At 46.5% G+C, this 576716-nt stretch overlaps 1 protein-coding gene across 1 annotated transcript; it reads left to right on the top strand.

Moving 5' to 3' along the window:
• Positions 1–105539: 105539 nt before the first annotated feature.
• GOLPH3L (golgi phosphoprotein 3 like) lies at positions 105540–518320 on the top strand. Its single transcript, XM_069649737.1, has 5 exons — positions 105540–105864; positions 140696–140877; positions 325566–325697; positions 470898–471012; positions 514121–518320. Exons 2-5 carry the CDS (start codon positions 140713–140715, stop codon positions 514546–514548), a joined length of 840 nt encoding a protein of 279 aa, XP_069505838.1. The 5' UTR covers positions 105540–105864; positions 140696–140712; the 3' UTR covers positions 514549–518320.
• Positions 518321–576716: the final 58396 nt, after the last annotated feature.

Raw genomic sequence — 576716 nt, 5'->3', positions numbered from 1 at the left:
ACATATATGAAACAACTATAAACCTCCTTTAACAAACATATTTTTGTAACGTATACTTATGTGAGTCGTTATAAGCAGCGCATACCCAATATGCAAATCAGAGTAGACATTTGTCCTTGCCGAAGGCCAGGTGCTCTGCCCACGGCAGACGAGTTATGTCACTATTTGTTGTACTTAAGTTTTGAAAATTTCCAAAATGTAAAACACAGGACAAATTTCAACAAGCATCCTTTCAGGTCCTTGCTGATGTTCCTAGCACAACTTTGCTGCAATCCCATCCAGCACTGCTGGGCTGCAGCCGCAAGCAGATTTTTTTTCTCCATTTAAACCTACACCTCCAGCAATGCCGCATGCCTGCAACTTTGCTGCAATCCTGTCCAGCACTCTGGGCTGCAGCCGCAAGCAGATGTTATTTTCGCATTTAAACCTACAGCTTCAGCCAAGCTGCATGCCCCAATAAGTAAATCAGAGTAGGCATTTGTCCTTGCCGAGGGCCAGGCCCATTGTCCATGCACCAAACTTATGTCACTATTTTTTATGCTTACATTTGGACACTTTGGAAAAATAAAACACAAAACAGATTCACAAAACCATGCTTTCAGGTCCTTGCTGATGCTCTTCGCGCAGGTCTTTTGTCAGTCAGTACAGCACTTAAGGTTGTAGCTGCAAGCAAAATATTTCTTCCCATTCAAATTTAGGGTTCGGCCATGCTGCATGCCCCAATAATCAAATCAGAGTACACGATTATCAAGTAATTGCAGGGCAGTAGAATGGGTAGATCACTGTGCTTCATCTAGAACAGATTATCCTGCTGCTGGTGATGGGGTTCTTTTGTGAGGGGCCCTTCCTACTTCAAGTGTTAGGTTTGGAATAGGAGAGGGAGCCCTGTTCACCTCAGCACTGGATTATTCAATAAGTAACTGTTGTCGCAATTGAGCAGTATTCAAAACCATTCTTTATGCCATATTTATTGTTAGAAGTCAGCAGACATGTAATTCGACTCTCTAGAGTCTTTCTCAAGGCATGTGGATTGTATGCCAGTCATTGCTGTGAGGTTGTGGAAATGAGTCAAAAATCCAATCCCAATATCTTGTTCTATTTGGGTCGCAAATCAGGGTGGGTAATGATTTCAAAGGGTGGAGTGGTGACCAAGTGGGCAACTGGTTTGGCGTGCTTGGTAATTACCTGCTCATTAGCATTGTCTCGCAGTGTATGAAGCAATAGTCACGGCGATCTGGTGTTGCAATCCTGTGCAGCACTTCGGGCTGTAGCCACAGACAGATTTATAGCCACAGGCAGAATTTATTTTCCGATTCAAACCTAGCCTGATTTCGAAAACCTTCACCACGTACCCAGTCCCTGGTGGCCATACCCACTTTAACCCCATTGCTAGTCCTTCGTGCTCATGGCCAGTAGCCACATTGTCCTGGCCACTGCCTATGGCCACCAGCTATACCTCAGTCACCAAAGGTATATCACTATTTTTGTGCCTACATTATCACACTTTTCAAAAAATAAAACCCAGACGCACTGCAAAACCATGCTTTCAGGTCTTTGCCAGTGCTCCTTGCACAACTTTCCTGCAAATCCATCCATGCTTTATTCTCTGAAAAGTGTCAAAATGTACGCACATAAAATAGTCATATAGGTTAGCTCTTAGTTGACAAATTCCATTCAGACTTTGCAGGAAAATTCAAGGTTGGGTCTATAATCTTTCTAAAATCTTTTGTGCACATTCGTCAAACAGCAATAAAGTTATAAACCATCTAAAAATCTTGACACCCCCTCTAATTTTGCTCCCTCTTCACAAAATCCCACCAAACTTTGCAGAAACATACAAATCTGGGTCTTAAATCTTTTTGCAAACTTTTGTGCAGATTCGTGAAACAGCACCAAATGTATAAGCCTTTCAAATATGTCATTACCCCCCCCTGATGGTATCTCTGAAAGGTCTTCCATTTGAGATATACCTTCAAGCCTGACTGTCAAGCAAAATCATGAGTTCATGGAAAGACCCTCTTCTAAATGGCTATTGCAATGGAGAAGGTAGTGAGTGTCTGTAATGTACTTGGCATGTTTTTGGAGAAGCTTGGAGCCAGTCCTGCCCTTTCAGGAGGCACTAGGAAAGTAATGAAGATTGCCCATGCTAGCTGCACTAGTCAGTCTTGATTCTATTAAAGACAAGGAGGCGAGCATTATGCTTAACTCTTTAATTTGCCACCAACACAGCAATTCAAAACTTTAATAAACTTTTCAAAACAAATGTTTCTTTTTGCGTTTAGTAAAAGAAATCTTTAGTTTAAAAGTTTCTCTTTCTCCCTAGAGGCTCCACACAGCTTCCACTACAAGTCCCGTGAGCCTCCTCGTAATCAGTAGTCCTTCCTCCACCAATCCAGTGCCTATCCCTCCTATAAGGACTTCCAGCACAAGGTTCCTTCCTCTTTCTTTGTCTGCAGATAGTCTCAAGACAATATAACTTTTCAACCTTTAACTCCTCAGCGAGGCAACTGTGATCACGGCCTACGATCCATTAGGTCCAACGGGACAACTGATTCCACTATCGCATCAGCTTGCGTTGACTTCATGCGGGTTTCTGTTCATCCCCTAAGAGAGAGACAAAAATATCATGAGGGAGGGAATGCGATGCCTTGACACAATTCAGCAGGCACAATATACATTCCACTTTGTAATCTTTCTCCTCGCATTCATTTGGGTGGGATATAATGCTCGCTTACTTGTCTTTAATAGAATCAAGACTGACCAGTGCAGCTAGCATGGGCAATCTTCATTCTATGACAAGACGGAGGCGAGCATTATGCTTGTTCAAAGCTTGCTACCACCCTACTAGCCACTTCTGAAACTGGCTTAAAGTAGAAAGTCTTAAAAGTGGATTCCGAGGGCCAATCAGCTGCTTTCATGATGTCTTGTAAAGACACTCCTACTGAAAAGGCCCTAGAAGCCATTGCGCCCCTGACAGAATGCGCGCCAAACAGGGCTAAATCTATGCCTGCACATTGCATGACTGTTAGGGAGAATTCTCATTCTATGGCTAATTTCCCTTACCTGTAGAGTCCCCCAGCAGCTTTGCTGGATTTGAAGGGTTTTTGCTATGTGTGTTCTATGCTATTTTTGTGTTTAATGCCTATGGGATTTCTCTCAACCCCATAGGAACCATCGTTATCCACATGTGTTACACAGCACCCCACGTGCAGTGACACAGGGGTGTCGTAGCGACCCCCAAACATAGACTCCATACCCTGGGACTGACTACTGTATCCCAGGGCATGTAAAGTCCCCATTGACTTTACTAGTCAATCCCTCTGAACAAAACCAGTACAACCCATCTTGCTGTGGAAGTACTGGAAAGGATTAATAGTTTTTCCCTTATGTTCATTTTCAAGAGGGTACCGTACAGTCCCTCTCCCAAAAGTTTCTGGCTGGTGGCAGTGGTTACTACCATAAATATTCGACCGCAAATATTTTCCTATGGGATTTTCACATTGTTCGAGGCTACCACTTTTTCTGACAGCCTCTAACATACCGCCGGTTTATTTATATATTAACTTTACTCCAGTAGGTTTTATTTGCCAGAACTTTAATATAACTTCTTTCTCGTGTCTTTCTCTGAACTCCTAACCCAGGTCGGGGATCCTTTGTTCGTCTGTTTGGCAGGCTTCCACCAAGAAGCCCTCCTTTCGGCGCCACTGAGTCTGGGGTGGGTCCATTGTGTGGGAGGGGGAGTAGGACCCCTGGACAGGGTTGCCTCAGTAACCCATGTCGCACTCTATCCTGATAGGCTGGTGGGTCTCCTGCCAAGATGACCACTCCACTGTGTGAGTGACAGCTAGGCTGTATGAATGGGGAACTTTTTGCATAAAAGCAGGGCCCTGAGGACTGGAAGAGCATGACGTCGCCACTGGAACTAAGAAGCTGAAGAGGAGAGAAGCCAAAGACATCTGCAACGACTGAACCACCGGTGAAGCCCTGCTGCAGCGTCTCACCACTTTTCTCCACACTACGAGAGAAGATCTTCACCTGCAAGAGCCTTCTTCTCTTGAGCTGGTGGGGCCAACCAGTTTGCCAATCGCATTCCCGGACTTGCCTTGGTTGAATCTCCCGTACCCTGTACCCGGAGGCTGTCATGATGCCTACCCCCGGGCATCCGGATCGAGTCCATCAGCCCCGGGAGCAGGCACCCAGATACTCATTAAAACCCCAACAGCCCCGGCTGGGGGCTGTTTGGATTCAGTCCTGGTGCCTTAGGCGCCAGGCTCATCAGGCTCATAGACTTTACTTACCTTATGCAGACCATGCTGCAAATGAGTCCAAGCCAACGTGAGGCCTGGATGGGACTATTTTATTACAGGGACTATTTTTCACTCGGGTGTGGTTCTGGGGAACTTCTTACCTGGGACTACTTTGCAGGCTATTTAAACGACGCCCGAACAGCAGCCCATGCTTTGCGTTATTCTGCATCCAGCAGCGTTACGCTCACTGTGTCTGCAAGTCAGCATCCAGTCTTCTGCCACGCCCGCCTCAAATCCGGAGCTCCTAGACAAAAGGCAAAGAAAGGAGAATAGGTTAGATCACAGACATTATTTGATTCCTTACCTGATTCCGGACCCAGCACATCTCCGAGCCTGGAAAGGACATTATTTCAGCACGCGTCGCTTCGCCAGCAGCAGCGCCGCATTATACTCACCAGTCCACCGCATCTTTCGACTCGGCGCTGCCTCAATCATTTTCTTCATCGAAACCCAGCACCTGGGGGGAAAACAAAAGGAATAACAAGGTGAGCTGAGAAAACCAACAAGGACAATCTCTTTGCCACCATAGGCTTACCTGCTTTACCACCAGAGGTATTATTCTTTAATTTGCCGCATCTTCCTATGCCGCACCTATAAAGGGAGAGAGAACAGCAAGTTAAACTCATGCAACTTTTACCAGACAGTGTTTGGTAATACAGACTCCTACCTGAACGCCATCAGCTGCCTCCAGGCAAAATTCTTTTGGACCCTGCTGCAACCTAACGAGGGAATGGAACAAGATTGAACATCGGACATATTGAACTCTTTGAACTTTATAGACACTGGAGTCAATATTCCTCCGGAACTCCTCCAGTACCTTCAACCCAGTGAAGTAACTGGTATCTACGCGCCCCTACATGCCATGCAGGATGGAGAGCTCATCATTTAAAAACATAAGGTAAGGTTACCAAAAGGGAATATCGGAGGTGATTAGTGAGGAGAACGAGAACTGTTGGGGGCCATCACTAATGTCCACGGGTGGCTAAATCCCTTTCTCCACTTGCAGGAGAATACTTCTACGAGTTCAGCAGACAAGATTAGGCGGGCCAGTCCAGACTGTCACCTCTTCACTACGCATCACGTTGGTGGAGATTGCAGCTGTCCGGGTCCGATCGACGCCCCTGTGGGAACCAGGTGAGCGTAACAGAGGCCGGATAGGCAGGCACCAGTCCACCCGGACCACGATTGAAAGGAGCGTACCTTTTATTCGTCAGGCAGCACCGCGGCTGGTTTCTTCCCTGGGTAGTGCAGTAACTTGAACCTTCTTGCACGGCGAGAGCCTCTCTTCCTCTGCTGGATCACCCGAACTGCAGGAACTACCAGGAACAACCGCCACCGCAGGAGCCACTTCTTCATTTAAAGGTACATTGTTCCGCCAGGCCACCCTTTCTTCGCGGTAGCACTAAAGGTGTTTTAAATCCTTTACCTACCTATGTGTCGGCCGCCCCCTCTCTCTTAACATTGTCTTTTCAACTTCTGCAACCACCTTTTCAAATTCATTAACCAAAGACTTGACTGCCGCTACAAGAACATTTTCCTCCTGGGCCCTTGCCCTGTACCACTGACTCTGGCACAGACCTACTGACTCTGGTCACATTTGTTAGATCTGCTTTCTTTAGATTTATTCTCACTGAGAACTGTGTTGGTGCACCTACTTCTTCTAACTACCCTTTTCTTCCCCTTTCTAAACCTTGTGAAATGCCATTTTGCTCAATTTTCATTTAAGTATTGCTTATACTGATGCACTGCTTTGCTTAAACTGGTTCACAAACTGATGGGAAGTATTGCTAGGGTGTGTAAGAGGTTGTTCCTATATAACTTGTGCTTTCCCTCGGGGCGTGGTCTGGCGCGCATGGAGTGAGGAAGCAGGGCACTGAGCTCCGGCCATGATCCTACGTACTGATCCTCCAGCGAAGCACAGATACAACCAATAGAAAGCAGAAGTAATCCACTAGGACGACAAAGCGATCCGCACCAGAACCGTGGCGGAATCGACAAAAATCGGACGCCGAGGGAAGCAGTGAGGAGTGTGAGACGAGTCCCCCCCTGAGCAGCCCAAGATGGCGGCGACGGACCGGAGCTAGAAGAGAGAAGGGGGAAGGGCGCGGAAACCAAACCGGCCCCAGAACTGACTACACCAGCGACGGAAAAGGGCCCCCCGGCTTACAGAAGACTCTCACGGATCGAGCTCCACGGCGACGGAGCCCAGCGGAGTCGGCGAAGAACCCAGCTGACAAATCCGAGCGGGGACCGCAGAGGTGAGCCGGCACCGAGGCAGCCGCAGCGAAGGAGACCGACGCGGCGAAACCTCTGGGAGCGGAACTGCGCCCACGGACCCGCAGCGGAAGGACATAACGCGGCGAGGGAAAGGAGATCGGACCGGACGCCGCAGACGGACACCCATGGGTAGAGCCACGCAGACGGCGGACCCCGAGACCAAGGGAGCAGAAATCCGGCGCTGAGAAGTACAGCGCAGCCAGAGACCCTCCCAGGAACCACGAAAGAGGACAGTGAAATCCCGGGACTCTGTGAGCACTGCCAGCAGAAGACAAGGTGAGACCGGTGGCCCCAGCGGGGAACGGGCACCCAGGTGAGAGAACGGGGTGGAGAAAACGGCACCCAGAGTGCGCAGAGACGGCTCGGGGACCACTGACCGGACTGCGCAGGAAACTACCCACTACACCACCCGGGGCTCTGGAGAGCTAACACAGGGGAGCAGGGCTAGCGGCAGGGCCGGCAGCAGTCTGTCGCAAACACACCGTGGGGCACTGCAGCTCCGAACCACGGGGCTATCGGGAAGCCTGACGGATCCAGTGCCCAGAGCAGCGCGGGAAACACCGGCCGTAGAATCAGGTGGCCGATAACCGGCAGATAAGCAGAGCAGGAGGAGCTGGTGGGGGATAAGTCCGGAATGAAGGGGCACTGGACGACCCAAGATCAATCACTGAGACTCCAGCGAGAGCTGTAAAGCGGAAGAAGCCAACGCATAGAGAAAACCGAGAAGAAGCCCGGCGAGTGAGGACGCAGGGCGAAGTTGGACACACGGATCGGAACCACAAGCGCCATACAAACATGCCAACTACTAAAGACAAAGGAAAGGTGAAAATGACGACCATGGACGCGTTTGTGGCACAGAAAACGGCAGCCACAGCACAAAGAAACCCGCCGGAAATCGAGGTGCAGGGAGAACCAAGAATGGACAATAGAGATGGGCAAGTGCTTGAGGCCATAGCTGCTCTAAGAACCTCCATAGAAACGAAAATAGACGAAATAAAAGTGGACATGCAGCTTATGAGGCAAGATGCACGGAACCTTGCGGAGAGGGTGGCGGTGACAGAAACCGGAGTGGCAGAAGCCGCGGAGGCCACGACTGAACTAAAGACCAAGGTAGGGGAACTGGAGAAGAAGGTGGCAATGCTGGAGACTAGAGCTGAGGAAGCTGAAGGGAGGGCCAGGAGAAGTAACGTTAGACTGCTCGGCATCCCCGAAGGAACCGAAGGAATGAATCCGACAAGATACGTAGAGTCCCTACTGCAGCAGGAGATAGGCCCAGGCAACCTGTCACAGGGATTCGCGGTGGAAAGAGCACACCGGGCCCTACAGAAGAAACCGCCTCCCGGCTCACACCCCAGGCCGATGATAGCAAAAATCCTCAACTTTCAGGACAGAGAGATCATACTCAGGCATTCGAGGGAAGGCGGGCTGATAGAGAGAGGAGACTCTAAGATAGCCATATATCCTGATTACACACAAAAGGTGCAAAGGGCCAGAAACTCCTTCGTTCCGATCAAAGCGAGGCTGCGGCAGCTTAACATAAAATACATGCTGCTTTACCCATCCCGCCTGAAGATAATCCATAAGGGGCGAGCCATATTCCTGGAAACCCCTGAGGCGGCGAACATGTGGCTAGAGCACAATAACTTAGCGGATGGCCAAGACAAAGATTCCCGAAAGGATGGAAGCTGACGGACGAACACAAAGGCACGGAAGCGACGACGACAACTAAGCCACCAGTGGAAGTCCCATGGAATACTGGGGGTGAACCACAGGTGCTCTTAACGGACGGCCGACCAGAGCTCAACCACTGCACCGCACACATCACCCCAACACTAGGAAAGATGGATGCCAGCCTGTTGCTGGCATACCCAAGCCCACGCTGGATGCCCCTGAAGGGGCTAGAGAGCGTGGAGGCGCCCGAGCACAACGCCGGTTGTGTAGTTGCTGGGCGCACCTGTTTACGCTGTGGATGTTGCCGCAGCAGTTCCAGTTTGATACCACAGTCTTCATACAGAACGAGGAGTAGGGAAAGGTGGCCGACAGACGGAGGATGCAAGAAAAAAGGTGAGAGGGCGAGAAAGAATAAGAGCCTGGGGGTTAGACACCCTACGAATGGCAACACAACTTAGAGTACTAACCTGGAACGTGAGAGGGTTGGGGTCATACCTACGCCGGAACAGGATCAGGTCCTACCTTCGCAGGAAGAAAGTAGATATTGCAATGCTCCAAGAGACACACCTCACAAAGGAGAACCAGTCCAGACTGCAGGAGTATTGGGGTGGACAAGGGCAAGGGGCCCCTTATTCCAAATTCGCTAGGGGAGTGTACACTTGGATAAACCCTGAGGTACCCTTTCGGTTGATAGGATGTGAAATAGACACGGATGGGAGGTATCTGATAATGTGGGGCGTGCTAGAGCAAGTGGAGATCTGCTTAGTCAACACCTACTTTCCGAATCACAGTATTCCGCCCTATCTTGAAACACTACAGCTGAAACTGGCGGGACACAGGGATGGCCTTTACATATGGGGCGGGGATCTTAACTGTGTGAGGGACCCGAGCTTAGACAGATCTGAACCCCCACAGAAACGAGTGGATAGGACCTCCCGGGCACTGAACAGCCTGCTGGAACAACTGGACCTGGTGGATGTCTGGAGGGTACACCACCCCGCAGACAGAGAATACTCATACTACTCCTCCCCACACAACCTCCACACAAGAATCGATTATATGTTTATAGATAAAACACACCAAGCCCAGGTTGAATCAATACAATACATGGGTAGATCGATCTCAGATCATTCCCCCCTGTTAATGAACTGGGCATTGAAAGGTCCAAGACCCCCTGTCCCGCTGTGGCGTATGCCCACGGACACACTGACGGATCTGATGTTTAGGGAGGAACTGGGAGAAAAGCTGGCAGACTATGTCACCACTAACAGCGGCAGCGTCGAGCACTGGAGCACGGTCTGGGAGGCCCTGAAGGTGGTAGCGAGGGGAGAAGTCATAGCCGGGACAGCGGGAATCAGGAGAATGCTGATGAGGGAACTGGAAGAAAGGGAGGAAGAAATAAGGCAAGGGGAAGTTAATAATTCAGGGACTAGAGAGGAAGAGGAACATTTGCAAGAGGCACGGATAGTCTGTCACCAGGCATGGGGACGGTTAGCGAAATTCGACTACGCAACACGCACCACCAGAGCACACATGCATGGTGACAAACCAGGCAGGTTGCTGTCCTGGTTATGTAAACGAGAGCATCCCAGACACCCAGTGACCGCCGTAAAAGACATGAACGGTGACACTAAGACAACCCAGCACTCCATAAACACCACATTTGCTGACTTCTACACCACACTATATGCACACGACACCCAAGTCCCGCTGATAGACATACAAAACACCCTGGAAGAGATAGGACTCCCCAAATTAAGTGAGCAACAACGAGACTTGTTAGAAGAGCCCCTCACGCCCGAAGACATTACAGACGCCATTAGATCCCTGGCCACATGCAAGACCCCAGGAACGGACGGGCTCCCCCCCGAGTTTTACAAGGCATATGAGACAACACTGGCCCCACTGTTATATGAGGTATACCAGGAGGCTTATGAAACAGGAACCTTACCCAAATCCATGACAGAGACACTAATAGTCCCGATACCCAAACCACATAAACCGGCCGAGGAATGCGACTCTTACAGACCAATAGCAATGCTAAACTACGACTGTAAGATACTGACCACCATACTGGCCAAAAAACTGTCAAAAGTGGTAGGAAGCCTAGTTCACGAGGACCAGAATGGCTTTGTGCCCGACCGCAATACGACGGCCAATCTGCGTAGATTACAGCACATTATAGCACACACAGAGGGAGACCAGGATCATATGGCGGTAATGTCGTTAGACGCCATAAAGGCATTCGACTCCATATACTGGGAGTGGCTGATAGAGGTGCTAAAGGAGTTCGGATTCGGGGAACGATTTGTACGCTGGGTCAAGATATTGTATAATGGACCCACGGCCAGGGTGAAGACGGGCAAATGGGTCTCGGGAGCCTGGAACATACAAAGAGGCACAAGGCAGGGATGCCCCCTGTCGCCCATGCTCTATATCTTGGGGCTGGAGCCAATTGCGATCTACATTAGGAGTCAATTCTGGGACGCTGGGATAAGGGTGGGCAGGAGACATCATGTTATCTCGCTATATGCGGATGACGTCCTGATCTACCTAAGGGACCCAGAAAACAACGCCCCAACAATCTTGGAAGTGTTAGATAATTTTGCGCGTTATTCGGGGATACATTTTAGTAAACAGAAGTCCTGCATGTTTCCGCTGGCGGGCCTAAGGGAGCTAGGAACAGACAACCTACCCCAAGTTGGGATAAGATGGCAACCGGACACGTTTAAATATCTGGGGGTCTGGATCAGGCATACACCTGAGCTTACACACGAGCAAAATACGCTGAGGGTAACTCAGGGGCTTCACAAATCTATGAAATTTTGGTCTAAGCTACCACTCTCAATGATGGGAAGAGCATCAATAGTAAAGATGATTATACTCCCCCGATATTTATACTTCTTCCAGACTATTTGCCACTACATTAGACCACCCTTTTTTCGAAAGTTAGATGCCCAGATTAGGGATTTCATATGGGGTAAGGCACGCCACAGACTGGCACTGAATATTCTGACCCTCCCGCATGATGTAGGGGGCATACAGCTCCCGGACTTCGAAAGATACTATCTGGCGGCCCAACTTAGCCATGTCACCAAATGGTTATCAGACGAAGTTACCAACGAAACAGGCCTCCTGGGAGATCTAATCAAACCTCTGTACCTCAAGGAGATAATATGGGTGCCCCCAGACCGTCCCGACAGAGCACCCCCATTGGCTGGATTGGGCAGACTGATATGGGAAAGAGTTAAAGCCATCACGCACTTAAAGAATCCTTATTCCCCAGAAATCCCAATAATGGCAGGCTTAAGAAAAACACCAGCCGACACTAACACGATCAGGCAGTGGGAAAGACTGGGTATCTACGCCTGGGGAGACATGTTTGAGGATGGGGAGTTCAGAGGGCTGGAATCACTGCACGAGACAGAGGGAATACCCATGGGACAGTTTTTATGGTATCAGAAGCTTAAGCACGAGGCTAAAGCGAGATGGAGCAACTGGCCAGAGGAGCCAACAGCGACCCCTCTTGTAACAGAAATGTACAATCTAAGCGATGGGTGGAGGCCAGTGTCAAGAATCTATGCGCAGATGAATGATAGGCCCAACCCCAGGGGCGCTACTCTAAAAGCTAAATGGGAAACTGACCTTGGTGAAGAGATTTCAGACAATGAATGGGAAAGAACACTGAAGTTTCCGAAAGCAGTGTCCAGAAACACCAGATTCAGACTCATCCAAACAAATGTCTTATACAGAACGTACATGACCCCGAAAAGAGTAGCTAGCTTTAAGCGGCAACCGGAAGCGCAATGCCCATGGTGTGCCAGTGAAAACGCAGATCTAATACATATGTTTTGGGGATGTGCAAAGGTGGGCACTCTTTGGGCCAACATCAAACAGGCATGCGAGAAGGGCGGAGTAAGCAGATACGACTGGACAATGAAGGAGTGTCTGCTAGGCACGTACCCCAGGATCAGCAAGTTAAAACACATTGTGAGGGTGATGGACATAGCATGCATCTTGGCAAAGAGGGAAATAGCAATGTCGTGGAAGTCAAAGAAAGGCCCGCAATATACAAGATGGAAAAGGGAGATGGAGCGGTGGACGACCGCAGAGACGGAAGCGTGGGGCACCGGGACCACCAGAGGGCTAGGGGACGCTAACGCTAAATTCGAGGCATGGAAGGCCGTGATCAGAGACATGTTCCTGCCGTCGGATGATATGCCCCCATGAACTAAAGAGTAGGTGGACTGGCACACAGCCCCAAGAGACACGTGGTTCGTAAAGAAGAGAGGAGAGAGGTGTGGCACATTGGGAATGAATGCTAACCTTACCCTCAACCCACAAGCAGAGATTGGGACGGGCCACCAATCCGACCCTAAGTAATCCAGACGTCATATTCGCTACAAAAGGAAGACAATGTATGTTTGTGGTATGTTAGAGTTTTGTTTATTATGCATAAGAAATAATAGAACATGTTTCAACCTCATAAAGAGGATGTAATGCCAACTAAGAAATGCTAATAAAAATATTTTGAAATAAATAACTTGTGCTTTCCCTCCCTTGTGAGGAATTGTTAGAGGATCTCTTGTGTGTAGTTGCCACTGTGCCGTTTTGCTCAGTTTTCACTCTGGTTCATTTGGTCTACAATTCAACTTGGGAGTGTGTATATTTTTCCTTTGACTTAACTTGCTTGATGACTGTGATACATGTGATTTATTAGAAGTTTATAAAATAAATATATATCTACTTTTTAAATACAAAGTTTTGGTCAATGTTTCCTTGTTCCAGAGCCTAGTGGGCATATTGTGTAAACCCTGAATACTGCTCATCTCCCTCTTGAGATAAATCTGACTGCTCAGCCACAGCTACCAACTACATCTTTGTGGTATAGACTGATACCAAAGGGGATGTATTGCTCTCACCTGTAGTCCTAATCTGGTGTAGTGCTCCCTAAGGGAACTGCACTGGATTCTGCCTAACAATTACTTCTCTCACCCATCTGGCTATTGGAGCTGTGGCTATCGCATGATGGGGCTTTCTACGCGCAATTAGTAATTGAGTAACGCCTTGCGGCCTGACAAGCGCTGTTGCGGTCTCGTAGTCTTTAATGCATTGCGCTACACATACTTTTTTATTTTCGGGAAAAAAGAGGTAGGAAATCACTTTGGAATCAGATTTAGCACAATAGTAAACGCTATTCCCTCTGGATAGAAGAACTTTCTGTCTATCTCTAATGCTTTTACATCTGAAACTCTCCGGCATGTTGTCAGACAGAGCAGCATCGCTAGTTTCCTGAAAGCTGAGATCTAGATAGCTGATCGTTTTCTGGCCATGTCATGAACAATTGTAGAACGTCAAGGACGTCCCACAAGGAAGAGTACTTGGGTTCCAGCGGCCTCTTCAGCCTAATCCCTCTCAGTAGCCTGTCCACTGTCGGATGATCTCCTACCGGGAGCTCCTTCCACCCTGTCATGCCCTGCCGATAGAGCAGACCTATACACTCCCAAAGTCCTGTATGCACAGCCTTTCTGGAATTTGTCTGCTAGGAAGTTAAGGACATGTACTACAGGTGCTGAAACGGGATCCAGCTGCAGGTTTGTGCACCATCGCGACCAAGCATCACATGCCGAACTATAGCTCCTAAAGGTGGAAGGCACCCAGGACTCTCTGATAAAGTCTGCAGCGATCTGCGAACTTCCTGGCAGTTCCCATCTCCTCCTGAAATTCTGCAAGCTATTAGGTGCTTCTACCAGGGGGTGATACTGGCCGGTTGGGCTGAGGAGGAGGTCTGGGCGATGAGGGATAATCCTCGGAAAATCCGAGGAAAGTTCCATCACTACTGGAAACCAGGGCTGAGATTTCCAGAGGGGAACCACTAGTACTAGCTCTGCTTGGTCTCTGCGAATCTTCGCTAGAAGTCTCGTGATCATTATGAAAGGCGGAAATGCGTAGTGAACTGCTCCTGTCCCCGACTGTAGGAACGCATCTGTTCCCACTGCCCCCGGGTCCATCCTCCAGCTGAAGTACTTGGTTGTTTGTGCATTCAGTCTGGATGCAAATAGATCTGTATCTAGAGGGCCCCACACTTGGTTTAGTTTGTGAAAGGCTTGGGGAAGCAGCTTCCAGTCGCTGGAATCTGTCAGGTATCGCGAGTTCCATTCTGCTACGTTGTTCTGAGCTCCTGGAAGATATTCCGCCGCTACTGCTATCTGATGATGTAGGCAGTAGTGCCAGAAATCTTTCGCTAGTTCTGCTAGCATTCTTGATCTGGTGCCACCCAATTTGTTTATGTATCGTACTGCGGAGACCTTGTCCATCTTTAGCAGTACGGAGCACTTGACTCTGCCCTTGTGTCAAATGTTTATCTTCAAAGCAATGATCTTCTGATAACATTAATGACATAATTATATGCAAAGAAGAGGTTAAACACACATAACTTAGGAGCAATAGATTTAGTCTGTGGTAATCCTTGTTTAAAACAATTTAACACACAAACTGAGCTTAGAGAAAATAAGGTGAGCACGGTAATGGATATACCGCATCACCATTACTTTATTCCCTGTGGGGACACAATTTTGTGATTCTTGGTGAAAGTCTGAACCGTGAAAGAGCCTGCTAGTAGCTTGAGACAGTTTAAGTGCAGTTGTAACTCGTTGTCTGACCATTTCCGTCCTGTCTCTATCTGGCCATATCTTGCTCCCCACCCTGCTCTGCTCGCGTCGGATTCTATCATAAGCTCTGGCACGTCGCCGAAGATGGCTCGTCCGTTCCAAGCTTCCATGTTTTGCAGCCACCAATGCAGCTCTGAGATTGCTTCGCTGTCTAAGGTTACCAGCTGGTGGTAGCCTAGACCTCCTTGCAGGTGTCTGGTCTTGAGCCTCTGAAGGGCTCTGTAATGCAGGGGACCTGGGAAAATGGCCTGAATGGAAATTGCAAGAAGCCCTACTATCCTGGCTAGGTACCGTAGCGAGCTGGTCTTCTTCGCTAGGGCTGTTCTGATTTCCTTCTTTATTGCTCTCACTTTTTGGATCTGGCGTTCCAGAGTCGCTTTCACTGTGTCTATGGTAAACCCCAGAAATTCTATCCTTTGAACCGGCTGTAGTTGCGACTTGTCGAGGTTCGCAAGAAAGCCTAGAGAAGATAGTAAGGTGAAAACCCAATGTACGTCGTTGGCTAGGGAGAACTTGTTCTGGCTTAGGATCAGAATATCGTCTAGATATATTATGATCCGAATGCTTCTTTCTCTTATGGCTGGCGCCACTGGCCTCATCAGTTTGGTGAAGGCCAATGGGGCTGAGGCGAGGCCGAAAGGTAGGCATTTGAAGTGCCACACCTCCATGTTCCAGCGAAAACGCAGGTATCTCCGGTGGGCTTCTGCTATTGGTACTGTGAGATATGCATCTTTCAGATCCAGACGTGCTAGCCAATCTCCCTCGCGCAACAAGTCTCTGAGAAGATGGATTCTCTCCCTCTTGAAGTGATTGTACCTCAGCCATTCTTTCAGGTTTATTAGATTGATAACCGGCCAAACCTTCTCTTTTCTGTGCACGAGGAACATATTGCATATAAAACCCGGAGAAGACTGTATTTCGCGCTCTATCGCACCTTTCTGGTGAAGCTTCACTAGCTCACTCTGAAGAAGCATTGCTTCCTGCTCTGATAGGTGGATCGCTTGCGGCTCTTGCCATTGAAAGGGATCGCCTAAAAAGTCTATGCGTAAGCCTGCTACGGCGTGTAAAATCCAAGCATCGCAGGATTTGCAGGGTCCTGCCCCCCACTTGCACATTCGAGGTAGTCACCACCAGCGGCACCTGCATGTCTGTAGGCTCCTCTTTGTCTGCGACCTCTCGGGACCCTCGCTCTGGAGGGGAAAAAGGCATCCTGTTGTCTTCCCTCCCAATATTGTGCTCTATGGCCTTGGGGCCTGCGATGAAAAGAATATCGACCGGACGCTCGGCCCCTTTGGCGTCCGGCCCCGGCAAAAACCCGGCCGGGAAAGATTCTTTTTATGGAGCTCTGAGCTTTCTTGAGGGCAGAATAAGTTCCCACAAATTGCGACATTCCTTTAGCAAAGGCCTCGCCAAAAACGAGTCCTTTGCTCCTTGCCCCGCTTCGTATGACGTTAAGTCGCTTAGTTTTGAGTCAATTTTCGGGAGCACTCCTCTTCTCCTCTCAGAAGAGAGGGCACAGTTGGCGTTACCCAGGAAGCACATGGCTCTTTGTGCCCAATTAGCTAGGACAAGAGGACCTATGGGGGTCCCGGTGTCTTTGGCTTTCTCAGCCAGATCCATAATTTTTGCTAGTGGGCCTGCTAAATCAAGGACCTTGTCCTGGCACCCTCTCCACGCTCCATCCACGCCCTTCCTGATATCTTTGGAAGCTTTTGTTACGACGGTAACCATTTTCGGGTCTAGATCAGGATTCTCCGATAATTTGTCAGGGAGGTCTGGGCGGGGACATTCCGATCTTATGCGACATATTACTTCTTTGTCAAGTGGTTTGCATATATGTTGCTCCATGTAGAGCGCTACTTTCGGGGAGGGTACCCACTCGGTGGATTGTGGGTGCCTAATGGCCTCCGATCTAACATATTGTTTGTGTCTTCTTCTGGATCTAGTATTTCTTCTGCTGCGGTGTGCCCTGGAGGGTCTTCTTCTTCCTCTCCATCATCATCAGGCAAGTAGCCCTCATCTATGTCCCTTAAATTATCCACCCCTGGGGCAGGGGGTCTGGTCTGGCGTTCTGTTGATTTTGCCAGGAAGGCCTTCTTTAATCTTGCGACGGGGTCGTCTGCCTTGTGGGGGTCCTGGTCGACCCTCCTTTCCTTGCTCGGGGGGTCAAAGAGTCTTTGCTCTTCCAAGCTTTACACCCCTGATCAACCCCTCCTTGGGGGTGTCCAGTCGACGGGCCTTTGCCTGGGCTAAGCGCCCTCTTTTTCCTAGGGGATTTCTGTTCTTTTTCTAATATCCATGCATCGAGCATGTCCAGTCTCTGAGCGATTGGCTGCACACCCTCTGAAACAGCTAGGGATAGTGATTCTCCCAATCCTTTTTTAAAGCTGAGTGACAGCTCTGTTTCTTGATGAGAGGGTTCCTCCTCCCACTCTTCCTCACTATAGTCTGGAGTGGTAGAGTGATCCCCATCATATTGGGCCATGATGTCCTTGTGTTAGCAAGGCTAACGTTCTTTGGTCGACTGTGAAAAATTTGGCCCACAGAATGAGACAGCACCAGGGCTGCAGGCCTTCTGGAGACACGAGCCGAATTATAGCTCCTCTTTTTTTTTTTGTATGCTGCTGAAAGCAGCTGTATCCAGACATGCTCCGTGTTAGAATCAGTATAAGATTTATTTATTTATTTATTTATTTTATAATCCTCCTCAGGGTACTCGCACACGCAGCTCTCCTTTCCCTTTCAGACTCACGTTCTGAGAATGAACGCCGGAAGGGCCCTGGGAGAGACGGGAAAGCTCGTGTCCTCCCGCTCCCTAGGGTCCTAGCGCAGACCTGCCGTGCATCATCCTGTGGAGCGGGCCGGCTGCCTTTCACCGGCGAGACCGCCTGCGTCTCCGGCTCTGCCTCCACAGCATCCCGAGCTTCGAGGTGGGATTCTTCATTGCGCTCTACTACAAGCCGCTCTACTACACTAGCCGCTCTACTACGAGCTGGAACAGGCACGAGCTGCCACCCTAAGGATTGCTGAAAACGCGTATCATATTTAAATGAAGTAAGAATATTCTTATTTCCAAAATATAATTTGAATAAAAAATATATATTTTTTTTCTTATAAAAAATATTTTTTTTAATTATATAAATATACACGCTGCGCAATTAACGTCTACACATCTTAAACAAAAGTAAACTCTAAGAGAGGCACATTTGTATTTAAGGATAATGCACTTATCCCATATGCTGACAGCAAAAAGAAAGAGGAAGGAACCTTGTGTCAGACTTTGGCTCCACCTCCCCCTTCTCCTCACCTGAATCCTCGGATGTGTGAACCTTAGAAGCTGCCTTGGCCCTTGGAAGATCCTTCTTCTTGGATGAAGTCTGGTCCTTTTGAGTACGAACCTTATTTTCGTGTAAATAAGGTCTAACCCATCCGGAGGCCACCTTGACAGTGATCTGAACCTGCCTTTGGGGGCTCCCAGGGGGCCAGCCTCAGCTCCAGGGAAAAAGCCGGTAGGCAGAAAAAACCCTGGGGAACTGTGTTGCAGGAGGAGTGGTAAGTAGCTTTCCAAAAAACAAGAAGTGTTGGAGGCTGTTCTTCCAAAACGCTGAGTTGGCTAAAACATGCTCTGAGATAAGTCCAAAGAAAGTTCTGTGGATGATGGTTGTACAAAGGAAGTTCTGTGGATGCAGATAAATCCTGGGAAGAAGACTGCTTCAAAAAAGAAGATGTTCCCGGAAAATATCCCAAGCTAGATGGAAATCTGGAAGTTGGTAAGTAAACTGATAGACCACAATGAGAGGTAGGAAAAATACCGTGGGCAGGAGAGTCAAGAAGGAGAGGGAGAGTCGAAGCGTAAGGTGAGTGAAAAAGGAAAGAAAGAAAGAAAAAGAAAAGAGCCGCCTGTAATCAATCGACCGCAGACGGCAGAATAATAGGGCTGTGAGGAACATCGAGAAAGAAGGGAAGAAGGAAGGAAGAAAGGCGACAGAGCTGAGAGGAACGCAGTCAGCGACTGCGGCAGAAAATAAGAACAGTCAGGAGGCAAAAGCGGAAGGTAAGAAGGAAAGGGAAAAAAGGGTGTAGTATGGAAAGCAGTCCAACGGCCGCCGGCGGAAGCCGTGGAGGGCAAGGATGCCTAAGAGAAAGGCACGAACGGAAAGGCAATTTCGCACAGGGACGAACAATATGGAATACCAACAAGGAAGGAACAGACTAGCTAGGGTCTGAGCGGACAGGCAGAGCAAGACAAGGGAAAGAAATAAACACACGGTATAACCGCTGAGAGTAGAATGCTAGAACAGCAGAGGAAAAACGGAGCGTCAAAGTGATAGTAAACACAGCTACAACGCACTGAGCTAGGGGCGGAGCCAGGCTTTATAGTAGAAACCGCCATGTTTGATGAGGACTAGAGCGTGTCAGTGCTGCCAGCTAGTACCTCCATTGATTCCAAATCTTCCACCCTCGATTCCTGACAGTATACCCCCTTCTTCTAGGGGGACCCCCTGGTTTACCCGGATGAAATTGGTGGAATCTTTTCACCAGGCGGGGAGCATGGATGTGATTTTCTGGTTCGCAGGATCTTTCTTCCTTAGGATAGCCCTTCCAATGAACCAGGTATTGCAATCTGCCCTTGCAGTATCTGGAATCGACTAAATGAGCCACCTCATATTCATCAGGAACCTGTTCCACCTTAGTGCGCCCTTTATGAACAGGTCTTAGGAATGCATCTTCTTTATACTCGTTGAGTAGGGAGGTATGGAAGACAGGATGCACTCTCTTAAGATAATCTGGGAGCTTGAGCCTAAAAGCTACTGGATTGACCTGTTGAACAATGGGAAAGGGTCCAATGAAACGTGAGGAAAATTTCCCAGTATGGACCCATCTCTGTAGAAATCTGTTAGACAACCAGACTAGTTGTCCTATCTTCCAATCCGGATTGGAACGCCTGCTCCTATCAGCCCACCACTTCTGTGACATTTGACTGGCCAAGTGTGCCTTCTTTGCTACCTCATGTACTTCGTGCAGATCCTTTAAAGCCTCATCCAACGCAGGAACCTTGGTAGCTGGTGTACTAAACCAGGGTAGGTGTTGAGGATTAAATCCGTAAGTACAAAAAAAAGGACTCATCTAAATTGACGTGTGAATGGCATTATTATAGGCAAACTCAGCTTGCGGGAGAAATTTGAACCACGTCTCCTGCTGTGGGCTACAAAAGCACCTCAGGTATTGTTCCAGGCTAGCGTTAAGTCTTTCCGTCTGGCCATTGCTTTGGGGATGATACCCCGAGGAAAGAGCTCTATGGATACCCAGGATATGACAGAGAGTGGCCCAGAATCTGGAGGTGAATTGGGATCCTCGGTCAGAAACTATTGTCCTCGGTAGGCCATGCAGACGGACTATGTCTCGAAGGAAGACAGCTGCGGTATCTGAGGCAGAAGGCAGTTGTTGGAAGGCTGAGAAGTGCGCCAGTTTGCTATAAGAATCAACCGTGACCATGATTACAGTCATGCCAGAAGACTGAGGAAGATCCACTATAAAGTCCATGGATATGTGTTCCCATGGGCGTTCTGGTAGAGAAGGTTGCTGCAGCAATCCTAGAGGTTTCCCCGTCTGGTTCTTGTTGGAGGCACATACAGAACATGTAGAGACGAACTGGTGCACGTCATTTCTTAGGGTAGGCCACCAAAAACCTCGACGCAATAAGTCATGGGTCTTTCTTATACGTGGATGTCCGGTCAAGGGCGTATCATGGCACCAGGAAAGGACCATCCTTTGGAGTCTTTTGGTGGGAACAAAGAGAGCCTTTTCATTGTAGTACAACCCATCATTTCCTTGTACTATTGATGAAGGAACATCAGTGCAGGTCTGATACTGCGGTATTAGCTCTTTAAGAAATGTGGTAGTAGAGGCTAAAATCTTAAGCTCTGGAAACACCAAGTCATTTCCCTGATAGGACCCTGAGCCTTCCCCTTTGCTTCGTGACAAGGCATTGGCCTTCTTATTTTCTGTTCCAGGAATATAAGTTATAACAAAGTCATACTGTATGAAAAAATAGGCCCATCGGGCATGGCGAGCATTAGTACATTCCATCTGTTGTAACACCTTAAGGTTCCGGTGGTCAGTGCGAATCACAAAGCAATGTGCAGCTGCTTGTAGAAGATGGTGCCATTTCTGGCAAGCTAATTTAATTGCCACTAACTCTCTTTCCAGAACGGAATAATTCCGTTCACTGCAGGTTAAAGTCTTGGAAAAGTAAGCCACTGGATGTTCATAGCCGTCTTCTGATTCTTGAAGTAGAATAGCGCCCACTGCTCCGATTGAGGCATCGGTTTCCAGGATGAACTGTTTGGTCTGATCTGGTTGGATCAAAATGGGAGCTTTGGAGAATCTTTCCTTTAGGGTAAGGAAAGCTTTCTTAGGTTCGCCATCAAACGTGTATCTTACACCCTTCTTCAGTAGTGAGGTAAGGGGTAGTACCGTCTGTGAGAAATTGGGAATGAACCGCCTGTAAAAGTTGGCTAGACCCAGGAAACTCTGTAGCTCCTTTATGTTTACCGGTTCTCTCCATTCTTGGATAGCCTTGACCTTTTTCGGGTCCATTTCGATTCCTTCCTGGGATAAGATGAAACCAAGGTAAGACACTGAAGTTGCCTCAAACTGGCACTTTTCCGGCTTCACCAACAGCTGTTGGGTTAGCAGACGTCTCAACACCTTCTGGACCTGTTGCCTATGTTCGGCGAGCGTCTTTGAATAGACAAGGATGTCGTCTAAGTAGACCACCACTGACAGGAACTACATGTCTGCAAATACCTTGTCCATGTACCTCTGGAAAACAGCTGGTGCGTTCACAAGGCCGAACGGCATGACCCTATATTCATATAGGCCAAAGGGAGTGCGAAAAGCCGCCTTCCATTCGTCTCCTTGTTTTATTCTCAGGAGGTGGTAAGCACCTCTTAGATCAAGCTTGGTAAGCACCTTGAACAGCTTCTAAGATGTCTCGTATCAGGGGCATGGGATATCTGTCTCGGATTGTTATCTTATTGAGTCCTCAGAAATCAATGCATGGGCGTAACTCATACGAATCCTTCTTAGGTATAAAGAATAACGAAGCACCGCAGGAAGACTTTGATTCCTGAATAAGCCCATTCTCGAGATTGGCATCAAGATATTCTCGGAGTGCTCTCCGTTCTGGGAGAGACAAAGGATACATCATTCCGAAAGGCACCGTTGAGTCCGGTATCAGGTCAATACTGCAGTTTTCTGCTCTGTGCGGTGGTAGTTGCTTGGGAATGGTATCCAGGAATACTTCAGTAAATTCCTGATACTGGAGTGGAACTGCGGATATTATTACTGGTCCGATGGTATTGGTTCCTTCCGTGGTAACAACCTTGGATGTAGAAGAGTTCATACAGTTTGATTTGCAAAACAGCGAGTTGAAGCACACCCTATTGGCAGACCAATCAATGAGAGGGTTATGCCTCCTTAACCAAGGTATCCCAATCACCAAAGGAAAATGTGCAGCACAAATTTGGTCAAATACTAGGAATTCTTGATGGTTACCCACTCTCATTTGCAGCGGAATAGTGTCCCTCAGGATAGATCCCGAGGACAGGGGCTCACCATCAACACTCTCCACCGGAATAGGTCTTGACTTGGGTCTTGTGGGGAGAAGGTTCTCCTTGGCCCAATTAAGGTCCATGAAATTGCCAGCTGCACTGCAGTCTAACATTGCCAATACTTCTGTAGGAGCAGAATCGGATAACCACAAGAGGACCTTAAAAACCATCAAACTGTTCTCTTCTGTCTCCTCTAAGGTTCTTGAGTTGTAGCAAGGGTGACTGGCAGATCCCCCAAAACTTCCCTTGCAGCAGATCGGGAGTGGGAGTTTTCCTTCCTCCTGGGGGGAACCTCTGGACAATTTCTTAATAGATGTTTTGAGGAACCACAGTACATGCACAACCCTGCATCTCGACGAAGTCTTCTTTCTTCCGGGCGTGAGGAGTCCACGAGTGGCACCAATCTGCATGGGCTCATCTGTAGAGGGAGTAGGTCTCTGAGCAGGAGTCTGGGAGGGTAGACCGATTGCCTGTGAGGTACCACGAATACGCCTTCTCTCTTGTCGACGTTCTTGCAACCTAAATTCGATCTGGAGAGACAAAGTCATCAGATCCTGGAATTAAGTGGGTTTGGCCACCCGAGCAAGCTCATCCTTGATCTCATCTTGGAGACCTCTTCTGAAGATTGTCTGTTGAGCAGAATCAGGCCAGTCTGCTTTGGCGGCTAGCCTGAGGAAGCGGGAAATATAGGTTTGGACATCCGTATTTCCCTGGCGAACATCCAATATAGCCTCCAAAGAGGAGTACAACACTTTTGGTCTGTCGAACTGGTCCTTAAAGGCTACTAAAAATTGGTGATAGTTATTTAATGAAGAGTCATCATTAGAGACCAGCGGTGTCGGCCAGGATAAAGCATTTCCTGTGAGATTAGCTATAATAAACCCAACCTTGGATCGGCTAGTCTCATAAGCATGGGGCCTGAAAGTAAAGTATACCTTACAGGCGTCAAGGAAATCCTGGAGTCCTCCTGGATGTCCATCATATTTGCCAAACGAGAGAGGCATAGTAGACAAGTCTCCATGGTCTTCTCGACGTAATACCACTTGTTGGCGAAGGATAATGTTTTCCGTTCTCAAGGCTTGGACTTCTGCAGTAAGGTTCTGCATTGCAGCTACTAGTTCTTGATATTGCTCCAAGGACGCCATGGTTAAAGATGGCCGTTGTATACTGTCTGACTTCGGCTCCACCTCCCCCTTCTCCTCACCTAAATCCTAGGATGTGTGAACCTTAGAAGCTGCCTTGGCCCTTGGAAGATCCTTCTTCTTGGATGAAGTCTGGTCCTTTTGAGTACGAACCTTCTTTTCGTGTAAATAAGGTCTGTCCCCTCCAGAGGCCACCTTGACAGTGATCTGAACCTGCCTTCGGGGGCTCCCAGGGGGCCAGCCTCAGCTCCAGGGAAAAAGCCGGAAGGCAGAAAAAACCCTGGGGAACTGTGTTGCAGGAGGAGTGGTAAGTAGCTTTCCAAAAAACAAGATGTGTTGAAGGCTGTTCTTCCAAAACGCTGTGTTGCCTAAAACATGCTCTGAGTTAAGTCCAAAGAAAGTTCTGTGGATGATGGTTGTACAAAGAAAGCTCTGTGGATGCAGATAAATCCTGGGAAGAAGACTGCTTCAAAACAGAAGAGGTGCCCGGAAAATATCCCAAGATAGATGGAAATCTGGAAGTTGGTAAGTTAACTGATAGTAGAGAAAGGAGGGTTCAGCCTTTGAAACAGTGTTGGCACTCTAAGTGGAAATTATTACAAAGATAAAAAATGGTAATGGTGGAGATGCTCAGTAGAGGGATGCCACAGAGGCTGACCTGGGCTTGGGCAAACTTAGAAGAGAAAAAGCCCTCCTGTTGCGCTTCTCGAAGTTAAATAAATATTCAAACAAAAGTGTTCAGATTCCTTATAGTTTTATTTAGATTGCAATTCTAGCCAAAAATGTGCACATTTGCGTCCAAAATAAAGTAAATGTTTGTTAAAGCAAAGTAAATTCTTATAAGAGTAACAACAGTATGAGATTATAAGTTGTTCGTACTAAGATTTTAGTCTATATCCTTTGGCAAAGTCCTGTGAAATCTTGAGTTGTTTTCACTAAGATTTATTTTTTTAGTCTATATCCTTTGACAAAGTCCTGTGAAATCTCGAGTTGTTTTCACTAAGATTTATTCTTTTATCCTTTTAGAAAAATCCTTAGTTGAACACACTAAATTGGATTATATCCTTGTTGATTTGGGATCTTTATTGGTTTGGAATTCTTAGTTCAATTCAATAAGTCTCATAGGTTGCGAAAGTCCTTAAAGATAGAAGAATCCTGTTGAGGTTGAGATCAATGCAGTGAATACTTCAATTTGTAATGTTTCCTTGGGTTCTAGTGGTATGCAAACCTCGTTCCTAGGCTTGAAGAAATGCTAGTTCCTCAACACGTGTTTCTCCACCGCACGATTGCGGTGGTTCTTCAGGAGGAATATAGGATGAGAATCAAAGGGTGTCTGAGAGGAAGAGGAAGAGGGAGATTAGGGTTAGTTTGAGCAGTGAGTCTTATGCTGTTAGTTCTAAGTGATATGGGTATAAATATAACAAATGGTGTTTACTTACAAAGTTGTGGTCAGGTCAGATAAGTTGATGAAATTAGTTCACTTCGTTTGTACTGGAATTAATGAATGCCGTTTGTTCTGGTCTGTAGAAGTAAGAGGCACTATGTTATGTGTGTTGACATTTTAAACTGAACATATTCAAATGCTTGGTCAACAAGACGCGTCGAGCAATGCTTGAAGTGTGCTCGTAAATACGTGGAAGTGTCTTTTGGCAAATATAGTGAAGGTGAGTAGCATAGGTCCGATTTAGAGTGTGGGTTAAGTTCCCACTGAGCATAAGGTAATATCACAATTACGTAAGGGCAGGTATGGCCGTTTGGCAGAAGAAGATAGGTGTAAATGGATCCAATATCCATGCAGTGCTAAACAGTGGTTGGTATTTAGTTCCTTATAGGCACTAGAGTATGGAAGGGGTAGTACATAAATAATGCTTACCGTTAGGTTTCCAATGTTACTTCTCGTTGGTAGGTGTTTGCAGTGTTGGTGTAACAATGTGTGTTTATAGGAAATGCGTTTTCGCGCGGCGACGTGTGCATGACGACGTCATCCGTAGGTACATTGTCGCGTGGTGACGTCATCGCGCACACGCTCTCTGGGCGGCTAGAGAGCCTTAGATTCAACCGCTATGATGGACAGTTGTTGTACATTGGAGCAAAACGTAATTTGCTATTCTAAGATAAGAGAAAAAAGTTTTGTGTGAAAAACAAAGTATATGAAACCCGATTGGTTGGAGAAAAGTTTGCAGAGAGGCTAGATCTCTGGCCGTGAGGTCACTCGGGAAGACATGATGTTTGGGCACTGTGTCTGCTCAGTGGTGGGAAACTTCCTCTTGGTTTGAGGAGTTGACAGTAATTATTGAGCTCAGGTGATGTATGTGTTTCAATTGAGTGGGTACTTTGGTCACTAGCGATATCGGTCTCCAGTCATATGGGTACTGGGGGAGACCGATATGAATGCATAAGACTTGCTCAATATTTGAGTTAGAGTACATGGAGTGTTTCATGGTTTAAAAGAGGGTGGGATCAACATTAGATTGTGGTAAGGAAGCAAAGAAGTTATGCGTGGTATTACTGCTGAGGTGGCGAATATGTGGGATGTTTGAAAAGATAATTAGCACGAAATGATAGTGGTGAGTTTTGATGGTTTAGAAGAAATGGCATATCTCTTGGTCTGTGTTCAGACCGGTGTGGCAGGTATCCATTAAACAGATCCAACGTGCTTCTTGTTGTCTTAGTTTGAGTTCCAAGTTGCCTCCTCTGGGGGCAGGTTTAAGTTTGACAATTCCGTAAAGTCTGATTTGGCTGATCTGAGTCGGTTGATGTGCTTCCATGAAGTGATTGGCTATTGGTGATCTTGTATCTTGATTAGTGATTGCCCGAATATGTTCACTGATTCTGGTTTTAAGTTTCCTGATGGTACTCCCAATGTAAAGTTTGTTGCAAAGACAGTTAATGATATAAATGACAAATTTACTGTTGCAGTTGATGAACTGTTGAATAGTGAATTTAGTGCCATTTGGTTTGGTAATGGTAGTTCTTGCATTGTCTGCATATTTACACATGGAGCATTGGCCACATTTGTTGCTTCCTTTGGTTGGTTTCTGAAGCCACATGGTCTGTGAGTCGGAGGTTCCGGTGGAAGTATTGAGCTCAAAATGTGATGGACTTAGTTTGTTTTTGAGGTTTTTGTCTTTCTTGAAGGTAATGGTTGGTTTAGCTTCCAGTATGGTCGTGAGATCGGAGTCTGATTTGAGGATACTCCAATATTTGGTGAGAGTTTTCCGAATGGTTGAGTTGTTCGAACTGTAATTTGTGATGAAATTGATTGTTCTGTTGGAATCAATTTTGGTAATATTGGTGTTAGATTTCACTTGTAGCAATGATTGTCTGGTCCTGGTTAGAGATTTCCGATAACTGTTTTTGACAAGTTTGGTTGGGTATCCTCTGGAAATAAATTAATTCACTGTTATTGTTGCTTTTTGTTTGAAATCGTCTGTTTTGGTACAGTTTCTTTTGACTCTTAGAATCTCACCATAGGGTATATTGTGAATGATTGTTACGCTCATCTGGCTCCCAGAGGTGCGTCGGTCAGACCCGGACAGCTGCGGTCTCCACCCACGTGATGCGTAGTGCAGCGATGACTGACTGGATCTGCCCTCCTAATCTTGTCTGCTTAACCCATAGAAATATTCTCCTGCAAGTGGAGAGATAGATTTCGCCACTTGTGGATTCAGGTGATGGCACCCCCACAGTCCTCCCCAACTAATCACCTCCGAAATGCCCTCACAGCAATCTCACCTTATATTCTTGAAAGGTGAGCTCTCCATCCTGCATGGATTTGCAGGGGCGCGTCGATTCCAGTTACTTCACTGGTTTGAAGGCTCGGGAGAGTTCCGGAGAGTATTGACTCTGAGGTTCCTGTTGAGGACCAGTAAGTATTAAGTTCATAGAGTTCAATATGTCCGATGTTCACTCTTGTTCCCCCCTTCCTTTCTTGTCTTGCAGCTGGCTCGTGAAAAGATGCTCTTGTGGCAGCTGGTGGCGCTCAGGTAAGAGTCTGTATTACCCGGCGCTGTCCAGTGAATGTTGCACGTGGAAAACATGTTGTTTTGTCTCTCTTTACAGATGTGGCACGTGAAAATATGGAGAGTCACAAAAGGATGCCTCCGGTGGTAAATTAGGTAAGTCTATGGTGGTAAGAATTATATTTGTTGGTTCCCTCGGCTCACCTTGTGGATTTCTTTTGTCTCCTAGGTGCCGAAGTTCGTCGAAGAAATGATGGAGGCAGCGCCGACCCGAAGAATGCTGTGAAGACTGGTGAGTATGGCGCGGCGCGTGCAGAAATGATGTTCTTTACAGGTCCGGAGACGAGATGGATCCAGAATCAGGTGTGGAATAGAAATAAGTTTGTTTTCTAACCTTGTCCCTTTCTTTCCTCTTTGTTTTAGGAGCTCTGGATTCGAGGCGGGCTTGGCAGAAGACTGGATGCAGGCTGCAGGCACGGTGAGCGTTCCGCTGCTGGATGCAGAATAACGCGAAGCGTGTGTTGCTGGTCGGGCGTGGTTTAAATGGCCTGAAAAGTAGTCCCAGGTGAGAAGTCCCTAGAACCAAACCCGAGTAAAAAATAGTCCCTGTAGAAAAATAGTCCCTTTCAGGCTTCATGTTGGATTGGAGTCATTTGCAGCATGGTCTGCCTAAGGTAAGTAATGACTATGAGCCTGCCGCCTTAGGCGCCAGGACTGATTTGTACTATGAGCCTGGCGCCTAAGGCGTCAGGACTGAACCCAGATAGCCCCTAGCCGGGGCTGCTGAGGTTTTACTAAATGTCTAGATGCCTGCTCCCGGGGCTGATGGGCTTGGTCCGGATGCCTGGGGGTAGGCATCATGACAGCACTCCCCCCGAAGGCCCCTTCTAAAGTTGTTCTTCCCCTGGGCCCTGGTTTGTCTGGGAAGTTCCGATGGAATCTTTTCACCAACCGAGGTGCATGGACGTGGTCACTAGGTTCCCATGACCTTTCTTGTGGTCCGTAGCCCTTCCAATCGATTAAATAAAAAAGTTTTGATTTAACCATCTTGGAGTCCAGGATATTTTTTACCTCGAATTCAGGTTCTCCATCTATCAAGATGGGGTCGGGTGGTTTGGTTAATCTTGTTCCTGGTTGAACTGGTTTTAAAAGTGAAACATGAAAGACAGGATGAATGCGCATATTAGAGGGTAATTCCAATTTGACGGCTACTGGGTTGATAATGACCTTAATAGTGTAAGGTCCCAAATATCTAGGGTTAAAAGTCTGAGTTCCCTTCAGAGGTATGTGTTTTGTAGCCAGCCAAACTTGATCCCCAATCTGGTATTGTGGAGTTTCACTTCTATGTTGATCAGCATTTTTCTTATATTTCTCTTTTGCTTGTTTCAAATTTTCTGTTGCCTCTTTAAAGGCTTGTGTAATAGTAGAATGCAAATGACTAACTGCAGGCATTTCTAAATGCTGAGGCGAATCTAGTTCTGAGGTTCGCGGGTGATGTCCATATATGGTATAAAAGGGGCTTTGTCCGGTTCCTGAATGTACAGAGTTATTGTATGCATACTCGGAAATCCATAAAATATCTTTCCAATTGCTTTCGGTCTGGTGTAGCATGCAACGTAGGTACTGTTCAAGGGTCTGGTTGGTCCTCTACGTCTGACCATCGGTCTGGGGATGGTGACTGGTTGATAACCTCACGTCGATTTGCGCCAGTTGACAACATTTCTTCCGAAAATGTGAAATGAATTGACTACCTCGGTCAGAGACCAATACAGAAGGAAATCCGTGTATTCGAACAATGTTTTCGAGGAACTCCTTGGCCAAAATTGAAGTAGAAGGTAATCCCTTTAGAGGTAGAAAGTGGGCCATCTTGGAAAAAAGATCCACAATAACTAGAATGGTGTTAAATCCATTACATGGAGGTAGATCTGTAATAAAGTCTAACGATAAGGTGTGCCATGGTGTAGGTGGAATATCCAAAGGTTGTAAAGGGCCAGCTGGTTTTTTCTTCTGACTTTTGTTTTGGGTGCAAATGCCACAAGACATTACAAATGACTTTACGTCTTTTCGCCAGGTGGGCCGCCAGAATTGTCTCTTAATTTTAGCTTCAGTTTTTGCGATACCTGGGTGTCCTTCCATCAGGGTGTCATGATAATTGGAGATGACAAGTTCTTGTAGTTCCTTGTGTGGTAGAAATAGTCCCCCTTATAATAAGGTAGGTCATTGATGACTGAGTAGTCCGAGCCTTTCTTCACCCAGTCCTGCAGGGCTGTTGGATCGAAGAGTTGTTGGATCTTTACTTGAATATCCTCTAGTGTCTGTAGAGAGGTTATGCCAAGAATTCTTTGTTCTGAAATTGTAGGCGCCCGTTCGGGGTTCGCATATGCTTCTCCCATCCCTATTCGGGATAAGGCATCTGCCTTGCCATTTTTACAACCTGGTCGATAAGTGATCACGAAATCGAACTCAGCAAAAAACAATGCCCATCGAAGTTGACCCGACGATTGGGCCTTGGCTGTTTTTAAATACTGCAAGTTCCGGTGATTGGTGATTACCGTAATGGTATGCCTGGCACCGAGAAGATAATGCTGCCAAGCCTTGAAGGCGGATTTGATGGCTAATAATTCTTTATCGGTAACTGCATAGTTTAACTCGGGTGCCGAGAACTTTCTGGACCAAAATGCTACTGGGTGAAGTTGACCGGTTTCAGGATCCTTCTGGGACAGGACAGCTCCCATGGCTAAACTGGATGCCTCAGTTTCAAATATGTATGGAAGTTCAGGGCGTGGATGCTTTAAGACAGGTGCAGACGTGAATTTCGCTTTCAGCCCTTGGAAGGCCTTTTCATCTTCTTCGGTCCACAAGAAGCGTTCGTTTTTTCGCAAAAGTGCTGTGATAGAGTGTACAACACGTGAGAAATCCGGAATTAATCTCTGGTAGAAATTAGCAAATCCGAGCATGCTTTGTACCCCTTTAACTGAACTGGGTGATGGCCACTTGAGGTTTGCATCCACCTTTCGAGAGTCCATTCGGACTCCTTTTGGAGTCAGGATAAATCCAAGGAATTCAACTTCCGTAGCATGAAAAACGCATTTTTCCAATTTTGCATGTAACTTGTGCTGGCGTAGTTTCCCAAGGACTGCACGAACGTGCTTCACATGGTCTGATTCTGAAGAGGAGTACACTAGAATATCGTCTATGTATACAACAACACAGACGTCAATGAGTTCACAAAGGACATCGTTCATAAAATACTGTAAGGCTGCTGGTGCATTGCACAACCCGAAGGGCATCACCTGGTATTCAAATAACCCGTACTTAGTGCCAAAAGCAGTCTTCCATTCGTCACCTTTCTTTACACGTACCAGATGATATGCCCCTCGGAGATCTAATTTGGTGTAGATGCAAGCGTCCTTTACTTGGTCTAGTAATTCGGGGATCAGAAGCAATGGGTATCGGTTCTTAACCGTGATCTGATTTAATGCGCGGTAGTCTATGCACGTTCTGAGGTCGCCTTCCTTTTAAGGCACGAAGAACAAAGCTGAAGATGCAGGGGACTTGGATGGACGAATGAAGCCATTAGCAAGGTATTGGTCCAAGTATTGTCATAGGTGAAGGTTTTCGGGTTCCGTAAGGGCGTAGATCCTACTACATGGAGGTTGTGCACCGGATATGAGATCGATTTGACAATCGTATGATCTGTGAGGTGGTAGGGTGTTTGCCTGTTCCTTTTGGAAAATATCCTGGAATTCTTGATATTCCTGAGGTAACTGCACGACTGGAGTAGCGACTGCGGCCAGGCCTTGGTTCAAGGGTTTTTACGGGTAACAAGTATGTGCACAATCCGGGAAGGTTATTCTCTTCTCTCGCCAATCAATACAAGGATTATGTGTTTCCAACCAAGGTATCCTCAGTATTATTTGGAACTGCGGGGCTTTGATTAAATCAAACACAATAGTCTCTCGATGCCCATCCTGACCCAATAGTGTCATCTCTGCGGTGGAATGAGTTACAGGCCCAGAGGCAATTTCAGTTCCATCGACTGTGGTGATGACATCCGAAGTGGTCTTTTTGCAGAGAGATAGATTCATCCTAGAAGCCAACTCGTGGTCCACATAGTTTCCTATGGCCCTGCTATCAATGTATGCCCTCACTGCGTGCATACGTGATGGCTGCCTTGGATCTATAAGGACCATTGGTATGTGTAACGCTCACCTGATTCCCACGGAGGCGCGGGTCTTGGCAGGAAGCTGTCTGTGACTCGAAAAGTGATGTGCATGACTCGATTGGCTGCTGGGGTCGAACCTCTTCGCACTGTGTGTCGGACTCGAAGAGTGAGGTTTCTGCAGGTGAAAGAATATGGGGGTTAATTGTTTGGGTTGTTGAATGTCCCTCTCTCTCTCTCTCTCTCTTCCCAGCTTTTTCGTAGAGCCCCCAGGTCAACGTGCTCACCTTATATAGATGAATGCTGGGCTCTCCATCTGCGTCTGGTGCAGGGTGCCGTTGCCAGTTCCTTCACTGGTGAAACACAGGCCTCTTGAATTCAGAGGATGGTTACCGTCGTTATCTGCACGAGCGGTGAGTTTCTGGACACCTTTTGTCTTTATAGTCTTTACATGCATGGCACGTTTATATGCAGACTCTGTATAATGCCTTTCCCTTATGTATTGCAGGGCTCTTGAGATGAAAGATGAAGGGAAGCGCTTGGAAGTTCGTAAGTATGGCAAGCGCTCTAACTGTCTCTTTCCTTGCAGCTTAGTTTGTGTTAAAGAGACGCCGGAGAATTCGCAGGCGTTTTATTGCGACGAGCGTGATGGACGTAAGTAACTACCTGCTTAATGTCTTTTCTTTTGCCTTTCAGATGTTGGGTTGCAGGGCCGGAGTCCGCGGAATGCCAGTAAGTTGTTAACGATACTTTGTCTTCACAGGCGGCGATGCAGAACGAAGAAATCCGGAATTCACAGCGTGCCGGTAAGTATGGCAATGCTTTTGTTCTTGCAGGTGGAGATGCGGCGTGAAGAAACGGCCGCAGCCGATGGATCAGGTAAGTAAGCACTGCATGTAAAGTTCGCCTTGCTAACCTGTTGTTTCTGTTCTTTGCAGGTGCTGATGATGTCTGGATACTGAAATGGTAAGTAGGATTCTTGCAGGTCCAGGATCGGAAGAAGAAAGGCCGGAGCAGACTCGGTGAGCGTTCTGCTGCAGATGCAGAATAACGCGAAGCACGCTTCATCTATCGGGCGTGGTTTAAATAGCCTTGGAGTGATGAGGCGTCTTCTTCCACGGCCCCACCTAGGTAAGAAAAGAGTTCCAGTTTCCAGAAGAGTTCCAGTGCTGTATCCAGGGAGTGGAGCTGCCCCACCCAGGTAAGAAAGTAGTTCCTGTTCTCAGATGGCTTCTAAGTGGCTGGTAAGTAAGCAGCATGGTCTGCTGCAGGTAAGTCCACCCAAGCATCTTCACACCTATTATGAGCCCGGCGCTTCCAGTGCCGGGACCAATGGTTTTGATGAGCCTGGTGCCACCGGCGCCAGGACAAGGTCCAAAAGGTCCCAGTGGGGACCGGCTGGTGCTTAGGATTAGGGTTAGGGGCCTGCTTCCAAGGACGTTGGGCTGGTCCTGGCTCCTTGGCAGCAGTGATAATGACAGTACCCCCCCTCAAGGCCCCTCCTAAGCGTGTCTTCTCCGGGGGTTTTGGCTTGTCGGGGTGATTCAGATGGAATTTCTTGACCAGACGAGGTGCGTGGACATATTCTGAAGGTTCCCAAGACCTTTCCTGGGGGCCGTAACCTTTCCAATCAACCAGATAATATAACTTAGATTTGGAGATCTTGGAGTCTAGGATGTTCTTAACTTCGAATTCAAGTTCTCCATCTACTAAAACCGGTTCTGGGAATTCAGTCAATCGGGTTTCTGGTTGTACTGGTTTTAATAAGGAGACATGGAATACTGGGTGTATTTTCATATGCGTAGGTAACTCCAATTTGACAGCCACCGGATTAATTATGGCAGATATGAGATAGGGTCCAAGGTATCTCGGGATGAAGGTGCGGGGTCCCTTTAGAGGCAGGTGCTTAGTGAATAGCCAGACCTGATCTCCTACAGCGTAGTGAGGAGCCTCTTTACGGTGTCGATCTGCTCCTCTTTTGAATTGAGCTTTAGCTCTTTGCAGATGGGCCGAGATTTCCTTAAAAGCACGGGTGATCTCCGAGTGCAAGTGATCCACAGCAGGTGCTTCGAATTCTTGGGGAGGATCCAGGTTAGAGGTTCTAGGATGGTGTCCGTATAGTAGGAAGAATGGAGTCTCCCTGTTCCAGAATGAATCGAATTATTGTAAGCGTATTCAGCGATCCAAAGAATATCCTTCCAGGGGTTTTCAGTTTGTTGGAGCATGCAACGTAGATATTGCTCTAGAGTTTGATTTGTCCTTTCGGTTTGTCCGTCAGTTTGGGGATGGTGACTAGTTGAAAGTCTTACATCAATTTGGGCTAGACGACAGCAACTGCGCCAGAAGTGAGAGATGAATTGACTTCCCCTATCGGAGACTAAAACCGAGGGAAAACCGCGTAGCCGAGCGATGTTTTCTAAGAATTCTCGGGCCAATACTGAGGCTGATGGTAGACCCTTCAGGGGAATGAAGTGAGCCATCTTGGAGAATAGATCCACTACTACTAAAATGGTAGTATACCCCGAGCATGGAGGTAAGTCCGTGATGAAATCCATGGACAGGGTATGCCATGGACAGGGAGGGATGTCTAGTGGCTGTAATAGGCCGGCTGGTTTCTCCTTCTGACTTTTATTCTGGGGACACACACCACAGGAGATTACAAAGTCTCTAATATCCTTTTTCCATGACGGCCACAAGAAAGGTCTTTTAATCTTTTCCATGGTTTTGGTAATGCCAGGATGACCCTCCATTAGAGAGTCGTGATAACAGGAGATAACTTGTTTTTGTATTTTCTCACAGGTTAAATGCAATCGTCCTCGGAAATATGGTAGGTCTTGATCCACTGAGAATTCTTTCCCCTTTAATTGCCAATCTTGCAAATCGCCCGGAGTTAGGAGTGATTTAACCATTGTCTTGATGTCTTCAAAAGATTGAGCGCTGACCAAACCCAAAATTCTTTGTTCTGGGATTATGGGTATTGGTTCTGGATTGGTCAAATGTTCATCTACTCCCATCCGGGAGAGAGCATCTGCTTTTCCGTTCTTACTGCCTGGTCGATAAGTAATTATAAAGTCAAATTCTGCTAGAAACAGAGCCCAGCGAAGCTGTCTGGAAGACTGAGGTTTGGCTGTCTTTAGATATTGTAAATTGCGGTGATCAGTCATTACGGTGACTGTGTGTCTGGCTCCTAGAAGATAATGCCGCCAGGCTTTAAAGGCCGATCTGATGGCCAAAAGTTCCTTGTCTGTAATTGAATAGTTGATCTCGGGAGGCGAAAACTTGCGGGACCAAAAGGCAACAGGATGTAGTTGGTGTGTGACCGGATCTCTTTGTGATAAAACTGCCCCCATAGCAAGACTAGAAGCATCCGTTTCCACGATGTAGGGGAGTTCTGGGCGAGGATGTTTTAAAACAGGTGCAGAAATGAATTTAGCTTTTAAGTCCTGAAAAGCTTGTTCTGCTTCAGAAGACCACTCAAAACGTTTGTTCTTCTTCAACAGAGCGGCGATGGACTGGACTATCCGAGAAAATTCAGGAATTAATCTGCGGTAAAAGTTAGCGAACCCTAACATGCTTTGAACTCCTTTTACAGAGGTTGGTGATGGCCACTTGATGATTGCATCAACTTTCTTTGAATCCATATGGACTCCGTTAGGTGACAATATGAATCCCCGGAACTCGACTTCCGTTACGTTGAAAACGCATTTCTCAAGCTTAGCAAAAAGATTATGTTGACGCAATCTCTCGAGAACCTTTTTAACGTGTCTCTGATGTTCCTCTTCAGATGATGAATAGACGAGGATGTCATCAATGTAGACAACAACACACACGTCTATGAGTTCTCTAAGGACATCGTTCATAAAATACTGGAAAGCAGCAGGAGCATTACACAGTCCAAAGGGCATCACTTGATACTCGAATAGCCCGTACTTGGTGCGGAAGGCCGTTTTCCATTCATCGCCCTCTTTTATCCGTACCAAGTGGTAGGCTCCTCTGAGATCCAACTTTGTGTATATACATGCATCTTTGACTTGATCCAGGAGTTCAGGGATCAAAGGTAACGGGTATCTGTTTTTAACGGTGATCTGATTCAGGGCGCGGTAATCTATGCAAGTCCTAAGGTCTCCTTCCTTTTTCGGAACGAAGAACAAAGCCGATGAAGCTGGAAATTTTGAAGGACGGATAAACCCGTTAGCTAGGTATTGGTCTAGGTATTGTCTGAGGTGAAGGTTCTCTGGCTCGGTGAGGGCATAAATCCTGCTGCAAGGAGGAGTTGTTCCAGGTATCAGATCTATTTGACAGTCGTAAGACCTATGAGGAGGCAGGGTGTTGGCTTGATCCTTCCGGAAGACGTCTTGGAATTCCTGGTATTCGGGAGGTAATTTGGGCACCTCCTCAGAAGAGATTGCCGCCAGTGAAACATCAGGCCGAGGATAACAAGTGGTAAAACACTCTGGAAACTGAACCGTCTTTGTTCGCCAATCGATCTGAGGATTGTGCTTCTCTAACCAAGGGATTCCCAGAATGATCTGGAACTGAGGGGCCTTGATTACATCGAACACGATTCTCTCCCGGTGCCCATCTTGACTCACTAGCGTCACTTCTTGGGTGGCATGCGTTACTGGTCTGGAGGCTATCTCCGTGCCATCCACAGTAGTGATGACGTCTTTCACTGCCTTAGGGACAAGGGGTAGATTCATCCTTGATACCATTTCACGGTCCACATAGTTACCGATTGCTCCGCTGTCAATGTAAGCTTCAATTGCATGCAAACGATCCGGACATTCAGGACTAATGAGGACCATGGGTATCACGAATTGCGAGGTCACGGGACAGATCTTAACGCTCGGCAAGAGGACCTCTACTCTTGTCAGGCGAGGTCGTTTCCCTGCTCAGAATTTGTGGTACAGGTATCCGCGGCTCCTACAGTCTTCTTAGCTGGTTTCACTGGACAGTCCCGAAGAAAGTGTCCTGAGTTTCCGCAATAGAGGCATAATTGCAGCTGCCTCCTTCTTTCCTGCTCTTTCTGGGTTAAAGGTCCTTTCATGCCCCCTATTTGCATGGGTTCCACAGTGTCAGCTCCCTTATTCGAGGTCTGTGGTTTAGAAAACACTCGGGTATCAAATCTGGAACGATCTGCCTTCCTGTTCTGTAGTCTATGGTCCAATTGGACAACTAAGTCAATATAGTCAGAACATTCTTGTGGAGGATTCACAACTTGCGCTAACACATCTTTGAGCTCTCCACGCAGGCCTCTGTAGAAAAGCGTTATTCTCTTTTCCTAGACTCATTGTGTTTCCACTATGAGTCTATTGAAGGAGGCTATATAAGTCAAGAGGTCTTGATTACCCTGTCGTAATGAGAGAAGCTCATTGTCCAAGGCCTGCCCTTGTGCATGTCTTGCGAACAGTTTCTCCATGCTGGACTGGAAGGCCTGAAAATCATGTAAAACCGGATCATCCTGGGTGACTAAAGGGATCGACCAATCTGCAGCGCTGCCACTGAGATAAGAAAGCACGAAAGCCACCTTGGTCTGGTCTGTTGGGAATGCAGCTGGTCGACATAAGAAGTGTAGGCGGCACTGATTGATGAACACTGCAAATTTCTTTGGATCACCAGAAAAGCGTTCGGGCGGAGCCAAGGGAACATTACCGGGCAGATTGATTTGCACTGGATTTAAAGATGATGCAGAAGGATAACTTCCTCCTGGAACAGGCAAAGGTGTCTGTCCTGCCTGCGTTTGTAACAACTGCCTAGCAAGGTCCTCTGTTCGCTCCTTGGAAAGTATCAATTCTCTTCTTAGAGAGTTCGTTTCCTGACAAGCTGCATGTACTTCTGCTCTTAATTCCCCGAGCAACTGGGCTAGTTGATCAGTGTCTGAGGTTTCCATTGCGCCTGGGTGGGAGTTTTGTTGTGGGCTTCGCGTTCTGTAACGCTCACCTGATTCCCACAGAGGCGCGGGTCTTGGCAGGAAGCTGTCTGTGACTCGAAAGGTGATGTGCAGGACTCGATTGGCTGCTGGGGTCGAACCTCTTCGCACTGTGTGTCGGACTCGAAGAGTGAGGTTTCTGCAGGTGAAAGAATATGGGGGTTAATGGTCTGGGTTGTTGAATGTCCCTCTCTCTCTCTCTCTCTTCCCAGCTTTTTCGTAGAGCCCCCAGGTCAACGTGCTCACCTTATATAGGTGAATGCTGGGCTCTCCATCTGCGTCTGGTGCAGGGTGCCGTTGCCAGTTCCTTCACTGGTGAAACACAGGCCTCTTGAATTCAGAGGATGGTTACCGTCGTTATCTGCACGAGCGGTGAGTTTCTGGACACCTTTTGTCTTTATAGTCTTTACATGCGTGGCACGTTTATATGCAGACTCTGTATAATGCCTTTCCCTTATGTATTGCAGGGCTCTTGAGATGAAAGATGAAGTGAAGCGCTTGGAAGTTCGTAAGTATGGCAAGCGCTCTAACTGTCTCTTTCCTTGCAGCTTAATTCGTGTTAAAGAGACGCCGGAGAATTTGCAGGCGTTTTATTGCGACGAGCGTGATGGACGTAAGTAAATACCTGCTTAATGTCTTTTCTTTTGCCTTTCAGATGTTGGGTTGCAGGGCCGGAGTCCGCGGAATGCCAGTAAGTTGTTAACGATACTTTGTCTTCACAGGCGGCGATGCAGAACGAAGAAATCCGGAATTCACAGCGTGCCGGTAAGTATGGCAATGCTTTTGTTCTTGCAGGTGGAGATGCGGCGTGAAGAAACGGCCGCAGCCGATGGATCAGGTAAGTAAGCACTGCGTGTAAAGTTCGCCTTGCTAACCTGTTGTTTCTGTTCTTTGCAGGTGCTGATGATGTCTGGATACTGAAATGGTAAGTAGGATTCTTGCAGGTCCAGGATCGGAAGAAGAAAGGCCGGAGCAGACTTGGTGAGCGTTCTGCTGCAGATGCAGAATAACGCGAAGCACGCTTCATCTATCGGGTGTGGTTTAAATAGCCTTGGAGTGATGAGGCGTCTTCTTCCACGGCCCTGCCTAGGTAAGAAAAGAGTTCCAGTTTCCAGAAGAGTTCCAGTGCTGTATCCAGGGAGTGGAGCTGCCCCACCCAGGTAAGAAAGTAGTTCCTGTTCTCAGATGGCTTCTAAGTGGCTGGTAAGTACGCAGCATGGTCTGCTGCAGGTAAGTCCACCCAAGCATCTTCACACCTATCATGAGCCCGGCGCTTCCAGTGCCGGGACCAATGGTTTTGATGAGCCTGGTGCCACCGGCACCAGGACAAGGTCCAAAAGGTCCCAGTGGGGACCGGCTGGTGCTTAGGATTAGGGTTAGGGGCCTGCTTCCAAGGACGTTGGGCTGGTCCTGGCTCCTTGGAAGCAGTGATCATGACAATATGATGAAGTGCGAGGTCTGAGTATCCTTCTTCAAGCTCGGCAAGTGGACCTCTACGCTTGTCGGGCGTGGTCGTTTCCCGAATCAGGCTCTGTTTGATTTTTATCAGCAACTCCGACTACTCTTTTAGATGTTTTTATAGGGCAATCCCGTAGAAAATGTTCTGAGGCCCCACAGTACAGAACAGACACAATTGCATCTGCCGTCTTCTTTCTCTTTCCTTTTGAGTTAAGGGTCCCTCGACCCCCCCGATCTGCATCGGTTTTGATACATCTGTTCCTTTGAGGGTAACATTGGGTTTAACCAATACCCGATTCTCGAACTTAGCTCCATCAGCCTTTCTATTCTGAAGTCGGTGGTCTAACTGGACCACTAAGTCTATATATTCTGCACAATCCTGAGGTGGGTTCACAACTTGGGCCAAAACGTCTTTGAGTTCACCCCGAAGTCCACAATGAAATAATGCAATTCGTTTTACCTCTGGCCATCCGGTTTCCACCACTAACCTATTGAAAGTGGTGATATAGGTTAGTAGATCCTGGTTACCTTGTCGTAATGATAAAAGTTCGTTATCCAGGGACTGTCCCTGGGAATGTCTGGCAAATAGTCTTTCCATGCTCAATTGAAAACCTTGAAAATCCCGAAGAAGAGGGTCATCCTGGTTAACTAATGGAATTGACCAATCCGCTGCGCTGCCACTAAGATATGATAGTACAAAGGCTACTTTGGTTTGTTGTTCGGAAAAGCTCCAGGTCTGCATAAAAAGTGCAAGCGGCATTGGTTCATAAACATGGCAAACTTTTTTGGGTCCCCAGCAAAACGTTCAGGTGGAGCTAAAGGAATGATCCCTGGTAGAACCACTTGCACAGGATTGCTCGATGAAACAGGAGTTGGATTCCCCCCGAATCCAGGTAATGGTGTTTTCCCAGCTTGGTTTTGCAGTAATTGTCTAGCAAGATCATCAGTGCGCTCCTTTGACACAATCAGTTCTCTCCTGAGGGCATTAGTCTCTTGGCGCACGGAGTGCACTTCTGGCCTAAGTTCCCCTAACAATAGGGCTAGTTGGTCGGTTTCTGAGGTTTCCATAACGCCCGGGTGGGGATTTGTAGATGGGCTTCGCGTTCTGTTATGCTCACCTGGCTCCCATAGCGGCGTCGGTCAGACCCGGACAGCTGAGGTCTCCACCCACGTGATGCATAGTGCAGCGATGACTGACTGGATCTGCCCTCCTAATCTTATCTGCTTAACCCGTAGAAATATTCTCCTGCAAGTGGAGAGATACATTTAGCCACTTGTGGATTCAAGTGTTGGCACCCCCACAGTCCTCCCCAACTAATCACCTCCGAAATGTCCTCACAGCAATCTCACCTTATATTCTTGAAAGATGAGCTCTCCATCCTGCGTGGATTTGCAGGGGCACGTCGATTCCAGTTACTTCACTGTTTGGAAGGCTCGGGAGAGTTCCGGAGAGTATTGATTCTGAGGTTCCTGGTGAGGACCAGTAAATATTAAGTTCATAGAGTTATGTCCAATGTTCACTCTTGTTCCCCCCTTCCTTTCTTGTCTTGCAGCTGGCTTGTGAAAAGATGCTCTTGTGGCAGCTGGTGGTGCTCAGGTAAGAGTCTGTATTACCCGGCGCTGTCCGGTAAATGTTGCACGTGGAAAACGTGTTGTTTTGTCTCTCTTTACAGATGCGGCACGTGAAAATATGGAGAGTCACAAAAGGATGCCTCCAGTGGTAAATCAGGTAAGTCTATGGTGGTAAGAATTATATTTGTTGGTTCCCAATGCTCACCTTGTGGTTTTCTTTTATCTCCTAGGTGCTGAAGTTCGGCGAAGAAATGATGGAGGCAGCGCCGACCCAAAGAATGCTGTGAAGACTGGTGAGTATGGCGCGGCGCGTGCAGAAATGATGTTCCTTACAGGTCCGGAGACGAGATGGATCCAGAATCGGGTGTGGAATAGAAATAAGTTCGTTTTCTAACCTTGTCCCTTTCTTTCCTCTTTGTTTTAGGAACTCCGGATTCGAGGCAGGCGTGGCAGAAGACTGGATGCAGGCTGCAGGCACGGTGAGCGTTACGCGGCTGGATGCAGAATAACGCGAAGCGTGTGCTGCTGGTCGGGCGTGGTTTAAATAGCCTCAAAAGTAGTCCCAGGTAAGAAGTCCATAGAACCACACCCGAGTAAAAAATAGTCCCTGTAGAAAAATAGTCCCTTTCAGGCTTCATGTTGGATTGCAGTCATTTGCAGCATGGACTGCCTGAGGTAAGTAATGACTATGAGCCTGGCCCCTTAGGCGCCAGGACTGATTTCTACTATGAGCCTGGCGCCTAAGGCGCCAGGACTGAACTAAGATAGCTCCTAGCTGGGGCTGCTGAGATTTTACTAAATGTCTAGATGCCTGCTCCTGGGGCTGATGGGCTTGGTCCGGATGCCTGGGGGTAGGCATCATGACAGCACTCCCCCCCAAGGCCTCTCCTAAAGTTGTTCTTCCCCTGGGCCCTGGTTTGTCTGGGAAATTCACATGGAATCTTTTCACCAACCGAGGTGCATGGACGTGGTCACTAGGTTCCCATGACCTTTCTTGTGGTCCGTAGCCCTTCCAATCGATTAAATAAAAAAGTTTTGATTTAACCATCTTGGAGTCCAGGATATTTTTTACCTCGAATTCAGGTTCTCCATCTATCAAGATGGGGTTGGGTGGTTTGATTAATCTCGTTCCTGGTTGAACTGGTTTTAAAAGTGAAAAGACAGGATGAATGTGCATATTAGACGGTAATTCCAATTTGACGGCTACCGGGTTGATAATGGCCTTAATAGTGTAAGGTCCCAAATATCTAGGGTTAAAAGCCTGAGTTCCCTTCAGAGGTATGTGTTTTGTAGCCAGCCAAACTTGATCCCCAATCTGGTATTGTGGAGTTTCACTTCTATGTTGATCAGCATTTTTCTTATATTTCTCTTTTGCTTGTTTCAAATGTTCTGTTGCCTCTTTAAAGGCTTGTGTAATAGTAGATGCAAATGACTAACTGCAGGCATTTCTAAATGCTGAGGCGAATCTAGTTCTGAGGTTTGAGGGTGATGTCCATATATGGTATAAAAGGGGCTTTGTCCGGTTCCTGAATGTACAGAGTTATTGTATGCATACTCAGAAATCCATAATATATCTTTCCAATTGCTTTCGGTCTGGTGTAACATGCGCCAGGACTGATTTCGACTATGAGCCTGGTGCCTAAGGCGCCAGGACTGAACCCAGATAGCCCCTAGCCGGGGGTGCTGAGGTTTTACTAAATGTCTAGATGCCTGCTCCCGAGGTTGATGGGCTTGGTCCGGATGCCTGGGGGTAGGCATCATGACAATGATATGTTTTGGGTGGCTGCTTGAGGCATTTAGTATGCTGTTGACGGCTGTTGGTTTGGTATAGAGCGTTGTACAGATGGTGTTGTTTTCAATGTAGAAGGTGATGTCCAAAAAATTGATGGGTGTCTGGCTGTATTCTGTGGTAAATTTTAAACAGTGGCCCGTTCCAAATCAAAAAAATATCGTCGATGTATCTGGCCCAAAAGATTATGTTGTTGAGGTGGGTAAATGAAGGATGTTGCCAGGCAAATTCTATTTCAAAATGACCCATTTAGAGATTGGCGTATCAGGACATATTTCGCGCCCATGGCTGTGCCTTGTATTTGCCGGTAAAGAGTTTTATTGAAAGTGAAGATATTGTTCTGTAATGTGAATTGTAACATTTCTAGGATCATGTTATTGTAATCACTGAGTGAGATGGAACGGGTTTTCAAAAAGTATTCTGTGGTTGTAAGTCCTTTATCATGCAGAATACTTGTGTATATTGATGTCACATCCATGGTTATCAGCCAGTAGTCTTTGTTCCAAGGTATGTTGTCAGTTAGTTGAATGATGTGGGTGGTATCTCTGATGTAAGATGCCAATGAATTTGTCAATGGTTGAAGCTGATGGTCTATGTACTCTGAGATATGTTCTGTGATAGATCCGATACCATTGATGATAGGCCTGCTTGGTGGTAAATTGGTGAATTTTTTGTGGATATTTGGTAGAAATAGATTGTTGGAGTTATGGGATGTGTTGTAATCATATATTGATATTCTTCTTCGTTGAGTAGTTCTAAATCTTTCCAGTGACTACTCATAATTTGCCATCTTTCTCCAATTTTGATGAATGGGTTGTCATTGATTATTTCATAGCAGTTGCGGTCTCTTAAATGGGTTAGTGCCATTTGTATGTAATCATCAGTGTTAAGTAACACTATGTTTCCACCTTTATCTGATGATTTGATGGTAATTTCAGGATTGTTCTTGAGATTTTTTAATGCTTCAGTTTGACTAGGTGTAAGATTGTTCCGTTGTTTGGTTTTGTTATGTCTGTTTTCTTTGTTGCTGATGTAGATGTCTCTAAGTTCTTTTTGGACTACTTTGCAAAAGGTATCAATGGCGTTTTCTGGAGGTAGAATGGGTGTAAATTTGGATTTGTCCTTGAGTTTAGTCACTGTTGCTAGTCTTGATGGGATGTTTTGTTCATCTATAAACTGGTGCATTGTATATTGGTCATTCTCCTCAGTAATGTTAATAAGATCCACTGTATGTTCAACGTGTCTGACAGACAATTGTGATGGTTCTTGTGTTATTTTGACAACGCGTTTTCTGGTTTCCATATTGGCAAAGAATTTCTTCCGTTTGAGTTTTCTGTAAAAAGTATGGAGATCGACTATTGTATTGAAATAGTTGTAGTTGTGAACGGGACAGAAGGTGAGTCCTTTATTAAGTACCTGGATGAGGGGTGTCGATAGTTCTGCTTTTGAAAGATTGATGACTAGGTCTTGCGTTGGGGTAGTGGGTTCTGAGATCTGGTCTGCACTCCTGCTTTTTCTTGATTTGCGTTGAGTTCCTCCTCTCTTGCCGCGTTTGGTCTTGGTTGAAGAGTCAAGATAGGATTTCTTTTTCCTGGAGTTCTTGGATAGTTTCTCAATATTTCTGCTGTTGAAATTTCTCTAAAAATGAGAAGCCTTCGACATTGTGTTGGGTGTCTTTGCTGGTTGTTGGAGTTTCGATTATGGGTGCATTGGGTGAAGTTGGTAGAGATAAACTTCTGTCTTCTAATTCACTATCGCTTACTGTATCTATGTACGAAGAGAGTGGAGTTGCAGTGGGTTTGTTTGGATTGGTAGTATTTGCTGGTCTTCCCCTTGATGTAGTTGTGGGTCTTCTGTTAAATGTATAGACTCTTTTAAATTTGTAATCCAATTTGTCTTGCAAGAATTGTCGTTGTTTTTTTATTTTCATTTCTGATGAATATTTGTCTATAATTTCGTCTAGTATCTCATAGTTCTTGAAGGTTTTGTCCGGAATATTGAGTTTCTCTATGCTTTCTTTAACTTTAGTGATTTCTTGTATTAATCAAATATGTTTGACTTTGGCATAATTGATTAATCTGTGTATCATTTCATTGGAAGTGGTAGTTAACAGTTGTTCCCAGTCTTTGATCTCTTCAATGTCGTTGTCTTCAAATGGAGGAAATATACATACTCTGAGTAAACGTGGTATACGCCCTATTTGTAAATACTTTTCCAAAGATTTAATTTCCCACAGCAGGTGAGTTCTTGTTTGAGATGTTTTTCTTGGGTTAGGAATAGTTGTCTAAGTGAAAGGTTATTGCTATCTGGTTTGGCTGTGGGATTGTCTTATAATCCCGAGAAGATACGTTCGGCTTCTTCCTCTCGTTGTTCGTAGTTTCTGATCATAGTATCTAGACAAGAATAGATGATAAATGATGGGTGGTCCCTTTGAGAGCTGCCCACTGCTGATTAAACCAAGTAGAGATAGGAGGGTTCAGCCTTTGAAACAGTGTTGGCGCTCTAAGTGGAAATTATTACAAAGATAAAAAATGGTAATGGTGGAGATGCTGCAGTAGAGGGATGCCACAGAGGCTGACCTGGGCTTGGGCAAACTTAGAAGAGAAAAAGCCCTCCTGTTGCGCTTCTAAGTAAACTGATAGACCACAAAGAGAGGTAGGAAAAATACCGTGGGCAGGAGAGCCAAGAAGGAGAGGGAGAGCCGAAGCGTAAGGTGAGTGAAAAAGAAAAGAAAGAAAGAAAAAAGAAAAGAGCTGCCTGTAAACAATCGACTGCAGACGGCAGAATAATAGGGCTGCGAGGAACGCCGAGAAAGAAGGGAAGAAGGAAGGAAGAAAGGCGACAGAGCTGAGAGGAACGCAGTCAGCGACCGCGGCAGAAAATAAGAATGGCCAGGAGGCAAAAGCGGAAGGTAAGAAGGAAAGGGAAAAAGGGTGTAGCGCGGAAAGCAGTCCAACGGCCGCCGGCGGAAGCCATGGACGGCAAGGACGCCTAAGAGAAAGGTCCGAACGGAAAGGCAAATTCGAACAGGGGCGAACAATACGGAATACCAACAAGGAAGGAACAGACTAGCTAGGGTCTGAGCAGACAGGCAGGGCAAGACAAGGGAAAGAAATAAACACACAGTATAACCGCTGAGAGTAGGATGCTAGAACAGCAGAGGAAAAACGGAGCGTCAAAGTGAAAGTAAACACAGATACAACGCATTGAGCTAGGGGCAGAGCCAGCCTTTATAGTAGAAACCGCCATGTTTGATGAGGACTAGAGCGTGTCAGTGCTGCCAGCTAGTACCTCCATTGATTCCAAATCTTCCACCCTCAATTCCTGACACCTTGTGCTGGTAGTCCTTATAGGAGGGATAGGCACCGGATTGGTGGAGGAAGGACTACTGATTACGAGGAGGCTCATGGGACTTGTAGTGGAAAATGTGTGGAGCCTCTAGGGAGAAAGAGAAACTTTGAAACTAAAGATTTCTTTTACTAAATGCAAAAAGAAACATTTGTTTTGAAAAATTTATTAAAATTTTGAATTGCTGTGTTGGTGGCAAATTAAAGAGTTAAGCATAATGCTCGCCTCCGTCTTGTCATAGAATCCATTATATTACATCTTATGGAAATATTGTTCAGCATCATTTCGAAATCTTTAAACATGTTTAATAAATATTACCCTGACTTCAGGCATCCACTTGTGAGAGAACCATGGTCTAAACTAATTGCACGTCCTCCAGATGTGGCTACTTGTATGTTTCTTTATACGCATTGTGTGATCCTCCATGGTTGCAGCCTGTGCTACATTGCAAAGCATTTTTAAAACCATGATTCGCCTGGCAAATACACCATGATCATCTTTGTTCACCAGAGCCTTTTCAGTAATATAATATCTGTGTGTCTACAATGAAAAAACAAACGTAAATAAAATAACTTTGTTCTATTCAATGTATGAACCCAGGGTAGCATTACTTTTATGTTGGGACAGATAAAAACATAGGTTCATGTTTTGTTAGGTCTCTAGAAAAGAGCAATATAACTGGTGTTTGGTTACCAATGTACAGGGTTCACTGGGGTCTTGTGCACTTGTTTATCTTACTTAGTGAATATACCATGTTTTTACATTTTAGAAAGACACTAGGCACTGTGAAGTCTCTAGTATTAAGAATATGTGACAATTGAACGACCTTGAAATGTTATGAATATGTTAAGACTAAAATACTTAAAAGGTTGAACAATGGCTCAATGTATAGGTTTTATAGGTTCATATTGCTTGGCTGCGAAAAAGGTATGACAGACTGACAGAGGGTTGATTATTTTGACTTTTTCGCTTTTCCTCTGTGACTCCCATGCTAGCGTCCTTAGTTCAGTACAGAGGAAGTGCTTTTACCCGTACCAAATAATTGAAAAGCCACCCAAAAAGAAGGAGGTGGTAGGCGAAACTCTTTCCCATGTCCAACTGCTATTGTGGAGAAACAGGAACTGGTATATAGTTGTTGGTGGTGCACGAGTGAGGGAGTGGCCTGGTAAATGGAGAGATGCTCACATCTAACAGCTCTACTCTAAATTTCTTAAAGTGAAACCTTTCTTTTGGCTCTTGCCCAGAGGGAAAGGTTGGCACCCTTTAAATATGTCAGACCTTTTTCTTTTGTGTGGGACAGATTAGACTGGCTGCATTAATGCACTTTTTATTTTTTTTATTTTGTGGCTGCGCTGATGTGCAGTTGATTAGCTCCTGCGGGCCTCTGCATTTAACACTCCTGATTAATGCATCCCTTTGATTCGATTGGGACAGTAAGAACATGTTCCAGGTCTCTGAGAATGTCCCGTTTCTCAGCATGTAATTAATGACATTGAGCAGAAGAGGAGCCCAAAGGTCTTCCAAGGAGTGGAAGAAATCTGCAGGATACCATCTTGTTTTGTGCCTGTGAGCAAATGGCCTTAGTAACTTCTGGAAGGATAAAACGAGTTTCAGTATTTTTTATATTAAATAGCTAAAGCTAGGTGAAGGAACCGAGCCCAGGCAAGAGCAGCCGCCCCACCCGCTCTGCAGATGATACAGCTTTAATTACTAGATCCCCCATTTCACTTCAACGCCTCATTAATTGTTATTGTGATTGCATGAGCGGCGTTCCCTGAAAGTAAATGCATCCAAATTAGCAGTTATGGCCTGTGCAATTAGTAAAAAAATAAAAAAAGAGATTACTACCTTTTTATATTGGGAATCAACCTTTCAGTTTCAACACTTCTACTTTTTTCAATTATTTAGGAGTTTCTTTTTCATCCACATTCCACAGGGTAAGCCACTCTGAAAAAGAAGCTGGACATTTTTTGCAGGCTATACGAGGTCTCAATAGCTTTAGTGGTATCTATAAAGCCCACCCATTGGGCATGGCACTAAGAGATATATAAGGCCAAAGCTAGGGTCACTGCAAGATGTGGGGCAGGAATGTGGCCCACTTCTAATGTCCCACTTCTACAAACCTAAGAACATCTTTGTTTTTAAAGATATTGGGTTTACCCAATTCAGCTTCCAACTACGCAGTCCACTGTGAGGTTGGTCTTTCATTTTTAGAGGATCAGCTACGCACTGAGCCAGTCAATTTATGATCCAGAGTATGGACCTAACCGAAAGCATCTCTGAGTAATATTCTACTCTCAGAAGGTAACATATTAAGCATCCCCTGGTTACTTTATGTGAAACCCAACCTGGATGGATTAAACTGTGAATATTACTATGCAAATCCGTTTAATCTGACTAAGAAAAGTGGAATTGAAATTAAAGAAACATTTCTAGAATATCTGATGAGTGACAGAGAAACTAGAGGACTTGCCAAACCATTTATTCGAAATGATTTACTCTTAGTGCTGGCTGGTTTGGCTAGCTACCTTACCTGGTCTATTAAAAAACATGAGCACGTTTTAATAATGAGATCAATACTTAATTTAATCCACTTGAGATAAATGATGGCTAAATGGACGAACTGTCCATTCTGTACTCAATGCACTGAAGATTTAATGCACTTTATTATTATGTGCCCAATATACCGGGATATACGCCAAAATACAATCGTTCCCATCTTTCAGAATCTGGGCTTCTCTCAATGTAGACCTGCCTTGGTTTATTATTGTCAGTAAATACACCACTTGTGGCATGGACGCTATTAACTTACTTTAGATGTGCACTGAAAAGGCGAGGATATCGAATTAAAGATTTTATTAAGGAATTAATTGATATTATTGATTGTATTTATGAATGTTTTTACTGATCTTAAAACTCTGTACATTTATTTTGCATATAATGATTCTATCAAGTCAAGATTGATATGGTCATTTATGTGAATGTTTGCATTTAATGTTTTTGTATTTGACAAATTCTAGTTTAATGGATAATTATCAGAATAAACTGAATGAATGAAAAAAGAAAATTAACTTCAGCAACAGAATTCTCTGCAGTTGGCTGACAAAAAATAATACCTTTCATGCTGCCATTTATTAACTATGTATATCACATTTTCTTGGTCTAATGATGGGCATCGTCCATCTGACCTTGCTTTAAACATGAGATTGTGAATATCCTTTCTTATTGGATAAAATCCACATTTTCAATGTTCTGGGCAGTCCAAACCAGGAAGGATTCAATGGGTTGAACATGCATTCACGTTTCCCATCATTTCAGACATTTTTCTAACACCACTCCATGTCAAAGCAGTCACTTTCTATTGTACTCTTAGATCAATCTTTTCATTTATATTGGCTAACTATTCAAAATGAAAGGATACAAATTTTAAAAGTCAATATTTTTGCAAAAGTGAGTAGTATATTTACATTACATATCAAAAAAGTATAATTTATGGCTTACACTTATTTTTGCAATATTTTACGTTAAATAGGAGAAACTAAAAGTCACTTGTTGGAAAAGAAAAAATATCTCTGAAGCTTTTAATATATTCTCATCAAAGACGGTGTTCTAAATATAAGGTTTATGGCTGTGCGTGATTGCATCCAAGTACCCTGTGGGAGATTGCACCAGCCTTGTTTTCTTGGCAATAGTTAACCCAACCTTTGGTATAAGCATGTGCTACACAAGTTGCTAGAGTGACTGAGCAGCCAGGCTTATCTCAAGAGGGGTCGGTGTGAGCTGTATGGTGGTAACATAGAGATTCACAGTGACAGGTATTCAAATAAACACTCTCAAGGTTTCCTGATTAAACAATTATTTATTAATTTAACAGTCAGTTGAATACGCATTCTTTGGAAGGGAGCAAATATATGTTACACCAAAATATACCTCAAAATCCACACTCTCAGTTTCTTTAAATCAGTAGATACCCATTTGGGATGGCGCACAGACAGTTCCTACACCCTGAGGTGACTTAGATAACTAGGACACTGTGAACATTGTTATACCACTGGCACATTTAAAGCAATACTGAGGTTAGTGTCAAAAGGAAAAGATGAGGGAATAAAACAATGGTTAACAAATATTCTTCAGCAGGTAAGTACATTTGAACCCCCATTGCAATGTAAATTAACCCTTTCCCAGCTACACAAGTTATAGAATGTGTGACTTTGGTTGAGGGACAGTTAAAGCACAAAGTCAGAGTTAAGAGGAGTCTTTCAGGGAGCCAGGACAGCCAATGTCAATTGGGCAATGTCTAGGGGAGCTGAAGCACTTCCTTCCTGAAGGTAAGTAAAAAGTCTTGCACAATGTTTGAAAAATATTTGTAGAAAATGAAATCACTGTAGGGCCACAAGCAGGGAGGCGTGTGAGGGGCAAAGCTGCAAGCAACTGTGCAAAAGGCAACTAAGGCAAGTCTCAACTGAGAGTTTACAGTACCTTAGGTCTGAAGAAATGTGTTCCAGCTGGCTTCTGTTCCAGTTGTAGTGTGGCAGATCCTGTTGTTCCTGGGCCTCAGTCGTGGGGACAATATGGAGGACGTCTGGGGACACCTGCACTATGGTTTGAAGGTCAGCGGCAGCAATAGACAAACTTCAGAACATCGGCACTTCGCTGTTTCAGCTTCTCACGAAAAAACACCACTGCGGTTCTTGGATACCTTATGGACTTTCCTCGCATCTGGGGTCCAGGACTCTGTTGAGGTGGCTCAGGCTTGGCCAGTCCTGGTTGATGGGAGTCCGGAGGATCTTCCTGTAGCTCGGGTCTGACTTAAAGAAGAGACACTCTATTCTGATGTTCCTCTCCCTGGCAATCGGTTCCTGAAGCAGCAGTGGAAGCACAGCCAGCTCCGAGAGGATGTCCAGATGACTTCGTCTTGGGGTTGATTGGTCCCACCAACCCAACGGGAGAAATCATCCTTTGCAGGGCTTCTCTAGTCGAGGTGAATTTGGAGCTTCAGCACTGTAGCAGGGCTTCAACGTGGCAAACCAACGGTCCAGGCAACAGGTGTCTCTTCCAGGTTCTTCATCGGATTCCTTAGTCCAGTGGTCGACTCTGCCTTCCAAGCAAAAGACCTTACCTTTTATGCAGGTTTCTCCCATAAATTTGCAGCCTAGTTGTCACTCACACAACAGGGTGGCTGTACTCCAAGGACAGCCAGCCAGCCAATCACCTTTGGGTGCATTCCTATAACTAAGTGGATTAAGCACAGGGAGTTTCGGCAACCTCCCTCGCTTCCTGCCCTGCTAGACATGCTGGAGCCAGAGGCGGGCTTCACACATGAACCCTGCCAAAGACAAAACTAACAAAGTGACCAAACCTCGTTTGGCGCGGAGAGTAAGTCTCAAGAAGGACCTTTCCAACAAGAAATGGTGAAAAAGAAGACCGGGCCATTTTGCCAAAATGGGAACCCATGGGTGCTTTACTGCAGCTGGAATTACAGCCCGCGGTAGAAACACTCAATGGTAGAAACAAGTAAACCACTGCCACCAGCCATTAATTGTAGAAAGGGTAACATAAAAAAGTTACATGAGAAACTAGACAAAGGGGATACTAAGTAACCCCTCCAGCACCCTATTGTAAGATAGTGTGTGCTGGGTCTAGAAAGTTAAAAATGTAAGTTAAGTCAATTTCACTTCAGTGCTCTTGGAAACAGTAGTTTATCCAAGAGAAGGTATTTAAACCTTTGGGAAATCTGAGAGACTACCCTGTGTCACTGCACTGAAGATGCTGTGTGTCTCAATGTAAAATGATGATGCCTATGGAGTGTGTCAGACTCCAAAACCAAAAGAAACAGTGTTCGCATTAATGAAAAATACATGGGAGAGTGAGATAAAGGTCTCACTCTCTCCAGGATAGAAATGATAAGTCCTAAAGTCCAGCAAACAGAGCTGCGGGTCTCTAAAGCAGAAGGAAATTAGCAAACTTCTGATAATTCTCCCTAACAGAGGCAGCACAAGATCCACAAGAAAGGTAGGCAAGACATAACAATAATACAAATATTTCCTAGTTAAGGACCAGAACTAGAACAGAAGAATAGATAAACAGTAAAATGTACTTGGTTGTTATTATCCTGCAATATTTGAATATTGCAAAGGCTTCTTTATATTATTCATACCTCGCCACTAATCGCATGGAATTTGGGATCCGATTGCTTAGGAAATGTTGTTAAGTAATTAAGTACGCCTTTAACGTTCCAAGGATCCTCCTGAAGTGCCTTCCTCGAGTACATAGATGCATTTTCTTTTTCTTTTGAGTGTCTCTTTTTTCCTTTGAGTGTCTCTGTCAATCGAAGTCAAACAATAAACACAAATATTACAATATAAACTTGTAATTTTTGTTAAAGAAGTGAACTGCTTACAAGACTTGGTCAGCAAGGAGAGGTGCATTGTTTCACTTTGAATATGCTATGAATATTGCAAAATTATCTGATAAGGCTTGTATCTGCTAATGGGGTCTTAGTTGAAGCAATCATAAGCCACCTGGAGGGTATGCACAGACTAGTATTTGTGAATGACAGTGCTACAGTGCTACTTTTAAGAAGATTAGAGATGAAACAGAGGATTATCCATGCTGACCATCATCAATTAAACATTGCAATGTGACATCGGAGAAGCATGGTTGGTCAGTGCGTGTGTTTTACAAAAGATTTAAATACAAAACCCTTTTTTTAAATTACACACATGCCATTTGTCCTTCAGATGCTTCTATTCAGACTGCATCATGAAGGTTCTCCTCAACACACTGTGACGAAGTCCCAAACTGGAAGCTGAGTGAAAGGACAAGGGTGGCTGTGGGGCCCAGTGCTATGACCCACTACTACGTGATTTAGCCCTTGTACAAGGTACACAGAGGAAACCCCAGGCTCCCTTGTCCATCACGAGCTTCAAAGTAATTTCTCAATGTAAAGACATTTGGGGATAATTTTTTTTTTATTTATAGTGCATTTGGTTAATTAAAACCATAAACACTTAATACCAATACTGGATATTAAAATACATCAACATTTCAAAAATTATTTCATTAATAGTTCACCTCGCTCAAATTATAAAATTAATTTAAAAAATCCTAATTAAAGATTTCATTATTATCACTTCCTATACACACCCGCCATAACAATTACAATTAAAATATCCATTAGTACATTGCATCATTATTTCCAATTGGAATCTCCTAATTCATTACACTCTGGTTCCTTAAAATACATTTCTCAACCATTTGTCTCTATATGCTACCTACTTAATTTGAGTCATCATTTCCATATGTTGAACAGAAAATTACCTTACCTATAATTAGATATTGCACTTTCAACCTTTCCAGATATTACACTTCAAACTTTTTCCTCTGTCCAAACTCTATAGTTAATTTGTCCCCTTCATAGACTATTCATTTCCAAATATACTGTGAGGCACCCACATACACCAGAGGCTCAGTCATATAAATGGAAGACCAAAATTGGTCTGGCACAATCATTCTCTCATCACTGACTAAATCCTTATAGCCATTATAATACCAACCTTTCATTTTTATAAATCCGGTGACTAAGTGCCTGGATGTCTCAATCTCCAATTTACAGAACCTACAAACTCTTTTCTCCATATGAACACCACTCCAAGCGCCTACATAATCACAACAAGGGAGCATATTGAACCTCAATAACATAATGAATCTGGAAGATTCTCTGTTTCCAACCTTCCCCAGATAACTCCAGGGTTTGTTAATTTGTATTCCCTGCAAGCAATATGTTGAAAACCTGCTCTTCTTAGCCAACCTGTCTAAATTGTTAATTAAGTCCCATTGTAGACCTTTTTTCTTCAGTATTTCATACAGGGAATTCACATTATCTATTTCTGTTAGCAAACGCATGTTTATCAGATTAAAAAAGGTGAGGGAGGTAGTTTCCAATGCTGTGTTAATTATGACTTGTTTATTCGAGAGAATACCTATCTTTTCAGCATGCTGACCCCTCCTTTACTTCCAAGTTCATTTTTATATATAATTTACAGCATCTGATTTTCCATAAGGTCATCATGGAAGTTAGGCCTAACTCGGACCTGATGGCTTCAATTGAACACTCATCCAGGTATGGATGGCTTCTCATGGTCTATGCCTGAATGATGACAAAACAGAACTCCTCATCCTAGGCACTGCACACAACCTCAATAAATTAGGTCAAAACTACTCATCTTTTGTCATTGACAATAATATCATCACCGTAGCCAAGGAGGTTAAAACCTTAGGATTCTATTTAGACTCAACGCTCACCTTCAAAAAACAAGTCAATGCCATGGTTTCTGCCACATCTTATACATGTAAACTCATTAGGGCAGCCAAACCGTTCCTCTCACAAAACAACTGCATCACTCTAGCTAGAGCATTGATCCTATCCAAGTTGGATTATTGCAACGCGTCTACATAGGCAGTAACAAATACATAACAAATAACATTCAAACCCTACAAAACAATGCCTTAAGAGCAGCCCTAAGCCTCCCAAGGAAAGCACATATCTCAGAGACGAGAAGATCGTATAATTGGCTTTCTACAAAAGATAAGATTTTCCTTAAATCGGTCTCTCTGACCCCTAAATGCCTACACCAAGCGGCCCCTCAATATTTGATAACGAGATTCACCAGACCGACTTCTTGCCGCCCCTCTAGAAAAGCCAATTCAAACCTCCTCCTTGTCCCAAGATTTAAATGTACTATGTCTGGAGGGAATAGCTTTCCTGTCAAAGCAGCACAATTTTGGAACTCCCTACCACCATCTCTCAGGGAAGACCTTCCCTACCCACAATTTAGATCTAACACCATCCGTTGGATCAAGGAACATGACATCTAACGCTAAGACACCTAATCTCTTCCACTGCTGCGCCTATTGTTAATTTTGTATAAACTGTATATCCTCTCACCGCTATGCTTAGACATATCTATAACTTGTAAACTATGTATATTCACCTATAATTTTATACTCTGATGCATTGGGCCTAATGTTTGACGCTTCCAACATTGTGACCTAGTTGGATTCATTTACTGCGTGCTCTGTAACTTAAGTTGTACACTCCTCTTTCTGCTTTGCGCCCTGCTACCCACGGGTTAGGTGTGCTTTACAAATAATAAAACAAAAAGAAAAAAAAATAATGGTACTCGCCAATCCTGCTTGAATCTGGCAGCAAAAACTCCACTCTTCCTGACATTGTCTTACAAAGCACGCACCATAAACTGTGTTTTTATATACTGCTGTTTATGCAATTAGATAGCTGCAAGCACATAGTCATACAACTGTGCTAGTGTCAGACAACGTTGAAGGATTTCGCGAGTACATTACATCATGTATATTGCAAATGATGTATCGGCAAGTACCGTTAGATCTTCCCATATGTCTATCTGAGTGTGTGTAATTAGGCAATATGACCCGAGGAGGAGGGCCATTACTGGTTGGGTAGTGCACCCGGGGCCATAGTTAGAATGCAGCTCAGGGGGCATTACCCGACTGGTAATGGCTCCCCTCCCAGGGTACACTGGCATTTCGTACCTGGGTACTAATTCAAATTTTTCTCAAGTTGAGAAACAGCACTGCAACCATTTCTTGACTCGAGAAAAACAAGCAAAAAAATGGCCATCGGAGAGAAGGGACTAAATGGAGTCCCTTCTCCCTTTCCATGGCGGCAATTAAAAACAATGTTAAAAAAGTAAACAAAATAAATGGCCACCATGGAAGGGGCGAAGGGACTGAAAAGAGCCACAGGAGGAGAGAGGGAGGTGATGACCCTGGGACCTTGGCCCTACAGTCAGGTGAATGGTGTGTCTGTCGCCGGGAGAAACGTCCCCCGATACACTCGTTAAATAGTTCCAAGACAAAGCAATGTTTTAAAAAAACTTTTTGGTGTGAAATTCACACTTAACTGGTATTGAATTCAAAATACAAGAGGTTATCTTAGCGTTATTTATATAAAATTGTGACAGAAAGTTTATAAAAGAGAACAACCACTCGATAGTGACAGCAAAGTTAAGTTTTTTATTTTTGGTCACAATATAGTGCCTCTATAAAATTATTCACTAAAAAACAACAGTGAATGTACGCTATGGCTGTGGTGAAGTAGAATACTCACACCAGAACGACATATTAATATCAGTGGGATAAGAGCATGGAAAAACAAGAATGATAAGGTACCAATGGGTGAGCACTCAATGTCCAACATCAACTGGTAAAGAGTAGAGCATTTTTAGGTAGAACTAGCTCTATCATGTAAGAAAAACCTATGATATTTATTAGGTTTAATTTTGTGAACGTCGACATATGTTTCGGCTACTAACACCAAAAGAAATCAGGCAATGCACAAAAACGTTGTCTGTTGGTGCGGGTATAGCCGTCTTCAGGACAAAGGAGAAACGAGGTGTTATGATGATTTTACAGTGTTGAGTACTTCATAAACATCGTGCTGCGTCGTTAGGAAAGGCACGACACCCACTACAAGATAAACAAACATAAACATTTCACATATAAATAAAAATATAAATCAATCACGAAAGAGTGGTTGGTAAAAGCAATTGTTTAAAACATTAACGGTGTAACAGCGGCAGAAAGCCCGGTAGGCAGTACACAACATTTTCAACATCACTTAACCATATCCTGCATTCTTAAGGTCTATTTATTTTGACCATCCAGTTCGGATATAACATTTAATTTATATGGAAGTGGTAAAATGATTTTCTTTAATTAGTGGTAACTTTTAGTTTAGAGCGGAAGGCTCGCCTATGTGTTGAGGATGAACACAATCCATGAAGAAAAACAATTATTCACAATTGCAGCACAGAGATGCAAGTTAATGTGCTGTTCCTATTTCAACGTGAGCTGTTAAAAAGGAAACGCTTTTAGCATCAATAAGACGTTCAGACAAAGTAATATTGTTATTGAACCCTTATTGTTGGATAATGAGGAATAATGCTAACCATTGTGGTTCCCGAACGGTCTTTTATGGGATCAAAAAAAGGGTGTGGAGCCTCTTAGAGTTAGTTGGTTTTGGTGCGCTATTGTAATAAAAAAGAAAAGCGTTTCAAGCCTGAAAAAACGAGTATACCCGGGTTTTAGATTAAAGTTATTATTAAATGTGCAGGCTTTCCAATTTTTTTGAACGTAGGCACGTTTAAGGTGGTAACTCTAATTGCAGCTGGGTGGCTTCTACGTGACCTAGTGCAAGCAGAGAAAACAAGGGCGGATTGAATTAGAAAAATGCTGCTTATGTGCTGAGTTCAAGTGGAAGTTTTGCAGAGTTATTTACAGAGGTATGAGGTGATAGTGTCTGCTTACCTCTAAGTGAAAGTCAGCAAGGCTTAGCCTACACGAACGCGCTGGTGCTGCACTTTCAAAAGCGTCTGGAGCCCGGGCCATCCCTGGTGTTACCGTCAGCGAAGCCAGTGAAGCCGTGTCAATTGGCTGCTTGGAGCCTGCGTGCTCCCGTAAACATCTGTACACGCGCCCGACTGAGAGTTTATATAATTAGAGAGATGGCGTGACTTATGTTGATTGAGCGATGCAATCAACGAAAAAAGCCGGCGTGTAACAATGCACGGCTTGGTTACACTTAAAGAAACTGGGTGTTTCTTGAGTAATTGTTTGGAATATCGTAGTGCATGCAAAACAATGCTGTGCTGTGACTGTCATGTTTTTGTTTTATATTTTGCTTAAGTGTCATGTTTAAAAAGACATCGCAAGATTTTCAATGAAACTTGAAAGACTATTTCGTTTGTTTTGTATCGTTGTGTTATTCAACCTCATTTCACAATTGTATACAGATGTTTTGACTGCACACCTATTCGTAGGGTGAGTCAGGACCCATATTAGTGTTTGTCTAACTGACAGCAGTACTTAACGAATATGAATCTCATTTAAGCCCAAAGGAATTTTGTTATTATGCAAAAATGTAAAAGCCCTTTAAGGTAAAAAGAAAACGAGAAACCAATTTGAAAAAGGAATAGAGGCCCCTGGAGAAAATATATCAAAGCCATTAGAAAAAAAGGGACCACTCTACTGTCGTGTTTAAGCCCCGTTTAACAGTATTCAAATTGAAAATCCATTTCTGTTCCTGTTTGGTGAGGAGTAGGTCTCCAATTGAGTGTTTCAATTGGGTGAAATGTGCCACCATTGGTTTGTTCTCAATTTTATTTTTGATACACGAGCGATGCTCACATATTCTTTGTTTAACAGGACGTTTTGTTTTACCCACATATAGTAAATTACAAGGGCATTTTATGCCATAGATGACCCATGGAGTGTTACAGTTGGAAAAACCCGTCAAAGTCCATTTCATGTCATATAGTTGCAGTGTTTTTAAGTTTGTAGTTAGAGAACAGACCGAACAAGAACCGCATTTAAAATGTCCTGCTACAGGTGGCTATGACCACAAGGTGGTTTGAGAGACTAAAGGTTTTCGTGCAGTGGGATACGTGTGTACAAGCTTGTCTCTAAGATTAGATTGCCTTTTAAATGCAAAGCGAGGTGTCACAGGTGCAAAATCAGGAGTTGTGATGATATACCAATTTTTTTATATTATTTTTCTGAGTGAATTGCTAATCGGTGAGAAGGTCGAGACACATGTGATTTTATCTGCTGGGCTCTTCTGAGTGGGTGTTAAACAGTTTTGTCTGTCGGTATGTTTTGCTCTTCTGTATGCTCGTGAAATGGACTTTGAAGGGTAACCTCGGTCGGATAATCGAGATTTTAAAAGTTTGCCGTGTGTTTCGAAGTCAAAGATATTCGTACAATTTCTTCTGATTGTAAGAAATTGTCCAATTGGCAGATTTTCTTTCAGACTGGCAGGATGAAAACTGTCAAATCTTAGTAAGGTGTTCTTATCAGTGTCTTTCCGATATAACGAGGTTACCAACTGCCCATTTGGGGATTTTTTGATGGTTAAATCCAGGAATGAAACTGAGCTCAAATTTTCATCTCCTGTAAATTGTATATGTGGGTTTTGTCCATTGAGCCATTGTGTAAACAACCTAAGGTCATTAGAGAACCCCCTCCAGACCATGTAAATATCATCGATATACCTATGCCAACAGTGGATATTCTGTTTGAATGGATTGTTGGGATGGTAGATCGAATGTTCTTCAAGATTGGCCATAAACAAATTGGCCAGATCCGGGGCGAAAGTCGCCCCCATACTGGTACCGTGTTTTTGGTTGTAAAAAGAGCCATCGTAGAGGAAGAAATTCTCCATTAGTGCAATTCTAGCACATTCTAGGAGAAAAGTAGTAGGTACTGAATTGAGGGTCGATGTTCTTTGATCAAGATAGGATTCAATGACTTTAAGGCAGTCCAGTTGAGGTATGCTTGTATATAATGAGGTTACATCGAGGGTAACCAAGATGTCTGTATTAAAAATGAATAAATTGTCTATTAGTTGTATCATATTGGTGGTATCTTTGACAAAGGACTTCATTTCCTTTGTAAATGGGCGAAGAAACCAGTCGCCATAGATGGACAAGGGCTCAAGAATAGATTTAAGAGCTGAGACTATGGGTCTACCAGGAGGACAAGTTGCATTCTTATGAATTTTAGGCAACAGATAGAAGGCTGGAATTATTGGATTTTTTTAGATCAAAAATTGTTGTTCATCCAAACTAATCCAGCCTTCTAGGTGTGTGTGATACATGAGGCTAGTGATTTCCTCCGATAATCTTGATGTAGGATCGGTATCAATTTGACGGTAAAACAAGGTGTTGTTGAGCTGTATTTTTACCTCTTTATCGTGGTCCTTTGAGTCCCATAGCACAATACCACCCCCCTTATCGGCAGGTTTGATAACGAAGGATTCGTTATTTTGAAGGTGTATAAGGGCCCTCCGTTCTTTGTAGGAAAGATTGTCATGGTGATAGTTTTTGCTTTTCAGCAAGCATTCACTTTCATGACTGACCCTATTCTCAAAGGCCAGAATGGCTGGACTAACCATGCTGTTGTTGGGGATGAAGGTGGAGGGAGGTTTTAGACCCGTGATGTTGTCTTGGTCGTCTCTAGGTTGAGAATCTTTGAAAAAATATTTAAGACGAATGAGCCTAAAGAATTTCTGTAATTCTATGGCTGTTTAAGTCCATTCTCACTTTCCATGGTAGTCACTCGCGGAAAGAACTCTGGGACGCAGCAGTGCACCGAAACTTGTTGAGCGGGTAAGGACCGTGCGAGGGCCAATGAGCTTGCTCTTTACAAGCTCATTTACCCTCACTGGGTACTAATTACATATACAGGATACATATACAGGACTTCTTTAAGAATTACTTTTTAAGTCTAATTACGATATATATAAACATGCAGAAAAACTGGACTTATTTAAGGGACTAGAGCCTATCGCAGCCCAAAGGATGAGCATTATCCATTTTTTATTGTTGACTAGTTGCATGTTGTCTTGCTTGTTATATTACTGATTATCTAGAATTAGAGACAGTCTCTTTTTCTATTATTACAGGAAGGCTTTTTGCAGTTTTGAAACCCTGACAGCCAGCCAAAGTAAAGCAAGTACTATGCTACCCATGCCTCTTTCCACTAGAAACTTTAGTCCTGAAGGCCATTCATGAACAATATGGCTGAAACCAATATTTACTATAGTTCCCCCTATAGAAGCAACTGCTCCATTTATAGTAGTGGCCTTGCATCACGTTTTCTTACTTGATTGGGCAAACCTATATCAAATGTTTTTTTAACAGCACGCTCATTTTTAAAAAGCCAAATAGGGTCCCTCGTGGGATGAACATTTGTAGTGGACAACTGTGCATGACCAGTAACCATCAGCAGTGCCCCAAGGAGCTTTAGTCAACAGGCTCGATGTCTCCAGTGTATCCTAAAGCAAGGTAACCCCTACTGTCTTTATCTTCTATATCCTGGGAGGAAAACCTAAAGGCTGTGTCCACCTCTTTCTAACTCTTAGGGTTCTCTGCAAGTCTCTCCCCCTCACACTCTCTCTTTCCTCTCTATTTCTCTCTCTAGATCTATCTCCATTCTCCTCGCTCTGTGATCTTCCTCCTCTCCTCTCACTTTATCTGCCATTATTTCCTTCTTCTTTCACTTCTCTTCCTTCCCTCTACCCTTTATTTTCACTCCTATACACAATACCGTAAATGCACCCTAAGAAAAAACTGACAGTCCCCTCAGCACTCCACTCCACTGTCTCCATGGCCTCAGTTCACCACCTATCCACACAACCTCAGCCAAACACCTGCAATCTCCTCTAAGCTGGCTGAGCTTTTACAGCCAAATCTTCCCTCTTCTAACCCTCCTCTCCGCTTTCATTGGTCCCCCTGGTAACATGCTCCCCTTGGCCAATCTCTGGCTGAGCTCTCCTTGTAAGGCTTTTAGCCTCAACCCCTTTAATATCTTAATTTGCATGGTGTAATTATGGGTTCAGGCTGCTTCTTTTCTTTTTAGCTTTCTCCATGCGCTGGTGAGTTTTGTTTCGAAGTCGTTTTGGGCATGTTTACCCTGCAGTCCCTTCTCACTCTCAGTTCTTTTTCTGTTGCCCCACCATATACCCCTGGAATTAACCTCGAGTTGATAGGTCAAGTGCTGGGTGCCTCATCCTTGTTGGGCAGGTAAAATGACAGTTCAGTCCATGTATGTTCTCAACTCCATTCCCCTGGTTCCAGTCCAGGTTTTGTTGGTTGTGCCCAAATGCATTCAGGGAAGTGCAGTTCTGAAAATGTCAAACAGGAATTCTGTCCAGAAAAGTGTCTGACATGCATTGTGGACGCGGCAACGATACCAGTTCACGTATACAATGCACAGTCAATGGTGTTAGGGACTGCACCCTGCCCCCGCCTCTTCCAAGCAAAATATTTGTATTTGTATTTATTTATATTTATTTTGTTTATATAGTGCTTTACACCAAAGCGCTTTACATTATAACAACAATAATACATAGAATATAATTAAATACAAATTGAAGCAAATTACAAACATGAAAAAAGCTAACAAAACATAATGTAAGGCAATTTACATTGGTCAATAAACAAGGAAGGAAGGTGGCGGAAAGGGGAGAGATGAGGGAGACAGGCCAGGGGAATTAAAATGGAGTAGTTAGGGATTGGGAGGAAGCGTAAGAGGAAAAGGAGCGGGTGGGGAGAGGTAAGTAGGGAAAAGATGAGGGAGATGAGAGAGAAGTAAGGGAGGTAAGGTAGGCTGTCAGGGTGGGGAATGGAGAAGAAGAGATTTCAAGGAGGCGCGGAAGGAGGAGTAGGTGGGGATGGAGCGGATAGAGAGAGGTCAAGAGTTCCAAGCTTGCCAATGGAAGGGTTAGAGTTATGCATACACGAAAACGCACATTAACAAAACTCCACACTGGAATAATTGCTGCAGTGCTCTAGATCCCTTGGGAGTGAGAATATTTGACGTTCGTGATATTTTAAGATACAACGAGGTAGCATACTGAAGCCTGGAGGCAATGTAGCTGTGACACCTCCCGTTGGCAGTTGGCAGGAATGTTAGAAAGGATTTATCTCATCAGCTAGTATGATGGTAGGGATCGAAATTCCCAGGCGCTGAGCGCTAAAACTAGTTTTGGCAATTCAGCGTCTGGTAATGCCTCTCTGAAAGGTTAACAAAAGCTATTTTTAGCACCTGCTTTAATATAGACGTTGTTGTTGTAATTGCCTACAGACACCACTAGATGACAGCAGAGCACAAGACTAGCTGTGATTTGACAGCGAAGTTCATTGCCAGATAAACGTGTTACAATGTGCATTTGGTACTGGCTCCTTCACTGAATTAAGACACCGCCATTTATTGAACAAAGGATACATTACATGTCATCAGTTTCACAAATAAATCTGAGTTATTAGTTGAAGTTTAAATGATGTAGGCGTAATTCAGTCAGTGCAGATAAGCAAACAACATTTGTTTTGTGTACTCTACAGTGTTATTATGAGACCTCTACAATGAAACAGAAGGGAACCTGGGCTCTCTGGTGCCTCAGTGGTGTTATAGGAGCCCTGCAGGCAAAGAGATGGGCCATTTCAAGAACAATCATCTGACAGGATGTGCTGCATCGCCCCGACCCCACACACACATTTTTTTGTTTATAGCAATACACGTGTAATAGGCATCTATGTTATCAGTATCCGCAGCAGACAATACAAAGACTTCAGGAGCTGCCATCTCCTCTCAAGTATCAGCTCTTATTTGTTAATAATTGGGCTGTTACCTTTCGGATGGCCTATCTGCATTTCAAAGCCCCCGATTTGCTCCTTAATCTCTGCTTACGTAAGTAAATTGAAGGGCCAAGTGCATTTGTTTTAAAATTCTGTAAAAGGTGATTGGGGCATGATAAATGCTTCATGTGTAAAAAAGTTTTTATTTGCGGAATTTAATATTGTATGTGCACTATGACTACTAGATTGCCTATATCTATAGTTGCATCGTGCTGGTTATGAATAGTGCACATACTCCACTCCTAGCTTTTGTGTACACATCATTTTGTATTGTGGTAGCTGTAGTCCTGCACTTATGTGTATAGGAATGTAAGATGACATGTGTGATGCTGGAAATGCATCTGAGGGACAGGGCCTCTGAATCCTTGTCCTTTTACTGTTTTTACCGTGTGTTCTGTTATGTTTTCTGCCCCGGAGTCCATGTGGGACTCCTGGCAGTGCAGCTCTCTTTTGGTTTGGTGAACAGACCCATGGGATACCCTTATGGCACCCATGGGTAGGGGTACAACCCTGTGCCCCTAGTGTATGTTTTTGGGCACCTGTGGGTGACCGCAGAGCAGGGTATGGGCTGGTGGCAGCTCCGTGCTGAAATTGACAGGTGCTCCGGGTGTCCTCCATTTTGGGATACCCCGGCCCTGCCATTGGGATCTGTTGATTCCTGATAGGAAACAAGATGGCCCCTGTGGCCTCTTGCTTTCTATGGCCTGTTATCTTGTTTTCCCAAAGTCCTGGGAAGCCCTGTCTCTGTCCCTTCCCCCTGACTGGCTGTTGGGTGGAAGTTCCATGTATGGTGTTGTTGTGAAGGCCCAGCTAGACTGGCTGGAGCCTTCCCAGTGACTGTATGTTGTGGGTACCTCCTATGGGTGGGACCGGGGTGAATGGAGTGTGTGACCAATATACACTCCTTGTTGTGGTTGTCTGGTTTCTGGCATGAGAGACAAAGACTGAGACAGCCCTGCCCGAAACTGGCCTGAATGCAGTGTGTAGTGTTGAATGGCTGGGTACTTGTCCCAATCCACATTCCCTGTTGTGAGTGTCTGGAAGGGAGGAGTGTGGCCTGAATGCACTGTGTGCCTGATTGGCTGACTGACTGCATGAATGCCCTGCAGTATGATTGGCTGCTGAGTGTGTGCCAGTAGCGTGGATGAGAGAGAGGATAGTATATCTGGGGACCTCTCACCACTGGAAAAGTGTTCAGAAGGGACCTTTGGTTGAGAAGCGACCATTGTGCTCCTAAAGCAGCCAGGGAGTTGAGTCTCCACTCTACGAGTAACTGGAACTGCTGATCCTCGACGTCCAGCTGGAAGAAGAAGACTTGCTGTGGCATTTGCTTCGACCGATCTGAAGGCTGACGAGATCGTCGAGGGCTGACCCGAGAGAGGACCTGGTAAGGCGCCCTCTTCACGTGCTCCGAGGGACCATCGAGCACCGCTCCATCTTCGCCGAAGCGCCCTGGAAGACAGGCCCTCGAAAGGCTGTCGACCCGAGACGGGACCGCTGAGGAGATCGAAGTGAAGCACCCGGATATCGACCCCGTCGAAGTCCATTGCCGTCGACCAGGGTTCGCATGTTTGTGTAACCGCTGGAGGCCCGTCGAAGTTGTGTTGCCCAGCCGTGGGAACCACTTGACGCCGTGCCGCCGACGACTGGAGCCGTCCGCTCCTTTGCCTAAGAACATTCAATCAAAGGACGCTCTCGACCGCATCGTCGACCGTTTATCCTGCCGGAGAAAGTCGAGGACGACCAACGCGCCAAGGAGAAACCTGCCGGTGGGTTTCCCGCCACCCGACGACCTCAAAGACTCGGACGACTCGACGCCCTTGCTGGGCCTCCGTCTCTACAATCTTTGCGGTCCAGAACTATTGTCACGAGGTGCCCCGCACACCTCCGCCTTGCAGGACGCCGACGCTCCGACGCCGACGAGCACCGCTTGGACGAAGCTGCCGCCTCATCGACATCGTTCTACCTCGTTTGTCGACGGACGTTCGACGCCCCGTGCCTCCCGCTTGAAAGGGAAGGCATTCAAGAAGGGCCGTCGATTCCCCGTCGCCGAACAGCGAGTTCCTCGACGTTTGTCGACGTCTCTTCAAGGAGCTCGACTCCACCAGGTACATTGGGGGGGTAAAAACATTATAGGAGAGAATAAGACTTGCCGAGCAGTATATGGACTGGGCGTGTGCTATATCTTGTTTTACAGGTTGCCCAGGTGGGGAGATCTCCACACAGAACTGTGCCTAGTGGTAGGGGCCAGTATTCTGCCTACTGCTCAACCATCTTGTTTTCCCTCCTCTTTCTATTGCTGGTTTCACTCTATTGGTCTGTGTGACATTGTACAGTATTGTTCATGCACTTTAATGAGATCTAGGGTGGTACCACTTTAGGATTGTATATATTTGCCATTGTTGATTTTTCCGGAGTACAAAGTGAGTTATTATGATAAATGTATATAACCTTAATTATTGATTATATAAAGACTGTGTTCTAACCAATACAGAGTGTGGATATTCCTTTGTGGGAGCTTGGGGAATACACTGTACTTAAGAACCAGCCTGCATCACCTCCTGAGAAGCTAGGCCTTGATTGCTCGACCATTGCTACCGAATAGAGAATCTTGGCTGGGGTCTCCTGTGCCTCTCCTCCACCATATAGGGAGCGGAAGTACAGACACCCCCCACCGGTCGTTGAGGCCCGTCTCTCACACTGGTGGCAGCGGCGGGATGCTTATGGTTTTAAGAATCAGTGTATAACCGTGCCACTTACAAAGGATATTTGCCCTTTATTAAATTAAGGTTTAGTTGTGTACAAGGTAACTGCATTACAAACAATGGAGTCTATTGCGAATGGCAAATTAACTCGGATGAGCTTGGAGGCTCTCCAGAGTGCTTGTGAAGCCAGGGAGTTAGACTTTGTGGATAAGTCTAGGGCGGAGCTGATAGCTGCCCTGGTGGACTACCAGACTGATAGTGAAACTCTTGATGAGGGGGGGAATGCAACCAATGAGGACTCTGCCCCTGGGGTTTCTGCTGAATCTGTTTCTGGGAATGCCGCCATTCCTGCTGCCTCTGTTCCAAACTCCAGCAATTCCTTAGAGCTTGAGTTATTAAGGATGAAATTGGCCTTTGAATACCGCAAGTTGGAAATAGATGCTGAGCTTAAGAAAGAGGAGTTGGCTCAACAAGTGGAGCTCAAGAATAGGGATCTTGAACTCAAAAATAAGGACCTTGAACTCAAGAGCCAGGACACTGAATGTCAGAGGATCCAGCTAGAGAAAGCTAGAGTGGAGACTTCAGCTAGAACCAGTGAGAGTGTCAGGTCCCCAGCCACCAAATTTATGAAAGATTTGGTTGGTTTATTTGTGGAGGGTTCGGATATCCTCCAATGGATTGAAGCGTTTGAAATGGCTTGTGAGATTCATGATGTGGATAAAAGAGATTGGGCGAAGTGTTTGTTAAGCAGAGTGCCTCAAACTGGGTATGACTGTATTCTGAAGCTGAGTGTGGAAGAAAGGGGTCAGTACGAGTGTATGAAGTCTGCTTTGATTGCCAAGTTCAGCAAGACGCCTACCCAATACCTTAGAAGGTTCAGGGATTTTAAGAAAAAGGAGAATATGTCTTGGGTTGACTGGGTGAGTGCTGCGCACATGAACATGATGGGGTGGATCGATGGATACAAGGTTAAGACTTTTGTTGAATTGTCCCACCTCTTGTTTTTTGAGCATTTCTCTGAAGCCTGTTCACCAGAGCTGCGTCAGTATGTGGCTGACCAGAACATTTTGGACCCCTTTAAGCTGGCTAGGTTGGCTGACAAGTGGGTCTCCCACCGGGTGTCCCCTAAGGACTCCAGTGGGAAGGACAAGGACAAAGAGAAGGGGGCTTCTCAGAAAGCTGAGGAGTCCCCCAAGCAGTCACAGTCGGGTAAACCAAAACCTTCCTCTCCTAAGACCCAAAAATCTAGTGGGGATAAGTCATCTGGGGGTGGGAATAAGAGTAGTGGCCCACCTGCTGCAAAGCAGGCTCCCAGTGGTTCCAGTACCGTACCCCGCACTCCTGGCGCTTGTTGGGACTGTGGGGCTCTGGATCACAAAAGGGGTGACCCCAAGTGTAAAGGTAAGGCACTTGGAGTACAGGCTGTCAGCCTGACCTACCCTTACCCCGTGTCTGAGGTGGAGGCCACTGTCCTCCCCTCCTCTGCCGGGATCACATTTGGTGCTCCGGTGGAGATTTCCTTAGTGTCCCTTGGGGCCTGGGACCAGTATGCGGAAGTACTGGCGACTATCCCACAGAACACCCGTAGATTTTTGAGAAGTGTCCTCTTGAATGGCCAGCCTTCTATTGGTTTGAGAGACACGGGGGCAAGCATGACAGTGGTGGACAGGACCCTGCTCAGGCCAGAGGACTATGAAGGTGCTCCTCTGAAAACCACCAGGTTAGCTGGTGGGCCTCCCAAATTATCACCTGTAGCCTTAGTCACACTCATGATTGGAGACAAGACAGCGAAGCTTCCTGTCCTGGTTCAGGACAATGTCCCTGCTAACATTTTGTCAGGGAATGATCTAGTAGAGTTGGGGTTGATCTCGGATGGTCTTCCCATGACTGCTGCTGCAGTCACTAGGTCACAGGTGACACCGGGTCTGGCTGTGGGTCAGGTACCCGAGCCAAAGGCGAGGCCTAAGGCAAGAAGAAGGAAGACCAAGAAGGCCACCTCTGTGGAGGGAGCACCTTCTCTTCCTGCTGTTCCGACAGCACCCATTGGGATCCATGCTCCGGACGGGCTGGGTCCAGTGGAAAACCCAAACTCAACTCCTTTGGGAGAAGAGACAGAAGACTCTCCTGTGGGAGAGGTTCTTAACCCGGAGGATCATCCCGACCTTCAATGCTTGTTAGCTGAAGGGGGACCCTCACGGGCGGACTTCTGTAAGGGACAGAGAGAGTGCCACTCTCTCGAGGGACTGAGGAAACAGGCCCTGGCCCAGGCACAAGGAGAGGTGCCTAGGAATTTCCGGATTTATTGGGAGGGTGAGCTCCTTGTTAGTGAGCCCACTAAGCCTGAACCTGGTGCCCGCAAGAGGTTGGTGGTACCCCAGGTTTACAGGCCCTTCCTACTGCAGTTGGCGCATGAGGTGCCCTTGGCTGGTCATCTTGGGACCAAGAAGACTAAGCAGAGGCTCTCTGCCCATTTCTACTGGCCACGGATGGGAGTAGAGGTGGAGTCCCACTGCAGGACCTGCCCAACTTGTCAGTTGTCTGGCAAGACTGGAGGCAGTGTCATTGCCCCACTGCAGCCGTTGCCAGTGGTTGGCACCCCATTTGAGAGGGTGGGCATCGACATCGTCGGTCCCCTTGACCCTCCCACTTCAGGTGGACATCGGTTCATCCTGGTCTTGGTAGATCATGCCACCAGGTACCCTGAGGCGATACCCCTTCGGACGGTTACGGCCAAGGTGGTTGCCCGGGCTCTCCTGGGCATTTTCACCCGTGTTGGATTCCCCAAAGAGGTTGTCTCTGACAGAGGATCCAACTTCATGTCTAGTTCCATGAAAACCATGTGGAAAGAGTGCGGGGTAACCTACAAGTTCTCCACCTCTTACCACCCCCAGACCAATGGTCTGGTTGAGAGATTTAATCAAACTCTCAAGGGCATGCTAGGGGCTTTGGAAGAACCCCTAAGGAGGAAATGGGATCTCCTCCTGCCATGCCTGCTGTTTGCTTACAGGGAGGTACCTCAAGAGGGTGTTGGTTTCAGCCCCTTTGAGTTACTCTTTGGACATCCCGTGAGGGGGTGTGAGAGAACGGATCTCAACGACCGGTGGGGGGTGTCTGTACTTCCGCTCCCTATATGGTGGAGGGGAGGCACAGGAGACCCCAGCCAAGATTCTCTATTCGGTAGCAATGGTCGAGCAATCAAGGCCTAGCTTCTCAGGAGGTGATGCAGGCTGGTTCTTAAGTACAGTGTAACCCCAAGCCCCCACAAAGGAATATCCACACTCTGTATTGGTTAGAACACAGTCTTTATATAATCAATAGTTAAGGTTATGTACATTCATCATGATAACTCACTTTGTACTCCGGAAAAATCTACAATGACAAATATTTACAATCCTAAAGTGGTACGACCCTAGATCTCATTGAAGTGCATGAACAATACTGTACAATGTCACACAGACCAATAGAGTGAAACCAGCAATAGAGAGAGGAGAGAAAATAAGATGGTTGAGCAATAGGCAGAATACTGACCCCTACCACTAGGCACAGTTCTGTGTGGAGATCCCCCCACCTGGGCAACCTGTAAAGAAAGATATAGCACAAGCCCAGTCCATATATTGCTCTGCAAGTCTTATTTTCCCCTATAATGTTTTTACCCCCCCTATGTACCTGGTGGAGTCGAGTTCCTCGAAAAGGCGTCGACAAACGTCGAGGGACTCGCTGTTCGGCGACGGGGAACCGACGGCCCTTCTTGAATGCCTTCCCTTTCAAGCGGGAGGCACGGGGCGTCGAACATCCGTCGACAAACGAGGTAGAACAATGTTGAAGAGGCGGCAGCTTCGTCCGAGCGGTGCTCGTCGGCGTCGGGGCGTCGGCGTCCTGCAAGGCGGAGGTGTGCGGGGCACCTCGATGACAATAGTTCTGGACCGCAAAGATTGTAGAGACGGGAGCCCAGCAAGGGCGTCGAGTCGTCCGAGTCTTTGAGGTCGTCGGGTGGCGGGAAACCCACCGGCAGGTTTCTCCTCGGCGCGTTGGTCGTCCTCGACTTTCTCTGGCAGGATAAGAGGTCGACGAAGCGGTCGAGAGAGTCCTTCGATTGAATGTTCTTAGGCAAAGGAGCGGACGGCTCCGGTCGTCGGCGGCACGGCGTCAAGTGGTTCCCACGGCTGGGCAACACAACTTCGACGGGCCTCCAGCGGTTACACAAACCTGCGAACCCTGGTCGACGGCAATGGACTTCGACGGCGTCGATGTCCGGGTGCTGCACTTCGATCTCCTCGGCGGTCCCGTCTCGGGTCGACAACCTTTCGAGGGTCTGTCTTCCAGGGCGCTTCGGCGAAGATGGAGCGGTGCTCGATGGTCCCTCGGAGCACGGGAAGAGGGCGCCTTACCAGGTCCTCTCTCGGGTCAGCCCTCGACGAATTCGTCAGCCTTCGGATCGGTCGAAGCAAATGCCACCGCAAGTCTTCTTCTTCCAGCTGGACGTCGAGGATCAGCAGTTCCAGTTACTCGTAGAGTGGAGACTCAGCTCCCTGGCTGCTTTAGGAGCACAATGGTCGCTTCTCAACCAAAGGTCCCTTCTGAACACTTTTCCAGTGGTGAGAGGTCCCCAGATATACTATCCTCTCTCTCATCCACGCTGCTGGCACACACTCAGCAGCCAATCATACTGCAGGGCATTCATGCAGTCAGTCAGCCAATCAGGCACACAGTGCATTCAGGCCACACTCCTCCCTTTCAGACACTCACAACAAGGAATGTGGATTGGGACAAGTACCCAGCCATTCAACACTACACACTGCATTCAGGCCAGTTTCGGGCAGGGCTGTCTCAATCTTTGTCTCACATGCCAGAAACCAGACAACCACAACAAGGAGTGTATATTGGTCACCCACTCCATTCACCCAGGTCCCACCCACAAGAGGTACCCACAACATACAGTCAGTGGGAAGGCTCCAGTCAGTCTAGCTGGGCCTTCACAACAACACCATATATGGAACTTCCACCCAACAGCCAGTCAGGGGGAAGGGACAGAGTCAGGGCGTCCCAGGACTTTGGGTAAAACAAGACAACAGGCAATAGAAAGCAAGAGGCCACAGGGGCCATCTTGTTTCTATCAGGAATCAACTGATCCCAATGGCAGGGCCTGGGTGTCCCAAAATGGAGGACACTCAGAGCACCTGGCAGATTCAGCATGGAGCTGCCACCAGCCCATACCCTGCTCTGTGGGCCACCCACAGGTGCCCAAAAACATACACTAGGGGCACAGGGTTGTACCCCTATCCATGGGTGCCATAAGGGTATCCCATGGGTCTGTTCACCAAACCAAAAGAGAGAGCTGCACTGCCAGGAGTCCCACATGGACTCCGGGCCAGAAAACATAACAGAACACACGGTAGAAACAGAAAAAGGACAAGGATTCAGAGGCCCTTTCCCTCAGATGCATTTCCAGCATCACAGGGGGCCCCTCGCCTTGATCAGGGAAGGCTTGGAAGCCACCCCTCCGGGTCCCACCAAGCAAGTGGGGGACTATGTGTTAGGCCTCAGACGGAGGATGACACAGATGATGGGTCAGGCAACAGCAAATCTCAAGGCCAGCCAGGAATTGAATAAGTACTGGCATGACCTTAAAGCCTCTCAAGTGGATTGGACTCCGGGACAGGAAATCCTTGTGATGGAGCCTACCAAGCCTCGAGCTTTGGCAGACAAGTGGACTGGACCCTTCAGGATCATCTCCAAGATGGGCGAAGTCAATTATCTGGTTGACATGGGAGCCCCTGGGGTAGCCCCTCAGATATTCCATGTCAACAGGCTCAAGCCTTTCCACCGGCGAGCAGAAGTCTCATGTCTCTTGCTAGCTTCCGGGCAAGAAGAGGATGAGAGCGAGCCCCTCCCTGATTTGCTGCATAGCAACCCTCAGGATGGCTCAGTGGAGGGAGTACATCTCTCTCCAGATTTGACAACAGAGCAACAGAGGGCCTGTAGGGCTTTGCTCCAACAGTACGCCTCTCTGTTTTCACTGAAGCCAGGCCTTACACCGTGGTGTAAGCACGAAATTGACACTGGTGACAGTGTGCCTGTCAAAAGCAGGTGCTACCGTATGTCAGATACCGTTAAGAACCACATCCAGGCTGAGGTCGCCAAGATGTTGGATCTGGGTGTTATTGAACCCTCAACCAGTCCCTGGTCCAGTCCAGTGGTCCTTGTCCCCAAGGCAAGTTCCCAGGCGGGTACCAAGGATTGGAGGTTCTGTGTGGACTACCGAGGAGTCAATGCCGTCACCAAAACTGACGCGCACCCATTGCCCAGGGCTGATGAGCTCGTGGACACCATCGGTGCTGCCAAGTTTGTGAGCACCTTTGACCTTACTTCAGGCTATTGGCAAATAGCTCTGACGGACCATGCCAAGGAAAAGACGGCCTTCTCAACACCTGAGGGACTCTACCAGTTTAGGGTCATGCCTTTTGGGTTGAAGAATGCCCCTGCCACCTTCCAGAGATTGGTCAACCATGCGCTCAGTGGGCTGGAAGCCTTTTGTGTGGCTTACTTAGACGACATTGCCGTTTACAGTTCCACCTGGGAAGAGCATTTGACACATCTGGATAAGGTGTTGCAGGCCTTGAAAAGGGCTAACCTCACTATCAAGGCCACCAAGTGCCAGATAGCTCAGGGGAAAGTTACCTATCTTGGTCATGAGGTAGGAGGGGGTCAAATCCAACCTCTCTCCAGTAAAGTACAGGATGTACAGAACTGGGAGACTCCCACTACTCAAACCCAGGTGAGAGCCTTTTTGGGCCTCACTGGGTACTATCGCAATTTCATGGCAGACTATGGGACCATAGCTGCCCCCCTGACAGCTCTAACGTCACCCAAGCAGCCTAGGAAGGTTAATTGGACCGAAGACTGTCAGAGGGCCTTTGATGGCTTGAAAGAAAGTCTGTGTAGGGCACCTGTGTTGAGTGCGCCTGACTACAGCTGACCCTTTATCGTCCAGACGGATGCCTGCGACACCGGAATTGGAGCTGTCTTGTCCCAGTTAGATGACAAAGGGAGAGAACACCCTATCATATTCATCAGTAGACAACTCAAGGGTAGAGAACTTAGGTGGGCTACTGTTGAAAAGGAGTGTTTTAGTATAGTTTGGAGCCTTAGTCGTTTTAGGCCCTACCTTACGGGGTCTACCTTCAAGGTCCAAACAGATCATAAGCCCCTGAAGTGGCTTATGCAGATGAAGGGTGAGAACCCGAAATTGCTCAGGTGGTCCATTAGCCTGCAAGGGCTAGACTTCACCATAGAGCACAGACCAGGGAAGAGTCACGATAATGCAGATGGCCTTTCCAGAAGGTATGTTGACCGTCTGGATGAGGGTGTCTATCCCGTGGGAGATTAGACACCCTCCACCTCAGTCTGGGGGGGGCGACTGTGATGCTGGAAATGCATCTGATGGACAGGGCCTCTGAATCCTTGTCCTTTTACTGTTTTTACCGTGTGTTCTGTTATGTTTTCTGCCCCGGAGTCCATGTGGGACTCCTGGCAGTGCAGCTCTATTTTGGTTTGGTGAACAGACCCATGGGATACCCTTATGGCACCCATGGGTAGGGGTACAACCCTGTGCCCCTAGTGTATGTTTTTGGGCACCTGTGGGTGACCGCAGAGCAGGGTATGGGCTGGTGGCAGCTCCGTGCTGAAATTGACAGGTGCTCCGGGTGTCCTCCATTTTGGGGTACCCCGGCCCTGCCATTGGGATCTGTTGATTCCTGATAGGAAACAAGATGGCCCCTGTGGCCTCTTGCTTTCTATGGCCTGTTATCTTGTTTTCCCAAAGTCCTGGGAAGCCCTGTCTCTGTCCCTTCCCCCTGACTGGCTGTTGGGTGGAAGTTCCATGTATGGTGTTGTTGTGAAGGCCCAGCTAGACTGGCTGGAGCCTTCCCAGTGACTGTATGTTGTGGGTACCTCCTGTGGGTGGGACCTGGGTGAATGGAGTGTGTGACCAATATACACTCCTTGTTGTGGTTGTCTGGTTTCTGGCATGAGAGACAAAGACTGAGACAGCCCTGCCCGAAACTGGCCTGAATGCAGTGTGTAGTGTTGAATGGCTGGGTACTTGTCCCAATCCACATTCCCTGTTGTGAGTGTCTGGAAGGGAGGAGTGTGGCCTGAATGCACTGTGTGCCTGATTGGCTGACTGACTGCATGAATGCCCTGCAGTATGATTGGTTGCTGAGTGTGTGCCAGCAGCGTGGATGAGAGAGAGGATAGTATATCTGGGGACCTCTCACCACTGGAAAAGTGTTCAGAAGGGACCTTTGGTTGAGAAGCGACCATTGTGCTCCTAAAGCAGCCAGGGAGTTGAGTCTCCACTCTACGAGTAACTGGAACTGCTGATCCTCGACGTCCAGCTGGAAGAAGAAGACTTGCTGTGGCATTTGCTTCGACCGATCTGAAGGCTGACGAGATCGTCGAGGGCTGACCCGAGAGAGGACCTGGTAAGGCGCCCTCTTCCTGTGCTCCGAGGGACCATCGAGCACCGCTCCATCTTCGCCGAAGCGCCCTGGAAGACAGGCCCTCGAAAGGCTGTCGACCCGAGACGGGACCGCTGAGGAGATCGAAGTGAAGCACCCGGACATCGACGCCGTCGAAGTCCATTGCCGTCGACCAGGGTTCGCTCCAGCCGTGCCGCCGACGACTGGAGCCGTCCGCTCCTTTGCCTAAGAACATTCAATCGAAGGACTCTCTCGACCGCATCGTCGACCGTTTATCCTGCCGGAGAAAGTCGAGGACTACCAACGCGCCGAGGAGAAACCTGCCGGTGGGTTTCCCGCCACCCGACGACCTCAAAGACTCGGACGACTCGACGCCCTTGCTGGGCCTCCGTCTCTACAATCTTTGCGGTCCAGAACTATTGTCACCGAGGTGCCCCGCACACCTCCGCCTTGCAGGACGCCGACGCTCCGACGCCGACGAGCACCGCTTGGACGAAGCTGCCGCCTCATCGACATCGTTCTACCTCGTTTGTCGACGGACGTTCGACGCCCCGTGCCTCCTGCTTGAAAGGGAAGGCATTCAAGAAGGGCCGTCGATTCCCCATCGCCGAACAGCAAGTTCCTCGACGTTTGTCGACGTCTCTTCAAGGAGCTCGACTCCACCAGGTACATTGGGGGGGTAAAAACATTATAGGAGAGAACAAGACTTGCCGAGCAGTATATGGACTGGGCGTGTGCTATATCTTGTTTTACAGGTTGCCCAGGTGGGGGGATCTCCACACAGAACTGTGCCTAGTGGTAGGGGCCAGTATTCTGCCTACTGCTCAACCATCTTGTTTTCCCTCCTCTCTCTATTGCTGGTTTCACTCTATTGGTCTGTGTGACATTGTACAGTATTGTTCATGCACTTTAATGAGATCTAGGGTGGTACCACTTTAGGATTGTATATATTTGCCATTGTTGATTTTTCCGGAGTACAAAGTGAGTTATTATGATAAATGTACATAACCTTAAATATTGATTATATAAAGACTGTGTTCTAACCAATACAGAGTGTGGATATTGCTTTGTGGGAGCTTGGGGAATACACTGTACTTAAGAACCAGCCTGCATCACCTCCTGAGAAGCTAGGCCTTGATTGCTCGACCATTGCTACCGAATAGAGAATCTTGGCTGGGGTCTCCTGTTCCTCTCCTCCACCATATAGGGAGCGGAAGTACAGACACCCCCCACCGGTCGTTGAGGCCCGTCTCTCACAACATGCACTAAAAATGCCATATTTTTTTGTCAAACAACAGTGTGAATGAAGTAATGATGCTAAGTAAAAAAAAAAAGAGTGTGCACTGGTTTGTCCGCTTTTCTGACTTGAGTGGCCGTTTACAATTTTCCTGTTCAACTGTTACTTTGGATGCTGATTACTGTAGTGGGCAGGGACAAAAGTTACTTCTCACAATTAAGCGGGTTCATGCCATGGAGCCAGTTACACATATTTGTACATTTCCAGAGATATGGGTCCAACCTGCATGCATATGTTTGAAATCTAGCAGACACGTCCCTGCCTTTCATTCTTAAGCTGTCGATAAAAGGAGTACCATTTAGTTAGGCAATAGAAATATCTGTTATTTGAAATGCTGTGAAGCTCCTGGCACTTTCTGTGATGTAGTGAACGTTACTTACTGCGGAAGGTAGCTGTTAGACAATTATAGTGATGTTGTTGGCATCAGGAGCAGGAGCCAATGAGATAGCGGGAGGGCTCTCACTGTGGCTACACATCGGGCTATCCAGATTCCCATAACAATTAGGGCTTATCCCAAAGCTGTTTAACCCTCAAAGCCCTTCCTGCCCTCAATCATATCCCAAAGCCCATTGCTATAAAGCAGGTCTATCAAATACCAGCACTGTGCTTTTGTCATACAATAGGGCAAACTTGGGAGTTACTTTTAAAAGGTACAGCCTGAGAACAAGCTGATATAAAAGAAGAAGAGGCAGCAGCAGGGACAATAATGTCATGGCAGAGTAGATTGTGAAAGATTGCTGCAGCAAGAGAGGTGCAGTACAACGTGATGGATGTAGCTGCAGACAGATTAGGTAATGAGCAAGCAAGAGGTAGCAACAGGGAGAGACACTGGGCCTCATTACACGGTAGGCAGTGGACCAAGGTGCTAATAGCACCTTGGTCCATGCCGGTAAAATACCGGCACCGCCTTGGTGGAAAGGGGAATTACCACCCTATTCCAAGGTTAGCGGGGCGGTAATTCCCCCTTCCACCATTGCCCTTCCCCATTCCCATTTTTGCCCCATAGGGCATAATGGGAATGGGGAAGGTGCTAATTACGGTACCGCAAATTTGCGGTGCCGTAATTAGTACCAAGGTCCCTTAGCGGGTTGGTTTTTAACGCCTGCTAAAAGCAGGCGTTAAATTCCCCAACCCGCAAAGGGACCTCGTAGTAAGGCGGTAATGGTTAACGGTCACCGGTACCACTACCGGTGACCGTTAACCCTTACTGCCTATCGTTTAATGAGGCCCACTGTCTCAAGAAAGAGGCAGTAAAAAAGAAATAATTGGAAAGCAACATGCCAATATACTGTGAGGAACCAAAAGATACAGGGCCTCATTACGACCCAGGCGGTAAGTTACCGCCTGGGCCGTGACTTTACCACCATGGCGTAAACTACGTTTACGCCATGGTGGTTGGCGGACTTACCGCCCCATTCCGACCTTGGCGGGGCGGTAAGTCCCCAATCCCCATTTACCCTTCCCCATTCCCATTTTTGCCCCATAGGGCATAATGGGAGTGGGGAAGGCGTTAATTACGCCACCGTAAATTACGGTGGCGTAATTAACTCCATGGTCCCTTAGCGCCATGGATTTTAACACCTGCTAAAAGCAGGTGTTAAGTCCGCCATGGCGCTAAGGGACCTCGTACTCAGGCGGTAAGGGTCGGCGCTGTTAACGCCGCCGTAAAACCCTTACCGCCTGGGTCGTAATGAGGCCCACAGTGAGCAATAGTATGAATGAAACAACAGAAAGCGTGGAAGTGTAGTGTATTTACTTTGGGGTGTATGCCAATTTTGTAAATAAAAGCAAGCTCTGTGAACTTCTAGGTACCTCTGTGGTGAATATTCTGACATTAGTGCATGCCTCAATGTTAAATGACTATAAAAATGCTACCTGTGGTTCTTGCATGTTTCTACTGATCGCTTTTGTTTATCTTGTCCATTAAACATACAACATGACAAGAAGTCATTATGAGATTTTGCCATAATAGCTCCTGGGTCATGGGAGTAACTACGGTTTGGAAGAAAATACCTGATACCCAGAAGCTACTTTTAGCTCCTGCACCATGATTCTCAGTTTCGACCCTTGGGTGGGATATGATCACGGATCTAATCTGTGTTTGGAGGACCCTTTTGGAATCAATGACTATGTGTTCTGCTTTGAAGCCAAGTGAATTTGACTGACTATGGTTAAATCGTAGTTTGGGTGAAGGGGCAGTTGGCATAAGTGTAGAATCAAATGTTTGTTTTGCATCTATTTATTTTTAAGAAGCTCTTTGCCAACCAGGAGCAAATGGCAGTTGTATTGGCTTCTTCAGACTTTCAGTGCAAACGTAGGGTGTTGTTGGCATTGCCACAGTACTGTAGGTCACGTGGGATCTACAGTACGGTTGACAGAGCTGATTATTGTGGGGAACATCAGGCAACTTAACAGGAAAGGCAGTCTCAGCACTGCTAAGAGTTGAAAAGAAAAGATACAAAGAAGAGCAGCATGTACAGACTATCTCCAAAAGATGCTGGAGAAGGATTTCTTAGCCTAGGTTGTCAAAGGCCATGCTGAGATCTAAATCCCCTAACATATGTCTTACATGTTTTGTTTGCCTCACTACTGCACTGGTATTTGTGCTGATTGTGGAAGCTGAACTGCAGGGTTCGAGCAGTGTATGATCGTCAAGGTGAGCCTGAAATTGGTAAACAAGATTTTACTCATCAGTGTTGGTATAGAGACAGGCAGTTGGCCTATATTTACAGAACAGAGTTGGATTTGTTTGCACAACAGTGTGACAATGGCCTAAAAAAATCCGAGGATGTACGCGGCAGCCAGGCTTCCTGTCACGGCTCGCTCCCTTCGCTCCCGTTCCCGCCACTTGGGGGCATGTTTTGGGGTTTATTCCCTACTGGACATTTCCTCCGAACCTTATGCTACAGTGTCCTGATGAATTGGGAGCGCTAAAACCTTATTTCCCAAATTACTTCCCTTCCGGATCCATTCCAGGTTTTTGGCAGCCAGCATGCTACTTTAATCAAATGACTATGCTTCCCAGAATGCCTGGCTCACTGCTTCACCTCCTCCCTTGCAGGACAAGGCTGGGTGGAGTATAGGCAACACCTGTGGCTGCAGGTGCAGCAGGCGGCACGCCTAAGGGGTGTGCTCGTTAAGCAGCTTTAAAAGCCTCAGTTTGCTTCAGTCCAGCGCTGGTCATTGTTGCTGTGTTCCTGTTGTGACTGGTCCCTTGTTCCTTGTTCCTAGCTTTTGTGCCTAGTACCTAGTTCCTGTTTCTTGTTCCTAGCTTTTCTGCCTAGTGCCCAGTTCCTGTTTCTTGTTCCTCTGTCCTGGATTTCGGATTCTTGTGCTTAATTGATTTCTGCTCACTGGATTTCCCTTTCTGTCTTCCTCTGTCTGCAGGCAGCCTGTCTCTGTGCTTTACCCTTTGATGCTGCCCAATTCGCCTGTGTTTTCTGTTTCTTTGTTGCTGTCCTTTGCTACTGAAAAACCTGATGCTTTAGTCTTTCCCTTTATAGATTTAGCTTCCTGCCTCAAGGTTTCCTTTTGTGATATCATTTTCCCTGCTCCTGATCCTTACTTTCTATTGGGATCCATTCCATGTTTTCCATCTCACTTCTGCATTCATTTCCCATGGATTATTAGGTGTGGGTGTTATTGTAACTAGTCCCAGTGTAAATGCCCTTTTGTTTCCTCACTATTTTATATCACTATTTCTACTCGCCCCTTGACTAGGGTCTTATGTATTTAGTTTCCTCCACCCATTGCTGTTATAGCCTTCAGGGTTCCTGTTTGATCAACTGGGTTCGTGAGTTTACTGACATTCAAGTGGTCTTTCCGGTACTCGTGAGTACAGTTTCTAAGTTCCTTATTCTGTATCATCCAGAGTGTCAGCTCACAGATCCTGCCCTTGCTTGCCCTCTACGTGGGTTTAGCGCTGTCAGTATCTGTAATAGCATAGTGGGTAAGGAGTTTGCCGACTTTCCTTTCAGTCATAAGGAGGTTCTAAGTGCTTACCCCACATTCCTTTTCATATATAGGTATTATTGTTTCTCCTGGGTTTTAGTATACACAACTCTTGGGTTTTGTATGCACATATTTAGATTCAAAGTTGTACACTGTGAGATTCCGTGCACATTGCCTTCTTCCTTTCTTAACAGAATGACCAGACGTTATTCCCGTTTGAATATGGCCAGTTTAAGAAAGAAAGGCAGCAAGGTCACTAACAAGTTAGTACAGAAAGTTTCCCCTAAGTCTACCTGTGACAATCAAATCATTGATCCTGACTTAAAAGAACTCCTTGATACAAATGGGTGTTTACGTGCTGAGTATTTTACCCACAGGATGGCCCATCGTACATTGCCTGATCCTAGTTCTGTCTTTAATTTTGATCCAGATTCTATGTCCGCACAAGCCTTAGCAGCGGAAAACAACACACTGTTAGATTTATTACACACAAGAACGTCTGTTGTTGAACCCCATGATTCCGGTTGTGCTCTACCTCAGATTGAACAGTTTCATGATTCAAACATAAAGAATGGAGGGGTTCATTGCATATCTTCTGTTTTCAGCCCTCAGTCAACTGCTTACTCCTCTGCACAAGTACTTACTGTAGTCCCTAATGTCAAGAGGTCTGATGTCAGTAGTCTGCTTAAGGGTAACACAGACCAAGTCGGTAAGAGTGAGTATAGATCACAAAACCTGCAAGCAGCAAATGACAATGTACAATCAGTGCACACCCGGATGGTTAGGGCAGGATCCAGCCCTGATGCCACCATGCCTTCCCCTGTGCCTACTGATAGGGATGTACAGTTAAGGCGGGGCATGCTAAAAGCTGAACTTGAGGAGTTAAAACAAGAATACATTACTTTACTAGAGGAGAATAAGACTTTACGGTCTTTTCTGAATGCACCTCAAACTTTATCCGTTGATGAAGTGAATACTGTTCAATCCCTGAGTGCGGAGGTTTTTGTAGGTCATGATACTTGTCAATATGAAGATTCTATTGGGAGTGAAAGTTCTCTTTCTAGCACAACACTTATTCAGGGCACAGGTTCTGACAATTGTTCTACCGTTTGTCAGGAATTGCCGTTAACTGAAGATTTACAAGCCACTCCTTTACCTAAGATTTCCTGTTTAGCAGTCAGTCATAATTCTGAGCTTGAACACATACATGCTTCTGATTCCCAAACACAATCCACAATGGTGGCATACACAGAATCAGTCACTACTGTAGGCTTAGGTTCAGCCCTTGATCTAGCTGCTGAGACTGAAGTAGACATTCAAGCTGATGTGGAAAACGATGCTACCTCTGTGTTCGCTCCTTCTTCTGCCAATTTTTGTCTCAATGAACAGTCAATGACAGTACAAAATTCATGTTTTGATGGACTCATTCCACAGTATACTGAACCAAAGACCCGGCAGGCAATTCCTGAACTGTTGATTGTTAATATGCCACTTTCAGAAGCTAAGTCAGAGGAATGGACATTTGACGAAATCCTGATTAACAGAGACTTTACTATGGTGATTCCTCTGGTTGATTTTGACTTTTACAAAGGAAGAGACTCTGTGTCATCCACTAAGGAGAGGGACGGCATGGTTACAGCTCAGTCTTTGGTTACTGGTGCCAAGGAGTCAACCGCCCTAAAGGTGCATTCCATTCCTGAGCCACAAATGTGTCTGTCGACTTCTGGGACTTCTGTTTGTCCTCCTACAACCATTGACTCTTCGATTATCCAGTCCACGGCTCTGCAGTCATCATTGTCTAACGTGTCTTCAATCAATGAACAATTGCTATGTCTGCCAATCACTTAAGAGCCTTCACCATGTACGTGGTCAGAGTCAAAGACCTTGACAAGTTTGTCATCAGCTAACGAGACGGCTCCAGCTTGCATGCCCTCAGCCTCTGAATTTCCTCTGGCATGCCTGTTTTCGGCTACAGTGACTCATCCAGCGGATTATCCTTCAGCCATGGAGCCTCCGGTAGCACATCCTGAGTGCCTGTCTTCGGTCCCAGAGCCTACTGCTAGTTTGGCTTCAGTTCATGAAAGACCTGTATCCTGCTCAGCCTCGCTGCCAATATCGGAGGTGCACCTGTCTGCTCTGTTTGATCATGTTGCAGATTCATCTACTTCAGAGCTACCTCCTAAATCACAACCATTTATTACGGATGAACGTCCAATCTGCCCTTCTTATGCTTCAGGAGGATCACCAGAAGGCCTGCCTCTTACACAAGTTAATTCTCCCAACTGCTTGACTGTAGAATCAGCACCTCCCGCATATGCTACATCTGAGTCTGAGACTTCTGCCAGAAACATCAAGCTGGATCACGACTCGGGAGGGCCTTACATGCAAGGCCGTTGGAGTTGCCTGGAGTGTTACAAGAGGGAGACGGATACAATCCGCCATGGCCCAGACATCGAACAAGTAGCCAACCAGGATAACGGGCTGGACGGTTCACATTTGGGGGCCGGTTTGGATCAGCCGCTTGACAGCCTTTTTGTTGCCGGATCCCACATGAGCGTGAAGGAAGGGACGGGCACGGCCCCCCAACTGCTGCACCATTCGGGTGCTAGTAGCCAAAGGAAGGATATGACTGCTGCAGTTCAAAATGTGCCCGTTATTGCTCCTGCTGCGAGTGTGCCTGATGTACCAAGTACTGCGTCTATCACTCCTATCGGTATGCCAAACGTTCCTGCGGTTGTATTCCATGTGCAACAAGGTGGCTACATGACTGACACCAAGAGTGCCAACCTCGTACAACCCATTGGACTTCAAGGCCCCCAAGGCGTGGGACAGATGCAGTCGAACCTTGGTCACCCTCAACCACAGGCCTTTAATCAAATGGATGATGAGAGAAGATCCGAACCTCTACCTCGGCCGCCACCTTCTTTGTCTGAACATGAACATTTCCTGAAACCTGCTGATTTCTCACCTCCTGTGTGTCCGCTCTCAGCAGGGGGGCTACCAGAGCATCAATCATTGTCCAAAGCATGTTGCACCAGCCTGCCTCCCTCCTCAATGATGTCTGAGTGTTCGCTCCCAGAGACTGAGCTTCCTGGACCTTCCAACTCTGCTTCAGGTCCTGCAAGTCCTTCATGCCTTTCTTCGACCCATGAGTCTCTTCCTCACCGAAAACCTGCCTATGGCTCTTATAGACTGCGGCCTGATTCTATTCATTCCAGTCCTTCTGCTTCTGCCCGTGGGTCGTTTCCGTCAGTGCCACTTCTGAAGACAAAGCGCTCCTGTCATGGAAAGAAGATGTTTTGTGCGAGTAACGGCCGCCTGGAGTCGGCCGTGGGAGGGGGTATAGTGTCACGGCTCGCTCCCTTCGCTCCCGTTCCCGCCACTTGGGGGCATGTTTTGGGGTTTATTCCCTACTGGACATTTCCTCCGAACCTTATGCTACAGTGTCCTGATGAATTGGGAGCGCTAAAACCTTATTTCCCAAATTACTTCCCTTCCGGATCCATTCCAGGGTTTTGGCAGCCAGCATGCTACTTTAATCAAATGACTATGCTTCCCAGAATGCCTGGCTCACTGCTTCACCTCCTCCCTTGCAGGACAAGGCTGGGTGGAGTATAGGCAACACCTGTGGCTGCAGGTGCAGCAGGCGGCACGCCTGAGGGGTGTGCTCGTTAAGCAGCTTTAAAAGCCTCAGTTTGCTTCAGTCCAGCGCTGGTCATTGTTGCTGTGTTCCTGGTCCCTTGTTCCTAGCTTTTGTGCCTAGTACCTAGTTCCTGTTCCTTGTTCCTAGCTTTTGTGCCTAGTGCCCAGTTCCTGTTTCTTGTTCCTCTGCCCTGGATTTCGGATTCTTGTGCTTAATTGATTTCTGCTCACTGGATTTCCCTTTCTGTCTTCCTCTGTCTGCAGGCAGCCTGTCTCTGTGCTTTACCCTTTGATGCTGCCCAATTCGCCTGTGTTTTCTGTTTTTTTGTTGCTGTCCTTTGCTACTGAAAAACCTGATGCTTTAGTCTTTCCCTTTATAGATTTAGCTTCCTGCCTCAAGGTGTCCTTTTGTGATATCATTTTCCCTGCTCCTGATCCTTACTTTCTATTGGGATCCATTCCATGTTTTCCATCTCACTTCTGCATTCATTTCCCATGGATTATTAGGTGTGGGTGTTATTGTAACTAGTCCCAGTGTAAATGCCCTTTTGTTTCCTCACTATTTTATATCACTATTTCTACTCGCCCCTTGACTAGGGTTTTATGTATTTAGTTTCCTCCACCCATTGCTGTTATAGCCTTCAGGGTTCCTGTTTGATCAACTGGGTTCGTGAGTTTACTGACATTCAAGTGGTCTTTCCGGTCCTCGTGAGTACAGTTTCTAAGTTCCTTATTCTGTATCATCCAGAGTGTCAGCTCACAGATCCTGCCCTTGCTTGCCCTCTACGTGGGTTTAGCGCTGTCAGTATCTGTAATAGCATAGTGGGTAAGGAGTTTGCCGACTTTCCTTTCAGTCATAAGGAGGTTCTAAATGCTTACCCCACATTCCTTTTCATATATAGGTATTATTGTTTCTCCTGAGTTTTAGTATACACAACTCTTGGGTTTTGTATGCACATATTTAGATTCAAAGTTGTACACTGTGAGATTCCGTGCACATTGCCTTCTTCCTTTCTTAACACTTCCTCCGCTTTAGTTTGAATTTTACAGCACCTGGAAGGAGGGAGGGATTGGGAAGGAGAGGGAGTACAAAAGGACAGAAAAAATAGGGGGTTTAGTGAGAGAAGGGCGATGGGTATAAAGTCGTGGGAGAGGTGTATAACAAGACGTCCGGTGGGAAAAGGAGAGAGTGTGGCATTTACCAAAATTTGATTAACAAGAGCTTACCTGTTCAGTATAACCAAGGGGAAACACTGCTTTGCTCTCTTAGTAATGCCCAGAAGATACTTATGAGCGATGAGGGGGGTAACTCGGGGAAACAGAGACAGAGACTGAGTGATAGAGGGGAACAGACGGATGAGGTTTATATGGAAGGAGAGAACTCAAGGAGCATGGAAAAAAAGAGTGTAGGGGTTAGCGGTGAAGGATAAAGAATTAGGGGAGCGGGGTTGGTAGGGTGAGAAACAGGGAAATGGGAAGGAAAGAGAAAGGATAGAGGAAAGGAAAACGAATTGGATAAAAGGACATAGAAAGAGCAGTGGAGTTGGCAATACACAGTGAAAGAGGATACGAGGAGTGTGAAGAAGCTGGGGCTAAAAAAGGACAGAAATAATGAGTGAGAAATGGGGAGATGGGATAGTGTGAGTATGGCAAAAGAGGGAAACAATGTGTAAAAGAAGTTACAAATGAAGCAAAGAAATAGAAGATAATGGGAACCAGTGGCTGACAGGAAAAAAGAAAATCGATGCAGGAGTAAATGAGACTACTGATTCATTGTTTTTTACACAGAGAGATTTGGGAGTGATAGTCAAAGAAAAAGCAAGCGAAAGAAAACGGAGTGGCCTAGTAGTAAAACAGCAAGAATCAAAGAATTAAAAAGAAGGAAAGGTGGGCCAAGAAGAGGAAATTCTGATAAAGAAAGAAACGCCTGTCCAAGATGAAAGAATGTGTGCTAGTGACAGAGACATAGGGGACGGGGAGCATATGTGTATGAGTGAACCACACATGTTATGAAGAGAAATGGGTTTCATGCTCGCACGTTCCAAAATCATTGGCACTCCAGATGATACCAAATCCTGAAACGACATTCCTTGAGGTGTGAAAGCGTCAAAATGGCAGGTTATACCAGAAGGTAGGACCACCCGGACATGTACAAATTGCCACCCCTGCTTGAGGTGAAATGTACACTTAAGAAACAAGATAAAGTCACAAAACCTATGTTTGACACGTTTGATGAAGGGTATTGATGTTTACATCACTAAATGCACTGCAATACAAATGCGTAAAAAAGAAATGCAGGCCAACCCGGCAGATCTGTACATAACTAATGTTGAACTAGAAGAATTCAATGTTTGACTAAAATTCGTTTTTTCATGAGGCCTGATGTAGAACCTACATGAACACATTGCAAGTACCAACCAATAAACACTTATCTCGAATTCTTCATATCTGATGATGAGTAATTTAAATCTTAGCAGGACAGTCCATTTCTTGGTGTGCTGTACAAAATGTCTTTCGTACAAAGCTGTGATCCTCTTCCTTTAAGTAAAGGCAGGAAGGAGTTTGTTATCCCACCAAATGGTGCAATAATTACTTTACTATACTACTGCAATTTCCAAAGAATGCACGATAAGAATACGTATATGACAGTAACAATATGAATGCAGCTGAAGAGAGCTCTTTAATGAATCAAAATGTAGCACTGTAATGAACATTTTAGGAACTGCAAAGAAAAATAAACTCAGCTACAGGGTAGCGTTACAATGTGGGACCAACAGCAAATTCAGAAAGGGTTGCATAAAGGCCTACTCTGCAGGGTTAGAAATTGCTGGGAGCAAGTTACCTGCTGCTTGCATCCTGGAAGAGCCTGCCTGGCTTGACACCAACAGGTACTAGGAGATACTTTTGGCACTCCAGGCCACACTGGTGCCACACAAGCATCCCTATGTGACATTTACTATGTATGTTAGGAGATATGTATAAAGAAGCATTATGCTAAATCTAGAAGACATTTAAACCATATTGTGTCTTACATAAAGGAGAAAAGGTATGGTTTGCATCTCAAGTGAAAGTTTGATTTGCGGCACGCTATGCACCAGCTCCTTGTTAGCCAGAGGTAGATTCTGCATACTGGGTTATGCCAGGTACCGAGGAGCTGCTTTTAACTTCTGCTCACCAAATCCTTAGTTCGATCAATGCAGGGGTTAGAGGTACTATTAATAGAACAAGACGGCCTCCTCAGGGGAACTTGAGGGCGTGATACCCATCACTCTCAAAATGTGGTTCAAACAATATCTTTATTTTGCAAACAGGATGGGTATGGTTAGATAAACGCACAATAGACCCAGCGCTGCTGTGGTTGTGTCTGGGGACGGAATACTTCTTTTCATAGACATCTTGTGAAAAGTGTACACTCTGATCATTGTATAATTGGTTATTTATAAACGTGCTTAATACCCAGAGGTCTCTACGTGCGGACCTGAGGATCGCACCTTTGTTGCTCTGCAGCGTCTTGCTTCCAAGGCAAGTGCGTTGCTCCCGAGCCATCTTACCGGTTCATGCACTTTTGGTTCAAATTGACCAATTTTATATACGTGCAGGACCACTAGTCCTGCAGGATTAGCTACTTAGTTGACATACTGGACCCCCAAAAATGTATTTGCCCAATTGTAATGCCAGAGGCATAAAATGGCCATTGTAATGCCATGCCAGAGACAAAAAACATAACCAGACTGGCTGCAGCAATGCAGTCCAGTCTAGCCATGTAGCATTTTGCATGCAAACATGATCAGTGTTGTTACATGGCTAGACTGGACTGGATTGCTGCATGCAGCCGGTTTGGTTACTTATGCCACTGACAAGGCATTCTTTTACTGGGCACTGTGGTTACAGCAAGCATCATGTTTGCTTTAAAATGGATGGCAAGTAAAAATAAATGCACCCCCATCCCTAATCTTCAGTGCGGGGGGAAATTTGGTGCCCACAAATCAGAAGCCCGATCAGTGGGCCTCTGATCACCCACAAATCAAAGGCTGCCTCACTGCTCTGGTGAGCGAGCCTCTCATTCATTCCCAAATAAAATCCCCACTCACTGCTCTGGTGAGCGGGCCTCTCATTCATTCCCAAATAAAATCCCCACTCACTGCGCTGGTGAGCGGGTCTCTTATTCATTCCCAAATAAAATCCCCACTCACTGCGCTGGTGAGCGAGCCTCTCATTCATTCCCAAATAAAATCCCCACTCACTGCGCTGGTGAGCGGGTCTCTTATTTGGGGGCCGGAGTGCATTTTTTACCCATTCACACTCATCCATTTGCGCATCGGTATTCATATTAACAGCAATTACCTCTTTCACCCATGCACCCATAACATACTCTCATTCACACGCAGCACCCATACAGTATACTCTCATTTAAGTGCGCGCCCAAACCTACTCTCCTTCTTACACACGCAGCCAAGCACAAATGTTTCGTTTTTCTTACCTGCATCCACCGCCTTTAGGACGACTGGATGGCGTGATGGCTCTCCGACTCCTGTGCAACATGAACAGGAACCAGGACGCGCTTCCTAGTTCCTGCACATGTGCGCACGAGCTGGAGCATCTCCTGGCAGTTCTGAGTGTGCGCGTGGGTGCAGGAGCACATTCAGAGTTGCAGCACCCCAGACTGCATCCCCAATGGGCGACGCAAGGCTGGGGAAGCAAATCTCCCCTGGCCTTGCATGGCCTATCGGGCCTGCGCACTGGGGTACAAACTGCGAAAGGGAAACTATGTTTCCCATTGACGGTTCATCCCAGCTCAGGAGCACTCCCTCGGCTGGGCGAGTGCTTAGTGTTAACACTGGACTGGCTCCTGGGTATTTACCATTTGTTGAAAAGAACTTTTATTTTCAGTAAATAGTAAATTACTCGCTATGAAGGGTGAGGACAATGCATGTCCTTGCTCTTCATAAAATCTCATCTAGGCGAGTGGGCGAGAAGACTTTGCGACCCCTGACATGTATATGTGGGGTAGGGGAGTGGAGAATGGAATGGGTGAGTGGGTGCGTCAGAGGGGGAATGCTCCATTACAAAAAAACACGTCGAATTAATTTTGAGAAAAAGTGCATGCACAAAGTGCATCCGTTTCAATAAAGGTTCTATGAAAATATGTAGATCCGCTGGTGAGGGTAGCGCTGTCGGTCACACCGCAACTTAGGTGAGTTTCCTTGCCCGCCGCCCTTCTCTTCCTTCCTGCTCTCCCCTGCAGGCGTCATATTGCTGTCAGTGGTACCTGCCAGAAGGTTGCTCTCACATGGCGGGGTCTGCTTCGTACAGACATGTGTGGTGCTGGATGATGGCTCTCAAAAAAGCCTCACACGAGCATTAGGCTTAAGTGGCATGAAGTGAGACATCGGCGTACTACACAAAGGAATTGGGTCCCTCTGAACTCCCACCGCCACCCCCGACCCCGCCCCCCCCCCACCCGTCTCAGGGGTAGGAATGGTTCTGGAATATTCTGGGTAGGCTTCCCACGCCCAGCTGAGAGGGCTTCACTGAGTTTTGGCTTTGTCACAATAAGCGTAGAAACTGCTGTGCTCAACGCCAGTTTTGAAAGCCATTGGATGGCTGTCGCACCAAGAGTCGCAAAAACAAGACCGGATTTAAAAACATTTCCTATAATACTAAAGGTACCTGGTGGGAAAAATGCATGAGCGAGTGGCTATTGTGACAGAAGGCTAGGGGATGGGTTCCTAGTGACAGTCGCATTGAAGGTGGCATACCAGAAATATCCCCCAGGGGACCCAGAAACACAGAATCCCTTACCTCATGGGGGCAGTGGAGTCCTCCTTGACAGGGGCTGCATTCCATGTCAAGCCAGGTCCAGGTCCCTTGCCTTACTAAATGGTGACTCCTTGAACCAACCATAGCATCAGAGAGCAACACACAGAGCAAACCACGAACATCTGCAAGACAAAGAATGCCATGCCCTGACTGTTGCATGTATTACATTTGTGAACTCAACTAGGGTGTTTGCCAGTGAGTCGTGCAAAGCTTGCAGAATAGGCACCAGGACAGGAAAACATGTGTTCTGTGCGGCCAGGTTCTGGCAAACTATTGTGGTGCTATGTTGGAATCAGGTGTATGTCAATCATCAACCTCCAGACTCCAAAATGGCAGGCCGATATATCATATGATATGATATGGCATTTATAACGCGCCTATACACATGTGTTTCAAGGCGTGACGAGGCAAGGGAGGGGGAACAGAGGGAAGACTGATACAACAATCTTACTAGGCCAGGTGCCATTCAGATCGCGCAAGTGTAGGGGAAGGAGGAAAGTGCAGTGGGGGAAGGGGGTGGTGACAGTGCACAAGTGCTGGTAGGGGGACTGTAGGGAGACAGAAAACAGTTCCCAAGTGCGGGGGTTGCCAGGGAGGCAGTGCAGGTGTGTAGCTCGAGGGCGGGGGTCCTGGGCCAGAGATCCAAGGGTGGTCAGGTAACCAATGCAGTGTCAGTTTCAGCCAGGAGTTCAGCAGGGGAGAGGAGAGAAAGCAGAAGCAAAGAGGAAGGTTTTCAGGTGCTTCCGGAACCGGAGATGGTTCTCCTCAAGTTTCAGGGAGGCTGTTCCAGATGCAGGCCCCAGCCGAAGAAAGAGATCTACCACCAACGTGTTGCTTGGAGAAGCGACTGACCCTGGGGGAGATGGAGGCGGATGAGCAAAGATCTCGAGAAGGAACATATTTAGGAAGAGAGAGTTGAAGATATTGAGGCCCCAGAATGCCTTCTGTACAATGCAGAGGGTTTTGAACTTAATCCTCGCAGCCACTGGGAGCCAGTGCAGAGATTTCAGTCCTGGAAAGATACGATACCTGGGCTTGGGGCCAAGGACAAGTCTCGCAGAGACTCATTAATCAACATCCAATCACTCCGGTCTTCTATGGCTTGCCTAAACTACATAAGAACAGATAGCATATTTGACACCTTAGCTATCTACTTTGATCGACTCCTCCAACCATTGGTACAAGCTATTCCAACACACTTGAAAGATACTACAGACTTTTTGAACTGTTTGCTAGAAATTCGAGCTCTTAGTAACGATTGCATTATCTTTAATATGGATGTATGCAGTTTGTATACATCGATTCCGCATAATGAAGGGATCGAAGCAGTCCTTTGGTTACTTTCAAACTCATCAGAAATAAAAGGAAATCCGGAATTTGCTGTTGAACTCTTGGAACTGATTTTAAAAAACAGTTATTTCCGTTTTCAGTCTAAATATTTTGGTCAAATTACAGGTACTTCCATGGGGTCAGCAATGGCCCCAGTATATGTAATTTGTATTGGATCACCAACACTGGGCACCTCAGTTACTGACCTGGAAACGGTTTATAGATGATATATTTGGGATCTGGTGCGGTACTAGATCTGACCTAGATTAATTTTTTAACTATCTGAATCAAGTGCATGAGAATATCAAATTCACAATGGAAATAGGATCACCATCCCTACATTTTCTAGACGTTGAATTAAAGATTCTAAATGGCCAAATCTCCACCTCAGTTAATCACAAACCAACAGATGCCAATAATTTATTACACTATACCAGTTTCCACCCTAAACCGATGTTAAAAAGTCTGCCTTATAGTCAGATGCTGCGCCTCAAGAGGATCATCTCAGATCCGGCAGGCCTGGATGCAGAACGATCCAAACTCGTAGAAAAATTTGAAGCAAGAAGCTACCCGTAGGAAACCCTCAGTTCAGCACTTGAGAGATCCAACAACCTGAGTAGGGAGCAACTCCTCACACCTAAGACTCGAGAAAAATGTACACCATTACTTTACATTCCCAAGTACTAATGCCAGAGTTTTCAAATATGTAAAATTATCAGAAAACATTTGACCCTTCTGCATAACGACCCTGCATTGCTCAAGCTTTTTACGAATACCCCAATGATGGCTTTCAAAAGAGGTCGCAACCTAAAGGTGAGACTGGTGGGAGCCGAAAGACCTTTGAAGAGTAGTCAAAAACTACTAAAAAAAAGTAAAAAGGCACGTTTCCATACCTAAAGTGCAAGCATTGCAACAATGTCATTAAGGGCAATACCATCTCTCACCCCCAAACTGGGAAAATATTCAAGATACACAACTTTGCAACCTGCCTATCCTCAGGAGTGATCTATTCTATCAAATGCCCATGTGGTAAACTGTACATTGGTCAAACCACTAGACCAGCAACAGATAGATGGACAGAACATAAGTCCACAATTAGGTGTAAAAACAAACGCTCACCAGTGGCACAACATTTTCTGGAACAACAGCACTCAATTGCTCAAATAAAATTTCAGATAATTGAAGTTGTTAAAAAGCCCCAAAGGGGAGGGGATTATCAGGCACTCTCACGGTCCATACCCTCAAACATCAGGTACAGACCAACCTGCCGAAGGCGTTGGGTCCCATGGGGGCCTTAAAGGCTCCAAGGAATCTCGCAGGGGCTTCCTGGACTCGGTCCTGGCGCAGCTGGCGCCAGGCTCATACTGCCATCACCAACATGGCACGTTTCAGGCCCAGTGAGGCACGTGTGAACCAATTTGAGGCAGGTTGAAGGGATTATTTGCCGTGGGACTATCTGCTTGGGTGTGGGTGCTTCAGAAGACTATATAAGCCACACTCTTCTCACTCCTGCAGCGTAACGCTCACCGTGTCTGCAGCTCCAGGCCAGCCATCAGCCACACCCGTCCAGTTGTCTCGAGCTACCTGCAAGGGAGAGTGAGAAAGGAGAGCAGAACAAGATACTTACCTGACTCTTCATCGCGACCGCTCTGGAGTCCACGCTTCTTCAGAGCTGAAAAGGAAAGGACACCAGATTAGCCTTGCAGACCACGCGATCTTCATCGCAGATCAGCGCCACACTAATACTTACCAGCGAACCATCGGAACATCATCAGACGATCACCGCTCCATCTTCCAATCGCCGCTCCGGAACTGCCGCATCTGTAAAACACAAAGAAGACATCAGGTTAGCGGTGCAGTGGGGAAGGCCTCATTTAGACTTATAATCCGGCGCAAGGCAGTTCTCACCTAAAGGCAGCAATCCTCACGGACTCGCAATTCTTCATCACGCAACCTTTGTCCAGGAGATTCCGCCCCTGCAGAATATTAAAGCAGCAGGTTAGTCGTGCAGAAAACTATACCGGGTGGAAAGACTATTGGATAGCACTGGCGCAAATTTTACCTTGGGAAGCCAGCTATCAAGGACCTCACTCCATCGTAAGCACAACGAAGAAACCTGTAAAGAAAGGTACAGAGTGAACTTTTACAACTTGAACTCTTTATCCATATCTTTGGAATAAGACTTACCATTGAGTCACAGTGGTCTGGAACTTAATAGGATCAGTGACGTAACTAGATCCTTGAACTACTACGCACCCCTGCGAACAGTGGCAGGACAGAGAGCCCGCTATTCATAACTCAAAGGTGAGATATAGCAGTGGGGGTGCAAGAGGACGCCACGGGAGGCGGGAGTTGCCCTCATCCAAATGGTTGGGTAACCTGTGATTTAACTTTCTAGGCAAGCCTGCTTTCGTAACCAAGCCAGAGGGGAGCACAAGAGACCACTCATCACTGGATCGTCCAGCTCCATTCGGCGCCCCTGTGGAGATCAGGTGAGCGTAACAGGCACTATTGTCCAGAAGGGAAACATTCTGGATAGACTCACTGGATACACTACAACCCAAAGGGTTAAACGATGAGTTTTCACTCAACTGTTTCATCTGAAATGTATACATTCAAAATTAAGAAACTAATTGAATGAAAGATGTTAGCATATTTATATATGCCGTAATACCATGGGAATTTGATGTGATTCATATGGATTTCCATAGAGAAGTCTATCGGAACATACATTAGTTACTAATTCTATTATAACTACAGGAGCAGGTTTTAGATCTGGGCATCTCCTTATCCACATACTTTGATTGGGTGGGGGTACATCCTCAAAAACACTACAGCTATTAAACATAATGAACGAGAGGTAAAACTGATTAGGAAAGTAGGATGTAATTAAGATACTTGCTACATCTCATTTTTTATACATAAATATCTACTTTCCATATGTTGAGGATAGTATGATGTAATTATGACACTTGCTACATCTGCACTTTCAAACATGAATATCTACTTCCCATATGCTTTCCGGTATGTAAATATGCACATCTTCATGTGATTGACAACACTTAAGTATTGAGTGACTCAAAATGCTGTACTAAGAATCTCACTATTTAAATGGTGACCTTGTGACGATATATTCTTTTGTGATATGACTCTCTGACAAGTGTCTTGAATTTTTGGACGTTTCAAGGTATATTCGAGAATTATTGAATGTCTTATTCCTGTTTTGTGAATTAATTATCCATTGCGTGCATTGTCCATGGGTTGGTATAAAACAGATTAGATGGCGTAATTGATACTATTCCATTCACATAAACAACTCTATTCACTCTTTCATAATTTGAGAGCTGTAGATTCTCAGTACATTCACATTTCTTCCACTATGTCCGTAAGCAACCATTTACATACTTCACTAGCATTTTCTGTAGTATTCCGTGTAACGTAGACAGAAGAATAACAGCACTCAAATTTATCCGTCCCGCATCTCATTGTTAATCTATTAACTTGTTGACAGTCTAATACTACACTCTAAGATGTCCGCCCGGTAACAGTTACATATATTTTTTGTCCTTCTTTTATGTTTATTTAGTCGCCCGCCCGCATGTCCCTGTACGTGGAACTATTGAGCTTTTTAACCATGGTTACTAAGGATGCTGTATAGCTTGGTTCGCTCGCTACATGCCGTCTGACCTTGCATCTCCGTTCTTTTTCCTCCGATGTTCTAATCTATAGGTAAGCACGATCGTAAGGATACCAAGTGCGTAGTTTTGGGACATTAGAGTATTATCTCCTTGAAGGGCATTGACTGTGCATTTCTTTCTGGTAGTTTTGAAATCTTGTATGGAAACACGAACGCTAGAAGCATCTGGTAGTTACACTGTGGACCTAAAGAAACGGCCAGACCATGCCTATTCTGAAATCTCTGTTCCCCAACCGCATGCATCAGGGTTTGCATCACCACAGATACTGATCCTATTTTTTAGCCTGTAAGTGCACATTTCCATTATTTGCATTTTTACTTTCAGCATTCTGATGATAAATTATCTCCATGTTAAATAAGTTGTTTTTGCTTTATTTTTTCACTCATTCCTACACAGCCGAAGTGCGGCACTAGCGAGCTGGGGAATATTAGAGACTCAGATTCTAACAATTTGGTATAATTGGACTCTGCACGATTGACATCACGCGCTCTCTATACATTGATGTAGCTCTCGGATTTCTTTTCAAGGTATGACATGTTGTCATAGTGCTACACGTGTGCTATTGAATGGTTAATACCACTCTCTACATATTTAGAGTGTAATTGTGATACCCGTCTTTCGATTGTAACCTTGCAAGGACTCTCTATGTGAATATGGATTGTGATACATTGACTCTCTGTTATCTTTGATTCGCTCCGGTGATCTCTTAATACAATACCATTCCGTTAACAGGAAACTGATATATCTCTGTGAGTCTATGGACTCGTGTAACCAAATACCTTTCTCGAATAGGTCTTGTCTCGAATAGGTCTTGATGCATGTTATCTTCCTAATTGAACTACTTGCGGCTTCCCTTGCTGCCTTTTATTAATACACGATACCCTTGCTCAAATTAGGTGAGTCTATTTCCTTTTACATTATTATTTTACGACAATCGAATTCAGACCAGTTTAGTTACCCGGTAGTCCTGTACTATTAATTATATGTACTGACTGTAAAGACTGGTAGGGGGTGTCTGTACTTCCGCTCTCTATATGGTAGAGGAGAGGCACAGCGGACCCCATCCAAGATTCTCTATGTGGTAGCAATGGACGAGCAATCAAGGCCTAGCTTCTCAGGAGGTGATGCAGACTGGTTCTTAAGTACAGTGTAGTCCCCGAACCACCACAAAGGAATGTCCGCACACTGTATTACTGAAAACACAGTCTTTATATAATTAATATTCAAAGGTATGTACACGATCACAATAACGCACTTTGTACTCGGAAGTCAATAACGATAAATATATACAATTCTAAAGTGGTACCACTAATGTTATCGAATCTCATTAAAGTGCATCAACTGTACGGTTAAAATGTCACACAGATTAATAATGAGGAAACCAGCAATAGAGATAGGCAGGAACGTAAGATGGTTGAAACAATAGGCAGAATGCTGGCCCCGTTACCTAGACACAGTTCTGTGTGGAGATCCCCCCACATGGGCAACCTGTAAAATAAGGATATATCGCACAAGCCCAGTCCATATGTTCAATAGTCTCACTTCTTCCTATTAAGGTTTTACCCCCCCAATGTACCTGGTGGAGTAGAGTTCTCCGACGATGCATCGACCGATCCTTCTTAAGTGCCTCCCTTTCAGGCGTGAGCCACGGATCGTCGAGAGGTGTCTGGGAACTTGGCGTTCGGTGTCGGGGAATCGACGGCCCTTCTTGAGTGCCCTCCCTTTAAGGCAGGAGTCATGGGTCGTCGAACGTCCGACGGTGAACAGGGTGAACTACGGCAGGGAAGTGGCAGCTTCGTTCCTAGCAGGGCTCGTCGACGACAGAGCGTTGGCGTCCTGCAAGGAAGAGGCATGCGGGGCACCTCGGTGACGATAGTTCTGGACCGCAAAGAGATGATGAAGAACTGTGGCCCAGCAAGGGCGTCGAGTCGTCGGCGTCTCTGTGGTCCTTAGGTGGTGGGAAACCCACCGGTGGATGGTCCTCGGAGCGTCGACGGTCAGGTCTTCTCCAGCGGGAGACAAGTGACGATGCAGACGAGAGCGTTCGATGATCAATTGAAGTTCTTAGGCAAACGGGAGCACGGCGGCTCCGGTCGGCGACGGCGGTCGTCGACAGTGGCGGACAACAGTCTGAGTGCTTCTCCTTGGAGTTCCACAGCAGTCCCTGTATCGGGTCGGCAGCCTATCGAAGGTCTGTCTACCAGGGAGCGTTGGCAAAGATCAGCTGTGCACGATGGTCCCTCATAGCTCAGGAAGAGGGCGCCTAACCAGGTCCTCTCTGGATCAGTCCTAGGAGGAACAGCCGCTTTCAGATTGTGAAGGAGAGCAACAGCAATTCTTCTCGTCCAGCAGGGCTTCAAGGTCAAGCGTCAGTTACTCCAGTTACTCGTCGTAGTGGACTTCAGCTTCTGAACACGATTCCTAGCAGTGAGAGGTCCCCAGATATACTGTTGATCTCCCATTCATTCCGCTGGGTCACACTCAAGCATCCAATCACGACTACGGGCATTCATGCAGGCAGGCAGCCAATCAGGCACACGAGGTATTCAGGCCATTCACTTCTCTCCAGACACTCACAACAAGTTATGTTTATTGGGACAAGCTGCATTCATACCGGTTTCGGGCAGGGTTGTCTCAGTCATTGTGTCAACCACCAGATACTAGACACCCACAACACAAAATGCATATTCGTCACACACTCTGTTCACCCAGGTCCCACCCACAGGAGGTACCCACAACATACATCACCGGGAAGGCTCCAGCCAGTCTGGCCGGGCCTTCACAACAACACCATATATGGCACTTCCACCCAACAGTCAGTCAGGGGGAAGGGACAGAGTCAGGGCTTCCCAGGACTTTGGGAAAACAAGGTAATGGGGAATAGAAAGCAAGAGGCCACAGGGGCCATCTTGTTTTCCATCAGGAATCAACGGATCCCAATGGCAGGGCCGGGGTATCCCAAAATGGAGGATACTCCGCGCACCTGTCAATTTCAGCATGGAGCTGCCACCAGCCCATACCCTGCTCTGCGGGCCACCCACAGGTGCCCAAAAACATACACTAGGGGCACAGGGTTGTACCCCCGCCCATGGGTGCCATAAGGGTATCCCACGGGTCCGTTCACCAAACCAAAAGAGAGGGAGCTGCACTGCCAGGGAGCTGCACTGCCAGGAGTCCCACATGAACTCCTGTGCGGAAAACACGACAGAACACACAATAAAAAGCAGTAAAGGACAAGGATACGGAGGCCCTGTCCCTACGATGCATTTCCAGCATCACACTGACGCACTTGAGTTGTTTTATCATAATGCCATTTGGTGTAGTCTTTTACAAATACCCATGGACATAGACAACCTTGGAGCTTTGTAAACTTTGACGACATAAACTTCACGGATTAATAGATGTGGGTTTATCCTACATAAGCAAATACTGATATTGGCTCATAAGTTATATAGATTAGTAACAATGGACACAGTATTGAGATCATGTTTGAATCTAAAATACGGGAAACTAAAATCTCATGAATTGTAAGAAAATGGTGACTAAAATTTGTCTCATCTATTGTTTAACGACGTCTACTAATGTTTGGTTTTTCAATTTATTCCCTCTTACTGATAATATATCCCTTGAACATGAACTACTAATCACCATCAGTCCAAGCAAGGCTTCTGAAGAAGAGGGTATGCCCTCGAAACGCGTAAAGCCATAATATTGTGTATCTTGGATTCAAGAAGAATATGTTTACTTGATGTGATTAAAAAACATTTTGTGTATTTTATGAAATCCACACTCTCTGCAATTCTTTTCTTTTGACATGCGAATTTGAAACAAACTTGTATTGAATCATTCACCCTACATCGGTTGATTTCTATTAAGAATCCTTTAACACCATTTTTGGTGGATTGTTAATAGGGTGCGAGGGACGGGAGGATCCCTACTGTTGGATCTTTTTTTGTTCTACTGCCTCCCCGCCTCCCTGAAACTCGAGGAGAACCATCTCCGGTTCCGGAAGCTCCTAAAAACCTTCCTCTTTGCCTCTGCCTTCTCTCTCCCTCTCCCCTGCTGAAGTCCTGGCTGATAATGAGACTGCACGGGTTACCAGCCACCCATCTGATCTCGGGCCCGAGCCCTGCCAGTTGCACGCTTGCGCTGCCTCCCTGGCAACCCCTGCACCTGGGTAATGGTTTCTGTAACCATACAGTCCCCAAACCAGCACTTATGTCTGCACTCACCATGCACTTGCCACCAGCTGGCCGTTCTTATTTATTTTTCTGTTATTATTTGATTATCCCATGTACTGCAGTTCCCCGCTTCCCCCCGCACTCTTCTTTCCCCCTTCCCTTGCACTTGCACGATCTGAATGACACCTGGCCTAGTAAGATCGTTGTCTGTTTTCCCTCTGTTCCCCCTCCCTTGCCTCGTCATGCCTTGAAACACTTGTGTATAGGCGCGTTATGAATGTCATATCATATCATATCCTGCTGAAATTGTAATCCAAACAGGCACTAGTCAGTGGGGAGGCCCGGTCCCTTTGCCAAGTCAGGTGCTCCAAACTTGCCAGCCATTGGCGGTCATTACGAGTTTGGAGGTAGCCATGCCTGCCTCCAAACTCGGGTCTGTGTCCGGTCTGCCTAAATGTGGACTTACTGGGACATTCCGACCTATGCGGACCCAGTAAGTCCCCATTCAGTTAACCATTCCCCATTCCCATTTGAGCCCCCATAGGGCTCAATGGGAATGGGGAAGGTGCTAATTATGGGCCCATTATTAGCTCCAAGGTCCCTTAATGGGTCCCGCAGAGAACGGCTGGTCAGACCAGCCGTTCCTGCTGGGACTCGCTAAGGGACCTCAGAATAGGGCAGTAAGGGTTTACCGGCACCGGCATCCTTAACGGTGCCGGTAAACCCTTACCGCCCAACTCGTAATGACCCCCATTGTCTCAATTATGACTCAGGGAGGAGTATTAAAAGTGGTCAGGGACAAGAAAGGTTGTGAGAGTTAAGAGTAGGTTGGCGATGGGCAAGGAGAGAGATTTGAGAGAAGACAGCGCAGGGAGAAATAGAGGGGAGAGAGGGAAGAACATGCAGACAAGAAGGGGAGTAGGGCAGGGAAGAGAAAGGGGAACACAAAGGGAGAGAAAAGAGAGCAAGAGAACACTTAGAGGGGGTGAGAAAGAAGAGGAAGAAAAAAAACAGTAGAGAGTGTGAGAAAAGTAATATAAAGGTATATAAAAGTATATAAAAGTAATAGGCAGAGAGACAAGAAAACACTTGGAGGGGACAAGAGAGTAAGTGAGGAGAGGATGCACGAAACTGCCTAGAGGGGGCCATAAGGAGGAGAGAGCAGAAAGAAGAGCAGGTCAGATCACCTCGAGTGGCAAAAGAGAGAGCCTATGGGAAAATAACATAGGCAGAAAAGTAGAGGATGGAATCATGGTGTTGAACGCAGCCTTAAGAAACAGGTGGTGGCAGCTTTCACTAAGGCTTTACAGGGACAATGCAGCCCAGCGAGTAGAAAAACAAGATAGATCCATCTGCATTTAAGAGTCTGATGCCTGAACCATGGTAGTCATGCCAGGTAACAGTATGTCCTGGAGGATAAATGTGACACTGTGACAAAGAAAGATCTTGGAGACCAAGAAGGATCACAGCGACATCCTAAGAAAGATCGAAGTGGCCAATAGAGAAGTGTCTGGAAACACTTTAAACATCACAGGAACATTGACTGTTTATCTTACACAGTGTGACATAGCCCTGATAAGGACTAAGGGACGAAATTGGGATCACAGCCAATAAGAGAAAAGAGAAACATGAGGAGTCAGGAATGAAACTCAGACACAAGTTAGCCATGATTTTGGTTAAAGACTTTTATTGAAAATAAAAGGGTTGGGAAAAGGCCTCTCTGACCCTTGTGAGAAACCTAAATGTATTCTCCCATGTAGACCCTGAGAAGCCTCTATTGAGGTGGCATAGGGAGGACCATCGCTCTTGGATCCCAACCGTGGGGGTGAACGAGTGAGGGAGGATCACCTGGGTAGGGGAGTCTGGGGTTGTGTCCATGCATGTACCCCAGGTGAGACGCAGTATCCTGATGGGGCGGTAGGCGAGGAAGAAGAGGTCCCAAAAGCCTTTGTGGGGTATGCAAGTCCCATTGTCCATGATCCAAGAGGGAGGAGAATATATCATACCAGAATTAAAACTGGCAAGGAGAAGGTTTAAAGGAGACAAAGGCATAGCTTGAACACCGATTTTTCTTCCCCAGGGTCCGACCATAGGCAGTACTGTCAAGACCCGTCCTTTCATGGTAGGATGTAAGGAGTAACCTAACACAAGGGGAATCAACCCTGGCATATAAAAACAGGACCTGGGGATTCCCATCTATTCTCTATCAATCACCTCATAATAATCCAACATGTAAATCTCATTTCCAGTCCCATTCCATCTCCCCCTCCCCATTTCCAACAAGTACTGGGACGAGGAAGAGTCAACCGTGAGCAGTGAAGATTACCCATAGACATAATAGTGAGAAGCAGAGAAAGGTCTACCACAGTACACCACTAGGATGTCCCACTAATAGAGTCAGGCAAAGTCAGGCACTTTACTTTCATCATTCACATCTGACTCCAGTTGACTCAGAAGAGTATAAAAGGTGTGGTTCTGCCTAAGAAGTTTAGCAAGGCGTGTTTTCTGGCTGGAGCGTGGAGGCTGCAGCATGAGAATACTGGAAAGACCAGAGGAGAGCGGACAGTTGCAGCCTGGCGAGGGAGACGGGTCTCCATGGAGCCGGAGTGAGGCAGGTTGCTAAAGATTGTCCGTGTCCAGGCCAGTGCTCGTTCTGCTGGGAAGTGTGCCGGTCGCAGGTGTATCTGAGGGGCAGGTGGTAAGACCCTGACCTCGACCCACAGATCCCAAAAAGCTGCCCGCCAGCGCTGCACCACCCGGGTGAGTCTCGTAGCAGGGGAGAGAGAAGAACCCAGTGGCGTGTGTGTGGCTGGAGCAGCGATTTGAAAGAGGAAAGTGACACAGAAGAAGGAAACCAAGGAAAACAAGATGCGCGGCGGTGCAAATAGACAGAAGGGTGCAAGCTACCCGAAAGTCTGAAACTAAAGTAAGAGAACGCAAAGCAAGGGTACCAGTGATCGGAAAGACTGAAAGGGTGAAATTAAAGTAACAGAAAGCAAAGAGAGGCTATGACTGACCCGAAAAACTGAAAGACTTAAATGAAAGCAAGAGAAAGCAACGAGAGGGTGCAAACAACCCGAAAGCAGGGAAAGGAAAGTGCAAGAGGCATGATAGAAAGACTGAAATTAAAGCAAAGAGAGGGTAGGAGCGACCAAAAACCAGTAAAAGGAAAGTGCAAGAGGCACGATAAAGAGAGAGAAAGGTGCAAGGTGCACAACCAAGTAAATAGAGTGTGCCAAGGGCATGATAAAGCGAGAGTGTTTAAAAGGCACAGAAGAATGAGATAAGTTGCAGGTGTGCACAGTGAAAGGAAAGAAAGGTGAAAGTGAAACCAGAACTGAGTGGAAAGGGCATCAGAGGAAAAGGTGCCAGAGCAAAGATATAAAGTGTAAGTAGAGGGTTCAGAATTCAGATTGGTCGCGCAGCGGAGGAGCAAAAGCCCCGCGTTTTCAAAAGTCTCTGACACTGGCCCATGGAAAGCACTATGTGTTCAAAATGGAACATCCTGACAAGGTGAACTTTTGTTTGAGACCATAGGAGCCTAAGCTTGGGGAAGGGAACCCTGAGAGGCCCACAAGAGACATTTTGTAATTTTGGGGGAGAGGCCTAGGTGTGGGGAAGGGAATACTGAGAGGCCTGAAAAGAACGCATTTTCGTTTGGAACTGGAAGGATTGAAGCTTGAGGAAGGGATCCCCAAGAGACGCAGAGACATTAGGACCTTTTTATTGACTTGGTGCAAGAGCCCTACGTGGAAGGATCCCACGGCAACCCTTTTGTGTTCAACTAGTTTTGAAACTGGAAGAACCCCACCTAATGGTAAGGCTACCCTAAAGTATCTCGAACAGTGTTTTTAATGAAATTTGTGGGTACACAAAATGTTGACCTTAGTGAAAACGTATGGGAAAGACTTAAGCAAGGGTCTCACTATCCTCTAATTTTTGCATTAGGCCATCTTTTAAAAGTTATAGAAAAAGATTTAGCAACTTCAGAATTGAATAATTGTGAAAATGTAAGGAAATAGAGGAAGACTCATTTTTCTTTCTTCCTCTGCTTCTTCATAGCTTTGAAGCTGAATGTTGATTTTATGTAAATAGGGATGTTGTCGCCTCTTTGAAAGTAATTGTCGCAATTTCTGTTGATTATTTATAGATGCAATGATTTTACTTCACATGTTTTTTTACAAATGATTGTGTTTTTTTATACTCTGAGATTTTGTTAAGGTTTTTATTAACCAAACACAAATAAAAAAAAATAAAAGAATGGTAAGGCTACCTGAAACCAATCTTGGTTTACATTTCTTGTATTATTTTTTGAGCCACTGTTTTTTCTTTACGAAAACCCCTGATGACATTTTTTCCAAGAGTGAGGGCAAGCATAGATTTAGACAGAGACAGACTTTGGTTTTGGACTTACAGACATCGACGGCCCTTAGAAACATCAGTTGAAGGAACAATCCCTTTAGAGTTAGGGTTGAGTTTGTGTCTCTCTTGATACCATGCCTGCCTCACATGTGCAGGAGTGGGATGCAGGTCAACTGATAAAAGTTGAAACCCTCATGCTGCTCATAGTGGTTCCACCCAGTGGAGACACTATCATTATACAGGCAGAAGACCAAGATAGAGTCTTATTGGTGAAGCAAATCATCTTGAGCAAAACCAACATTCCTACTAAACATCAGTTTTTTCAAGACCAACACCTCCTTGATAGCCCTTCTCTGTTTACATATCATTTAAAGCCGTGGGACCACCTCATTCTGAAGGTTAGATATCCCTATGCCTATATCAGACGCAGTGGGTTAGGAGCTTTGTGTGCAGACAAAGGGTTAACCTCCATAGACCTACCAATTGTTTCGAGTAGGCCCACATTCCATCTGCCGGAACAACTTCCTGAAAGCCAAAAAGGTTTGGAGCAGGGATCTGATACCAGCTCCGAATTGTTTTCGGACTCAGGGTCAGGACGGAAGTCGAACAAAACCATCACACCACCTATAGCCATGGCATCTATTGAGGAAGTACTAACCAGCTTGGCAGACCATCAGATTGAGGCAGAGAACGGTTTGCAGGTGGGTCTTGAGAAACTGATAGCAGTGAGGATAAAACCCAGCATCCCCCAAGAAGTCCTACAGCCTTACAAGGAAGGAGAGGACGAAGGAAATTTTTTCTTGAATTTTGACCAGTTAGCTGCTCAATTTCAATGGACTGATGATTACAAACTCTGCTATTTACTTCGGAGTAATGGGAAAAAAGAAGGCAGAGTGGCTGCCCACCCCCGTCTTTCCCAAAAGGATAAAACAGGGACCCCTATAAAAGCTCGAGAAACCTACATCTGAGAAAGAACTGATAAAAGACCAGAATTCAAAGGGCGGGAAGAGATCATAAAAGAGCAACACAAACTTAGTAGACCTACGCACCTCTCTCGGCCATGCCAGCTTGGCCCTGGTGCAGCGCAGACGACCCGTTTCTGGCCTCCCCCTCTCCGCCGCAAGGGTACACATCGTCTGCAGTGTTTCCAGGTCAGAAGGAAAAAATAAGCTGAATGCTCCTTTAAAACAGGCCCAAAACAAGCTGCCTCCCAAACAAATAAGCTGAAAAAACAAGCGCACCTCTAAAACAGGGTGGAAAGGTCTCAGAAGTTGAAAAATAACTATAATGCAAAGAATACATACAGAGAGCATAAACATAATATGTTAACAATAAGCATTTATTAAAATTGTTATTTTCTAACTATTGGTGTCTATTTTAATTTCTTGTATGTGTGCAACTTATAAAAGCACATCATTGGCGTTTTGGATCCTTGGCTGCTCTGGTCCTTGATTCGTCGCTCACCTCTGGTCCTTGACTCCATTGCAGGTACCTGCAAAGTAGCCCCATGTACTTCATGACACTGAGCTAGTCCAGGCATTTCCTGTTAAATGCTAGGACTGGTATTTTACATCTTCCCATTCTAAGTATGGGCCTACAAGGACCAGTATGCAAAGTGAAAATCCAGGACTAGCTCATGGCGACACGCGTGACATGGCCCCCCCCACCGTCGTCCTTCTGGTATAGGGCAACCTGGTTGATCGCTCTCCTCTGGTCCTTGGTTCATATAGTCCATCACCCCTCTGGTCATTGACTGCCTCATGACTTGCTCCTCTAGTAAATCAATAGCCCACCCATTGACTGCCCATTGCCATGCTAATCCCCAACCCTGTTCTTGCCCCTCCCCGCCCAAAACACTGTCTCATGGGAACTCTTTGAGCTCTCTTTAATCAAGCCTTAACATTAAACTTTGCACTCAATGATGACTTAATTTGAGCTGTAAATGCTAATGGTGTAATAGAAATGTCTTAACCTGGTCTGCCTTCAGCCAATCAAGTTAAAAGCACTGTGATAGAAATGTCTTAACCTGATCTGCCTTCAGCCAATCAAGTTAAAATCACTGTGTGTGTCCTTCAGTGAAGTCATGTTAACAGTTTTTGGCTTTTGTAAACGTATCAGGCATTCGCCAGGCACTGCCGTTAGATGCCCAGGTACTTGCAACATTTTGCACCTGCTACCGTTCATACAACTAAAGACAGCAGTGCCTACCAAGGGCCTTTCCCATGCCCACACAAAACACCAAACTATTGTCATTGCCAATGCTTGTTTCCATCATGATTAAACTACATGTTGCCATAAATACCCTGCGTTTACCTCTTGGCTAGGTAATACGTCTTCAAAGGGTCTCTCATATTGAAAGAGCCCATTAATGTAAAATGCCTCCACACAACCTACAATGGGAGAGCTGGTAATAAAAGAAAGGTGTACTTGCAGGTCGTTAAGGGGCTGCACACAGACTGCTGTAAAGCCTTATGCTAGACATTCAAGATGCATCACTGAAGTACAGACCAGGCCAGTGGCAGGCAAAGACTATATTACAAAACAGACCCGTCTAGAACGCTGCGTGGGACTTCATATTAGAAAGGCAATCGGCCCGAGCCTCACGTGCATAACTGGTTACGGGAGGACGGGATGTTAGTCTTTTATATTCTTTTTTTTTTTTTTTGTAAATGGGGCCAAGCCAGACAGAGACTGGCAAAACAAGCGGAACAATAAGCACGCATTTAAGGGGAAACGCGGACAAAAACCGCGACAAGCGACCTGCAAATTTTATAAGCGACTTTGGGCAAAAACAAGCCCAAAGTCGCTTATAATCCGTCTGTCCGCGCGTGCCACGTCTTGGAAAGACAACGCGTTGACGAAGGGCGCAACCTGAGCAACGTGACTTCCAAGGTACGCTTGAACGTGCAACCCATGTGATGAAGAGGGGAGGAGCGTTGCTAAGGTCCGTTTCTCGGATGGGAACTAGACACTACCCATCCTGGTACACTCCAGGAAGTAAAGTTTCTCGTAGCTGAAGTTTGTGAGGATCCGAGAGGTGGTCTTGAGAAGGAACAGAGGACCAACCGAAGAGGATTCCCCCAGAAAAGAGTAATTTGCGAGGAACGGTTTAAACGGAAGAGGTTGGCGAGACCAATTAACCAGGGCAGTCAATAAGCAAAAAGAAAACCATTGTGAGGATCAGGCGGCGATACAGCGCACCATTTCGAGGATCGCACTGAAGTTTATTACGGAATCGGCTTCCGAGGATTGTCACACCAGGTTACATGATTTCATTGCTTCCTGTAATAGACATTGGTGCCCCCTCTGTTTCACATAAGAATTAATGATAGTTCATAGCCAGTTGGTTCTAGTATTCTGCATGTCCCAACTACTACTCCTCCTCCTCTTGTGTACTGTTGTTATTGGTGGGTAGTCGGATTTGCTTGGTGACTGTCCGTTTCCCACGACCCCTACCTCTAGATTGTTTTTTTTTGTTTATAGCTAGGCTCTCCTCTTACTCAGTGGTTCGATTGCAATGCTTCCCCTCGCACACACCTCTCTAAGTACTTGGTATCTGCCCACCATCCATGATCGGTTGTACTTGGTGGTTGGCGCCTTATCCTTGGCTTAGTCTGTTGTATTTGCCCCCCAACTCGTCCCTTTATTAGTGATCATACATAAATCCGTTACGTGCTTCCCTTACATCCCCCCCAACCCCCAGCGCAATAGTGTGTAATTGGCTCATGGCCTTCACCGGGCTGTCGCATGCCCTTTTGTTGACCTCGGTCTGATGGTTTTGGTTCCATTCCTCTTTCACCCATTCACTCCTCTGTTTGTCCTGCTTGGCGGCAGCCCCCTTCCATCTCTCCTCCAGCAAGTCGGTGTAGTGTCTGTTCCCCCACCCCCCATTAGTTGTCCTTCTTTGTCTGCCCCCTGTTATTGGTGATACTGGCGGTCTATTGATATTAGTGGTAACAATCACTATGATCTACGTTGACAGTTGCGATTGGAGATCAAGGACTGTTCATGGTTACCCCCCCCCATTGACACCAGTGTTGCAATTCCGGGGTTCCCTTGGCCTGGAATTGGCATGACCTCTCCCGACCCCTTCTCTGTTGTGAATGTGTTTCCTGCCTCCCCCATTTCTGTTATGAGGCGATTGCGGCATCTGCCATTATGTCCATGTGGTTGGACACTGGTTGGTGTTTGACTCTGCCCTCTGCCTTATGTTATTGGTGCCTGGTCCCTCCCCGCGGTCCGATATTGGTGTTCGGGTGTGTTGTCCACTCCAAGTTTGTCATGGCTGACGTGCCACCTGTGCATCTACTTTCCCGATTCTACCCTTAAAAATAAATACAGACGCAGTTACTGTCGCCGAGTCCTCGTACCGCGCTGTGTGAGGTGGAATACATTTTGGGAACTATTCTTGAGGTTAATTTTTCTTCAATAGTGCATTATTTTTTTCCATGGGTATTTTCTTTTGTTATCTAATGTTCTTTTAACGTTTTGTAAATTGACTTGATACGAACTGTTCTTCATTTTGGTCTTAATGTTCTTCTGTTTATTTACATTTTAGTAGTTCTGAATTGTCATGACTATAATATGTTTCAAATGATTGTCCGACTTGTGTTTGAAGATAATGTATCAAAATTGTTTTATTGTCTTTTCAAAATGTAATTCTATTTGCTCGAACTATTTTGTAAAGGTTTATATAAACCATAAACAAATAATAATTTATCTAATGTTCTTTTATGAGGAGAGGCAGACGAACCCTCTAAAAGTAACACAGTAAATAATCTGCATAATAGCACAAGCACAGAGTTAATTCTAGTGCTACGACATTTTAGTCGTATAGCATGAGATCATGCGAGGCGTGTACTGATATTATGGCCCTTGAACTTAGTGTGCGTTCCGAGTTGTACTGTAAGCCTTCTTTGAGTGAGACAAATGCTTTCTCGGGTATGCTGTGCTTTGCTTGAGCAAAGCAGAGTCCATCCTGAACATGCAGTTTCGTAGGGACGTACTTGTATGTTAGGCTGCTTATATAACCGGGTTCGAAATTTAGGAGAGTTCAGATCTATTTAGCTCTTGCTTGTGGCCTTAAAGAGCTACCATGAGTTACTTTTGGCTTCCCAGGCCAACTGGTAGCATCCAAACTTCTGTGACATTGTTTGTTGGGGAGTACATATACATTGGCACTGGATATATTGTATTCATTTAACGCATATTGGGTCACATAGATGAACAAATACTTATGTTTTGCATATAATGAGAAACTTAGATTTGCAGAGGGTTCTCTAAAAGCTCCTAGCATGCCGGAAATGGCTCCAGATTGATGCCCAATACCCAGGGGCTGCTTTTTAGCTCCTGCTCATTAAATCTAAGTCGATATTTGTTGTGTATGTATATATAACATTAATTATCAAAAAGTGTTATTGTTAGGGAGAATTCTTAGAAATGTGCTAATTCCCTTCTACCTTAGAGACCCCCAGTTCTTTTGCTGAACTTTAGGACTTTTTATCTCTAATTTAAATGTGATTTGTGTGTTCTTTTTGACTTTGGAGTCTGAAAAACTCCATAGGCATCATATTTACATTGTGTCACACAGCATCTTCAGGGCAGTGACGCAGGTAAGTCTCTTGGATTTCCCAAAGGTTTAAATACCTTCTCTTGGTGAAACTACTGTTTCCAAGAGCAGTGAAGTGAAATTGACTTTACTTACAATTTGTAATTAGCACACACTATCTTATACAATAGGGTGCTAGAGGGGTTACTTAGTATCCCCTTTGTCTAGTTTCTCATGTTACATTTTTATGTTACCCTTTCTACAAATAATGGCTGGTGGCAGTGGTTTATTTTTTACTACCATTGTTTTTTTTTATCCCGGGCTGCGTTTGCAGCCACGGTAAGGCACCCATGGGTGCCCATGTCGTCAAAATGGCCCAGTCTTATTTTTTCGCCATTTTCTGTTCGAAAGGTCCTTCTTGAGATTTACTCTGCGTGCCAAATCAGGTTTGGTCTCTTTGTTCGTTTTGTCTTTGGCAGGATTCACGAGTGAAGCCTGCCTCTGGCACCAATATGTTAGGCTGGGGCAGGGAGTGAGGGAGGTGCCTGAAACTCCCTGTGCTTAATCCCCTTGGTTACAGGAATGCACCCAAAGGTGATTGGCAGGCTGGCTGTCCGGCAAGGACATACACTCTGCCGTGTGATTGACAGCCTAGCTGGAATGAATGGGAGAAACCTGCATAAAAGGCGAGGCTTTTTGGCATGGAAGACAGTTGACCACTGGACAAACGAATCCGAAGAACTTGGAAGAAATGCCTGCTGCAACTCCTGGACCGTTGGTTTGCCTGGTGAAGCCCTGCTGCTGTGCTGAAGCTCCAAATTCACCTCGACTAGAGAAGCCCTGCAAGGACGACTTCTCCCTTTTAGTTGGTGGGACCAATCTAACTCCAAAGTAAGCCCGCCTGAACATCCTCTTGAAGCTGGTTGCATTTCCACTGCAGTTGCTGCTGCAAACTAAGATCCAGGGAGAGGAACACCAGATTGTGTATGTTGCTTTTATTTCAGACCCGAGCGCCATGAAGATCCTCCAGACTTCCCTGTTGCAGGACTGACCAAGCCTGAGCCACCTCAACAGATTGCTGGACCCCCAGAAGCAAGGAAAGTCTGAAGTGGTATCCGAGAACCGCAGTGTTGATATTGGCTGTCAGACGCGAGGAGCTCAAACGCTGAAGAACCGCTGAATTGAAGTTTGCCCATTGCTGCCGCTGACCTTCCCATGGCAGAGCAGGAGTCCCCAGACGTCCTCCCGCTTGTCCCCACGACTGAGGCCCAGGAACAGCAGGATCTGCAGAGCTGCACAGGAACAGAAGCCAGCTGGAACCATTTCTTCTACCCAGAGGTACTGTAAAGTCTAAAAACGTACCTCTTGTTGTGTAGCCTTACTTGCTCTCAGTTGAGCCCTGTCTTGGTTAACTTGCAGAGTTGATAAAGCTTTGCCCTTCACAAGCCTCTCAGCTTGTGGTCTTCAAGTGTTCTATTTTCTACAAACATTTCTACAAACATTGTGCAAGACTTTTTACGTACCTGCAAATAAGATCTTCAGCTCCCCTGGACATTGCACACATTAACATTGGCTGTCCTGGCACCCTGAGAGACTCCTCTTTACCTTTGACTGTATGCTTTGGAAGGTGTTTAAAAGTACTTGCCTGTTTATGAGTTATTTGTTAACCTTTTTTTTAATTCCTCTATTCTATCTTTTTCACCCAACTCAGTATTGCTCTAAATGTACCAGTGATAAATCAATGTCCACAGTGTCCTAGCTATTTAATTCACCTGAGGGTGTAGGAAGTGTCTGTGTGCCGTCCCCGATGAGTGTCATCTGATTTAGAGACATTTAGTGTGTTTTGAAGTATATTTAAGTGTTACATGGTTTGCTCCCTTTCTGAAGAAGGCTTCTATAACTGACAGTGAAATAAATTAATAATTGTTTAATCAAGAAACCTTGAGTGTAAGTGTTTATTTGGATAATTGTATTGTGATACTTTGTGTCACAACCTTACTGCTCACATTGACCGCTCTTGAGATAAGCCTGGCTGCTCGACCACACTACCAACCTTTGTAGTTCAGACATAAACAAAAGGTTGGGTCCCTATTGCCAGGAGGTCAAGGTTATTGTAGTGCACCCAAAGGGTACTGCATACAATCTTCCCTAACAGTTATTTTAAACCGCTGTAGGGTAAGAGGTGTGGAGGAAGGTAGTAGGAGAAATTGAAATATGAGCCGGGGGGGGGGGGGGGGCAGGGAAAAAAGCAGCGTCAAGCTTTATTAAGTAGGTTAAGGTTGCTTGTATAAGAAGAAAATAATCGGGATGAAAAGATCCTACAAGCCATAAAGTTGTTCTGTTTGTGTATGATTATTTTACAATGACACAGAGCTTTTTGTGTTGATTATACAATTTACTTGACAGTACCTTTTGATAAGCACGAAAGTTTTGAGAAAACAAACAGACAAGAGTGATTGTGAACGATGGTAACACGGGTAAGTGTCGACCTCAGAGGTATTGAGGTCAAAACTCCACAGGGAGGCACATTCCAAAGACAGATGAGGTGGAAATTTACTATGCAAGGGAAGTGTGCCTGAGACTTAAGATGGTCCCAGGATTGGTTCACACAAGGTGTACACAACAGTCTTTACAAAACATGCACAAGAGGGGGATGGTACAGTTGTGTCACGGGGATCGACACAGGTGTGTTTCGGCCAAAATAGGGCTTGATTGAAGCCTGTCTATATGCTGGCCTTCGTCAGGAGGGTTTTTTTGAGTCAAAGGCTTCCCTAGCCTATGGCTTAACAGGAGGTCGCTAAAGCCTTGCAGAGGAGCTAGATTTGCTGCTAGCTCGGAACAAAAAATCACAGTGGAGGAACAAAACAGTATAAATTTATTTAACTGAAAGACGTTTTTGAATTTTTTGCCATTGTGTGGCGCATAAACATACAAAAATCTGCATTATAGTGAATTAATATACAGTAGTGACAGTCTATTGACTGTGTTGTTGACTCTCATAACTCATTACACAATGTCAATGAATGAATATACAGTAGTGACAGTCTATTGAATGTGTTGTTAACTCTCATAACACATTACACAATGTCAACCCTCTCGAGTCAGGCCCCTTAAAAAAGAGGGTTCGCCCATTCCTTTTCCTTCGTCAGGAGGGACACCAATTGTGGTGCTTGTCCGTAGAATCTGTAGGTTAAAAAGAAGCTGTCAGGATCTCAGAGAATAATTGACTGGTTCATAAAGTATTCAATACTGGCCGAGTGGTGCCGTGGTGATACATCACGTGGTGTATCAATAAACAGCTTACCTGCTGCTGCAATAGCAGTAGGATGCTGTGAACAATCCTCATATAATTGCTGGATTGCTAGTGCGAAGTTGCACTTTCAGAGTTGGAGGCCGACGTCTCTCAGGGTCCCGCAAACTGGGATGGGCCAGGGTCGGTCCCAAATCTGAGAGGAAAACCATGACCAAATGATCCTCAAAGAGGTCTACTAGTGGTGGATTTGGTGGTGGTGAGGTACTCATACCAGGAGTCTGTACCCCCTGTTTGCCGTGGTAGTAGCCATACGTGCCCATAGAGTGAAGAAGTATTCTATGTGGACCTCGGCGAATAGTTCCGGTTGGCCGTGAAGTACCATGGAGGTAAGTGGAGTGACGTGGTTCCACAAGTGGGTATGGCTCCAGGTGTAGTGTATCCTCTCTGGTGCATCGATCGTAACTTGAGATGTGTAACAGTGATGCAGGCCTGTGCAGAATGCCTGGTAGACCACCAGGTGTGTAAGGGTGACGCATGATTGAAACAGTGTGGTCCATGTTCAAATATCTGGTTCTGAAAGCGTCCGGTCCTATACTTGGTGCAACGTGAAAACTGTGCGTTCTGGTTTAAGGAACACCAGGCACTCTGCATGTGCAAAATGTTGGTGCTGGAGGCGGGGTCTATAAACAACTGTAGTTGCTGTGAGGATGGGCCTCGGTTTGTGGATGCTCTGTGCAGTGCCCTGTAATTGTCTCCCTGTACGTGGTCTACAGATAAGGGGTGCATCCTAAGCAGTCATATGTATTCCTTAAAAATAGGCAAATACTCCCAGAAAACAAAAATAGGGAGTACAAATACTCCCAATATAAAGTAGGGAATCAACACATAGGAGCTGGTGCCCCTGCTTTCACCCATACAACTCCATAAGTAGGCTTGGACCAATAGTACATGCATTGCCACAGGGATACACTTCTATTATAGTATGATATAAAGAGGTAAACCTTTATCTTTCAATGTGCTTGACTAACTCGGTGCAGAACAATGTTTATTACAAAATACAAATACAGAACAATGTTTATTACAAAATACAAATACAGAAGCACCTGGAAGAACACAACCTCCTAGGATCTCGACAGTCTGGCTTCCGGCCCCAACATGGGACTGAAACCGCTCTCATTGACTTAAAAGCCCAGATCGATTCGCTCAGAGACAATGGGCAAGCTGCCTTACTCCTTCTCCTTGACCTATCTGCAGCTTTCGATCTGGTCGATCACTCTTCCTATGTTCACACCTCCACATTGCAGCTCACTTCTCAACGGAGGCCATCACGTGGATCACATCCTTCCTTAACGGCAGGACCATGAGGGTCTTCTCCCCCACGGCTGCAGCAGACCCCATACCCATCACCTGCGGTGTCCCTGAGGGCTCCTGTGTCTCCCCCACACTATACAACATATTTACCAAGCCCCTTTTGGATCATCTCGGTATCACCTACACTAATTATGCAGATGATACTCAGATCCTCCTTCCGCTTTCTGGAGATTATGGAAAGGATTTGGCCTTGTTAAATAGGGTGTACATCATCATCCAGGCATGGATGGCCACTCATGGACTATGCCTGAATGATGATAAAACAGAACTCATCATCCTAGGTACCTCACTTAATATAAAGAAGCTCGACCCGGCCTACAATTCCTTCATGATTGATGGAAACAACATCAAAGTCGGACAGGAGGTTAAAACATTGGGATTCTATCTTGACTCCAATTTCTCCTTTAAAAGACAAGTCAGCTCCCTTGCATCCTCCACGGCTTACACCTGCAAATTAATCCGCACAGCTAAACTCTTCCTGTCGGATTCCAGCTGCCTGACACTCGCCAAAACTCTTATTCTGTCCCGCCTTGACTACTGCAATGCCCTATACTTGGGATCTACTAAGGCTACCACCAGCAAACTGCAAACCCTTCAGAACAATGCGCTAAGAGCAGCTCTGAGCATTTCCAGAAGGGAACATATTACAAACTATAGCCTACAGAATAATTGGCTAACCACCAAAAATAAAATTCTATTAAAAACGGCATCACTCACTCACAAGTCTCTGAACAATGCCGCCCCAACTTATCTGATCAACAGATTCCACCGACAGTCCTCTTCAAGACCCACCAGAACCGCATACAAAAACTGTCTAACTGTTCCCCATTTCAAGCGAGCCACCATAGGGGGCAATAGCTTCCCGGTAAAAGCTGCCTTGTTGTGGAACTCCTTGCCTCCAAACCTTAGAATTGACATGCCCTACCAGAATTTCCGCTCACTGGTAATCTCATGGTTGAAAAGCGAGACCCACTAAGACCATGAAGTGCCCAGCACCACCTATACAAATTGTAACTACATGTGCCTTACTGCTTACCTGCTTGTGTGCCTTGCCTACCTGTATATAATGGCCTGTAGGCCTACCACTGACTTGTATATAACACTGGTGTAGTTATTCCTGCATTATGTATATTCTTTGTACTGTAACCAAGCTTTGAATATTCTTGTAAAGGCTGCGCCCTGATACCCCCGGGTACATTTGCACATTATAAATAATAAAAACAAACAAACAAACAAAAGCATTTCTGTTTCACAGTTAAAATATATTTGTCCTCGCTTATAGAGAGTCAAAACGGGCTCTTGCTGTTAGGAAAGATTTCTTAATTGTGGGTAATTTTCCTTCCATGTGGCAACCCCTAAACTTTTTGCTGTTGTTTTCACCAGGATCTAGACTTTGCCAGAGAAGTGCAGCCTTCTGCTGCACTCCTCTGGGCTTTTGCTCCATTCCTACGGGGAAACTGACATGCCCTTAAAACAGTCAGTACCGGGAAACGTTGTTTTCCGTAGTTTCTTTATCATGTTGCAGCTTTCGTGCAACATGGCACAAGAGGGCACTGTAAGCTAAGTTACTGCTCTCTTGGGTCTCTAGTCTTCTACAGGCCCTAGATACTATCTTGGGTTGTTAATGAACGGTGCAAGTGAATCACGGACGGGACTGGTGGCAGCGATCATTTCTTGTGTTTTTGAGCTCCTTTTGGCGTTTAAGCGCGTTTCTTGCGCTTAGCCCAAAATGGTGGCCTGGCTCCCAAAATGGCCAGACCACGAGGCTCTTTGTCCTGTCCGCTGACTGTCTTGCCCCCTTCACCTCCCCCAGGTCGAGCCGACCCGGGGCCTTCCTTATTTGGGCATGTACTTTCCCGCGAAACAGATGCTTTACGGGGGTTAATATATAATGCGGTCCTTAAAAATAATTATGTGGTGCTCCCCATGTGTTACGTTGGACAGCTGCAGCATGAGCGGGGAAGATAGTTCTGTGTATTCGGTTTATCTGATATTGGTTAATAAGTCTTTCCCTGTAGCGCTAATACGCTAGTATAGCTGATACCTCATCTAACGATGGAAGGAGGCCTAGTCGCAACTAAAAATCCTGAGTCATTGTACGTTTTTGGACTTTATGTAGTTGCTGTGTTCAGCATTCGCCTGCTGCAATGTTTTTGCTATGGCCGCCATTTTGAGATGCATCTTGAGAGATCACGCAGTGACAGATGAATACGTGGCCAATGCCTTTCGGACTATTGGTATATAGCAAATAATGATGTTGCATGCGCTACGTGTCAGCCTGTGACCTAGATGATTGATATAATTCATGTTGTCAGTATGTGTACATGCCTCATAGCATCCTGGTATTCAAAGTGTATGTGTCTGAAAGGGATAGATGCGTGACTTGCTACATATATGTGAATCATCGTTCAAATTATAATCCAGTGTATTGAGCGATGTTGTACTTGAGCATCAATCACAATTGGTGTGCATTTCTAATGTAGCCCATGGTGTTGCATAGAGGTCTCACTATTGAGCACAAGAGTTGGTCTGCATTGCATGATAATATAAATATTGTTGTTGTGTCCCGTGAAATATATACAGTGGGATCAATCAAACCTGGGAGTCCTGGGTTTGTTTCCTTGCTGTACATATACTTAGTAATAGTATATAACTCTAGAAGATGGCAAGTAGCAGTTGGGATGGGATGAGAGTCTCAATTTAAGCTCTTTTATCTCTGCCTCTTTTCTCATCTATTAGTTGTCGTATGCCTAGAAAGCAGGCTTGTCTCTTGTCTTCCAGTTGTTTTGACTTCTGCCAGTGTATGGCAATTTGTGGAATAACGGTTTCATTGACTTGGAACAGTACAATTATATCACCAGAAGGCGACTTGTGCATGCAATCACAAGCACCTACCAGCACAGGGATAAGGCATTGCCTACGTTTACCTGAGAAACACTCTGTCTTGCTACCTTCTGTTTTGTGAGTCCGGGTGGCTGTGGATGTTTGTAGAAAGACTGAGTGTGGAAGGGGGGGGATTAGGGAGGACTTTTGGGGGGGTATGTATGTATGTGTGTGTGTGTGTGTGTGTGTGTTTTCTTGGTTAGGCAGTTGGAAGAGTGTGGCTGAACTGAATGGGCACCTTTTGTACCTGAAGATCCTTGTACTTTCCTGCTAAATTCCAGTAAAGAAGATTCAGCCCGGCTCATGTATGTCACCTTTGAGAACCCAACATAATATTGGTGACGAGCTGGTTTGGCACAGGGGGGGTCTGCATTGGCTGTCCAAGAGGGACAGAGTCTTGGTGACGGAGAGAACGTCGCCGTTGGAGCAGGAAGGCATCCGCCGGTTCTCTTCCCTGGCTGCCGAGGAACGTCTTCAGTTGGAGCATCGGCTCCCTGGGAGAGCCTGGAGCTCTCCGCCCGTTTCGAGTCCACAAGGGGCAGCCACAGTGAACCAGGGTGCTGCGTGGGGTAGCACAGAAGGTGACTCCTGTGAGGCGGCTGCTGCTATCTGTGGGGCGTGCCTGCTAGCTGCAGGTGAACTAGCGATGGGACGGCCAGGTCGAGTCGTGCCTTCGAGGGGAGGCCAGTTTCGGGTCTGCAACAGGCGGCTAGAGTACTGTACTGCGAGAGGCAGTACAGAAGTCCTGTCAAGGGGCAGCATTGATTTACCTGCAACGGGTAGGTGGTGGGTTGCGGGTCCGCAAGTGGCAGCCACAATGAGTTGCGGTACTGCCAGGGGCAGTACAAAGAGGTGACCTCCTCTTGTCACAGTTGTGGATGCGCAAGGGCAGGGGCAGAAGTCACCTGGGAAGGCAGTTCACAACCCGCAACATTGAGTACATCCATTGTGTCAACTCTTCAGCTACCGGTAGTGCCACAGGATGTGTTTACTGAACGGGGACTGCAGTCAGTAGACTCTTACCTGTTTTGTGGTACAGCGTCCCTAGGACTTGTTGGTGACAGTGGATTCTTGCTGCCTTTGGGAGCTCCACGTACCTCCGATGTTGGCTGCCATCTGATGATGAACAGCAGCAGCCAATGGCTGCAGAGCCCTAGTCTCAGCCAACGGGGAAGGAAGGAATGCTGCATGAGGCGCTGTCCACTGATCATTGATGGGTGCGTGGTTATGCGTGAATTGTCACTGCCGTGAAGCGGATGACAGAGGAAGTTTGCCTGTGTTGTGTTGCTGGTAAAAGGCAACAGTGTTTGTAGGAGGGGGGGAGGAAGGGGGGCTGTGCTCCGCTCGATGCTGATTCGGGAACAAGGCCTGTCAACAAGCGATCTGCTCCGCAGGTTAAATTGTGAATGATGAGGTGTGCCCGGAGCAGTGTTTTACTCAGACTGCAGTGGCAGGTTCTGGCATAGCTATACAGTACCTTGACCAGGGGACGGCCTTGTGTGGAGATTGTGTTTTGAGAAATGAGTTTTACACCAACTGGCAAGAACTTTGGGGTCGTGGCGCCATCCTTGGGGACCCAAGGAATAAATACATAGTTGTGATGGAAGACCTGGACCTGGATTTTCCTTTGCTTCTTTAGGGAGCTTTCGATGCTCAACCGAGAATATTAAATTGTAGGAGTTATGTGGTGTGAGTTGGTGTGAGGCCTGTTTAAGGGGACTTGTCCATATGGTTATTGTGTGGAGTCTGCGCTGGGCCTGACATGGTCGTGTTGTTTTTGCCTTCACAGGTCTTCAAGCACATGGACTTGAGAGTTGGTGTTATTGCATGTTACCTAACCTTTGACTCCACGGGTCTTAAAGCTTTTGGACTTTAGATCAGAACATGGACTAAGAGTCAGGATTTATATTAATGTTGCCATGTTCATCAGATGTGGCACATTGTGGTGGAGAGTGTTACTTTGTTGTGAGGTGTATGTTGTACTCGTTTGGTGTGGTCTAGCAAGCCATTTGGTGGGTTGGATAGTTGAAGTTCTGGTTTGGTGGTAGTGCAGTGCCATCCGGTTGGGCCCAGCCTGTCTGTAGCTACTTCAGGGGTGTTGGACACGCAGCGGTTTGAGGGGAGTTCTGCACTAGTGTCACCTGGCATGTTTGCTTGAGCTTGGTTTAGGTTTTACGGGCAGAGTTATGCCAGCTGTTTTGTGCCTGGCCTACCTGTTAGCGCCTCAGGGGTGTTGTACATCGGTACGCTGTGGGGGCGTTCTTTTGTTTGTTCACGTGTTGGACCCTGCATCTGCAAATTTGGTAATTTCTATTGGGCAATTGTGCCTTGCTTTTGTGTGTAAGGAGGACCCCAGTTCCCGTGGGGAGGTGAAGGGGGCGGGGGGGGGGCTTCCTCTCAAGCCTTGGATGTGGTGGTTTGTTCTTATTGTTGGGGCATTTAGGGGTATTTTCGCTTAAACGGCCCTGGTGCGGTTTGGTTGGATGATGAAGAGTTCTGATTTGGCTGAGATGGGTATATGACTGTAGTTTATTTGTGGGGAAGGGGGTGGTTTCCTGAGTTGGATCTCGCTGTTTGGCCAACAGTGTAGATTGTGAGGTGTCTGCAGTAGTGTGTAGTCCTGGCATTTAATTGGTAGGACGGTGAGTGGATGGTGTTTGTGGCAGTTTCTGCATTCTTGCAGGTGTTTGGTTTTGATTTGGTGTTGGACCTGCTTTGGGTCTTGGAGACGTTGGTTGGTTTTTGGCTTTGTCCCTGTGTCTTGTTCCGTTGCTTCACTCCTGGGAGGGAGGTGTTATGTCTTGCTACCTTTCCGTTTTACTGTCCTGTAAGTCCAGGTTGCTGGTGATGTTTGTAGAATGCCTGAGTGTGAAAGGTTCTGAGTGTTGGTGTGTGAGGGTTCTTGGTTAGACATTTGGAAGAGTTTGGCTAAACTGAAGGGGCGCCAGTGAATGTCTCCCTTGTACCTGAAGCTCCTTATGTACTTTCCTACTAAGTTCCAGTAAAGAAGATTCCTACCCCAGCCCTGCTCGCATGTGTCATCTTGAAAACCCAACATCCTCAAACCTGATGGCGCACAGAAGCTGCTGAAAATTAATACATTCATATTGTCAAAATTACAATGCAGAATTGTTTAATCAAAACATATGAATGGTGCTTCTTTATAAGATACATCTTGTGAGGTCACACAGAGACAGATGAATATGTGGCCAATGCATTTCGCACCATTGGTCCATCATCAGGGCTGACTGTGTCTGTGATCGATAAAATACGTAAGCTTGCATGTTCACACAACTAAAGTTTGGACCAGCCATTGAACCATGTACTGTATCAGCTTCTGCCAAAGTTAATGTTGCATTCTGATGCAGGTGCAGGAGGCGACAAGACTGCTGATGCAATATGCCTTTAGTTTGCAAAGGCCAACATGAGGAATCCAGTAAGTTATAGGCATACAGCATTGATCAGCATGCCATCTTAAATACTTTTTTGCATAGAGGTGGTCCAACCCTGCCTATCCAGACGCAATCAGAAACATTGATTTGCACACATTTGACCACAACCTTTTCTCTAGGTTCCATTCCCCCACAGCCCACTTTACATGTAATCTAATTTGTGATCCCACTGTGATTTGTGTATTGGGGAGTGCTGTACATCACAGCTGTAGCTGTAAGGCTGCTCTTTTCGCCCAGATCAACTCCAGCGGATTCAACTTCTGCACAGTGTAATGGGAGCATCCTACCACCTTAACCATAACATTCCTTTGCCAGGCTGTTGGCGTCCTAACTTATAGATCTGAACTGCCACAGGGCTATCGCCCCGATACGTTTCTACCAACCTAACAAGCCCACACATAATACAGATTCAATAAGATAAGAACGGATCCTCTCCCAGCTGAGAAAGCTGAACCCTGTTTTGGGCATAATTCTGGATCTTTAGAGTTAATCAAACTGTGCCTGATTATGAGGAAACTCTCAACCCTGTAGATCCTAGCCATGGCTAGAATGAGCATATGCCACCAGCACATCCCTACCCCCTCAGTCCCTTCATTCAAGCCTGGAAATTACCTCAAACCAAATCGGCTCCGTCGTGGACAAGCATTTTATGATGTGCCCTTTATAATGCGCCTGTATACATGTGTTTCTAGGCGCGACAAGGAGGGGGAACAGAGGGAAGACAAAAAAAACAATCTTACTAAGCCATGTGGTATTCAGATCGCACAAGTGCAGAGGGGGGCGGTGGGGATATGGGCAGGTTACTCAATAACCTCAGCCAACTGATTGCTCAAATGTGCAGGGAGAAGTGACTGTAGGATTGCAGATACAGACCTCCAGTGCTGTGGAGCCAGGAGGGTAGAACGAGGCAACTGGACATGCAGGAGCTTGGGCCCAAGTTCAGAGGGTAGCCTGGTGACAAGTGTGTGGAGCAGTCGGGGCATCGGCAGGGGAGAGGAAGAGAGAAAGCGGAAGTGAAAAGGAAGATCTTGAGTTGCTTCCAGAACCGAAGGTGGTTCTGCTCCAGTTTGAGAGAGGCAGGGAGGCTGTTCCAAAGGGAGGCCCCAGCCGTAGAGGGAGGTCCCCCACCCCCCCCCCAACTTTCTGCTTGGAAAAGCGTATGACCCTCAGAGTTGGAAGTGGATGAGCAGAGAGCTTGAGAAGGGAGATGTTTAGGGAGAGAGTTGGAGGCAGTGAGGTCCCTGGTCCCCAAAAGACTTGTGGATGATGCAAAGGGTCTTGAACTTTACCCTTGCTGTCGCAGGAAGCCAGTGAACAGATTTCACAGCTGGAGAGGTACGATCCCTGGGCTTGAGGCCAAGGACGCGTCTCGCAGTCCTGTCCTGTTCTGGATAAGTTGTAGAGGTCGGAGAGTAGGAGCAGGCAGATTTAGAAAGAGGCTGTTGGGAGAGGGAGAGGGAGAGGGAAAATAAAAAAAGGTGAAGAGGTGGCTGAGGGGAGCCTGAAAGAGAGCTGGGTGTCATCTGCATAACACTAAAAGTTGGAGCAGAATGTACCGATGCTGTGGGCAAGAGGAGCCAGGTAGTTGTTGAAAGGTTAGACCTCTGGGGAACACCACAAGAGGGGAGAGAATGAATAAGAAGATATATATCCGTGAGAATCAAGGTCAGCCAGGCCAGGGCCTGATTAGTGATACCCAGGTTATTACGGAGGCGATTGAGCAGGATGGCATTGTTGACTGTATCAAAAGCAGAAGAGAGATCAAGGAGAATTAGGACAGAAGGTAGGTCAGAGTCGAGGATGGGAGAGCAGGTGTTCAAGAGAGCAGTTTCTGTGGCAGACTGGTGGTCGTGGAGACAACCAACATATTCAGTGTGAAGATTAAGCTGGGAGATGGCCAGCTTTTCCAAGAGTTTGCCCGGGAAAGGAGTGATGGAAATCAGTCAGCCAGAGGTGCAGAAGTTGGAGAGAAAGGAGCGTTGACAGCCTCAGCTGACACACGCTTCATGGGTCGGATGACTAAGAAGGTAGGTGGCAGTGCTGGAGTTGGCTTTGCCTGAGGGAGGGAAGAAGAGGGAGGGAAGAAGAGGGAGGGAAGAGGGAAGGAGGGGGGGAGAGGGAGGCAAGAAGGGTGGGAGGGAGGGAGGGAGGGAGGGAGGGAGAGATTTATGTATGTGTGATCACTTCAGGAGCGAAGAGCAGTGAGAGGGTTAGAGAAGATGAGGTCTGAGGAGATCAGAACATCCATGGTGTGCCCTGCAGAGTGAGTCGGGCCAGTGGAAAGAATAGAGAGAGATAGTTGAGAGGTCGCAAAAGAGCCCAGAAGAAGGGCAAGTAGCATCCAGGGGGATGTTCAGGTCTCTGAGCAGGAGAAGTTGAGAAGTAGAGGTGAGGAGGGAGGAATAGAGGTCAGCCCACTCGGAGGAAGAAGGCGGCCTGTAGACATTGGCCACAGTGAGAGAAGGGCCAGGAGAGATAGAGAGCCTGGAGACCAGTCATTCAGAGGAGTACACCTGCATGGAAATGATAGAAGCAGGAATCCACTTGGGGATGATCAAGGCTACACTCCCACCGGGACGGTTGGTTCTGGGTTTGGAGAGGATTTTATAGCCATCAGGAAGGAGAGTGTCAAAGTTTGTGACCGAGCTGGCTGAGTACATCCAAATCAAAATGTCAGAGGAGTGTTTGACAGCTGAGCGAGTGCTGAGAGTAGCAATGTAGAGCAGGTTGCCCCCTTTGAAGGACTTCCGTGGGGGGGGGGGGGTACAGGTCAGAGGTACGCCCTGCGGAAGTATTGGAGGTGTCCGAGGATGGGTAGAGGAGGAGAACGCAAGGTAGCCAGGGAGGAGGATGAGGGTGGTGGGGGGGGGGTGGGGTGGTGCCAGAGGATGGCCTAGCAAGAACCGAAGCCTCATCACTCTCCCCTTCTGACCCCCCTACCCACTCTCACACACCAATTGCAACAAAGACACTAAAGAGGAAACGTACCGGGTCCCCCTCAATCTCTCAGCACTCTTCTCCTCCCCTGTCTCAACCCACCACCTCTTTCCTCCAATCACCTCCTTCCCCCCTCGCTTCACACTTCCTGAAACCCCTATCCCTCGATTTCTCATCAACTGCAACTCCTAACCGCCCACACCCCACCTTCAAATCCCCCGAGCCAAACCCAATCATCCTAACACACGCAGCCACCCACTCCCGCCCGAAACCCGCCAACCTTTCTGCTCGCCCACTATTCCCGCCGAGCATCAACCACCCTACCCCTCTGCCTCTCCAGTTTCCACCTTCTACGCCCCACCCCTTTCCGCTCCAGCTCTGACACCAATCTCGCCTGCCGAAGTGAACTGCATCCTATTTAATGCCCGATCCGTAGCGAAAAACAGACACTGCATCTTTGACCTCCTCGCCTCTGACAAACCAGACCTGGTTTTCATCACCGAAACTTGGTTCTCTGATGACTTCGCCCCAATCGCCAATGAAGCCCCCCCCTGACTACTCCCTCATCCCACTGAAACGTCCCTCTAGAGGTGGGGGAGTAGCATTCGTCTTCAAGTCTCACTTCCACGCCTCAATCATCGACAACCAACCTTCCATTCCTTCCTGCGAATCACTCCTCGTTAAACTATCCCTCTCCCCCTCGTTCTCACACAGCTTCCTAATAGTCTACAGACCCCCCTGGCTACGATAGACATTTCTCAAACAACCTCTGCGACTCTATTGCCACCCTTCAACTAAACCATCCCAACCTCACCCTTCTTGGAGATTTCAACATATGGCTCAACATCCCAACCAACCCTGTGTCACACTCTCTGGTTGACTGTCTAGACGCAATTAACCTCCAACCCCACATAAACGGCCCGACTCACTATAAAGGACACACTCTTGATGCCATTTTTAGCTCCCACAACCGGATTCATTTAAACCCCTCACCCCTATAATCTGGTCCGATCACTTCATTGTTTCTTTCGTCATTTGCTCACCCATCCCCCCTTCCCGTACTCTAATCTAAACCTCCGAATCTACGCAAATGTTGGAAAAACTAATAATCGTTCCAGACCTAGCCGACGCACTCCTTCAGTCTCCACCACCTACCTGCCAACTCAATAACCAACTAACCACCAACGCCTTTGACTCATGGCTCAACGCATCACTAATGCGGCTCACACCCTCTTGCAAACCATCAACCCGCCGTGGCCTGTTCCCCAGATGGTTCACTCCTGAGTTGAAGACCACTAAACAGCTCTATAAATACCTAGAACGCAAATGGCAGAAAGACACAATCCAGGAGAGCAGGGCCACCTTGGCACGTCACCTTCATCAGTACAAGGCCGAAATCCGGAAAGCAAAAAAAGGTCACCATAACTCCTGAATCCTAAACTGCAAAAACCCCAGCAAAGAACTTCACAAAATCATCTCTGAATTCACCAAACCGGCATGCACCACGACCGTCCCGACCCCCTCACAATCTCTGTGCGACTCACTCTCTCTCTCCACTTTTACACCACGGCTCTCAAAAGAACAAATGCTCTAGCCACCAAACTGGCTCTTACATCCACCAGGCAATACTCCCAGCCCCCCCCCTCCGACCCCCGCCCTCCCCATACCCCCATTCCGGCCAACCCTCTGCCTGCGACCACTACGCAACCAACATTCGAATCCTTTAGTCCAATATCACCATACCAATTTCTCAAACTTCTATCTGCCTGCAAACCATCTGGCTCTCCGCTGGACCCTTGCCCGGCCACAACCCTCAAACAAATGTTCGCTTCCACCTGCGCAGGAGAACACGCAAGATCCATCATAAAATACTCCCTTTCATCTGGTATCTTTCCCAACGCATTCAAAACGCTTCATGTCAAACCTCTAATAAAAAACCTTCCCTCGACCCTCTTGAGCCCAAAAACTACCGTCCCATCTCAAACACCAGGTTCCTTGCCAAACTCATTGACTGAACCGCCTACTCCCAACTAAATGTCTTTGTCGAAGCTATCGATCTCCTAGACCCCGCACAATCAGGTTTCAGAGCCCATCACGGAACTGAAACCACCCTAACCTCAATCTGGGATGACCTTAAAATGACGGCAGACTCAGCGGGATGCACCGCATTAATCCTTCTTGACCTATCCACCGCCTTCGACACAATCAATCTCTCAATCCTCCTGGACTGCCTCCACTCCCTAGGAATTTGTGGAACCACTCTTAAATGGATTGCTTCATTCCTCAAAGATAGGTACCAAATAACGATACACTCCACCTATTCCTCCCAAGCCCGACCAGTCGACACGGAAGTCCCACAAGGAGCATGCCCATCTGCTCTCCTGTTCAGTCTCTACTTGATCACCCTCCCACCAATAATTAGTTCACACAACATCATGTGTTACAACTATGCCGACGACACTCAACTAATTCCAAAACTTCTGAACTCAAATTCCAACTCCCGACCTGACCTGGCCTCCTGCCTCCTTGACATAGAGCTCTGGATAACCCAAAGCCACCTCTTGTTAAACCCCTCCAAAACGGAAATCATGGTATGTGGCAACTCTGAACTTCTTCCGCACCCACTACCCTGGCCATCCGCCATGGGCAACTCACCCGACCCCCTCCAACTCAGTGAAAATCTTGGATGCACCCTTGACTCCGACCTAACACTCTCGCGCCAAGTCAACAACGTCTCAAAGTCCTGCCACTACCACCTTAAAACCCTTAGGCGCATCTTTCCATATCATTCCTTCCCCAACAGACTCTCCGCGGTCCAATCAATCGTTATATCAAGACTGGACTACGCAAACCCCCCCCCTGCACCTCAGAGTCCACGCGTACCAACTGAATAAACTCCAAAGGGCACAAAACGCTGCAGCCAAACTGCTACTTGCGCTCGGCCCAAGAGACCACATCTCCCCAGCCCTTAAAACGCTGCACTGGCTTCCATTGGCCCGAAGGGTGACTTTCAAAACCTTATGCATCTCCCATCGAGCATTGCATAAAACTCAGTCAGGTTAGGCGGATCATCATTCCCAGCCTTTGCCCCCATGCTGTGGAACTCGCTCTCTCCCCACATCCGCCTAACTGAGGATTTAATGTATTTCCGCAAACTACTGAACACCTGGCTCTTCCCCTAAAAACCAACCCGTATGCAAACTAACCCAAACGGACTAACAGCATCTCAATGACACCAATCCAACAAACTACCTGATGCGAGAAATCGACAGCTAATAACCCCTAATATAAACTAAAATGACAAACAGAATTAAACGAGAAAAGTAGATCAAAGCAGTGAAATGGATAATAAGAATAAATCATACGGAAACAGCAACAAGCTTTAAACTAATAAAATGGATATAATGCATGATGAATGAACAAAGTGAATGGTGTGCATTAAATAGTTAGATCGGATGAAGCGTGTGGAACGGATGAATGCGCTGAGTGGAAGAACGCGTTGAAGATGAGTATGTCGATGGGTGTGTCGAGCGGATGGGTGTGTAGGGCGGACGAGCATGGAGAGCAGATGAGTGCGTAAATCCAGAGAAGGGTGTAGAACGCAGGAGTGCGTAGAACAGATGAACACGCAGAATGGGTGAGCGTAAACCGGATGAGTGTGTAGAGCTGATGAGCATGTATAGCGGATGAGTATGGAAGTGCGGAGAGTGTGTAGATCGCTGCAGCAGATGAATGTATAGAGTGGATGATTGTAGAGAACAGATGAATATATAGAACGGAACACTGCGTATGAGCTAACGACTTTATAGTGCTGATGAGTGCATATAGCAGTTGAATGCAGGGAAAGAACGAGTGCGGGGAGCTGGTGAGTGAGGGGAGCTGGTGATCGCATAGAGTGGGTGAATGCGTAGAGCAGGTGAATGTGGAGGGCATAAAGCAGACAAATGCCTGGAGCGGATGAGTTACATAGACCGGATGAGTTGCGTGGAATGGATAAGTATGTAGAACGGATGAGTGCGGAATGCATGCAGAGCAGATGAGTGCGCGGAGCGGATGGATGAGCAGAGCGAGATGGATGAGCAGAGCGAAAGAATGTGTAGCGTGGATGATTGCGTTGAACAGACTAGTGGGTAGAGCCGACAAGTGTATATGAGTGCATATGAGCAAATGAGTACATAGGGTATGTAGAGCGGATGAGCGCATAGTGCGGGTGAGTGAGTAAAACAGATGAATGTGTAGAGCGTATGAGGGCATAGAGTGGACGTGTTGCGTAGAACGAATGAGTGCAGAATGCATGCAGTGTTGGTTGAGTGCATAGAACGGATGAGTACGTAGAGCTGCTGAATGCGTAGAGCGGACGGAACGAGTGAAGTATGTAGATGGAACGGGTGTCGCATATGGATAGAACGAGTGATATGTGTGTAGAATTGACCACATATATGGATGGAACGGGTGACGTACGTGGACGAAACCTGTGAAACAGATGGATAGACAGGATGAAGTATGAAGATGGTTCAGGTGAAATATGTGGATGGAGTGCATAAAACAACTTAGAATACACGGAACGGATCGGAGTAAATAGAGCGGATCTGAGTGCGCGGCGCGGACGGGATTGCGCGGGCGGACGGGAGTGGACTGGAGTGCGTGGAATGGACTGGAGCGCATAGAATTGCGTGACGTATATCGTATGGTTTGGATTGCAGGGAACGTTTGAAAGAGCATATAACCCATCATATCACACCACCACGCTTACCCTCTTCTTTACACCACCACTCAACTAGAACACAGAGATACTATGACACCATTCGGTATAACTGTTCTCATACCAACATCTGCTGCACATTCCACATCATTCTAAGTAAACACTGCTGGTTACACACCCCCCAGCCAGGCGTTCCCCTCAGGCCTAACGCAGCCACATTCGGTCTGCATAAATCCTGCCAGAACGAACACATGCTCCTGATCTCTTAACCACCACACCTACCGCTAAGAAGCAGCTATTTCACCAATACCGCACCAGCTGCACACACATCCGGTGCTCACATGCACCTTTGACTCTCTCTACTGATCCGAACTTCGGTTCCCAAGGGCTTTCAACCTACCAGCGCCTTCAGACCATAACAATGGTATGTAAGGCGCCATAACATAACATAGATAGTGCAGAGAGAGGAGGTGGGGGGGGTGCTGAGAGGAAGGGTGGGGGAGGGTAGTCCAAGCCGTTAGCGCTGGGTAGCAGGCAGGTCGGGGCACGGAAGGGGGAGGGGTGCACACAATGGACCAGAGAAATCCAATGCAATACATAGTCAACAGCAACGTACAGTGAACAAAAGGAACCTAGAAGAAAAAGGATGCGGATGCAAGGAACAGCAGAGCAGGGGACCTAGAAGGGAAGAAGGACAGAGCCAACGGATCACAGCAGTGGACCTAGATTGGAAGAAGCAGGCAGTATAATTTGACTCCAAGAACTGTGGGGAACGCACAATATCGGAGCAGAGGAGAAAATCACAAAATGGAAGCAAAGGAGGATGCACAAAAGTCAATCACAACAAGGAACCTAGAAGTAGAGAATGAACGCAGCAGGAATGCAGGCAATGCAATGTAAGCCAACAACCGTGGAGATACATAAACATCAAGAACAGTACACAATAGGTGAAGGGCAGGAGGGAGCTAAGAAGAGATGTGAGGGAAGGGCCCGCAGGGAAGTGAGGGACCTAAGATGCAAGGGAGTGCAGCGACTAAGAAGGTGGGCCGCACATGCGGCCTAGAGTTGCGAGGGAGCGCACGCGGCCTAGAATTGCAAGGGAGCGCACATTGTGCCTATGTTATGTTATATATATTTCTAAAGCGCACATACGCCCAGTGGCATCATGGTGCCAGGTAGAGTGAGAGGCAGGCAGCAGTAGGCAGGAACCTAATAGAGAGAGGTCTTGAGAGCCCGGCGGAAAGACAAATGATTGTTGACCGCACAAAGACAGTGGGAGGCTGTTCCAGGTTTTTGCAGCTGTCACTGAGAAAAGCATGTCCGCCAAGAGTCTAACACAATGGACAGAGACCAAAATAGCCGACTGAGAATGCAGAGGACGAGATGGCACATAGCAGGGTAATTTAGCCTGGATATATTCTGCACCCTGCTTGTAAAAGGCACGACGCACATAGATTTAAAAAGAATCCGCTCGAAAAGGAGGACGAAGTACTGATCGAGCAGCAGCATTTTAAAACAGCTGGGGGCGGTTGGTAAGGTAGCATGGCTGACCCAGGTGAAGGTGTTGCAGTAATCTGTGGTGCTCAACACTAGGGCAGCCATAACGGGAGCGCAGTAGTTAATCGGAACAAAAGGAAGCACCTTGCGAAGTATGCACAATTTAAAGTGTCCAAACTTGCAAACGGAGCCTACTTGGGGAGCCATGGATAGGGAAGGAGACAGTGTAACGCCCAGATTTTTGACTGAGGCGGCCGATGTGGGGCAAGTGCCTGGTGAAGCTGGCCAAAATTAAGGGGTCCAAAAAGAGAGTGGGTTAGAGGTGCCTACCACGAGTACCTCAGTCTTGGATCAGTTGAGTTTCAGCCAGTTGACCACCGTCCATGAGCCAAGATCTTCTAAACATCTCCTAGCCGAATAGCGGTGTCTGCACTGGAGAGGTCCAGCCGGACCAGAATCTGTGTATTGACGGCGTAAGAATAATATCTGAACCCATGCTACAAACTAAGAAGCAGAAGAGGGCAAATATACATATTGAATATAATGGGGAACAGTGCCGATCCCTGAGGGACCCCGCATGAAAGCAACCCTGGTAGTGAGCAGAAAGGGGGCAAAGATACTGATTGGGTCCGATTAAACAAGAAGGCATGGAACCAGTACAGGACTTGGCCCGAGATACCAGCATCTGATACCCGGGCCAGGAGGGTGGGGTGGTCAACCATAGCAGTCAGATCTAAGGGCAATACCGCTCCCACCCCACCCTGATCAACTAGCCAAGAGAGATCGTCCATTACAGAATTCAGGACAGATTCCGTTCCCCTTCTGGGACAGAAGCCGGACTGGAAGGGAACGAAGAAACCTGAAGATTCAAGAAAAGAAGAAATAATGGGTGAGACCAAAGCCTCCAGAACCTTCATAGGGAATGGAAGAAGAGAAATAGGGTGGAAGTTGACCAGTACCTCCGGGTCAAGAGATGGATTCTTTTAATAGTGGAAGCACAGGCGCATGTTTCAGCGAGATAGGAATCTGGCCAGTTTGAATGAATCCTTAATTGCAACAGTGAAGTGCGGGAGTATCTCGCTAGACATGTCTTTAATTGGAGTTAAAGGAATAGCGTCCGCTGGGGAGGCAGATTTAAGACCATGAATGGCCTTGGATATGTCAAGGTCAGAGAACACAGGGAAAGACCACCATTGGGTTACAGGAGCAGGAAGTACAGAAAGCATAAACCGACAGCAGAGAGGGAGGCTGTTGTTCCAATATCGGTGCGTATAGTTTAAATTTTTGAGAAAAAGAAGTTTGCCTAGAGTTGTGAGGGAGTGCAAGGGGGAGGAGGAGTGGTGCAGGACCGGTCGTGGGGAAAGAGTAAGAAGGGGCACTGAGTCAGGGGGTTGCACCTTCTGATATTGCAGCTGGGTGAGCCAGGAGGGTGGGGTTGTCCACACTCACTGTCTACGCCGCTACCCCATCGCCCCCAAACACCTGCGTCGGACAACACTGCGGCCTTGTCCTGCAAGGGCTTTGCCACAGTGTGTCCATAACCCCCGTACCCAAAGCTAAGTAGACTTCCTCTTGAATGCAGCATGCTCCAACTCCGCTAAGTAATTTCCACTGAGTGAATGAGTGCATCAACACGATACTGGTGATGCTGCCAATTTCTTGACCCTCACGATAAATAAGTGACAGACTACTTGGATGTTCTTCCGGGCTGTGGAGGGCAGGCAGAGAATTATGTTAATTGGAAGCCATGTACAGATTCCTAATCTTGAAGGCTCCCCATTCCCAACTTTCTATTCACCTGATCGGTGTCCCGAGGAGCCCCCTTAGATTCAGCTGTAGAGGTTAAGAGGCTCTGTGCTAAATGATTGTTTCTCAAACGTGGCTGATGCTAGCCCTCCCTTGATGACACAATCCTTCATATCGGCAATGAACTGGTACTTACTCGACAGCCATTTCTGGGCCTAACTTATAAACCTTTTGTCAAGTGTACAGGTTGGAGATTCTGCAGGCCAATACAGGGTAGCCATATGCACCTTTCTCTTACCCTTTTAATCTGTTTTGGACCACCTGATCATTAGTTTGACAGATGTGTTGGTGCAAATCATGGTGCCCTATAAGACACTCCTAGCACCGTCTTTGGGGGTTTTTGGTGCCATTAGATTTCCCACCCTCAAACACGGAAAGCCCTAAAGAAGACTAAGGGAAATCCTGCCTGAAAGGTGCAATTCTTAATCTTACACTGCAATTTCCGATAATGACCAAAGAGTGCTCTCAGGATTTCGAATGTAATGGGGAGCCGAGTATCTTTTCTTTGGACCTCCGTTATGCCCCAGCCTTTTATGAGCACTATTTCTGGCCACTATTTCATATCCCTGTACAGCTGCAGAGCAGTAGTCATTTCATCACTGTACCACATTTACTGTGGCTACACTACTTCTCAATCAGCATTGATTTCGGTCATAAAGTTGAAACGGGCATTGGCAGACGGGTATACCTCCTTTTGGCGCTTTTTATAATGTGGGGAGATGGCAGGCTATTCTCTTAAGGAGGGTGTGTACTGGTACGGAAGCAATACAAACGGCAGTAGTCCTGTAGTATATTTAGATATTAATAACTGCAACCAGGCTGTGGGGATGCACAAATATAATATTAAGAACCACAGGCGCGGACTGTTTGTGAGTTCCAGCAGCAATGCCCATGAATGCACAAGTGACCTTTTGAGCCTGCCCTGCTGCCACTGCTGGGGATGCCAGAAGACTGTCACAGCAAGGTACATGCATGCATTATGCTTTTTGGCATTGGGCACTATGAAAGTGGGATCTGATTAGCAGATCACACTTTCGGAAATGGAATTCCCTGCATAATTTTATCAAAAATCCTAAAATTAGGCAATCCTGCCTCACCAGATGGCATTCTGTCACAGGTGGCCTGACAAAATGTCTCCTCCTCGGGTCTGCCAATCCTGCTAACCTAAAATCGTAAGCCACTGTTGCCAGATTCAGTGCTGCCCATAGCTTGGATGTACCTTCCCGGAAAGCTTGTGACATGAAAGCCTTCATGTGAGACCTCTCTAAGCCAGACAGTGGAAAGTTAACGCCAGCACGATTTCATAATGTAGCCAGATATTGGCTGTATTTTCCATTGTTCCGGGTGCTAGTGTATTCCAGACCAATATGTTCATGTAGCTTGATTATTCCTATAGATGTTGTAGGAACAATAACATGGGTAGCTTGGAAATACCCTATATGACTGGGAGTCAAAATGAAGGTTTTATTGAAAGAAAGTCATGTGACAAATGCATAGCAACAAAAAAAATCCTTTATCCACAGGTCATACAAAAGTGCCAACACAATTTGAGCGCAGCCAGCACATGGATATTAGTCCACATTTGTTAAATTGCTTAATAGGAGACCAACTCTTGTCCATGTATGTCAATTCTATGCCTCTCCTGCATGTACTTGGTTCAACTTTTCAGAGTGATTGACCTCTCTTTCATCCGCACAGGTTCAAAAGCCTTGCCCGTTTCGTTCCTTTTGGTCCCCAGCCGAACTTGATCATGAGGCAAGCGGATGTAATGCGGCAAAGGAACTAATAAAACAAGAAGGGTGGGCAATACATCATGGGGTATAAATCAAATTGTCTCCGGAGTGTGTATATGTAGGGTAGCAGAATATTTTGGATTGTGCTCTGGGCAAAAAAAAAGCATTAAAACACCTCTACCTGAATCCCAATCAATCGGCAAAGGAATACATCATGAGCCTATGTCTAGAATGTGCCCAGGTTACTCTTGGAGTGAACTCTGTATATTGGTTTTAGAGCTCTCTCCTATGGGTACAAAAAACATACAGAACCATATCTTCGGTCATTGGTTGATAGTAAATCTCATGTTTACATTCGATGGGGGGGGGGGGAAATATCGAGAGAGACTTATTGATGTAGAAAAATATACCCAAAGCTTTCCTAGGTATCAGATTAAAGGAAAGGTCTTATCTTGGGAGCAAATCCTTTTAATTATTCAAAATACATTGAATTGGAAGAATACAAAATTCCATTTTACATTCAAAGAATGTGTTGGGAATTGTACAGCCCAGGAGACCCTTACCTCTGTTCGGTCAGAAGAGATCAGTAGATGCAGTGCTGCAATGGCAACCAAGTGTCTTTGTTGCTGCTGCTGTGAAAATAAATTCTGCATGTGAATTCAAAATGTGGTATGTCATCATGTCTGCGTATTACTGTGATATGTGTGACGTGCTCGGTGAGGGAGAGATGCAACACGGGGCGAAATAACTCCTGATTGACTGCGTACCACCTTAGTAAGGAAGTACCACCCATTGGATTACTGATCCACAGCATTGGTGAGCTATTATCCATCTTTGCAAAAATGACCCCGTCCTACTGGGAGCAATCCATATAGATGCAGAGAAGTCCTTCAAGAGGGTTTGCTGGGTTTACTTGCAGTGTATGTTGTTCAGGTTCAAGTTGGATTTTAGTAATATCTCTCTTAATGATTCTGTCTCTGATAGAGGTGCCCATTTTGAATATTAAAAAAACGGGTGGCTTAAGGGTACCGTTTCTGCTATTCATGATATGCTCATGATTTTTAATTGTTCTTTTATTTTGCAAAGATCTTGAGCAGTAAGTACTCCCAAACACCAGGGCATTGTCATTCACTCTGTATTCTAAAAATTACCTCTGTTGTTTGCTGCTCTTTTACTTTACTGAGTTTAATTGTGTATCCCCTTTGAGTCAATTTGTCAGGAAGGATCTGTGCCTCCTTTTTATTTATTTTTATTTTTTGTTTTCATTTAAAAAAAAAAATATTGTATTGTTTGTTTAGCCTTAGGAACTGCCCATACGGCAAATTATTTTTCAGACTTTTTGTGTGAACTGAGTCAAATCTCAAGACTGAGTTCCTATCAGTGGGTTTATGGTACGGTTTCACACCCAACCCCTTGTGTCATTTTGTAATTAATAATGTCAAATAAACTAATCTCTGGATCATTGAAGATGCATGTAAATCTCTGGTGCATATCAAGACTGTTCACCCATTCTTGAAACATAGTAAAACTTTCAGAGGAACTATTGCATAAATACATATGCCATTGATGTACCTTTTCCTGGTGTGTAGTTGTCTCAGAAAAGCATTAGTCTCACTATAAACGAAATTAGTCTCCAATCTCTGCCAGGGTTCGTAATAAGGATTTGACTAGCATTAGCTGAAAGCAGCTTCTGGGTATTCTGCTTAGTAACTAGAAGCTACCTCTGGGGAACCAGCAGCTGCTCAGGGTTTGAAACGGAGGGTAGCTGGGAGCTCCTGCTTGTAGCCTAGAGCATGGTTAACGTGACGCCAACAGCTACCAGTCGCTACTTTTAGCTCCCCAGGACAACTAATGCCGAACAGACACGCCTATTTCAATTTAACTTTGTACCTTTTGGGACTGTCTAAAAGTAAACATAATGACATATTTAAATCATAAGGATTCATAAATAATGTACAACATTCTAAGTTTGCATCTGTGAAAGTCAGATTTACGGAGCGATATGTAGTATAGCTACGTGTTCCACAATGGTAGCTCTTGCTCACAGGTTAATGCTGGATCCCAGGAGCTGCCTTTTAGCCTTAGCATATCGAATCTCAATCTTTGTGCTCTGTAGTGTTCCACAAATGTTACTCACATATAAGATGTAAACTATAACCATACCAATTATATATGGCCTGTTATGCTTTAAATGCCTTCTAGGTGTATCCTAAGGCTCATTTATCAACCATCCAAAACCTCTAAATAAAATGTCCCACAGATTTTGCAAAGCTCCTATATGTTGGTGTCAAGCCAACCAAGCTCTTCTTGGCTATAACCAGGAGTTAAATGGCTTACAGCAATTTCAAACCCTGCTCTCCACATATAAATTGGCGAGGCTCTGCACCATATTTGCACCCATCGCTGTCCCTCCAATCTGATGGTAAAACTCGTTGCATTTAAATTTGTTTTCACTTGGTATGATCTGTGTACACAAAACAATATATTCTTTTGAAGCCTCTCTTGGTGGTTCCTGATTTTTAGTCATTTTTGCACTATTGTGATGGATTCCTCTTGCAGTATATTTATACAAAGGAATTCAATGTTTATGGTGGCTAGTAGGATGTGTTCCATCTTGAGTACTACTTTTGACCCAATTAATTTAATCATCCGAGTTGTGTCCTTGACAAAATCTCATTTTGGGAATGAATTTGGGGAAAATAAACTATTACTATTACAATGATTTTAGAACAAGTCCACATACTTGGACAATGGCTCAGGAACTGAGTCTATCCGTGACTCAGTTGGTCTACCTGGTGGAGTCTCTAGGCACTTGTGGATCTTAGGCAAGGTATAGAAGACTGGGACACTAGGTTGATAATGAGATAGAAAGAATCTTTCTTGTCTACTAATAAAACCTTCATTAAAGGCCCATTCAGGTTTCTTCTTAATGATTGTATGAAGGTGTGTGGTCGATTTAAGCAGTGATCTGTTAGGGTTGTTCATTAGTCGCTGACATTCAGTAACCAATGTCTCCTTATCCATAATAATGATGGCATTACCCTTGTCTGCGTTCTTAATCCCTTTTGTCATGTCACTTTAAATGTTTCAAAGCATCCCTCCCTGTGTTTGTAAAATTCAGAAACCATGTGGTGTTTTTAAGTTAGATTATTTTTGTCTTCTAAGGCTCTATTCTCAAAGACCATGCGTTCAGGAGACTTAATGGAATCCTCAAAAGTAGATGTCACTCTGAGGCCATTTACATTGAGAAGAATACATATGATGGGAGTGACGGAGGCTAATCTTTACTAAACAAAAACTTCAGTCAGTGTGGGTGACAAACTTTGGTAAACGGAACAAAAAAACAATTGTAACAAGTTCCTCAAGATATTGTTTTGTGACGAAGACTATTGTCTAAAAAAACGGCTAGAAACTCACTGCTCATTTATAACTGTGTTTGAGAGAGAACCCACAGTATGGACAGTTTCTATGCCTCCATTGAAATAGCACAGAGGTCCATTTTTGGAGAACTTGCTAGAGAATTATCCCAAACACCTTTTGGAAGTGAAGCACTCTATTGATACACTTTGATCCGGAAATGTAAATAAAGAGCCTCTTATAATATTCCTTGGGTCCATGTGTTAATATCCCTGCAAAAATATTGCTATACAAAAATATCACCATATTATTCCAGTGATATTGAGCCATGGACCCTGCGTGGGACACCCCTGCAACCCTTGCATTATTTTTAAATGTGCAGGGGACACCCCCGCAACTCCCACAAATTATCCCCCCCCTAAAATATCGCCTATAGCGCATCAAACTACCATATGTACGGCGATATTTATGGTGGGGATAATATGTAGGAATACCTATTCCTTAAGGAATAGGTACTCTGAACCATTGGTCTGTTTAACACTTGGACTAATATGTCTTTTAAAATCAAAAAGATTATACTCCAGCATTGGGAGTATTACTAGACAATGCACCCTCCAATCTGGCCAAACATATGCTTCCATATGAACACAGCCAAAACATTTGGTTCACACTGACATTCAATGATTCAAAAAATAAAAACATTCTTAGCTTATAGAGATGTGGGGCTTGCTGCTGCCACAAGGACATTTTCCACGTGGGGGCTATATTGTGTGTGCACAAATGCAGTACTGCAATTTGATTTAGACGTACCAACCTTATGGAAACAAAATGAGATTTCAAATTGTAACACCAGTAGGGTGGCGTAAGTGGTTGTCCATGTAATAAATTGTATATTGGCATGATTATGAGTATGGTCAAAATCTGGATCCGCAAACATTGAACAACTTATCAGCACCCATTGGTGAATCATTTCATCGGAAAAGGCTACAAAGAGACAGAATTCATGTGGTTGGTTCTAATATCCCTGGCAGGAGGACAAGAAATCGAAAGAAAGCTATTACAGCTGGAATAAAAACGTGATCACATATAGTATACAGTGGACTGTTAATTTGCTCACTGTTGTTTAATGTATCTTGTTTATTCAGAGTGAGAGAATCCTTGTCACGTTGTGTATATTTAACCATGTACATTTTGTACTACTAGCATTGTGAGTTTAGCAGTTCTTAATGTTGGGTACACTTGTCCGTATCTCAATGCATTGTTCTCCCAATATGCCGGCCGAATCGTCATACCGCTGCTATAACTGTCTAGGGCCTTGTCCCCATGCGTACTTGTATAGTCTGGCAACTGTGGCACAAGCGCTCTGCAGGTAACGGCGGATTGCTCAGGGAGATGCAGCTGTGTTGTTCAATTTGTAAATAGCTGGTGATAGCTTTGATCACACTTAATGAATTACGCCATTTGGTTGATTATTTTTAAGGTGCTGAATGGGCCATTCGAGTTGCCCCTCAGGAAGAGCCGCAAAATAATTGTGTTGGGATTGAAACATGTAGGGCTAGGTTGGGTCTGAAAATGTGAACATTGTTTGAAACTTTGTGCTCTTTCTTGTACCCTTGTTTTCGCAATCCTATAACCATATTGGATTTGTGGGCTTGTATAACATACATATGGTCGTCCAGATACTCTGGTACTCAGACTTTGCAATAGCTCAGATACTCTGGTACTCAGACTTTGCAATAGCTTCATTATACATTAACCTTTTTTTAAAATAGTTTTTCACTTTATATTATTTTGTATTATTCATTAATATTTGTATTAAAGGTCATGAACATAGAATTACTTCATTGTAATGCTTTTTAACAATGTGAGTTTTCTTCACCACAAAACAATATTTTAAGGAAGTTACTCTAATCGTTTGGTTTTGTTCCTTTTACCAAAGTTTGTCATCCTCAAGGCCTGGAGTTTCTTTGTTTAGTATATTTTGATGTGCGCTACACAAATCGGTGTGCATAATTGGGGCTGCTCTCTTTTGGTTAGATGTAATCTAATCTTTGTCATGAAGACTGGAACCAAATGGTTTGTGGGGGTTGGTAAATACATACCCTAACCCCATTTCCAATGCAGCATTGCCATACATGTCAAGGACATGATTAGAAATGTTTACTACATTTTCGCCTCACTTCTTGTGCTTTTCTTTCCTTAGTCTTCCACTTACTCCCCACCCCCCTGTTCTTGATTCGTGGCTCTTCCTTGTCCTAATAAATGTTGCTACCCTCAAACAGACGATGAGGTCGTCTGTTTCCTCTCTGGTATTGGTGCCTACGACGATAAGTACATTGGTTGGAAGGGCCTGCTTCCTTGTCACTTTCACTGGTAAAACTATGTGAAGTATTTCAAAATCTTACTTAATGTGGGTTGGTAGATGAATGTAATGCTTTCAGTTGTTCTGATGGAGAAAAATCTTCCACCGAGTATGAGAAAGCAACCTTGTGTTTATAGTTTTTAATATCTTTAATTTCTTAACTTTCTAAGTGTGAATCCTTGGCTATCATGACTTTCTTCCAAACATTTCTTGTCAACCTCTAAAGTTGTGGTGGTGTTTTTCAATGTGTACTTCCAACTTGTATAGCTCATCTGCCAATCTAGCTGTTTCAATAATTAGTACTAACCTCTCCTTTCCACATTTGTTAGCAACATGGCTCCATCTGAAGAAATACTAAGCAATCTAAAAAATAGCCTGCAGTGATTTTCAGCTATTAAGCATTGTGGGATTATTTAATTCCAGAGGTATTCGTCCATCAATGTCCTGTGTAACTTGGTTACCTGGTGGGGCCTCAAGTTCCAGCAGATTAACTGTAGAGTGGAGTTCTTGAATACATTGTTTTGAGAACTGTTCAACTTTTTTGCACTCATGCCGAGTGCAAGGTGTATGGGTTTTACTCCAAGAGCCAAATGAGGGGATGCTCAAAACATCCAAAACAACTAAGGTTGCTGTTACGCAATGACAACAAATGAGGGCAGCTGGGAAACTCCCTATATGACTGGCAGTCCAAATTAAGGTGATTACGCTATTGTAGTTGGTGCCATGCCAGGGAGAGGCCCTGTGGTAGCTTGCCATGTTCTGGGTACTGGTTAATCCCTCATGGAGCCAAGCTAATAGTGGATTTCCCAATGAGTCCATGGGTGCCCCCTGTTGATTGTTGATCCGGCCAAATTTGGTTGATGCAAGAGTTGATTCAAAGATGGGCCACAATTAAGCCACCATGCTGGATACCCCATGGTTATTTGCCACAAGTGCTTGCTTTTCTAACTAGGAGCATCTGGTCTCCCTGTGCTGCCGGCTGACTCGTCGAAAAGCTATGTGCTGCACCTTCGCCCTGTAGCATGGGCTGGGTGATGCATTCTTTGGTTGCGACGCCATACGTTCTCAGTCATGCTGTGAATGCAGTGTGCTGATTGTTTGACCTAGAACCAAGCCCCATTCTGAATCTTGTTCCAGAACCCATTAACAGATGCCGCGGGTTTGATTCCTCGTATACATTTGACCATAAATCTACATCCTGTTTTTGAAGTACCCAGTTCCTAATTGATCACCCATAATGTCCCTCACAACTTGCATCTCTTGACATCGCTGATGGGAAGATGCTGGCAGATCATCTTCGTTGTCTTTGCTTGCCTTCTTAACACGCCTTTCCTTTTTTGCCTGGGGTTTGGGGGTAGGAGTTCAGGGAGAATTTGCATACAGATTACTCTTCGTGCCTTGGCGAGGGCTATCCTGGCTGCCTACGATGGGCTCTCCCGTCTTCATTGGGCTCTTGTGATTGATTGAGGGGTGCAGTTACATATAGTTCCTCCTAACACTGAAACCAGACAATTGGTGCCATAGTGACTGGCTGCCATTCTGCCCATTTTCAGTATATCCGGTTTGAAATGTGCATGTCCCTCCATTCCAAAAGTGCCCATAATTGCCCCATTTTATTATTTCTGTGCCTTCTGGATACCCACAAGGTGCTGTGTGTTCCACAGGACATTTATGTGGCTACCAGAAGCTCACAGGCGCACAAAAACATGTCTGACTGCAAATAGTTGTTACACAAAGGAAATACATGCTGGCTGTTACACATGCTACATTCCTCCATGCTTACTGAATCTGAGTCAAATTACATGCACAGGTAGCTGACATGTCCATGAGCTCTTCTGTGGCTAGTCCTGCTCTTCTCTCTCTTTCTCTCGTTCTTTCTCTCGTTCTTTCTCTCGTTCTTTCTCTCGTTCTTTCTCTCGTTCTTTCTCTCGTTCTTTCTCTCGTTCCTTCTCTCGTTCTTTCTCTCGTTCTCTTGTTCTCTTTCTCTCTCGTTCTTTCTCTCTCTTTCTCTCTCGTTCTCTCTCTCTCGTTCTCTCGCTCGTGCTCTCTCGCTCGCCCTCTGTCCCCAAATTCGGGAAGGATGCCCATGCAGCTCTGAAACCACAGGTCCCTTTTTACTGGAACTCCGCCAGAGCTGCTGGACATTGCTGGAGCCCTCTGTCCGATGTCAGACTCTTGACTGTATTTTCTTTGTGCCTTTGCCACGGGATGCCACCTGGACGAATGGTGGTAGGGGACTGGAATCTGCAAATGCAGATCCTCTCCCGTTATGACCTCGTACCTCTGGTGCTGCTGGCATGGAAGGTAATCCCAAACGTCATCTCTAGTCTTCTGGGTAGTCCTGGACAAACCTTTGAAAGGGGGATTTGCTCATGGACCCTCTTGTAACTCCAAGTTAAACCCATTTTAGGCTTACTCCATTGGTTCTTGGTTAGTGCCATACTGAGGGTGAGGGGGAAGCAAACGGGGCCATCACAGACGTTATCTAATCTGCCTACCTGCCGTGATGTCTGCACTGGGCCTAATGGGGACCCCCTTACCTTTTAGTTGGGTTGACTAGCTTGGCCCATACTGGCTGAGGCTGAGGCGCCAAATGCCGGTTAAATTCTGCCCTCCAAAGGGCTGCCCACCAGGCACCCCAGATCGTCACCATTTACAAATAAGCCTTCCAGGGCGGCAGTGATCTCATTCTGCTTGCGTTCAATTAACTTACATCGAGATCTGCATTTCTGAGATCGGTGTGTGATGTGGTAGCTTATCTTTGCTGGAGAGAAAGAGGAAACGCATTTCAAAAGCATGTTCTGGTGTGGGTTTGCATCAGCAGGACATTGCATCTGTAGAGTTGCTGTAGGAAATGTGTGGGATGGTGGGTTGGCATTTGGAACATGACTGCTTGATTCCATCATGATCAAATTTGTTAGAGAAGCTGCACAAGATCTGTACAACCCTCCTGCTCTATTCTCTCATCCTGTTGGTTTTATCGAGGTCGCTTCTCTGCTGCTTGGAAGGTGAGCTGTTCAGGCAGTTCAGTTCACCTACACATACCACACACACACTTTAAAGATTCCATGTACTCCAACTGTAAGAAAGACAAACTTGCATTCTGCCATTCTGTCATGGCTGCAGGAGTGTGTTGTCATCAAGGGTTTTCTTGTGTTGTGACCGTATTTCATCTCTTCATTCTACTCTAGTTCCATTGACTGAAAGGATGACTACTTTGATCCGACGTGGCCGTCGTGCAGAGGATGGCCAGGACCGGAGGGAGGATGAAGACCCTGGCCAAGACAGGGATGATGAGGACTCTGGAGACTGTAAGAACATGCGTCTCACACTTATGGAGGAGGTGCTGCTTCTGGGCCTGAAAGATAAAGAGGTTCATGTCAATTTATGGCTATGTTTTTATAGTTGCTGTGTTGGCTGCATATTGTTTGACTGTGCATCCTTGCTCTGTGCAGAGAGGTGTGCTGTGAGATTTCGTGTTCCTGCTTCTGCGCCAAACTATTCTTGGAAGTCCTTGTTACAACTTTATTTTCTTCTTAAAAACAGATCCTTCATGTATTCTTTACTCTATTTTGTTGGTGAAGCCTATGGTTTAAAAACACGTATTTTTCATTGCTGTCACATGTCAATTGTTTAGCGTTTGCTTTTTTGCTTTTCCTACTACTCTATTATTGATCAACTCGGTGGTCCTAATTTCTAGTGGAGATCATTACAACATATAACATTTTACTGATCTAGTGCATATGTGTTGGTGTGTACCCCACAATACTGGTACCTTCAGTCCTGAAAAAATAGACCCGGTACTTGTTGTTTCTGTTGTAAAAACGTTTTTTAGTTTTTATTCATTTTTTAATCATTAATTCACAAATATAAAAACACTTCTAAAAGTGTTTGGTATGAGTCAAACCTAACCTCATACTGCATGGTAATAAAAAACAATACAAATTACAAATTACACATCCATATATCCACATAAAACGATAAAAAGATTACACAAACAAACAATAAATGGATTTAACAATTTTCCAAACCCTGAGTGTAATGACTCGGGTGCAAACAACTCCCGACATGTTTCAGTTCCTAGTTGCTCAGATGCATGAACTTTCTTCAGGGGAATATTTCAATTTCAAATTTTCCACCATGCAATCCAAGGTCACAATTATGGGTTCACGCTTTTCCTAAAACAGGAAACAAACAAATGGGGCAGTCACCACCGATATAAACCAGTCAGATGAGCTCAGAAACAAATTCCATGCATCAGTGCAGTTTGTTTAATAAATCACAAAGCACTGATAGAATTAGGACATGATTGCACTCAACCTGTCCCCAATAACAAGCTACATACCTCTTCAATTGGTACCGGTAGCGCCAGTGTAACAACACCACAATTTGGCCGTAGACTCCAACAAGTCGAGTCTTGATTATTCGATAGCTCCTAGTAGCTGAGGGCCAACTTAAAAGCGGCAAACCAAACAACACATACAGTTCATCACAGTCAGACCACCAAAACGTTTCTCCCTTTACCAGGAACAACACCAGTGTGTCACCAAGCAGCCCTTATTGCTGCACCAAAATATACCACCACCACACTGTGATAATATTCCATGGCCGACATATGCCCAACACCCCCCTTGGTTTCGCCTAAGTATGACACCGCCATCAATTGTTGAATTTAAGGTACCGTGATCTCTAGTGTACAGTGCGGAACATCCACTGTGGTAAAAACAACACAACATACCTCCTTTTCCAATACGTGCAATGTCAATATCTATCCTGTTCCTCGTAGAATTGGAACGAAAGTTGCTGTATTAAGGTATCCAAGGCTAAGGACCTGTATGTAGAACGAAGCGGGATAGCCTCTGTTAAAATGAACATCTCCGTGTCGCCATATGCAATTATTTATAAAACTGCCCCGGTACAGACCGCTCATCAAATTATACCACATGAGACTCAATACCCCTTAAAGACATACCTGTGACACGCGTAGTGAAAGATATATTTTGGAGCAGCCGTGTCTGCCGTGTCAATGTAACACACGTTGTGCTAGGATTATCTGATCTCGCGTTCAACCCGGAAGCGAGTAGCGCAACATGGAAATAGGACTACGGAGGCAGTGCCAAAGGAAAGGAACACAAAGAAAGGCCTAGTATGCTCAAGACCTACGGCTATTGCAATTAACACAAGGTACCTAAAAAAAACACCACCACTGGGAGTGCTACACAAATGAAAAATAGGTTAATCTGCCGTACAAGTGAAAGTGGGCCACCGCATGGGCCAGCATGACGGGCCCAATATGCCCAAGTTAAGATAACCTGTCAAACGAGTACCATCCTCACGCCAAATCTAGCACTTAAAAATAAGTGAAAAACACATACAAAATGTTTTAAATAATTATAAACAGGCCAGATTACAGAGTATCTACCCAAATCACACAGCCTCTTTTGCCAAGTAAATCAGGACATAGAAAGATTGGCAACCATAATGACGCTGGATTGCATGTGGGACTGCAGATAACACCCAGATATTTATCCTGCACATAAGTTTAAACATGGCAATACACATTACATCAATTTTTTGACCATACAGGTTGTCTCATGGAAGGAGTTTACTCGTGTGTATGTTGCCACTCAATTTCTTCATTTAGACCCACAATGTGGCTTTGACACTTCAATATCTTTTTCTGTTCAAACAATAACAATTTCCTATCTGTTTCACGTTTGTTCTTACCTATCACGTTCTTCAAAATTACCCATCTCAAATCCTCATGTGTATGCTTCATTTGCGTAAAATGTTTTACCATGGGGGCTGTAAGAATCTGATTCTTTATACAGCTACGATGTTCCACCATCCGTGTCCGACACTTTCTATTTGTTTTCCCAATATATTGCAATCCACATGGGCATGTGATAAAATAAATTACATTTTCCGTGTTACAATTCGTCATGTCATCAAGAGACCACATCATAGTCGGATTCAGTAAGACCTGTTTGATTTCTTTTTTGTAGGCACACATAATGCATTGTCCACATAGGAAATGTCCTTTAACAGGTGGGAGACCCCACAGTGTAGTTTGTCTAGGTGCTGTCATCTGTTTCACCGAAATATCGTTCCTAATCAATATGTTTCTGATGTTTTGACTTTTTTTGAATGCTATTAGAGGAGGATGTATAGATCATTATAAACCTTTCTCCAGGTTTTGTTAATGATACCTTTAATTTTGTAAGATAGATTAGAGAAAGTATTTACAAACACAATGTGGTTCTCTTTATTTTCCCTTTCCTCCCTTTTCTCTAGTAGAGCTTCACGATTATTATTAAATGCTCTTTTGGATGATGTTTTCACCAATTTGGCCGGATACCCTTTGTTGCACAATTTTTTGGACAGTACGCCCGCACTACTACAGTAGTCCTGTTGTAAGCTGCTATTCCTTTTTAGTCTTAAAAATTGTCCGAAGGGTAAGTTAGTTTTGATGTGGTTTGCATGATGACTTGAGAAATGTAACAAGGCATTTTTGTCCATTGGTTTTGACTCATACCAAACACTTTTAGAAGTGTTTTTATATTTGTGAATTAATGATTAAAAAATGATTAAAAACTAAAAAACTTTTTTACAACAGAAACAACAAGTACCGGGTCTATTTTTTCAGGACTGAAGGTACCAGTATTGTGGGGTACACACCAACACATATGCACTAGATCAGTAACATGTTATATGTTGTAATGATCTCCTTTAAATATTAATATATTCAGGTCATCCCCTGACCGTGTGAGAATGTTTTGAAGAGGGGTTTGTTTTCGCCTTATATGAAGTGGTGGCCTAATTTCTAGTGGCCATTATTAACTGAAGAAGCGTAGACGGCCAGTCAGAAGGTTTGGAGTGCAGGCCCTTCCCACTGGTTACTGCCTATTAAAGTTATGTCTCCTCAGAGGTTCAAACCTAATGAAAGCTGTGTTAGTTGTAGCCTACATATATATGTGTGCTTCCAGTGCTAGGCTCACTGACCTGTCTATCTATTGTAGTGCAGACTTTCTTATTATGGAGATGGTAGTTCGTTTGCTCCTGCAACATTTCTTTGATCTTTTGAAAATAATTCTGTCTCTTTGAAATGTTTTACATGTTTGCTTAGGATTGAACCTTTTTCCCAACTGTGTCTCCGGGGTCATATCTACCTGATTTCTAAATGTGCTGCTGTGTGCTTAAATCATGTTTGGCTTAATTTTCTGAACAGCTGAGAAGTTTTATATGGTCTTAACTGATGTATCTGCAAACTTGGAATTGTTCTAAATGACTGGTACTAATAGATGGAAGTCCCTATGTGGAGTGGAATTGGGGGAATGGGAGGGCACGCGTGGGGGATTTTACCACTCTAAAACAGTGCCGGAGTCCTCGTAACTTGGTTCCTGTGCCATTTTTAGAAAGAGAAGCCACCCACCTTGGGGCCTATTGCTTTATTAAAAGATTGGACTGTTGGCGAGCCACTGTAAATAGTGAGTGCCTTTTAGTGAGTGTGAGGTGTCTCATATTTTACATGACTAGAGAAGTTCTTAACTGTCAAACCTAGAGCACTTGTTACTCTCGTGACATTCTATATGGCACGACTCCTACCTGATTGACAGATATTTCACAGACACGAAGGACAAGATATAACGTATTTTATTTTTTTACATATTAATTACAGTATATGGATACACAATGAAAACATTCACTCAACCTAACGACTATAGATCTTGCAAACACAAAAGACAGGATTGAACAATATTCCTATAGAAGATCTGCATTTTTCAGCCATTATACCCGAAACAATATATTTTGTAAATAATTTAGGATTGCAGGTGGAGAGCCAAAAGGTGTCTGTCCTATTTTCAATTATTGGGAGCACAAAATGCGAAGATGTTTGATTTTAGCTTGAGAAGGATATGTAATAAACCTATGTTGTCTCTATAGTATGCACTGCGACTTTCAGCTGCAAAGTTACAGCGATGATTCCTCTATGGGACAGTGGCGATTTCTCCGCTTCTGGTGGATGGATCAGGCCAGTTTCACTGCACCAGGCTTTAGGGCACACAGTGGCACAGCAACAAGGCACCCGCAAAGTTCATCACCACGGCTGGGCGACAAAGTAACTGTGTACTCCAGTTTGGGCGCTCTCTCTTTACTCCAGACCTGGGAACGAAATTCGGTGTGAGAGTGCCGTGAACACAGAGCTTGCGATGTACCAAGTTTCAAGTGTCTCCTCGAAACGGCGGCGGTGTCAGAGCAAATGTCCTGCGCAAGCTGGTCAGCCCACCGGTTGGCCCAGGGACACTTCCGAGAAGGTTTGCGTGCAGGGTTTGATGAAGGTGCAGAGAATATTTAGTCCCACTATTCCAATGGGTCGAAGCGTCTTCACAGACCTTCTAGTTTGATCAGATGCAGAGGGGTCCAGCGGGACGACAGCGGGCTCAGGGTGCCAAACCTTCCAGCGGGTCACCAGCGGTTCCTCGACTTGGCTTTTTGGTTTCAGGATGCTTGGATCCTATCCTTCATTCAGTGGGAACTTAGGAGATCGACCTGGTATGGGTATTTGGAGCCTTCTCTTATCCAGAATCTCCTTTGCGCCAAACAAAGAGGACCCAATGGGAGATCTGCTCACATACAGGCATACCATATGTGGACCAATCATGGACCACGGTGGTCCCACTCATTCACAGCACACCAGACTCTCTGGCACCCAGGATGTGTATTGGTACCAGACAGCCCAGCCCACATTATGGGGGCACACACAATGCATGCAGAAGCCTGCAAAAGCTTGCCGTTTTGTGGGAAAATGCATGCCCATATAAGGACTGACCCGGGTCGGCTCGACCTGGGGAAGGTGAAGGGGCAAGATGGCCAAAGGACGGGACAAAGAACCTTGTGGCATGGCCATTTTGGGCCAGGCCACCTTTCTGTGCCAAACGCGGTTTGCATGGCAAGAAAGGGTTAAAAATACTTGAAAAGATGAGCTGCCACCAGCCCTCTCCAAGGCACACCTGCACGTCTTCAAAAAAAATCTTTTGAGGGTGTCTAGGGCCCTGGGAAATGACAGGCGGACCCAAGCACACTGTACTCGAAGTATTGTGCACTTGCAACTTTTCTGCAACATGTTACAACATTGAAATGGACCAAGGCAAACAGTCTCCCAGTACTGACTGTCTTAAAGATCATGCCAGTTTCCCCATAATAAAGTGAGCGAAAGGCCCAGGGGAGTGCAGCTGAAGGCTGTGAGACTATGGTGTTAAACAGCAGCAAAAAGTTGGAGGGAAGGGGGGGGTTACACAACTGGAGGGAAAACTTTACATAAATGGTAATCTTTCCTAACAGATTCCACATAGGTGCATTGTAGGGTGTTTGTAGATCCTTTATGCCTGTGAATGCCAGATAGGACAGACTTCAAGAGGTAACTATAGATGTTGCATGCATATAATCACGTTATCATTGTCACTGGGGACGACTGGCAGTGTAATATGCACTGAGATTTTAATTTTCCACATGATTAATTCCAGGGACTACCAAAATAAATTGAATTGGAAGAATGCAGAAATCCATTGTGCATTCATAGAATGTGTTGGGAATTGTACGGCCCAGGAGACCCATACCTCTGTTCGGTCAGAAGAGATCAGTAGATGCAGCGCTGCAATGGCAACCAAGTGTCTTTGTTGTTGTTGCTGCTGCTGCTGCTGCTGCTGTGAAAATAAATTCTGCATGTGAATTCAAAATGTGGCAAGTCGTCAAGTCTGCATATTTCTGTGATATGTGTGACGTGCTTGGTGAGGAAGAGATGCAACATGGGGCGAAATACCTCCTGATTGAATGCGTACAGCCTTAGTAAGGACGTACCACCCATTGGATTACTGATCCATAGCATTGGTGAGCTGATATTATCCATCTTTCCAGAAATTACCCAGTCCTACTGGGAGCAATCCGTATAGATGCAGAGAAGTCCTTCAAAAGGGTTTGCTGGGTTTACTTGCGCTCGTTTCTACAGAAATGTCAGTCTTGCCTCATATTTTTAAACTAATTCCTATCCTTGTATAGCGCGGCAAAGGGTCACATTCTTGTTAAATGGGTGAGGTCGTAAGAATTCCTTTCCAAAGTTGTACGTGACTTGACTTCATGGAATCATTGGTAATTTTGATCCGCCCAAATGAGTAGATTAACTATATTTCTAAGGAGGTGTTGAATGGTGACAACCTCCCGAGTCTCATGTCTGTCAGACCCTCACAGGTCATTACCAAGCGAGTACACTGGAAGGTTTGGGGGAACTATCCAGCTCTAAAGTAAATGTGACAAAAGTCAATCTTCCTGATCGCAAGTACATGCTTCTGGAGCTTGTTCCCGAACTACAATTTCAGCTAGGAAAAGTAAGGTTTCAAATACTTGGGAATTACTGTCACTAGGGGCATCGGGCTCCTCCTTGGAGACCAATGTGCATCTAAAAGTAAAGTAAATCACAGCTGATTGCAAAATATGTTTTAATCTCAATCTGACCCTCTGGGCAGAGCTGAACAGCGGAGATGAACCAGGTGCCGGAGCTTGCTATAGCTACTTCCTTTGGCGATATTGTAGCAACAGTGAAGCAAATGGTGCAAAGGGATCCCTACTGTTTCAACTACAGGAAAGATGTTGTTTGAGCAGTTGTACATCTTGTTTACTACCTCTGGAGTGCTGCTGGAGATCCATAGTCCCACACACTAGTTTAGTCTCTTCAATGGCTACCAGGTTATTTTCTGGTTGAGTCCTGAGGCAAGTCAAGGGAAAGGAGCATCATGTCATGTAGTGAAGTCTACAGTGTGCAGGTTGTAGCATAATTCTCCATCGTAGTGCGAGTCCCAGCATTTGTGATTTGTACAGCACCAAGTGTGCACACAGCAGTACAAGTATCTGCATAGGTATGGTGCAGGAACCCCTGTACTCCTACGTCCCGTCCCCTTTCCTCCATACTTGTGGGACATCTCTCCGTCCTGTGGGACGGGACCGGAGCACTTTGTAAAAAGCATCCAAGTTTTTTTCAAAAATGTGCCCCTCCTCTCTTTCCTGCGCCGGGCCCTGCACACGGCCGTAACCCCGCCCACCTTGGCTCTGCATCGCCCATCAATCCTTTTCTCCGCACGATCGGGGCCGGACGCACTTGCATCCTCAGAAGATTTTCTTCCCTGTTTTCCTCTCTGGCTCTCGCTAGCGTTCGTTTACTAGTCTGTCTGTCTGTCTGTCTTTTAAACTAGATTTTCCAGACTGTTCATTGTGTCGCCGTCGCTTTGCGAGGGCGGATCCCCATCCTCTTTGTTTAGAGTGTTTGGGTCCGGAACACCCTTGGGACTCCTGTTTTTACTGTACTCCCTTTCGGTCCGGGCAATTCAACGTCGGTTGGAGCGGTGGGAGGTGGTGTTCGGACGAACTCCTCCTTCTCATTTTCAGGCGTTCATCGTCGAGAAGAAGAAACGCCCGGTAAGTTCTTTACTTTTCAGAGCACCCCGACCGGGGGATACCTTCCCAGGTTCCTCTCGGGCCGGGAGGGGCTTTGATCGCTCTGTTACCGGGGGTTAGCCCTGCGGTGCCTGTCGGGCCTAATAATTCTACCGGAGTTTTCTCCGAGGGTCTCTGTAAGGGGCCTGTGTACACCGGAGTACGCTCCGAGGCCCCTCCTGTGGGGGCTGTTTGTAGGCCCAGTTCTACTGAGTCTTGGGGTACCGGAGCTTGCTCTGAGGCCTCTCTTTCGGCTTCCCTCAAAAACAAAACCGGGGTGCGCCCCGAGGCCTTGGCTGGGCTTGTGGTTACCGAACGGATGTTCGAGGCCCGTGCCGATAAGGCTTTTACCGGGCGTAGGTCCGAGGTCCCTCGTACAGAGGCTAAGGCTACCAACAGTTCTGAGGGACTGGGCAAGGCTCTGTCGGTGAAAGCGGTTGCTCACCGTTCCCGCTCTTGTGGTGACACCGGATCTGTTGAGGGGGCAAAGAAGAAAGGTTCTTCTTTTACCGGCAGTGCCAAGGCCCGCCCTTCGAAGGCTCAGTTGGCGGTTGGTATGTCACAGAAACATTCCAGGCCTCATAGTACCGGCTCTGCCGAGGTTCCTTACGTTAAGGCTAAAATTAAGACCCCTGACCCATCGACGGGGACCCCTGCCTCACTTCCTCACGTGCCGCAGTTCCCCTCAGATGAGGACAAAATGGCGGCCGTTCCCGCCACAACCACGGTGGCCATTTTAGGTACTACCCCTACAACTATGCCATCGGCCCCTGGTGTAGGGTTCGGTCCTTTGGGTGAATCTAAGGTCCCTTGTGCGCATCCTTACCGGCCGGTTTATGATTGGAATGCCCAGATGCCTCTTCCGCACAATGTTTTGCTGCCCGCGGGGGCGACTCCCTTGGTTTATGTGGATACGCCGGTGGAGGGGCCGGTGTGGCACCGTTCTCCGTTACGTCCCTGGATATGTCCACCTCATGAGAGGCCTCCTCAGGTTCCGAAACAATCTCCTGAGGATGCCTTTTTCGATAAATTTCAAGCGCTTATGCGCACCGACCCCATGAGGGAATATTTCAAAGGGCTTTTCAAGGAGATATGTCCACCTGCGCCTCCGGCTCCACCTGTTCCTTCGGTGGTTCCGCCGGCACCTCCCTTGCCCATGGTGCCTCCCCCTGCTCTTCCGCCTTTGCCACCATTGTCCCCAGTGGACAAGGCAGTGCCTGACACGGCTCAGCAGGATCCTGACCTGTCAGATGACCCTCAAGGCGATCAGGACAACGAGGACCTTCCCCGCTCTATCAGAGCTTTCCATGACCGGGTGCTGGACATGATGAGTTTCTTGGATGTTCCGGTGCCCGAGGCACCCGCTCCGCAGGAGGGCGTGCTTTCTGGGGTGTTCACCTTGTCTCCCTTGGAGCGTACCGGCCTGTTCCTGCAGAAGGATGTTCTGGCCGCGGTCCGAAGAGTTTGGGAAAAGTCACACTCTGGACTTTTTGTCAATAAAAAGATTGACGCGAGGTACAGGCTGCATTCTTCGGAAGAAGTGGCCTTGTCGTCTTGTCCGCCTCCCTCCTCCACAGTGGTGGCTGCGGCTACGTTGTAATCCAGACCTGCAGCATCCTCTTCCGCGACGGCTACTCCGGTCTTGGGAAAGGAGGACAAGCTCCTGGATTCCCTAGGGAGGAAAATCTTTGCCAATTCGGCCTTGCAGCTCAGGCAGGCCAATGCAGAATTGCTTTTGGCGGGAGCTAACATGCGGATGTGGAAAGGTCTGTCGGAGTTTGAGGAGAACATTCCGGTCGAGAAGTTGGAAGATTTCAGAGGGGGCTGTCCGATGCCAGGGTCTTGGCCCAGGATCTCCTGGAGGCTGCGGCTCATCACGTAGACACCTCGGCTCGGGGCCTGATGCTTGGGGTTGATGCCTCGCGGCAAGCGTGGATGTATGCCACTAAGTTTTCGAAGGAAGTGCAAGACAAGGTAATGGAGCTTCCATTCGATGGTAAGGAGCTTTTTCACTCTTCTACTGATGTAGAGCTTACCAAAACCAAGGATAGCACTCAGACGGCTAAATCATTGTCTGTTCTGGTTAAAGCTCCTTTCAAATCCCAGAGACTGTTGTCGCAAAGTCGACCTTCCTCTGGTTGTAGGGGCTTCCTCGACCACAAATCTCACAGAGTGGATACTCCTGTGGGGAATAACCGCCGTAGACAACAGCGTACGCGGTTTTTCTCCCGCTCCTCAGCCTCATCAGGTTCAGGTGGCACCGCCAACGATAAGCCTGCCAAATGAGGGTTTTCCGTGCTCGCACGAGACCCCGGTGGGAGGACGCATTGCGTCTCATTGGGCGGCGTGGCAGACCATCACAGAAGACAGATGGGTCTTGTCAGTCGCTCGAGCTGGCTTCCGCTTGCCTTTACCCCCTACCCCACCCCTCAACCGTCCTTTTCAGCTGTCGGGCTCACCCTCCCTCAAGGCCGAGGTTCAGAAACTTCTGCACCTCAGAGCTGTGGAACCCGTTCCCCTTGGGGAGCGAGGGGAGGGCTTTTACTCCCGACTGTTTACGGTGCCCGAACCCAACCAGGCTGGCCTGTGCACCATCCTAGACCTTTCCCAGTTCAATCTTTTCCTACCCCAAGAGAAGTTCAAGATGATCACGCCCGGCCAGATTCGCTCCTCTTTGCAGATGGGCGATTGGCTCAGCGTGGTGGATCTTCAGAATGCGTACATGCATATCCTGATTTGGAATCCACACAGGAGATGCCTCCGCTTCTCTTTGGGAGAGGAGCACTTCCAGTTTCGGTGATTGCGCCCTATCTTCGTCTCCAGGGTATCCATTTGTATCCCTATTTGGACGACTGGCTCTTACGCAGCCCTTGTCCGTTGGCAGCAGCGGGCAACCTCCAGTCTCTCCTTCAGCTCCTGTTCCATCTTGGGCTGTCGGTGAACTGGCAGAAATCCTCCATGACGGTCTCACAGGACCTGACTTTCCTGGGTTTTCGTTGGAACACGATCGACTGCCGAGTGTATCTGACCGGGGACAGAATGGCAGATCTGTTGGCCACGTGTTAGATGTTTGCACAGTCGGAGAGCATGTCGGCCTGGTGGTTCCAGAGGCTTCTGGGCCTCATGGCCTCGTGTGTACTGGCTCTTCCTCTTGCTCGTCTCAAAGTGAGACGGACCCAGATGGCTCTTCGGAGTTCCTGGCATCAGGCTGTGGACCCGGATTCCAAGCGGATAATGATTCCGGATTCCATGAGAGTGGACCTGGACTGGTGGTCATCTCTCAGCAACCTGTCAGTGGGCGCGGGGTTTCAGGACCCAGCCCCCATGGTGACGATTACGACGGACTCCTACCTTTTGGGGTGGGGTGCGACGTTAGATCTTCTTCAGGTCTCGGACCTCTGGTCGCCTCAGGACAAGCTCCTGCACAAAAATCATTTGGAGCTTCTGGTGATTTTTCTGGCGCTCAAGGCGTTCAGACCGCTCATTAGGTGGTCCGTCCGCATAAGAACGGACAATGTGGTATCAATGTATTACATAAACAAGCAAGGGGGAACGAAGTGTCCCCCTCTCGTGGACCTGTCCATCCAGATTTGGGAGTGGGCCGTGCTTCATGGGGTCTGGCTGCTTGGCTGCTTGCAGTGCACATCCCGGGCCAGCTGAATGTCACAGCGGATGCCCTCAGCCGGCGGACAGTGGTCAGCTACGAGTGGGAGTTGAAGGCGGAGATCCTCTCATGGATTTTCTCGCGTTGGGGCAGACCGGAGGTGGACCTCTTCGCCACGGCGGTAAAAAAGAAGCTTCCTCAGTATGCCTCCAGAGGGGGGCTGGGAGCATCCTCTCTGGGGGATGCTCTCGAGATTCCATGGCACAACATGAGAGCTTAAGCCTTCCCGCCTCTGCCCCTAGTTCATCGAGCAATTTGGAAGTTGAAGAACTCTGAACTGTTCTCTTCTACTGATAGCTCCGTGGTGGCCGGCCAGGTTTTGGTTCTCAGAACTTCAACACCTGTCGGTGGGTCCGCCGGTCAGGTTACCAGTAACTCCCGTTCTTCTTCAGCAAGGGGAACAGATGTGGCACCCCTCCCCGCAATCGCTCAACTTGGCGGCATGGTGCCTGAGTTCAAGTCTTTAGAGCATTTGAGTTTGTCTGTGGATAACATGCGCATTATCCAGGCAGCCAGGAAACCCTCACCAGATCTCAATACAAGAGTAAATGGCTCAGGTTCTGTCATTGGTGTTTGGAGAAATAGTTGGATCTGAGGGTGGCAACGATTGACACGGTGCTGTCCTTCGTATACTCCCTAGCAGAGTCAGGGGTTCATGTTCTGACTTTTCATGGTCTTTCAGCGGTTTCCGCTTACCTTTCTACAGACCTGTGTTCTTATTCTCTAACTAACCCGGTGGTGAAGAGACATTTTTCGGGCTTGACACGCCTCTACCCTCCGGTTCGTAGTCCGCACCCACCTTGGGACCTAAATATAGTCCTGACGGCGCTGTGCCATAAACCCTTTGAGCCAATGGCTACGGTTGACCTCAAGTATGTGTCCTGAAAAGTGTCCTTTCTGGTCGCCGTTATGTCAGCGAGGAGAGTGAGTGAGCTCCAGGCATTGTCGGTGGAGCATCCTTTCTTGGTCTTTCACAAGGACAAGATAGTCCTTCGGACAAACCCGGCTTACCTACCGAAGGTAGTGACCGAATTCCATCTGAATCAGTCTGTCTCCCTTCCGGTCTTTTTTCTGAACCCTGCCTCGGAGGCTGAAAGGGCTCTACACTGTCTGGACGTCCGAAGAGCTCTTAAGTTCTACCTGGACAGGACTTCCGAGCTTCAGAGTTCTTCTCAACTTTTTGTGACCTTCGGTAACCCTCAGGGCAGGCCGGCGTTTAAGGCATCTATTTCCAGATGGATTGCCGCCTGTATTGCGGAGTCTTTCACCGTCCAAAAGCTGAAACCTCCTAAAGGTATCCATGCACACCTGGTGCGGGGCAAGGCAGCTGCGGTTGCTTTTCAGAAATATGTTCTCTGGGAGTCCATCGCTAAAGCAGCTACTTGGGCCTCCCCATCTGCTTTCTGTAAGCATTACTGCCTCGATATGAGCTTTAGAGCTGATGCTCAGTTTGGACAGGCTGTGCTAAAGAACCTGTTTCAGTAAGGGGTATTTCCATCCACCCATAGTTCCTGTAAGGAGTGGTTGGGAATCTCCCCCAAGTATGGTGGAAAGGGGACGGGACGTAGGAGTATTACCAGGTTACTCACCGTAGTGACCACCTTACTCCTAGTCCATATTCCCCTTTCCTCCATACGCCCGCCGGCCGTCCCCTCTAATAAGGTTCCTCTGTTATTGCTAATGGGTCTTGGACCCTGCGATAGAAAAGGACTGATGGGCGATGCGCCGGCGGAGCCATGCTGGGCGGGGTTACGGCTGCGTGCCGGACCCCGCGCAGGAAAGAGAGGAGGGACACATTTTTGAAAAAAATGTGGACGCCTTTTACAAAGTGCTCCGCTCCCGTCCCACAGGACGGAGACATGTCCCACAAGTATGGAGGAAAGGGGACTTTGGACTAGGAGTAAGGTGGTCACTACGGTGAGTAACCTGGTCATTCTTTTACAGCTATTGCCAAAAGGGCACACTGAACCATTGAAAAACGATATGCTATCCAATAGGTAGTGCTCATCACATACACGTTTTTGCGTGTCTGTTTAAGGGCAAGCTCACAGGATGTGTACTCGGGAATGTATCTCGGACATCCATTCACGCATCCGGGCACATCTGGTCTTGGCTGGCCTGGGAACACAATATGGATTCTCAGAAAAGCTTCCCCAAATGTGGCCCACTCGTGTTTCCATGCTTACCAGGTAAACGCAAACTTGTTGTGGAGTCTAACTGGACTTTCAAATCCAGGTTGCTATTTGAATGGGGACCAGTGGGAAGCAACGTTTTGTTCCCTGCACCTAAAATGCCTGTCGCAGCGTACAGCCTTCTGAAACATTGCAGCCAGCTGCCACCAGCCAGTGAGTACACTGAAGGAGCTCAGAAGGCTCTGGGCCAGGCGCGCAATATAAATAAAAAATACAAATAAACTAAAGGGGTATCTGCTCGGAAAAACTAACTATATGGTTTTTGTGTGGATACCTTAACCTGCAAAACGTACAGACCCCTACCGTGATTTAGTGTCGGGGGGGTTGGGGGGGGGAACTGGATAGAGCTTGAGCGGGTGGGAGAGGTGGGTGAATCATTGGGGCAAAAACAAAAATAGGAGGTTTTACTGTGAGCACAATTTGGTTTGTGCCCCAACAGTTGTGTGTTCTGCTGTGCCTTGTATTTGCCTTTAGGGTGGGGCTCTTAAAGAGCCCTTTGTTTTTGGGCCTGATGTAACCCGCCATGCCATTCGTCTTATGTATGGTTTTGCCTCTCCTTGTGTGTCTTTTGTGTGTGTGTGTGTGAGAGAGAGAGAGATATACGCGCGCGCTTACAGTATAGCTTGAAAAACAATTCACTATGTATACGGAGGGAGTTAAGAGAATTCATTTTCTGTCTGGCCCAGAAGAACTTTTAGTATGAAGGGGTGAAAAATGGCCACATAGACGGGAAGCCTTTGCATGCTCTTAACGCACTCCCAGCAGTTCGCTTAATGGCTGGCCGTTCAGTTTGTTCCATTTGTCAGCCTGCTCTTTGTCCACCATGTGCTCCTTTTTAAGCTCTGCTTTTGTCACGGGGAGAATGCTGGGTTCTTGAAAGAAAGGTGGGAAGGAAAAACTGACCTAACTTGCTGTTCGAGTTGCTAACTGCAGTGCGTCGAATATAGGGGAGAGTAAACAGAATGGGTTGGTAACCTACATCAGAAGGGACCATCGTCCTGGCAGGAAATTCTAGGGCAAGCAGAAGGGCACAGAAATATTTATGAAATATGTGCATTTGTCACCAAGGGGGAGAGGGGGCGTAAAAAAAGAAATTGGGTAAGTTTAATGACACTGTAGCTAGGTCATTTGCATAGGTGGGGATGCAGACTGTTTCCTGCAGTTCTTTGGGTGCATGATCTATGTATCCCTCTTGGATATAGCTATAACCTCACTGACTGGCTCTTGTAGATCAAAGTTTCTGGTCGGCCTGACTCAATTTGTCCTTTTGGGTTGCGGAGCTCTGACCCTTCTGCGATCAGTGTTAAGTGAGTGGCTTGTGACAACCGGGGAAAGGCCTCATCCTGTACTGCCTGGCATATTTCCGGTGGCTCCGCCTTATCCTTTGTGCTTCTAAGCCCCCGATTTCAGGTCTGTCTATTCTGATGAGGAGCCCAAACATTTTGGAACTTTTTGTTATGAACTACTTTGGTAAAGCTAATAGTTTTGACTTTTGTGTAGGCATTGAGTATCTTCTTTTCCAGGCACTAATATAGTAACACCACCTGACTTGACCATAAAATGGTAACAGCTGGCTAACGGGGTTATTTCACAGGCATATTATGGGAGTGCCTGATCAACGCCCATCTAATGCTTCTACAAATGCAAAAATGGTTGGCTTGTCAAATCCTTGTTTTAACAGGAATTCATTAAGGAACAGTTAAAAGGAAAATGCATATTGCTTATAAATTAAGTGGCTGAAGGCATACTTGGTTATATTATTTTCATTACGCCAAGAGCTGGTTTACAGCTGCAGTTTTAAGTAATAACCTTTCAGAAGAATGCTTAAAAAATAACATTGACCTCCCCTTAAATGCACAAAAGACCTTGGAGTGGTAGTGGTTGGCACAGGGAGAGTCCGTTAATGGGTGGGAGTGGCTGTATGGACTAGCGTGGCCATGAGTGGTTAATAATTGGGTACAAAGGCAAACAACCACAGGTTGTGTATCCCTTCTCCTATCCCGCTTATACCTTCTTTCTGCATGCCAATAGGTGTGGCTTATGTGCAGCGCTTACAGCGCCACCTAATAATAAAACTGAAAAAGAAAGAATGGCTGAAAAAGAGATGAGGTAATGCGCAGTAGGTCCTCCTCTTCTGCTGCCTTAATGGTGGTCACTACAGCAAGTTCTTGTGTGGTATGGTAGGTTTCATATGGGCGTATGAAGAATGAGGTTGGTCCACTGAGATGGAATACATGGGGGGGGGGGCTGGGGAGGAGGGGGGGAAGAGCCTACATTTACTTATACCCTCGAACAGAGACACAGACTTTAAAACACAAACCCTTGGCTAGTCCAGACCTCCTCCACATTTCCTCTGCCATTCCCGTCAGTCTTGTAACCATTTTGCCTTTCACCTCTTTCATATTGGCTATACTTCAAAATAGCTTGGCCATTATACTTCATTTTTACCCCTTTCATTGAGAGAGTGGCGATTGTAAACCCTGTTCTTGAAGACCATCTTCAGATGACTTCTCTGCGTGTTGAGCCGGGGAGTCCTTTTGTTCACTGTTGGGCGAAATTGTTGGATTCTGCTCCGTCAGCCGTGTATGTGAAATCGGTCAGATTTCGGTCCGCTTTGCCCCATTCCGCTATGCCCGCTTATCAAAGAAGTGTGTCGTGTGTGTGAGAGGTTAACACAGTTTGGAAATAAATGCACAACGTTTCTCGTGTCTATGTGCAAACCCAGCCCAGATCGAAAACGCGGCACAAAGTTTCTCGGGTCACTGTGCAAATCAACATGGGAACAAAACACCATGCTGTTTTGTAACACGGTGCACGAGAGAAAATGGCACGGTTTTGTTGTGTCCCGGGCACTCCGCGCGAAACTGGGCTAAATGTAATTAACGTCATAACCGTAATGCTGATTTTGCGGAACCGGTGGATGCGGATTCCAATGCGAATTCCGCACTTTTGTCTCATGGGTGTACATTTTGCCCACCTCCACTGGTGGTATTTTTCATAAATTCAAAAGCAACCATCACTCCCTGCTCTGATGCAGCAAAATATTGATAAGAACTACGTGTTCTAGAAATTAAATGACTTCCGAGGCAGAACTTTTATTTGATTAGATACCCCAAAAGCGACTGAAATCAAGTGAATGGCCTTTGTTTTAAAAAGTTGGTGTTCGTGTTTTCCCAGCATGATGGTGGAGTGGTAAAAGTATGTGTCTATGAGGGCTGTTGAGAGTAAATTACACCTGTTATTTTTGTTCATGAACTCAAGTCACTTTTCTTACTCCTCCTAGTAATTGAGTGTCTTTCTCCGAGACACTCACTCGCGATTTTCTCCACCAAAGTATCTGCTGCCATGTGCCCTCTCGGCTCAATGTGCCTAGTAATTAAAATTGCCTTCTGTCTGCTCTGGTAGCTTATTTAATGAATCTACAATAGGTGTCGGTGGTGTTTTACATCCTAATGTTGCATCCTGTGATGCCGCTCATTGAAATTGCTGTGTGATATGATAAGTTATTTAGAACGTGCTTAATACCCAGAGGTTTCCAAGCGTGGACCCGGGGATCGAACCTGTGGTGCTCTGTCGTCTTGCTTCCAAGGCGAGCACGTTGCCCTTGGGCTAGCCTTAGGAGACAGCTTAACTTCCCATCTCATCTTTGGAACAATGTCATGGCACTCACTATTCCTAGGGTTTCAGTGAATGTATCAATACCGCTTGCCCTGTAGTCGCATTTCCCATGAATATAATTTAAACTATGATATTATTCCAGTGGTTTCTACACTGGATTCAATATTGAATTGGTGGTGTTATCAGGATGGCTCCTCTTTCCTTAATATCAAGTTTCATTGAAGTCTTAAGGTGCTCATAAAATATCATTGCCCAACTAAATAGTACCAAATTGCTCAATATTGAAGGATTTGTTCCCAAGTCATCTTCTGGAGTACGAATATGCGCCCTGTGCCAGCGCAGGCCAATGGGTCAGCTCTCGCCGGACCACGGAATCCGGCCAGCCTCTGCCCATAAGCGTGTTTGAATGAAGAAGAAAAAAAAGGCGCTTGCATCGCTACGGTATGGAGTGGGGGCAGAGCCTCAAACAGCACATTGGCGCCATGAGCGCTCTTCTGGCTCCGCCCCCCTCCCTCCCTACTTATGTCACAGGCAGCATGAGTCTTCAGCCAAGGCAGACAGACCCTCGGCGAACCTGGGGGCTCGCATCAGTAATATGCTCAGTGCGAGCGCACAGTGAACAGCCTGTGTGCACAGAGCAGATCACATCACGGATGCGAGCCCCCGGGTTCGCCGAGGGTCAAAGACCCTGTGACTGAGCAGAAGGCAGAATCGCACTTGGAAAACGCAATGATCGCTGAGACCCCAGCTTTGTGTGCTCGGTGATGATTGCCTTTCCCCAAATGAATTCTGGTATTTATAGTTTGGCATGTCAAAATACATTGACACAGACGGTGCATGCTGTGATGGCTTACAGTACACAAACCATAGTAATGTACGCTCACTATGGTTCGTGTACTTTTGAAGCAATACAAGACAATTTTTTAAAAACTATTATTTTGAACATTTCCATTCATCGTAGTTCAACTGGCAGCTCCGCCCCCTATGAACGCCGTCCCTCCTCTATACTCCACCCCCACACTGGCCCATGGGATGCCCCTCCACATTTTTTCCATTTCCACCTCTGCCCTGTGCTACCTGACAGGCTTGTTCCTTCAATACTTGTCCCCAATCTCTGTTCTCTACATGCACACCCCTTTTCTTTCATTGTGTCTGTTTGGCAATATTTCTTTTGGCCTGGCTGTAATCTCACAGAGCACTTAAACCAGTTTTTGCAATGTTTACTGGGTATAAAAGCGTTTCTTAATTCTCTGTTAAGCACGTCTCCATTTCCCTAGCAGTGCCTGTGAATCTGAAGGCGTGGCTGACCCGGCCCTGGTTATGACTGCAATGTGTGTTCAGTGTGTTGTTATAAGCAAACCCACGGTTACCTCATACCACCCTATTTGATCCTGTTGGACGAAAGCTGCACTGAGCAGCAACTGAACCTTTCTGTGTAATGTTTAATCTGGTGACTTGTTACTTGTATCCTGGAGAAAGTCTTGACGTTGCACTGATGATCTGAAATAAGATCTGTTTAGAGTGAGATCGTAATATTAGTACCTATTTCAAAAAACACACACAACAACGGGTCTTTCTTTAGAGCATGAATAATACCCACCTGTGTTACTGTTCTGAAGGACGTCAGACCAAGTCCACTGCGCTGGGATTCAAACTTGTTACCTGTGGGCCTCGAGTTCAGCACTTCACTCACTGAGCTGTCTTGCATCTCGCTTTTGTTTTTAGTTTTAGGCTACGGTTATAACATTCGCTGGCTGAACTGAATGGCTCCAAAACTGCTGTTATCTGAGCTTCTTTAGAGCCTTTTATTCATTTTTTTTTAAAAAATAAAAAAAGGGTGAAGTATTAGACTTTCTTGTTCACTGTTGGAGAAGGCCAGTGCACTGCAGAAGGTGGTGAGCTAGCGTCGATACAGTATAACTCTTTCTTTTGAGAAGAGGATCAAAGCAATTCAGAGGTTTTTCCAGTTATTCACATGAAAAGTAATAGCACTTCTATTAAGGTGAAAGGTTGCAATTCGGAGTAAAGGCCTCGCAAGGAACATAACAGAGGTTGATCTTCTCCTATCTAGTTGCTTAGGCATTCTATTGAAAAGTAGTTCTCTAAGCACCAGCTCTCCACATAAGAGGCACATCTGTCGGGTTCTAATTTTTGAAATGTGGTAAATACTGCCTTCATTAACATAGAGGAGCTCAACAATAGGGTCTTAATAAGTTTTCAATTCTGTAAATAGCAAGGCACAAACTGTAACAACAATAATACATAGGTTTTTAAATTTCCTATATGCCAACTTGCTTAAAAATTATGTAGCTGAGAATGAAGACTGCTTTTTTTTTTTTCTTCCCTAAAAATATGTGAGCCAAACAGGACTTGGAATGACCGAGAGTGTGTGAGATCTCATGGCTGAGTAGAATAACAGCGATTAAGATTACCCTATTGCCGAGATCTCTATACATGTTTTAGGCGCTCCCATTGTGGGTCCCCAAGGCACTGCTGACGGAACTACAAGCACAGGTTTTCAAATTCATTTGGTCTAAAAAGTTCCCCAGGGTAGCCAGGTGCACACTTATGATGGCAAGAATAGCGGGGGCATTAGCAGTGCCAGACATTAAGAGCTACCTCTTCGCGGCTCAAATCGTACCAGTTCTAGAGAGCCAAGCAGCCGAAGATAATCCAAAGCATTGGGTCACGATTGAGCAGGAAGCATTGGGATTTTTGGTACACCAGTGGTGCTGGATCTCCCCAAGGAGTAGAAGATCGAGTAGGTCAGGTCTTCCAACAACAAACGCTACCCTGAAGTACTGTGATAAGGCCATACAACGATATGCCACCACCACTTTCCCCATCGCCGTTGACAGGGGTATGGGGAAACAGTGAATGTTTTTTTTTTTTCCCCAGCGATGAGCAGGGGGCAATTCCGTCGCTGGGTTGAATAGGCCGGGGCAACTGTTTCGAGATATCCTCCGCCCTCACATTTTACCAGTGCAAACAATCATTCTAGGTTGGGGACACAGATGGGTATGGCTACATTCAAATGGGACATTGGACGTCCCGAGCTAACGTGGCAACCCAGGGGAAGCGAACCGCAATCACCTTCGAGGATTTATTTATAGGGGATGCTCCAGCAGCAAAACTGGCAGCTTTGCACAAGGTACTGAGCTCCAAGAGGTTTAAGGCCCCACATGGGTATATGTCCAAGTGGGAAGAGTATGTGGGCAGACCCATAGATGACTCAACTTGGTTCAACATCTGGACGAGGGTGGGTAAAGCGTCTCATGCGGTTCACCTTAAGGAAAATGGTCTTAAAATACTGTGCAGGTGGTATCTGACCCCAGAACGGCTGCATAAAATGAATCCGCAGCGTTCCCCCCAGTGTTGGCGCTGCAGGTCCTCCCCTGGCTCCTTTTATTCATATGTGGTGGAGGGGTCCTCGGATACAGGGGTTTTGGGAGAAGGTAGTCGCCCACATAAAGGAAATCTGTGGGTTCACGCTGGAACTTGACCCGTTGGTGATGCTACTGGGCAACAAAGCTATGCAGGACCATTATTAGCTGGGGGCCAAGGGATCATGGTTGGTTACCCATTTCTTGGTAGCTGCAAGGCTGGTTATAGCGAAGCATTGGAAGAGGAAGGAGGAGGCAGACATTAGGGAGTGGTGGGCACGGGTCTTGCATGTGGCTGTCATGAGTAAAATTGACGGAGCACTACAGGGGCGAATGCCGCAATGCATGCCAGACTGGTCTCTGCTAATCACATATGTCAGCGGGCACGATAACCCCAACATCCACCACAAGCCCCACGACATGTTGTCATTTTCGCTGATATAGTACAGGGTATGAGAATGCTGCACCACGTTAAAAATGGCAAATTTTGATTTCAATGGTTTTGTTATTGGTTTGTTTTTCTTTTTAGTTCTGCATTTTGTGTGCTTTGCCCACAAGTTTAATGATAAATGCACTGCAATGTTTTCTAGTACATACTTGCTGGGAGTCGACGGGAGTTGCATTGGAGTACCGAAAAGAAAATGTATTGGCCATTATTGAGATGTACAAAGGTGCAATGCATTGATCAATGGTGTATGACGAAAATATACTTAATAAACATTAAATTGTAAAAAAACATCCTGTTCTCTGGGCATGGGGCACAAATTCAACTTGCAAGCTACTAGCCAGTCATATCGAAAGTCATTCGCCACTTCAATTCTAGATGTTCACACAGCACACATTTTCTTATGCACCAAGAGTCCAATATCACTAGCCAATGGCTAATGCAGATTTTGCACCATGCTATGGGTATCCCATTTTGTTTCTCACTAACTCCACCCCTGGGTTGGTGTGGTTTTTCGACTAGCAAAGTTGGGGGAGTCTTGCTCTTTTTGAAGATATCTATTTTTGTACTCTAATTCGTGAGTCAATTGTGCTACCTTGATAACCTATATTTTTAGATTCAGTGATTTGGGGCGAACATTTTAAGATGCTGGAGGATACAATTCAGGTAATTTTGTATGATTTTGCTGTTTCCGGACAATGCACAACACAGCACATATTATTTACCAAGATTTGTTAGAGCTTACTCTTCTCTACAAACTGCCAAATATGCTGTCAGTCGAATTTATCGCAGAATTGCACTACTTAATTTCATTTTTTACACATTCAGTATTTTTCTCTCCATTTGTAATGCATTTATTTCTTTGCTGTGCAATTGAAGCAGTTATCCATCAGAAGCGATGGATGATTCATCGCTTAAGTATTCCCTTTCCATGTTGCCACTATGCAAAGTAAATTGTCTTGGTGTGTGTAGTCTCGATGACCTTTCACCTTGACTAATCGAAGGCAGGTGTCTGGTGCCGACAACCTGAATGCCAGTCATCTTCTCTGATGGCATCTCAAGGCTAGTGCGTTTTACAAGTCTCTGACTTTGATGGATGGTAACATATAAAGATTTTCTTTGAAGGTACACTTTGGACCAATTCTAGTAGGATTCTTTGATCCAATCCAGACTGGGCTGACTCCCGAGATTAGAAGAATCCATTAAATGTCATTTGTGTGCATTTTAACTTTATCGGGCCAGGAAAAGGTACACATGCAAAGTATTTCAAGTTCTGTTCCCCATCAATTCCCAGGCTTCACCTACCAATTGCATAGCAAAGCAAAACTGAAGCCCAAAGACTGGGTTAGCTTTATTGTTGCATTTCTGATTCCCTTGGTAAATTAACCCCGTTCTCTTTAAATCTGAGAATTCTATACTAAATGTTCCCATAAGACTACAATATTGTCTAGACATTTTATATATTCGCCCGACACTCTAGAGAAAGCCAACCACTTAAAACCCCCACCTTTTTCCCTGCTTAAATTTACACTCCAGATGTGTAATATCCTGTGCTTGATATTTTTGGCTCAGGAATTCACACATGACAGAAATATGCTTTACCAATATTAATCTATGTACTCAAAATACCTATTAAAAGGCAGACCTTGAATAGGAAATAGAGTTCCAATATACTTTCTGTAGGGTGCACAATCGTTGAGAGAAAATATGTAAAGGCATTTTTCTTTGGCTATAATGAGCACAGTATGTGCTCTAATCCAGTACCCTTTTAAATATGATAGTTAGCAAGAGACAGAAATCCCCCGTAAATCCCGAAGTCTGTGCAGATCATTTCCCTTGCTCTTGCCAGGAAGGCCTTATACATTGCATTTATTCTAGGCCTCTTTTTTTTATTATAAAATCCCTCACTGGAGCAATAGATTTTCAGCATAGATATTTTTCAAGCCTTCTATTGGTCTGTGGCGCTCACACAAATGGGATTCCTCACTGCCAACAGAGACAGGAGGATGCTAATTACAGAGCAGAAACCATTGCACAACTGGGGATCAGTAGCGCACTAGCATTCAAATGTAATACTCCAAGTGGTACACGAAAATGTTCTCTCATCAAAGTTAACACCATCTGTATTAGAAAATAACATGCAGAAAGAATTGTGCAACCAAAGCAGCAGCCAGAGAATAGACCCTCCGAGTACAAAATTCAAAGCAGTTACAATTGGATTGCATTTTAGCGACTGATCGTGGTGTTCCAGTTCCTGCAAGAAGCAAGCTTCTTTTTAATCTTTAATCTGATTAGCAAGGAAGCTGGTTTCAGGCCTTATTTCGTGTTGTTGAACTTTTTTGTCATCTGCTTTGGTACGTCTATGGTCCCATTGGTAGTTCTGGCATCCAAATGTGTTTTCCTCATCTTGGTGGGTGTTGGGGTTTAGAATGTTAGCTTTTTGTGTGTATATTTACCCAGAACTAATAGAAGCACAGAGTAGTATGCAGTCCCCCTTTGGGATTCCTCAGCAGGTGAATGTACCTTCTCTGATCTGTGCATGTAATGCCCTGCCAGGATGAGGCTCTTGGTGGCAGGGTGTGGATTGAGTCTGGGAGATTTAACTAAGATTTGGAGGAAAAATGTATATGCAAGGAGGACAAACCTTAATTGGAATTGTGGTATTTGTATAGCGCACTGATTGAACTCAACCACATCTAGGCGCAGTTGTTACCGATTGATTTAGCAGGTTGACTTTCTGGACAACATGAGTATGCATTCCTACCCACCCTCTGGATAGAATTTGCTCCCTCAAGTCCCCAAGCCTGGTTTGAAGCAAGGCTCATAGCTCGCGTCGGTGGCTTGCATCTGCCAACACTCTAAAAGCCCTTGTTGTAGCTTCACTTTCTGCGTCCGATTTTGGGGCTTTGGTGTCCTGATCTGTTCACACTCCTTTAGAGAGAGAGCATCCAGATTTGCTTCACCTGCTGGGTCTAGATCCTAAGCAGATTTTCTAGACCAGCTGCCATCTAAAACTGGCCTATACAGTGGTGCCAATAAATCTACCATCCAAAAGCTCCAAACACTACAGAACAACGCCCTAAGAGCAGCCCTAGGCATAAATAAGAAAACTCACATCTCCTCCTTGAGACGCCAATATCTATCCACATCTAACAAAATACTACTAAAAATGCTTTCCTTGACACACAAAGCCCTCAATAACGCAGCCCCCAGCTACCTTATAGATAAAATCCAGAGAAGAACTTCTGTCAGACCTATCAGAACTGGGAATGTTAACTGTCTGATCATACCTAAATATAAGCTCACTACTATCGGTGGTAATAGCTTTACTGTAAAGGCAGCTAAATTCTGGAACTCACTGCCTCAAGAGCTGAGAGCCGACCAACCCTATCTACATTTCAGAAAAAATGTAATAAAACACATCATCGCCACTGACCCCTAGTCTCCCAGCACCCATTGTGGTCCTGCACACACCGGTAGAGACCTCCTCACCCTGAATTAATAATGTACTACTGTGTTAACATTTGAAGACCATGTTTAATCTACTCTATCTGGCAGCCTAAGTGATATACGAAAGGCTGCACTTTGTCATATATATTTTCTGTACAGTGCTAATTGTTTATCTCTGTAATTACATAGGCCATTCTTCGTCTTTGCCCCTATTTTGTACATTGTGTATATCTTATAATCATGTAAATACTGTATCCTGTGCATATTTCGCAAGCTTGTAAGCCTTGCATATCCATACGGCTGCGCCCATTTACTCACGAGTCTGGTGCGCATAACAAATGAATAAACAAACAAACTGTGTCTTACTTGAGTGAGCAGCCTCTCAATTTTCTCACTCCCCTATCTCTTTTTTTTTTTACTCTTTCTTTTGCAGGACCTCCTAGCCTGCCCAACTCAGCTCCTGTCTAACTGGTAGTACTTCTCTGCTCACTATCTCGCTTCTCTCGCTCTGGAGCATCATTCTATACACCTTAACGTCGGGAGATTTCTGCCTCCTTTTTATACTTGTAGTCAATGGGTCAAAACGGGCTCTGATTCCTGGGTCAATTATCTGTTTGAGTTCCTGTAATGGATTGATCCTTGGCACCTGCACCCACCACCTGCCACTGCGTGTTGATTTTCCTTCTCACTCTCCTTGGCTGCAGACACAGGGAGTTGGCTAATGGTTAGGTTCCTTCCTTTGTTTGGGCCAGGCAGATGGATCCTGCCTGCACCATGCGCCAGTAGGCAGCCAGACCAGTTTATAATTGGCTCTATTGTCCCTCCAATATTGTGTTTAAAAGCAAGCTGCAGCTATGAGCGTTCACCTCTTATGGGCAAACATTGCTTGCCTTCAGTTCCTGCCATTAATGGTGGGTTTCTGTCCATGCCTGGTTTTGCCCTGCTTACTCGCTCTGAGCTGGAAAACTTGCTCCTTGCATTAAAACTCTAACAAAGCCCAAATGGTTTGCCAAGTTTCTTGTTGGCTTGTTAGTTGCCTGCAATCTTGTTGGCGCTTGATCTTCTGTATTAGCTAATTAGCGTATATAAACAGCACTTTAAACTTGCCATGCAGTGGATTGTCTTGTAGGTGCTCGGATGGTTCTCCCCTCACTTGAGCATGTTCTGACCTTTATCCTTCACCACATTCAGGGGTTTCATCACAGAACGGCTTACTTCTTCTGGCCCCTAAAGTTTCTTGCTCTATACGTTTCTGCTCTGTCAAGTGACTGTCCCACAACCCATAACAAATTCCTTAAGCCAGCTACCATGGGTAGCTTACACCCGTTCTATCGGATCTCCTACTCGATGCGTTTTTCAGAGACCTTGGTGACAATTTGGTTGAAGCATAAATCATAATCTGGGCCCTATCAAGTGGGTTATCAGCACCCATATCTGAAGCATCACTCTTATTCGTGTTTGCTTTGAGGTGGCGCTAAAGCGCCACTTAGAAGCCGGAACTATTGCATTAGATTACAGCAGCGAGAAATGGCATGTGAAGGAAACAACGCTTGTAGGTGCTTAGATATTTACCAACCAATTGACTGCCCATGGCCATACTAATCCCTATGGCCATTCCCACCCACTTCCTGCACAAAACACATCTTCTTGGAATCTCTTTGCTGTACCTTTTTATCAAGCTTTGTGCTCAAAGTGCCTGACACTGTTTTTTCAAAGCAGTCTTCTGAGAATGGATGACTTAATTGGAGCTTTAGACATGTCACTGGTGCAATTCAAAGGTCTACCATGGGGGAGTTCTTGCCTTTCATAATCCCTTCATTACTGGTTCAGTTGACCTTGAGGTTCAGTTGACCTTGAGCCAGATGCAGAAACCAGCTTAGTGGCACCATTCATTACAGCCCAGGATTGCCACGTAGCTGGTTGTGTGATTTCCATGTCGGCCTTTGGCCCAACGTAAGGGCTAAATTATGTTATGTTAATAAGCTTTTAGACTGTTCCAAATTACCACTGTAATGGGTTCAGAGCACCTAGGCTTGTCTGTGAAGTGATGTACTGTGTCCCCGCAAGGGTTATAACGACGAGCAAGGTGAATATAGAAAGACAAATACATTCTACAAATGCATAAATGGAGGGACGGATGCAGCAGGCCAAGAATGTTTTGTTAAAGCATGGTTGCAGTCGGTCCTAGTTGGTGGACTAGAATTCTGCAAAAAAGGAGAAGGTTGAGTCCTTATGATAATTGGATTGTTTCCAAAGCAAATCTAGAGAATAATAAATTGGTATACAATAAAATGTTGGATGCATGAGGGACTCCAGAGCAGGATTGGCTAATCCTGGATGTGTGGTGGCTTATTTTCCTGTGCCTCTCTCTGTTGTACCTCCGGTTGTATACCTGAATGTTAATTCTCAAACTGCCAAGTTGACAAGTTTGGTTGGTATCCGAAGGTAAGGGAATTGAGCTTTGCACTTGGTCGTCAAAAGTTTGAGATTTTGTTCTGTGTCATGTCATGCTACACTCTATTGTAGTTCACAGTGAGAGTGCCTTACTTGGCTTTAGGCTATCAGTATTATGTACCTGTCTATAGGGAACGTTTACTCTGAGGTCGTTATGCAGGCTGTGCTCATTCGACTGTAGAAAAGGTGGAAGTACAATAAAACAGGATAGGGAGGGAGAACAGGGCCAATTATCTGCTCTCTTGTGTACAGCGAGACTCTGGCAGGCACCCTTTTGTGTCAAATGGGTGCATATGTGTTTGGCTCATGGCGGTGAGGCTTTTAAGCCGTCCATAACGCCAGAGTGCTATTGTTAGCCTGGGTGTGTTAAAGCTGTGCACAAGGGAACAGGAGAGCATGTGCTCTTCTACTTGCTGTCTAGGCACTGCACAGCCACTAACCACCAGGTGCTAGAGAGGGGAAACCTGGGGGAAACTATAAGCACTTTTAAATGACAATGGATTTTGAACTGGTACTCCTGAGAGCAACGCCCTGGGCTGAGCCTGCTGGGATTCCCCGAAGCTTGCTAGGATTATGATGGAGATGGTTACAGTTATGTGGGATGGTGGATTCTTCTTGGTCTATGGCTTAGCTCTTTTGAGAGCAGATCTTCATAATCCATCCTTGCCTGAGCTGCAGTTACCTTGCTCTGTTAATAAAGGTCAGCATGGGGCTCTTCAATGAAACGGGTGTAAAGTCTGCGTACCAGCTTAAATTTGCATATCTTTGCTCCTTTCGTTGCTCGCCAGTCCCTGGAGACAGACACTTTGTGCGGAGAGCTCCTCTCTCCCACTGGGCAACCTGCAGCAACAGAGCTTCCCGGCCTCTGCAGTTCTGGCTTCTCCTGCTCATGACTCTCTTGGCACCATTAACCGCCAAAGGCACGGCGGTTGTCCCGGCGGCTTCGTTCTGCCCCTTTCGCATACAAGGCCAAGAATAATTTCTGTTGCTACTACTGATGCACACTCTCATCTGCACCTGAGGGGGATTTAAATAGTCAAAATTCCTGCTCATGTGTAGATTGTTAGGAACACTGACTCTTGAGATCCTCTTCCTCGTCCCAGTACCTATGGCATTATGGGACTTGAAGTCCCCACATTCTCACTCTTTATTTAATCACATATTTCGGTTTTAACTTTACCTAATTCACTCTGTCTGCAAAACATACCTCTAGCTAAGGGACTTAAAGACATTAATGTTTGTTTTTTGTTTTCGTCGCAGTTTAAAACAGAGGAAAGTCCATATTTCTCAGACGGCAGGGTATTGATATTCTGATTCTTATATTGACCATAATGGCATAATTACCAATATGTTGGGTACCCCTTATGGGAAGAGAGTCCGATTTTGACAACAAGCCATTAGATATTCTGGCATCTTTGATATCTCATCCTTCGACTTTCCTAGCGGAACCCTCCTATTTCCTTGGTGGCCTTCTTCTCCCAGGTGATCCTCCTGGCTAATACCACCCACAGGGTTACGATCAGGAAGCGTCTACCTTCCCCTGGCCACCATGGAGGAGACTTTAGGCAGTGATTCTGTGAGGATTCTGCAGGATATATCGCACTGGATAGTGGGCTTTAAAGGAAACCAACTTTCAATTTGGTTGCTTGTGGCTTTTCACTGAAATGGCATTGATGAACGAATTACAATTTCAATAGTATTAAGGTGGATTGAAAGGTATTATTCCAAAATATATTTTCATGCAGAACCCATTGAGATCTCTTACAAGGCATGGATATTTATGATTAAGGAAATGAGCTGTAACATTAAGTGTAGAACAATGATTGCCTCCTTGACTGCAGTCAGTTGCTCATAGTCTTTCACATACGTTCAAGTCGCTATATGCCCGGTTTTGCTGTAGTTATACTTTCCTTTAATGTTCAGCTCATTCGCTACATTCAGAGCGTTACCTGTGCCCATATTAGTTTGTGTATTTTTTCGGGCAGATGTGAGCCTGCCTCGAACTTGTGCAGTCTTGCTTTTCATTGTGAGGTTACATTTTGAGTTCATTGAAGGTGTATTTATGACCCACTGGTCCCCGTTTGTGGCTTAAGTTGCTGCATGCAACATCTTGGGGTGGGTACGGGCGGTGAGTTTTGCCCCTCCTTTTCTTTTGGAGGCCTATCATTGACATATGGCAAGTGTAGGTTATGTACAGCTATTGAGAGCAAAGTGAAGGCCCATTGTTTTACTAGGGTGAACAATTTGCACTAGTCATTGGCTAGTGATAATTGACTCTTGGCGATTAAGAAATAGTATGCCATGTGCATCTATAGAATTAAGGTGGCAAATCACTTTTTATGGCTGGCTAGTGGCTTGCAAATTGAAATCTTTACCCCTGATTGTATTAAGAGTAAGGAGTTTCCTAAACTGCATTGTTGTCTTTAAGAGGGCACTTGCAGCCCAAATACATACTTTACAGTGCCCGGGGTTCCATTGCAAAATCGGTGTATTTACAGGGTTCCTACAGAGGGTTCTGAGAGCTCGGTTTAGTTTGAGCTATTTGGTGGCACTTGCGCGCCACCTGTAAGATGAAACTATTGGATTGGAGTACAGGTAGGAGGGAGATGAAGAGGGCCATATGCTTGTGGGTGTTTTAGTTATTTACCCACCGTTTGACTGCCCTTGGTCATGCTAATATCTATGACGATTCCGACCTATTACCTGCCCCAAAATACATCCTCCTGGGATCGGTTTGAGCTCACATTATCCAGTAGTAACATCAAACTTTAACCAGACTTTGTTTTTTCTAAGCAATCTGCTGGGAATTAATGGCTAATTGCTGCTGTAAATGGTGTTTGGTGTAATAAACATGCCTAAACCAAGTGTGCCTTCAGCCACTTAATTTATTATCTGTTCCTTTTACTGACATAACATAAGGGGCGTATTTGTAAAGCCTACGTTCACCAACGAAGGGGCATCTTTGCGCTAATAACAGATGTGTTTTGTTACCCAACTTAATGGACTCATTTTATCGACCTCAGAAGGGCGGAGTGGACCTGCCGGGATTCAAACCTGTGACCATGAGGTCACAACACGGGACCCTATAGCGGATGCATTAGTCCACTGAGCCACAGACCCGACTGAAGTCCTGTAAAAGACCGAGCATTGACAAATCCAGCATTTGGGGTTTATGCAAAGGTATTACATGGGCGTTTGCCATGAACTACTGTCATAAATCCAGATAATCTCACCATTTTCTTGATGTTGCAATCTTATGGCCAGGTAGTAACATTACATCAGTGCATAGCCAATGGCTTTCACATACTTTAACACAACCCTAAGCTGTTGGTTTCTCATTGCTCGTTTGTTTGGTTTTAGGATTTTCCTTTTTCATAATGTTAGCATGTGTGTATAATTTACTTTCAGAATAATAAATATCATTATTTTGAAACCATGTAACAGATGTTCTGTTAAATCGCTCGGTAAATAATGCAAATGATTAAATAAATCCATGAAGCAGAGTTGACTAACGGGAGTCACTAAAGGAGGTGAGTAAGAGAAGGGCAGATGGTAGTCTGCGCTCAGTGTGAAGCGGGATAGCACACATGGAACTGAAGAAACCAGTGGGTGAGCAGACACAAGTGACCATGCTCTGGACCAAAAGGTGTTGGAGGTGATGGGGACCCATTGATGGTGATGTAAAAGCGACAGGATGAGAGCCCACATAGATTGGGGAGGCCCACGAGCAGCAATTGCCATGGGGACATAAATGTAGTCAAACGCGGCTTGAGAGCCACCCACAAAGGGCAACTCCAAAGAGAGCAGAATGGATTGTTACAAGGCAGTCCTTCAAGTGTAGTCCATAAGTGGGAAATGTGCTGTCCTTCGAGGGAAACACTGAGGTTGCTGGGGGGGGGGAGGGAGCATGTATCTGTGGTCTTCTATTCCCGATACGTTAACTAATTTGTGATCTGAAAACTGCTGTCCCCTTGCCCATCCATTTTGTGATCATCGGCAAACCCTTGTGTTTGAGGAACCCAGTCCGAGTAGACCATATTTAAGTAGATACGTTTTGTAGCTATCGTAGTTCTACCCTTTTTCATAGTCTTCCACAAATAGGGCGGCGCAGTCGGGCTTTTTGTGTCTGGTAATTGTTCTGCCAGCTTAAGTTTCCAGGTTTTCAGGCTCGGCAGCTCGTCGTTCGTCACTTGGTTAATATTTTATAGACGGTAATTACAGTATGTGCTCATAGGTTACTGCGACCTTTCCAAAGCTACCACTACCTAAATCAACAGAGCTGCAAGATGCTCTCTGCTCGAACCAGCAGCTTCACACACCTGGTTTCCAAGACAATAAAGTGGATCGAATTTCACAGCTATTTCTTAATGTTGCCTGCACCGTTCCCAAATGGGAAGTGCGATCCAGTTTCGATTTTATTTTAGATTACATGAATACTTCCTCAAATTTAGTCTGAATTTCCAACTTCTGGTTGCTTCTTCAGTGTCTCGGCAGACTTGAGCCGAGTGGTGTTTTAGCTGCCTGCTGGTGTGCTTTGTGACTTGGAGCTGGTGTGGCTGGTGGCACTAGACACAAATGTAGTGACACAGTCACTGTTTCTTTGCAAGAGTGAAAGAGATGTAGAAAGACAAAAGCTGTCAAATGGGATTGTTTAACTGTGGGTATTTCATAAACCTTTCCGAAGGCAATCCACTAACAAAGACCACATAGCAATCACTAGTACCGGGGCTAGCTCCACATACCCCTATGAAGACTTCCTTTGTTTTTGCATCCTTTGATGATCCATGGCCTTTGCTCTGTGCACACCACTTGTCTTCGATGGCTGTCTGCTGATGTGTGTGGCGGTTGCTGGATCGTTTGCAGTGTCTGCTTTCTGCTTGTTCGTTCCTACCAGTCTGTGTGTTGGATTCCAGCTGGCTGACTGTTGCCTCTTGTGTTCCCATTGGTGTGTAGTGATTGTCGGTTGTTTTATTGATACAGATAGACCTGGGCAGGGTGCTAGCTGTTGTGGGGTGGCTTCTGACATACTTGTTCTGGTTACAGAGTGGTGTGGGGTGATTGCCGTCCTTTGTGTCTGCTTTGTAGTGGATTCTCATGGGGTGTCTTCAGACTGACCTTGATGTAGGGGTGAAGCCACACACAATGTACTGTCACATATGGCACAAATAACGCTCCAACTCCCAGAGCCGATTGAAGTTTTTTTTAATCGAAATTTGTTTCAGTCTGCTAGGACCATCCCTCTAGTCTACAAGCACCACATTCATCCTAACCTAGCCAACTCTATTCCCTAGGTTACTATATACTGCTGGTTTCTCCCTGCTGTCTAGGTTCTGATTTTTCTTTTATATTTTTTTAACTTTATTTATTGAGATTCACGTCTAATACAGATAAACATTACAACACAAATAATTGGGCTGTGTGGTACATTCACATCCATTAAGTGAAAATTACATTGATAAGTAAAGAGAATAACACATATAAAAAATAAAAAACAAAAATCAAAACACTGTATTCTATATCCGTACTCCCTGGGACTCTGAGCAGTGTGCCAGGAGATATGCTATCAGTGGGCCCCATATACCTTTGGGCCTGGTCCGCACTCCACATATGGTCCCATATTCCTCGTCACTTAGCCAGATCAGATCTTGCAGCCAGACCTCTGAGGTGGGGGGAACTGGGCAGGTCCACCTCATCAAAAGCCACCCATGCGCCATTATCATACTTGTCGTTAAAAGCTTCCTACTACACTTTAGTACCACTGGGAGCCACCCAAACATGCAGCACAATAAGTCACATGTGATCATCCTGTCCAACATACTGGAAAGAATCCCCATCACTCCCTCTCAAAAGTCTTACAGCTTGGGGCATGACCACATCATGTGGGGAAAACTTGCAGAGTCTGCTCGACATTTCGGACATCTGTAGTCTCTAGTGGAGTCGGAGACAAAGCAGGGCAGGTGCCAGATACATCCTATGCAGGGTTTTAAGCAGGATCAACTTGTGTACTAACGGCGCCACTGCGTGTACGCTCACATAGCATCGCCCAGTCCCTCTCTGTAAAAGTGTGAACCAACATCTACCTCCCAACGTTCTCTACGTTTCAAAGCCATGCGTGGAGATTCCCGCTGGACCATCCTATCTATAGTGTAAATTACACGTTTTGCCTACGCAGAGTTAAGGAAATACTGTAATAACGGCAATAAAGGAGGTTAATTCAGAAACGTGCTAAACCAAGCTTTAAAAGCAGTGTGCATACGAAAGTAGCGAAGATTTCTACGGAATTCGGGCCCCAGCTCAGCCTTGAATTGTTCCTGGGAACCAAATACTCCCTCAGGACACATGTCTGATATTCTCTCCATACCCAGCCCTCTCCACTCCCAAAGCAATGCTGCATCGCAGGTCGGGCGCAGACCCTCTATGCCCTTCATCCGGAGCCTTGGAGCAAAACGAATGTCCACCCCCAATCGTTTCAAGATTCTATTCCACGCATGTACCACGCAGGCAACCCGGGTCAAATTTACACTAATCATCAACTCTTCTGGATACCAGTACACCTTGTAACGTATATGGGCACAGTGAACAACGCTCAATTCGCACATGCAGATAGTGGGCGTGAGGCTGGCATTCAGTAAGCTATAAACTGCATCTGTGCTGCCAGAAAATATAGCTCCATGTCTGGTGCTCCAATACCACCACGGTCCTATGGAAGAACCTGCGTATCCCAGCGAATCCGGGATGGGGGGGGGGATTTGGGGTGCCATGCTAGTTTGACGTGAAGACCTTCAACTCAGAAAAGAAGGCTGTACCCGGCCAGACGGGAATGTTCTGAAACATATACAACAGCTTGCGGATCATCACCATTTTAGCTATAGCAACACGGCCCAGCAAAGTTAAGGGAAGATCACACCACCTATCCACTGCACCTCTAGTACTTTAGATGGTTGGCCTCAAACGGTCTGAGAACTCCTGCTAACCCAGATACTTCAGACGCCTGTTCCCAGCTATATTCTCCAATATCAGCCTGCCTTGTGGCCTCAATAAAAGGGAACACGATTGATTTGGAACAATTTACAGTGTGTTCCGAGTGTTGACCGAAGTCTATGGCACCCCACATTAGAGGATGCAAATTAACTGCCAGGTTTTTAAAATATAAAATCACCTGCATATAGAGACAACAATTCTCACGGCCCCCTGCGCCCCAGTACCAGGCCCCTGTCTAGACTGAACTTCTGCAGTCGAGCCGCCAACGGCCCAATCGTTTGCGCAAAAGCTGCAGCAACAACAGTCCCCCTCGGCCCCCTGTCTAGTTCCAGGACCCAGTGCAAAGGCAAGCGAGCGCCTACCAAATGGACATATCGGGGCATCCACCCCATTATATAAAAAAAAATCTTACGGCATTTATGTAGTACTCTGGGATTCCCAGGTGTCGCAACACATCAAAACAATAATTCCACTCAACCAAGTCACTCTTTTTCCATGTCTAACAGTGCTGCGACCGCCTGTACCTCTGGGTCTATCTGCTCCACTGTAGCAAACAACGCAAGTTCAACGAGGTTGACCTCCCGGGAATAAATCCAGAATGATTTGGATGGATGAGAGCCACGACGAATGGAAGCAGTCTTATCAACCAGGATTGAAGCAAATATTTTAGTGTTTAAGTTTAGTAGCGATATCAGTCGATATGGCGAGCAGTCCATGGGGTCCCTTCCAGGCTTCAGAATCAAAGTTACCACCGCTTCCCGCATCGTGGGGGGGGGGGCGCAAACCTGAACCCATCGCTTCATCCCAAACATTCAATAGGTAGATCGCAATCTCCAGCCTCAATTCCTTATAGAACTCTGCAGTTATGCCATCAGTGCCAGGTGCCTTGGCTGCGGGCACCGCCTGGATATCCAACTGAATGTCCACTATCGTAAACGGAGCTGCCAGCACTCCCACAGCTTGCAGACTCAGTCAGGAGTGACGCATGTTTTAGCAAAACTCTCAAAGCGAGCTTGTCGCTCATACACCGCAATGTGTAAAGCTGCTCATAATAAGCCTGGAAAGTATCCAATATCATATCAGATTCCACCACTACCACCGGTCCTTCCAACATGCGTGTTGCAGCTATGTCTGAGTTGCTGCCCTCCTGGCGAATATTTGCTGCCAGAAGTCGTCCCGGCCCCCCCTCCTCCCCATAGCGACGATCCATCACCGGGCGCACCATGTATTTGACCTCCCAGTTAGCTGTCTCTTTAAAATGTTCCAACGCATCTCTCAACCCAGCACCAGAAACCACATTGCCAGTTTCCCCCACTTTTGTTTCATGACCCTTAATCTCGAGTTCCATTTCTGACAACTACCTCCTGATCCCCTTCAGAATTCCGAATTCAAGAGACAAGAACCCACCACTCAGCTCCACCTTGAAGGCTTCCCATAAAGGGGCCATCGTGTTCACCGAGCTGAAGCTATTTCGGAAATATGACTGAACGAACGATGTGCACTACATCACTCCTAAACACAATTTCGGATAAATCTGAGGCTTTAAATAGCCTAAATGGTCAAGGGATGCCTTCTTGATTCCCATCTAAAGATCATAACACTGCTGAATGGTCGGATGAAGTTCTAGGAAGGAGGAGGCAGTCGGTCATTCGCATGACGTACGGGCCTGCCAGCACGTAATCTATACATGCAACCGTATTATGAACCGACAAACGAATACTCCCTGTCTTACTGGTGTATCATCCGCCAAACAACTGCAGTTCAGACATGCATTTTTTCACCAATCCAGAAGCTTGAGAGGAGGCACGAGTGCACCCCGCAGATCTGTCCTTCAACTCATCTAAAGCAATATTAAAATCCCTGGTCCATACAATTTCGGTATGTACATATTTGTGACCATGAGACGGAAGCGTATCAAAAAAACGAGGCTTCTCCCACATTGATCGGAATATAAGCCCAGACACAATCACAAATCTGCCCGTGGGTATACAATCTTCTCTACCAAACGGAACCTAAGCAAACAGTGTATCAGTGTCATAACCCCAGCTGAATAGGTAGAGTAGGATGTGTAAAATCTGTCGGTCCACCATGATCTAGCAACATTCTCATTTTCTGTGCCTATTAAATGGGTCTCTTGCATTAAAATCACCTTAGCACCATGCCTCTTGCAGTAGTTAACTACATTGCGTGGATTGAGTCCACGGACATTAGGACTATAGATGTTCACGAATGTGATCGGAATATGAGCCCAACTTCCATACACAATATAACAGTTCCACTGAAATGTGTCTCCCTTTGAAGCAGTCTAAGATCAACCATGCTACAGAGCTTTCATCCACACGGTAGGAGGCCATTCCTAATATTATGGCACCTTATGATTTTGTGAACACAGCTGCTTGCTGGTGTTCATACGCCCGTTCAGACCCGTGCTTTCCTTTTTCGTTTATGCTTGGGCACTCGCAGGGATACGCTGAATTCGCCTGACCCGTTGTCATGATCTTGCCCACAGAAACGTGCAGCTCTCCATAAGCGAGAAACTGAAACCTTTGCACAGCATCCTGCAGATAAAGGTAGGCGCTGTTACCATACCCACAACAGCTGCATTTGAGTGCCATTCTACTAGGCGACTCCTTCAATGCAATATACATGCTATGATTCCTTTCTGTTCAGGTTAATCCGCGCGTCTACAACTGGAGGGATACAAAGGACCCCCGCCCCTCCCCAGGGAGCGCTGTGCTGAACAGACTTGTTTTACTTTATCCCTCCCTTCCACTGAAGAGTAATTCATAACTCCTCAGATCCACTTGCAGAAACATTGGGAGGTAATGATATTTGAGTTTGGTCTAAATATCATGTATATTTCTTTCCTCATGCCAAGCATGTGCCCTCTGTGCCCACTGCATTGCATGCCGCACAGGGAAAGCTGTTGGGCAACTACTTCATAGATTTAGCTTTGCGCCACATGAGTGACTGCGCAGGGGCCATCCCTACTGAAAGTGAGACCCGATAGGGCTCCTCACCCACGTGACGTCCCACACACTGATTTACTCCATGCATGTGGCACTCAACCGACTCTCTGCCCTTTTCCTTTCTACTGATATGCTCTTTGTCATAATTACGACTCGCATGCATATCACTTGGTGCATGATTAAGAGGCACCTGTTAAGCATTCACTTGTCCCAACCCAGCGCACGTAGCACTATGCCCCTCAGGGCATTTTTTAAAATATATTTGTGTTGATCAGCATAGCAACCCCAGTACAAGGTCAACACTACCAAACATTAGGTTTTCTTTCTCTATGCTTTTTCCTCAGGGGTTAGTATAAAAACTCCATCCTTTTTGGTTCTGAGGAAGGCGGACACATCACCTTACCGCCGAAACGTGATTACCCTTGCATCCTGGTTGGCACATGCAAGAGTTGTGGCTGCATTGGATTCATATCAGCGCACGACGTAGACCCCTGAACTGCAAAGTCAACAATCACTCTACAAACCCATTCCAATTGATTGTCCTGCATATAGTAGTCTTAAGAACAATACGATAGAAATGCTACATCTCAAGCCATGATGGGCAATCAGCTGTGTAATTTTCATGATCTGACAATGTGATTCATGTTCTATTTGTACATGGTTACAGTTATTGTATAACTCATAGGATGTGTTGACAAATCTTTTTCTTTTTCATGCACTGTTGTTCATATATGCATATTTTATTGGTTTTACAACAAGTTTTAGGGTGACACCATACACATGTTAATTCCTCAGTGACCGTAGAGATTGGCTCAACAAGAACACATGGATGACCGATTAAGAACCCAACTATTGCGTTCCCCTGTTTCTCTATACCTAGCGGCTATAAAGTCCTGGTTGGAATTCCTCCTGGGTTTGATCATCGCCCAGCAGCATTGGTCGAGACATCTTCTAGATAAGTGGTGTTCAACAAAGTTAACAATTTACACCCCTTCCCCTTATTTCCCTCCCTGTCCCCCTACTCATCAGAGCCATATCTACAACAACACAGATCATGTCAACCTTTACATTTCATTCAACTATCTTTTGTGTGTGCCCCCCCACCCGCCATGTCTAATGTTGACCTCTCATCCCTTCTTACTGTCTCAATAGTGTTACCATCTGGGAGCCGTTGGGACCTCATGTGGACTGCGACAGGTACCCACCTTTTTAGCCCGGGACTTCCCCTTTCAGAGCATCCCTGTAAGCCGTGTAATGTTTCATAAAGGCCAGCCAGACCATGGCTATATGAGAATGGGATTCTAGTTGGGCTGCAGTAATACTTTCCGTCTAGTAAATGGTGTGCGCTTTCGTGAGCCATTCCCCTTTTGTTGGTAAATTGCTACATTTCCACATAACTGTTAAGCACCCTCTCGCTGCTAGCAACACATTTCTAGGCATGTGAGAGAGAATTGTGCATGTTTCTTCCCCCTCAGCTTCAATGCCAAACAGAACAAGCAGCGGGGATAGTGTTCTAGAGATAAACAGTTAGAAAAAGAGACCACCCCGTAGTAACCAGTGCTCACTATTGCTTCCTGCCAGGAAGCTAAATTAATTCCTTTAGATCCGTTATTGATTGGTTTGTTTAGCTTAATTATCCGTTCAGAAAAGCAGTTTCAAAAAAGCAGCTCAAAAAAGCAATTGTAGTCACTTCGTTTTCAAATCTTTACTGTTGTGGTTGTGTTTAAATCACACAATTAATAAGTGGATTCACAATTCCTCTACAAATCAATATGGCTCTTGCCAATGCATTTCGGTGCCTAGCACCATCTTCAGGGCTACATTTTAACACAATTCATATCACAAAAATAGAATGTAAGTGTACATACCCACAGGTAATTCAGTCCCATTGTGTAGTAGGGTGAAAAGAAAAAGGAAGGACAAATTCCAATGTATTCATTAGTGACCATATTAACGTAAGCAATGCTTCATTGCAATGTACATAATGTGCTCGTAATCATGCATTTTTACCTTAGCCGTTCTTTCGCAATCCTAACCACCTCCTGTGTAAGTACACGTAAGTAGAGTGTCCCTGTCAGGAGAGAGGGATAATCCGCTTTCTACAATTCTAGTCTACCTCTGTTCGAACAAAATGCCCTGTCATTGTAGCGCGTCTTACCTCCACTCTGCTTCTTTACGATCTGCTCGCAAAATGAGTCGCGTGCGCGCGTCCCCGTGCGAGGCTTCCTAACGGCGTTGCCATGGAGTTCGTGGCACCGCCCATCGTCCAGGATTGGACGAAGTGGCCGTGCCTCCCGTCCTACTGCTACGCGTGCGCAGAGGGGCGGGACAAGGCAACTCCACGGCAAACGCCTGTGTTGGCATGATTGTAAGATTCCATAAATATGCATTACGGTACATTTTTCATTAGTATCTTCAATCATCATGGGTGTGAAGTTATATGGCGCAGCCTCCATGGTTACAGCGACTCATCCGTCGTTCTCAACTGGACGGACAAAGTGTGTCTCAAGTCCCACCCTTTTATATGAGAGGGGCAGAGACCTACTGTGTGCCTACTATACGTCATAGCTTTCTGTGAGAGAATGTCGCACAGCATGCAAGCCTGCCTGTGTTTATCATACATTGCACAAGGGTCACATTGCAATACATATTAATCACAGATTGTGTTTAACCCATACTGTATGGGCCTTACATTCGTCATTATTACATTATATTGGAATAGCCGTATACGTAAATGCTCGCTAATGTGTAGCCCCTAAATTCACAAAGCGTATCATCCCAAGGTGATAAAGTCACCACAATTCCCAGAAAAGCATTCTTATTTTCAAAAAACTAATTCATTAACACTGTATATTCATTAAAGGAAACGGGCAAAGTTGATCTCTTCGTTAAGCCCCTTTGGGGTTAGAGTTCCCAATTTATCAATCCAAAACTATTCTCTCTGATGAAGTCTTTGTTGGAGATTCATGTGTGGCTCTCTTTTTTGCACCACTTCCAAGATTTGGAATTTTATCTGGGACAAATTGTGTTTCTTGGCGTCCCAGTGTCGTGCCACTGCCGAGGTTTTGTTGTGTGTTCGTATACACGAACGGTGCTCATTCCACCTTGTTTTAGCTGCTCGTGTCGACTGTTCCACGTAATACAGCCCACATGGCCATTTATCATACATCGCAGGGCTTTTTGTTCGAACAGAGGTAGACTAGAAAAGAATTGTAGAAAGCTGATTATCCCTCTCTCCCGACAGGGACACTCTACTTATGTGTACTTACACAGGAGGTGGTTAGGATTGCGAAAGAACGGCTAAGGTAAAAATGCATGATTACGAGCACATTATGTACACTGCAATGAAGTATTGCTTACGTTACCATGGTCACTGATGAATACATTGGAATTTGTCCTTCCTTTTTCTTTTCACCCTACTACACAATGGGACTGAATTACCTGTGGGTATGTACACTTACATTCTATTTTTGTGATATGAATTGTGTTAAAATGTAGCCCTGAAGATGGTGCTAGGCACCGAAATGCATTGGCAAGAGCCGTATTGATTTGTAGAGGAATTGTGAAACCACTGATTAATTGTGTGATTTTAAACACAACCACAACAGTAAAGATTTGAAAACGAAGTGACTACAATTGCTTTTTTGAGCTGCTTTTTTGAAACTGCTTTTCTGAACGGATAATTAAGCTAAACCAATCAATAACGGATCTAAAGGAATTAATTTAGCTTCCTGGCAGGAAGCAATAGTGAGCACTGGTTACTATGGGGTGGTCTCCACTCTTTTTTTCTAACTGTTGTTCTTACTATAAAGCCCGAGTGTCGTTGGGCTTTGATTCAACCCGGTAGGCTCCTTAGAAAAGCACACATATATCTGAAATAACAAAAGAAATGGCTTGTCTCTCCAAACGAAACAAACCAACGGTGGTGCCCACCTGTTTTCCATTTTTTTGCTATAGTTTTCTAGAGATGCCATCTATTGCCTGAATCCACCCCAGGACCTTACTTCAACATCCCCACCACTGGTGCCAGTAATCGCATACTTCTCCACACTCCCTCCAACAGAGTAGGGCCGTCCCCGAAAACATTTTCGATAACCGCTGCAGGGTAAGCTGCTATCTCATGAATAGCCTTCCGTTAGGCATTTTTAATTGCATGTATATCAATGTGCTCCATACTGCTCTGTATATTGCCGCCCACTTGTCTGGTTGATTTTGCAGCCCTAACTCTGCCTCCCATTTGAATTTAGTGGCGGGATGGCCCAGATGACCCCTAAGGAGCAGTGCGCCATATAATTGTGAAGTTAAGCCCTTAGAACCCCGGCGTTCACTTAGGATGCGTTCAAATGCTGTTGGGGGGGCATTGGAGGGAGTCACCCCAGCGCGAGTCTCGTAGAATACTTCTCATTTGCAAATAAAGTAGGGGAGCTATTGTGTCGCTATGCAGTGCCTCTTCTAACTCTGGCTAAGAGATGTAAGCGCCCTCTTTCCACATCTGCCTCGCTCTTACCAATCCTCCCTTGTATAGGGGCTGGAAGTGTAGTACTTCAGTCGGTTGATCTCGAATGGGGGGGACCCATATGCAGGCAAGGGGAGACGGCTAGGATGATGCACCCTTCATGATGTTGGTGGGGTGCCAGAGAGGCCACAATACGGTTGGGTGTTCTCGAATCTTACGTGGCATGGTACGATATGGGGCCCACAGCCATTCGCCCAGAGTGACGGGTGAGAACAGCTTATTTTCCAGGGCTACCCACTGCTTCTCTATAGTTTTGCCACATGTGGTCCACTAGGATGCGGAACTGAGAGGCTTTATAGTAATAAAAAATGGCAGCGTATCCCATGCCCCTCCTTGTCTTTTAGTAGTACCAAGTTGTAGAGTATGAGACCAGTGACCACAGATCTGCCCATAAATATGCTAAAAGAGACTGTTTGACCTCCACAAAAAATGCCTCGGGACCGGTACCAGAAGAGATTGGAAGAGAAAACGAAATGTAGGGAGAATGTTCATCTTGATTGAGGAGTAACGCGCAGCCCAGCAGATTTTTAGTTTAGACTCTCTCTCTAGATCCGACTTGATGGTGCACCAATGGGGTGTATAATTTGCATCAACCAGGTTGGCTACATTTTCCGTGATCTCTACACCCAGGTATCTTAATTTCTCAGCCTGCGCTTGGAAAGCCCATTCTGCGACCAGTTGGGCCGGAAAGACAGCATCTGGTTGAAGTGTTAGCGCTACCGTTTTATTCAAGTTAGCGTGGAAACCTGATAGCATTGTATTCCGTCAGAGATCCGAAAGAGTAGGAATAAATTCCATTGTCTGGGAGATATAAGTTGAAATGTCATCCGCAAACAGTGTCAACTTATATTCCCTCCCACCCCTTGTTATTCCGTGGATATGGGCGTTTGACTTAGCAGCTTGCATGAAGGGTTCCACTACTAGAGCATACAGAGGGGGGGGGGGTCAATGGGCAACCTTTTCGTGTGCCTCGCGTCGAGGGAAGAGCTCTGAGGTTCTGCCGTTGACCAGGACTTTGGTTGAAGCGTTATGGTATAGCGTCAGTGCGTCCGAAATCCACGGTTCACCCAGGCCTGCCTATCTCATGACCGCGCTCAGAAAAGTCCATTCGACGCGGTCGAATGCCTTCTCGGCGTCTCTGGGCATCAATATGGGGCAATCGTCTTTTTCCTTGATGGCAGCAATGAGGTCCAGGCTTTTGCGGACATTGTCTGCACCTTGCCTGCCTTTCACATATCCGACTTGGTCGGTATGAACTAAATGGGGCAGGACTTGGACCAAACATTTGGCTAAAATGCTGGCGTAGATATTTGCATCCACATTTATAAGGGATATTGGGCGGTGATGTGCACTCTGTGGCATCCTTACCACCCTTGGGTATAACAACTTTTATTGATTCGGTAAATGATGGCGGGGCTCGACTTGTTTTCTAGAATGGTTTTGAAGAGTTTGTTCAAGAAGGGGGATTAGGGAGTTACGGGTTAGCTTTATAAAAGACTGGTGTGTATCCATCTTGGCCCGGAGCTGAGCCTGCTTTCAGCTTGGAGATGGCGGTTTGAATTTCTTCAGCCGTTATTGGGTTGCTTAGCATGTCCTCTTGCACCTGCGATATTGACGTGCACGAAGTCTCGACAAGTATTCCTCGATTTCGGCTTCCGACCCTTCTCCTTCAGCCGAGTACAAGGTGGCATAAAAACTCTGTCTGATCTATTCCCATCTCGTCCTTAATTTTTGGTATAGCCCTGTCTGCTCTCTGTTTTCCCAGGCAATTTGGCAACATAGTGTGTGCTTTCGCCTCTTTCGTAACATTTTTGTTTTAGGTATCACAATTGTCAGTGCTTTGCCCTGCCAAATGTCCTTCAGTTCCTTTCGGAGCACCCCAATCTGTGCTAAAATAGCCCTTGATTTTGTGGGTTGCGCACAGAGTTCTAGTTCTCTCTATGTGATCTTGGGTTTCAGCTCTTTCCCTTTTTAATATAATCCTGTTCCTATGCACCCCCTCTGCTACCAGGACCCCACAGATCGTAGCTTTTGCCGCCTCCCACACCGTGCTTAGTGATAGTTCACCTGTGTCATTTGTGGTAAAATAGTCTTTTATAGCCTCTGTGAGGGAGTTTTTAAATTGTGGGTCCTTATAGAGGGTATCATTGCAGGTCCATCTATGCTCTGTGCTATGGGACGGGCCGAGATCTAATTCTACTTTGCATAGTTTGTGATATGACTAGGCCACGATCTCTAAGGTGGCACTAAAGCTCAAACCCTCATCTTCCGCACCAACCAACAAATAATTGATCCGAGAATATGTGAGGGGGGGGGGGTAAAAAGTGAAAGTCCTTTCTCCTGGGTGCACCGTGCCCCAAGTGTCTATTGGGTGGTTTGCTCTGAATTGGCTTGAAAATCTTTCCCCCAGGGAGCTATTTGGTTTACATGCACCCTGCCTCATGGAATCCCAATGCAGAGTTGGAACTGCCACAATATTGAAGTCCCACCCAGACCCCACCCCCCCACCCCCCACCAGCGTGCCTTCTCTCCAGCCATCTAGGAAATCGAAGATGGACTCGCTGAATTGTGTCTGGATCTGATTGGGGGCGTAGACCGAGCAGAGTGCGACACTGCACGACCTTAACCTTCCCTTCAGGGCCACGAATCTACCCACAACCTCCCGGTGGATCTGCTCTCTCTGAAGGCCGATCGATCTCCTATACATAATTCCCACTCCCCCTTTCTTGTGGTCCCCTGAGGCCCATATCATGCCCCCTATTTCTTTGCTTACTATTACTATTCTGTATTCATTTCCTTGAGCACATTTTGTTTCCTGGCAAAGTGGGCAGGGCTTTGTGGAGCGGCCCTCCAGGTTTCCTGGATTTATCTCTGTCAGATCCTGACGTGCCTGCTTGTAGGCCCTCAAACTCCTTGGGCCTCCTCTTACAAAGTCACTTCGTAGCCATCTCCTTCATGCTTGAAACTCTGAGAAAAAGGAAACCCTCACCGGTAGTGAATCTCGTGTTCCTGCAGCCAGGTGGTCAGGGGGCGACAACCTCTGTCTATTCAGTGTGGCGGCCGAAAGGTCCTGGAAAAGCTAGACAGTGGATCCCTCAATAGGCTCGTTTTCTCTTGCTTTTTGTAATATGTTCTGCCTTTGCTTGTAACAGTGACATTTTACGAGAAATGATCTCGGGCCACTCGGAGTGTCCCCGGCTCTGTGAAGTCTATCAAATTCCAAGACTGGAGTGTGGTGGTTGCTCGAACAGGGATGCTAGTAGAGCTTCTGTTCTCCGAGCCGACGGGGGTTTCACCTTGCTTCTTGCTGAAGCCTATTATGCGAATATTTGTCTGCCGTTACCTGTTTTCCAAGTCATCCAGCTTCAATTCTATATCTCACTTTTCGTTCCAGGTCTCGGAACCTGGCTTTGCAGTTCATCACTGCCAGATCGCCCGACAACTGGTTGTTTTCCACAGCCTCAATCCTATCTTTGACTTTCACCATCCTCGCCTGTCGGTTCTATTCTGTTTCTGTGAGGCTGGCCTTTATTGAGCGGATATCACCGAGCAGGAGGCGAATGTCACATTTGGTGGCGCTGTCTGTCGTTTCCGGGAATTTCTGAGGAGCTTTGCACATCATCCTGCTCCATGTTTCTTGGAGTGCAGTGAAACGACCAACTTTGCTATGGTGCTTGGATCCAGTTTGTGGGTATCTTTAGGTAACTCTACCTTGGGTGCTTCACGTGATCACTTGCAAAGCCACGATCCATGGAAGTGTCCTTATCCGAGGTTGTGGGCGGTGGTTTCTTCTGCCAAAGGAGGCCTTTGTGTCTTCTTTATTTGTTTGTCTAGACGTGTGGTTTTGTCCTACCGGTGTATTCTTATGTTGCCTTATGTACTAGCGGATTCCGGTGCAAATCTGGCCTTATCTTACCAATGGCGACCCATATGAGGGGTTTTTTGTCTTTCGGACTGCAATGTTTTCGCCTTGCGTGGGCTTCCTGTTTATTCTGGGCCGGGGCTGTATGACCTCATGGGCTGCCCTCGCCCCAAAAGGGGTGCTATTCGTTGGGCCTCAGAGCTTTAATGTGTAGTTATTCTGTGGATGAGTCAATACAATTGGAGTCTCTTCTGTGTTCAATTGTACACTGTTACCCCGTTTCATGCTACTTCCAGTGTGGTTTCCCCATACATGCTTTTCTGTGCTGCTGCGATGCCGCCAGTAATGCCTCGTGTGTCCAATCAAGCTCACTGGGGGCCCAGTGGGGGGGGGGGTGGCGTGTGCATGTGTGTGATTGGGGCCGTAAGAACAGGCCGATACTTCTGTGTCTGGACAATTTACTTAATTTGGTACAGAGAGTTTGTTTCATTCCGTGATTTCTGCAAGGGGCTGCGCAATTGAAAGTGGATCTTTTGAAGGATTTGCAGTGATTTGCCCGCGGCTGAAGTACCGCGGGCGAAATGTTCGCATGAGAAAAGTGCGAACTACCAAAAGTTTGCACCTTTCTCATGCGAGCACATATACAAACTCACACCCGTTACACACCCACACCCTCAACACACCCCCACCCACAACCCCAACATAAACCCCACTTGTCTTCACGCTGGGTTCCTGCAGCGCCAGTTCCCTTTCACTTCCGTGATCGGGAACCGGTGCTGCAAGGTCCTTTTCCTTTTATTTTATTTTTTTTAAACGGAAGGCTGCAGGCATGACCCCCGCAGCCCCCGCTCACTATACCATACATTTTTTAAAAATGTATTTATTTATTTATTTTTTTGGTGTTCGAACCTTTGGTGGTAGCATTTTTAGAACTTTTGATCAATGCGACCATTTATTTTCAGTAAAATTGGCCTAGACACTAGCCACCAGGGGGCGCACGGATGCAGACACCCTCCGTGTGAGCTCTGACCTGCGACCCTCAAAAGTGCCCTGAGCCCCCACTTTTGACCCCCTCAACACACGACGACTGTCGCACAGGGTGGGGGAACCGAACCCCCACACGGCGAACAAAAGCCCGAATAAAATGAGAGCTTCCTGGCTTGGTTAAGGTCTCCTGGTACGTGCCTCCCCCTCCAGGCCTGCGGAGCGGAGTCTCGATTGAACACTGTGACCCGCGAAACTCCGAGGCTACCAACTCCACCCCCGCCTCCACGGGGCCATCGAGACGTGCTGCGGCCCCCCACAACGGCTGCAGCCCCTCCACGCAACTCTTGAGCCCCCGCGGAGTGGAGAGACCCCGGACCGCCGTAGAGGAGTCACCCTCCCAGCATCACGGCCTGCGCAGCAACACTTTCGCGCCCGGCATGGTCCGTGGCCCATCGCGCAAGGGTGAGTGCCCCTGAGTGCCCCCTGCCCCCTTTCGCGCCCGGCATGGTCCGTGGCCCATCGCGCAAGGGTGAGTGCCCCCCCCGGTGTCGCCTCAGCCCACCCACGACTTTGTGCCTGATCCTGACGAGCCCGACCTGCCCTGCCCCCGCACGCAAGCGGAGCGGCTCTGCCCACGGAGGCGGGTGCGGAATCTCCCCTTCTCTCCCACCCGCCCAGGCCCAGTCACAGTGTGACACACGTACGTCTGCACCCGCACAGGAACCCCCGGCTCCTTTTTCCCCGCAGGCCTCCATACACTGCTCAAAGCGAGCGCTCCCAATACAATGCCCGCAAATGTATGAATAACATCAAGGCAACCCCTGGGGCAGCCACAAACCCCCATGCTTCGTACCACGGAGACCTATCCATAAATGAGCTCCCCAGTCCCACGCCTCACCTGCAGCAGATACAGATCCTCACCGTAGGGCGACATTCCCACGCCCCAGTGCTATCCCTTGGTGACACAAAGCTAGAGACCCAACCCCCACCTATCTGATGCAGGGCAGGGCACAACACCACTCACCTGCCTAGATAAGCTGACCCTACTATCTCCTGGGGAGAACCTGTCGTTCCCCCCCCCCCCCCCCTTGGAACTCTACACGGTGTCACCAGCCTCATTTTGCCGACTGAGCCGACCAAGTGCCACACACCCCGACCTGAGTAACACATCCATCGACTCTGGCTACAGGATCTGGCCTCTGGACATTATCTAAACCTCCTCTAATGAACACCCCCACCGAGCCTCCGACATCAGGATAAATCTCTCTTACAACAGAGGCAATACTGAGGGTTGGGCCCCCACTTGTGGGGCGTGTGCCCTCCTCTGCACACCTCCCCCGAGGTCCGCCTGGAACCCAGGTCTCCTGAACTGAGGCTTCCCCCTACGCAAACCCAAAAGGCCCACGGCCCTACCCCCATTTGCATCAGCACATTGCAGACACCGCATCGAACCCGGAACCTGGCACTAAAGTGAACGAAAGGTGACGCAGCCGGTGGGTAGAGCCCCTGATTCCAGGGCGTGTGCCTCTTCCCAACGCTAGACTCGCACTAACCAAGATACCCCGGAGACCACGTGATAACACACTCCCGGACCAGTGTACTGCATCGGTGCTGAGGGTAGTGCCCCTGTTCCAGGGGCGAGTGCCTCCTCGCACCTATACATCGCATGATCACCAAATCCAAGCTAGCCAGGTACGCCTACACCCCGTCGCACCCAGAGCCCAGACCTAACGGCACGATGTCAGCAGATCCCTCCGAGACGGGGGCAGCGGCCACCAAAGGGGACATCGCCGCCCTCCTGAATGAAATCAGAAATATGGGCGCCAACTTGGGCGGCAAAATCGACAGAATGACTCAAAGGGTAGACCATATCGAGGAGAGACTTGAAGGGGTCGAGAACAACCAAGCATCAATCGACACATTGGAAGCCCAGCTAGACCTCCGCATGCGCAATGTAGAGAAAAGAGAGGAAGATATCCGCCTGAAGATTGACGATTTGGAAAATAGGGAAAGGCATAATAACCTGCGATTATTTTTTTTATTATTTTTTTTTTTTATTTTTTTTTTTTTTGGAATTCCCGAGCGGGAGGGGGAAACTGAGGAGGACCTTAAACACACCATACATGACATCATCAAAATCCTAACTGCGGATGAAAACATTGATGAACCTGCAATAGAAAGAATACACAGAGCGGGGGGTCCTGGCCAGATTTCATAGATACCAGGAAAGAACAAGGATTCTCGCCAAAGCCAGGTCAGGCGATGCACCATTGGAGGAGCTCACATAACCATCTTCCGGGACCTATCTTCGCTCACTTTGGCCCTGCGACGCCTATGTGGCCCTTAACCAAGTGGCTCAAAGACCAGGGCACGAGATACAGGTGGGGTTACCCCTTTTCCCTCACGGTTCGAACACGGCAGCAGGAAAATAACACTACACTCCGAAGAAGAGATCAGGGAATGCATTGCGGATCTCCTCGGCACTGGCCCCAGAGAAGGGTCACAAGAGGAAACACCACGAGATGGGGCACAATGGGGACCTCGAGGCCCGAGAAGGAAGAAAGTCAAAGGAGCCAGAAAATACAGACGGCCTAACAATACGCCGGAACATGCCAACTGATGTGGTAAATGCAGATCCTTAGATCCACCGAGACATACTCAAGAATTACGGCTCAGAGACCTTCCAACGACTTGGAGACCGACACATTACAACCAACAGAGCCGGCCCGGAAGGAACCTCGCTCCAGAACAGATGATCCACTGGTGGCCAAAGGACCCTGAAACCGCATGTATCACTATATCCGTTACAACTTAACACACAACTGTCATCGTTAAGTAACTAAAGTTGACATTTTAAGAACGGAGGGGGGGGGCTCTACATGTTGATGAGATGGTATTCGTGATGGGGGTCACGTGGTCACGACCCTCACAGGTGGTCCAATAGTAGACCAGTTGCAACCACCTGGTTTAACTCGGACGCCATGAATCTAGGATTCAGTTCCTTGTAAGGTAAATGTGGTGCAGAATATTGGAACTAAAGACAACAGGTATAATGTTTAATACCCGGAAAGGGGGGTGGGGATCCGAAAGACGCTGCAGTCCCTTTGGGTGTGGGATAATCATCAGAATACTTCCAACACGGCGACGCATGACAGACCGAGGTGACGTGCTCAAAGGTAGAGGCAGCTGCAACACTACTTCCAACATGGCAATTTCCTACAATGGGCAGCGTGACGTTGCAAATGATTTCCACGAACATATCAATGTCCCACAGACATAACGAATCAAGTGACAGGCAGGGCACACTTAAAATTGGCACGCTGAATGTTAAGGGACTTAACTCCCCCACCAAGAGATCGCTGGTAAAGAGAGAGTTCAAGAGGACCAAACTAGACATACTCTTTTTACAAGAAACCCGATATAGCAAGGGAGAAGAGAGGAAGGTTTTATATGCTAAGCTAGGGTCTGAATACTGGGGCTCCGGCCCGCTGAAGAAGGCAGGAGTTGGCATATTAATCAACAAAACGATCCAATTTGAACTCCTGAAGTCATGGATGGACTTCAGTGGCAGAGCACTAGTCCTAGTGGGCAAGATAGAAGGCACTGTCGTCACCCTTGCGGCAATATACGCCCCCAATACAGGACAAGACAGATTCCTGCAGAGGATAATCCCGAAAGTCATGAGCGAAGCAGAAGGTGACGTAATACTCGGAGGTGACCTCAATACGTGGATGGATCCGGAACAGGACAGACAATCAGGTCGCACCTCTACGCCCCCTCTCGCGGGTGCCAGACGCCCACCGGCTGCAGATATGATGGCCGCCTACAATCTTATCGATGCGTGGAGACATACCAATCCCAACCGAACTAGCTTTACTTTCTTCTCAGCGCCACATGCAACCTTTTCCAGAATAGACTATATATATATATATATATATATATATCTAACCGCAGACCTCAAAGCGGCAATGACTGAAGCCATTATAATTCCTGTTTCGTGGTCAGACCACGATATGGTCACGGTCACCCTTGATCAAATGGCCCTTTCTCGAAGATGCTGCAAATGGCGCTGCAAAAAAACCCTCTTCAAGGACCCAATTTTTCGGGAACAACTAGAGCAGGACATCACCCAATACTTTGAGATTAACAACACAGGCGAAACGTCCATGAACACAATTTGGGAAGCAGGCAAGGCGACCTGGAGAGGGCTACTTATTAAAGAAGGAGCAGCGAAGAAAAGAGAAAGACAATTGATAGAAAATATGCTCCGAAATGAAATTACCCAACTGGACCTTATGGCACAGTCAGCTGATCAAGATAGACCACAAAAGATTAAAGAGGCCAACGACAAGAGGGAGGAACTTCGACAACTGGAGGCGGGTAGCATCGCGCGCAAGCTTCAATGCCTGAAGCAGAAACACTATGAACATGGGGACAAAGGCATGGGGACAAAGCAGGCGCCCTATTAGCCGCAAGACTGCGAGGCCAACGCCAGGAGAGGTGGGTGCCGACGATCCAAATAGAAGGAATTCCTGCGAACCACTTCCCCGTCCCCCAGTGTCCCCAAAGCCTTTGCCGACTTTTATGAAGAGTTATACATGTCACGCGCTGCTGCGCATCCAGAAGCGATAAGTGAATATATGGACAAGATACCCTTGCCCATTCTCCCGCCCGATACAGCGCTTAGCTTGGAAGCCCCCATCACAGGAGAAGAAATTGAAGAAGCAATCAAAAGAAAAGCCCCCGGAAACGACGGGTACACGGCGAGGTTCTATAAAACTTTTAAAACTTTCAAAGATGCCCTTCTCCCATTCATGGTCGACCTATTTAACAATATCCTGCAATCCGGCATGGCACCCAAATCCTTCTCTGAAGCACTGATAACTGTCATCCCCAAGGAGGGTAAGGACCCAAAGCTGTGTGCTTTCTACCGCCCAATATCCCTTCTAAATTTCGATGCCAAAATGTATACGAGAATCCTCACCGCAAGGCTGGAGGCACACATGCCTGCAATAATCCACAACGACCAAGTGGGTTTCATCCAAGGTAGACAAGGAGCGGACTCCACCCGGAAAACCCTGCACCTAATCCACAAGGCCCAAACATCGTTGAGCAAACCAGCGCTACTCTCAATTGATGCCGAGAAGGCGTTCGACAGAGTCGAATGGCATTTCCTGGAGGCCACACTAAAGAAGATAGGCTTAGGCCCCACACTTCGTCGAGGGATCAAAGCAATCTATACATCCCCAAGAGCATCGTCGCGATGAATGCCCAATTCTCCCGTTGGTTACCCCTCAGCAGGGGTACGAGACAGGGTTGCCCCCTCTCGGCAATACTTTTCGCGCTGTCCCTAGAACCTCTTGCCGTAATGCTGCAAGCAGATCCTGCAGTGGAAGGGATTCAGGTGAATGGTAAAGAATACAAGCTAGCCTTATACGCGGATGACATTCTGCTCCATGTGTCAAACCCAACGTCTTCTATTCCGCGAGCGATCCAGCTGATCGAGGATTACGGCACGCTCTCAGGATTCAAGATCAACAAATCCATTCTTTTTCCACTTCATAATCCATCCCCGGAACACCAAATCGCCCTCGAGCACCTCGGGCTGATCATCGGAGGCCCAACACTGAGATATTTGGGGATTAACTTAACGCAGCACCTCGACAACCTTTACAAAGCCAACTTCCCTTCGCTCCTCGAAGCCCTCAAGTCTGATCTCAAAAAATGGAAACCACTGACAATTTCCTCGATGGGATGCTTAAACGCAATCAAAATGGTGACCCTACCACGGTTTCTGTACCCTTTTCAGGTCTTGCCCATCACAATCCCAGAGCATTTCTTCAGACAAGTCAGAAAGGCCATACTAGAATTTCTGTGGAACGGGAAGAAACCCAGAATCCCCTACAATGTTTTTAATATTACCAAAGGACCTAGGAGGAGTGAGCTTGCCGGACATGGAACTCTACTATCAAGCCACACAGCTCAGAATTTTAATCCCACACCTGCGAGATGGGAAGGACCTCCAATGGGTCCAACTGGACAACATTTTACTCAACGTAACTCTGGCAGAATGGCTATGGGTCTCCAGACCGAAACTAACGAGAAAGTTGCGCAATCACCCGATACTGGGCACAATGTGGAACATATGGAGGAAGGGGAGAGCAATGTTGGGAGTTACCACGTGGCCTTCGCCCCTGAGCCATCCCTGGTCCCCCGGGATCGGAGAAGAAATCCCGGAACACGCTAGATACCAATGTTGGTTTGATGCCAGTCTCGAGCGAGTCGGTCAGCTGTGGATAAAAGGGAAATTCATCTCAATAATGGAACTAGAAGAAGCCCTCCAAATCCACCCAATACCAGTCTTCCTGTACCTGTGACTGAAAGGCGTCATATCCAGAAAGGAATGGAAGGCCACCACATAGAAAGAAATAACGCCCTTTGAGACGATTCTAGACACAACAACCACCTCCAAAGGCCTCATAGCACGAATGTACAGGGCTTTAATTACCAAAGATGACGCACCAAACCGCCGCCTTAAAGCAAGATGGGAACGAAACTTCGCCAGAGAGTTTGACCAGCAGGCCTGGGACAAAATTTGTGAGACGCCATCCAAAATATCAATCGCGGCCCAGTATAAATTACACGCCATAAAATTACTCCACAGATGGCAGTACGATCCATACAGGCTGTCCAAAATGTTCCAGACCTCCAGCCCGAGATGCATGCGACAATGCGGTATGAATGCCGACTACTGGCACATGTGGTGGGCTGCCCCAAGGTCCGCATTTACTGGCAAGAAGTCCTGGGATGGATCAAACAGCTGGACGGCATAGAGAGGGAAATCTCACCCCTCCTGATCCTATTTGGCCTCGAAGATGACGGAATGGTCAGGGTAAAAGGTCTAATATCCCCCCCTGTTACTTGCGGCGAGAGCAGCTCTCGTGATAAAATGGAAAGCCCCACGCCTACCTGATAAAAAGGACTGGATACAGATTGCCACAAACATTTACACAATGGAAAAAATAACGGCAATACTACATGACAAAGCCGCACGACAAGAGGAAGCCTGGTCCGACTTCACTGCACAATGTTAACCACGGATGTCTCGACACAGCAAAGAAACTAGCACTTAACCTACGCCACCACTGGTGGAAAGTCGGAAGACCCATTGCCAACAATCCCAGGCTGTCACAGACCATATTGGAGATCTATGACCTTAGGACGATCAAAGATGAATGTCACGCAGCCAACTACGATTCAGAGTAGCAATGCCTCGAAGGAAGAAGACTCGAGAGTTGGGAGATAGGGTGGGGGGAGTGGGGCGGGGCTTTCTTTCTGTCCTTTTTTTCTTTTCTTTTTCCTTTTTATTGTTTGTTCTGTTTTGCTCCTTATTGGAACAATGAACGTTAATGTTGATAAAAGTTGTTAAGGTGGACTGGAACACTTTGGTGAAATAGCTCTTAATGCATAACATGTACCCACCTGTATGTTCACATCCAATGTTAAAAATAATAAAAGTCAAGTTGAAAAAAAAAGAATTGGCCTACACCTTTTTGAAGTGGGTCAGAAGACAAGAGGAAGGTGCTCTACGCTCACTGTGCGCTGCGAGTGCACCCTGCACTTTGAAGATTACTTTGCCCCTGGCTCTGCAACGGAGGAGCTCTTTCACTCTGCGAAACTGCTTTCGGGTCCTGCGTGTCTCTGCGCTGTCCCGGTGTCGCCCGTGTTTCTGTATACATTTCTCCAAGCTCTCTGGGGGCTCGATGAGGGATGGCTCGCGGTCTCGTGTGAGGGAGGCCGTAATGACCGGCCAACGCTTCCTTGTGAGCACGCTTGCTGTGTTTAATGCGGAATGCCCTTATACTGCTCCTTGCTCTCTCCTGGTACCCCTCAGGGGCAGTGTGGTGCTCAATGGAGTACTAGTCTGGAGTGGGGGATGGGGAAAAGCGGTCTCCGCTTACCGTGCGCTGCGCACGCGCCTCGTTCTGCTCCGGTACCTTCACCCTCGGTGCTCCTGCGACCGGAGGTCTTTCTCCGCGTGGGAACGCTGTGGGAAAGCTGTGGGAAACCTGCGCCTCCCTGTGTTGTCCAATGCTGATACTGTGACTCTGCTTCTGTAGGTTCACTGCCGCCGGAGCCTGGCGCCTGCCATCTTGGGCTCACTGTGTCGGGTCTACTTGCTCCATTTTCACATGCGCATTTGCTGGGAAATCGGTAGCGGTTTGATCCCTTACTTCGCCATATCGCACACCGCTTCCTTAGCCTTTTAGTTATGTGATCAGCGTTTTATGAATTCACCTTTTTAGCAGGATGGTTCACCCTTTTCTCATGCCTGTAGAGGAAGAGGCAGGCTCAGGTTGCCATTGCATCTGCGCCACCTGTTGGTCTCACTCACGTTGTTCAAATATTTAAACTTGGATGTCAGTATTTGTTTCTTTTATGACACGTGCCATTGGCATAACTTCCTTTTCTCATTTGTTTGCAACCATTTTGTATATGTTCTTTTGATTTGATTTTTATTTTATTTTACTTTATAAATGTGAAGTCTATACGCATTTGAGGTTTTAGCTCAGTGTGTTTCTGCTCTAATCAAATGCAGAACAAATATAAGGATTTGCAATATTTGTAAAATAATATAAGATAATGCCTAGTTTCCTTTACACACACACAGTGATTTAACTCACTGTTAGCCATCTCATGATCTTCCTGTCGGGACTCTTTTCTGTTGTATTCAGCTAGCCATGCCCCAGTCCCTTTCAGAGTAGGGGTAGACACTTCTGTCTTTTAGTCAACTTCCAGACACAATCACAAATCTGCCCCGTGGGTCTACAATCTTCTCTACCAAACGGAACCTAAGCAAATGGTGTATCGGTGTCATAACCCCAGCGGAATAGGTAGAGTAGGGTGTGTAAAATCTGTCGCTTCCCCCATGATCTAGCAACATTCTCCTTTAATGTGCCTATTAAATGGGTCTCTTGCATTAAAATCACCTTAGCACCATGCCTCTTGCAGTAGTTAACTACCTTGTGTGGATAGAGTCCACAGACATTCCAACTCATTATTTTGCAGACTGCCATGTCGCCAAGTATTTCCACTGCAGTCTAGCAACATATTCATGAATCCCTGCATCCACCCTCCATCATCGACCAAATGCACCCTCCCGAGATGCGAGTCATTTTTTAAATATGAACCCCCAACTTTCTCCACCCCGTTCCCTCATCCTTCCCACCCCAACTACCAACAAATGCCCCGAGATCCAACCCTTGCCTATCCCACCCCAACTCGCAGGGATGTCCCCTCCCTTCAAGCCCTCCCACAACTTATAGATCAACTTGGGTAGCCACCCGGGGGCACTGGAATCTGCCACCATGCTGACAGAACCACGTCAACAGGCATCCGAGGGACGCCATTGTTACACCGGCGATCTCAAGCTGCTGGACTGATATGTAACTTACATGAACTGACAATACATAAGCTCACTTAACACACGCACATATGCATACCTTGGCGTCAGAAAAAGAAATGAGCAGGTTGCCCCTCCCACCAGGGTACATGCTACCCGCCATCTGTCAATCCACACTCCTAACACCAGGATCCCAGTCATTGTTCTCCATAGCAAATCACACATTGGTAAACTCACTCCTTCGGCAAAATATCTAAAACAAATCTTGTACGGCTCCGGGATCAGAGAAGAAGTGAGTTTTGTTGCTTTGTACCACCCGCAGTCTGGATAGGTACAGCATAGCAAACTACAGACCCCCGATCTCAAAGTGCACATTTTGCAGCCAAACAGGACAGACTGGCCTTTTTTACCGATGGGGTGAAGCCTGGGAGAAAGACTCTGGCTTTTCCATACTGTAGATTGCCAGGTTCACAGGCCCTTCGGAGGATCATGTCCCAGTATCTCAGTAATTTAACAGGCGAGCAATAACTGGCTGTGGATTTTGACTTGGTCTTGGGGCCTGCTGCAATAATTGATGTGCTTTCTCAAACCAAAAACTGTGGCGACAGTGAGGGGGGTCTTCAACGCTTCCCGAAATGAATTTCTCCATTAACTCCTCCATATTCTGCTGCGCTACCGATTCGGGGATCTCCATCACACGTATATTATTTGTATGATCTCGCCTGCAGGTCTTCATTCTTCTTTGATCCCTGCATCTTCTCTCTGCGAAGTGCAGGTCGCCTGCGTCACCTCCACACCAGTATCTTCAAGCACCCCCACTTTATGTTCCGCTTCTGAGATTCGGCCACTTTCCTTGTCGACCCGCTCATTCATTCGGTCTACCTTTTCTATGCCATTCCATCCCACTTGGAATTAATCGAGGCAAACCGATTGCGCCTTTCAGTTAATACCAAGCCAAGGTCAGAGGACAGTGCACAACCACTGTGACCAGATCCTGCTGCAGTCAGACCAGCTGTCCCAGGCACATCCGATGTGATATGGAACATTGACATCCTCTCCCCTGCTGTGTTTAGGCCCTCATTGTGGGAAAACGGTAAGCAGGACTGCCGCTTGTTGCCCTTCGCCATATAGAACCCCAATAAAATATTCTAACACTGTCTGCAAACCAGTTATCAGGGGCTTCACTAGCCTCCTTTCAGAACTTTCCAGCAAGTTTCCAATGCTCAACAGCTCCCCCTGATGACTAGAGGGGGGAAGGAAAGGTTACTAGAGCACTCCCAAGCACAACACACCAGCTGGTCTACAGACCAATTGTCACCAAGTGACAAGGACCCAGAGTGGGGATCACTTAACGTCTGTCCTTGCACAGCAGAAGCAGTGCCAATGCAAATATAGGTAAATGCCTATGGTTATACTCCAATCTGATGGTATTAAAGCTCAAGAACTCAATTGTGTTGCCCCTTGCCGACCTCTCCCATCTTGGCACATCCATCAGCTCGACTCACCGAAGGGAAGTAATACCTCTGATCAGCCGTGGGCACTGCAAAAAGCTGACTTCAGGAACTGTAGCTCTGGTCACATGCATTCCGCATGTATAATACGGTCCCTCAGCCCGGTCCTGGGAATTGTTGCTGATCCTCACTTCAGCATCCCCTGCAGGCGACAGCCCAAGCAGTGAGGCGCAGGGCACGTGAAGGGAAGAGGGAGAGTCATAAATCCACAGTCATAGGAGCAGCCACTGGTTCACCAGTTCCATCCGCTGTTCTATTTATACTGCCGGACACCACCCTCTCAGCCGGGGCACTCCAAATGTTCTGTGTTGCACGCTTCAGGCCACGGGAACCCCCTAGGATTTAACGGAGCGAGGTAATGCCCGTGATGGGTCGCTTCCCCAGCATGTGGTGCTGGCCTGCGCCGCTCTGTACCTATGGCCGCGTTCAGCACTTCATACAGCCCTCCGGTCTCTCTCCCCTCGGCAGACAATGCGCCCACTCCCACAGCCCAAAGTAAGCAGGCAGGCTCACTAGACCTTCCCAAAGATGCACTGTGTGAAAAAGCAGCAATGTGTGCAGTGATATCGCTGTGCGGCCTCCCTCTCACAGCCTCGCCACACGGAGCTCAGCAGCCGTGACCATGTTGATTACGAGCACTCCCAGGGTCTGATTTCCTTAGTGGGGGTCAACCTAAAGCCCAATACCTTATGTGTCTAAATTCCCCCAGGGTCTTCATAGGCTGACCCTACATTATCAATTTTGTTAGCTCACTGAAAGTGATTAAAGGGCGTGCTTTCAGACGTGCTCGATTAAACCTTCTTCCTGTATCACACCCACATATTCCTCTCACTCTGTCCAGTGGTACCCTCTCACTACTGCCCTACTTGCAACTCCACCCGCTTCACTCATACTCCCTGCATCGCTTTCTTCTGTCCCTCCAATATGAAACTCCTCTTACTACTTCTGTCCACCCTTCCATGTTACTAATTCCTACACACTACTACTCCCTCCTCCACTCTACTAGTAATACGCTACCCCCCTTTCTCGGTCACTCTTTCCAGTCCCACTTTCCATTCACACCCTACACTCTCCTTGCTTTCAGGCACACTCACAATGCAGTACCACTTAAAATTACCAATACCTCAACTTTTTCTCTAATTCACCTTCACACTACAATGCACTGTCCTTCCTCAGCTGAATTTGTTTGCCCACAAAAGTGTGCAATTTGCAAAATAAATAGGCTGTCTGTGGCCTGCCATTAAAACCCTGCTAGCAGTTTTCCTCTTGAGAGCTGAGCGAATAGGACTTTAGTGGACTGGACCCTACTGAATGTGTGCACTTGAAAAGGCCTCTTCTTATTAACAAGCAGGCACATTCCTGATTACTCAACTAGGGTTTGCATTATCAACGTGCCTGGGAAACTGGAAGCTGTGAAGTAATTTAGACCCTGGTGACTAAGAGCTTCAGAATGAGAGCAGGCATTCCAGAGGTGGCTTTAGGAGTCATGGATTGTTTCATCACGAGAGGCGTCTTCTAAAATGAGATTTGTTTTGGATGCCTTGTTGCCAGAGAGATATCTGGAACTTAGTATGGTGATGGTAAGGGCAGTTCCTGAACAATAACTATACAAGCAGTACTTTGTCTCAGGTGTGTGACTTGGAGGCAAAGGACAAGGGATCCGAAACGGAAACCTTGTCATTCTTAACAAGTCTGATATTCTTTGCTTTGTTTCTCTGTCGTTGGTTCCAGTCGTGAGTGATATAGCATGGTGTTGCTGGGGCAAATATTCAAATATATTAGTCTTCCTCCCCATACCTTTTTATTATCTTGTCAATGTCTGTTACAAACTGATCTTTCCTCTCCTCTGAGAAGTCTTCTTGTAGCTGTACGTCGTCCTTGCACACCTCACATTCATGCATTCTCTTTAATTGCTCCATCTATTTGGGGTTTTCTCTGAGAAAAGTTCCCCCATCTATCTGACCGGAATGTATTGCATACTGCTCTAGAAGCACATCTACTTGATTTGGGATAGATCTGTAATTCCCTGTCCTCCTAAATTGTATTATTCCAGTGCTAATAAGAAGGCATGTGTTCTTTGCAAACTGTGTGAAGCTGTTTTGTGTATTGTGCTGAGACTCTACTTTTAGAAATTAATTTAGGGGCAACTACATTGCGAAAGCTGCAGGTGATCCATCAGAAGTGGGCAATTCCACAGATTGCAAACTATCCGGAAACATGAAGAGTGACTTTAGCGGACAGTGCAGGAGGAGAAATTAGTACAAATAAGGCAACCAAAGGAGGGGTAGTGCAGGGGAATGTACACAAACCTTCTGCAGTCTGAAACCTCTAATTTAGCCAGGAGTGGTAAGCAACTGCCCACCATAGAAAAAACATTTATCCGAGTAAGAATACCCCCGCACCCCCAACAACATTGAGTTGAATTGAACATGCTCTTGACTTCTGCATGAACTCGCTCAGGGTACGGAAGCCTATAGCGTTTGCCCGCCCGTGCTTTCAATAGCCCACTCACTCATGGTGCAAGTACAGGCTCTTGTGTTTCGTAGACCTGGCAACTGCATATGTGTATTGTGAAAAACCAGAGGGTGTTTCACTACCTAGTCCCCAGGGATCCCTTAGTCAGATGGCCAGGGCATGGTGCTCTCCTTGGAAGCAAAACGCCAGAGCAACACAGGTTTAATCCCCGGGTCCGCGCTTAGAAGCCTCTGGGTATTAAGCGCGTTATAAATAACCAATTATATATCCAGACCCTGGCAGTGGACAAGTGCGGGAGGATAACCTGGGTGAGGGTGCCTCAGGGAGTGGGGAGAGACACTGAATGGCGAGACGCAGTATTCCCCCCCTTCCCAATAACCCTATCCAATCCCATTTTATAGGATATTCCAACTTCACACATTTGCAGCCCCCCCTCCTTCCTACACAAACACTGAGCTGATGAAGAGGAGGTATAAGGCTGAAAGAATTTTCACCCATGCAATACACTGGACAACATGTCCCTCTAATGAGATCAGACAGGGTCAGGCACTCGACTTTAATCACGGACACCTAATACCAATTAGCTCTCCCCGCATGGTTAAAAGGTGGAACTCTAAGACTCACTTTGAGCAAGGCAGTGCACAAGAAGGAGCAGTTCCTCCAGCGCTATGGTGAACCAGACGAAGGAGAGCGACAAAACGAGGGGTTGAACCGAAGGGGCAGGAAGCCAGAGAATCTAACCCCCCCACCCCCAACCTACCCCCTCGGCAAGAGATAGTTATTTCCGAAAGGCAGTGAAGAGTGCGCATGACAGCCCAGCTGGAAGGGAGAAAGAGTCTTCCAAGTGCTACATGGTTGCCAGCCACCCTACTGGGTGAACAATAGAGTTGGAGAGGCGTGGCAGTGGTAACAATCTTGACTCCTACATCAGGGGCGCGTAAGACAGGACCCATCTTAACACGACCAGTGAGCTGAGGGAAGAAAAGAAAGCCCGGTCTGTGTTTAATTGAAATGCTTGCAATAGTATCCGAGGGATGAAGGTTATGCGAGCGCCGATTAGCTGCGAGAGAAAGTGAATCCATTGTTAAGAACTGTGAATACGAAATGCAAAGTAGTAGAGTGGTCCAGCAAAGTGAGATTGCCCAATCAGAAGTCTCTGTGAAATGTTTTAAAGCTGGAGAGGCAGCGGGAAGCGAGAGAAAGAAAGTAACCACAATACTGCATGAAAGAAAAGTTTGAAAGACTTGATCTGGGAGCAATTGATATGAAAGCAAGTCATGCATATCAAGCACATTTTCCAAGGGACATTGGAACTGAATAAATATATGGAGGGTGGAAGTGGTCATGTGGAGGTGAGGACAAAAACACGAAAGGTGGCTCGAACCCGCCAGAGGGAAGCCCATGTGTGAAATGTGAATAAAGCTTGGGGAAGGGAACCCCACTAAGGAGAAAAGGTTTGAGCCTGATTGAGGGGAACCTATAGTGAACTGCAACCAAATACTACACTTAAACATTTTTGTTGAAATTCTGTAGAAGCTTGAAGGGTGACCTGAACTTTGGTGCTAGGAACCCGAGTGGTTAAACCTGTGAACTTGTGACTCGGACCTAACAGCCAAGAAGGCTCTGGAGGGCAGTGCCAGCTGCCTAATTGTGTTCGCAAGCCGAAGTGTGTTCATCCATCAATATAACCCCATGCAATACAAAGTAGGGGACGAGAATGTCATTCTGACATTTCGTTTCACCACATTTTATTTTTATTATTTTTTTTTTAAAGATGGATATTCCTATGTCATGTTAATTTTTATTAGAGTGAGGGCAGGCATTGGGTTTTTGTTGGTATTTACCTTTGTTTGACTAAGACTGACTAGGACTGTATGTTAATTATTAGATGGTCGAGATAACTCCCATCTTAGTTATAGGGCCAGATATGAGTTTTTCCAACCCCCTTGAATCAGGTTTTGAAACTTACAACTCTTGTGTCTACTTGTGCTATCATCATGCCTCCCTTACAGTATGCACAGTGCTTGACACAGATTTGTATTGCCATGTCTTTGTCATGGTACATGGTTAGTTTAGTTTTAAATGTACTTGTATAGTGTAGCCCACGCTCCCAGGGGCACCATGGTGCTCGACACATTTTTAACATGCTAGGACACTAACTCAGAAGGGTGGAAGTGTGAAGACAGAACCATGGACTTGATGGAACATTCGTACTTTTTTATTTTTTTAATTTTTTTTAACCTGCTTTAGAATGGAGAGATCCAGTTGGTGAACTACAAAGAAGGACTCAAGGAATCGAAAAATATGAGCTACCCCATTTCATTTGTTGGCTCTTGCAGGGGTTAAAACAATTGAATTCGCCATACAGAGGGTTTGGTGTAGAACATTTTTATTTTACATGTTTTAATACGGAAGACTGGCCCTTTCTGATTGAAGGCATACTGCTTTGAAATGTATCCTTTGGCAAACTTCAGTCAATGCAATTGTAGCAGAGGTGCCGATGTGTGTGACTTCCTAGGAAGTTTAAGTACAAATGTGTCTATCACATGTTTGATTCTTTGAAGTCTCAAGAGTAAATATTTAGGATGACCAAGGTAAACTGAGTTATAGTAATCACTGCAAAGTTGCAAATAAAATAATTGTATGTTTGAGTAAAACTGATGTCAACCACCATATTTACCTAATGGTCAGGGAAACGTGATCTATAATAATGCTCAAGTTTCCACCTTTGTCATATTTGGTTTGGTGGCGACTTGAGCAAGCAATTGGTCAGAAGGCTGGGTTCCTGCCAACTGAGTGGTGACCACAAAGAAATTCTGTTTTTTTTTTTTCTCCCAACTAATTTTAAGCTATTTTGGTCCATCCGATTTTGCATACAGAAGACAAACCTATAGAAAAACTGAATTGGATGATGGCTCCCATCTAAATGCAGTAGCATGTGGGTGTCCTCTGTGTACGGGTAATGGGGCCTGCCAAAGCTCTGATGCTTTGTAAAAGGTTGAATATAACAGAGAAGTGGGGAGATTGCAGCTTCTTGAAGGGCTCTGAATGGTATTTCTGAGAAGGGTAATGAAAAGCAGTCCACAGCCATCAATTTTGATTTCCTTAGCAGAAAGCTTTTTATCCAAAATGGTGCTGAGCCCAAAATGCCAACATGATGGTCTGCTCAGGAGAATGATGTGGTTCATTTGGTGAAAAAGAGGGGAGACCTTGAACATCACCAAAATGCTGACACACCTGCCAATCACCACTGTCGTAATATCAGCAGTCATAGAGGTGACCACATCTTAACTGCTAGAGTAACCAGTTTATCTATCATCAGTGTGTGCTGATGTCCACATATTTGCTTAGTTGTGCTTTCGCAGCATGCTTGCAGGATTATTGAATCTCCCTGTGCACCAACAGTGCTCCTGTAGATCGTGCAAAAGTGCTCCATTGTTCATTGTTGAGTTGTGCATAGTTCAGCAATGCCAACATTTTGTGCTTCCCATACTCTGCTGCAAGTGCCCAGGACTTAATCTGTGTTAGTTCATGCCAGGGCTGAGCCCTGAGACCTATTTGTCTGCAAGGTCACTTATCTCTCTTCCATTGTCATGAACCAAATCTGTTTTGTGTATTTCCCATGACCTCAAGAAAAGTAAGAGCTGGTTGTACTCCGTCCTTTCTAACGTGAACAAAAGAACAGAAAACTGGGAAGCCTGCTTGCCTGTGTCGCACGACCGTTTATTATGCCACCATCAAAAGAAAAAGTGCTTACTACACCGTTTGTTGACCTGGCTACTGCGACAATGACCCAGACTTGTTTCAGCGGGGTGACCAAAGGGGTGGACATTTTCCGAAGCTAGAGGATGATTGACTCTGTGGTGTAAGAGAGAGGATGACTCTGTGGTGTAATAGAGAGGATCACCTGGTCACCCTCCCATGGCCCCCATCTCAAGCCAGGAGACAGTGAAATTTGCAACGGACCGCCTTCTTAATTGTAGGAGCCTGAAGCTTTCTCTCAGTAGACGCAAGTCCTAATGAAGAAAAAACGTATGCTTCCCTTTAAATAAAGTAAATATTTGTTACAATGTTGCAAATTTGTGGCTTCCGACTGCTGATAATGAAACGTTTGATGCATCGTCTTCCAGCAGACTCCTTTGTCGCAAAGGTTACATTGTTGAAAATCGACCACAAGACAGACATTTTTACATGTTCTGGGGAAATAGGAAGTTTAGCCACATGATTCACAAGTTGACTAAAAGTAGACTTGGGTCCTGCACAGACATCACCAGTGTGTGTCAGAAACCAAGATGGCGGATCGGCCAGGTGGAGTATTGATTCAGTCGCCTAGGCCCAAAGTAAGGCCAAATGCAAACATAAGCCTCAAGCAATACCAGCCCAGCCCCGATTAGAGGACAGTGAGCATGCACTCACCCAAACCCCAGCACAGAGGGAGGAGAGGGCAGTATACAATTCAGAGATCTCAGTCAAAGTGGGTGATTGGAAGAGGAAGAAGGCCAGAGTCTGGAGAGCTTCAACGGAGTTGTAACTGGATAAAAGACTGTGAAAGTGAGTGTCAAACCTGGAGAGTGCACAGAACAGTGATCCACAAGGCCAGGCGATGGAGGACTGGGGAAGGATTATCGGTTCAGTGGGCCCACCCTGGATAGGTTTCAACGCCAAGAGGGGCCCACCCTGGATAGATACTTGGGAAGAGGATTTGGAGTAGGCAAGGGAGAACTGGGAATGGAAATCGGCCCACGGTCTGGGTGAGGCCATGCCATGAAACACCAATTCTGAATGGAGACGTGGGAAACAAGATCGTGAGGTTGGTGACAATGTGTATGTGTTTGGGTAGACTTGGGTAGTATTGAGAGGAAAGGAGTCCTTTGAAGGAGAAGATCACTTTATTTCTAGAGACCGAATCGAAATCCCGATTCAGAGACTATTGACACTGAGCAGGAGGTAGGGAAAGATCTGGAAGAGAGCAGTGAGGAGGTTGGTGATGGTATGGAGGCGGGTATGGAGGCGGGTGGGATACCTAAGGAGGTGACTGTAAAGATCTGGTAGAGCCATCTGGAGAGGTTGGTGACCAGGTTGGTGGAATATCGGGGAAATAAATGATTGCAAGTTAAGGTTGATGGAGACATTAAGCAGGAATATGTAAAATACCAGGCAGATGTAGAAGGGGCCAGTAGGTTAGACTATTTAAGAAAGAGGTGTAAGTTGAAAATCAGGGGGTGGAAGTTGTCAGCTCACAGCTGCACCACTCTGACAGGAGCAGCAGTGAGCACCGGAGATCTATAGAGAAAGTACACCTGAGGGGGATTGTGTTGAGGGAGCTGATGAGGAAAGACCTAGAGCGGGCACTCGGTACCAGGTCGTTCTGCATATGGCGCCTCTCAAGAAATGTTTTTGCCCACTAGTGAAGAGCTTTTAGTGAACGGCTGTATTTTCTTTCTGAGGCACGTATAACATACTGGCAAAAACCAGATCTACACGTGCAAACCCCTTTCGCTTGGTATGTGAATAGTCCTGTGTTCTGAGATATGTTAAAGACCAAAAGATACCGGTCTCCAACGTTTTTTCTTCTTTTGTGGAATACTGCCGACTCAGTGATGTCACTGGTTATATGGAAGGGAGCAGAGTGCCCTGCATCTTCTCTTCTCAACTTGGGTGAATAGGCAAGAGGAAGTACTGCTTGGGGATTGCTTATTCTGTTGAGTGGACAACCCATACGCTGACAAAAATCTCAAGCTTGCAAGGGGAAGGCAAAGTCATTTTGTGCAGTTCCATTGCAAGATGAGCATAACACGTGTGCAAGAAGCTGGCTGGGCAGGAAGTAATTGCTGGGCTGGAGGAAGAAAGGGCCCAGCAGAAGAGCAACAAGATAGCTGGCTGTGCGCCACGTAACTAATGCAGACAAACCTTGGGGAAACAAAGTGTTAACGAGGACCGGATTGGAGAGCACAGTACTGGAGAAGGGATCTCACAGATGGCAGAAAGCGGCTGGCACGCAGTAGTGAACACTGTGCATACAGGATGGATTTTGAAGATCTACATGGCCTCTAAGCAGTCGGAGATGAATTTGCCTAAGCTAGACTTGATTCTCTAATAGTATTCAAATGTAATTCGATTTTGGCTGTGTGCACCTTTTACGTCTGTGCACCTCTTATTTCTTGTTACTTTATTCCTTTCTGGATTGCATTTACGCCTTTCTGACTACTTCCAGTAGGCCGCCTTGTGAGTTTAGCTAGAACTGTGCTGGGCAGCCACCCTTCTTTCATTCCTCAACTCTGCCACCACTATGGCTCTCCATCTCTCCTATTTTCTCTAACTGCTAAACTATCACCTGTTTCCACCCTCCGACCCCCACCCTCCTCTGTACACCACCTCAGAAAACTTTCAAAGGCAGAGACCTCCTCCATCTGGCGACTTAATGCCCGCTCAGCAAACACACACTATGCTGACATCTGCCTTCTTCGTGAAGACATTGACCTCGACATTCTTTCTCTTACCGAGACTTGGTTCAATGCCAGCTGAGCCACAGCTTTTGACTCCCTCCTGCCTGATGGCTTCAAAATCATCTCCTCGATCTCACTGCATTGGCGGGGGGTGCGGGGAGATGCCTTAATCTTCCCTGAGTGGATTCCTGCTTGCATCTTACCCACCCAACACAACTCTTCCTTTGAAAGCCTGGTTTGCAAATTGGTCATCTCTCCCATCTCCACCCTGACCATTGCTACCATCTGCCAGCCTCCAGGCGCTACCACCCAGTTCATCTGAGTGGGCTGACCTTGCTTTTCCTTACTTTCATACACCTCCAACCTCCTCCTCCAGGGGATTTTACTATCCAACTGGACTCCCCTGACTCTACACCCACTCTCTTCACAGACATCTGCACCTCTTTCCCTCTCCATTCTACCTTCTGGGCCAACCCACTCAGCTGGACACTCTGGGCGCCCTCATACTCTGAACTCTCTCTCCCGCCTCCACTAGTCACCCCTCTCTCCTGGTCAGACCATTCTCCTCCCACCTGGGTCCCTTTAGCCCCCTGACTGCCCCCAAGAACCCCTGCATCCTCATTCACTAACATACGCCCGATTAAATGAGTGACTGATGCTGCCTTCGCTTCCAGCTTCATTCTCCCTCACCCTCTACCTCTGAGACTACCTCTGGCTCTCAGCAACCTCCACCTTTCCATCACCAATACCCTTGACATTCTCGCCCCAGTCATGAGGATCCGCCTGAAACCTGCCACTAAACACCTGGTACGACTCCGAAGTTACGGCCCTGAAACGAAAGTGCTGGGCAGCGGAACGAAGTAACAAACTGACCTGCCGCCTGATCCAGAGGCAATCCAGACACTCCATCTGCGCCAATAAAAGAGCCCACATACAGGGACAGGTTTCTGGTGCATCCAACGACACGGTTGAACTTTTCAGTATCTGCAGGGAGCTAGCCAACCCTTCCGCAGTCTTCTCCTCCCATTCTCCTTCCCAGACCCTCTTCAACGTACTGGCCACACACTTCACCAACGAAACTCAGGACATCCTGAACTCCCTTTCTAGTCACCCTCTTAACCCATCCCTCAGCCCCTTGTCCCCTCACCCTCCTCCTTCTCCCTGTCAAACCTGAAGAAGTTACCAGAGTTGTCCATTCCATGAAGGTTCCTTCTAAAAAGGTTTCCCCTTGCTCATCCAGAAACGTAAAGGATAACATTGGCTCCCTTGCCCCCGCCTTCGCTGATTTCTGCAATCACTCTTTGACACTGGATCTTTCCCCTCCTCCCTTAAGCACCTTCTTGTGCGCCCACTCCTGGAAAAAACCTTCAACCCTAAATGCCCTGCCACTCCCACCCTATTTCCATCACCATCATCCTGGGTAAGCTGTTGTAGAAGCTGAACTCAACTCGCACACCAAACCTGATGGTCTCCACGACCATCAATCTGGATTCAGAGTATCCAGAGGCACGGCAACTGCTCTTCTGAACACCCGTGAAGAACTGCTCGCATCATTGGACTCAAACTCCCCTTCTGTCCTCATCCTTCTCAATCTCTTCTCTGCCTTTGACACAGTCAACCATTCTATCCTCATACAAATGCTCCACGATACCCTTGGTATCTCGGAACAGGCACTGGACTGGGTGACATCCTTCCTTACTGACCGCTCTTCCCAAGTCATCTTGGGCACCTTTTCTTCTACTTCTCCACCTGTGGTGTCCTCCAGGGTTCTATCCTCTCCCTTTGGCTCTTTAATATCTACCTTGCCCTACTTGCATGCCTCATCTCCTCCAACTTCATGCAGATGACACACAGCTCATTTTCAAACTTCCTGCTGTCCCTCTTGCACCCTCCATCATCCCTGACTGCCTATCTGCCATCGAGTCCTGGTGCATCTCCAACAATCTCTGCCTTAACGCCTGTAAAACTGAGATCCTTCCTATTGAGACCCCTAATCCCTCCTTCTTCCCTTCACTGTGGCCTTTCTCCTTGGGCTCTCCCCCGGCTCCAGCTTCTGTAGCCAGAAACCTTGGAGTCCCCTTCGACTCACCTTCGACTCCTCTCTCTCCTTCCTCCCTCACACTCTGGACACTGCCAAGAAGTCCCACTTTCAGCTCTTCCTTCTCAAAGGAATTCTCCAGCTAATTCAGAATAGGTGAAGCAAGACTTATCCTTGGTCTTTAAATCAGGCACTGCATCTCTCCTGCCCTAGAAAGTCTTCATTGGCTTCTGGTTGTTGCACGGATTAAATTGAAATCCTTCTGCATTGTCCACAAGGGTGCATGGGCCCAGGGCCACACTATCTCCAACTTTATCTTAATAAACACTCTTCCTCTAGATTACTTCGTTCCTCTGGCACCAACACTTTGTGTGTAAAACACTTTACTAAACAGAGGGTAGGCGGTCAATCGCTTTCCTCAGCTGGCTCCCTCCTATGGAACAGCCTCAACCTGCCTCTGCACCTTGAGCAGGCGTTTTTTGAATTCCGGAAGCTCCTCAAGACCTACCTCTTCACCTCCTCCTTCCCTTCTTCTCTTCTCTGCTAATCCCACAGGTGCTGTGATTGGTGTCCGGGGCCCTTATGTATCCTCGGGGCCCCTGACCTCCCACACCCAATCTGCCCAGCGTCTGTCTAACCTCAGCACTTGCCTTGGCACATCCTCTGTCACAGAGGTTCAGACTTACTCCTAACGTGGCCCCTGGCCTTGTAGCACTCCTCAACCCAAGCACTTCCATCTGTGGCTCACCCATGAGCCCGGACTCCACCGCACTTTTGCCCGCTGACCTTTTTCTTGCTGAACTCGCACGTTCTGAATATTCAGAAGGCATAGTAGGTTCATCCATCCTCCTTTTCCCTCCACTGCTTTTATTAATTGTGTTTTGTAATGTATTTCACTCCCTTGTACCCTCCCCTTTCCCCGTGGGCGCTTTGAAACAGTATTTTACTTGCTGTATAAGTGCCTAACGAGCAAACAATAAATACACAAATAAATGGTGATGAGAACAGGGGAGAGGAATTGTCAGACCTAGCAAAGGTGGTTTGGGGGCAGGTTGGGGACAAAAGTGATGCTGGTGGTGTTAGGATGAAGGAATGATAACAGAAAGCAGAGAACCGCACAATGAGGATGATTCATCAGACAGGCTCTGGTGGATTTACCCTAGACCTCACCCCACTCCCCTTAAATGATTTCACTGGTAGATGATTCCTGGATCTTCATCATGGCCCTTTGACACCACCGGTACGCCCGGGGATGAGACAATGTGTACTGCCCTTCCAGGTCCCGGAGATGGGCCTCTTTCAGGTCTCTTGTCAGATATTCCAGGGGAATAAAGCATGCGGGCAGTACTATTGGAACTACCAAACCTGTCTCTGGAACACTCTTAATTCTGAGAAGAAAACCACCTCTGTTTCTGGAAAGGACTAAAGTTTCTCCTATCCAAGGGACTCTTTGACACTTGAGGTAGGACAGCTTTTCTACCTCCCAACTCCATGATCCTGCCCAAGATGCTGTCTTTGGGTACACACCCTCTTGGGGCACATCTGTTGGTTTGGACATTCCCCTGGTAAAGTCCCTGCTCATACCTTCCTTCACCATGCAGCTTCAATTATGGCTATATGTGCTTTGAGTCCCTGTCTGTGTACACTCTGGTTTGTTCCTGAATCTGGGGCCTCCCTGCCACTCTAAAACTTGAGGAGAACCATCTGCGGTTCTGGAAGCACCTCAAGCCTTTACTCTTTGCTTCTGCCTTTACCCCGGTCCCCTGCTCATCTGTTCTCTTGGCACCGTGCACCTGGACACCCTCTGTCCTCCGGGCCCAGGTTCCTGCTCACCCTTGCCACACTGCCTCCGGGCTATCCCCTGCACTGGGGTCTGTATCTGTACCCATACAGCCCCCCTTTTTTCCTCCTGCACTTATCAGACCTACCCTGTCTGCTGCCTTAAACTCGACACTTGCCACTTGCTGGCTGCACTACCACTTTTGTTGATTTTATTATTTATTCATTATTATTTTTTCAGTTTTTCTCCTTTGCTCTGCACTTTCCACCTCTCCCCTCTCCCTCTCCCTTGCACTTGCACGTTCTCAATGTCACTGGGCCTAGTAAGATCGTTTTTTTGTTCGCCCCTGATCCCCTCCCCTCCCTTGCCTGGTCGCGCTCTGAAACACCTGTGTTAGCGCAATATAAATAAAACATCAATCTGTTTACAGTTTGCTTTGGGCGCCTGTGTGTTGCCTTTGAATTTCCACTTTTTTTATTTTTTTATTTATTCATTTATACCGCGCCATAGCCAATGGACATCAGGACGCAAAAACGTATGACAAATAGGCTTTGATGACTGGTTTACTCAAACGGGGTTGTTTTCAGGCTTTTCCTGAAAACCTCATAGTTTGCTTCTGTTTGAATTAGTATGGACAGTTTATTCAATTTTTTTGCAGCAGAAGCGGGGAAAGATCTGCCGGATCATCTAGCTCTTTTGATTTGTGTTATGATCAGGTGGTGTGAAGCACTAGAGCGCAGAGACCTGCTTGGTGAGTATTTTCTTACTCTTTGCTTCAGATGTAGTGGGGCCTCTCCATGTACACACTTATGCGCAAGGGTCAGTGTCTTGAATTGAATTTTTTTTTCTATTGGTAGCCAGTGAAGCTTCTTACGATACTGTGAGATGTGCTCTTTTTGTTGCATTGAAAATTATTCTGACCATATCGTTCTGGATTATCTACAATTTCTGAATGTTCCCTTTGCCTGCCCCATTCAATAAAGCGTTGCAGTAATCCAAGCGGGGCATAATTATGGGCCGGACCAAAGTCCTGCAATTTTTGCGAGTTACTAACGATCCATCGTTGAATTTTTAGATGGTAATGCACATTCTTTATTACATATTTGACATGAGCATCTGCATTTAAAGATGCTTCAGAAATGGTGCCCAGGGTTTTTACCCTTTCATCCACTTTTATTTTGCAGGAGTCGATTGTGAAACTTGTGTAGGATGGGTCAAGTTTCTTTTTAGCCTGGGTAGATCCAAAGACCATAAAATCAGTCTTGGAGCTGTTTAAGCACATCCAGTTTTGTGTCATCCACTCTTGGATGACCGAGTAGATGTGGTTGTGTGGTCTCAATTGAGTTCCATGACCAGTTGGAAATGCCTAATTTGTAAAATGGAAACTCATCCTTTCCAGTTTGTCACACAGGACTCGTATATAGATATTGAAGAGTATTGGGGAAATGCATGCTCCCTGTGGTACTCCGTATTTAATTTCAGTAGGGTCTGAACACATCGTGCCCCAGCACATCTTTGTTCTTTCACCAAAAAAGGAGTCAATCATGCTATGGCGTTTAGAACAGTTTCCAACTTTAGGTAAGATTTCCGATAGTCTGGCGGGATCAAGAAGATCTAACGCCGCAGAGATATCCAGTAAGACGAGCAGGCCTGTTTTCCCCTCATCCAAGCGACTTGAGTTTGCAGATCTAGTAATGCAGTTTCACTACCATAATTCCAGCGGAAACTAGATTGTTTATGTTGAAACACTGGGGTAGATGCAAAATGGGTCTGTAGTTTAGTGGCCGCTTTATCTAGTATCTTTAAAAGAAAAGGGTTATTTGTTATTGGGCGTAGGTTTAAGGGATCCTTCTCACTAAGCCCAGGCATTTTAACAATTGGAGTGAGCACCACTTCCTTAATGGCAGTTGGCACACTGTAATGCTCAAAAGAGACATTCATAAAACGTGCGAGAAATGGAGCAAAGATGTTATGCTTGACAGTGATTTTCGAGGGGAGGCTGTCCCTGATGCAAGTGGTGGGCCTGATATTGGCAAGCATGAGCAATGTATCCGTCGTAGGTATCTTTTGAAAGTTAAACTTTGGTATGGTACTATCTTCCTCTTTACATGGGTCTCCTTCTGGTTTTAAGGATGTCTTTGTGACCCCTTATGGATTGTGATTTTTTTCATGGGCTAAAAGGACTTAATTTTGAAAAGCCTTTTGTACATTCTCGCAGTCTTCCTTGTTGGGATTAATATCTTGGGTAAGAGCACCAGGTTTCTCCCAAGATCTATACAATTCAAAAAGCTTTTTGGTGCTACGTCCTGCTTATTCAATTTGAGCATCATAGTATGTACATTTTGCTTAAAGAATCCTTTTCTTACAATTTCTTTCAGTGATTTATGTTCATGCTGGCTCTGCTTTCCTTTTGTCCTGTTTGAGAGTTGTTAAATCTTTTGTATACCGTTTGTGTTGGTTTGGGTGGGCTCTAATTATCCTTGTTTTAATTGGCACAACCTCTTCTATCAGTTGGGATATTCAGAGTTTGTACCTTTCCGGTAATATGTCTGGGGTGTCTGTCATGTTAATGTTAAAGGACATTTGTACCGCGCACTATCACCACCGTAGTGGTCCCTTGGCGCTCTGGCGGCTCTGAAAGAGGAGGGGAGGATGGGTTAGTGGGAGGAAGCAGGAAACGTGCAAGAGAGCAGTGATGTGCTGTTGGCGGCCTCAGCCCTGTGGGTCCGTTGGCTGGGCCTGGGGTGTTTGCGGCCGGTAGTCGTCGTGTACTGTTGTGCAAGGCTATGTGTGTTTTTGTTTTGTTGTTGCCATGTAGTGAAGTTTGTGCGGTTTGTTGTGCTGTAGGTTTTGTTTGTGTTTGGAGTTTGAAAGGTGTATGCAGAAAAGGGGAATTGTTAGTAGGGTTGGTTAGTTTGCGTCTCTATCCTGAATTGGAGTGCTCGGCTTGCGTAGTCTCCCCTGTTGCGGCTCTGTCCTGTTCTGGGTCTGACTGGCATGCAGGTTCCATACTCCTCTAGCCCCCGCCTCTAATATGCTCTCTGATAGTTCCCCTTATCCTCCATTTAGACTCTAGTGGGCTTGCTAATGACAACCTCTCAGATAGTGGGGGAGATTGCCAGTGTCTCGGGAATTCCACACCAATGTGGTACCTGGTGGTAATTAAATTAAGGGTGGGCGGAGGTGTTGGTGGGTTGTCTGTGTTAGTTGACTCAGTCTCTGTGCGTGCTGCCTGTGTTCCTGTCTATCCGATGTCACCCGTCCAGCTACCGTGGGCTTTGCTCTCCCCGGTCAGGGGTGTCCGTGTCTTTTCGGTTTAGTTGTCCTTTTTGCCAGTTTAGTTTCCAGGTTTAGTCTGTGGTGTTGTAGAGCCAGGTTTTTAGTGATTTCCTGAATTTTAGGTGATCTTCAGTGTTTCTTATTTCCTTTGGGATGCTGTTCCAGGTTTTTGCGGCTAAGTGGTAGAAGGAGGTGCCTCCAAGTTTTTTCTTGAGGTATGGTTTGAGTTGCAGGCGGATTTCGTTGCTCGATCGGAGGGGTCTCGTTGGTTTGCATACATGTTTCCAAATCCCCTACCTTGAATGTTATTATAGTTTTGGTTTCAAATGTTCCTTTGGTAATGGCAGTACGGTGGTACATTCTATTTTGCCATGGTCGGACCAGACACATGGGTTAGTGGAAAGATCGCAGATTTCAACATTCTGTATTCGTCTGTGCACCAGTGTTGATGTATTTGGTATTCCCTATTTCCCTTCACACCTTTTGCCAGATGTTGGCTCTGGCCATGGGTGTTGAGGGATCAAGGGGTAGTAAACTATTGAGTATAGGGGTGGTAGGACTGGGAGTTTGGGGGACTGTCCACTCTAAAAATACAGCTGAACATGTGGTGAAATATCCTGGGGGGTGCACTGTTGTAGATCTGATATATTGGCGGTACCTACGTGCGTCCTTGCACTTACCCCTTTTCAAATGATCTGAGCTGAATGTGACCAGGCTATAAAGATCAGTTCCTCCCTCTTTCCCCTTTCCTCTTACACCACGAAGAGGCAGCAACTGCACTGTATACATAAACAACAAATCAATCCGAACAGTCTGGTGTGATGTTTATTGATCCCACTGCAAGAGTGTGAAAGCATGTTCAATATACAGCTGTGTGATTGGATGTGCTATTCCATCTGTCCATTGTTCTGGAAAAATCAGACTTTCGATGCTGTTTGATTGTAGGAGACCAGAAAAGAGGCAGATGCTTTGTTACTCGGAGCTGCCAGCAGTCCGGTTGCCACTCTGTAGCTTGGGTGTTGTGACTTATCCCAAAATGTTTTAATTGGTGAGAACTTGTACTGCTAGTCCTGCTACATTAAAATTGTAGAAGTTTCACCGAAGTGCACTGCCCATTTAAGAGCACCTCTCTCTACAGCAGTGCTTTTAAAGTCCCATTCAAAGTATTCAGTCCCTGTTGAAAGGGGTTCCTTGTGTTTATAATGAAAGAAAAAATAACAACTGTTTTCGATATTTTCGTTATTTTATTTAAATGCACCAAACACCCTCCCGAACATACTTTAGGACTGGTGTAATTGTATATACTAACTCTAGTCCTAGAATATTTGGGGAAAGTGTTGGATAGTGCATTTAATGAAAATATCAAACACTGTCGTAAAAAGACTACATACCGTTGCTCATTAGCAGCACTTAAAATAGCATTCCCTTGTTTGCCTTTTGAACTGACAGTGGATTGGCAAATAGTGGGCATGGCCAACAGTGGGACTGGACAGGCCAAAGTATGCTAGAAAATGTTTTTTTTATATACCAATTATGCACTGACCGTACTCCTGCTCCCTGTGAGGAGTGGTCATCTGGTAGAGGAGAACCTTGGGGATGAGACAGTGTTTTTCCCACATATCGAAGCGTGTCCAATAAGCCTGAAAAGGGATGATTTTACGATCAATCTGGTCTGGGGACTGTGAAGATATTTTGTCTATTTTTCATAGAAGATACTACAGTTTCATAACCAGCCACAACTCTACCTGATGCTGCTGCACAGCCCACGTTTTAGTGAGCTGTACTCTTAGCTCTTGTGTTTACTGCTGTCCTTTCAGGGAATATTATGTTCATGCCAGGGTCATTCTCTTCTTTTTTTTATTTTTATTTTTTTTTTTTTTACTATGTTATCTGGTTAATCTCAGCACAACCGTATGTATGTAGTAAACATTATATAAAATACAGATATGTGGTTCAAAGAAACAACTAAAATACAATTACCTCACACTACAGCTGTGCATAGTTGGGAAATCATAACTAAATGCATTATTTAACAAAGGGGATGCATGAGATCACAATTTAAGACTGAAGAGTCTTCATGGACTACTTGCTCCATCTGAATTGGGCGCTGTCAAAGAAGCACTGTTAGACAAAGACAGTCGAAAGAAGGACCAAATATCATTGGGAGGCTGCCTTGAGGGAAGCATGGCATGGTAATACTCCTCATGCTCATTGCACTAGGTTGGTGCCAGGAGTCTTTCCGACAGTTGACTACCTCCTTTCCACATTCATTGGCTACATTGTTTGCCTAGGAGTGATAAGGCCATAAACGTGGAGAGATCGCTTATGTATTTAATAAATCCACCATGTGAACAATCTAGAGGGGTAAGTAAGTGAGTGAGTGGGGAGGCCAGTGACTTCATTCGTCAATTTCTTCCACCGAGAAGGCCTGTATAGATAGCCATGTCTTTAGCATATGGTTAAGGGTGGTTAAGTATGGCTACACCTAGGACTTGCAGAACTTAGTCCTGTTCCAAAGGTGGAGAGACTAGCAGATGTGAAATATGCCCTATTAAGGTTAATTCGATTCCAGCCAGAATCTGCAATAAAGGGAACCCTTCTCAGAAAAAGAACACAGATGGGACTATTGCTTATGGCAAACAGTATTGTTATCCCTCCCTCACTTTAATGTACCCACTGGCTCCGCTGATATGATAGTCTTGTATCATTCCTTAAAGCATGGACATCACATACTCGCTTTTGGAATGGCATGTAGAAAGGGTGGAGGGAGGGTGGGCTTGTCTGGAAAGTTCAGGCCAGTGAGACCTAAAAGCTTTCCTCATAAGGTAGAGTTGTAGAAGCTTACTCTGATCACCCCGTCTCTCTCCTCAAATACATCACAGGTCACAAACAAACCCTCAAGTTACATGTCCCCAAGTGGGTGATTCCTGTCCTGCACCAAGTTTTACGGATATCCGGATCACATGTAGGTACCAGTGGTTCAATAATTCACAATGGCATCTCGATTGCTTATGGTTTAGTAACACAAAGTAAATTGAACAGCCCGGACCACTCAACTACTGTGCAGCTGATCAGTACTAAGCAATCGCCCAAGATCTACTTGAGAGGGTGAAGCGACTCTGTGGCCATATAAGGGAAAGACTCCCCAACCCCTTCCAAGTATGCTGCAAATTGGGCTTGAGGAAAGATCAAAGCTCCTCATCAGAACTGTCATTGGCTCCTCTTTCTCCACACCTGAGAGTATGACCTGGTAAATGTAGCCCAACTATTCCTAGGATTGCATGGCAGATGATTCGGGAGGGATCGTAATCTTGGCAAAAAATGTACCGCCTGGACAAACCGTTATTTTTACCTCCAGGATGTAATGTCTCCTGGAGCCTTTATTAAGGGCCATACACCAACTGAGAAATGGTGTTGGTCCTCTGGCGCAAGAGCGTATCCCCAGTGTGGTAGATGTGCGGATGCATCCACAGCAGAACTGGGGCAACCTAGTCTGCAGGTCCTGCCAAGTTTCAGCCGTCGCCTCTGAAGTTCAGTGCAATGGTTAAATCCTGTAGATTTGGCAGCGGCTTTAGCAGAGCTCCCAATACCAGGGTTGCCATGCCTGATGGCTCTTTACAGGTCCCCCATGCCAGACTCACTTTTGGTTTGCCCGGCGAAATAAACTGCCCCCATTCATAGAACTTGGATGCATCAAGATGCCAAAGGGTCCACATGTTGTGTTCTATTCACATGCTGTTAAGCCTCCGTGGTGATGCAATGGGATCTGAGGTATTCAGGATTCAAGGTCCATCAACCAAAAACGTTCAAGGATCTATGAGGATCCAGGAATGAGGCTCTGGCACACGGGATTCATGCTTTTGGTTGAAGACTTTTATTAATGTAAATGGTGGGGGTGAAATGCTCCTCTGTCCCTGCTCTAAGAGCGGGTTCCCTACTTAAAACCAAACCCGAAGGATCTGTCAAAGTCAGAATGTCTGAAGCAAAACTGCCCTGTGTCCAAAATTCTTTTCTGGCCCTCGCCTTCTAATAAACTAAACTCTGAAGTGAAAAGGGTAAAGTCTTTGGCCTTGGGGGGGGGGTTCATAAACGTTCAAAAAGGAAAATCCATAACTCCAACATAAGTTCCAACAGGATAGAGTTGCTTATTCAAGAGGATGGTCCCTTCCGCTGGATTTTTCTTCCCTTGGTTGCTTATTCAACAATGTCAGTTCCCTGGGTTTCTCTGGATCAAATGTTCAAAACAATTTAGCTCTGTCTTTGTAGGATACCTGGTGTAATTTCCTGCCAGGTTTCTACTCCTCCTCTTGTGATTAGCACAGCCTTTTTGCTAATCCTGATTTGCTTTTCTAAGGACCTCCTTTGATTCATGTATTCCCCATACAATGTTCAATCTGTCCTTGCCTGGTGTACGTTTCCTACCAGGGCTATCTTTTATATACACACTTGCAACTGCCTGGAATACTCTCCTGTCAGGGCTTTCTTGAGCGGGGCCTAGGTGTGGCACTTTGCGCACCTCTCATAGTGGATAGTCTCATGTTTCTGCTTTTTCCTAATAGTTTAGTTGCCTGGTGTTTTATCGTGCCAGGGCTTCTTTTACATATGTATCGCATACAATAATAATCTGCAAAACTTTGTATTTTCCTTCTGTTCCCTCTTCTGAAGAAATATTAATTTGGTCTCTTTCATGTACTTCACTAATGTTTATTTGCCAATCCCAGCGGCATCCCCTGGGTCGACTCAACAGCTTTGGCTGGCGAAGTCTCCTTCGCCAGTGGTAACCAAACAGCACTTGTTCGGCGTCTCCTCTTTGATTGACGTATCCGCTTCTTGGCTTTTCTATGTCCTGCAGTCCTTGCTGGGCTCTTCTGCTCTGTATCTTCAGGACCTTGGTAAGGCAAAGGCTGCCTCCAAACACCTGTGAACACCTGGCATTCCTGCGGCGTGTTACTGTTTGCGGTCAGCTTTCCTGTTTTCGGTTCTCGAGGTGGTCTGCTCCACGGCTCCCTCTCCAGCCTCAGTCTCTCGGCTCGTTCTGAGAGAGACAGCTTTCTCCCTCCAGCAGCTCTTCCTGGCCAGTTGCTCCAGGTTTAAATCTCCTGGACACGAGCATTTGCTCAACGACTAGAGCGCAGGCTGTGTTCCTGTCTTTCCTTACTCCGCATTCCTCTGTTCATCTTCCTCGATGCAGTACTTGGTAGCTATGGGAATGGAAGTGCATTCTTGCATTATTTTAGGTTAAAGTCTGGATAATTCCAAGGTTCTTGCATGGTAAGTCAGTTTTAGGTGTCTTGTAGGTAGACCCTGAGAAGGTATTTTCCTTAATTTTGGAGAGTAAGTCAGATCGTGATAACTTGCATACAGCTCCCATTAAAATGTCTTCAACATCTTTCCTAAGTGGATGAGAGGATGTGTTACAGTAAGCCATTAAGCCATTAGGAAGGGATGGGGAATCCTCAAAAGAAAAAAGGATACCATGTGTCATCCGATGTTGCCATGATATTCTTCTGGAGGTTGTCCCCCCCCCTTACCCCCCCCCACAACCCCATGTGATCCTCCCTCATATAGCTGCCCGCAAGGGTCGGGTTGTGACTGTCACCCCTTGGCCACATGGGGAGAGGTCACCTCCGGGAAAGGAGTGATCACCCCATGGGTTTCATCACAGTTCTAAATATAATTGTTGTAAGAACTACTTATTGCCTGATAAAGAATTTTGTTGGCGCTGTTAGGAAAGTATGGCTTGAAGCCCTGCTGCTTCTCTCCGCAGAGGCCTTGTATAGGAACTTTCTGTATTGGCATTTATTCAATTTGCTGGCATATCCACTTTTCCAACGTGTACATAAAGGGTGCAATTTATCCCTAAAAGGCAAAGGAAACTTGATTTGTCAGTTTCTTATTTTCAGACTAAGACCTTTGCTAGGCCAAGGAAAGAATATGGTTGCTAATAGAGCTTGCATAGAATATGAATGGGGCATAGATGTTCACTCCTTCCTACGACAACACCCACTGAACATTTCAGCTAGCGGAACAGTACTATGATTTACAAGAGTTCTGAAGGATTGCAAAATGTACAAATGTTTACTGTGGGATACATCCAATGTCCTGATCGAACCTGCATTGTGTAGTGGTAGCAGGAAATTGAAAGGCATACATGTGCTTTGGGACAAAGAGCCTCACAGCCATTGGTGGCCTCCCTATGCCCGTATTTTAAGAAATTGAAGGCACCACTTTGTCTGGGGGCCCTTGCTAGACACTTGGGTATCCAAGGACCCGGGTAATGATACCCTATTCCCGCCCATAATCACCTGTGTTGCAGCCTCACTAGTAGAGCTGGTGGTGCAAGATAGGAGCTGGGGGTGTCTACGGGGGTTTCATTGCCCTCCACCTCTTTTGTGACCATCTTCATTTATTTTGCGTTTTCCAGCAGGACTGCTCGGAGTAAGAACTTTCAGCGGTCTCCGCTGCAGACCCGACCGGACTGGCTGATAGGCGGTGGTTTATAAATGGCTGTCTGGTGTGACCGCTTCATATTGTTTATAATCCTACTTTTACAAGAGGAGATAAATCTGTCAGAATATGCATGAAGCATAAGTCATTATAATTTGATAGGGGTGATAGGAGGGATCAGGGTGTAGGGTAGGAGAACACAGCCTTGGGCAAAGGGTAAAAGAGCATACAGCCTGGGATAGGCATTCACTTGAAAGTTCAAATGAAGGCAATAATTGGAAAAGGGGGCACAAGCGGGTACAACCTGGGAGAGTGTACAGACTGTGCAAGAAGTCACAATTTAGAAGTTAGTTTTGGGTGGAAAAATTCAGCCTTGTAAAAAGGAGAATGAGAGAAGGCACAAACATGGTGAGGTGGCACAGTATAGAGAAGAACACTTTTATGGGTACAGTCTGTGAGGTGAGTTGCAACGGAGATTGAGAGATGGCCGTAGAGGGTCTGAAGTTGTTGCAGGGCAGAACATGGCAAGATTAACACAGACTGGGATTAGAGTGTTTGAACTGTCTGGAATAAAGGGCACAAAACTCACAGGCAGGGAGCCAGGCAAAGCCTAGAGAAAGCACAGACCGAGAAGCAGGGTCTAGTCTGGCGGACTGTTAGAAAGGATACTGTGGCATACTAAGACCATGTACTTGGAGAAATTGAATCTATGTGGTCACAATAGCAGTCTGCTTCGGAAGGTGGGCAAATAGTGCAGTGGAGTTTAGGGTACAGGCAGAAGTTCCCATACATTCCAAATGTCATGTCCTACTGGTGCGGTAAAAACTGTAATCCGCCCTAAGCATAGTCTAGCAATCTTAAGAGAAACTCCACAAAAGGTTTTTAATGTGATCTGTCCACTACCATTCCTAGTATGAATACTTTTGGAATTGTCGCTTCATAAACTGATGGCCAACATTTTATTGTACAAACCTAGGAACAGGGCTCCAAATAAGAGTTTATAGTTGAGTATTTTACCCCATGTTTTTAAGGTGAATAGAATGAGTTCTTTAGAAATATTTCCCATACCCAATGGGTGTATCTTTGTGTGTATGGTTCATAATAAATACATATTATACAAAGAGCATGCTCAATTTCCACTTCAGTCAGTGCAAGATCCACGTTTCCATTCAATCACAAAGAAAAATGCTCCACTCCCCAACCTCGGAGGATCCCCCATTTGCTGACCACTGGGTCCCTACCTGTAAGATGCCACTTCTAAGGTCTCAGTCAACCAACACAAACATCCTATTTTCGGTATTTCTCTCTTAAGGTAGTCCAGGCCATCTGTACCTCACTCGTGCTGTTGTGCACCAGAGGTTCTACATGTCATAGATATATTGTCCCTTTCGTGCCCATTCCCTTTCAGAAGGTCTCCCTTTTCCAACATGTCGCCAGACAGGCTCTTGCTGCTAGCAGTAGGAAGTGAACCACGTGGGGCACCCACCTCATCCCCTTCTCCTGCAGCCCAAAGGGCATCGACCACGTCTCTAGATGCTTGGAAACCCCGTCTAGGTCCCTTGCACACCTCAATACCATCTTCCAATATCCCTGCACCTTATTGCAGCTCCACCACATATGCCAGAAAGATGCCATTTCCCCACATTCCCTACAACATTGTGGGTTCAACACAGGGAAATATCTTTGAGAGCCTCAGGGGTTCGTACTGATATCTGGGCAAAAGCTTTACACCATGCAACTTGTACTGACATGAAATGGATGTCTTAAAGGTTGCACTGTTAAGCATAGACCAATCCTCGTCCTGTAGCTCCGTCAGAAGGTCTCTCCTATTTCTGTCTTAGCCTAGTCTCTCTGCTATTTCCTGCCCCATTTATTGCCTTATACAATTCCGATATGAGGCCTTTCGAGCCAGAGAATCTATCAAGGACTTTTTGCGAACAGTGTTGGCTCGCTCTGTGTCTCCTCCTTCTAGTGTCTATCCATCAGGACCCCCTTTAACTGCATCTATGCAAAAACTGAGCTCTTCCCTCAGTGGTTCTGTGAAAGCATCCCTGATCGGTGGCACCCATATTAGGGCTGAGAGGGGACAGCCAGGTTGTGAAAACCCCTTCATCTTTCTCCCCTTCTCTCAAACATCCACAGTCCCCGCAGCGTCCCATGCTCTCACCTGTTTGGCCATCCCATTTTTCCCAACCCACATACATTCTCCCGACGTGACCTAGTCAGCAGCTGATTTTCTAAGTAGACCCAGTGCTCCAGTTAAGATTTTGAAGTCAAGAGTATTTTTACAGCCTGTTTTTTAAAGTTGGATCTAAGATGATTTTTTTGGGAGTAACAATGTAAGTCCAGTTCCCAATATGCATATTTTATAAGCGAGTACAAATGTGTTTGAACTGGAAAACTGAAATATTTTTGTATTCATTATTCCTTTGCACCCAGTTATTAATAAACATTGAACAATACATGTTTACTCCTTCTGATCAAGAACTTATAATAGTTTCTTCCTGTGGTACAATGTGCAATACTATTCCAAACATATCTATGGAGCTGTGTGGGTGAAAGAAGGGGAACATGGTCGTACGTTTCGTTTTACGATTTCTTGTTGGGAGTATTTTGACTCCCTATTTTTAATTTTTGGCAGGATTTGCCTATTTTTAGGGAGTACAAGTGGCCGATACACCCCTAATCTGTAGGGCCGAATAAACCATAGCTTCTGCATGTCTTCCCTTGGATGTGCAACCAGGACCTTCAAATGTATATAGTGGTGATCTATGTCTGGTAGGTCCACCCACCTTTTTCCTTCGGCCATGTCAACATGTTGTAGCCAATCCTAGGCTTTTCCCTTTCCATAAAAATGTAATCCCCTATACTGTAAGTCCCCTGTCGAGTCTGGCAGCTACACCAGGATCATTTGAAATAGGAAGAACATTCTAGGGAGTATATTCATCTTGATTAAATTGACTGTACCTAGCCAGGACCGTGTGATTTTGGACCAGTCATCCTTGTCTCTATAGTTTGATCTAATTAGTGGTGGGTAGTTTGCTTTATACAAGTCCCCAATATCCTTTGTTATCCCTGGATACTGGATGTTTGTCTCACTAACCCTTACGGAGACATTTTCGGAGCCCATTATGTCCTCCTCATTATGCCTGCCGAAGAGGAATACCACTGACTTCTCCCTATTTATTTAAAAGCCTGATGGGTCCCGGTATACATCTATCTCTCCGAAAACTGTCGGAATAGAATGTAGTGGATCCGGCAAGTGCAAGAGAAAGTCATCTGCAAAGAGACAAATCTTGAAGTCTCTCTCTCTGACTCTAGTTCCTCAAATATCAGGGTTTGCTCTTATTCTCCTCACCAACTTTCCAACGTCAGGACGAACAATATGGACAACAGGCATCCCTGTCCTGTGCCCCTCTGCAAATCAATACTAGCTGACCTTTTCCCATTCACAACCACCTGGGCTGTTGGATTTGTATACAAGGCCTCTATCGCCCTACCCACCCACCCTCCTTCAGTTGCTCAAAGACCCCAAATAAGGACCCCCACAAACCAGTCAAATGCTTTTCCAAAGTCTATGGAGACCAGCATCGGTCTGTCCTATCTGCGACCACAACATCAAATTAAGTCTTCCTGGCTGTGTCTGCCGCTTGTCATCCTCTGATGAATCCTACCTGGTCTGTCTATCAGTCTAGGAAGTACTTTGTTAATTCTCGTCGCCAGCACCCTTGCAAAGATTTTGCATCCACATTCAACAAGGAGATGGGCCTGTATGAGGCACACTCAATCAGGTCTTTACCAGTCTTGAGAATTACTGCAATTAATAACTTCATGAATTAATGTGGTACGTCCCCCTCATCCATAATGTTATTAAACACTGTCACTAGATGCAGCGTCGGTCCCCTCAAAATGTTAATAAAACGTCAGTGACACCATCCTCCACCGATGCTTTACCAGATCTCATACCCTTAATAGAAGCCTGGACCTCTCAAAAACGTTCCACTATGCCCTGCGCATTTGTCACCTGTGTCCTCCATTTACCTTTTAACGGACCCAGCCTTCAGTCACTTTTCTGGGCTCACAAACTGCGGACGAACATGGTATCTGCCGTATCCACTCTTTTTTATAATAAGTGGGTTTCATGTATCAGAGTTTCCAGAATATAGCATTCATGTTCAGATATGTTATCTCCCTTCTTTTCTGCGGTCAGTCTTCTAATGACTGTTCCACATCCCCTATTCCATGAAATACCTGTTTTTTCAAATCTCTGAATGCCTTTTCGAGTTTATCCTCTATCAAAGCTCTTTGCCTCTCCCTCCTGGATCCCGCCTTTATCATTAAGCCCTGTACTGTAGCCTTTTCTGCCTCTCATAGCACACTACGCCTTCTATTTAGAACACAACGCCTTCTATTTTCCTGATCGATCTCGAGGAAGTAGAACTCTATTTCGAATGGATTGTGTCCTCCAGCGTATTGCACATCTTTGACATGTAATGTCCACAGTTGTGCACTTTGGAAACTTTTTCGGCAGAGGGCGTCCTGCGTCGATGGCATCGGGTGGATGTCCCTCAAAGTCCTCCGTCGAGAGCGACGTCACTGGATTTTCTAAATAGGATGCACGGCGCCCGTAGCCTCAGTTCTGTTTTTTCTGCAAACGTGTTTGCTTCAGAGACTTGGCGCGCCTCGTGTATTCCCTGTTGGATATGTCTTCTTCTTCAACCCCTCTGACTCTGCGGTCTGGCTTCAAGACTTGCCGGGACTGCAAGTCAAAAATGTTGATTACCGACCTGCATCGCATTTGTTTGTGGTACTTGGGTGAGAGTCACGACACACTGTTCCAAATGCCAGTCGCTGACTGCTAAGGCCTTGCGGAAGCGTAAGGGAAAGTTTCAGGTAGGTAGGGGGTCGAAACCCAGTAGGTCCTGTAAATCAAAGTCCAAGGGGATGTCCACCGACGATTCGAGGGGCGACTCTCCACGTTGGGAGGAGTCCCGGGGGGGGCGTCTCGTTCCCAGAGTGGTTCCCGCCATTCATCTTCCTCATCTCGGAATTCTAGGAAGCACCGTCACCAGTCGCCTTCCCCGTCCTCCTGAGAGGATGGTGCTGCGAGGAAAGTGGCTTGCCCGACAAAGTCCTCGACTCCGGAGGAATGGGCTGCCTTTAGGGAGCAAATGTTAGCGATTTTTCAATCGCAGGGCACAGTTCCGTCCGCGCCTTCTGATGAAGCCGGCAAGGAACGGTCTCGTACTGTGGCTCTCACGCCTTCGGGCTCGGGTCCTCGACGCGATGCTCATCGGGAACCTTCGAGGTCCCGTTCGGACAAGGCTCAGGATGGTCGCAAGCGACGTGCTTCCAGGTCTTGGTCCTCGTCTCCAGGCTACAGAAACCTGGTAAGGGCTCATGCTCAGCGTTGACTCCGTGAGCAATTTACAGTGAAACAGAATAATAATATAGGAAGTTTACAGCAGTACAAAAATCAGCAGATCAAAAATAACAGCCATGTAGCAATCATATATTAAAAAAAGTTGATTTTAGAAGAGAACGAAAGAAGACGGGGAGAACCAGGAAGAAGAGAAACAACCGTGAAGTACAAGACCAGAGAAGATCAAAAGCGTAGGCCCCTTGGAGAAGTTGACAAATCATTGACCAAGAAATACTGCCCTTCCGGTAGCGACCCCAGCTACCTTTCGTCTCACCCCACTCCAGTTTGGTCATTCAGGCGGCTACAGCCACCTCGAGGCAGGTGGCGTACCCTACCATCCCTCCTGATAGGGACGACAAACGCTTCAACGGTTGGGCACACAAGGTGTTTTCTGCAGGGAGTATGGCGTTGATGTCGGCCAGCTCAACTTGTGCCTTGGCCAGGTTTTCATACACTCTGTTGAACTGTTTCTCTTGCGGCTGAGCATATTCCCGAGGGGGAAGAAGGGGATGGGTTCCTTGCTCTCATGCAAGATGGCAAGGATGCCATGTGTGAATCTCTTCAGTCAGGTTTGGACACGGCCGACAGTGTTAGCCGGTCCATGGCTGCGAGCACCGTTATATGCAGAGTTGCGTGGTTGCGGAAGTTGGGTTCGGCTCCGGATGTGCAAGCCCGTCTTTTCAACATGCCCTTTGTTGCCATGCATTTGTTTGGTAGCAAGGCTGACGAGAGCCTTGAGAGGTTGCAGACCTCCAAAGCTGCAGCAAAATCTTTAAGCGCAGCCGTGCATCAACCTCTGCCTTTTCGTCCTAGGGGACAGCAGTGCAGTGGAGGGGAGGTTCTTTTCGTTACTACTTCTCTTTTGATAGAACAAGAGGAGCTGCCAGTCAAAGGGTTCAGAGTAAAAGTACCCATGGTGGTCAGGGAAATAGAGGTGCCAAAGTCGCTCAGGCAGCTGCCTCTTTGCCTTCAGACGCTGCCGCAGCCGCTCCAAAGCAGTCATGAGGCCGTGTCCCATGGTTCACCGTTTGGGGGCAGACTGTCTCATCATCTCGAAGAGTGGCGAGCCATTACTTCGGATGCATGGGTTCTGGATACATATGCCCACAGCTACTGCCTTCCCTTTCTAAAGTGGCCTCACGACAATCCACTGGGGAATCTCTTTGAAGCTTCCAGATCCGCTCCTTTTGTAGGAGATCTTGACCCTGCTAGAGAAAGGTGCTATAGAACTGGTGCCTGTAGCGGAGAGGAACAAGGGAGGGTATTCTCCTTATTTTTTGATCCCAAAGAAAAACGGGGGATTGAGACCCATCCTGGACTTGCGTTTGTTGAACAAACTTCTCAGAAAGGACAAGTTCAAGATGGTCACTCTTTCGAAGGGATTGTGTCCTCCGACGTATTCCTCATCTTAGATATATATCCTTCCGGCTCTGCTGGCCTCGGAAAAATTTTTCTCCAGAGGGCGCTGCGCGTCGACGTCCCTCGAGTCGATGTCCTTCGACAGCCGCCGTATCGACGCTCGACGTCATCCTGCCTATAAAGGCCGCGCGCAGCGTCCGTTGCTCAGTTCCGTTTCGTAGCCCACAGTATTACTGTCTGGACTAGACTAATCACCCTGAAGGAGCGTAAGCTGCAACAACAAGGGAAGTAGAACTGCGGGGATGGATGGGAGGGTCGATGAGGAATACGTCGGAGGAACATCCCGTCGAAAGAACGTTACAAGGTAAGAAGTAACTTGTTCTTCGAAGGGATTGTGTCCTCCGACGTATTCCTCATCTTAGATAGGCTCCCATAGCAGTATTCTATATTCGGAGGAGGGAGTACTGACTTCACGCTGTCTTCTATTGATGAATAGAATGCAGTACAGCCCTTCCAAACCTAGTCTCTTGACTAGAGGAGGAATCCAGATTGTAAAAACGTGTAAAGGTATGGACAGACGACCATGTAGCGGCCGCACATATGTCTTTAATCGGCACGCCTCTTTTGAGGGCCGATGAAGCTGCAATACCTCTGGTCGAATGAGCCCTAAGGTTTTGAGGGGGCTCTTTCCCTGCCAGTTTATAACATTCCAGAATGGCTAGAATGATCCATCTGGAAATGGTCTGCTTAGTTATTGGTAACCCCAGCTTGTGACCTGCGTAACCTACAAACAGCTGGTCTGCCTGTCTTATCCTGGCTAGTCTACTAATGTAAAAACTTAAAACCCTCCTAGGGTCTAGTCTGTGTAACCTCTCTTCCTCTTTCCCCGGGTGAGGAGGAGGATAGAAAGATGGTAGGGTAATCTTCTGAGAGATATGGAATTCAGAAACTACCTTTGGGAGGAAATTAGGCTTCACTTGCAGGACAACTTTGTCTTTGTGAAAGAATGTATGAGGGGGTTTACAAGAAAGAGCTTGTAATTCGCTCACCCTTCTAGCAGATGTAAGTGCTATTAATAAAACAGTCTTAAGGGTAAGGAATCTTAACGAACAAGAATGGAGAGGTTCGAAAGGTGTACCCATCAGGAAAGTTAGTACTAAGTTTAAATCCCATAGGGGAACTTGGAATGGTCTTGGGGGATAAACATTGGTTAACCCCTTTAGAAACTGTATTACCAAGGGTAATTTGAAATAGGATGGTTCCTCCGCAGTACGCTTAAAGATAGATAGCGCTGCGAGATAGCCCTTAATGGTGCCAACTTGAACATCCCGTCGAAAGAACGTTACAAGGTAAGAAGTAACTTGTTCTTCTCAAGTCCTCCAGGCCCTTCAACTTCAGGATTGGTTGTTATCTCTGGACCTACAGGATGCTTACTTTCATGTGCTGATTCATCCCAAGCACAGCATACCTGAGGTTTGCAGCTGGCGACTTGCACTTTCAGTTCATCAAGCTAATGGTGGTGGTGGCGGTGGCGGCAGCGTATCTCTGGGGAGGGGGGGGATTCACGTCTGCCCCTACCTGGACGACTGGCTGATCGTGTGCGCTCTCCCGAGCAAGCATTGGCTCACCTCGGTCTCACCTGCCGCTCCCTCCACAAGCTGGGCTTCTCCCTCAATTTCAAAAAGTTGCATCTGACACCTTCCCAACAGCTGCAGTACATCGGGGCTTTGTTGGACACGTCCTTGGGGAAGTGCTCGCCTCCCAAGGTGAGGGCTCATCGCATTGTGCAGATGGTGGACAAGTTTCAACATGCCCAGAGTCTCCCGGCTTTTCGAATTCTTAAGGTTGCTCGGCCTCATGGCATCCTGCATTTTTCTGGTGCCAGAATGCTGAGGATGAGATCCCTGCAATGGGTCCTCAAGATGCAGTGGTCACAGTTCTCGGGCAAGGTGTAGGATCCCGTTCGGATTCCAATCTCGGTCTACCAGGATCTTTTGTGGTGGGCCAAAGAAGGGAACCTGATGAAGGGGGAGCCGTTTTGGCAACCTTGGCCGGAGGTGACTTTAGTGACAGATGCTTCCTTCACTGGATGGGGCGCTCATGCCGACGACTTGACCGCTAGCAGTTGTTGGTCTCCGTCAGAGTCCAAACTCCACATCAACCTGTTAGAGATGAGGGCCATCAGGCTAGCCCTGAAGGCTTTTCTGCCTTCTGTGCTGGGGAACAGTGTCCGGATCATGACAGACAACACAGTGGCCATGCATTACCTCAACACAAAAGGGGGGGGTAGGGTCACTCCCGTTGTGCAGAGAGGCAATGCAGCTCTGGTTCTGGGACATCCAGCAGGGAATTTCAATCTCGGCAGTTCGTCTGGCTGCAGACGAAAATGCAGCGGCAGACGCTCTGAGCAGGCAGAGCATGATCTCTCATGAGTGGGAGTTGGCTCAGGAAGTCCTTCTGGAGATCTTCGACCTTTGGGGAACCACACAAGTGGATCACTTTGCCACCAGTGTCAACCGGAAGCGCAAGATTGTGCTCAAGGGAATTTTCTCCGAGAGGAGCCTTAGGAGACGCATTCATAGTGGATTGGTCATTCCTACTGCTGTACGTGTTTCCTCCAGTCTCCGTCATTCCTCAAGTGTTAGAGGTTACCGAAGGTTCGGATCCCACATGATCCTCATTGCTCCGGATTGGGCCAGGAGAGCGTGGTATCCGGACCTTCTAGAAATGTCCATCTGCCCCCCACGCCGTCTTCCCTACCAAGAGGATCTGCCCTTGCAAGAGGGGGGGGGGGTGAGGTTCTCCATCCAGAGGTCAGGACTCTCCACCTTCACGTTTGGTATCTGAAAGGTTGAGATATAAGGATTGGAACCTCCCGGATGATGTGATGGAGGTGTTGCTTTCGGCCAGAAGGCCTGCAACGAAATCTCTGTACCGTTGGCGTGAATTTTACGACTGGTGCGGAGGACAAAATGTTGATCCTTCTCAGTGTCCATTCCTATGGTTTTGTCTTTCTTGCTTTCTTTGGCTGCCCACAGGGGCCTTCAAATTGGTACCATTACGGTTTACCTGGCGGCTCTGTCTACATTTAAGCGCTCGTCTGAAGAATGTTCTTGCTTTAAGATTCCCTTTGATTTCACAATTTCTTAAAGGATTGTCTAATGTGTTCCCGCCGTCCCCTTTCCAGGTGTCGGTTTGAGATTTGAATTTGGTTTTGAAATTTGTAATGGGTGCTCCGTTTGAACCTTTGCACTCTTGTCCTTTGAGATTGTCCTTCAAGACGGTGTTCTCGGTTGCGGCCGCAGAGTGAGTGAATTGCAGGCACTTTTCATCTAAGCCACCATTTACGGTGTTCCACATCCTTTCCTTTCTACCTAAGGTGGTGTCTGAATTTCATTTGAGCCAGAAGGTGGTTCTTCCTTCTTTCTGTCCTCCTCATCCTGGTAAGGAAGAGGAGCGACTCCATAGGTTGGATCCTAGGAGAGCTCTGAGCTTTTATATTTCTAGGATGTCCAGGGTTGGAGTGGACGAACAACTCTTTGTGGGATATGCCGGACACCGATTGGGCCATGCTGTTACCAAGCAGACCTTGTCCAGGTGGATTATCCTCACCATTACTGAATGCTACCGATTGGCAAGTAAGGACCCACCTGAAGGGTTAAAACTCATTGCACTAGGGGCATGGCTACTTCCACAGCCCTATAACGGGGGTGGGGGGTTACTATTAGGAATATTTGTGATGCAGCCACATGGGCGTCTATCCACACCTTTGTTAAACATTATTCCCTGGATACGATCCATGGTCAGATATGGCCTTTGGTAAGGCGGTTCTTTATTCCGCTACCTGATTGGACACTCTAAATTATTTTCCTTCCTCCATTTTCTGGTACTGATTTGGAGTCTGTCAAAGATGTGGAATATATTGGAGGACACAATCCATTCGAAGAACAAGTTACTTACCAACTGGTAATGTTCTTTCGATTGGATGTTCCTCCAACGTATTCCACATCACCCTCCCAGCCTTACCCTCCGAAGAATTTACTATGCGATTGCAGCTTACGTTTCCGCAAGGTAATGTGCAGTACTGCAGGCATTGGATTGGTGCCACACATTATGAGGGGGAAAAAACATAAACTGAGGCTACGGGCGCCGTGCATCCTATTTATAACATCCGGTGACGTCACCCTCGACTGAGGCCTTCGAGGAACATTGACCCAACGCCACCGACGTAGGACGCCCTCTGCCCATTTTCTTTTTTTCGAAGTGCACAGCTGTGGACATTACATGTCAAAGATGTGGATTATGTTGGAGGAACATACAATCGAAAGAACAGTACCAGTTGGTAAGTAACTTGTTCTTCCCTTTTCAACTCCTCCGAATACCTCATTCTTCAAGAGGTAGTCATTACATCTCCATATCCTAGCTGCCCTCTCCATTTCCCCTCTATCCAACTGGGTAATAACCATGCCACCTTCCTCATGTCACTCACACTGTTCCTGTACTCCTGCTCTCTCTCCAGCAGAATAGAATCTATTCTTGTGTAGGTTCCCTGTGTATTTGAGAAAAAATGGTATTCCCTCTCCCATAGATGGAGTTCCTGTCATGTATTGAATAAACTATACTTATCTAGACCGGTTTGAGAATTTCCTGCACCGATGGCATTCCACTTCCCACTAAGTTAATCGCTCTTCTATTGGCGATCCTGTAGACGCATTTGTTGACGTTGCCTCCCACCACTAGCATCCCATGCGCAAGATCTGTTGTTTCTCCACCCAGCACCTTATCTGCAAAGTTACCCGGATTCTGGCAATAGATGGAGCGAATCGTTATTCTAGCCATATGCAATGTCTCTCTAATAATAATCGCTCATCTCCCTTCATATCCCCTAAACACCTCTCTATCTTCAATCATCACTGTTTTTCTCAGATGAATTCCAACCCCAGCTTCTTACAGGTCCCTGATGCCCAATATGCCTGTCCAAGGGTTTTGTTGCAAATTGTATCAACCGCGTTTCCTGTTGCAGCAGGACATCCAGCTTGTTCCGTTCAAACGCCCTTGCCACCAGCAATCTTTTCGAGTTTCGCACTCATTTAGCCCGCTGCTGCTACTCGAGTAAGTATCTGACGTCGGTGCTCTGTTATGCAACACCAGTCCTCAACTCGTCTGCCCTCTGCAACTGTAATTACTCTTACCCCTGTAACACTCTAGTCACCACAAAGGCTTGATTCTAGCTACATCTCGTGAACTATGAACGTGTTCAACCCCACTGTGTTCTCTACATATTACATAACTCGGAACCCGGCTGAATTTTGGGTAGCGCAGAGATTTTGAATTTAACTGCATTTTAGAGACTGCAAATGTTTTGAACCCGGTTACATTTCTAAGATTTCACAAAGGTTTTGATTCTAGCTCTATGTTAACAACGACAGCTGTTGAACACTGTCACATTCTTGGGTATTACTAAGGCCTTGAACTCAGCTGCATTAGAGGTACTACGAAAACCCAGAATCCTGCTGCACTTGAGAGTTTCAAATCACAGGAAATCCCGCCCCGCTGTTCCTATCTCCACCAAGGTCATAGGGACACTTTGACGTTCCAGATTCTAGACCTCATCGCCCCCCCCCGCCTCCTACCTCACACTCGCCCTCTTCCACCATCCCACCTTCCCAGGATTCTCCTACATGCACCACCCCCACCACATTTCCCCCCAACTTTCCCAGCACCCTCCCCACCATACCGTCAAAAACCCAATCCCTCAACAAAGTTGATCTCCACTTTCACTAATTTGGACTGATCATTCCGACATCTTCTCCCTCTCGACCTCAACCCTCTCATCCCCCATCTCACCACACCCACTCCTCCTTCGCGTATGCCTCTTCGAAAAAAAAATCGTACTTCCCTTTGACCAGACCAACACCTTCTATACTCCCGAAACCTCACCCTGCAAGGTGGTACAGCATCCATCAACCACTTTGTTTGATGGCTCTCTAAAGCCCTCATCCCTCTCACCCCAATCAGATTGGTTTCCTGCAGACTAGGCCTTAAGTGGTTCACCCTCCAGCCTCCTCCCTCAAATACATCAAAACCCTCAAATCACTGCCTGGAGTGGGTTATAGGTCAAATGCTCAAATGCATTTGATCGAATGACAATATGCTCGAGTCAATTTGACCGAAAAAAAAGGGTCTCATTTTTTGTGGGGGGGTGCCCACCAACCCCCGTTTTTGGTGTTAAAACACCTTTTTTACCTATACTAGAGCAAAAAAAAGATACCTTTTTGTTTTCGGTCAAATTGACTAGAGCATTTTGTCATTCGATCAAATGCATTCGAACATTTGACCGGACACCCCTGGAGTGCACTTGGCAGGCCAACCCAACACCCCAGAACAGAGGCATTTGTGCCATACCAATCAGGAGCTGTGCCATACCAATCAGGAGCTATAGAACAGAAGTCAGAAAAGTGAAAAGATCCTCCTATGAAAACCGAATTGCTAATTGCCAAAATCGTACCAGGGAACTCCACAGGATCATCGCAGAATTCAAGGCCCCACTCTGCTCTGCCTCCAACTCCCAAGCACTCTGCAATGCTTTGATCATTTCTACTACATCGCCATTGAAAGACCCCATACCATTACACAAACCTCACAGAATCCAACAGCCTACTGGGTTCAGACCAGTCCGAGGAACAGAAACTTCACTCGTCTCCATCTGGGATTACATGAAAAGAACAGCAGGCGCAGCAGTCTATGCTGCACTCCTCCTCATTGACCTTTCAGCTGCCTTTCACATTCTCAACCACATCATCCTCAGGGACAGACTGCACTTTTTAGGCATTAAGGACTCTGCTCTGAGATGGATCTCCTTCCTTGCCGACCACCATTAAATAACGCTTCTCACTCCTTTGTATTCTACCCCTCCACCCCCTGCCCAGACTCCAAAGGGGTCCCACAAGGAGCAAACCTGTTCCCCCTTTCTGTGCTACTTTCGATTCACCTCCTCTCCCACAAATGGTCTGGTTTCCCCCAGGTGAGGACACAATACACCACAGCTTGGTGAAGGTTCGGTATAAAAACTGGTTAATATAACCTAAACTTGTTAATGAAACTTGCATGAGAACGCCAATATATTAGATCATTCTGAAACTAAATAAACACACTAAATGTAAATCGTAAAATGAAGATGTTGTTAATCACGCACCGGCCTTTACACTTGTTTTTTTACACCTGTGTATTTTATAGGGGGGCAGTTCTCCATTCCTCCTTTTTAATTCCCACCACCCATTCCCTTAATCCTTAGCCCTCTGGCTCACTATTTTACCATTTCCCTCCCACATATACTAATTTTATCTTTGGTGAAATGTCCTGCAGTGAATAAACTACAGGCACATGGGTGTGCAATACCGTTTTAAAACCTGCCCACAGCTCTTGGCCAAACATGTTGTGATTCTGGCCAAATCACTTAACTTCATATTGTAAATGTGTAATTTAATGATGTCAATTACCGTAGATTGTGCTGTCTACCACTGACGCAATTACGTGTTATTTTCACTTTTCACTTTGCATGCTACAATACTGTCCAATGCACAGCTCCCATGTTCCAGAAGCTGTGCTGCAATGAATGTTCCCTTTTTATTTCTCTGCCGCTTCCTTGAGCGATGTCTTTGCCATATCAGGTACCTAAAAATACCATATTCAAAGGTTATCCATGAGAGGGCTGATGCATCTAACCTTTTTGTTAAACTGTTGCAGAGAAGGATACCAACATTTTTCAATAGATTGTCCTTTAGAAATAGTAGAGCAAATCTACTTCTAACAATGGCTACAAAGTAGATTGAAACCACACCATGGAAATGTCATCTGAGCAAGAGCACAAGTGCATATAACATAAAATAGTCATTTTTATAAAGTAATACCTAAGAAATATTTAGTGATTCGAATGTAGTTATTTTATAAAATTTGTGGTCTCATTAAATAATCAATATTAATAGAGGTATATTTTACTATCCTTGGGCTCAAAAAACGGAGTATATATTATCCATGCCTCCAGACAGGCAATAGGTTATCCATAAAATCACTTGCTAAATAATATTTAGATATTTATGATCATTAAAGGGAATTATCTCACCTTCCAGGAGTCTACTTATTTCTAGAGCATTGCTAAAAATAACACTTTCTTAACAAAGTGTTGTTGCCTTATGTGGCCCAAATAGTCAAATAATCCATAAGACTAAAAGAAGAAGGTGTGTCGTCAGTTTCATGCAACAAATGAAGAAAAACCTTGAGGGACAAGTGTTTTACAACATCTGGTATGGTGTGGTAGGTTTTTGCTAGAGTGCAACCATTCACTTTAAAAAGACCTCTTGTGCTCTGAGACCAACTACCCAAATTGGTGCGATTGGAGGGGGGGGGGTCTTACTAATGAGGACACTTAAGTTTAAACTGGCATCTGAAAACCAGATCGTAATATACCGGGTGAAGAATTCCATGTAGTGGATGGTTCAACAGAGAAGGATCTACCTCCCCGTCTCTTGCGTTTACAGTTAGTAATATTTACCTGTTGAAAGTATATGATGATCTTCGAGCGCTATTGGTAGCATGTTTGTGTAACAAAGAAGAAAAAAAATAATAAATAAATAAAACTGGTCCTAATCCTGATGCAATAGTGTATTTATTATACAAAGTGATTTAAACCCCCACGCCTCCCCCAAAATGCAGAATAAGTATAGCATTTTATTTTTGAAACGGTTGAAGCCCAAGATAAATTGCATTGTAATGTGGGTCACCCCAAAACTATTAGCCGGTTGAATTTTTTGGGCTAGTGTAAATAATCAAGATGGGAAGATCCTATCCTGAATGCTTGTCAAATTGTACTGTATTACGGAAAAAAGTAAAAAAAAATACCAATGGGTTTCAATGTTTCATTGTATTTCCACAGTTATGGCACCTTGGCTCAGATGGCCCTCTTTTAGCTCATCTTCCCATATTTGCAGGCGAATGAAAGTAGCGTTAAACCTTAGTTCAGTGACCAGGTTAATCTGTTTTATCGAAGAAGCCCATAATCGATATCTTCCATTGCCTGTGTTTGAGAATGTCCTCATTTCTTTGAACTTGTTTTGAGATTCAGCACAATAGTAGTATCTCATCAGGTCCGGAACCGCCAAACCGGCCAGCTTCTAGGGCAAAAGGCCTGTGAGCTAGATTTTTAGTAATGTCCCATCTCCTGAACCTAATTGTTCTGAATTGTTGGCATGTCGGGTTGCCCATGGCTCATCTATATATATTTGGAAAGGTACAATATTGTAGGCTGCAATTTAAGATTTACTGCTGCAGGCCCCCCATCCTTAAACTATTTCCCATTTAAGAGATTGATCAGATTGGCGTTTTGCTTGTATACATTTTCTAAGCTTCTCCATAAATGCTTATCCTTCTGTGCAATCTACACCCATGTATTTGGTGGATTTACTTGACCACCTGAGCATCATTCAGCACTAGAAGAGACACTTGATTCGTAGGAAAGACAGAACTAATCGTCTCAATTTTCTGTATTCCCCTTTAAACCCTGAAATGTCCAAGAAGTCCTGTAGTAACTTTACCAACTCTAGGAGATATTTCTCAGTATCCTGTCACAAAATCTGTATGTAATCTGGTAATATTGTTTAGAAAGTTGGGGTGCATGGGATAACCCTGGCATGTGAAATCATTTTAAAGAGGGCCTAAATAATGTTTCTTGAATGTGCTACTGTGGTAATAAGCAGGTATGCTAGATATATAAACTGAACAGAAGGTTTTGAGAGGGCCTTTTGCTTAATCCTGAGTCTACCTTCTCATCGTGACTAAACACCTCCCATCTCCCACATCTTGAACATTGCAAATGCAAGCCATTCTCGACCGGCAAAAAGGAATCAGTTCATGTAGCCACTTGTTGTCTTCCAATTGCTCCTCTTCTTTGGATTCAGGGAGGCAGAGCCATAAGACTCCTACACCAAAGTCAACCACTGGTCCAGCTCTGTTCACTTCATTTCTCAGTTTATTAATCTTATGTTTCATGGTGGTCGTATGTTAAAAACTCATCATTTCTTGTTGGGAACTAAAGGGAGACCGGGATGAAAATTAAGATTAGATAAGCAGGAGCTAAAAGCAGCTCTGGCATTAACCAGTGAGCAGAAGCTACCACTCGGTAGCCAGGAGCCAGTACATATTCCGCTTATCGAACTTCAGCATAAGATGCAAACCTACCATTTTGCTTATTTTGTATCACCTTTAATGCTTTAAATATCGTATAGATTGTCCCAAATGACCACGGTTAAATTCACATAGGTGTGTTTGTTTGGCATCAGTTGGCCTTCAGAGCCAAATGTAGCTCCTGGTAGCTGTAATTGCCAAGCTAACCAGGCTCTTCTGGGCAATAAGCGGGAGATAAGTAGCTCCCAGCTCCCCTCAATTTCAAACCCTGCTAGGAGATATCCAGGCAATTTCTTATTGTCTGCTACTTGCTGGCTAACCAAGTCTTACTGATGTACCACTTTCTGTAGTTGAACTTGTTCTGTACTTGAACATTCTCCTTAATAGAAACTTGGATTCCTCTACTGTTTCCACCACCATTGCGTGTTACCTCCCCTAGTACACCTTTTACCTAATCATCCAGGCATGTATGGTCACACACGGTCTATGCCTGAATGACGATAAAACGGAGCTCTTGATACTCTGAACCATAGCCAACCTCCACAAACTTGGCACTATACGCACTTCCTTCAATATCTATGGGAACAACATTAAAGTGGTAAAAGTAAAAACCCTAGGTTTTTACCTTGACTCAGCCCTTACACTAAAGAAGCAAGTCGGTGCCATGGCCTCCTCTACAGCATATACTTGCAAGTTGATCAGGGCCTGCAAACCCTTTCTTTCCAAAGAAAGCTGCACGATCCTAGCTAGCGCCCTCATCCTCTCTAAGCTGGATTATTGCAATGCATTATACCTGGGCGCGACCAAGTACATTGTTAATAAGATCCAAGTTCTTCAAAACAATGCGCTCAGAACAGCACTTAGCATACCAAGGAGAGAGCATATCTCTGAGCTGAGGAGACAGAACACATTACTTTCCACTAAGGACAAAATTATGCTTGCTTAACTCTCCCCCTAACCCATAAATGTCTTAATCAAGTGTTCCCTCTACCTCTCTGAGAGAATCATCAAAAAATCTACCTCCCGCCCTACAAGGGCAGTCGATTGATTCTGTCTGGTCGTTCCTAGATTCAAATAAAAAATTTCAAAAAAGCAGGGGGAAGCAGTTTCCCTGTTATGGCAGCGCAAGCATAGAACGCCCTCCCTCACTCCCACCTTGAAAGCAGACCAACCCTTTTCTAATTTCAGGCGTAACACCATACATTGACTGGTAGCTAAGGAGCACTGACACAACTGGATAGTCCGAGCCTTCATACACGTGTGGTTATATGACTCCTTGGTTCTGTAACTACCACCATTGACTGCTAAAGTAAACTCCTCTGCACCTGTACTGTATGTATATATTGTATGGATATATTTTGTTTCATTATGTATAAATCAACTGCAACTATTGTAATTAATGCTGAAAGTATACCTGTAATTTCTGTGTAAAGGCGCCTAGATACCTCCGGGTTTGGTGCGCTATATAAATCAACAAACATCTTGCTAGAAGGGTGAAGAAGGTGGCACTGGGCTACTTTCACTGTTTATTTACTCTTGCATCTTCTACCCCCTTACCCTTCCATCATTCGAATAATACTGCTTTAGCTTGATCAATCCTTTCCCCCTAGCCTTGCTGATCATCGATCGGCCCCCTCCATCGCCCATGGTCTTCTTTCTTCCTCTTCTGGTGATCTTGACTCACTTCTTTCTTCATTTCTGTCGCTCTACTTTCCCCATATTCTTACATGGTGATTTCAGTCTTCACTTCTCCTCTACCCACTCTTCCTGCCCTTTCTTGCTGCTACTTTAATCCTGCCATTTTCACTAGTACTATACTCCTCCCTCACATATCTCTGGCTCGTCATTGGACCTTAATTCTTCTTCCCATCCTTCTAGCTCTTCTGTTACTGTTTCTCCTTTCTTCTCTTCTGATTATTCTCTTCTCTGCTTTACGTTTACCCCTCCTTCTTCCTCACCTTTCCCTCCCACTTATTTTCGTTGTGATCTTTGCAGTTTATCAGGGTTTTGCCCTCTTCATTCTACTGAAACTGCTCTTCTTGCTGTTACTCTTCCGAGCCGGTCGCTCCAAACTATCTTCTATCCTGAAACTGCTCAATCTCTCTGCTGCTTTTGACACCATTCATCACCCTCTTCTTCTATCTGTTTCCCCCTTTGGTATTTCTGCCTGCTCTCAACTGGATTCAATTTTACCTTTCAGATTGGTCATTTTCAATATCATGGTCTTGTAAATTCTCTCTTGCTGTTCCCCTACATCAGTGTTCCCCAAGGATTGTTCTTAGGCCCCTTCTATTCTTGCTCTTCTTGCTGACATAAGTCTTTGCTGCAATTTCTATGCTGACAATTCACAGCTGTTCCTGTCTTTTTCCTATCTCACTGATGCAATTTGCACAGTCATTTCTGCTTGTCTACTCTCCATACACTCATGGACCCACTCTCGCTTTCTCCATCTCATTCCTTCTAAAATGGACATTTTATTTTTCCTTTCTCCTCTATATCGTCCTCCCCTGCTTTCCTATCATTTCTTTCCCTCCTTCTCTAATCTGTGTTCCAGTCTGCTTGGAATCACCATGTCGCCTTTTTATTCTTATTTCTTTTCCCACATTACTAACACTGCTTGTGTTTTTTCGCCTTCAGCTCTTTAACAAATCGGAAAGTCTGCTCCTTTCTTTCATTCCAAGCCACTAAACTCCTCATTGCTACGCTTGTCCTTTGAAGGCTGAACTACTGCTCTGCTCTTAGGACTCCATGCTTACCATCTTGCTCCTCTGCGCTCTATTTTCAATTCTTCCATCTGTACACTTTTTTTTCTTCCACTGCATACTTCTATCTCCAGTGGCCTCATAATCGGTTTCCTGGCTACCCTTTGAATCCTGTCCTTTTGCACTTCTTGTGCATTGTTAAGTGCACGCATGTGTTGTTCCCTCCATATATCTCTTCCCTGATCTATTTTGTATGTTCCCACTCGCTGCATTCCCAATCTTTTTCTCATCACTGTTTCTAACACTTGTGCATGCCTCATTTCCGCTCCTTCTCTTTACTAGTGCCCATTATCTGGAATGTTTTGCCTCTACTTGTTCGTTCTTCCACTTCCTCTTTACTATACTAATTTATCCCTCCTCTCAAAACTTACGTACTTTCCTCGTAACTTCTTTGTGATTTATACAATATACTTTTATTCTGCTGCTGGTTCATTTTGGTCAGTGCTTTGGCGAAAGCACTATATAAATTCAGTAAATACAAACGCCCACGTTCTGTGGTTGTACAGAATATTTCAGTTAGACTTTGCATGAACCCATGCTGTTTTCTTTTAGAGAATCCCCCTCGAAATCTCCTGTGTTTAAGCATAGAAGCCATGTGGCTCCATGTCATGTGCGACACCTTAAGCCAGTCCTGTTTATTTCCATTCATGCTGGGAGTTGTAATCTTGTTTTTCCAATTGCAAGTTTGGGCCTACAAGTCTCAGCAGCATGCAAAACAAAGTCAGGACTGGCTCTTAGTGTCACACATGGCACTACTTGGCAGCTATGTGGAAGGAGGTACCAAAACATGGTTTTAGTGCTTGTCCCTTGCTTTTGTGTTTAACCTTCCCCTGATATGGTATTGAAAAGGTTCTGCTATCTTGGGCACGAGCGGTTCCCTTCAGTAGCTTTGGACTGCTTGCTGCTAATGTTATGGGCTCCCTATACTCTCACTGTGTAGGATGCAGTGCAAGAGCCATCTCTGCATTGGTCGGATGAAATGTAAAGGCCTTCCCTGAAAAGGGTTTGATGGGAAGGACAGTGGGCACCGATCCGTGGCCACCAGTGTGGTCACCTGAAAATACTAGTTGATATAGACCTCTTGCTGTTGGGTTCATCTAACTTGAGCCCTCTTTTATAAAGTTTACTTTGTGCCTTTGGCACTGGTGTACAGCTGATTAGTTTGGACCGGTGCATCCTGAAGATAGTTACTTTCTCTTGTTCCTGGATTGCCTGCATCCTAGCACAACACCCTAACCATCCTCCTCATTCTACTTGAATACACATTCTCTGACCTCGTGATTCAGGATGCTGTGTTGCTACTTTATGAAGATGCCAGATTGGAATTGTAGCCGGGATCTTGGAAAGGGCTGGTACTTTAGTGATGATCTTGTGCAAAGAAAAAGTGGGTGGTCTGAAGGAAATTTAAAACCGGTTCGCAAAAAGAAAGTTTCACAATGGTTGTCCACATTCTCCAGTCTGTTTTTTCATAGAGAATGTGTTGGTCTGAATTTGCCTGTCCCCCTTAATACAGGAGAGAGGAAGAGGAAGAGGGAGAGGGAGAGAACACTGCACTAATGAAATGGATGTGGGTCTCTTGCTACCACACATTTGTGTTTTGCAGACTCTAGTCCTGTGCCTCTTGTGGTGTTATGGCCGTGTGCATTCTCTTGGTGCTAGAAGCAAGTTTGCCATGTGATGCTTGCAGTGAGCACTAAGGGTTTTGGTGGTCCCAATTCTGGAGAGATCTTGAAGATCTGACCATGTAATCCTCCTGGTCAACCTCCCAGTATGAGGCCCCTCTGGTTACCCTTGACCCTAGTTATTGATGGCCTCCCTGTTCAGATGGGGAGCACACTGCTCTGATCAGTCAGAAAACACTACAACAATGCCTTAATAAACCAAAGGGTTTGTGTGGGCTCACTTTCTCTATGCACAGAGCTTTACTGATCTGTTTCTGGGCACTCTGAAACGGTGTTATTCTCGGCCAGCACGTCTGATGGGGGAAGAAACCACACCTTGCTGCCTGCCCTCAAGCAGTTGGTGAATTCTGACTAATGGTAACTGTGCCTGTAGGACAAAGAAAACATCTTTCACTTATGGTCTCCCAGAGGTCGAACTGTTAACCTCCAGACAGAGAAAGAAGTGTTGCATGGCCTATTCAAGGATGGAGCTCCACATGGGAGGCCGGCGGAGGCAGAACTCTCTAGTTGTGGATTGCTTTTCCTGAGCTCTTTTGCCTCAAAACAGTTACAACCGGGCCTGGCCATTGGGATCCACCTATGGTGGTGGGGACCCGTCCAGAAAAGGGAAGAGCTGGAGTAAGACAGAGGACACAGGTGGCAGGGGTGTGGGGATTTGCCACTGATTCATGCTCAGCATAATCTCGAACTCTCCAGCTGCAGTGAGTTTCGCTGGTATGCTTTTTCAAAAAATGTGAATGAAAGCTAGAGTGGAATATGGAACCAACGCAGGAGATATAGCAGAGGAGAGAGGGAATTGTTAGATGGCAGCAGGCACAGTTTTCTAAGAAGTGCTAGATTTGAATGACCGAGGCATTCAACCAATCTCGGTGTGCTCGACACGAGCTTGTAAAGACTGGATACATGCTCGAAAGAAGATACTAGCAGCATAAACTATGTTTTCTTAAACCAGCCAGAAAACCCACATAAACAGTAATACCTTGCCTGGCAAAGTTGACTTTGGCAATTTATTTCAGCCAAAACTAAATATGAAAAGTAAAGCTTCATCTGCCATTTGGTACTGCTTCTGTGCCCTTTTATGCATTGGTGTATCCTATTTCTGACATGCCATGTTGGATCAGGTCTTTGGCATATTATAGCATCAAAGGGGCTATACCATCAAAGTGGAAGTCTGAGATACTTCCGGTAAAGGATGCCTTTCTGCAAAGTAGAATTAATCACTCAATCTGGAAAAACTGCAATCCAACAACAGAAAAACAAGAACATGTATCTAGAGATCCCGGGACTAGGATCTCACGTTCTTAACAGCCAAGCATGATGAGAATAGCCTGTTTCAAATGGAGGATCTGGGCTTGTGCTTTCATCTGAGCTGTTTCCTCCGGACTTGCCATGGAGGTCAGACAAGGTAGGACTAGAAGCTCCCACAATCCTGTCCTTTTTCACAGCCACATGGATTATGGGTTCCGAGTACGACTGTATGTGCGCATGCTTTGAATGTTTTGCAGTGTGCTTATATTCTGGACTGTGTGCATGCCTGTGACTTGGTGCACACATGCGTGTCTGTTTCTGTGAGTGTGTGACACTAGGCGGGCACGATTTTGAATTAGTTTGCGCACATGACAGTGTGCGTACTTGTATGGATTTTGTTTCTTTGTAGGAATAAGTGCATGTGTGTGTGCATGTGTAGGAGGTCACACCATCAACGTGATTTACAGTGACAATGCTTGTATATATTGGGCATGTGGCATGAGATTTACAGTATGAATCATACCAAGTATAGTGTATGTAATAATTAAAAAATAATTGGTTTACACTGGCAATGTTTCAAGAATGAATGCTGCCCTCTAATGCGGTTATCATCATGAAAGTGATTTTCAATGTCAAACCCTGACGGTTTTATGCTACCATATGAGTCCTGCATCATGAAAGTGATTTTTAGCCAGATTGTTGCCACAAATTGTGGGTGTGACAATCTCAAAGTGATTTACAATGGCAATGTCTCTTAAAACCTTAGAACTACCACATCCCAAACTTTTGACTGTCAGTCATTTCTTTTTCATTTGGTTGAATGGATTGCTACTATGATCAGATGTGCCACACTGAGAGCACAGCCTGTAAACTGAGGCATTGCCTAATCATTGTGCCAGTTTTATTGATTGGTGGAGGAGAGACTGGTATTGCAGAGATAGGGCATGGAAATCTAAACTGGGGACATCTGCTGACACTCCGTACCAGAGTGGTGAAAGTACCTATTGGTGTTCACTGCTCCTAATCGCCCCTTCCTCATCCCAGTAGTGTTATGGGTCAAATGAGGGGAAATGAGGAAAGATGTCTTACAGTAGCCCATAAAGGCTGGGGGAGTCTTAGGGTGGGTTTCAGTGGGAAAAGGGGATACCATATCTTGCCTGTGGGTATCCCAAACTAGAAGAGGGAGCAATTTCTTTTTTTTATTTTTGTGTGTGCGAAAGGGAAAGGGGTCAACTTTGAAGATAAGATCTGTACATTTCTGAAATTACCGCAAATGGAAAAGGGCATTCTGTTATTTTTTTCATTTGCGGTCACTGATGACACTCTTGCCCTCTAAATTTATTTCAAATAACACGTGACATTGCTGTTAGAACACATAGCGTATCCTTCACAGTACATTTGATTAGGTTGTTGACCGGCAACCAGTGCAGAGAGCTCAGTGTGTTACCAAGGCGGCACTGCCACATTCTGCACCCTCTGGAGGTGTGATAGATGTCCGGCGATACCCAAATGTACGCTATTATCATAATCCATGTGACATTACGCACGCCAATATTGCCTTTACCGGGCAATCGAAATTTTGGCATGGGTAAATGTCTGAGCATTTTTTTCATTGTGGATGCAACTTGAGCTATCCGAGACAGGCATAGTTAAAACCAGAAAGAGGAGGTAGACCCCAGAGAAATGACAGGAATAAGGAGAGAATCACATGGTAACATCTACCACAACCCATAGCTCTGCGAAGATCATATCAATATTGGGCAAATCCGAATGCTTATTGGTGCCAGTAGTATATCCTCCTTCTTTTATGATGCCATACGAAAGTGTAATCTCCATGGTGTGTGTGATGAGGGAAAGCCCGTAGGGATGGTTTGGTAAATCCTGTATGGAAGAGAAGGGGGGAAATTATTGAAAGTTTTGTAAAGCATCCCCAACAAGGGTACAAATTCAAAGTTGCAAGACAGTCACTTGCCACCTCAATTCTATGCATACATACAGACCGCACACCATTTCTTACTCGCCAAGAGTCACTTCTCACTAGCCAGAGGCGAGTGCAAAGTTTGTGCCCTAATCACCAACAGCTATCAAGTGAAAATGTCTTTTTTGTTTTCCCGAAAATGAAGGACCGATCTAGGAAGGCCGCTCTGAGAAGGCTCAGAGTGGTCTTTCTAAATCTTAACTGTCACGCCCCTGCCGCACACAAGTGCATGCAGGCTGACAGGCTGACCGAGATGGGCAGGGGAAGACTGGTTTCAGGTACGTTTTTGTTGTGGGGAGGGGCTTTGGCAGAGTGAGTGTGTGTATGTCAGGTGGGGTTGGGGCTTGGCAGAGGTTGAAGGGGAGCTTGGGGGGTAAAACCCTGATTAGAGGGCAGATGGGAGGGGGGAATTGATGTATTTTGAATATTAAATGCTGCACAGTCAGGCCGAAAATAAACTGCCTTTTTGTTGTGCAGCCTTTACTATTCAAGATTATCACAAATAAAGTGTAGAATGATTAGGGAGAAATACAAGAGATTTTGGGAGAGTAGAGTGTAAAAGCTTCCTTATAAAGAATGTTTGGGAATTGCTTCATGAGGCATCTATCAAGAAATATCTGAAACATTTCTGTTGTATTTTCTCAAATAGGAAACGTGAGCGAGTGCCACTCAATGGTATAATCACTTTTCAAACTTGTACTGGGGGAAAAAGAATATGTGACCTGGAACGGGATGGCTCCATAGTTTGCCATGGGGCAAGAGGCCTTGCACATTGAATTAAGTGAGATTAAGGGGACAATCAGTGAAATGAAAAGTGGGAAAGCCCCAGTCCCATATCGCACCGCGTCCAAATTGGTTAAAAAAGAATTGATTTGAAGCTTAATTTTACTGCACATATTTGTAGCAGTAGTTGCCTTAGGAAGCATGGAAGGATCCAAAATTGTGCTTCTTTTCAAAAAGGGCCTAAGAAGTGATCCGGTATACTTCCTTCGCATTTGTTTGTTAAAAACATATGCAGAGGCAGGGTTCTTCAGACTACAGAACTTAACAATATCATCTCTCCCTATCAGTTGGGATTCCCAAAAGGAAAAGGCACTACTGTTCAATGTGTAACCCTTCGCTTACGAATTCTTAAGGTGTGTAAAGTTAGAGGAAAGTAGCTGTTTTTAGGGTCTTTGGAAGGACCGCAGCACAGCTTTTGATTTAGTTCAAAGTAGTGAACTCTAGAAAGCTTTCAAAATGTCTTCCACTGTACTCTTTAATGGTATAATGATGCTGTGTTGCGCATGTGAGGTTTGGCAGGCGAGAAAATGTCACTTGCTGTTTCCCAGTAACCCATGAGGTTCGACAGGGATGCATTTTGATGCCCCTGTTGCTCATTTAGTTTATAAATCGGATGGGGAGTTACTTTGCAAAGGCAAAAATTTGCTTACCAAAAATTGCAGCCATGGCCGGAGATAACAGTAGTTACAGAGCCCACACCAACTATCTGACAGTCAGCGGTCATTGGTCTCCATCGTAGTCCAAATTGCATATCGCCCTTTTGGAGCTGAGGGCAATCAGACTAGCACTGAAGGCCTTTCTGCCCTCTGTACAGGGAAAGAATTTTCTGATAATGATGGACAACATGGTGGCCATGTACTACCTCAACAAACGAGGTGGTGTAGGGTCACTATCACTGTGCAGAGAGGCATTGCAGCTCTGGTTCTGGGCAATTCAAGAAGGACCGTCCCTGTCGGCAGTTCATCTAGCTGGCGAGGAGAACACAGCGCTGGGCGCTCTGAGCAGGCTGAGCAGTCTCCCACGAGTGGGAACTAGCTCAGGAAGTCCGCCAAGTGATCTTCACCCTTTGAGGAACCCCTCAAGTGGATCTGTTTGCGACCAGTGTCAACCACAAGTGCGAACTGTAGTGCTCCAGGGACTTTCCCCAAAGAGGAGCTCAAGGAGACGTGTTCGTAGTGGACTGTAAGTTTCCACTCCTGTATGTGTTTCCTCCAGTCCCCGTCATTCCTCACAAGATCAGGAGGTTGAGAAAGTTTGGGAAACCCATGATCCTAACTGCTCCGAATTGGGCCATGAGGACATGGGACATGGCAGCCGGACGTTCTGGACATGTCCATCTGCCCTCAAATACGTCTTGCACAAAGAGAGGACCTTCTCTCGCGAGAGGAGGGTCGGGTTCTCCATCCAGAGGTCAAGACACTCAACCTTCACGCATGGTTTCGGAGAGGTTGAGATACAAGGATTGGGACCTCCCGGTTGATGAATTGGAGATTTTGCTTTCGGCCAGAAGGCCAGCCACAAAATCCTTACACTGCTCCTGTGGAACAAGTTCTGCAGCGGGTGTAGGGAAAAAGATGTGGACCCTTTTCAATGCAATACACCTATGGTGTTATCTTTTTTGCTGCTTTTAGCTAATCTGGGCTCCATATTGGAACAATTAAGGGTTATCTCGCAGCCCTTTCCATATTCAAGCGCACCTCGGAGGAGGCATATTTCAAAATATCCTTACTCTGTTTCTTAAAGGTCTCACAAATGTGTTTCCTCCTACACCTAATTTGGCCTTAAAGTTTTTGATGTGTGCTCCTTTCAAGCCACGCCATTCCTGCCCATTAAGGTTGCTAACTTTCAAAACTATTTTTTTTTTTGTTGCGATTACATCTGCCCGCATAGTTACAGGCCTTATTCTGTAAACCTCTGTTTAACACTTTAAGGTCAAACCCTCTTTTCTACCTAAAATTGTATTGAATTACCATTAGTACAGAAAATTGTGCTTAAAGCCTTCTATCCACCACCTCATCCTGGCAAGGAAGAGAGGAAAGGTTTCATAGATTTGATCCAAGGAGAGTAGGATTTTTTGGGGATGGGTTTGGGTGCAATTTCTTCTGTCGGCGACCTTATTTAATTTATACCTTTCAGCCGTGTGGAGATTTTTGGAGGAACCAGTCCCCTACCTCCTTGGTTTGTAAAGACAAAAGAGTAAATTGCAGTGCAGAGCCGACGCGAGTAACATTTATGGGAGGAGATGAAAGGTATTTACCTGGGACTTCATTTTGTGAAAGATATTGGAACATGAACATAAATGATCTTTTGAATTGCCCAACTTGTTTGTTTTGAAAAAGGCTGGTGAGCAGCCGAAACACGTGTAAACCAGAACCAGAGGGCATTGTGATTACAAATGGAAAACTGCACGTTTTTTTCATTTATTTTCTTTTGATAAAACCAAAAATATAAAAATAATCTTTTTTTAACTTGTGTGTGGCGCAGTCAATGTGTGGCAAACCACTCTTTTGATCCAAGGAGAGCTCTAAGCTTTTATGTTTCAAGAATTAGTTACGCCAATACAACCAACCTTTCATTGGATATACAGGACACAAACTAGGTCTATCAGTTACAAAACAAACCCTATCCAGATGGATAATACTGGCTATTTCAGAGTGCTACAGGCTAGCTGAAAAAGATCCCTCAGTAGGTTTTAGGGCTCATTCCTTTAGGGGGCATGGCAACTTCCTCTGCCCTTCAGATTGGAGTTCCGATTAAGGTTATCTGCGAGGCAGTTACCTGGTCTACCATCGACACATTTACGAAACATTGTTTAGACACTTCTAACAATGAGGGAAGATTTGGGTAGGCAGTTTTATGTGCCATTCTTGACAAACAACAACACTCAAATTCTTACACCCTCCTCCAAAAGAAGTTAATAATGTTTTGGGAGTCCATCATAAGATGAGGAATACATGGGAGGACACAATCCATTCAAAGAACAAGTTCCTCACCATGGTAACGTTGTTTTGATTGAATCTTCATCCCATTTATTACTCATCGACCCTCCCAACCTACCCCACTGTAGAATTTCCAGGCATTATACTCTGCGCTCTTTTAAAGTGTGATAAATGATAGGCACTTAGTAATGGTGGGAATTCTGCATGTGGGTGGCGTACAAATGGAACTGAAACCAAATGGCGGCGCTTCCCATGGTATATATACTCGATGATGTCAATCGAGATGGAAGCCCTCGAGGGACATCGGGTTGACTGTGTCGATGCACAGCACCCTCTGCCGAGAACATATTGTTGCCGAAGCTGGAAACTAAGATATCACAAGATGAGGAATACAGAGGGGAACATCTAATTTAAAGAAGGTTACCATGGGTAAGTAACCATATTACGAATCCAGGGAACCCGTTGGGTCGGATATATATTAAAGAGCCTGGTGGGGTTGGGGGAATAGTGGTAGACCCACTGTACTTCATAGCCTATACTTTTAGCCTTAAATTCCAAAGGTGTTAAAGATAATTTTGTTGACTGTTTAAGTGTGTTATACTGGGAAGTTTCGGTAGTGTACAGAGCAGTTGAGAGCTAAGACTAGGTACTTGGAAGTAGTGAGGGGAGCGTGGGAAGGACCTTTGCATCAACAGCACAAGTGGAGACGCATGTCTTTCCTCATCCGTTGGATGGCTAGCAAGATCCGTGGTTGAGGGCAGTGGTGGGGAGGAGGCATGGAGCTGTGCTGGTCAAAGGGGCTTAGTCGGGCCAGTGTTCAACTCCACAAAGGGGAGTTGAATAAACTAACCGAGTTGGGAGAGCGTGCTTGTGTGAATTATTAGGTTATTGTAGTATTAGCAAGAATGTGGACAAACGTGTTCAGAGGAGGAGGTAGTAAAGTTAAACCTGGGAAGGGTGGCCAGTAGTGTGTCCAATCGTGTGTTCTTGTTGATCATCAGACCAACACCTTTTTTTTGCCAGGTGGGGGAGTGAAAGACTTTGGCCAAATCGGTGTGGGGGCAACAGGATTGGCAGTGGCAAGAAGGGGAATCTAGATTATTTTATGACCAAAGTTTGTCGTCATGGAAGTTTAAGTGGTTATAATGAAGGAAGTTTTATTGCACCAGAGTCCCAAAGGGAGTTGAGAGCGGAGAGTAAAGGGATTCTAGAGAGATAAATGAGCTAGATGTGATTAGAGGGAGTAGACCAAGAGGAACGACCATGGTGTTTTAGTGATGTCTTGAGGGTGGGAAGAACTGTTTCCCATTTGGTGGGTGGTAGTCCCCATTTGAGAGGAAGAGAGAGAGGAGTGCGGAGAAAAAGTTAAATTGGCAGTAGCATGGTGATCTTAAAGGTGGTCACGGGTTAGTCAAGGGGGAGTATGGGGCAGGTGAGAGGACACACATTGTGCCTGGGGAGGATGCTTATCTGCCTGCTGAGGAAGTTCAGGAGCAGAGGAATTTACCCTAAACCCCTTCACGCTTTGCTGGTCTTTAGACAGAAGCAGGATCTAGGGCTTTTGTCTAATGGCGTTATTGTGATGAACTACGTTACCAGGCTGTAGGCAGAGAAACAAGTAATGCCCATCTGCTAGTGTGTGCAGCAGAAAAATAGGTCCTCGTTCCACAGAAAATAGTATTGCTTAAGCCACATCAGGTGTATAGGGTCCAGTTTAGCCAGTCCATAGACGGCTATCCAAATGGTGTTTGATTTAAACCACATATGGTACTGAAGAGGAGGCTTTGTACTGGAATTTGACAAATCTTTTTTTGTTTCTCCACAGTATCGTTTTTTATGTTTTCAATGAAGTGCACTACAGCCCAGAAAGTTTGGCGAAGGTAAATGCAATAGGATCATCACGCACAGGGGGAAGATGTAGTACAAAACAGCAAAGGTACAAATGGAGACCATGTGGGATCTGCATCAGTACCAGGCAGTAACAGAGCAGAGTAGATAGACCCGGTTGGCCTTATCTACTGTCCTAGTGTCTGCAGGTGTTGGGTCTATTTTTTTAAAACATTTGTGGTTTTCACAAAGGTGACACAGGCAGGCCTGGGTTAGATATAAGATAACGTCTTTAAATTACTTCAGTTCCCATTTAACTTTAAGTGTATGATGATACAAGAGACACCAAATGGTCAGCCTCACTCGCAGCGCCGCCTATATTGACATACACATAGAAAATGCATTCAAATCGCTCGCCCAGCGTTTTCTCAGCCGCTCATCTACACAACCCACCAACATTTCATCGTTCACTCGTGCTGGCCAGGAGGACAGGCAAAATAGAGGACCTAACACACCACCGTCCCTTTCAGACCACATACCCCGAATGTCGCACAGGGTCTCAGAGACAACAGCACACTCTTCAATCACAACCCGACACAAAGGCCCGTTTACAAAGCACTGCAAACGCCCCACAACATATGAACCGCGGGTACACAGCCCCGCAACCTGACATTTGCAAATCCATGCATATCGCATACACCAGGGAATGCCACAACACAAGCGCTCAGCACTTACTATGCTGGTATTGGTCCTGGGAATGATCGTCTCGGTGCATGCTCATTAAACTTCTCTAGGATTAAACCGGCTTGAACAACAGTAATCCGAGAGGTCTGTTGGCAGCTGCGACACTGGAGCACGTTTGGAGTCGGGTGCCTCAGAACTGGTTACTAGGCAAACACAGAAGAAGTTCTTGTTTGCTATGAAAGGCGTGTGTTAGGCTGAATGACGTTTAAGGATAGATAACCTGCATGAGTGAAAGCGTTGACCTTCCTATAACTGAGACCTGAACATCAGGATGTTATTAACGAGAGGCGTGTACTGTTTGCATACAGTTTCTGTTCAGAACAGGATGTCGTGAGCATTCCACACGTCCATAAGCATGCAGTCCCTTCACAACTATATTTTTGCATTTGAGAAGTACTGAAAAGCCGAACTCTGAGCACTTTTTAGATTCACAACATTATTTGTAATCAATCTACTGTCCAAACATCCCAATGTCACAGCCTTGCACAGAAAAAAAGCTTTTCATAAATCGTTTGTCAATCAATGACACCGCCACACCAGATAGATCCCCAAATAGCCATTGACGTCACAAACGACTTCTCGCTGCAATAACAAATTCAAATTCTGTGTTATACAACACATATAAAAACGAAGCCACCCACACGTCAATTGTACACCCCTCTCAGTAGACACACAATGCTGCAAAGCTACACTTCTCCAACGTTTGTATCGCAGTCACGACCAATTCATCCTCGGACTATGGGCACACAAGTCCACTCTTTATACACATGTACCTTATGTGCTCTAGACAGATCTCAGAGACACCGAGACAAGAGACCTAGGGCCGCAAAGCACAGATCAGGATACTTCTGGTATCCATGAATCGTCACAGCAACAGAGCGGTCGGAGACAGTGGACATTGCAGCTTAGTGCAGTCTAAATCCCCATAACATAACATTGTTATAATGGCACAAAATACTGTTTTCCACTAAGGATGCTAAACCACAGCTAAAAAGCTCATTTGTGAGAGGTGACCATGGTCTAACTTGAAGCACATATTTTCAAAGTGAACATGCTGTTAGTCTATGTCCTTATCGTAAGTTATCCATCATACTCATACGTCCCGTCCCCTTTCCTTCATCCTTGTGGAGGTCCGCCAACATGGGGATGGGTCCGGAACCTTTGGCAGCAAGAAAACTGAGCTTCTGCTTTCAATTTAGTATAACTTGAGGGGGTGCGGGAACGCCACACCGAGGCTCCACCCTCCGGCACTCGGACCTTGCAACCAGCACAGACACTTTAACTTTCCGCTTGGTCCCCGTTTGTTTTTTTCAATCTTATTTGACTTCCTTTCGATGCCTCGCCTCACCTGGCGCATGTCGGCTGCAGTAGGCTTCACACAATGCCATGAGAGTTTGGGGCCCAGCCACCGCTGCGACGCATGTTTGGCTTTCAGCGCTCTCGGTCATAGAGCATTGACTAATGTGAAGGGCGATATTCCACACTTCTCCTCCGCCCCCCCTTAAGTACTTTTTCTCCAGGACCTCTCGTAAAGACAAGGTAGGCCCTTTGTTCAGCACGGCTCAGCAGAGCGGCAACTCCTTGCTTCCTCACGTTCAGGTTCTGGCAGACCCGAGGCTTATAAGGCTACCGGCTCACTAGCGGAGAGGGGACCGGGGGCCCTACCGGGCTCTCCTTGGATGGGCGATCAAGTTTGTCCTCTTCTTTGACCCCAAGGGTTAAGGGATCATCGAGTGCCACTTCCAAGAGTTTGTCCTCGGCTCGATACATCATCGCTACTGGCTCAGGGGCGGAGGGTGTCTAGCCTACCGGAGCTCGCTCAGTTAGTGAGTTAGGGTATTTCAATTACCAGCAAGCCAGCCGAGGGCTCAGTGCCTACCAGAGCGGTCTCGAAGGTCGACGCCTCTGCTTTGGGTGCAACACCCAAAATGTATCCTCATGTCTGAGGCCTCTCCTAGCTCGGGGCCTTCGTGCCCTTCCGCCCAGGGCGTGGTGCAAGGCTTCAAAATGGCAGAGAGGCACGTGATGGGGCCTGCCAAGCCAGCGGCCATCTTGGAAGGGCCTACCTGTGTTTTCGTCCATCGAATGGAATTTGCAGGGCTATCCCGGTTCCCTTCCCTCGGGAAGCGGCAGCGGATTGTAATGTGCAGGTTTCTGGGCTCCTCAGGGATAAATGCACCCATTGCATCCTTATGGCTACATGGCCCAGGCGCCTGTGCGCTTTGACCAGGAGCGCAGGCCCAGCGCCTTGGAGGGCTGGGCCCCTCGGTACCTGTCGGCTAGCGAGGACCGCTTCTTTGAACGTTGTCTCTTCCTCCTGCATTCCCCTCAGATGAATGGGCTCCTGAAGGATGTAGTGAATGTGGCGCCTCCCAGTCCTCCCCCTCTGGGTGGTACTCCTGCTCCTCCAGCCCTGCCGGTTCCAGTACTGGTGCCTCCTCCGGTCCAGGCCCTACTGGTTGCTCAAACCCCTATACCTCTTCCTGTACCTCCAACGCCTCCCCCTCAGCCATTGGTCCTGTCTTTGATCCTGGACTCGTGGATGGGGGGACGGGGGAAGATTCCACTTGCTGTCAGAAAAAAGGGGGTGGGCGAATTTGGCAGTGACGCTCAGGATGAGCCAGTGGCATCCGTTAAGGCCTTTCATGACTGCCTTCAGGGTCTGGCACAGTTCTTGGTGATCCCTCTGCCCGAGGAAGCCCCAAAGGAGTCGCGAGCACTAGCAGAGGTCTTGGGTAAGCGCACCACTATCCGGTCTGGCATCCCTCTTCAAAAGGATGTCCTGCAGGTGGCGCGAAAGGTCTGGAGTGAAGCCCTTGGCCAATGCCCAGATGAATAAGAAACTGGACAGCAGGTCCAGGCTGACGGACGGGGAGCCAATCCTTCTGGTCTCCCACCCGCAGCCGCATTCTTCAGTGGTGGCCGCAGCCGCCTCCTATTCTAAACCATCATCTTCATCTTCCTCTACAGGAGCCACCTCCAGTTCTCTCCAAGGGCAAGGTCCTAGAGTCTTTAGGAAAGTGCTGTTATTCCATCCCAGGACTGCATTTGCGGTGAGCCAACGTAGACGCCCATTTGGCTGTGGCTAACTAGAACCTTTGGCGGGAGCTAAGGGAATTTCTGCCCGAACACCCCTCTGACAAGCAAGCCTCCTTCAATGCCGGTCACGGGGCAGGACAGAGTTCAAACCCTGCGCCCTTTCCGGCTTCAAGGGGTTTCGGGGCTGCGGCACACAGAGGGACGACAGGTCGTCCATCTACAACAGGAGGAAGCAGCAGCAGAGGACATTGCGCTGGCTTTTCCGCTCCTCCTCCTCCTCCTCGTCCTCCTCCGCACCCACCTCTGACACCAAGAAGCTGTGTCGTCCAGGTTGGGGAACACAGTTTGCCTGTGGGGGGGCTGTTTGGCTCTTTTCCAGGGCACAGCTGCTCACATATGAACACTATCCCATGAACACCATTATTCTAATAAAACGCAGCTATACCCCACGAGAAAAAGGCCTAGCTGCACACATAGCCGTCTCACAGGCCTAACGCAGCAAGAACCCAGTCTTGTTGTCCACCCGCCAGACTGCACACATTGGCCAATATCAGTACCATCACACCTAATGCTAAGATTCAGCTACCAATTACATCAGATGCACACTTTACTGGTGCACCCAAGGACCCTTCGACACCCTACTCTCTCACTGACCTGGACTGCGGTCCCTAAGGGCGTTCAACCTACCAGCGCTTTGAGGTCATACCAATGATATATAGAGCGCTATATAAATGCCTAATAACATAGACTTGTCTTTTCAGCAACCTGTGGATCCTATCCATAGTATCTGTGGGCTTCAGTCTTCCTCTGCCATCCTCTCCTCCTCCATCAGATTGTGTTCCCGGCTCTTCTATGGGTGGTCCTCTCTTTCTCTTGGAGATGCAGGCGATAGAACCGGTTCCTCCTTCAAACGGGGGCTCCGGGTACTATTCCAGGATTTTTGCGGTACTCAAGATCAACCAGGCTGGCCTGAGGGTTGTCCTGGACCTCTCCTTTCTGAATCTGTCTTTTAACACTGGAACGCTTCAAGATGATTACTTCCGCACACATGGCTGAGTCTCTGTGGACCTCAAGGATGTGTACCTGCACATACCCATCTAGCAACCGCATCAGAAGTTTCTGCGCTTCACGATTATGTCGTACCACTTCAGTACAAAGTACCTCAGCCTGAACTGGCTTCACAAAGTTGATGAACTCTGTAGCAGGCCTTCTGCGCTTGGAGGGCCACCATCTGTACCCTTATTTGGACGACTGGCTGGTGAGGGCAAGATCACCCGAGGAGGTGATGCACTCCTGCCAGAGACTGGCGGATATCCATCATCAACTGGGGTTCTCACTCAACCTGAGGAAGTCACAGTTGTGTCCAGCTCAGACTTTAGTCTTCTTAGGGGTGCGTTGTGGACATCACAGTTCAGCACATTTTCCCTACGCCCAAGAGGCTCTTGTCCCTCCACAAGATGGTGGGGAATTTTTTGGCAAACTCTACCACCTCGGCATGGTGGTTCCAGCATATTCTGGGCCTGATGGCCTCCTTTGTGTTAACTGTACAGCACGCCTGCCTCAAGATGAGGCGCGTCAAGCTCAACCTGGTGGCCAATTGGGATCAGGAGACTGGGTCTCAGTCGGACAGGATCCTAATACCACCACTTTGTCTGCCCGATCGCCACTGGTGGATGATGGATGGCAATGTTTCAATGGGAGCCCCCTTTGTTGGGCCGGAGCCTACCCTGGTGTTGACGGCAATCTCCTCTCTTTCGGGCTGGGATGGGAGGGGGCTACGCGATTCATGGAGCATGGTCCAGGTCGGAGGCCCTCCTGCAGATCAATCTGCTCCAGCTCAGGGCAGTGGGCCTGGCCCTCAAGGCATTTTTGCCCTTCATCAGGCAGAATTCTACTATGTATTACCTGAAATAGCAGGGTGGCCCCGCCTCGCCCTCCCCCCTGCATGGAGGCGGCATCGACCTGGGAATGGGCCCTGACGGAAGGTGTTTGAATTTCAGCAGTCCACCGCCCAGGGGACAGCAATCCAGAAGCTGAACAGCTGAGCCGCTTAGAGTTCAACGCCTTTGAGTGGGAGTTGCACAACAACTCATTGTTGCCCCTGTTACAGCATGGGGGGGGGGGTTTGTGGACCTGAATTTGCATCACCTCAGAATTACAAGTGTCCACAGTTTGCTTCATGGACAGGACCGGATCGGGCAGGGGGTAGGGGGCGCAGGGTGGTGGGGTGGGTGGTCTCAGTGAGATGCCTTCCAGATCTTGGCACAGATGCATGATTTGCGCGTTCCTGCCCACCCCTCTGATCAGCAGACCCTCCAAGTTTCAGGTGTTGGTGGGTTGCAGCCTCATCCTGATTGCCCCCCACTGGCTGTTGAGACCCTGGTTTTCAGATCTGCTGTTGTGCTCACAGGGTCCCGTCCAGCTTCCAATCACCAGCAGGGGATACCTGACTCAGCAGGACAGGGCTGTGGAAAATCCGGACCCAGCCAAACAAGCTCTGGCGGCCTGGTTCCTGACCAGCTGAGGCTTCAACATGCTCAGTTTTCAGATGACAACTGGGACATCATTTAGCAGACCAGGAGGCCATCGACTCGGTCACAGTATGAGTAAATGGACTAGGCCCTGCCATTGGGCTTGTGACAAGGGTCTTGTTCCAGTCAACTGTCCTCTGGATGATGTGCTGACTTTTTTGGCACGTTTGGCTCGTTCCGGAGTTCAGGTGGATACTTGCACTTATTTTGTGGCCATTGGGGCTTACAAGAATTTCCCAGAGAATGTGTTATCTGTGGCCAACCTGGTGGCTAAGGCCCACATTAAGGGGTTGTCTAGACTTTTCTTGCCAGTGCACAGGCCGCATCCGGTCTGGGACCTCAATGTGTCCTTGCGGCGCAAGCCTTTCGAGGCCATGGCCTCCTGTGGGCATCCTGAAGACAGTTTTTACTGTTACCTCTCACCTCTGCACGCAGGGTTAGTGAGCTGCAGGCGCTGGCCCTTCACCACATTTCACAATGACCAGGTCATCTTGCGCAGAACATCTTGCCCAAGGTGGTCTCTCCATTTAATCTGAACCAAGAGAACCGCCTGCCGGTGTTCTTCCCGAACCTGCAATCCAAGGCAGAGAGGGCACTGCATTCTTTGGATCTCCAAGAGGGTCCTCCAGTTTTGCGTCTCTCGTACAAAATCTTTCAGGAAGTCCATATCATTTTGTGAATTTTGGGGGCTCCTCCCCCGGCACTCAGGCTTCCAAGGCGTCCATCGTGCGGTGGATGGTTCAGGCCATCCATTTTGGAAGCGTACACAGTCATGGGCAAACAGGTTCCTGCAGAGATTCATGCCCGTGCAGCCAGGGCCAAGGCCACAGCCGTCGCATTTCAGGGACATGCTTCTGGGGATGTCAATCAACAAGGCTGCTATTTGGGCCACTCGTTGGTCTTCTGTAGGAACTACTCCCCGGACACCAGCGCCCGGAGCGATGCAGAGTTTGGTCAGGTGTTCTGAAGAATCTTTTTGCATCGTCCTTGATATGAGACAGGTTGTTGCGGCTCCACCCTATGGCCTTGTATGGTGGAATCACCGACAAGGATGGAGGAAAGGGAACGGGATGTATGAGTAATTAATGCTGCTCACTGTAGTGACTGGAGTATTCTTAGTCCATAGTCCCCATTCCTCCATACATCCCACCAACCTTCCCCTGCTAGTATGGCAAGGGCTAATATGCAATGGGTGTAGCCAGGTATCTGTGTCTGATGTGTTCAAAGGGGACTGAGGTGAGGTGCTGGAGGGCGCAGCCTCAGCGATGCATTCCCTCACCCGAGGCTGCGCCCCTGTGTGCCATAAGAAATTTAAAGGGGGAAGCTCAAACTTTCGCTACCTAAGGTTCCTGTACCGTCCCCATGTTTGGGAATGCCCACAAGGATGGCAGAAAGGAGACTATGGACTACGAGTACTGTAGTCACTACGGTGAGTAACTTTTAATAACGCACGGTTATTGAAATGACCACATTTTCTCATCACGTGGACTGTGGGTAGGTCATATGTGGTTAAGCTAAACACCCCTCCATGTCTTTAATACATTTCTGATCTGGATTTCATGCTAGAAAAATTGTCATTTTATTGGCAAGACCTGATGGTGGTTCTTTTTGATAGTATGGACCATAAGGTGGCGCTTTAGCACCACCTGTAAGCGGAAACTAATGCATTTGAGTACAGCTAGGGAGAGATGGCATATGAGGCGGTACACAATGCTTGTAGGTGCTACTGGGTTATTTGCACTCCCCTTTACTGCCCATGGCCATGTCCGTCTCTACGGCCATTCCCACCCTCTTCCGGCCCCTCCCAAATCGCACCCTACTGGGATCTCTTTGAGCTAACTTTGCAAAGTCTTAAAATCAAACTTTGCACTGGAAGTGCCTGCTAGGCTTTTTCCAAAGCAGTCTTCTGAGAGCTCATGGTTTAATTGGTGCTGTAACTAGAATACAAATGTGTAACCAGGTCTGCCTTTAGCCACTTGAGTTCTAAGCAGTATGCATGCCCTTCATTGAAGTCCTGTTATAAACAAGCATTCGCAATACCAACAGTTTTGGCTTGTGGATAAGTATTAGATGGGCACTGCTGTCCTATGCCCAGGTATGTGCACCATTTTCAAGCTGTTTACATTAATGGCCAGTTGCTAGCATTACGGCAATGCCTGGCAAATATCTTTCCCATATCTACACAAAAGCCAGAACTGTTGGCATTGCCCATGCTTGTTCTTCTTTAAAGTCAATCTACCACATGTAAAGAGTCATGGTTAATTGGCTTGAATAAAACCTTTGCAAAAGTTAAAGAACCCCCTAAAAAAATGCCACGAAAAAATGCGGTAAAACAGCTGTTCACACATCTTGCAAGGCCCAACCTTGACTGAGCATTAGAAGAATTCTTTCACATCCCATGAATAATCCTTTGACCCTGAGGCTTTCCGTTGAAATTCTCCTCAACTTCAAACATTGTAAGGGGTCCTTACCGCCAAACTAAATCCTGCTCTGATGAGGAGTTGTACCTGCTCATGAATCGGGACTTCACAGAAAACTACACAGACAAATGTTTTACAGTTGTGAATCATCCAAACCAAAAGTCAAAGGTGTCCAAATCCAAACAGTTTGTCTAATTCGAGCTGATCTCCAGGGTTCAGCAACCCCACCCCTATTTACCTGGTCTGAGGACATTGTAGTGGGGTGGGACTGGAAACTGGGGAGGTGAGATGGTTGGGAGGTGTTGTTGTTGGTCACCGGCTCTGAACCGTGTATGGGGTCTGTAGGGCTTGCACTAGTAGCACTTTCATCAACATGTGTAAGTTGTGAATTTTGCAAACCGCATCCTCTTTGCAATGATTTCCCAAATGTAACTTAAAACATATCCCAAAATGGAGTTCCTCCTCTCCCCTGCCACATTTACCTAATAGCTCCTATACATCGGCAATATATAATTTCAGATGCAAAATCCTCACACATTCTCCAAACCTTATCTCAGACAGATGCTTTGGTTACATATAACAAAGATTAACCGTTTGAGAAGTGTCCTTCGTCTGTATTTTCCAAAGCAAATGATTTCACATGGGTACAGAAGTCTGCCCACTCGTACATCTCTGGCAAATAGAGCTTAGAAATTCAATTGATATTGAGTGTGGCCTTATCAATATACCATTATTTCTCTTTTGGAGGATTGTCTTTCTTCCAACCAATACATAGGCTCCTGGTACCTTCCAGTTAGGATATTTCTGAATAAACCCAACAAATAGCCATAGGTCCAAAGTGGTATAGCACAGCAAATGATCAGACCCAGTCTGTGTGATGACCTGCCAGCAATCTAAAATGTTTAATAAAGGACAAGGCTAGATAATAAAAAAGCCAGCTGATGGAGTTCCATGTAATGGTCAAGGCTTTGGGTTGGTCTGCAATTTTTCAGGAGTAAGGTACAAGTGATGAACATATTTGTAATGTACAAAAGACAGTCTGGAGTTAAGCAACATGTTCCTAGAATAGATAAACAGCTATTGGTTTTAATCTATATAACTTGACGGTCTGCCCTCCATTTATCAAAAGCCTTTTGTTTACTAATGTGAAGATGACCCTATAGCCACCTAGAAATAAACTCCACATTTGGATCACTGTATACCATAATTTGTACCATTTTCCGGTGCCCTAGGAAAATTAGGCCAGCATTTCCTCAAGGATAGTAGCAATCTAAGGTGATGAAGCATTATGTCTAGCATTCTAGGCAACATTTCAGGTAGCTGGTCTTGAGTGGAGAACTCTTCCCTCCAATAGCAAATGTTCCCAGCTATTAATGTATTGTTTCCACCACTTGTTTCTGCCACATCATATGCATATTGGAATCCATATTCTCTCCAATTCCTGACCTTTCCATATGAGCAACTGTGCGGCAAATAGGTTCATCTTTAACTATATTACGTTTTACTTGCCAGGCCCATCATGTTGGTTGATGGAGGGCAGCCCTCACCCGGTATTCCATGTCAAAGTATGTATAGAAGTGGGTCTGCAGTATTAAATGGATCCCAACATGCATTGTATGTCCAGTCCACCCAAGGAGCCTTGTCTTGTCAGCATTTGCTTTCCAGAATCTTTGTTTTATTTCCACTCCAAACCAATTTGATCAGTGAGCCCTAAAGATTTGCGGGGTGAAAAAAAAACCCAGTGGCAGATGGATCAGTACTGCTTTAAATATCTAAAACCTTTGGCACCACAATCATCTTTACTATTGCTGCCCGACCAACCAAGCATAGCGACAGCTCAGCCCATCTTTTATTTGAGACCCCACATATTTGAATATGGTATCATGGTTCAAAATCCAACAGTGAATATCCATACTAATCTGTACTCTCACAATATGCGTCTGTAGTAAGGCACCACTTAAAACTGAGTTAGGATAGGATTATCCCTTGCCATCACGATCAGTGGAAACATTTCTGTTTTAGTCCTGTTGGACAATCCTGCAAACAAACGAAACTTCCCTATAGCTGTCATCAGTGGATATAAATTAGCATGGCGCTCGTAATCTAAAGGACCCTCTTCATAGAGGGACACAAATAGGTACATAGATCTGCCTATCAATATGGTTCTGTCGCAGCCTTTGCGCACGTGGCCCTTTTTGCCAGAACAAACCTAATCTGAGATAAAGGGCACCCTTGTTTGGTGCCTCTGTTTAGCTTTATCTGAGAAAGAATATCAGCATTAGCAATCACTCACGCTTTGGCCTGGTGTACAATAGCTTAATCCATTTCACAATATTTGGCCTAAAGACCAATAGATGCAGCACTGCCCGTCGGAACGTCCATTCAATGGAATCCAATGCCTTCTCATGCTCAAAGAAAGGCTGCAACCTTTGTAATGTGGGCGGAGAAAGGAGATTGTACCAAACGTATGTCTGATATTGAGCTGCATGAATCTGAATGATTGGCGGCACAAAACACAATACTAATGGCAGGATGCGTTTTGCAAATACTTTTCCATGGATTGTATTCTCCTTGTTTGAGAAGTATAGCGGGTGTTCAGAGCCACAAGCATGGTTTGTGGTTTCAGTAGTACAATGCTGTTTGATTTATTCTGTGTGTGAGGTAGGAAATGCATCTCAAATGTCTCCTCATACACAAGTATATGAGGGCCATTCATGTTACTTTAAGTCTTGTAGAACTCAGCTGGCAAGCCATAAGGGCCTTCGGATTTGCCACCTGGGATAAACTTTTGAATTTCCGTTATCCCAAGTGTAGTATACACATACAGCATCAAAGCAAATGCATCATCCAAAAATGTTCTGCTTCAAGGTCACAGTCTCTACTTGCTGATGTCTCACTGACTGCTGCAAGCCTTTCTCATTCCTCCTTCTTTTCCACTTTTTGACTCCGATCTTCTCCATGCTACTAAATGCCTGAAATCGGCCTCTCCATCCGATGCCATTTCTCTTTTCTTTTTTTTTTTTAATGCATATGGCTAAATATCTAGCCTTTTGCATGCAAAGCTATAAGAAAACATTTTAAAAAACATTAGAGAAATATACATCATTTGAAACTTTCGAGAAGGCTGCATAAAAAGCAATTAAAACAATCACATAACCAATACACTTAGCTAAATCCAATCCTCCACACAAGATAAGGACTTTCTGTAAATAAATAATTGATTATCTTATATCCAGTTATTCTTTCAGTCTCACTATTAACATTTCCCCACTTGATCAATTTCATCTTTCCCGTACATGTAGTGCTGCAGCCACAATCGCCAAGGATTCCGCCGAGAAAATGGCAGCCCAAAATCAACGGGATGATATTGTTTCCACAGTGTTACAAAAATGGGAGTAACCTTTCATGTAGCACTCATAAATAATTGTACAGCAAGTGAGAATATGCCTAGTGGCTTATATTTCCTTCCTAGATAGGCAACAGAGCATTGGTTCACGTGAGACCTTAATTCATGCCCCTGTATTAACATGTACAGGCAAACGGTTGAGGCGCATTTGTAATCTAAAACGCCTCAAAATTGGATGCCGATTTTTGTCAAGTATGAGCATGGCTTTTGAGGAGTTAAACCCTGCAAGATGTATTCAGCAAACCGCCTTTTGGTGGCCAGCATGTCCATCGATCTGACTCTGTCCCAATTTAGAGATTTTAGGTCTCAACTGCTCTAAAAAGATTCCTGGATTCTCTCCTTGGCCCATCTGAAGTCCAATGGCATCCAAATGAGATCCAACCGTATTAATCATTTCAACGTGTGCCATATTGCCTGACTTAAATTGTGCATGCTTCCCAAATTGGGACAATGTACTTGTCGTGCAAGTGATTTCAATCCGGCACACATCCAAGTCAACGCCTGGCATGTAATGCACAACTGAAATCCTTAATTATTTTTGTCTAAAAGTTCTTTATTCTGAACGATATACCACAGAATTGACTGTCAAACTGTCAGAATGGCTTTTCAAGTTATCTTAGAATGGACTGCGTAAAAACACTAAATATGGTCAAAGTTGCTATACATTCTTATGGGAGCCGCTTTGGATAGTTGCACACAAAATCAAGTAATGATTTAATGCCAAGAAACACTTAGAAATCTTAAAATTCAAGTTGGAAGCAATCAAAAACTGTTTTACACCTGTCAGAATTTCCCAAAAACGAAATTTGCGACAAACTTTTCACTGCGGGATAATCGCAATAACGGGAGAACCGTATGGATTTAGGATGCGGTTTTAGATGCAATTTAAAGCTGTGGGTGTTAGCTACAAGCAGAAGAAGTTGTTTCTGGCACAAAAACAGAGGAATTTATGGAAGTTTCGTGGAGGTCATTTTTTTCGAGATGGTCGCAAGAATGGAGAACAGGAATGCACTTTTAAAATGACAAATGGTTTTCTTACATTAGAGGATGACTATGAATACAATGAATACCCCACAGGGACACAGCCACTTGATCAGAATGACTGCCTGCAGAGGACACTCGCCTTTTTCAGATGAGAAAAGATAAGCGCAAAGATAGTTTTAGCAATACTAGTACAGGAGGAAGATAAGCGGGATTGGATAGAGAGTTTAGACAATTCAAAAAATACTCCTAACAATACAGGTTCTGAATACAAGATAGGACGGGTTTAAGATAGGGATTAACTTAGCAAGGTACATATGCTAGTGAAACTGTTCTATCTATAGATACTCACTAGATATGTTTTTAAACGGAACCGTCAGGATTCTGGTCCGTCAAGATGGTCAGAGAATTGGATCTGGTTTTAGGACAGACAGCTGGGCTCATCGGATTGGATCTGCAATCGGCAAGGTGCTCTGGTCACAGCATGGCACAGGACTGGATTGGATCTGCCCTTCTTGGTTCTGATGACAATTATTTTCAGCAGGCAAGCAGTACAGCGCAGCCCGGCTGTATTTTGATGCTTTCCCCTTAGGTTTGTGGTTCTGGAATTTGAGGCCTAGCTGAAAATGGTTCAGCTATGCAAGGGGTTTCTGCTTTGCCAGGTTTCTGGAGTCTGGAGCAAGGAAGACGTAGAGTTCAGAAGCAGGGTGCTCTGCCAGTATCAGGATAGTTAGTGGATCTGTCTCCCTTTTAAGTGGTGAGCTGTCTCTATTTATGCTATGATAAAAGGGTGTGTGGGCTGGTTCATCCTAAACTCGCCCCTTTGACAGGCGATTGAGTCAGAGTCTCCTCTCTGCCTTGATCGGAGGAGAGAAACAGTGTGTCACCTTTATGGTGTAATTTTATGAGGCTGAGAATCGACCCCTAGCCCCGTGAACACAATCTACTTTTGGCACAATACATATTTACACATGTGCCATCTCTATAACAATCACATATACAGATGACATATTTTCCATGGCAGCTATCCCTCAAAACCCCATAGCAAATTTCTACAAGTGTGCGCGTTTAACATGGGCATAAGTGTATAAAGTTTTATACTTCTAGCAGGGATACATTTTGTGTAAAATCACATTTTCTGCCATTTCTTTCCAGAACATGTTACACGATTTTTCCGCCTCTTGAAACGTGCAGCCAAAATTTAGATTCACAAATCTGTTACTTTTATATTTTTCACAATTTTCACTGGCAAATTATAAGTCTTTTAAAAAAGTGTTCTTTGTGAAGGTTCAGCCACAGATGGTTGTTCGGGTCCGCCTCTTTCTGTCTCCCTGCAGTCCAGGTGTAATCTCCTCTGTGTTTGCTCTTGGCAGAGGCCATTTACGACTGTCCTCCCACCTCGCATTTCCTTAGCAGGAGCTGTTCATTGTTCCCTTTTTCCTCTGTAGACCAGTAACAATATGGGTTACTATCAGCAACATGCCTCTTAGATTGGAACATTTGGTTTCAGTTTATACATGTTTAATCAGGCAGGCTCTGATTTTTGACATCCACAGACAGGCCACTTTGCTGTGGAAATCCCTTTATGCTTTCAGCTTTTCAGGACCTTGCAAGTTCACAATGATTTCTTAAACTAAGTGAATTGTATTCCCCAGCAATAATTTTGGATGTTTGAGGGTGTTTTGTACCAGCATTCTGCAGTTTCAGCAACAAAGAAAAAGGGATTTAAAGCAAGATTTTGGGGTTTCATTTAGAAATATACTGTTTCCTTCTGTATTCCATTTTCTTTTGTTGTGGAGCCCAGTGACCTATTCCAGGAGTGAGATCTCTGTTTCATCACTGACGACATGCATGGCAGATAGGGCAGCCATCTTTTTGTGCGTTGCAAAGCACGATTTTCTGGGGTTTTGCAGCCATTTTGCTATTTCTTGCACCATCATAACACAGTGCTGCAGCATAGGAGAGCAGAAGTAGGTTAAAATATCCCACAGTCGATACGAAGGACTGACCTGCGCAAAGTATCTTCAACAGCAGCTTACATCGTGCTATCTTCCTAGTAGTAAGCAAAGATGTCACTTCCAGTTCCAGTTTGAGAGCAGCCACCGAAGCTGTCACAGGAAGATCCAGCAATGATCGAAGTATCTTCCCCTCTAGAATGTCCCGCCACCTCATTTGTTTCTCAGAGGATTTCCAGCCCATACAAAATGCACATGACAATAGATTTAATGTATACCTCTCGAAGTCCCTCGACTGAGTTACCTCCAACCCTTCTTATGAAGGTTCTAACCACCTGCAACTTCAGAGTGACCTTAAGGGAGAGATACATCTTATAACAAAGGGAGCTTGGGACACTATAGAAGGGAGACCCAAGTCTAGATAATTATCCACCTTATCCAGCTTCACTCCACCCATATACCAGTTATTAGGAGGCCTGATGGCCTTTACCGTTTAACTGTAAAATGTTAGTTTTACCTTGGTTTATTTTTAGGTGATTTAAGGCGGCATACTGTGCAAGATGTCAATAGATCGCTGGTGTCCCACGTGGGTGCAATCCAACAAAACTGTCATTTGCATAGGAGATCCAGGAGGTAATCGCACCCCCAAGATGTTTGGAATGTTACACGCCTCATTCATCTCCTTGTTTCATGTCCACCACGTACAAGGTGACCAAAAGGGGTGCTAAAACGCCCCCCTGTTTAAGCCCTTTGTTGGTGGGCATGGCGGCTGAGATTAAAGTAGCCTAATGAAGTAAAGCAGATACCCCAACACTCAAATTTCTCCCACAGATGGGGTCTAGATGCATAATGAAATGTGGCTGTGTAGTTGACAATGCATAAATATAATGATCCGTCAGCCCACAGTTCACATCTGCAGCTAACAGTTGTATTGTCCACATAGCCTAGTTGGTGCAACATAGTTTTCAATATCCGAGCTGTTGGGGCATAAGTAATTGCTTTCACCAGCTCATTTAGTAAGTAACCGTGATAACATTGATGCAAATACTTTACTACTAGTATCTAGCAGTGCTAGAAACCAGTAGTTGCAAGGATCCATATGTCCCCCCCTTCTTATATACCGTTAGGAGTATAGAGTTATGCCAAGTACCAGGTATAGTACAACTAAGAATAATATTTTGGAACATAGCATGTAAATATTTTGCCCAGTAAGGCGGGTTTCTCTTAAGTGAAGCATTAGCCATCCCGTCCGGGCCATGAGCTCTAGATGACTTCAAATTAATAGTGATCTCCAATATCAAGTCCTCGCCGATTTCCAATGGCAAATCGTCATGCTTCAAAGAATTATGCTGAGCTCCCAAAAAGATTCCTCACATGCAGTATTCATGTTTGTTCCGTAATACCACATGTCTCAATAGGGTGTTTAACAGCAATATGGGTACAATATAAATGCCAAAACGTACACGCATCGTTGCTTTTGATCAGCCCAAATATAATTTTTCAGTTGGAATAGCTAATACTAGTTTTGTGTTGTCTGAGCCAATTTGTTTACCTGGTGCGATGTCCAGCTATCATGTTTTTGTGACCAATGGCAGAAAGATTACTACTTTTATTAACCAATTTGATGTTTTTACAAAGTGCTACCTTTCTCTGACGAATGGCCATATCAAAAAGAGGATATACTCCTCTATTATGAATAGCCGCTTGTTTTGGCCTTTGATGCTGAGTCCACACTAGTTCAGTAGTTCACCTGTGTCACCCCTGCAACTATTCAGTAGTCCTAGAGGAGAACAGAAGTTTTTAATTATTCGGAAATTAATCTCATCTAGATAGGTTTCAGTCCAGACAATTCTTTTCTCCTTTAGCAAAACTGTTGCTTCTGCCAATATCTTATTTTTCTTGACTGGCTTTTCAATTTTAAAGGTGGCACACAGCATTGCATGATCACTCAAGGTGGAAATACTGATCTCATATTTCATTAATAGTTTAAATAATGTCTCAGTAACAAATATGCTAACCTGCCATGATGCCTGGCTGCCATTTCGCCAGGTGAGCACGTCCAGCAAGCTGTCACTTTCGCTAGGAAGTAAAGGCTCAAGCTTCTAGTCCAATACGGCCTCTGTCCGTGCGCGCCCCTTAATAATTAGCTCTAATCCATGCTTATTATCCAACAAGGAAAACCTTCCAGGGAACACAGTACCATTCTCCAACATGCAGTCATCATTTACCCCAATGTACTGTGCATTAAAATCACCTATCAATATTTGGCTCCTAGGATATTTGCTCTGCCATGTATGCAAGTTGTCTGTTAGTACTGCAAGTAACTCACTGGTATAAAGATCACCTGGAGGGTCATATAAATTAATCAATAAAGTATATTCATTTTTTCCAGGAAAATTATTCACTACCACACTAATGCAAGTTTAGGTTTTCAATGCCTAGAATCCCGTTAATCGCATGAAGGTGGCATCTAACTCCAATGCAAAGGCCACTCTTAGGCCATCCTCTTGCTATCTTTTTAGCAACCTGTGTGAATATTTTCTAGCCATCTAATGAGATGTCTGAAACAAGCAATGTCTCCTGGAGTAAGAAAACATCTGCTGTACATAGTGCTACTGTGCCTTCCTTGCGGGAGGTAAAATGCCTAACTCCCTGCATATTCCATGTGAGCACCTGCAATGGTTTCAGTTCATCAAAATGTCAATGACTGCCCTCAAGCACTGGTACCCAATTCACCATTGCCTACGTTTCTGATCTGACTTTTATCAGACATATTCTTAGTTTATTATGTACAGGTGTCTTCCTCATGTTGTTTAACTGTCTTTTACCCTCTAGAGTATACAAAGGTGTGGTGAATCTGACCTCTACGCTAGTTAATTGTTGTATTTGAATAGCAAAGCCCTAGTCCATAAGATCTTTGACCTGTTTTAAAAGCTTTTCCACCACTACCAAAGATACAAGATTCACCACCACCCAATTGCTTTGGCTATATAATTCCACATGTTTTATATCATGAGGGGATATAATCCTTAAATCCTGCACTTTACTAAATACTTGCATCAGGATGCCCTTGTTTAGAAAAGGGCTATAGTCTGTTGGGGAAACCTCCTCAATGCGTATATTTCTGGAACCATTACTAGTGTAGGCAGGGATTAGACCCATTGTCCTCCGGTGTGGGGAAGATCGAATAAAGGGGGCATTGTGAATTGGTGTCGCCAGCTGTGGTGGGAGGATAAGCTAAAGATCCACATTGGCTAGTACAAGTAGAATGGCTTTTCACTTAAGGCTTACGAGCTGTTCCAATTGCCAAGTCTGGTAGGATCAGTTGTGCCTGCCGGTTTGGCCATATTAGTCTCCCACTGTACCCCTGTGCTGGACATCACCAATGGCTTTGAAACCAATTTTTGAGTCGCTACACCAGTTTTTTTCCATACTGTGGTTTTCCCCAAAAGAGCTTTCCGCAGCTTGCAAATCGTGGAATTGTAGCCATTTGTTCAAAATGCCACTTGTTCTTTCCTTAGGCAAAGATTTTGCATTTTGTAGATGGAACAGTACCCCCCCAGCTCTGCGAGTCTTGCTGATATTGCAGTAGAATTCAGTTTGTGCCAAAGAACACGCGTTAGTAGGCAGCTTAGGCTTCATATTATTAGCTGGGGGAAGGATTTCAGACAGATTTCTTTTTCTTTTTCTCTTGACCCTTTTACGTTTGCTTTTAGCAAATCTTGTTGCAATTTGTTGATGTTGTGGGCATTGCCTCCGCCAAACGTACAGGTTCTGGCTCTGATATAATGCTAGTCACTTCAGCAGTTGCCGGAAGTAAAATGCCTGTTGGTATTAATGATACTAGTTCGGCAATTACACTGTTGTCTATTATCTGTCCTATCAGTCCCAACTGTATATCCGCTTTCCTCAGCAGTGGTCACACTTATTTGCATTATATTTGAACTATTTGAGAGTACACCATCAACTAATTTTGCCAAAATGTTCCTTATGGATCTCCTTTTCACTTGCCAATGATGAGCATAGGCCAAATATCTGCAATAGTTAAGCGTGGGTGCATTTTCAGGTTCATGGTGGGACAGATTATTAATTGAAGTTACTCCTGATGTGTCAATACTTAACGATGCAGCGTCTTCTACCTCCACGTTTGCAATATGCTCCAGATCCGGAGTGTCCAAGAGATTTGCTCTGGGGATTAGGAAGGGTAATTTAACATTTATCAAGGCACCCCCCAGCGAATCTCTACGTAGGTCCAAGCACATATTTAGGAGTTAATTATTGTTGTCAATGTTACTAATGGAGATGGGTTAGCTTGCTGATGCCGGAATGCTCCCAACCTGATCCCTGTATGGCGGTTGAGCAACGCTGCTCATTTTTCGCACTCCAAAGGTGATTTATTTGAGGAGCGGTTAGCAATAGCAATGTTGTGTTCACTTCCATTTCATCCTGCATATATATATAACGGATTGCTGAGGCCAAACTAATCTTCGGCAACTAGCCACCGCCTGGCTAGTATGAGCAAGGCGTATGAGCTAGGTAATGGAGGTTTAATTCTGCTTTGTTTTTTCATTGAGATATCAGTTATGGTCATTACTTGGAAGGAAAATAAATTTTAACAATGTGTGCAGCGAGTAAATCACAAGCCTGTGTGTGTATCTCAGTATAACAAGAGAGCCAAATGGCAATTACACGTAAGATTACTAAACCTTGTGTAGCATCATCTGCTTATCCACGTCCCAATGGCAGACCACGCTGTGACACCCATCGAGCACACGCTTTACAGTGCTTTAATGCCCTAGGCAGTAAGGGAGTCGGGCAAAACTCCTAAGGCAGTCGCTGATCCCACACAGCTCTTAACAAGCTCCAGTAATGTGCAGTTTAATGTGCAGTTCTCACTGTCAGAGGAAACTAGCAGACGTTTCTCACACCAGGAAGAAACGGAAGGAGACTCTCCACAAGTCTACCACCCACCTGCCAGAATGATTTACTTGCAGTGCACTTGCACTGCACTCAATCCACACACTGCACTCTCCAAAAGGGAGGGAGGTACAGGGGTACACCGACCTTCAAGTGCCACTCCAACCTCCAGGGTTTTAAAACCACCTCTGCTAGGACCCCGAACATGCTACCATACAAGCTGCTGCACTCCTGATACTGGGCTGTGCCCGCCACGGGGGCAGCTCAGCAACTCTGCAGGTCAAGAGAATTACCCAATGTGCACTCTCCCGCTTTCTGTATTCCCGCTGCACCGGACTCTGAGCTCTGGATGCAGGAACAAATGTTTTCGTAGCTCGTCCTTCCTTGAGCCACTAGAGGTAAGGACTGAAAACCGTTTCAAGCCGCACTGCACTAACTCAGGTTGCAGCAGCCTCCGACACTCTGCATTACCCTTTCGGTGTTGAGAGATTATGCCCGCTATTGCTTCTGTGGTGGTGTCTGGTTAATCATTCCGTTTCTACTAGCTTTATTCCTCTGTCTCTTAAACACGTTTTGGTGATTCCACTGCTGAAGAAACCTTCTTTGGATCATCTTCTTGTGGCTAATTTTCGACCTATCTCTGTTACCTTTTGTTATAAAGTTGCTTGAATCTGTGGTTACTCCCTTGTTATGCTTATTTCTGGAAGACTCCTGCTTCCTCAGTCCTTTTCATTTGGGCTTTCAGCCAGGTCGGGGTACCAAATCAGTCTTGGTTTCCGTTGTGGTTGACCTTGCTCGATTAGTGGATCAGGGTGGTGTTGGTGCACTGATTCTGTTAAATCTGTCAGCTGTATTGGACACCATCGACCACTCTATTCTGATTGCCGGGCTTTCCTGTGTAGTTATTACTAATCTGGTCCTAGCCGGGCTTCACTCTTTTCTGTTGATTCACTCTCAGTCACTTTATCTTCCGCCTTTTCTTTCTGCCCCATTTCCCATCACTTATGGTGTTCCTCAAGGTTCTGCTCTGTCAACTAGTGTTTAATGTATGTATCCTGCCGTTGGACAAGCTTACACATTCTTTTGGTTTCTGCTGTTACTCGTATGCGGATGACACACAGATTCTTGTGCATCTTGATCTCATGCAACCGGCTGCTGCAGAGCATTGTTGTCTGTCTCATGCTATTCGTATGTGGATGAGTAACAATTGTCTTTGCGTTAATGGCGATAAAACCGAAGTGTTAGTAGTTTGGCCGTCAGCTACTGCCTCCCTTTGGACATTGGTCTTTTGGCCTGTGGTGTTTGGACCCTTACCTAAACCTGTCTATATTGTTTAACATCTGGGCGTTAAGATGGTCTCTCTCTCTCTCTCTCTCTCTCTCTCTCTCTCTCTCTCTCTCTCTCTCTCTCTCTCTCTCTCTCTCTCTCTTTCTCTCTCTCTTTCTCTCTCTTTCTCTTTCTCTCTCTCTCTCTTTTCTCTCTTTTCTCTCTTTTCTCTCTCTTTTCTCTCTTTTCTCTCTTTCTCTCTCTTTCTCTCTCTCTTTCTCTCTCTCTTTTCTCTCTCTCTTTTCTCTCTCTTTTCTCTCTCTCTCTTCTCTATCTCTCTCTTCTCTATCTCTCTCTTCTCTATCTCTTTCTCTCTCTCTCTTCTCTCCCCCCCCCCCTCGAGGCCCAAGTTAGTGCTGTATGCCAGAGTGGTCACTTTAAACTTAAGCATCTTTGCAAAATCATACCTTTCCTGCATCTGCCCATCTTCATGCTCCTGCTGTGTCTTCTACTGTAGGACTTTTTTAACATAGTTTATAAGTTCTGCACAATACAGCAGCCAGAGTGTATCATCCCTGTTTATATATATCTTGAGTTTTATTTGAAATTTTATCTTATCTGTACATTTTAAAAGTACATTTCTTTTCTTCTCCTCTTTTCTGTTTTGCAATATGTGTAAAGGTTTGATTGAAATATATACACAATAAAACAAATTTTTTAAAAATAGTCAACGGGACATTAGGACTGCTCCTAACATCACCGATCCTGCTGACTTAGTGGCTCAGTTTTAGCAGGCCGTTACAGGCACCATTGACCTGCTTGTCCCTGAGTGTATACAGTTAATTAAACCAGAGGTAAAGGAGTAGTTCAACAATGAGGTTGTTTTCGCAAAAAAAAAAATGCAAACACGCTTGGGGTAAGAACCCCTTTCATAACATGTTAACAGCCTATAAGAAAGCTGTGACGGCTTAGAAGCTTTCAATCAACGTGGCCAAACAGGCCGATTACAATTAATATCTTGAAAGGGTTAAAAGGGGGGAAAAAGCTCAATCCCCTGAGGTGGAGAAGAGCAATTCTTGGTGTCAAAACCTCCAGGATGAATTCATCAGGAAAATATCTATACATCAGCTGGCAATTAAATCTCAACAATCGATCAGGAATGCCAAAGTTCCCGCCCTTGAAGACCTTTGCTTGAAGACCTTTGCTCTTCCTCTGGCATTAATTCTAATGCCGATCTACCAAGATTTGCTTTTAGGCAAATCTCTGAAAGAGAGGTCCTGAAAATTGTCTGATTTAAAGCCAACTTCCTGCATTGTTGACATCTGTCCGGCTAACATTATCAAGGACTCCTTAGAGTTTTTCATTCCATGGATCACCAAGATTGCTAATGCATCATTTAGGGAATCGTATGTACCATCCTTTCTTAAGGAGGGTTGGATTACTCCCCTTTTAAAGGATAATTTGGATCCCATGCTAGCCAGCAGTTAGTGGCCGATCACAAAAGTGCCCTTCTTATTGAAGATTTTGGATCGAATAGCCTACCTCTAGTTCCAAGAGTTTGTTGAAACAGCCTTCTGGGTACTAGTCAATCAGGCTTTCGGGCTTTGCACAGCACTGAGACTGCGCTGCTGGACCTAAAATCTAATATCACAGGTATTGTTGAGAGTGGGCGTACTGCGCTGCTTATACTGCTCGATCTTTTTGCAGCTTTCAAGCTGAATGCTCATGCAATCCTTGCTGATGGGCTAGGGGAAATCTTGTTGTGCACCATGGATGCTGTTTTCTGGATAATATCTTTTGTAGGCCCCGGCTCATCTAGGGTAGCAGTGGGTAACTATCAAGCTCTGCCAATTACTACTATCTGTGGAGTTCCACAGGGATCTTGCCTTTCGCCAACACTCTTTAATATCTATACTAGGCCCCTATTCGACCTCCTGAACAGTATGGATGTTAGGTACCCAAAATATGCAGATGACATTCTGATCTTATTGGAGCTTTCCAGTGACTGTACCGACTATGCTATCATTCATCAATTCAATCTTGGATGGCTATTAACTCCCTGACCCTGAATGACAATAAAACCAAGCTACTGATTGTGGGCTCTGGCCCTTGGTTGAAGAAACTGGATCCTCGGTATAGCCACCGCTCCATCGCAAGGTGCTCTATTCAAATTTCCAACCATGTGAAGATGCTTGGAGTATATCTGGACTCACAACTCTCTATGAAGGCGCACATCTCCCATTTACGCTCTTAGTGTGCATATGTCATCAAGCTGTTGAGACTGATTAATCCTTTCCTCTTGGAGAACAACTGATCTTATCTAGCCACAGCCCTCATCAACTTTAGATTGTATTACTGCAATAGCACGCTGGCAGGCCCTTCTCGTGTCAATCTCGCCACACTCCAAACTATCCAAAATGGGGCAGAGAGTTGTTTGTGGTGTAACTAAACAGGACTACATTTCGGTGGCTAGAAGTGCCCTGCATTGTCTACACGTGGAACACAGGATATATCTCAATTATATCGACCCACAAATTTAGATCCAGCAAGGTGCCTCGATACTTTGATAGATCGCTTGATGCCTGCTCCAGCCCAGCAGTAAAGACCCTATGGTCTAGTAATGTCCCTTATCTCTCAAGCCTGCTTCAAAGGTTTGGAGGCACCATTTTTGGTGTCTGTGCCCGTAGGGCCTTGAATGCCTTGCCGCTGTTGTTGTGGTTTCTTGCCCATTTGACCTCCTTAAGAGAGCAGTTAAGACATATTTTTTAAATACAGAGTTCGGCTAATTGCCATTCCCTTGATTGCTTGACACCTTGATTCCCGTACAGGTTTTTTATTGTCTTGTGCACGCCCCGAGGCCCATGGGCGTGTGGCACCATACAAGAAATAAATAATAATAATAAATGCTGCATCTGATAGGAATTTGAGATTTTAATCTCTACCTCTTTACTAAAGGTGATGTTACCAGAATCGCAAGCGAGAGCATAGTGGGGCAATGGTCTGATAGTGTGTGAGCGAGGATATTACATTTGGGTACTCTGGTCAAGGGGCTGATTAATAACAGACCATCTATGCAAGGTAAGAAGTCGTGCACGCCCACGTAATGTGTATAAATGGATGAAGAAACCATGGTCTGTATAATTCTGAAGTCTTTATTGCAGGTTCTTTAGATTGTTAATGCCTGGTCTGCACACTTCTTAAGAAACCGACCCTGGACTCAGAAGACCTTGCAAAGTACCGACCAGTAGCTACCCTCCCATACGTTTGTAAAATTGTTCAGAAGGTAGTGGCCTATCAACTTCATTAGCAAATTAACCAGTCAGCATTGCTCCAGAACTACCAATCCGGGTTCTGTCATAAAAGCAGTACTGAAACAGCCACCGTCCAAGTTATCGATGGTGCTCTCTAGATCATGGATAAAGAAGATTCCTGCCTCCGGACCAATTGACTGCCTTTTTACTTCCTTTTGATATTGTTGACCAGCAGACTCAGTCTCCTAGCTCCAGGAATGGGCTTCGCAGGAACAATTGTTAACTGGTGTTCGTCCTACACCTTGGATAGATATCAAGCTGTCCAGATGGACAACTTCAGATCTGACCGCCGCCTGGTTACTTGCAGAGTGCCATAGAGCTCAATCCTCTTCACAGTATATCAGTTGATTTTATATTCTGTATTTTACTAGCGTAGAAAAGGCCTCTCCCTTCCTTCCTTTACCACAACTGTCAGTACAGCATTTACAAAACTTTCATTGCTTTACTTTACTGTTATGCGTAATTGGTTGACTCACCTCCTCGGTCTGGCCTCTCAATTGAAATTTCAAAATCTCATAGAACTACAAACGGCACATTTAGCACATTATAAACATCTTACAAATATACAAAATATAATATAAGTTGTACCCTACATATTACATTCCCTATTAACACCCAAACTAAACCCATGCATGATATTATTAAAGTTCTCATTGGCCACAAGCAAGTTTGGTTTTGGAAGCTTTTCAAAATATTGTATGGCCGCTTCCGGATCTGAATAAAAGGATGTTTTACCAATAACCGCTATCCGCAGCTTGGCAGAATATAGCAGAAAGTAATTGATGTTCCTGCTGCAGAGATGTTTCTTGGGTAATTCGAACTGTTTGTGAGCACGCTGGACGCCATTGTTGAAATCTCAAAAAAGAATCGGTTCTTTATTTTGAAAGCAAATCCCTCCCATCGTATCAGACTGCTTTCAGTATGCTGTCTTTGTGAGTAAATGTGGACTTTCCAAATTCTTGAACACTGTGGAGCACCAGGATTCGTATTGGTCCCTAAGAACGATGCCACATGCTTGATTATAACACTTTCAGAAGGTGTGATCTGTGGCAGAAGTTGTACGATTTTTTTTTTCAAGAAAAGTTTCCATTTTGCCCAATTCATTGCCCTCTCACAATCCGATGATGTGAACATTACTCTGGTTCGATCTCTCCTCCATGTGTTCAGTTTTCGCCATCAGGGATTTCATTTTCTGTTCCATTTCTTATTTGTGTTTAGCCTCTTTTCCGAGGTTCTTTTTTTATTTTTCTCTCCTTCATGATCTTGACCTTCTCGAATTCAACCTGTCATATCGGTTTGCCTTGGCTAAACATCAATCCTATATGCTGTTTCATCCATCTGTACAGAGCGCTTTGAATGACTCGCCTTCTGTGTGGCCATTATTTCCTGCAATGTGACTGGGGGCTGGAGGGGGCATCACAGCCTTGGATGCAGCCTTGGTGTCTTCATTATGGACCGGATTGCCCAATCTGGCAGAAAAGCAAACTAAAACGAAGAAGAATGGATGCTGTAACCTCAGAGATGCTGCACCTAAGTTTTTTAGTAGGTTTGGGGGACTGCTGTTTACAAACCACATTTTAATGTGGGCAACCAGTTGTCCAGCGGAAGTCAACCTCTGAAACCAGGGCTAAAGCTATGAAAAAATGTATTTCGAGGGGATTGGGTCCTCTGACGTATTCCATATCTATGACAGTAATCACCACAGCTGTGATGCTTCAGAAAATCTTTTGGCGTCTGCGTCGATGACGTCGATACGCTGCCCTCGAGGACCAACTCTGACGGCTGACATCACTAGATGTTATAAGTAGGACGCACGACGCCCGTAGCCTCAGTTCCGTTTTTTTCACAAACGTGTTCGCTTCAGAGATCTCGGCGTGCCTCGACTCTTTGGAGTTTCTGTTCTTTCTCGGATGTTTGAACCTGTTAGTTTGTGAAGTTATCCTTCGTGATGTCTACCTCGTCTTCCACCCCGTGTCTGGGCTTTAAGAAGTGCGGGGACTGTGGGTCCATGATGTCGGTGACGGACTCGCACTACGGCTGCCTCTGGTGCCTCGGGGAGGCCCATGACACGGATGATTGTGTCGACTGCCAGTCGCTTACGTCCAAAGCCTTGCGGGAGCGCAAGAAGAAACTGTCGATAGGTAAGGTGTCCAAGCCACGGAAGTCGAGGTCTGCGGGGCTTTCGACGGACGATTCGAGGGGTGACTCTCCACATCGTCGTCGGAAGTCCAGTGGGTCTCGGTCCTGGAGTAGGTCCAGCCACTCCTCGGCCTCTTCGAGGCACTCCCGGAAGCACAGTTATCAGTCGCCTTCCCCGTCCTCATCCGAGGACTCTGCCCGTCGGCGGGTCGCTTATCCCACCAAGCATGCGACGCCAGAGGAATGGGCTTCCTTCGGTAAGAAAATGCTAGCGATTCTCGAACCGCAGGGCACTGGTCCGTCCGCGCCTCTGAGTGGGGTTGGTCGTGATCGGTCGAGAGACACCGCTCATACGCCTTTGGGCTCGGGTGGTCGGCACGATTCACGGGAAAGGTCCCGCTCGGAGAAGGGGAATCGTTCTTGTCATGCCCGTTCCAGGTCACAGTCCTCGACGCGCTTAAGACCGTGTGCACCTGTGATGTCTTCGAGGAAGACGTCGACGCCTGTGGCACTGAGGTAGTCGACTCTGAAGAAGTCGGCGCCCCCGCTGTCGAGGGACACTCTCGGGGCTCCGCCCTCGAGGCCTGTGTTGATGCCGATTCACTCGATGCCTTTCGAGGCTGTTTCGTCGGGGGTACCCCAGGGCATGGTGGAACCCCCTAGAAAGGTCAAGCATGGCTTTGTTCCCCATTCTGTGCCCTCTTTCCGCCATCTTGAGTACATTTCGGAGGTGGATGAGGGCTCTGATGATGGCATGGTTCCTGATACGGTGCCAGATGAGATTCTCTCGGGCCATAGCCAGATTGAGGACCTGCGTCAGTCCCTGCACGACACCAGTGGTCTGGACACCTCTCCGGAGGTGGAGTTTTGTAGGCCTGAGCCTGGCACTCATGCCGACTCCTTGTACCGGCGCCTTATGTCTAGGGTCACAGAGTACTTGGGGTGGTCTGCTCCCCCACAGGATTTTCTTCAGGATGACCTTACGGATATCCTCGACCAAGGTCCACCAACTGACCTGGTACTGCTGTTCCATATGGCTCTACAGAGGAGGGTGGCGGCAGCTTGGACTGCAACAGAGTGTCTCCCGGCAGTGGGCAAGTCTTTGCCGCGAAAATACTGCCCAGCCAGTAGCGACCCCTGCTACTTGACCAAGCACCCCACTCCGGAGAGTTTGGTGGTGCAGGCAGCTACGGCCCCAGCAAAGCAGGCGTTGTATCCTACCATCCCTCCTGATAGGGACGACAAGCGTTTTGATGGTTGGGCGAAGAAAGTGTTTTCTTCAGGGGGGTATGGCGCTTCAGGTGGCCAACTCCGTATGTGCCTTGTCACGTTTCACGCACACTCTGTGGAACTGTTTCCTTAGCGGCTGAACATATTCCCGAAGGGGACGAACGGGATGGTTTTCTTGCTATGGTCCAGGATGGCAAGGATGCCATGCATGAGGCCGTTCAGTCGGGTTTGGACATGGCAGATTGCGTGAGCCGGTCCATGGCGGCGAGCACCGTAATACGCAGGTTTGTGTGGTTGTGGAAGTCGGGGTTTGCTCCTGATGTGCAGGCCCGGCTCCTCAACATGCCCTTTGACGGTGAACATCTTTTTGGTAGCAAGGCTGACGAGAGTCTTGAGAGGTTGCAGATCTCCAAAGCTGCAGTGAAGTCGTTGGGCGCTGCAGTTCGCCAACCTCCACCTTTTCGTCCTAGGGGACAGCAATGGAGGGGAGGTTCCTTTCGTTATTACTCCTCCTTTGGTAAAGCGAGAGGAGCTGCCAGTCAAAGGGGCCACCGTAGGAGTGCCAGAGGTGGAAAACTAGGTGCTCGAGGAGCCAAGGCCGCTCGGGCAGTTCCCTCTTTGCCCTCAGGCAACGCCGCAGCCGCTTCAGTTCAGTCATGAGGCCATGTCCCATGGTTCTGCCGACTGTGCGAGGGAAGAACGTCCTGATCCTGAGGGACAACACCGCGGCCATGCACTACCTCAACAAAAAGGGGGGGCGGGGTCAGTTCCTCAGTGCAGGGAGGCGATGCAGCTCTGGTTCTGGGCAATCCAGCAGGAAGTTTCGATCTCGGCAGTTCATCTGGCCGGAGACGAAAACGAGACGGCAGACGCTCTGAGCAGGCAGAGCGCGATCTCTCACGAGTGGGAGTTGGCGCAGGAGATTCTCCTGGAGATCTTCGCCCTTTGGGGGAACCCTCAAGTGGATCTCTTCGCCTCCAGTGTCAACCGGAAGTGTGAAAGGTTCTGCTCCAAAAGGAGCCTTAGGAGACGCGTTTGTGGTGGAGTGGTCATTCGCACTGCTTTACGCGTTTCCTCCAGTCCCCGTCATCCCGCAAGTGCTGCGGAGGTTACAAAGGTTCGGTTCCCAGATGATCCTCATTGCTCCGGCATGGGTACCGGAGGACGTGGTACCCGGACCTTCTCGACTTGTCCATCTGCCCTCCACGTCGTCTTCCCTACAAGATGATCTCTCACAGGAGGGGGGGGGTCAGGTTCTCCATCCAGAGGTCAGATCCCTCAACCTTCACGCTTGGTTTCTGAAAGGTTGAGGTATAAGGATTGGGACCTCCCTGAAGACGTGATGGAGGTGTTGCTTTTGGACAGAAGGCCAGCACCCTTGCCGTTGGCGAAGGTTCTGCGACTGGTGCAGGGTTAAGAATGTGGATTCTTTTGCATGCAACATTCCTGTGGTTCTGTCTTTTTTGCTTTCTTTAGCCCACAGGGGCTTGCAAGTGGGTACCGTTAAAGGATACCTGGCGGAGCTGTCCATATTTAAGCGCTCGTCTGAAGAGTGTTCTTATTTTAAAATTCCTTTAATTTCTCAGTTTCTAAAAGGGCTCACTAATGTGTTCCCTCCGTCACCTTTCCAGGTGCCCGGTTGGGATTTGAACCTTGTCCTCAGGTTTCTGATGGGTGCTCCGTTTGAGCCTTTGCATTCATGCCCTTTGAGACTGTTAACTCTTAAAGCTGTATTTTTGGTTGCGGTCATTTCCGCTCGCAGAGTGAGTGAGTGAGTTACAGGCACTTTCAGTTAAGCCGCCCTTTACTGTATTTCATAAGGACAGGGTTGTCCTTAGCTTACGTTTCCGCAAGGCTTTGTGTGGTCAGACTAGCAGAAGACTGGTGCCACAGGTTCTAGGGGAAAAAACTACAACTGAGGCTACGGGTGTTGTGCGTCCTACTTATAACATCCAGTGACGTCGGAGGAGGTCCTCGAGGGTGGCGTATCGACGCAGGACGCAGAAAGATTTTCCGAAGCAGCACAGCTCTGGTGATTACTGTCATAGATATGGAATATGTCGTCGGACCATCCCATCGAAAGAACGTTACCAGGTAAGAGAGTAACTTGTTTGTTTATTCACTTGCTTTGTTTGGAGTGCCTTATTGTTCAAAAACAAATGTAACTATTTGTGGAATACTTATGTTTGTACAACTTGTAATATGACAAATAACCCAAGGATTATTTTTGGCACTTTCAAAGAACTTTTGTGCATTTGTCTTGTGTGTCACTTTAGTAAATCTAAGTAAATGTACTTTCTAAGTACATTTACTTAGATCTTGTTGCAGTACTATTTGTAGAGGTGTATTTTTATCGAAGTAATTGTTCTTGGGTGAACTCAATTAAATCAGTCAACAAGTGTTTCGGGCCATGCTAGGCTTTTTTTCAAGGCTCTGAATGAAAATTGCAAATGAACTGTGAGTATTTCATTAATGTATGGTAGCATTGAAAATTGCAATGAATGATTCAAATTGCGACACTTCAAATAATATACTACTTTTTCATGTATAATTGCTCAATAAACTGGTATGCAAAAGACAAAGTATAACAAAATTACAAGTTCAAAACAAAGTAATAAGTGGTTTAATATGCTACATTTATACAGTAGGTTTTTGCGTTATTGTCATACATTTCTGGGAAAAATCATTTTAGTTCCTAATTAGGAAGAAATATTTTAAAATATTACACACTTTCTGCTGTTGGTCTGTTTGATAAGTATATGGTTTCGAATTAAAGTGAAAGCTGAAATATTTGGTTCACAAAGTCCCTTTTCTAGTTTAATAGCTGAGAAATGGAATTTGATTCCATGTTCATTACTGTTATTTGGGTCATAATTACAGTCCCCATGATAACATATGTATGAGTAAATTCCGATCGGATATCTTTTCAGCAGTTTCCTTAGCCAGAATGTTAGGATTACTTTTGTGAGTTGAAGTTGCTGGTGGTCCATTTTTAAATGTGGATGCTTCTCCGCTGTAAAAAGAGAATATGTACACTTATACATCACAAAGATCCTGTTTCTATCAGGATTGCCTCTGAGCCTTTGAGTTTTCTTTTAACATTACATTTGTTTATGTATTTGTAGTTCCAACTGATCCCTAACTGCAATAATGAAATGTACAGTTCATTGAAAACGAGCATTACAGGGCTCGAAACAAGTGTTTGCTTTTATTACTGAATGCACTCAGGAATAATTACTTTGACCATGTAGCTCTAACAATTGCGCTTGATCAAGGTTGAAGTAAATGCACTTTGAATGTAGTACACAAGACAAATGCATGCTTTTGAAACTCCTTGTGTTATTTGCCATATCACAAGTTGGACAACCATAAGTATTCCACACATAGTTTGATTTAGTTTTTGAATAATAAAGGGCTCCAAACAAAACAGGTGACTAAACAGCAGATAAGCAAAATAATGTAGCAATGTCTTTTCCCTTAGCCCTTGTCTTTTCTGCTTGGACATATCAGGCGATCACTATAGGCTCTGGCTTCCTCATATGTAGTGATCCAAGTCATCCAATAAGTCTGCTGGTTTGTACAGCGCTAGTATCAGAACTAACTAGCTGTCACTGCAACCGTCTATCATACCACTCACGCAACAAGTTGCAAACTCGCATGCTTTTCCATTTCGGTGACCTTGTGGATATCAGGGGGACAGAAAATACAGCAGTATGCGCTTTCCGTGGGCAAAGTCCATAAGCTAATGAATAGCATTGATTCCTTTTCACTCGCATGACACGGCTCACACTAAGCAGTGATATTCAAAGTACCCTTTTTGTACAGTACGCTACATGTTGCCTCAATTGGCGTCCTCGCAACCATCAGCGTGAAGCGGCACACAGCTCAGCTCCCCAAGCGCGCACAGTTTTTCAAGCATTGAGGTCGAACGTAGAAACCGAGCCAGCCCACATTGTTTCAACCACTGTTTGCGCCTTCTTGGCTCATCACAAGAATGAGTGGCAGGTTTGTCAGCAAGCTCAGCTATGTGTACAATCTTCACAGAACGTAGCATGCCCTCCACTGTTGGAGAGCACCAAAAGAGTTAATTGCCACTGGTGTTAGTCTCGGTATATTGAGTGTTTTACCAGGCATTCCCAGGGCGTCTTGTTCATGCTGCACCCATCACATGACCCAATATGATGTTTGCTGTCTTTAACACTCTACACTATATAATTTAACTTCCCAATTTTGAGATGGCCATCTGTGAATCTGGTTCCTCTGCTGCTTATCCAAAGGATCGAAAGACGTAGCTGACAACTGGAGATTACACTTCCAAAAGAAAAGCATGAAATAAAAGCATTAAGTGAATGCAAAAATAAAAAAATATAATTAGAAAAATGAATATGATTTTGGATTTTCTTTACAAAGTAAGGTGGCCATAAACCAGTAAAGAAAGTCTTGTTGCACATCTGGTTTTGCTGTGTGGGCTACAGTCATGTTGATTGACCGATGGAGACCTTCTTGTACTATTAAAATAGGAGTGCTTATGATGCACATTTAAAAAAGGATTTTAATGGCTGTTTCTTCGGCAAGGAGGGCTATTTGCTTTTCATCAACGTGAGTTGAATGGGTTTACCCCGTTTTGCAACAGTTCATACCCAGCCTACACTCTTGTCATGTCTCGACCTTTCCAAGCTCCCCATCCTGGGGGACTTGCATTATATTCTCTTAACCCATTTGGGGGTGTCCAAAGAAATAGCTCGACTGAATCGAACAATCCAGATTCTTCATCCAGTGATGTATTTCCTGTCTGGCATCATGTGATTTAGGATATCAAATTCTGTATAAATGAACCTATTGCAAATAATGTGCCTACAACCTTTTGTAATGGAAGAATCCAACCAATATCATATCAGGCATATTACTCTAGCCTTGTCAAAGGGGGGACAAGAACAACTCTCCATGGGTGATGGGGAAATGCAGGGAGTGTTCAGGAAATTGACTTTGCCATGTGTTCAACCCATGAGGGAGGGCCTCAAACCTATCCCCCCCCCTCCCTCGCATGTACTGGTATGTGTCTTTGCAGACCATTATCACCAGCCTTCCCTTAAAGAACATATCCTCGCCTCTCCAGTTGTCTTTACAGGGGCAGAGCTCAAAGAGGAACATTCCAAGACCACTGACACGAGCGGAAACTAGGAAAGTGAGCACCACATGCAGCATAACCAAACCTCGCACACCAAAGAGTTGGTTCATCACAGCCGAGGGAAAGATACCAACCTTGCCCGCAGCAAAACCCAGAACAGCAGCAAGGATGCAAGCAAAGCTGCATAGTAGCCTCCAGAATCAATGTTATCAATGGGACTGGTTGAGTGCACCAGTGGTCCCACAACAACGCCACTACACTACCATGGACTAAAGGGGGTAACATTCCCAGAACTTACCTGCCGGGCCCTGCAGTCACTGGCTTAAAAATCAAACTTTGAACGTCACCTCTTGTGAGGAGCCAGGAATGAGACGTGGACACAAGTCGCGTTTGTGGTTGCAGGCTTTTTTTATTTTATTCAAATAAGGGGTTGGAAAATGCCTCACTGTCCCTACTTCTAAGAGGTATTGCCCTACCTCAACCAAAACTAAGGGTCTGTCCAATGTCAAGATGTCCAAAGCATAACTGCACTGTCCGAAATCCTATCCTTGCCCTCACATTAGAAAGTGTAACTAATGTGCAAAGGGGGTAATGTCTCTAGTCTTGAAAGGTGTACAAATGTTCATGATCCAAACAAATATAAATGCACTGCAAAATGAAAGTTCTCACTGGATACAGTTCACAGATCCAGGGGATGGCTCCCTTCCCCAGGTTGCTGTTCAAGATATCTCAAGACTCCAAAAGGTACAAAACTCAGTGGTTTCTTGGTTAATTAAAATAAATGCTGTATTCCAAAACAGTTTTAGATATAATTTTCATCTATACAGGATACCTGGTGCACTCCCCTGACAGATTCGTTTCCACTTCAATTTCATTTTATTCACTGTCTTAGGCTTACCTGGCATATTCCTGTGCGTGATATGATACGATAGGTTATTTATAACGTGCTTAACACCCAGAGGTTTCTAAGCGTGGAAACGGGGTACGAACCTGTATTGTTCCGTATCGTCTTGCTTCCAAAGCGAGCACGTTGCCCCCGAGCTATCCTTCCGAGGCTACATTACAATACAATTGCAAACTTTAGCTTTTGACCGGTTTGCTCTCCTGCCAGGACTTGTAATGTACTTCAATGTACACACACTTGCAGACTTGGGTTTGCCTGGTATACTCTTCTGCCAAGGCTTTCAACGTGGTACACTTTACACACACTTTAAGTCTTTTGGTTTCCTAAATGTTCACGAGGTGGAGGGCTCTTTCTCTCCCCTTAACCTCTCTCTGGCTTTGCTCCCCTTGGATATGGGTCCCAGACTCGTAACTATTGTTTGTTTATTTATTTGTATAGCGCCCCTGACCCAGGGGTATATGTGTGCTTTGAACATCAAGTTACAGGCAACGGTGGGGAACAATAGTACAGTAATGAGGCATATGTATAGTTGACAAGAAAGCAGTTAGTGCATGGATAATAATAGGCAAACATAATAAAGGATACATTCGTACATTAGGTATGCATACATACATGGTTGGTTATTTGTTGAGTAACCAAGTGATGACCTTAGTTCTGAAGGATTGGAAGGTGGGTGTGGATTTGATATCCAGTGGAATGGTGTTCCATAGTTGTGAGGTTAGAGCTGGGAAGCTGGATCCACCAGCTCTTTTGAGGGAGTATTTGGGCACCGTCAGTTGTAATGTATTAGAGGATCTAGTGGTTCTGGTATTCTGTCTTAATGTAAATTTGGTAGTGAGATAGGGCGGGGCTAGGTGGTTAATAGATTTGTAGGTGAGGCATATGGTTTTTAGGTATATTTTTTGTTGGATGGAGAGCCATTTGCATGAGATTCTTGTAGCAGAGATATGTTCTCTTCTGGGAATATTTAGGGCGGCACGGAGTGCGTTATTTTGTAGAACTTGCAATTTATTGATTCCCGTTTTGTTGGCGCCTAAGGCTATTACAGTAATCCAGTTTGGATTGAATGAGTGCTCTGGCTAACGTGAGGCAGTTGTTGGGGGAGATCAGCGGTCTGCAGGCCCTAATTAGTTTACCAGTGTAGGCAGTGGCTGTAGCAGTCATATTCATTTGTTTGGCTAGGTTGGTATTCGTGTCTAGGTAGAAACCAAGGGTTTTTACACTCTTGTCGATGGGGATGGTGTTGCCGTCAATGGTGAAGCTGGTGTAGCTGGGACAGAGTTTCCGGATGGTGTTGGGTGAGCCGACAAGGAGCAGTTTGGTCTTGTCATCATTCAGGCAAAGGCCATGTGTGGCCATCCATGCCTGAATGATGGAGAAGACTTCATTGATCCAGTTGGCGTCCGAGTTGTAATTACCGGATAGGGTGAGGAGTATCTGGGTGTCATCTGTGTAATTCGTGTAGGTGACACCCAGATGGTCCAGCTTGTCGAACAGGGGCTTTGTAAATATATTATACAAAGTAAGTGAGACACAAGATCCTTGTGGGACACCGCAAGTAATGGGGGTAGGGTCGGCCGCTGCTAGGGGTGAGAAGACCTGCATGGTCCTATTGTCCAGGAAGGATTGGATCCAAGTGACCGCAGAGTGGGAGAAGTGTGCTTCCGATGACAAATGGTTGCACAGGATTTTGTGGTCAACCAGGTCAAAGGCAGCGGAGAGGTCGAGGAGAAGAAGAATGGCAGCCTTACCTTTATCTTGGAGTTCTTCTATCTGGCACTTGAGATCAACAAGGGCCGTTTCTGTCCCGTGTTGTGGTCGAAAGCCAGATTGGCGAGTTCCTAATAAATGGTTTGTCTCGAGGTAATCCTGGATTTGTAGATAGGCCACTCTGTCAAGAATATTTAGTAAGAATGGGACGGTGGTAATGGGTCTATAAATCGTGGGTATATCTGGGTCGAGGGTTGTTTTTTTTTTTTAGTAGTGGTAGGACCCAGGTTGTTCGGATTACTGGAAACCGAGTAATTGAAGAATGACAGGTTTATTAATTTGGTAATTAAGGGGGAGAGATCCCTGGCTGCATCTTTTATGATCTGTGCGGGGCAACTGTCCCCCTTGCAATTCGAGGGTTTCAAAGATGCTATAATTTTTTGGATACCTTTTTGAAAGTAAAGCCTGAGCTAGTGGCGGTAGGTGGAGGAGGGATGGAACTGGAAGTAGGACCATGAGTGAGTTGTTGTCGTTTGTTGTCAATTTTGGTTTGGAGCCCTGAAATTTTGTTAGCAAGAGCATTCTGGATCCCTGTGCAACAAGGTTTATCCTTAGTGCAAGAATCAGTGGGAGGAGTGGAGTTTTCTAATTCCATTAGGATGTTAAAGAGCTCCTTTTGTGCTAGAGTTTGCCTGAGAGATCCTGGAGTTAAGAGATTCTTTCTTTGCGCGTGTAATCTCATTTTTGTAGAGTGGAGATATTGGTGAGATTAGTTCTGTTATTTACTGAAGGCACTGATTTCCATAGTGCTTCGAGTCTACTTTTTTGTTGACAGAGAAGTTTGAGCTCCGGGGTGTACCATGTATTCAGGTCCGCTTTTGGTTTCCATTTGCGCATTTTTAGTGGGGCAATGATGTCGATGGCTTTGGCCATGGAATCATTATAGACGTTGACCAGTTGGTTCAAGTCAGTTGTAGCTGGTAGTGCGTTCAGAGTAGGGGTCACCAAGGGTATTAAGGCTTCTGCTGTGATGTTACTCTTTTTCCTAGTTGGACAGGCCGGTGCAATAACAGGCCTTTTATGCATTAAATTGCTAGTATTAATGTCAAATGGGAGGAAATGGTGATCAGTCCAGATGAGCTGTACGGGATCTTTCATTGTAATGTTGCAGTTAAGGGTGGTTACCCAGTCAAGGATTCTGCCCTTCGAGTGGGTGGGTTTGGAGCAGAGTTGTTGGAGGCCATGCTCCTCTAATGCCGTGGCCAGGGCAATGGCTGGGGTGTCGAGAGGGTCATTAAACCCAAGATTGAAGTCTCCAAGTATAATCATTTGTGCTGACGGTTTGGAACTTTCGGCAACTAGTGAGGTGATGTCTTCCTCAAATGAGCCAGGTGGGCCCGGGGGTCTGTAAATTAAATGCAGCGTGCTAGTGCTCTTGGGGGAAGTTTGTAATTTGACTGTGAGATGCTCACATGATTGAAGTGGAGGAGAGGAGGCTAGTCTAATATCAAGCGAGGACTTGATGATAGCTACACCACCTCCTCGAGCGTTAGGTCTATCTGCTCTGAGGATGGTGTAGTTATCAGGTATAGCTAGGGTGAGAGATGGTCCTGCAGCATCATGCAACCAGGTTTCGTTACAGCAAGGAAGTCCAGGTTGTTAGTTAGAATAATGTCGGCGACTTCTAATTAATGGGCGACTAGTGATCTAACATTTAGAAGAGCTCCTTTTGGAATAGGAGGGGTGGAATTGATAGGTGTTAGTGTGATTGTTGGTCTTATTGGGTAGTTTAGCTGGGCGTTTGCTAGTTCTGTGGTGGGTTCTGGCACCAAGTCTAATGTTCCGATCGGTAGGGATGAAGGTAGTGGTTTGAGAGACAGTTAGGTTAGCGGTTATGGAGGTGCTGTAGTCAAGGGTGGGGCATGATACTCTCGTGTCGGTATGGTTCCGCTTGGAGATGTCTGAGTGAATATTGGCTGTGACATCAGAAGAGTGTGCGTGGCCATAGTAGGATAGGTGGATTGTGATACCGGGAGGAAGGCCGGTGTGGTAGGCAGGAATGGTGTGGGGCAAGTGATAGGGTAATGTCTTGGGCAGGCAAGTCTGGCTAGACCATTTTTGTGGGCTATGTAACTATTGCCAGTGCAGAGTATGTTGCTTTGCCTGACACAAAACATGATCTTGGCAAGGCAGAGTAGCATGGTAGGGCTGGGGTGACGTGCAGAGGAATGGCGAGTAAGGGGCATTGGTGACATAAGGTAGGCACAATACAATTCAAATGTGGACAGGAAGTGACCATAGGGCACCACACAATTCAAGTGTGGTCAGGAAGTGACCATAGGGCACAACACAATTCAAATGTGGTCTAGGGCGACCATAGGGCACAGCGCATTCAAATGTGGACTAGAGGCGACCATAGGGCACAACACAATTCAAATGTGGTCTAGGGCCACCATAGGGCACAACACAATTCAAATGTGGTCTAGGGCCACCATAGGGCACAACACAATTCAAATGTGGTCAGGAAGTGACCATAGGGAACAGCACATTCAAATGTGGACTAGAGGCGACCAGAGGGCACAACACATCTCATATGCACTAAGATCACACATTGATTGGAGTACATCAAGGCACCCGAGTACGAAATCACAATGGGGGCACACATGTCCTGAAGAGTGTGCATCAGGGCGCCTAAGTTCGAGATCACAGTATGGGGCCAACATGTACTGAGCTCACACATTGAGTGGGGTGCATCAGGGCACAGGGTCCGAGGTCATGTGTAGAGCCTGCCAATAGGTTAGGAGAGTGGTATATCTTTAGGTTAGAGGCAGGATGATGCACTACAAATGTCAGAAGAGATAACGTTCCGTTATATGTGAGGGGCAGATGGGTTGTGGGCTCAGCGGAACGTTGATGTTGCAGGCGCAATGTTACCGTAACAGTTAATTCGAGGGGATTGGGTCCTCCGACGTATTCCATATCCATGACAGGTAATCGCCACAGCTGTGCTGCTTCGGAAACTTTTTTCGGCGTCCTGCGTCGATGCGCCGTTGTCGAGGACCTCCTCCAACGTCATCCAATGTGATAAGTAGGACGCACGACGCCCGTAGCCTCAGTTCCGTTTTTTCCGCGAACGTGTTGCTTCGTGAATCTCGGTTAACGCCTCGACTCTTTGGAGTTTTGTTCTTCTCGGTTCTTCGAACCTGTTCGTTTTTGTGAGAAAATCCTTCGTGTGAAGATTTCTTCTACTTCGTCTTCGACCCCGCGCCCGGGCTTCAAGAAGTGCAGGGAGTGTGGGTCCAAGATGTCGGTGACGGACTCGCACGATGCCTGCCTCTGGTGCCTCAGGGAGGCCCACGACATGGAGGAGTGTATCGACTGCCAGTCGCTCACGTCCAAAGCCTTACGAGAACGTAAGAAGAAGTTGTCGGTAGGTCGGGTGTCCAAGCCCCGGAAGTCGAAGTCTGTGGGGCTTTCGACGGATGATTCGAGAAGTGACTCTCCGCGTCATCGTCGGAAGTCTCGTGGGTCTCCTTCTAGGAGTCGGTCTCACCACTCCTTGGCCTCTTCGAGGCATTCTCGGAAGCGCCGACAGCGGTCGTCTTCCAGGTCCTCTTCTGAGGACTCTGCCCGGCACGTCGCTTACCCCACCAGCCGTGCAACGCCGGAGGAATGGGCTTCCTTCGGGAAGAAAATGCTGGCGATTCTCGAGTCGCAGGGTACTAAGCCATCCGCGCCCCCAAGTGGGGTCGGCCGTGAGAGGTCGAGAGACACCGCTCGCAAGAGTGGTCGGCACGAGTCACGGGAGAGGTCCCGTTCGGACAAGGGGACTTGTTCTCGACGTACCCGTTCCAGGTCCCGGTCCTTGACGCGTTCGAGACCGTGTGCACCTGTGATGTCTTTGAGGAAGACATCGACGTCTGAGGCGTCAAGGGCGTCGACAGGCTTTCTCGAGGCTCCGGCTCCGAGGAAGTCGTCGAAGCCGTCGACGCTCAGGTCGTCGAAGGACACGCTTGGAGCTCCGGCTTCGAGGACTGTGTCGATGCTGGCGGCGCTGCATCTGACGTCAACGCTGATTTACTCAACGCCGATCCTCTCGGCGCTGATGCCTGTTCTCTCGACGCCAGCGCCGATTCACTCGACGCCCTCAACGCCTTTCGAGGCCAGGGTGTCGGAGGTACCCTGTGGCACGGGGGAATCCCCTAGGAAGGCTCTGGTTAAGAGCAAGCACTCTCGGGTGCCTTCTTTTCGCCACCTGGTATATGAAATGGTCTCGGGCCATAGTCAGTTTGACGATTTGAGGCAGTCACTGCATGATGCCAGTGGACTGGACACCTCTCCGGAGGTGGAGTTTTGTAGGTCTGAGCCTGGCTGTCATGACGATTCCTCGTACCGGCGCCTTATGGCTAGGGTTTCCAAGTACTTGGGATGGTCTGCTCCTCCAGGGGAGTTTGTGCAGGATGATCTCACGGACATCCTTGATGTTGGTCCCCAACTGACCCGGTACTGCCGTTTCATATGGCTCTACAGAGAAGGGTGGCGGCGGCTTGGACTGCTCCGGAGAGTCTCCCGGCGGTGGGCAGGTCCTTGTCGCGAAAATACCGTCCAGCCAGTAGCGACCCCTGCTACTTGACCAGGCACCCCACTCCGGAGAGTTTGGTGGTGCAGGCAGCCACGGCCCCGGCAAAGCAGGCGTCGTACCCTACCGTCCCTCCTGATAGGGACGACAAACGTTTTGATGGCTGGGCGAAGAAAGTGTTTTCTTCTGGTGGTATGGTGCTTCAGGCTGGCAACTCCATTTGTGCCTTGTCTCGTTTCACACACACTCTGTGGAACTGTGTTGTGTTAGCGGCTGAACATATTCCCAAAGGGGACGAAAGGGATGGTTTCCTTGCTATGGTCCAGGATGGTAAGGATGCCATGTGTGAGTCCGTTCAGTCGGGTTTGGACATGGCTGATTGCATCAGCAGGTCCATGGCGGCGAGCACCGTGATACGCAGGTTTGTGTGGTTGCGGAAGTTGGGGTTTGCTCCTGATGTGCAGTCCCGGCTCCTCAACATGCTCTTTGACGGTGAACACCTTTTTGGCAGCAAGGCTGACGAGAACCTTGAGAGGTTGCAGACCTCCAAAGCTGCAGCGAAGTCGTTAGGCGCTGCAGTTCGCCAACTTCCGCCTTTTCGTCCTAGGGGACAGCAATGGAGGGGTGGTTCCTTTCGCTATTACTTGTCCTTCAGTAAAGCGAGAGAAGCTGGCAGTCAAAGAGGCCAACGCAGGGGTACCAGAGGTGGATGCAGGGTACCCGTGGTGCCAAGGCCGCTCGGGCAGTTGCCTCTTTGCCCTCAGGTAACGCCGCAGCCGCTACCACTCAGTCATGAGGCCATGTCCCATGGTTCGCCGGTTGGGGGAAGGCTGGCGCAGCATCTTGTAGAGTGGCGTGCCATTACTTCAGATGTGTGGGTTCTGGAGATCATAACCCACGGCTACTGTCTTCCCTTTCGGCAGAGGCCTCACGACAATCCAACAGGGAACCTCTCTTTGAAGAGTCCGGATCCACTCCTTGCGCAGGAAATTCAAGCCCTGCTGGAGAAAGGCGCCATAGAACTGGTGCCTGTAGCGGAGAGGAACAAGGGATGATATTCCCCTTATTTTTTGATTTCGAAGAAAGACGGAGGATTGATACCCATCATGGACTTGCGCGGTTTGAACAAACGCCTCAGGAAGGACAAGTTCAAGATGGTTACTCTCAAGTCCTCCAGGCCCTTCAGCTTCAGGACTGGTTGGTGTCTCTCGACCTCAAGGATGCTTACTTCCATGTGCCGATCCATCCCAAGCAAAAGAAGTACCTGAGGTTCGCGGTTGGCGACTCGCACTTTTAGGTTCGGGTCCTGCCGTTCGGATTGACCTCTGCCCCGCGGTTTTCACCAAGCTCATGGTGGTGGTGGCAGCACATCTCAGGCAAGGGGGGATTCACGTCTACCCCTGCCTGGACGATTGGTTGATCAGGGGGAGCTCTCCCGAGCAAGTTCTGGATCATCTGTCCGTCACCTGCCACTCCCTTCACAGGCTGGGGTTCTCCCTCAATTTAAAGAAGTCCCATTTGACGCCAACACAGCGGCTCCAGTACATCGGAGCAGTGCTCGACACTTCACTGGGGCAGTGTTTTCCTCCCCAGGTGAGGGCTCTTCACATTCAGCAGATGGTGCACAAGTTTCAGCATGCCCAGACGCTCCCAGCGTTCAAGTTCTTGAGGTTGCTCGGCCTCCTGGCATCCTGCATTCTTCTGGTGCCAGAGGCTCGCCTGCGGATGAGATCTTTGCAGTGGGCACTCAAGATGCAATGGTCGCAGTCCTCTGGCGAGATGTCGGACCCGGTTCAGGTGCCGCCCTCGGTCGCCCGGGACCTACTGTGGTGGGCCATCAAAGGCAACTTGATGAAGGGGGCTCCATTTTGGCTTCACTGGCCGGAGGTGACGATCGTGATGGAGGCATCCCTCACGAGATGGGGGGCTCATGCCAACGAGCTGGCAGTCAGCGGTCGTTGGTCTCCGTCGGAGTCCAGACTCCATATCAATCTGTTGGAGCTGAGGGCCATCAGGCTAGCCCTGAAGGCTTTTCTGCCGACTGTGCAAGGAAAGAATGTCCTGATCCTGACGGACAACACAGTGGCCATGCACTACCTCAACAAAAAGGGGGGGGCAGGGTCACTTCCTCTGTGCAGGGAGGCGATGCAGCTCGAGTTCTGGGCCATCCAGCAGGAAGTTTCGATCTCGGCAGTTCATCTGGCCGGAGACGAAAACGTGACAGCGGACGCTCTGAGCAGGCAGAGCACGATCTCTCAAGAGTGGGAGTTGGCTCAGGAGATTCTCCAGGAGATCTTCGCCTTTTGGGGGACCCCTCAAGTGGATCTCTTCGCCTCCAGTGTCAACCGGAAGTGCGAGAGGTTCTGCTCGCGGGAATTTCCTCCAAAAGGAGCCTTAGGAGACGCGTTCGTGGTGGAGTGGTCATTCCCGCTGCTGTACGCGTTTCCTCCAGTCCCCGTCATCCCGCAAGTGCTGCGGAGGTTACGGAAGTTCGGTTCCCATATGATCCTCATTGCTCCGGCGTGGGCTCGGAGGACGTGGTACCCGGACCTTCTCGACTTGTCCATCTGCCCTCCACGTCGTCTTCCCTACCGAGATGATCTGCTCTCACGGGAGGGGGGTCAGGTTCTCCATCCAGAGGTCAGATCCCTCAACCTTCACGCTTGGCTTCTGAAAGGTTGAGGTATAAGGATTGGGACCTCCCTGAAGACGTGATGGAGGTGTTGCTCTCGGCCCGACGGCCAGCAACAAAGTCTCTGTACCGTTGCCTTTGGAGTAAGTTCTGCGACTGGTGCAGAGTTCAGAATGTGGATCCTTTTGCGTGCGACATCCCCATGGTTCTGTCCTTTTTACTTTCTTTGGCCCACAGGGGCTTGCAAGTGGGTACCATTAAAGGTTACCTGGCGGCGCTGTCCATCTTTAAGCGCTCGTCTGAAGAGTGTTCCTACTTTAAAATCCATCAGTTTCTGAAAGGGCTCACTAATGTGTTCCCTCCGTCACCTTTCCTGGTGCCCGGTTGGGATTTAAACCTTGTTCTTAAGTTTCTTATGGGTGCTCCGTTTGAGCCTTTGCATTCTTGCCCTTTGAGGCTGTTAACTCTGAAAACTGTGTTTTTGGTTGCGGTTACTTCCGCTCGCAGAGTGAGTGAGTTACAGGCACTTTGTTAAGCCACCCTTCACTGTATTTCACAAGGACAGGCTTGTCCTTAGAGTTCGTCCTTCTTTTCTTCCGAAGGTGGTTTCGGAATTTCATTTGGCCCAGAAGGTTGTTCTTCCGGCATTCTATCCTCCTCCGCATCCTAGTAAGGAAGAGGAGAGGCTCCATAGGCTTGATCCTAGGAGAGCTTTAAGCTTTTATGTTTCACGCATGTCCCGGGTCAGAGTGGATGATCAACTCTTTATTGGTTACGCTGGAAAGCATTTGGGACAGGCTGTGACGAAACAGACTTTGTCTCGCTGGATTATTTTGGCCATCTCGGAGTGTTACAGCTTGGCGGGTAAGGACCCGCCGGCTGGCTTGCGGGCCCATTCTACTAGGGGTATGGCTGCATCTACTGCCCTGCAGAGGGGTGTTCCTATTCGCAACATCTGTAAAGCAGCCACCTGGGCTTCAGTACATACATTTGTACGTCACTATTCCCTCGATTCCATCCGAGGACAGGATCTGGCCTTTGGCAAGGCAGTCCTTTGTTCTGTTATTTGATTGGCAATTCTAAATTTTGATTCTAAATTCTTTCCCTCCTCCTTGCTCTGGTACTGCTTTGGGAGTCTGTCATAGATATGGAATACGTCGGAGGACCCAATCCCCTCGAAGAACAAGTTACTTTCTTACCTGGTAACGTTCTTTCGATGGGATGGTCCGACGACGTATTCCATATCGCTCCCTCCCTGCCTTCCCGGCTGCAGGATTTCTTTTGCGATTGCAGCTTACGTTCCGCAAGGCTTTGTGTCTGACTGGCAGTTGACTAATGTCACACGTTCTGGGGGAAAAAACTACAACTGAGGCTACGTGCGTCCTACTTATCACATCGGATGACGTCGGAGGAGGTCCTCGACGATGGCTCATCGACGCAGGACGCAGACGCCGAAAAAAGTTTCCCAAGCAGCCCAGCTGTGGTGATTACCTGTCATAGAAATGGAATACGTCGTCGGACCATCCCATCGAAAGAACGTTACCAGGTAAGAAAGTAACTTGTTCGTCTGGAGGTCCAGGGGGTCTGGCAGACTTTTGGTTTTGCAAAGGTTCACGAGATGAGTGAGGGGTTTTCTTTCCCCGCCCCCTGCCCAAACCCCCCCCCCCCCCCGTGAACTCTCTCTAGCTTTCCCTCCCTTGGGTGTGGGTCCTAGACTTGTTAGTAATATGGGTCTGCAAAAGTTCATGAGGTCAGGAAATGGGTTTTCCTAGGTTTTCTTTCTACATGATACTGGAAAAGGTCTTTAGCAGGTTTTGTGGGCAGTGGAAGGGAACTTTTACAATAAGCCATAAAAGCTTGGGGAACAGAGGTAACATCCCTCAGAGGCAAAGTTGGTGGTTATGTGCCATCATCCAATGATGCCAGGATATCTTCCCTGAGGGTCACCGCCCCCCTCCATGTGGTCCTCCCTCATATAGCTGCCCCCAGCATCAGGTAGTGGCTGCTGTTTCCTGGTCACATGGGGAGAGGCTATCCCCTGGAAAAGGAGTGATGACCTCAGATTCATCAGTTTCTTCACCACCAGAACTCCTGGGCTGCAAGCCTGCAGGGAAAAAGTGGGTAGAGCTAAGGCCCAATTTGAAGCCTTGACCATACATGGTGAGTAATAGTGGGGGGGTGGTAGTGGTGGGAGGTGGAGAGTAGGAGTGTGAGAGGGAAGAGAATTAACATCAAAAGGTGGTGGCAGGAGAAGGGCAGAGTGAAAATCAGAGGGAGAGAAAGTTTGTGGGGAGGAGTTGAGAGAGCTGGTTGGTAGTATGAATTGAGTCTAACATGTGAATCCCCTCCAGTCTAAAATAGTGCAATCTTTCTTGGTGATGTCACAATGCATTTGATGCTCATTGGGAATTATTTTAAATGAACTAAATGAGCCTTGCAGTCTAGCTGCAGTCGCGCCCTCCGTGTATGTTCATACAGCTCTCAGATTTCTCAATTCAGTCCGTGAGAAAGCCACCCAAGTCTGTTTATTTCCTTGGGCATCTAGTTTAATCGTTGCCATTTTAAATGTAATGCTACACGCACATTCCTGGATTCCAAGGAAACAAGCATTGGTAATGCCAACAGTTTGGGCCTTTTGTGTAGGCATGGGAAAGGCACTTGCTAGACACAGCAGTAGTGGTATTTACTGGTCATTGATGGTAGCTTGTGCGAAATGGTACGAGGACCTCGTCATCTAATACCAGTGCCTGGCAAATGCCTAATTCTTATATACAAACCAAAACTGATGTTAGCTTTGCCAATGCTTGTTTTTAACAGGATTTTCCTGAAGGACAAGAAGAGTGCTTATAAATAGAGTGGCTGAAGGCAGAACTGTTTGACAATTTTATTACACGAGTAGCGAGTTTACAACTCCAATTAAGTCATGAACTCTCAGAAGATTGCTTTGAAAAAACAATGGAAGGCACTCTGAGTGTAAAGATTGATAAAGCTTGATTTAGGCAGCTCAAAGAGTTCCCATGAGGAGGTGTTTGGGAAGGGAGCGTCAGGATCTGGGTGGGAATGGTCATAGGGATTAGCATGGCCATGGGCAGTCAATGGGTGGGAAAATAACCAAACACCTACAGGCTGTGTGTGTCCCTCCTCGTATGACTTGCATCAACCCAAATATCACACACGTGAGAAACGTTTTGTGTCCAAAAATAAATGCGCCATCAGCTCAGTCTGGCACCAGAATTCACCAGAACAATCAAGTAGCACCTTTTTATAAGACATTTAAAAACATAAAATAAAAAATAACCGAAGGCATTCTCTGAGAACTGCACTAATACATTATGCCTTACACACTCCAAAAAGCAAGAACAAACCGTGAATAAAAACGTAGTGTTTATGCAGCATATCGATATATTTATTGTCGATATGATGAACTCTGGTAATTACTTTCTTATCTTGTTGTGTTCAAGATGGCGATTAGTAGATAGCTGCGAGATTATCTTCGATTGAAACCAACTACATGGATTCCCACCCACAGTTCAGCCATTTCCCACTCTCTCCTATAGAGAACTCCTGGCTGGACGTATTATTCACATTAAACCCCAAAGTCCCCCTCGCCCTCTACCCAAAGCCAATCCAGCACAATCTCAGCCATTCCCATAGTGCTCCCCAACCTCGTATTTCTATCTCGCATGGAGGCAACTCTAATTTCCTGTCCATCTGAGGCACAATGACTGTTCGGAGACAGTTCAGTTTCCTACTCTCCCAGAACACATTAATCTGCAAAGTTGCTTTGAGGCCATACCCGTGTTAGTTGCTTACCGAATATTTAGTTGGCATAACCTATACCAACTCTAGCCATCTGAGAAAATGAGTGTCACAATTGAAGAGCCATCACAGATAACAGTAATTGGTTTTGGAGCAGCAAGAAAATAGGCTAAGTGATGAAACCAGAGTTGTATGGTCTGCTAGGCTTCCAACATTCTGGTTGCTGAACAAGTGTGTGCAGATATCTCATGCCTCCTAAATTGGGTTCTCTGTCAATTCAAGATTGCGGTTTGAGGCACCTCCTGGCAGTGCCAGGAGAGTTTTCTGCTTGGCCTGAAGAGATTGGGCATTTGATAATCGTAGGTGTGCAAAGTGAACTTGCTCAGTGCGCCACCTAGAGGCTTCCTTCTTAACTGCCATATGATTTTTGCCTGACAAGTTTAAATAACCTAAATCCCAGTAACTTTACTAATTAAGCTTTTGTAAATTCGGAAATTGAAGACGAATTAGCAGACCTGATAAGACTGTGTTCTAGTACTACTACCCCCACTACATCTCTTCTCATACCACCTAATGGTCTGTTGAAGCCAAGGCTGGTGTATGTTCTGAACCCTCTGTACACACCCACAAAGGCATAGCCTCCTTCCTCCTTGTCACACACCAAACTTGTTGATGGTCTCTACGAACATCAATATGGATTCCAAGCATCCAGAGGCATGGGAACTGATCTTCTGAATACCTGTGAACTGCTCCCATATCTGGACTCCAACTCCCCTTCTGTCCTCATCCTTCTCGACCTCTCTTATGCCTTTGACACAGTCAACCAGTCCATCCTCATACAAAGGCTCAACAATTACCTTGGTATCTCGGAATGGGCACTGGACTGGCTGTCATCCTTTCTTATGACCGCTCTTGCCACGTAATCTTGGGCACCGTCTCCTCTCCTACTTCCTTCTCCTGTAGTGTCCCCCAGGGTTCTATCCTCTCCCCTTGGCTCTTCAACATGGACCGTGCCCTCTGTGCATGCCTCATCTCTTCCTTCTCCTACAACTTCCAGTGTTACGCAGATGACGCACAGCGCTTTTTTAGATTCCTGCTGTTCCTCTTGCACCCTCCATCATCCCTGACTGCCTATCTGCCACCCAATCATGGCACACCTCCAACAATCTCTGCCTCAAAGCCTATAAAACTGAGATCCTTCCTATTGGAACCCCTGCTCCCTCCTTCATCCCTTCACTCTGGCCTTCCTCCTTGGGCTCTCCCCCTGCTCTGTCTTTTGAAGCCAGAAACCTAGGAGTCATCTACAACTCCACTAGCTCCTTCCTCCCTCACACGCAGGACATTGCCAAGAAGTCCCACTTTGAGCTCTTCCTTCCCAAAGGAATTCTATTTTTTCTCACTGTTCCCCAGAGGCTCAATGTTACCGGAGCTCTGATTCTGTCTAGACTTGACTATTGAAATAGCCTCCTGCTGAATCTACCTTCTTCCACTCTGTGACCCCCTCCAGCTAATTCAGAATAGGAAAGCAAGATTTATCCTTGGTCCACTACCTGATGCTGGGGGCAGCTATATGAGGGAGGACCACATGGAGGGGGGCGGTGACCCTCAGGGAAGATATTAAACCCAAGGACCGCATCTCTCCTGCCCAAAAAAGTCTTCATTGGCTCCCGGTTGTTGCACAGATTAAATTCAGATTCTTCTGCATCATTCACATGGCTGCCTGGGCCCGGGGATCACACTATCTCCAACTTTATCTAACTAAATGCTCTCCCTCTAGTTCACTTTGTTCCTCTGGCACCAACACTTTGGGTATAAAGCGCTTTGCTAAACAGCAGGCAGGTGGTCGATCACTTTCCTCAGCTGCCTCCCACCTATGGAACAGTCTCCCCCTGCCTCTGAATCTTGAGCAGAAGTTTCTTAAATTCTGAAATCTCCTCAAGATCTACCTCTTCACCTCCTCCTTCCCTTCTCTTCTCTGCTAATCCCACAGTGCTGCGATTGGTGTCCGGGGCTCTTCTGCATCCTCGGGCTCCCTGACCTCCCACACCCAGTCTGCCCAGCTCCTGTCTACCCTCCACACTTGCTTTGGCACACCCTCTGCCTCGGAGGTTCGCACTTACTCCTAACCAGGCCCCTGGTCTTGTAGCACTCATGAACCCAAACACTTCATCTGTGGCACACCCATGAGCCCGGACTCTCCAGCACTTGCACCCTCTGCCCGTTTTCCTTGCTGTGCCTGCATGTTCTGAATACTCACAAGTCCTAGTCGGTTCATCCATCCTCCTTTTCCCTCGACTGCTCTTACTAATTATTGTTTTGTAATTGATTTTACTCCCTTGCTCCCTCCCTTCGCCCTGTGGGCGCTTTGAAAATGTATTTTATTGCTGTGTATGCACCTAACAAGCAAACAATAAATAAAATAAATGTGCTGAAAGTGTGAAACAATCTGTTGAAAATTGTTGCTTCTACAACAATAAATGGAGTAAACAGGCATCTGGAAGAGTCCGGGGAGTGTCTGAATTCTTTGTTTAAATATTACGTGAATTTGATCTACATGGTAATAAACCTGGAAAACCATCCAGCTCACCTGCTGGAAATGCAGTACTTAAATGCTTTATTGGTTTACATTTCTCCTGTATGTGGAAGGGTGGGGCTAAAAAGTGTGGTATCATCCTGTTGGGGAATTGGTTAGGATGGCGGAGCAGGGTTAGTTGATACTTTGTTTTGGAAGTAAGTTCTGCGTTATGGTACTGACATTTATCAGGTCAAAAAGATATCTCAGTGGTTGGAGCGCTCGCTGCTGAAATCTGTGTGAGATATGCAGATTACAAGTACTAATCCTAGCAAGGCCACCTCAGCCTTTCATCTTTCTGAGGTCATTAAATAAGTATCAACTTGAGGTTGGGTGGTAAGAATTTTATGAAAATTTTCTATTGACCGCGCTTAGGCCAAAGCGCTATATAAATAACACATTTTCATTATTATTTTACTGCTTCTATTTGCACGTTCTCCAAGCACTGTTGTGGAACTCTTGAAATGGTGGGTTAAGTTAGTCAGGAGAGCGGTTTAATGCGGGATAGCTGTGCTGGTGTGTCCTCAGCTGAACTCTGCGTGCACATCTGTTTCTTGATGTTCTGTGTCACAATCCCAAATGCATTTGTGTCTAAGAAATCTTGCATGCCTGTGGTGCTAGGATGCATTGCCTGGCGCTGTGATTTGTAAGTTGATTTATAGTGGTGTAGTGTTCTGTTTGCATTCTGTTGAAGAGGAGGGGTTATTTAATTGCAATGTGCTATTGGTTAGTTGGTGTGTGTAGTATGTTGGAATGTAGAGGTTGAGAATATTCGTGCAGGGAGGTTTGTGGTGGGCCTAGTGGGCAGCCTAAAGCATTTATCATTTGTGGCCATGGTGACCTCTCTGTAGTGATGCCCTTTGGTTTAGATACTTATGTGGGAATATCCTTATGACTGGTGTAGTATGGTGCCTATGGCAGAGGCAGTGTGCAGGAACTCGTCATGAATGAGAGTGGGGGATCCAGAGGAGGGTGTGAAAGACATGAGGAGCATGGAGCTGTGGTTAGAAGGTAGATGGTGGGTACGAATCGTTCTGGAGGAGGGTTGGGAGTAGGAATTCCAGAGGTGGCAGAGCCCTGCTGAGATCCCTAGAGAGAGTTTGCCATAATACAAGGTCTAGGAGCTCTTTAGCAATAGGAGGCCATTTCCGGAAATTACATTGAGCATCTGGAGGCAAAATCACGGTAGGGCACTAATTACACTGGCCACAACTGTAGAGTGACAGCCAGGTGCAAAACCACAGCAGGGCACATTTATAGTTTGTGTATGGGAGGACAGGTCAAAGAGACCCCCCCCCCTGCAGTTCCCTCCTTGTGATGTCCATGGCTCACCAGGGCCCAGGTGGTGGGTGGACCACTGGCCGACACATCGACTAAACCTACTGTATTAGGCTAGGCCCAGGAAACCATTTTGAAAACCAGAACGCCATCTTAAGACATGACTCCTTGTGCGCTGCAGCACGGCCCCCACCTTTAGAGAGTCCTTGTCTACCCTGTTGCCTCCGCTCCTTGGCAGATCCGCTGAAAGCCCGTTCCCACGACTAGTCGGACATGAGCTAGTGTTGGAGCAAACACTGTATCTTTCTCCTTCCGCAGTGCATCATTATCCTCAGCGTGACCCGGGCAGCGGGGCTGGCTTGGAAAATAACTGTAAATCGTCCTCGATGAAACAAAAGCCTTAACCCCACACCAAAAAACTGTTCAATACATATATACATATATGCATATATTGCATTCCAATGATATCCCTCGTGCATGACTTCCGTGTTAAAAATCTACAAACCCTGTACGAACCGAAGAATGTGTCATTGTGCAACCACATGGCCACAATACGCAAACCCCCTCAGCATGCGCACACACTCAGGGCCCCTAGCCTCCTACAATGTGCTTCTCTAGGGGTAATGTAAAGTGAGTGATACCGAATGCTTATGCCATGGCTACCCTGATGCTGCTAGAGTACAAAGGAACACAAGCGCAACAGTACATTAAGCTCATGTAAATTAAATACATAGAATGCCATCAAATGCAAATGTACAGGTTTAATATGCATCACTGCTGTCAACCGTATGGGGCTGTTGTTCCTGCGTGCTCCACCAACCTTAATGCTACCTCACGTATCATGTTTACAGTGTGATGCTAAAACTGCTAATATTGCAAATACTTACTCTATAGTGACTAATGGTACTGTAGATAGTCAACGAATTCTGAAATGAATATGTACTGATGTAAATGCTATAGATATGTGACCCGTTAGCCATTTTATATTATGCGAATCCCTTCGTTTTTACAGTTTGCCGCTTGCTAGAAGAATATAATTGTGGGCATATCCCAGGCCACCTCTCCTCCCTTCTCATTGAAGCCTGCCAGAGAAAGCAAAGGCCCGAGTGACACCGCCTCACCTCCCCCAATTCAGCTGGAGCCGTTTCAGTCATTCATGATTCCCCCGCAGCGCACATGGCTACGAACAGCCACCTGAATCATTTACAGCCAGCAGCAAAATACGCCCATAACCAGAGGCGCCCGCCTCATAGGTCCCACGACCCATCAGTTCACCCCAGATTAATGACACTTGTAAAAGAAGACACCTAATATTGCACCAACATTGTGTAAAAGCATCCATCATGACTTCTAACAAGACCCAAAGTCCGGACAGCTTACCCCATGACCCCATGCCCTGAGACCTGACCCCGTGGCCCATCATACCTAGTCAACAGGATATCAGCAACCCTGTACTGATGTATCGCCAAAGTACCCCACCTAATGCGCATTCCTCCTGTGTTATATTAACCTGTGGAATAACCCATTGTAGGATTTACAGGACAACTGACATTGCAGCAGTGAATGAATGGGGTGTGCCTGGCCCTTAGGGCAGAAAGCCAAGAAAGAAGTCCATCAATGACACTGACCACGCCTGACCGGACAGCGCCTCCCGGATGAGCCCAGCTGACATGCCCACCCCACGTTGGCACCCGGCGGAGTCCACCAACCACGGAGAGACGCATCACGGCTGCACATATAGTTAGTCGACGCCACCCAATCCCCATGTACATGTGCCCCCTATAGTGTGTAGGTGCCTATGACACTTTTTGTAAATAAAACCGCCTGTCTTTGCTATTGTCAGACAGAGCGCGCTCAGAGTTTGCAGAGTTCTTTGCATGCCCTATCTCGACTTAGATAAAGCACTCCTTAAGCTCACCATCACTTGGTCCTAGCTTTATTCCCATTTGTGGGAGAGTCCATTCGTGCCTCTCATTGTGGGGAGGGTCGTGCTTTCTGGGGACGCTCGCCTTCATTGGGCACCCAGGAGCAAGATGAGAGCTGGACATATGGTGTCAAATCCCACTGAACAGAATCACAGGAGAGTGTATTAGAAGGTACAAAGTAGAGCGATCAGTAGGTTTGTGCGAAGTGCAAACAATCAAGCAACATAGCAAACAGTAACCTGGTCTAGCAAGCTGGAGGGGCATAACAAAGCATGAAAAAGCAAAGCAACCTCGTCTCCTCCCCACACTCCTACAATTTGCCCCATTAGATCGCTCCCCTTTCACTTTATTTTGTTGCCATTGTCAAACGCTCTTGTTTTTATTCTTTCTCTTGTTCAATCCCTCAAATATAATGCATTGCGCACTGTGTGTGGCTAGGATATGGGAATTGGCAGTTAAGGGTGTGGGCAAACTGAGTCCTCTACCCATTATCCGAAGGGATTTGCTAATGGTTATGGGATGCATGAACATTCTGCATGATATATGAAAACCCCAGGTGCTCACTGCACCGTCCTTAGTATGGTTGTTGGCAGGCTGGGTGCCGTCCCAAGCCCCTGCCTTGCCCATATGTGCTTCTAGGAGTTTGGAGGCGTAAGGGAGGGGGACACAAACATTACGGTACATGAAGCGGAGGTGTAATGCTTTGGAATGAGGGAATCTGCATTAGTACATAAAACCATTCTGAGTCCTTGAGACGGTTCAAGGGTATGTTTTCTTTATGGGTATTAGGACTGCCCTCCTTTCTCGTCTCCTGTGGGGCTTTTTCCCTAATCCAGGCGTCCATAACCCCAGATTAATGCTACTGATCGATAACCCCTACTATCTAACTTCTTGCTTAGGCATACATATGTTCTTCCTAAAACAATGTCTCTAAACTCACTCTGGGACTTCCTACCTGTCCCTATTCTAGCCAGTTTTTAGTGGTCGAGGGGTTTTTCAGAAGTGCATTGCCCTAACTCATTGGTACTCAAGACTTGTTCTACCACACCCACTCTTAACCTCTCTTCTCTACTCCTACTTTCTCACCCTCCCATTCCTCCACCCACCACTACTTCACTCCTCTCCTACTCTCCTCCTACTACCTCTCCTTTCACCACTACTACTCTCCTCTTCCCCCACCACTACTAATGTTCTCCTCCCACCACTACTATTTCCCACCGCACTACTATTCCTTCCACACCACTACTCAAGCACCCTCTTTTCACTCCGAATCCGCCTTCTCAGACACCTTACCCTTTCTAAACACTTGCCTCATGCACACAGCCCGTTTCGATGGTGGCCCAGGGGACTGCCAGTTCTCATTTGCAGCCCAGGGTTTAGGATGTGTTGTCCATGCCTTGGGTTGGGAGAACCCCTTTCGTAGTGCTTTGGGTGCTAATGTCTCTGTTGCTGCCGGCGCCATATCGCTAATGAGTCCAAGGAACGCTTTGCGACAGTCTACATTGCTGCATAGCAACTGTTATGTCGGCTTGATTTTCTCCCCTCGCCCCCTTGTTATTCTTTCTCCCGATATAGGGCGTTGTTTGGGGGTGGAGGGCTGGGCGTGCTGTAACTAGTAAAAGCATGGCCCCCTTCTGACGTGAATGCTGCTGTCGGGATGCTTCTTTCTGCTCCACATGCTTGTGTTGGCTGGTTTTGTCCTCTGTACTGAAAATGGGAGAAAACAGGCGAGCGTTTTCACCACTAGGTATGTCAGGCGACAATTGTCCACCAACAATCACGCTGACACAGGTGGAGATAACAGGAATTGGGTGTATCACAGAGGGAGCAGTTCAGAGAGGTCAAAAGTAGAAACCACTGTGCATTCTACTTTGACGCTCCTGGCCAGCATCTGTAGACACGTTTTTCTTTTCCCCTCTTTGTCTGTCACCTTCTCCCTTTCGGTCTCCCTCTCCTCGTTTGCTCAATCAAGCTCTCTCTGTCCAATCCCTACTTCTGTCTCGTAGAAGCTCTGATACAGAGTCTGATTGCTTTGTCTTTAGCTTCTGGGAACCTTAACAAATGGGAAATGCAGAGTCCATCTCACCAAAGGGGGTTTCAACTGGGCTCGGAGCAACACAGAGCTCACCCCGTCTGAGACTGCCTGTGGAGGTCGGGGGACCTACAAGAAGCACTCGGGATCGATTTAGAGACGGACTGCTCATGTGACGCTTGACAAAGTTGCTTCTGGGTTACTTTGGGTATATAAGCATTGTCCTTTGGGCATCGAGAGCTAAGGGAAGCCAGAGCTAAGGGTTGCTGTATCCTGTTCCATTTCATTTTGTGTTCCCCGTTAGCCCCTGTTTGCATGTTGTATGCAAGGCATTTTTGTGACATCCTGTGTCAAACATCCACATTTTTAAAATGTTTCTATTCTGGTGTGCTTCAGCAATGCCTTCCATACCATAATACAAGTACATTACATACATTTAGTATAAAATAGTTAAAATTAGGAACATATAATATTATAGCTCATGAGATTAAATTGGGAACATACCACATATCTCAAATACGACTGTCTGCATCAAAGGGACTGCAACATATGCTCATAAAATGCGGGTATTCCTTTTCTTGTTTCTTATATTAAAATGTCTAACATCCTATACATTTATTTCATACCTTTTTTGCTCTTTGATACAGTAGTGTAGTTGATGGCAAACAAAAAGGATCAGTCTACCCAACAATCCACGTAATATTCGTTATACATAAATATTTAAGATGGTATTAACACCATCCTTCAACTATAGAACGCATTTGACTCGGGAGGATAGCCCAGGGGCAAGGTGCTCGCCTTGGAAGCAAGATGACACCGAGCAACACAGGTTTGAAACCTCTGGGTGTTAAGCGTGTTATAAATAACCTATCGTATCATTTATAAGTCATGGAGGGCACCACCTAGTGTTTAATGGCAGTCCTAGCAGCATCCATGATTCGGGAGAGAGCCACTTCCCAGAGGTTCATTATAGCAATCATTGCCACTGGCTTAGGTCTGCCATGCATCTGCCCCAAAACATAGATGTTGGTAGTGTTACTATTATGCACAAAATGGCCTAGAAGGTCTGCATTTGTTAGCCAGTATCAGGCAATGTGTGAGAATATGCCTTTGCTTTTTTTCTTGGCATAGTTGACAAATTCTAACCAGAAACGCTATAATCTCTTGGCTTATGCAAGTGAGACCCCGTTACTGCTAGGTAAGGAAGCTTGTTAAATCTATCAAAATCAAACTCCGGCATACCACTAAAAAAAATTGCCTACACCTGCATTCTTCTCAATTACCACTCTGCACCTGCTCACACATATGAAATTGACAAACTCATTATCCTACACTCCCCAGATATACTCTTCCTTACATAAACATGGCACAAAACCCACCACACATCTATTAAAACTGACATGCTTTCCCCGTACTATTTTATCTACCACAGAGACCGCCAACACACACAAGTTGGTGGCGTTGCCATCATATATTAAGACACTCACATTTAGTAATCCCACATGCTCCCATGCACATCCTTTGAAGCACTCTCTCTCACTTGCTCCCCTTCATCACACCCACACCGCACCTTTCTTCCTCATTTATCGCCCTCTTACACACAATCCCAACTTCCACACGGACTGGATTGACCACACAACTAACGAGCACACCTCCCTCTGCAACAATACGTACCTTGGCAACTTCAACCCTGGTAGCTCCCTTCCAGACACCAATCCCATACTGAAGACTATCCCTGCTCCACTCAGCCCTTGTGTCCTCTCGCAACTCATCCCCTATCCTAAACACATTGCTGGAAACACCCTAGACCTTTATATTGCAAAGAATCAGTTGTGTGTGTGTGTGTGTGTGTGTGTGTGTGTATATGTATAAATATATATATTTCTGAGGCTTGTGGAGTCTGCTTAGATCACATGCTGTGCATAGGCTGACATCTAGTGGAAGCTGCGGAGTATAACAGTTTGTTTTTCGAAACTCGAAAATGGACGTCGACACAGGGCGTGCCAGTAATACTATCCCTAGTGTGACGTCCACTGTACCCAAGATCCCTCACGCGTCTAGGATCCTCAGATTGTTTTTTTCCGCCATACTGGTCGGAAGCATTTTGCTGTGTCCCCTGGCCTTAGCCATGCTTTTGCTAAAAATTTAAAATAATAATCTATCGACATCCTTCCCCACCCCAAACGTCGAACTTTGACACTCAACGCCGGCTGGAGAAGAAATCGACCGTTGGCTGCTGCACAACGGATTTGGGCCTCGGAAGGCCGCTGGCCTCGGCCCGGGCCTTGGAAGGCCGCTGGCCTCGGCCCGGGCCTTGGAAGGCCTCTGGCCTCGCCCTGCAAGTAGGGAGAGTGGGGGGTGGTACATACTCTCACTCTTGGTATATAGGTACACCTTATACATTTCCTACACTTAACAGCCCGCTTCCTCAAGGTGCGTATGGAGGGTACCCCTTTTCAATTCTGCCCCAAGTGCAATCGCAAATACCCTTGGGTCGACAGGCATGCCACGTGCAGAAGCGAACTGCAGAGCGTGTAGTAGGTTTAAACCTAAGACACTTAAGGACCGTTCGACGAAGCGTTGGCCCCACCACGCCAGGCAGTCGGCCATGGCAGCGGAAGGCGCCTTCAGCGACGGCAGCGATGCCGTACTTTCGGTTGGCGAGGGCATTACGGCGTCGAAAGACAGCCGTGCGCAGGTCCCCGACCTCGGAAGGTCGTCCGGCAGGGCGGCTATGGGGAGGACCTCCGGCGACACAAGCGCTTCACATTCTACACACACTAAACACACTAAGTCCAACCGAGACTCGACGACGTCGAGTTCTCGGAAAGAGGCACAAACAGAACGGTCCGATTCGGTGTCCTCTGGGCGCTCTCGATCAAGATCGCTGCATGACTCCAGGCAATCATCCACTCTTGCCAAGAGTGCCTCGCTCCCTAGGCTAACAGAAGTTCGATCGTCGGAAGACGACTTCCACCCCCAGGCCGCGCTCCAGGAGTCGGAGCCCGCAGTTAAAACCAGCGAGGCCCCACGCTCGAAGGACAGGGACACCACCCCCGATCCTCGACGCCAGGCGTCGAAAACCTCCAGAGCCACTAAAGGACAGGGAAAACATTTTTCCACTCACGGGGAGGGGGGAAAACAGCAGACGAAACAACCTTCGCACTCTTCCACACCTGTGAAACACACCACTCCCCCTAAACAGACAGACAAAACCAGGTCTGCTGATATGTCTAAAACCAGCAAAACTACTCAAGATAAATCCCATAGACTTGCTGAGAAAGTCATCCCCAGTTCCAAAAAATGGTCCAGTGAAGACCTAGATAGGGTCATGTGAAGAATGTCTTCTTTGGCAGATTTTTATGATAAAAATCCAGAACATTTCCTCTCGTATGATCCACAGGGGGCGACACCCTCAGGCTCTACTGATCCTATCCCCCCGAGTAAAAAGCCCCGGTTTGAAACTCCGATCAGGTCAGAACCCTTCGAGGTACTATCATACGCAAGACCATTCTCACTATATCAAGGAGAGGCTTCCTTTTGTGAGGACCAAGAATTTGGTATGATAGAAGAGCAAACCGGGACGGGCTACTATGGGGATGAGGACCAGGAAGAGGAAGAGGAGGACCCGGAAACATACAGTGTAGATTCCCCGGTAGAGAACGAAGCCCCGGTTACCGACTCCCCGGTCGATAACCAACCCCTCCTAAACGAGGTTCTCGCACGCGCAGCAGAACATTTCCACATTGACACCCATGGTGTCCAGGAGGAAAGGGACTTCGCAGAAGAGTTAGTGGGAGAAAGGAGGCCTGTTGCCCAGACCATCCCTATCCTTAAGTCCATTCAGCGGAGAATAGATCCGTCCCTGGTGAACCCGAACCTCACCAGAGCAGTCAATCCCAGGGTTGAAAAACTTTTCAGGTTGGCCCAGTCTGACCCTCTCTATATAAGAGGACATCTGAAGCCAGACTCCCTAGATGCCACCAACACTCGTAAGAGGGCTGGAACACCCTTGTCATCGTCCGAAGCTCCTCCCGACAAGGAGAGCAAAAAACTATACGGTTTCGGCAGGAAAGTAGCCTCAACGTCCGCCTATCAAGCAAGGATTGCAAACTCCACCACCCTGTTGGCCAGCTACAACTGCCATCAGTGGGAAGAAGTCGCGGCAGTCATAGCCTCTGCTCCTGAACCTATAAAGGGCCAGTTAGCTCAAATTTCCGCAGAGGGTAGAGCCGTGTCTGGTTGCATTTTGAAAGCAACCTTCGACGCCCCGGACAACGCAGGCAGATTGATAGCGGAAGGCACTGTTATCAAAAGACATGCGTGGTTACGGCAGTCTGGGTTTAAGGCAGAAACCCAGGCATCATTGTTGGACAAACCGGTGGAAACCGATCTGTTGTTTGGTAAGGCGGACGAAGATGCACTGAAGAATGCCAAGGACGAATACGAAACACTCAAGTCCCTTGGCCAGTTAACCAATAAGGCCCCTAACCAGAGAGGGAATAGTAATTTTCGTCGCCCACGCGGCCAAAATTCCCAGAGAGGATCTACCTATTCCCAAGGGCAGGGTATACAGTGGAACAACAACCAACAGTCTACCCATGGTTACGGCAGGGGTAATAGGAGAGGTCGTGGTAAAGGCAGAGGCAGCCCCAACAAGGGAGGCGGTACGCCTCCACCAAAGCAGTGACGCTCAGTTCAGGGTCCCTTCTCACGCAACCCCAGTAGGGGGACGCATTTCCAACTTCACCCAGGCTTGGGAAGGGATCACATCAGACAGATGGGTGCTGTCAACAGTATCCACAGGATATTGTATAGAATTACTGCAGCGTCCCCGGAACCATCCTCCACGACAAAGAGTACACTCTTTAGAACATCAGAAGATTCTCCTCGAGGAGATTGCCATTCTGCTAGAAAAGGACGCGATAGAACTCGTCCCGGGACACCAGGTAAACAAGGGTATTTATTCAACTTACTTCCTTGTGCCAAAGAAAGATTTGACAATGCGCCCAGTATTGGATTTACGGCCTGCCAACAAGTATGTCAAGCCCCAAAAATTTCGTATGCCCACGCTACAAGAGGTAATCCCCCTCCTAAAAAAGGGGATTACATAGCAACCTTGGATATGAAAGATGCTTATTTTCATATTCCCAGCGCACAGAAAGTATTTGCGCTTCAAGGTGGACAGTCGACACTACCAATTCAAGGTACTGCCCTTCGGGATAGCTTCAGCACCAAGGGTATTCACCAAGGTACTGGCGGTGGCGGCTGCACACCTACGCAGGGAGGCAATCCCAGTGTACCCTTATCTGGACGACTGGCTCATAACGGGGGAAACCCCAGGAATTTGCAGGACAAACATTCAAAGGACTATCGATCTCCTTCACGAGTTAGGCTTCTCAATCAACGAGAAAAAGTCAGGCCTGGTGCCAAGCACCTCCAAACAATTCCTAGGAGCAATCCTAGATACTCGAGAGGGGTTGACCTTTCCTTCAGAAGAAAGAATTCGGAATATACTACCTCAAATTCCGCAATATCAGTCCAGTCACCAAATAACGGTACGCAAAGCAATGCGTTTACTGGGCATGATGGCGTCATGTATTTACCTGGTCCCCCACGCGCGCTGCGCATGCAACCCATGCAGGAAGGGTTGGCGAAACAGTGGTCTCAGGCAAGTGCTCAGTGGGACGATCTAGTGGTCGTTTCGCCAACACTGGTACAAAGCCTTCACTGGTGGACAAGAGAATCTCGCACAGGGGAAACCCTTTTACGATCCCGAAGTACAGGCAGTAGTCACTACAGATGCATGTCTGACGGGGTCGGGAGCTCACCATCCCCACCACACAGCTCAGGGTCTCTGGTCTCACTCAGGGGCCAAGAACCACATCAACCTGCTAGAGCTTCTGGCAGTATTCAGAGCGCTTCAGGCGTTCGAGCCACACCTACTAAACCTGTCAGTGCAAATCCGGACGGACAACACAACAGCCATGTTCTACCTGAACAAGCAAGGGGGGACTCGCTCGCAATGTCTGTCCAAGCTTGCCCAGAAAATCTGGATATGGGCACTCAGACGGAACATCTTCCTGTCATCACAACATGTTCCAGGGGAGCTCAATTCCCTAGCGGATGCTCTGAGCAGAGACTCCCTCCCAGAGGAACACGAATGGGTTCTACTCAGAGAGGTCGTAGAAGATATCTTCTCTCAATGGGGTTTCCCCACTATAGACTTATTCGCCACAAGCGAAAACAGACAATGCCCAGGATTTGCATCCAGGTTCCCCCAACCAGACTCCCAGGGGAACGCCCTGTGGATGAACTGGTCAGGGATGTTTGTGTACGCTTTTCCACCAACTCCTCATCAGGAAAGTGGTGAACAAGATGAACAGAGAGTCGATGACGCTCGTCCTAGTTGCTCCCATGTGGGCAAGACAACCGTGGTTCCCACACCTACGCAAGATGGCGGTGTGCGAGCCCATCAAACTTCCAGCCTGGTACAACCTACTGTCCCAGCACCAAGGTCAAACAGTGCACCAGCAACCCAACTCAATGAACCTGGCAGCATGGCTCCTGAGGTCATAGAGTTTGGACATCTCAATTTGCCACAGAGGTGTATGGACATCCTAAAGGAATCTAGGAAACCGAACACAAGGCACTGTTACTTTGTCAAGTGGAAGAGGTTCGATATCTGGTGCCAGAGTAGATCAATCAACCCGGTTGATTGCACTCCTTCCACTATTGTTACATACATGCTCCACTTGCTGGATGCAGGATTGGTTTTTAACTCACTGAAAGTACACCTGGCAGCCCTGTCGGCTTACACCACTTCCCATAGCAGGGTTTCGTGGTGGAAAGTACCAGTAGTTAAAGCATTCATGGAAGGAGTAAAGAGACTTCACCCTCCTATTTCAAACCTACCACCAGGGTGGGACCTTAATGTGGTGCTAGCCAAGCTCATGGGCCCCCCTTTCGAACCCATGCATAAAAGCAGTCTCAAACACCTGACTTATAAAACGGCCTTCTTAGTAGCTATTACTTCTATAAGAAGGGTCAGTGAAATTCATGCGCTGTCAGTGCAGGATCCCTTCTTTACTGTCCATAAAGACAAACTGGTTTTACGCACACACCCTAGGTTCTCACCTAAATTTATATCAAAATTCCATGTAAACCAGTCCATCGAGCTTCCGGCTTTCTTCCAGGACCCACAAAGCTCGGCTGAGGTAAAACTACACACCCTAGATGTGCGTAGGGCGGTCCTCTAATATGTAAATAAAACCAGACCGCTAAGAAAAACAGATCAACTGTTTGTCTCCGTAGCTACAGGCAGAGAGGGGGATCGCGTCTCTAAAGGTGCCATCTCGAAGTGGATTATTAACTGTATCCAGCTGTGTTACTCACTCTCTGAAAGAACTCTGCCTTTCACGCCAAGAGCCCACTCTACTAATTGGGGCCACTCTGGCTTTCATTGCAAATGTACCCCTTGACACCATTTGCAAAGCAGCTACTTGGAGCTCTATTCACACTTTTACTCAGCATTACTGCATTGACACCCATTCCAAGGCAGATACACAAGTGGGACAAGCGGTTCTAAGACACTTATTTGCTCATGACCCTTCTCACATCCCACCTCCTTCTTCAGGTACTGCTCGCTAATCTATGCACAGCATGTGATCTAAGCAGATTCCACAAGCCTCAGACGGGATACTTTACTCACCGTAATCGTATTTCTGATGCTTGTATCTGCTTAGATTCACATGCGACCCACCCTTCCTCCCCTCTGAGAGAAGGCGCATGATTGCTTGTAGTCTTACCTCTCTGTCTATCTGCTTGGATTATCTGTACTCACGCTACTCCTCATGCTACCTCATGTCAGGAAAAAATACAATCTGAGGATCCTAGACGCGTGAGGGATCTTGGTACAGTGGACGTCACACTAGGGATAGTATTACTGGCACGCCCTGTGTTGACGCCCATTTTCGAGTTTCGAAAAACAAACTGTAATACTCCGCAGCTTCCACTAGATGTCGGCCTATGCACAGCATGTGAATCTAAGCAGATACAAGCATCAGAAATACGATTACGGTGAGTAATGTATCATATATATATATTTCTGAGGCTTGTGGAATCTGCTTAGATCACATGCTGTGCATAGGCCGACATCTAGTGGAAGCTGCGGAGTATTACAGTTTGTTTTTCGAAGTCGAAAAATGGGCGTCGACACAGGGCGTGCCAGTAATACTATCCCTAGTGTGACGTCCCCTGTACCCATGATCCCTCACGCGTCTAGGATCCCCAGATTGTTTTTTTCCGCCATTCTGGTCGGAAGCACTTCATCGGAGTTCCCTGGCTTTGCCATAGTTTCACTCTAAACTAATTCTAATTTGCCCCGTTTGGCCAACCTTTCGTCGATCAACATCTCGACGCCGAACCGGGGAGGAGATCAACGTCGAATACCCGACGGATTGGGCCTTGAGGCTTCCGCCTCGGCTCGGGCCTGGGCCGCTGGCCTCGGCCCTACAAGTAGGGAGAGTGGGGGTGGTACACTTCCACACTCGACACCTTATTACCTACACACACTTGCCCGCTGCCCACAGGCGCGTATGGAGGGTACGCCCTTTCAGTTTTGCCCCAAGTGTAATAAGAAATACCCTTGGGTAGATAAGCACGCTACGTGCAACCTTTGCCTACCCAGAGACCACCCCGAGACGGGTTGCAGGGCCTGTAGCAGGTTTAAGGCAAAAACTCTTAAGGACCGCTCCACCAAGCGTTGGGCCCACCACGCCAAGCTAGCAGCTATGGAGGCGGAGGGTACCTTCAGCGACGGCAGCGACGCCGAACTTTCGGACGGCGAGGGCACCAAGGCGTCGAAGGACAGCCGAACGCACGTCCCCGGCCTCGGAAGGTCGTCCGTCCCGGCGACTATGGGGAAGTCCCCCGGCGACAAAAGCGTTACACATACACACGCTAAACACAAAAAATCCACCCGAGATTCGACGTCGTCGAAACCTCGGAAAGAGGCACAGAAGGAGCGGTCCGAAAGGACGTCCTCTGGGCGGTCCCGGTCGAGGTCGCCGCACGACGTCAGGCAAGCCTCCACACTTGCACAGAGTGCCTCGACCATTAATATCCCGGAAGATCAATCGTCCGAAGACGAACACGACTTCCACCCCCAGCCTGCACCCCAGGAAAAGGGTACATCACTTGGGAGTAAAGAGGGGCCAGTTTCGAAGGCTAGTTCGAAAGACAGGGATTCCACCTCCGATCCTCGACGCCAGGCGTCGAAAGATAAGGGAAAGGGGAAACACACTTCCACCCACGGGGAAGGGGGTAAACAGCAAAGGAAACAACCCTTGCAGTCCTCCACTACAAAAGAACTGACCAAGTCTTCTCAGGGCCAATCCATAGAAAGTCCCAGCAAGGTCACCCCAAGCTCAAAACTCTGGTCATGCGAGGACATTGACAGAGTAATGTCAAGGATGTCTTCCTTGGCGAATTTTTTCGAAAGACACCCTGAACAACTCCTAGCTTTAAACCCTCAGGAAGATTCTCCCTCAGGGTCTAGGGACCCTATCCCCTCAAATAAAAGACCCCGGGTCGAGACACCATTTAGGCCTTTAGACCCCATCGAGGTCCAACCCTATTCTTACCCCTTCCCTACAGACCAAGGAAACTCTTCCCTTATAGAAGGTCAGGAAATTGACACGCCAGAAGATCCTGCAGGATCAGATTATTACGGCGAAGACGAAGACGAGGATGAGCCAGAAAATAGCCCAGATATTTTCAGAATGGACTCACCAGTCGAAAGGGAAGCCCCAGTGTCTGACTCCCCAATAGATAATCAGCCCCTCCTGAATGAACTGCTCTTTCGGGCAGCTAACCACTTCCACATAGACACACAAGGTGTCCAGGAAGAAAGGGACTTTGCGGAAGAACTAATAGGGGAAAGGAAGCCAGTAGCCCAGACCATTCCCATCCTAAAATCTGTTCAACGCAGAATAGCACCATCCCTTGTCAACCCAAACCTGACAAGACCTGTAAATCCGAGAGTGGAGAAGCTGTTTAAAGCAGCCCAGTCGGACCCCCTATATATTAGAGGTCAACTTAAGCCAGACTCTCTAGTAGTAACCAACACCCGCAAAAGAGCTGGTACACCATTATCTTCCTCTGAGGCTCCCCCCGACAAAGAAAGTAAAAAACTTTATGGTTTTGGCAGGAAAGTAGCTTCCACGGCAGCCTACCAAGCCAGAATCGCGAATTCCACCACACTGTTGGCTAGCTACAACTGTCACCAGTGGGAAGAAGTGGCAGCACTAATAGACTCTGCTCCCGAACCCCTTAAAAGCCAGCTAGCTCGCATTTGTGCGGAAGGAAGGAACGTGTCAGGCTGCACGGTAAAAGCAACTCTGGACGCCGCTGACAATGCGGGTAGACTTATAGCAGAGGGGACTGTCATCAAAAGGCATGCTTGGTTGAGGCAGTCGGGATTCAAAGCAGAAACACAAGCTGCGCTCTTAGACAAACCAGTGGAAAGTGATCTCCTGTTTGGGAAGGCAGTCGAGGACGCTCTAAAAAACGCTAAGGAAGAATTCGACACCCTCAAATCCCTTGGCCAGTTAACTACCAAACCACCTAACCAAAGAGGGAATGGCAATTTTCGTCGCCCCCGCGGCCAAAATTCCAATAGAGGAAATAGCTACTCCCACACCCAGGGTACACAGTGGAACACCAGCTCACAACAGTCTACCCAGGCGTATGGTAGGGGTAGTAAAAGAGGACGGGGTAGAGGCAGAGGCAGCCCCAGTAAAGGAGGAGGCACGCCTCCACCAAAGCAGTGACGCTCAGTTCAGGGTCCCTTCCCATGCAACCCCAGTAGGGGGACGAATATCAAGTTTCACCCAGGCATGGGAAGGGATAACATCCGACAGATGGGTGCTGTCAACAGTATCCAATGGGTACTGCATAGAACTACTGCAACGTCCCCTAAACCATCCTCCAAGACAAATAGTCCACTCTTTACAACATCAGAAGATCCTCCTCGAGGAGATCGCCATTCTGCTAGAAAAGGACGCGATAGAACTCGTCCCGGGACACCAGGTAAACAAGGGTATCTATTCAACTTACTTCCTTGTGCCAAAGAAAGATTTAACAATGCGTCCAGTTTTAGACTTACGGCCTGCCAACAAGTATGTCAAGCCCCAAAAATTCCGTATGACCACACTACAAGAGGTAATCCCACTCCTAAAAAAGGGGGATTACATGGCAACCTTGGATATGAAAGATGCCTATTTTCATATTTCCATGCTCCCGGCGCACAGAAAATACTTGCGCTTCAAGGTGGACAGTCGCCACTACCAATTCAAAGTACTGCCCTTCGGGATAGCTTCTGCACCAAGGGTTTTCACCAAGGTACTGGCGGTGGCAGCTGCACACCTACGCAGGGAGGCAATCCCAGTGTACCCTTATCTGGACGACTGGCTCATAACGGGGGAAACCCCAGGAATCTGCAGGTCAAACATTCAGAGGACCATCGACCTCCTCCACGAATTAGGCTTCTCCATCAACGAGAAAAAGTCAAGTCTGGTGCCAAGCACCTCAAAACAGTTTCTAGGAGCTATCCTAGATACTCAGAAAGGATTGACCTTCCCTTCGGAAGAAAGAATTCGGAACATACTTCTGCAAATTCCGCATTATCAGTCAGGTCAACAGATAACAGTACGCAAAGCTATGCGGTTACTCGGCATGATGGCGTCATGCATTTACCTGGTCCCCCACGCGCGTCTGCGCATGCGTCCCATGCAGGAATGGTTGGCGAAACAGTGGTCTCAGGCAAGTGGTCAGTGGGACGATCTAGTGGTCGTTTCGCCAACACTCGTACAGAACCTACACTGGTGGACAAGAGAGAATCTCGCAAAGGGGAAACCCTTTTACGATCCCGAAGTACAGGCAGTGGTGACTACAGATGCATGCCTGACGGGGTGGGGAGCTCACCATCTCCACCACACAGCTCAGGGTCTCTGGTCTCACTCAGTAGCCAAGAACCACATCAATCTGCTAGAGCTTCTGGCAGTATTCCGAGCGCTGCAGGCGTTCGAGCCCCATCTACTAAACTTGTCGGTGCAGATCAGGACGGACAGCACGACAGCCATGTTCTATCTGAACAAGCAAGGAGGGACTCGTTCGCCAAATCTGTCCAAGCTTGCCCAGAAAATATGGATATGGGCACTCAGACGGAACATCTTCGCGAAAACAAACAATGCCCAGGATTTGCATCCAGGTTCCCACAACCGGACTCCCAGGGGAATGCCCTGTGGATAAACTGGTCAGGGATGTTTGCGTACGCTTTCCCACCAACTCCCCTCATCAGGAAGGTGGTGTACAAGATGAACAAGGAATCGATGACGCTCATCCTAGTTGCTCCCATGTGGGCGAGACAACCATGGTTTCCACACCTACGCAGGATGGCGGTATGCGAGCCCATCAGACTCCCAGCCTGGTACAACCTTCTGTCCCAGCAACAAGGTCAAACAGTGCATCAGGAACCCAACTCTATGAACCTAGCAGCATGGCTCCTGAAGTCATAGAGTTTGGACATCTCAAATTACCACAGAGGTGTATGGACATTCTAAAAGAGTCTAGGAAACCAAATACAAGGCACTGTTACTTTGACAAGTGGAAAAGATTCGTTATCTGGTGCCAGAGTAAACAAATCAACCCGGTTGATTGCACTCCTTCCAACGTTGTAACATACATGCTCCACCTGCTGGATGCAGGGTTGGTTTTTAACTCTCTGAAAGTACACCTGGCAGCCCTCTCAGCCTACACCACATCCCATAACAAGGTTTCGTGGTGGAAAGTACCAGTGGTTAAAGCCTTCATGGAAGGAGTAAAGAGACTTCACCCTCCTATCTCGAACCCACCGCCAGGATGGGATCTCAATGTGGTGCTATCTAAGCTCATGGGGCCCCCCTTCGAACCCATGCATAAAAGTAGTCTCAAACACCTGACTTATAAAACGGCCTTCTTAGTAGCCATTACCTCCATAAGAAGGGTCAGTGAAATTCAGGCTCTGTCAGTGCAAGATCCTTTCTTTACTATCCACAAGGACAAACTGGTTTTACGCACACACCCTAGATTCTCACCAAAATTCATATCCAAGTTCCATGTAAACCAGTCCATCGAGCTTCCGGCTTTCTTCCAAAACCCACAGAGCTCAGCTGAGGTGAAACTACACACCCTAGATGTGCGTAGGGCGGTCTTATACTATGTAAATAAAACCAGACCGCTAAGGAAAACAGATCAACTGTTTGTCTCCGTAGCTACAGGCAGAGAGGGGGATCGCGTCTCTAAGGGCGCTATCTCAAAGTGGATTATCAACTGTATACAGCTGTGTTACTCTCTTTCTGAAAAAACTCTGCCTTTTACGCCAAGGGCCCACTCTACCAGAGGCATTGGGGCCACTCTGGCTTTCATTGCAAATGTTCCCCTTGACACCATTTGCAAAGCAGCTACTTGGAGCTCTATTCACACTTTTACTCAGCATTACTGCATTGACACTCATTCCAAGGCAGATACACAAGTGGGACAAGCGGTTCTAAGACACCTGTTTGCTCATGACCCTTCTCACATCCCACCTCCTTCTTCTGGTACTGCTCGCTAATCTATGCACAGCATGTGATCTAAGCAGATTCCACAAGCCTCAGAAGGGATACATTACTCACCGTAATCGTATTTCTGATGCTTGTATCTGCTTAGATTCACATGCGACCCACCCTTCCTCCCCTCCGAGAGAAGGCGCATGGTTGCTTGTAGTCTTACCTTTCTGTCTATCTGCTTGGACTATCTGTACTCACGCTACTCCTCATGCTACCTCATGTCAGGAAAAACACAATCTGGGGATCCTAGACGCGTGAGGGATCATGGGTACAGGGGACGTCACACTAGGGATAGTATTACTGGCACGCCCTGTGTCGACGCCCATTTTTCGACTTCGAAAAACAAACTGTAATACTCCGCAGCTTCCACTAGATGTCGGCCTATGCACAGCATGTGAATCTAAGCAGATACAAGCATCAGAAATACGATTACGGTGAGTAATGTATCCCATATATATATATATATATATATATATATATTGGTCTGACCACTTTGCTATTCGCTTCACGCTCACACACAAAATCCGACGACCTGTCACACCCCCCAGCCAAACAAACAAAACACTTTACAGACATTGCCTTAGCATCACTTATACCACCCCACGTCAGCACATGCACACCACTCCATCCTACTCCACCAATACAACATTATCATCACTCAGGCAGTCGACAAAATGTCACCACTCAAATTACAAAAACCCCACAACCAACACAAACCATGGTTCAACAGTTCCCTCCTCTATATCGAGCAGGAAGCCCCATTCCTAGAAAGAGCCTGGCAAAAGAACCCATGCCCGTCAACCAGGACACCCCTCAGACACTGCCGCAACAAATACAAGACAGCCATACGCAATGCCATAGTGAACCATTTCCCTCCAAGAACTCCAATCTGCCAACAATCGTACCCAGAAACTATTCAACATCAAGTCCTTCTCTAAACCACCATCCACACCCACATCCACTGCAGTATACAACTTCCTCATGAACTACTTCAAATCCAAAATCCACAACATCAGGACAGCTCCCCACTCACCTGCCACACTCAAACATTCCAACACACGGGATACCTTCCACCCCATTGACACTGTCATCCTCATCACCCTCACTTCCAAAACAAAACCTGCACACTTCTGGATGAGGCATCGCCACCCTAGCTACCCACTGGCTCTACAGAATCCACTCCTGTCCCTCCCATGGTACTATATCTGCTGCACTCATAACAGGATAAATCTCACCCCTCCTCAAAAAACCATCCCTCACCTACATGCTCCCTAAAAGGCACCGCCCCATTACTATCCTACCATACCTCTCGAGAATCGTGGAACGCTTTGAAACTAAAAAACTGCAACAACACATCACCACAAACCGCCTACTCCACCCCTTCTAATCTGGCTTTCGACCTGGACACTACTGAGACCGCTACTCTTCACGTCCTTGATGCCCTCCACAGCATCGCAAACAGAGCACACACAGCAGTACTTGCACTGGTCGATCTCTCTGCAGCCTTTTTCACCATCAACCACACCATTCTATTAGACATCCTTGCTCACAGGATGAATCACTCTGGCCCCATAATCAACTGTTTGATTTTTTCTTAATTTTTTAAAATGTATTGTCTTAGCCAAAAAAAAGAATATTTTTGGACTTTTTACACGTTAGATCTTACAAAAAACTTCAAAAGCACAAAAGATAAAAGATTCAACAAGATGAAATAGAAAGATGTTAACATGGAATAATACACTGAATCTCTAATGTCATACAGTCTGAAATCTTAAAACATTAAAATGGCATATACAAAAAAACACAACTTCCATACAAAAGAATCCAATTATCATATACAGACTCAAAAGAAAATAATAATCGATGGCTAATCAGGTTTCCCTCCTTCACTTTACTTTACTTTCTTTCCAACTAGATTTAATTCTTTGAAAAGATTTACCACTTCAGCCATAAGGAAGATTTCATTTCCTGATGCCAGTCTGTCCCAAAACCTAGTGGTATCTAAATTCCCAATATCGTGTACAATGCACCATAATCAACTGTTTCCTCCATCCTGTCGTCCTCTACAGTAGACAGGATCTCTCTTCATTCGGAGGTTCAGAAAATTCTGGATTTAAGGGCAATAGAACGCGTCCTTCTGGGCTTTTGCTTCCTCCTGCATTTTTTTACAGTGCCAAAATCCAACCATGTTTGGCCTGCACACTATTTCAGACCTGCCAGATTTCAATCTCCTTATTCCCCAAGGTAAGTTAAAGATGGTCACACCCACACACAAATCTGATCCTCCCTTGTAAAGGACGATTGGCTCTGTATAGTAGATCTTCAGGGTGCATTATTTCCTATACCAGTATGGCCCCACCACTGCAAATGCTTTTGTTTTTCGGTAGGGTGTGAACATTTTCAGAGCTGCGTCTTCCCTTTTGGGCTGAGCTCAGCACCAAGAGTCTTCACAAAGATGATGGCTGTGGTAGCGTCTCTCAGACTTCGAGGAGTTCATGTCTATCCATATCTGGACGACAGGCTCTTCAGGAGTCACTGTCTTCCGAAAGCAGCTTCACAAATGCATTTGTTACTGCAGCTTCTCTTAATACTGGGATTGTCGGTTAACTGTAGTATGCGTCTTAGCCCTTTCTTTGGGATTGTTTAAAAATGAGAACTACACAAATGACGCTCGGACATAGCTGGTCTCGGGCGACAGACCCAGTTTCCCAATTGATTCAAGTTTTCCCAGAGATGACTCCTGACCTCTGCTGGTGGTCGAACTTCACCAACCTTTTGGTGGGGACACCCTTTATGGATCCGTTTACTCCTATGATGACAACGGTTTCCTCTCTGCCCGGTTGGGCAGCGACGCTTGGTCACTTGGAGGTGTTCGATCATTGGCTGTCCCTGGACAGGGACCATCACATCAACTAACTCAAACTGCTGTTGATATTTCTAGTCTTGAAGGCTTTCCAGACCAGTATCTCCAACAAAATACTTTGAATCAGTACATACAACTTGGTTGCACTGTTTTACGTGAACAAGCCAGGGGGGGACCAAATCTGTGACCCTGCTGAACCTTTCCATTCAGATATGGGAATGAGCAGTGCAGAAGACCATTTGGCTGCAGGCATTGCATATTCCTGGCCAGGAGAACACAGCAGCAAATTCCCTCAATCGCCAGTCTACTGAAAATCACAGGTGGGAGTTATATGTGTAAGTTCTCGCCCAGATCTTTTTCGAGTGGGTGCTCTGAGTGTAGACCTGTTTGCAACGCGCTCCAACAGGAAGCTTCTGCCTCTGGATAGGAGCTGGGTGTAAGCTCCTTTGGCGATGCACTAGAGATTTCCTGGGACAGAATGTCAGCGTTTGCCTTTCCTCCCCTCGATTAATCGTGCTGTGCTGAGGCGGACAACTGCATGCTGATCCTTTATAGCACCCTGGTAGACAGCCAGGTGTTCTGGTTCTCGGAGCTAAAGATGCTGTCCAGTCTTTCTACTGATCCAGTTGCCGGAGATTCCCAATCTAATGCACCAGAAAGAACAAGTGTGGCATCCCTCCCCAAAACCTCCCCACTTTGTCACCCTGGTTCCTGAAATCACATCGCTAGTAGAGTTCAACCCATCAGATTTATTGTATTTATTCTTTGATTTTTAGACAGTTATTGAAAATACTGTCTCAAAGTGCCCACTGGTCAATAGGGGGAACACGAGTGGGAAATACATGAAAATAAATTAAAAACACAATAAAATAAGAGTGGTGGGGGGGGGGGGAGTGGAAAACCGGACAAACCTTCTATGCCTGGTCAGTATTCAGAACGTGCAAGAGCTGCAAGGAATAAGACAGCGGGTCACTGCTGTGGGATCTGAGCTCAAGGGTGAGCCACAGATGAATTGCTAGGAATGTTGAGTGCTACACAGTCTGGAGCCGCGAGGGGTGCAAGTGCGAGCCACCAGGGGGGGAGGGTGTAAGTGCAAGTGCAGATACAGCTGGGCTGATTGGGTGAGAGCGGTCAGGGCCCTGAGCACGTATAAGGGCCCAGAACAACAATCGCAGCAACTGTGAGATTAGCGGGGGAAAGAAGGGAAGGAGGAGGCAAAGAGGAGAGTCTTAAGGAGCTTCTGGAATGTAAGACGATCCTGCTCAAGGTAAAGAGAGGAGGGGAGGCTGTTCCATAGGAGGGATCGAGCGGAGGAAAGCGAAAGAGCAGATGATATGAACATCATTAAGGCAGTGTGCAACTCTCTACACGGGTACAGTATAGATGCAAATGGCTCTGCTTCTGTCACTGGTGCTTAGTTAAACAGATTGATCCTCCTCTAGCTTCAGTAGATTGTGTCCTTTCATCTCGGACCTTGCATTTGCATATGTGCTGGAGGTGCCTGTTGACAATCTGGGCATTCCTCAACACTGATTCTTCGTCGTACATTTTCACAAAGCCTGTGATGAAATGTCATTTTGCTGGTCTACATCTCTTTCCTCCCGTCAAACCTCCTCAGGTGAAATGGGACGTTAATGTGGTGCTCAACGTGCTCTGCCAGAAGTCGTTTGAGCCCATTGCGATGGTGGACTTGAAATTTCTCACCTAGAAGGTGGCCTTTCTAGTCACCATTATCTCAGCCAGAATGATTGGGCGAACTACAGGTTCTTGTTTCATAAAGATAGGTTTGTGCTGCGCGCACACACCCATCATTTCTTCTGAAACTCGTTTCAGAGTTTCATATTAACCAGTCTATCACCTTGCTGGTGTTCCAGACCCCGCGTTGGATGCAGATCGAGTCCTACACAACCTTGACGTTATAGCTCTCAATTTATATCTGGATGGGGCAAAGGACTTTAGAACGTCTTCTCACCCTTTTGTGACTTTCAGAAATGCAAAAGGAATGCAGCCTTCTAAAGCCTTCATTTCCCACTGGGTAGTCTCCTGCATTATAGAAGCCAACACAGTACAAGGCTTGCTGTTGGGGCATCCATGCACATCTCCTTCAGGGTAATGCAGCCTCGGCCGCTTTACAAAAGTATGTTCCTTGAGAAACCATTGCAAAGGCGTCCACTTGCACCTCCCCCTCGGCGTTTGGTAAACATTGACTCAACCCCTACTCAAGAGCTGACACTCAGTTTGGTCAAGTGTTCCTCAGAAACCCAGTCCTATAAATCACTGCTTGTGAATCTCCCACAAGTATGGAGGAAAGGGTATGGGGTCATAGGAGTACAACAGAGGTACTTGCCGTAGTGGCTAACTTACTCCTAGTCGATAGTCCGCTTTCCTCCATACGCCTGACTGCCTCCACCTCTAAAAGGTTCCCCAATATTGCTAAACATGTCTACCAACCTTGCCGATAGAAAAGGACTAAGGGTGATGCGCTGGGAGGGGTTCAGGAAGGCACGACTAAAGCCACACTTGCAGGCCCTGTTTAAACATAGAAAAGGGACAATTTCTGGGATGTTGTCAAAATGTGCACTGGTCCCGTCCCGAAGGATGGAATGTCCCACAAGTATGAAGGAAAGGAGACTATAGACTAGGAGTACGTTAGTCACTGCGGTGAGTAACTTTGTCTTTTCCCAGAGACTACTCTGATTGGGTACAGTCCGTGAGTATCAGAGGCCCTTCCCTGCTACTTTTACTTGTCTGTCAATACTTTGTTGCCTGTGGATTTTGGCGTCACTTTATCTCTTCCTTCACTTGGCTAACGACATAAATGATGTGCACAGTAAGCACAGGGTAGACCTTTATTTTAAACGAGTGCTGGAAGTGAACGAAATGTACTCTGGGAAACCTTTTGTGAGCAGTGGGGAGAGGTGGTCAGTGATGTGGATGTGGCTAACTGGCCGAGCCTCAGCCCAGGTTGAGCAGTGCCTGAACTCCTCATGGAAGCGTGCGGCTTGGGGGTCGAGGGCTGGGGGGGAGGAGGAGAGGGGCGCTGCATAAAGCAAAGTGCGTTTTGGGAAAACCATGACCATAGTTTAATATTTTAAGTATGTAGTGGTTCAAGCATGAAACCCTTCTGAGCAAATAATAAACTGGGTTCTCTGCTCATTTCATAACCACAAGCCATATGTGCTAATTTGAACAGTGTTTGTTTTATGGATGTAGGGATGCTTCAGAGCTTTTAAATGAATACCCCTTATTTTTGAGACTTGCCATGAGGGATTAAGGCTCGAATGGTGCTACAGCAAAAGAAAAATATTACTGGAACACAGTTCCATCTTGTTTTGGCCCAAATCCTCCCCTGTTTTAAACTTAAAAGCTTTCTGGAGCCACGCTGACAAGCCTTGAACACTAGATGCTCCATGATGGGCAAGAGGTGCGAATGTTTCTTGTGCTGGAATGGTGATGTGGAAATAAACACATTTTGAGATGTGGTTGCTTTGGCTGCTTACAGTTCTGACACCTTCATATCCATTCCAGGGTTACACCTCTTTCTGGAATGACTGCATCTCCTCTGGGCTACGAGGAGGTATCCTCATCGAGCTGGCTATGCGTGGGCGGGTGCAACTGGAGCCTGCAACCCTGAGGAAGAAGAGGTTATTGGACCGGAAGGTACGACTTTTTAGCAAATGTGCGCACACAGCACTGGAGGCAGTGAACGTTTTCCAATCAAACTCGAGCACGCACAACTGTACAACAATGCTTCCTCGTTTGAACCGCTCTGATTTAACCATGCACGTTCCTATTTTCTCTTCCCCAGCCCTCCCTGGGTTACATTTATTCTTCTGAGACTTTCTCTCGCTCACACTCTGTCCTTCTCTGGCCTTACTCAACCCTCTGGTCCTCCAGCATCGTATGGTCCTGTTGTTGCAAGCTGGCCCTAGCTTACTTTTTTAAAAATCATATGGGGTCACTGTTTCCCTTGTCACTCTAGGTCATCCCCTCGTTTTCTGTTCTCTCCTTCACTCCTTGCTATTTTCCCTTCTACCTATATATGTCCTTTGGCTCACCTCTAATATTGACTACGTGCCACATCCCATCGCTATCCAATGTCAATTTGGAAAGTTTTGAATTTGTATGCATGTTATGTACGCAAGCTTGCACACCAACAAGGCTTTGTCGCACTAGTTTACAAGAAAAGGAGCAGAGGAGTGTAAGAAGCCAGCTATAGATTAAAGAGATGGGTATTGTGAACGCTTTTAAATTCTGAACGCTTTTTAGCTAATCTTCTGTTCAGTCGCAAACTGTGGGAGAATGTTCCAAAGCGTGGGGGAACCATCACCAAAAAGGAGGTCCCTTCCCATTATTATTTTTTTTAGCAGAAAGATGATTGCCAGAGAAAGTGAAGAGGAGCAAGATGACTTTGGGGGGGGGGGGGGGGGGAGCAACGAATGATGTACGTGGACAATGTATATGGTTTTAAAAGGTATGATATGGTTCAGAATTGGAAGTTAATGGCAATGTTTCAGAGCAGGTGTTTTTGAGCTCTGTTAAGGAGTTTCAGGAGTCGAGGAGTCTCTGGGTATATATTGGGTAAGTGACAATGGCCAAATGTGCTGCATTGCAGTAGTGTAGCCAAGATGTGAGCATTTATTAGTCACTTGAGGTGAGCAACACGGTTTTCTTCAACTGCCTAATTTTGAAAAAAATCAGAGCTGTACAGTCTTGCTAACTAGTCCAAATGTGCAAAGTATCTTAGTTAGGCATAATTAAGGGGAGGAGACTGGGTAGAAAGTTGTGGTACCCCACAATTGACGGAGTGCTGGACTCAGAACAGGAGATTCATTGCCTAGTTGTGGCTAGTCAGGATGATTGCATCCAGTCAAAGTGCTTGTACTCAGTCCAGAAGCATCCAATAATGGCCAAGAGGATCGCATGATGCTTCTGCAGCTTTGCACCATTGATCTGTATGAATTTCTTTCCTCACAATGCAGTAAACTATCATCATCATCCTCCGAACATCCATAATAGTGGCTATTACTAGTTCTCTGCTCACCTCTTGGCAGAAACTAGATTTTGACATTCATCAATGGAAATTGCCTGGGTAATTGCATGGAATTCCTCAGCCGCTGTCTATTTTATCACCTGTAGGCCTATGTGCCCTTACGGAAATGGAAAAACGTATACAAACTCTATAAAATATTTTATTCAGATTTCTCCATTACAAAATGTGAAACAAATACAACAGCTTGGTATGATCATAGGAGATCTTGAATTGCCCATTCAGCAGCAATGGTAGCATTGCGATGCTCCCTAAGCTTCAATGCCTCTTGCACATAAATCCCAAGTGCATATGCTACTGCCTCGTGTTCAGCTACAAGTAAAATTCTCCACTTCCCTCTTTGTTTGGATATAATAGTTCAAATACGGTTTCACTATTGGACTCCGTATACATGTGTATACAGAGCCTATCTGGAGAAGGTGCGAAAGGTTCTCTTTTGCTTTCGCCTGACACTTACATCCCATCCTGCTATCTTTCAACCCACCCTCTGTACCCTACCCTGAAAATATTTCTATTAGCAGCCCTTATAATCTCTCGAAGCACTAGGGATCTTGCATCCAATTTAAAAATCTGAGTTAGTCATCTGAACATAGAGCTTCACGGACCTGTACAGTGAGGTTTCCCTAAATCTTGGGACCACCAATATTTTACTTCCTCGGTTTTTAACAAACATCTAAACTCTCCCCATGCATTTGTATTTAGTTATTTTAGATGATGGGCCACCTCACGGATAGCACCCAGCAAGGCTGAAACCTGATTGGGGTTGCTAGTGGTCCTGTAAAGAAATGGAGTCACCTAGTAGCTCTGGGTGTAATGGAACACTCCTAGGGGTTGATTGATTCAAAGCTGCTTTGTCTTGTATTTTGGTTTTATATTTATTTGAGGAACAGGCATGTCAATTTCAATCAGAAATGACTTGGACCATATTTACAAATGGCAAAGGCGTTCCCACCAATGGTGCCTGTGTAATAGTACCAGGGACAAAACAAAGAAATTATAGATAGATGAGAAAACAGGTGACTTAAAATGGTAATATTATCCTAAACGGGGGGGGGGGCAGGGAGGTGGAGTACTTCAAACTAAAATGGGTTACTATATTAATATTGAAAATTACATTAAGAGTCACTGGAGGGAGTGGTGGGGTCAGATTGGGGAGATGGGGCAAGGGGCGCTCCCTCTTTAGCAAGAACGTGCAGTTTAAGCTAAGCTTTCAAGAGATCCACAGGTGGGCTGGCTTTGATTGTGATGGGCAAAGGGGGTTCCATAGGAGCTGAACGAAGAGAGAGAAAGAGCGGAAGCGAGAGGAGGTACGTGGAGGGCATTGGACGTGGATGTGTACACAGGAGGATCGGAGGGAAGGGGATGGTGAGTAAACTGATCAAATCAGCCAGGTACCAAGGAGAAAGACCTTTGATGGCTTTTTAGAGTAGGAGAAAGAACTTGAAAAGTGAACGGTAATGCATGGAGGGCCAACTTGCATGTTGGTGAGTAGAAGTGGAAGAGGATCTGGGTAGGTTGTAGAGTGCGGGTAACAAAGTTGATGACTTTGTCTAGAGGGAGGGAGGGCGGAAGAGCAGAGAGGAAGGCCAAGCAGTAAACTTGAGCAGTAGTGGTTAGTATGAAAAGGATGGCTTTTCCGAATATTGGTTCATATGAGCAGTAGAGGCTGCAGTAGTGATGAATTGCTGCAGTCAGAGGTCACTATAGAAGCCCTCAAGATTGCAAGCCTTGCGTGAGGGAGCAAGGAGAGGCGGGAAGGAGATGGGAGAGGGTAGGGAAGGCATGAGAAATGACATTTTGTCTATTCCAAAATAGCTGGGGTGAAAGAGCGGAAAGGAGAAACATTTGAGTGTCGCCAGCAAAAAGGAGTGTGGAAAAAGGTTTCATGGGGGATTGCAAAGGGAGGGGATAAGGTTTGTGAAGTAGCAGTATTTGGCAGTGACCACTGCAGAGGTGAGGACAGCAAGGACAGTTTGGTAGGCTAGGAGTAGGGTAGGGGACTGTAATTTGCACCAACGGTGTAGGTCATGGGACTGAATTTCCAAAGTGAGTGAAGGCTGACTGGGACAGGAAGGTGTGAATTTGCGAGCAGGCGAACGTTGTCAAAAGGAGTCCTAAGTGCATTTTGGAAATCAGAAAACACATGGTCAATCGAAGGGGTAGAGAGACGAGAGAGGGTCCTCACATCAAGGTAAGGACAAGAGAGTTCTGCCCAATTTCCTCTTGGTCAATGAAGAGACAGGAATAGTAGGTGGATTGGCTGAAATTGTCAACAATGGCGTGTTCAGAGAGAGAGAGAGAGAGAGCGGTGTTGATGGAGAGGTCAGAGGAGGAGAGTGCATTTCAAAGATCAGGTCAAGAGAACTCCCACCAGAAGGGGTAGGTGTCATGCAGGGAGTGGTCAGATAGGAGTGAGGTAAGTACAAGGCAAGTGGCTTTAGAGTTCTTGAAGGTTAAAGTCCCCCAGCATGACAATGGTGATCTGTAGGAAGTGAATCAAGGAGAAGGTTTAGATCCGGGAAGGAGTTGAGAGAGGACTGGGGGAGCGAAGGGGGTGTCGATTGAGAACCAGAACAGCAAGAGTAGTGGGAGGAAAGGAGTTGAATAGTGGCCTATTCAAAAGAGGAAGTGGTGGTGATATCAGACAGGGTTAGAAGACAGTGTTGAGGGCCTTATTGATAAGGAACCCCACACCGCCCACCCATCCCAACAGGTCGGAGAGAATGGAAGGAGGTGGTAGTGTCTTCATTGGGAAGAGGATGAGCCCTTCTACATCTACCCCATCGAGAGCGGAGCGGTTGCAGAGTGTGTTGCTGAGTGCTCTCTTGTTCCTGCAAGTCGAGAGACAAGAGACTGAGCTGGATCCCTGACTGCTATGTTTTCAACATGCCTAGCGCAGGACCTCAGACTCGACAGTAATTTAAACAACTGTACGCTGCAGCCCCTGTGGTAAGAATGAACGCAGAGGCAACTTGACACCCCGTACCCCTCCTCCTCTTTCTACCTTGAGAGGAGCTCTGATTATGGGCAATGAAACTGTAATGGCAGCCAGCACGTCTTTTTCTGACTTGCACTTAGTGCTCTTTGAGAACACATTAACGATCTGACAAGGGCAACAAGCGTGGTTGGGAGATGAAATACATGTTGACGATCAAGATGATTGTCTTGCCCAGAATGAACATGTAAGTAACTCCAATACACTCATTGCATCCAGTGGGGGAGGAGTGGAGAATGAGACGAGGAGTGAGGCCAATGCTGAAGATCTTGAAACTAGATCTACGAATCAAGCGGTAACATCCTCAGCTGAATCATTGGTCAATGAATTGCAAATTCAGCAGAGGAAATCGGCTTCCAGTACACCAATATTGCAGTCTTGAGAAGAAGAGAGGGGCTGTCTCCCCTTTGCTAATGAGCCAACGACTACAAATATCGCAGAACCCACGGGTGAATTCTCAGATGCCCCTAATAGGAAGGTTAAAACAGGATATGTGTGTGTATTCGTGTTCCTCTGGGAGGAAGTCTCTGCTCAGAGCATCCGCTAGGGAATTGAGCTCCCCTGGAACATGTTGTGATGACAGGAAGATGTTCCATCTGAGTGCCCATATCCAGATTTTCTGGGCAAGCTTGGACAGATTTGGCGTACAAGTCCCTCCTTGCTTGTTCAGGTAGAACATGGCTGTTGTGCTGTCCGTCTGGATTTGCACTGACAGGTTTAGTAGGTGGGGCTCGAACACTTGAAGCGCTCTGAATACTGCCAGAAGCTCTAGCAGGTTGATGTGGTTCTTGGCCACTGAGGGAGAACAGAGACCCTCAGCTGTGTGGTGGAGATGGTGAGGTCCCCACCCCGTCAGACCTGCATCGGTAGTGACTTCTGCCTGTACTTCGGGATCGTAAAAGGGTTTTCCCTGTGCAAGATTCTCTTTTGTCCACCAGTGAAGGCTTTGTACTAGTGTTGGCGAAACGACCACTAGATCGTCCCACTGACCACTTGCCTGAGACCACTGTTTCGCCAACCATTCCTGCATGGGACGAATGCCCAGGCGCGCGTGGGGGACCAGGTAAATACATGACGCCATCATGCCCAGTAAACGCATTGCTTTGCGTACCGTTATTTGGTGACTGGACTGATATTGCGGAATTTGCAGTAGTATATTCCGAATTCTTTCCTCTGAAGGAAAGGTCAACCCCTCTTGAGTATCTAGGATTGCTCCTAGGAACTGTTTGGAGGTGCTTGGCACCAGGCTTGACTTTTTCTCGTTGATTGAGAAGCCTAATTCGTGGAGGAGGTCGATAGTCCTTTGAATGTTTGTCCTGCAAATTACTGGGGTTTCCCCCGTTATGAGCCAGTCATCCAGATAAGGGTACACTGGGATTGCCTCCCTGTGTAAGTGTGCAGCCGCCACCGCCAGTACCTTGATGAATACCCTTGGTGCCGAAGCTATCCCGAAGGGCAGTACCTTGAATTGGTAGTGCCGACTGTCCACCTTGAAGCGCAAGTACCTTCTGCGCGCTGGGAACATGGAAATATGAAAATAGGCATCTTTCATATCCAAGGTTGCCATGTAATCCCCCTTTTTTAGGAGGGGGATTACCTCTTGTAGCGTAGTCATACGAAACTTTTGGGGCTTGACATACTTGTTGGCAGGCCGTAAATCCAATACTGGGCGCATTGTCAAATCTTTTTTTGGCACAAGGAAGTAAGTTGAATAAATACCCTTGTTTACCTGGTGTCCCGGGACGAGTTCTATCGCGTCCTTTGCTAGCAGAATGGCGATCTCCTCGAGGAGAATCTTCTGATGTTCTAAAGAGTGTACTCTGGCCCGTGCTAATCCGTGCCCTTTAAGGGTTCTGGTGCAGAGGCTATGAGTGTTGCGACTTCTTCCCACTGATGGCAGTTGTAGCTGGCCAACAGGGTGGTGGAGTTTGCAATCCTAGCCTGATAGACGGACGTTGAGGCTACTTTCCTGCCGAAACCATATAGTTTTTTGATCTCCTTGTCTGGAGGAGCTTCGGACGATGACAAGGGTGTTCCCGCCCTCTTACGAGTGTTAGTGACCACTAGGGAGTCTGGCTTCAGATGTCCTCTTATATAGAGAGGGTCAGACTGGGCTGCCCTGAAAAGTTTTTTAACTCTGGCATTGACTGCTCTGGTGAGGTTCGGGTACACCAGGGACGGGTCTATTCTTCGCTGAATAGACCTAAGGATAGGGATGGTCTGGGCAACAGGTTCTATCGCGTCCTTTGCTAGCAGAATGGCGATCTCCTCGAGGAGAATCTTCTGATGTTCTAAAGAGTGTACTCTTTGTCGTGGAGGATGGTTCCGGGGACGCTGCAGTAGTTCTATACAGTACCCTGTGGATACTGTTGACAGCACCCATCTGTCTGATGTGATCCCCAAGCCTGGGTGAAGTTGGAAATGCGTTCCCCTACTGGGGTTGCGTGAGAAGGGACCCTGAACTGAGCGTCACTGCTTTGGTGGAGGCGTGCCGCCTCCTTTGCTGGGCTGCCTCTGCCTTTACCACGTCCTCTCCTATTACCCCTGCCATAACCCTGGGTAGACTGTTGGCTGTTGTTCCACTGTGTACCCTGCCCCTGGGAATAGTTAGATCCTCTCTGGGAATTTTGGCCGCGTGGGTGACGAAAATTACTATTCCCTCTCTGGTTAGGGGGTTTATTGGTTAACTGGCCAAGGGACTTGAGTGTCTCGTATTTGTCCTTGGCATTCTTCAGTGCGTCCTCGACCGCCTTACCAAACAGATCGGCTTCCACCGGTTTGTCCAACAATGATTCCTGGGTTTCTGCCTTAAAACCAGACTGCTGTAACCACGCATGTCTCTTGATAACAGTACCTTCTGCTATCAATCTGCCTGCGTTGTCCGCAGCGTCAAAGGTTGCTTTTAAATGCAACCAGACACGGCTCTACCATCTGCGGAAATCCGTGCTAACTGGCCCTTTAAGGGTTCTGGTGCAGAGGCTAGGAGTGCCGCGACTTCTTCCCACTGATGGCAGTTGTAGCTGGCCAACAGGGTGGTGGAGTTTGCAATCCTAGCCTGATAGGCGGACGTTGAGGCTACTTTCCTGCCGAAACCATATAGTTTTTTGATCTCCTTGTCTGGAGGAGCTTCGGACGATGACAAGGGTGTTCCCGCCCTCTTACGAGTGTTAGTGACCACTAGGGAGTCTGGCTTCAGATGTCCTCTTATATAGAGAGGGTCAGACTGGGCTGCCCTGAAAAGTTTTTCAACTCTGGGATTGACTGCTCTGGTGAGGTTCGGGTACACCAGGGACGGGTCTATTCTTCGCTGAATAGACCTAAGGATAGGGATGGTCTGGGCAACAGGCCTCCTTTCTCCCACCAACTCCTCGGCGAAGTCCCTCTCCTCCTGGACACCGTGGGAGTCAATATGGAAATGTTCTGCTGCACGTGCGAGAACCTCGTTCAGGAGGGGTTGGTTATCGATAGGGGAGTCGGTAACCGGGGCTTCCTTTTCTACCGGGGAATCTACTCTGTAGGTTTCAGGGTCTTCCTCTTCCTCTTCTTGGTCCTCATCATCCCCATAGTAGCCCGTCCTGGTTTGCTCTTCTACCATGCCAAAATCTTGGTCCTCACCAAATGAAGTCTCTCCTTGAAACAGTGAGTATGGCCGTGAGTATGGTTGTACCTCGAAGGGGTCTGTAGACCTCATCGGTGTCTCAAACCGGGGCTTCTTACTCGGGGGGAGGGAGGGGGAGGGGAGGGAGGATAGGATCATTAGAGCCTGAGGGTGTAGCCCCTTGTGGATCATATGAAAGGAAATGGTCTGGATTTTTTTTTTTAAACATCCATCTGTTTATTGGCAGGTGGTCAAGACAGGTACAGCACATTTATCATGTAAGTGAGAACAAAAGGAAAACAGTAGTACAGCATCAATATACATTGCTTCATCGATAACATAGGATTCACATTGTAGAGGGGAAAACACATGCTGGAAAACAGGATTCGTACTTATGCGGCGTGTGTCAGGAGGAGTCTGGTGGTGCCGGGGAAGGGGCTAATGTTCGTTCGGCGCCATCCTTGCTGTTTAGGTAACTACGGAATTCGGTCCATACATTTGCAGGGCGGGATGGAGCAGGCAGGGTGCCGATGTACTCCTCCTCGCATGTTTGTATCCACGTAAGGGCCTTCAGCCACATGTTGAGGGTGGGGGGGTGCGGCGCTTCCAGCGTTGTAATATGCATCTTTTGGCAACCATAACACTGACATTCAAGAATCTTGACAATTTCCCCACCTCTTCTCCCGTCCACATGCCAAATAGCAAGGCCAATGGGTCCATCTCTACCGGGGCATCTATTATCTCGGTGAGCGCCTGTATCACCTCCCCCCAGAACTTGCGCAGCGCCCCACAGGACCAAAACATATGGGCATGGTCTGCTTCGTTCGATTCGCATTTCGGGCATTTATGTGTCGAACTAAGCGTAAATTTTGCCACTCTGTACGGGGTGTAGTAGAGTCTATTGAGTAACTTGTATTGAATACAGCGGAACCTGGCACTGAGTGATACCTTTCGCGTGTGTGCACACATTTTACCCCACATCTCATCAGTGATCTCCGTTCTGAGTTCTCTGGCCCATGACTCCCGTGGTGCCGGGGAGGTATTCTCTATTTTCCCCATCTGCATTTTATACAGGGAAGATACTATGCCCCTACAGCCTGCGGAGTTCGCTATGTACAGGAGTTCAGGTGAGTCAGGAGGCTCCTCTGGGAAGGAGGGCCACATTGTCCGCACCGCTGCTCTCAGTCTGTAGTACTGTAACAGGTCGAGCGCGGAGCCGGAGTGCCCGGGGCGCAGTGTTAGAGGGGTAATGAATGAGCCTTCAGGGTAGAGGTCAGTCAGGGCACGGTACCCCAGGCTCTCCCATCTCTGGGAGAGGTGTTGGTCATGCGTGGGGGTTAGGCCAGGAAATTGCCATAGGGGAAGCCACTTATAGTATGGGCGCTGTACTGGACTGGGGGAGAGGATATTGTTCCAAGCCCTAATCGTGGATGCTACCGGGTCCCATGGGGCATCCGCGTTGTAACCATGGTGCAAAAGCAGGGTCATGATGTGGTTGCCATCTCCCGCCATTTTTTCCAATTTGACATGTGGGGGCGGGTCGGGGTGTGTGTACCAATGGGTAGCATGCTGGGCCTGCGCAGCGTTCCAGTAGAGGGCTAAATCGGGGGCAGTAAAGCCTCCCTTCTCGTACGGGAGGGTCATATGTTGCCACTTCTTACGGACCGCTCCCGAGTGCCAGAGGATTTGGGCGAACGACGCATGGAGCCTCTTGAAATACTGCTTGCCGTGCCAAACTGGCACATTTACAAATATATAGAGTAGCTTGGGTACCGCGATCATCTTTATTAGGGAGAGTCTACCAGCGAGAGATAGAGGGAGATTGCGCCACTTGAGCATCTTGGTTTCAATGAGCAACGCCGTTGCTTCGTAGTTATCTGCCAGCAGGGAGTCTCCAGCCCTTGACACCTGAACCCCGAGATACTTGATCCCAGACGGGGCCCAGCGCAGGGGGAACTCGCAGGACGGTTGCTGAGTTGTTCTAGTGAGGGGGAAGATTTCGGACTTTGAGTAGTTAATAGTGAAGCCCGAATAGGTGCCTATTTTTGTTATGTCTCGGATGATGGGGTCCAGGTGTATGGAGGGTTGTCGGACGTAGAGGAGGACATCATCCGCGTACAGCGAAATGATTTCCGGTGTGCCCTGCAAGCGGATGCCCTTATTAATATGACGGTTTCTGACGTGATCGGCCATGGGTTCAATGGCAAGTGCAAAGAGGATGGGGGAGAATGGGCAGCCTTGTCGGGTGCCCCTATGCAACGCGAAGGGGGGAGAGGGGACGGAGTTGACTAGCACCCTTGCCGACGGTCCCGTGTATAACAGCTGTATGTAGGCGATCATGTTCGGCCCGATTCCCATTTTCTCCAAGACGGCCCATAAGTATTGCCACGAGACCATGTCGAACGCCTTCTGGGCGTCCAGTGTGACTGCCACAGCGTCCGCGTTTGGGTCAATTCTCGACATCACGTTGAATAGGCGCCGGATTTTAAGTGCTGTAGAGCGGCCAGGGACAAATCCACTCTGGTCGGCGTGGACTAAGTGGGGCATTAGTGGGAGGAATCTGTTGGCGATTACTTTAGCAAAGATCTTCATATCAGTGTTGATGAGGGATAGGGGTCTGTAGGAGCCGCATTCGTCTGGGGGTTTCCCTGGTGTGGGGAGGACTGTGATTAGTGCTTCTCTTAGGGAGGGGGGGAGGGAGTGTGAGCGGAGTGATTCGGTCCAGACCTCGTGTAGTAACGGCGCTAGTATGGCCACGTGCTCTTGGTAAAACTCAGATGTGAGTCCATCGGGGCCAGGGGCTTTGCCCTTAGGGAGTTCTGAGATCACCCGGACTATCTCTTCTAGTGAGAACGGGGCGTCTAGGCGTTCCCTGGTGTCCTGGGAGATCAGGGTCATAGGGATGGATTCCAACAGATCGTCAAGGTTGCGGGTCGAGTGCTCTGGCTGGGGGCCGTACAGGGTGGCATAAAAGTTGGCAAAAGTGTCAAGGATAGCATGGTCTGCCCATTGTCTGGAGCCATTATTATCAATAACGCTATCTATACGAGTCCCGCCTCCCTCGGCCCGGACCAGCCTAGCCAGGGTTCTGCCAGGCCTGTCTCCCTCGCCATATCTTCGGGCGGCTGCGGGGCGGGTGTGGTATCTCACTTCGCTAAGGGCATGTGCCTCAAATAGTTCCAGCTCCGCCCTAATTTTCGCTAGGGTGGCAGGTACTGGCCTGGAGGCATAATCCTGCTCCAAAGTTTTGAGTTTAGATTCAGAGCAGCTTAAGGCTCGTCTTATGGACTTGAGGACCCCCGCTTCTCTGGCAATACACATTCCCCTGATGTAGACTTTGAAGGCCTCCCAGCGGGTCCCAACGGACGTGTCGGAGGCCTTGTTGGTTTCGAAGAACAGGCTTATGTCTGCCAGTATCTCTGCTCTAAAAACGATGTCTGATAGGGCGTCGGGCTTAAAGCGCCAAGCGGGGCGAGTCCCTGCAATGAAACCCAGCTGGATCTGGAGCAGCACGGGGGAGTGATCGGATAGTGTGCGTGCTAGAATCTTAACTTCGGACACCCTACCCATCCGACTGCCCGACAGGAGGAACAGGTCTATTCTTGAGGAGCTGTCATGTACCGTGGAGTAAAAGGTGTAGTCCCTCTCTTGGGGGTGGAGTGTTCTCCACACATCGTGTAGTTTCAGGGAGCTCATGTGGGTAAGCAGCCGCTTGGCCGCTCGGGCTACCGGTCTCTTGGCCGTGGTTGTCCTGTCTAGGGCTGTGTCGAGAATGAGATTCATGTCGCCCCCCCACACAATGGGAACGTCCACATATTTCATGAGAATGCCGTACACCATGTCCATGAAGTCTGGAGAATCAATGTTGGGAGCGTACGAGTTCACAAGCAGGCATTCTTCGCCGGCTAATGAGCAGTGTAGGATCACAAATCTGCCCTCGGGATCAATGTGGGATGTGTGAAGTGCGAATCTGATTGATTTGTGGATGAGTGAGGACGCCTCTGGACTGAGTGGAGTACTGTGTATAGTACCTGTTGGGGCCCCAGGACTGTGCGAAGTTTGAAGCTAGGAGTGTCTTAGCATGAGTCTCCTGTAGCAGGAGAACCTTGACCCCGTGCCTTTGTGCATAAGCCGCAATTCTGCGAGATTTGGTAAAGTTGGTCAGCCCCCGTACATTCCACGTCAATATTCTAATAGCCATAATAATGAGTTAAGGGACATCCCAGGTGTGCATTCTCACTTTGAGCTTAAAATGGAGTACTGTGCTGCAGCAGGCCTGCCGCCCTGTCGCACCGGTCACGACCAACCTGCCTTTTTGCGAACAACAAACCCCAACTTCTCCACCCCCCACCCTCACTGCCCAGTGATACCAAGCAGTGTATAAGCACCCACCCTGAAGCGAAACTGCGTGCCATCCCCAACTCGGCAACGCCTGGAGGGTAGCCCAACGGGGGCTCGAACACAACTTTACTGCCATCAACGGCCTTGCAGCTGCAGTGGGGGCTGCTGCTGCCGTCTAGCACACCCATAATAGGACTTTGAGTGAATGACAATATACACATTCTTACCAGCATCGTTAGACAATTTAAGTGGAGGTTACAAATAACGGATAACCACAGTTTTCAGTATAGCAAGGACGAGGTGGAGTCCACTGCAGGGCCGTGGACAGCGGTGCGGCCCCGGCCCTGGGGTAATGACCTGGGTCCGGCCATGGAATCATGAAGCACAGGGCGGCGGCCCCCCCAGGGCGGGAAATACTTGCAAAATTGGCGGGGGCCTTAAGCGGCCGGCCAGTGGGATGACCGGCATGGCCCTATCCTTCACACAGGGTCAGCGGAGGAGTCTAGAAATTACGGCGTCAGTCGTCGTCCATCCGTTCCTCAGGCGGATCCACCAGGGGGACCTGGGCCTCGATGAACTTGACGGCCTCATCTGGGACCGTGAAGAAATAGCTCTTGTTGCGGTGGATAAATTTCAGGCGGGCAGGGAAGAGCATAGAGTACTCAATTTTCCTATCTCTCAGCATCTTCTTAACCCCGCTGAACCTGCGTCCTTCCATCTGGACTCCCACCGAAAAGTCAGGGAAAATTCTGATGACTTGGGATTCCAACCTTAGTTCACCCCGCTCCCTGGCGAGGCGGAGAATGTGATCCCTGTCTTTGTAGCTGAGTAGTTTAGCGATGATGGGCCTGGGGAAGTCTCCGGGCTTAGGGCGGGGTGCCAGGGAGCGGTGCGCTCTTTCAACAGTGAAGAACGGGGAGAGCTCAGGGTTGCCCAGGAGGTCCTTGATGAGCTGCTCAACAGCGGTCTCCATGCGGCCCTTGAGTGCCGATTCGGGAACCCCCACTATTCGGATGTTCCGCCGTGATCTCGATTCAAGGTCATCGTTCTTGGCCTTGACCTGTTTCATGTCGCGGACGAGCTCTGAGACCGTGGTCTGGAGGGTGTGGATGTGGTCTTCGTTGGTCCCTATCCGCTGCTCTGCTTCCGTGAGCCTGGACCCATGCTGGTCGATTTGGGCGCGTAGGGAGGCGACGTTAGCATTAATATCGTCCAGCTTTTCATGGAAGGAAGCAAAGTTTTTGGCCATGGACTCCATCATGGTAGCGAGGTCTGGTTGCGGGGGATCCGGGAGTGTCTCGCCGTCCTCCTGTGTCGCGGAGGAGGACGCCGGGTCCGCTCGATGGGCTGGCTTGGTAAATTTGTCCATGGCACCCGCCTTGTTGGCGCCCCGGGCCCTGTTGGACATTGTTGTGGTGGGGGGTTCCCAGCGACTCCGGCAGAGTCAGAGACGGGCAGCGGCCGTGGAGACGGCGGATGAGGCGAAGGCGGGACTACAGCCGCTAATCCCCAGTATTGCAGGGGAGCCAGCAGCGCGCTCGTAGGATGGGGGCCCCCAAGGTGGTGTAGGTTGGCAGGGGGAATGCGTGGTCCCGGGCGGTGTGTCCAGGGAGCCCAAGGGCCCCGCGTATCCTATGCGGCCACCAGGTGCCAGGCCGTGCCCTGAGCGAAGTGGAGAAAGCAGGCGCCGCAGGCCGCTGCAGACAGGAAATCCACGAGGCCGCGGCAAGGTCCGCCTCCCTCGCGGGGGGCCCCGCCGGCGGTAGCGGGCTGTAGCGCGGGAGGAGCAGGACCCACAGCCCTTCCCGACAATGTAGATTCAGGGAATCCCACGGGGCGATGGATCCGCGGTCAGCGGCGCGGGAGGCCCCAGGAGCCGCTTCTCCCTCCCGCGATGGCTGGGCCACAGCGGACCCGGGAGGCCCCGGACAGCACCGGGCCGCGGAGGTTCAGGTCCCGGCCGCCGTTTCGAGTCGGGATTGCGGGAGAATATAGCGGACAGTGCCGCTAGTCGAATCGTTGTCATGTCTTGCAGCAGGCGGACCGGATTCGTGCTGGTGCAGCAAGGATTGGGTGTGCGGTGACGGAGCTCCGACGCTAAGCGGCCATCTTGCTTGGCTGCTCAACAGCGCCCCCCATGGTCTGGATTTTTATCGTAAAAGTCTGCCAAAGAAGACATCCTTGACATGACCCTATCTATGTCATCACTGGACCATTTTTTGGAACTGGGAATGACTCTCTCAGAAAGCTTTGGAGATTTATCTTGAGTAGATTTGCTGGTTTTTGAAATATCAGCAGACCTGGTCTTGTCTGCCTGTTTAGGAGGAGTGGAGTGTTTCACATGTGTGGAAGAGTGCAGAGGCTGCTTCTTCTTCTGCTGTTTTCCCCCCTCCCCGTGAGTGGAAAAGTGTTTTCCCTGTCCCTTTGTGGCTCCGGAGGTTTTCGACGCCTGGCGTTGAGGATCGGGGGTAGAGTCCCTGTCCTTCGAATGTGGGGCTGCGCTGATCTTGTCTGTGGGCTCCGACTCCTGGAGTGCGGCCTGGGGGTGGAAGTCGTCTTCGTCTTCCGACGATCGAACTTCTGTTAGCCTAGGGAGCGAGGCACTCTTGGCAAGAGTGGATGATTGCCTGGAGTCATGTGGCGATCTCGAACGCCCAGAGGACACCGATTCAGACCGTTCTGTTTGTGCCTCTTTCCGAGCACTTGACGTCGTCGAGTCTCGGTTGGACTTCGTGTGTTTAGTGTGGGTGGTGTGTGAAGCGCCTGTGTCGCCGGGGGTCTTCCCCATAGCCGCCCTGTCGGACGACCTTCCAAGGTCGGGGACCTGCGCTCGGCTGTCTTTCGACGCCGTAATGCCCTCGCCGTCCGAAAGCATGACGTCGCTGCCATCGCTGAAGGCGCCTTCCGCTGCCATGGCCGCCTGCCTGGTGTGGTGGGCCCAACGCTTCATCGAACGGTCCTTAAGTGTCTTAGGTTTAAACCTACTATACGCTCTGCAGTTCGCTTCGGGGTGGTCCCTCGGCAAGTTGCAGATTGCACGTGGCGTGCCTGTCGACCCAAGGGTATTTGCAATTGCACTTGGGTCAGAATTGAAAAGGGGTACCCTCCATACGCACCTTGAGGCAGCGGGCTGTTAAGTGTAGGAATTGTACAAGGTGTACCTATATACCAAGAGTGTAGAGTATGTCCAACCCCCCACTCTCCTTACTTGCAGGGCCGAGGCCAGAGGCCTTCCGAGGCCCAAATCCGTCGTGCAGCAGCCGACGGTCGATTTCTTCTCCAGCCGCTGTTGAGTGTCGAAGTTCGACGTTGGGATGGGGAAGGATGTCAATTAATCAATATTTTAGCAAAAGTATGGCTAAGGCCAGAGGACTCCGCAAAATGCTTCCGAAAAGTATGGCGGAAAAAACCAATCTGAGGATCCTAGACGCGTGAGGGATCTTGGGTACAGTGGACGTCACACTAGGGATAGTATTACTGACACGCCCTGTGTCGACGCCCATTTTCGAGTTTCGAAAAACAAACTGTAATACTCCACAGCTTCCACTAGATGTCGGCCTATGCACAGCATGTGAATCTAAGCAGATACAAGCATCAGAAATACGATTACGGTGAGTATATATATATCCAGAATACAACCCAATTTATTTTATTTAATAGGTTTTTTTTTTAATAACACGCCTAATACCGTACCTGAGTTTGGTTTCTAAGGCGGATCCAGGATTCAAACCTCTGTTGCTCTCCGTGATCTTGCTTCCAAGACCAACGTGTTCACCATGTGCTATCCTCCATTTACAAGAGGAGAAGACTAACCTAGACTGAGGCAATGAACTATGACCAAAACACGAAAAGCCAAACAAGAGCTTGGTGTGATCCAAATTTGCTATCTGATGAGCAAGTTTCAGTAATGATGAGGTTGGTACATCTAGTGAATCAATTAGACTCTACTTCAGAATCTTCAGATCAAGAACTGGAACCAGGAGGCATGCAGGACATTCGATTGTATAGAGCGGAAAGGGGCCCAATTAATGAATATGCTTCCTCTGAATCCTCACAGTACTCAGACGACCTGCCTCAAGAGGCTGTTATACACCCTAGAGAACAACCAGTTAAAGCAATTCTATCATCAGAAGCAATGACTACAATACAGACAGTATAATGGTATATGTCAATTTCTCTAGTCCCGTTTTCAAAATTATGCGAAGCCCTGAATGAGTCAATTTGAGACCAGTCAACTTAAGTAGCAATGCTACACTCAAAGATGATCTATTTGGAGACCTTTGCAACTGGTTCAAGCAAGATTGAGTAAGGATGCTGAAGTGTCAGTGCTATGGTAATGTAGGCTAAGTGACTTAGGCAGTAGTGGAATTTCTGATAAAAACGCGATGATGGAAGCTCTCTTGGCAGACTGCGAATGGTACATCAAGGAAGGCACATCCAATGATGAAAGAGCAAGATTGAAACAGAGGGAGACATGGATGACTGACTCCAAATTAGGAGAAACTGCAAAAATGCCAATACTGAGTGATAACCAATACTCTATTCAAACTACTGGTAATGCTTCAGTCAACTATCAACCAAAAGTGACTCCCGGAATAGTGGTAGTTGAAGGATCTCCGCCTAAAAGGAATAAAACGCCAGCTGAGCAAAGGCACCCTCGAGAGTTAAACTCAGGAATTGATCCAAGGAGAAACTGGCGATGTTAGGTGGACGTTGAGTACCATTGTAGTGGAAACGAGACCTGACTGAGTCACGGACTCAGTGGAGAGGATTGTCACTGAATCGACTCGTAAAACTCAATATGAATAAAGATCTGGACTCAAATAAAACTGTGACGAAGGGCTGCAAAATTATAGAAGCAAAAATAAAGCCGAAGAATTTGTAATCGGCCTGTATAGCCAATTCCAATATCTCAATTCTTGCGCAACATGTCTACTCCACCAAGACCAACAATGGTCACCGCTCACAAAAAATATCTGGCCAGCTGAAAAAGATGTACAAATGGACGAGTTAAGAGGGGAGAAGCAAGAACCAACTGAAAAAGTGTTGGAGAGAGATTTTGATATAACTGACCTTTTGGAATGCATGAAAGATGAGGTACAAGACTTATCGGATGATGATGCACTGAATAATGACGCCTCGACCGAAGTGGATGTTGCTGAAATGCAAATGGGGAGAGAGAGGAATTATTGAAATCAAAATCCATCCCAGCCCCAAAACGAACCAATGAGAGCCCCTTTCAGACACTGGAACAAAAAAGAAATGAGAGTACAGAAGATACAAAGATTGTAGACAACAGAAGAGAAGAATTTGGAGCAACAGGAAAAAATAAAATGATCATACAGACCCGATATCATCACCAAAGCAAGTTGAAGCCAAACCACTTAGTAACCTTGGAAAGGCTGTTACATGTTAATGATTAATCCTCAATAGAAGAAATGTACTCAAATTATTTCACCATTCACCTAAATTGATATAGATCAATGCAGAAGACCTACAGGTTATCCAATTTGTGAATGAACAATAGCTGGACTGGGTCACGTTACATCTTAGATCTGACCTGATTAGAACAGCACTGATGGAAGCTGCCAATGACTTTTTCCCACTTGGCTTTGACTTCAGAGAGGGGTTTGTCTATGAGAAGGTGTTGTATAAATCTAGAGATCATGTGAACCAGAGAAAAGAAGTTCACCAACTTAGCCAGCGAAAATGGGCCAGTGGAAAGAATATGGTGGTGGAGGATCCAGGTTCCTATAAACCTTTAAGATTAAAGGTGGACTACTCAAGTTTGAAATGGGCAGTGGTGGTGCCCTGTATGCAAAGTCAACTTGAATTGCACCATGAGAAGATTGGTTATGACTAGCTGGAGCCCTAGCCACTAAGACTAAAAACAAATGCCAAGTTGTTACTCTGAAAGACCACCTACTAATGGGTTGATGGAACTCTAAGGGAATTTACACACATATTTAATGAAAGACGAAGTTAGGGATCTATGAAATTCTATGTTTACAGGAAACCTAGATACGATCAGAACCTCAATGTGAAGGCTATACCTGTTACCTGAACCCAGCCTTGAAAGGCGTAACGGGGCGCCATTATTCAGGCTAACTAACCCTGATAAAAATTGGAATTGGGTTAATAGTGGCAGAAGTCCGTAATCCCGACCATTATATACAGATACTTACCATAATAACGGAGAAGCAATGGATTGTTGTTTTTAACTTATATTGGAGAATCCCCTAAAAATTGGAGAAGAATCATTTATCAATGAATTAGTGGAGATAATTGATGAGATATATTTAGGAATAGACAATCCACACATTTTATGTGGAGACCTAAATGTCTCCTTATTCAATGTCATTGGCTCCAATATACCGAAGCTAAAACTCCACAAATGTGCTGTTTTATGCAGAAAGAAGGCTGAGGACAGAAATGTGAAGACTCAAACACCAAATTAGGGGTGATCTACCAGCTCAACCCACATGGATGAAGGGAGCACAAAAAGCAACCCTGGATTACTGCCAGGTATGGTAATGTTAAAGGACATTTGTACCGCGCACTATCACCACCGGAGTGGTCCCCTAGCGCTCTGGCGGCTCTGAAAGAGGAGGGGAGGTTGAGTTAGTGGGAGGAAGCAGGAAAAGTGCAAGTGAGCAGTGATGTGCTGTTTGCAGCCTCAGCCCGGTGGGTCCGTTGGCTGGGCCTGGGGTGTTTGCGGCCGGTAGTCGTCGTGTACTGTTGTGCAAGACTGTGTGTTTTTGTTTTGTTGTTGTAATGTAGTGAAGTTTGTGCGGTTTGTTGTGCTGTAGGTTTTGGTTGTGTTTGGTTTGGAGTTTGAGAGGTGTATGCAGAAAGGGAAATTGTTAGTAGGGTTGGTTAGTTTGCGTCTCTATACTGAATTGAGGCGCTCGGCTTGCGTAGTCTCACCTGATGCGGCTCTGTCCTGATCTGGGTCCGACTGGCATACAAGGTTCCTTACTCCTCTGGCCCTCACCTCTAACATGCTCTCTCATAGCTCCCCTTATCCTCCCTTCATACTCCTGTGGCCAGTGCACCTGCCAATGTCAACCTCTCAGGTAGTGTGGTGATTGCCAATATCTCGACAATTCCACAACACTGTGGTATATGGCGGTAACTAAAGCGGGCGAAAGTGTTGGTGGGATTGTCTGGGGTAGTTGACTCAGTCTCCGTGCGTGCCGCCTGTGTTCCAGTCTATCCAGTGTCACCCGTCCAGGTGCCGTGGGAGCTATCCTTTTGGGTCGCGGATGTCCATGTCATTTCCAGTTTAGTCATCCTTTTTCCGGTTTTGGTTTCCAGATTTAGTCTGTGGTGTTGAAGAGCCAAGTGTTTAGTGATTTCCTGAATTTTAGTTGATCTTCAGTGTTTCTTATTTCTTTTGGGATGTTCCAGGTTTTTGCGGAATCACGGTTCCATGTAAAAATATCCCTGGAATAATGTCTCCATTACAAAATATTGCAGTGGTTTGGCTGTGCTAATGTCGTTGTATGTGAATAAAATAAGAAGCTTTTAACTAACAGTTGTACATCTGTCTGTCTAAGAATAAACTGTTTGAAGACAGGTAATGTGCAATAGGAATCAAGTGAGAGAGCAGCTTCTCAATTACATGTGAAATGTAAACACTGTGCAGGTCTCCATTAGAAAGAAACCTGTCAGAGTGGTAGCTGCTAAGTGTGAAAGGAAGCAGGTTGCTGTGTCAGTTAGTTACCTGAATGAGCAATGAAGGGAAGAAACTGACAAGGAGCAGGTTTGGCACAGAACAAGAGATGCAGTACTTACAAGGACCGGCGTTCAACATAGCAATATCAATCGAATGGGAAAACCATGAAGTAATAAATGAACTCGCCGAAAACACGCATTACAAATTGCAATGTGCTTCTAAATCCCACAATGAACATTCCACAGGGATCCTTCCTTTTCCTAAAAGCTACGAGATTATTGTAAAATATGGTTGGTTGTTGGTGAAACTCCAAAGAACATTGCTGCTTTATAAAAACGTCCTTACCAGGAATTTTAAAAAAAAGAAGCAAAAACAACGCCGTTAGTCAGCAGTGAAGTGCAGTTCTCTACGTGGCCCGACAAAACCCAGTGGTTCTGTCATCGGCGAGAACGTTATAAAAATACCTTTTTGTCCATGCATGGTTCTTTTTTTGACAAATATTTCTGTAGTACAGCAAACAAAATGCTGTAGATTTCAATAACGTTTCTCTCGCCGTGTTGCAGTTATTTAGCGGCCGGAAATGCAGAAACCGTATAATGAAACATGGGGGAAAAAAAAGTCTGTGTGAGGCTATTCGTGGTGGTATGAATCACATAAATGTGTATTTGTGAGCGACGCTTCAATATATACATATTCACATGAAAAGAAAAGTTTGTGGGGTGCTTTTGTAATTGTGAATCGAATATGTGTGATACTTCAAATAAACATGTTCACTTGGAAAGCAATATTTGTGAGGCACATTTGAAATGGTGAAAGGTATGTGTCACTTTATTTACGGCGATATTTTGTAGGACGATATTTTTTAATGGGATATTATTACGTGATACCGGTATCACTGACCGTATGGCATCGGGTAGAACATCTCAAAGTGGTAATAATGCATTCCAGCAACCACAATTTATTGGAAATAAAATAGACAATTGATGTCGCTTCGAAAAAGTTGAAATCAAAAGATGGTCTGCAGGGAAGAAAACGACTAAACCTCGAGTTGTGTCAGAGATGACAAAGAATTATAAATGCCATCTAATGCAAGGCAAGAATGGGCTTGATAATTGCCACCTAACTGCCTTTGAACAACCCAATTAAAATGTTGAAAGAAGAATGTTCTAACCAAAGCACAAGTACAATTTAGAAGTGATAGAGACGAAAGTCATGACGGCAGACATTAGACGCCTGAAAAAGGAAGGTATGGCTGCCAACAGAACTAACATAAATAAATGGAAACAATACAGGAATTGGCTGAAGTCCATGAAGGCCATGAGAGCCCAATTCGATGCTGAAAACATGCTAAAAATAGTATGTAAAAATAATAGGAAGGGCCTATCGGAACTGTTAAACAACAATGGGAATTTTCAATTAGCAGTTATGCTCTAAGTCACTGAAATGGCATGGGTTGATCACTATTCATGTTTGCCCGGATGACATCAGAACAGGTTGAAGACGACCGGACGGGCAGGGCCCATGGCAGATAAAATGGGAGAAAGAAGACATTATTGGATGGATCAACAAATTTAATTCCTCTCGAGCTGCGGGCCCTGACGGGCTTACAAATTCCATCTGGTAAGAGGCAGCAGAAGTATGGGCCAACCTCGTGGATATGCTATTTAATCAAATAGTGAGTGCCAGATATGTAACTGCCTCTTGGAAATTGCCATCGATTGTCGCAATCTACAAGAAGGGTGATGGGGAGAATCCTAGAAACTATCATCCCATCGCCCTTCATGATATACAAGGGAAAGTCTTTGCAAAAAATGCTTTTGGAAAAAACTACAAAAATGGACAAGTGATAGGCGTCGCCAGGAGCTAAGACAAGACCAGCTTCGTAAAAGGTTGAGGAACCAACTTGACTGTCTTCCTACTAAATTTGATGAAGCTGTAGGCAATGAAAACCAAAACTCAAATTTATATGGCCTTCATAGACCTAGAACAGGTGTTCGACAATGTGAATTGATCACACCTCTGGGAAAAACTATTGACATTGAACTGTCCACCAGATCTTTTTGTAGCAATGAAAGCGCTATATTCTGGAACTTCAATCTGAATTCGTCTAACAGACCAGGGGATTTATTCAAGTGACATCCACACGTATAGTGGTCTGAAGCAAGGATGTCCATTAGCTGCGATTTTGTTTAATCTCTACCCATCAGACCTGAAGGAATCGCAAATTGTGGCAAAAGGTTTTCCCCCAAGAATTCAAGGCTTCCGCATATCATTGACCAAGTTATCTGTGCAAATTATCAGTCTTGATCTGACTCCAATAGGATTGCAGCGAAGCATAAATAGATTTTGGTAATACACACAAGAGAACAACTTGCATATTAATGTTGAGAAATCCAAAATCTTAAAGTTCAGTGCCGCTCAAAAGTGTGTGGGAAAAGAATTTAATTGGCATATAGGAAAGATCAAAATCGACAAAGTAAGCATGATGAGACACCTCGGCGTACTAATGAATGGAAGCATAAACGAGAAACCATGGCTGGACTTACTAAGTGAAAAAATGGATGTAAGAGCACAAGCAAAGATCTTACATAAGAAATATGGGGAGTTTACCATAATTGCTCTGATTACATTTTACAAGCAGAAAGTACAACCAGTATTAACATATGGAGCAGAATCTGTGCTAAATTATCATGGTCAATATGGAGCCGACTAGAAGGCACGTTTTAGAAAGGAGGCTTAAGACTTCCAATGTATCTACCAATTAGCACAGTGAGATACGAACTTGGACTACAATCACTGAAATTGATGGCACTATGGACATCACTGCTACTAATCTAGGAAATGTGAAACGGATAGTGTAACCCCATTTGGGGGAGGGAGGGAGGGAGGGAGGGAGGGTGGAGGGAGGGAGAGAAAATAAAAAAATATATATATGGTTGGCTGAGAAGATGCAGCTGGAAGTTCTCAGTTGGGCTAGATTGGGCTCTAGATGGTCACGTAAAGCAGGAATGCTCTTTCCTCCTATGAGGTAAATGAAGCTCTGTGCGTGGAAGCAGCGTTGGATAAAAGGGTGAAATCAGAAAAGTCCTGGTTTGAGGAGGGGCAAAGGCCTTAGGCCCCTTCTAGCCATACAGGCCCAAACAGGACGCTTTGCTGCTTTTGGCCCTTGGCTACAGAAGCCTGGGCTGGATGCTCAGGCCGGACTGAATAAGGGAGGCAGTGTGCCACATGACCCTGTGGGAGTCGATCAATGGGCTCTGATGGATTCCATACTTGCTGTTACAGAGAATTCTCTGTTGAGACTAATTTCCCAAACCTAGTGAGTCCCCCAGCAGCTTTGCTGGATTTTTGGGGTTTATTTTTTTCTCCTGCTAAGAGTGAGACTCTCTTTCTCCCACTCTTAGACATGATTTGAGGTGTTCCTTTGACTTGGTGTGTTTTATGGGCTATGGGGTCCTTTACCCCATAGGGCTTCATGTGTTTTTGGTATGTGGGTTACACAGCACCCTCCGTGCAGTAACCCAGGGGTGTTGTAGCGACCCCCAAACATAGACTCCATACCCTGGGACTGACTACTGTCTCCCAGGGCATGTAAAGTCACCATTGGCTTTACTAGTCTTACATTGTGAACAGAACCAGTACAAACCATCATATTGTGGATGTACTGGTTGGGGCAATTCGATTGCCCCGGGGTCTGTTGTTCGAGGGGGCACTGGCCAGTCCCCCCCACCCCCCAACCAAGTTTTGGCTGGTGGCAGTGGATAATACTTTTTATATTCAACCGCGAATATATTCCTATGGGATTTTATCATTGTTCGAGGCTAACACTTTTTAAAATGGCCTCGAACATACCGCCGGTTTGTTAAATTAATATACATTCACCGGTCGGTATTTTTTGTCGAAACTCTGTTCCAAAATGGCGTTTGTGTTTGCTTCTGTGACTCCAACCCAAGTCGAGCCCTTTGTTCCACTTTTTGGTGGGCTTCTCCACAGAAGCCTCCAAAAGTGGTGCCACTCTGTCTGGGTACCACAGGGGGTGTGGGAGGGGGTTTAGGCACCCTGGACTGAATTGCCTCGGCAACTCAAGTTGCACTCTTGTGTGTTTGGCCCAGTGATGAGCCGCCCGGCTCACCACTTAGCATGTTTGAGTGACAGCTAGGACTGATGAATGGGGGGTTTCTGCATAAAAGCAGGGTTTGGGGACTGGAACTTCAGACGTCGCCACAGGACCAAAGAATCCGAAGAGGGAGAAGCTGAGCCGACCTGCAACGACGACACCACCGGTGGAGCTCTGCTGAACCGTCTCGCCACTTTTCCCGATGACAGAGGAGATCTTCATTCCGAAGAGTCTTCTTCCTTTGACTGGTGGGGATAACCAGTTTGCCCGCCTTTTCGCCTTCCCGGATCATCTTGTGGCCGCCTTGCCTGTGCCAAGCACCCCGGCAACCGGGATACCAGGTTTTCTCTACTACCGCTTATAATAGGGTAGTACCTTTTAACGGAGAACTCCGCAGCTGGTTTCTTCCCTGGCAGTGCAACGACCTTCAGCCTTCCTCCACGTCGAGATCATCTCGTCCTCTGGACGACGCTGTGACTTGCAACCGCTGCCAGGAACAACTGCCCCCTCTGGAGGATCCTCTCCACTTTAAAGGTACTGTGTCCGCCTGGCCTCCCTCGCAACGGTCTGTGTGGGGTGACTCTTAAAGCCTCAATTTACCACTTGGGTTGGCCCTAGTCTGGCTAACTGAACTTTTCTAAAGCTGAACTAATTCCTTTCTGAACTCCCTGCAAGACTTCAAGACTTTTAAACTTTCTGATCTTGGGCACAGTGGTGTTCTACTCTCTCCAAGAGGGAGCCTGGCCTCTGAACTTTTTGCTCACTAGTAGACTTTGACTTTCCTGCCTTGCTGGGTGCTTCTAAAGTATTGTGTTGTGTGCTTCTAATTTCTGCCTTTTCCCTCCCTTTTTCTTAAACTTATTGGAGTGCCATCTTTAGTTAAGCGCTCACCTCTGTCTGGAAATAAGTGGTGTTAACTAAGACTTGTCTAATAAGGAATAAGGGATGTATATATATTAATAGTGACTGTGTTTTTGAACTTGCTTATAATAATAGTGCTGGAGTGTTTCTAAGTGTGTCTTTAAATAAATAATTATATACTTGTTACCAAAGCTCTGGTCAGTGTTTGCTTGTGCTACTGTATTTTGGTACCTATCTTGTATACTCTATATACTGTGTAACTCTTCTTGAGAGAAGTCTGGCTGCTCAGCCACAGCTACCAGGTAAATCTGGGTGGTACAGACTGCTACCAATTGGGTTTACTGCCAACACCTGTAGTCTTAAGCCTTTTGCAGTGGTCCCTAAGGGAACTGCACAGGTTTCTGCCTAACACTTGCAAGCAAAGTCTTAGCTTTTGTCGGCCCATGGAGATTCGTTTTGCAGGTAAGAAATATTGCCTCCGTCAAGTGACTAAAATGCTTTGTGTGTGCTCTTGTGGCCTAACTTGTAGGCATTGCACATACTCATTTTCACAGCACCCCCAAACTGCTGAACGGGGATAGGCTGGAGAAGTCTAGGGTTTGATCTCGTCACTTTGAGTGAGGCGCGTAGTGCGTACTAGTCTATCAAGAATCGTGAGGAGGGCACCAACGTACATGACCATGCACTAGAACAGCTTTTCCAAACTGAATTTCAATATGTGATGCATAGCGTGCACGCCTGGTCACAGGGTCTCCACCCCTATATGCCCACTGGCTCTTTGCACATCTTTCCTTTTCTTCCATGATTGGCAGCTAGATATTCTTTTTGTACCTTTTGAAGTTTCTCCAGTCATGTTTTCTCGTTTTACTTTGCCCACTACCTCTGCGTCAAAGCACAAGCCTCCTAGCTCCTCTCCTTGTCCTCATTTAAACACTTGATAACTGACTTCAGGAGGTGCCATTCATGTCAGTGACACTTATTAAGCAGACCCTCAGTATCGGTCTTCAATTCCTGGGACCTTGAAGTACTCCTGGCTTAGGCATGTGCTCAGTTTGTCTATACCTTTAGGGCCTGATTCAGCGTTTTATAATGGTGCAATCCCATAGCAAAACGCTATGTGAATCAGTCTCTTGATTTCAGGGTTCGCCTGTGGTGATCTAATTTTGTGTTTTTTCGCTTTTAGCACTTCCTTTGACTTCAGTCTGAAAGTGGAAACCGCTCTCGATTTCATTTGCCTCCATGCTTCAGTTAATAGCAAGTCCCAAATGCACTGTGGATCCTACAGGCACTCACTCACAACAATTCCCCCCCCCACCCCCCACCAGAGAACAGAGGCTTGTCTCAATCAACTGGAGTGCACTCTCGAGTACCAATAATGTACAAGTTGTTTGCATCAAAATACTCAGTAGCTGCAGATGCTGAAGGAACCTGGTATGGTTCATCTAGAACGTATTGGCATTGCCACTACCATAAAACAAACTCAAAGTGTAAAAATATGCTACTTTGTGACCAACTATGCAGTGTGTGGCACGGAGGTGCTGTTTGCCAAGTTTGTTTCCCTGTTGTACACGATTAAGAGTCCTAAAATGAGAGATGATGCATCCTCTAACTATGAGAACCCTATGAAGAGCATCAGACCAGACCCCTTGCGCTTGGCTTGCTCTGTTGCTTCGGAGTCCGGTGTTTCCTTATTCAGTCCTTGGTAGATCTACTTTTGGATAAGTCTGTCTCACCCCATGTGGAAATAGACCTGCTCTTCCTTTTCATCAGACTGGCCAGAAAGGTTTCAACCTATTTTGCTCCTTTCTCTGGTTCTGCCATTTCTACAGTCACCGGTGTATTTCCCTACATGTCTTTGGACTTGGGGGGGGGGGGGGGAGGAGGCTAACCAGGTAGAGTTACAGAAACGGCTGCCTGTTTAGTATCTATTTTGCTCTTGTTGTCCCCTCTGCTTTCTGGCATTACTCTAGATCTTATCTGCATTCTGCTACCTGTGCTTCACTGCAGCAGTTTATTTTTGAAGCTGTGACTTTAATAGGTCTATTCCTACACTGCATCATATGTGACAAAAGGTACTGCGGCTGCCATGCGCTGACAGTAACCCTTCTGTACCGGAAAGCTGCACAGTGCGAGTTAAATAAACAAATTATGTACCAATATCATAAAACTCTAACCCAATACTTAGGCAAAAAATACAACAAATAATATTCCACTGTGAAATTCCAAGGAAAAGATTTTGGCAGGATTAGCCGTCAAGTATTTTACAAAGATGTGCTTTTAATTTGTACCTAGGCCACCAACTCGATATAAGACTAATCCCTAGTTCAATGTTTCTCTATTGATAATATTTTTGTATTGTTTGCCCATAATTTATATAATATTTCTCATTTCTTTTCTTTAAATATTGTTGCATTTATTGAAGTATATGTACTGTCTGGTGTTACTAAGTATTTATACATAACATTTCTTTCGTACCAGGTGACTAATTCCGAACTGCTCCCCAGTACTTTGCAATGGACATGGCATAGCCTACCTGTGCCATTAGTGGTACGGCACATCAAGTTGATATGGGTTGTTTTTTGGACATTAGACTTTCTGTAATTTCTGCCTTCCTGCCCGTCTCGTGTGCAGGCTCATTCCTGTCCTCTCACCGCTAGGCTCTCTTGAGCTGGGTCCCTCGCTGTGCTACTTGGATCACAAGGTGCACATGTTGACAGCGACTTGGAATAGCGACAAGACGACCAACAATGTTGCATGGTCGAAGGAAACCTTTTGAAAATGCAGGAACCTGTTATTTAATACTAAACTTCCCGGTTCCCAAGTACCACGATTCCCTTGCTCCAGAAATTCAATCATGCCTATTCAATTGAGCATTAATTTCTGGAATTGTAGCACTGAACACGTGCAACATCCAGATATTGTGCTCAACCCAGTAGGAGTCTTGCAGTTTATGATGGAATTCAGAAAATAAACTGCTGCAGAAAAACTCTGTAGTTTAGAAGGTAATCTGTATACTGCGCTGGTCCAGTTAACGATAATTCAGGGACCAGATGGTCTGGTTTTCTGAGGAGCAATTCTCAGTTTTCAGTATCCTATCCTTTTGTCCCGAAGAACTTCTACAAAAAAAAGCTACTGGAAAATGTTTGTTTGACTCCAGAGTGAAGAAAGAATTGAACTGAAGATAGATTGGTGATAGATATGAGGGGAATACAGAGCCTGTTGTGTTCGGCTGCGGAAAATACAGCAACCATGGTGGAATGGAGTCTTTTCCCAGACTAACCCAATTTGGAGTTCTCTGTTCTTCGTTTGGATAAATAACACATGGTTATCTTAACAGTAGTGCATTTTCAACACACCTGCCCTGTCTCACATTCATACCACCAAACACAACACAAAGCCCACCTATGAGGATGGGCCACTGACTCATGCAAGTTATAGTTTCTATTCTAACCCCATACACACTTGGATAGTAAGTATCGTTATTGATTCAGACCCAAAATATGTCTCGGGCAGGGTTGCGCTCTAGTTCCTGCCTGTGTAACCTCTACTTTTCTGATTTGTGGAAGGATCTTAAGAACGTACACTCCTTTCTTCCACGGTTTGGCCATGTGAGCATTTATTGGTTTGCTTATGTGGATTATAAGGTCCTCTTTGATCAGTCCACAGCAGGCCTTCATCGTTTGATAGCTCCACAGGTTTAAGCTCGAAGTAATGCTCTGATTACACAAGGTGAGAAATCGAAAATCCTATCTTTCACAATCTCAAAAAAGGCTTCAGGCTACAAGTGGAATATCAATGGCTCTAAATTGGAGGTTGTGAATCAACTGGTTTATTTGGGCTTTTCGGTTACAACAAATCTGAACTCTGACGTCCTTTGCCTTAAGTTGAGGTCTAGAATCATACTTTTATGCAGCTCAGATGATCAATGCTACTTACGGTCGATTTTCATTGTTTCCAAACATAAAATATTATAAAAGTAAGGCCGTGGTGAGCATTATTTATGGTCTGGTGATATTGCAGCTTGAGAATAAGGACACACTGGAATGTTTAGAGGGTCTGTTATTGAGAAGTCCTTTCAGTCCCGCTAGTGTACTGAGCTATGAATTAGGGTTAACATTATTACAGGCAAGAGTTCATTGGAATCTGCTACTATTGTACTTCGATATATTCGCTTTATGTGGACCTTTGTCACACGGGGTACCAAAAAATTGATGAATGATTTTGCAAGAAAGTGCAAGGGTATGTTAGATTCTATAGGGGTAACTGAGACAAGGGCTATTGCTAACCGTGGGTCAGTGATGTGGAAGCTCTGGTGGATGGAGTGGTGCAATATGTGAGATTCCATCCAGAGGAATAAACTGTGTAAAGATCTTAGTCACAATGAATGCCTTTGTAACGCGCATAGTTCCCTTCATGTTCTAAGCAATTCTGATTCAGAAAAATTATCATAGTATTGCACATAAAGTACTTCCAACCAATTTAGGTAACTGCTCAATGCATTGATCAAATGCATAGGATGGCATTTTGTATCTAGAAAGTCTCTTGATTTTTTTGGACAACAAGCTGTGAAAGCCGACGGGTTTTGACCTTAACCAGTCCTGTTGAAGGCTAAAACAGTCAGTGAAAGTGAATAAGAATACAGAAACAATTTCACATTTTAAGTGCCACACATTTACACAAAATAAATTAGTTTAGCGAAATGTCAAAAAAAGTCCAAGATGCATTACAATTGGTGATACCAGTGCAAAGTAAAACTGTTTATTTGGTGAGGCAAGGGGACAAAAGGAGAAAAGAAAAGAATTTCTTGTATGTATTTTATGAAATGGTTGATGTACATTTATGATGGACCAGGTTCTTCTTACCTGTTACATATCCGTTTGCTTTTGTAAACCATGAAGGTTTATCTTCGGTTAGTAAAGTATTCAGTGTTCCTGTTTTGTCGGGGGATGTTATGCACCTGTAATTATGAGATGGAATGAGATTATCTATTCCAGCTGATATCTAATGTCTGATAATAAGACTAACCAAAGAGTTCCATAATCACTTACTTAAGTGCTTTTCTAGGGCATATGCAATGATTTCAAAAGGTGTGTAGCTCTCCTAGTTTCTTGTATTTGTATCTGGTCATAAATCATTCCTGTTGGGGAATAGGAAGAGTTGTCAGTATTTGAACATGGATCTTTGCAATCCCCTCTTCCAGGCCCATGTATTATAGTCATGCTTGACTACTATCCTGATTAATTAAATTAATGTGTTTTAGGAGTTTTTCTCGCTTCCTGACTGATTCTGTGGGTTCTTAGTATAATGATTGCTATGATTGAGCGGGACATAATGTACACTGAGACTCGGTAGGGGAACAGTCATGGGAGCTGTCCCTGCTTCAGTGATGAAGAATATTAGCCTACAGTAATGGTTGGTGAAGGAGCAGAAACCTCAACAGTAATTAGAATTGTCTTAATTCAAGCACAAATCCTCAAGCAGCTACAAAGTTATAAGGCATATAAATCTATCATTATCGGCATTGGCGTGCCGCAAGTCTTACGAAGCGGCCACCATTTAGAAAGCGGTTTGTTTATATACTGAATTGCTGATGTCACACGCTCTGTGTGTAATGTAGTAGTTTTTTTTTAAATGACGTTACCGTCCCACTGATGCATTTATTAACATGAAGCTATCTAACAAGTCCATACAGTGTGTGTATTTAAATGCATTTTGCTCTTGTGGTCAGATTCTGATAAATTGAATACAGAACATCTTGCTACAGTAAACAAACAAGTTAAAAGATGTATGGGGACTTTTGAATTAAATGTTCAGTGATATTCGCTCTCAATGCTATTGAGTCATGCAGGGGGGAATGAATGCTATGTTCAAAAAAGCCTCACTTTTTGTAAATGTACATTTTTCCACATCCACAATATGTGCAGTTCTAAAATATGGAGAGATATAATTATTCCCCATCAGGGAATTCTATCTTATTCAACAGATTTATTTCTATGCGGCGTCCATCATAATACCCACCAGGAAAATGTCAAATAGAACTTCTTGAACAACGCTTTCGTTGAATGTATGCCTACATTTGGTCACATCCAGGATATTTGGCAGACCATGAGGACCTTGAATAAATCCCCTTTGGTGGGTTACACACTTCCAATCAGTATATGATATCAAAGTTCCCTGGAAGATGCAAATAGAGTCTCCAATATATAAAGTCACGCCTTGTGCTTTCCGGGATCTCATAAGCAATGAAATTCTTAATGGTACAATGAAGAATAATGGCTACCCAAACTCCATACTGCTGTAGAAAGACATACATTTCATGTTCTGTGTTAAGATCATCCAGTACAGTTCTCATTCTGCCGATCAATCTTACCTCCATGTCGCACAGTTTTGAGCTCCTGATTTCCTCTTTATCCTAGAATGAGTAGTTGTACTCGGTAAACCGTATTTCTTACTCGTCCTCCATCGGGTGCGATTTCTGCCCGTGTGCTGCAATTGTTAATCTGGGGTCTTGGTTGCCTAATGAGGTGATGCGTTTTTGAATTCTAAACCTTCGCTCTCTGATAGTGCTCTCAATACATACTTTTTTGCACAAGCAAATTATAGTATGCACTGCATATTTTGTTTTACAATTAAGGAATTCCGTTATTTTGCTTTTGTCGTGATCACCAATTCCCTAGTATTGTCCATTGCATATTGGCCAATTGAACATATTCCACATTTGTGGAAACAGTTTCTGATGTTATCCTGTCCCTCAAATTCCTGTGGGTGTACTCAATATTTTATTAACCATGTGAGAAAGGGATAAGCTTGGTTTTTAAATTGGGTGCTTGGGTGTAAATAACATTGTGGTTAATTCCGCAAGAATTCTTTCTGTTCCGAATACATGAGTAAGAAGTGCCAGTGTTTTGTTAAGATCTTATATAAATGGTTGGAGTCAGTGCCGAATCTGGTTACCATTCTAATCTCATCTGACTTGGTCTCCTTTGTTTTATGCATTAGTGCTGCCAATTGCTTTTAATTAGTGTTGTTTTTGTACCCCTTTCCTGAAACCGTTTTTTCTGTTTCACATTCATAGTAGAAATTCTCACTGCAGTCCCCCCCCCCCCATGCTCCTACGCACGCCCCTGATGGTATATTATCTTTCTGCTGAGACTGTAAGTCGTTAGAAGTGTGGAGTTAACTTCTGTCGCTCCGAAATGTTTTAGTCTGAACTTGATTTTCAAATCTTGAGATCCAGGAAGTCAATTTCCCTTTTACTTTAAGTGTGTACTAATTGTATCCCAAACATGTTCTCATTCAACATGACAAATTGTAACCGATTTTCTTGTGATCCTTTCCATACCATAAAGATATCTATGTATCTGTGCCAGCATATGTTGTTCAAAAGCATTGTTGTCAAGGGCAACTGTTAGTTCAAAGTGCTCCATGAAGAGGTTAGCAAGTGATGGTGCATACTTGGCTCCCATTGCTACACCATTAGTTTTCTTGCAAAATGTGACATTAAAAATCACTCCATGCACTTACCTGTTGCCCACCAACAGGCACCTCTGCCCTCCCCCCCGGGGGGACCCTAATAGCACATATCCACACCCCATACCCTTTTATCCTTTTTCGTTCTCTTCACTGCACTTGCACGCTCTGAATCTCACAAGGCCTAGTAGGACCGTTATTTTGTTTCTTTATTCATTGTCAATTTCTATGTTTACTGCTCCCTTGTTCCCTTCCAGTTTGCCTTGTGGTGCTTTGATACACTGCCCTGTTGTATAAGCACCTTATAAATAACCAATACAACAAATACATCTCTAAGTGGATCACGTAGGAAGCTGATGTACAAGCAAAAATGTAATCTTAGGCTTCTTATGCTAGCTCGTGCCTTATTGATGTGTATAAGGCTTTTAAGTCATAAGTCACCAATACAAAGTCCACATTCCAGCTTGTTCTCTCCAAAATCTTAAGAATGTGTGTAGAATCCTAAACATAAAATGGCAGCTCTGCCACTTTGGTTATGATGACAGAATCTGTGTATTCTGATATATTTTCCATGGCCCAGCCAATACCACGAACAATGGGCCGTACCTCAGGTTTATCTTAGCTTTATCATAGGTTTTATGGATTTTGGGCAATACATGACTGGCAATGTATAAGGTTCTGTGAAAAGAAAAGATTTCTAATTGTCAGGTTGCCTAATTTATACCATTTGTCAATTACGTCTCTGGCTTTCGCTGTGATCTGGCATCATAGCTAAATTACTGCAGCACCCTCCTTGGAGGCACCTCGGAGAAAAATCTAAATAAGGTGCATACTATATAGAACAACGCCCTGAGAGCTGCCTTGGGCCTAAACAAACATGACTATATCACGCAGCAAGGAAAGAAGCACACTATCTCCCAGTCGGAGAACACATTAAGTTCAAAGTTCTCACCATCACCCTCCGCTGCCTCGACAACACTGCCCTTTGCTACCTGGCCCAAGGACTCTGCAAGCCTGCCACCTCCAGGCCCACACGTACTGCCTATGCCAATCACCTATCTATTCCATGGTTCAAGCAGGCTAAAGCCGGTGGCTCCAACTTCCCTGTCCCAGCTGCCACGCTCTAGATTTCTCCCCCACCAACCCCCTACACCTTGTACCGGAAATTACCAAAAAACTCACCTGTTTTATTAACCGCCTGAACCGCCTGCTATCTGTTGTATAACTGCGTAACCTCTCACCTTCTGTAACTAGTGCCTAGATGCCCACGGGATAAGTGTGCTCCTACAAATGTATGAGTTAAATAAATCTCTAGGATATTTGCGAAATTTTTAGAACAGCTTGGTGTTCCTAAGTGCAACTGTCCCATTAATACGTAGTCTTACATAAAATCATTATGTTGCCACCTTTACCAACTTCCTTAATTATTAAACTGACATTAGCTAGACTACAGAGTGCCTGAACCTCCCCTTTGCTGAGGTTAGTGTATATTGTTTTGCTGTTGCCTACCCTCTTGTCCTTCTACTGTGGACATTGGATATAACAGGCTTGATCCTCACTGCTATCGCCCCATCTCCCTATTAGATTGTAGTTCAAAAATATATGTTAACTGTCTGCTGGCCAGGCTCGAGCTATGGGTGGAGGAAAATAAGATACTCCCAATTCATCAGGCAGGATTCAGGAAGGAATTCTCAACAAGGGACCATGTTTTTGTACTCTCGACAATTTAAGATAAATATGTGAGGATAAGAAGGGGTGCATTGTATGCAGCCTTTCTGGATTCAGCCCAGGCCTTTGATTCCATTGAACGTGCTCCCTTATGGGCTGAACTCAGGAGACTGGGTGTTCAATCTTCACTACTCAATCTGATTGTAGGTTTATACTCCGATACTGGGGCCTCTGTTAGAGGCCATCCCAGTGCAGGGCCCTCAAGTGAGTTCATAACAAACAAAAGAGTATGTCAGGGCTGTCTGTTAACCACCCTTTTGTTCATTATTTTTCTTTCTGACTTTGTACTGCCCTTGTATCCGATGGGCCCTTTTCCACCAAGACTGAATACGGTGCGATACCCTTCTCTACTTGATGCAGATGATGCAGTAGTTCAAGATCTGACCACTGAGGGGCTGGCTCAGAGCTTTGACTATGCATCTAATTATTTTAAAAACAAAAGTCGAACATTAAATCTAAAGAAAACCAAGAAAATAAATTCAATTGGTGCATAGACAAGGTTGATTTAAGTGTGGCGGATTCATACTGCTGCTTGGGTGTCAGGTTTACAAGTAACTACCAGTGGTCTCCACATCTTGCAATGGTGGAAAACCGTCTAAGGACTAGTCTGGGTGGGCATAGGCGATTTTACCAAATATTTGGCAGGTTTCGTTTTAATAAGTGTCGAGGCTAAGATCTATTCAGCCATACTGTATGCCAGTGAGTTGTGTGGATCGTATACTTGGTATTTGTTTAAGAAGTTGTTAGGTATGTTGCAAGCAATGCAGGAACCGCTCTTGCACTAGAGACTGGGGTTTTAAACATTGACGTACAGGCTAAATTTAGGTTTCAAGGGGATTGTGTCCTACGTATTCCACATCTATGACAGGTAATGACCACAGCTGTGCTGCTTCGGAAAATTCATTGGCGTAGGCGTCCTGCATCAATGACGTCGATACGTTGTCCCTCGAGGGCCTCCGTCGAGGGTCGATGTCACCGGATGTTATATATAGGATGCACGCCGCCAGTCGCCTCAGTTCGTTTTTTCCACAAACGTGTTTGTGTCAAAATCTCGGCGCGCTCGATTCTTCCACTTCGAAAGCGATGTCTTCGTCTTCTAAGTCGGGCTTTAAAAAATGTCGGGACTGCGGTTCGAAAATGTCCATCATGGACCCGCACGACATCTGCCTCCGATGCCTCTGCGAAAGCCATGCCACAGACGACTGCGATGACAGCCAGTCCCTGACATCGAAGGCCTTGCGGGAACGGAAGAAGAAATTAACGGTAGGTAGGGTGTCTAAGCCCCATAAGTCGAAATCTGCTGGGCTTTCGACCGACGACTCGAGGGGTGATTCTTCGAGTCGGTGAAAGTCCTGGGGGTCTCGGTCGCAGAGTGGTTACCGCCATTCCTCTGCCTCTTCAGGGCATTCTCGAAGCGCTGTCACCAGTCGCCTTCCCCGTCCTCGTCGGAGGACTCAGCCAGACGGCGGTTGACTTGTCCCACCAAGTCTTCGTCGCGGGCAGAATGGGATGCATTCCGCCAGCAGATGATGGCGATTTTCGAATCGCAAGGCACAGTTCCAGCCGTACCTTCGAAAGAAGCCGGCAGGGAATGGCTCGGTCCACCACTCGCATGCCTTGGGGCTCGGCCGGTTGGCACGATCATCGGCAGCCGTCGAGGTCCCGACCGGACAAGGAAGATCGCCGTGCCAGATCCAGGTCCCGGTCCTCGATGCCATCGAGACAGTCAGAACCTGTGAAGCCTTCGAGGAAGGCATCGGCGCCGTGTCTGTCGAAGGACGCTCTCGGGGCTCTGCCCTCGAAGAAGTCGTTGGCGCCGTGTCCATCGAAGGACATTCTCGGGGCTCTGCTCTCAAGGAAGTTGTCGATGCCTTATTCGACGCTGATTCCTTCGGCACCCTCGATGCCTCTTGTGGAGGATTTGCAGGAGGTGCCCCGGAGGGCTCTGGAAGCTCACAGGAAGGCACTCAGTAAATCTGTGAGGCCTGTTTTTGAGCCCTCCTCTGTTCTTCCTCCTAGATTGGATTTGTTCCAACCTTTGGAGTATATTCCGAGTTGGAGGATGGGTCTGATGAGGAGATGGCTGTGCCTCCTGATATCCCTGATGACCCTTTGTCTGGTCACAGTCAGATGGAAGAACTCTCAGTCCTTGCATGATGCCAGTGGTCTTGACACCTCTGCGAAGGTGGAGTTTGGCAGGCCTGAGTCTGGAACACATGCCGAATCCTCCTATAGGCGTCTCATGTCCAGGGTGACGGAATACTTGGGGTGGTCTGCTCCATCTGTTGATTTTGATCAGGGATGATCTGACGGACGTCCTGGACCAAGGCCCACCCACTGACCCGGTGTTGCCATTTCACATGGCTTTGCAAAGAAGGGTGGTGGCGGCTTAGACTGCTCTGGAGAGTCTCCCGGCAGTTGGTAAATCGCTTCCGAAAAAATACCGCCCAGCCAGTAGTGACCTTTGCTACTTGTCCACATACCTACTCCAGAGAGTTTGGTGGTGCAGGCGGCTACAGCCCCAGCGAAGCAGGCTGCTCCTGATAGGGACGAAAAGTGCTTTGATGGTTGGGCGAAGAAGGTATTTTCTTCTGGGGGTATGGCTTTGAAGGCAGCCAACTCCGTTTGTGCCTTGGCACGATTCACTCACACTGTGGAATTGTGCATATTTGGCGGCCTAGCATATTCCCAAAGGGGAGGAACGGGATGGTTTTCTAGCCCTCGTGCAAGACGGCAAGGATGCCATGTGTGAATCCGTTCAGTCAGGTCTGGACATGGCAGACTGTGTTAGCCGGTCCATGGCTGCGAGCACCGTGATACGCAGGTTTGTGTGGTTGCGGAAGTCGGGGGGTTTGCTCCTGATGTGCAATCCCGGCTTTTCAACATGCCCTTTGATGGTGTCCATCTGTTTGGCAGCAAGGATGACGAGAGCCTTCAGAGGTTGCAGACCTCCAAAGCTGCAGCAAAGTCTTTGAGCGCTGCAGTACGTCAACCTCTGCCTTTTCGTCCGAGGGGACAGCAATGGAGGGGAGGTTCCTGTCGGTACTATTCTGCCTTTGGTAGATCGAGAGGAGCTGCCAGTCAAAGGGGCCACCGTAGGAGTACCAGAGGTGGAAGGGAATGTACTCAAGGTGCCAAAGCCGCTCCGGCAGTTGCCCCTTTGCCTTCAGGCACTGCCGCAGCTGCGTCCGCTCAGTCATGATGCCATGTCCCATGGTTCACCGGTTGGGGGCAGACTTGCGCAGTATCTTGGAGAATGGCAAGCTATTACTTCAGATGTGTGGGATCTGGAGGTCATATCCCACGGCTATTGTCTTCCCTTTCGGCAGAGACCTCATGACAATCCACTGGGGAAGCTCTTTGACGCGTCCGGATCCACTCCTTGTGCAGGAAATCCTATCCCTGCTGGAGAAATGAGCCATAGAACTGGTGCCTGTAGCGGAGAAGAACAAGGGATGGTATTCCCCTTATTTTTTTATCCCAAAAAAGGACGGGGATTGAGACCCATCATGGACTTGTGTCAGTTGAACAAGCTCCTGAGGAAGGACAAGTTCAAGATGGTCACTCTTTCTCAAGTCCTCCAGGCCCTTCAACTTCAGGATTGGTTGGTGTCTCGACCTCAAGGATGCTTACTTTCATGTGCCGATTCATCCCAAGCACAGGAAGTACCTGAGGTTCGCGGTTGGCGACTCACACTTTCAGTTTGGGTCCTGCCGTTCGGATTGACCTCTGCCCCGAGGGTTTTCACCAAGCTGATGGTGGTGGTGGCAGCATATCTCAGGAAAGGAGGAATTCACGTCTACCCCTACCTGGACGATTGGTTGATCAGGCGTGCTCTCCTGAGCAAATCCTGGATCATCTGTCCGTCACCTCCCACTCCCTTCACAAGCTGGTCTTCTCCCTTAATTTAAAGAAGTCCCATTTGACACCTGCCCAGCGGCTCCAATACATTGGAGCTGTGCTCAACACATCCCTGGGGCAGTGTTCGCCTCCCCAGGTGAGGGTTCATCACATTCTGCAGCTGGTGGACAAATTTCAATGTGCCCAGAGTCTCCCGGCATTCGAGAGGTTGCTCAGCTTCATGGCATCCTGCATGTTCCTGGTGCCAGAGGCCAGGCTGCGGATGAGATCTCTGCAGTGGGCTCTCAAGATTCAGTCGTCGCAGTTCTCCAGCAGCATGTTGGATCCCGTTCAGATTCCGTCCCTTGGTCTCTTGGGATCTTCTGTGGTGGGCCGTCGAAGGAAATCTGTTGAAGGGTGCTCCGTTTTGGCAACCTTGGCCGGAGGTGACGATTGTGACAGACGGATCCCTCATGGGTTGGGGAGTTCATGCCAACGAGTTCATGGCCAGCGGCCGTTGGTCTCAGTCGGAGGCCAGACTCCACATCAATTTGTTAGAGCTGCGGGCTGTCGGGCTAGCCATGAAGGCTTTTCTGCCGTCTGTGCAGGGGGAAGAATTTCCTGATCATGATGGACAATATGGTGGGCATGCAATAACTCAACAAAAAAGGGAGGCCAGGGTCACTCCTGTTGTGCAGGGAGGCGATGCAGCTCTGGTTCTGGGCCATCCAGCAGGAAATTTCAATCTCGGCAGTTCATCTGGCTGGAGACAATAATGCAGCGGCGGACGCTTTGAGCAAGCAGAGCACGGTCTCTCACGAGTGGGAGCTGGCTCAGGAAGTTCTGTTGGAGATCTTTGCCCTTTGGGGAACCCCGCAAGTGGATCTCGTCGCCACCAGTGTCAACAGGAAGTGCGAAATATTCTGCTTGCGGGAATTCCTCCAAGAGGAGCCTTAGGGGACGCGTTCATAGTCGAGTGGTCCTTCCCACTGCTGTACGATTTTCCTCCAGTTCCCATCATTCCGCAAGTGTTGCAGAGGTTAGAGGTTCAGTTCCCGTATGATCCTCATTGCTGCGGCATGGGCCATGAGAGCGTGGTATCCGGACCTTCTACTCATGTCCATCTGCCCTGCATGCTGTCTTCCCTACCGAGACGATCTGCTCTTGGGAGGGGGTTTGGGTTCTCCATCCAGAGGTCAAGCCTCTCAGCCTTCATGCTTGTTATCTGAAAGGTTGAGGTATTAGGATTGGGACCTCCCCGAAGACGTGATGGAGGTGTTGCTTTCGGCCAGAAGGCCCGCAACTAAATCCCTGTAACGTTGCCGTTGGAGAAAGTTCTGTGACTGGTGCAGGGTACAGAATGTGGATCCTTTCCAATGTTCCATTCCTTTGGTTTTGTCTTTTTTGCTTTCCTTAGCCCACAAGGGTCTGCTAGTGGGTACCTAGCGGCGCTGTCTATATTTAAGCGCTCGTCTGAGGAATGTTCTTATTTTAAGATTCCTTTGATTTTCAAAGTTTCTAAAAGGGCTCTCTAATGTTTTTCCACCGTCGCCTTTTCAGGTGCCGGGATGGGATTTGAATTTGGTTTTAAAGTTTCTGATGGGAGCTCCGTTTGAGCCCTTACATTCTTGTCCATTGTGAATGTTATCCTTTAAAACTGCATTTTTAGTTGCGGTTACTTCCACACGCAGAGTGAGCGAGTTGCAGGCACTTTTCGCCAAGCGACCCTTCACTGTGTTCCATAAGGACAGGGTTGTCCTTGGGGTGCGGCCTTCTTTTCTTCCGAAGGTTGTGTTGGAATTCCATTTGAGCCAGAAGGTAATTCTTCAGGCATTTTATCCTTCTCCACATCCTGGTAAGGAAGAAGAGAGGCTCCATAGGTTGGATCCTAGGAGATCTTCAGTTTCTATCTCTCACGGATGTCCCGGGTCAGAGTGGCAATCGGCTCTTTGTAGATTATGCTGAAAGGAGTTTAGGTCAGGCTGTTTCCAAGCAGACCTTGTCCAGATGGATCATTTTGATGATCTGTGAGTGTTGCCGTTTGGTGGGAAAGGACCCTCCAGTAGGCTTACGGGCTCACTCTACTAGGTGTATGGCGGCCTCCACTGCTCTGCAGAGGGGCGTTCCGATTCACAATATTTGCGAAGCAGCCACATGGGCCTCTGTCCATACTTTTGTGAGACACTATTACTTGGACTCCATCCATGGACAGGATTTGTCCTTTGGTAAGGCAGTCCTCTATTCAGCAATTTGATTGGGCATTCTAATATTCTAAATTAGTAAATTCTTTTCCCACCTCAGACGGTACTGCTTTGAGAGTCTCTCATAGATGTGGAATACGTCGGAGGACACAATCCCCTCGAAGAACAAGTTACTTGCCTTATCTGGTAATGTTTTTTCGAGGGGATGTTCCTCCGACGTATTAAACATCAAACCCTCCCAGCCTGCCCCTCTACCGAATTTCTTATGCAATTGCAGCTTACGTTTCCGCAAGGCTTTCTGCAGTCATACTGGCAGGAGATTGGTGCCACACGTTCTGGGAAAAAACTACAACTGAGGCTACGGGCGCCGTGCGTCCTATATATAACATCCAGTGACGTCGACCCTCGACGGAGGCCCTCGAGTGACCAACGTATCGACGTCATCGATGCAGGATGCCTACGCCGAAGAATTTTCCGAAGCAGTACAGCTGTGGTCATAGATGTGGAATACGTCGGCGGAACATCCCATCGAAAGAACGTTACCAGATAAGGTAAGTAACTTGTTCTTTTAGAATATTCCTGGAAATTAGTTTTCTCCATCGTCGAATCCTAATACTGTGTTCGCTTGTGCAAAAGGGGAGAATTGGGTTTGACGAGCTGAGGGGCGGTACAATTACAAAAGATCAACTATCCATGAAAGCTAGAAGGAAAAATGTTCTTGCAATAAAGAGTATGATATGATGTGATAGTCTATTTATATAGGGCCTATACACTATGTTTAAAAGCGCTTCGAGGCAAGGGCGGGAACAAGGGAAAATACAATGACATACTTACAGGCCATGAACAGTAAGGCTGTGAAATAAACTATCGTCCTCGGCCTGATGACATTTCATATAGTGCAAGAGCTAAGACATAGATAAGGAAGGGAGAGGGAGAGGCAGATAGTGCTGGAGGGGGAGGGAGGGGAGGGAAAAAACAAGTAAGGGGCGGTTACTGTCATGCTAGGTCCAGGGACAATTATGATAGAGTAATTGCATAGAAGAAAGTAAGGGGAGGAGGGGAGAAAATGGGAAAAGGGAGAGGAGGAGAGCACAGAGTAAGCAGTCAAAAAGCCTGGAGCAGCAATAGGAGAGAACGAATGCAATTGCAGAAGTCGGTAGCAACACATAACGTTGCAAGCCCAGGATACAAGATGAAGATGGGAACAGCATGATTCAGAGCCACCATGAGTACAAGATGCAAAGGAAGTTCAGCATGAGAGTTGAGAAAGGGTGATGCACCGTGAATGAATGAAGTCCATAAAAGTCAAATCCAGCATTGGCCACAAGACCGTGATGGTGAACCAGAATGCATCGGGTCAGACTCCTGCAGAAGTAGGCTGGAGGGGGGGCAGGGTAGGGGAATCGAGCAAAACAGGCAACCCCTGTGTGCAAGAAGAGTGGGGTCACAGGAACATCACAGGGGGGCAAGAGAGGGTGGGAGTGGCCTGTGGGGACAGAGGGAGTAAACATATGTTGGTGCATGCTTACCTGCTGTCTGAGCAGGGGGTCAGGCCCTGGGTCCTCTTGGTCTGAATAGGTCCAAACAGGAATTGCCCTTTTCTTCTTCAGCCCTTCGCTCTGGACGCCCGGGCGAGAGACGCCCTTGATCTAAGAATTAAGAGCAGGAAGGAAGAGGTAGGGCTAAGAAGGTGGGCAGTGCTTGGGCCAGGTGACCTAGATCAACTTGCTGTCATGATCTCTGCTTCCAAAAGATCAGGACTTGCCCGACTCCCTTGGAAGCAGACCCATAACCCCGGTTCCGAGTGCCAGCCAGTCCCAATTGGGACCTTTTGGACCCTGTCCTGGCGCCAGTGGCACCAGGCTCATAAAGATGCCCAGTCCCAGCGCTGGAAGCGCCGGGCTCATAATGCTTGGGTGGACTTACCTGCAGCAGACCATGCTGCTTACTTACCTGCCAGTTGAACCCCTGATCCTCTTCTGTTTGGGACTACTTTTCCTGTTGGGTGGGGCAGGAGCCACTCCCTAGGTTCAGAACACTGGAACTCTTCTGGAAAGCAGGAACTCTTTTCTTACCTAGGCGTGGCTGTGGATGGAGACATCTAAGCACTACAGGAGGCTATTTAAACCACACCCGATGGATGAATCTTGCTTTGCGTTATTCTGCATTCTCTGCAGCAGAACGCTCATCGTGTCTTCTGCTTCTGATCCTGGGCCTAAGGGAACAAAGGCTTACCATCCTGGAATCCAGTCTTCAGCAGCACCTGTAAAGACAAAGAAAGAACAGGTTAGCACTACGGTCTTCAGTGGCAGCGCATCTCTTACCTGGTCCATCGGCTGTCACCAACGCCTCGCGCTGCATCCCGCATCTGAAAGACAAAAGAAGGTGCGTTTAAAGACATTGGGCAACTTTATTACTCATGTGCCATTACTCCTTCCCACGCCGAATCCAGTGGGTATCCCAGCACCCTTCAGCTTCTCTAAAGCTCCGAACTTGTACCTGCAAGATAAAAGGGACAGTTAGTGCGCATCGTGAAGCAGGCTACAAGCGCTTACTTACGTGCTTCCAGGCGCTTCTATTCCTCACGCGGGTTCGATCCTCAACTCTCATCAGCCCGCCATCCGCCATCGCCGGAACCCTGCAAAACAAGAGATATCATTACAAAAGACTTTTAAGACATTTGAAGTGCCCAGAACTTACCGTTTGTGCAGTTAACGACGGACAGCAGTCCTCTGAGGTCAAGAGGCCTGCACCCTTATCCAGTGAAGAAACTGGTTACGGCACCCTGCCCCGAGGCAGATGGAGAGCTCGGCGTTCACTTACCTAAGGTGAGGGCGTTAACCTTTGGGGTTCTACAGGAGAAGAGAAAGGGAAGAGGAGAGAGGCACCCAATAACCCCAGTTCATTAATCCCATATTTTCTATCTGCAGATATCTTACTCTTCGATTCAGACATACAGTGCACAGAGGTCCAGCCCAAAGAGCCAACCGTGTGTTACACATCACCTTTGAAGATACGGCATTCACCCAGTCAAGACCGGCGCCTCTGCGGTAATCAGGTGAGCGTTACACTTGCACCTGCTCTCCATCTGCAAAGGAAAAGAGGCTGGAGGGCTCCTTAAGTAGGGAAAAAGAGCGGCATCCTGAAAGGGGCCATATGGGCGTGGCTTGGGCAGGGCTTGGGCGGGGCTTAGGCCAGGTGACCTAGATCCACTTGCATTTGCTCCCCATCTGCAAAGGAAAAGAGGCTGGTGGGCCCTTTAAGTAGGGAAAAAGAGCGGCGACCAGGAAGGCACCAGGTGGGTGGGCCTTGCTAATTGGGGAAAGAGCGACAACCTGGAAGGCACCAGGTAGGCTGGGCTTGCTAAGTGGGGAAAAGAGCAGCAACCTGGAAGGCGCCAGGTGGGCGGGGCTTAATGGATAAGTTAAGCTTGTTGGGGCATTTGAGAAGAGCCCGCCAGACCCATTCTGAATGTTTTTTTTTTTCTCTGTGTGTTACCCGTTCACCGACACTAAGATGAATCATTCCGGTGATCAATCTGAATGTTTTACCTCAAGGGATGGATGAAATGGCTGTTTAACTTAAAGCTCTGTACTTGTGGTTGCGGGACTCGGGAGGACTCAAGTCAATTTTTATTTATCTGCCCAAAACTCTTGGACCAGTGACGTGTATAGCTTTAAAACCACTAAAATACTAATAACATCATCAGGCATGTCTCAGATGCCTTGAATTTTGTTTTGTCATTTGTAGATGCATATTTTTTTAATGATTTATGTAAGTACACTGCTAAATCTTTTAAACATTTGGTGAGAAAATGTTAATCTGTTTTTATATTTATCATGTGCTGTACTTTTACTGTTATTTTTTTTAAACTGAATAAAGTGTTTAACAAAGATATAACCGCTTTATGAAATGTGTATGAGACTTTCCTGCACCAGTGTTGGTATGAATTTGAATTTCCTTTTTAGCTCCTGCATATCTAAGTTACTAGAACATATTCTTAGTTCTTCCAATAGTTGACTGCCTGTCCTGTGTGTGTCCGCTTCTAATGAGAACAATAGCCGAGTGCTGACTATGTTTGACATGGTCAGTGTATTAATTGGGATACCAACTTCACAATTTCCAACAAGGGCCTGTTTATGTAAGTAACATTTGTTTTAGTTTTCTTATGAATTTGAATGTCTAGTTGGATGTCAGTTGGATCATTAGTAATGGATGGTGCAAAGGAGTCCCTTGTTCAAAATTGAAGTTTTTGTTGGGGTGAGGTTTCTGTCGGAAAGATTAAGGGCCTCATCGCGAGTTTGGCGGTATCCCTTAAATATTAGCTATTACCGCCGCATTTAAGGGTCCGCCAGAACAAGACCTTGGCGGATTTCCCCCCAGCTCTGAGCTGGGGGGAAATCCGTATAATATATATTATACCCCCAACACTGAATGGCTGCATGCACACACACCTTACCTTGCCCTAATCTCAACTGCATGCGCACATTCACTCCATCACCCCGCACACACCATCCCTACCACCAGTGCTTTAAGCGGGGTGTGGAATCAGTGGGGGGGCTGTAATGAGGGTGTGTGACCTAAATGATGGGCATAGCCCGAAGTGTCCAGAAGTGGCTTTCCTTGCTGTCGGGCTGGGGATTCGAACCAGAGGCCTGCCAGTGTCACATCACACTGCTATTTTATAGGTGCAGTTTGTTTTGTTTCGTTAAGTATACTGCTTGGAAAAGGCTTTGTGTCAAGCAGTCTATTGAATGAAACAAAGGAAATCCAGCATCTCTGAAATAGCACAGTGTGATGTATCACTGGATTGTCACCGGCAGGGCCCTCGTTCGAATCCCCTGCACAGGACAATTTTTAAAAGTCTCTCCTCGCTGGTGGGGTTATAGGGTCCGAGTGAGCCCCGGCTGGATCAAAGTTTCGCTTTATTTTGCTTTGAAATGCTTGGTTTCTGGACAGAATAGCTGGCTTTACTGTGGTAACTATTAATATTGCAACTCGTTTTTACTGGGCTAATTGCTCTTAATGGAATTTGAAACTGCTGTGCTTACTGGGCGTTCTGAAATCTGGCCCTGCTCTGCGAACTACACAGATCCAGTTCCCAGGTAACTACACAGATCCAGTTCCCAGGTACAGAAAACATTGTAGAGGATGCCCATGCTGAAAATACTGTAGTTTTGAGTGCCAAGCTTGGCAGTGGTGTGAGTATACCAAATGAGTATACATGGGTCTTTGATGGCATCAACCGGAATATCAGCATCATTACGCCACTAATTGACAAACGAAGTCACCTTATGGGCATAGACAATGTAAATTGTACATGGAGACAAGATACCAGTGCGTATATATCAACCATATAAAGTGTTACCGAAAGACAAACAGATGAGTGTTCAGTGATGTGATGAAATCGTGGGGTGGGAAGTATAATCGTGAGGAAGCAGTATACGACAAACCATAGTGGTGGCGGCAGGAAAGGAGAGACAGACAGAGAAGCGGTAGAAAATGTCTGCCTCGCAAGGGTTTCCAAGTTTGCTACCAACGCATTTACCGTTAGTACTCCCCATTCTTATTTTTCATGGCCTGTAAGACTGTCATCGTATTTTCCCTTGTTCCCTCCTTTGCCTTGAAGTGCTTTGAAACGCATTGTGTATAGGCGCTATATAAATAAACTATCATAAAGCATAATCTCCCTGTAAAAAAGCTTAACCTTCTGAAATATTTGCAGTAACCCTAAAAGATCAGTGAAGATCTTTCTGGAATTACATGACTGATTTATTCGAGCGCAGCTGTGGTGTTGCCATTCTGGTTGGTTTTGATGCCCCTTTTCTGTCTTTTATTTGACTTCACAAAATTCCCATAACATCCCCCTGCAGCCCTTTCTTGAGCCTCTGGGGCTCATGCGCACAGCTTGGCAAGTTGATCACAGCTCTCTTCCCTGGCTTGGAGCACATGTTTGACTAAATGTTCGACATCCAGGCCAAAGGCCGGTATTTGGGTGGTTACCAGAGATGAACGGAGCTTCCTGGTTCCGCACAGGCACAGCCACTTCTCGTAGTACCAGGCCGACAACACCGCCAATTATGCACGGTGTTCCTGCCAAACCGGATTTTCAACATTGCTAGGTAGGGAGTGTTACCCACCCTACTCTCCGCTTGGGCAGGGCACTGTTGCTAAATGAATTGCGTCCCTTTTTGGCCTGCTCTGTGTAGGTGATGCGTCTAGGGGAGATAGGGTCGTCAATGATGGAGGGACAGATGAAGTTATGTGAAGACGTAGCATTGTCCTCTTATGGGTTGTGTGGGATGGAGCGGGGCTCGGCTCTGCACAGCTCCTGGATAGCTGGGTGTGGAGTAAGTGTATAACGTGCTTAATACCCAGAGGTTTCTAAGCGCAGACCCGCCTTCCAAGGTGAGCGCGTTGCCCCAGAGCTATGCTCCCGGGGGTTGTCGCAGGTTTTGCCTAACAGTGCGGGTTTCCCCCTCTTTGTCCCTGAAGAGCCAGCCTTTACCGGTTTATGAAACTTGACTCCCTACTTTGCCTCAAGCACAGCACAGGCACCTTTTTATTTAAAGTCCAAAGGTTGCCAGGTTGGGCTACTTCCCGCACAATTCGACTACTCAAAGTCCATTTGTGCGGGACATTTCGGGAGTGTGCGGGTTAGGGTTTTTTTGGGCTAGTTTTCATGGCAATACACTGAAAAATGAAATGTGTTGTTGGTCATTTTCTGCAGAGGTGCCAGTGTAATACAAAAATTATTTTCTCCAGTTAATTAGCATTTTAAAGCATCACAAAAACGGAGCCACATTTAAAATCAGCACTGGGAGCCGGCCCTAGGATTTGCGGGTCCAAGTGCATCAAATTAAGTGCGGGGCCCCTTAATTTGAATTTGATAACTTCACCGGAAGTGACATCACAAGATAAGGACCACTGGTATGTAGGAAGCAGTGAAAACCTGGTAGAAAATCTGCTTTGCAGGGATCGCTCAAAACGGAGTGCTGAAAAAGACGAGCTTTCTCGTCCTTGGCACTGCGCATGTAATGTCAAGGACGAGATAGCTCGCCTTGACCTGTGCGTTAAGAAAGTGATAAGCATTGCTTATGAGGCCTGCAGCGGCTATTGTGCAGCTGGGAGGGGTGGGGGGGGGGAATTTATCTCTCCAGATCGCAGCAGGAGGTTGATGGGTCACGAGTTGCCTTGCCTGAGAAACCAAAGGAAGCCAAACCTCGAGGGAGCCCAGCCGCTTTTGAATAAGATATTCCAGCAGCCACCATCATGCAGGCTGCAGCGTGTGCCGCCTGTGTGCTCCCAGTGGACTGCAGCAAGTTGAGGTACTCTGAGCACTCGGCTCACGCTGCAGCCTGCAAGAGGAGGGAGTCAACAGCACCCTCGGCACGGGGCCCCAGCAGGCGTGGGGCCAAGTGCAGCTGCACACACCTATCGCAGGCCGTGTCATCATTGCTCCACAAACACTCCCTCATTTGGGCTGATTCAATGACAGCACCATTTAACCAAAAAAAAATGTGCCAGTTCCCAAATTGGTAAAAGTGAAAAGAATAAAGTTCCCCCTAAAGATTTGCCCATACCCATTTTTTCTACTAGTTTGACATGGAGGAGGTTTGCTCTAGGTCAATGGTCCAATGTTCTTTTAGAATGTGAAAACAAAGCTACAGTGATATTCCTGCAGCTCAACATGTTTCTACAAGGACTCGCATGTCCTCGGGCAGCCGCAACCTGTGCCAGCTGTAGGCAAACAGAACAATTGTAGGTTTTGAAATCCAAACCGTACACTTTTGTACCAAACCACGCCCGGAATACATGTGACCAAGTACTCCAATTGCATAGTGGGCAAAAAGCCCTGCTTTACCGCCCAGCCAAAAAGCGCAATCCCGGGCAAATAGTTTAATCGCAATTTAATGTTACTGCACACATTGGAGTCCCTAATAAGTGAAATTCACACCACATGAAAAAAGATGCCGCAACAATAGGGCAGGTTCAATGACGCCAGGGACATAAGGATGTACCCTACCACTCCTCAACAAGTATCCCCCCAATGCCGCCACCCAAAACTGCACCATTGTTGTACTGGCCCTAACCCAGTCCCACACGACCTGACAGGCAGATGTACAGGCCCACCAGCCACTCTGTGCACCAGAGACTCGTATACAGCAGGGTTGGGATGGGGCGGATGACTGTGGCAGAACCCACACCACCCACACCCCTGCTGCCAGTCCCCAAAGCCATCAAGAGCTGTGATCCTGAGGATAATAAATGAAACTCTTTCCTACACCTTATGTTATAGAATCTTGTTCAAGGCTTCTCCCACAATCCTCACGTTTCCAGCAGCTTCAGGAATTGCAAAGGTAGGGCAGGGGACCAAACCAGGAGCAGGGCAAGCCCCTGCTGTCAGTGTGCAGACTGAGAGACCTGAGGGAGTGCTCGCATCTACTCCCCTTGGGTCCTCTTCTCAGGTGGCCATGGAAATTGCTTTGCTTTTGGATCCCGACCCTGTGTATGGAGAAGCGTGGGAGGGTAAATGTGGGAGGATCATCTGGGTGAAGGGGCATTGGGGATGAGATGTCCTCGGGTGAGATGCAGTATTCTGCGCTTCCATTCCAGGTGGAACCATCTATCCAAGAGGCATTTATGGGGTATTGTTATCACTGTCCCACTGACCAAGAAAATGCCAGGAGTCATTACCAATTTAGAAGCACCATGATGAGGGCAAAGAGGAGCAGGTTTAAGGGTGAGACATGCTATCCCCTTTTCCCTCTGAAAACCAACCTAAGCCTCCCCCGGCCTTTATGAGCTACTATAAGACAGCTTTCCTCAATTCACCTGGTACAGTACTGGGATGAGGAAGAGGCGACTAGGAGTAGTGAACACCAATAGGCATTTTCAGCACTCTGTTACTGAGACGAAGAAGATTGTAAAAGAGTACCATTGGGGGAAGTCTGGCATGTCCCACAAATAAGTTGCATAGAGGTCAGGCAATTTAAACTATTGACCCACACCTGTGGACCCTTAGCACTCCTAGAGTGTATAAGAGGTGGGGCTGCATACCATGGAGAGGGACCTGTGTGCGAGCAGGTGACGGAACAAGCTCGAGAGAAGCATGTTTGAGCGAGGATTGGGAGCTGTGCGAGTCCGGAGAGGAAGAGGTGGCCGGCAGAGTGTGGGCCACAATGGGGGTCTGAATATCTGGCTGAGCTCCGGTTGCTGATGGCAACAGTGGGATGCTGTGCTCCGCCCACAGCTGCTGCGGCAAACGAGAGAGCGAGGGAAGCTTTTTGTGGCCATCGCGAGAGAGGCAAAGCTCGTAGATCCACGAGGATCGAACAAGAAGGACCAGCAAAGCTGCAGAGAGTGGTCGTGCACAACCAGTGATTGTAATCCAGGGAACACTGTGTCAGGAGCACCCCGCTAATGCTGACCCGTATTCTGAGAATACTGAACAAACCACAATAATTAATCTGTGGATGCCAAATGATCTGGAAAATAGTTGGACATGTCCTGAATAGCAAATTGAACATTTTTGAACATCAAGCAAGTAATGAACACTTCAAAATGAGATTAGCAAATATTGAATACCAAACTGAATAAAAACATTGTGGGCGAAGCTGGGAGCTGATGAAAGTTAAATGGGGAAAGTGCCCATTTAAAAGCGAGCATATGAAATAAGAGCGCAAGTGTGAAAGAGCCAGACAGAACAGTGGGGAATAAATAAGACAACACAAAGTTAAGTTTATGAATGAATACTATACAGCAAGAAATACTCAGAAATTGTTGATAACTGTTTCTTTTATTATTGACATCCCTACACATTATTTAGCTTTATTTGTGAGGGCAAGGATAGGTTTCGGACACAGACCGACTTTTAAGTTGAACTTCCTGATTCCGACTTTCCTTAGTTCCATTCAGGTAGTGAAATCCCACCTTAGCATAGGGCAAGTTAGGCCTTCAACCATTCTGACATTTGAGTTAAGAAATCATTTTGTTTTGAACTTTGAATCTGTTGTCTGTGTCTTGCTTCATGATGCCTTCACAAGACCCAAAAAGAAAGGGCAAACGGGGTGTGGGTCTCACCTCACCATACCTGCTGTGCACTAGGGAATGCTCCTTTATCATGTGCTTTCCTCACTGCCATATCAGGACATTTGTCAGAACACACTGCATGCAATCTGCAATGTACTTTTGCTGTGAATTAAAGATTTCACAGTGAGAGACGATCACTGCTTGCTTGCAGTGTGCCCTGCGCAGCCGTCCAGACAGAGGTGAGGAATTCCAAAATGGAAAACACTTGCACACTGTGACAAATCTAGCGATACCATCATATACTCTCTGGAGGGAAGCTGCTCTTACGTGGCATGTGAAAGGCAGAAGATACCTGACTCTGATCCTGGGGCTGGCTATCTGAGGGAGGACCACGTAGGGGAAGACCAACTCCAGAGTGGGAGGAAAATATTTTACCAAAATAACCCTGCAGCCACAAGTCCACATGACGCTCATGGGCCTTTACAACATACCTGTATGGACTATTGTGTCATAGATAATGATTTTCCGGGTTTTCCGAACCAATCGCCCTATTTACCCCCACACCCCCATTTTTAGTACTGAGACGTGGAGGGAAGAGGGAAGTTTTAAAGTTTCCCCGTGTGAGAGAGCGGGGCAGAGTCAGAAGCTGTATGTAACTTGTTCTGACGCCAGTCGGGTGCCTTTTCTGGCAACCCTGAAGGCGCCTGCCCTACATTCCCACTCTCCCCATGATATGAGATGACATTTACAGCGCGCCTATACACAAGTGTTTCAAGGCATGGCGAGGCAAGGGAGGGGAACAAAGGGAGGACAAGACAACGATTTTACTAGGCCAAGTGACATTGAGATCGCAGAAGTGCGTGGAAGAGGGAAGGGGTGAAAGTGCAGGGGAAAGGGAGGAGGAGCAAGTGCAGGACATAGTTGCCAACAGGTGGCAGTGCAGGGGTTAAGTACAGACAAGTGTTAGATAAGTGCAGGTAGCGGGACTCTAGGGTTGCCAGGAGGCAGTGCAGGTGTGCAACTGGGATGGCAGGGACCTGGGCCCATGATTCAGCGGGTAGCCAGGTAACCAGTGCAGTATCAGACATGAGATCAGCAGGGAGAGGAAGGAAAAACCAAAGGGGAAAGTCTTGAGCTTCTTCCGGAACCGGAGATGGTTATTGTTAGGAAGAATTCTCTGTTTAGGCTGAATTTCCTAACCTAGTGAGTCCCCCAGCAGCTTTGCTGGATTTTTGGGGTTTATTTTTTTCTCCTGCCAAGAGTGAGACTCTTTTACCCTCACTCTTGGACATGACTTGAGAGTGTTCTCTGTGACTTGCTATGTGCTTATGGGCTAGGGGGTAATTTTCCCCATAGGCCATCATTGGTTTTTGAATGTGTGTTACACAGCACCCTCAGTGCAGTAGCACAGGGGTGTCTTAGAGACCCCCAAACATAGACTCCACACCCTGGGACTGACTACTGTCTCCCTGGGTCAGTAAAGTTACCATTGACTTTACTAGTCTTAATTTAGGAACTTAACCAGTACAAACCATCTTACTGTGGAAGTACTGGTAGGGGCAATTAGATTGCCCCTGGGTCTGTTGTCGAGGGGGTACTGTCCCGTCCCCCCTCGCCGAGTTCTGGCTGGTGGCAGTGGATACCACAGAAATATTCCACCGGAATATTTCCCAATGGGATTTCCCATTGGTTTTTGATGCACCACTTTTTGGTGCAATGTTAAAGATACCGCCGGTTTATTTAATTAATATAAATTCACCGGTTGGGATTTTTTGCCGGAACTCGCCGCCAAAATGGCGTCTAGGTTCACTTCAGTAACCCTGAAACCGAGTCGAGCCTTTGTTCCACTTTTGGCGGGCTTCTGCACAGAAGCCCTCCAAAGTGGTGCCATTCTGTCTGGGTACCACAGGGGGTGTGGGAGGGGGTTTAGGCACCCTGGACCGAGTTGCCTTGCCAACTCAGGTCGCACTCTAGTGTGATTGGCCCAAGTGGTGAGCCACCCCGCTCACCACTTAGCATGTTGGAGTGACAGCTAGGCTGTATGAATGGGGGTTTGCTGCATAAAAGCAGGGTTTTTGGGACTGGTTCTTTAGAAGTCGCCACAGGACCTAAGAAGCTGAAGAGGGAGAAGCCGAGCCGACCTGCCAAGACGACACCACCGGTGAAGCCCCGCAGAATCGTCTCACCACTTTTCCCGACGACAGAGGAGATCTCCCGCCGGAGAGTCTTCTTCCCTTAACTGGTGGGGACAACCAGTTGCTGCCTTCTTTTCGCCGTCCCGAAGCATCTCGTGGCCGCCTTGCCTGTGCCAAGCACCCCGGCCAGCGGGCTACCACTTTTTACCTCAACCGCGAAAGAGGGGTAAGAATCCTTTGTGACCGGAGAACTCCACGGCTGGCCTCATCCCTGGTAGTGCAACGACCTGCAGCCTTCCTCCCCATCGAGATCACCTCTTCCTCGGGACGACGCCGCGACTTGCACCCACTACCAGGAACGACTACCACCGCTGGAGGAATCTTTCCACTTTTAAAGGTACTGTGTTCCGCCCGGCCTCCCTTGCCACCGATTGTACGGGGTAGATTTAGCCCTCGGCTCTCGAACCTGGGTAGGTCTGGGACACTCTAACTAAACTTTTCAGAACCACAGTAAAACCGTTTTCTACTCACCTGCAAAGACTTGTGACGTTGTTGATCTTGGGCACATTTTCGCCTGGCTCCCTCTAATGCGGGCCCCGAACTAATTCTCCTTGTTCCACTATCGACTGTCTTTGCTAACCTTATGTGAAAAGTGTTTTACCTTACTGCTCTTTATTTTTGCCTTTTTCCCTCCCTTTTGGTAATACTTGTTGGAGTACCATCTAACGTTAAGCGCTCACCTCTGGTTGGAAATAAGTGGTGTTAACTTAGAATTATCCAACGAATGAGTAGGGATGTACATATGAGTAATAGTGACTGTGTTTGACTTTCTTATCGTTTCTAATGTGCTAGTGTAATTTATGAGTGTACCTTCAATAAATAAGTTTATACTTTTACACCTAGCTCTGGTCAGTGTTTGCTTGTGCTATTGTACCTCTGTACCTATTATGTATCCTCTGTATACTGCCTAACTCTTCTTGAGGGAAGTCTGACTGCTCAGCCACAGCTACCACAGTGAATCTGTGTGGTACAGACTGCTACCAAGTGGGTTTACTGCCAACACCTGTAGACTTAAATCTTTTGCAGTGGTCCCAGAGGGAACTGCACAGGTTTCTGCCTAACACTGGTGTACAGCGGTGGGTTCTGTATTGAGTATACACTTTAGAGTACTTTTGAGATACCTTAGTGCAACTAACCACAAAGCTTAAGCACAAGAAAGAAAAAAAAAAAGTCATTTTTAACCTGTCTACTATGGAAAGTTATAGTCAAGAGTCCCTTGCTACAAAAACTGCTGATTGTCTAAGACTTCTCTGTAAGCATAAGAATCTCATGACTAAAGGAAAGAAAATAGAGCTAATAGAAAGGTTGTTAGAAAACCAAAGTCTGGAGGATGGTCCAGAGGAACCTATTACTCCAGCAAATGTAGAAAGCAGCAATGATCTTGATATGGAACAAAGTATTGATGATCTTGGGTCAGAACCAGAAGAGGAGGATGAAACTGTTGTAGATAGTCCCTCTAGGCCTCTGTCTGCTCTACCAGCTGTACCTACTGGACCTTTGCCAGGTCCCACATTTAGCCCTCAATACTTTGAACAAGAGAAAATGAAACTTGAATTAGAGTACAAGAAACTAAATGCTCAAACTGACAAAGAACTAAGGCTAAGGGAAATGGAGCTCAAGTATGAGCTAGAAATGAAGAAATTGTCTGTTGAGAATGCTTCTCTCTCTGGCTCCTCTAGAAGTTCCAGTCCTAAAAGACCCCGGATGCCTAAGGAATTGATTGGTATGTATGAGCCTAAGTTGGATGTGTTGGATTGGTTGTCTATGTTTGAGTATAATCATGGGCTCCAGAACATCACAGGTAATGAGTTACTCACCTGGTTGTTCTCTAGGCTTCCCCCTGTTGCAACTGATGTGGTAATGGAGTTGGGGGAGGAGGATAGGAAAGAGTATGAATGTGTGAAACTAGCTTTGATAGCTAGGTTTGGGAAGACCCCTTCCCAGTATCTTAAGAGGTTTAGGAGCCTCAAAAAGCATGATGGTACCCCTTGGGCTACCTGGGTGTGTGAAGGGTTGAAAAACTTAGAGGGATGGATTAAGGGTTACAAGGTGAACACTTATGAAGGAATGAGAAATCTTGTAATGATGGAGTCAATTTATGATGCCTGCTCTCCTGAGCTCAGACAGCACTTGGCTGATTCACAGGAATTAGATCCTAGGAAACTAGCTAAGGCTGCTGACTTGTGGGTTGCCAATAGGGCTACTCACAAGGATTCTGGGGTAACTCAGAAGAAGGATGAGGGAAGACAGCCTAAGAAAGACTCCAAAGAGAATTCTAATAATCTTAATTCCAAAGAGGGCCCCAAACAAAACCATAAGGGTAAGCCACCTGGGAAACCACAGCAGAGTAGTATACCTTCTGGTGCTAAACCAGAAGGAGGTCAGAACAAGCCTCCATTCCAAAGGACCTTTGGGGCCTGTTATGTTTGTAAGGCTACTGACCATGTGAAAGGAGATCCCAGATGTAAGGGTAAACCTTCAGGGGTCCAACTTGTCTCCTTAGCCTTCGCTCCAGAGGAGGAAGTCACTATGGCAAGTGGAAACTTTCTACTACTGGCTGATGAACCCACTGGAGTCTCAGCCAGTGTTTCTTTAGTCTCTCTGGGGTTGTGGGAACAACAAAATTTAGATGTGTATAATTCTATCCCAGATAATACTAAAGAGTATTATAAGGACAGTGTCCACGTGAATGGTCAGGAGACCCCTGCCATCAGGGACACTGGGGCTAGCATAACTGTGGTGGATGAATCATTTTTCAAGGCAGAGGATGTTGCTAAGGCACCCAAATGCCTCACCAAGTTAGCTGGAGGGCCTGTGCAGATGTGTCCCCAGTTACCAGTTCTCATCCAGTGTAATGATATGGCTGTGAAGATACCTGTCAGTATACAATGTGAAGTGCCAGGAAGAGTTCTGCTGGGAAATGACCTAAAAGCTCTTGGAGTTGTGTCACATACCCCCAGACCTCCTAGTAAAAGGTTACGGGAGCTCACCAAGTCTGCAAGAGAGAAAACCCTGCGAGGTTTATCTCAGGAGATGATGACAGAAATCACTCCTCTCCCACCGGAGCAACTTACTGCAGTAACTACCAGATCAGGAGCAAAGGGGCAACCCAAGACTCCTAGAAAAAAACCTACAGCAAGCACTCCAGTGCTTCCAACAAGGACTTCCCCGAGGTTGTCCAAAGTTACACCTGTAACTCCACCTCCAGCTGAGGCTGAGAGGGAGGTACAACCCTGTTTGGTTGAACTAGACTCTGAAGAAGAGCTAGTAGGAGGCCCAGAACTTATTGGAGACCTGGACCCGGCTGACCATCCTGAGCTGCAGTCTTTACTGGCAGAAGGTGGACCCAGCAGGACAGCTTTTCGTAAGGGACAAAGAGAATGTCCAACTCTGGAGGGCCTTCGCCAGCAGGCAGCTTCTCAGGCTGATGGGCAAGAGCCTGGGAAGTATAGGTTACACTGGGAAGATGGCCTCTTCTACAGTGAACCAACCGAATCTGAACCTGGAGCATACCAACGCCTGGTAGTGCCCCAAGAGAACAGACAACAGTTCTTGCAACTAGCCCACGAGATTCCTTTGGCTGGTCACTTGAGTTTCAAGAAGACCAAGGAAAGGCTCTCTCTCTACTTCTATTGGCCAAAAATGGGGGCTGAAGTAGATGGGTATTGCAGGAGCTGCCATACCTGCCAGACTTCTGGTAAGGTTGGTTCCAAGAATGTGGCACCTTTAGTGCCTCTCCCAGTTGTGGGAGTCCCATTTGAGAGGGTAGGGATTGACATTGTTGGTCCCCTTGATCCCCCAACCTCCTCAGGCAAAAGGTTTATCCTTGTTGTAGTAGACCATGCTACTAGGTACCCTGAGGCAATTCCTATGAGGACCGTTACAGTTCAGGCTGTGGCTAAGGCCCTCCTTGGTATCTTTACCAGGGTTGGGTTTCCTAAGGAGGTGATCCCTGAAAGGGGGCCAAATTTTATGTCCAACTACATGAAAGCCATGTGGAAAACCTGCGGAGTTACCTACAAGTTCTCAACCGCCTACCACCCTCAGACAAACGGGTTGGTAGAAAGATTTAACAGAACCATGAAGAGCATGATAGGTGCCTTAGAAGAACCCCTTAAGAAAAAGTGGGACCTTCTACTGCCATGCCTTCTATTTGCTTATAGGGAAGTCCCTCAGCAAGGGAGTAGGTTATTCTCCCTTTGAACTTCTCTATGGCCATCCCGTCAGAGGCCCCTTGACCCTGATTAAGGAGGGGTTGGAGAATGCTCCTTCCCCCAAGCCAGTCAGAGTGACTGACTATGTGATAGGTCTCCGAAGGAGAATGTCACACATGATGGCAGAAGCAAGTGATAACTTGAAAGCTGGCCAAGCTCTGATCAAACATTGGCATGATCAGAAGGCTAACATGGTTGAGTTTACTCAAGACCAGCTAGTTCTAGTTATGCTCCCAACAAGGCAGAGGGCCTTGCAAGACAAATGGATGGGACCCTTCAAGGTTGTGGGAAAACTTGGAGAGGTCAACTATCTGGTGGATCTGGGCGAACCCAGGGAAGCTCCCAGAGTCTTCCACACCAACCGCCTCAAAGCCTATGTCTCTAGACCAGAAGTAGGAGCATTGCTTCTAGCTTCATCGGAAGAGGAGGAGGAGAGTGATGCTCTACCTGACCTCCTGAGAGGCTTACCTTTGGACGAAAAGGTTGAAGGAGTTAATCTCTCTTCAGATCTGACCCCTGAGCAACAGGAGGAGTGCAAAGCTATGTTAAATCAGTTTGCCCCCCTGTTCTCACTTTCACCAGGCTTGACCCCTTGGGGACATCATGAGATACTCACTGGTGACTGTCTGCCAGTCAAAAGCAGAGGATATAGAATGTCAGAACATGTCAGAACCCACATCAAAGGTGAGGTCAAGAAGATGCTTGATCTCGGGGTAATAGAGCCCCCTACTAGTCCATGGTCTAGCCCAGTGGTGTTAGTGCCAAAGGCAGGATCCAAAGAGTTGAGATTCTGTGTGGACTATAGAGCTCTTAATGCAGTCACCAAGACTGATGCCCACCCTTTGCCAAGGACAGATGAGTTGGTGGATAAACTTGGTGCAGCCAAGTACCTCAGCACACTGGACCTTATGTCAGGCTATTGGCAAATAGCCCTGACAGACCATGCCAAGGAGAAAACTGCACTTTCTACCCCAGTTGGCCTATACCAATTCAAGGTTATGCCTTTTGGACTGAAAAATGCACCTGCAACATTCCAAAGGATGGTGAACCAAGTTCTGGCTGGGATGGAGGACTTCTGCATGGCATACTTGGATGACATTGCAGTCTTCAGCCACTCCTGGGAAGAACATGTGACCCACTTAGGACATGTTTTGCAGGCTCTTGAGCAGGCCAATCTGACCATAAAGGCAAGCAAGTGCGAAATTGGTCAGAGTAAAGTGGTCTACCTTGGACATGAGAGTTTGAGAGGCATGGAGTATGTCCCAGAGGGAGGCACCAGCCGAAGAGAGAGATCTGCCCCCAACTCGTTGCTTGGAAAAGCTACTGACCCTCAATGAGTTGGAGGTGGAGGAGCAAAGAGCTTGAGTAGGAAGATACTTCAGAAGACAAAGCTGGCAATATTTTAGTCCTAGGCCCTAGAAGGCCTTGCTTAGGGAGGAGGGGTGGGGGGATACAATTTGTGCCATCTCTGTGCCCCCACCCTTCTAATAACAAAATGTTTAATCTCTCGGCAGTAAGTAACCGTGGGCAAGAGTGTGGGGGGGGGCAGATCGAGACTTTGGCATCCACACACCCTGAACAAGTGCTTTTGTTACTTTTTACTTAACTATAGTTTGGTATGATTGTGGATTTAAGTGGTGTCCGGTGGCAGTCCATTAGTCAGAGCCTACCCTAGGTGGAAAGTATGCTTAATTGGCTTGGGGTTGGGGTTCACGGCTCGTTCACTGACTTGATATTTGTAGTGGAGGAGGCAAGGATGGCGTCGGGGAATTTCAACTGTTTCAGTTGAAAGGGGCCTCACGTCCCAGAGGAGGGGGGGCAGCTAGCAACGGTCCCATGTTGCCATTCAGAAGTCTTATGACACGGCAACATATTCCTTTCTACTTTTGTATGGGGCTCTAAATGTGCGCTTTGCAGTGCTTGCCTTACAAACTGCATTTTCTAGAGCCCTTCCAGCTGTCCCTTCCCTCGGGGGATACAGAAGTGTTCTCACCTTGTTGCTCTTTAACAGCGGCTCCTATGTACTTGCTGATGAACAAGGATTTTCAGTGGGCATTTAGTGTTTTAGCCCCCCGCTAGCTGGCCCTTTCATGATAATCATGACTATTAATCCCAGCTGTTTCTTTGTCTCCAGTATAATGTGTGCACCCCTTGGGTGACTCGGGCTGGTGTACGCTCTATGCAAGGGGGCGGTGCCCTAACCATCATGTTGAAATGGACCCCCCCATACATTTTCAGTTGGGACTGGGAAGCGCGCATAGCACCACCTCTTTTTCATAAGAAGAAGGGAGATCCGAAGGTCGAACAGAAGGCAAAAAAGAATGCAGAATACACAGCTCATGCATGGTAAGACGAGGGGAGAGATGCATGCTTCTTGCTGTACTGGCGGGGCTAGAATTGTAGGTCAGCCTGGGGTTTCAAAAGGTCTCTGTGCCATTGTACCAGGATACTACTTTTCTAGTGCTGGGCCTTCATTTAGTGGAGTCATTTCTTTTTTTAAGTATTTGGGTTTTGGCAAATTTACCTTTCACAATTCAAATGTAAAAGTACATACATAGCAACATAATACATAATATATATAACAAACTACATGATCATCCATCCTTTCATAAAACCATTTGATTTCCATTAGCAGATAATTTCAGCCCTAATTTCTGAATTCATAATTTTACAATGTTAGCTCTTTTTAAAGTTATTAGTGCTCTTCATTGGAAAGAATTCATACGCAAACCTTACCACGGCCAATACTAAAGAAGTTTGATTTCCAGCCAAACTCCTGGAAGGACTATGGCCTATGTGAATACTGCAGCTGTAGAATTTACAAGATGTGCAAAGTAGTGCAATCCCGTATCAATAAAAGTTGTGCAAAACAATAATAGATGTTCCAGTGTTTCTACATTAACGTCCTGAGAAAGTCTAGAAGTCAGATGTTCCCTTATCATTTCTCGTCTTATTCCAGTGATTTCTAATGTAGAGACATAGCTTAAATCTAATTCTCATTAATTGAGTTTCTGGTACATTTCTACGTTTTTTTCTCCGACCTAGATATGTTTCGAAACAATGTCATCCCTCATAGTTATCCAATCCTATACGAATAACCGAGGTTTTATTTTGTTTGGATTCTCGAACAGTTTATCCTTCAACTCGAATATGTTTTTACAATTTTTCCACCTATTTTGTTAGTGCTCTTGACAATTTGTGTGTTGAGATACAATTAACTGCCATTTTACATTTGCTCGCGATGAGTCCTAATTTGTAGCAAAGTCTGAACACCAGGAGGTAAACGTAGGATGCATCTCCAAATTTAGACCTTCCAATATATTTAGGAAGGCTCAGTCTGTGTTTTCGAAGAAGTTGCAAACCATACACTAGACCAGTAATAATTGTTTTGGTTATAGAGTTTTATCTTGGGGTCGAGTTAAAATCTGCCGTACTTATTATGTATCTTTTTCTAGTTGAGCAGCTATGAACGTCTTAGATGGTCCTTTATTGAAGTACTATTTGGTCTTTTAGAAATCTGATAGCCAATGTACAGCATATATGTCGATGTACTCAACTAGATCCCATTCATGTACCATGAGAATTTGAGTTCCTTTTCTTGAGAAGGACCATTACACTAGATTTTGTGACATTGACTACCAGATCACGTTTGTCCAGGAATGCGGATAGTGTATTCTATCTTTGGAAGCCTACTGGGTTATATCAGAGATAATTGGGTCATCCGCATAGTCTAACCAGTGTATGTGAAAGTTTCCAATCTTTGGCGGAAAGAAATTAGATGTTAAATATTCTCCCAGGTCTGCTATATATAGGTTGAGAGTTGGTGCCAACAGGCACCCCTGGCAAAGGCCCAGAGACGCATCTATCTTTCCTGATCACAAAACATCTTGATTTAACCTAACCTGAAAGTGAGTTTTGATATGGGGTTGTATTTACCAGGCCCTGTGGCAAACCACAGTTGGACAATGTTTGCCACTGTAAATTCCTGTTAAGGAAGGCATAGTCAAAAGCGCTTGTCAAATCGATAGAGGCAAAATGGATTGAAGGACAATCCCCCATATACACCTGCTGCTGCAGTAAGTGTAGCAAAAGTCTTTTTAGTGATGTCCCCATGTTCTTTCTGAAGCTTGTTTGCCAAGCCTGGTTTACTTTTCTGCCCAGCTGTTAATATCTCGAGGTAGCAGTGCAGAACATGTTTTACTCAAACAGTCCATCAGAGCAACAGGACTGTAATTTTTTGGGGCTGCTCTGCCCCCCTCTTTTTTAAAAATCGTAATCAAAAGTTTAGCCATGAGATTGGAATGATGTTCGTTTTAATTGGTGTTTGAAACGGGTCCAGAAGTAATATTGCCCAAAGAGTTGGGCATTCTTTCAGTACATGACGCGCATTGCCGCTGATGTCTGGCCTTCTTTGTAAGTGCTACTATATCCTCAAGGCAGATGTCCTAGTTCCAGTGGTCTACATTTGTACACCTGGAAGTCAAATACTCCTTTTTTTTTTTTAATTTATTTTTTTTAAATGTGTTTTGTTAATGCGTAGTACAATTTATAGTACTCTTACCAAGTCCCAGATGAAATAGGATTCAATTGAAGCTCAACTGCAAGATAATTTCTTCGTTCACCACTTTCCGGAAAGGGGTTGCATTTTTAGTACTGAGAGTATTAAGCATTCGTTCACTGTTTTTGCGCCACCAGAGGTTCATTAACATTTAGGCAATCTTAGTTACGGATATGTAACTATTTATTTATTTTTTTTACTTTTTTTTATCACATATGCTTTCCTTGCATGTTCTGTCTCAACCTTTTCAGGGTATGTCTCAGTTTGCATTTTTTCCCTTGAATAGCCTTAACAATGTTTTCATGTCTACTACCCCCCACCCCCACAACTTGTTTTATAATGTATGGTATATTGGGAGCCAGAATTGTCTTTGTTGTGTAGTATGAAGAATGTACCCTGGGCAGAGTCATCAAAAGAATAGTCTATCGTGGTCCTCGCAAGTTGACCACTAGTCTCAAGAAGACCTGCATTTTAAGCCATCCCACAACGTGCTGCGAACTTGTGGGGCTGCAAACCACCAATACCCTGGGACCTTGAGCCAGTGTCCGAAGTCCAATTCAGTGTCTAGCTTTAGTGGACTCCTTCTGGACCTCCAGAGACACGATTTGAATTCCTGACGTCCCCTAACCAGAGTGCAGGACCAAGAGAGTGAAGAGAATAAGACCAGTGATATTCGTTCTTCATCTGGCTCCTGTAAAAGGGTGCCAAATCCAGCAACGAGAATCTGTGAAGAAACCTTTGCTGGAAGCCTCCTCTGACGACTGCTGCTGCAGGTTCCCATTTAGTGTACAGTTCTTTCGTCTCCAGTGCAAGAATCCAGTGACAGGCCATGTGCTGCTGCACCCTGAAGGCTTCCACTCAGCTCTTCTTTTCTCCTAAGGTACTGTGTTGGCTTCGGTAATACTTACCTTAAGTCTTGTGTGAATCCTTTAAAGCTGACAGGGTGATGTGATTGGGAGTTTGCCGAATCCTCTCGACCCCAGGATTCCCCTGGGTTTCAACAGCTGCTGCTTCCGTGCATGTTTGAAACTCCCGGGCTTCACATTCTCCTGGACATTAGTCCTTCTTCCCTTTTAACTTGCAGTAGCTGGGTCCTCCCCAGTGTAGGATCATAGTCCTGTCTTCCTTTCTCTATGGCACTCTTCATTACTTCTCAGTATGGTTGGCTTCCAACCAGATAACAATCTTTATGCCTTCGTTATAAGGCTTCTCACTTTTTGTGGCTTCAAGGGGTGTGTGTTGTGATAAACATTACAATAGCAAACAGTGGTTTGTTCAGGCTAACTTGTCTGAGGCCTTGATGGTGTGAGGGACTCGTATGAAAGGGCGATAGGGAGTTCCTTGACAGAATGGGAGTCGTTGTCCCCAAGAGGAGAGGGTCTCCGTGTGACGTCCTGCTTGCCGCCACCCCTAGGGGAATATCGCAGAGCAGGCTCTCCTCTTTAGCCTCACAAGCAAGGACTCCCCTCTGGGGGAGAAGTTGAGATTCATCACAATCGGTGTAGATGGTAGTGTCAGAATTGGGCCGCACCAGGGTGTTTCTAGTGGACTAGTTTCTCCTCCATTGAATACATTTCTCCTTTCCCTTCTCTGCTGTGCATTACAAACATTTTCACAAAGTGAGCTATGTCAAACGACTTAAATTGCCCCTGGGGACTCTAAAACGTGCTACTTTTCTTTAGCCAGTAAACCATGGCTTAGAAAATGGCTGGAAAATGTGGGAGCACTTGCTTAATGGTTCGTTGCTCAAGGGTGTCTTCTGTGGGAAATAAAAGGGCTGCCACCCTCGTAGTCAAGCAAGAGACTTGTTGATGCAGATCCAGGGACTTAAGAGCTTTCTGTATCTCCAGTTTACGTTTCCTTTTGTTTCCTTCACATTCTGTATTTGTTCCATTCTCCAGCATGGGGTCTGGCATGGATTCACATGCTCATGAATATTCCCCGTCGTCAGGCTGGGAATCCTCGGTAAAGAAAAAACCAGTATCAGTTTCGTTTCTGATCTGTCTTTCGTAGTAGTAACCAATCACTGGTCTCTGCGTCATACTGACCACAGCCAATGACTGCCCTCTACCTAAGCCCCGCCTCTGGCAGCCATCTTCAGATTTTTACCGCACGTTCATGTGTTGGGATCCTCGTGCTATTGCTCTCGAGCGTTAGTGCTATTTTTTCACGTTATTTCTGAAAAACTTCGTTTTTTTCGGTCAAAAGAGCCTCAAGCTCCACCGACTCTCCATCCAATCAACGGGAACCCGTGTCGGATTCGTCCACGCCCCTCAAGGGTGAAGATTCGTCGAGCTACGCTTTTGGAGGACTCCAGAAGTTTCTCAGGCCCATCTCGGTCATGGCCCAGGAGAAGGGAAGCTCGGCGCCCGGAAAGCTGTTCAGGGTCTGCCCTGGATGCTAGCTGCAGAATGTCTTTAAGGAAGACGAACACTCCTTTTGTCTTTACTGCCTACATGAGGACAAGACGCACGTGGAGAAGGACTGTGCGTTTTGCGGCAACATGTCGGAGCGGACCATGAAGGACCGCCATCAACGTCTCGCCAACTGGCTGGAAGGGAAGAGCCCGTCCGGCGAGAAGAAGAGGAAGAAATCCGAGCGGTCTTCTAAGACCTTTGAGGTCGCCCCGGCGATGGGGGTCCAACATAAGGCCAAGCACCGCGAGTCCGCTGGCACCGGGAGCGCCGAACGGTCGGGCTCTACGGGCGCCAGGCAGGGTGCACCCTCCCCGGCACCATCAACCACGAGCCAACGCTCTGGGTCGGGTAAGAGGAAGGCCGAGCACCCGGCAAAGCTCCTGGAGAGGCCCCGGTCGAGCTCGAAGGCGGAGGGGGAGCGAGGCAGTGTCCCCCCCCTCAAGGAGAAGGCGGTGAGCGCACCTAAGGTGGTGAAAGCCTTAATCCATCCGGCTAAGGCCTCTATCGAGACAGTCGCGGCGGCCCTGGCTCAGCCTGTGGAGGCTACACCAGTGGTGGCGACCTCGGGGCTCAGAGTCTCCCTGCCACAGCGGAGGGAGTCCTCTTTTATGCCCATCGACAGGACCCCCGTGAAACCTCCGACGGAGAAGAAAAAGGGAGGGCACGAGGACATCGTGGATTCGGCCTCAACCTCTGAGGAAGAACTGATCGAGGTCTTAAGCCACGGCGTTGGCGTGGAAGAAGACCAGCCCGTCGGGAGGGACCCCGACGCAGGAGACAACGACATCGTCGAGGGTACCGACGGGGCCCCTGACCGCCCGTCGGATTCCCCTCTGCCAGTGCCGCAAGACAACTCGGCGGCCATTTTGTTGGCTATACAGTCCTTATGCTCAGAGATAAGGACGAGACTGCCGTTACCAGTGGAGGAACCACTCCCGTCGGGGGACCCGGAACAAGGCCCTTCGGGCAGCCCCCCTCCTAAGAAAAGGAGGATTCACCCTCCACCTCCTTTTCAGCCGTCGCGCCCCGTTCAGCCCTCCTCCCCGTCCAGGTATCGAGGGGATGATACGGGGACTGACACGGCCGCGACGGGTACGGACGACGAGGTGTACGACGAGGATCTGCCGTCGTCTCCTCCCACCCTGGCTTCCCCGCCCGACGAGATTGGATCTTTTCACTCCATGATCGCCAGGGCATCCGAGCTCTTCCAGCTCTGCCCGGAGGAGAAGAAGGAAGGTTTCCTTTATCAGCGGCGCGAGGCCAAGAGGAAGACGGTCCTCGCGGTACCTCTACTGGACGATATTTGGGATGAGGGCCTAGCCCTCCTCAAGAACCCATCCACGACGCCAGCTAGAAGAGACCGGTACGAGAAGAAGTACCGGGTCCCGGACGCGGCCCCATTGTGCCTCCGGGCACAGCCTACCCCGGACTCCGTCGTCTCCGCGGCGGCCAGGAAGAAAGCGGGGGGGGGGGGTGCGGCCCCCACGTCGACTTCCCTGCCGGACGGCGAGGGAAATAAATTGGACACGATGGGGCGCAGGGTCATCTCGTCTGCAGCGACGACGATTAAGGCGGCTAACGCCTTGGCTATCGTAGCCCGCTACGACAGGGAGCTGTGGTACAAACTGGCTCCCCTGCTGGACTTCCTACCGGACGACAAGAGGACGGATGCCCTGGAGATCTTGCAGGAAGGTGAGGTGGCTTCGGACCACGCCATCACGATTGCGAAGGACATCGCCGACACTGGATTTCGCCAGTTGGGCAACGGCGTGTGCCTTAGGCGGCGTGGATGGCTCAAGGCTACTGACTTTCGTCAAGACGTACAGACCAGAGTCCTGGACATGCCGTTCGATGGGAACAACCTGTTTGGGAAAACAGTGGACGATTCCCTTCAAGCCATTAAAGTGGACATGGAGACGGCCCGGGCGCTCGGGGTTCTCCAGCAACGGCAGCCGCCCTTTCGGAGCAGCGGAGGCAAGGGCGCCTCCAAAGGTTCCGGCGGCGGATTTTCCACCTACCGTAAAGCGGCCCGTTCGTCGTCTCAGGAAGCTTACAGGGGACGAGGCAAGTCAGGCGGACCCCGCCGTCGTCGCCAAGGAGGTCAAGGCGGCAAAGCCTCGTCTAAGCAGGATTGAACCGGCCGTGGGGTCGGGCCCCCACCGAAGCACCCCAGTGGGAGGCCGGCTGGCGAGCTTCGTCAGCGTGTGGGAGTCCATCTCCACCGACTGTTGGGTGCTGGACGCCCTAGCCCAGGGCCACGCGCTCGAGTTTCAAAGAAGGTGCCCGCGTGTCCCCCCTGTGGCCAGGAAAGAGCTTCACGTCCCTCAGCTTCTCCGGGAGATAAAGGCGATGCTCAGGAAGGGCGCCATCGAACTCGTCCCAAAGAGGCTTCGGGGCTCCGGAGTTTACTCAAGATACTTCCTCGTGAAGAAGAAGACGGAAGGATGGCGCCCCATCCTAGACCTACGACGGCTGAACAAGTTCATCAAGGCACAGAAGTTCCGGATGGTCACCCTCCAGCACGTCCTGGGTCAGCTGGAGGAGGGCGACTTCCTGTCGTCGTTGGATTTGGAGGATGCCTACTTCCATATTCCCATCCTAAAGGGGCACTGAAAATTTCTCAGGTTCGTGGTCCAAGGGCGTCACTATCAGTTCAGAGCCCTTCCCTTCGGTCTACGGTCGGCACCCAGGGTATTCACCAAGTGCCTTGCACCAGTGGCGGCGCAGCTGCGCCGAGAGGGGATCCACGTCTACCCCTACCTGGACGACTGGCTCACCTGAGCCAAGACGAGGGAGCTCGCCGTGGAGCACATGGCAAGGACCGTCCAACTTCTCACGGACCTGGGATTCTCAGTGAACTAAGCCAAGTCCCACCCGGTACCCGCGCAAGACGCACTGTTTCTGGGAGCGAAGCTCGACAGTGTCCCTTCTGGCCTCCCCGTCGGAGGAAAGGACCAGGGCCATCCTGGGCAAGGTACAGCGGATGTTGGTTGCCGACGCGGCCAAGGTGAGGTCCATCAAGTCCCTCCTCGGAATGATGTCTTCTTGCATCTACCTCATTCCCATGTGCAGGCTCCGGATGCGCCCGTTGCAGGAGTTCCTAGACGCGCGCTGGATCCAAACGACGGGCGACTTTGAGGAGAGGATCACACTCGACGAGAGTTTCCGACGAGCGATCCGGTGGTGGGGCACCCGCGCGCATCTGACGGCGGGCATGGACTTCCAGACCCCAGGCCACCAGGAGACAGTGACCACGGATGCCTCCCTGGAAGGGTGGGGAGCGCACACCGAAAATCTGCACGTGAGAGGCCTTTGGCTCCCGACGGAGAAGTCCCTCCATATCAACGTCCTGGAGCTCCGTGCAGTGTTTTGGGCCCTCAGGTCCTTCCTTCCGTCCCTCAAGGGCAAGGTGGTGAGGATCTTCACCGACACCACCACCACCATGTTTTACATCAGGAAACAGGGCGGAACCAGGTCCCCAGCACTGTCCACGGAGGCGCAGGACCTGTGGCATTGGGCCGTCGCCCAAAGGATGTTTCTGGTGCCGTTTCATCTGGTGTACTGTCATCTGTTGGCAAACCGACCGCTGCCTGGCCGTCCGAGAGCCCATTCCACCAGAGCGATCTCCGCTACCACGGCGTTCCTATCTGGTGTGCCCCTGCTGGACATATGCAGGGCTGCTACGTGGAGGTCGACGCACACCTTCACAAAATTCTACTGCGTCGATCGGGATTCCAGGGAGGAGTCCAGGGTCGGCCAAGCAGTGCTGCGCAACCTGTTCGCCTGAGGTGAGCCTGGTGAGGAGGTAAGATTGCTTAATGTTGAGTTTGATGTGATGCTTAATGTTAAGCCTTTGCCACCTCCCGTGGTTGTGCATGTGTGTACTGCTATGTATTCTTTATTCATGAGCATGTGAATCCATGCCAGACCCCATGCTGGAGAAGGAACAAGTTACTTACCTGTAACTGTTGTTCTCCAGGATGGGTCTGGCATGGATTCACATGCGAACCCTCCCGCCTACCCCTCTGCGGCTCTTCACTTGGTCATACTGCCAATTCACGTGCTTCCAAATCTGAAGATGGCTGCCAGAGGCGGGGCTTAGGTAGAGGGCAGTCATTGGCTGTGGTCAGTATGACGCAGAGACCAGTGATTGGTTACTACTACGAAAGACAGATCAGAAACTAAACTGATACTGGTTTTTTCTTTACCGAGGATTCCCAGCCTGACGACGGGAAATATTCATGAGCATGTGAATCCATGCCAGAGCCATGCTGGAGAACAACAGTTACAGGTAAGTAACTTGTTCCTACTGTTGTATCCTAACGATACTAAGAAAATGCTTTCCCCTTTGCCGTTGGGCTTAAGACAGGAAACAGACTCTATTTCACATCCACTGGATGCAGTATTATGTTTTATGCATATCCTGTCCCTTTGTGTAAAAAAAACAAAAAACAAAAAAAAAAGATTGGTTCTTGTGGAGCCTATTGGTGCTCACAATTCTACAAACCACATCTTTTCCCATTCAGAATGAGATGGTGAAAAAGCAAAGGGAAGGATTGGCCACACTTTATCATCCAATAAGGAAACTTACACATATGAAGTGGTACTCCCCACCTTGTTTTCAAGCATTTGTAACTTTCCTATTTTTTTAATTTAAATGGAAACGAGGAACTCTGCAGGATTCAGCTGTAAAAAGAACACTCTTTATTTAGGACCATATTAATTTAAAAACTCCTCAATTGTATGCATCTATCTATGGTATTTACACAAAGCGCACACCTAGCTGGAAAGCAGATCACTGCAACAGGGGGCACACCCAGGATGTTCTAGTTGGGTTGTTAGTGTAGCTTGGGGATGGGTGCACCCGGAGAGTAAGAATTACAGTTGAGTGGAGCAACCAGCGATTTGCTCAATGTTCTTTGAATAGTAGGGTTGTTGGGTCTTTTCTGAAATGTAGGTTGGAGGAGCCCAGTCTTAACTGTGTTGATGACTTTTCCCTGACATGGTATCGTAGTAGGAACAGACCTGTTTCCTTCTTTCAGTTCCTTTATTTCAGTCTAGCATTTTCATGGCGTGTTGGATGAGTTTTTCGGCCTAGTAATTTGGTGTTTGATTGCGACTGCTTTGTCATTGATGCAGGACATGAATAGTGCATGAAAGGGTAGCCAGTGCAGCTCCTGGAGGATGTGGGGGATGTGGTTGAATGTGCTTAGTCCTGCGATGAGGCTTGCTGAATGACCTTAAAAGGGGTCAAAGTGGCATCTGGGAAACCTGCGTGTACAATGTTGTCACCACCAAGATGGGTCATTACCAGCGCTTTGATAGCTGTTCTGAAACTCAGGGCAGGGAGGAAAGGCTTCACTTGGAGGAATACCGCCAGCTGGTAGGTACCATGTTTGTGCCATCTTGGCAATTTTGTGTTTTGAAGCAAGGTCAGTCTATGATAAAGCCAATCTATTTTGCACTTGGGTGAGTATTGAGGTGTGAATCTTTTGAGGGTAATGTCTCATCAAAAACACTTGAAAAGCTGCTTTTGCTCACTGGGTAGTAAGTTGTATTTTGTAAACTTCTGACCCTCGGTCGTTTTATCCACAAGTTGTCACTTTTGTGACTGAATTCACAGTAAGGCCCAGTGGTGGTTCAGTGGTAGTTTACTTCTGTGTTTCCTCTTGATTCTGCTTAGGTTACTGGGTTGTTGACAGCCACAGGTCTCGGACTTTGTACCTTGCTCATGCTCTTGGTTTCCACTGCTTTTGGAAAACCTTGTTTCAGGGTTCGAAATTGCCGGGAGCTGGTAGCTATTTAGCTCCTGCTTCTAGCATAGTAGAGCCTGGTTAGCTTGAAACCAACAGCTCCCAGCTGCCTACGGCTCCTAAGGCCAACTGGTGCCTTCCAAACATATAAATCTAATCTTAACTTTGGGTATTTCAAAACATTAATAAAGAAGAATTAGAACACATCTAATATACATTTGAACATATTGGTTCAAAGAAAATGGACAAAAAGTTAAAGGAGCATCTCTGGTAGCTCCTGGTTCCCCTGTGGTAGCTCCCGTTGTGATGCCTGACACCCAGGAGCTGGTTGTAGCTCCTGCTTATCAAATACCAATTTCAAACCCTGCTGTTTAGGCCCTTGCTATGGCAGGGGGGCAAAGCTTCCTAAGAGAATGGTTCTTGAGGATTTGAGACTAGGCTAGTACAGCCATGTCTAGGGAAGAGCAACAAATCTTGGTCTCTCTCTTTGGTAGCAAGAGTTACAGTGCAGTCAGACAAAGGTTTGACTGAACAAGCAACTTGTCAAGACCCTTGCTGACGCCAATCATGTCTTCATCATGTCTTCATCATGATCGGACTTCAGCTGGCGTCTTTCTCCATGCTTCAAGACTTGTCTCAAGTTATCGGATAAAGAAGCAGACCCTACACTTTTATGGGATATTGGGATTGGGAAGAGAATTCAGGACGCCATTACACAGTTGAATTCATTAAAACATTTTGGAGGTCACCCAATCGATGCAAAATGCCTCATTCAACATTTGGGTGCTTCTTCATGGGTGTCTTGTAGGTGTCGATTCACCTCATGAGCTCTCTGACATCTCTGCTGGACCTCCGCATCGCCATTCCACCTGCTTGTACTTCATTCTTCGTTGCACTCCATTTCAGATCCAGGGCTTTCCTCCAAACCAGTGCCTCTCCTTCTGGGTTTGCTCCTATTTTCTTTCCACCTCTGCCTGCTGTTCTTTCACTAAACCTCCACCTTTTGATGTCAAGTGTCCACCTTCCTACTTCTGACTTCTTCGACCTCCAGATTTTACACATCTCCTTCTTTCTCTTCACCACATTCTACCTCCTGATATAATGCACCTGCTTACTGTTGTTCGCCATCTCCCCTCCTAAATTCATCAACATCGTCCTTAAACTGGCAACCATCCTAACCTTCTCCTTGACTCTGCCAACGCCTCCAACAATACTGCAACCTCCTCCTTAAACTCAATTGCCTCCTTAAATTCTCCGAACCCTTTCCAAAAATTCTCCTCCACACTCCCCATTCTGTCCAGATGGTAATCCCTTCCCCAGTCCTTTAATCCCTTCAACTACTAGCTGCTTTTTCACTTCCTTCTACCCCTCCAGACGTTACCAGCTCTCCATCACACTCTACTCCTCTAGTCTTCTCTTCTACACACTGCTCCTTCCTTCACCAATTCTCTCTGCATGCCATTTTGTCTTCATTAAACTACATATTGACTTTTTGGAGCTCCTGTTTGTGTCTTGGCCCCTGTCCTGGGCTGGTTTTCAAGCAGGATTCTGCAGCTGTGACAGCAGGGGAAGGCTTTGCTGTGCATTCGTCACCTCCTTCCTGTGACACACTGGGGGTTGGACTTAGTGAGACCAAAGCTATATAAGGTGAGGCGGTCATCTGCCTTGCCTGACTGATTTCTACAGCTTTAGTCGCTGTCCGTTGCTGGAATGCCTTTTCTCCATGAAGCTGGTTTACGCCTTTTCCGGTCTTCTGCAGGTCAGTATATATTTTTGAAGCTACTTTGAAGAGTTAGAGAGGCTACAATATTCGTCGCCCCCCTTTTACTTCTGCTTTTTAAGTAAAGGGTACCCTTTCTCCCATCCTGTGGGCAAGGGTGTGGGTTTGCCTGTACTGTCTTCCCTGGGGTTTGAAAAGCACCTTTGTGGGTTGCTACCCCTCTACTCCCACAGTTCTCCTGCTCCTGCAACAGAGTGGGGTTATCGGTTCAATCGGCGGTTATGGAAGATGCTGTCTGCACCTTCTTGCTCTATGAAAACCTTGGATGGCCCGATTTACAGAGGTATCCCATGGTGTTCTATTTGGTTTCTTGAGATTTTGCTTGGTATTCCGCATGGTGGTTTCTTTCCAGTATCCCTAGTTGACCTACCTGCTTTCAAAGTAGGTTTTGACATTGACCCAGCAGAGAATTGTGGGAGTGTTCTCTTCGAATCCTCCCACTAATGACCTGAGTAATGGAGGGTGGGGTTCCCTCATGTGGATCTGTTGGCATCCGCTGAGCCATGTGACTGACCCCTGCTATGTGGTGTCCAAGGAGATCCTATTGTAACTCCCCTGGCCCCTCAAACCACCAACCTATCCTTCACAGATGGTAAAACGGTAAATGTTGGATTGCACACTGCCGAGGGAGACCCTGGGCGAAATATGAGGAGATGTTGCAAGAATGTTTGATGGAACATTCCTCGTCAGGCCCACTAATCATTGCTTGTGAGAACCACTAATACATCATTCTACTGTGGCATGCCTGGTTCAAGAGTCCAGAGTTATCCTCTTACTTAGCATATTTGGACAAAAGCAAGAGTCTATCCAGTGTTTCTGTGAAAGACCACTTTCATCCTGAGAAGCTAGTGCATGTCTTGAGAAGAGCTGGATTCCCATCAATAACAACAAAAGGATGGGGAAGTCTGAGAACGTTTTTCTTACCTGGAAAAGCCAAGGCACCATGAGCCGTCTGATATTGTAGTCGATAAAGCCACCCTGACCAGAATCCTCCTGTGAAAACAGTTGGGTTGTTTTTAACTCAAGAAAACAATGTTTTTGTGAAAACTGCTTAGTATTTGAGAAGGAGCGGGTTTATGACAAGTCTCTGAGGGACAGATACTCCTGAGAACGTGTACCGAGGTTGATGAGAAGCTTCTGAGAAACTGACCACCCTGTGAAATAGTACAGAAGTTAGCAAGAAGCCTTTCAAAGAAAGAAACTGAACCTATGTAGCTCTTTTTTTTTTTTTTTTTTACTGGGTGCACGTTTGTTGTCTAACGTGACAATTCATTGCAGGTATAGATGAGCACTCTCGAGGGGGAAGAGTTTTGGAAACCAGGTAGGCATAGTCAGTCAAATGGACCTTTTGCCAGATGCCAAGGCTAAACCTTTTTCTTGTATAGTGGTCCTCGGGGCTAGTTTTTTGTGTGCGATTTCCATATTAATTTGTGACCTTGCTAGTTGTATTTCCAAGGCTGTAAGAAGTGCATTTGGGTACTTTCTGTGTGAAATTAAGAATTTGATTTGATGCATTATGCATTTCCTTTTGGCTTACAGTGCCAACATCTGTGGATTTAGCTCCCTCTAAATAAGAGATCTTTGGGTAGATGCAATTCAATGCACTTTTTATATGAAATTTCAAATGCCCCATCTGCATTTGGCTCGTATCATTATAATCCTGCTTTTATAGGGCTCAGCATGCACCACAGGAATGTTTTCTTGGTGCTGTGATGAGAGCGGAGGGTAGTGCATTTCAACAATTATTGATGGAAGAGGCAGGTTTTCAGGTCCTTACACAAGGCATGGTGGAGTGAAGGTGACCCCATAGCTGGGGATTGAGGTCTAAGAAAGCATAGCTTTCCGTCGAGGACCTTGAGAAGTGAAGAACAGAGTGGGTATTATCTGAGGCGCAGAGATTTCTGTGCGAGTGAGAACGCTGGAGTTTGGAAGTTTTAGGATAGTCTTAAAGTATGGTGACTTCCACAGAAGTAATTAAAGCTCAGAAATCATGTTTAGTTTTCAGTGTTTTGTATTTGGAGGGTGAGGGGTGCTTAGAACTCGTTAAAAGCCAAATGTTATTCTACTTGCTGAACTCAAAATGAAAGCAGTTATTAAAATTATCATGTCAAACGGGCAGTGTCTGCACAAGTAGCACTTGTGCTCTGGTGGCACATAATGCGTTTCTATATGCCCAATGTTTTCCAGAGCGTCAAATTCCAGCAGTGCCGCCCTCTGGTGGTAAATGCAGTTGAAAAGGTTACTCCTGCTGGGAAGGTGCAAGATGTGCATTTGGTGGCCCCTGGCCAATGAGGATAGTGCAAGGACTCTGGACAATGTTGCCTGATCCAAAACTGATTAATCGAGTGCTGGGGAATCGGTACAGTTTCTTCTGTAGCCAAGTATGCAGTCTGTGGTAACAGCAATATGGGCCGAGATCCAGTGATTCCGGGAAAGGGAGGATGCAGACACATGGCAAGCTTGCTAAAGGGCTGCAAGTGCTATTCCGATTAACCCAGATTCCTGAGGTGAGTAACTAGAGTTTGCCTGCTTAGTCAAGGAAAGGAAATGCAGAGGTTGTTCACACTGGTTCTGGAGTAAGGGCAGCAGCCTGCCAGTCCTAACAGTACTTTGTCGTTGGATTGTAGAGTTCAGAAGCAAAGTCTAAATCTCTTAGCGTGTCCTTCCAGCTGCCTTACGATGAGTCAGTGTTTTTGTAATATCTGCATTATATCATTGATGTTCTTATACTTATCTCAGGGGCTGGATGCACAACAAGCCTCCTGTCTGGTAAACTGCACCATTCAAAACTTTGGCAGCCACCGAATCACAAGTTGAAGTCTCTTTCAAACCTTCCTGGTTTCCTCACAGGGAACATACACAGGACGTGAATTCCAGACTCACTTTCATACATACTGCCAGGCTTGGTCATGGCTGTCCTTCGCAGAAAGGACATGCTCATTTTGTGATCAGGAAACAGCCTTCTAAAAACACAAAGGAGCTGCCACAGCTATTGACTTAACACCGAGGGTCAGAGCTGGACTACCTAATCAGGGAAATGGACTACAGGGTACCTTTGGGGCACTCTCTCTAGGAGACTTCAGGACTCTCATGGACAGACACGTGGAGTTTAGTTGTCAGTGAGTCCCCGAATGGAGACTTGCTGGAGAAAGGTAAAGGTATATGAACCGTGAGGAGGATGGGGAAGGGAAGCAGGAGCGACAAAAGATTGAGTTTTAGTCGCTCTTCAAAACTTTCCTTTTATGCTGAGAAAATTTGTAAAAATGAATTATATGCAGATGAAGCATATTGACGTAAATGGTGAGCACAATCAATAGGGGATCATTGTCCTTTAGGGGATATGGGTTTGTTTTTAATTAAGTTGATAATGGAGTCTGTGGGCAAAATAAAACAATCGAGGAGTGGCTCAAATAACTTTCCACATGCTAGTATGTGCATGCCCAAGAGTAACACTGCATGATTAAAGTAGTGGGCTGTGGGCTGTAGGTGTGAGCAGGTCATGGTCAGGAGGAGTGAGATTATGGGGTACTATTTGATAGGCAGCACCCCACCCCTTGGCCAAGGGCAAGGAACACCCTTAAAAAGTAAGTTACATTTGGGGAAATATACTTCCCTGGCTTGGAACTAGGTTGCATTACAACATTAGGATGTGGACACCTTAATGCTTAAGAGGGCCCATCGGTGTCAAACATATTAGTACTATCCACCAGACACCTGAATTGGTATTGATACTATCCACCGTAAGTAAGGACATGTGTAGACTTGACCTCTGCCAGTGCAAGAAGGAAAGAACCAGAAGGACACACCTTCTCGGTCTATTCCCGAAGACACTGGAACCACCTCCCCGTTAAAATCACTCGCTCCTCGTTTATACCGTTTCAGAAAGAGCTCAATACCCTTTTCTTCAATTAATGGCTCCTCGACAACATCCACATCCCCTCCAATCCCCACCCTATCTGAGAATGGGTGATCTGCTCCCCACTGTTTGCTCTCCCGATTGTTTGTAGATCCCTTTATACTTAACTGCCCACCTCACTCCCGTTAGCCCCTGCTCTCTTCTGATTCTCACCATGTTCTTCCCCCTATGATTGCAAAGTGCTCCGTTGCTTCTCGAGACAAGGTACCCGCTCAATAAATACCCTAATAACAATAATAATAAATACTGTCATGGCCACCGACTACAGACTCAGCAGTAGCCCCTGAGATGTGTCCCAGCAGGCTACTTTCCTAGCCTGAAGTTGCACAATCTTTAAGGGTTTCCCAGTTTTTTTTATTTTTTTTTGCTACGACTGATTTAAGGCCCAACCAAATCAAAGGTAATGGATGGACCAAAAAAATCCAACACTACAGGTCTCGGAAGGCTTTGCTAAATAACATGCTGAGGCAGCCATCTCCTCCCTTTTGCGCTCCTTCGAATTCAGGCTGACCCCCACAATCCAACAAGTGAGAGTAAAAAAGAGCAAGCAAGTTGAGCCATTGTTGTGCTCCATCATAAATATCGGACAACACATTGACTTGGACATTTTTTATGTTCTCCATGAAAAGGACCTCAATTGGTAACTAGCATGATCGTATCAAGAACCAGTGGACCGAGACTTGCATCCATTAATAGATCTATTAATGGTGGAGGTAACCTATATGGCAGTAAAACCCGATAGAAACATACACAGCGCAGCATGGTAAAGTTAATCCTTTAAGCAGCACACTCTTCCCAAAACATACCACAACCTAAGGTTGACACTAAACCCTGTAATCAGCAAATGTGTGCAGTAACATAGGCTAAGGGTGAAGTTAATCCACAAACATTTCTATTTGACAACCTGTATCCAGATGTGCTGCGTGGTGCCTTAGGGCCAGTGAGGGTGAATTCTAGTATGATCAGTGACCTGGGGAAGCTCATGAGTGGAATGCTTATGGATGGAATTGAGTAGGCTTCTGGTCATGTGACCCTGCCTTGCCACACAGCTGCTCGTCTCCCACCACCAGTTATCATGCCTGCTAGGCATCAACATAAGTACTGTAGGCCAGCTCCAAGAAGACAACATTGAGTATGCTGCTGGTCACTTGATGAATCCCTGCCACTCGGCTGTTCCGCCCACCACCTATTTCACCAGTCCTCCTTAGGCGTCCTCATCGCTAGTGTCCTCAGCAAAGCATGTATTAAGACAAGGACCTCACCTATTTGGGCCCAATAGAGGCAAGGGGCAGACACGCTATCCTGTATTTCACCTATAAGGTAGTCGCTTCTGCTGATACTCTCTAAAAGACATTGCCATATGTCTCCTCCATCCACAGCCCATCCCCATCCTTGCTAGGGTTCGAATCGCCAAGTGCCCTAGGCTGCCCCGGCAAGGTACCTTAGCAAACCTCATTAATTACACCCCCCACTCCCATCCAACACCCACAGACCACAAGCACACACCCTCTCACGCTAGTCCATGCTCGCTCAGTAGTCGCTCACGGTGCAGTTTGCCGACCTCATCTCATACAAAACCTTAATGCCCCGTTTTATCACTAAAACATGGTTTAGCCCATCCTCCCAGGTTTTCAACATCCTCCTAACCCACGGCTACTGCATCCAACTCGCTGACTGCCCAGGAAGGGCAGGAGGCGCAGTGGCAATCATCCAACCTCAAATATAGCTGCGCCACCCATAGAATTCGAATTACCGAGCTTGTAGCTTCTTACTACCCCACCACCATTGCAGCAGCCTCTAACAGAAGCAAAGCTCTCTTTGAAGTAGTAAACCACTGTACCAAATCCTCGCTGGATGCTGAGTTACAAACAACTCAGGAAAAATGTGACAATTTTATCGATGGAATAGACAAAATCTAAGAGATAATTTTATAAACCTCCCACAGCATTAGTGCGCCCTGCACACCACACACACTTCCCTTCTGCACTGAATTCTTTCTTTTTCTTTCTTTCTCTCTTTCTTTCTTTCTCTTTCCTTCTCTTTCTTTCTCTCTTTCTCTTTCTTTCTCTGTCTCTTTGTCTTTCTCTTTCTTTTCACCCCCCACACTCCTAACAAGGATTGCATCCCTCAAACCTACCTCCTGCTCTGACCTAGATCATCCCATCCTCCATCATTAAACAGTTGATGGGTCGAGCGCTCAACGTGCTCCACAGCATCATTAATGCGTCCCCTTAAGAAGGGTCATTCCCGGACACCCTCAAGACTGGTCTCATACAACCTATTTTGAAAAATGAACCCTAGAAGAACTGGCCAACTACCATCCCATTACGAACCTCCTGTTTGTTTGCAAAATGTTGGAGAATTGAACAACTTTGCCTCCTAAATTACTATCGGTCAGGGGTTTGCACTAACTTAACATCGTGACATCCACTATCCAGGTGGTGGAAGATTCCCTCCAAATCATGGATAAGGGTGACTCTTGTCTCCTGCTCATCTTTGACCTCTCGGCTGCATTCAACACTAGACCACTGCATCATCCTTTCCCTCCTCAGGATGGTTTTCTCTGGGACTGTCCTACATTGGTTTACCTCCTCCCTTTCGGGCAGACAGCAAGCCATCAAGATGAACTCGTTGTGTTCTAACCGACTGTTAGTCTCCTGTAGGGTACCCCTAGGCTGTGTGCTCTCACCAATCCTTTTTAATCTTTACAGGACATCTGTTGTCTCTGCAATTGCCTAGCCATCATCCAGTCCTGGATGTCGGCTGCCTACTTCACTCAACCGATCAAAGACTTAATTCATCCTCATCGGCCTCCCGCTAAACAACTTGGCCAACAATGGCTCAATGATATGCGCCTAGAAGGATTTAAACTACAACTCGTTGATTCAGCAAAATCCTTTGGGTTAGTCATTGACAGCAGCCTGTCCTTCCAGAAACAGTCAAGAAGGCCCAAATGACCTGGCTCCAAATCTCCACCCTTTGCAAAATCAAACCCTTATTCCTGCTGCAGGACTTCTGGACTGTAGTGCAGGCCCTTGTGGTTTTGCATATCGATGCGGGAAATGCCCTCCTGACAGGGCTTCCAGCTACTCATTTGGCTGCCCTAAAAGCAGTCCTACACGCTGCTACACGTCTCATTACGGGTGCATGGAAATTGGCTTCATCTCCAGACCAGGATACTGTTGAAGACTGCATGCATCCAGCATAACTGGCAGCTAAGCTCCACGTGTTTGGTGGCACATGCACCTTGCGCAACAAATCGATGAACCTGCTTGAATTAGAGGACCCGCAAACAACTAGTCTCTTGTCACTCACCCACCCTCTGGAACACTATCCCGGTATGGGCTCGGCATACCCCCACAATTCTCCTATTTTGCAAATCTCTCAAAACTTGGCTTTTTCAACACCTGACCCCAGACTAATCACAATGGGTGGACATACTGTCATACTGACCTCCGCTCACAGTACTGTGCTACCGTTAAGAGGCCTGCTCAAACGCTGGCAACCTACACTGTACAGTGCTCTGCTGTTCTCAAGCTAAATTCACACTTTAATAAAATAAAACAAAAATAAGGGCAAAACCTAAAGCCTCTCCCAATCTTCATTTCGGAAGAGTCCCGAAGGTCTGAAGGAACAATTCTAGAACCTGTGAAACAGATTCAACCACAAGGTCCTCCACTGGGATCATTTATATTCTAATCTTCTAGGAATTTTTAGTTGGACATTAACATTTCTGTAGCTTTTGCATCTGCTTAGATTCACATGCTTTGCATTGGCCGCCATAAAGTGGTTGGTGCAGAGTATTACATATTGTTTACGGAATTGAAAAAAGTTATCGACCAAGGCGAACCTGTAACACTATCATCCCTGCTCTACTTGTACGGGTACCCATGATTCCTCAAGCGTTGGCGTCCTCAGATTGTTTTTTGCCGCCACTGAGGTTGGATGCTAAATGTGCATTGCCCTTGGATCAAACAACTGACGAGGCCTGGCCAGCTGGATTTTGTTGATTTTTCTGTGTTCACACTGTGTTGGAAATGGATTGTTGCATGTTAATTGGTTTAATTTAATGTGGATATTGAGTGTCTTGTTTTATGTTATCTATATGTACCAGATAATGGGGCTCATTCTTTCCAAATTCTGGTATTGAAGTGGAAGTGCACTTAAAAAGGTTGTCTCAAAAGATAGGCCATAATAAAAAATATATACAAAACATATTTTCAAAGAAAGTTCCTATGTAACATTTTAAGCAAATGAGGCTCAAATCAAAAAATGTTAAGCACTAGACGGCATCCATTTTGTGAAATGAATGAGCCTCCTCTGGCGGCAATAATCGAGCAAAAAACCCCTACTGAGCAAAGCTTAGCATGAAGAGAGGAGGCTGCCTTGACTTTGTTTACATTTTCTGCGCTCCCCAAGGCCAGGGAAGCACAGAAAACGTAAAATGAAAGGCACAGCAATTATAAACACTTCTCCGGCTGCCAGACCTGGACAGATGTTATCAGTTGGGAAAATTATGAGACTTCTAGGCATGATGGCATCTTCCATATTCATAATATCACATGCAAGACTAAGAATGTGAATAATACAACAGTGGCTTGCAGATCTATGGTCACAGAAAACAGGCCAGTGGGGAGATCTAGTGGTAGTCTCTCAAAAAGAAAATGAGTCTCCTTTGGTGGTCGCCAAACATGAACATAGGAAGACCTTTTGTGTCACCCTCAGCAACACATAACAGATGCATCACTGGCAGGATAGGGGGCACATTGCCTTTATAAGGGAAATGGACAACAAAACCAGAAACATACCACATAAACTGGCTAGAACTTCTAGCAATGAAGATGGCACTACTTTAATTCCAAAATGTCCTACAGGGAAAGACCATCCTCGTACAGACAACACAACTGCGTTGTTCTATATCAACAAGCAGGACAGAACTCATTCAAAATAGCTATCACCCTGGCTAGTGACATTTGGTACTTGTGCGTAGAAAGGAACATATCCATAAGGCAGAAACCTCAACACCAATACACTCAGACGCATCTTTACAACATGGGGTCAGCTGAAAATAGACCGATTTGCAAAAAAAGAAAACAAAAAATGCCAAGCCTATGCGTTCAGGTTCCCCCCTCCCAGGTCCCTAGGCAATGCACTATGGATGAGCTGGTCATATTATTTGCATATGTTCCCCTCCCCCCACCCCGACGCCACTCATTCGCAAAATAATTCACAATATGCACAGAGAGTCTAGCAATGATACTTATTGCACTAATTTGGGCAAGACCGCCATGGTACTCGAACCTAATGCACATGTCCCTATACCCACTAATCTAGTTGCATCCAATACAAAATCTGCTAACGCAAAAGAACAAGCAGGTATAACACCCTACACCTCAGACGACCAGTTTAGCAGCCTGGCTCCTGAGGTCATAGAGTTTGGCCATCTCCAAAACCCCCAAAGTGCATGGATATCATTGGAGAAGCAAGGAAACCCAACACATTGCTATTTCAACAAGTGGAAAAGATTTCTATTCTGGTGCAAAAGAAGCAAACGTAACCCCATAGATTGCTCAGTTTATGATGGGGTACTTACTTGCTAGACTCTGGTCTGGTAGATATCTCAATGAAGTGGCACTTTGCAGTATACACCACATCACAACAGAAACCGTCCTGGTGGAGAGTACCCATAGTTAAAGCCTTTATGGAAGACGTTAAGCACATACACCCACCAGTGGCACACATCCCTTCAGGATGGTAGTTAAACACAGTACTCACCCGGCTCATGGGACAACCCTTTGAACTCATGCACAAAGACATCACTTACAAGGTGGCTTTCCTCATTACTGTAACTTCTATTTGAGGATTAAGTGAACTACAAGCACTGTCAGTTCGTTACCATACATAAAAATAAGGTCGTCCTCAGAACCAGTCCTAGATTCTCCCTGAAATTAATTTCTAAATTCCACATGCGCCAGTCAATTAAATTCAGTCTTCTTCCAAATCCCACAAAGTCGTGAAAAATGATCTCTTCCTGCCCTAGAAGTGCGAAGGGCAATAATGTACTATCTTTTATTTGTTTCTATTTATTGAACATATACAGCAGAAAGTGTTTCCAGGTGCCACAAGACTACGGGGGTAGGGTAACGGGAGGAGAAAAACGGCAATAAAAGGTCCTACTAGGCCTTGTGACGTTCAGATCGTGCAAGTGCAGCAGACGGGAAGTGCCGGGCAACTGGAGGGGTAGGGTAGGGTAGGGTAGGGCAGGGCAGGGCAAGGGAAGGAAAGGGGAGGGGCAGGTGGATGCAGGGGATGCGTTTTTCATCAATCAACTCACCCATAAGAGTATGTTTAAATATACAGTTTGCTTTTAACTGACGACAAAATTCACCTGACATGGTTCACTACGTCCGAACGAACGTGGTGCCAAATCCAGAAAAATTATTTGCTGCATATAATGACAAATACTTGATTCACTAAGAGAACTTTAGCTTACGACCCACACCAAATCAATAATTAACATTTTGGAGAATTCTAACCTATCACATTTACACTGCATGTAATGAGCAGCTGACCCATCTGATATATTATATTTTACTTTAACATGTCACATAAATATGGCGAACTGCCTGGGTCCATTTTTGTTAAATCTAGACATTCCCAAATATCCGAGTAAATGTAGGAATGTACATTGGTTCAATAATATCAACAAACAAATGAGCAAGGTCAGGTCAATCTCTGCTGAAGAGTAACCACTGCTGCACCCTGAGTGGGTAGCCCCTTGTGTGGATGGTCACAGAATTCTCATGAAACTGTTATTCTGCACAAAAGGGTTTTATTTTGAAGTGTAGTGGTGTAGTAATACACTAGTATTTTTCAAAAACATAGGACATTCATATTTGAGGACATACAAGGTGTAGTACCCAAGTATGTATGATCAAGTAGTCAATATTTGAGACATCTACTTGTACAGTTTGTTCATTCTCTATAGATTCCTTGGGAAGGAAGCTTAGAGAATTCAGTGGAATCATAGACAGGTAGGGGGCCCATAGAGTGTGGGCATAATCAAGAGTTGAACAACATATAATACATGTCAACACGACAGTGTTTCGGCGATTTTGCGTGGAGCTAGGTGAGCTCTAATGGTGTAGGCCTTCATCAGGACAGGAGTGTCTTTGAGTGGAGGGTCCTATGTGGTCTGTAGGAGTGAAACAGACAAAGAACGTGCCAAGATGTACGTGGTCAGCAAAAGATCTAGCAGAGAGAAGTTATGAATACTATATAAAACGGATGCCGGTGCTTACCTAATCCGAGGAGCTTAGTGGCTCAGATTAAGAGGTGGAAGGATCCACTTCTTTAGGATGCAGTTGTCATCATGTCAAACAGGCACGGTCACGCCTGTCAAGGGATAAGGAGGTAGGATTACTAAATGGCACCCCAAGGGTGCGGTTCCTCTCTAGCGCATAGTTAGTGTGTGACTAGGGAGGTGGTGAGAGTAGACCTAGTGGTGGTCCCTAGTGGTTGTCCCACTAAACATGGAGTGCGCTTAAATGGGATAAAAAGGGCTTCTGTGGAATCACAAATGCCATTTGTCAAGTGCACGGAGAAATGAGTGCAAATCTGTATTTAATACAATGTGATTTAAAGAGAGTGCCCTTTCTCAACTGTCCTGGGGGAAGGGTGGACCATGATCTATGTGGGCTGTGCAAGTTCTGGATTACGGTGCCACAACACGTGTCATGCAGCCTATGGTGTAGGTGGCACGAAGGGCTATGGGCATTTAAATGTGCAGAGTCATACTGTTTAGAGCTCCCTTACAGTGAGGGTAGGCCTACCAGTTTCTGTGCCTAAAGCTGTGTGCAATAGAGCTTACCTATTGCCAGTGCATTCAGCTGCCAAGATCGTTGAAGTAGCAGTGTGTCGTCTCAGATGTCGAGGATGCAAGTGTGTAGAATGCAGGCTAGGGCCATGTTAAAGAACAAGTGACTACCTAGATGCCTGTTTGGAGTTGATGTAGGCAGTCAGTAGGGCCAAAATGCAAGTCATGCAAGGTGTGGCGCAGGATGATGATGTCAGCCACTATCAATCCCTTTGGGTGTCAGCTGTCATGTAGTATAGAATCAGGCCTGTGTTACTTCATTCCCACATGTTGTTCATGACAGGTATATGACATCAATGATTTATTATTTATATCAATTTACAGATGTAATTACTTTAAAAACAAAAACAAAAAAGATTTGATACAAAATCAAAAAACAAATTGTTACACAGTGCAAATCCTTGTTTTTAGAAAATGGAAATTATCTGTATGAAAGTCTGGCCAGATGCAAGGTGGATGTGGTTTCTCAGAGAGCATCTGCAGCCATATTGTATGAAACACATTGCTGTAGATGGGTATCTGTCATAGGACATACATATTGTTGCCATATTTTACAGGAAATGCTTCCACTCTACAATTATGTTCAAACCCTCTTTGACAGTTTGTAGTTTGTGGACCCATTTCTGTTCTAGTCTGGTCAGGGTTTTGTCAATGTCTCCACCTCTACGGGTGGTGTTCACTTTCTGTAAGACACAACCTGTTTATATCCATGTTGGTGTGGTTCTTCTTAACCTAGTGTTCCACTAGTGGTTTGTCGGTACCCTGTTTTTTATACAAGACCAGTGCTCGCCAATTCGGGTCTTCACAGCTCTCATGGTTTTCCCAACGTATAGAAGTCCACATGGGCATTCAATGGTGTAAATAACTGGTTTGGTATTACAGTTCGTGTGATCCTGTAAGGTCCATGAGATCTCTTTGTGTGTGAATACTTTGGTTGTCTCTGTGAAGTGACAAGCCATGCATTTGTTGTTTTGGAGTTCCAAGAAACGTATGGACCAGTGACTCTTTGATGTTGCGGTTTTTCTTGAAGGCAAAAAGGGGCACTTTTTGGAGAGATCCAGTGTTCTTCATCAGTGGCCAGTGCTGCTTGATTGTCTTTATCAAATTGCTGAGGGGATTGTAGGTTGTCACGCATACCAGTCTGTCCAGTTCTTTTTTGGTGAGGCAGATAGTACGGTCCGTGTTTGCTGCTCGTTTGCTTGCGTGTTTCACGGATTTCCTCGGGTAGCCTCTGTTGAGAAGGCAGTTTTGTAGATCTGTGGTGTGTTTCTCATATGTGTCACGGTTGGTGCAATTCCTCCTAATCCTCAAGAACTGTCCGTAGGGCAAGGTATATTTCAGACCTTGAGGGTGATAGCTTTCAAAGTGTAGTAGGGTGTTCCGGTCTGTAGGTTTCCGAAATAGTTCCGTGTGTAGATAGTCTCCTGACCTGTAGATGTGGAGGTCTAGGAAGTCAATCCCGTGGAAGTACCAGTGCATCGTGAAGTTGATGTGAGGATTGCATAGATTGAGCCATTCCTGGAATGCAGTTGGGTCTTGTTGGTTCCCCTGCCAGATGAGGAGCACATCGTCGATGTACCTTTTCCACAGCTTGTTTCTGTAGGGATTAGTGTCTGCCATGCCGTTTTCGGTTTCGTAATGTGCCATGTACAAGTTGCCAATGTCTGGTGCAAAGGTGGCCCCCTTGCTGACCCCTTTGATTTGTTTGTACAATTGGTCTTTGAATAGAAAGAAATTTTCGGTCATTGCAAGTCTCACACATTCTAGTATGAAGTCTGTAGGGACGGTTTCGGTGTCATTCCTTCTATCCAGAAAGAGTTTCTATTCCTCTAAAGCCTCTAGTTGTGGGATTGAAGTGTAGAGGGCCTCTACATCCAGGGTGGCTAAGATGTAATCTTGTTCCATGTTGATGGTCCCCAGCATGAGGATGGTGTCCGTGCTGTCTTTTGAGGTAGGAATTAATTTGGTTCACAAAAGGTTTCAAGAAGAAGTCTGTGTAGACTGATATGGGTTCGACATAATAAAGGAAGTTTGGGCAGATATGCCCTGCATGAGTGCTTTACACGACCTGGGAGCCCAAAACATGGCGCCCAGGTTTGTAAAAACATTGTGGAGCGGCGGAAATAGAAGTAGGACATCATGTTCCCATGGCAACACATAAAGCTATCCAGGATCTGCACCGCACTAGGCCGACGCGAGGATACGAAAACCAACTCTTTTCAGGTAAGCCCTAACACAGATATGATTGACGGAATAGGCACATGGTCTTGCACGACCTGCTGCTCACAGCCACTAAATAGAAGCCCCCTTTTCCAAAATATTTTAATAATGTGTAGATAATTATCCATACGTGCCATTCGTAAACAAGTACAGGTATTTTTAAACACGTAGCCTTGTGTCTAGGGCACCATGAGCTTACTTTTCACAAACTTAAAATTGGAATAGGATGGGTGGACAGCAAAATGAAATCCTCATGCGTGAAGGAATTTTATGTCACTAACTCTATCCAGATAGGACCAGTATTCATAATGAATAACTGCAGGACATCACAAACACTGCTGTATGTAAACAAATTTAGAAATATGTGACCAATGAAGAATTAGTATGAACATGAAGTATTTTATTTGACCAAAACCTAACCTAATTTCAGGAGGGTTTGATCCCATTGACTGCACTTTATGGAATCTGAACTCATAGGAAATCTCAAACCATGCATTAGGTAAGAACGGTAATAATATTCTTTACATATAATAACATTATATCTATTTGAACACTGCTGCACCACTTTGTGCTTCGAACTATGGATGATGTCTGACCTCAATGTGAACAACCCTGTAAATTTGAATCACTAATACAACTGGTTTTTGCCTTTAGCACTATGTGCCATAATGTGTTTGATCAACAATATGAAATTTGGGAATCATGATATGTGCTGTCATTTCAGGCAGTCTTAATGCTCATTGGATTTCAGTTATATATTTTTTGGTGAAATGCTTTCCAGATATTTCCAAACTGACATTATGTTTATTTATTCTTCTTTGTTTACCGCAAGCTCCTACCTTCCCCACCCCCCCCCCTCCCTGATGTCTCATTAATTTGTATTTTATTTATTTTTCATATTTGTTCCCATTTTCTGTTATATATGATCCATGGATGTTCTAATGAAATACATACTGTGAACTGATATCTTTTTGTTCCATTTCCAAGTGGTAATAAATTGGCCTTGATTTGAGAAAGGCACATGTTGTGCTGAAAAACATGTTATCCAAAAGGGCACCTTACTGTTATATGAATCTGACACTTGTGTGTGTTATGATTAAAACACATCAAACCATATAGAATAGTGTGGTGCAGTCGTACTTTGTGAGGAGACACCCCTTTTGCATCCATTCAGGGAAGACTAGGGCCACTCTGCCTCCTGGCCGATGAGGCCTGGACTTGGAGAAGGATCGTGTAGCCCTCAGGAAGAAGAGTGCCAAAAGCAGTGACAGTGCTGGCATTGAACCATATCTCAGAGAGCGCGAGGACGTCCGGCTCAAAGTCCTCAAGGAGTTGACGGATGTTGGAGGAGTGATTGACAGCGGAGAGAAAATTGAGGGTTGCCAAGTGAAGTTGGTTGCCACCTTCAAACGTTTTCTGATTGAGTGGAGCTAAAGGGAGATGGTACCTCCACTGGATAGTCGGGGGAGAAAGGAGGGGGATGGAAAGGAGTGGCAGTAGAAGGGAGGAAGTTAATGAGGGACGGCAGACTCCTGTCAAGAAGGAGGAGGTTGGGCTGAGAGCCCTGGGCCATGATAGTGCCATTCAAGTAGACATTGATGATGCACCTGGATGATGGCAAATGTGCCAAGAGCACTTCCTGTCTGGTTCCGCCATTAATGGGTTAGGTGGAGAAAGGGGAGAGGACGGCAACCATATGGGGAGTCCATAGGTCCGGAGAGGGGATGACAAAGAGATTGTCAGTAATAGTCTGCCTGGAGAGAGCATTGACATAGGTGTCTGCAATGGGCAGCCCTGGATTTGAGACCAGGAGACACTTTTTAAACTTCTTCCTTCCAGGCTTCGAAAAATAGTGCGAATAGGGTAATAGAGAAACAGAATAGATAGCGGAGATGGAGAGCACCATAGGGAGAGGGCTTGGGGGGCACAAGAAGCCCAAGGGGAGGTAGAGAGAGGAGAATTGCACTGTGCACAAAGAACTCACCAGGCAACCTAGCAGCCAAGCGGGCACAGATAAAGGAAGTGCTTTAAACATGATTTGCACAAGGGCAGCAGATTTTAAAAACCCAAACTGAGGTTTAGGCAAACATGATAAATGACAGCAATTACAGAGGGTAGCAGGTTTTAAATACAACCCAGATTTGGATTTCCACGACAGCAGGGAAAATGCAGCAGTTTAACACGGGCAACACATGAATCCATACACCCACAATTTATAAGTAAAGCCTGCAGAGGAGATCAACACCTAGATTTGAATTACGAATATGTAAAAGCATGCAGATTTCAAGGCATCTAGGTGAATGAGCAAGGCATTTGGTGCAACCAGGGGACGATTAGATCAACCGGATTACTAATCCGGTCCAGTTTAAAAATGCCAAACATTAGAATGCAGCAAACCGATGTAAAACGCCCATATTCGGTTTTAGGCAATCTGGTTAAAAATTGTAAAATTAGAATGCCACAAAATTAGCAAATCCAAGAGTAAGCAATTGGCATAACCCAGATGGCAAGGATCACGGCAGCAAGGCAGTGAATAACCTTGCGGGTGCAGTGCAGTAGAGTGTAACATTGGAGAATGGTTTTACAATTCAGTGTCGATAGTAGGATCCAAGGCACACAGGAATCTGCAGGAAACTAAGTTATTTAGCCAGTAGTGAAAGGCAGGTGCTAAGTAGGCGAGTCAAACGAGGTGTGCAGGCAGGTGAGAGCGTCATTAAAGGGGCATCATGGAAGGAGGTACGAGACTGCGAAGAAGTGACTTGAAAGGCAACCAAGAGGGGTACAGGCGGTGCTGAGAGGGAGGAAAGTAACAGAGGGAAAAAGAGTAAAGAGTTCTGTGGCCCGTAAATCAAAGACATTTGCCACCGTGAGCGGGAGTGAGGAGATATATCAGGTATGACGATGATCAGCATGCAGAGACCCAGGTCCGCCATCATTGAGCAAGGGGGAGGGCCCCCTCCAGTCCCGGACAGGCCCAGACAGGGTGAGCAGCAACCCTTTGATTGGCCCTGGAGGGAGGCCGGCGTTGCCTGCTTGTACCCTAGCCTACCAGGATAAAGAGTCTGCCTGATCCAATTAGGCAGCTTGATGAAGGCAAGTCAGGTGCCTCATGCAGCTTGACAAAACAAAGGACAAATGAAAAACACTACAATTCTTTGTGTCCATTGCATTAGGAAGAGAAGGACAGGCAGTCATCAAGCCAACTGTTGCTAGGTGAAATGTTAGATGCATACAGATGTGCTACACTATAGCTAACAAAATGCTGCCCTCCACACCAAGGGCGTACTCCACAAGAAGAACAGGAATGCAAACCTGTGCTTTCTAGCCAATGTGCTGCTTGAAGCCATTTGTAAAGCGGCAACTTGGCGCTCAGTAAACACATTCACAAAACACTACTGCATAAATTCAATCAAAAGCAGATCCAGAAGTGGGGCAGGCAATATTAAGTAATTTATTCAATAAGACCCTGAGCTCTCCCGCCTCCTTCAATAAATACTCATCTATGCAAATCATGGGAATCTAAACAGATTCACAAGCTGCAGACTATTCACTTGCCAGTAATAGTCTTTTTGAAGCTTGTATCTGCTTAGAATCCCATGCACCTGCCCATCCTCCCCACGTGTGAGCAAAAGTTGCATTCACACATGGGCAGGGGAGACATCACTACATTTGTCAGAAGGCACCTACGCATGAGGGTTCATGGGTACCCGTACACGTAGAACAGAGATAGTGTGACCGGCACGTCCCTGTCGAAGCCCACTTTTTCGATTCCAAAGACAATATGTAATTTGCTGCAACAAACCACTAGATGGCAGCCAATGCAAAGCATGTGATTCTAAGCAGATACAAGCTATTGAAAGATGATTACTGGTAAGTGATATTTGTCATACATGTCACTTCTGCAATACAGGGCTGGTAAGCCTTACAGAATGAGTCCATGAATAGCTTCCCTAGTCAACATGTTTGCCTCCAGTTTCACCATAGAAGATTTAGCCACAGTGTTGTAGTACTTGTGCCTGGACATCCTGGCCAGCCACAGGGAGACCAACGCTCTGAAGCAGGGCGTTGTGGTACTAAGGATTTATAAAAAAAAACACCTTGGTAGCATGTGTTAATGCCTTGCTCTCTAGACTTACACCTTTGAGACCCACTGCCAGTGACACAAAAGCTGCACCATTGAATCTGAGTGGGCGTGCTCCTTCCTCTTCAGGTTCCATCCCAGCCCTGAAGCAAGTTATTACCCCAGGACCAATTTTCTTGGCACGCTAAAGGATTTTTCAGGCGACCAGCAGAAATTTGCCATTTTCAATAACCAATACCAACTCCATTTTATCTACGGTCCACAGGCTTTCCCAAATAATTCCACTAAATTGGCGTTGGTACTTTTATATTTGGCAGGCAATGCTGTAAATTGGTATGTTCATTTAGTCGCACAGCATGACCCTTTATTGAAAGACTACAGCTTCAAAGGGGATTTGGAGAGTTTATTTTGCTGGAAAGCACACCCCAGGCCTTGATACAGGATTCTCAAGATTTCCTTACTCCTATTACAAACTTGAATTATCTCGTGTTTGAAACCAATTTTACTTTCATCAATAAAGTAACATAATTGGAGATTCAACTTATACGCAATATCCCTGAAGAACCGTCTTCAAACAGACGGGGAAACACGTGTCGGGATAGGAATATATGATAATACTATACTAGGAAAACCACCTAGGCAAAGGACAGCATGCTGGGAAAATCACCTATGAGGAGAATGTAGGATATTCAACTCAATGTGAAATATTTGTATATGATCCGTGAATAAAAACTTGCTGAGGACAACAAAAAGCATTGTTCTTTTTTTCCAATAACCAGGAGAGAGTGTATGCGCAGATAGGCTGATTCTGTTCAAATAAATCTCTTTTGTCAAAATCCTGTACAATCTCAGGTTAGGAATCAGTCATCTGCAGCAATCACGGAAATACAACTAACAACAAACATTTAGGAGAAGCACCAATACTGCTAAGACTGAAACTGTTTCAAAAGTTCCCAATATTAGCACCAACAGTCCTTGCATCCTACGATTCTCCTATTCACTTCTGGAAATGTAAAGCTACCTATAACCAATCAGCAAATTAAACTCACAGTAGTCCTGTCGGGATTGATAAGCCAGTAGAATTCGGTGGTTTTAATAAACCCTGTGAATCTATTAAATGGAAAGGGCTAAAACTCTTGAGAATTCCATGGCTTCTAAGGGCAGTTACCTAAAACAGCCTTAGGCCGTGGATAAAAAATATAACTGAAGCATTTTAAATCAACCTGTTAGGATTCCTCCCTTCCATCTTCAACTGTATCTATGGGAGACTTAAACATGCCAAAGAAATACAAGGATGAGCAAAGGTCTTAATGTGCTATTCATGGTTAAAAATTTAGATTCAATGAAACCAGCTCCTTTGTGTCTGGTATCACCCAGTAGGCAAGAGCTACCACTGGAGGGACATGAGTGGAGTACCCAGGACACTGCATTTCTAACTTACACATGAGGTGCCCACTTTGTATGATCCATTATATAAAAGGTCCTAATTCTTATTTATTTACTTTTACAAATGCTCAGTCAGTTCACATCTGCATGTTTGTAAAACAACAGGACGCTTGGGAGCCAAACGTAGATCCTGGTAACTGTTAGTTTTAAAGTAACTAGGCTCTCCTACGGTTAGAATCGGGGTCTAAATGGCGCCCAGAACCCAGCTATTCCCAAATTAATCTCCCGATACAGTGTCTCGCCAGGACAAAGTATAGTTAAAAGACTGACTGACTAACATTATGGTGTCTCAAAGATTTACCATGGCAAATCATTTTAATTGTGCATTTTAGTTCAATCAAGTGAGCTTTTTGCACAAATTACACATACATTGTCAGTCAACACAATTACATAGTAAAAACATGAAACCAAAATGTATCATTTGCCGTTCAGTACAATTTAAATATCTAAAGCCACTTTTTAAACTTCAAAAGGCCTAACTAAAAGTGAAATTTCATTAGTATTTAAAATCCTAATCCTCAACCCTAGAGTTAACATAAGCTGCAATTTGTTTCATTCCGTATCAGTCACGGGGCTGGCCATTTTGTACACCAATGTTTTAATGATGAATCTTCCTTTAAACAGTAGCAACAGTATCTCACACCCAATCCAATGTCCCTCCTAATTCCCAATACCTCCAGAGTAGGCAAGAGATTTAGCTTGAGCCACAAAACCTTTAATCGAAATACGCTCAAGGGGTGCTTCTTTAAATAAGGCCACACATCATTGAAGTTCTTAACCAATTAAAATGGTAATTGAAACAACAATATCCCATTAAGTCATGCCTAAACAATTTCAGTTTGGCCTTATTGGAATGCTAGAGAGTTCCTCACTCGATGATTCAATTCTCAAAAGGTTGTCCCTGCAGGCCAATGCCCATTTATCAAGCGCCCTACAAGAACCCTTTCTCAACATTGCATTTATGTATAAGTAGAAGGAGGCCGGGGGTGGGGGGAGAGAAGAAATCTTAGCATACAACAACGAGCCCCAATTAATGTGAGTCTGTAGTGGTGGTGGCTCAAATTGATAACTAACCCCCAAAAATGGAACTTGATTTGGGAGATGCAAGACTCTCCTCCACATTTGTGCCTCCAGCTTTGAACAGGGGATGACTTCCTCCAAAGACTTCCAACTTAAAATCAAATTGCGACATCTCAACTGCAGCAGCCATACATTTTACCCCCAGATCACTACGCAACAAGCACTTCCCCCTACTTGAGTAAATAAAGTTCCCCAAGTATTTGTAATGATTAACTGATTCGAGGCATTCACCATTCAGGGACCATCTACACTTTTTCCATGTTGATCATATATTATTCAATACGAGGATTATTGATTTGCTGGTATTAATAGATAGATCCAGGTTGCCCAAAAAGTTACTGATACAAATTAGGACTCTCTGCAGACCTATCGGAATCATGTCATAGATGACCATATCATCAGCATAGTTCAGATACTGCAGCTTCATGACACCCAGCAACGGGGGGGGGGGGGGTGGGTTGTTCTTGCCATTTCCCACCAATTCACCATTTTGAATGGATTGTGTCCTCCCACGAATTCTTCCTCTTTGATATTCAAAATCTAGCTTCAGCTGCTTCTGTAAAAAACTTTGGCAGACAACGCTGTGCATCGATGCAGTCGACTCGATGTCCCTCGAGGGCCTCCATCTCGAGGATGTCATCGAAGGCATATATTGTAGTGTTGACATTGTGATTCGAAAATGCTGTTAACCGACCCACACAGAGTATATCTGTGGTGTCTCGGTGTGGAGCATAAGACGTCAGCCTGCTCCAAGTGCCAATCAATGACCGGAAAGGCTTTGAAGGAGCAAAAAGGGAAATTGGCGGTAGGTAAAACCCCCCCAAAAAAATCGGTCTACCCCTTCGGAAAAAAGGCCTTCCTCCGACTAGCCGAGAGGCAACTCTCCTCAGAGGAAGGAGGCTAAGAGATCAAGATCGAGGAGTGGCCCCCACCATTCCTCATCGTCGAAGTCAAAAAAAGAGGCTCCATAGGTCGCCTTCTTTGACTTTGTCTACGGACATCACCCTTGGGAGGCTATCTTGCCCCATGAAAATCTTCATACCTGCTGAATGGGAAGCATTTAGATCTGAAATGCTCAAAATATTTCAAAAACAACCCACAGAAAGCCATCTTCCGTACCGTGCCTTCCAAAGAAGCCGGAAACGGACCCAAATCCTGAGGCCTCGAAGCAATGACAAGTCAGCAAAGGATCCTTCGAGCCACAAACATAAGCCGAGGTTGTCAACGGCATCGATGCCAGCTCCAACCTAGACATCAGATAGGCCCTTGACATTGGCAACACCGTTGATGCCAGCCGCGCCGTTAATGCCGACTGCGCCCCTGATGCCAACCTCTATCTAAATCAATGGTGCCATCGAAGCCGGAATCGACGACTCCTCGAATGTTGATTTCACAATTTCTTAAACCTTCGATGCCTATCCCTGAGAGAACCTATATTCCTTTACCAGGGAAAGAGTTTTTAAAGTCTTACCTCAATATATGAGGAAAAGTAGCCATCAGACAATGATTCCCCTTTTGGTCTTCAATTTGGCACACACAATGTGCCTGAAAGCTATATTTCTGATGAGTCTAGGTTGAAAGATCTTAATGATAATTTACAGACGGCTAGTGGGGTAGATGCCTCACCCGAACTGGATTTTGGTAGACCTGAGGCTGGTGAGCACGCAGATGCTTTATATAGACAGCTAATGTCTAAAGTGGTAGACTATATAGGGTGGAGTAGGCCTCCCCTCCCCCATGAACAGGATGTTCTGACAGATACCCTTGATAACGGTCTGCAGATAGATCCTATATTACCATTTCATGTTGCTCTCCAAAAAATGGTGGCAGAAAATTGGGAGTTGCCAGAAACTAATCCAGCAGCGAATAAAAACCGGACCATAAAATACCACCCTTCCAGTAGTGACCCTGACTACCTGTCTAAACGCCCCGCTCCAGCGAGTCTGGTGGTATAGGCAGCTACTGAAACTTCCAAGCAGGCAGCTTATCCTACTATCCCTCCGGATAGAGATGACAGGAGAGTAGATGGATGGGCAAGAAAAGTATTTTCTGCAGCGAGTATGGCTCTAAAATCAGCCGACTCCACATGTGCCCTTGCAAAATCCTCATTCACTCTATGGGACTGCCTTTCCATGGCGGCAGAGCACATTCCCGAGGGGGAGAAAAGAGACTGGTTCTTGGCTATTGTTAGAAATGGCAAAGAAGCCATGTGCAAGTCTCTTTCGTCCGGTCTGGCTTCTACTGATCGCATCAGCAGAGCCATGGCTACCAGCACTGTAATGCACAGATTTGCGTGGTTGAGGAAGTCTGGATTTGTGCCGGATGTGCAATGCAGACTCTTCAACATCCCTTTTGACAGGTCTCACCTTTTTGGCAATGAAAGCCTTGAGAAGTTGCAGACCTCAAAGGCGGCAGCCAAATCTTTAAGTGCAGCTATTGGGCGTCCTCAGCCCTTTCACCCCAGTGGACAGCCTTGGAGGAGTTGATGTTTTTGCTTCTACTCCCCAATAGGAAGAGCAAGAGGAATGGCTGGTCAAAGAGGCCAAAGAAGATTCCCTCGTGGTGGACGAGGGAGAAGTGCGAAGCCCGCTCAAGCAGATGCATCCTTACCATCAGCCTCTGCATCGGCCACCTCAAAATATCTCTGAGGTCTTGAGTCACAAATCGCCAGTGGAAGGCAGACTGTCTCAGCATCTGCAAGAATGGCGAGACATTACTTCAGATGCTTGGGCACTGGAAACCAAAGCCCTTAGTTACTGCCTTCCTTTCATTCAGAGACCTTAGAACCATCCACCACGGAATCACTCTGATGATTCCGGATCCTCTCCTTATACAGGAAATGTTGACCCTGCTAGAGAAAGTGCTATAGAACCATTCCCTGTAGCACAGAGGAACAAGGGATGATATTCTCCATATTTCCTAATATCCAAGAATAACGGAGGACTGAGACCCATCTTGGACTTCAGATATTTGAACAAGTTTCTCAGGAAGGACAAGTTCAAGATGGTCAAGTTCAAGATTGTCACACTTTCTCAGATCCTTCAGTCCCTCCAACTCCAGGATTGGATGGTGTCATTGGACCTTCAGGATTCTTATTTCATGTGCCAATTCATCTCAAGCACAGAAAATACCGGATGTTCGCCATTGGCGGTTTTCATTAACAGTTTTGAGTGCTGCCATTCGGGCTAACCTCCGCCCGAGGGTTTTCACCAAACTGATGGTGGTGGCAGCGAGTCTCAGAAGAGGGGGGGATTCAAATGTATCCTTACCTGGATGTTTGGCTGATTAGGGGGCGTTCTCCAGAACAAGTCCTGCATCATCTCAGCATGGCCTGCCACACTCTTCACAGATTGGGCTTCTCCCTCAATAACAAGAAGTCCCATATGACACCTTCTCAAAAGCTCCAGTTCACCAGGCTGTACTGGATACATCCTTGGGAAAGAGCTTGCAACCCGAGGCGAGGGCTCTAGACATTCTGCAGATGTTCTCCAAGTTTCAGAGTGCCCAGCATCTCCTTGCCTACGATTTTTGGAGGTTGCTCGGCCTAATGGTACCCTGCATTTTTCTGGTGCAAGAGGCCCGCCTCAGAATGAGATCCCTTCAATGGGCCCTCGGAACATAATGATCCCAGTTCTCAGGAAACATGTCAGACCTACTTCAGGTTCCAAGCTGGGTCGCACAGGATCTCCTATGGTGGACCTGCAAGCACAACATTCTGAAGGGAGAACCCTTTTGGTGACCACAGCCGGAGATAATGGTAGTAACGGACGCCTCACTCATGGGGCGGGGAGCCCTCACCAACAATCTGACAGTCAGCAGCTGTTGGTCTCCATCAGAGTCCAAACTACATATCAATCTTTTGACTAGTTCTGAAGGCCTTTCTCCCCTCTGTACAGGGAAAGAAATATATAGCATGCGCAGCGCCAGTTGGCTTCAGTTCTGTTTTTCTTACAGTTGAAACTCCCTGCATAACGAGTGTGATCGTACTCCACTTTGAAGGAGCGAAGGCTGCAATAGCATGACAAATTCTACTGTGGGGTAGAGATCAGCAATATTAGAGCTTCACCCCAAGTCTCTGGGAATTCCCTATATAAAAGAACATGGGACATAAGGTTAGACCAGAGTAGAATATCAGACTTGAGTGTTAAATTTGTTAGGGCGTCGGGACCTGGAGCATTAGATTTCTTACTATTCCTGATTGAGAGCTATATCATCCAGGTCCCATGTAACCGAACCTAACCAGGTGTTACACGTAAAACACTTTCGAGCATCGAAATCTCCCTTTAACATACAAGTCCATAAAATGCTTAACCCAAGTTACTTCTGGGATAGATTGGATCTGCAGAAATTGTGCATTCCATTTAGGTTTCATTTACTACCAAAACAGATTCCCATTTTTTTCTCAGCATGCAACCCAACATTTTTTCTGCATCGTTTATCACCATTAAAAACGTGTGGCCTTTCAGCCAGTTTTAAAGTTATTTAGCGATGCATTATCACTTTTACCCTACTCCAACAAACCCTTCTGCAGTCTTTTAATATCGGAGCGCAGCTGTGTTTTTCAGGTACTAATTTTGCAGTTGAAGACCAGATTGTGCCTCAGTTGTTTAAACCTTTTAGCCAGTAAACCAGCGCGTGCCAGTTCCCCCAAAACGTATTGCATATTCAGCACGAAATCCTGAGGAGAGTTTATGCCACTGTCCTTGTTTACCAGTAGATCCCCTATCTGGCGATTATATACGGCCTCACGATTTCTTTGGGACCAGTTCACTAAATGACTTCTTGGGTTAATCTGAACGATCAAGGGCAGAGTCATTGGCTGTTGCCAGCTTTATTTAAGGCAATTTACAAATCAACATACTGTGACCATTTAGCTCCGTCAGCCTTATATACCGGGTCCTACTAGCCTGTAACAAATTGGATAACAAAGACGTAATCAAGCGTTGATCTCCAATCGTTATTATGGCATGTGAAGCACGGAGGCACTTTTCCTGCAAAATAGCCATTTACTGATACCAAATCCCAGGCCTCAAGTTCCTGGGTCACCAAACCCCCCACCCCCCTGTCACGGAAGACCCTGGACATCTTTTCCCTGTCGGGGAGTTGGTACTAGTGTTCTTCCAAGCATTCTACATTGATGTCTCCCAAAATAATTTCAGACTCCCCTTCCTCTTGGGTTTCACCCAACAAAAGGAAGGAAAGCCCTGCCACTAGATCCACCATACTTGTACTTTCCGGATTAAGATGAACACTGATCAGTAAGCACTTCTCCGGCTACCTAGACCCCAGCCCATCCTACTCCAAAAGAGTTACAAGCAAGTCACATCTATTTGATTTGATATGACATACCCTTATTGCGTCTAATTGCTGTAAGGATCCCCCATAAGGGTGACCCCTCATGACCCGCTGCACCTTGGTAAACATAACCTCAAAACCCTCAATGAGCGGTGTATCCATCAGCAAGCTCTCTTGTAAACAAATTATGGCATGAGATGATCATGGTTCCCCAAAATACTTGTATAACCTTGAACTACAGGACACAATCACCAATTCCTTCTTTCTCTCCTCCCAGTTATTACTGTTGACACCCTTATAGAGGAGGTCTCCCCTCCCTGGCCTGTCGGGGGCATACTGATTTATCTTACTCCTTAAGCCCCCTGCTTGGTAAACAAGTCAAACAGCCCATTTATGTTTGATCCTTTTCCCTGCTGGCTGTCCTTGTCTTTTACATCGGTCCCTCTTCAATTATCAAAAGGACCTCCTTGCAGCACTTCAAAGCCAAAAGGAACTTGTATTCTGCAAGTATAGCATTCTTGATAATTAACGAGTGTAGATGCCCCCTAACTACATCGAGGCAATCCTCATGAACGAATTCCAGTTTTAATATCCCCTGAATTCACCAATCGTAGGCTTGGTATTTAAAAGAATAGAGAGTGTATCATTTCGATTTAAATGGGTCCTATTGGAGCTTTCAAAGAGTCCACTCACGTGAATACAGTTCACTTTCTTTTTTTGCTTCTATTCCATGGTTAGGTTCTCATCTACCCTTCTCAAAAGTCTTTTTAAAGCCTTTAGGGTGCCTCTGTCTGTTTACTCTCTGGCAATTTTGAGGATTTCTCCAGCCCTGACCTCTTCTCCTCAGTTGCATGGAACAAGGTATAAACCTTTTGCAGGCCACCCTGCACCAATGAATCTACATTGGTCCCCTCCTTTTTATTACCAGGCTTGCAAAATATTGAAAAGAGTATCTGCTTCTTGGAATTACTCTTCAATGCCGAATGTGGACCTAATGTATTCCGTTTTAGAGCTTGCAAAGTCGCTCCCCTCATACAGAATTCACTGGATCCTATGACAGTTACAGAGACCGCTTTGTTTTGCTCAACTAGAGGCCGTGGGGTGAACTCTCTTCAGCCATTTTGTCATCTTGGGGGTTACACTGAGATATTAAGTTGAATGAGGGTCCCTCTTCAGCACTTTGACTTCTTTTGGTGCTGTCCTTTCCCTTCAGCACAAGGTGATCTTACCATAGGGGGTAGGGCCTCAATGTGACTGCTACTTAAAATATTCAAGCCATTCTTACCTTCCACGCCACTTGGATCCAGGCCTAGAACAGACACTGCTGGCAAAGATGCCTCACTCGTACATACTGGCAGAGGAACTCCCCTTCCAGTGCCCTTCCCAGGGATTATACCCCAACCCTCTAATATTTGAGGTATCGGACAGTGCTTGTCTGATTTTTCTGGTGCCCTTTGATTCATAATAGATGCAGTATTTAATCATTCCAGGAAGTTTACTTTCCCACTCAACTCTTTCAAAATGTGCCTTACCTAGCGTATTTCGAAGTTGAGGGATTCATGCCCAGTATCCATATTATCAAACAGCCTCGCCAGGACAGGAAAGGACAACTCATCCACCGCTGTAGTGTCTAACCCGTTTCTGGCCGGCCCACCCACACGCGAGAGTGAATCATTTGTGGGAATCCCATGTGATTGGGCCGCTTCGGCTTTTGGCAAAGAAGTCTCAATCCAAGATACACACTCAGACCATTCCCTTCCCTCCCGCCTTTTACCAAGTGTAATCAACACAGGGGCACATGCTGCATCGCATTTCAGAATTGTCAAGGGGTTCAGCTGACGGAGCATAGTTCTGTTCAGTCCTTGGAATTGGCCAGAGATTCTGTAATTACCCATTGGTTGGATTTAAAATCCAAAGAAAGTCTGACATGTTTCCCCAATTCATGCAAAATTACTGGGTCCAACATTGATGCATCGGATACTGAATCTACTTCCAGCCCAGTTTCCATTGGGACCATATCCTGAATGCTCCCTCTATTCTTGACAGTACCTGATCGAGTTTTGCAGACCCCTGCTTCATGAGTTATGGCATCTGTACAAGTAAAGGCACCCAATCCCATATTGCTTCTGAATTGGGCATCATCCACAGCCATGGCCACTTTGATGGGTAAGGTTCAGAATGCGGACCCTCCAAGGACAAGCCGGAACCAGGCGGGTATTGTTCAGACAATGGGGAACCATTATCCATCCCCTGCACTTCCGACGTGGTATTTGCCAGAGCAAACTTGGGCGTGGAAGCTCCGGCAGGCTCAGTTACACCCACCTTATGAGTTGGAGTATGAATGTCTGTCTCTGCCCCCATACTGCTTAGCATGGCCACCATGAGGACAGAACCTGTACCCCTGCACCTCTAGGTGTCGTCTAATTTATGAACTGAGGAGAGAAGAGGCCACTGGTCATGCTAGTGAGGAAAGCAGAGACCCTTGGAGCGCCTCATGTTTGATCTCTGCACCTTACCAAAATGCCACGACAAAACAACCCGCAAAGCAGGCCGCCGCTTCACTACACGGCTCAAAGGACACAAGTCCAGCAGTCACCATGCAAAAACATGCACTTTGAGCGCCTGAGCCCGTCGCAGGATACGTCTGGAGCACGCCAGCAACTCTGCCGCAGCTCAAGAGACTAATCCCCCCCGCAGGCACCGCGCATGCAGAGTAATCGCAAGAGGGATGCAGCACGGAAGATGTAGCAAAGTCTCAGACAAGAAAACACAGCTCAGGGATTATCTCTACACGGATAGAGGTTACACAATATTATCCCTAAGCCCCTAAAGACTAATGGGGTAAGGGCAGCACGTCTTGGGTGTGCACTACAAGTGCTTACCACTTTACTGTCCAGTGTCTTGGTGCAGATTATATATTCCTGTTTATCTAAACCATTCATATTTCCATGCTAGCCAATCCTGATTTGTGGGCGTCTGTGTTTTTAATCGCTAATCTAGATCTTTGAAGATGTCCCAGCAGTGCCATTTTTCTTTGACTTTCCTTTGATTTCAAGAATTAACAGTGCATAAATCAATCTTGGTCTATAGTTTTCGGAAGGAGGAACCGATTACAGTTTCTTCTCCAAAAATTAAGCCAACTCTCAGCAAAGCTTTAGACCACTCGCGATCAAATACTAAGAGGTGCCCAGGAGGGCTGTTTTCTAGTCCTCCAATTGCGCTACGCAAGTTTCACCAGTTCTCCAGCATGGGGTCTGGCATGGATTCACATGCTCATGAATATTCCCCGCCATCAGGCTGGGAATCCTCGGTAAAGAAAAAATCAGTATCAGTTTCGTTTCTGTCTTTCTTAGTAGTAACCAATCACTGGTCTCTGGGTCATACTGCCCCCAGCCAATGACTGCCCTCTCCCTAAACCCTGCCCCTGTCAGCCATCCTCAGATTTTTACCGCACGTTCAAGTGTAGGGAGTCCTCGTGCTACAGCTCTCGAGCTTTTACTGCGTTTTGTGTTTTTTCAAAGAGTTTTATCTCATTTTTTTCGGTCAATCGAGCCTCAAGCTCTGCCATTTTGTACTTCCGATCAACGGGGACCCGTTTCAGAATTTTCTACGCCCCTCAAGGGTGAGGTTTTCGTCGAGTTACGCTTCTTGGAGGATTCCAGAAGATCTGAGGCCTACCTCGTGGACATGGCCCAGGACAAGGGAAGCTCGTTTAGTAACTGCCCTGGATGCGGATTACAGAATGTTTTCAAGGAGGATGAGCATTCGAGATGTCTCTACTGCCTTCACAAAGACAAGACGCTTGTGGAAAAGGACTGTGCGTTTTGCAAGAACCTGTCGGAACGGACTATGAGGGATCGTCGGACCCGCCTCAGCAGGTGAGAAGAAGAAGTCCGAGCGGTCTTCTAAGTCCTGTGAGGGCACTCCGGTGACGGGGGCCCAAAAGAAGGCAAAGCAGCGTGAGTCCGCGAGTGCCGAAGGGTCGGGCTGCTTGGCTGCCAGGGAGGGCGTACTCTCACCGACGCCATCAACCACGGGCCCAGAGTTTCCCTGCCACCACGGAGGGAATCCTCTTTTTAGCCTATCGATAAGACCCCCGTGAAGACCCTGGTGGAAAAAGAGGGGGGGCGATGGCCGTCACAGACACGGATACAGCCTCTGAGGAGGAGCTGGTTGAAGTTGTGAAGGTCCTCAACAAGAGGTTCGAGGAGGTCCGGTCCCATGTGGGGAACCCCGAGGAGGCAGACGAAGAGAGCGAGGGTGGCGCCGACGAGACTCCCGTGGAGGAGGAGCAACCGTCACACCCGTCACAGCCAGTGCCCGAGCCTCAGGACAACTCGGTGGCCATTTTGATGCCAATCCAAACCTTATGCACGGAGATAAGGACGAGATTGCCCCTCACCCCAACGGACGACCCGACAGAACCGGGCCCGCGGGAAGCCCTCCGAACAAGCGGAGGAGAGTTCATCCCCCCACCGTTCCAGCCCTCACAGCCTGCTCAGCCTTCACCTCCTCCCCCTGAGCCTAGGGATGACACGGGAATGGATATGGCCACGACGGGGACAGATGACTGTGAGCCTTCCATCACCACTCCCTCAGGCCTCCCAGCCCAACGAAATTGGCTCCTTCCACGCCATGATTGCCAGGGCATCCAAGCTTTTTCAGCTTTGCCCAGAGGAACAGAAGGAAGGTTTCCTCTATCAGCGGCGCGAGGCCAAGAGGAAGACTGTCCTTGCGGTACCACTGATTGACGACATCTGGGAGGAGGGACTTGCTCTCCTGAAGAACCCGTCCACGACGCCTGCCAAGAGGGACTAGTACGAAAAGAAGTACCGGGTCCCCGATTCCACCCCTTTGTGCCTTAGGGCACAGCTGACCCCGGATTCGGTCGTCTCTGCGGCGGCAAAGAAGAAGGCGGCTGGGGCGTCATCTTCAACTTCGACCTCCCCACCGGACGGCGAGGGAGGGAAAGAAGCTGGATGCCATGGGACGACGAGTCATCTCGTCTGCGGCGACGACAATTGAGGCGGCCAATGCCCTAGAGATTGTGGCCCGCTACGACAGGGAGCTGTGGTACAAGATCGCTCCCCTGCTGGACTTCCTACTGGACGACAAGTGGTCGGAGGCCCTGGAGATCCTACAGGAAGGTGAGGTGGCGTCGGACCACGCCATAACGGTGGCCACGGATATCGCAGACACCGGATTCTGCCAGTTGGGCAACAGTGTTTGCCTTTGTCGACGGGGATGGCTCAAGGCAACTGATTTCCGCCAGGACGTTCAAACCAGAGTTTTGGACATGCCCTTCGACGGGAACAACCTGTTTTGGGAAAACAGTGGATGAATCACTTCAGGCCATCAAGACCCGACACGGAGATGGATCGGGCCTTGGGAGGGTTGAAGCAACGACGGCCGCCCTTTCGGAACGCCGGAGGCAGACAGGGTGTCTTCAAGGGATCCGGCGGCGGCTCCTCGACGTACCGCCAGGCAGCCTGCTCCTTGTCGCAGGAGGCCTACAGAGGACGCGGCAAGTCAGGTCGGGTCTTGTCGCCAAGGCCGCCTCCAAGCAGGACTGAACCGGCCATAGCATCGGGCCCCCACATGAGCACCCCGGTGGGAGGCCGGCTGGCGAAGTTCGTCAGCATGTGGGAGTCCATCTCCACTGACCGTTGGGTGCTGGATGTCCTGGCCCACGGGCACACTCTCGAATTTCTAAAGAAGTGCCCCCGCATTCCTCCAGTGGCCAGGAAGAAAAATCATGTCCCTCAACTACTGTTAGAAGTAAGGGTGATGCTCAAGAAAGGTGCCATCGAGCTCGCCCCGAATAGGCTCCGGGGCTCTGGAGTATACTCAAGGTACTTCCTCGTCAAAAAGAAGACAGGCGGTTGGCGCCCCATCCTGGACCTGTGGCGGTTAAACAAATACATCAAGGCCCAAAAGTTCAGGATGGTCACCCTCCAGCACGTGCTGGGACAGCTGGAGGAGGGCGACTTCCTATTGTCGCTGGACTTGGAGGATGCTTACTTCCACATCCCCATTCTAAAAGGACACCGAAAGTTCCTCAGATTCGTAGTCCAGGGACGGCACTACCAGTTCAAGGCCCTCCCATTCTGATTGAAGTCGGCGCCCAGGGTGTTCACCAAGTGCCTAGCACCAGTGGCAGTGCGGCTGCAAGGGATCCATATCTACCCCTACCTGGAGGATTGGCTCATCCGAGCAAGAACAAGGAAACTTGCCGCGAAGACCGTCCGGCTGCTCACGGACCTGGGATTCTCCATCAACTTCCCCAAATCCCACCTGGTTCTGTCGCAGGTCACACTGTTTCTGGGAGCCAAGCGCGATTGGCCTCGCCGTCGAAGGAAAGGATGAAGGCCACCCTGGGCAAGGTGCAGCGTCTGCTGGCCACGGACGTGGCGAAGGTGAGGTCCATAAAGTCCCTTATCGGGATGATCTCCTCATGCATCTATCTGGTGCGCCTGTGCAGGCTTCGGATGCGTCCTCTACAGGAGTTCCTCGACGCCCGTTGGATGCAAGCGGCGGGCAGCTTCGAAGACAAGATCCCGCTCAACGAGTTCTTCCGCCAAGCTATTCGGTGGTGGGACACCCACGCGCATCTCGTGGCGGGCACAGACTTTCAGACCCCAGCACACCAGGTGACGGTAACGACGGATGCCTCCCTGGAAGGGTGGGGAGCGCACACCGGAGATTTTCACGCAAGAGGCCTTTAGCTCCCGGAGGAGAGGCTGCTCCACATCAACATACTGGAGCTCCGAGCAGTGTTCTGGGCCCTCAGGTCGTTCCTCCCGTCCCTCAAGGGTAAGGTGGTGAGGATCTTCACCGTAAAACACCACCACGATGTTTTACATCCGGAAGCAGGGAGGAACCAGATCCCCAACCCTATCCAAGGAAGCCTAGGAGCTGTAGCATTGGGCCGTTGCCCAGGGGATGTTTCTGGTACCCTTTCATCTAGCAGCGATAAAAACCATCGCCGACTCACTCAGCAGGGAGCTGCGCTCGTGCCACGAGTGGGAACTACACCAGGATCAAGTGGATCAACTCTTCCAGCGATGGGGCAAACCCCAGATCGACCTGTTCGCGATGGCGACGAACTCCAAGTGCCAGAGGTTCTCCAGCAGGTTTCCCCAGCTGAGGAGCATGGGCGATGCTTTCTCGTTCCCCTGGGACGGCCTGTTCCTGTATGCGTTCCCGCCGTTGCTGCTCCGACGAGTGGGAGAGATCCAGGCCCTATCCTGCAAGCCTCCATACTTGACTTTTCACGAGACGAGGGTGGTGCTGAGGACGCACCCCTCTTTTATGCCCAAGGTGCCGTCGGACTTCCATCTCAACGAGCCCTTGGTGTTGCCAGTTTTCTTCCCGTCACCTTGAGTTACTTAATGTTGAATTTATGTGATGCTTAATATTGAGCTTTTGCCACCTCCCGTAGTTGTGCATATGTGTACTGCTATGTATTCTTATATTCATGAGCATGTGAATCCATGCCAGACCCCATGCTGGAGAAGGAACAAGTTACTTTCCTGTAACTGTTCCTGCCTCCTTCAAGGAAGCTTGGGTCCGCCCTCTTCTAAAAAAGCCAACGCTCGATCCCACCTCCCCCAACAACTACAGACCCATCACCACTGTCCCTTTCCTCCTCAAAATACTGGACAAAGCAGCCTACCTGCAGGTTCAACACTTCATTGAAGAGAACAAACTCCTTGGACTCCGCCAGTCTGGCTTCAGCCAATCTGGCTTCCGCCCCAGACACGGGACCGAAACAGCCCTTCTTGACCTGAAAAACCAGATGGACAATGCGAGAGACTTGGGTAAACCAGCACTTCTCCTACTCCTCAACCTTTCAGCGGCCTTCGACCTCGTGGATCATGGCGTCCTATGCCACCACCTCTCCCACACTGCCAAATTCTCCCCAGAAGCCACAGCGTGGATCACCTCCTTCTTACAAGACAGAACCTTGCAAGTATTCTCTGACCTAGCCGCCGCATCACCAACCATTATACTCTGTGGGGTGCTCCAAGGCTCCTGCCTCTCCCCCACGCTATACAACATCTTTACACGCCCCCTTTTCCTCATCCTCGACGCCATGGGCATCTCATACACCAATTACGCCGACGACACACAGATCCTCCTCACTCTCACAGGTAACTACAACACTGACTCCCTGACCCTCAACCACCTCTACAACACCATCCAAGCCTGGATGGCAGACAATGGACTATGCCTCAACTCTGACAAGACGGAACTCCTCCTGGTAGGTTCTCCCGACACCCTAAAAAATGTAGATGCCCAATTCAGCCACTTCACAATTGATTCCATTAAAATTCCAGTTTCCGACTCTGTCAAAACTCTGGGAGTTTATCTGGATTCCAGCCTATCCATGGACAGACAAATCAATGCAATAGCCTCTGCAGCTGCATATCATGCCAAACTTATCAATGCAGTCAGACCCTTTCTCTCTAAGAGAACTGCACCAACATAGCCAGAGCCATCACCGGCTCTAGGCTAGACTACTGTAACGTACTCTTTCTAGGAACCTCCAATAAAAACTTAGAGAGATTACAAGTAATACAGAACAATGCGCTCCGGGAAGCCCAAGGCATTGCTAAAAGAGAACACATCTCTGAGGCCAGAAAACTAACCCACTGGCTCCCAATAAAAGAAAGGATCTTATTCAAAGCCCTGACACTGACCCACAAGTGCATTCACCTCACTGCTCCTGCATACCTCTCCTAAAGGATACACCCCGTCTCCACTACCAGGCCAACCAGATCACCGTACACCAACATGCTCTCGGTGCCACTAGTAAAAAGAGTAAAAGCGGGCGGATCCAGCTTCCCTTATCTCGCGCCCTCTCACTGGAATGCCCTACCTCCCACTATCCGTGGTGAGGCCTCCCTCACCACCTTCCGCAAAACGCTGAAGACTACCCTCTTCACATAAGGCCAGACACACCAGCACAAATACTTTTCATGTATACTGTATAATATGACCAAAAGCAATATCTGTAATAACAGTATGTTTTCCTGTAACATTCACAATGTGTCAACAATCGCTATCATGCCTGTACCAAGTTATTGCAAGTAACAGCGCCTCAATGCCCCTGGGCTGCTTGCGCGCTATATAAATGTAAATAAACTTTAAAAAAAAACATTGCCTGCCTCGTGGCATCCGAAATAGAGGTAATAACGAATTTGAAATTAAGGCCATACTCTTTTCCAAATGATTGATGGTGAGGATCTATTGTCTAGTGGTTTTTAAGCTTTATTGGCCGGAAGAACGCTTTTTGGAGACTACTACACCATTTCTGTGCACTGTGATGAGTCCAAAGAAGCACTCAGACTCTGAGGACATGACATTAAAGTGAAGGTAGAAGGCTTAACTTTTCCTATAACTATGGGTGGTTCCTGCCTACTTACGCCACTTGCAAGACTTCTGAGATCAAGGTTACATTTTGCAGTGGTAAGCATGGCTCTTTTGTGATTTCTTTTTTTTGTTTGTTTCTTTGAACCCTCGTTTTTATCCGTGCCCCTGTAACCCTTCCTCCCCTCTCCTTCTCCCAAGTCCTCCTCCTCCACTTACCTCCCATCTGCCTCTGGTCAGCCCATGTGACCGGAACACTTTCCAGCAAGGTAGACCTTTGTCTGTGCTATCGGTCCTACTCAGGCCACTTGCAAGCCCTCGAAGTGCGAGGTAACATCTCGCAGTGGTAAATGTGGCTCTTTTGTGCCATTATTTGTTAGTTTTACCCCTTGTTTTTGATCTGTGCCTCTGTAACCCTTCCTCCTCGCTCCTTCTTCCAAACCCACCTCCCCACTCCCCTGCCCTCCCAACGGCCTGTGATTGGCCTCTTGTCAGCACACATGACCGGAACACTTCTCCATCAGTTGCCCTCCAATGGCAGCCAGCTAAGTACCAAAGACAAACGTCGGCTCCCATGCTCTGTTTGCTCTGGGTGCCCAAGCCTTCAAAGTAGGTAAGAGACAACAACTTCTACTCCAATCTACACAGGAAGTACTGAACTGGTGACCTTTGTCCTTACCTAACTGCATCCCTCTGTGTAGTGTAAGGGTTCAAGAGTAAGACTCTGACACAGTGGCATGTTTGTTGGTTGCTATAGACCTTTTTTATTTACAGAAAATAAGAAGAGTTGAAGAAAATCCTGTCTATTCCTAATCCTAAAAGGGATTTCCCAGCCTCAACAAATCTAAGGACTGTCTGTGTCAGTTTGTTAAATAAAGAGTGTCCAGTGTCAAAAAGTCCTAATCTGACCCTTACACTCTAAGCTCAATATGATGTGTACAGGGAGGCTCTGGTAAGCTATATACTCGTAGCTTGCTTCAAAGGTTCTGAACATAAAAGGTTTAAGGTGCAGAACACAAATGAAATGCAGGGTTCTGCCTTCAAAGTGGTCCCCCTTCCCCTAGAGTCCTTCTGTCTTTATCACGTTTTGGCAGTATTGACAAAGGAATGAGTCTTCCTTTGAATTTCCTTCAAGCATGCATCTTCTTTACCAATGTTACACTTTGTCTACTTTCTACCCCTGGTGTATACTCCTGCCAGGGTATCTGTGACTTTCTCTTCAATCCTTAGAGTGGTATAAGTCTTCCCTTTTGGTTCCACAACTTCCAGTTTATTTGCCTTTGCACTCCCGGTTTGCTCCCTTGCCTGGATATTGCAGCACATCAAAACGCTCTTGCTCTTCTCCCACTCCATCCCACTTACATATCCCCAATCCTCCTTCCATTGCAAATCCGCAAGAGCACCAACAGAACACGCAAGTGGCAAGAGTGTGCGGTACAAGACCAATTCACATCAACTTCTCACTCCTGGTTTACTCACTTGCCAGGATCTCACTTCACCACTTACTACCGGTTCCCTCTCCTGCCAGGATATCTCTTTACTTCTGTATCGCTTTACCTCTCATCTTTCTCTCTAGGGTACGAGTCTCACTTCTTACTCGTGGTTTGCTTCATTTTCTGGATATCACTTTGCTTCTTTTCTCCCCTTCCTCGGTATGAGTCTGACTCCTTGTTTGCCTGGTGCACTAACCTGCCAGGGCTTTCTCTTTCTTTATTCACTCTTTCCACCTTACAAAAGCTTTTCTCAGTTGGGTCACTGACTCTTTTCCAATAGAGTTCGTATTTACTGTCTCCCCTTTCCAAGGGTTGGGTCTCCAACCCCCGTTTCAACTCTGTCCATATGTATAGCAGTTCCTCTTTTACAGTTTTGGGCTTCCGTCTCACTTTCAACAATGTTCACATACTCATAATTCCCTCCTTTGGAATACTGAGTCACTGACCCGTGTTTAACAATGTTCTCATTTTCATTAATTGCTTTACTATTTTCAATGGCTTTCTCTCGCGTGCTAAGCGTGATGCGGCATTCGCTGTTAGGCACCCTGGTAATCCATTTAGTCTCCATGGGCTTACCAGGCATCTCTGGCAGTCCTCTCGTTGGGTCCCCTGACTAGGCGTAAATCAGCCGGTCTGTCTTTGCTCTGGTTTCTCTCACTCTCGGTGGCTACCGCTGCTACTGGCCAGCAGGCGGCTGGCTGCTTTCAGTTTGGTTCCTCCTCACACCACCTGTTTTAAGCCTCTGTGTTGTGACCTACAATCTCCTGTTTTCTGGCGTCCTTGTCGGCGCACTGTTTGCTGACAGCCTCGGACTCTGCCACACTCTCAGCCGTCTCTCTCAGCTGCTTCACTGTCTCATTGCTATCAGCTGTGATTGTCTTTAACTTCCCAGCATCAGTCAATGTTTCCAAAGACTAGAACGCTGTGTTGGCGTACCGCTTCTAGGGATCTTCATTGCTCCATCTCTTTTCTTTGTGTCAGTACTTAAAGGTGGGAGGGTGTTGGGGGGGGGGGGGGAACCAGGCATTTGGCAGAGAAAAACAGGGATTTCTTCCTGTCACAATAAGCCACGTATGCTGTACAGGTGTATTGGTTGTCATGTGGAATTAAGGTTGCCAGGTTAATTTGTTCTATGATTTTCCTACCTCTCTGGAGTTGGGTCCCCCCCTCAACTCCCTATGCTGTCCTCCCGCAGATAGCCACCCCTGGGTCAGAGTCGGGTAGCTTCTTACTTTCCCTGGTCACATAAGAGAAGCTTCCCTCCACAGAATCAGTAGCGATATCGCTAGATTTGTCACAGTAGCCCCTGCTTAGTCTGTGACTCTTAGAGTGTAACCACTGTGGAATCCATGTACATTTTACAATATAGCCACTGCTGAACCTTGGTGAATTTTTATAGTGTAGCCGCTGCTGAATCCAGGTGAATTTAAGAGCGCTGCCACTGTTGAAGCCTTGTAAATTTAGCAATATAGCCACTGCTGGATCTGTGAAGTTTGTAATATAGCCACTGTTGAACCTAGGTGAATTTGACAATATAGCCACTGCTGAATCAAGGTCAATTTTAGAGTGTAGCCGCTGTTGCATCCAGCTGAACTTTAGAGCATAGCTACTGATTAATCCAGGTGCATTTTACAATGTAGCCACTGCTGAAATTGGGTGAATTCTAGAGCGTAGCCACTGCTGAATCTGCATTTTACAATGTAGCCATTGCGGAAGCTGTGCATTTTACAATGTAGCCACTGCTGAAACTAGGTGAATTGCACAATAAGCCACTGCTAAATGTATGTGACTTTTAGAATATAGCCACTGCTTAATCTCGGTGAATAGCCAGATCTCAACCAGTCTGGTACTACATGGTATGAGCACACTGAAGCTGTCCACTTTGTTGAACCCAAAGGTCGCTGCGCTTTGAAGTTGGCCATTTTTTGCTACTGCTTCATAAATTGCAGCACTTTGAAGTTAGCCACTCTGTTGAACTCAGACATCTAGGAACATTGTGAAAACTACCATTATCACTACTCTAAGTTACTGCACCCATAAGTTACCCTCTGTGCTTGCCACCACTTTAGAAGTTTCTGTGCCTTGACGTTTAGCCTTTTGCTGAACCCAGGCACCTGTACAGTTTGCCACCTCTGTAAAGGTTGCTGCGCTCTGAAATTAGCCAGTCATTGCGCCGTGAAGTTAGTCTCTGTTGAACCAGGTGCCTTGTGATATTTGCCATTGCTTTATTAATTGCAGCATGCTGAAGTTAGTCAGTAGGTTGAACTCAGGCGCCTAGAGAGGCTTGCCATAGCTTATACCTTGCTGCACTCTGAAGTCTGCCATTATATCCACCACTGCCTGAAAGCTTCTGCGCTGTGAAGTTGTCCAGTTTGTCATGTGCGCCCGTAAGTCTGCCACTTCTTTAAGGCTTGCTGCACACTAACATTGACCACTAACCACTGTGTACACCACTGGTTTGAAACCTTCTGTACTTTGAGCTCAGATATTATCTAACTCTGGTTCCCCTCGAAGCCTTCCACTGTCATTAAATTATGCTGTGCCGTGTGCTTGGGGCAATCACCAGAGGCACCTCACCCCACTAGGGCACTTCTGTTGCGTGTACACTAATTCACCCTGGCTTCCCACCTACACAAACTAGTCTTTTGCAACGACAAACCGGTAAGGGACTTAGTCACAGTGGCAATGTTGCACTCTGAAACTAGATATTGTATGCCACCTCAGTACACTCGTTGTCCACAACAACGCCTTAATTCGGTCTTGGGTACAACTGACTCCAAGTGTGCTACACCACACCACACCACATTGCCTTTCCTTTCCTCCCATAACATTACCTCCCACAGTGCAGCTCAGATGTAAGATTGGTTACACTTGGCAACTACCAAGCATCTGGCCACCACAGGGCGGATTCTCCCACACTGAACATGATACAAATAAATAACATTTAAAAAGAAAAACACATGACCCCACAAGGGGAGACGGCTACACAGGACTCAGCAAGTGGAGATCTAACCACAGACACCACAGGGAAGCTCTTCCCACTGTTGAATCAGATACAACCATACAATTACAAGAGCCCACAAAGGGAGACAGCTATACAAGACCCCACAGGGGTAGTTCAAAACACAAGTCACCAAAGGGAGGCTCTCACCACTGTGAACCTGATACAACTACCACTACAAACATTACAAGAACACCAAGGGAGGAGCAAAACCAAAGGTCATCACGGGAAGACTTTTGCAACTGAACCCGATACAAACCCAAATACAACTACAGAACTATGGGAGCTCACAAGGAGAGACAGCCACATAAGGCCCCTCAAGGGGAGACCTACCTAACCACAAGACAACACAGGTTGCCACAGGGAGGCTGTCACCACTGTAAACCTGATACAAACACAAATGCAACTAGAACCGGCAGGAGCCCACATGGAGAGACAGCTACACATGTCCCTTTGAACCTGGTATAACTAGCACTACAAAACTACCGGACATCAGAAGGATATACAACCTCTAAGGAACTCTCAAGGGAAGACCTAACCACAAGGAGACTTGCCACTGTAAACCCCACACAAGTAACCACTCGATTTTTTTATCTCCGACCGCCAGCGTAAGTCCCCGACCACCAGGATTAGTCTGTCAGCAACGGTTAACCACTGACTGCCACAGCTAGCCCACAGCCCCTGGGAACAATCTTGGAACACCACACCCGGGAATAGAGGCATACCCAGGGATGGGATACCTACACTTCAATGGAAACGGGTCCATCTGCCAAAACAATACCAAAATCACACTACCCATCGCCCTCCCTGTCAATTTACCACTCACTTGGACAACCATCTATCCTCAAGCACCATAAGCACATTAGCAGAATAACAGGAACCAAGGGAAAAGATGGGGAAACACATAGAATCAAACCAGAAGGAAACGACACCAACACACAATTCATCAAAATAAATTAGCTGGACTAAGGGTACCATCAACGTCGTCAAGGAGACGACCAGGATGAAGACGACAATCAAATACGAAACCTGGCTGAACTACACAACGAAGAAACAGATCTGAACACATAATCCAGTGAAAAAAAGGACCAATACCAACACATGCAGCAAAATACACAGCCTAAGACCAGACAAACCACAAGAAGCAAAATTATACACTTAAACCTAGTCCACGGCAGATGACTGGCCAAGCACCCAACAGGAATATATGAACTGCTAAGCAATGGAGGGATGGACATGCTATTCCTCACTGAAGCCTGGCTAGCTCAAAACTACAAGGTAATGGTGCACGCCTGCCTACCCAACAGCTTAAAACTTAAACAAGTCAACAGAGTAGGAAAAAGAGGAAGTCTTGCCATAGCATACAAGAACCAGCTAAAAATAACAGCACCACCATTAAACATCCCAAACTGCAAATCACTCATCCTACACCGAACCTTAGATCCTCAAACCAACCTAATGCTTCTACTCTTCTACAGGCCACCGACCTACGACCCTCCTTCATAGAAACCTTTGTGGATGCCATCACCAACTTTGCCATTAAACGTGATCACCTGATCATACTTGAAGACTTAAACATCTTGTTCGAAGACGAGAACATCGACTCACTCAAAACACTAACTAATTAACTAGCGACAATGCATCTACAACTAGTGAAAGGAGCAATTCACACAGCAGGCCACACACTAGATTCAATATTCTGCAACAAAAACCTGGTCACAACTACACCTCCAATGAAAATCCTATGGAGTGTCCACCTCATTTTACCCTTCCTGATCCAACCGCCAACAAGGATACCGGACAACATCCCTAAGAATACTCCAGTTCTGGAGGAAAAACTGGAAAGCCATTAAGTGTGGACCTAAAAGTGAGACTATCAATCGCCATCCTAGACTCAACCAGCATAGAAGAAAGAACAGACACAATACAAAAATGTATCACATAAATGCTAGATGACATTGCACCAGAAAAAACCTTCACCCCCTCACTAAAGATAACATGGAAAGGTGGTTCACGCCCTATCTCAAAGTACTCAGCAAACACATAGAAAAGTAGTACAAGAATGGAGGAAAAACTACGACCAACTCAAAAAAAATCACATACCAAAGACAGATTAGAGTATATAAAGCCGAAATACTCAAAGCAAAAAAAACCTTCTACAACCAGATCACAAAATCAAGCAACACCCAGAAAGAGATGTACAACATCATAAACGAGCTAAGAAACCCATTAATGTGCAACAACGCACCAACCCCCACGCAGAACTGATGACGATCACGCTGACCATTTAAAGAACAACATTTGCATCCAGCAAATCATAGAAGCCAAGCCAAAAAGCACCATCGACCATCTCAACCAGCCAACACCAGAACCACCCACTAGACTAAACCACCTGACGCTGATCTCGACAGACAAAATCAACCTGTGAGCAAAAGCAACAGAGCGGATTCTCCAGCACACCCCTGCCTAACAGACATCTTCAAGATCATCCTCACCCAAAGAACACTGGCAGAATTTTACCGCAACCTCTTCAGCCACTCATTAGCAATAGGAAATGTGCCACAAGCCTTCAAATCGGCCTACATCAAACAACTCCCTAAAGATCCATAGGGAAACATGAAGACCTATCGTTCTATCGACCGATTTGAAATACCCCATACCCGACAAAACTACAAACAAATCTTGGAACCCGTAGAAAACAATTGGTTTATTAGCTCAAGCTCAATTAGGCTTCAGACCCATGAAAGCAACGGAAAATGAACTATCTATATGGGACGAACTAAAGACCAACGCAGACTCCAACATCAATTCAGCACAAATACTATTCGATCTCTCGCCAGCCTTCGGCACAGTCAACCATGACGTACTCATCAAAAGACCAGAAGATGATGAAATCCGCAACACAGCTCTCCTTCCACCATCCAAAGTGGTCAAAAATCCTAATGGGCAACAAACTAACGCTAGAGCCACAAGTCAACACTGTATTTAAGAAATGCTTCCATCTACACACGATCAAGAAGATACTTCCCTTCCTGTCCTTCACACACACAACACTCTCCGTCCCCTGACACAACTGTGAAGTGTCATCATCACAGATAATCTTGGCCGAGTCAGACTCCGGCAATAGGAGTAGATGTGATTCCATCTTTTTGTTTTTTTTGGTACATTGTGTTAAGACACCGCTCCGCAAAAGAGGCTCTTACATCTACTCAAACCTCTGTATAACAGATAGAAGGGTATGAAAAAGCTCATTGGTACAATTTTGTAGGCCACACATGCACTAACCCAGAATGAATGTAATTGTGCACAATGTAGATTGATTTATTTTTTTATGTTTTATGAAATATGTATAGGCAACCTGAGTAATTATGAGTTTTTTTAATTAAATATTTCATCTGAATAAGAAACAGGTTTGTTCCTCATGTTAAGTGGTTTGTTTCTTCGGAGTGGCAGTAGTTAGTACTCCATGGTATGTGTTTTGCCTGGATCTGACAATCATTAGTCCTAAGGGGAACTGGAACAGGAGGAAGCCTGTGGTTCATATTTTTTGTTTCAAAGACAAGTATCTTATAGACCACAAGCCCCTCGGAAATAAAAAATCTATAAGGAACAACCTATTTTTACATACGTCCAGTCTGGAAGAGACACACCTGTTAATCATCGTAACCTGGTGTGCAAAGGTTAAATGGGGAAGCATATATCTCACTGTCCTTATGGCTCCTTGTTGCTTACTGAGTCAACACCTTGTCACCAATTACTCCCAGGTTTTTAACTTTTTGTTTCCGTTATGGACGCTGATCAGAACGAACGGTCAGAAAGAGGGGTTCAGAGGAGATGGATTAAAGTTGATGATCAAAATCTCAGTTTTGGCTGGGTTGCTTTTCAAAGATCTGGCATCAGACCAGCTTTTAATTGTACTGTACGTAGAATCAAAATCCAGGCTGATTTGAGTATCGTAAGCATAGTTACAAAAATATAATCTCTAACTGGAAATTCGGTCCATTAGGGGATGCAAGTACAAATTGAACAGTAGAGGAGACAAAGCAGAGCCCTGATGCACACCACAATGCACAGCATATCGTTGAGATGAAAACATCCCTAAGCAGAACTAGATCTATTCTTTAGGAATAAAATTAGCCAGGATCTTGCTAAGCCTTGTATCCCGATTTCCTCCAACCTTGATACCATAATTTGATGATCCACAATGTCAAAAGATGCAGAGTAGTCAGAGGATCAAGGTCACTGCCTTTTTTTGATCCAGTCAGTTTAAGGTAATCAGAAAAAGCTGTTGTTACCATTTCAATGCTACACGCTGGTCTAAATCTATGTTGAGCTGGATGAAGTATTTTGGCATCTTCTTCAAATTGTTTATTTGCTGAGCTACCACTCTTTCGATTTGTTTGGCCAGAAAGGGGAGCTGAGCAATTGGTCAGTAGTTGCCAGGTTGTTTATAATTTAAGTTGCACTTTTAGGAGTGGTTTGATGATCACATGTTTCCATTTGGAAATAGCCTAATCTTTAAGGAGAAGCTGAAAAGGAGGAGAATTTTATCCAAAAAGTGTGAACATATAATGTTCGGCACGTTCAGAAGTGTAAAATCTAAAGGAGAGACAGAGGTTTTAGCTGTTAATGATTTAAGGGTGGGCCAGTCCAATGGTTTAAACTCACTAAAAAGCAGGGGATGCTTCAGTTTTGTGGAAGGCGACCTGCCTGGTAGTGCAGAATTTGAGTCCGCAATTCAATTTTGATTAGCTCAACTTTATTTATAAAGTGCTCAGCCACTCGGTCAACGAAGAATTGTGATGCTGCGTTAACAGAAGGTTCTTGTTCCTTATACCAATTGTTTATTGCCCATAATAATTTCTTTGTAGGGTTAGATGTAGACTCCATTTTGTGTCTCCATGAAAGCGTTTCTTTGCCTTTTATTTCCTTAATGTGCAACTGATGTATTTTAAAGTTCTAGAGCATATCTGTATCATACGTGCATCACCATTTTCTTTCCACATTTTTTATTTTTTGTCTTAAATCATTTAAATCTTGTCTGTACCACTCTTTACTATTTTTGTGTTCTATTGTCTGCCTGATTTGAATTGTAGGTGTTAAAATATCCAGAATGTCAGGTTTGCGTGACTCCAACTCTTCAAGTATTTCATTTCAGTTGGTTAAACCAATTTGTGTAGGCTTCTACTGGTTATTGGTATGTAGATTACAGTTGAGCTATTTGTAATCTGTTTCCAGGATCTTGCCGCAATGTTTTTTTACAAGGATGCTGTCTGCTTGTCCACCGCCTGTATCTGGATTAAAAAGGGTATTTTTTATTTTGTCCTTTTTTTGTAGAGATTAGAGATGTGATCAGCTAATTCGTCCACTAACTTATTTCGGCTTATTACGGATAGACAAACCACCTTTTGCAAACCGTATTCAAAAGATGGTAATCCTGGCTCGGTTTCTACTATTACTCTTAACGGGGAAAAATTATAAAGAAAGAAAGGTCCATACTGGTTCACCAAAAAAATATATAAATCTCAAAAACTGATCTTAAAGCTAATTAGGTGTGTTTTGTTTACCTGTACCAATCTATGCAAGGAATAACACTCTTTTTACCTTGAACATTAGAGGGTCAGCACAGACTAGAACTGAAGAAGTGATTCAACTTTGAAATTCCTCTCTTAATCTTTTTTGTTTTTTTAAACCTAAAACTATATATTTATGCTGGGTTGTTTTCATTTGAACCAATTTCAACTTATACGAAATAGAAGTATGGAGGTTGAGTACCTCACTTTGGTTCACATTTTGTGAGGTTTATTACCAAGCAATTACCTCCATATTCCTATTCTGCAAGAAAAATTGGACAAGTCTGTAATCATTACTTAATATGAATAGCCATATTCTTTGTCAAGCATGTAAAATGTACAATGAGGAAGAACAATATATTGTGTTCATAGTATTTTGTCAGTTGTAATTACAAGTTCCATGATTTGGTATGAAAAGTACAAATTAGCCCACTGTAGCACATGTTTTTCTTGGTAGTGCGGTTATTAGGTGCCTGGTAACATATGCCATGGTGCGGGGTCAGGGTGAGTGTCATTGTGCAGAATACTGTCAGAGTTTAGATGATTGCTGGAGTTTTGTCTTGACTAGTTAAGCCGATTGTGTCTTTCTGATGTATCATGTGGTTTCCACACGTACATTGTTGTATGATGTCAGCACTGCTATTGGCTGGTATTGATATGATATTCCCTTGGGGGACTTCATATGGGGTGGTGGCCAGAAGACTTCTAAAGTGGTACTTGGGCATCTGTAAAGTTGTTTGGCATGCTTACCTGCTTGGGTTTATGCTTGTGTTGATCCATATTAAGAGTATACAGCTCTCGACTATCGGCTTCGAAAAGGTTCTCCAGCATGAGGTCTGGCATGGATTCACATGCTCATGAATATTCCCCGTCGTCAGGCTGGAAATCCTTGGTAAAGAATAAATCCGTTTCAGTTTCGTTTCTGAACTGTCTTTCTCCTAATAACCAATGACTGGTCTCTGAGTCATACTGCCCCCAGCCAATGACTGCCCTCTACCTAAGCCCCTCCTCTGGCAGCCATCTTCAGATTTTCCGGTCAGTCGAGCCTCCAGCTCCACCGTTTCTACTTCCGATCAACGGGGACCCGTTTCGGAATTTTCTATGCCCCTCAAGGGTGAAGTTTTGTTGAGTTCCACTTCTTGGAGGATTCCAGAAGATCTGAGGCCTACTCCGCGTGGACATGGCCCATGACGCCCGGACCCAAGCTGTTCAGGAACTGCCCTGGATGCGGATTGTAGAATGTCTTCAAGGAGGACGCGCATTCTATATGCCTTTACTGCCTTCACGCAGACAAAACACACGTAGAGAAGGACTGTGCGTTTTGCAAGAAAATGTCGGAGCGGACCATGAAGGATTGGTGTATCCGCCTCACCAACTAGCTGGAGGGGAAGAGCCCAGCAGCAGGTGAGAAGAAGAGGTCTGAGCTGTCTTCTAAGTCCTTTTGAGGGTGCTCTGGCGACGGGGGCCCAACAAAAGGCAAAGCACCGCGTGTCTGCGGGCACTGGGAGTGCCCAACGGTCGGGCTCCTCGGCTGCCAGGCAGGGTGCAATTTCACCGACGCTATCAACCACGAGCCAACGCTCTGGCTCGGGGAAGAGGAACTCGGAGAACCCGGGGAAACTTCCCGACAGACAGCTGAGGGGGAGCGAGGCGGTGACTCTCCCCCCAAAGTGAAGGCCTCAAGTGCGCCCAAAGTCGTGAAGGCCTTGATTCACCCGGCTAAGGCCTCTATTGAGGGAGTCGTGGAGGCGACCTCGGGGCCCAGAGTTTCCCTGCCACCGCGGAGGGAATCCTCTTTTCAACCCATCGATAAGAACCCCATGAGAACCCTGGCAGAAAGAGGGGGGCGGGGCCGTGGCTATCACGGACACGGATAGAGCGTCTGAAGAGGAGCTGTCTGGCGTCGGGAAGATCCTGAACAAAAAGTTTGTGGAGGTCCGGTCCCACGGGAGGGATCCCGACGAGGGGGACGAAGAGAGTGATGGCGGTGCCGACGAGGTTCCCGTGGAGGCGGAGTATTCCACTACCCAACCGTCGCAGCCGGTGCCTGGACCACAGGACAACTTAGGAGCGATTTTGATGGCGATCCAGGCCTTATGTACGGAAATAAGGACGAGGTTGCCCTTACCCCCAACTGACGATCCAGCGGAGCCTGGCCCGTCGGGGAGCCCTCCAAGCAAGCGGAGGAGAGTTCATCGCCCCCGCCCTTCCAGCCTTCACGTCCCTTCCAGCCTTCACAGCCCTCACAGCCTTCATCCCCTTCCCCTGATCCTAGGGAGGACACAGGAACAGAAACGGCCACGACGGGGACGGATGACAGTGGTGATGACGGGATGGGCCTTCCATCGCCACCTCCTCGGGCCTCCCCGCCCGACGAAATTGTCTCCTTCCACGCCATGATCGCCAGGGCATCCAAGCTCTTCCAGCTCTGCCCCGAAGAACAGAAGAAGGAAGGCTTCCTCTATCAACGTCGTGAGGCCAAGAGGAAGACTGTCCTCGCGGTCCCATTACTTGACTGGACGCCATGGGACAACGGGTCATCTCGTCGGTGGCAACGATGATTAAAGCGGCCAGCGCCCTTGCGATTGTGGCCCGCTACGTCAGGGAGCTGTGGTTTAAGATTGCTCCTCTGCTGGACTTCCTCCCGGATGACAAGAGGGCTGAGGCCCTGGAGATACTGCAGGAAGACGAGGTGGTGTCAGACCACGCCATAACGGTGGCCACCGACATTGCTGACACCGGTTTCCGACAGTTGGTCAATGGTGTTTGCCTTCGACGGCGCCGTTGGCTCAAGGCAACAGATTTCCACCAGGACGTGCAAACCAGAGTTTTGGACGTGCCCTTCGACGGGAACAACCTGTTTGGCAAGACAGTGGACGAGTCACTGCAGGCCATCAAGGCCGACACAGAGACGGCTCAGGCCTTGGGAGTTTTGCAGCAACGACGGTGCTCTTTCGGAACTCCGGAGGCAAGCAAGGTGCCTCCAAAGGATTCAGCGGCGGCTCCTTGACGTACCGTCAGGTGGCCCGCTCCTCATCGCAGGAGGCCTACAGAGAATGCGGCAAGTCAGGAGGATCTCGTCGACATCGCCAAGGAGGCCAAGGTCTATGCCAAGCAGGACTGAACCGGCTGTAGCGTCTGGCCCCCACCTGAGCACCCCGGTGGGAGGCCGGCTGGCGAAGTTCGTCAGCGTGTGGGAGTCCATCTCCACCGACCGATGGGTGCTGGATGCCCTGGCCTAAGGACACACTCTCGAGTTTCTAAAAAAGTGCCCCCGCATTCCTCCCGTGGCCAGGAAGGAAAACCACGTCCCTCAACTGCTGCTGGAAGTAAGGGAGATGCTAAAGAAAGCAGCCATCATGCTCGTCCCAAAGAGGCTCCGGGGCTCCGGAGTGTACTCCCGATACTTCCTCGTTAGAAAGAAGATAGGCGGTTGGCGACCCATCCTGGACCTTTGTCGTCTAAACAAGTACATCAAGGCCCAGAAATTCCGGATGGTCACCCTCCAGCACGTGCTGGGACAGCTGGAGGAGGGCGATTTCCTATCGTTGCTGGACTTGGAGGATGCCTACTTTCACAACCCCATTCTAAAAGGACATCGAAGGTTTCTCAGATTCGTAGTTAAAGGGCGCACTATCAGTTCAAGGCCCTTCTGTTCGGATTGAAGTCGGCACCCAGGGTATTCACCAAGTGCCTAGCACCAGTGGTGGCGTGGCTGCGCCTGCAGGGGATCCACGTCCACCCCTACCTAGACAATTGGCTCATCCGAGCAAGAACAAAAGAACTAACCGTCGGACACACGGCAAAAACCGTCCAACTGCTCACGGATCTCGGATTTTCCATCAACTTTGCGAAATCCCACTTGGTTCCATCGCAAGTCGCACTGTTTCTGGGAGCCAGGCTCGACAGAGTGGCGCGATTGGCCTCCCCTTCGGAGGAAAGAACAAAGGTCATCCTGGGCAAGGTGCAACGGCTGTCGACCATGTACGAGGCCAGGGTAAGGTCCATCAAGTCCCTCCTCGGCATGATGTCCTCATGCATCTATCTTGTGCGCCTGTGCAGGCTGCAGATGCGTCCACTACAAGAATTGGATGCAAGTGGCGGGCAGCTTCGAAGACAGGATCTCGCTCTGCGAAACCTTTCGGCAAGCAATCTGGTGGTGGGGTACCCGCACACATCTCGCGGCGGCTATGGACTTCCAGACCCCGGCACATTAGGAGATGGTGACGATGGATGCCTCCCTGGAGGGATGGGGAGTGCACACACAAGAGGCCTTTGGCTCCCGGAGGAGAGGTCACTTCACACCAACGTCCAGGAGCTCCAAGCCGTGTTCTGGGCCCTCAGGTCCTTCCTTCCAACCCTCAAGGGCAAGGTGGTGAGGATCTTGACCGACAACACCACCAGAATGTTCTGCATCCGTAAGCAGGGAGGCACCAGATCCTCAGCCCTATCCATGGAGGCCCAGGATCTGTGGCACTGGGCCATCACCCAAGGGATTTTTCTGGTACCCTTCCACCTGGCAGGAATAAAGAACACCATCGCCAACGCACTTAGTAGGGAGCTGCGCTCGTGCCATGAGTGGGAACTGCGGCAGGATCCAGTGGATCTGCTATTCCAATGATGGGGCAATCGCCAGATCGACTTATTTGCGACGAACACCAAGTGCCGGCGGTTCGCCAGCAGGTTTCCCCAGCGGGAAGCCTGGGCGATGCCTTCTCATTCCCCTGAGATGACCTGTTACTCTATGCGTTCCCGCTGTTACCGTTGCTGCTGCTATTCTTCAACCAACCCAGACGGTCCCGGTGCAGGATGATCCTCGTCGCACCGGCGTGGCCGAGACAGATCTGGTTCCCGGACCTTCTGGACATGTCGACGTCCCCCTCAGTAAAACTGCCGACAGACGCGGATCTCCTCTCCAGAGAAGGAGGCGCCATCCTCCACCACGACCCGGCGTTGCTGAACTTGCAGGCCTGGCTCCTGCAGCACTAGAGTTTGGAGGGTACGACATCCGGGCGGACTGCAAAGGCCAGGGCATCCTCAACTCTCAAGTGCTATGGTCATAAATGGAAGAGTTTTTTTTGTCTGGTGCCGTGCACAGAAGATTAACCCTCTGGGATTACGGCCCTTCAAGTGCTGCCGTACTTGCTATTGCTGTCCAAGGCGGGGCTGGCCCATGCCTCCATCAAGATCCATCTGGTGGCTATCTCCCGCTACACCAGAACTCCGGGGTGCTCATCCCTGTGGTCCCATCGCCTGGTGAAGGAGTTCATGAAGGGACTGTTCCCATCGTTCCCGCCGGTGAAGGCTCTGGGTCCGGCGTGGGAGCTCAACGTGGTGCTGACCAGGCTCATGGGGCCGCCATTCGAGCCTCTGCATTCGGCACCGTTGAAGTTCCTGTCGTGGAATACTGCGTTTCTTGTGGCCATCACCTCCGCACGACGAGTGGGAGAGATCCAGGCCCTTTCCTGCAAGCCCCATACCTGACTTTCCACGAGACGAGGGTGGTGCTGAGGACGCACCCCTCCTTCATGCCCAAGGTGCCGTCGGACTTCCATCTCAACAATCCCTTGTTTTTGCCTGTTTTCTTCCCGTCGCCTTCGTCGCCGGCCGAGAGGACTTTGCACTCGATGGATGTAACTAGAGCGCTGAAGTTCTACGTGGACCGCATGAAGAGTTTTTGGAAGACATCACAGCTGTTTGTGAACTTTGGACCTGTGAACCAAGGGAAGGCCCTCTCGAAGGCTTCCATTTCCAGATGGCTCTCTGGCTGCATCATGCACTGTCACCGGTTGGCAAACCGACCGTTGCCCGGCCGTCTGAGAGCGATCGCTGCTACCACGGCGTTCCTATCTGGTGTACCCCTGCTGGACATCTGCAGGGCTGCTACGTGGAGGTCGACGCACACCTTCACGAGATTCTACTGCATCGACCGAGATTCCAGGGAGGAGTCCAGAGTCGGCCTGGCAGTGCTGCGCAACCTGTTCACCTGAAGGTGGGCCTGGTGTGGAGGTAAGAGATGCTTAATGTTGAGTTGATGAAATGCTTAATGTTGAGCCTTGCCACCTCCCGTGGTTGTGCATGTGTGTACTGCTATGTATTCTTATATTCATGAGCATGTGAATCCATGCCAGACCCCATGCTGGAGAAGGAACAAGTTACTTACCTGTAACTGTTGTTCGCCAGCATGGGTCTGGCATGGATTCACATGCAAACCCTCCCGCCTACCCCTCTGCGGCTCTTCACTTGGTCCTACTGCCACTTTACGTGCTACCAAATCCGAAGATGGCTGCCAGAGGAGGGGCTTAGGTAGAGGGCAGTCATTGGCTGGGGGCAGTATGACCCAGAGACTAGTGATTGGTTATTAGGAGAAAGACAGTTCAGAAACGAAACTGATTTTTTTCTTTACCGAGGATTCCCAGCCTAACGACTGGGAATATTCATGACCCATGCTGGAGAACAACAGTTACAGGTAAGTAACTTGTTCCTTCCTACGCAATGCCTGATTCCCAGTAGTCCTGTATTTTAGCTGAGCGGGAAATACATTCAGAAGATTTAGCATTATTCACAATGTATGAAGTCCTGTTCTATATTAGTACTGCTAAAACACACGTGGACCGTAAATAGATATATATGCATTTAAGTAACTTGAGGCAGTTTTGCATTTAAATTGTATTCTACAAGTGAAAGATTACACAATCCTTCACTGCATTGCAAGAAGTCCGGGCTTCGAGCCAGGTTATCAGTTCTTTTGGTATACGGGGAGAATACCTTAAGCAAATGTTTTGGGCTGCGATCCAGTGGCTGTTTTATGTAAATGGTACCCTATGTTAGAATACATTGTAAACCCTGTTCTGATGAACTACAGTGGATTACGGGACAAAGTTTGATGTGGCTTCTGGGCAAGGTGGGATGCACTTGCGGAATAATGTTTATGCATATGCTGGAGTGTTTACATTCTCAGAGATGATGTATAAACAAACCTAGAATCTATATAAAGGGAGGATCTAGAAGGGGTGGACAGAGCTGTTCAGATTTGACACTGCTGCTGGGAAACCTCCATTTTGGCTTATGGAAGAAGGAGGGGCGATTGCTCCTCTTTCTGCCTGGAATATTTGCAGCTGAAACCCATTAGATCAAATCTGAGCAAGATAGCCCATGTTTGCATTATGGTCTATTCCAATTAACACTAGATCTCATTGAAGGCCTTATTACAGCCATTTGAATACCATGAAGGATTTAGTTTAGGTGGTTTTTGGCATTGGATTTGATATTTTGTGGATTTGTTTTAGTGAACTTTGGATTGTACAACACACCAAACCTCCCTCCAGCCTAAGCAGGCTCTGAGCTCTCTATCACAGAAGACTGTTGCGAGTATGAGAGATGACCATTTTCAATATCACATAGAAAGAGGAAGTATTGAAAAGGTATTTCAATTCATGAGGCTTTTTAGTGAGAATTGATGAGCATAAGATTGCCTTTTAGAAGCCATTTTGTTTTTAGTTAGTTGATTAATTTGTAATAGGATATAGGTTAGAACATGATGGACCTGTTTTCATTGATAACCTTTCTCATATTGAATGTTACGTGTAGTCACAATAATAGTTGCAATATTTTTCTATTACTTATTTCTCGTAATAAAAGTAATTCACTTTTCAGGAGACTGTGAAAGCTTAATTGAGTGGATTTTATTGTCTTTTCGATTAGAACCTTAACTCCCTCAATCTAACTGGGTCAGTATGATTTTTATTCTTGTCATATGCACCTAGATGCACTGTCTGCACAGAGCGCTTTACAAATAAACCTTCAAGTAATATGGAAAAAATGGGACCGGATATGGGAGTAAGAAGTTATGTCGTTGTGGTAGGTCGGCTCAGCTTCTCCCTCGTCGGATTCTCAGGTCCTGTGGCGACTTCTGAAGTTCCAGTCCCCAAAGCCCTGCTTTTATGCAGCACACCCCCATTCATTCAGCCTAGCTGTCAATCAAACATGCTAAGTGGTGAGCCGGCCGGCTCACTACTTGGGCCAATCACACAAGAGTGCGACTTGAGTTACCAAGGTAACTCAGTCGAGGGTGCCTAAACCCCCTCCCACACCTCCTGTGGTACCCAGACAGAGTGGCACCACTTTTGGAGGCTTCTGTGCAGAAGCCCATCAAAAAGTGGAACAAAGGGCTCGACTTGGGTTGGAGTCACAGAAGAGAACACAAACGCCATTTTAGAATCGAGTCCTGGCAAAAAATACCAACCGGCGAGTTAATATTAAATAAATAAACCGGCGGTATGTTCGAGGCTATGAGAATTAAATAATTAAAGTTGGTAGCCTCGAACAATGGGAAAATCCCATAGGGATATATTTGCGGTCGAATATAAAAAGTAGTATCCACTGCCACCAGCCAAAACTCGATCAGGAGGGACGGAGACGTGCCCCCTCGACTAACAGACCCCGGGGCAATCGAATTGCCCCGACCAGTATGTCCACAATATGATGGTTTGTACTGGTTTCTGTTAATAATTTGGGACTAGTAAAGCCAATGGTGACTTTACATGCCCTGGGAGACAGTAGTCAGTCCCAGGGTATGGAGTCTATGGTGGGGTGTCACTGACACCCCTGTGTTACTGCCCGGAGGGTGCTGTGTAACACACACAGTAAAAACACATGAGACCCTATGGAGTAAAGGACCCCATGGCCCATAAAACACATTAAGAGTCAAAGGAACACCATAAATCATGTCCAAGAGTGGGAGAAAGAGTCTCACTCTTGGCAGGAGAAAAAAACAAACTCCAGAAATCCAGCAAAGCTGCTGGGGGACTCACTAGGTTAGGAAATTCAGCCTAAAGAGAGAATTCTCCCTAACGATCCTCTTTCATGCACAGACTGGATTCTATTCTTATTCCTATTTTTGCTTTACCCTCCTTTTGTTATTTTCATTTAGACCCTTGCCTCTAGTTCCTCCAGTCGGTCCACTGAATGCATGCTCCTGCTGGTTTCATGCGGTATGTGTCCCATGACTCATGGGGTAGACCAGATCCCATACACTCTTGTCCCCTGTGCATAGAATTGTGCAACTGGCCCAACTGATGAGACCGTCTCGTCAGGGCCGTCCACCAGGTGGACTATATCTTTTGGTGGGGTACCCGATCAATGGATGTTTTTGCTACTTGATTCAGTGCCAGGTGTCACAATTACACCTCATGGATGAGATTGGGGATGGGCTAGGGGATACCTTCCTGATAGTTTGGAATCACAAGTTTGCATACATATTTCCCCTCTCCACACGACCCAACCCCTATTCCTCTGCTTCAGGAGGATTAGGGAGTCTAGACAGTTTTAGATGATTCTGGTTGCTCCTTTTTGGCCAGCAAGAGTGTGATTCTCTGGCCTAATTAATCCTCTTGTGGAGGGTCCAGTGTTCCTCCAACCCTTGCAGGAACTGAGGGTGGGGTAGTGGGGGCGGAGGGGAGGGGGTCTGATCCAGTACACCTCCCTTTAGTATCGTTCTGATCAATATTTTTAGTGATCACAACTGCACTTATATTGGCAAAGACGTAGTAGTCTTCAGTATGTATCAAAATTGTTTGTTACTATTTTCATTTAAATTATGCAGGCAGTATTATCTTTTGATGGGTCCACATATCTCCATTGAATAATCATTACATGTTTTGAGGCTACAAGCCCTTTGCTAAATGCCCTACAATAGAAACTGAAAAGGTATTTCTCATTAGGAATATTTGAATAATTATCTTTAGTTTTTTTTATACGTCATGTAGTTCCTTATGCTCCATGATATCTCTTAAATACCCCAAAACTTTTTTCCCAACTCGCTTTTGTTAATGATAAAACAATCATACAACATTACTGAATTACTTGCCTTAACAAAATTTGATTACCTCAATGAAGCAGTCACAAAACTCAAAGTAGATTGAAGAAACCTGAGCACCTGATTTCACATCCTTTTAAAATTTATTTTCATCAAAATACAGGATAAATGTCATCTGATGTGGCTGTGTGCCTTGGATGGCACCATTGTGCCACATGCTTCATGCTCGACAATTACACTTGCTGTATGCTCCCTTCAGCGAACCTAAAGAATGACTTGGTGAAAACAAGAATACCATAGAAACATTGTGCTTAATATCCAGCTGTTTTTAATTATTTTTAATAATAGCAAGCATCATCCCCTGCTCTGACATATGGCCTTGAGTTACTATCGGAAGCCCATGTGGGTTGACTGGATAGAATCGAGGGGGGGGAACACGATCTATATTAAAGGTACCGAATGCTAGGCCAGTAGAGGCTCTGTGACTCGAATTGGGCGTTCGTTCCCTCTATGCTCATTGGCTACTCAAAAGAAGTATGTTTTTCTTAGGTTGAGTCTTTTAGAAGTCAACAAGCTAATGGACCAGATGGCCGCAAGATTAACTGAAACACCTGTATACCTGTAAACCCCTTCCTTACTTTATCAAATACAACCCATATTCATATCTTATTCTCAGTTCTCGAACACCCCAGATTTAAATCTGCTTAAGACGACGACCTGGGAGTAGGGTAGAGCCGATTCCATTCCAGACTTTTACAATAGATGAGCCACGCTCTTATCTCCTTAAGCCTTGTAGAGAGAGGACAGATTCTGTCCTCTTATCTTTGTGTAAACATATTTTTAAATTTTTTTTATTGTGTATGGTTTAAAAAAACAATTACCATAAAATGACTATAGTCATACAATATAAAAAAAACTAAGAATGCAACAAATACATTAATAATAATACTAATACTACTAATATCCCTGCAAAAAAAATAACAAAGGATTTTTTCATGGAATTATAAATTATGAAAAAAATCACATTACAAGAAAACAAACTGTCGGATTATAAAGAAATCAATAAAAAAAACATGCAACTGCTAACACGTCAGACAGATTTGGTGAGTTTAAACATCTCTGCCAGAGAGAAACGGCTTTCCTAGGTAGCTCGTTGGCTGGACATTAAAATCTGGACAGACTAGAATTAAATGTTTACTTTCTCTATTCTTGTGATTTTTACAGAATCTACAGTGGTGTTCGTCCATTTCAATTTTCCCCTGTCTTTTCTAGGATCTCTCGCGTGGGAAGGAGATTCCATCGAAATTGTAAAAATATTGCCCTGAGAAATGCAGAGGAATGAAGTGAGATATGAACGAACTGTTCCTCTCTTTTTATATTCATGTCTGAGATGGCTCATGGACCGGTAGCTATGACATTTTTCGACAGTTTCAACCCAGTCCAAGTCGTACAAACTATTTTTGACCTTAGCTGTACCAAAAAGGAACTAGTGTACACTTAAGTTCTTTTAGGATTAGGTTACCATATGTACGAAAATCAGACAAAAAATATACTCTGGACCCACTCAAGTTCAGCAACATAGCGTTACCTAATGATCCATAAAGCAAAGGTTCCATAGGGGACAGTAATTTCAAATGCAGTTGCAGGCAGTTCCATTTTACTCGAGCTCTTAAAGAAATGAACCCCAGCTCGAATCTAATATCTGAGATAGGGACACATTTGGGAATTCCCAGTATTCTTCTCCAAAGTTTGGCCTCTATTCGATCCAGCCATTCAGGTAAAACCACTAAATAAAGTTCAAGCCATAGATACATTTAGGGATACATTTCCCTTCATAGAACTTTAATGCTTGTTTAATCAAAAAGCAGTCACATTTTTGATACACAGTCGCCAATTGGTTTGACAACAGTGGAGCCTTTTGATTCAGAATTTGTTGAAGCAATAGCATAGATGGTCTAGGCGAAATAAAAAAAAGCCCAAATAGATCATACTGGTTGAGGGTGACAAAATTGCCCCTTTCGCATGCCAAGCTAGCCGGATCGTTTTCCTCACTCTACTAAAATGAAGGCAGTTGATTGCCGCAAATTTAGAAAAAGCAGTTAATAGCCTACTTATGCCCACCCTTGTATGGTCAAACAACAAGAAGTAGTCTGTGTATGCAAACCATGTTATTTTCTCATCACCTAGTTTAGGGGAGGCCAAAGATGCCTTACTTAAGTACGTTCGTACGTACGTCTGATGCATACAAATTGAATAGAAAAGGGGCGAGTTTACAGCTTTGCCTTAGGCCAGACGGAGTTGAAATAAAGTCTGACGGCATACTATCTCTAGTCGGGTGTACCCTTACTCCCAGATTCTCATGAAGGGCCATGATCAGTTTCAACCTACCCTTCAGCATACCCCAGGAGTTCAGTTTCCACCAAAGGCACCTACTATCCACTCGATTGAAGGCCCCGGAAAGGTCTATAGTAGCAAACTTGTCAAACCAGGAGCATTCCTGGATTGCTCGTACCACCAACCTGTTAATATTGGTTGGGTGACCTCTCCAAAAGCCTGTCTGAAAAATTGAAAATCTGTTCGTCGCATTGGCCCAGACTTCTAAATGAGGCATCAAGAGGGATTCAAAGATTTTGCTGTCGGAATCCAAAATGGATATCTGTCTCTAATTACTTGGATCCAATCATGCACCTCTATTGAATATAGGGACCGCTGTGGGTGTATGCCAAGAGGGCGGAAGAACTTTTGACATAATTATGCAGTTGAATAAATTACCAGAGCGTTAGTCCAATTAAAGGGATTAGTCCTTGATGTACTGTTGGTTAGGCCAGTGGGGCCAGACGCCCTGGAGGGCTTACACGATTTGATTAGTTCTGCTACCCTTTCAGTATCCACCCTCAACTCAAATCCTACTAATGGTTCGGTTGGTGGTGTACCCTCCGGGGATTCCCGTTTTGCATTCCCGAAGAAACAAAGATTTTAGAAAAGTGAGCAACCCAATCCTTCTCCAAAACTGTATTTGTTTGAGAGAGTAGTGAAACGTCAAGACCATTAATCATTGACCAAAACACTGACCTCTTTACTGATCAATAACTGAAGCACATTTTCCCTGTCCCTTTTCACAAGTCTGCTTTCTTTTGTTTGAACCAATTCTTGTACCTTTGTCTTAAAAACCTAACTTTTGGCTTGCAGAAGCGTAGGTCACCCTTCTCCCCTCAATACTTAAGTACACGTATCATCATTCATTTTCTATTGGCAAGCGTTTCATCGTGTGCTTGCAAGTGTAGTCTAGGACAATGACTTCCCCTAGTAATCCCTCCTCTTGCTAAACTAATCATTAATTCCTCTAAGGTGGAATTGAAACTAAGGATGTTAAAGACCCTCCAGTTCCATTCCTGAGTTGAAGGCATGGCCCTCTCAAGTGAGTCGTTTTTATTTCGTGGGAACCATCTAATTCCATTGTGACCTGCTTGTACAGTAAAATCTGTAGATGGCCCTTCCAAGTACTGAACTGGTTTAAAGTTGAGGATGATTTTAAAAGTGGCACTAAGAATGCTATGATCACTCCAAGAATTGCTTTCTATAATGAAGACTGAGCAAAGATCATAAAGGTAATGGCCCACAAAAATGTAGTCCAATGTAGACTCACTAGAGCCCTAGCTCCATGTAGAGTTCCCCCTTCTGCTTCCGAACTGTCCATTTAAGTGCTTCAACCCCCATGCAGCCCCCGCATTCAGCCATTTCAGTCCTGCCTGGGACTTCCGATCCAGCTTAGCCAGAATCGGAAACTGATTCCACATAGTGGGTATATTTTCAAAAAAAAGAGAAAGACATTCTGCATTTAAGTCTCCCCCCAACACAACCTTTCTGATCCCCCTTCTTCAACTGCCAGGGCATTATCGGGGCATTTAAAATAGCAATACACTGTTCAAGAGAGCCCCTTCCAATGTGGCAATATATGTTAACCAAAAGTATCCTAATTTTCTCCTTAGGTGTTGAAGTGGTAGATCCTAATATCCCGTATGTGGAGTTTGAGATCTCGCAAGCTGTTAAGCCTAGTCCAATGCGAATAGCTAGCACCAGTCCACCTGCTGGACGACCCCCCCCTTTACTAGGTGTTGTTGTCTCTGCAAAAGTACAGTAGCCAACCAGCAATGGAGTGGTAGTGGGCCAGGTTTCCTGAAGGAAAATAATGGAACCCTTCTTAAAGGCCTCCATAGTTACCTCATTGGTTAACAGATGGGTGTTTCCCTGAGAATTCCAGGGCAGTAGTTTTAATTCTGTAGCACCCGATGAAGTGGCCTGAACCCTACTATCGTCATCGCCCCCTCGTCTGAACCCATACGACGCTGCATCGTGTCTAGCTTACCCTTAACACTTTATTGCTCCAACTAGGATCCCTCCACTTTCTATCCTTGTTAGCATTACACTGCAATACCGGGCTTTTATCCAAGATGGATAGGTTTTAGTACCAAGTTCAGTTCCCTGGACCACCTCAAAGCCCAGCCTCTGCACATTTTCCCTCGAAGATGATATCCGGTCCATAACCACTCTTGAACCAAAAAATAATCGAACATACTTTGTGTCTCCTCTTACAGGAAAAAACACTCTATCGATGTCTGCTGAAGACCACGATCTTAAAAGTCCAAGTTCACCAAAAATCATAAGAATGTTTGAGCTATTAAACATACTGGTACGAATCTCCCAGAAGGCTGGAAAGATCAAGGAAATTGCGGCCCAGATGCATCACCCTGGTCAGACTAGGGCCAAATATAGGTCTGGCATTTACACCTCTCAAAGGATGAGAAAATGTCCCCAGGGGGGGCCTCCCCTTGATATTGAATGATCACTGTATGGTTTCTCCATGCTTCATTTACATCTTTTCGATTTATTTTAAAGGACTCTTCCTTCCTCTTGGGGAACTGCAAGCCTGGTGCGTAGAGGGGGAAGTTTCCAAACTGAGTAGCACTTGTCTGGAGGTCGGGATTATAAAGTTTCATTATAAAGTTTACCAAGTAAATTCCCCAAATTAGAGTTGACTACCAAACACGGACCACTAGGGTTGATTCCCGGCAGATCAAGAGCAGGGGAAGAGTAATCAGCCTGCGATAAAAAGTTAGGTATAGACTTCACTAAGTTTCCCTGTGTGGACTCTCCAGAAGTTGCCACTGGAGCCTTACAAATCACAGGAAGTATATTCATCTTCAGCTTTTCCAGTAGGTTCATGTTATCCAACTGCAATGCTGAGATTTCGAAAGGAGCAGCTGGTTTCATATTGTTATTCAGGGGCCTCTACGCCTCCATCTGCAATCCCACTGTCAGAGCTCCACAAATACACTGGGATAGTATGTCGTAGGCAGGGGTTGACTCGACTGTGGACCGGACTGTGAGGTAACCTCCCTCTGTAGAGAGACCCCTTGCGATTGAAATTCCAATGTTGTTGATTGAACAATAACATCGGGTCGTAAGACTCTCTCCTTTTGACCCTGGAGTCTGATAGCTGTAGATGTTACAACCCGCTTTTCGGATGTAGAGCCATTGCCAATGCTTTTTTGGGACAAAAAAAAGGTTGTACTGCTTTTGTTTGTTTCCGTGGTGATTTGGCCTCTGGGATACCTCTTCCAATGGTGCTGGTAGGGGTATGGAGAGTTTTTGTGAGGTACAAGATAAAGTAGTCCTTCCTCCAACAGTGGAGTCAAAACCTGAGATGGGTGCCTTCTCAGAGCATCTACTTTTTTTTTTCAATTCTGGTAGGGAAAGATTTCAACTACATTTTCTAAAAGAAAGGTATTTCTTAAAAAAGCAGAAAGCTTTCTTCAGCCTGTCTGTCTCGATCATCAATGGCTCCTCAGGGATATCTGTTCTACCACCCTTTTAATATCCAGTGGTCCAGGATCGTTGCTTTCACCAGCTTCCTTATTAGGGGAATTGAAGGCCCGTTTAGGGTAATATAAATCAGACTCCTCTGTCTTCATTTGCCCTATGTGTAGAAATACTCAAGGGTTTCTCCCCAGAATTGTAGCTGGACCAAAGTACACAATGTGCCTCAAACATGCTTCCAGGCCTTTCACCTTTACACTGATGAAGTTCAAAATGTTGTATGATTTATTTTACTTCCTCCCAGATGTTATCGTAAAGGCGTACAAAGGAACTCAACACCAGAAGTGCAGACAGACTGGGAGAAGTTAGTTTAACCATGTCGTCTGCCGCTCTAAATATATGGTGGATGGGGCCATCATCTGTGTGCTCTATACATTCTGAAGGGAATGCTAAGGCTACATTCACTGGTTCCTGAGCCATACAATCTGTCAAGTCCATTGGAGTACTTGGACACAATGCTTCACAGATCTGTTGATTTTTACTAGTTTGAGTTGCTGAAGTGTCCAATAATGCTCATGTCTGTTAAGCCATTCATCCGTGTACAGTCCAGAATAGCTGCACATCGCATTGGCTTTCCAGCTCGAATTTCAGTGCTGGAGCCCAGTGAATTTGGAATAAAATCATTTTTTTGTCCTGCTATAGATGACTGAGGGTAACACTGGTAATCTTTGAGACCTTTTAGCATTTTATTCCACCCTGGGACTTCAGCACGCAGAAGTGCACTTCCTGGATGCTAAGAGTATTAGCCTTGTTAATGCCTTTCGCAAATAGTATCCTTTGTGGGAGTACCATAGCATCCTGTCCCAGAAAGAGGATCAACATTAGCCTGAAGGTCCCTGCTAGTGTCCTTATGCTCAGTGCGCTAGTCACCAAACATATCTTTGAAGAAGGGCCGGCTTCTTGAGGAGTGGGTTGTAAGTTATCGATACTGGATTGACTTCTCAACCCAGTACGAAAAGCCATGATTCTTTGTGTGCAATATAGGTTTCTTGCACCATCACTGCTTCAAAGGGACCCAGCCCAGTAGTTATCATTCAAAGAAGTTAAAATATTTTTGGAAAAGGTGCTTCACTTTGTCTACTAAATAAAGCTAGCGGCAGAGGGACTTTGGTTCAATTCAAAGTCCATCGACAAACTCAATGCCAGCCTTAATGTTGCAGAGGAATAGCTACACAATTTACAATAAATTTAGTCAAAAAGGGGGATATTAGCAAAACAAGGTAGGCCCACAGAGAGAGAGGAGTATGAGGTTACTTGCTGTTTTAAGTATTGTCCCATCGCCAATCCGCCAAAGACTGCCAAAGAGACTGCAGTGTTCCGCGAGGCTCCGCTTGGAGCGGGAGTCTATGTGGGGGTAAGCTCCTCCTCGGCACGTCAATGAAATTGACACGAAAAACATACTCTGCTTGTTTCGCTATGCACGCCAAAGACTCTGCAGGAAATGTTATCTACATATGTTTATACGGGGAGTTGGTGTGGTGTCTGATATGAAGACTCTGCCGCCTGTGCTGTGCACATGTGGAAACCAGCCGACATATCCTGACACAATGCACTGTTTTGTAATTGCAGTATCATAAGGCCTAATCTGCTGTTGTGACAAAATCTGATAGTATACATGCTGACCATTTTTGGAGCAAATTGTATGGAGCGCACTCATTGGTTATAACTGGTGCATGCTATTATGTCTGGCGGGAGGCTGTGAGGCTGTTGATGCAAAGGGACGTGTCTGCCAGGAACATAAATTGAATTAAGTAAGGAAGGGCAATATGGAATATGTATTTTGTATTTCATTGATTGGAAGAGCCTGTTGGGCCAGAAGTCATGTAATGGACTCTCCAGAAGAACTGGAAATATTAATAATGTTTTATGGTTTCATAATTGTAGTGCATAACTGTTTATTTTGTATTTTTTATAAAGCTGTGCCTAAAGGTTTATTTTTAACCAAATACACAATAAAGAAAAAAAGAATAGTTCAATTATTTTAAACCAGTGAACTGTCCAATTATATATTAAAAAACATAGTTGGCTGGATATGAAGTAAAATATATATATTTTAAGCATTTCTTATGTGAAATATTACTACACCATGGAATTTAACTCGTATGGAATAACATTTCAATCTTAAAAAAAAATTCTATTTTTAAATGATCAAATCCTCTTACACCTCCTATAGCCTACCAGAGTTCCTTGAGTGCTTATTCTGAAATTTAACTATCTCAAATTAATTTTCTAATACAAACATTAAAAAACAAACATAAAAGGATAAATGTACCAGTAATATGGATAGTTAAACTTTTTAATTAAAAGCCTATTGTAATTTGTGATTAGGCTTATTCTTCAGTTCTTTTTAAGCATATGTGGTGAACCAGAAGGACTTTGACAACCTAGATGTCATGTTCAAGGAGTTTTATTAAAATAAAAGAACCAGAACGCTAACTAGCCCTACCGGTTTTCCAGTCTCATCTCTCAGATAGGATTTCCTAGGGAAGGGTTTCTCTGGTTTTCTATGGGTCTCCGATACTGGGGTTTTAGAATTCGAGCAGGTGAGGGTTGCTGGAGTATGACTTTTTGTTGTGAAGGATGTAGAGCTTGGATAAACTGTTCCAAGGCAAGAGCTTCTAATACCTCAGGTAGACTTTTCTTCCCTAACCATTGCTTCAGGGTGTTTTTAATTCAGCAGGCCAATTCTATGGGGCTTTCATTAGGAAGTGGTTGGGTATTGCTGAACTTGAGGCAAAAGTTGGCCTCAGTTTGCCCCATTCTTTCTAATAGGGTTCAGTTTATTTCAGCAAAGGAGGTAATTCCAAAGGGTTTTATGTTTCACCAAGAGATTTGGAGGACTCTCCTTAGTAGAGGGGCCAGATAACATATCTTCAGGCTCTCCTTCCAATGGAATTGGGCCGGTAATTGCTCAAATTTGGTAAAGAAAGCAACAAGGTCCTCTCCTTCTAATAAGGTTGTAGAACCTCATGAGGGAGAACTCGGTGACTTTGTCCTGCCCCTATTCGGTCAAGACTCTTCTGATGGCATTGTTCAGCTTGGGTCTGTTTGTCAATCAGCCTTTCTTGGAGGGTCTTGAGGGATGACCTATCTCAGAGTTTGGATTGCTTGTGAACTCTTTTTTTCAAAGGGACAGGGTCTCCAGATCTACTTCTTTTTCCTCAATCAATGGGGAGTTGGCTGGAGAGGACTGTAGGTCTAGGTCTCCAATTTTAAGCTTTTAATACTTGGTTCTAGCAAGGCTTTTATGACTGGATGTCCTATCAGTGGAAGGTGGTCAATGGGACCGGCCATAAGCTAGGGGTGAGGGTCTGACACTGTCTGGTCACTGACAGCCTACCTACCGCCTGTCACCAAATTCAAGGAGATTTATGAACATAAGAACCAAACTTCCCTATCTATAGAAATAAAAGCTATGGGTGCACGTCAAAGTTCAAAATAAAGTACTTCAGTCCGAATCCTATCCAGCTAAGTTGCCCTACCACTTTAGAAAATAGCTAACTAAAAAAAAGGGAAAAGGGCAGGCTTGGTACAATAGCCTCTGCAGGCTTTCTGCATGGTCCAAATTATACTTTACTTCTTCTCACTCTTCAAAGTTCCTTTTCACGACATAGTATTTTTCCCAGTCTTTGTATCGAGTTATGAATTTCGTTCTCTCCTTCTTTTTTTTTTTAACAAAGAAAACTGTCTGTTGGTATGAGCATTTCTATTCCTGCAGGATTTCTTGTAAATAAACACTTCCACCTTTTTTGAGGCATTGGGACTCAAGTCCTTAGAAAGGTTTTTTCTTTCACCCAAGATATTGCACATAGGCTGGCTGTCCACCCTGGTTTGTCAAAGCGCTGGAATTAGGGCTGAGAAAGCCGCAGAACTCATTGTTTATGTCCCTTTCATTTCCTCTTTCACAGGCTATTTTCACACTCTGGTTTCTCAGGCTCCCGTAACCTTGATAACTTTCACAGTCGTTATTCACAACGTTCGTACCTTGTAGCGGTATGTTCTCCATCTGGTTTCTCAGGCTCCCGTAACCTCATCGGCTATCCCCATGGATGCTGATCTCGGTAGCTACTATCCGAATTTTGCAGAGCTCAGGGATTTGGGCTCCCTCATCCGATCTGGTCTAGGCATCCGTTACCAGCCCACCATCACTCCTTTGTGATCCCACCAACAGACGAGACGGGTGTGTTTCCATCCCTGCTCCTTATTCTGCCTCGGTTCCTCAGTTGGGTAGAAAGCCAACACCCAGGCCTTTCGGCAAGAATTTGGCTCGCCCTCCTCGTTGCCACTGGTTCCGCAGCTCAGTTTGGTTCTGCTCCTCCCTCTGCAAGAGTCTCTCGCCCTCCAGTCATCTAATCTCCTCTTTTACACGTCACAGGAATACAGAGACCTGTGTCCTCCTTTGCTGACTGTGGCATTCAGCCAGTGGTGGTAGAGAAGGGTCTTTATGGAATACAGTCATTAGAGGAGATGGTCTTTTCCACGTCCATCTATGCAGACAAGGTGTTTTGGACTGGGAGTTCCGCTCTGGAATGTGAGTCCATGTCCCAAAGAGGGGAGTCACTCCCAGTGAGGTCCCACTTGCCCAGACCCCTAGGCAGGGTCTTGTGTAGTTGGCTCACCTCTCTAGCCTCAAAGGGGGGGGGGGTTGCTCTCCTCTGGGGAGGAGGGATAAATTGTCAAGATTCGTCACACATGATGAGTTTGAGTGGAACATTTGTTTATTAAGTCCTACATGTAATATATCTGACAAGGTCTGCGCCGTCGCACTTAAAAACATATTTTTTTCTTTATCTTGGATGTGTGCCAAATCTATAACTTTCAGTTAATTTATGGAATGACCCAACTCCATTTAATGTTGTTCAATACTCTATTTAAGATTCTTATTTCTATAGTCAGTTAAATTCAATAATACACTTTCATTGTCCTACTTGTCTGGCCAACATAGTTGTTTACACATGGTCTATGCATTATGATAAACATGCAATATACTTTAAAAAAAGGTTTTATATTTCGGTTTAATACATAAGGTAAGCCAGCAATATTGTTGCAGCAGCTACAATTTAGTCATGGAAATGTGCCTGTTTCTTGTATGCCAAGACTATTGGTCCCATTTCTAGACCTGACTGAAGAATGATTTAGCATTTCTGTACTTTCATTGCTGTTGGTCTAAAGACTAAAATACATTTCAATTGTGAGATTACTTTGTTATGAGATGTTCAAGTCTGAAGTAATATCGCTGATTTTCGGAATGCTGTTTTTATTTCCTCCAGACAATCGCTTTTGAGTAGATATGTTTTCTCTTGCTATTTAAAAATCTTCAATGTTCTTTATGACTCTTCTTATTCTCACAAACTGTGAAAATGGCAATCCATTTATAATAGTTTTTGATGGCAGGACTCTGCATGTAGAAAGGAGACAGATTCATTTTTTATACTTTAAAAAAAAGCCTGTTTCATTGATCGCTTTACCTCGGTATCTAAAGAGAATTTCTTCTGTCCAATCTCGTCCGTCACCGTTTGTTTTTAGTGATGTGGTATCAAACGAATTGACTTGGCTGATTTGGCCTTTCACAGAACAACATAGGGATCATCCAAGTGGCCAGAACTGTATTTGTGACCATTATTGGTACAAGTGGGCTAGATTTCACCACTGGATTGTATGGAAGGCCATTATTCCTTTTTAATTGTCAGTTAGGCAGTATTCTTTCATTCACAGCTCCTCTGGCTAGCAGGGAAATACAGGTGATTCTTGCAGGACATACCTGCCAGCTATCGACATTGAAAGAAGCTTGTATAACCTGGTTTCCTCACCCAATCGGGTTGTAAAAAAAGACACCTTGAAGGTCTGGGTAGGCTTTTTCGATCAGTCAAGAGGTATCTTGAGGTCTGGGACTTAAATGTGGTTCTCTATACACTAATACCATTTACTGTAATAAGTGTTGACCATGGATGAGAAGGGGAAAATAACCTTTTTAAGCCCTGTGAAAACAGTGGACAATGAAATGTGCCAGAAGATCCCTCACACCACTGCTCCAGATAAGATTTTGAGGTGGGAGTATTTTACTCACTATTTTAAAAGTATGAGTGTAAATATGATTTTAATAGAGTAAAAATTACTTTTCTCCTTTGCAAGAGAGTAAAATGTATGCGACATCCGGTCGACGTGTGCAAAAACTGTATGGAAATCATTACTATGCGACAGCTTTCTGCATTGTTACAGAATGCACCTTTCATGTTTTCCCTAAGGCCTGGCCATTTGATCTCTCCTGTATATATTTAAATGTTAAAAACACAGAAACCTAGCCAGTTACATAGTAAAGCAAGCATGAATTGTATTGTGTGTTTTGAGGTTCGATAGCAGAATTGTCTAATGTTTAATGAAAGTCCTTGTTTCCTGGAGCTATTACTACCTAATGGTATGCCAATGTTATGATACAACAGTGCAGAAAGGCAAGGACTCCATGCTAAATTCTATATCTAATCTCATGGTCAATTGGTTATTTATGTAGCGCTTTTGTCAAAGCACTGTACATGGAACATATTTAATCGCAATTATCACCAAATAGAAGTCTGTACTTATTTATCGACCTTGAAAGGATGAAAGCCTGAGTTGGCCTTGCCGCGATTCAAGCCTGCAACCTACAGATCACACACAGATCGCAACGAGTGCTCAACCGGCTGAGCTATCTTACTAGCTAACATTTGTCAGAGGTCGATTAACTGAGTATCGACTAACGTATAATAATCGCAGTTCCTGGATATTGGACGAACCATGTATGAACATAAAGTTAAATACCTATCTGGATTATCACAGGGACAGGTTTTGCTAAGTTTCTATTTCGATTACAAATGTGACTCATTTGTTTGTTTTTGAACAGCGCTTGCACTTCCTGGAGAGTCAGGTTTTAGATGTTTTAATTGTAGTCTTGAAGATTTGAGAGGCTAGAACACCTGTGATTGGTGTAATGCCGATTACTCACCCTTGAACAAAGACTCTGCTGCCACTGACCATTTATAGTAATGTACCCCATTGACTGCAAGGTTAAATGGATGTAAACTAGACCATGCGTAGTCATCATTTTACACACTGTTTTTATAATTAGAGTGGAAATTAAATTATAAGTAAAAATGATCTGCCTCCGCATGATAATGCACAAGGAACAAGAACTCAGAAAAATACTATTGTGCAATACTGGTTTGCTTTCACTGGAAAAAAAAGCATAATTTGATACAAAATATGAATTCTCAATTGCAATTTTCCATTTTATTAATTTTACAATCCTAAAATGCTATGAAAATAAATATGCACAGTGCTTCTGTTTGCTCCATGAGCAGCAACACAGCAGAAGTTGAATGGAAATAAATCATTCCTTTTATCACAGTGTGCAGTTTCTTTTTTTTGAAAGGCTTCAGAGAAATACATTCTGTTTCATAAAGGGCGCGTATTCATGGCTTGTCATTACATCCATGTAGATAAAAATCAAAAAGAAGCCTGTTGGTTTCTGTCAAGTAACCTGACACCTCTGCTCTAAACCTGAGTGTATATGTACACAGGAAAATAATAAAGCTGTCGTATTTACAAGATTTTCATGCTTAAAAAGTCCTGGTGCGCAACTTATCTGGAGGCCTGCCTCACACAGTGTGTATATTGCTTATATCCAGAATATGATGCCCCTGACAGTAAGATATGCAAAAATGTTCTGCCAGAAAACAAATGGCGACGCAGGTATTTTGTATATTGGATCAAAACGAAGCATCGTAACTCCTGGAAAAGACTGGGGAAGATTTTTGTAAGTGATGATTATTAACCTTCTCCTCTGGCTTTGAATATTCATGTCTGCTGTCCCCAACTTTGAGCATTGTGTTTGGATCTAAGTGGGTCACCATCAGCGGAGTCATATGCTTTTGTGACGCCAGTCACTATCGATGCATTTGATGGCCAAAAACCTTAGCAGAAGCTAAGTCAATGTCAAAGTTTGGATGTCAAGAGGTGGGTGCCAGAGACCTGTGTTACTACCTATAACGACAAAGTAATCCGTGTTGGTGGCTCGATCGTCTGGAGCAGTGTCGTTCAACTCAAGGCGGAAGGTTCTCACTGTTGAGCAAGATGTCCTTTGTGTCAGGGGCGTGGCTAAGGATAAAGTGCTCCAAAAGACTCAAGTAGCATTGATTTCATCAGCTGTAAAATGCAAAACACCGGAAGAGATGAGCAAAGAGCAGCTAAAGGCATTAACGCTTTGAAGCACATTGTGCATAGGGGCTACACAAATAATCAATTAAAGTTGGAGGTAAAAGCCAAAAGAAGAGGGGGGGGAAAAGGAGAAACTGAGGTAATTCAACAAAGAGAAAGTTAGACTGAATAAAAAGGCAATATAATCCCAGAAGGAATAGCAGCGCACCAGAGCACAGATCCCTTCGTGTTTTTTGACAAACCTATTGTTGCCTCCATGAAGACTTTAGTGTGGTAATGTGAAAAAGATTACCTGTTCAGCCCAGATAATTTGTTGCTTCAGAAGGTGAAATCCTCTCGAACAAGGAGGAAGATGTGCAAGATGAATACGAAGTAAGTCCTCGACAGATGCCAGTATGTAGTATTGGAAATGGAGGAGCCACAGGAAGTAGGAGTGGAACTACTAACTGCCCAGGAAAATCCTTAAGGAGTGTATAATCCCTAAAAAAGGTTCCCGTTCCTGTGCCGTAGAAGTTCCCACTTTGTAGACTCTATTGCATACCTTGCTTTGATCCAGAGGGTAATTGAGGAATTTAGTTTACATTCTACCATCACATGGAAGGATATTGTTTTGCTTTTGGAAAGTGAGCCTGGACAGATGCCATTTTTGCAACCCCTTTTGTACACAGTGTGCAGCAGAGGAGCATGAATATTTTGAATACACAGACTCTGCCTTGCTAGTGCTTTTAGATCTTGAAAAGAACTATGAAACAAAGGATAGCCCCACTGGTATCAATGGTGGTGGCAGCTCACAGGAGAAAATAGTCTAACCCTGATGTGGCGCCAGCTGCAACAGATGAGGAGGCTGAAGAGTTATATAGTTTTGGGTGCAAGATGTCCCCAATGTAATTAATGATTAGAGAGGAGGTGAATATCGCGTTAATGATCACAAGATATAAAGATCAGTGGGCGAGAATGGCACAAATTCTCCAGTTCTTGCTTGATGAAAAAGTAAAAAAGGTAGGTCATTTTGAGGTTGGGCAGGCTGGCCTCTGCGCATGCCATAAAAGGCACCTATGGACATTGCAGGTATCTGTGTCTGTTGTCCAAGTAATGGCCATGTAATGTGCTGGTAAGGGTGGTTCAGTTATTCTGATTTCCATTAAAATGTTAAAGCTAAGGTACTTGACTTGCCTTTTCAACGGTGGTAGCTGTTTGGGAAGGATTTTAATACTGTACTCGTAGGATTGGAAACTGAAACGGCCAAGAGTTAGGTGTTTTCATGCACCGGCAGACACTTTCCTTTCAAGAAAGAAGGGGAAGGCAACATGGAAACACATATATAGTGCTACATCAGTCCAGCAAAGGTCTTACCAGCAGTGTACCCGTTCAGTACAAATATTCTCAACAGCACTCTGAGATGCCAACGGTCTTACCGAACACCTGAAAGATCCCGTAGTAGCGCCGCGCAGCAGAAGTCTGTGCGTTCCTAGTAGGCCTGACTTGGTTCACGTTTTGTCGCCCAGATTTCACTGGTCAGGGGCAGAATTTCCTTCAAACTCTCATAAATGGTACTTTAGGTTGTGTTCAGATGGCCTACTTGAGTTCCAATAAATGCCCTGAGTACATCTGCCACGGGGCAAACATGCAACAAAACTCACTTTCAAAGGTGTTCGAAATTGAGGGGAGCTAGGAGCTTATTTGGCTCCTGCTTGCAGCCTTGAAGAGCCTGGTTAGCTTGGCACCTACCGCTATCAGCAACTACTTTTGGCTCCCCAGGCCAACTGATGCCAAACAAGCACACATAGTGAATATAACTCTGTGCATTTGGGACAATCTATAAATAAGCATTAGGATATATCTATATGACATTTAAAGCATAACGGGTCATAATAAATAAGCAAAATGTTAACTTTGCATCTTATGTGGACGTTAGATTTGCAGCATGCTATGCACTAGCTCCTGGTTCCCCAGTGGTAGCTGCGTTTACGCCAGCTACCCAGCAGCTGCTTTTACCTCCTTATCTACTCTTAATTTCGATCCCTGCTTTGCCAAGTTGCATAAAGGAAGTTGTGGCCATTGTCTCTAGTTAAGCAGTGGTTAATGAAGTACGTGCTCATCAATGGGAGAAGGACAGCTTCTACTGTTCTATGATTAAAAGCTCACCAAGGGTAGGAGGCGCATCATGTACTTGAGGTACCTTCACAATTTTTAAGTGTCAGACGTTCTGAACGCTAACCTTGGTGGATATCTTGCTTTTGCAGCTTGGCTATTTCTTGGTTTCTCCAAGTTTACAAGATACTTACATTCTCGTTCTGACACACGAAAGACAGTAGACATTTTAGGTTTCAGTTTGGAGGCGATCATTGGCAGCTCAGAGTGTATCCATATGGTTGGCGTGCAGCTCTCAAGACTGTTTTCTAAGGTTCTGGCTACACTGTGAGCCCATGCCTTGATGTCTGGCTATTTTGTGATTGCAATGTTTAAAGAAAGCTAATCACCAGTGCTTATCATAGAGCTGGGGTTATCTGCTAACCTTGACATATTCATGTATGCCAAGCAAGCAGATTCAGTTCTTTCGAGTAGAGTTTGACATTGCAAAAAGATAGTGCAGCCAGAGGGTCAAAGAATTTGTTCAGTGGTGAATGTGTCCAAAGCTTTCAACATTATAAATAACAGCCAGAGAGTTGAAGAGTCTCTTGGGCCTTATGGCTTCCTGCAGCTTGCTTTTAATTCTTTGCAAGCTGAAAATGAGATTTCCTTAGGAGGAAGCTGCAGAAACAATGGCTGCAAGTGTCGGGAGGATGGGACAATATTGTTGAAGTGACAACCAGAATGAAGACCACTTTACTTTGGTAGACACATGTTTTGTGTGGTGACAGACATTTGCCTGGCAAGGTGGGGTAAGTACATGGGAGAATTGGAGAAACAAGGTTTCTCTTAGAGCTGAGGTCAGTGAGAGTGTCGTTGAAGGCTTCCCGAATGCAGGACTCAAGAAAACGAGTGTTAGTTCAAATGGGCAGCCTGACAACAAAGTCTTATTAAAACCAAAAAGGAGTAACCAGAGCTTTAATGTTATCAAACGAACCGTAACAACTGTGTACAAGGGCTATCAAATATCTGATATCTATCTCGGCTGTGCATCTTCACATAGTTCTAAATATCTTGGCATCATCCGAACAGGTCGTCCTCGAATATGCGTGAATGTGAGCTAGATCTGAACACAGTGGATTTCCAATTCTGTCAGTGAGGAATGCCGGACATAGATCTGTTCACAAAGCAGCTCAATGTGATGTGCAATAGGCTGGCATCTTCGTTTCAACAGGAGGGCTAGGGCAGCACATGTTCCTATATGCCTCCTTCCCCAGTGGTCTCTGTGTAGTTCAGACCCTTAAAGAAAAAAGTTGTGCCATTAATTCCCATTTCCACGAAAAGAGCACATCTGATGTGGCATTCAGACCCGTTTGTAATGTCATTAGAGCACCTACTTCCCAGGGCTCATCCAGTGCTCCTAACAATGTACTAGTGGAAGGTACTGCATCCCAGTCCATCTCCCCTCAACCTAGCAGCCTGGTACCTGGATGACTGGCTGGACATCCAGAGGGTGGACATCTTCCCTCAGTTGTGTGCAAATCCTGCCATATTGCAGGTTGTAGACAACAAATGCCAGCTATTTCAGAAAATGAGTGTTTTGCAGTTAACTATATCAATATAGTAGCCTGTCTTCCTAGGGACATTTTACCATACTTGGTGTATGTGTCATATCCCAGATTGCAACATAAGAGTGCATCTGGCGGCCATGTCCAGATACAAGAAGAAGCATGAAGAAGACTGTTCCATAATGGGTATTGAATGTAGTCCTTTAAAAAGGTGAATCTCTCTGGTCTTGCTGACTGTGAGAGTGGCAGTTCCCAGGTAGAATAAAAACATATTCTACTAAGGGCAGAGCTGCAACAGCAACCTTCTTTGACAACCGGCTGCTTGAAAGTCAATTGGTCTCCTAGCAACATTATTGCCTGGACAAGGATACCAGAACAGATGCAATCTTTGGCCAAGCTGTCTTGAAGAATCTTTGCAAGTAACACCAGCCACTAACCCACCTCCCAGGTGTTTTCTGTTTGCTATTCTATGTATATTCCATTGGCATATGAATCTATAACGGATCCAATGCTGTAGAAATCAGGTACTTACTTGAAGATAGTTATCCCCTTTCTGCAATTTGACCCATCCCCCAACCTCCACGGGATGCATTGGAGCCAGTGCGTAAAAGAGGGATTGAGGGGGGGGGGTGGGTATGTTGGGGGAGGGGGGCGAAGGGTAGTGCCACACCATGTTAACCACGCTGCAGCACATGCTTAAATGTAAAGGTGAATGCATTTTGCAGTGCAAATGGCTCCGGTCCCCTCCCTATGGCGAAGACACCCAGAAGTATGAAGGAATAGGGGACTGTAGATTAGAAGTACAGTAGTCAATACAGTGAATAAGTATCACAAATGATATGGGCTTAACTCTTGACTAATCCTGTTAGTGCCCCCCAGCTTTCTCAAATGGAGGTAGCCCTCACCACCTTGTTAAAACCAGTGCATGTATCCACTACTCAATCCGTTGCGAAAAATATTCTTCTTTACTCTTGAATGCCCCATATCCTGCAAAGAAAGACTGCTTGCCTGGCTCCGGAGCCCACTGGCTTTGTTTTTAGCCTAGCATGCATGATATTGAGGAACAATATATCTTATAATGTATATGTTTTACCAAGATGAGAAAAGCAGTGTACATTTATAGATCATTGTTGCCAACGTTCTGCTATTTCTCCTAGGTGTTGGTAAAGTCTGATACTCCAACGGGTGATGTTTTATTGGATGAGACCCTCAAGCACATGAAGGCCACCGATCCTGCTGAGTCTGTGCAGAGCTGGATAGAGTTGCTCACTGGTAAGAAGCACCAAACCTACCTCTTTACTATGCCTTCCACCGTTCAGTGGAAGGCCAAACTACTGGGAGAAAACAAAGCTTTGAGATCTGTATCGCCATAAAGTATATCCTTGCTCAGAATAATGACCCAATGCCATCATTTATACATTGACCTTAAAGTCTTGAGCAGTCTGAGATGGGCTAGGTTGGATTGTGCTCTACTTTCAGAATAAACCCTCAGATTTTACACTCGTTGGTAAGCGCATATACATTTTTAAAACTGTAATATTGAAAAATGTGTGTGACATGCTCTACAATTGTGTTGATTGAACACATTGTGGGGGATTCTAACCTGCCCAACACAAACAGTAGTGTCAGCATTGCAATCATGAAGGGCTGTGGTTGAATCAGAGCTAGCTGCACAGCCCTTGCTTCCTTAAATACCAGTAAGTGACAACTGCACACCTCAGTGATTTTTTTTAAAATCTGTATCCTTTTATTTGTGTTCTATATACAAAAGAATGGTTCTATGTCCCTTTACCGACTTTTTAAAAAAAATGTTAAAGTATTTTATAACTCCAAAATTACTTTGAAAAAACAGCAAATATTTTTATTTTAGGGGGGTTGCCCTCCCTTTCCCTATATTGTGAATCCTACCCACACCTCCACCCCTTTTAACCCCTTATCCCCCTATATATTTCTATTTTTATTTTGTAGTTTCGGCGTTTTGAATTACTTTGGAAAAAAAAAATGAGTCGGCAAAACAACGGGATACACAAAAATTGCTTGCAGCCAGGCAACCCAGCTTGAGCATGCAATCTACATTTCGATTGGATTGTCCTCCCACGTATTCCTTTGATATATCCATTTCCAGCTTGCTGGCCTCAGAATATTTTTTTCAGTAGGGGGCGCTGCGTGTTGCTGTGCCTCGAGTGGATGTCCCTCATAGGCCTCCATATCAACGTCGATGTCATCACAGGTATAAATAGCCGTGCGCAGCGTCATTTGCCCAGTTCCATTTTTCCATGCTTTGTAAGCCTCGGAGACGTAACGCTCGGTTCCTCAGTGAATCAAAAACTTCACAATTTTCGTGAAGAAAAAACATTGAATTCTTCAATCCCCGATGGCATCTTAGTCAGCTCCATTGACGCCCCGATCCGGCTTTAAAAATGTCGGGATTGTGGGCCAAAGATGTCCTTGATCGGTCTATGGCGCCTCTTCTTATTGTGCCTCATTTTCATCCTCTTCATCCTCCAGTTCCCCAGAAAAAGTTGCTTGCCCCACTATGTACAGCTCCCCGGCTCAGTGGGAGGAATTTCGTTTAAAAATGTTAAGGCTCTTCGAGAGCACGGCCTTGCCCCCCTCGGAGATATCTAGAGGCGATACCCCCGGTAAAAAAACCTGATAAACATAAAAGCCGTGAGTCGTCGACCTCAGCAAAACATACTCCTCGAGAGCGGCATGAACCCTCGAGTAGAAAAAAAGCCTCTTCGACGCATAAGATGTTGACCTTGCCTAAGAAGTCCAAAACTGCGCCATCAACGACTTCGTCAAAGGAGAAGTTACCAACGCCTCGTGCGCCCACTCCTTCAATGCTGCTCGCACCTGAGGCACCAAAGTCTCCTTCGAGAACGTCAAGACCGGTGTCGACCCTATCGGGGACATCGAAGGAAATCCCGAACCCCTCAACATCGAGGTCAATCTCTCTAGTACATCGACGCCTTTCACAATTACATCGAGACCTATGACGTCTACCTCGACGATTTCAAGTTTTTCTCAGCCAGTGATGACTAGTACAGCCCCCTCATCACTTGAGAAAAGCTTCACACCTCTTCCACGCACTGATTATTTCAGGTCTTTATCTTCCATATATGAAGAGTGGGAGGACTCAGATTCAGAAAAGCCTTTTGGTGTAGAGCCTATAAGACCTCTACCAGAGGAATTTGTACCAGAAGAGGTCAGGCTAAAGGATCTGCAAGCCTCCTTACAGGAGGCCAGTGGTATTGATACCTCTTCAGAGGTAGACTTCAGTAAAACGGAGCCTGGTGACCATGCAGAAGGAAATTATAGGTTACGCATGAACAGGGTAATGGAGTACATGGGGTGGACGAGACCCACACCCACTTTTGACGAAGATGACCTAACAGACATTTTAGATAAGGGACCTCAGGAAGACCCTATAGTCCCTTCCATAAAGCCTTGCAAAAAAAAGTGTCCACAAATTGGGTGACTCTGGAAGTAATTTCTGCAGTCAGTAAAAAACTCTGCAAAATATAGGACATTGGCTGCAGACCCTCCTTATTTATCTAAACACCCGCCTCCAGAGAGTCTAGTAGTCCAAGCTGCAACTTCGTCAGGCAGACAATCGGCATACCCCACAATCCCGCAGGATCGTGACGACAAAAAATGTGACGCCATGTGCAAGAAGATCATCTCGGCATGCAGCATGGCTCTTAAGTCTGCTAACACCACATGCACGCTGGCAAGATTCAGCCACACCCTTTGGGAGTGTGCTTCAATGGCGGCTGACCACCTCCCCGAAGGAGAGGAGAGAGACGGTTTCTTGAACATTGTCAAGGACGGGAGGGATGCAATATGTGAGTCCCTCCAAACCGGTCTCGACTCTGTTGACAGCATTAGCAGAGCCATGGCGGCTAGTACCACAATCCACAGATTTGCTTGGTTGCGGAAATCTGGCCTAGCTCCTGATGTGCAATTTAGACTTCTGAATATGCCCTTTGACGGCACCCATCTATTTGGTAAAAAAGCTAATGACAGTTTGGAGAAGTTGCAAACCTCCAAAGCGGTGGCCAAATCCATTGGAGCTGCAATTAGACAAACTCCAAACCGCCCCACAGGTATGCCCTGAGGGGTACGTCCTTTCGCTATTACTCCGCATTTGGAAAAGGCAGAGGACAGCCAGCTCAAAGGGGCCAGAAACGATTCACCAGTGGTGGACGGGGCAAGGGTACTAAGTCTGCATCTGCAGGTGCTGCGTTACCCGCAGCATCTGCTTCAGCCGCCCCCATAACCCCTCTGAGGTCTTGCATCACAAGTCATCAGTAGGACGCAGGGTAACTCAACATCTGGCAGAAAGACAGGCTATTACTTCAGATGCTTGGGCTCTTTGATGTTTCCAGACCTGCTCCTTATGCAGGACATTTTGGACCTGCTAGAGAAAGGTGCTCTAGAACCAGTACCTGCAATATGGTACTCCCCATATTTCCTAATTCTTAAAAAGGACTGAGGAATGAGACCCATCTTGGACTTATGAGAATTGAACAAATTCCTCAGGAAAGACAAGTTCAAGATGGTTACAATTTCTCAGATCCTTTAGGCCCGCCAACTTCAGGATTGGTTGGTATCTCTGGACCTTCAGGATGCTTACTTTCATGTGCCAATCCATCTCAAGCACATAAAGTACCCGAGGTTCACCATTGGCAGCTCTCAATATCAATTTGGGGTTCTGCCATTTGGGCTGACCTACGCCCTGAAGGTTTTCACCAAACTAATGGCGGTGGTCGCCGCAAGTCTGAGGAGAGGGGGGGATTCACGTCTACCCCTTCCTGGACGATTGGTTGATCAGAGTGCATTCTCCCAAATAAGTCATGGATCATCTCAATGTCACCTGCCACTCTCTTCACAGGCTGGGCTTCTCCCTCAATTACAAGACGTCCGATATGACACATTCATCGGAGCTGTACTGGATACATCCTTGGGAAAGAACTCGCCGCCCAAGGTGAGGGCTCAAGAAATTCTACAGATGGTCTCCAAATTTCAGAGTGCCCCGCGTCTCCCGGCCTTTGATTTTTGTATTTTTTAGGTTGCTTGGCCTCATGGTATCCTGCATTTTTCTGGTGCTAGAGGCTCGCCTGAGAATGAGATCCTTTCAATGGACCCTCTGGACACAATGGTTCCAGTTCTCAGGAAACATGACAGACCTACTTCAGGTTCCAAATAGGGTTGCACATGATCTCCTGTGGTGGGCCTGCGAGGACAACATTCTCAAGGGAGAACCTTTTTGGCAACCATGGCCGGAGATAACATTAATGACGTATGACTTACTCACTGGGTGGGGAGCCCACGACAATCGGCGGTCGTTGGTCTCCATCAGAGTCCAACTACACATCAATCTTTTGGATCTGAGGGCAATCAGACTTGCGCTGATGGCTTTTCTGCCCTCTGTACGGGGGAAAGAATGTGGACTGGGAGTGTTCACTCCTGTATGCGGTTCCTACAGTCCACTTCATTCCTCAGGAGGTTGAGGAAGTTCGGGAAACAAACGATCCTACTTGCCCCGGATTGGGCCTTGAGGACGTGGTACCCGGTCCTTCTGGACATGTCCACCTGCTCTCCAATACGTCTTTCACTAAGAGAGGACCTTCTCACGCTCTCTAGAGAGAGGAGGGTCATGTTCGCCATCCAGAGGTCAAGACACTCAGCCTTCACGCATGGTTTCTGAGAGGCTGAGCGCAAGGATTGGGACCTCCTAGATGATGTAATGGAGCTTTTGCTTTTGGCCAGAAGGCCAGCAACAAAGTCCTTGTACCGTTGCCATTGGAACACATTCTGCAGCTGGTGCAACGTCAAGAATGTAAACCCTTTTCTATGAAAAACACCAGAAGTGTTAGATTTTCTACTGTCCTTGGCCAATCTGTGGCTCCAGGTTGGAACAATTAAGGGCTATTTGGCAATGCTATCCATCTTTAAGTGCTCGTCCGAAGAATGTTCATATTTCAAAATCCCACTCATGACACAATTTCTAAAGGGGCTCACCAGAACCCTTCCATGGCTCCAGCCAAACGGGATAGGCTGGAGAATAAGTATTGGGTGCTGGATTCAAGTGCCTGAGGTTGCAACCATCGCCGGATTCGGTTGTATCAGCGGCTGCGATGGAACAGTCGGCCATTTATTTATTTATTTATTTTGTATATTTGTTACACGCCCAGACCCTCGGGTGTCACGGCGAGGTTATAAGATAGCTTAGAAATTAGTCACAATCAAACATTACAAAGGGTGCAATGCAAGATATAGGTTACAACATATTCACAACAATATACAGTGGCCTAAGTATTCACAACAGTGTCCGATGGAGGGGTCCTATCTTAGGGTGCTAATATTGGTTGAATAACCAGGTTTTTAGCTGTTTCTTAAAGAGCTTGAAGGAGGATGCTTTTTTGATGATGATGGGTAGGGTGTTCCAGTGTTTGGGGGCTAAAGTGGTGAAGCTGCTGCCCCCTGCTCTAGTGGTTTTGAATCGAGGGGGGTCCAGGAGGAGTTTGTCGTTGAGTCTCAGTAATCTTATGTTAGTTTTAGGATGCAGAGTGTTATTGAGGTAGGTAGGTCCTTTTTTTGTAATGCATTTGTGGGTGATGCATAGTGTTTTGAAAATGATGCGGGCTTTGATGGGGAGCCAGTGGGCATCTTTCCTGGTCTTGGATATATGGTCTGATGTTTTTATGCCTAGTGCTGCCCTCAGGACTTTGTTTTGCAAAAGTTGCATTTTGGCTAGGTTGGTGTTGGAGGTGCCCAGTAGTAATACATTACAGTAGTCCAATTTCGATAGGACCAGTGCTCTGGCCAGGGTGAGGCAGTTTGCTGGGGTCAGAAATTGTCGGCTGAGTGCGATTAATTTGGAAGTGTAGGCCGTGGAGGAGGAAAGTGCATTGATCTGTTTGGTCATGGTCAGGCTAGCATCGAAGTACACGCCCAGTGTTTTTACTTGTTTTGACACTGGGATATTGGTGCCGTCGATGTTGATGGTTGATTATTCTGGCTGAAGGGTTGCTAATTTGGCTGGAGCTCCTACGATGAGGACTTCCGTCTTCTCATCGTTAAGACATAGGCTGTTCAATGCCATCCAGTTTTGTATGATGACGTAAATTTTATTGATAGCTAAAGTGTCCTGGTCATAGTTGCCTGTAAGAGGTATAAGGATCTGGGTGTCATCCGCAAAATTAGTGTAAATGACACCCATATCGTCAAGTGCTGAGAACAGGAGCTTGGTATATGCGTTATACAGCGTGGGAGAAAGGCAAGAGCCTTGGGGCACTCCTATGGGGACTGGGATGGGGTTGGCTGCTTCTTTGCCTATGGACACTCTGGAGGTGCGGTCAGTTAAAGATTTAACCCAAGCAGTGGCTGCCCCAGAGAAGTTGAATTCACGGGCAAGTGAGTTGCAGAGTTTGTCGTGGTCCACCAGGTCGAACGCTCCTGAGAGGTCCAACAACAGGAGAATGCAAAGTTTCCCTGAATCTCTAATGGCGTCCATCTGGATTTTGAGGTCCAAGAGAGCTGTTTCAGTGCTGTGGTTGGGCCTGAAGCCTGATTGTCTGGTGCCGAGGAGCTGGTTAGATTCTAAATGGATTTGAATTTGGTTGTAGGCTAGTTTGTCGATGATTTTGAGTAAGAATGGGACCGTGGTTATGGGGCGATAGTTAGTTGGAATGGTGGGGTCTAGATTTGATTTTTTTTAGAAGTGGTGTAACCCAAGCTTCTTTAATGCAAGTCGGAACTGTATTGGAGTTGAATGAGGCATTGACAAATTTGGTGATGAGGGGGGTCAGGGTGGGTGCACAGGCTTTGACTAGTTTGGCTGGGACAGTATCTCCTTTGCAGTTGGATGCTTTTAGTTTGGAGATAGTATCGAGTACGAGATTGTGGGTGACTGGTGTGAATTGGAAGGGGGGGTTGGAGTTGTCACTGGAAAGGGCACAGGGGTTGGGGAAGGGGGGGTTTTTTGTAGCTAGGAGTAATTTTTTGGAATTGATTTTGTTTTGTAACGTAGTGATTTTGGAGGCAAGAGCATCTTGGATGGTGGTACACCATTCTTTGCTTGTGTTTGTGGATGTGACGGTAGGAAGTGGATTTTCAAGTTCTCTAAGGATAGAGAAGAGCTCTTTGGAGTCGGATGCTGCATTACTAATGCGAGCCTTGTAGGCGTTAGCTTTATGAGAGATGATAGCTGATTTGTAGAGGGTATTAGCGTCTTTGAATGCTTTGGCTGAGTCCGGGGAGGGGTGTTTATTATGGGCATGCTCAAGAGAGCGTTTTTTCCTTCTAAGGGCGATTAGTTCCTCGTTGAACCAGAAGTTGGATTTTTTGTTGAGGCGCCTTAGTTTGGAGGTTACAGGTGCTATGGTGTTAATCGCTGTGGAGAGGCATTTATGGTAGTACTCAGCGAGAGTAGTTGGGTCATTGCTGAGGATTGAGTGGGTATCTAGCAATTTGTTCAAGGTGGGGTCGAAGTTCTCAGCTGTGAGCTTTTTGGAGTTTCTACTTTCGATGATATCCATAGGTATGTTCTTGGGTGTGCAAGGGTCGTCACTAGTGATAGTAAATTCTATACAGAAGTGGTCTGTCCAATTCAGTGCGGTAATCGGGCCTAAGGTGATGTTGGTGTTGAGGGTGAGGATCCAATCAAGGGTTCTGCCCTTGGTATGGGTGGGGACATTGACATGTTGGCGGAAGTTCATGTCATTTAGTGCCAGGATGAGGGCGGTTGCTTTGGTGTCTTGGTTGTCATTAAAACCTAGATTCAAGTCACCAATGATGATACATTTCGTTTTGGGTTTGAGGAGGGGCGCCAGTATTAGTGGGATGTCTGTTTCTGGGTGGCTGTTTGTTCTAGGGGCTCTATAGATGACCACTATGTTAATTGTGGTGTTTTCATTCAATGAGAGTTTGGCGAGTAGTAGTTCGTACCCTGAGATTATTTCAATGGAACTTGATCTAAGTTTGATAGTGTTTTTTGCAATGATGGCCACGCCACCTCCTGGAGTGGTGGTTCTATCAGATCTGAGAATGGTGTAGTCTGGTGGAATAGCTAATGCTAGCAGAGGGCCTGATGCTTGGTGTAGCCAAGTTTCTGTGATTACTAACATGTCAAGGTCAAGTTTGATGATGAGGTCATGAATATCAATGGCGTGGGCTCCAAGGGAGCGGGCATTGATGAGAGCATTTTTGAGACTAATGGGAGGGTTGGGCACCTTAGTGGGAGTATTTATGGTTGGTGGGCCACTTAGTGGGGTAGTTTTAGTTGCTCTAGGCTGGGTGTGTTTGTCGTTTGTTGTGTGGGCCGTGGGTTTGGGTGATCTGGGAGGCTGGGTCATGGTAGTAGGGTTGCGGTGTGGTGGCCTTGTGCGAGCTCTTAAACAGGGTATTCTCTCCCTTCCTCGTTGTCTTTGCTCCCTCCGTACAGCGAGGGGAAGGTAATTTACACCACGGTGTCCACTATTAAGGCAGCCAACACACTTACGATCCTGACCAGGTATGACGGGGAGCTGTGGTACAAGCTGCAGCCTATTCTAGAGTTCTTCCCTGACGGTAAGAGTGGAGGCAATCGCTCTCTTCCAGGAAGGAAAAGTAGCATCTGAACACGCCATCACAGTGGCGTTGGACGTCGCTGGCACTGGGTTCCGGCAGATGGGGGTGGGGGGGAATTAGTGTCTGCCTTCATCGGCAAGGCTGGATGAAGACCATTCATTTCTGGCAGGCGGTCCAGGTGTCAGACATGCCCTTCGCTGGTGAGAATTTGTTTGGGAAGGTCGACGAGTCCCTCCAGGCCATCAAGGCGGATAGGGAGACGGCCTGTTCCCCTGAGCACTCTTCAGCAGCATTGCTCTTCTTTTCGCTTCTCCAGGAGAAAGTCGAGCAGGTCTTCGAAAGGTTTCTCCGCTTCGTACCGTAAGCCCTCCAGATCCACAATCTCAGAAAGCCTACAGTGGGCGTTCCCAGGCCTACGGTAGCGGAGGACAGTGTTGTTGCCATCCGCAGGGCAGGATGCCAGCACTATAGCAAGCCTAAACCGGCTGGGACGTCGGACCACCATGCGTTCACCCCGGTGGGAGGCCAGTTGACTAGGTTCGTCGGCGAGTGGAAGATCACCACCGACAGATGGGTGCTGGACACTTTCGCCCAAAGACACCCTGGAGTTTCAACGCAGTTGTCCGCAGAGCCCTCTGATTACCTGACAAGAGCAGCAAATCCCTCAGATCCTCCAAAACGTACGGCCCATGCTGCGAAAAGGGGCGATGGAAAGAAGACAGAGGGCTGTAGGCCCATCCTGCACCTGCGACGTCAGAAACAAATACCTAAAGTTTGAAAAGTTCAGGAGGGTCACGTTGCAGCACATACTCGGCCAGCTGGATAAAGGGGACTTCTTAACATCATTGGATCTGCAGGACGCCTACTTCCATGTCCCCATTCACAAGAAACATTGGAAGTTTCTGTTTCGTAGTGCAGGGACAGCACTACCAGCTCAAGGCTCTGCCTTTCGGCTTGAAGTCGGTCCCCAGAGTGTTCACAATATGCCTGGCACTGGGGGCTGCCCTCTACCTCTACAGGGTATACATGTGCACCCGTACCTGGATGACTGGCTCATTCATGCCCGCGCACGGGTGTTGGCTGTCGGACACACAGACGACCGTCTGGCTTCTGGCGTATTTGGGATTCTCCAACTATCCTAAGTCCTGCTTAACACCATCGCAGAACACAGTGTTTCTAGGCACCAGACTCAATACGGTGTCATGCCTGGCGTCGCCCTCGGAGGAGAGGGTAGAGGCCATCTAAGGGAAGGTGCAGCGACTGTCCTCAGTCAAGTCAGCCACAGTGCTGTCCATTAAGTCATTACTCTGCATGATGTCGTCCTGCATCTACCTCACCCAGCTCTGCAGGTTGCAAATGTGACCCCTTCAGGAGTTCCTGGACGCTCGCTGGATACAGGTGTCCGGAAACCTCATGGACAAAATCCCTCTTGACAACTAGTTCCGTCAGGCGATAGGATGTTGGAACGTCTGCTCCAACATCGCCCAGGACATGGGATTTACAGACCCTAAATACCAGGAGACTGTCAGCATGGACGTTTCCCTGGAAGGCTGGGGAGCCCACACCAGATGTCTGCCCGCCAGAGGCCTATGGTTGCCGAGTAGAAGGATCTCGAAATCAACATACTGGAGCTATGGGCAGTTTTCTGGGCCCTCAACGTTCCTTCCGTCTCTAAAGGGCAGGGTGGTTGGAATCTTCACGGTCAACACCACCACTATGTTCTACATCTGGAAACCGGGGAGGCACTCGATCCCCAGCGCTCTCCAAGGAAGCGGGACTTGTGGTACTGGGCCGTCAGACAAGGGATGTTCCTCATCTCTCTTTGCCTGGCGGGAGTCAAAAACACCATTGGAGACTGCCTCAGCAGGGAATTGTGCTCCTGCCACGAGTGGGAACTTCGGCGGGACCAGGTGGACTGCATCTTCGTTAAGTGGGACAGGCCCCAGATCGATCTGTTTGCGATGGCAGTGACTGCCAAATGTCAGATGTTTGCCAGCAGATCGCAACCGCTGAGGAGCCTGTGGTGTAAAAGCAAAGAAATATCGAGGCCGATACACCAAATACGGGCTATAAAGATTCACAGAGCTTTAGTCTACTGTACAGTTTACAAAGAAACAGATAGCTATCCGGCTCTCAATACCCCACAATGTGTACCGGCCTGACAGAGAAAGGTGAGAGAGTGCTGGATGTCTAAACATTTGTACTTTTTTACAATTTCTAATAAAATTGTCCGGTCCCTCTCCATGTTAATAATTTGTGGTCTAGAGTTTGTGCCTAGTTCACATACAGCTTATACAATAATATGCAAAAGGATTACACAGATTTGCGTTTCCATGAAGGCACAATGGTGGTGTATGTTCTCGGATCACTATAAGCCTTGTTCTACTTCTCCCCACAATGCAGTTCGGCCCGAGTATACACTCTAGGTTTGTTCTTCATTGTCCCAACGTTTATAAAAGGATGAATCTTATGTGCGCAGACAATACTTAGGTGACAGTTCATATAGAGCGCAAGGTCTCTTTACCTAGTCTAAACAGTCGGCTCTCGGACAACCTAAACATTAACAGGACTCAAAGGTCAGGAGACTTGGTTGCAAGCTGAAAACCCAGTCCACCATTTTAGAACAGAGAATCGTACGAACAGAAATCAAAATGGCGGATGAATCTTAAAATGGCGGCGAAGTCGATTCAAAATCGGAACTTTGCAACATGGTTTTCTGTGTAAAGCAATTGGGCTTAGGCCAATATAAATATAGGGAGGCACTATACATTCACCGTTTCACAAACCCTCCTTTTGGCCTAAGCCAATAGCTCACTAAATATATTCGCTTTACTCGCAACTGCACTGTCCATACATCCTAAATCATATTCATCAGACACATTGTTTCCTTAACGGTGATATCTTCATCGCCATAAATGAAATAACGGAATCATCTACGTACGGAGGTCTGTCCCCACTAATCAAATTCACAATATTGGTACAACCCTTAAAAGTACCCATTGACTGAGAACTATCTCTCTGTAGTTGGAAGGAAACAAATTAGGGGCTGTGATTGATGATGCAAAGAAGGAAACGTGGCATCCCGGCTGCCTACAGGTGCCATTTTGAATAGAAATGAATGATTAGAAAGGTTTAGGAATCTACCAAAAATAGCCTGAATAAAGCAACGTTAAGCTTGCTCTCCTTTACAATAAGAGGACATCCCAGTGGCTTCAGAACTCGCCTTTAAACTTGTTCAAGTTATTGCCATCAAAAAATTCCCCAAGATGCTATCATTCACATAATTAAAGAATAATGCCCTCAGAGAGGCGTAGCATACAGTAGTTTTTAGAGCAAAGGATCAATATATCTGCCTCACCCTTTGCCACCTGTCATAACAAATGCAAACATATCCATTAATTAGTTCTAGTCAAAATTATATGACTTGCATTCATAATAAACAGAAGTGCCTTTTTATAATAACCCCGTCTGTGTTGGGAATCCCTAGAGGGTAGAGTGTGCAGATGCACGAAAGACGACGACCTAATGGAAACATTTATCAATGAATATCAAAGTTTCGAATGGACGCACCCCCTTTCAATATACAAAAAACCTAAAAGCAATCAATACTGCAAGACAAGTTAACACAATTATAAGAAAACAAAACGTCCACACGGACTATGTATTTGATTATCCAATGTCCTTGTTAGCCATACAATCAAACAGTTGGTCCGTACGAGTAGAGATAACGACAAGCATTGTTCCTCACAGCTCTTCCCCGAAAAGTTCTTGCGGAAAACACTGTAGTCTGTTTGCTGGTGATCTCCTGATCACGTGATTTCTTAGTCTTTCCCAGTCCCCAGCCACCTACTTTCCCTTTAATGCAAAAAGAGTGGCAAAGGACAATGCTCTGTGGTTATTCCCCAGTGGGCACAGCAGCGCTGTGCAGTAAACCTAGCTCAGTGGACGCAGATTGTACCTTTTGACTCCTGGTACTACATGATCTGCGAACAGAGTGTCATTGCTTCCTGATGGAAGTGATGAAAACAGGGGAAAGATTGCTCAACAGTGCAGAAAGATCCAAAGAATGTTTCAAAGACAAAGAAGCTGTCTCCCCAGGCCCCACAGGCTCAGGAAGTTTCCCCAACGTACCTCAAGATTGCTTGATCCTCAGAAACAAGGCAAGCAGTTTTTCTTCTTTTTCTTCTCCGTTAGATGACAAAAGAGCAAGGCATTTTCCTGATGTGTGTCAATCCGGTGTCTTTTTTTCCCCATCTACTTGTACCGCTGTCTGTGTGGCCAACGGGACCTGGAGAGGTCCTCTTTGTGTGATGCGAGACTGGATGCTCTCTTAAATGACTTCGGGAGCACCCATCTACCTGGTCGAATTCTGTGACCTGGCCCCTCGTACTTAACTGGGAGGGCTTCTCACACCTGTTAATAAATCAAATACACTTTTTGAGTTAACTGGTTACAGCATTTAGTAAGAAGCAAATACTCCACACATTTTTTAATACTCTAGGTTTTTGGAATACTTCAAATATTAACTGGCCTTGCCTCCATGGTTTCATTCAGGGGGATTCCAGTTCTAATCTGTGGGGTCGTCCATATGGAAAATAGAGCTATAAGTTAGTGTCCAATTACTTCGAACTACTGAGATGTCTTGCGTTACCCAGATAGGTTTTAATATTTTACGGATATTTCTAACACATGTGTAAATGGGACCACGAGCGATTCTGATCATGGAGGTGATATTTGTATAGGGTAGTGTCCTACTTCCCTTTTACACTGCTTACCCAACACCTTTCCCCATCCAAACTCGCTAAAACCAATAGCCCGGTATCTAAATTCTCTTGAAGTGGCATCAGCTTTAATATTCCTCGTCAAACATTCCCTTCACCTAGTATACATATGCTTGTGGTTTCTTTCCTGCCATACGTTTCTAAATGTAAATCAATAGAAGTCTGTTCAGCTGTCCTGTCAGCAAAAAGTGTTTGCTCTCCCTACATCATCTACTACCTTGTAATGTGCTATGCACTTCATGATTACTAATTGAGTAGGTAGCGCGAGTGCTGAGGATAGCTGAACTATCGGGGTGCCATGATGGATTTTTTTTTTCGTGCAAGGTCAAGAAACCTCGTTCTACTTTCTGTCAACCCCAAGTTATGAACCACCCAAAAAGGTATACCAGTTATCTGTAAATATATTCACTGTAAAACTTTCTAAAAGTTCACAAGCTTAAATTGGTGCAATAATCTCTGCGGCCTGTGCGAAGTTATGCAAAAGTTCTCCTGGTTTCCACAATCTTGCTCAGTGTAGTGATGGCATAAGCAATAATGGAGGTACCATCCGAAAGTTTTTTAAAACCGGAGCCATTGAAAAACAGCTCCTCTTGTAGATCGTTCAAAGGTGCATCATTTAATTCAATCCCGCCTTTAATTTCTTTTTCTGCGGTAAAAAGGCGGTCATGTGACATTTCGTTACCGCAAGCGATATCTTGCGGAATACTAATCAGTTCAGCCAAATTTAATACGCAACACCTTTTAATTTGGATATGCGGTTCAAATAAGATCAGTTCATATTTTGTTGATCGTGCGGAATTAAGGTGTTGCGTTTTTGCGTTCTACTTCATAGAACGTCTACAGAGTGAGGTGTCATGCCAGGTAAAATATGGCCTAGAACTATTCCCTCACTCTGCTTCACGAACGCAGCAGCGGCAGTGACAGCTCTCAGATATTACAGCAAAAGCGCATGCAACAGGATCAAGTATGGAGGAAAAAATAACCGCACGGTCTATTCTCTCCCCCCTCCATTCTCCTGTATTAGCACAGCCAAGGCACATTCATCACATTCATGTATATACAACACAAAGGCCTTATCATACTTTGGTGTGACCAAAACTGGTACTGAACACAGTGCAGTCTTGAGCAGATGAAAAAGCTTTCTGGTGTTCCAAGTTCTACGGCAATGACAAAGAAGTGTCTTTCTATGTAAATGCCAACATTGTTTTTTGGGATCCACTATCTACAGTAAGAAGCCATTCCTTATCTTCCCTGAGTGGATTCCTGCCATTCCAGACCTACTCCTCTTTTGAATGTCTTGTCTGCCGACTCTCTCTCCTAGCCATTCCCTTACCGTGGCTACTATCTATCGGCCACCTGGTCAAATTTCCTCCTTCCTCTCTGAGTGGGCTGACCTCTCCTCCTCACTCCTGTCCTCAACCACTCAACTCCTCTTACTTGGTGACTTCAACATCCACCTGGATGCCTCCTGTCCCCCCACTGGACTCTTTTGTGACCTCTGCGACTCTCTCTCACTCTCTATTTTCCCGTCTGGGCCTACTCATTCTGCAGGGTACACTCTTGATGCTCTGATCTCTTCTGACCTTCCCCTCTCCGTCCCTCTCTCCACTCCTCTCTCCTGGAGTGATCACTTTCTCCTATCCTCACACCTCACCCTCCCTACCCCACAGGCAAAGCCACCCTCATCACTGCCACCCACCTTCTCGGTCATCCAACCCATGAAGCGCGTGTCAGTTGAGGCTTTCGCTGCCACCTTCTCGCCCCCCCCTTCCCCCTTCGGCTGACTCCCACCCTGACACAGCCCTCTCCATGCTCCACTCTGCTATATCTGATACTCTTGATATCCTTGCCCCTATCATGAGAATCCGCCTGAAGCCCAAAGCCAAATGTAACTCCTGGTATGATTTGGGTCTCATCACCCTAAAACGCAAGTGCAGGGTGGCAGAGAGGAAATGGCGTGCTTCATGCTCATCCTCTGACAAACTGGCCTGCCGCCGGCTCCAAAGGCAATACAGACTCTCCGTTCTCACCAAGAAGAGAGCCCTTATCCAAGCCCGCATCTCTGCGGCATCTAACAACTCGGCTGAACTCTTTAAAATCTGCAAGGAGCTTGCCAACCCTGCTGCAGTCTCTACCTCTCCTGTGCCCTCCCAGGCCCTCTGCACTGCACAGGCCTTTCACTTCAAATCTAAAACTCAGGACATCCTGTCCTCACTCTCCTCCTATCACCTCCCCCCCTCTCTCCCCGTCTCTTCCTCTGGCCCTTCTGCAGCCACCCCTCCTCCCTCCTTCTCTGCCTTTCCCCGTTTTTCTGCTGACGAGGTTTCCAGACAAGTCCGATCTATGAAAGTCTTGTCTAAACAGGTTCACCCCTGTTCCTCCAAAACTATCAAGGACCACATCGACTCCCTGGCTCCTGCCCTGGCTGACTTTTGCAACTACTCTTTCGCCTCTGGAGTCTTCCCATCCCCCCTCAAGCACTCCCTTGTGCACCCTCTTCTTAAGAAACCCTCTTCCGACCCCTCCTGCCCGGCTAACTATCGCCCAATCTCCATCACTCCCTTCCTGGGCAAGCTCCTGGAGAAACTGGCCAACTCCCAGCTTAACCTCCATGCTGAATCTGTTGGTAGTCTTCATGACCACCAATCTGGCTTCAGAGCTGCCAGATGCACAGAAACTGCTCTTCTGAACATCCGTGAGGACCTGCTCTTGAACCTCGACTCCAACATTCCCTATGTTCTCATTCTGCTCGATCTCTCGTCTGCCTTTGACACTGTCAGCCATGCCATCCTGCTCAACCATCTCCGTGATAACCTGGGTATCACTGGTCAGGCTCTGGCGTGGGTGACCTCTTTCCTTTCCAATCGACCCTCCCAGGTCCAACTTGGGTCCTTCCTCTCTGACATCTTTTTCTCCACCTGTGGTGTTCCCCAGGGATCTAATCTCTCTCCCTGGCTGTTCAATCAATATCTGGCACTCCTTGCCCACCACATCGCCGCTCTCTGCCCCAACTTTCAGTGCTATGCGGACGATACCCAGCTCATTTTCAGGCTACCCTCGGCCTCCTCCTCTCCTTCCCTCATCTCTGACTGTCTGCTATCCAGGAATGGTGTGCCGCCAATGACCTCTGCCTTAATGCCAGTAAGACTGAGATTCTACTCATCGGCACACCCACTCCCTCCTTCCCTGCAGCTCTCTGGCCAGCCTCCCTTGGCCCTCTTCCTGTTCCTACCTGCAAGGCAAAAAACCTCGGGGTCATCTTCGACTCCACACTCTCCTTCTCTCCTCATATATCTGACGTCTCTAAGAAGTCACACTACCAGCTGCACCTCCTCAGAGGTATTCTTCCCTTCCTCTCCTTCCCCCAGAAGCTCACTGTCTCCCGAGCCCTGGTTCTCTCGAAGCTGGACTACTGTAACAGCCTCTATCTTAATCTGCCTGCCTCCACTCTCCACCGTCTGCAACTCATCCAGAGACTGGTCCTTGGCCTCAAGCCCTGGGACCGTATCTCTCCAGGACTGAAATCTCTACACTGGCTCCCAGTGGCTGAGAGGATTAAGTTCAAAACCCTCTGCATTGTCCACAAGGCCTTCTGGGGCTTGGGGCCTAAATACCTTCAACTCTCTCTTCCTAAATATCTTCCTTCCCGAGCCCTTCGCTCATCCGTCTCCAACTCCCTCAGGGTCAGCCGTTTCTCAAAGCAACGAGCTGGGGGTAGATCTCTCTCCGCGGCAGGGGCCTCCCTCTGGAACAGCCTTCCTGCCTCCCTGAAACTTGAGGAGAACCATCTCCGGTTCCGGAAGCACCTCAAAACCTTCCTCTTTGCTTCTGCTTTCTCTCTCCCTCTCCCCTGCTAAATTCTTCATTGAAACTGCACTGAATCTGCAACTGGGCCACTCTCACCGACCTCGGTCCGGGGCCCAGCCACTCTCCACTTGCACTGCCTCCCTGGCAACCCCTGCACTGCGGGACTGTCTCTGTATCCCCACAGCCTCCCCTTCCCAGCACTTGTCTGCACTTACCTTGCACTTGCCACCAGCTGGCCCTATATCTTTATTTTATTCTACTTACTTTGTACTGCACTTCCCCCTCATCCCCCTCCCCTTGCATTTTTCCCTTCCCCTACCCCTGCACTTGCGCGGTCTGAATGTCACCTGGCCTAGTAGGATCTTCCCCTTGTTCCCCCCCTCCCTGCCTCGTCGCGCCTTCAAACACTTGTGTATAGGCACGTTACAAATGCCATATCATATCATATCAAAGCTCTAACTTCTTTCTGTGATTTGGGGCCAGACCAGCTAGAAATGCTTCTTATACTTTTATATTTTATGTATGCAGGCGTCCTCAATCTTCTTCCCTCCTTTGACAGGAGATAGCCTAAATAGGCGATCTTCTGTCAATAGTATTAAAGTTTTCCAAATGTGAATTTTTATGTTCATGTTCTACTAGATAAATATGTAATAAAACAATACTCTCTTTGTAAACACTTTCCAAGTCTGTAGCTAAGAGAAGTTCGTCAATATACTACAAAAATGTACAAGCGTAAGGCGACTCAAATGTATCGAACTGCCCTTTCAAAGCCCTACTATAAATGCTCGGACTCTCCCTGTACCCTTGTGGTGCATGGGTAAATGTAAACGAGCGTCCCCCTAGGGTGAACGCAAACAAATATCTACTATCCATGTATATGAGAATGCTAAAGAAGACATTTCTTAAGATCCACATAACTAAAAGGAGTAGTAAAAGTTGAAATCATTGTCAGTATCATCGTTACTTCAGGCACAATTTGAATTTGTGGAACTACAATCACATTGACAGCGCGTTAATCAAAAATGAAACAGAATAGAATTGCATTATCCCCTTTTCTTGTACCCCAATGAAATTAGACTATTGCATAAACTTCCTGCAATTTCCTCAATCATTCCACAATGTACAGAATCAGGAATTATACTCTTCAAAGCTTGCTCACTGAAATCTTATACTATGGAATTCGTGCCAGCTTAACTCCGAGCTTCAAAACAATTTTAACAGGCTTTGTCCGTAAAATACCAATCATCATTATCGTCAACCGCCCAAAAATACATTGTAACTTCATTAAATGCTGGCGGTTAAAGGTTTAGTCAGAAACTGTGAGGCAGAAAATTGCTGAGGTGAAATCGTCAAACGCACTCCATCTGAAGAACAATGAAATTACTGCATTTTTATTCCTTCAACAGATTCAACCCCAACAAATTCCCTCCAGAGTCAGTTTGTCAGAAGGAACAGACAGTAATCCACGAATGGACCCAGTAAAATCAGTACCGGAAAAGAAGGCAAACTAGCCGCTAGTGTACCAGAAAATTCTAAACATGTTGTTCTGCCCTTGCAGTAAAATGTCTGGAACCCGTGAAATTATCAATGGAACACTTCTGTGCCCCCCTTTCTATGAAAAATAGATGCTTCCTATTCCCCACCTTTATCTCATCATAGAGACCTCTTTGATTAATGGGAACAGGCATCGGTCCCAGACCCTGCTCCGGGCTATCCTAACAGAACAATATACCTACGAAGGGAAGATCCTCAGAAAAATAAGCAGTAGAAGGATTATCAAAAATATTTTTGCTATCTAAATTAGACTGCTGGTTACCTTTGCGTAAAAGACTGGGACTTTTGAGCAAACTGGTTTCTACCAAGACCCCCTACCCCAGGGCGGCCTCTGGGTGGTCTACCCATGACACCATGTGTTTTATTCAACTTCTGCTAAGTATCGGGCATTGTGCTCGCCAATGACCCTCTTGTCTGCAATAGGCACATTGGTTCGCGTGTACAGGACCCAACGGCACATTACCCTGTGGAACATACTGTCCCGAGACTGTGTACTACCCCCTCTAGTTCCTCTTACTATCTCTTGCAACAACACCTTAGTTTTCAAATCTCCCTCCTTCTTTTCTATCCTTTATTTTTCATTATTAACTCGGTTCTCATAATACCGAGCCATATGCAATACTTTGGACTGCGATTTAGCTTGCCAAGCACTCTCGGAAGTCATAATTTGTGCTTGGATATCAGGCAACAATCCACGCACAAATTTGTCCACAAATAATCTTTTCCCAGATTCGGTGCTTAAATCCCATCTGCTACAATCCAAAAATACCTGTTCAAATCGATCAGAGAATTTGGTGGCACCCTTAAATTTTCCTTGGATACAAGCAGTAAGTTTGTCCCAAACTATCCTTCTCTCAGGGATTTAAGGTTTTTAATTTTTCTGCTATTCTATCAGAGAAAATCAGTAACACCTGTGGAGGTTTCTCACCAACTTTTCTTCCTCTATCTTTTCTGACCAAACTATCACGTGTCACCCAAACCCGCTGCATCGTCTACAGTGCTAATCTGTTTCCACAAGTCAGCAGGTAGGAGCACGGGACACAACAAATTTATATCACCCAAAGTGAAAACTGACGACCGCAAGACGGATTCAATTTCTTTATAAAACCCTGTCAGATTCTGCCTAATGTGGAATGGACAGCCTGATTGTATTCACTTCCTGTCTTGAGAACAGGACTAGAACAAACTATGATACATAATGTGTGTCAACATCATAGACGGCAACGCCTGTTGTTGCATTAGCCAGAACCTCAACTTTAGACAAATGTCGGAGGAACCTCTCACAGGCAACTGAGAAGTAGGCAACTCTGTACATTAGTTAAGCAATAAAGTCAGATCAAACGCTAAAAAGGTGGTGATAGGAATATTATCGTATGCAAGAAAGGGCTCCCTTATAGACAATCTTCGATTCCGCGGGACAACAAATTCATTTTTATACACTCATCCTTCTGGTATTATACCATTACCTGTAACACTTACCTCTGCATTTCTGGAGTATATGGACTATACATAGCATCTACTTCTGTGGGAGACATCAACACATTCAAAAAATCCATCTAAGCGCATTCCTTGCGCAAATTCGTGTTTCTTCACTCTTTGCTTTACAAGGAGGAAGGAACCGTTTCTGCGCATAAAAAAAGCGTCCAAACTATCACAATCTATTTCATCATTCTGTCACCGTTCTAACTCCCTTCTTAACTCAAAACCCTCTTGACATGCCCATGTACTTTCTCCGCAGAATCCCTCGAATAGCCTAAAACATTCAAATCCCTCAACCCTTGTGGGACGTCCACGTCCGTCAATCTATTCCATATTTCAACTAAATGTATCCCCATCCCCAAGACAGTACTTTTTTCACTTTTCTCTATATATTACTTAGCCCATGCATTCAAATTTTTTTCTCTTCTCTTTGGAAACCATAACCTTTGTTACAACTTATATCGGCTACAAGCGGAGCAAAACCGCTTGGGAAAGGGAGAGGGTAGACAAATCCTATACAAAAAACAGTGGCAATACTGCTACTAGTAACAAAAGACAAACTTTCTGGAACAGTAACAGTCGGAAAAGGTGGAGGCACAGGTAGAAAAACAACACTAGAAAACAAAGCAATAACTAGTGACGGAGAAACAGGAAGAACATGAATTGCTACGGGAAAAGGAGTAACGGCAAGAAGAGATAAGACTGCAGGAATAGGTACATAAGGTGTTGATGCAGTGGCACCAGGCCAAGCACCCTATCTATGTTCCTAACAAACTCTGACTGTTTTTGTTCATCATAAATGATGGTTGTCTCCAGAATTTTAACATATGACGACATGCATACTTCTACTTACTCTCAGGTTGCTACATAGCTTCTCTTTTCTAACTTTATATTACATTAAAAACACTGCAGGTCTAGCATTCGGTCAATCCTAAAACCACCATCGAATGACCACTGAAATTCAGAAACATGTCTAGTTTGTCTGTGCCAAATATTATCGAATACTCTACTACCAAATGCCGTTTTTACAGTTCATAGACATGCCAGCGACCCCTCCTGTGGCGCCGCTCAGCCAAATATCAAAGATTGTCTGTCTCTGGCAGACAATTTCTCAGGCATATCAGATTACTGGTGTTACCTGGCAATAATTGTGCTTGCGAGAACAATGCACCAAATCAAATGTCAGGATACTTAGGAATAGGGGCACGACTCAACTGATCAAAGGACAAAGGACAAAGGGCGGTCCAATCGGATTACTAAGGACAACAAAGGACCCTTGTGGTTGGTGCCAGAAACTGCCCTCCTCAATTATGTGGACCCGCGTCAAAATGCCGTCTCGGATCGCATGCTCACCGTCCAGGGATCGGATTGTGCAGTACTGTTGAGGTATTACATCTCATCCAAAAAGGGGCCCACTTTTCTCACCATCCGATCCTGGTCCGATAGCCACGGCAACTCTTCAACAAGGTGGCATCAATCTTGAGGGCCCCTATTCGGGCACCATCTGTAAAAGCATAGAAATATTGAGGCCGAGTACCACAAATGAAATGCACCAAACACGGCTATGAAGATTCACAGATCAGTTTACAAAGAAACAGATAGCTATCTGGCAATCAACACGCCACAATGTATACCAGCCCGACAGAGAAAGATGAGTGTTGGACATCTAAACATTCATACTTTTATACAATTTCGAATAATATTGTCCAACCCCTCTTCATGTTAATAATTCGTGGTCTAGAGTTTGTGCCTAGTTCACATACAGCTTATACAATAATATGCAAAAGGATTACACGGATTTGCATTTCCATGAAGGCACAATGGTGGTGTGTTCTCGGATCCCGCGGTAAGCCTTGTTCTACTTCTCCCCACAATCCAGTTCGGCCTGAGTATACACTCGAGGTTTGTTCTTCATTGTCCCAATGTTTATACAAGGATGAATCTTATGTGCGCAGACAGTACTTACATGACAGTTCATATAGAGGGTAAGGTCTCTTTACCTAGTCTAAACAGTCGGCTCTCGGACAACCTAAACATTAACAGGACTCAAAGGTCAGGAGACTTGGTTGCAAGCTGAAAACACAGTCCACCATTTTAGAACAGAGAATCGTACGAACAGAAATCAAAATGGCGGATGAATCTTAAAATGGCAGTGAAGTCGATCCAAAATCAGAACTTTGCAACGCGGTTTTCTGTGTAAAGCAATTGGGCTTGGGCCAATATAAATTGTTCCCTCTCCTGCTATGAGTCATCAACACACTCTCGGACAGTGTCAATGCAGGATGAATGTAAAGAGTGATAAATTCACACTGCGCATATTTTCAAGCTTTTGTTTAATGCTTGATTGCAGAAATGGAGTTCAATTATGAGTCAGCCTGACACATGTTTCGAGCAACCGCTCTTCTTCTGAGGCTGTAGTAAAGTTATATATAATTTTACATTGAACATAGGAACATATTTTTGAAAATAAATTATATAAAGAAAAACACCAGGTCCAAAACAGAAACCCATGGTGGCACACATGTTGCATGCCCACAAGTTCATATATTTCAATAATGAATGCCAAAGATGGTCCTTGATTACTGCAGGTGGAGGGGCTGCTGGTGTTTCAAGTTCTCTCCGTATGGTAAATAACTCCCTTGAGTTAGCGTTGGTGATTCTCACGTTAAATAAGATTGCTTTTGCTCTAGTTATATCTTGTCTGTGTTTTGGAGGCAGTGGAAAAACAGGTTTTCTGTGGGGCTACTCCTCCAGTTGGCTTTGGCTGTGCGTTTTCTGGCACGCACTATAGGAGTGAACCAGGCATTGGCATGCCTTGCTTCTTTAGGTTTGCAAAGGGGCTCGCGGTGCAACAGTTTTTACCGCAGAGGTGAGTGTTTTAGAGTATGTCTGCTAGTGTACTAGGTTCGTTGGTGTGGAGGTGCAGGGGATCCAGGTCCTGTAGCAGTGGGGCAATGGCATCTTTGGAGAGTTTGCAGGTGCTGTGGGCGAGAGTGGGAAGCATGGCAATGGTGGGTGGGATATGGGGTGTTGAGGGCGCGATGGTGAAAGACACAATGTGGTGATGAGACCAGGGACCGGTGGTGTTGGCACGGATGGTAATTTGGCAGTTACGGCCTGCTATCCAGTCTAGGGTCTGGCCTTTGACATGGATGGGGTCATTGATAGTGTGTCAAGCCCAAAGTGGTGAGCAAGTTGGCTATCGAGGTAGCATTCATGTCTGCAGGGGTCATTAAATACCCTAGAAGGAGGATGGTTTGGGATTTGGGCTTAATATAGGAGCCTAGTAGATGGAGGTATTCTTCGAATGACGATGGATGACGTGGAGGGTTGAGGGTTCCTGTGTGGGAGGTGGCGATTTTGACGGAAAGTAGGCCGCTGTTCCGACCAGAGATGTAGTTGCGTGTCTGATTTTAAAGGGATTTTTTGGGCGATCAGTGCTCTGCCCGCTCCCCTCTCCCCCTCGCTATAGGTCTATCGCTCCTATGTATAACTAGAAATAGTGCTGAGTCAGAGGCTGCTTTCAACCAGGTTTCTCTGGTGGCCAGGTGGTCAAGTTTGAGTGTGCTAATAAGGTCATATATGTCCAAAGCGTGTGCTGGAAGGGATCTGGCATTGAGGAGGGCTCCCTTTAGTAGTGTAGGTTGCGTAGAAGTGTTGGTGTTAGTGTTAAGACTGGTAGGGGGTGTCTGTACTTCCGCTCTCTATATGGTAGAGGAGAGGCACAGAGGACCCCAGCCAAGATTCTCTATTGGTACGTGGTCGAGCAATCAAGGCCTAGCTTCTCAGGAGGTGATGCAGGCTGGTTCTTAAGTACAGTGTAGTCCCCGAACCCCCCCCACAGGAATGTCCACACACTGTATTACTGAAAACACAGTCTTTATATAATTAATATTCAAAGGTATGTACACGATCACAATAACGCACTTTGTACTTGGAAGTCAATAATGATAAATATATACAATTCTAAAGTGGTACCACTCGTGTTATCGAATCTCATACAATTGGCAGAACACTGACCCCTACCGCTAGGCGCAGTACTGAGTGGAGATCCCCCCACCTGGGCAACCTGTAAATAAACCTATATGGCACAAGCCCAGTCCATATAATGTTCGATAGTCTTACTTCTTCCTATTAAGGTTTTACCCCCCCCCCCCCCCAATGTACCTGGTGGAGTAGAGTTCTCCGACAATGCTTCTTGAGTGCCTCCCTTTCAGGCGGGAGCCACGGATCGTCGAGAGGTGTCGGGGCATCGACAGCCCTTCTTGAGTGCCCTCCCTTTAAGGCAGGAGTCACGGGTCGTCGAACGTCCGACGGAGAACAGGGTGAACTACGGCAGGGAAGTGGCAGCTTCATTCCTAGCGGTGCTCGTCGACAACAGAGCGTTGGCGTCCTGCAAGGAAGAGACGTGCGGGGCACCTCGGTAACGATAGTTCTGGACCGCAAAGAGATGATGAAGAACTGTGGCCCAGCAAGGGCGTCGAGTCGTCGGCGTCTCGGCGGTCTTTAGGTGGCGTGAAACCCACCGGTGGATGCTCCTCGGCGCGTCGACGGTCAGGCCTTCTCCAGCGGGAGACAAGCGGATGACAGTGCAGATGAGAGCGTCTGATGATCAATTAAAGTTCTTAGGCAAACGGGAGCACGGCGGCTCCGGTCGGCGATGGCGGTCGACGACAGTGGCGGACAACAGTCCGGGTGCTTCTCCTTGGAGTTCCGTAGCAATCCCCGTATCGGGTCGGCAGCCTGTCGAAGGTCTGTCTACCAGGGAGCGTTGGCAAAGATCAGCTGTGCATGATGGTCCCTCGTAGCTCTGGAAGAGGGCGCCTTACCAGGTCCTCTCTCGGTCAGTCCTTGGAAACACAGCAGCCTTCAGATTGTAAGGGAGAGCCACAGCACTCCTTCTCGTCCAGCGGGGGTTTCAAGGTCAAGCGTCAGTTACTCCAGTTACTCGTCATAGTGGACTTCAGCTTCTGAACACGATTCCTAGCCGTGAGAGGTGCCCAGATATTTTGTTGCTCTCCCATTCATTCCGCTGGGTCACACTCAAGCATCCAATCACGACTACGGGCATTCATGCAGGCAGGCAGCCAATAAGGCACACGAGGTATTCAGGCCATTCACTTCTCTCCAGACACTCACAACAAATTGTGTATCGGGACAAGTACCGAGCCATTCAACACTCCAAGCTGCATTCATACCGGTTTCGGGCAGGGTTGTCGCAGTCGTGTCAACCACCAGATACTAGACACCCACAACACAGAATGGATATTCGTCACACACTCTATTCACCCAGGTCCCACCCACAGAGGTACCCACAACATACATCCCCAGGAAGGCTCCAGCTAGTCTGGCCGGGCCTTCACAACAACACCATATGTGGCATTTCTACCCAACTGCCAGTCAGGGGGAAGGGACAGAGTTAAGGCTTCCCAGGACTTTGGGAAAACAAGGTAATGGGTAATAGAAAGCAAGAGGCCACAGGGACCATCTTGTTTTCCATCAGGAATCAACGGATCCCAATGGCAGGGCCGTGGTATCCCAAAATGGAGGATACGCCGCGCACCTGTCACATTCAGCATGGAGCTGCCACCAGCCCATACCCTGCTCTGCGGGCCACCCACAGGTGCCCAAAAACATACACTAGGGGCACAGGGTTGTACCCCCACCCATGGGTGCCATAAGGGTATCCCACGGGTCTGTTCACCAAACCAAAAGAAAGGGAGCTGCACCTTCAGGAATCCCACATGAACTCCTGTGCGGAAAACATGACAGAACACACGATAAAAAGCAGTAAAGGACAAGGATACGGAGGCTCTGTTCCTCTGATGCATTTCCAGCATCACAGTTAGTATCTTTCCTAGCTCTAGTGACTGCTTTAGATTGGGTGACGACAAGGTGTCGGGTGGGTGACTGGATGGTGTGGCTCTCGGGGTGGGGGGGTGCATTATATCATTGAAGAACTAATTTCAGTGTTGTGGGCATTACGGGGATGATGCGTTGTGCTGTCTGGGCATGCGTGCGCCAATGTGCAGGTTCCTGTCGGTCCTGGGCTGTGACCCTAGGGAGACGAGATGGCTGCAGGTCCTGGTGCGCAACCTAGAGTTCCTGTGTGGACAGATCGGCTGGCGGCTCACAGGAGAGGGGAGGAGGTTGCGGTGTACAGGGGCTGTAGCACAGTTGGGGAGTTGTAGTCTGTAGGAGATGTTTTGTGCTTGCTCCGATGTGTGTTTTGTGGTCAGGGTTGCTGAGTGCTATGCCGGCAGCATTATTGGGGGATTTTTCTACGTTATGGCCGCGGGGGAGCCTCGCAGACATGTGCGGGCATCTGGTAGTCCGAATGGTTGCATATGGAAGGCAGGGACTGGGTGGGGGTAGAGTGATTGACACTAAGCAGTTACGGTTCACAATGGATGAATTACTAAGAAGTGAACCGCTGGAGGTGGGTCTGGGCGAGGAATTTGAGGCCTAGTACCATGCGGCCCCAGCGGATAGTGGCAGAGATGCTTTGTGCCACCTCCCTTGGCTTTAGGTGGGTGTCCTTGGTTGTAGCCAGCATCGCCTTCTGGCTAGAGGTAGGGAGGCAGTCATGTGTGCGCAACGGCCAATGTGGGCCATCTTGTGTAGCCTTCGGTGGTGGCTTTTTTTCACTAATGGTTTATTGCGTTTGAAGTGTGTTGTGTATAGTGATGATAATTTCATATATTACATATTTATCATAATTAAAACATTTTTTTGAGTGTATGACATTCATTAAGTGTTCATTACTGAGTGATAGCAAATGACTTTGAACATAAATTTTAACTGTGGGACATCTGTTTAAACTACTGTGTATTGATGTGTTATACAAGGTAAATGTCTTGAAATACACACCAAGGTTAATGGATGGTGTGAGCAATGGACTATCAATATAAATATGTTGGCAATTGTTGGCAATTGTGAGCAGCCGCCGACTGCAGGGCCTGTTGCCTGCTGTCATCTCTGTTGCACAGTGATATGTACATGCTTTTCCCTACCCATACACCTACCACAGCCCCCGCTGCGGTGGTTCATTGGCACTCCCTTGGGTTTGGAGGCAAGCCTCTGGAGGTGGGGGTGATACAATCATATCACTTTGGTGACCGCAGCAGGACATTGCTCAACTTTCCTATACCCAACCAAAGTCTATCTTCTCCCCACCGGACTACTGAAGAGGGACCAGTATGGTTCCTTCAGCCCTGAGCAATACAAAGATGAATACACACTAGTGAAGAGCAGGGTGTAAACCAAAGCTTGAAGTACTCTACTGAAGAACAGGGCGACCTTTCAAGCAAGTCCTCAATACAGCTATCAAGCAAAGAGGCATTAAAACACTCTTTAGTGGAAGAGCACAGTGTACAAGCACAGTGTAAAACAAATACTCTTGATTATCCAGCTAAAGGTTATTAGAATGGCTAACCCACATGATGCTATCCCTATACATGTGAACTGCAGCTGTGCAGTACCCAGGTAGTTACAGGAAAGAGGTGTTAGGAATGTCAACACCAGCTTCATAGTGGCAGTGCCTGGAGGATTGCCAGTGGAAACCCAATTCACAGTTCATAAAGACAGCTAGTACCAAGCCAGGAGACATATTTGAGACCCTACACAGTATGGGGGATCTAGATCAAATACAATATACACCCTATGGGTATCCTGAAGCAGCATTACAGCAGGTAGATGACCAGAACTGGTTTAAAGCGGGTTTGACATACTCCACCACAAAGGCTAGACATGGACCTTCCAATTGCTATGGAAGGGTTAACCTTATAACGCATCACAAGCTTCACACTAATGAGGGGACGGGGGGCAAAGGGCTCATATATCTGGGGGCACTGACGTTCTGGTGAGACATTTTGGCACTGTCTGCGCTCAAGATGTAGAATAAAGAGCCTTGGGAGCTCTCCCAGCAGCACCCAGACCAATATTAACAGGGGAAGGAAGGAACATTTCCATTCCAAACCCTCAAAGCCTTACTGGGCACTTGCCCCACAAGACAGGAGGACATCCATAGATGGTATTCCAGTGAACTGAGCCAGCTAGAGGCAGCTTACCCTTGGGGCTCTACTCAGCAGAGGGCACTGGCAGTCATAATGCCAACAGATTATAATCCAGCCATGGAACACTGATAGTTGGTTATACCTTGGTTGAATTGGGACTCCTTCAGATACAGCACTAACCGCTATTCTGAAAGAGCTCCTGGGGAGCAGAAGCATCAATGAGTTTAGGGCTGGCAATAGCAAGGGTAATTATTCCATGGAAGGAGTACTTATGCCCCTTATAAGAGGTGATGTCCATAAAACTAGAAGTCCTGAGACCCGAGCGACATTGGACAGTGACCAAGAAAGGAAACTCTAGTTTGCTCACAGCTACTTACAGGTCCCTAGGCAGGGATCACCTGGGTAGAACCCCTGGGGAAGAGCAGAGGAAGTAACTGGGTGAGGATAAACACTCTAAAGGAGCAGCACCTAATATCACCACTGGTACCAGATAGCCATACCTTCTCAGCTAGAGGCAGGAAGGGAAGGACAAGGGCTTCCAGTATGCCCCCTGCCAAAGAAGAGTGGGGAGACCTTTAGTAGCAGAACACTGTGGAAAGTGATCGCACCAGCCCCAGGCAGAAAAGCTGGTTACTTGGGATAGAAGACCCTTTAAGGGCAGAGGTGGTGAAAAGGGTACATATCGGTTAAAAGATATGGCATAGCTTAGGCAGCCACAACGATGGAGATGAAGGCCATCCTGCAGGGCTCAGCACCCAAGGGAGAGCAGACACCAGCCAAGAGAAAGGAGGAAGGAAGGAAGCAAACTGCAGTTTTGAGAGTGGGAAATGGCAACAATGATAAAAAACTCCAAACCAGACTCACAAGATAATACCATAGATCCAAGGAACAATAGGACTCTGGCACACAAATATCCATATTCAAAGAAATATACAATATAAGAAAGCTACAAGAAGCTTATTTAACACATTCCTAATAATTGAAAAATGTATATGTGGATACTCCCATAGGAGAAGTGGTTGAGAACAATGAGCACGATTCACCTTGAAGGGGAATATCCAACGAAATAGAGACACTATTTTGGTCTGATATGCATACAACACACGATTGCCTTTTAGCAAAATGTATTTGCACCAGGCTATATGTTGGGGAAACCCCTAGAAGGAAAGACTTAGAAAATATAGTGATCTCCTATGCAGCCTCATGGGCTGTTCTAGATGCATTGATTAATCTCCACATAATATGCCAAGTGTTGGCAACACCAAAGCCTCAGACACAATATCCAATCGAAGCACAGGCATCGCAATATTTAAAAGTAATTGCAAATCTTTTATTGGAACAAGGGGTTATGATACCACACAAAGCCCCTACATTGCAGGATATATTCCAATATCCACACCAGATGCTTCATATTGTTTGGTAATAGATTTTATGATCTTGCATGCTAATACAAGCACAGATGCTGTACAGAACATGCATAGTGCATACCTTCTGGATAACATATAGAGATACAATTATAAGATTGTATTGGATCTGGGGAATGGATTTATTACACAACCTAAACAACCTCTGGATTCAGAGAGCTATGCATACAGTTATATCTTTTAAGGGAAATAACATGCATCACTAGATTCCCACAGGGGTACAAAATACTCCTTAGCTTTTCTCTAGTAGAATACAATCCCTCTTAGAAGGCATGCAGACATGCTGACATGTCTGACATATGTAGATAACATGTACGGTACACATGACAACTTAATTTTACATTTAGAGCAGGTGGACTTAATCATTACGACACTAGCAGCTAAAGGCTGCATCTTTTGAATCCAAGAAGTCTTAGATAGCCCATAGAGAAATCATAATTCTGGGGTGCTTATTATCTAAAGAGGGAAGGGGGCTTGCTCCACAATTCCTAGAGGACTGTATTTATTTGAATTTTTATATGCCACGCCACATGTCCGCAGGCCTCGGGGTGCACACAAAACGGAACAGGTACTTATGTCAGGTGGAAGGTTGAAAAGTAAAGTCTTCAGCCCTTTTTTAAAGTCGATGGTCTTGTTGGTAGTTCTGAGAGTTATCAGAAGTGAGTTCCAGGCAGTAGGGCTTAGTGAGTCAAAGCTAAGGCCGCCTACTTTTGCCAGTCTGAACCAAGGCTGTACAAGTCTAAGTTGGTTCTTGGATCCAAGGGTACGCGATGCAGTGTAGTGCTGGAGGCGAGCAGAGAGCTATTTAGGAGCCGTGTTAAGGATGCACTTGTGGGTCAGTGTGAGGAGCTTGTGTCACTCTACACTTGACAGGGAGCCAGTGTGTAAGTCTTGTCTTGCGTCTGTGACATGAGCTTGTTTAGAGAGGCCAGTAATGGCACGAACTGCGCTATTCTGGGTGACCTGAAGAGAAGATAAAATTATCTGAGAGCAGCTATTACAATAGTCCAGGCCAGAGTTAACGAGAGCAGTGGCCAGGATGGCAGCATTCTCATGAGACACAAAAGGCTGGATATTACAGAGCAGTTTATTAACGAGGACGCAGGAGCTCCAGACCTGCGCTGCATGCTGCTTCATTGGTCGGAATCAAGGAGGAACCCAAGAGTTTTCACCTTTTTAGCCACGGGAATAACCGCATTGAACATGTTACAGCTGTCATACTCCCCTGGTAGGGTTTTGAGCTTTGGGGCAATGGCCACGATAAGAAGTCAGTTTTGTCTGGTATTTAGTGCTAGAAAGTTAATGACCATCCACTCATGAATTGCAGTGTACGTTTTGTTGAGGTCGGCTAGGTCCTCTGCGTAATGGCCAGTGTCGTCAGCATAGTTGGTGTACTGGAAACCTACGCCGTCTAACAATCTCAAAAGGGGAATGATGTAAAGGTTAAACAGAGAAGGTGAAATACACAACCTCTGGGGGACGCCGCAGGTGAGGGGAGCAGGCCTAGAATGGGTTTCCTCACTGAAGACTCTTGGAAGTCGTGGCCCATGAAAAGAAGAAATCCACAATGAAGCCAGACTGGAACAGCACTCAATGGATTGTAATCATTCCACCAAGATGGCATGATCCACAAGATCAAAAGATGAGGTGTCGACCAAAAGCATCAGGATTACAGGTTGGCCATGGTCCACGATGTTAGGTAGATTGGCATTGGGATCAAGTATGGCCATCTCCGTGTCATGACAGGCTCTGAAGCCAGACTGGTGGGTCCCCAGCATGTCGTTCTGTTCTAAGAAACTGTATACACTTGCAAAGCCCTCGTGCACTTAAGCATTTGCAGGCCATATATGGCCTATTCAGCTTTGTGCAATCATAGGTGGCAGACCATGCAGTATTTGTGAAACCACTATATGACTAGTTGAAGCATGAACAGACAGGGAGGGAGAGCACACACAAGAATCCTACAGTCTACCAACAGGAGACTCAAAGTAGTTGGGAACATAAACGAGGATTTATAAATTACAATATTTTCCTAGCCCAATAACTCTTACATTTATAATATGGAATCGTGGAGAGACAAAACCCATAGCATATCATTCATATGTTAGTTTCTGAGCTACACCTTACTCCAGAAGAAAAGATACTGGTTGCTGTACAATTGAAAAGTGGGGAAGCGACCCAGACAGCACCAGACATAACACATTTCTATAAACCAGAATAGCTACAAAAATGTATGCACTGTAATGGCCTCTACGATTATAAGCAGGACCAGACAGCCTGCTTTGGATGTTTGCAAACGTATTATACTTGGATGAGATTGCTGTTTCAGCAATTGGGACATGCTCTAGATATTCAGCTATTCACTCATGACCATGAGATTGAACATCAGGATACACACACCAAGCCATTAGGGGATACAGGCTGGTGAGATGCAAGGCCTCCCCCTCACAGAAAAACAAATTGATCCACATAGGCCCACTCTAATTGAGTCTGATTCAGCCTATGCAATACAAGGTTATAACTTTAGCCTTTAACAGTGGCAAGCCAACTCATTCAGAGATTCTGAAGGCATACCAATCTTGTCAAAACATATTTGGCAAATAATACGGGACATCTTGAAGGCCAGATCTCTCATCTGGGTTATGAACACAACTGATTCTGTGCAAAGTGCAAGCAATGCGCTTGCTGATCAGTCCGCGTGACCGTGAACTGTACCAATGTGGTAGCGACATTAACATGCTCGGCCACGTACATCGATGAGGACATAAAAGCATGACTAGATGCAAATACTCCTAACCCTCAAGGGTTCCCCACTACTTAGAACTATGCTGTGAGCTTTCATACAGTGATAATCACTATACCAAGTCAAAAGGAGCCCCTGCTGACAGGGTACTACCGATCACGCAGGATGGATTAAAATCGATCTCCACTGCATACGCAAGTGTAGCCTCAATCCACTTTGGGATTTTAGCTATATCAAGACTCTTGCAGAACAGATACTGGTGGCCAGGGCCCAGTAACAAAGATTCCCCCCTGTGTTTGCAGATAACAATGAAAAATTCCCGTTGGCCATCAGTAAGCACACTAACATGGCGACAATGCCTTTTTCAATGCATAAATATTGACCACATAGGTCCACTGACGCACGTAAACGAGTACAAATACTCGTCATCTAGTGCACAAGGTTCACTTGGCTAATCTTTCAGAGGAAAGCTAATTGTAAAGAGGTCATAAAGGGTTTGCTGTCCTTGGTAGCTATGACTGCACCGAGTTCTAATTAAGCGAGGCCCTGTCAAGCTGGGGCTGTATTCTGCAAGTCTCTAAACCCTTTTTGCCCACAAGCTAAGAGAGAGCTTATAGGATAGAAATGCAGGCCTTGAATAAATGCATCCTTTCCTCTGGTGTTGATTGGGTGAGTTGCATTCCTAAAGTGCAGTGTAGTATAACACATATACCCTGCCTTTCTCAATGTGAGTGTAAAAACCCTTTTGAAGTACTGTTTGGCGCTCCAAATATCTGATTTACACAATTCTTGTGAGTTTTCTCCGCAGGCCAGCCCAGCTGCTCTTCATAAATCTAAGAGACTCCATCAATGGTGAAGACGCACCACAGCACCTGGAAGCCCTAGTTATTGGCATGAAGTCTCATATCTCCATGGGAGAATATACAGTAGGGGACATCCTAGCTTATGTGTGACACTTTGATTATGGATAATAGCCCACAGGATCCTTGCCTGCTGGTAGTTAATGTCTACGTACCACCAGGCTGGCAGCAATTATGACCTGCATCACCACGGTTTTGCTTGAATGGAATTGGAACAATCCTAATGGAGAGGTCCGAATCTAAAGTGACTTTAACACATATTGCAACAGCAGGACACTAGATTAAATAAGATCCCCTCAAACAAAACATACAAAGCACAATCGATGGGAGAGAAATGGCTTTATTATATGCACACAAATGGCCTGTATTATTGGATCCTGAGTGTTAAAAAGCAAGATCTGTGAGGCAGCAGGTAAGATGTAAAAAAGCTTCTTTATTTCAGTTAGTTCAATTAGTCCGTAACAAGCAATATATCAGGACAAGGGTCCCCAGAAAGCCCACTGGCTCCCACCACCCGGGTGGCATAGCCCCAACAGCCTGGGCTGGAACACACACTCATTAATCAACATTCCAGTCAGTCAATGAACATTCTTTCCATTACATCATCCAGTCCATGCATGCAGGTAGGCACAATACAACGCACCTCGCTCCCTCCCTTCCTCCTTCCCTCCCTCCCTCCTTCCCTCCCTCCCTCCCCCCTATCCTCCCTCCCTCCCACCCTCCTTCCCTCCCTCCAATATTAATGAAAGGATGCACCCCCACAGTACTCGCACTAGCCTGCTACAATCCGAACACACACCCATAGGAAGGCACCATACAACATTGAGGAGAGTAATTCTGGCCCTGGTAACTATAACTGGACTAATGGTTCGGCAGGCAATAGGATTAACTACATCTTTATCTCTAAAATATTTAAACTGGGAGATCCTCTATTTAATCTCATCCCCACTTCTATAATTGATCACGTAGTCTTAAATTTAAAGATTCAGGGCACAAGAAATGAGTTTGAGCAAGAGGCTGTTGCAATAGTCCAGCCTAGAGCGAACCAAGGCTCTGGAGACTGTGAGCCTCTGGGGGAAGTGAGAAAAGGAAGAGTACCTTATAGACTTTTTAGTGATGTCACGGATGTGGGAGTCGAAGATGACCCCAAGGTTTTTTGACTCGCAGGTGGGTGCGGGCGCAGGGCCATGGGAGGCCAGCCTGAGCAAAAGTGGGGAAGCGGGAGCAGGGTTCCCCATGCAAACGATCTCAGTCTTACTGGCATTGAGGCAGAGGTAGTTTGCAGCACACCATGATTGAATAACGGACAGTCAGATATGAGCAAGGAGGAGGAGGAGGATAGCCTGAAAGATAGTTGCGTGTCATCCGTGTAACACTGGAAGTTGGAGGTGAAAGTGGCAATCACACGTGTTAGATCCCTGGGAAACGACACAGGTTGAGAGAGCAATAGTCGAGAGAAAGGCTCAGAGTTCCACTTGGGATGGGCAGTCGGAGAGAAAAAAGATTAACCACGCCAGAGCCTGACCTGTGATTCCCAGCGTGTCATGGAGACGTGCGATCAGGATGTTGTGGTTTACCATGTCAAAGACAGAGGAGAGGTCAAGGAGAATGAGGACAGAGGGGGTGTTAGTGACAAGATTTGAGAGCAGGTCTTCACAGGTGTTCAGAAGACCATTTTCTGTGCCTCTGGATGCTCTAAAGCCAGACTGGTGGTTGTGTGAAGGGTCAGCTGAGTGATGGCCACCTTCTCCAGGAGTTTGCCCAAGAAAGGTGTGGTGAAGATAGGGCGGTAGTTTGCCGGAATGAAGGGGTCGGCAGAGGGTTTCTTGAACAGAGGGTGCACAAGGAAGTGCTTAAGGGCAGTTGGGGGAAAACTCCAGTGAAAAAGGAGATTGCACAGATGAGCCAAGGCTGGGCCGAGGGAGTCAATATTGTCCTAAATGGTTCTAGAGGGGCGAGGGGTCCACCTGTTTGGATGAATCCTTCATAGACCGGACTTGTCTGGTGACCTCATCAGATGGGATCTATGTGATTATTGTGACAGCCGAAAATGCGCACTTTTTTTTAAAACCCTTTACACCACATATATAATATGCACACCCATATTAATATTATACTCTAAATCCCCCACATACATATGTGGTGTAAGGGGGGGTTAAAAAAAAAAGAAAAGGCTGCATTTTCAGCCGTCTCAATTCCCAGGTCGACATTTTTGTACGATTCCGATCAGATTTGATGGAGGAGGAGAAGGAGGAGGAGGATTGGCTAGTGCCTTGCAGACTGTGACACGCTTGGCCGTTTTGTTTGATGCCGCAGAGATGCGGGCTTGAATATAGACTTTTTCTTGGAGCGGATGCAGTGTCAGTATTGCCTTTGAAGGAGGCTACATGCCAGTTTGTCAGATGATCCGCCCGATGAGTTCCATTTCCGCTCAGCTGCCCTACATTTGCATTTAAAGGCAGCCAGATCAGAGTCGTACCAAGAGTTGCACTTTTTGGAAGGCTTCAGTCAGACCCTCATTGCAGGGGCAAGAGTGCCATTGTTCGAGATGGAGAGGTTGATGTTGACGAGGGCTGTCAGGGTAGGAGTCCGCCGTAGGAATGGGACGATGAGAGTAGATGGAGGCAAAGGCAGCCGCTGTCCCTTTTTTCATGGGTCTGGTGACTTTGAAGCCGAGTGGCAGTGTTGCTGCTACAGGAGAGTTTCAGGTGTGATGAGAGAAGAGTGTTCAGTCTGAGAGAGAGGGGTTGAGAGAGGGATGTCAGTAGAGATGAGATCATCCAAGGGGTGGCCTACAGTGGGCGTGGGGCCAGATGGTAGGATTGAGAGAGTTGCATAGGTTGCAGAAAGGTCCTGAGGAGTCGGGAGAATCTAGATGGATGTTGAGATCATCCATCAGGAGGAGTTGGGAGGAGAAGGAGAGTAGAGAGGAGGCCACGTCAGCCAATTCCCCTGACAACTGCATGCAGCCCCTGCTCTTCACTGCCAAAGGGCAGGCTTAAAGGTAATGTGCATTCCTGACAGTTGCTGGGACACCTATTCCCTGCAGACAAAGGTAGCAGACCTAAATCGTAAGTGTTGCTTTATCAGCCTTTTGGAAGGGTAATTGCTAAGAATAAGTCATACCCTGTGACTGTTAATTGCACACAATTATCAGAGCCATTCCAATTCAGTACCATGCAAGTTTCAACCCTTTGAGCCCAGGTCAGTGATGGCGAGGCTATGCCTGTTCATCGATAGTCTGGCATTCTCTAATGCTCTTAAGTGAAACAAAACCCAGGTTGCTGCCTTCCTTTGATCCACCGGGAGGAAGGGTAACTCTTCCCCTCAAAGCACAGGAACTCTCACCAGGAGACTCCTGGAACCCCTGCTTCAAAAGCACTCCATTAGCAAAGGCCAGCCTGGTACATTCGTGTGGCACACCAAAGGGCCTTTGGGAATGGGTCAGGGTTAGATTAGCTGGATGATGAAAGGTGAGCCTGAGAAGGGGTTCCACCATCTTGGTTTTCGATAGGGGCTCTCTTCCTGCCTGTGCCCTCAATTCTTCTCAGAATAAGGCAGTCTGGGTCTGATGTAAGAAGGCAAAGGGCACTTGTTACAGCAGCAGGGATTGGACGCCTTATACAGGAATCAATCCCAGCTGACATTTTTCATGTTTTAATTTTTTTTCAATTGTATTTGGGTTATTTCATACCTTATGAAAATACCTGTAAAAAAGAATTTAACATTTCACAATTCTTAAAATTATAAATTCATCACATAACACAATGCTTTTGTATAAAAGCAGAACATCCTAAAAGGGCAAATGATAAAATCACAACCATTATACTTAAAATCACTAATTTCATTACATATCAAAAGTCTCTAATCACTCTAGTTCGAAGATAATAAATTCATGCATTTTCAATTAATTTCAATTTGGTTACACAAGTTACTTTGCATTTATGGAAAGGTTCTTACTCCCCTTCCTTGATTCAACTTTGAACAGTAGAAGAATAATAATACACGTGTGTACCTCTGCTGGAAGTGCAGTCCATTCCAAAGTCAATGGACTGGAAGTGCAGAGCAAAAAGGACTCGCTGTGAAGTCCAAAGCACCCTGGAATACTTGTTTTGCCACTTCGAGACACCTTTGAACTGCCTTGATCCTGCAGGACCGGAAGTGCTGCATGTGGCACTCTTTGCAACCTTTGAAATACTGACTGCATCTTCTAACTGGTTTAATGCTGCCTCGCACCAGTAGCATTCATCGCCCACACAATTCAAGCATTAACTCACTGTTGTGGAAGCATCCAACTCCTTGCACTTTTCAAGCGCCACATAGAACCAACAAAACCGCCCCTCGACCCGACTCATTCATCGGTCCATACTGCTGGAAGTTATGCGTCACACGCCAACTCGACCCAGCGTATGCCTCATCTCAGATCTTATCAACCGCTAATTTACACCAGTTAGACTCATTGGATTTTATCACCTCGAACGCTGACTCGAAGCCCACAGAGACCCATCTCGCGGCTGACTCGCTGCAGCTCAAATTCGGTCAGACTGCAAGGAAACCGCGGAAAAGCCCCGTTCTACTCTTTTGAACCACCCAAAACAAAGAGTAAGGTACTGTCAGGAGGCCCTCTCCCACAATACTTGGTACATTTTCTTTGGGCAACAATGACTTGTGAGACTCCTTTGTAACCTTTTTCTTGACAAACCTATCCTTTTGAGCAGCGACATTGCTGAAATTTCTGTTAGTTGATTGCATTTTTATTGTTTATTTAAAGTATATATATTTTTATTGAACTTTGGACATTATTATTTAAGTCTTTCTACTATTTCTGTTTGTGTTGCGGCTGTTATCACCTCACACCCCTCCTGAGGATTATAGCCTGCCCTCAGCCCACGTGACCACAAAAGGCCTTGAAAGGTGTGCCCATCAGGCTGTGTCTGTTGTACCTTCATGTTTGTGATCACTCTTAGTTTTATTAGTAGTGTGGGGCTGAGGGGGCTTTTTCGCCACTACATATCCCTGTACGCCTGTAGAGCAGTATTCCTTTAATCACACTTGGTAACTTAATGGGATTACATAGATCTGCCTAAAATGCTAACTGTGGTGATTCTGATGATGTCGTAACGCCTTTCCCAAGAGGTGGCCGCTCCTCATGTGGCCAGGGGACGGCAGCGGCTACCTCTGACCATGGGGGGTGGCTATTTGAGGGAGGACCACATGGGAGAGGCGACCCTCAGTGGAATGAAATGACATGACATGATCAGGTGAGACACAGTAGTCCCCTTTCCCTTAGAGGGATATTCCCTCCATTCCTCATGCCCTAATGGCATGCTGCCATCATCATCCTCAACAACTTAACAATTTTACTGACCGCATTCCTCAATATTGGAGAGCAAATAAAAGAACAAAAACTGAGACGAGGAAGAGGCAAGGCGCTATGATGGTTGCTCCTAATGCAAACCAATGCCAGCAGTCTAGTAGCTGGAAGAATTTGATTGGCTCGACATGGTTCAAAACCATGCCAGGAAAAGAAGCATGGAGTTAGTCGGCTTCTTACCCAGCAATGGCGAGGACAGTCGAGGAGAGAGACAGAGAGTGCGATGGCTGGCGACGTTGGAGATTAGCTGCTTCCGATGTTGGTGGGAACAGCCAGAAGAAGCAGACGGTCTTTCCAAGTTGTGGGAGGTCTGGGAACGTTGCACAGAGAAGCTCACGGGTCGAAGCTCTGCCATCGAGATGCAGAGAAAGGGGGAGGAGCTGGAGGAAGCTGCCAATGGGAGCCAGAGGTGCGGTGGAAGCGGACTAGTGAACAAAGTGTTCCACAAACCCGACAAGCTGCAGACCGACATGGGAGACGCAAGGGACCCTGAAGCCACTGCTGAGAAACGGTGAGCCTGTGCAGAGGGACGGGCCACCTGGGCGCTTTGGAGGGTGTACCACGTACTGAAGGAAATGGTGTGAGAGCTGGGGCAAGCCTGAACAGAATAGATCCCCTGGACATTTCGTTACAAGAGACGTCTATGGGAAAGGGTCTGGGACCCGCCGCCACATTAGAAAATAGAAGTGGGGAAAACAGTGTGGCAGAAAGGACTGAAATTAATGTTAAACACTGGCAGGAGAGTATATCATTGAAGCCAAAGTGTTTATAAAGTAGACAACATAAATAAAGTCCTGGCAGGAGAGTATACCCAGTGTTTTGTGAGTTAAAGAATCCCAAGGAAGCCCCATGCCCTAAGAATTCTGAACTGCAGTGAATGTGTAAAGAGAACCTGGCAGGAGAGTACCAGGTGTCATGCGAGTCACAGAATTCCAAGGAAGATTCATGCCCTTAAGAATTTTTGGATTATGTTGAATGTGTGAAGGAATTGGATTATGTTGAATGTGTGAAGGAATTGGGGAAGGGAGACATTTCCCCTGGAATAAGTTGTAACATCAAGAGGGGAGTTATCCTCTTGAGCTACAAAGAACTTGGTTATTCCTTTGAACATTTTGTTTTAGTGGAGAGAAACCTGGGGAAGGGAGTCATTCCCGGGAACTGTGAACATTATTCATTTGGAACTTTTGTTGGATTTATGCCTTTTTTGTTGAACTTGAACATTTGTGCAAGTCAGAGACATTACCTTTAGCACCTTGGAGTTACTTTAGAGTGTGAGGGCTAGGTTTGGATTTTGGATGCAGGACATTTTTACTTTGGACATCTTGACGCACAACAGGCCCTTGGTTTTGGTTGAGGTAGGGAAAATGCCTTCTAGATTGGAGACGGTGAGGCCTTTTCCAACCTCTTTATTATTTAATAAATGTTTAGGGCAAACGCCCTGAGTCCGCGTCTCATTCCTTGCTCTTCACACAACCAACTACTGGCTCACTATTTTGGCTCCAGTTCCTCACCAAATCTTGCTCGATACACCACCCACGAGAGTGCACAAAGCCAGGCAGAAACTAGCATTTCCCAATTGTTCTGATCTTCCTAAATTCCCTCCCTGTAGTCACACTGCTCTCTTCTCCTCCTTCCAATTTCATTTTTCATCTCCACCAACCATAGTATAGTCACCCCACCCATGGGCACAATATGGCTTCTGTGCAGGCCAGGTGACTTCTACAGTGCTAGCTGGTATAAATGACAGTTTCAATGAAAACAGTCAACAAATGTGTTGCTCAAAGAATATCTGCACCGATGAGTCTTCTCCATGACCAGACTCCTCATTGCCGGCAATGTGTTTGTATGGCCAGTTTCCACATTCCTGAAACATCTATGGCCAAGCTCGTAATACATATAACCTTCCTTCTAATTCCTTCAAATATATTTGACCACCCGTTGCATAGCTAGCAATAGCTCTGACCAGCATTTGCAAAGAGTAGTTATGGGCCTGGACTTCCGTGCCCCGCAAAAGGTCAGGCCAGTCGCCACATGCACAGCAACGGTTGCAGCCAGTTGCCACATTTCCAGCAAAAGCTATGTCAATGCTTGCACAGTATCTTCCCACTTCTTCCTACTCCTTTCTTCTGTTTATTTACTATGTCCCTTACTGTGCCTCCACGTTAATTTTACCTTTTTGTTTTATATCCTCCCACAATTCTCAGCTGGAAATACTGTTCAGTGAGTTGGCGCCTGCTACTAAAATCTGTGACTGGGCATACAGATCTTAAGTTTAACTGCCAGCAGGACCCACTCAATCATTCAAAGTTTTTAGGTTGCTAAATTGACTAACATTTAATTACATCTCCATTTCTCATAATAGTTGAGTTCTTCCCCTTTTTGTCCCTCTTATTTGTATTGTACCTTTGTTTCTTGCCTTACTTTCATTCACGCTCTATACATTTTCCTGCTCTTCCTCCCGATCACTCTCCTATTTTTGCATCTTTAACTTAGTTTGATCTTTCTTCTTTCCTGTCCCTTACTTTCTCTCCTCCTTGACCAGTCAATCCTTCCCTTGCTTTGTTCTTTCCTTTGTCTTTCTCTCGCTCTTCTTTTCCATCAGTCTCACTTTCTTTGGGCTCCTTCTTAGACACTCCCATTGAATGCTGCAGCATGCCTCTTTCTGAAGGGTTACCTATGCCCTTCTGAATCGTTACCTGGAAAAACACTGGTGACCAGAACAATGTTGCATTGATATATGGCATTTATAACACACCTATACACAAGGGTTTCAAGGCGCGACGAGGCAAGGGAGGGGAACAGAGGGAAGACAGACCACAATCTTACTAGGCCAGGTGACATTGAGATTGCACAAGTGCAGGGGAAAGGGGAGGGGTGGAAAAGTGCGGGAAAAAGGGGAGTGGGGGCAGTGCAGTACATGGGAATGACAGTAAAATAAATAGAATAATAAAGCAATAAATAAAAGTGCGGCCAGCTGGTGGCAAGTGCAAGGGTGCGTGCAGACATCGGGTGTCAAGTGCTGGTAGGGAGCTGTAGGGATATAGAAACAGTCAAGTGCAGGGAATGCCAGGTATGCAGTGCAGGTGTGTAACTGGCGGGAGAGGGTACCTGGGCCCGAGATCAGAGGGTAGCTAGGTGGCCAGTGCAGCTTCAGTCAGGAGTTCAGCAGGGCAGAGGAGGAGAGAAAGCAGAAGCAAAGAGGAAGGTTTTGATGTGCTTCCGGAACCAGACATGGTTCTCCTTATGTATCAGAGAGACTGTTCCAGAGAGAGGCCCCAGCCAAAGAAAGCGATCCACCATCAACTCGTTGCTTGGAGAAGCGACTGACCCTGTGGGAGTTGGAGCCGGATGAGCGAAGAGCTTGAGAAGGAAGATATTTAGGAAGAGAGAGTTGAAGGTATTGAGGCCCCCGGCTCCAGAATGCCTTGTCGACAATACAGAGAGTTTTTAACTTAATCTTTGCAGCCACTGGGAGCCAGTGCCGAGATTTCAGTCCTGGAGAGATCCGATCCCTGGGCTTGAGGCCAAGGACAAGTCTCGCAGTCCTGTTCTGGATGAGTTACAGAGGGCAGAGAGTAGAAGCAGGCAGATTTAGAAAGAGGTAATTTTGTTGGTAATCTGCTATACCTTGTTTGGCAGAAGAGCCATTGGCCACGCAGAGCGGACAACAGAAAATAGCTTGCAGGGATACAGGTGGCCTATAGGCCTTCTGATGTTCTTACATTTAAGTTCAGATATTGTCATATTGATGCCTTGTATTAAGTATACTCAGACTAAGATAAGGAACTTCCAGATCGAACAGCTCCCAAGCTGCATAGGCTAAGAATATAAAACCTCTATCAAGCTCAAAAAAGGCTGTTACAGGTAAGCACATTGTCTTGCTCATTTTATTCTATTGCCACACGAGTGTTACCAACGTATCCGTCATTTCACTCACTTGCTTCGGGTATTGGGGACATCAGAGAGCTTATTGGTTGAGTGGCGGTTTTCTTTTTTTGGATTCTTCTTGGCCTATAGCACTTGGTGTTTGCTTTATCTAGTATTGGCACACTGTATGAAGGGCTCTGTGTCCGGCCCCTCTGGTCTAGAAAGAGGTGAATGCATTTTTGGGCACCAATCAGTGGTCCTTGCTCTTAGAACTGGCCCTGGTGTCGGGTTGTATGTGCAACTCTGGATCAATCTTCTGTGAGGTTCTGGACACTGTAGGACTATTTCCTTTTGTAAGGCAATCAGTGAAACTAAAATTACATTGCTGGGTCCAGGCACATGGGGAAAGGTAATCTTTATCAACTGTCTCATTTGAGAAATGTTCAGAGCTCCTGTTGGAAGCTAGACTTCAAAGGCATGCATTGATATGGCATAATCTGCACTGTTCTCCATGAAAAGGTATTGCACAAGAAACAAGAATCTTTGTAGCGTTTGACACCAAGTATGCTGTGAAGTGTGGTGATTGGTCTCAGAGAAAATATAGAAGTATGCGAGAGACATTTGGTCGCTATTCAAAGACACCTAACCTGTTCAGTGAAGGGAGAGGAATGGAGTCTTTGGAAGCTGGGTGTATATCAGTGCTCCTTGTATTGTAAGGAATAATCCATTAGATATAGAAACTGGGGTTGAACGATCTTGTCTGCTATTCACATGTATGAGAAAACATGTATTGTCCTATATATGTATTATCTGTCCTCTGAGGTCTTGACTGCAGCCTGGATTTTGATCCAATGTGCAAATGCAAATCTTATTTAAAGCAATACCTTTCCTATCCTACAGGGGAGACCTGGAATCCCTTCAAACTGCAGTACCAGCTCCGGAATGTGAGAGAGCGCATCGCCAAGAACCTAGTGGAGAAGGGAATTCTCACGACTGAGAAGCAGAACTTCCTGCTTTTTGACATGACCACCCATCCAGTCACCAACACCACAGAGAAGCAGCGGCTAGTCAAAAAGCTACAGGAAAGTGTGCTGGAGAAATGGGTCAATGATCCCCACCGCATGGACCGGCGAACTCTGGCACTCCTGGTCCTGGCCCACTCTTCAGATGTCCTTGAGAATGTTTTCACCTCCCTCTCTGACGAGAAGTATGACATTGCTATGAACAGGTCCAAGGACCTACTGGACCTCGATCCAGATGTGGAAGGGAGCAAAGCCAATGCGCTGGAGATGATCTGGGCTGTGCTGGCTGCATTTAACAAATCCTAGAGACGGTGCTGGGAAATTCTTATTTGACCTGGGACAGATGGTAGAGCCTTATGTTATATAAGTAGGAACAGGCCATACTCTGCTGCTTTTCCTTTACCTCGATCATGAAGAGGTGCTGCATATCCCATGTACAGCAAAAGGCAGCAGTTGCTTTTGACAGGGTCCATCTCTCCTGATCTTCTACTTCTAAAGTCCTGTAATGCTCAACAAAGGTAGTTTCAAGTTTTGATTTAAAAATATAAAGTGGGATTCCCTCAAAGCCATTCCTAGTGAAGCATGAGTGGGTGGTCTTAAGTAAGACATTACTGTGAACACCTACATGTCGCACAAGAACCTTTTTATATCTGCTCTATTTAAGGGGAAGTCTGCAGGGGGTGATCTTATTCTTTTTCTGACATTAATCTGTCTTCAGAAGCTATGGCTGTAAATTGCATTGCTATCTTATATCTGGCTTAAGCCTGCTCCCAACAGCAGCTGCCTTTAGTCTTTTTGTTGAGGTTTTGTTGTGATCCATCTGTATTTGTGGGACTGATTTGAGTGTCACACAATACTTGCCGTTGCAACTGAAGGTGTAGTTTGCTTTAAGAAAATATTTCACAGCAGCAGCCAACAAATGTCTGTTGTAAAGGTAGTTTTGCAAAAGAAACCTGCGCAAGGTAAAAACAGTCTTCTTGGCCACCTTCATTGTAATGTATGTTTGTAAGATTGACCTGGATATCGCCCAGATGTTTGCTTTATTTTGAATAGACTAGCACACCCCCCGTTGGTGCCTATGTACTTCACAACTGGCTGTAGAATTGAGATGTGATGGTTCACAGAAGAGCAGCAAAAGAGATTAAGCATTTTGGGCATAGCTATGAATCGGGAAATGGGTACAGTAATTTGTTTTTAATCAAGTTACCAATGTTGTGCTTTTGGTCTGTAAGGATGTGAAGATGTGCCTCGATTCAGCTCTGGGTACGATTGAAGCCATGAGATTTAAATATTGGCAACATAGTTAACTTTTTTAAGATTGTATTTTTAAAGGGGATTCACTGCATACTCCAGTCATTGAATGGAGCTGGCTGCTTCGTAGCAAGCTGTGTGCAACGCTTATTAAAGTGAAGGAGCACATGAATGATTCAACCATTTGGCAATGGATGTCCTTGCCTTTAACAAACTAGCTTTCTCACCCTAGCAACCTATCATTAGGCAGACATTTCCCCCAACACAGCATGTCTTTGCTGAAAGTGGTAGCGTTCACCAGGCAGCAGCTTTTGCTGCATTTTAGAGGCACTGACTATCTGTGGTTAACTACAAGGTGCTGATGGATCAGCGGTCTCCAGGCCAGTGCAGAGGACAGAAGGGGCCAGAATGCTGCTGATGGACTGATGTTTGCAACTCATCAGTGGTACTAAACTGCTTGCATGTCTGGAGTTCTGTACATGCTGCAGGGGGAACAGATATTCATATTTAGAAAGCTTAGACTACCTGGAGCTCCCTGCCAATTACAGTGGCACTGGCTTTCTGCAGCTCATTGGAGGCTGTATGTGTACCAGTTGCCTGCAGCCCACTGGCTGTCTGCAGGACACTGCAGGGCGTGCAGGGACAGGCTATCTACAGATCACTCTAGGGTACACATGTACCTTCTGTCTACAGAGAGTTTAGGGACCAGCTGTGTGCATCGTAATGCAGGGTACGGAGGAACCAGACATGTGGAGTTAATGAAGGATGCATAGTGCTATTAGATGTTCTCTACGCAATGTGACATTTAACACCAGTTCAGCTGTGGCTACACTGGTGACAATGGGATGGAGTGGCAGTGGGTTTTCTCTTATCCAAATGGCTTTTTGTCCGAGATTTTTCAGTTGGTAGCAACTGTAGCCAGTAGAAACATTTGTGAACCAAATACTTCTATTTTGAAAATATTAGGTGCTCTGTTCTCTTCTACCAAACTTGGTGACTATTGAAAGTGATCGCCTATTCTCCTAGAGCTGGCTAGATGTTTATCATGCTCTACAGACCAGCTGCTCGAGAGACTGAAGTGATGAACCCTTAAGGGGCAGGATTGTTGCATGCAGAGCCCGCCTCTGTGACTGGTGGTTTACAGACTGTTTTTTTGTGAAACCTTCTCTATATGCACTGCTCAGTTTATTTCTGCCTGTCCTAATCGGATACCACCCATGGCTGACTATGCTTTGCTTTGCGGAGGCCCATCGTTCTGTAGTGTATCCTGTCGACACACTCCTCAAGGTAGGTAGGGCAGTCTCCCTGCATGTCTGTTTCATTACTGCTCCTCTGTGCCTTCCCGTCTGTGTTTGGTGAGTGTGGGCAGGAGTGAATGCTTAACATTTGGAGTGGTTATCAGGAATATTGCATTTTGAAATGCACGAAGTCTAATTGAGCCACCCTCGGTCAAGTACTTTCTGGTCTCTTCACTGATTTGCAGGGACACACTGCAGCGGCACCCTGTATAGAGCGAAGTTCAGGCCACAAAATCCTTTGAAGATGTGCCACAGCACAGCATGCATGTCCACGAGTAGCACATCCTGATCAGAGGAGTTCATGGCACGTGTATGTCAGACACCCCCTGATGCTTTCCTTTATGCGCTTCCACAACAGAGGCACTTTGTTCTTTGAACAGGTGTTTGTCCAGTATTGATATAGGTGTGTTTTGACTTCACAGTATGGCTTATAACATATCCATTATGTTAGGACTGGCAAGTCCCTAGTGACAAAGGTTCTTAGTTCGCTTCACGAATGTGGGATGATTCCTATGGGTCTAAGTATTCAGTTGCCTTTCAAATCTCTGCAACGTTTTACATGGTGAAGGGAGTATGCGTTCGTTAATGGGGTCAGGGTATTGGAAAAACGCGTCTGATTGGGTAAAATTGTAGAGATGTGTTTTTTGGATAAATTGTGCAGCACGTCACATGACTCTCAAACTGTTCAGAGGATAAAGATAGTCTGAGGTATCACATGACCAGTAGACCGTGCAGCAAGGGCACATGATGGGCTGGCTATTAAGAGAGGTATGTAATGGGCAGGTCCTAAATAAGGTGCCCTTGACAAGCAGAAGGATTAGCTGCCCAGGCAGACCATGCACACTGGTCTCGTGTGGCAGACGAGCCCAGTGACGAATGCTGTGCAATTAAGCCATGCTGTGGGCGTACAATGTGGAGAAAGCACTCGATTACCAGTCAGTGGAGGGTGCATTTGACAGGCGGATGTACCTGCGATGACTTGCAGTGGGGTACATGTGGCATGAAGGCATTACCGCATAAGCCACAGGAGGCATGTGGAAGGAAGCCAATGGAGGGAAAGTGGTCAGTCTGTTTGGAGGTAGGGGCCGTTAGATATGTTCTGTAGAGAGATAATGTGAGGTGTGGAGGAAGCACAAATGTGCATGTGAAATGGCTGGGCTTCAGCACTTTATGCAAAGCATGTAGGAGTGCTTTTTGACTCCCACTTCTGTTACGCCTAGTTAATGATCTCTGTCTATGGACTCGCTCACATTGCATCTCCAATCTTCAGCAGGTTAGCCTTGTTAGTGTGAACAGAAGGAACACCCCTCTTTTCTCCCCACAATTCAATTCTGTAAAGATGTTTAATATTTTATACCTATTATCTGTTCGGACAGGATGAAGGCTGTTGTTCTAAAATGCCACCTGGACCTTTCTTTTCAGTCTGTTGGATGATTTTGGGTTCTTAAGTTCATAATTATATATCTCTAAATATAAATGTATAATTTTAGTTTCTGTTATTAAAGAATCACATGACTCGTATTCTACAACATGCGTATGAGTTTTACATTTGTTTTCTGCCTCCTCCTGACGAAGGGGAACATCACCCACTCCCCTTCAAATCCCACTTACCGTTATTTACAGGTTAACACTGCTTATCCTGCTCGGCAACACCACCTACCCCCGGACTTCATGATGGCAGATCCTGCTCAGTGACTTTGCTTTGTTTTGCTGGATTTCTAAAGGGTGAATCGAACTAAAAAGCATAGCAGTACTGTACATACATAAACACTAAAATGAGAATAACCACGTCAACATTACAAAATTAGATTGTATAACTTAAGTTTCTATTTGTGGACAGATTTTATTTTCAAAGGTCTAATTTAAAATATTTCCTTGCGTAAAAAGTGATCTTAACAGGATTAACTCTGAAGTGAATGGTGTTTCAGAAATGTAAATATTTTGAAACCTCATTTGACCTTTTCATTGTTCCAATGGAAAATAAAATCACTGACATTTCAGCAATTGCTACTTTAAACTTGAGATATGGTTCTATAAATCTAACACAGAATGGCAGAAATTACTAGTCTTTAATTGGTTATAGAGCACCCTTTAATATTAATAGGTCACTAATTGTGATCAACATGATCTTTGCTAAAATCCTCTTCAATGTCTAAGTTCAGTAGAGTGTGAAAATCATTAGCACATAGTTCATTGCTCCCGCCACACTCACTGTGTCTGTACATGCTAGATTGTTTTGCTAAACATTCACAGTGGACTGCATCTGTTCGTGTCACACAATTTTCCAACTGCAGAATGGACACTGAAAAATATGGCATATTACAGATAACGGGGGCTATTTCTTCATCCTTCACAGACTATCCGTGTCCAACGGAGATGGAATATTTGGCCTAGATTGGCCATCTTGGTTCTGGGTCATGACTAGATAGTTTTGTTTTCGTTCTGTGCTGATAACCTGGCAATCTATCTTCCAGGGTATCCAGTAGCTGTTGAGATATTTGTTCCAATGTTCCCAGTGAAGTGACTGCGAAAATGGTGCCTTCTGACAAATTCCTTCCTCCCACAGATTTTGCATCTTTGATTTCTATTTCCCAGTACACTTGCGCTTCACAAAACATTTCCGTTGCCAGGGGGAGCAGCGCAGCTCCATCCGACACCTCTACGAGCCCCGCACTGGACAGGACGTCTGGGTCAGTATATTTTGAGGCGCCATGACCTTAGGTCCTTTTTTCGGCACTCTGCCTTTTTCAGGAACACTGCTTTGATTGAAGTTCTCGTTTAGGGTCTCAGCAAGACTGTCCAGAGACCTGGCGTGGTGGTCTCAAGGAGACAAGCTATTGAAACAGGCCATGTTACAAACCCGGCCCCAACTGACGCTAGTTACAGATGCATCCATTAAAGGTTGGGGCGCTCACCTCAAAGACCGGACGATAAGCAAACTGAGATCTGTTGAAATGCTGGGAGCACATCAATCTGCTGGAGTTGAGTGAGATCCGGGTGGTTGATGGGGATTTTGACCTACTCTATGTATTCTGGCTGATCACTCATCCCGTTTGTTCTCAGGAGGCTAGGCCTGTTCGGGTCCACATTGATTTTGATTCCCCCCTCCCACTCCCGATCTGGGCCTGGAGTTGCTGGACATGTCCAACCTCCCTCGCTGGTGCCTTCCACAGAGAGTGGTCATCCTCTCCCAATCGGATGGACAAATTCTCCATCCAAACCTAACCAGCCTGAACTGTCATGCTTGGCTGCTGAAAGGTTGAGCTATAAGGAGTTGGATTTGTCTGAGGACATACTGGACGTGTTCCTCTCTAGAGCCGCCACCAAATCCATTTGTGGGTGTCATGGGGTTTCGACTTGGTGACAGGAGAGGGATCAGAATTCTTTTACCTGTTCCACATTCTCAGTTCTAGAGTTTCGTTTTTTTTTGGCCCAAACAGCCCTGGGGATTGTCACTGTGAAGTGCATATCTTGCAGCCATTTCGGTTTTCAAGAGAACCCAGAAGCAGGGCTTGTTTTTCACAGTCCCCACAGTAATGCAATTTCTGCAGGGATTGTGTAATCCGTTTTCCCCATGCCCTTTTGTTCCGGCATGGGGCTTGATTGGTTCTCCCTTTTAAGCCTCTTTATTCTTGTTAGTTTACGTTGCTCACCCTTAAGGTGATTTTCCTAGTCTCCATAACTTTTGTTAAATGGGTGAGTGAACTTGAGGCATTGTCAGTTAAACCGCCTGTTTGGTTTTCTCCAAAGAGAATGTGACATTGAGTGAGGCCATACTTTCTCCAGAAGTTAGCATCCAATTTTCATCTTTCTCTCAAAAGACCCATCTTCCTGTCTTATGTGGTCTCTCTCTTCCTTCTAGGGCAGAGGAACGATTCCATCGGCTGGACTTGGTGCAGGCCCTCTGCTTTTTTGTCTTCGATTTGCTCTGAGTTTTGGAATGTATCATTAGACCAACAGCAACCTGAAGTAGAGTTCAGATGCGTGCCTTAACTTTACTGACGTTAAGGCACCCTGAGAGGCATGCCTTTCTGTGAGGCCCGAATACAAGAGTCTTGGACAAAGCAGCAGCCTTCTGGTTCAAATGGGTATTTTCAACCTGCAAGCTATCAAACTTTGTTCCACCTGTACACCATTTGTAAAAGGATAACGTTTCTTATGGTGTCACTTTTGAAACTTGTATGACGGAAACTGTGAATTTCCACTTCTCTTCAACCTTGTTGATTTTTCATAGTAATTAAGCAGCCTTATCTAGAGCATTCGTATTTGAGCTTGCTTCAACAATAACGTTAACTCGAGTTAACCAATTTCAAATAAATATGCTGTGTAGGATCATGGAGACAGGGTTGCTGAGTACTGTCATGCTAAATAAATAATTTTCAGGAAATGTTTTGCAGCGTTGTCTCTAATAGCCAACTCTTTAGAACCTTTTCAGCAAGGGTATCGCTTACCATTTGCCCTTGTGACAACATCACCTTCCAAAAGGGCCGCTGATACAGTCCATTAATTCTACACATTCTTTGGTGTTTCAGGAGGGTTTTCTGAACTTTGCTTTATTTTGAGTTTTTCGCATAGCATTCTTCGTGATATACTATGTCATGCACATAAGCTTCTTTTAGATTGATTCACCCGCTCAACATTTTGTTTCCATTGACTATTTTAACTCAACTGAACAGCATCATAAATCTTCTGACCTGCATACTCGGTGCAAACAGTGTACAATCGATGCCTTCTAGCTTTGGGTCTATCACAAAAGAAACTGGCATTTCTATTGAAATCTTGTACCGGTACTTTGGGATCTTGTAATTTGAAGCTCCTTCCTGCTTACTGAATTCTGACCAGCACTTTCCTGTATCTGGCCTGTAATCTGTCAAGGTTGCCTTTGTGTATTAACCTTTTGTAAGAGCACATATCCCTTTGCTTTCTTTCTCCTGCAGTTGTATTATTGGCGTGTTCTGCAGGGAATTTCTAATCCCTGCCTTTGTACTAGTTTAGAATTCTTACAGCATCATGTCGTTTTTCAGTAGATTTAATGTTTTGGATTAAAGCTTCCTTTTGTTGGTGCTGACACAAAGCTTAATGTCTATACCATGCTAGCACATGCTCTTGGACACCAATAGTTGATCTGTCTGCATTACGCCTCCTGTAACCTTAACTAAACTGTTGTACCAGAAACTATTAACAAAAATGAAGAAATGAACATACAGCACTAGCACTGTAATTGCATAGCTATACTAGAAGTATGAAAATGTTCGAGAGTACATTGACATCGAAACCACTTTTTTAGGGCCGGTTATACATTTTGAATGAGATGTTGGCAATTAAAATCCATCCATAAATAACAGATTATGAAGATTTGATGCACGTCATTGGTGTCCATCCTGATGACATCATCAATACTACATGCCATGCTCCATAGAGTGAAGACATTGAAATGATGAATCTATTGCTAGTTTCTGATGGCCCAAAGATCCCACCTTTTCCTCATTAAAATAGTCACAGGTCACAATATTTCGCGCAAGATTTGAAGCCTCTTTATTAAGCTCTTAAATCAGAGAAGTTTGAAGACTATCATCCACAAATTCTTTTGAGCAACAAAATAATGCGAATGAAATCTGATTTTTTCCAATAATTGGAGCAATTCTGTTTGTATGTGGCAAAACAGGTCTCTGCCACATTCCCTCTAAAACATCTCTGTGAAATAGTGATTAATGGCTTTGACCTCTCCAGTAGAATGAGGAATCTTTGCTTCAGTTAGCAGATTTCCACAGTTCTAAGTAGGTCCTTAGGTTGCTTATATGCTTTGCTAATCACTAGAATAATATTGTGACTTTGGCAGTTATGTCCTCTTCCTCATCCTTCTAAGGACTCAGCAGCACAGCAATCTGGGTTCTACAAATCCGCACCACCCCCCATTGCTCCCTCCGTACAGTGCTCTCGACAAGGACTGTCTGTAACCTTTGTTCTTTTACACGATTGGCTCATGGAATAACTGATTTATAGACCCCAGAACCTTAGCCTCAGGAAATGGGGCTTTTGGCTGTGGTTCTGTCAAACAAGACACAGAAAACATGGCTACATTTCAGTCACATATACTCTGTGAAGCAAAGATTTGAAAGTCTACTTGTTCTATGGCTTAAGATGGCAGAAAGCTAAGTTAGGCGATTCCCTAGTTGCTCGCCTTGATGGTCAGTCCCTTTAAATTTGTAGGTGGGCTTTTTTACTCTCGTTTCTTTGCGGTTCCAAAGAAGGACAAAGCATACTTGGGGGGGAATATTTTTGATCCCTCTTGTTTGAACAGCTTACCCATAGACAGATTTATGATTTTCATGGGGCTCAGATCTTGATGTGTGTTAAAGGAGGGAGATTGGATGTGTGCATTGGACAATCTCGACATGTACATGCACATTCTTATTTGGTGTTCGCACAAAGTTCCTGGGGTTCTTTCTGCAGGACTGCATTTTACATCTTAAATCTCAGTTCAGCTCAGTGTCTTCACCAAAGTGGCAGGCTTGACTGAGACATCCACATTTACATGTATGTGGACAACTGGTTGATTCAGGCATTCAGCAAGGAAGTGCTGTATCTGTCTCTACTAATCACTCTGTAATTGGTTTATGCAGTTGACCTGTCAGTCATTTGGAGAACATCTACAGTTTCTCTATTATAGAGAACCCGCTACATCAGCTTGATCTGGGATTCTCCGATGAGGAGAGCTGTCTTTCCTCCAGAGAGACTATTGAATGTCTGTGTGTCTAGTTTTGTGAAGTTATGGAGGAACCTGCCTTATGGTTGCAGATAATTCTGGATTGTATGGCCTCTTGTGTACTAGTAGTTACTAATGCAAGACTTCAGATGAGACTGCACTGCACCTGAGGTGAGTCAGTGGTTTCAAGAAGTTAAAGCCTGGTATTGGTGGATGGAGGTCCACCTTACCATGCTGTCCAGGAGCTTGTTCTGCCCTCTGTAAGGGGAGCAGAGTATTGATCCTGATGGACAACACTACTGCAATTTTCTTTTTAAGCATGTGGAGGGTCAGAAAGTCTAACTTTCTGTGCAGGTGGCAGTGGGCTTCCGGAATCAGTGAATATTTCATTGGCTCCTATCCACGGTAACCCATCTGGTGGGAAAGCTGTGTGCAAGCAAGCGTACAGAGCAGAATGAGCAAGACTTCCAATGAGTGGGTGATTGCTCAATCATTTCTGGCCCCAATATTCCAGCAGTGCGGCTCCCCACTGGCTGACCTATTCAGGACATTCTTGAACAGGTAATGCCCTCTATATGCCTCACGAAAAAAATGGGGACCCAATTCTCAGCTAGATGCTTTTCCTGTATGTCTCTGTATGCCTTTCCTCCCATTCCCCTGCGGCAAAGGTTCTCCATGTTCAGGCTTTCTGTTGTATACTGTCTAATCTGAAAGCTCCCTGGTGGCCAGACAGGACATTGGAGTTGCTGGAATTCTTGAATCTTCCCCCTGTAATACTGACAACCCCTAAGGGCAAGGTGCTTCACTCCTCCTCTGTCTGGGCTTGGCTGCATGGTCTGCGAGGATCTGCTTTTCGAAGATCTGGGTTTTGTCACTATAGAACAATATTAATTCACAATATGTCAATTAATGCACAAGGTTCTTCCAGTTGTGAAGAGACAGTTTAATGGGCTGCATCCCCTCTTTTGCCGGGAGACACGCACACTCCCTTTTGTGGAACATACATTTCTGATGCTTGTTAATCTGCTTAGAATCACATACTGTGCATATGGTCCGACATCCAGTGGTAACGGGGGAGTATTGCATCTTGTCTTTCGGGGACGGAAAGGGGACGTTGGCATAGGCGTGTCTGTAACACTATCCCTATCGTGACGTGTGGTGTACCCAAAATCCCTCAGACGCCGAGGTCCCTCAGATTGTTTTTTCCGCCCAGATAACTAGAGACATTGTTTATCTTTACCGAATTGTCGGTTTATTCCCTGTTAAGTTACTTCGCCCAACAAGAACATCTTCGACGAAGACTACGGGGGATTCGTCTACGGCTGTGGGTTTTGGCGCCTAAGATCCGGCAGCTGGATTTTCCACGTGGTCGGGCCCTCTGGGGTCGGGGTGGCCATATTGCCGGTATGTCTTTCCTCCATTCCCCTCTTTTCCCAGTGGGTCTGGTCATCCTTCCCTTTAGCTATGGAAAGGACTCCTTTTAGATTCTGCCCAAAGTGTAGGGTCAGATATTCTTGGAAGGATGAACACAGGACGTGTAAGCCTGTCTCCCCCTAGAGCACGACGAGAAGCGGTGTGCATTGTGCCAACTCCTTTGGCCTCAGACCCTTAAGGAACGCCGTGTAAAGCGGTGGGCCGCGTATGGTATGTCACACGTGGAACCCCCTTTCCCCCAACGCCACACCCGCTGAAAGTGACAGGGGTACTTCAGATGACCAAACATCAGTTTCGGATGATATAGACCTTGAGGCGGACGCTTCTAGGTCCGCCACGCCCGTCCCCGTCCCTTTAAGGCTTGACTCTGGTCTTGCTGCAGGGACAACACCCGGCGACAGGGGCGTACAAGCGCAGCGCACTAAGCACACAACCCCTATGCCAATTTCGAAAGCGCCAACAGGGCCACCGAAAACTTCGACGGTTCCCTCGGATCGTTCAGATCAAAAGCCTTCCCCGCATCCGCAGCAGCGTTTTGCGACTGGGCAACCTAAAACAGCTAAGGGCGCTACTCCGAAACCTACACGCATCGAAGCGCGGGAGCCCAACGCTTCCACGGTCTCTAAGGCTGCGGTAGGCTTCAAACTACGGCTAGGCCTCTACCCGGAAAACCAACCGCTAGCCCCTCTAGCGCCACGTAAGTTATTACTCCTGCCGATAAACCATCTGAGCCTCTGTCTCACGACGATTCAGTGACCATCGAAAGCGGCATCAGAAGAATTACGGCACTGGTGGGCCTTACCCCGTTTCCGCCTAAGGTTATGGGACAAGCCGCGGAAAACATTTTGGCGGATTGGGTTCCCAATTCTGACGACGCTTATGAGGATAGTCAAGCGCCTCTTTCCGATGCCCTGAGAGACTCCTTTCAACGCCGCAGGGCGGAGAACGTTGTTTCTCCTCTCGCAGGCCCGTTTGGGTCCTCTAAATGGACTCCAGAAAATGTCAAAGGGTGTATGGATCGGCTGGAGCAGATTATCAGTTTTTCTGATCATCCTCCCACGAAAAGGGCCCGGGTATTCTCTAAGCTTCAAATTCAGGAAGATCAGTCTCATGTTTTCCAACCGGATGACGTGGTCCAGATGGACACATATAGAGACATCTATAATGAAGAAGCTTCTTTTCTGCAAAACTATGAGGAAGACCAACCGGATACTATGGACAACTGGGAGGAAACCTCGCAGGAAGGTCAGGACCCATGGACACAGCAAGATCAAGACTCTGTTTTGTGCATAGACTCTCCTCCGCCCACCCCGGCTCGCCAGGCCTCTCCTTTAGATGGCCAAATGGCATTCAACTCCATGTTGAAAAAAGCAGCTGAATATTTTAAAATTACCACTCAAGAGGCAGTACCTGAGCAGGATTTCGTGGAGGATATCATTAAAGAAAAACCTCTGGCGAGTCAATCCATCCCCCTCTGTTAAGAGAAGGGTAGCTCCCTCATTGGTGTCACCTGCTCAAACATAGGAATTGAACCCAATAGTCAAAAAAATTATTTTGCCCTTCTCCTTCCGACCCTCTATACATCAAAGGGCACGCCATCCCAGATTCACTGGTAGTGACTACCACTCGAAAGAGGGCAGGAGTACCCCTTGCCACGAGGGAATTGCCACCAGACAAGGAATCTAAGTAGCTGTATGCCCTTGGTAAACGTGTCACGTCAGCAGCCGCATACACTATACGGGTTGCTAATAATACTACTCTATTAGCAAGCTATGCTGGTGCCCAATGGAACTTGCTCCAGGAAGGCCTCCAAGAGGTCCCTGAACCCGCCAAGTCAAAGCTTCTCTCCATTGTAACGGAGGGAAGATAAGTTAACCAGATCGTGGTGAAGAACACCCTGGACACTGCGAAAACTGCAGGCAGGTCTCTTGCTCAAGGGACCCTACTGAAAAGACCACGCTTGGCTGCGTACATCAGGATTTAAACCCGAGACTCGGGCCTCCCTCATTAATAAACCCATTGAGGAGACTAACCTCTTCGGGAAAGCGGTGGATGAGGCTTTGGAAACAGCCAAGAAGGAGCATGATACTCTAAAGTCTCTGCAGCAAATTACACAGAAACCCTCCTCCCAGAGGAGTAATAACTCTCAGCGGTCCTTTCGAGGGCAAGCCCGTGCTGGTCAAAACAACTACGGCACGGGTAACTTCAACACAAATCAAACATCTGGAAGCACCACTTACTACCCCTCAAGGGGTCAGAAACGCGGCAAGGGTAGGGGCAGAGGCTCCAATCCCAGAGGAGCCACGGCTTCAAGTCCAGGTGCCCTCCCAGGTCACCCCAGACGGGGGGCGATTAACATCTTTCCTCAGGGCATGGGAAGGGATAACTTCCAACCAGTGGGTCTTGAAGACGGTCGCCCACGATTACTGCATGGAATTCGCCCGACCTCCACAGTTCAGGCCGCCACGCTCACGGCACCTTTCACCGGACCATCTGGAGATCCTGATCCAAGAGGTGGAGGCACTGCTGGGAAAGGACGCCATAGAAGCCGTCCCTATTCTTCAGGTAAACAAGGGTATTTATTCAGTGTACTTCCTTGTACCCAAAAAGGATCTCACCATGCGCTCTGTTCTAGACCTGCGCCCAGCGAGCTCGTTTATCAAACCCCAGAGGTTTTGCATGGTAACACTGCAGGAGGTGATCCCATTGCTGAAACAAGGGGACTTTATGGCAACATTGGACTTGAAAGGTGCATACTTTCATATTTCAATGTTGCAAGCACACAGGAAATATCTAAGGTTCATGATTCAGGACAGGCATTACCAATTCAAGGTACTCCCATTCGGCATCACCTCGGCGCCAAGGGTGTTTACCAAAGTCCTGGCAGTGGCAGCAGCACACCTGCGCAGACTATCAGTCCCAGTTTACCCTTACCTCGACGACTGGCTCATCACGGGGGACTTGTTCGATGCTTGTTTATCGAACACCCAAAAAACAGTATATCTCCTTCAGCCTGGGTTTCTTAATCAACGAAAATAAATCCAGTTTAGTCCCCAGCCAAGTAAAACAATTTCTGGGAGCTCTAATTCAGATGGAAGACGGCCTCGTCTTCCCCTGCAACGAGAGGGTTCAGAACATGCTTTCTCGGATTCCTCAATATGTAGCCAGTCGGGAGGCGACGGTACGCAAAGCCATGCGTTTGCTAGGGATGATGGCTTCATGCATATACTTGGTTCCCCAAGCGCAGCTGCACATGCGTCCCATGCAAGAGTGGCTCAACAGCCAGTGGTGTCAGGCCAGCGGACAATGGGAAGATCCAGTAGTTTCGCCAGCACTCGTTCTCTCTCTGCAGTGGTGGTCAAGAGAAAACCTCTTGACGGGGAAGACCTTCACCACCCCTGCAGTGGAAGCCACTCTCACGACAGGCGCATCTCTCACAGGGTGGGGAGCTCTTCTGCTTCAGCAGACAGCACACAGAGTTTGGTCTCCCCAAGTAGTGTCCAACCATATAATCTTACTGGAGCTGTTAGCGGTGTTCAAGGCTTTGAAAGCCTTTCAGATGCAGCTGCAAGGGAAGACAGTCCTGATTCTAACAGACAGCACTACAGCTATGTATTACCTGAACAAACAGGGGGGCACTCACTCTCCAGGGCTATCCAAGCTGTCCCAGAACATTTGGATATGGGCTCTCAGACGCAAGATGTTTCTGTTGTCCCAACATGTTCCAGGGGAACTCAATCTTCTAGCAGACATACTCAGCAGAGATTTCCCTCTGCCCGAAGAATACGAATGGAAACTGCACGAAGACATTGTGTCCAACGTCTTCGCAGAATGGGGTTTCCCAGAGATCGACCTGTTTGCTACTCAGGAGAATGCCCAATGCCAAGACTATGCCTCAAGATAGCCCCAGAACCAATCCAAGGGGAACGGTCTCTGGATAACATGGTCGGGGAAATTTGTCTACGCTACACCCCCACCCACCCGACTCCCCTTCTCAACAAGATAGTGCACAAGATGCACCAGGAACCAGTTACCTTGATACTGGTGGCCCCGCCAACCCTGGTTCGCTCACCTGATGGAAATGTCCCTCTCCCCACCAGTCAAGCTTCCCTGCCCATAAAACAAGTTGTCTCCGGACAGGGTGGGAGACCCTAGCCCTCAAACTCTGAATTTAGCAGCCTGGCTCCTGAGATCATAGTTTGGACACCTGCAACTCCCTCAGAGGTGCATGGACATACTCGGGGAAGCGAGAAAACCTAATACACGTTATTGCTGTGCCAGCAAGTGGAAACGTTTTGTCATCTGCTGCAATTCCAAGGGCGTCAATCCCATTGATTGCTCACCCTCACACATTGTGCTTTATCTAACCCACCTGTTGGACTCTGGGTTAGTCTTCAATTCCCTAAAGGTTCATCCGGCTGCTCTGTCAGCCTACACCACATCACAACAAAAGGTGTCGTGGTGGAAAATACCAGTGATTAGAGCCTTTATGGAAGGGGTTAAGAGGATTTATCCTCCCATCTCTCACCCAGCCCCTGGCTGGGATCTGAATATGGTTTTGACGAGGCTCATGGGAGCTCCCTTTGAGCCTATGCATAAAGCAAATCTGAAAGACCTGACTTATAAGACAGCCTTCCTAGTGGCTATCACTTCTATCGGAAGAGTTAGCGAACTACAGGCGCTTTCTGTTCTAGACCCCTTTGTTACAGTCCACAAAGATAAGATAGCTCTGTGCACACATCCCAGGTTTGCGCCTAAATTCATCTCCAAGTTCCATGTGAACCAATCAATCGAACTACCCACTTTCTTCCAGAACCCTACTAACATGACCAGAAGAAGCCTTCACACACTAGATGTGCGCAGGGCAGTCATGTTTTACCTGGGAAGAACTAAACCACTAAGGAAGACTAAACAATTCTTCGTTTCAGTGGCAGCTGGTAGAGAAGGGGATTCTGACTCTAAATCGGCTATCTCAAGGTGGATTGTCAAATGCATCACACTGTTAAACTCTTGCTAAGAGCGAACTGCCCTTCAAGCCTAGAGCACATTCTGCTCGAGGCACTTGGGCATCCATTGCATTAATTGCAAATGTTCCTCTTGAGTCCATTTGCAAAGCGGCAACCTGGAGTTCTGTACACACTTTTACAAAACACTATTGCCTAAACACTCATTCTAGGTCTGATTCTCAAGTGGGACAAGCAGTACTAAGACATCTTTTCTCTACTGTTCCTTCTCACAACCCACCTCCAACTCCGGGTACTGCTTGCTAGTCTATGCACAGCATGTGATTCTGAGCAGATTAACAAGCATCAGAAGACATGCATTACTTACCGTAATAGCATTTCTGATGATTGTATCTGCTTAGATTCGCATGCGCCCTCCCTACCTCCCAGCTCGGGTCGGAAGGAACATTGACGTCTTACTACTTTCTCTCTTTATGTACTCACTCACTATAGCCTTGGGCTCCCTCATGGCAGACAAAATACAATCGGAGGGACCTCAGCGCGTGAGGGATTTTGGGTACACCACATGTCACGATAGGGATAGTGTTACAGACACGTCTATGCCGACGTCCCCTTTCGGTCCCCGAAAGACAAGATGCAATACTCTGCGGTTACCACTGGATGTCGGACCATATGCACAGCTTGTGAATCTAAGCAGATCTAATCATCAGAAATGCTATTACGGTAAGTAATGCATGTCTTAGTACTTTCCGCTTTGACACACACACACACCCTTCAAGCAGTTGGTGGTGCTCAGAACTCGTCCTTATTTATTGCTTATGGTTACTACTGACTTCCATTTCAACCAGGAAATTGCTCTTCCTGTCTTTTTGAAATCTGGATTCTGAAGCAAAGAGAATTTCTGTATGTGAGCAGCACTTTAAATTCCTAGTTGGAGCACCGAGAGGAATGTTGTTCTTCAGAACTTCTCTTTGTGGAGAAGTGTAAGATCCTCAACCTGTCTGAGAGTTTCTAGGCCTCCATTGAGACATGGATTGCCACGTACATGCCTGAGATTAACAGACAAAGTATAGTTTAACACAGTGTTTATTAACGGTTTGTTGCTGGATGGGCAAAAATAATGAATGCGTGGATACAAAGAACACAGTCTCTACTCTCTGAGAGAAACCTTCTTTGGGAAGTCTTATTCTCTGTGGTTGTGAGCTCAAAGGATTTCCCAAACCCCTCTGCTTGATGATTCTTAGTTGTCGGGGTTAAGGGGTTTCACAAACCCTTCATGAAGATGATTCTTAATAATATAGTTCAGGTCTCTTAAGAGTTGGAGGGAGAGCACTGGCTTCTAGTCGAGTGGGAACTCGAGCAATTTGGGTTGACCTCCCACCCACTCCTTTCTCTTGGGCTGCCTGAGCAGTCCAGAGGGCCCTAGCACCTCCCTCTAAGCTGTATATTTGCAGTTTCCTCCTGTTGCTGTATTACCTTGTCCTTGCTTTATCTTACCAACTGTCCTTGTACCCTCCCAACAACTCTACAGTTTCTTCTACCACCTTCTTATGACGTTCCGTCACCTTTTCCTTTATTTCTACCACTGCCTTAATTATTTCAGATGCCTCCTGTCCTCCCACGGATTCCTCATCTTGGATCTGTTCGTATCCTGCTTTGCAGTCACTGCAAATATTTGAACAGCAGAGGGTGCTGTGCGGCATCAAGTAGATATCGCTCAACTGTTACCATTCCCATGTTCTGACATGAGGTCGATGACAGTGTAAATGGCAGAAACCGTGCCCATTGCCTCAGTTTAGTTTTTCCGCATGCACAGCACACTCTCAGAATGGTTCGACTCGCCTCTGTGAATTTCTTCAACTAACGTCATATTTCTGTTTGTAACCCTTCACAATGTCTATGGCGAAAACAGGCTTTAACAGATGCGCAGACTGGGATCTGAAGATGTCGCTCACTGATCCACACAGGATTTGACTCTGCCTCGGCGAAGAATACAGTCAACTAATGCGGCTCCTGCTAATCGATGACTAGTAAGGCCTTGAAGGGAGAGAAGGCCAAAACTAACCCTAGGTTGTTTGGTTTCCAAGTCTCTCTTCCACACCTTCAAAGAGAAAATTTTCCAAAGGTAGAAGCTCCACCAGAGACAATTCTCCAGGAAGGCCCAAACGATCTAAACATTCCAAACAGTCGAGATCCAGGAGCTATACCAGTCACTCTTCATCATAACGGAAGAAGTAGAAGAAACGCCGCCATCTTTCCTCATCTTCCAACTCATCGCTCAACAAACATCAGGTACGTTTTCCTGAATAGACTGACTCAGCAGCCGAATGGGAAAGGTTCTATGAAAATGTTATGGTAATATTCTTGAAGGGGGCCCTTCTTGGTCCCTCGAAAGAGCAGAAAGTCTATTGATCCCACTGAATCTTCCAAGAATGTCAGTGAATCGAGCAAGGTTTCAACTCACATGCCCAAAATCCAGTGCCTGAATACATCAAGGATGTCGTCTCGATTACCGTCGACCACAGAGACAACATTCAAGATGAAAGCTTCTGTAACTTTCTCCTCGACGAGGTCCATGTCGAAAGGCCCTTCATCGACCTTAGACACAATTTAACCCAAGTCTAAGACGGATTTCTTCATTTTTGAGGAGGAAGACGACGTCCTACCCTTTGGGTATGAATGTTTTGGAACTCCTAATGTTCCAGAAGAATTTATCTTGGATAAATCCCATCAAGAAGACCTAGCTACTTGTCTGAAGGAAGCCAGTGGTCTGGATACTTCCCCTGAGGTCCAATTCGACACTCCTCATGTCCATTCTCAGCCAAATGTGGCCTATAGAACGGTCATGAACAGCTTGATTAAGTATTTGGGTTGTGGGCATTCTGCAAAGGACATTATCCCAGATGACCTCCGACATCTTAGATGGAGGCCCTCCTAAGAAGCCTGTGCTTCCCTTCCATTCCATGCAGAACTAAAAATAAAAACATTCTGGAAACCTGGCAAAAACCTGACACCACTCCGGCTGTGAAGGAATAAAGAACACTTTCTGTGGACCCTGACTTGCTTTCCAGGCACCCTGGACTAGAGTTTGGTGCAGGTTGCTACCTCCACTTCAAAGGCGGCAGCTTATCCGACCATCCTCTCACCCCACCTTCCGCATAGGGACAGTAAGAGGTATGACACACTAGCAGGGTATTCTCTGCTGGAACCATAGCATTCAAAGCCATTAATGCATTGTTTGTGCTTGCAAAAGGCAACTAAACATTATGTTATTTCCCAAGCTGCAGAAAACGTTCTTGAATGTGAGATGGGTACAATAATCTCATCAATGATGGTAAGGAGGCCTCTTGCCAGTCCCTTCAGTCAGGCCTTGATCCATCAGACTGCGTCGGCCCGTGTATGGGCTCTAGTGGGGTAATCAGATTTTCTTGGCTACAGAAGTCTGGGTTTGCTGCTGATGTACAATCAAGACTTCTGGATATGCCCTTTGATGGGTCAAAGCTATTTGGGCCAAAGACAGAGGACAGTCTAGAAATGCTACAAGTTTCAAAGGCTGCAGCAAAATCTTTGGTGGCAGCCATTCATCAGCCGCAAGAACACCCACCTTCGCAGGCTTGGCGAGGGTGTTCCTTTTTGGTATTACTCCTCTTTTGGCCAAAGGGGGAAAGCAATCAAGCTTCCCAGAAACGAGGATAAAGGTGGTTCACAAATGCCGCGGAGGACAACCTGCTTAAGCAACAACCTCCTCATTGCCCACAGCAACAGCCCCAAAACCTCTGAGCACTTTGCTCACAGAATCCCGGTGGGAGGCAGATAAACCCAGCATGTACAAGAATGGCATCGCATTACTTCAGATGCATGGGCACTACAGACAGTGGCCCAGTGATACTGTCTCCCATTTCTGCAAAGGCCCCCAGATTGACCCCCTAAGTGAGCAATCTCTTTGGGAACCTGATCTGCTCCTTCTACAGGATATTCTTTCTATGTTGGAGAAAGTTTCTGTGCAGAAAAATACCTGTAGCAGAACAATGCCAGGGTTGGTACTTCACAGATTTCCTGGTTCCCAAGACAAACAGAGGACTGCGACCAGTCCTGGTCCTGAGGTGCTTGAACAAGTTCCTCAGGAAAGACTAATTCAAGATGGTCACTTTCGCAGATCCTCCAGGCTGTTCAGCTCCAGGACTGGATGGTGACACTCGATCATCTTGATGTTTACTTTCACTTGCCTATACATCCCAAGCACAGAGTACTGAGGTTCGCCATTGGTAGTTCTCACTATCAATTTCAAGTTCTGCCTTTTGGACTCGACTCCTCCCGAGGGTTTTCACCAAGTTGATGGCGGTGGTGGCAGCAAATCTAAGAGGGGAGGAATTCACATCTTTCCCTACCTAGATGATCGGCTGATCAGAGCTCGTTCTCCTGAACAGGCTCTGGAACATCTCAACAGCACATGCCACTCTCTCCACTTACGGCTTCTCCATCAACTTCAAGAAGTCCCAGGTGACAACTTCTCAAAAGCTGCAATTCATTGGAGCGTTCCTGTACTCCTCCTCAGGGAAGGCTTTGCCTCCCGAGTTGAGGGCTCAACTTAACCTGAAGATGGTAACAAGATCTGGGAACGCCCAATATCTACCAGCATTTGGTTTTCTGAGGTTGCTGGGCCTTCATTTCATACAGCATTTTCCTGGTGCCAGAAGCTCTCCTGACAATGAGGTCCCTCCACTGGGCCCTGCGATCCGAATGCTCGCAATTCTCAGGCTAGATGATGGACGACCTTCAGGTTCCGAGCAAGTTCTCGAAGGATCTCCTGTGGTGGGCCTGCAAGGAGAATGCGATGATAGAACCTTTTTGGCAACGCTGGCTAGAGATCACTTTAGTCACGGATGCTTCCCTCATCGGTCCCCATCAGAATCAAGACTACCATATAAACATGTTAGACCTGATGGCAAGCAGACTGGTGCTGATGGCCTTTTTGCTGTCCATATAGGGGAAGAATGTACTGATAATGACAGACAACAAGTTGGCCGTGCATTACCTCAGCGAAAAATGCGTTGTAGGGTGACTACCACTGTGTAGAGAGGCAATGCAGCTCTGGATTTGGGCGCTGCAAAACAGGATCTCTGTCGGCTGTTCACCTAGCCGGAGTAGAGAATATGACAGCGGACGCTCTGAGCAGGCACAGCACGATCTCCCATGAGTTGCAGTTGGCTCAGGAAGGCCTTCTAGAGATCTTCGACTTTTGGTGAACCCCTCAAGTGGATCTGTTCATGTCCAGTATCAACAGGAAATGCGACCTGTTCTGCTCCAGGGAATTTCCTCAGACAGGAGATCTTAGGGACGTGTTTCGTAGCGGACTGGGAATTTTCTAATCATGTTTGTTTCCACCAGTCCCCGTCATTTCTCAGGTCATTAGGAGGTTGAGGGGGTTTGAATCTCATGACCCTGATTGCCCCAAATTGGGCTAGGAGGACTAGGTACCCAGACCTTCTAGAAATGTCCATCTGCCCTGTATTGTGTCTTCTCCGGAGAGTGGATCTACTCTTGAGAGGGAGGCCGTCTACTTCATTCAGGAATCCGAACGCTGAACCTTCATGCGTGGTTTCTGAGAGACTAAGATACAAATATTGGGACCTCCCGGAAGACGTTATGGAGGTGTTGCTTTTAGCTAGAAAACCAGCAACAAAAGCACTATACCACTGCTGTTGAAACAGGTTTTGCAGCTGGTGTAGAGCTAAATATGTAGATCCTTTCTCTTGCAATGCACCTGCAATACTTTCTTTTTGCACTGCACCTAGCCCACCAAGTGGCCGTGGGGGGTGCGGGGGTACCATTAAGGGATACTTGTTGGCATGATCTATTTTTAAATGCACAAAAGAAAAAGGCTCTTAGTTTAAGGTGCCTATGTCATACAATTCTTAAAAGGACTGACAAATTATTTTATTTTACTGTGGTATAGTTTGATACTAATCCTTGACACAACATAGCAATACTAATCCAATTCAAAATCGAGTAAAAATGAAAGAAATACAGCCATAAAATGAATGTATAGCAAGATTGCAGTGCATCAGAGTATTGAAATAAAAGGAAACAAGTAAGAAGAAAGAGATGGAAACTCAGGGTATTAAGTCCAGTGATTGCAAACAATTCATCTGTTGATTCAGCATAATTGGGGTATTTCTACATAGAAGTGTGAAGTAGATGATACATGCTCCATGCTGTGTGACCACAGCTAGATTGCATTTTTAAGGCTAAGGACAACACGTTGAATTCAAGGAAGATCATGTCAATAGTGGTTGGCTGTGGTAGTCTTAGTAGCCTTTTTAGCAGGGTGCGCTCCAGTTTGCTGACCATTGCGACGTTTTGCATAGCCCATAGTTCTGCTCCATACAGGATGGTAGAGGACACTGTAGCATGGTAAAGTTTCAGCAGTGCATCAATTGAGAACCCTCATGCTTTGTTGGTGAAAGAGCCAATAAGGATGGGGGTTCTGTTCCGGACGTACTCTAGGTGCACAGTGCCTTGTAACTTATTTTCAAGGTGCAGACCCAAGTAGTTGTTGACCTTTAAGAATACCATGATTTTGGTCTTTGTATTCACCACCAAAGCATTAGTCGTCGTATACCTTCAGGTTGTCCAGGGAGGCCTGCAAGTCAGATAGAGGACAGTGATGTCGTCCGCATATCCCAGCCATTTCATTGCAACTGAGCCCAGTTTAGGGGGGATTGCATCTGAGCTAGTCAAAGTATTGGCCTTATCAGCTAGATAGAGATAGAAAAGTATGGGTGCAAGGTTGCAACCCTGCTGTGGGTTCTGTGCGTCTATCCATGCAGTGGTTCTTCCATGTTGAGCCATCCTGATTTTGATTCGGGTGTTCTCATGTAGGGAAATGATCATGCTCAATATGCCAGGCGGAATGCCCCACTCGGCCAGTTTGCCCCATAGTCTTACAGTCTACAGTATAGAAAGTGTCACTTAGATCAATAAATGCCACGTATTTGGTGTTTGTCTTACCATCCATGTCTGCTGAATAATTGTGCGAAGGGCCAAGGTGTTAGTGGTGGTGTTGTGCTGCTCCTTCCTGAAGCCTGTTTGATTGAGGGGGTGATTCCACAGCCCTCTTCCCATGATAGAAGTACACTGGCAAAGATCTTAGCCGGTGCATCCAGCATTGCCAGGATACGATAACTATCTGGGTCAGCTGGATTACACTTCTTATAGAAAGGTACAATGATACTATTGTGCCAGGATGGAGGGATTTTCTGTGCGATTCCAATAGTGGAGAAGAGTATGTGTAGGGCCTCAGACCAGATGTCTGCAAATACCATTGGGTCTCGGTGCCCTAGAAGATTTCGAGGCATTGATATGTCTGCTAATGTCTATAGGTGCGAGGCAATATGGTCAGTTGGGACGTCGGTCGTATACACTTGGAATCCTCGCCAGCCCCATTGGCTACCCCAAGTGCCTTTTCTATATGCAGCTTCCATGCTGTTTCTGAGGCACCATTTAAGTCCCTGGTTTCCTTACTCTTCGAGGGCCCTTCTCCAATGATACGTCAGAACTCACAGGAGTGATTAGTTTGAGAAGCATAAACTAGGGCTTGCCACTTATTGCATTCAATCAGGTACATGTGCCTTCTCAGCCAATTGGAGTATCGATTTTTTTTATTCTTTTAAAAAAATTTAAAAAATGTTTTTAAAAATGTTTTTATTTTTTTTAAGTCCTGATGTTTTCAACGATCAGTGGGATCTAGTTTGGTCATTGCAAGAATACGAAGGTCACTCCTTAGGCCACTTTTGCAATCTGGCTTACTACTTTCTGTTGCGCATATGCTGATGTTCTCAACTATGCTCACAGATGCCTCAAGGGCTACAGTTGCGGTTTCAGCACTTTATGTAGCATCAATGTCCTGGAACTCCCCCACAAAAGCATTTAGGGCATGTATGGTTACTGGCAGTGCTTTTACAAGGTTTGCGTCCTTCCACGAAATCCGATTCAGGGCAGTATTTATGAAGAGGTGACCAGATTGTATATTGCCAATGCAGAGTCCTGGGAGCTTTAGCCTGGTTATGAGTGGGTAATGGTCGCTTTCGTGGCGATGCGACACACACATGACCTCAATTATCGGTACATTCTTATTGACGAATAGATAGTTCAAAATGATGCTCGTTGTGCCGCTGACTTCAGTGAAGCTAGCAGGAGAGTCAGAAGGAATCACTCCATTAACCATAGAAAGTCCAGCCGCTGCCATTAAACAGCTACATTTTAGCCCCTGTTTAGCTCTGCTCAGGCTGGGCAAAGTGTTACGCTCCCCTGGTCTCTGCGCTGGCGTTGTGGCACGGTCGCAGCCCCCCCAGGGATGAAACTCTTCTTGTCTGTTCCTCCCTCTGCGTGGGGAACTGTGGTGATGAGCAGTGTGGTTTCTGCGTGAATATAAGGGGGGTCGTAGGAGTATGCAGCCTGTCGTCCCTGACCCCTTCTCCAGACACCTTCTCCCTGGATGTGGCTTCTCTGGGGTTGCACTCCTCTTGAGGCTCACCTGCTGAATGATGATGAGCTCTCCATCCTGCTGCTTCTGGCAGGGGCGCTTGTTGAAGGGAACAGAGTTCCTTCACTGGTCCCTTCTCGTGGAAGTCCAGGCCAGCTGCGACTAGTCCACTTCTCTTGTAGGTGTTTCCCTTGTTTCTACTTGCCCGCTTGTCTTCCAACTGTTGTAATTGTATTTGTAAAGTTTGTTCTCTGTCCTTTGTATGTAATATCTTTTCTCTGCTCTCTCCCCTTGCAGGTGGTGTAGCGGTGCCGGCGGTAGCTGCGGTAGAAGAAGCAGAGCCGCCGGTACGGAGGAGTGGGGCTGAGATGGTCTGACAGCTTGTAAGAAGCCGTTAATGGTATCTTAGTGTGGTGTTGGGTTTTAAATGCGGTGCGACCCTGGATTGGTTCGGGAGTTCTAACCTTGTCTTGTCTTCTTTTTTCATTTCAGGACTTCGGCTTCGTGGGACAGAGAGCGCAGGTGCTGCAGCGTCGATTCGGGATCTGCCAAGAAGATGGAGCGTTGCTGTGAGATACGAGCCAGGGTCCAGGTAAGGATGCTGTTGTTGCAGGATCACAAGGTAAGCAGCTGGTCCAGGCGGCGGTGAGCGTCATGTTGCACGGAGGTGCAAAGTAATGCAAAGAGTTTTTCTTGAGGGATCGGTGGGTTTATATAGTCTTGTTCCTGGTCATGCCCAGTAGCTCTGGCCTGCCTGCTGCCACGCCCTGCCACACCTGATGAGTCAGCACCTGAAGACCAGGCCTAGGGAGCCACGCCCAGTGAGTCGGCATATGGGGATGTTCTCTGGAATAAAGGCTTTCAGCACCTGGAAAGTTCTTGTAAAATAAAATCACTCCTTCACTGAAATGAAATAAAAGCACTCCTGCACTGAAATAGTGTTCCTGCTCACATCTCTATATGAGCCTGGCGCCAAAGGCACTGAGTCCAGCCAGGGCCCCTGTGTTTGAGTCCCAAAGGGACATAAGTGAGTCAAGTGACCCATTGCCCCCATCACTAGATGGTGTGTTTTTTGTGTTCTGGGGCCCGTGGTCATGACACAGAGTGTTGGGGTGGAACACAGCACGTTATCGTCCTCCAATGGCAGTATAGACGGAATAATTGCAGTAAAGTTGCCAGAGACCAGTAGTGTGCCTATGGCCTTCAGATGTTCTAGTGCTTCCTTTAAGTCCCTCATCACCACACAATGACTCTATGGGGGAACGCAGATGTTGACTACGCCGATCTCTTGGGTTGTGATTTTGTGGTCATCTTGTGGAAGAGTGATTTTCCCTATTATTATTATGTTTGGTGAGGAGCAAGGCACCTCTTCCATTCTGATGGGTCTACTGACTCACAAGAGCAGTCCCCCTTTAGGGTGCACTCTAATGCCTTGGGTCACAGGGCAAGATATCAGTTGCCACCCATCCACTTGGTCAGACAAGTTTTCTGTAGCGCTATACTGCTCAGATGGTCTGTGTTCCAATAGGCCATCTTCGCTAAACCGGTGTGTTGTGCCATCTGTGTTCCAACTTAGCAAGAGAAACTGAGGGGCCGAGTCAGGGTTGGGAAGGCAGATTTCCCCGCCCCTCTCACCCCTCCCTCCCCTGACTTGCCACCATATTGGCTAACCACGACCAACATGCTGCTTCTACCGATGGATCACCTTTATTTCTGGTCTACTCTTTGTTTCCGCTGATTCTTGTTGGTGAAGTTATGGGCATCCTTGGTGCAGTATTGGTTGCGTTAGAGTGAGATGCTCTGTCAAAGTAGGATTGGGCAGTTGATTGGCCTTTTTCGTCGGCAGACCTGCTTGCCATGCCAGATGGCCCATATAAGCGATTATCTTTTGTCACAATCATGGAGCTTTTGTAGCCCAATGTCTCGAGGGGGATAGCTCAGGGGCAACGTGCTCACCTTGGAAGCAAGATGGCCTGGAACAACACTGGTTTGATCCCGGGCCCGTGCTTCGAAACCTCTGAGTATTAGGCATGTTATAAATAACCTATCCTATATCGTTTGTAGAATGAATTACAGTGTTAGAAGTAGGGAATTCTCTGTGAAGAAGTGGACTATAGTAGTGCGGCTGGCATCTTCACGGATGTCAACCATGGCAATAGCACTACTGTTAATATGTCGTAATGGGATGATTGTGCAGAAGATCCATTACACATGTTTGGTTATAAAGGAAATTCTGTCCTTTACAGAAGACACACTCAATCTTCAAAGCCCTCACAGTGTCTACTGTGGTTGAGGGCTCGATTCTGGTATGATCAGTGTTCACCCCTCGCCTCATTGGTGCATAGTGGCTCTGTGTTGTGGCAATTATACTGGGTTGTTTGTCCAGCCGTGGGTCAAAAAGTGGATCCTTTCCCAATCTTGGGAGCACCACATTGCTGCGCCGAGTGTGTGTTACCACAGTTTTGCACCGTTATTTGTTTATCCAACTGGAGACCTGCCAGTGGCTATTGTGTCTTCGCACTGGTGACTCTGGGTATAGTCGAGTCATACTCCACTGTTAGAGAGGAATATGAAACACAGTTGAGTGAAGCCGAGGTCGGCGCATTTATTTTTTCTTCCAGGTCAGCTATAGATTTTCTTATTTCCAAGTTCTTAGGAAGAGGTTCAGTATTTCCAACTTCAAGATGTATAGGCTGCGGCAGTTTTTAAAAATCTTTTAGTCTCGTCAGACAAGTGTTCATACATTGTGGCCTGCTTATTCACTTTTCATTTTTCTTTGATACCAAACAGTCGAATCCTTGTCTAGTCCACTTACAATTATGTATTTGTGTGGGTGTGCATGATTGTGCTTGCTGCTGGGGAATAAGCTACCAAATTGCTTGTATCGTTACTGATTTTATCAAGCAAGCTGGAAAAAGTACCCATGCGCTTATGCAGGCTAGTTAGTGATATTACAACTTTTTCAAAGTTGGTACCCAACTTGTTGAACGTGGTATCAGTAACGTCGCTTTCATCATAGATTTTTTTTTTTAACTTTATTTTTGGAGTTTACAAACATATGCGAACAAAATAGCACCTAATGGGTGCAACAACAACTGCGCCTCAATGCACCCCCCATGTTACACCCCTCCCCCCCCACGCCCGTCAGCATTCAATTTCAAAGTTGGTTGCTCGTCTCAGTCCTGTGGTTCGGGTTCGATTACACCTCGGGTTGTTTGATGACCGCTTTGATTCGTTTATTGAGTTTTTGTTTGAAGCAGTATCTTCGGATGATGAGAGCAGATATGCTACTTAGGGGTCCCATATGTCGGGGGCGTACATGCAGAGGTAGTGTTCTCACAAATTCTGTTTCCACGTCTTGGCAATATAGTATGTTCTTTCGCCAGATTGCCAAGGTAGGGGCTGGTCCTGAAACCCCACGACATAGCAATTCTCCTGCGTGCTAGTACCAGGAGAACTGCAAGTTTCCTTGTCGAGGGTGACAAGTATTTGGTTAGGCCCAGGAGGGCTACAGTGGGGTAGGCGATAGGTCCTCCCCTATTATCGCAGCTGTTGTCTGTAAGACTTGGGTCCAGAATCGGGACACCTCAGGACAATCCCAGGCGAGATGGAAAAAGTCAACCGCCAAGGTGCCACACCTCTCGCACGTTGCTGCTGATTCCGGTTGCTGTCTGCATTTTTTGGCCGGGTGTAGTATGTTGGTGCATGAAATTGAAGTGGATTTGTTTGAAATGGGTATTCATTGCCACTTTTTGAGTTTGTCGGAGGATATATGCCCAGTCTTCTTCGGGTATCGTGGCTTGAATGTCTTTTTGCCACTGTGTCTTTGTTTGGGTGTTTGCAGCTACAGTGTCTGTTAGTAGGGATCTGTATATCAGTGAGACTAGCCTGCCTTCGCCTTTAGCTTGGATCATGTTGTGAAGGAGGTCCCATGTGGTTGGTTGCTGAGGGAATGTCGGGAACAGTGTCTGTAGAGTGTAACAAAGCCTGAAGTAAATGAATGTATCAAGGCATGTTTTGCTTCCCCTTTCTCTGGCCAGCTGGGGTGTTATGAATAGGCCCTTGGTGAACAGATCGCCGATGGTCTGTATGTTGAGCTTGTCGATCCATTAGTGGAAGACCTTCTCCACCGTTAAGGGGACTCCTGGGATGAATTTGATTGGCAGTAAGGGGGAGAATCTGATTTGCACATCGTATTTCTGTGCAATTTCTTTCCAGATTGCATACTTGTACAGGACAGTGTTCATTGTGTTGTGTGGTACTGGAAAATGACCAATAATAACTGCTCTTAATAGGTTGGGGAATGCGAGAGCTCGTTCTATCTGGGCATGTGGTCGAATGAAGTGCGTAGCGTACCAATAGCTGATAAATTGTGCCTGGGCTGCCCAGTAATACCTCTCTAGGTCGGGGAGTGCGAGGCCTCCACATCAAGAGGTACTCCAATAATTTACACAGTAGCTGAGGAGCTGCTGGCATTTCCATCCTGAGAGTTTGTACTTAACTCTACATCCGCACCAACCTCGTCATTACCATTCCGCAGGCGGCTGATCTCACCCTCAGCTGACCTCTCCACCGATTCCAGGAAGAGCTGGTCGAGGGAGTCTTGATCATATTATTCATCTTGAGGCACCCCAAAGGAAGGAGAAGGAAAGGTGAAGGAGGCAATAAATGAAGGAGAGGGTGTGCTCGAGGTGGGTTCTAGAAGATCCAAGTTATTTTCCCTGTTGGGAACAATCAGGACTCTTACAACCGTCTCAATGGTCTTTGAGCCAAGGCAAGGGACTGCTGCAGTGAGCTCCTTTGTGAGCTTCTCAACTAAATCGGAACGAGGGTCAGAGCAGAGATCGATCACCTCATGCTGCCCCTTAGAACCCTGTGCTGAAAAATAATCATTCATTGGTAGCATCTTAACAACGGGCTTCTTATTATCCAATTTAGTGATTGGCTTTACCGTTCGTTGTGGGCAGGCTCATTTTACCTGGGTGACGTGGGATGTTTGTTACTTTCAAAGCCAGAACCAGAAACATCATTATTTGAAATATTTGTCATGTTTAGAGCATTGCAGTCTAAGTCTGTTTCGGTTGTAACATCAATGGCTTCAGTTACGTAAATTATGGCTCCCCCGTTGTCAGTGAGTCAGGCCATAAAAAACGGATTCATGTTCCCTTGAACAGCTAGCGCAGCCTATTTAACCGTGTCGCAATTGCCGTAGTGGCTCGATGCTTCAAATTCAAATTTGGTGGGGGCAATTTAGAGGCAGACTTGCAGATCCTGATCGAGTCTGTATGAGGCTCGCAAGGAGGGTGAGATGCAGAGTCAGAAGGAGGAAGGGAAGAGCCTAAGCTCCAAAGTATTAATGTGCCGGCCAATGCCATTTACTATTTAGGCTATGTGTGGTCCGGGGGTAGGTAGCTTGCGCACTCTTGCACCAAAACACTCTCCGGCACTCCGCTGACACTTTGCCAAAGGGTGTGTATATATTAGGCTCTGCCTCCTCAGTCGGCAAGAAACAGACTCGGATCTGTAACAGCATTTTCACAGCGTTTGTTGTTTGACACCAAAAACACTCTGCAGCACTCCCACATCCCACCGGTTCCGTTTCTGGTTCCGTCCTGGAATTTTAACCGTGTAACCTTTTTAATGGGAGCTCAATTTCAACCTCTCCATGCTTGTCCTCTCATGTTATTAACCTTGAAAACCATCTTTTTAGTAGCCATCACTTCTGCTCATAGATTGAGTGAGCTACAAGCCTTTTCATGCAAATGACCATTTACTATATTCTTCAAGGAGAAGTTAGTTAATAATAAATAAATAAATGGTTCTGAGCGTTCACCCGTCCTTCCATCCCAGGGTGGTGTCGGAATTTCATCTGACACAAAAGATAACATTACCAGCTTTTTATCCAACACACCCTTCTAAAGATGAAGAGAGGTTACACAGGCTTGACCTAAAAAGCTCCCTTAGCTTCTACATTTCTAAAATGGCAAATGTCTGACAGGATTACCAACTATTATATTTTTTACACTGGCCACAAGTTAGGCCAAGCTATGACCAAGCAAACTCTATCACTTTGGATCATCCTATGCATTTCGGAGCGCTACACCATTGTTGGAAAATATGTCCCTGAAAATCTAAGAGCCTGTTCCACAGGGGGAGCAGCACCACTTTGGCTCTCCAAAGAGGTGTACAAATGCAGGACATTTGCAATGCCATAACTTCGTCCTTGCGCCACACTTTTTCAAAGCATTACTGCTTAGACACACTGTTGGGGCCTGGGAGCTCTATTTGGAAGAGTGGTTCTGCACAATATTACGTACTAATAAATATTTTCCAAAAATCCACTTCTCCCACCTCTATCTACAAAACTGCTATGGGATTCTATCTAAGATGGTGAATCCATGGGAGGACACAATCCATTAGAAGAACACATTATTTACCTTTTGGTACTGTTCTTTCTGATGGATATTCCTCCCACAGATGCTTCATCGGCATCACATCTCACCCCACCCAGCCCCTCAGACTGTGGGTGAATGTTGTATTACTTCTCTCCTTCCATGACCGTTATCTGTTCCTCAAGATGTCTGAGCAGAAAGAGGGAACAATTAGGAACTGTGGCAACAGGTGTGGTGCATACTATTTATACTGTCATCCAGATGCAGGAATGGTAACAGTCGAGGTACATCGACTCGATGCCGCTCATCGCTCTCTGCTGTAGAAACATTTTCTGAGCTGGCAAAGTTAGATACAAATAGATCTAAGATGAGGAAATGTGGGAGGAACATAATCGCAAAGAATATTACCAGGGGTAAGTAATTTGTTAATCTCCACCTTCAGCAGTTTCAGCTTTGCTCCCACCAAATTTATCCAGATATTTTACAACAATCTTTGTAATTCCACAGAACTCACCAACCTCATCTTTAAACTCTCCTAATGTCCCCTCCTGATAATGAGACGCCTCCTCCTTAATCTCACCAAGATTTTCCTACAAATAGTCACCAAGCTAGTCCTTCCCCACATTAGCCAACTCTGTATGTTCGCCTGGCAGTCTTCTGATATTCACAATCCACTCTCAATTTCTGGTAGCAACTTCAACAACCAACTCCGCCTTTAGCTCGGGTTAGCTCCCTCTCAGGCCTCCAAGCTCTTCCACTCATGACTCCTCTTTCAACTCCTTCTTCCTAACTCTGTCCTTACCTTTCTCTCCAGCTGCTTCTCCAAGCATCAACCTCCTTCCTCCAACAACCCACCCCAATTAACTGAGCTTGTGGGCTTTTATAGGACTTTTACTGTGCCTTCCAGCTTCTCTGGCAAAAGGGGACTCGGGTTTGTTATGGATGAGCATTGGCTCTTTTGCACTGACTCTTGGAATTACTTAAATCTCTGACGTAGGAATTTGCAATTGCCTCATCCCTTACTGCCTGCCCCACATACTCCCTGCCTTCCATCTTCCTGTTGGTGTCTGAGGAATCTGCGTATTTGAAGTGGCTTGTGCAGGGTTTAGCTGGTAGATTCCACCCTTGATGATGACTTCTAATTCTGATGCAGCTGACTAGTTCTGCATCTTGGGCAGTTCTCTCTGGCTGTCATTGGGTGGACTCCCTTAGCACCTCTGTTCTGAACTGGATGTGTGTGGAGGCCTTGTGTGATGGCTGACTGCATGTCTGCTTTCCTTTCCTACTTCAGGGCCCTCTCGATTTATATGGAATTTCTTTACCCACCCATATAGGTGCTGTTGGTTCTACAGGACTGCTGTTCCTTTACTCTGTTAAAGTTGCTTTGGTGACTGCCCCCGCCATTTGATGTGGAGTGGGGTGGGGGCGTGCTAAGTGACTAGTGCATTTCCCTTACACCCCTCCTGGGGTCCCTCATCCTTTATCTTCAGGTGGTACCCGGCACTTCATCTCACTTGTGCCCAGAGCGAAGCAGGCAACATTGCCACATATTGTAGAATGCTATAAGGCTTTCTCTTCCAAAAAGGGCTTCATGCCCAACTGATTTGGGTTAGCAAGGCTTCAATCGGTTTTCATCAGCACATTGCCATAGAAGACACCTGGACTCCTCACCCCCTGCTTAAACCTTCTGTAGACATGTCATCCTTCCTTGACTGGCATCCAAGGAGTAAACTTCAGACAGGCTGTCTTTAGGAGAATCTTTGAAATTCTCTCCTTCCTGAAGTGTAGGTTGCTTTCCATCTCTTTTATTTATGTAGGAAAGTGGAATTGACCCCCTTACCTCGTACTCCTTTGCCCCACTGCCGGATATGTTGCCATGGTCTGGGAGTGGATAGTATGCACAAAGGGGGGGGGGGGGGAGTCCCTAGCAGGGTATGGCTCTCCTCGTCTATTTGCTCTGCAGTATTTTTCTTGTCAACTAATGCCACTGTGCATCATGCTCTGGTCGTCTCTTCTGTGGGAAGACATCCCATAAATATGTAGGAAATGGGACTGAGGGCCAGGAGTACAGAAGTCACTACAGTGACTAAATTTACCTTCAATGAGATGTATGCCTCTACCAATGTTTTTGGCCTATCCAATTTATTTTAAAACTTAGTATACTATGGTGTGGAAGGGTTAATATATACCAGCTGTTCCCAGCGTAACATACGCCATACTATTATACCTTAAAGGTCAATATCGGTCGGTAATTTGTAGGGTCACTTCTGTCCCCCTTCTGAAATATCAGAATTACCACAGATCGCTTTCAGGAAGGTGGTGAAGGTCCCTGTGACTTATTTATGGCCATTGAAAAGGCCAAGCTTATCAGATGGAATAAGAGGTATCTGTGGTATAAGAACAGTATCTAAGTTCCATCGATGACGCAGGCCTCTATGATGTATCTTTGTAGACTCGTAATTGTCAACCTTGTTACATTGCAGAGTCCCTGTGATGGCATAAGATTGTGTAGTGGCATAATTACTGCACCTATTTTCAGTTTTAGCTTGTGAGGAGGCATTTGGCCTATGGCGTTTTTGCTCTTCAGAGACTGAAACGCTGAGCCGGTAATTGACTGTTCATCGACACTGGAACCGCCATGCCCTGTGTGAAGAGAAGTGGGGGTCAAAAGTAGTAACTTCTGAATGTTTGCGATAGTGGAAGGTGAAGGTGATCGTGTAGAAACGTTTTCATTCTGTTTGTTGAAATGGTTGCTATTGTTGAAGCCATTTGGACCGCAGAGGGCAAGCTAACACTGATAAATTTCATCAGCTGATTACGGATACACACCTAAGTGTTTTTTATATAAATATATTTCGAATGGATTGTGTCCTCCCACGTATTCCTCATCTTGTGATAATCGTTATCTCCATCTCCAGCCTCGGCAGAGGGTGCTGTGCTCGAGGTCATGGCGTCGATTGTCCCTCGACGTACTCCGTACTCTGTCGACGTCACCAATGGTATAAGTAGCTCGAGCCGCACCCGTTGCTTCAGTTCCGTTTTTCCGATCGCTTCGCTATCGAGAACGGCACGCTTCTATTTTCTGTGAAGAAAATGTCATAATCTTCGACACCCAGGACTGGGTTCAAGAAGTGTGCAGATTGTGGATCTAAGATGTCGATTACCGATCCCCACCGGATTTGTCTTTGGTGTCTCGGTTCCAGTCACCGAACCGATGACTGCGGCTCCTGCCAATCCATGACCAAAAAAGCTCTTCGTGAGAGGAGAGGTAAACTGTCGGTGGGGAGGGAGGCCTCAAAAAAGGTTTTGTCAAAAAAACATAAGAAAGCGACCGATTCTAAGGGATCGGATCGCCATAGACACTCAGAGATCTTGATCTAGAAGTAGATTGAGACATTCTTCGTCGTCATCGAAAAAAATGAAGAGGAGACATAGATCTCCCTCATCATCTTCTTCATCAGAGTCGACCGAAGAAATTCGTTGTCCGACTAAACCGGATTCTCCCAGGAAGTGGGAAGAATTCCGCAAAAAGATGATGGAGGTTTTCGAGAATGTGGCCTCGACCCCCTCGAAAGAACCTCGAAAAAGCCATACCCCTAAGGTCGCTCCGTTGGAAGCAGAGGGAAGTCCAAGGCTACTATGGCTAAGACCAGTAGCGTTGAGGAATACAAAAAACCTTGAGTCGACGTAAAACCGTCGAAGAAACCTCGAGAGTCGAGCACCTCTCCGGTGCCGGCCAAGAAACACAAATCGTCGAAGACTTCGACGACGCCCTTGACGTTGATCATTTCGACACCAAAACCACATATGTCATCGACGCCATTGTCGAAGTCATCTTCGAAAACTTCGAAGACACCCTCGAAAACTGCGAGGGATTTGCCATTTCCTTCGAAGCAGATGGAAGAGGAAGAAAGGAGATTCACTCCTTTGCCCAGATCAGACTTTTTCAAGTCTATGTCTGCAATTTATGAAGAGTCTGCTTCAGAAGAAGAAGACAAAGTTACTCCTTTGGGGGTTGCTTATGGGACAAGACAAGTTCCTGAAGAACTTATTGACCAGGAATCCAGAATGAGAGACCTGAGTGATACTCTACATTCTGCCAGTGGAGTTGACACATCCCCCAGAATTGGAGTTCGCCAAACCTGATCCGGCAGAGCATGCAGATGCTGGGTACAGGGGTCTTATGACCAGGGTAGTTGAATACATGGGTTGGGGTAATACTTCACCCATTTTTGAACAAGATGACATGACGGATATTATCGTCAAGGGACCTCAGAAGGATCCTGTTCTCCCTTTTCACAGGGCCCTTCAAAGGACTGTGGAGAAAAACTGGGAGAAACCAGAAACCATTGCTGCTGCAGACAGCACTTTTCCAAGAAAATACAGACCAGCTGGATCAGATCCAGAATATTTGAATAAACACCCGACTCCTGAGAGTTTAGTCATTCAAGTAGCACCCCCTTCGAAACAAACTGCTTATCCTACTATCCCTCCAGATAGAGAGGATAAAAAAATTGACACCTGGGCACGTAAAGTTTTCACATCAGGCAGTATGGCACTTAAGTCGGCAAATGTCACCTGTACCCTAGTCAGGTTTACCCATACCCTGTGGGACTGTATTTCGGCGGCGGCTTATCATATTCCGGAAGGCGAGGAAAGGGAAGGCTTCCTAAATATAGTCAAAGACGGGAAGGAGGAAATGGGGGGAATGCCTCCAGTCTGGACTGGATACTATTGATAGTATCAGCAGATCCATGGCTGCAAGCGTTGTGCTATACAGATTTGCGTGGTTGAGTAAGTCAGGGTTTGCACCGGATGTGCAAGCTAGACTCCTCAACATGCCCTTTGATGGCTCGAGGCTCTTTGGCAGAAAGGCTGATGAAAGCCTTGAAAAACTTCAGACCTCGAAAGCGGCAGCTAAATCACTTAGCGCCTCTTTGCGCCAGCCTCTAAAACCCTATTCCGGCTCATCTTCCTGGAGGGGTCGTTCTTTTCTATACTACTCTTTTTGTAGAGGAAGAGGACAGGCCTCTCAAAGGGGCAAAAGGAACTTCCCTCGTGGAACACGGGGATGAGGTGCAAAATCAGCCTCAGGAGTGGCATCTGTACCCTCAGCCACTCCTGCAGCCGCCTCCAAATCCCTCTGAGACCTTGTTACACAAAACACCAGTGGGAGGCAAGATCTCTCAACATCTGAAGGAATGGCGAGGCATTACCTCAGATGCTTGGGCACTGGAAACAGTAGCCCAAGGTTACTGTCTCCCCTTTCTAAAAAGGCCTCAGAATCATCCACCGGGAGCCAATTCCGTCAAAATTCCGGATCCGCTCCTGTTGCAGGAAATTTTAACCCTGCTAGAGAAAGGTGCCATAGAACTGGTACCTGTAGCGGAGAGGAACAGGGGTTGGTACTCCCCATATTTTCACATCCCAAAAAAGGACAGAGGACTGAGACCCATCTTGGACTTGAGAAACTTGAACAAGTTCCTCAGGAAGGACAAGTTCAGGATGGTGACTCTTTCTCAGATCCTTCAGGCTCTCCAACTCCAAGATTGGTTGGTATCATTGGACCTTCAGGATGCTTAGTTTCATGTGCCAATCCATCCAAAGCACAAAGTACCTGAGGTTCGCGATTGGCAATTCTCATTATCAGTTTCGAGTTCTGCCATTCGGGTTGACCTCCGCCCCGAGGGTTTTCACCAAACTGTTGGCGGTTGTGGCAGCAAGTTTTAGGAAGGGAGGTATTCACATGTATCCCTACCTGGACGACTGGTTGATCAGAGCAAGTTCTCCAGAACAAGCTCAGGAACATCTTTCGATCACCTGCCACTTCCTCCACAAACTGGGCTTCTTGAAATTGAGGGAGAAGTCCCACATGATACCATCCCAGAAACTCCAGTTTATCGGAGCGGTCTTGGACACTTCATCGGGAAAAGCCTCGCCTCCCGAAGTGAGAGCTCTCCACATCCAGCAGATGGTAACAAAATTCCAAAATGCCCAACGTCTACCGGCCTTCGATTTTCTCAGGTTGCTCGGCCTCATGGCATCCTGCATTTTTCTTGTACCAGAGGCCAGATTGAAAATGAGATCCCTTCAATGGGCACTCAGAACTCAGTGGTCCCAGTTCTCAGGGAATATGTCGGATCTTCTGGAAGTCCCGAGCGCAGTTGCTCAGGATCTTCTATGGTGGGCTTGCAACGACAACATTCTCAAGGGAGAGTCTTTTTGGCAACCATGGCCGGAGATAACAGTAGTGACGGACGCCTCACTCACGGGGTGGGGAGCACACACCAACGATCTGACAATCAGCGGTCGTTGGTCTCCATCGGAGTCCAAACTACACATCAACCTATTAGAGCTGAGGGCAATCAGACTAGCTCTGAAGGCCTTTCTGCCCTCTGTACAGGGAAAGCATGTCCTGATAATGACGGACAACACAGTGGCCATGTACTATCTCAACAAGAGAGGAGGAGGAGGAGGAGGAGGAGGAGTGGGGTCAATGCCACTGTGCAGAGAGGCAATGCAGCTCTGGTTCTGGGCAATAAGAGAAGGAATCTCTCTGTCGGCAATTCACCAAGCCGGAGAGAAGAACACGGCGGCAGACACTCTGAGCAGGCAGAGCACGGTCTCTCACGAGTGGGAGCTGGCTCAGGAAGTCCTTCTGGAGATCTTCGCCCTTTGGGGAACCCCTCAAGTGGATCTGTTCGCCACCGCGATCAACCGGAAGTGCGATCAGTACTGCTCAAGGGAATTTCCTCAAAGAGGAGCTCTGGGAGACGCATTCGTAGTGGAGTGGAAGTTTCCACTGCTGTACGCGTTTCCCCCAGTCCCCGTGATTCCTCAAGTAATCAGGAGGTTGAGAAAGTTCAGGAAAACCATGATCCTAATTGCTCCGGATTGGGCCAGGAGGACGTGGTATCCGAACATTCTAGACATGTCCATCTGCCCTCCAATACGTCTTCCGCAAAGAGAGGATCTTCTCTCGCAAGAGGAAGGTCGGGTTCTCCATCCAGAGGTCAAAACACTCAACCTTCACGCATGGTTTCTGAGAGGTTGAGATACAAGGATTGGGATCTTCTGGATGACGTAATGGAAATCTTGCTTTCGGCCAGAAGACCAGCAACAAAGTCTTTGTACCGATGTCGCTGGAATAGGTTTAGTAACTGGTGCAAAAACAAGGATGTGGACCCTTTTCAGTGTGGCACCCCAATGGTGCTTTCTTTTCTGCTACATCTAGCTAATCTGGGGCTCCAGATAGGAACAAGAAAAGGATACCTTGCTGCGCTATCCATTTTTAAGCGCTCCTCGGAAGAGGTTTCATATTTCAAAATACCGTTAATAGTTCAATTCCTAAAGGGGCTCACTAATGTGTACCCTCCAGTCCCTTTTCATGTACCAGCCTGGGACTTAAATTTAGTATTAAAATTCTTGACTTGCATACCTTTTGAGCCTCTGCACTCATGTCAATTGAGGCTTTTGACTCTAAAAACTGTCCATCAGCCCGCAGGGTTAGCGAACTTCAGGCTCTCTCATGCAAACCACCATATACTATTTTTTATAAAGATAAGGTAGTCCTTAAAGTTAAACCTTCATTTTTGCCAAAGGTAGTCTCGGACTTCCATTTGTCACAAAAAATAGTACTTCCTACGTTTTATCCTCCTCATCTGGGCAAAGAAGAGGAGAGATTACACAGATTAGATCCCAAGAGGGCTCTTAGTTTTTACATATCTAGGATGGCTAAATTGAGACAAGATGACCAACTGTTTTTGGGTTACACTGGTCAAAAATTAGGCTTATCTGTAACGAAACAGTAAATTTCCTGCTGGATCATATTAGCTATAGTTGAATGCTATAGATTAGCGGGAAAAGAACCACCAGATGGGCTTCGTGCCCATTCTACAAGGGGAATGGCTACTTCGGCGGCTCTAAAGAGGGGAGTCCCGGCAGCAGACATTTGCGCAGCTGCAACCTGGAAAACAATACATACATTTGTTAAACATTATTGTCTGGACACTGCCTCCTCTAACGAGGGTTTATTTGCAAAGGCAGTTCTGCATTCTGTCCACGAAAACTGAAATGGTACTCCCACCTCCAAAAATTGATACTGCTATGGGAGCTTATCACAAGATGAGGAATACGTGGGAGGACACAATCCATTCGAAGAACAAGTTCTCCAGCATGGGGTCTGGCATGGATTCACATGCTCATGAATATTCCCCATCGTCAGGCTGGGAATCCTCGGTAAAGAAAAAACCAGTATCAGTTTCGTTTCTGATCTGTCTTTCGTAGTAATAACCAATCACTGGTCTCTGCGTCATACTGACCACAGCCAATGACTGCCCTCTACCTAAGCACCGCCTCTGGCAGCCATCTTCAGATTTTTACCGCACGTTCATGTGTTGGGATCCTCGTGCTATTGCTCTCGAGCGTTAGTGCTATTTTTTTCACGTTTTTTCTCAAAAACTTTGTTTTTTCGGTCAAAAGAGCCTCAAGCTCCACCGACTCTCCATCCGATCAACAGGGACCCGTGTCGGATTCGTCTGCGCCCCTCAAGGGTGAAGATTTCGTCGAGCTACGCTTTTGGAGGACTCCAGAAGTTTCTCAGGCCCGGTCATGGCCCAGGAGAAGGGAAGCTCGACGCCCGGAAAGCTGTTCAGGGTCTGCCCTGGATGCCAGCTGCAGAACGTCTTCAAGGAGGACGAACACTCTTTTTGTCTTTACTGCCTACATGAGGACAAGACGCACGTGGAGAAGGACTGTGCGTTTAGCGGCAACATGTCGGAGCGTACCATGAAGGACCGCCATCAACGTCTCGCCAACTGGCTAGAAGGGAAGAGCCCGTCCGGCGAGAAGAAGAGGAAGAAATCCGAGCGGTCTTCTAAGACCTTTGAGGACGCCCCGGCGACGGGGGTCCAACATAAGGCCAAGCACCGCGAGTCCGCTGGCACCGGGCGCGCCGAACGGTCGGGCTCTACGGGCGCCAGGCAGGGCGCACCCTCCCCGGCACCATCAACCACGAGCCAACGCTCTGGGTCGGGTAAGAGGAAGGCCGAGCACCCGGCGAAGCTCCTGGAGAGGCCCCGGTCGAGCTCGAAGGCGGAGAGGGAGCGAGGCAGTGTCCCCCCCCCTCAAGGATAAGGCGGTGAGCGCACCTAAGGTGGTGAAGGCCTTAATCCATCCGGCCAAGCCCTCTATCGAAACTGTCGAGGCGGCCCTGGCTCAGCCTGTGGAGGCTACACCAGTGGTGGCGACCTTGGGGCTCAGAGTCTCCCTGCCACCTCGGAGGGAGTCCTCTTTTGTGCCCATCGATAGGACCCCCGTGAAATCCCCCGTGGGGAAGAAAAAGGGGGGGCAGGGCGTCGTCGTAGATTCGGCCTCAACCTCGGAGGAGGAGCTGGTCGAGGTCTTAAGCCACGGCCTCGGCGTGGAAGAAGACCGGCCCGTCGGGATGGATCCCGACGCAGGTGACGACGACATCGTCGAGGGTACCGACGGGGCCCCTGATCGCCCGTCGGATTCCCCTCTGCCAGTGCCGCGAGACAACTCGGTGGCCATTTTGTTGGCTATACAGTCCTTATGCTCAGAGATAAGGACGAGACTACCGTTGCCGACGGAACCTCTCCCGTCGGGGGACCCAGAACCGGGACCTTCTGGTGTTCCCCCTACCAAGAAAAGAAGGATCCACCCTCCACCTCCTTTTCAGCCGTCGCGCCCCTTCCAGCCCTCCTCCCCGTCCACCCGAGGGGATGATACGGGGACTGACACGGCAGCGACGGGTACGGACGACGAGGTATACGACGAGGATGTACCGTCGTCGCCTCCCACCAGGGCTTCTCCGCCCGACGAGATTGGATCGTTCCACTCCATGATCACCAGGGCATCCAAGCTTTTCCAACTCTGCCTTGAGGAGAAGGAAGGTTTCCTTTATCAGCGGCGCGAGGCCAAGAGGAAGACGGTCCTCGCAGTGCCTCTATTGTACGACATTTGGGATGAGGGCCTCACCCTCCTCAAGAACCCTTCCACGACGCCAGCTAGAAGAGACCGGTACGAGAAGAAGTACCGGGTCCCGGACACGGCCCCTCTGTGCCTCCGGGCGCAGCCTACCCCGGACTCCGTCGTCTCCGCGGCGGCCAGGAAGAAAGCGGGGGGGGGTGCGGGCTCCACATCGACTTCCCCACCGGACGGCGAGGGAAAGAAATTGGACGCTATGGGACGCAGAGTCATCTCGTCTGCAGCGACGACGATTAAAGCGGCCAACGCCTTGGCTATCGTGGCCCGCTACGACAGGGAGCTCTGGTACAAACTGGCTCCCCTGCTGGACTTCTTGCCGGACGACAAGAGGACAGAGGCCCTGGAGATCCTGCAGGAAGGTGAGGTGGCTTCGGACCACGCCATTACCGTTGCGACGGACATCGCCGACACTGGGTTCCGCCAGTTGGGCAACGGCGTTTGCCTTAGGCGGCGTGGATGGCTCAAGGCTACGGACTTCCGTCAAGACGTTCAGACCAGAGTCCTGGACATGCCCTTCGATGGGAACAACCTGTTTGGGAAAACAGTGGACGACTCCCTTCAGGCCATTAAAGCGGACACCGAGACGGCCCGGGCCCTTGGAGTTCCGCAACAACGACGGACGCCCTTTCGGAGCAGCGGAGGCAAGGGCGCCTCCAAAGGTTCCGGCGGCGGTTTCTCCACCTACCGTCAAGCGGCCCGCTCGTCGTCTCAGGAGGCCTACAGAGGACGAGGCAAGTCTGGCGGACCCCGCCGTCGTCGCCAAGGAGGTCAAGGCGGCAAAGCCTCGTCGAAGCAGGATTGAACCGGCCGTGGGGTCGGGCCCCCACCGAAGCACCCCGGTGGGAGGCCGGCTGGCGAGCTTCGTCAGCGTGTGGGAGTCCATCTCCACCGACCGTTGGGTGCTGGACGCCTTGGCCCGGGGCCACGCGCTCGAGTTTCGAAGAAGGTGTCCGCGCGTCCCCCCCTTGGCCAGGAAAGAACTTCACGTCCCTCAACTTCTCCTGGAGGTAAAGGCGATGCTCAGGAAGGGCGCCATCGAACTCGTCCCAAAGAGGCTTCGGGGCTCCGGAGTTTACTCGAGATACTTCCTCGTGAAGAAGAAGACGGGGGGATGGCGCCCCATCCTGGACCTGCGACGTCTGAACAAGTTCATCAAGGTGCAAAAGTTCCGGATGGTTACCCTCCAGCACGTCCTGGGTCAGCTGGAGGAAGGAGACTTCCTGTCGTCGTTGGATTTGGAGGATGCCTACTTCCATATTCCCATCCTAAAGGGGCACCGAAAATTCCTCAGGTTTGTGGTCCAAGGGCGTCATTACCAGTTCAAAGCCCTCCCCTTCGGACTACGGTCGGCACCCAGGGTGTTACCAAGTGCCTCGCACCGGTGGCGCCGCAGCTGCGCCGCGAAGGGATCCACGTCTACCCCTACCTGGACGACTGGCTCATCCGAGCCAAGACGAGGGAGCTCGCCGTGGTTCACACGGCAAGGACCGTCCAACTTCTCACGGACTTGGGATTCTCCGTGAACTATGCCAAATCCCACCTGGTACCCGCGCAAGACGCTCTGTTTCTGGGAGCGAGGCTCAACACAGTGTCCCTTCTGGCCTCCCCGTCGGAGGAGAGGACCAGGACCATCCTGGGCAAGGTGCAGCGGATGTTGGTGGCCGACGCGGCCAAGGTGAGGTCCATCAAGTCCCTCCTCGGAATGATGTCTTCCTGCATCTACCTCATTCCCATGTGCAGGCTCCGGATGCGCCCGTTGCAGGAGTTCCTGGACGCGCGCTGGATCCAAACGACGGGCAGCTTCGAGGAAAGGATCACACTCGGCGAGAGTTTCCGACGAGCGATCCGGTGGTGGGGCACCCGCGCGCATCTGACGGCGGGCATGGACTTCCAGACCCCAGTCCACCAGGAGACAGTGACCACGGATGCCTCCCTGGAAGGGTGGGGAGCGCACACCGAAAATCTGCACGCAAGAGGCCTTTGGCTCCCGACGGAGAAATCCCTACATATCAATGTCCTGGAGCTCCGTGCAGTGTTTTGGGCCCTCAGGTCCTTCCTTCTGTCCCTCAAGGGCAAGGTGGTGAGGATCTTCACCGACAACACCACCACCACCATGTTTTACATCAGGAAACAGGGCGGAACCAGGTCCCCAGCACTGTCCAAGGAGGCGCAGGACCTGTGGCATTGGGCCGTCGCCCAAAGGATGTTTCTGGTGCCGTTTCATCTGGCAGGGATAAAAAACACCATCGCCGACTCGCTCAGCAGGGAGCTGCGCTCGTGCCACGAGTGGGAGCTATGGCAGGATCTTGTGGATCGCCTCTTCCGACGGTGGGGCACACCCCAGATCGACCTGTTCGCGACGGCGACGAACTCCAAGTGCCTGAGGTTCGCCAGCAGGTTTCCCCAGGCGAGGAGCATGGGCAATGCTTTCTCGTTCCCCTGGGAGGGCCTGTTTCTCTACGCGTTCCCTCCTTTGCCACTGCTAATCCGGCTCGTCAACCAGCTCAAGAGGTCACGGTGCAGGATGATCCTCGTCGCACCTGGTGGCCGAGGCAGATATGGTTCCCGGACCTTCTGGACTTGTCAGCGTCCCGCCAATCAAGCTGCCGGTGGACGCGGATCTACTCTCCAGGGAAGGAGGCGCCATCCTCCACCACGACCCGAAATCGCTGAACTTGCAGGCCTGGCTCCTGCAGCGTTAGAGTTTGGAGGATACGACATACCGGCCGACTGCAGAGAGGTTCTTGCAAAGGCCAGGGCGTCCTCGACTCTTAAATGCTACGGACACAAATGGAAGAGGTTCTCTGTCTGGTGCCACGCACAGAAGATTAACCCTCTACGGATTACGGCTCCCCAAGTACTGCCGTACCTGCTGACGCTGGCCAAAGCTGGACTGGCACACGCGTCCATCAAGATTCATCTTGCTGCGATCTCCCGATACACCAGAACCACGGGGCGGACGTCCTTGTGGTCTCATCGTCTGGTGAAAGAGTTCATGAAGGGACTGTTCAGATCGTTCCCGCCGGTGAAGGCTCCGGCCCCGGCGTGGGAGCTCAACGTGGTGCTGACCAAGCTCATGGGACCTCCGTTCGAGCCTCTGCACTCGGCTCCGTTGAAATTTCTGTCGTGGAAAACAGCATTTCTTGTGGCCATCACCTCCGCACGACGAGTGGGGGAGATCCAGGCCCTTTCCTGCAAGGCCCCGTACTTGACTTTTCACGACACGAGGGTAGTGCTCAGGACGCACCCCTCCTTCATGCCCAAGGTACCGTCGGACTTCCAGCTCAACGAACCCTTGGTGTTGCCTGTGTTCTTCCCGTCGCCTTCGTCGCCGGCTGAGAGGACTTTGCACTCGCTGGATGTGGCTAGAGCGCTGAAGTTCTACGTAGACCGCACAAAGTGTTTTCGGAAGACGTCACAACTCTTTGTGAACTTTGGACCTGTCAATCAGGGTAAGGCTCTCTCGAAGGCTTCCATTTCCAGATGGCTCTCCGGCTGTATCATGTACTGTCACCGGTTGGCAAACCGACCGCTGCCTGGCCGTCCGAGAGCCCATTCCACCAGAGCGATCGCAGCTACCACGGCGTTCCTATCTGGTGTGCCCCTGCTGGACATATGCAGGGCTGCTACGTGGAGGTCGACGCACACCTTCACGAAATTCTACTGCGTCGACCGGGATTCCAGGGAGGAGTCCAGGGTCGGCCAAGCAGTGCTGCGCAACCTGTTCGCCTGAGGTGAGCCTGGTGAGGAGGTAAGATGCTTAATGTTGAGTTTGATGTAATGCTTAATGTTGAGCCTTTGCCACCTCCCGTGGTTGTGCATGTGTGTACTGCTATGTATTCTTTATTCATGAGCATGTGAATCCATGCCAGACCCCATGCTGGAGAAGGAACAAGTTACTTACCTGTAACTGTTGTTCTCCAGCATGGGTCTGGCATGGATTCACATGCGAACCCTCCCGCCTACCCGTCTGCGGCTCTTCACTTGGTCATACTGCCACTTCACGTGCTTCCAAATCTGAAGAGGGCAGTCATTGGCTGTGGTCAGTATGACGCAGAGACCAGTGATTGGTTATTACTACGAAAGACAGATCAGAAACGAAACTGATACTGGTTTTTTCTTTACCGAGGATTCCCAGCCTGACGACGGGGAATATTCATGAGCATGTGAATCCATGCCAGACCCATGCTGGAGAACAACAGTTACAGGTAAGTAACTTGTTCCTTACTTACCAACTGTAACGTTCTTTCGACTGCATGTTCCTCCCACGTATTCCTCATCGACCCTCCCATCCGACCCCACAGTACAGTTTATGTGTTCTTACACTTTCCTCTCACGAAGAATGTATCGGTCATGGGACATGCCTGGGTGTTCCTCCTATATATATTTCATCGGAAAAACAGAACTGAAGCAACGGGCGCGGCTAGAGCTACTTATACCATCGGTGACGTCGACAGAGTACGTCGAGGGACAATCAACGCCACGACCTCGAGCACAGCGCCCTCTGGCGAGAATTTTTTTTTCCGAAGCAGCGAAGCTGGAGATAACGATTATCACAAGATGAGGAATACGTGGGAGGAACATCCAGTCGAAAGAACGTTACAGTTGGTAAGTAACTTGTTCTTCTGAGGCTTGTGGAATCTGCTTAGATCACGTGCTATGCATAGGCTTACATCGAGTGGCAGCTGCAGAGTATTACAGGTGGTGTTTTCGAAACTCGAAAAGGGACGTTGACAGGGCATGGCAGTAATGCTATCCCAAGTGTGACGTCCACTTTACCCATGGTCCTTCACGTGTCGAGGTCCCTCAGATTGTTTTTTTCCGCCATCGTGCGTGGACACTTATCGCAGAGTTCAATTTCGGCATAACGCCATTTGCTTATAACAAGTAAAAAATAGTTCTGACTTCAACCAATTCATCAACGCAGTGGAAAAGACAGCGCCGTCGGACAAATTCTCAATTTGACTGACCCTTTCGGCTTTGGAAGGCCCACCGGGCCGAAGGCCCTTACAGTAGGGAGAGTGGGGGGCGGTTATTGTACAATGCATTTTCCCACCCTTTCCCTTTCTCACCTGGCTGCCTTTCCCAAACATGGATAGAACACCTTTTAATTTGTGCCCCACGTGTAATAAAAAATGTTCGTGGACCACCAACAGTGTGCAACCTGTGTTTGAACCGCGACCACGATGAGGGGCATTGTCGAGCCTGCAAGTTCTTCAAACCTAAGACTCTTAAAGATTGCAGAACCAATCGTTGGGCTCATCATGCAATGCAGACCGAGGCTGCCATTGACGTGGAGGGAGCTTCCAGTGACGGCTGCGTCACCGTCTTTTCAAGACAGGCCGGCGGCTCTGTTACAGGGACGACACCCGGCGGCAAGAGCACTTCCACTAAACGCACATCCCAGAGCGATGAGTCGGCGCCGTCGACCAAACGCCCAGATACGGCATCTAGGGGGAGATCTGTAGATTCCTTGTCCTCTGGGCACTTGGGGTTCCGATGCCCCACGACAGGCCCCGTAAACCGAAAGATGCTGCCCATAAAACATCGACCGAACATCGGCAGACCAGGCATAGGTCCATCTCAATACTGATAGTCGACCTCATTCGTCGAAATCGGCTGTAAAGTCAAAAAACACTGGGTTTTCTCACCTGGTTAAGAAACATGTACCTGAGAGCCCGCTAAAGGCTACTCCTACCAAAGTCTTCCTGCAAGAGTTCTAATCATAATGACAAGTTTCATAAGGACACGTCTAAACCTTCTAAGGAAGCATTACCTGTCCCACAAGAGGAGGGTTCTTTGGCTGAGGCCTTACAGAGTAAGGGCCTATCCACACCTACACCCTTAATATAAGTCCCTACCCCCACGTTTCCCTGGGGTCATCCCCAATTCAGCCCAATGGACTGCGGAGGACATAGATGGGGTGATGTCAAGAATGACCTTTTTTGACCATTTTCTTTTTTTTTTTTTAAAAACCCTCAGGCTATCAAACATTCAAATTACACCACCTACTACTCAGGCTTGCAGCTCTCAGCCCCTGACTTCATCCCAGCCACCAGCAAAAAAGTCTCGTACAGCAGCTGAGCTTTATGACGTTAATACAGACACTGAAGGGGATAATGAGGACTACCAACACTCTGATCATTACTGTGATGGTGATGATTATGATGAAGAGGCAGAGGTGTATACCCTGGCCTCACCAATTCAACAAGATTCCCCAGTGCCTGATTCTCCAGTAGATAATCAGCCCCTCCACAACGACATATTATTCAAAGCAGCTGAGCACTTTGATATTCAGACACATGAGACTCCGCAAGACAAGGACTTTGTTGAAGATATTTTGGGAAACAAGAAGTCTGCCACCCAATTCATCCCAAGAGACACCTAACCAAACACGGGCAGTAAACCTGCGGGCAGAGAAACCTTTCCGCCCAGTGTCGTCTGACCCGCTCTATATCATGGGCCAGCTTAAGCCGGATTTGCACGTGGTCACAACTACCTGTAAAAGGGCAGGGACACCACTAGCATCTTCGGAGGCTCCCCCAGACAAAGAGAGCAAGAAGCTCTGTACCATGGGAAGGAAGATAGCTACTTGGGCAGCGTTTCTAGCTAGAATCACCAACAATTCTACACGGTTGGCAAGTTGATTGCCATAAATGGGATGAAATAACTGCCCTAATACCTTCTTTTTCTGAGCCTTTAAAGTCTCCACTTGCATTAGTAGCAGCGGAAGGCAAAGCTACTGCTAGCTGTATTCTCAAGAATAATCTTGACGCTGTAGATAATGCAGGCTGAATAATCGCTGCAGGAACCATAATCAAGCGCAACGCTTGGCTTTGCCAGTCTGGCTTCAAGCTGGAGACCCAGGCGATGTTACTGAACATGCCAGTGGTACCAACAGTCTTATTCGGCAAAGCGGTGGAGGACGCCCTGAAGTCCGCCAAGGAGGAATACGACACCCTCAAGTCCCTCGGGCAACTAACTAATTAACCTCCTGGCCAAAGAGGCGGGAACATTGTTTGGTGCTTTCGTGGGCAAAATTCCCAAAGAGGCTCTAGGTACAGTAAAGTCAAAATTATTCCTGGAATAACAACTAAGATCAGGCGTCACAGGGTTACCAGAGAGGCCAGCGCAGATTGTGCGGCCGGGGGAGGTCCTCCACATCTAGAGGTGGAGGAACACCTCCCAAGCAATGACAGCCCGCTAAAGGTCCTCTCCTATGCCTCCCCAGTATGGGGGACGGGTTTCACACTTCACCTACGCATAGGAGGGAATAACCATGGACAAGTGGTTGATATCAACATTAGCAGGAGGTTATTGTGTGGAGCTCCTCCAAAAACCGTCGAACCATACCCGCGCCGAAGGAAAACAGCAAGAGAAGAACAGCTCATCCTTCTCGAAGAGGTCAACGCGTTGCATCTCAAGGACGCCATAGAGATTGGGTAGTCCAACGAGGTAAACAACGGTATTTATTCAACCTACTTCCTTGTGCCAAAGAAAGATCTAAATATGTGCCCAGTGTTCGACTTATGCCCTGCAAATACCTATGTAAAACCACAAAAATTCTTCATGACAATGCTACAAGAAGTAATCCCCCCTGCTAAAAGGGGATTACATGGCAACACTGAATATGAAAGATGCTTTTTTCAAATTTCAATGTTTTAGAGCACAGAAAACTCTTGCATTTCAAAATGGCAAACCAGCAATACCAATTCAAGGTGCTACCCTTTGGGATAGGTTCTGCCCCAAGGGTATTCACCAAGGTACTGGCGGTGGTGGCAGCACATCTGTGCAGGCAGGCTATCCCAGTGTACCCCTACCTGGATGACTGGCTGATCACAGGGAAATCACCCCATATTTGCAAACTAAACACGCAAAGAACCATAAACCTTCTCTTCCAGTTGGGTTTCTCAATAAACGCGAAAAAGTCAAGTCTTGTACCGAACACAACAAAACAGGTCCTAGGAGCTGTCTTGGACACACGAGCAGATGTGGCCTTTCCATCCATGGAAAGAGTGCAAAACATGCTTCGGCAAATACCTCAGTATCAAGCCGTTTTCCAGATGAGCATACGCAAAGCAGTGCATTTACTAGGCATGATTGCATCGTGCATATACCTGTTCCCACACGCACTTTTGCACATGCACCCAATGCAGGAGTGGTTGGCGAAACAGTGTCCCAGGCAAGCAGTCAGTGGGACAATCTAGTGGTCTTTTTGCCAACACTGGTTCGAAACCTACGCTGTTGGACAAAGGAAAACTTGTTAAAGGGGAAATCCCTTCCATGACCCGGAAGCGCAAGCAATCGTTACAACAGACGCCTCACTCTCCGGGTGGGGGGGCTCATTACCTTCACCAAACAGCACATGGTCTGTGGAGCATTCAAAGCGCAACTCACGAACCAGTCGGTTCAAATTATAACAGACTGCACCAGTGCAATGTTCTATGTAAACAAACAAGGAGGCAAACACTCTCCAAGTCTGTCCAAGCTGATACAGAAAATATGGGGATGGGCACTCCGACAAGGGATGTCCCTGTCCTCCCAACCCATTCCCAGGGTACTCAACACTGAGCAGAGATCCCCTACCAGAGGAACAGGAGTGGCAACTAGACTCAAGTGTCGTAGATCACATCTTCTCTCAATGGGGTTACCCCACTATGGACTTGTTCGCTACAGGAGAAAGCAAGCAATGCCCAGACTTTGCGTCCAGGTTCCCCCAACCACACTCCAAGGAGAACGGCCTATGGATGAACTAGTCAGGGAAATTTGCTTGTGCTTCGTCCCCAGCCCCACCCCCCAGTCACCCCCCCCTCTCCTGATGCCCTTAATGAGCAGGATAGGGAAAGTGAACAAAATTCACAGAGAACAGATGACGCTCATCCTAGTTACCCCCATGTGGGCGAGACAGCCATGTTATCCGCATCTGCACAAACTGGCGATGTGCGATTCCCATCAAACTCATGTGTCAGACCCACCTATTAACCCAACACACGGGAACAGTGCATCCGCAACCACATTCAATTAACTTGGCAGCATGGCTCCTGAAGTCAGAGTTCAGACATCTTAATCTACCACAGCGGTGTATGGATATGCTCGAGGAGGTACTAAAACCAAACACTAGACACTTACTTCAACAAGTGGAGGAGATTTGTAATTTGGCGCCAGTCGAAAAGAATAAACCCCATAGAATGTACTCCATCCCACATTCTAAATTATATGCTCTACTTGCTAGACTCGGGGTTAGTATTGAACTCCATAAAGGTCCACTTGGCGTCTTTATCAGCGTAAACCACCTCTCAAAGTAAAGTATTGTGGTTGAATATTCCAGTCATTAAAGCGTTCATGGACGGAGTAAAGAGACTCCACCCTCCAATTTTGAACCCACCACCAGGATGGGATCTCAATGTAGGAATCGCAAAGCTCATGGGGTCTGCATTCAAGCCTATGCATAAGTCAAGTCTTAAACACCTGACATACAAGAATGCCTTCTTAGTGGCTATTAATTCCATAAGAAGTTAGTGAATTGCAAGCATTGTCAGTGCAGGACCCTTTCTTTATCATACATAAAGACAAATTGGTTTTATGTACACATCTGAGGTTCTCTCCTAAAGTCATTTCCAAATTCCACGTGAACCATCCATAGAGCTACTGGCTTTCTTTCAAAATCCAACTAGCTCAGCTGAGGTAAAACTCCACACACTGGATGTGAGGAGGGCGGTCCTTTACTACGTAAACAAGACCAGACCGCTAAGGAAAACAGACCAACTGGTTGTCTCCATAGCACCAGGCAGAGAAGGAGACTGCATTTCAAAAAATGCCTTCTCCAGATGGATAGTTAGATGAATACAACTATGCTATTCATTATCAAATAAGACACTGCTTTTCACACCAAGAGCTCACTACACAAGGAGCACAGGAGCTACTCTGGCTTTTATCACAAATGTCCCATTAGACCGCATTTGCAAAGCAGCTACATGGAGCTCAGTACACACTTTCACTCGGCGCTAATGCATTGACACCCATTCCAAAGCAGATACACAGGTGGGCAAGTGGTTCTAAAACACCTATTTGCTGCTGCTCCTTCTCACAACCCACCACCTTCTCCTCACACTGCTCGCTAATCTATGCCTAGCATGTGATCCAAGCAGATTCCAAAAGCCTCAAAGGGGTTACATTACTAATCGTATTTCTGATGCTTGTCTCTGCTTAGATTCACATGCGCCCACCCTTCCTCCCCGGAGAGAAGGTGCATAGATGTTATGTGAGCTTCTCTGATACTTATCTGCTTGGATACACCTGTACTCACGATACACTTCATGCTACCTCATGTCAGAAACAAAACAATCAGAGGAACCTCGACGTGTGAAGGACCATGGGATCAGTGGACGTCACACAAGGGATTGTATTACTGGCATGCCCTGTAGACGTCCCTTTTTGCGTTTCGAAACCAACAACTGTAATACTCTGCAGCTTCCACTAGACGTCGGCCTATGCATAGCATGTGAATCTAAGCAGATACAAGCATCAGAAATAAGATCACGGTGAGTAATGTATCATGTATATATTAGTGACCGCTAGTCTGGCAAATCAATTGTTTCCAATTTTTATATGAAAAAAGGATGAAATTATTACTTACATTGATTAATTTTGTAATATGACTGTTATAGGAACAAATGGGATGGTGATCGAAGAGGGCATAAAAGTAGAATAGCGATAATAAGCAAAGAAAATAAAGAGAAACAAAAAGACAGCAAAAAAGTGATAGAAAAGGGTCAGGAGGAAGACCATTCTTAACTCTCTAGCCACAAAATTAATTAATGTCCACACTTTTAAAAGCATAAAATATCACATCCTAATGTGGGAGAGAACGTTCTGTCAGAAAAACTAATACATGAATCAATTCTGCTTACCCGAAATTGAATAAAGGGGTCTCGGAACACCAGAAATTTGCCTGCAGTCCTCTCTTCTTCCAGATAAGGGCTGTCACACCACTTTGTCCATAGTTAACCTCTCTGTAACTGAACTTTCCCCTCAGTTATATGGTGCCTTGGAACTCCCATCAGTACTCCATATGCTAGCCTATGCTTTATACATTAAAATGTTTGTGAAATGGTTCCTTGGTAATCCAATTTTTGGAAGTATGCCATTCTATATTGTGCTTTCCTCCCTTTCATCCTACTTTATACTGTCATTCTTCATAGGTTGATGTATGCTATACCATGTTGTGCTCTGCCCGCCACTTATGGTAAGCTGCTAATCTCTGTATATACAATTTGGCCACACCATTGGAGTGAAATTGTGTATTTCTGCACCTTTTTTTTCTGATTATGCAATGAGCATGAGTCAATACTTTTCTCATTTCCATACGATCTTGGCAAGGTTAGTTTTACTACCTGATTTCTGTTTTCTTCAATTTGAATTTACCCCATTGTATGGCACACGTTTGGCTCTCCCGCCAGCTACTATATTCCTGGATGTTGTAACCCCTGTATAGTTCACTTTGCTCTTCAATGGCATGGTTTGTACACTATTCTTTTTTACTTGGTGCATTACAGGTTGGTCATTCTCGCACCTTCATTGGTTAGACTCCCCACTATAATATTGCCACTGTCCGATCCATATCCTTAATGTCTCCTTCCACATTCTTCCGTTGCAGTCTGCTCTTGACTCTGCTACTGTTGGAAACCTGGCTGGTCAGTCTCTGAATTAGTATTTAGGATTTAGATTTAGGGTCTGCTTTAGGAAGCCCAATCCCTTAGCCTATGCCACAAGGGTCTTCTTGACCCCATCTCGCACACACACTATGCCTACTAGAACAGACACCTATAACTGGCGTTACTAAGTCTTCGCTCCCTCTTTTCCATTGAATCAGCGTGCAGCCAAAAGCCCACATTGCCCTCACCTTCAACCGTGCATGTCTTGAATACTTTGTTAGGCTAACCCTCTACCCATTCCCTCCATCTTCTCCCTTTTCCTCCACAGACCCAGATCTGGAACCTGTGACATGGTCAAAATTTGCAACTTTTCTTTTTCAGTGCACAAATGTCCACAATCCCAAGTCTGAGTATTAACGGCTTCAGGGCGAAATCTAAAAATTACTATAAGCTGAAGGCAGACTCTGGGTCCCATTTTAAATCTATACGATGTATTCTTCCTAACTGCTGTAATCACAGAATTCACTGATGACTAATGGAGTAGATTCGGACCTGAAAGGGATGCGGAAGAGCCAGAGTGGTACGAGCTTTGGCTGCTAACTAAAATCCTTGTTATTAAGCAATGTTACACCTGAAGGGCTTATGATCCAAAATAGCAACTAGCAAAACTTGCTAGAGAAGCAAATTGTGCGAGATTACCAAAACTCTTGGTATTTGCTGCCTATTCTTCTGTTCCCAAGACTTTGGTCTCAAGGTGTATATTGTCAGGCCATGCCGATGAGGCCTCCATGAGCTCAATCCTTTTTGCCGTAGGCTCTATGCTAATTTCAGGTACAGACCCTGTACCTACCGTCCCTGGATCTGATGTTTTCACCAAGGTATTTATGGTGTCCGTTATCTTATAAGTATTCAATGCTCCTCCGTCAGTCCCTGGATGTTGTTGGAAGTCTGTATTTCACCTTGCACTTGACTTGCCTACAGCTATGGATGATGCGGATCATGACATTTATAGAAGTGAGATGCTGCATGTTGTATACGTTCTATGATTTTACATCTGATAAATAAGACTATTAGAATAAAGAACAATTGTATTAAGTTACTAGTAAATTGGAGCACAACAATACCGAAGTGTAAATACCTCAAGGAGGTTTGAGAACATGGGATTGTCTATTGTACTTAATAAATTGAGTCATTTCAGTTTAGGAAGTTAATGAAAGGAAGATTTTTCTAACCTGGGAAATTAATAAATCATATTGCACCAAGTTTGTAACAGTTTTTTTTTTTTTTAGTTCTTACAATTTCTGTTAATCACTTTTTCAGCCCTGAGGCAATCAGGAGATTAATTAATTTGAGTGTAGACCTATAGGTAATTGGGACAAATTAATGCATGGACCCGGAATAACTTTCAAAAAAATATTTGGGTCAACATTACAACAATTTGTTTCCCCAGAAGTAAAAAATAAATGAACAGTAAAACATATATTTTAAATCTGCATCAGGTTTTTTACTGAATCCTGAAATCCTTTTGGGTTTAAAAGGATACCTGTGCCTTGTATCCAGTAACGATCAAAGACCTGAATAGTTTGCTCCCAAGTTTCTTTCTATGTTTATTCCGGAAATGTAACACTGGGGTCCTTTTACCAGCCAGACTCAATTTTCTCCTTAATGGGTTTATCATTTTGCTTGAAAATTGGTTTATACATCTTTGCTGTAGGGAATCCATCCTGATTAAAATGGTCAGACCACTGAAAGGACCATTTAATGCTAATCATGAGGAACATTAGACACTGTACAATTTCATTAAATAGTTAACAATTGGTTTAATGTTAAGGAAAGCAAATGAAGCAAATTAATCATTATGAAAAAAACAAATGCATTATGCATAATCGCCTCCTTTTTACACCAGTCTTTCAAACTGATGTGACTGTCCCAGAGACTCATTTTACTGTTCTACCAAAGCATCATGTCAGTGTAACTCAAACTATTAGGAAGACCATCTTTTAGCCAGTCGGATGCCAATAAAGACCTATTAAAACCAGGCTATGCTAACCTCAAAAATACTTTAAAGGGGATACGAGTGGTTTCTTTGTGGCCAAACATAAAGGAGCATCAATCCGAGAATCATTTTGAAGAAAATATTGGAACTGTTTGATAATGGTTTTGTGATATTTGAAAGTGGGAGCATTTACATTTAAGAAGCCTTAGACTAAAACTCCAAGTATTAAATAAACTATCACAATCATTTAGTAAAATGTACATAAAAGAATGAATCTGTGTCCTTTTATTGGAAGCACAGATAATGGTAAATGATTATCTACACCTTCATTTTTATGGAATCCAAACAACCCCACCAGGAAAGGAAAATTGGAAACCATTTTTAATTAGCTTATTACTTCTATTTAAAATATGATTAATGTTGAGTTGAACAGTGTTAAACCCCTAGTAAAATAAATTCCTCAGTATTTAATATGATGTTCACAATTAATATCAAAATGTAAATTTCAGATGGCATGCAGTGTGAAGTCAATGGCTCAATGTCTTTTTATGTAAATTAAGTTTATACCCTGATACTTGAGTAGTTATCCATAACATGAAAAGGTGATGAATTGATATAACTAGGTTGGATAAATATCTGCTTTAAATAAAGCAGAATATCATCCACATATTCATTATTTTTTTTAACTTGACTACTATTAACATTAACCACAGCTATATCTATATTTGCTCTCTAGATATGATTAAGGACTCGTATCTAAGAATAAATAGAAGGGGAGAGCAGAGACAACCCTGTATATTATCTCTTAAGGGTTTAAAATAGTTGGAGGAACTGTTAAGGAACATTCTGGTAAAGGGACCGTTCAAATCACCAGACTTGGTTTACACCAGATTTAACTCTGCTTAAACCGAGGAAAAGACCAGTCGAGCGCAATTGGCTGAAAGAGAAAATACAGGCCAACAAAGAAGCCTTGAAACTTACGCAGAGGGAATACAAACTTAAGATTATGGAGGCAAAACAAGACTATTATAATGAACAAAGCAGGAAATTAAACCAAAGAGCTATTTAAATTATTCAAAGCCTGGGGAAAACCCAATGTTCGGGATCAGGCCATTAATCTGGACAGAGATGATTGTATCCGGGTAAAGAAAGCCTTTTCCAGAATATGCAAAGACCTGGCCCAACAAAATCTGCCGGATCCCCCTTGTAATGTTGGGCCAGAAGTAGGTCAGGACACTCGGAACTTCAACTTCATTGCTGTAGCCGATAATGAGGTGGTCAACTTACTGAGTGATATGCACCCAACCAGTTGTCCTAGAGACCCTCTGTCTTCAAAGCTTATCCCTGAGAAAAGGGAATTATTCATGCTGTTCTTTAGACGATTCATTAATGCCTCCTTTGTGAAGGGCCTGGTCCCTGCTGCTATTAAGGATGTTGTGGTTATCCCGCTCCTGAAAAAACAAGGGTTGGCCCCTAAGGACAACTCTAACCAAAGGCCAATAATTAACACTCCTTTCCTTCTTAAAATAATTGATAAAATTGCTACGAACCAGAAGAAACATCATTTGGAGGCCACTGGTCTGTTCCAATCTGGCTACCAGAGTGCTCATGGGACTAAGAGCGCCCTCCTTCATCTTTCCACTTACATGCCTTAGAAAGGAGTGGTTCAGGACTGTTGATTCTCCTAGACTTATCAGCAGCGTTTGACCTCATCGATCATAAAAAGCTGCTGAACACGCTGACCCACATTTCAGAGAAAGCCACAGCCTGGCTGGAATCTTTCCTTTGTGGTCGTAACTCCAGAATCTGCTGGGAGATGTCTCATCCGATTTGGAGCCCATCTTGTGTGGAGTTCCGCAGGGGGCACATTTAATTGCATGTCTTTAATATTTACATCAAACCATTATGTGATGAAATGGAGAAATTGGGAGTCTTTTTTGCTAATCATGCAGTTGATTTCCAGCTCTCCATAGCATTGAACACGGATTAGGAAAATGACCAGGAGAAATTAAATAAAATCTATACTTTTATCAAAGACTGGATGTCCTCAAACTGTCTATAACTAAATTCTGCCAAAAACGAACTCATGGTCTATGAGTCAAAATATGCCTGTGATAGACTGAGCTTAGATTAGAAGAGTTTTTGCATCGGGGAGGTTGCATTGCTGTGGCCGGCAAAGTCAAAACCCTTGGTATCTTTATGGAGGTATCACTTAATGCGGATGCATATGTCAACTATGTAGTTAAAAATTCTACCTGATGGTTCTGAGACAGATTTACCCCCTGGTAACTCTGAAAAACAGTGAGAATTTAGTTCAAGCCGTCGGTCTTCCCCGACTTGACTATTGCAACTTGTTGCTTGGTGAAGCAAGCAAGGGATGTCTGGGTAAGCTCCAAAAGATTCCATATGCCACTGTGCGGACAGTTGTTAACATTGCACAGAGAGATCCGTTATATATGACCCACAGGGAACTCCATTGGCTCCTGGTGGTAGCCATAGTACAGTTTAAGATACTTAAGCTAGGTCAAGTTTTTGTTTGGAACTGAACCACTTTTTTTGGGCCCCAATCCATACTATTTTAGAGCCTTCCTCATAAAAGCCCCAAAGAACTCTTATCAAAAGCTTTCTCTGCTAAAAGCAACCAAAGCAAGTTTCTTGAACACGGAAGTAGCATAATCAGTGACGTCCCAGAGCAATCTAGTGTTCAAAGAACGTACCCTAGTCTACATGACAACATTTTGACTTGTGCCAATTAATCTGGGAATAAACCTTTCCAATCTAATTTGTTTAAATCTTTGCATAACTTTTACATGAAACATTAATTGGGGATGCTGGTCTATAGTTTCTAGCATCTATTGAGTGTGACAGTTGTCACGCGGGGATGGGAACCCATCTCAACTTGGGGTGGGAGGCTTACCAGAGAAAGATCCACGTCCAGTCCTGCCCCTGAGGTGGACAGTGGCAGTGAAGAGGTCCCCAGTTCCTTTTCCCACCCTACCTTATGCCGTATGTCATTGTGCAGTGCACTGTCTGAGAGGGACTCGAAGTGCAGTCTCTCACACGGGCAGCCTAGAGACATATATTGCAAGGCTGCCAGATGTAAGGAAGGTATGGTATCAAAGTAAGACTGACACAAGTGACCACAGGTCAAGGGTATTTATTGAACCTTATCAAGGGTGTGATAAACCCCTATCTAAACCTAAATCTAAGATGGGAGCAAGCTACAAGCATCAAATAACAATGCAGTCCTAGTGGAGTGTCGTCAAAATAAATGGGCTTAAACTTAAAAATCCTAATGCCAATCCTTACCGCTAATTTACAAATAGTGTGGGGAAATGTTCATGAAAAATGTGTTCACAAAATAAGTCTGAATGTTCAAGCCGTTGTCCACTCTTCCCCCACGTTTTCAGCACGGGACCAGGGAGGTTCACTCGAGCATAGCACTCTTGGGCTTCTTTGGCACAAGGACACAGTTCCATTACCAACATTGGTGCCTTCTGTGCCCAAGTCTCTTGTGTTCTCAAAGTCTCTTGATTCAGAGGGCCTGATGTACCAAAAAGCAACTGAAGGTTCTTTCAAAAATGCGCAAGTCAGGTGAGTCACTCTTACCCTGGCTCCCCCTCTTCTGGTTTCAGATCCCCTTTTATACAACTAGTCTCCCTCAGCCAGACTCGGACCAATTGCAGTTCACAATTTGGCTATCAATGACTCAAATGTGCACAGGGTTTGGCTTGACTTTGTAATCACAGTTCACAATTTTACGCTCTCAGTTGGATACCAAACAGACCTTTCGAATGAGAACCCACGTGGTGCCGGAACACTCTGTATATTGTATCCACTTTCGTATCAAAGTTCAGTCACTCCTTGGATATTCAATTATATTCACGTTACTCATCACATACGCCTTAAACATTGTTCTTTGCAGATTTCTTCATACAATGTTGCCGCTTGCAACCTTGGTTCTTACACAGACCGGTCTATCAGTCTCCCCGACTCACCGGCTTTGTTGACTTTATTGGAGTGGCTTTGTTGTTGGAGCCAAGGACAGTACCACAGTGGCAATCGTCTTCCCCGCCTCAGCGTATGGGAAAGCCACAGGTACCTTTTGACACACAATACACCTTTCTTGAGCTTTAATTCCCTGTCTTGTTTCTTATCCTCAATGGCCTGTGAAAGTAACTGTTTCCTTCCTCTGAAAAGGCCAAGGGCAATACCCTCCTTGCAACCCTTTTTTGTCCCACCATCTTTCTCCTCGTATTAAACCGCCATCTCGGAACTGCTGCTTCCTCATGTGTTTTTCCTTGCTCAGGGTGTGCTTTCGTGTTCCACCTTTTATCCGTGTTGTAAGGATCTTATGGTGGCAACAGTAAAGACAGACACAAGTGATCAGGATTCCAGGGTGTTTATTTAAAAAATATGCAGGTTGTAAAAAATGCTAACTCTAAGATGGGAGCAAGCATCGGCTATCAAACGTGGCGTCTTGTCAAACAAAAGTCCATAACTAAAAGAAAACTATTGCCAAATCCTTATAACTAATTATACGAAGAGTGTGGGATAGGGTTTGCAATAACGAAAGAAGTGTTGAATAATAAGTCGGATGTGATTGCCAGGGGTCTCCATTCCTCACGTGTTCAGGACGGGACAAGGTTGGTCACCTGACAACAGCACACACTCAATCTTTCCCAGCACGAGCCGACAGTCCCGCTCCAGCCATCAGGTTCTTCGATGGTTAGTCTGTTTTCAATAAAAAAAGTCTCTGGCTTTGATAGTTTCAACAAACTTACACACATTTCTGTTACTTGTATGGCTTTGGGTGATGGTCTCACCCCTGTGTTCCCCTCTTCCGGGCACAGACCTCTGTCGTACTCCACAACTCAATTCAGCAGTTCTCTTCTCTATGAACTTTGGGTGGTGATTTTCCACCCATAGATCTCCCTCTTTTGAATGTGGACCCCTTTTCAATTTCCAGCTTCCCTCCTTCAGTCTGGTTCACAATTAGCTCTTCTTTCGGGTTCTCCCTATACCGGTCTCGGATCCCAATGCCAAGGGGCACTATCCTCCACTTCCCCTGGCCTTACCATACTTTTGTATTCAAGAAGACTAAATGTCTCTTAAAACAGTTATTTTTGGCCTGGTCCCTTTTTGTTGCCTTTCCTCTGGCGGGTTCACTTGCGTCAACTTTTGCAAAGCAGTTCACTGTGGACATCCCTCCGCCGCGTTCACTTCTGTCAACACAATGTTCATGGGACTCCAGATTTCGTCCCATCTTGTTAACATCCCTCCGCCGGGTTCACTCTTGCCAACCTTAAACAGTTTGTGTACTTTTCATACCATGCAGTGTTCGTTTCCCTTAGTTTCCCAATCATCTGCCGGTCAAAGACTTTCGACTGTATTGAGGATTTGACCAGAGCCCCGTATGACCACTCTGACCCACTTTCGCCTTTTCCTAAGGCTTTGTGGTTACTGTAGTTTAATAGCAGGCTAATCGTCTAGTGTTTCTCAAGTGAACACCCACGTAGTGTTTGATTCTGTTATGCTGGCTTTCCCATTTCCTTACATCATTAGTTCTTTGTTCATTCAAAGTTCAATTAGCCGATTGCTGCTTTCGTTCAACACAGTTTGGTTTCTTTATCGACTCTCCCCTCGACTCACCAGCTGTGACAAACTCTTTCTTGTCTGTAGAGTCAAGACCGGTACCATTGGGCCATGCGTGTCTCCTCGGCTTGGCTGTCAGCGGAGGAGGTGCCCCGGTACCGTTGACATCTGCTGCAGCGCATCCTGGCTATTCGCGTTCTTACAATTCCTTCTCTTGAGGTTTCACGGGTTTCTGTCGATAAGGGCAATGTCACATCTCCAGCATGGGGTCTGGCATGGATTCACATGCTCATGAATATTCCCCGTCGTCAGGCTGGGAATCCTCGGTAAAGAAAAGAACAGTATCAGTTTCGTTTCTGATCTGTCTTTCGTAGTAGTAACCAATCACTGGTCTCTGCGTCATACTGACCACAGCCAATGACTGCCCTCTACCTAAGCCCCGCCTCTGACAGCCATCTTCAGATTTTTACCGCACGTTCATGTGTTGGGATCCTCGTGCTATTGCTCTTGAGCGTTAGTGCTATTTTTCATGTTTTTCTCAAAAACTTCGTTTTTTTCGGTCAAAAGAGCCTCAAGCTCCACCGACTCTCCATCCGATCAACGGGGACCCGTGTCGGATTCGTCCACGCCCCTCAAGGGTGAAGATTCGTCGAGCTACGCTTTTGGAGGACTCCAGAAGTTTCTCAGGCCCATCTCGGTCATGGCCCAGGAGAAGGGAAGCTCGACGCCCGGAAAGCTGTTCAGGGTCTGCCCTGGATGCCAGCTGCAGAATGTCTTTAAGGAAGATGAACACTCCTTTTGTCTTTACTGCCTACATGAGGACAAGACGCACGTGGAGAAGGACTGTGCGTTTTGCGGCAACATGTCAGAGCGGACCATGAAGGACCGCCATCAACGTCTCGCCAACTGGCTGGAAGGGAAGAGCCCGTCCGGTGAGAAGAAGAGGAAGAAATCCGAGCGGTCTTCTAAGACCTTTGAGGACGCCCCGGCGACAGGGGTCCAACATAAGGCCAAGCACTGCGAGTCCACTGGCACCGGGAGCGCCGAACGGTCAGGCTCTACGGGCGCCAGGCAGGGCGCACCCTCCCCGGCACCATCAACCACGAGCCAACGCTCTGGGTCGGGTAAGAGGAAGGCTGAGCACCCGGCGAAGCTCCTGGAGAGGCCCCGGTCGAGCTCGAAGGCGGAGGGGGAGTGAGGCAGTGTCCCCCCTCCTCAAGGAGAAGGCGGTGAGCGCACCTAAGGTGGTGAAAGCCTTAATCCATCCGGCCAAGGCCTCTATCGAGACAGTCGCGGCGGCCCTGGCTCAGCCTGTGGAGGCTACACCAGTGGTGGCGACCTCGGGGCTCAGTCTCCCTGCCACCGCGGAGGGAGTCCTCTTTTATGCCCATCGACAGGACCCCCGTGAAACCTCCGACGGAGAAGAAAAAGGGGGGGCAGGAGGTCGTCGTGGATTCGGCCTCAACCTCTGAGGAAGAACTGATCGAGGTCTTAAGCCACGGCGTTGGCGTGGAAGAAGACCAGCCCGTCGGGAGGGATCCCGACGCAGGAGACGACGACATCGTCGAGGGTACCGACGGGGCCCCTGACCGCCCGTCGGATTCCCCTCTGCCAGTGCCGCAAGACAACTCGGCGGCCATTTTGTTGGCTATACAGTCCTTATGCTCAGAGATAAGGACGAGACTGCCGTTACCAGTGGAGGAACCACTCCCGTCGGGGGACCCGGAACCAGGCCCTTCGAGCAGCCCCCCTCCTAAGAAAAGAAGGATTCACCCTCCACCTCCTTTTCAGCCGTCGCGCCCCGTTCAGCCCTCCTCCCCGTCCAGGTCTCGAGGGGATGATACGGGGACTGACACGGCCGCGACGGGTACGGACGACGAGGTGTACGACGAGGATCTGCCGTCGTCTCCTCCCACCCGGGCTTCCCCGCCCGACGAGATTGGATCTTTTCACTCCATGATCGCCAGGGCATCCGAGCTCTTCCAGCTCTGCCCGGTGGAGAAGAAGTAAGGTTTCCTTTATCAGCGGCGCAAGGCCAAGATGAAGACGGTCCTCGCGGTACCTCTACTGGACGATATTTGGGATGAGGGCCTAGCCCTCCTCAAGAACCCATCCACGACGTCCGCTAGAAGAGACCGGTACGAGAAGAAGTACCGGGTCCCGGACGCGGCCCAATTTTGCCTCCGGGCACAGCCTACCCCGGACTCCGTCGTCTCCGCGGCGGCCAGGAAGAAGGCGGGGGGGGTGCGGCCTCCACGTCGACTTCCCCGCCGGACGGCGAGGGAAAGACATTGGACACTATGGGGCGCAGGGTCACCTCGTCTGCAGCGACGACGATTAAGGCGGCTAAAGCCTTGGCTATCGTAGCCCGCTACGACAGGGAGCTGTGGTACAAACTGGCTCCCCTGCTGGACTTCCTACCGGACGACAAGAGGGCGGATGCCCTGGAGATCTTGCAGGAAGGTGAGGTGGCGTCGGACCACGCCATCACGATTGCGACGGACATCGCCGAAACTGGATTACGCCAGTTGGGCAACGGCGTGTGCCTTAGGCGGCGTGGATGGCTCAAGGCTGCTGACTTTCGTCAAGACGTACAGACCAGAGTCCTGGACATGCCGTTCGATGGGAACAACCTGTTTGGGAAAACAGTGGACGATTCCCTTCAAGCCATTAAAGCGGACACGGAGACGG

The sequence above is a fragment of the Ambystoma mexicanum genome, chromosome 1p, assembly GCF_040938575.1.
Source record: "Ambystoma mexicanum isolate Mex_15411 chromosome 1p, UKY_AmexF1_1, whole genome shotgun sequence".
NCBI lineage: Eukaryota > Metazoa > Chordata > Amphibia > Caudata > Ambystomatidae > Ambystoma > Ambystoma mexicanum.
The sequence above is the reverse complement of the archived record's forward strand: the minus strand, read 5'-3'. Positions and strand labels throughout refer to the sequence as shown.

Bases quoted from the DNA above. Each gene is read 5' to 3' on its own strand.
- GOLPH3L (XM_069649737.1), top strand. From the start codon at position 140,713: ATGACTACTTTGATCCGACGTGGCCGTCGTGCAGAGGATGGCCAGGAC. The intron at 325,698-470,897 runs GTACGACTTTTT...TATTTCTCCTAG, and splicing joins AGAGGTTATTGGACCGGAAG to GTGTTGGTAAAGTCTGATAC. The intron at 471,013-514,120 runs GTAAGAAGCACC...CCTATCCTACAG, and splicing joins CTGGATAGAGTTGCTCACTG to GGGAGACCTGGAATCCCTTC.